The sequence below is a fragment of the Giraffa tippelskirchi genome, chromosome 13 (assembly GCF_054371585.1).
Source record: "Giraffa tippelskirchi isolate mGirTip1 chromosome 13, T2T-mGirTip1v1.2.pri, whole genome shotgun sequence".
Lineage (NCBI taxonomy): Eukaryota > Metazoa > Chordata > Mammalia > Artiodactyla > Giraffidae > Giraffa > Giraffa tippelskirchi.
Genome location: NC_137287.1, coordinates 106,732,159 through 107,217,687, shown reverse-complemented (window position 1 = coordinate 107,217,687; position 485,529 = coordinate 106,732,159). Strand labels below are relative to the sequence as shown.

Here is a 485,529-nt window from a genome sequence, read left to right as displayed (position 1 = left end):
CTTACCTCACACAAAGAAATCAATTCAAGATGGAGGATCATACATCTGTATGTGAACACTGAAACAATAAAAGTTCTAGAAGAAAATGTGGATAGATGTCTTCATTTCCCAAAGATGTATGAAAAGGTATAAGAGAAAAAAAGGATAAATTAGGCTTTATTAAATTTGAACTCTTCATTTAGGAGAGGTCAAAGACAAGCCTCAGACTGGGAGAAAGTAGGTTTTTCAGTATATGTATCTAAGGAAGGGCTCATATCCTGAACATACAAAGAACTGCTATGAATCTGAAGAAAAAGACAGACAATTCAATTATATATATATATATATATATATAATATAGCTAATTAACTTGGCTGCACCAGGTCTCAGTTATAGCGTGCAAACTCTTAGTTTGTGGCATGTGAGCTCTAGTTCCCTGCCCGGGGATTGTACCTGGGCTCCCTTCATTGGGAACATGGAGTCTTAGCCACTGGACCACCAGGGAAGTCCCAACAACCCAATTTAAAAAATACCCATCAGAACAGTTTACCAATGTAGGCCTGACAAGAGGGGCCACTGGCCTGCTCACACCTCAAAGGCTCAGCCACCTTCCCCTGGCCCCTGGGCAAGAGGGCTCCCCTTGGACTGGACAGCACGGGACATGGGTCTATTACAGCATCCACTGCCCCTCAGAGAGAGGAGATGGATCTAAATCATGGTCTTCAGACAGGCTCTAGAGGAAGAGAAAGACTTAAGAAATCAGGTCTGAGACAGCTCAGGATAGAGGGAGGCCTGGGATAGGATGTTTCTCAGGTAAGCACAGGATTTTCTAGGGGAAGGGAGTGGCCTTGGGCCTGAGCATCACTGACCAAGTGGCTGCCCTAACCAGCCACTGTGGGCACAGATCAGCAAGGTGGCAAGATGGAGAAACACCCCGAGCACCATGCGTGGGCGGGCAGCATCGGTCCTCGGGTTGCCGTTGCAAAGTATCCGCCCTGCACTCACCAAGGCTGACTAGGCCAAGATACTCAATGCAACCTGGGGTCTCAGGTATGAGGAAGCCCCCAACGGGCATCTCCGAGATGGTCCCTAGGAATTCCGTTTTTTTGTAACCTCAGTTTTCATGATCAGATGAGGAAACCGAGGCACAGAGGGGTTTAATGTGACAGTAAATAGTAGACAACTTCCCTGGTGGTCCAGTGATTTAAGAATTCACCTTCCAATTCAGGAGACACATTGCAGATTTCGATCCCTCATCTGGGAAGATCCTACATGCCGCAGAGCAATTAAGCCCATGCACCCAAGGTACTGAGCTTGCGTGTGCAACTACTGAAGCCTGTGTGACTACAGTCTGTGCTCTGCAGCAAGAGAAGCCACGGCAACAAGGAGCCAGAGCACTGCAATGAAGAGTAGCCCCGTTCTCTGCAACTAGAGAAAGCCCCCACCCAGCAGTGAAGACCCAGCATAGCCAAAAATGAATCAATTAATTAATTTTTTAGAAAGGCAAATGGCAGAGCCGAGATTCTAAGCTAGGCAGCCTGACTCTACAACCTTCTGTGGGGAAAGCTATGTGACCTCTGGGCTCACTAGTTCCAGAAGTCACATTTTGGAAGACTCTATTCTACAGCTCCAACACTTTGGCCACCTGATGCAAAGAGCTGACTCATTAGAAAAGACCTTGATGCTGGGAAAGAATGAAGGCAGAAGGAGAAGGGGACGACAGAGGACAAGATGGGTGGATGGCATCACCGACTCAACGGATAAGAGTTTGAGCAAACTCTGGCAGATGGTGAAGGACAGGGAAGCCTGGTGGGCTGCAGTCCATGGGGTCGCAAAGAGTTGGACATGACTGAACGACTGAACAACAAACAACAACAATTCTACAGCAATGCTAAAACAGAAATAAAGCAAAGGGGACAACTCATGGAATGTTTCTTGAATGTTCAGCTGTAGACTTCCCAGACTAGAGGAGACTTCAGAGGTGAGCTAGCTCAAAATCGCTGTTTGTTGCTGGGCACACAAGTCCAAGAGGATTTCCTGACATGGCCCAACAGCACCAGCAAACCTTCAAACGGTGGATTAGAAGCAGTTGCAGATCCACCACCTTTCACGTGCCACGTGAAAACCCAAAGAGCTCTGTAAACCGAAAGTTCTCTTACAGTTAATTGGTGGTTGACTCATTTGCAGGCAAAAAAATGACCTCAATTGATGTTAGGCTGTTTTATACTAATTAGTGTGAATATTTACATATTTTGTTGCAGAAATATCAATTAGTTTCGTAAGAGATGTTACCCCAGACGTAGTGGTGTCCTAGAGCTGATCCAGACTGGCTCATGGGATCTGCTTGTTAAATATTCAGGAATTTTGTGAGCCATTCAGTCAGTAGCTTGAAATCGACTGTTGCTGGAGTATTTACACCACAGAAACCAGAAAATGATTCGAATCAGGCTAGTTTTACTTCCAAGAGCCAATATCAGTGCACTATTGCCATGCACTCTGCTGGAGGTGTTATATAATGTGGAATATGCACCATTTTTACATTTCCATTGAATTCCAATTAAGTCTAAGTTCAAAAAAAGGAGGGAAACAGATTTGGACATGCACCAAATAGGGTATCAAAATAGCCAGTAAACATAAAAGGTGTTCTACAGCATTAATCATCAGGAAAATACAAATTAAAGCCACAGTGAAATATAACTACATCCCCATCAGAATGGCAAAAATTAAAAACACACAAGGCCAAGTGCTGGTAAGGATGGAGAATACCTGGAACTCTCATATGTGGCTCGTGAGAGAGTAAACTGGCACAACTGTTTCGGAAAACTGTTTGGCAGTATCTACTAAAACCAAACATCCATATACTCCATCAATCAATAATTTTACTCCTGGGTATTTATCCAATAAGAATAAGTGCTTGTGTTCACCAAAAGTGATACACAAGGATGTTCACAGCAGCTTCATTTATAATAGCACCAAACTTCCATTATCAGGACAATGGATAAATGAACTACGGTATCTTCATACACTGGAATACTACATTGTCAGTAAATATAATAGCAGGAATGAATCAGTCAATATCGCATCAATATTAGGAATCCCGCGTGATTCCATTTGTATTAATTTTCACAACTTATCAGTGATGGTAGAACTTAAAATAATGGTTCCCTCTAAAGTCCTGTGGACTTTACTTTTTAGGAAATGATTCCATGTTTGAAAGTATAAAAAAATATAAAAGTAAATTCTGCAGTGATCCCAGGAGCTCAACAGAAGCAAAACTAAATCCTCCCTGGAAGAAAACACCCTCAATCTAGTCTTCAGTGAATCCCCACTGATATATTAATAGGTCCAACTGACAATTTTTTTTTCCAATTGACAATTTAAAAGGTGCAAAGCATTCAAGAAACATGCTGCCCTGAGCAAGACAGAAGAAATTACACATTATGGAATCATATCCCCAAAGACTTCAAGTATTTGTATGACAGGGCGGAAAATATAAAATAAATACACCCCATGTGTTTAGAGAAGCTATAGAGCCTGTTGAAACATGAATAAGAGGCTAGAGACTCTCCCAAAAGAACAAGCAGATTTGAAAGAGAATGAAGTCAAACTTCCAGAAGTGAAAAATACAATCAATGGAATTTTAAAACTCTTGGAGAGGTTAAACTACAAGTTAGCCTCAGATGAAGGGGAAAGAAATGTGACCTGGGATCTGAAGAAATTATCTGGGACATAGCAGAGAGGAGACATAGAAGTAAAATATGAGACTTAGAGGCTAGATCAAGAAAGTATAGCAGGGACTTCTCTGGTGGTCCAATAATTAAGAATCTGCCCCGCAATGCAGGGTCTGATCCCTGGTTTGGGAACTAAGAACCCACAAGTTGAGGAGCAACTAAACCCTTGTGCCCCAACTAGAAAGAAGCCCAAATGCTGCAATGAAGATCTGATGCAGCCAAATAAATAAATGATTTTTTTAAAAAGAAGGTATAACGAATGTCTACGTAGAGTTCCGAGAAGAGAAGACAGAGAGAAGGAGGGAGAGGGAGGATTCAGAGAATTCCAGACCTGATGAAAGACAGGAGTCCTCAGACTCAGAATCACAATAAACCCAGGATAAATGTAAACAAACAAACAACAAACAGCCTGCACATACCGTGATCCAGCGGTGGACCACCAAACACAACAGAAGATCTTAGCAGCTACGTCCCACGAGGGGCCCTTCCCAGCACTGGGCACATGTCACAGGACCTAGAAACCAAGCCCTCAGGCTGATCCCTGAGGTGGGGTATTTATCACTTTTACATGAAGAATTGTGAGGAAACCTACTGGGGCTCTTAACCTCAGAGTGGAAGATAGACGCAATAGCTGGGCCCTCAACTGTTTAGGGGAAGGGATGCTCACTACAGAGACTTTCCCATGGCAGCCGCACCTTCTGGAACTCATGGAAACCTGGGTGGGGCTCCATTGGTTTCCCTGCTTCCAGACTCTTCCTCTCCTGTCCATTCTTCATGAAGGAGCCAGAGAGATCTATTCAAAACACAACTCTGACCCTAACACCCCTCTGTCTAACTTTTCACGTTTCCCCAACCCTCACCTGCAGAGCCACCTTCACGCTCCTTTCTGTAGCAGTCAGGGCCCTTGGGATCCAGCCCCAGTGACTTCTGCAGAATCATTCCCTCCACTCCCAGCCAACCCATTACTCTGTCCTGTGTTCTTTCTTTCTTTCTTTTTTTTAAAGTATTTACTTATCTGACTGTGTTGGGTCTTAGCTGCGGTATGCTGGATCTTTGTTGCATCATGTAGGATCTTTCACTCCAGTGCACAGACTCTCTAGTTGTGGTGCTGAGGCTCAGTAGTTGCACTGGGCAGGCTCCAGAGTGCTAATCGGCACCTGGGGTTCTTAGTTCCCCCATCAGGGATTGAACCCAAGTCCTCTGCATTGCAAGGCAGATTCTTAACCACTGGACCACCCAGGAAGTCCTAACACCCTGTGTTCCAGAGTATCTCTGAATACCATGCTGTTCCCTCTGCTTGGCAGGCCCTTCTTTCTCTTGAGTATCTTAAAAATTTAAGCTTGTCATTTAAGATTTTGTTTAAACATCCTATATCCTGCACTCACAAAGGATCCCTCTCATGTTTTTCCTATCCCACCACCAGCAGTCTTTTGCCCCCTGATGCTTCTCCAATTTTATACAGACTTGTATTTTAATAAAGTCAAAGTGTTTCTCATGTTACGCTTAACAATCTGTTTGTGTGCCTGTCCTACTGCACTTGCCACATCCTGAGAACATATTGAAGTCAGGGACCAGGTGTTACCATGTCCATGCCACCAGGGACCAGCCCATCACGAAGTGGGTCCCATGCCACAGAGAAAGTAGGAAAGTCAGCACGAAAGGTGAAACATGAACAGTTAAAATTGCCCTATGAGATCCAATTGATCCCCTTCTCCCCGTGTTGAACTATGGCATTTGTAGGGGCTTTTTAAAGCTTCAATTAGCTTTTATTGACATGTATTTGAGAAGCATTTTTAAGTCTTTCAACACACTCCTCAAGGAGACTGATCAAATAAACAAACCATCTATACAATGTCTGAGTACTTAAAAATATCTTTTCTTCTATTCTCATTTTCTTAGCTGCTTGTAAGCTCACCAGCTTCAAGAGCCATAATGAGGTGCTTTTTTGAACCAAATTTACCAGTTTATTCATTCTAATAGCAAGCATGATATTCAACATAATTAAAAACGCACAGAAACTTCAGTTGGTTTTTCTTAGACTTGTTTAAATTACTAAAGATTAATCCAAAATACTTACAGTATTAAGTGGCTAAATGCTGACAAAGTATTTTAGTTCTGCAATGCCTGATTATTAAATGACCAAACTGCTGTGTATACAAGGGAAGGTACCTGGTGGCTCAGACGGTTACGAATCTGCCTGCAATGCAGATCTGGATTCAATCCCTGTGTCAGGAAGATGTCCTGGAGAAGGAAATGGCAACCCACTCCAGTATTCTTGCCTGGGAAATCCCATGGATAGGAGAGCCTGGTGAGCTATAGTCCATGGGGTTGCAAAGAGTCAGACACAGTTCAGTTCAGTCTCTCAGTCATGACCAACTCTTTGCAAGCCCATGGACTGCAGCACGCCAGGCTTCCCTGTCCATCACCAACTCCCAGAGCTTGCTCAAACTCATGCCCATCGAATCGGTGATGCCATGCAACCATCTCATCCTCTGAAGTCCCCTTCTCCTTCTGCCTTCAATCTTTCCCAGCATCAGGATCTTTTCAAATGAGTCAGTTCTCTGAATCAGGTGGCCAAAGTATTGGAGCTTCAGCTTCAGTATCAGTCCTTCCAATGAATATTCAGGACTGATTTCCTTTAGGGTTGACTGGTTTGATCTCCTTGCAGTCCAAGGACATCTCAAGAGTCTTCTCCAACACCACAGTTCAAAAGCATCAATTCTTCAGTGCAAAGCTTTCTTTGTGGTCTAGCTGTCACATCCATACATACAAAACCATAGCTTTGACTAAATGGACCTTTGTCGGCAAAGTAATGTCTCTGCTTTTTAATATACTGTCTAGGTTGGTCATAGCTTTTTCTTCCAAGAAGCAATCGTCTTTTAATTTCATGGCTGCAGTCACCATCTGCAATGATTTTGCAGCCCAAGAAAATAAAGTCAGACACAACTGAGTGACTAACACTTTCACTTTCACTGTATATATAAGGACTTCCCAGGTGGTGCTAGTGGTAAAGAACCTACCTACCTAATACAGGAGACATAAGAGATGTGAGTTCATTCCCTGGGTTGGGAAGATCACCTGGAGGAGAGCATGGTAACCCATTCCAGTATTCTTGCCATGGATAGGGGAGCCTGGTGGGCTACAGTCCATGGGGTTGCAAAGAGAATCCCATGGACAGAGGAGCCTGGCGGCCTACAGCCCATACAGTCACAAAGAGTCAGACACAACTGAAGCAACTTAGCTTGCATGCATGGTACCTAAATTCAAATTTTCTTATTTGCTCAGTGTGGGAAATATCTAAATCACAGAATTGAGGAAAATCAACTTTGTTTTATGTAAACTATAAAAGGCCAACCAAAGTCAAATCATGTTTGATAAAAGAAACAATTTTAAATTAGAAATATATAGCATTTGTCTCCCAGAGAATATATATATATATATATATATAAAATACATTTTAGTTACTTTGTCTCTTATTAACAACACCTGGGCATACTAATTTTATCTTTTTAATGCTATTTTTAAAGCAACCATGGAGGTAAGAAAATATCCTTTACTTTTGAAAATATTTTTAGCATAGTCTTATTTAGTTGTTACATCGCATCCAACTGTTTGTAGCCCCATTAACTGTAGCCCGCCAGGCTCCTCTTTTCATGGGATTTCCCAGGCAAGACTACTGGAGTGGGTTGCCATTTCCTTTTCCACATTTGTGGTTTTGCTTTCACCACCCTATTTGGTTACATGTTCCTGTATGATGATCTGCAAAGGCTCATGGCTCAGCTCAAACTCCCTCGAGGGCAAACACCCACTGAGTGGAATGACAGGTAGAGTCAATTGTGCTTTTAAAATTAGTTTTCCCTCCTCTCTGTTTTCCTAAGGATATAGTTGAATTTATATAAATTCAGTGTGCATATGATCCAAATGTACTGTTGAACAAATGAAAGCACAGGTAGATAGAAGAGGAGATAGGTAAATGGATCAAAAAATAATGGATGGATTAGAATTCCCTGGTGGTCCAGTGGTTAGGACTCATACTTCCAGGGCAGGGGCCATGGGTTCGATCCCTGGTACGGAAACTAAACTAAAATTCCACAAGCTATGCAGCACAGCCAAAAATGAAAAAAAAAAAAAAAAAAGGATGGATGGGTGGGGGAGAGTGGCTGTACTGATGGAAGGATGCTGCTGCTGCTGCTAAGTCTGTTTAGTCGTGTTCGACTCTATGCGACCCCATAGACGGCAGCCCACCAGACTCTGTCCCTGGGATTCTCCAGGCAAGAATACTGGAGTGGGTTGCCATTTCCTTCTCCAGATGGAAGAATGACAGATAAACAAATAAAATAATCTCTGTTCCTCTGCACCAGATCAAGCCTTGCCTTGTTACCACCAGCCTTGTTGCCTAGACCTCAGAAATCAAACCTCAATCAAGCTACTTATTCTTGGATCCACTCAGACTACTCCTCCCCCGTTCGAGCTTTGGCAAAGCTGCATCCATCTCCACTCAGAGCAGCCACTCACTCAAACTGGTCTCGTAGTTTTGACAGCCAACACCCACCTCCTGCCTACAGCAGTAAAGTATGTTTATAGCCGATTAGGTGACAGTGATGGCCACAACAATGTCTCCAGTTCCACATGCTGTCCCATCGAGAGGTAAGGTCTATGTTCCTTTCCCCTGAAACTGGGTGGGCTTGTGATCCATTGCGGAAGTGATACAAGGCTCTGTGATTGCCAAAATTAGGTCATCAATGGTGCTACAACCTCCACTTGGCCCCTTCGGAATGCTGGCTCTTAGAACCCAGCTGCCATGCCGTGAGGAAGCCCAGTTTAGTCTGGGAAGAGGTGGTATGGAAGGGCCGCCCGTAGTCGTTCTGACAGACAGCCCCACTGAGGTCCCAGCCGACAGCCAGCATCAACCATCAGATGTGTGAGTAAAGGTATTTCAGATGATTCCAGCCTTCAGCTGTTGCATCACTCCCAGCTACTGAGCCTTCCCAGAGGAGGCCCCAGACATTGAGAAGCATACTCCTCTCCCCACCGTGCCCTTTTCATATTCTTTTTTTAAGAAAATTTGGCCATGCCGCGTGGCATTTGGGATCTCAGTTCCCTGGCTGGAAATCAAACCTGCATCCTCTGCATTGAAAGTGTGGAGTCTTAACCACTGGACCACCAGGGAAGTCTTCTTGTTCATGTTCTTGACCTACAGAGTCTGTGACCATAATTAAATGGATAGATTGTGCCTCTAAGTTTTAGGGTGATTTGTTTTGCAGTAATAGTAGCTGGAACATCTAGGCCCTGCCTTGACTACCCTTGGGGAGGTGACGGGGGTGGGTCTGAGCCCTGAGCTGCTCTGAATCCCACAATAGTCATATCCGAGGTCCAGTGGGTTTGGGGAGCAGGCCTCTACTAAGCTCTCCATCTCTGACTTTTGGGGGTAGAATGAGGTCAGCTTCCAGGTGTCCTGGATTCCCCACAGACAGGGGTCAAGACCAGGCTGGGGCCCCTGTTGCTGAGACAGGGCTTCTGAGCAGGAGCTCGACTCCAGCAAAAGTGTGTTCTGGCTCCATCTGAGACTGGCCTGGTTTGCTTCCAGGTTTTGTTCTTTTTAAAACTGGTTCACTCAGTAGGTATTTAAGACAAAAACCACAGTCTGATTCGAGGGGAAAAAATAGTATTGGGGTCTAGGAATCCAACAGATCTAGGCTGAATCCCAGCTCGGGCACTTGCTCGCCATGTGGTCTTATAAGTGACATCACCTTTCTGGGCCTCTTCTGTGTAGTGGGGAGAAGAATAGCTACCTTGTCCTGGGTTTGTTGTGAGAAGAAATAAGCACTTTCAAAGGCACCCTGCTCTATGCCTGGCACACAGTAGGAGCTCAATAAATGTCAGTTACCTTTCCTTACTCCTGAGTGGAGTATGGCTATAACCCATCTCTCTTCCAGTCACAAAGCCTAGTACAGTGCCTTGTATACCCTAAGCACTCAATAAATGTATCTCAAATAAATGGATGAATTTCTCAGTCTTCTCAGCTCCTCTCTAATCTCAATCTACATGGTGACATGTCTCTTCCCCAATTAACACTGACATCCCTAGGGGCAAGGATGCTCACTCTTATTCAATTCCTTTTCATCCTTTTGTATACTCAGCATACAGGGGCTACTTAACCGGTGATTACTAAAGCAAAGCAAGAGCCTTCCAGGTTCAGCACACAGTCCTATGGTCAGGATCTGCATCAGGCTCCCGACGAGGATTTACAGCAAACTGCCCCAATACAGCTTGTGATTCATGCAGCCCGGCACTTTGCAGGATGTCCTCTGCATATAAGCTAAATAAGCAGGGTGACAATATACAGCCTTGACATACTCCTTTCCCAGTACAGAGCTCTCTGCTACCCAGCTTTCCACTGATCATCCACTTTTCTTTACTAGAATCATCTGCTGAGCAGCACGTCCCACTCTAGCACCACAGGCCCCCACAGTTTTGTCATCATAGCTCACATGATGGATGCAGTCCCAAGGGGATCCACAGGCCCTGGATACCTCTCAAAATTTTTTCTAGGTCAGGAAAGCACACACGATTTTGCAGAGTGTCTTCAGTTCAGTTCAGTTCAGTCGCTCAGTCCTGTCTGACACTTTGTGACCCCATGGACTGCAGCATGCCAGGCTTCTCTGAAAGCCAACTCCCAGAGTTCACTCAAACTCATGTCCATTGGAGAGTGTCTTAGGTCAGGTTTTCTCCCAGTGCAGATTCTGGATGAGGTCTGGGCTGCAATAGTTGTGATGAAGGGAACGAGCCAGGAAAGGGAGGGACGCCAAGAACAGGGCTAATCCTTGAGTCACCGCTGTGGCTGTCTGTCCCCCTGAGGGGTGAGGAAGGCTTTCTCCACCATCCCCGTCCCCGTGGTTAAGGGTGGCTCCTGGGGCATGAAGGCCCTAGGACTTCTGGTTGAGTGTCACCCTATGGCAGAGAACACCTTCAGGCAGAGAGGCCAGCAACCGGCCCCTCCGGGGAAGGTGGGCAGGGCACACCCCCCTGCCACAGCGCCATATTCACGCGAGCCCTCTTGTCAAGAGGGAATGACTGTCAAAGACTTCATTTGCTCACGGCTTGGGGTACAGGTGACAGGCTCCTTTATCTTTCACTCAAGGATGCAAGTGAGTGGGGGCTCACCATTCTATGACTCTGAATCCCCTCAAATTGATCATTAAAGTGATTCATTTGGAGAATCTAGGACTTTAACAGTTGTCTGTATAACAAACCTCAGATCCCAATGGAGAGGTTGGAAACCACCGCCCCACGGGACAGAGATAATAATTTCCCAGTGTCCTCTGAATCCCCAAAGTCTGGTTCCCTTGGATCCAGCCTGCTTCACGTGGGCTGCAGGCTCCAGCCCCTCAGATCTCTCTGCACGTCCAGATGACAGGAGGAAGGGGCTCTTCCAGGGTCCCCCCTTCCAGGCTGTGGGTAGCTTAGAGGTTTTATAAGCAGATCTTTGCAGGAAACCACCCCCTATAGGCAGCCCCTTTTCTTGTTTTAGCAAAGTTACATTGTAACTAACTTTTAAACCAGGCACCCCCATGCTCTACTCCTCTCCCCGCCAAGCACACCTTTCAGATCTTTTGATCACACAATACCTTGCCTAATCTGTTGGTTCTTTCCATAGATCAAAGAAGTAGAAATGAAGACAGATCTCTCCCCCAGCTTCCCCTTCAGTCATCTTGCGAACAAACTGTGTGACCACATTGTGTGAACAAGATAATCTAGGGGAAGATCACAAGAAGCCCACAAGCCTGCATGCAGTGGGGGATGGCTTCGACTTTGACCCTCTGTCTCAATGATTAACAGAGATTACTTCCCTTCTCTCTTTAAGACTTCCATGGCTGAGATGAATCTTCTAGGGTGGTTTTTGGACCACATTGCTTGCATTCTGATTAAAGGCATCTTTCCTTTCTATCAACATCTGTGAGTATTGATTTGGTAAGCGGTGAGCAGTGGTACCCCTGTTTCAATAACAGATTCTGTAGCTGTCCCCAGATGACTCCTCCAGAAGCCAGGTCTCTTTCAAGCTGTTCCTTTACCTCTTAGCAGCCATTTGTGTATTGAGGCTTCTTGTATTTTCTAGACTTTTCCTGAACCTGTTTCAGGAAGGGCCAGCTCTGAATAGCAGAATTGGGGCATAACAGTGATAATAACAAAGATAACAAGAATAACAATATTTGTCTCCCAGAATCATTTTTAGAGTGAGGCAGAATATAGAGGAAAGACTATCTCACATTTATTTGGCATTTTGCAGCCTACCAAATGATGGCTCACATATGAATAATTTCCAAAACACGTTGTTATTGTGTAAAGTCCCTAAGTCATGTCCAACTCTTTGCAACCCCATTGATTGTGGCACGCCAGGCTCCTCTGTCCTTCCACTATCTCCCGGAGTTTCCTCAAACTCATGTCCATTGAACCAGTGATGTTGCATAGCCATCTCATCCTCTGCTGTACCCTTCACTACCAAGTGAAAATTGCTGGTGTTACAGGGGTGAATGAGGTGGACATAGTCCCTATCCTCATGGAGCTCACATTCTAGTGAGAAAGATGGACAACAAATAAGAAATTAGGGACTTCCCTGGTGGTCCAGTGGCTCAGATACTGTGCTTCCAATGCAGGGGACCCAGGGGTTGACCCCCGTCAGGGAACTAGATCCCACATGCTTCAGTTAAGGCCTGGCATAGCCAAATAAATAAATAAAATATTTTTTAAAAGAAATAAGCCATTAGACAAATTGTGATGATCAGCAGCATTTGATAAACACTTGCTGAGTGCCAAACACTGTACTAAATTCTTTGCATGGATTGTACCATTCAGTCCTTAAGATACTATTTGGAAGTCATAATGTTTTGTCTCCAATATACAGATGAATAAATTGAGGAACAGAGAGGGTAAGCAATCTGCTTGAGGCCACACAGCCAGCCAGAGGCACAGCTGGAAATTCTGCAGCTGAGATTTTCTGATTCCAAAACCCATGCTCTCAGCCAGGATTTCTCAGCCCTTTGCTATCTGCTCCTCAGTTTCTCTACTTGTAAAATGGGAAAAAATAATAGCACCCCCCCGTCACAATTAACCAAGACAGTGGTAGGAACACTCTGTAAATGGCCAAGTGTGAGCTTCTGGTTTTCTTACTGCTGACTGAAACTCTGGTCTCTTGTGCTTGCCCCCCACCCTGAGGGCTGCCTGCGCGTGGCTTGATCCACAGCCACCTGGCAGGGCCCTTGTTTCACAGAAAAAGCCTATTTCCCTCATCAGCCCTCCGATGACAACATGGTTCTGTGCTGATTTAATTATAGATTAATCAGGAGAGTGGGGTTGGGGTGGGAGCTCTCCTCTTTTCTTCAGCAAGCTGGAACATGACTCCCAAATGCACATACACGTGTGAGGGACAGAGATAAGACCCCACTCAGGCTCCCTGCCTCAGGGGAGAACTGAAGCCAGTCCAGACCCCTCTGAGTGGGGCTCAGGATTCTCCCAGCCCCATCTGACACCTCCCAAACTGAGTTTCCAGCCCCTTTTCTGTCCTCTAGACACTAACTGTCCTTCTTATTCCATCCTATCTCTTTACAGCCACTTTTTCTTTTCTTTCAAGTTTTTTTTTTTTTTAATGTGGACCATTTAAAAAATCTTTATTGAATTTGTTACAATATCATTTCTGTTTTATGCTTTGGTTTTTTGGCCATGAGGCATGTGGGCTCTTGGAGAAGGCCATGGCACCCCACTCCAGTACTCTTGCCTGGAAAATCCCATGGATGGAGGAGCCTAGTAGGCTGCAGTCCATGGGGTCGCTAGGAGTCGGACACGACTGAGCGACTTCACTTTCACTTTTCACTTTCATGCACTGGAGAAGGAAATGGCAACCCACTCCAGTATTCTTGCCTGGAGAATCCCAGGGACGGCGGAGCCTGGTGGGCTGCCGTCTATGGGGTCGCACAGAGTCGGACATGACTGAAGTGACTTAGCAGCAGCAGCAGCATGTGGGCTCTTAGCTCTCTGACCAGGGATCAGACCCCCATCTCCTGTATTGGAAGGTTAAGTCTTAACCACTCAACTGCCAGAGAGGTCCCTATAGCCACATTTTCAAGGTTCAGCCTAAATGCTGCCTCCTGCAGGAAGCCTTCCTTGATGCTCTAGTTGGGATGGCTTCTTCCATTCCTCTTCTGATTTTCCATGGAAATTGATCTGGCTTCATCTGAAGGTCCTATTTCTTACAGTGAGCTCACCTCCTTCATGGAATGAGATCTCCTAGAGGATAAATTGTGTCCCCAGCATCAATAAACTGACAGAATGAACAGTGAACAGACTAACTCTACAGAGAAATTCCCATGGGCTTGAAGAGCCTGGAGCCAAGAGCCTCCTGCCAGAGCCCCAGCCTCAGGAGGACCTACTGGCCCCAGGAAGGGCTCATGCATCCACACTTGTGGCCTTTCCTCAGAGGCTGGAGGGCTTCTTGGGCTTCTCCTGCCTTCCTGGGGACTGGCCTCCTGACAGTCATTCAAGGGAGCTGGTATCGGCAGGCAGGCACAGGCTGGGGAGAAACACCACCCACCCTACTCCTTTCCTGGCCAGAACAGACCCAGGTATCACCCAGCGGCTGCCTTATTTCTCCTTGGGGAACCAGACCAGACGAACCACCACTCAGCGGTGACCATAATGATGACGGTGGAACACGTTGATTGCTTATACCCACTCCGACCCCCTCCCACCCCACCCTGTGATCACTGACATGCATTATTTCTTGTAACACTTCCAGTGCCCTGGGGAAGTGCCAGTGTGTGCATGCTAAGTCACTTCAAGAGTGTCCAAGTCTTTATGACCCCATGGACTGTAGACTGCCATACTCCTCTGTCCATGGGATTCTCCAGGCAAGAATACTGGAGTGGATCGCCATGCCCTCCTCCCGGGTATCTTCCCAACCCAGGGATCGAACCCATGTCTCTTATGTCTCCTGCATTGGCAGGTGGGTTCTTTATCACTAGCGCCACCTGGGAAGCCCCAGCAGTGCCAATACTGGCCCCTTTTGCAGATGAGTAAACTGAGAGGTAAAGTCACTTCATTAGCAACCAACAGAGAAGGATTTAAAAGCCAGTTTAGCTCCAGAGCCTGCGCCCAGTGACTCCTCACGCAGGCTGTACTCTAGGCCACTTGCCTGGCTTCAACCCAGGCCCTTGACCCCCTGACCCTGGGGAGCCCTTACCGCGGGTGGGATCCGTAGGCCCCGGCCCGCCGCCCCTGGCGCCGGCACCTGGCAGCCTCTCGGGTGGCATGAATGAACCGGCTCATGAATATGCAGGCCGGCCCGCGCGCAGAGCGCTCGCGGCTAAATCTGATCACAATGCGAGATAAATTAAGCGCCAGGATAAATGCATTAAAAATCACGGTCGGAGGAACACGCTGTTCAGGGAGGGGTCTGAAGAGTGAGGAGAGGAGCAAGTGGGAGAAGCTCCGCCAGGCGCTGCCAGCCGCTCCCCAACAGCCCCAAATGAAGTTCCCTTCCGTGGGGGAGGACTCTCCCTCCATCTCTACCCTCCCCGCGGTTCCTATGGAAACGCAGAGCGAGTTTAGGAGGGAAAATGCCTGGCGATGAGCGGTATGGGAAGGGACCAAGAATAGCTGCTGGAACTGGGGCTGCGAACAGGTGTCAACGGGGCCTCTTTCCTGACATGGGGTGAAGGGGAGAGCCTGCCTAGTGCAGCCACACAGCAGCGCCCCCATCACCCCACAAGCTCCTGGCAGCATCCCGAGAGGGGATGTAGGAAGAGGACCACGTTTGTCCAGACCCAGGGTCCAATACTGATGGCAGATGTCCTTGGGTAAAAGCATAGTAATATGAGCTTCCCAGGTGGCTCAGATGGTAAAGAATCTGCCTGCAATGCAGAGGACTTGGGTTCCATCCCTGGATGAGAAAGATCCCCTAGAGAAGGAAAGGCAACTCACTCCAGTATTCTTGCCTGGAGAATTCCATGGACAGAGGAGCCTGATGGGCTACAGTCCATGGAGTCACAAAGAGTTGGACACGACAGAAGCGACTTAGAACACACGTGTGTGTGTGTGCATACACATACACATGGATGTGTACGCACGCATATGAAAAAGCCCAGTGTTTTACAGCAAAACCCTTTTTAAAAAATTATTAATTTACTTGGCTGTGTCAGGCCTTAGTTGCTGGATGCAGGGTCTTTGTTTGTCATAGGGATCTTTCCATTGCAGCTCACGTGCTCTCTAGTTGCAGCGCATGGCTTCAGTAGTTGCAACGCCCAGGCCTAATTTCTCAGAAGCATGTGGGATCTTGGTTCCTCAACCAGGGACTGAACCCACATCCCGTGCATTGCAAGGTGGATTCTTTTTTCTTTTTTTAATTTTAATTGGAGGCTAATTACTTTACAATATCGTGGTGGTTTTTGCCATACATTGACATGAATCAGCCACGGGTGTACGTGTGTCCCTCTGTCCCAAATCCCCCTCCCACCTCCCTCCCCATCCCATCCCTCTGGGTTGTCCCAGTGCACCAGCTTTGAGTGCCCTGTATCATGCATCGAACTTGGACTGGTCATCTATTTCACATATGGTAATATACATGTTTCAATTCTATTCTCTCAAGTCATTGCACCCTCGCCTTCTCCCACAGACTCCAAAAGTCTGTTCTTTATATCTGTGTCTCTTTTGCTGTCTCGCGTATAGGGTTGTCGTTACCATCTTTCTAAATTCCATATATATGCATTAGTATCTTGTATTGGTGTTTTTCTTTCTGACTTACTTCACTCTGTATAATAGACTCCAGTTTCATCCAAGGTGGATTCTTAACCACTGGACCACTAGGGAAGTCCCTACTGCAAAATTCTTAACCACAGCTTGGTGGTAAGAATCGGGGAACTTAAGGAGCTTTTTCCTTATCTGCATTTTCTAATTTTTCTTTATCACATATTCATTGTGGAAAGAAAGAATAGAGTTATAATTTTGCATTTCTCTTTTTTTTTTTTTTTAAAATGTAAACTCTTTGACCAGTCATTCAAATTCCAGAACATTGTCCTAAGGGAATAGTTAGGATAAACACAAGGGTTTAACAATAAGAATCAATGATTCGTTGCTTCTCATGGGGAAAAATTAGACATAAGTTGAAATTTTCAGCGCTGGGGATTGGCTGAGCAAAGTGTGGTGTAGTTATATGCAGGACACTATACACCCACTAAGAATCATGCTGGAGAAGTTCAACTGTTGACTAGGACAGATGTTTGTGAATATATCATTGGAAGAAAAAAAAGAACAGGTTTTAGAACATTATGTACTGAATTAGCCCTTCTTTCTATAATATGTGTTTGAGTCAAGGTCTGGAAGGATATGTGTTTAGATGCTAATTGTTTTATTGGGAGAAGTTGATGATAGGTGATCTTAATTTTCTTCTTTATACTTTCTTCACTATTAAACAATAAATAGATATTGCATGTTTACTATTACCTATATATTATTACATCTGGAGAAGGAAATGGTAACCCACTCCAGTACTCTTGCCTGAAAAATTCCATGGACAGAGGAGCCTGGGGGGCTACAGTTCATGGGGTCACAAAGAGTCGAACATGACTGAGTGACTTCACTTCATATATTATTACATGCATGGTTTTTAAAAATAATTTTTAAGGAGTTTTTGATGTGGGCCATTTTTATAATCTTTATTGAATTTGTTACAATATTGCTTCTGTTTCACGTTTTGGTTTTTTCACCTCAAGGCATGTGAATCTTAACTCCCTGACCAGGGATTGAACTCCAATCCCCTGCCTTGGAAGGAGAGGTCTTAACCACTGGACCACCAGGGAAGTCCTTAAAAAATAATTTTTTAAGAAGGAAAAATCAATAGCCTATTCTGAGAGTTCAGGCAATGAATGGTGGGTTTTGCAGAGTGGGCAGGGGCTGAAGCCCCTGGGGAGAGGGCTGGGTTTGGGAGCAGCCTGCTCTGCGCCTGCCCAAGGAGCCTCCCTCCGCATGCGCTAGTTAAGGAAGGGCCCCTACCCCCACCCCCCAGGCCTGCTCTCTGCCATTCACCCTCTGGAATTAGCTTGCAGAGACCATTTTAGGAAGCCTGTGGGTGGTTGGAAGCAGCTTGTGAGCAGAGCTGGGGGCCGGCTGAGAGCTGTGGAGAATGAGTGCCCAGAGGAAGGCAAGACAGAAAATAAAAGGAAGCCAGCACCCTTTCCCATTTTTCTTTTTGGTTTGATTTTTCAAAAACAATCTCTGGAAAATCCTTGCTTGGGTCCAAATGTTTCCTCCTCTGCCTTCCCCCATCTCCCTCAGGCCTCCATAGATGGGCCGTGTCTAAGCCTGTGTGGCCAGGACCAGGGTTCTGGTCTCAATGCTTCCATTAACTTGCTGTGCAACCTCACCTCAGTCGCTCCCCCTCTCTGAACCTCAATTGCCTCTTGTATCAAACTGGACTAGAAAGGCCTCAAGCTTCTCTTCCCTCTCCATGGTTGGGATTCCATCCCAAGAGTGAGGCCACTGGACCAGGTATCTCCTGGTCCTCCTTACAGCTCCAAGATTCTGGATTCTGAGATTTGTGCTTTGAGGTCCTTGAGAGTCTAAAATATGCTGGCAAAGCCTTTGCATTTTGCACTCCATAGTTCTAGAATGCAATGATACTAATCTGCCAAGATTCTAGTTCAGGTTCCAGCAGTGGGGCTGCTCACTGTTCCACATCAAAGACTGTTTCTGGGGACATTCTGCTCCTAGCTCCTGAGGCTGACCAGGCGCTTGGAAGCAGTCTTCATTAAGTAGGGAATAGACATTCTCAGTCTTGGGCCCCTGAAAGGGGGACACATGAGTTCAGACCTCAGGGAGCCTCCTGAAGGGCCATGGAAATGATAGCTCATGAATAAAAGCCCTCACCACATGTGGGGCTGCAGGGAGTGAGAGGCCATTTGGTAGCTGAGCCTGTCCCCTGAACTAACAGCAACATCTCCATTTACTCCACATCTACTAGGTGCCAGGCCTGCAGGCTACAGAGATTACTGGATCTAAGAGATATCTATGTTGATACCCATTTTCCAGCTGAGAAAGGAGAGGCCCAGAGGTCCAATGACTTGCCAAAGTCACAGAGCGAGAAGGGTAGTAGAGCTAAAGCCTAAGCCTAGGTTGGCTGACCTGAGAGTCTGCTGAATTACTCCCCTGCCTCCCTGCAGACCCCAGCCCTGCTGGCTGCCAATGGGCTGAGTCAGGCGTGGGGAGAGATAGGAAGTGGTTTGCATACAATCTGGCTTCAGAACAAGGGCCCAGCGCACCCCCCACTCCTGGGGCCTGCCCACCTTCCCCAGCCAGGATACCAGCGTTCATGCCTGTGTGGCTCCAGGAGGGTGTGTCTCTGTCTCCATGTGGGTGTCCCTGTGCACGACGGATGCCCATCAGATGTGTGTGAGTGGTTTGGATGAGAGTGCTGCTGTGCCTGTCCCAGAGCGGAGTGTGTGAGAGAGGCAGATGGGTGTGAGCTCTGTGGAGCCCAAGAGAGGAAGGCGGGTGCTAGAGAGTTCTGGGCTGTGCTTTCTCTGCCCCCTCATAGAGGTGGGTGTACAGACCTTCAGAGACCATGGCCTTGGGCCCCTGAAAAGTTGCCTATCCCCCAGGTATCCCCACATTTTGCCAATTTGAAGCCAGAGCCCCTGGTCCCCACCCCCATTGCTTTCCCTGGCCCCAACACCCCTCTGGTGGTTGGACAGACCACACAGCAACATCAGGAGAACCTCTTGGAGGTTAGGGTCTCTCCTCTGCCTTGGCCTTGATCCAGGGAGGACCAGTGAAGCCCTTGCAAAAAGGCAGCTGGGTTCCAGGATCCTGGGTCCTGAGCCCACAGTGTGTTCACAAACAACTCTCCTTCAGTCTCTGATACCCCTTTCCTTGGCCCTGAATTGGGTTTGCTATTGCTCGTGTTCATCTTAAGGGAGTGGGAGGGAAGGAGAAAGTCCTAGAAAAAAAGGAGATTTGAGGTCTAAGAACCCAGAAGGGAACTTCACGGCCACCTAGTGAAGCTGCTCTCTGGGTGGAGATCTCTGTTAGCCCCATGAAGTTGCCTGGGTTTCCCACCTGCATACTTTCAAGAATGGAGACGGGCTTCCCCGCTGGCTCAGTGGTAAAGAATCCGCCTGCCAATGCGGGAGACGCAGGTTCAATCCTTGGTCTGGGAAGATCCCCTGGAGAAGGAAATAGCAATCCTTTCCAGTGTTCTTGCCTGGAGAATCCAATGGACAGAGGAGCTTGGGGCCGCAAGGAATTGGTCACAACTTAGCAACAGACCAACAACAAACAAAGAATGGAGAACTCACTTCTTCCAAAGAGCTTATTGCATTCTGGGCAGGTTTAACTCTAAGTTCTACCTTATACTGAGGTTTTAGACTTGCATCTCTTAGCTTCGCCCCACTGGTCTCAGCTCCGCTCTCTGAGATCCCTGAGGCTCAACTTTAATCTCTCCTGGTGAGGTCGGGGGAAGTCAGTACAAAGCCTTGTGGAGACAGGCCCTCAGGCCAAGAGGCTGTTTCTGAGGCCAGGTGAAGGGTTGAGAACCCTCAAAGACAGACATGCCAAGCTGAGCAGACACGAGGAGGCCAAGGGCTCACCATTCGCCGGGGACTGATCTCATGACTGAGGACATGAGCATTTCTGGTCCTGCCAGGCCAGGATCGAAGGAACCTTGGGGGTGGCTGCCCTGGCCGGGCCTGGGTCAGGGGTCTCAGGGACAGTTCCGGGCTCTGGGGAGCTCTGGGCACCACGGCGTGGAGAGAGAACGGTGTGTGCAAGGTGAACAGAAGACGGGGAGGGGGTGTGGCTCCTTCCACAGCACATGGTCGCCACCAGGATGAGCCTGCGTGTGCAGGGAGCCTGGCACACAGAGGGGGCTGGAGGAGTGCCGCTGTTAGGATATTATTCATCCATCCCCCCATTCACTCACTCACTCTCCTCCTCTCTTTCAGGCCCAGGACTGAGGACTGGTGACCCAGTGATGGAGCCCCGCCCCTGAGGACTGAGCAGGAGGGGACAGACTCCGCTCTGGCGTGTCTTTGTGCCATCAGTGTGTGCTGGGCACACAGACTCTGGCTCCAGATGTAGTGCACAGAGGGGGCCGTGAGTGCTGTAGGCTCAGGCCCCTGCTTGGGGAGGTGGGGAGCACACAGCCCTCTATCCTCCAGGACTGGGCACTGGGGTTTCCCAGGAGCCTGGGACACAGCCAATCCCCTATGTAATAGAAAAGACTAGGCCCCAGAGACACTGACCAACTTGTCCAAAGATTTCGGTAGGGTTAAGACTCTCTGCTCCTTTGCAAGGCTGCGGCCTCTCCTCTCGGTGGGGAATGCAGGTGAGAATGCAGATCTCCAGCTTGGGGCAGGTGAAGCCACAGGACACCTGTCCTACTGAGCAGCTTCAGCCCCACAGAGCCCACGCTCCTGGTTACACAGGGCAGCTGGGACCCCCGCCCTGACCTGAGCATGCTTGTGACCTTGGACCAGGGCTTTGCCCTTTCTGGGCGTCTCGTCCCTACTCTAAGACAAGGGCACTTTAACTGCATCAGGAAAGACAAGCTGGTTTCCCCTCCTGTGTCAGTTTCTTGTGCTGGCTGAGGCTGCCTGGGGCACCACATTGAGAAGGAAAGGGCGTCACAATCAATTTGTCACATCTCCCAGGGGTGAGGACCGGAGTGGCAGTGTGTGCGCTGCGGCCCACCCAGTCTGGATCTATCCACCAGGAGCTCCCACCCCTGGGGCTCAGCGTCCAGTGAGTCCACGAGCCTGAAGCCTTCATGAATGCACCCCCCCGCCAGGGATCCCCCTTTGCGGCACGGGAAGCAGGAAACGCATTGAGCCTCTTTCTGAGGAGCACCCAGAGCGTCGTGCGCTGTGGCCCAGCCCTGCCCCCAGAGGGCCCTAAGCCCAGCTGGCTTGTGATCTTGCGCCCGTCTCCACAGTGACACAGGCCTGCTGCCCTGCCAGCTCCCCGTCGCCTTCCCCTCTAACTGATTCCGACAGATGACCAGGCCTACCTGCCTTCAGTGCGACTGAATACAAGTGCAGCGTCTGAGTGGAGGCAGGAAGGACTGTACTGAGAGGGAAGGGCAGGAGCGAGCCTTCCCCTCGCCTTCCTGGTTCTTGGCTGTGTCCTGGACAGAGCGGGAAGAAGAGGACTTACTGTGTGCCAGCCACTTCCACAGTCTGTCCTTCGTGTGCTCTTCACTCTTATCCTGAGACGTGGTTACTACCCACTGCTTGCCAGATGAGAAAACCGAGTCCCAGAAAGCTCCCGTGACTCCCCCTGGTACTATCATTATGAGCAAGGCTGGGAGGCTGTCACTTCCAGAATCCAGGTGTTTCCTCTTTCTAGCCCAATGGCCATAAGCGCACCACACCTGTGGCTCAGAAGGACATCAGATCTAGTACTGGTGTCTGTTTTGCCGAGTTACCGTGCATGGGATGTCGACCATTTACACTGCCTCACTTGGTGTTCCATTGTCACCCATAAAACTGAAGAGTAAGTCTCCGTCTGCTCTCTTGGCTCCCGCACAACCCCTACCCTGCCCCCACTTCTGGTGCTTCGCCTCTGAGGCACATTCAAGAATGAATGAGTGAAACATGTATATTATCATATGTGAAACAGAACACCATTCCATGTACGATGCATGAGACAAGGGCTCAGGGCCGGGGCAATGGGATGACCCAGAGGGATGGGATGGGGAGGGAGGTTGGTGGGGGGTCCAGGAAGGGGAACACATGTAAACCCATGGCTGATTCATATCAATGTATGGCAAAAACTATTACAATATTGTAAAGTAATTAGCCCCCAACTAAAATAAATAAATTTATAAAAAATGAAAAAAAAAAAAAGAATGAATGAGTGCGGGCCTGGGCAGGGGCAAAGTCTAACAACATCAGTTCTCCCACCAGGGGATGGACAGAGACCCCCAGGGGTTAGAATATCATCGTCCAGCCACACAAGAGTAGAGTAAAGCAGAAAAGCTACAATCCATGGGCTTTTGGTTGGCTTGCACAGTGTTGTTGTTTTTTTTAATCTGAGTTTGTTGCCAACGCTTTAAAATAGAGAAGTTTTATGTAAGAATTCAGGTTTCTGGCTTCTCTTAAAAAACTAGAAGTTTTAACAAGCCTGCCTTGAATTGGCTGCCCCGGGCTGGAGCACAGGAGCAGAGTGGGCTCCTGTCCACTCAGCCACAGGCCCACCTGACCCCTGTCAGAGTCTGAGTTTGCCTCCCCTGATGCAAAGGGTAAGATCATGGGTCTGGAGTCAGGTTGACCTGGGTTACCGCAAGCATGAGTGCGTGCTCAAGTGCGCAATTGTGTCTGACTCTTTGTGACCTCATGGACTGCAGCCCTCCAGGCTCCTCTGTCCATGGAATTTCCCAGGCAAGAATATGGAGTGGGTTGCCATTTCCTCCTCCAAGAGATCTTCCCAACCCAGGGATCAAACCCGAATCTCCTGTATCTCCTTACATTAGCAGGAGGATTCTTTACCACTGAGCCACCTGGGAAGCTAGTCCAAGCATGTGGCTCAATTACAGTGTGACTATCAGAAAGTTCCCTAACTTCTCTGGGCCTGTTTCCTCGCTGATGGAATGGGGATTCCCACAGTACTTCCTTCACGTGGATGCTGCTAGGCTTCATATGAAGGTGAATGTATGCAAAGCTACTGTATTGTCGAAGATGCAGCCTGGCACGTAGTGAGCACTCAGTAAATGGCAGCCATAGCCTCAATCACAGTCACCCTCTCCCGACAGGGGCCACTGGGTCTGGAGCAGCAGAAGCAGCAGCCCTTGACGCCCTCCCCAGCCTGGTTTGGGCCCATCCTGGAGCACTCCCTTGGCTACACATGTGCTTATTGGGCGGTGGCAATCCTGTCTGGGTGATGCATCCAAAGACAACAGATCAATAGCCACTGAGCACTCTGATGCCCACGGCATGGTCCAGGCTGCTGGCCAATGAGTTCAAGCTCCTTTTTCCTCTTGGGCAGAAAACAACTCACCATGTAAGGTTGGACGAGTTCTTTTTTTCCTCCTGAATCATGGTTTCACTAACTGCAGGGTCAGCCTATGGTCTCTAGTGCTCCTTTGGGCTCTGACATCTTGGGAGTTTTGCAGACAGAAAGGCGATTAAGTCCAAAACCTTACCATGCAGGAATGAATTAGTCTGGAATCTTTTGGCTGCAAGGGCAGGAACCTGTCACAAAGGGGCCTAAAGAAAAAAGGTATTTGTCTTCCTGGGACTGGCTTATTTCACTCAGTATAATGTCCTCAAGTCTCATCCAGGTTGTCACATATTGCAGAATTTTCTTCTTTTTTAAGGCTGAATAATATTCCATTGTATGCATAATCTACAATTTGATTATCCATTCATCCGTTGATGGACATTTAGGTTGTTTCTACATCTTGGCTATTGTGAATAGTATGAAGTATCAAAAATAGTCAAATTCACAGAATCAAAGAATGGAATGGTGGTTGCCAGGAACTGGGGGAAGTGGAAATGAGGAGTTACAAGTCAATGGACATAAAGTTCCAGTTAAGCAAGATGAGTAAGTTGTACAACACTGAACCTATAGTCAACAATACTGTATTGTACACTTAAAATTTCTTAAGGAGGTAGATCTCATGTTAAATGTTCTTACCACAACAAAATTAAACTGGGGTGGGAGGCATATTGGCTCATTTGGAGAAATACTGGGGATGATGGGCTGCAAGTGGGGCTGGATCCAGATGTTCCAGTGATGTTGTTGGCTCTCTTTCTCACTCTCATCTCTCAATTCATCTTCTTTCTGTGTTATTCTCACCCTCATTTCTGGTGCAAGGGCTTTTTTTTTTTTTAATGGATATGATGATCCCTATCAGGTCCAACCAAGAGTCCTCTATCATCATAACTCCAAAAGTATGTGGTATCTTTCTGCACCTCCTAGAAGAAGCATTCCAGGGAAGATGCCAAGTGGTCTAGCTGAAGCTGTGTGTCTGTCTCAGGGTAGAAGGATGGAATGAGGTACTGTGATTGGCACTCCTACCAAAGATGGTGTGGAGTAGAAAAAGTCTTCCTCAAAGCAAAGGAGGCTTGACATGAGTAGAGGGGTGAAGAGAAATGGGTTATTTAGTCTACAAAGCAGCAGCCATTCTGGGTTACAGCGACGGGACCTTCTCAGAGAGGGAGAGGTGATCTTTCAATCAACAAAGCATTGAGGCCCTTAGCCCTGTGCTTGGAAAAAGGCAGTGCAGAATCGCGAACAAACAATTCTAGCCTTGGGAAGCAACAAGAAAAGCATTCCATGTCACCAGCCTCTAATATTATGGGCTGGATATGGGTGTGGCTCTGGCTGTAAAGGCTCTGAGGTGATCAGGAAGGCTTTTGAGAAGCCCTCCGTGGCCAAGGAAAGGACAAGGTTGGAGGTGTGAAATGGTTGTTAGGACTTAAAATCTGAGAGAGAAATCAAGAGCAGATGTGAGGTGTGATAGGTAGGAGTGGGATGGATTAAGTGAGGCCAAGGAAACAGGGTTTTTGACTCTGGCAAAATACAAAATGAAAAACGGTAACACTGAGAAACACTAGAACAAAATATAGGTTAGTATATATTTCATCTTAGTACAGGAATGGACTTTTAAGCATTTAAAGCAGTGGGAAAAATTGTTAAAGCAGTAAAAAAACCAAATCAAAAAGAACAAGCTCAATATATTTGACATAAAAAAGTATACATTTTAAAACATCATGAAATTAAAAGGCAAATTGCAGGAAATATTTCTAATGTTAAGATCTATTATGATAAGATAAATGCATATTTTATTGGGTCAGCCAAAAAGTTCATTCAAGTTTTTCCGTAACGTCTTACAGAAATTAAAAAAAAATTTTTTTAAAGATTCAACAGGAAAATGGGCAGAGGACATAAATAGACAATTTCTAAAACAGAAAATGAACAATGGTCTGGTCTTCTTTATGCAAAATATTCCACGGAGACACTCCCTCAATCCCCTACATCCTGTTGTCTATCTTCGGGCTCCTCTGTGTATGTGTGTACATGTGTATGTCAGTCGCTCAGATGTGTACGACTCTTCGCGACCCTATGGACTGTAGTCCACCAGGCTCCTCTGTCCATGGAATTTTCCAGGCCAGAATACTGGAGTGGGTTGCCATTCTCTTCTCCAGGCGCTCTTCCTCACCGAGGGACCGAACCCGGGTCTCCCTCATTGCAGGCAGATTCTTTGGTGTCTGAGCCAACAGGGAAGCCCTCAGGCTCCTAGACTTGGAATAGAACAGCTTATTGATCCACAGAGGATGTCCAGGTTTTTTTATCAGCTCCTCACAGGCCCCACATCTCAAAGCATCTTTCTCTCAAGCAAATACCTTTTGCAAATTCAATACCAACTCTGGCAGGACAGGGTGGAGAGGCCCCCGCTCAGGCGTACCCCAGATTTGAGCAGCCCCTCAGGGGCCCCAGTGGCCCACAGAGGCTAGAAGCAGCCTCCTTCTGGACCAAATGCTGCCCCTTCTCCTCCCACACCTAGGTGCCACTTCGCTTGAACCAGTCGGTCCCTCACGGCCAAGGCCAGATCCGGACACTAAGAGTCTGGGCGGAAACATTAGCAGCTGTCATGAACCAAGAGGCCATTGGGGCCTGCCCACCACTCTTGTAAGTGGCTGACACTGCCAGTTACCAGGCTGGCAGCCTTGGATTCACTGGTAATTATCACAGATTATGTAACCGTCCTTATTAAGGAGAGCTGTGTGATGGCAGGGCCGTGCTGGACTCAGGCTGGGATTCGGGCCTGGAGACTTGGTCGCCTGTGCTTCACCTCTCTCACCTTGTCTCCTGTCTACACAATAAGGAATGATAAGACCTTCCTCAAAGACCTGGAGCTCCACCGGAATAAGGTGAAGCTCATTCCCAACACGTTCCCAGCCGTGAGGAGGGAGGCCCCCAACTCCATGCCAGCTCATGTTAGTCCCCTGGAAGTCCATGGACATCCCTTAGGGGAAGTGGGTGCGTGAATGATTCTTGTCCAGGACAAATTAGTACCAACAACCCTCAACTCTCTGTTAGTCATGAGAACCCAGAGTGACCCTCCTCGTCAAGCACTAGCAGAACAGCCGCATGGGTGCTGGCAGTGCAACCACAGCCTGCGGTGGCCCTGACTCACTTACGGTTTCTCAACAGAGCCCTCGAGTCTCTGCCTCCACCCCACCACCCAGAATCCCTGTGAGTTCCTCCCCAGCCCTTGATCATTGCTCCACCTGCGCTAAGGTACCACATGGACACCTGGGAACTGCCAGGGCTGGCAGATCCCTGATGGGAGAGTTGACAGGGGACTCGTAGTGTAGGGGTGGGTGACCCAATGAGTCAGTATTCTGCCCAGGTTCTGAGACTTAAGAGAAGGAGGGGTTATCAGGCTAGAAGGGCCCTTGAAAGGCATCCAGTGCATCCCTGATCTGAGTCATGAGTCCAGCCCTAGCGTGCACACGTGATCCCACCCTGGTCGAGTCAGTATCACCCATCCCCTCCATTGCACCAGCCTCCTTACTGGTCTCCCTGCTTCCACCCATTCCCCTGCAGCCTATTTCCAACAGGGCAGCTGGTGATCCTGTTAAAACAAAAATCAGACCACTTCACTCTTCTGCTTAAAACTCTCTAATGGATCCCATTTCACTGAGTAAAATGCAACGTTCTTACCACCGTCTCTAAGCCCTGGACAACCTGATCCCTTTGTAAAGTTGGAGATGGTCTCTCCTTCTATTCTTTGCTTTGATCACTGCACTCACACCATGCTGACCCCCTGGTGCTCCTCTAACACACTAGACATGCTCCTGCCCCAGGGCCTTTGCACTCACTGTTCATGCTGCCTGGAACACTCTTGCCCCAGATACCTGCATGGCTCACTTGTTCACCTCCTTCCAGTCTTGGCTCAAGTGTCACCCCGTTTAAATTGCAGCATGTCCTCTTGCCCTGCCATTTCCTTCATCCTGCTCTTTTTCCAGAGCATTTCTCACAACTCACATAATTTTTAGTCTACTTATTACACTTATTGCCTGCTGTCCCCAGCCCCCACCTCACTAGAATGTAAGCTCCCAGAGGCAGGCGCTCAGAAAGTGTGAGTTGGGTAAAGAAGGGAAGCCAAGCTCTGCCTCCTGCAGACTGGGGTCTCCACTCTGCCTTCTGAAGGATGCAGAGAGCTCCTCTTTCAAGACAGCTCTCTCAGCCTCTCTGCTCTTGGGTGAAGGTCCCATATTTTTCTTCCAACTTCTTCTCATTCCACAGCTCTGTCTCCTCAAGATGAAACTCCATCTGTTGGCACCCCCCTTGGCCATGCAGAGCCCAGACTTGAGCCAGGTAAAGACGTCTGGAGGCGGATAGAGGGAAAACAGAGCAATCTGGGGAGGGAAGAAGCAAGACAGAGGCGCAAGGAAGGTACCCCTGTGCAGCTGCTTGCGAACTGGCCGTCTGACATTGGACTGAAGCCTCTGACTTCTCCTACCTTCCTCCCACCAAGGGTTTTTAACTGACAGCCTGAGAACCCTGAGGATCCCTGTTCTCCAGACATCTATTGAGTCTATGCAGGTGAGCCCCAGATTGAGGACACAGGACAGAAGGCCTAGCAGGTCGGGGAGGTGCTGGACACACTCCTGCCCTGCCCCCCAGCAGGGAGCAGCTGACATTACATTTGGTCCTCAACCCCCATCTCAGCAGGGAGGCCACCTGCCAGTCCACAGCAGGTGCCCAGGGTTTGTGAGAACGAGCCAGCCCCAGAGACAGACATTGGATGCTGCAGAGGAAGAAGGGACTGGAAGGGCCTAACGACTGCAAAGGCTTCCTGGACCAGCTGTGGTGAGCTCTGGGGTAAAGTAGTGCTGCGGTCCCCGGGGGCGGCTCTGAGGAGTCGCAGGACCACACCGCCTCCAGCACCGCCTCCAGTATTAGCAGGTAGCTCAGGTGAGCTGCCCAGCTCCATCCTGCTTTCAGTCTTGGCGACTGTGACTCAGCGATGGCTTTGCCATGGTATCCTCTGCTTCTCCAGCCCCCGTTTAAGCAGGGGATGGCATCTTGGTCAAGCCAGAGTCTGATTAGTTGGAGAAACCAACATGTCACAGCGCCTTGAGAATATTAAATAATATTTACAAGGGAATGATGTTAGGAAAGTAATTACCGGTGGGAAGAGGCAATCAGTGGCGGGGAACTCCTCCCCTCCTCAAGTGGTGAGAAATGAGCCAGAGCGGAGCGGGGCCCCAGAGCAGCAGGGTTTGTCACAGGGACAGCGGAAGGCATTGGGGAGTCGCTACCTCTGCTGATTCTGTTAATAGGATAAAGCAGCCTGGCAAATAAGAGCCAGACCCCAGGAGGCCTGCATTTGAGGGGATTTGAAAATCAGGCCAGGTCCTGCCAATACCTTCACTTTTAAATGTGCTAGAACTGGAAGGGAGCTTAGAGATCAGCGACGCCACTGGTTCGTGGTTTTCAAGGTTTCTGCCTTCCAAAAATACTGCAAGTGTTAAGTAATAATTAATTTGTTTTCACATTTTTTATTCATCAAAGACACACAGAGGACTGCCAGCTGGGACAAGCAGAAGACACAGCGTCGATGTCGCTCCAGCCCCAAACAAGAGATCTATTGTTGTTGTTGTTGTTTTTGTCAGCTCAGCCATATTATCTCGTGTGAATGTAATTTCCCTTTGAAAACATTTAAAATGACACAGGGGTCCATTTTGTAAGTGGAGGGAGTCTGAAGGAGCCTGGAGTGTCTAAAGCAGAAATCTCCACTCCAAGCAAATCCTCACACTTTATACATAAGTACACTGAGAACCACAGAACGTACGTGGCTTGTCCAGGGTCACACAGCTGGCTGTCAACAGGGCCAAGGCTAGACCTGGGGATGCAGAGAGAGGGGAAGGTTGTCCTGGACAGGGAAGGGTTGGGAAGGAGTAAATCATAGTGAATGCACTGCAGAGCGTGGGCTCTGGGCACCAACAGGCTTGGCTTGACTCCTGCCCCAATCCTTATGAGCTATGGAGCCCTGGTAAAATGAAGCTCTCTGAGCCCATTTTCCTATCCGTAAAATGGGGATAATAAGAGCACTGACCACATACTGTTGTGAGGATTAAGTGACAGAACAGAGTACATCTAAACTATAGCTACTTTTCCTTAACCCATTTGTGTCGGTGGGCAGAAAGGGGAGTCTGTGTAGACAGAAGACCAACAAGCTTAGAGAACAAGGTCACATGGCCCACCTTCCAGGTGTTGCCCTGACAAGGTCATTGGGAGCAACTTGTCTCAGTGGAGCTCCAGGTACTAAATTGCGATGCTGTTACTTCTAGGTAGTAAGTCAAAACCGAGCGTGCCTCAGAACCCAGGCCGCATCCAGATTGATTGCCTTAGTTTCTGTAGGGTGGGGCTTGGAAGTCTGAACTTCGAAAAATTGAAATAACAATTTACACACCATAAAGCTTACCATTTTTAAGTGTACACTTTCAGTGGTTTTTACTATACGGTTGAACCACCACCACCACCATCTACTTCCAGAACCTGTTCGTCATCCTGAAAAGAAACCTGGTACCTATTAGCAGTCATTCCCCATTTCTCTCTTTCATCCCTGGTCTCCTCAGATTTGTCCACTCTGGACGATTCATACAAATAGAATCATGTGGCACGCTATCTCGGTGGCTGGCTTTTTTCACTCAGCACAGTGTTTGCAAGGTTCATGTATGCTGCTGAATGGATCAGGGCTTCGTTCCTTTGGAATCTGCACTTTTAACAAGCTCCCCAGGTAGTTCTGATGAGTGGGCTTTGGGGAGAAAAAGAACAGCAAACCCACACAAGGTGAATCTGCTGGTTACTACATAGATACAGGGCCTCGATCCTTCCTTCCAGTGTGTCCATCTCAGAGGCCCCATGGCGACAGGAGACGTCGCTGGCTGCCTGCCTCCTCAGAGCCTGCAGAGGTGAGCAGGGTCTTCCAGTACCTGAGAGGGAGGACATGTTTATCTCAGGACAGTGCCTAACTGCACGGGGCCCTGTGCATCCACAAGAGAGACTCACACAAGGGGATTTAGTCTCAACTCCAAGACTTTAATGTACATTATGCTCTTGGAAAAACAATTCCAAGGAAACAAGTGGAACTGAAAGTCTTAACCAGCAGGGATTCTCACTCAGAAACCTGGTGTGAGCCATAGCCTTGGGAGGCAGTGGGACAGGGACTCTCATCAAGGTACAACAGTGTGAGGTGAGGGTGACAGGGCCTGTATGCGTGATGGGTGAGCCCCTCAGGACACCCAGGAAACAGGAACCATCATCCACTCCTGTGGTCTCCACAGCAGGACAGGGGGACCCAGGCTGACAAGGTCGTCTCTGGAGCTCTGGATAAAGATGCAGAACTTCCACGAGGCCAAAGAAGCCTGTCCAGAGCAAGAACTGTTCTCTTTGTTGCTGAATTTCCAGGTCATCAGAAACAGTCATGGTGACTTTGGTGAGGAACAGGGCCATCTGGGAGGGTTGCCAAGGGCCACTTCTGGGTCTGAGGCCTCAGAATGGAACAGGTGGGAGGAGAGTGGCACTAGTTAGGCCTCTGAGGTCATGGGCCACAATCATCTTGAAAGGTTATCCACTGGGACCTCTGGACAGGAGCGAGGAACTTAAGAGACTGCAAGAGCGGACCACTCGCCAGATTTAACCCATTGTCTATTTTGCCCTCCTCAACCTGGGGCTCCAGAGAGGTCATAGGCCCATGTTTTCTGTGATGTATTCTCATCCACAAGGGGCAGGCAGAAATTCTGCCTCATTTCCCTATTACCCTGTGTTTAAATTTAAAAAAGTCAACAACTGGCATCTCAGACTCCCGGGCAGTCCAGGGTTTCCTGAAACCACTCTATGGAATAAGCAATCCTTTCTCTTGGGCTTGGGGCTCAACAGCTTCTCTTCTGGAAGGAAGTAGACTGCTGCTGAGGCAGGTCTCTCCTGAGAGCCTGTGTGGAATTCAGCTGGGTTAGCACCACGACCAGGCTGATGGGGAACCCACAAGGTGCCTGCTAGATGGGGAACAGCCTCTCTGGCACTGAAGGGACTTGATTATTGGTGAGGGAGGGGATTCTGGCTTCATCTTTGCAGAACCTAGAGAGGCTCCTGTCCCAGCAGGGCCCAGTGACATGGGTGAGTGGAGAAGCCAGGACTGCGGCCGTGGGGAAGGGGGCCTCTCCCGGTTAGCCAGTCCCCATGGCGTCGGGGAGCTCCACCACCACCGGGGCGCAGTCCTCAGGCTCCGCCTCGAAGTCCCACCGGAACTTCTTGGTCAGGTGAGCTTGGAACTTTCCGGCTTTCTGCCTCAGGGCGGCATCCACAGCAACGCTGCGGGCGGAGGAGAAGAAAACCTACAGAGAGCAGAGGAGAAGTCACTCCCGAGAACATGCTGGGGCCGAGAAAGTGGTGGAAATTTCCTCCGGTGTTCGGCTCTCCGGGGCAGGAGGATCAGCTGCTGCTGGCACAGACTCAGAACACCTGCTGTGCTCCCCTCCAAACCAAGAAGGTCCAAGCCCAGATGAGAAGCTGGGGCAGGACGAGAATGGAAAATTACTGTCTTGGGCAGAGATGCCCCACTGAGAATAAGGTCAGCAGGGCCATCACCTGGCCCCTGCCCTCTGGTGAGATCTACTGGGCACCTGGGCAGTGACTTAGAAAAATAGGCAGTTAGAAAAAAATAGCGACACCAGCTGGTGCCAAGAAAGGTGTGGGGGGCTTATGAGCCCCTAGATCCCATAAAATCCCAGGCCCTACCCGATGAGGCTGAACTGCTGCTCTAGTCTAAATGGACTCCAGGTGTGTGTACACATTGTATACAATGTGAGGTTTGTATTCTCCTTAAAAGCTGTCTTTGATTTTTTTAAAATTGTGGCCATATATGCATAACACAAAATATACCATTTTAACCATTAAAAAATTATCATTTAAAACACTGTACTAAATATATGCACTAAATATATATATATAACATTTACCATTTTAAGAGTACAGTTCAGTGGCATTAAGTATATTTACATTATTATGCAACCATCTCTAGAACTTTTTCATCTTCCCCAACTGAAGCTTTATACCCATTAACTCCTCACTCCCCCTCCTCCAGCCCCTGGTAACTATCATTCTACTTTCAGTCTCTTGAATCTGACTACTCCAGGTACCTCATGGGGCTTCCCTGGTGGTTTAGTGGTAAAGAATCTAACTGCCAGTGCAGAAGATGTGGGTTCTATCTCTGGGTTGGGAAAATTCCCTGGAGAAGGAAATGGCAGCTCACTCCAGTACTCTTTCCTGGGAAATCCCATGGACAGAGGAACCTGGTGGGCTACAGCCCAAGGGGTTGCAAAAGGGAAGGACATGACTTAGCGACTAAAAAACAAAAAAAAAAGCCCAACAGGTACCTTATATAAGTGGAATCACACAATATCTGTCCTTTTGTGACTGGCTTCTTTCTCTTAGCATAATGTCCTCAAGGCTCACTCATATAGCATGTGCTAGAAATTTCCTTCTTTTTTAAGGCTGAATGATATTCCATTGTATGTATATACCACACTTTGTTTTCCGTTCATCTATCAATGACCATTTGGGTTGTTTCTATGTTTTGGCTATTATAAATAATGCTGCTATTAACATGAATCGAAAAATATCTCTTATAGAAGCCTTGCTTTTGATTCTTTGGGGTATATACCCAGAATGGAATTTTGGATTACAAGGTGATTCTATTCAACGCTTTGAGGAACCACCATGGGCCACAGTGGCTGGGCCATTTTTACATTTCCATCAGCAATCCAACATCTCTCTCTAACATCTTTTATTTTCTGTTTTTGTTTGTTTACAATAGCAACCCAAATGGGTGTGGCAAGAATACTGGAGTGGGTTGCTGTGCCCGCCTCCAGGGGATCTTCCCGATCCAGGGATCAAACCCACATCTCTTACGTCTCCTGCATTGGCAGGTAGGTTCTTTATGACTAGCAGAAACATGGGCAGGAGCAAACAAGAGTAATTTTCTCTATATCCGAAACTCCATTTCAGACTGTCCTAGATCTCAATCCCTTCTAATAATGACAGTAAACTCATTTCTTCTCCTCACACTATTTTACTATTTTCAAAGAAGTTTCACAGAGTAGCCCAATAGATCCTCACAAGGCCCTGGGAAGACACACTAGGATGCCTATTATGGAAACGGAAGCTAAGGGGAGTTAAATGCCTGGGTCAAAATTACCAGAAAGGAAGTAGTTTTCCCAGACTACTCACTGGCTCCCTGCAAGACCACCCTAGACAAGCGGCAGGAGGGTGAAAGCAGCAATTTGATCCACGTCACCCTCGTGCCACAGTGGCCATAGACCACCACAGAAGGAATCTGGGCTCCAGGAGTCTTGACCTGACAAAGGTACCAGGTGTACTCTGCAGCTGCTTCTAGAGACAACCCCCTCCTGCCTGCCTCTCCACTGTCTTTCCGTTGGCAGGTGGAGAGAGGCTCACGTTTGTCGTCTTTGTTTGCAGCCACTCTGTTGGGGTGGGAGCAGGGACAGAAGTGACAAAGGAGGGGGTACAGAAGCAGAAGGTGGGGGGGTTACAGAATTTGGTTTCATTACTTGAGAATCGACTAAAATACAGGAGCAGGAAGCACAGCCACAACAAAACACAGGATCAATAACTAATTAGAGGGGCTGTGCGGGCTCGGTGGCCAGCGGGCAGTGGGGAAGCCGGCGGCCTGTCTGCAGGCGGCTCATGGAGCTTGCTCTGGAGCGCTGAACTTGGGGGAGGGGCCTGGTACGGGAAGCAGAGAATCCTTATTGCAAACAGCCTTAGCGCTGGAGGCCTTGCACCCTTGTGGATCTGTCTCCAGAGGTCCTGAGGGGCCTGATGGCTCAATTAGCAAAAGCCTCCACTCCTTACATGGTAAACTGTACAACTCGCTACACAATCCTTCCTCTCCAGCTGCCTTGAGCAGCGACCTAAAGATGCTCCACTGTCTCTTCTGCGTTTCTGCGCACACAGGCTATTCCCTCGGCTTACAGCACCCTTCCACCCCTGCTTTCTCCTCCTGCACCTACTACTTTCTACTAGTGACCCAAGCCCAGCTCAGATGCCACCCCCTTGGGATGTCTTCCCAGACCACGGATGGACCAGGTGCTCTTCTGCGCTCCCTGGTGCCCAGGGTTACCTGGGACACAGCCTCACTCTCAGTCAGTGCTAATCCATTTCCTGTTGAGCTCTCCCAAGAGATGAGGAGCAACTCCAAAGCGCTGACTCCTTTACATACCTGCATCCCACTCCCCTGGTATGAAGCCTGACATATAAAAAGGACCCATGAGATGTTTAAGGAACCAAAGACAACCATAGGTTCTATGAAAATCCATTTCTGGGTTCCTTTGGCACAGTGCCTGTACCAAATGATTACTCAATAATTATGTGATGGTGCCGGACAGAGTAAGGGACTCATCCTGGGGAGGAGGTGGCTTGTTTATTATGAGGCCCCTGAATGCCATCGGCTCACAGGCCATCTCTGTGTGACAGGACTCTTATAAAAGCCCAAGCTGAAAGGAACTGCTCCAACCCCTGCTCCCCCAGTACCATGCCTGAGCTTCCCTTATGGCGTTTCTCACTCTCTGCTTGCATTACAGTGATCTGTGATCTGTGCCCCTTCAGAGTAGAGGTCACTCCCTAATTATCCATGTGACCCACATGGCAGATTGCCCAGGGCTTGGCATAGAGTTAGAGCCCACAGGACGCTCCCTGAATGGATATGAATGAGACGGAGGGATTGCTCTGCATTCAGCAATGGCTAACAGCGAGGGACTGGAACAGGCTGGGCTCAGACTCATCGTTCACCCTCCCCACCCCCACCCCAACACCACCAGCGGGGTAACATCAACTCTAGGCAGGTACAACAGAAGCCTTCAGTCTGAAAAATAAGGCTTCAGATTTGAAAAGTGCTATGTTCTTTTTAAAGAATCTGTCAGTCTAATCTTTGCTACAAACCTGGAGGTAGGAGGACAGGAAATTACTATTCCCATTGTACAGATGAGGATGGTGATAAATGCTGAGCAAGTGATATATGTCAAGCAAGATGCAGTCCAAGTAGGGAAACTGAAATCCTTCTTCCCTACCAAGACCTTCTTTTTGTCTTGACACAGACTTAATCCATCCTTGATATTTTCAGCAGTGCCTGTGGGGAGCCAAGGGGCCTGGAGACCAGGTGCTTCTGGAACTGTGCCTTCTGTGGGCCTCCGAGACCCAGGGAACAGTCCAGGTTGACTGTTTTAACAAACCAACTTTATTGAGGCATAATTTACTTACAATTAAATTCATCCATTTAAAATGTTCGATTCATTTTGATGAATGTATACATCCGTACACTGACTTCCCCAGTGGCACAGTGGTAAAAGAATCTGCCTGCAATGCAGGAGACGCTCAAAAGACCCAGGTTCGATCCATGGGTCATGAAGATCCCCTGGAGAAGGAACTGGCAACCCACTCCAGTGTTCTTGCCTGGAGAATCCCATGGACAGAGAAGCCAGGCAAGCTACAGGCCATGAGGTCGCTAAGAGTCAGATACGACTGAGCGACTAAACAATAAACAACAATATACCCATGTAACCACTATATGATGTAATCAAGATAGATATCTGTTTATAGCTTTTTCTTTTGGTACCTAGTTCTATGAGTTTAAAGGCCCACATCCCATCACTATCAGGATATTAAGCAGTTCCATCACTCCAAAAATATTCCCTCATGCTGCCCCTTAGGGATCAAATCCTCCCCTGTCCCTAGCCCCTGGGACCCACTGATCTATTTCTGTCCCAAGAGTTTACAAAATTCATTATTCAGAAGAGAAGATATTTAGACAGTTTCACATTGAGACAGATGTTTAGACATCTTGTTTTTAGATAAATTGTATGCCTTCTTATGTAAATTTAGTAATGATCTGGTTACTGTGAAACAGTAAACTTTTTAAAATCACTGAGAAATGAATCACCTTAATATGGGAATATTAACCCTGGATATTTTAAAAATACTTTTGAAATAGAAAAATACATTTTACAAGCATCTGCATTTATCTAAAACTAAAAGCAAACCCATTGGGGATTTTTCTTCAAATGTAAAAAAAGATATTAATACATCTACCATTAAGTCTATATATTGTAAAACTGTAAATTATTTTAGTCAGAAAAGTGAAAGCTTTCTTTTAAACCCAAGTTAAATAAATTGAGTTCAGTCAGGTCACCTTGAGAAATTCAAAATGCCACGGTAGATAGCTGAGTCACTTCTTATCCTATTTTTCGGCTAGACCAAAAAGATGCAATTTTCTAATTTTTTAAACTCCCAGATGATTATTCAACTTAGAATGAAACTAGCCAGAGGTAGAACATTTTATTTCCACTTGCAGAAGAAGAAAGTGGTGTTAAAAGCAAGACTATCAGTTCACAGTGATTACCAAGAAGGCGAAAAGCAGCAGCAATCATGCTTTCTAAGGTCAATTTAAAGAATTTAGGATGTTTTATCTGGGTCTCTAATCACATATGGGAGATTCAGAATTAAAGTTCAGCCTTGTCATCCACCAGCTCTGCCAATCTTGGGCAAAATGATTTGTTTCCTCATCAGTAAGGTAATCAGTAAAATGGGATTATATACTTAACTTCTTAAATTGTTGTGAGAGCTAAACAAAATAATGGACAGGAAGTGTGCAGAAGTGACAGCTGACAGCAGGAGGTGCAGGAGCAGGTGGGTGAGTTTATCACGGCCGGTGTTATGATAAAAACACAGGCACATCTTGTTTTGTTCCACTTCACGGGTACTGCATCTTTTTACAAATTGAAGGTCTGTGGTAACCCTGCATGAAGTAAGTCTATTAGTGCCATTTTCCTAACAGCATTTGGTCACTTTGTGTCTATGTCACATTCTTGCAATTCTCAAAATATTTCAAACCTTTCAAGCCAAAAAGATTACAACTCACTGAGGGCTCAGATGGCAGTTAGCATTTTTTGGCAATAAAGTATTTCTTCATTAAGGTTGTTTTTGGACATAATGCTATTAAACACCTAATAGACTATAGTATATGACAGTATATGACTTTTTAAAAAAGTATTTATTTACTTGGCTGCACTGGGACTTAGTTGTGGCACACAGGATCTTCAGTTGCAACATGTGAACCCTCAGCTGCAGCATGTGGGATCTAGTTCCCCAACCAGGGATCGAACCTGACCCCCCTGTGTTGGAACCATGGCGTCTTAGCCACTGGACCACCAGGGAAGTCCCAGTGTATGACTTTTATACACACTGGGAAACCAAACAATTCATGTGACTCACTTTGGGCGACGTTTGCTTTATTGTGGTTGCCTGGAACCGAACCCATAACTCCAAGGTATGCCTGTGCTATAGACATTGTCAGAGCTAGTGTTCTCCCTTGAGAGTTAAAGATGGGCAGTATTTAGAATACTGGCAAGAAATGAAGCTGGAAAGCCTATTTGGCCTACTGTGACTAAAAGTATTTAAAAAAAAAAAGGTTACATGACTATATGCCTAAATGCTATGCAATCAGCAATAAGAATTCTTATTTTATACATAACTCACTTTATAACATACTATTAAATTCAGATTATCCTTTCATTGGCTTTAAACAAATCATGATGACTCAAGTTGCTTTCAGTAAAAGAAAAAACTGTATCTATTTTTGTAAAACAAATAATTTTTATTCACGCTAAATCCATGGGATTTGTAAAAATCCCAGTGGCATCTATTCAAAGGGGCCTCTAATGGCAGAGGGCATTACATGGTTGATTTTACACAAGCTAATGTGGCTGTCTAAGTGCTCACACACACAGACACCAGTCCCTCTCTGTGGGTAGTAGCCATTTAAACTCCAAAGTAAGAAAGCTGGTTCCACTTACTTGACGACCTGTGGGGAGAGCAGGCGACTGGCTGAGGAAGGCTTTAATGGGCTGATTCATTCCCTCACAAACACCCAGAGTTGAGTGCCTGCGTGTGGGGGGGACTGGATCTCAGTGCCAAGATGGCATCAATGTAACTCACCATGGAAAAAGCGAAAAAACTTTTGTAATATCTTTTCCACATTTTGCCTGTTGAAACATGTGTCATCTTTCAAGCTCATGGCCAAATGCCCCCCTTTACAAAAAAGCCATTCTTGACCCTCCATCTCTTAAATCTCAACCTGTATGAATGAACCAACCAACCAACCCTCTCTGGTGCTCGTAATACTCGTTGATCAGACTTCACTGTTTACAATATCGTAGCATGGTCATCTATTTACATTGTCACAGGAATCATGCACTGTGTTCATCTAAAAATACCCAGTAACACAAAGTAAGATAAGTGCTAAACCTCAACTAGGTGTTGAAGATAACCAGATGAACAAAAAGTAGGCTTCTGGAAAAAGCCCATGGCTCAGTGGGGAAGTCAGACAGACAATACGTACATTTTAGCAAACACAGCCTGTGCCATGTAACAGTGACAAGTACAAATTAGGCTAACAGTATGGAAAGGAGGGAGAAATCAGAGATGGCACCACAGAGAGCGATGCTAGTGGGCACCTTGTAGGATGAAGAGTACACAGCAGGCAGGGAGAAAAGCAAGGTTCAGTTAAGAAGACATGAAATGTGGGTATAAAGTTTTAGTTGTACCAGATGAAAAAGTTCTAGAGATCCGCTCTGTTCATAGTTAACAAGACTGTACTGCATCCTTGGACTGCAAGGAGATCAAACCAGTCAATACTAAAGGAAATCAACCCTGAATATTCATTGGAAGGACTGATACTGAAGCTGAAGCTCCAATACTCTGGCCACTTGGTGTAAAGAGCTGAATTACTAGAAAAGACCCTGATGCTGGGAAAGACTGAAGGCAAAAGGAGAAGCGGGCAGCAGGGGATGAGATGGTTAGATAGCCTCACCAACTCAATGGATATGAATTTGAGCAAATTCCAGGAGACAGCAGAGGACAGAGCAGTCCATGGGGTTGCAAAGAGTCAGACACGACTTAGCGACTGAACAACAACAATTGCTAAATTGTTAACAGGGTAAATCTCATGTTATGTATTTTTTACAGTTAAGAAAATAAAGGAAAGCATGAAACAACATGGCAGGTCTGGCAACTTGCAGGGAGACCACTGCCGCTGTTGTTGATGGGGGGAAAATAGGGAAAGAAGTGAGAAGCTGGAGAACAGGTTAGCAGCTAGATCAGAATGGACCTTATGACCTAGGTGTGTAGGCAATAAGGACTACAGAGAAACAGGATCACAGGTGCCTTTTGGTGGCAGCGTGGGAGATAGACGGATTAACAGGGATAAACATGGAAGTTGATAAAGTCTGATGCAATCCAGATGGGACCAAAAGGCCTGGGTTAGGGAAATGGTACTGCCTTCTAAAATACTTAGTGCTACCTGGAGTCATTTGGTTAATTCACTTGTTTACTTTCCCACCAAAATATAAACTCCAAGGGACTATGTCTTGCTCATGGCTATATTTCCCATCCTAGATCAGAGCCTTGTATACAGCAGGTGCTCAGCAAATACCTGTTAAATCAATGAAGTGAAGCCACTGCACAAGTCCTTCCACTTCCAGAGTTACATGTCAGCTACCTGATAACAGGAACTCTTCCAACAGTATGCTGGCTTTAGAAAAGTGTTCTGTACCTCCAAGAAACAGGCTAACTCATGTATGTGTCCCTTAACACTTTCAGAAGAATGTTGTACACAAAGAAAAGATGCGCAAAAACAGATGCTGATTTATTTTTTAAAAGGCACATGTCCTGGATTTTTCCAAATAATGACACTGAATTTTCTTGGTGAAAACTCCAAAGACAGAATGCCTCTAACCATCAGCTTTGCACACCCCACCTGGATATCGAGCAATCCAGCTGGGCCCTTTCTGCTTCATAAATCATTGCTGGCAACAAAGCCTCAGCAATTAGAGCTCAGCTGTTGGTTGCGCTGACAATGGCTGGGACAGCCAGTGACACAGTGTGGCTCTCCTATGTTTGCGCGGCAGCATTAATGCACATCGCAAGGGCAGTGTGTATTCCTGTGGGCCACAGCCACCACCAGAGGCAGGTTGGCAGGTTAGCAGGCTGCGGCCTCCTACTGCTCTGCAACCCACAACCCAGTAACCGTGGGGCGGATTTCCCCTGCAGAGGAAGAATAAAGGGATTTAATTTCTCTGTTACATCAAAAACCAATAAAAGGGCAGTTTTATAACTTGTATGAAGTGGAATATGCCAGGCTCAAACCATCAGCTTGCCTGACTCATCCCTCTTGTCTGCATATGTCCTTGAACGTTCAGAGTTTTATCACAGCTGCTTGATCACAGGGACTCTTCCGACAGCATTTTGGTTTTAGAAAAGTATTCTCTACCTCTGAGAAACAGGCCCCTGATGGTGTCGCCACTAATGTTGATCAAGACTCTTTCCAGAGGGAGCGACACTGTATTCAGTACATAGGGGCATAAGCACAGGCCTGAAATCAAGACTTGGGCCTGGGTACAAATCCTGACTCTGCCACTTACCAACTGTGTGACCTTATGTGCATGATTTAACCCTTTTGAGTCTCAGTGTTCTCATCTGTAAAATGGGACTAATCCTCCCTGCCTTATGGTGCTCCAGAGAGATTAAATGAGAGAACCCACATAAAGAGATAAGCCTGGTGCCCATTAAATGTCAATAGGCATTTCATGACTGTTCATTCCTTCCCTTACCATGTGTGGGAGTGGGAGATGAGTGACTGGCCCCTTTTTAAGGGGTAGGCCTATGGGGGTCTCCCACACAGGCAGAAGAAAGCAGTCCTGAAACAGAAAGTATGGAAACTGACAGCCTGCAGCTCTGCCTCTTCTACACTCAAGAAAGTTACAAAACGTGAGTGACAGAGGCTGTCCCAAGAACATAAAGGGAGCTAATCTGTTTGCAAAGGGAGGAAATAGCGCAGGATGAAGATTGTAAGTTGTTTGAAGCTTCTTCCTTAATTAGCACTCATAATGAAAATTTAATTGCTGAGTTAAAAGCAAATTTCACTTTTTTCTATCAGAGGATCTCTGCAGAAAACTGGCACATTTTGTTTGAACAGGAAATCAAAGTTACTTTCCTGCTTAAATGAGATCTAAGCAGTTGCAGTTGTTTCCTTGGGAATAACTAGCTTCCAAACTCTGTCCTACTGGGTTGCAGCAACTCACAGCTCTAGGCCGGGAGAAAGAAAAACTGTTTTGAGTGCAGTTGCTTGAGGGGTTGGGGCTGATTCAAATTCCAAGTGCCCCACTGCTAGGCATGTTGAGGTGAGGCAGGGAGAAGAGGGTACAGAGAGAGGGTCTCTGGCATTAAGAAGCTTACAATTGAGTAGGAGAAAGAGAACCGGGGAATAGTCTTATGATTAGGAAATTGAAATGAAGAAAGCTTGGCTCAGGAAAGCATTGTTGTTCAGTCGCCAAGCCGTGTTCAACTCTTTTGTGACCCCTTGGACCATAGCCCGCCAGGCTCCTCTGTCTATGGGATTTCCCAGGCAAGAATATTGGAGTGGGTTGCCATTTCCTTCTCTAGGGGATCTTCCCAAACCAGGGATCAAACCTGCGTCTCCTGCATTGGCAGGCAGATTCTTTACCACTGAGTCACTGGGGAAGCCCCAAGGAAAGAACAGCAAGAGACAAAAATGTAAGCCTCTATGGGTGCTTTCACACACTTTGGCCTTCACTCTGACCCACTTGGGTGTCAGCCAGAAGCCCACTCACCTGTAAGGTGCTGGTGAGGAAGTTGTCCTGGGAGACAATGTCCACAAAGAAGTCAGCGGGGATCTCCCCGAGCTGGTGGTACAGGATGGAGATGAGGTTGACGTAGAGGGTGTGGTGCTTCACCATGGCCTCTTCTGACCGGCACAGAAGGTTCAGGAGCCGCTTCCAGTGCTCGAAGGCCTCGTACACATTCCCCAGCAAGAAGCACACAAAGGCAAACTGGAGCTCACCTGAAAGGTGCAGAGAGGAGAGATGAACCTGAGGGAGACGAGTGCTGGCTGACTCAACTAAGCCATCAGAGCCACTGGACCTCAGCCAGAAGTGGCTGTCTAGCCTTGTCACTCCTCCAGAGCCTGGCATGGGGTTTTACACCTAGCAGCTGCTCAATAAACGTTTGCTGAACTGCTATAAACTCAAGCCGTGAGAAACCCAACTGGCTTTGGATTTCTGTAAGATCAGATTGCAAGAGAAGAGGCACACCGAGTATTTACTTAGCATTTAACAAGTTGACAAAATGGGTCTGTGGACATTACGCCAAGTGGATCCTCAAACTGGCTGCCCATCTGAATTACTAGGAGAACTTGGGAAAAATAAAGCTGCCCAAGCCTCACTGCAAGAGATCCTGGTTGAGGACAGATGATGAAGTCTTGGCATCTGTAGCTCTAACAAGCTTCCCGGGTGAGTCTGATGCAGATGGTCTGCTTCAGGGGCAGGGAAAGGCTGTGTAACACCATGTAACCCTCAGCCCAACTCCATAAGGTGGTCAGGGAAGGTGGTATTTGCCTCAGTGTATAGATGAGGTCAAGAGACTTGCCCAAGGTCACACACCTAATGCTTAGCAACTGAACAACAGAAAGATAAAACAGATTTCTATTGGGTGGGAATAGTTTTAGGGCCTTCTAGAACAGGAAAATTCATGAGTACTTTTTCCAGGGTGAGCCTGCCAGCCAAATTATTTTTGTTTGTTTAATCATGGGGCTCTATGATTTGCTTGCTATGAGCAGCTTGTGGCTAAGAGCATGGGCTCTGGAGCCAAACAGCCTGAGTTCAAATATCAGCTCCACCACTTCCCAGTTGTGTGACCTTGGGCAAGCTACTTAATCTGTTTATGCTTCAGTTTCCTTATCTGAGGGATGCAATAAAGATTAAGTGAATCGATCCAGTATTGCATTGGCCCCAAAATTCGTACCAGGGTTTCCATAACATCGTATGGAAAAACCCGAACGAACTTTTGGGCCAGCCCAATAAATATAAAGCATTCAGCGTAATGCTTGGCACAAAATAGCACTCTAGAAACCTCAGTTATTATTCCCACATTCCCAGCAGATCCCTGTCTCAAAGAGACCTGACAGTCCAGAAGCCACTGTCCTTGGCTGAGCAGCTAGGTCTCTGGGTGCAAAGATATACTGTTGCTGATGAGACATGTTCTCTCTGGCTTCAAATTTAAGAGGGGCTTCTGTGGTATATCTACACGTCGGCCATAAAAAGAACAGATGTGGGTCATCCCTGGTGGTCTAGTGGTTAAGACTCTGCCTTTCACAGCAGGAGGGGCAGGTTTGATCCCTGGTTAGGGAACTGTAAGGTCCCACATGCTGTGGGGTGTGGCCAAAACTAAAAAAAAAAAAAAAAAAGATGTACTCAACACTAAACACCTCTTTAAACACATGGTGTCCAATTTCTGTCACTTCTGGAGACCTGGAAAAACTAGTTCTCTGTTCCCAGGCTTGTGGAACTAAGTTTGATTTGAGTGGATAGCTATGGGGTCTAGACATTTTGGACATTTGATCAATATTTTCAAAATATAGTCAAGTTTCCTTTGTATGACAGAGGTTAATGATTTGCTTCTTCAGTTGGCTTTACCTGGTTAGTTTGTGGAAATATGAGCTTCTTCTCTGAATTTAGGGCATTCATTTAAATTTATACATTTCTGGCTTAGTCTAAAATTAAATTGAGATGAGAAATAATTTCAAAGAGCTGTCATAAAGATACAGTGATCCTCGCAACAGACCTTTTCACAAGATTACTTTGAAGAACTGAAATGTTTAAGAGGTAGAAAACAGGATTTCTGTTCATTTTGAAGCCAGGATTTCAAGGGTTACTTATTAAATGAAAATAGATACACCCCCTTAAAATGTCCCTTTTTATCAGCTGAGCCTATTATATAAAAGGCCCTATATTCAAAATTCTCACTGATCTTCCAATAGAAAAATATGCAAATATTAGACAACTTATAAAAGAAAAAATATTAATAGTTATTAAAGATGTGACATATGTTTGCTGTCACTAGTAATCAAAGAAATACAAACTGAAACAGGAAGTCATTCTTCAACTATCCAGTCAGAAGAGGACTTTGCTAAATCACCATGTCAAATGCCATGTCAAAGGTGATGGGCCACAACCTCCTCAGCTAGCAGAGATGCCAGACCTTCTCCTGGCAGCATGCACACTCTGATCCAACAATTCCAACCCAAAATTATGCAAAAGGGCACACCAGGAGACTCATTCGACAGCACTTACAATAAGGAAACCAGGAACACCTTAAAAGATTCATTAACAGGGGCTGGTCCAATAACTATGGAAGTTCAGTAGCCACTAAAGAGAAGTGACCATTTCAGTGACATGGAATAATATTTATATTAAAGCAAATTACAGGATAATATACTGTAAACCTGTTTTTGTAAAAATATCATATATACATAAACATATAGTTGAATAAAAAGACTAAAAGGAAACAGAAACATATTAAACTGAGAAATACTTACAAATATGTACCTTAAAAATGTGTACGTATCTTAAAAACATTGTGCATGATTTAATTCCTTTTAAATTGTCAAGGTTTGTTTTAAGACCCAGAATATGGTCATACTTGTTTATGTTCTGTAAGGATTTGAAATGAACGTATATACTGAGGTTGTTGGGTGGAATGTTCTATAAATATCAATTAGATCCTATTCGTTGATGCTGTTGTTGAATTGCTATAAGTATTTGCTGATTTTCAATCTAATTGTCCAATTTTAGAGTTTAGTGTTGAAGACTTAAACTATTGTGGGTCCATCTATTTCACCTTTCAATTCTATCAAGTTTTCATTCACATATTTTGCAATTCTGTTGCCTGTTGCACACAAATTTAGAATAGCTATGTCTTCTTTGTGGACTGGTGCTTTATCATTAAATAATGTCCTTCTGTGTTTCTAGTTTAAAAAAACAGAAAGAAAAGTACCACAAAGTGAACAGAGATGGCTATTTCCAGGTGGTGGGATTTGGACTTTCATTTCTGTTTTCCTTTAAGGATAAACATATGTTATTTTTTGTAACAAGGGGGGGAAACAACAATAAAGACTAAAACAGTTAAAAGAAAATCACTGTTCTGGTTGAAGCCTCAAGAGAGTCAAGAGTAAACTGAGGGGACAGGTGGATGGCTCCCAGGAACATGGATGGGCCTGGGAACCGGGAACCCTGGGCTCTGGTCTCACTTCGACTATACCACTTAGCAGTCAAATCCCTTCCCTCTATGGACCTCAATCTGTAAAATGTAGTGGTGGGCAGGCGAGGCCATACCATGGGTTCCCCGACACGGGACAGTTTGCATCAGGTTCACCTACAGCGCTTGTCTGTCAGACAGACAGACAGGTAAAATGCTGGGAACCCACTCCAGATCTCTTGAATCACTCTCCAGGAGTAAGGCCTGGGAATCTGTACCTTTAAAATATATATCTATATGGTTGATTTATTTGGCTGCATCAGGACTCCGTTGTGTCATGCAGGACTTTTTGTTGTGGTGCACAGGGTCAGTAGTTGCAGCATGTGGGCTTAGCTGCTCTGCGGCCTGTTGGATCTTAGTACCCTGAGCAGGGACTGAACCCAAGTCCCCTGCAAGGCAAGGTGGATTCTGAACCACACTGAACCACTAGGGAAATCCCTGGGAATCTGTTCCTTTAACAAGCATTCTGGGTAAGACCCCCCCCAGCCAGGTTTAGGAACCACTAGACTAAATAATCAAAGATGGACTCCCTATTCTCAAGCCCCTCGGCTACATACCCCTCCCCTGGCCCACTCTCAAAGCCTTGTTCCTCCTCACCGAGCACGTCCTGGGGGCTGCAGGGGAACTGCTTGCTGAGCACAGTCTCCAGGGCATAACTCAGGTCCATGCTGTGCCTGGTTATCTCGGCCGGCGTGGCACCTGCCGGGAACATCTGTGTGGGCAGCTCGGAGAAGCGGATCTCTGTGCCGGCCCTGGGCTTCATCTCGGGCAGCCGGGCCAGGCCCTCCTGGTAGCTCTTGCACTCAGTGCCGCAGCGGGGGAGATTCTGCCCCACGCGGTCCTTGGTGTGCTTCATGGAGAGCACAGGCAGCACCTCTGAGAAGGCACAGATCTGCCGACTCTCGGGCTGCAGCTTCTCCACGGTGGCCTCGCTGATGAAGTTGGTGAGGGAGATCCACTTCTTGAGCGTGGCATAGGGGTAAGGTCCCAAGAACTGGTCCAGCTCCTGGAGGTTGGCCCTCATGGCCTCCACCTCAGCCTCTGGTGCTGGGGACAGGTCGACCTCTTCCCGGGCTGCATCCCAGCGTAGGACCTTCAGCCCCCGCTGCTGCAGGTTAAGGAAGAAGCCCATGCGAGGGCCCACCTCCCTGGGATTGGCCTTGTCCACAGAGCTGTAGTGGAGGAAGTGGATGCCCGGCGGGATCATCTTCACGCCCCGGAACTTGGGCCCCACCTCCCAGGAGTTGTAGTCAATGCCAAACTCTGTCCCCTTGGGCATATTCAGGATGACCACAGTGGCCCCTTCAAAGAAGAGGCGCCTGGCAAGCTCAGGATCCATCTGCATGGCAGCCATGGGGCCAGGGGTGAGTGACCACAAAGGAAGCTTTTCTATTCCACTGAAAAAGAAAGAAGTCAGAGTTAGTCAGATCCTGGGGAAGGATGCTTCATTTGCAGAGCATTATCTATGTGTCAGATACTGAATTAGACCCCTGACATAATTCAGTTCAGTCGCTCAGTCGTGTCCGACTCTTTGCGACCCCATGGACTGCAGCACATCACCAACTCCCGGAACTTGCTCAAACTCACGTCCATCAAGTCGGTGATACCATCCAGCCATCTCATCCTCTGTTGTCCCCTTCTCCTCCTGACTTCAATCTTTCCCAGCATCAGGGTCTTTTCCAATGACATAATTTTCTACCTTAATTTTCACTGCAGATGAAGAAAACGATACTCAAAGAGAAGACGGTTTTTATTTATGGGTGTAATGACCAAGAACACTCACTTCACAGCTGGAAAGACATCAGTTAAAGAAAAGACATGTTCAAGATCACACAAGGACCCAGTTAGAACCTAGGTACCCTGTCCTCCAGGCCAGTGTTCTTTCCACTGTGCACTTCGAAGCTACTCTTCAGATCTCCTTCTTATACCAGAGGATGAAGGCGGAGAACGCCTGGCTGGTCCACTCTAAAGGATAACTGTGCCTAAACTGTCTTAAACTATAATTCTGTCTAAAACCTAGAAGATTCGACAAGCATCCACCCAGTTTCCCATAAGCCTCAGCAAAGGCCCAGAAATGGACAGAAGGTGGAAATGGGGTGTTTAGCATCTAAAATTCACAAAAGGTTTGGGCAATGGAGAGCTTTTCAACCACAACCCTCTTCTCCTACATATATATATATAAAATATGTATTATATATATAATATGTATTATTTATATATATATGTGTATATATGTGTGTGTGTGTGTGTGTGTGTGTGTGTGTATAAAGAAATCTAAAGTTCAGGGAGTGAAACAATTTCCCAAAGGGTCCACAGTCAGTAGCAGCTCTGGATTGCTCGCTCAGAATGGATCCAGGAGGCATGGCTGGCCTCAGATCAGTATTTAGAAGAGAAAGACCTTAGAACATTTATTTTTATCTACCTCTGAACTACGCATGAGGACACACTGATAAGACTTCTGTAAACAGACACAGCCTCTGTATTTATAAGGATGGTTCCAACATGAACTAATTTAAACAGAACACGTCTAACTCTCTAGTCCCAAGACACCTACCTATTCAATTCAACAAATAATCCTGGAGTGCCTGCAGGCACTAACAATAATCGTTCCAGGCACTAACAAACAATCACGGAGAAGACAGTTACTGCCCTCTAGGCACTTCTAATCTAACCAGACATATCAACAAGACCACAAAACTTCACAAGCAGAAGAACCAGCTGCCTGTTTAATTCCTTTCACTCATTTTTATTTAAACAAACAAAACAATACCATGAGGAAAGGAAGACCAACTCTTTCCCCACTATGGAAAGGACATATTTTATTGTCTTTACCCGAAAGCCACACAAATGATTATGATTCAAAATCAGCATTTTTTTTCAAACTGCAAGTCACAACCTGATAATGGGTTAAAAGATCAACTTAGAGGATCTCAACCAATATATATATTTTTTTAATAAAAGGGCAAAAATTTTAAAAATCAGAGCACACCCTAAGTAGTAAAGCTAAGTATCGTTTTCTGAAGCTTTGTGTGTTTGTATGGACTCTTGGTCACCATGTAAAATGTATTTGCTACTGCAGGTCACAGTGCAAAAAGTCTGAAAGCCACTGCTCTGAATAATTTATATCATCTTACTATCCCCAATCTTGAGTTCAAAAGGTACTTAATATATTTGCTAAATGAACAGCTATTGCATTTAGAATAATTGCTCATCAGCCATTTTCCCAGTGGCATCTGTGTGCTCCTTTTTGATAATGCCACTTCTTTCTATTTCCAGCAGATTGTAATTCTCTTCACTATATCTTCCACAGTTGGCAAATGACCTGGCACAAAGAAGATGCCCTGAGATGCAGAGAATCACATCTACTCACTTCTCTCCACCACATCCTTAATCTAAGCTACCATGTCCCTCAGCCACATTGTCTCTCCAATCTCTTCTCCATCCAAAAGCTGGAGTGACCTTCTCAAACTGCCAGTCTAGGCATGTCACCACCCATACTTAATATCCTCTGAGAGGCTTCTCACGTGGCTCTTGGCAAACCAAAATTCTCACTGTGACCTACAAGGCCTGTATGGCCTAGTCCCTGGAAACTTGTCCAGCTTGTCTCATACCATGCTTCCTCCACAAGCTCTGCTGCAGCCACACTGACCTCTTTCAGACCCTCAAACAGAGGCTCCCCTGATAGAAAACTCTTCCCTCCCTTCTGTCTCAAACCATTTTTCTGATCTCTACTCAATATTTACCTCCTCAGCAACGCTTCCTTGACCTGGGGCTAAATCAGATCTCCTGTGATGTGCTCTCAAAGTGCCTTTTGTCTTTCCATTTCACTGATCACAGCTGCAAGTTTGCAAATATTAATACAGGGCTGTCACCTCCAGGAGATGCGGGTCTTTCGTATCTCTAGTACATATTAGACGCTTGCTGAACATGTTTCATAAAAGCACGATATCCATTTCGTAGATGAGAAACAAAGGCTCGGTTCGCGGAAAAGACCTTACCGAAGTTAAAGAGAGTAAATCAGAACCACGTCAGGCGGAGCCAAGGCCTCCGACCCCACAAGTTCTAAAGTTAGGAAAAAAGAAGTTTCCCAGGTGCCCCCAGGAAGTCCTGGCGACGGCGTATCTGACGGTTACTCAGGGAGCAAGTTAAGAGTAACCCACCTGAAAGAGGCCGGTGGGTCCCACCCACCGGCTCAAGGCCGGGACGCCACAGTCCCCGCTCAGTGCCCGAGTTGAGGCCCTCTACGATCCCCAGCCAGGAAGAGCGGTGGCCGGACCACACAGACAACGAAAGGAGAACAGTTAAAAAAGGACAGGAGGCTGCACTCACCGACTGGTGTGTCGCCCAGGTCCAGGGACCGCAGAGGCGCACCGGAAGTTCTTCTCTGGCGCCGGACGGGAGCAACAGGGGAAAGGGGCCGGGCGGGTCCCTGGGTCGCGAAAGAAACGGCCCGTGCCAGCAGGTTCCGCCCCGTCGAACGTTGCCTTTTGCTACTTTGAGTTACTGGATGTAGTTCTTGAACCCGTGGATAATAACTTTCATCAAACGATGCATTTTATATCCCGGTCCAGAAACACATCCGCCAGCCACGGCTCTTCGGTTTCAATCAGTCATGGTCTCTGAGGTTCGGGTCAAGGTCCTAGCTGCCCGGTAGCCACAGTCAGAGGCTCAGTCATAGTCCTGGTCAGCCGATCTCAATCCGTGTGAATGTCACAGTTGGCCCTTTATCACCTGGTCTTAGCTTCCAACCATACTTATCTGTAGGGGAGAGCTTCAGAAACCCAGGCCGGAGAGACCCAGTCTAACAGCAGCAGTCACTACATTGGTCCTTCCAGCCATAAACACTGGATATCTTCTGGCAGTGCAGGCCTAGTATGAAGTCTCAATCAGGCTGTATAAGCACCTTGAGGCAGGGAACCTGTCTTGTTCTCCACTGTTTTTCTGGGATCCAGCACAAAGACCCAGTTCAACACATATACTATGCATTTAATTAATGACAGTGATTCTTTATTAATTAACGACTTCTATTTTGGAGCCCAGCCCTGTGCTGGGTAGGAGCTTCCCTGGTAGCTCAGACGATAAAGCGTCTGCCTGCAGTGAGGGAGACCCGGGTTTGATCCCTGGGTTGGGAAGATCCCCTGGAGAAGGAAATGGCAACCCACTCCAGTACTCTTGCCTGGAAAATTCCATGGACGGAGGAGCCTGGTAGGCTACAGTCCATGGGGTCGCAAAGAGTTGGACATGACTGAGCGACTTCACTTCACTTCACTTCACTTCCTATGCTGGGTGGTTTTATCAGTTAGGGTTCAATCAAAGGAGCAGAGCCAGCAGGAGATATTTAAGAGCTTTATTACAAGGAATTTGCTTATGTGATTCTGAGGGCTACCTAAGGAAATACAAAATCCAGAGGGCAGGCCCTTTGGGTATATGATTTCTAATCCTTGCACTAACCCTAGTAAGCAGACTCAGTATTCCCAACATGCAGAAGAGAAAACTGAGGCTCAGAGCAGTTGTACAGCCAGAGAGAGGCCAGGCTAGGATGCAAACCAAGGTCTGACTGGTGACTGGCTGTTCTTGTCTCTCTGCTGCTGCTCCTTAGCTTGCCTGTCACACTTCCTCCAGATGGGCTGGACATGCCCATCTGTCTCAGTCAAAATTCATCTCTTAGTGGGTTGCAGACTAGACCGGGCCCTGCAGTCATGGTTGATCATAACGAGCTGCCACAGGATTAGCCAGAGATGGCCTCCATCAGTCACAGTCATGCATGTCAATCTCAGCCTGTCATGTCAGTTCCATTTCCTGCATGAAGAAACTCAGCTCCCTCCCCACCCTCCCCATTCCTGGTCTTGGGCGCTGAGCATCATGGTCTGTTTTCATGAGAGCTCCCTGTTCCAGCTGAACTCATCATCTTCTGAGACTCCGGGGCACTGAACTCTGGGCACAGGGACCGTAGATGGTAGCCCAGGAATCCCACCTAGTGGGTTGCATGTCCGTTCAAATCAGGTTTCTCAACCTTGATACTATTGAGATTTGGAGCCAAATAATTCTCTGTTGTAGGGCAGCTGTCCTCTTGTGTTGTAGGATGTTTAGCAGCATCCCTGGTTTCTACCCACTATATGCTAGTAGCATCCCTCAGTTGTGACAACCAAAAATATTTCCAGACATTGCTAAATGTTCCCTGGGTGACAAAATCACACATACCCCCAAGTTAAGAATCACTGATCTAAATGAATCAGCCACGCTATTCCTTAACAGCTCAAAGGCTGACCCTGTATTTATGGGAGACAGAGACACAGATCCAGGGTGTGTGGGTACCCAGTGTTTGCAAACGATGTCCTATTCCAGGATCCCAGGAATGACAGATAACTAAAGGAAACCTACAGGGAAAATACGGGGAAGGATTCACAATTGCTTCTGACAATGGACAGGAGTTTGGAGAGAGTAGAATAATTGATTTTCATTGCACAGCATTTTGTATCATTTAATGAATTACCTTCAAAAAGAAAAGACATAGGGCTTCCCTGGTGGACCAGTGGTTAAGACTTCGAGCTCCTAATGCAGGGGGCACAAGTTCAGTCCCTCGTTGGGGAACTAAGATCCCACATACTGCCTAGTGTGGCAAAAAAAACAAAACAAAGAAGAAAAGACGTGGTATTTAGTCTTTGAAATTATAGGGAAATGATCAGGATTTAAGTTTTTATAACTATTTAGAATGGCATGTACAAGGTGACTTCAACTCTGATAAGATACTTATACATGAGAAAAGACTGGAAGAAACTGCACCAAATAGTTTAGCAATGGTTGTTGCTTGTGAGATTTGGGATAATAAAGAAAGGTGGTTTGGGGTGAGCTGTTTGGTAGAATTAAAGTGCTGGTATGTGTATCTCAGGTAGCTCACAGGAGAGGTTTAAATTTTACATGGATGATGGTTTTCAAATTTTAGTATCTTTGCGTTTATTTTTATAAAGACCTCCTTCCTTTGGCAAGTGACCCTAGTTTTTCATTTGTGGACGTAAAATAGTTTCCTTTGCAAATAATTCTGTTGCTGTTGTTATTGTTGAGTCACTCAGTCATGTCCGACTCTTTGTGACCCCATGGACTGCAGCACACCAGGCTCCCCTGTCCTTCACTGTCTTCCAGAGTTTGTTCAGAGAGTCAATTTAAAGAAAAATGATGTCAACATCGGGACAGGTGGCATGTACGGGGATATGGCAACATATGCGAAGGGGATGAGCAAAGGCTGAAGTCGGGGCTTGCTGTGTATGTTATCCACTCGACTCCCACACACCAAGCCCCTCTCTGTCCTGGGCCCACTTGCTTACTGTTCCTGCTGCCTAGAATGCACTCACTCAAGTTCTTCACCTTACTGATCTTTCTCTTCATTCAGCTCAAAAAGATGTCCTCAGGGAGGCCATCGCGGGCCACCGTATTTAAAGTGGTCTCCTTCAGTGACCATCCCCTCCCCCGGTGCATTTCCTTCCTGGTGCTGATCACCCTGGAATCGTCTTTGAGTGCTCGCCTGTTGTCAGTTTCTCCACCAGCCTCTGAGCTCCTGGAGGGCAAGGGCTTTGTCTTATTCACTGTCGTTCCAGTAAAGCCAAGACCTGGTCCACGTTGGGATCTGCAGATATTTGAATGAAGGTGTTGTAGGCTGAATGAAAATGTTCCAGTTGGGATCTCTCCACCCCAATTTTAGCCTTTCCCACAATGTCAACTTGTACTGGTAGCCAAGGTCAGAGAGAGATGCCAAGGCCGTTTGTGGTTCAGCATCAAACACATTTATTTCACTTTTATTGAGTATACAAGAACAGAGAGCACACGCATACAGCACGGAGCACTGAGGTGGGGGAGCGCGGGGACGAGAGAGGAGAGAGGGGTGTGAGTAAAAAGGACCAGGACAGCATCGCAGTTGGTTAGGAAGGTGCTTTTTGGAAAAAAAAAAAATTTAGAGTGATGTTGCTCATGCAATTTCAGGCCAGTCTTGGAATGTGCTTACAGGATTCAAAAACTGAAACAGGTCTTGGCACTTCCTGTACCCTCAGATGGAAAAGATCCCAAGAAAGCAAAATAGGGGAAAACAAAGACTTACAGGCTGGCAGTGTGGACAAAGGCCATGGAGGGCATCTGCTTTTCCTGTTCCTTTTGCAAGTGGGGAAACTGAGGCCCTGAAGCGAGGATAAGATGAGCTCAATGGCATGTGGTGAGTTAGAGGCTGAGCCAGGATGGCCACCCAGAACTCCTGACTGCCCTCCAGGACTTTTTCCACTATGCTACATGGTCTCCTGGGTGGAGAGGCGGCACAGAAAAGGATGTGAAATGTAAAATGGAAAAGTAGGTTGAAGACAGATAAGACAAACATCTATATTCCCTATGAAGAGGAGGATGGGAAGGAAACAGCGCCCTAGATTTCAGCTTTGCAGCTCCCCTCCTCCCTGCTGGCAGATGCCTGCCTCTCTGTGGAAGGTCAGAGCATCTGTGGACTGGAGAGCTCCATAAACCCTGGCTGGCCCACAAACCAAGCCTGGTCGCTTCTTCCCTGTCCTGAAGCCACACACATAGGGTCTGTAGGCAGGTGCAGAACCCACAACAAATATTCTCCCTCTGAGGTATGTCCAGTGTGCTCAGGACGCCTGGTTCCTGCAAAGACAAGGATGCCTGAGCCAGATTCCAGATGGCCCAGAGAGGGCAGAGCCACTCCAGCTCTTGGCCCAGAAAGAGTGGGGGCTCTCAAGCTGAGGAGGACAGGGAGGAGGTTCTGTGGCTTCTGTGTAAGAACCTGGTGCACTTCCACTCTCAGGGGGAGCTGGAGGGGATGTGGCTGACTGTGCCATCTGAGCCCCAGATGCAGAGCTCTCTCTGCCTCTCCTCATTCCATGTTTACCTACAGAGGCAAACACTGTTCTGCCTCAGGTCAGCACCAGTTAAGCAGCGAAGCATATGTGTCACCAGGGGAACGGATAAGCAAGCCTGGGCCCTTGGCGGGGCATCCGCAGATGTCTGATAATTGGAGAGAAGGCGGAAGTGCTCTCAGAGGGGCTGGAGATGTAAGGCTGGCTCAGGGAGCTTCCCAGGTCCCTCTGCTCCCCCCACGCTTTCTCCTTGAGCCTAACAATAGTGCCTGGCACAAGTTAAGTACTCAGTAAATATTTGTTGAATGAATTTATCGACTGCTTTAGAAGCAAGATGGGGGAAGTGAAATGGGGCTGAGAAAGTAAAGGGCAGGGAGAGACAAATGCCCTCAGAAGGGGCCTCATTGAGCTCAGGGAAGCAGCTTGTGTCTGGAAAGCCCACATGTGCCACAGGGCAATGCCAAACTTTTGATGGGACCTTCTCCAAGGGCTCCTGTGGTCTCCAGGCTTTTTTTGAGACTTTGAGGGCCCAGGATCAGAGAACAGATGTTGACTGAAGGGGAGGTCTCCAAAGCCAGGGTCTTATTCGCAAGTGAAGCCCCAGCAACACCTCCTGTCCACCTCAGCTTGTTTCAGGAGCCTCCAGGAGTCCAGTTTTGACCTGTCAGGGTCTTCCCTGTGTTCAGTCTCTACCGTGGCTGTTTTGACCCAGGAAGAAGAGAATGATTCAGAAAAAGAATACAGGTGTGGCCAAAAGAAAGAACTGAGCTGGGGACATTCAGACAGCCAGGTGGAAGCCACCATCTTCCACGGCAGCTGGGGGCATCACCTCCCTTGGGATAGGAGTTAGTGTCGCACTGCGGTCAGGGAAAGGCAAGACATGTGGCACAACAAAGAGATGACTGAGAACTGAGGCGAGCCTTCCAGGGAGGTAGGGGGACTGAGCTAGGGAACCTGTGCTGCAGAATCCTGAGCAGGACCAGGTCCCAGCTGCTACTGCCTGGGGGAGAAGGCATCTTGAACCACACCCGTGTCGCTTCCTTCTTGCCAAACCCCTGCCTCTCCATATGGGGATCCCACCCCTCCCCACCAATCAACCAAGTACAAACACCACACACTGTATTTCTACACTGAACTGTCAGCTCCTACTGTGAGCGACCCACAGCCTGAGTCCAGGTCTCCTTGGCTGGGTTGGTTCGGTGAGATCTAGGAACCTTGGGAATACATCAATCACAGTCAGATAATTATAATTTTAAAATGTCAGCTTCATACTTACCAGCACTGTTTATTTTAATATTTGTTTCCTGTTATATGTAATATACATAACTTAAAAGCACATCCATACAAATCTCCTACAAGCGGCACCTTCATAATGAGAACCCATAAACATACAATGTCTACTTCACCTCCTGTGGCTTGGCTTCACGTTCTTGCTTTGCTTTTCTTTCTCTCATTTCCAGTGAGAGTCATCTGCAGTGGCCCTCGGCAGGACCAGGACACAGAGGGTGAGGGGCGTAGGGTGGGCGAGAGGGAGGAGGGAACCCAGACAAAAAATGACAACAAGACGTATGAGAGTCGAGGGGGAAAGGAGGCAGAAGAAAGGAAGGTGGATTTTGCAGCCCAGTGTCAAGACCCAAAAAATAAGAATCCAGTGTTCCTCCTCCTCCTTTCCGAATGGGGGATTTTTCTTTCTTGGAAAACGGTTGACGGGGGCGTGTCTTGCTGCTGCAGCTTCTCTAACTGGCTGCAAAAGTGTTTTCCTTTGCATTGGAGTGGGTAACAGAGGCAGGAAAAGAAGAAATGGGATGCTTGTCCACTGAAGGGAACATGTAGACCCAGGTGGCATTGTACTTCTACAATCAGCATGATCTGGCTTGCCTTGGTTGTTCTGCAGGGCTTCAAACTGGGGTGGGGAGGGGAGCAAGGGATTACTGTTGTTATAATTTTTGTTTGTTTCCTGGAAAATCCCACCAATTCTTCAATTTGTCTGCAAAGGAAATATAGGCATTCAGATGTTGGTTGTTGCTGTCGGCCGAATGCTCGGCCAGCCCCGGCAGCAGTGCAAGGACATGGTGTTTCCTGTATATATATCTGTATCTATATATATCTATATATATCTGCTTTTCCTTTCCCAGTCTCTTTCAGGGACAGTACGTCACAGCTGGGACGTCAGTGTTGAGTTGGAGAATTCAGGATGAAGGCCCCTTCTTTATGGTTCTCTGGCTTGGGTTGGACCAGAAATGCCAGCATCTTTTCACAGAGGTCAGGATTCCTGAAGCCAGAGGTGAGGGTGGGGTGGAGAGGAGAAGGGAGACGCAAAGGAAGGAAGAGGACAAGCAGAGTTAGTCAACTTTCGTCATTCATCTTTAAATACATGGTTGTTTTCCCTCTTTTTACCACGTGCCCTTGATTATGACTTAGGAAGACAGAGTGACTTATCCAAGCTCACACAGCTTGTAATCAAGTGGCCACTGACAACTGAAGCCACCTTGTTGTTGTTCAGTTGCTCAGTCGTACTCTTTGCAACCCCATGGACTGCAGGACACCAGGCTTTCCTGTCCTTCACTATCTCAAAGTCACCTGTCTGATCCCAAAGTCCATGCAAGTTTGCTGGGTTGTTTCCAGGCAGGTAGGATCTTTCATTTTGGCTGAAAATTTTTCAAGTTCCCTTGAAACTTTGTCCTTAGCTTTCCTCAAAAGCTAAGATCACACTTGTTTCATTTTGTCTTCCTATCTGCTCTCGGATCTAAAAAATATTTAGATGTGATGGCAGAGGTGTTTTTTTTTTTGTCTTTCCTGTTTGCCATGGGCTGCTGCGTCCTGGAGGTTAGTTAAACCCCAGAGAGTAGTGTTTAAGTAAAGAAACTGGGATCTGGATCCCAATTCAAGTTTGACTCCAAACTTGAATGGTTAAGGGGTCTGGGCTCTGAAATCAGACAATGTGAAGTCAAATCCCACTGTGTCGTCTACTAACTCTGTCACCTTGGGTGAGTTTCTAACCTCTTTAGACTTTAGCTGCTCCCTCTGTAAAATGGACAGAAGTTGTAGGGAAGATTCAAGACAAAGATCAGTGTAAACAAATGCTGATCAGTGAGACAAGTGCTGAGTAAATACTGGCTGTTCTTATCATTACTATTGTTGTTGTTAACTTAACCACACACTGTTCTGATCTCATTGAGGGCAAGGGCTGTCTCTTACTTACTGCTGTCTTTCCAGGCCCAAACCCATGCCTGACATATAACAACTACCAAGAACTATTTAACAGGTGGGATATCATCCCTGTCCTTTACCACTTACCCATGGTCAAGTGCTAACTGAGTTGTAGATAGCTGATCCTTCTTGGCTCATTTGATAGATGGGAAAACTGAGCCCAGAGGGTGCAAAGACTGAGCGAGTTGGTGGCAGAAACAAGACTAGAACCCAAGGCTCCTGCTTTGAAATAGGTCAATCCTGCCTCCCCCCACCTCCCCCACTTCATTAGAATTTTGAAAGCAAGAAAGCTCTGGGAAGCTGGGTGGGTGCCACCCTCTTTCTGGCAGTGTTTGGGATACAGATCCTGCCTGAAGGAAGAGGGCCAGTGGAGCAAAGATAGAGCCAAAGCCACACAGCCAGCTTGTGAGTTTCAGGGAGAGAAGACTGTATAAGATGGGTGCGATTTCCACACTCACAGCAAGAACTCCAAGAAGGAAGAACTTCATAAGGAAGTCCACTGGAGCAGGAACAGGAGGAGGATTCAGGGAGGGGAGAGACAATGAAGACGGGCAAGACGGATGCCCACATAGAAACAGAGTCTCGTGCAACAAGCTGGTGATAGGAGTTTAAAGTCTGACTTGCTCAGGGCTCTCATCAACCACTTAACATGGCAAAACTATAGGAACAAAGAAGCAAATTCACATCACCAAGCATCTTCGGTATGTGAGACACCACCCTCGTAAGTCACTGCTATGGACTCAATGTTTGTGTCCCCCCAAAATTCACAGGTTGAGGCCCTAACTCTCAAGAGGATGGTATTCGGAAGCAGGGCCTTTAGGAGGTGCTCATAAATGGGATGAGGGCTCTTATAAGAAGAGACATGAGAGAGATGACTTCTCTGCTCTCCACTCCATGAGGACACAGAGAAGACGGCTGTCTACAAACCAGAAGAGGGCCTTCACCAGGAACCAGATTAGCTGGCACCTTGACCTTGGACTTCTCAGCCCCCAGAACTGTGAGAAATTAAGTGTGTGTTGTTTAAGCCATCCAGTCTTCTGTTCTGTTACAGCAGCCCGTGCAGTCTCTTACACTCATAAATATGGTTTATTACAGCAGCTCCAATGTATAGATTAACTCCATTTTGTAGATGAGGAAACTGAGGCCCAGGGTGGTTCCTCTGGACACACTTTCTGGGTCCAAAGTCGAGTGTGTTCTTTCTACTCCACTCTGCTACTTTCTGAGCTTTTCTTACAGTGCTGGTTTCACTTTAAGTTTGCTCATCAATTAATAGAGTACCTGCCTTAGAGGACTTCCCTGTGGCCCAGTGGTTAAAAATCTGCCTTCCAGTGCAGGGGACGCAGGTTCGATCCCTGGTCAGGGAACTAAGATCCCCCACAATGCGGGGCAACTAAGCTGGTGTGCCACAATTACTAAGCCTGCATGCCTCAACTAGAGAGAAGCTGAATGTCACAACTAAGACCCAACACAGCCAAAAATAAATAAATTTTTTTAAAAGAGTTTTTTAATTCAGAGAAGACTTCCCCTCCAGAGTTAGTGAGTCTGACTATATTATGAGTCAGAGGTGGTTCCTACTTGGCGACAATTAATGGTAAGGAAGGTGGGCAGAAAAGGCAAGGGGGAAACTTCTGTCTTTCCAGGGCAACATAACAAGGTGACCTTTACAGAAGAATCCAAGAGAGAGAGGGAGAGAGGGTGTGTGGTGACGTGTGGGACAATGGCAGCTAAGAAAGAAGTAAAGGGTGGGGGGAGAAGAGGGAATGAGATGGCAAAGGGAGCACTGAGGTGGGCAGACGTGAAACACCGCATGGGGTGGACAGGATGTGGACGCTGGGACGAGAGCTGAGAGTACCGAATAGCCAGGGAACACGGGAAGGCAGGAGCCTGCAGGGACTGACTGGGATGCTTCTAGGAAAGACAAGGAGGAGTGAGACAGGGAATGGAGGCGATATAAGAACCTAGGGAAGCAAATAAATGGCAAGAGGATTGTATATAACTACAAGAAGGCTTGTTCTGTCTCTTCATTTTGCAAATGAGCACACTGAGACCCCAGTGGTCACAAAGCTAAGTCAGTAGGATGGGTGGAATGGAGTCAGGTCCAGATTCCCAGCACAGAATTCTTTGCATCAGTGGCTCCTACACTTGGCTGCACATGGATTTCCTAAGGACTAATGGGGAAGACAGTGGCACCCCACTCCAGTACTCTTGCCTGGGAAACCCAATGGACGGAGGAGCCTGGTAGGCTGCAGCCCGTGGGGTCGCGAAGAGTCGGACACGACTGAGCAACTTCACTTTCACTTTTCACTTTCATGCACTGGAGGAGGAAATGGCAACCCACTCCAGTGTTCTTGCCTGGAGAATCCCAGGGACGGAGGAGCCTGGTGGGCTGCCATCTATGGGGTCGCACAGAGTCGGACACGACTGACGCGACTTAGCAGCAGCAGCAATGTATAAATAAACATTCCCAGGGGGTTTCCCTGTTGGTCCAGTGGTTAAGACTCTGAGCTTGCAATGCAAACAAGCAGCATGGGTTCAATCCCTGGTCAGGGAAGTTACTCATATTATGCAGCCAAATAAATAAAATAAAACTGGGAAAAAAAAAAAGATTCCCAGGTCCTAACCCAGCACTTCTCAGTCAGATTCTACGACAATAGTTCTCTAGTATCTGTGTTCCAGCAGTAATACAGCTAGCTCGGCACCAGCTTGGCAAGTGACCTACACTCTACCCCTCTGAGACCTGGGTAACAAAAAGCAACAATAACTGAGCAACTGAGGGGACAAGAGTGACAATTTACATGAAAGTCTGAGGAAGGCGGCCTCTGCCTGTGATTAGCTTACACGACTTCTAGACCAGCCCTGTCTGGGTCTTCCCTGGTGGTCCAATGGCTAAGACTCTGCACTCCCAATGCAGGGGGCCTGGGTTCACTCCCTGGTCAGGAAACTAGATCCCACATGCTGCAACTAAGAATTCTCATGGCGCAACAAACCCAGCACAAATAAATAAATAAAGCACACAAATAGACCAGCACTGTCCAACAGAAATATGAGCCACAGATGGAACTGACAATTTTTCGGATAATAGATTTTCTAGACAATATTTTCTAAATGTTCTCGAAATTTATGGCTTTCTAAAATTTTCCAGCTATATTAATAAAACTCTAATGCTTGAATTTACATCAAAAAGAGTAAAAAAGAATCAGGTGAAATAAATTTTAATAGTGTATTTTACTTAGCCCAATATATCCAAACATTATCACTTAACAAGTAATCAATATAAAAATTATTGAACTGTTTTATATTCTTTTTTTCCGTATGTAATCTTCAAAATCCAGCACACATTTTACCCTTAAGGTACATCTCATTTCAGATTAGCTAGTTTCAAGTGCTCAACAGTCACATGTGGCTAGTGGCTCCTACACTGCACAGCACAGAAAATTATTTCCATCACTGCAGAAAGTTCTGTCGGACAGCATTGGCCTAGATCAGGGCTGGCAACGTTTCAGAGTGGCAGGAAAATATTTCCATGTCTTTTCTTGTGACATGAAGGGAGTGGTAATAAAAGGGTGAAAAAGAAACATTCTTGTGTCTTTCTAGAAAACACTGGTTTTCTTCATCAGGGAAGAGGACAAAAGGAGACCTGCTGCTTGTGGGGGCCTTTGAAATGGATTTATTTTTCAGTGAGGTATAATGTGCAAAGCAAGTCAAGTACACAAATTTAAGTGTGGAGCTTAACACATTTTTACATGTGTACACATCCATGCAACCCTCCGAGTTCAAGACACTGACACTTCCAGTACCCTCGAAGGTTCCCTTATGGTTCTTCCCTGTTAACGCTACTTCTCAGCAGGAACAGATATTCAGACTTTGAGTATGTTTAGTATGGCCTGTTTTTGAAATTCCTATGAATGGACCCATTTGTAAGTACTTTTTGTGTCTAACTTATTTCACTCAACTCAATTATTATAGATCTGATAAAATTCAGTAAATTTCTAGAGGGGCCTCACCAGCTTCCCCCAAGTTCAGGGGGGAGACCTGTCTGCTCCAGCACCATCTCCCTCCCGTTATTCACCAAGGCACTGATGGCCCAAGAGGAAAGAGAAAGAATTGAGGTCCCCTCAGATTCTGGCCTCAGAAGGGTTTCCAATCTAGCAAGACAGATGGGATGAAGGACTCTGGTCCACATATTCCTCCTTAGCATCAACTATACTTCAATTAAAAAAAAATTAGGACTTCCCTGGTGGCACAGTGGATAAGAATCCTCCAGCCAGTACAAGGGACGCAGGTTCAATCCCTGGTCTGGGAAGATCCCACATGCCACGGAGCAACTAAGCCCGTGCACCACAACTACTGAAGCCTGTGTGCCTAGAGCCCGTTCTCTGCAGCAAGAGAAGCCACCACAATGAGAAGACCAAGCACTGCAATGAAGAGTAGCCTCCACTCTCCACAACCAGAGAAAGCCCATGCAAAGCAGTGAAGACCCAGAGCAGCCTAAATAAATACAATTTTTTAAAAAAAAATTAAAAAATTGGCACAACATTCAACTATACTTCAATTTATAAAACTTTCCTTCTTGGCGACACCTAGTGACTGGTGATGGAGACAGAGACTTGGGGACAAGAATATGGCTGTGAGCTGGGTAGGACTTTTTCTGATTTCCAGCTTATGGGCAATGGCCAGTAAGGTTTTGCTTATCTCTGTCCATCCCACCTTGGTATCCACCCATCCAATCCTCTCTCCCCTTTTCTCACCACTTCTGGGTTTACTTGTCTGCATCTGGAGCCTGAAACCCCAAAGAAACCAGTCTTCCTTCCCCTCTGTCCTCATATCAAATCTAGGGGAGCTACTTCTCCCCTTTGAACGCCAAATCAGGAAGTCTAGGGGGTGGTGGTCAAAGCTGTGCTGGGGACCCAGCCTCTGGGTGGGTCCTCACATGGAAATGCCTCTTGGAGGACCTTGTTCTTTCCTCTGTCTCACAGCTGCTGAGCCCCACGAGCCTCACCTGTGGCTTCTTGTCTCTTTCCTCCGGGGATGGGTCTGTTTCTCTGTAGACGACGGCTTTGGTTACCAGCATGTCGGGATGCTGCAGTTTGGCCTCCTTGATGGCCAAAGCCAGGGCCTGGAAGAAAAGAAGAGCAGGGTGAGGAGCCAGAGCACACTGAATACGGGTGAGGCTGCGGAGACCAGAAAGCCCCTCCAGTGCACAGCAAGGCCCCCACAAGGTCAAGGGAGAGGCTGGAGCTCAGGTCTTCCGGCTCCTTCTGCCTCCCATTCAGTGCCCCTTCCTTGAGGGCTTCTCCTCTGGACAGGGTCAGCAGGAAGTGAACATCTTTTCTGCTCACACATGCAGCCGTCCACAGGTAACCCAACGCGGGAGGGCCGGAGGCCTGGGCAGTGCCGCTGGGACCCACGCTCCCATCCGCATACCTGGTCTTGATCGACATCTTCGTCCCCGGTGATGATGATCCGCTTCTCGATCCTCGTCTCAGAAAACCCTCCTTTCACAGTCTGCAAAGGGAGAGGGAGGCGGGTTCAGCCTTGGGTCCGGCTGGGGCAGCAGCCTCGACAGGGGACAGAGCCAAAGCACCCCTCAAGGGCAAGGCTGGAACCAGCAGTCACCTTCTCTCCTGGCTCCCTCGGTTTTTCCCTTCTCTAGTTTTGGGACTTCAGACTGAACACTCTGCCTGGCTGCCACCGCTCTCCCAGCTACCAAGCTGCCCTCTCTAGCTCTACCAAGCCGGGCTCGATTGCTGTGGCCCTCACCCTGGTGAGCGGTCCTTCCACCTTCCTGCCTCGGTACTCCCTGAGTGGCAAGTTCGTATCTCTCATGGTTCTGGGCCTCTCCGTCTTGTGCTGACGTTGTGTGTGTGACAGCCCCACTAGGCTGGGGCTCTTGAGGGCAAGGGCTGTTATTTTTGTTCACCTCTGCATCCCCTCCTCCCCCATTCCCCTGCCCCACCTGGCCAGGATAGGTGCTAAAATGCGGATTTGTTGAATGAAACACATGAATGAAATGTGAATGGTGACAAGGTTCTCCTTTAAATGACTTCCAACGACACTAGAAGAGAAAAGTGCATGCATGATGCTTATACATAAGCTTATAGCTGCCACTGTTTTCTGAAGGGGTGGGGCCTGGGAGCAAGCTTAGAAGATGGGGCAGGACCTAATTGCTTGGTATGTTAAAGGCGGGTGGTGGCAGAGGGAAGGCCCAGCTGGAGTCAGGAGTGGACAGAGAGAAGAGACGGCTCCCAGGTGGCGGGCCAGGAGAGACTTTTGAGGTGTATGCTGCAGGGTGTGTGATGGAACCCCTTCCCATAAAGCTTTCAGTCAAGTCATCCTTGCTCACTGATGCTTTTGGTAGGAATGGATGCTTTCTGGGGACCATGCTGTGTGGGAGGGGGCAGGGCTGGGACGGTCTTGCTTATTAATGGCTAGTGCTGTCTACCAGATTCCTCCTTCCATGCTTGAATGGAACCTCCCACTCAGCCTGGCTCCCTGGCCTCTCTCCTCCAGGACTGCATCTCTGCCCTGGGCCCCTCCTGTTCTTCCTCCTGGCCACTCAGGCATGGACCCAGTGGTCAGCCTGTCCTCAGCACTATGGCCCCATCCGCTAAGTCACGGCTGACCCACCGGGAAGGTCTCCCTCCTCTGGCCCCGCCCCTTTCCCCCCTCCCATGGCCCCGCCCATTTCTCCTGGAACCCTGCTCTAGCCCTCCACTCTTGGTCTCTTCCACAACTCGTTTCTTTCTCCCATCTAAATGCACATCCTTCTCCCATCTAGCTGCACATCCCAGAGAAGGCAATGGCACCCCACTCCAGTACTCTTGCCTGGAAAATCCCATGGACGGAGGAGCCTGGTGGGCTGCAGTCCATGTGGTCGCGAAGAGTCGGACACAACTGAGCGACTTCACTTTCACTTTTCACTTTTGTGCATTGGAGAAGGAAATGGCAACCCACTCCAGTATTCTTGCCTGGAGAATCCCAGGGACGGCGGAGCCTGGTGGGCTGCCGTCTACAGGGTCGCACAGAGTCGGACACGACTGAAGCAACTTAGCAGCAGCAGCAGCAGCAGCTGCACATCCTGGTGGACCTCATCTCCTCTCCTTAAACCCCTTTTCACTGGGTTCCTTCCCACTTTAAAAACCTTGATAGCTTTCCATGGCTCTCAGACTCAGACCCTCTATTGTCACCCTTGTCCTGGGATTTCTCTTTCTTGTCTCTGTTCTGCTTACCCTCCCTCATTTCAACCTAATTTCTCACAGTTCCACCCCTACATGCTGCTTCTTCCTGGCAGAGACGGCTTATCTTGTTTCTCCGTGTGCACTGCTTGCAGCCCCTCTAGCAGTCCCCAGCACAAAGGCAGCGTAAGGGTGACACTCACTAACATTTGCTCAGAGAATGAATAAGCAAACACACAGTTTCTGCTCCCATCTTCCATGTGGTTTAGAATGTCTGCCTCCTCCCTCAAGAGTCCTCCCCGGCTTTCCAAGACCCTACGCAAAACCCCACTTTTCCCAAAAGCCCCGTCCTGATTCTTGGAGCCCCTCTTCAATTGCTCCCCGCTAAATCCCTCCGGCACTTAAGCTCCATAAGGCGCAAACACTACGGTTCACAATGTCTTCCAAGGAGACGGTCCCATCCCCCCAGCCTGGCCGTCAACACTGAAGGGCAGGTCGGTGCCTGTGATGCTTAGCAGGGAACAAAGTGCACAGCACTCCAGAAACTGGGAACGCCGCAGGTCTTCTCTATCCACGTCACAAGGCAGAGCCGTGGCCATGACCTTCCCGAGCCCCACGGCCAGGCTGGGGGCACAGGGGGTCCTGCTGCTGTTACTCACTTTGGTAACATGGGTGGTGGTGGAGGTGGAGAGGGTTTCCGCGGTGGCGCCGTAGGTGCTGGTGAGGACATCTTTCCCGATGATCTGCAGAATATAACCACCACCACCCCACCCCAGGGGTCAGGTGAGGATGCTGGGGTCTGCAGGATGGGGAGGGGGTGGGGCCAACCAAGGGAGAAGTGGGGAAGGGGGTGGTTCCGTGAAGGTGAAGTCTGGAAGCCAAGATGCTTTGAGTCACGGAGTCTAAGAACTCAGGAATACTAGAGTCTTCAGAATGCTAGACCCATGAAATTCTCAAACCCTGGAATCTAAGATTCCTAGAACCTGAGATTCCTAAGGTCTCGAATCCTAACAAGACTCTAGAATGTAAGAATCCTGGCCTTTGAGAAGGATGAACAGAGGGATCCAAGGGCGGAAACAGAGCCCTCCTCATCCGCCATCCTGTCAGGGTGGCGAAGACGCTCTTTCTGGGACTAGATGATGAAGATGACAGATCTGGAGAATGGAGGCACTGCCAGAGACCTCTCAGTGACAGACTCGGGCTGCTGAGGATGGAGCAGGTCCAGAGTCCAAGCCTCTGGACTCCTAGTCCATTCAGTAAGGAGAGCAGATGCTAAATTACAGGCATCACCAAGGGGAGGGACCAGTTCATCCCACTCTGCCACTGCCCTACTTGTACGTGGGGGGTGGTGGGGAGGGCAATGGACGAGACCCTGACCAGGGAACCCTGTGGGCATCCAAATGTGATGCCGTTTCCTACTGCTGTCCTTAAAGGGGCGGCCTCCCAGGCTCCATGCCACACTTGCCTTGGGCCACCTGTGGACCCGTGTCCACATGCTCTGCGTGGAGTCCCCTAGCCTGAGCTGGCCCTGCCCACTTACCGGAGAAAGAGAACGGATTTCCGTGGCCACCGTCTGTGGGCCTGGGATCATGGCAGCTGCCCCCTTCCCGGACTTGAGACTGTTCTCCTGGGGAAACAATAGTGCTCAGATGGCCAGGTCTCAGGTGGGCAGGCCCCCAGGATGGCCAGAGCACGTGACCATGGAGCTCTCCCGGCCACAAGGTTGAATAGTGATGTTAGAGGCAGAGAGCTGAAGGCATCATTCAGTTCAGTCTGCTCCTGTTCATCCCTTGCTCGCTCACTCAACACAGACGCTTACACACTTACTCACACACCCACTCATTCAACAAATATTTACTGAATGCCTGGCGTTAGGGACACTGTGGTGAACAAGACTCAAGACTCAATGTTCTTCCTGGAAGTACTAACAAAGGAGTTGAGACATCCAGGCCTGCCATGTTCCAGCCATGTGATCTGGGGCAGACCCACTTCCACTCTCCAAGCCTCCTCGATTCACCTACATAAAAGGACCCTGCAGTATACAGGTTTACCAGTGGCAACAAATGTCCCACTCTGGTGGGAGATGTTGATAATGAGGTGCGAGTGGGAGGTTGTGTATGTGCTGGGGGGCAAAGGGTCTAGGAGAAATCTCTGGACCTTCCTCTCAAGTTTGCTGTGAAAACTTAAAATTGCTCTAAAAGAATAAAGTCTTAAAAAAAAGTTTTTTAAAGGGCAACCCCTGTCCCACTCGCACAGAGACATTATGAAACTGACAGAGGATGAAAGGGTTTTGCAAACAGCAATCTGTCAGGTAAATACAGAAGTGCAGGCTGGTACTAACAACATAATGACTATTGCTTTCTGAGTACTCGCGAGGTGGTAGGTATTGTGCTAATGATGCATGGTCTCATTTAAGCCTTTGAACCACCTAGGAAATTGTTTTTAATATTCCTGTTTTACAGGTGAGAAATTGGAAGGTCAGGGACTGTTAAGTGACTTGTTCAAGCCTCCGTGCAAGTGAGTGACAGCACCTGGCTTTAGATCCAGGTTGGTCAGACTCCAGATTCAACACACTCCTTCTGCCATGCCCCTCTGCCCTTGAACCAGCTCTCTTGGTCCTGCCTTGGGGTCTAACTCCTAGATATTCCTGGAATTGGACCCGGACTTACTGGCCCACACCCACTTCAGTATTCTTGCCTGGGAAATGCCATGGACAGAGGAGCCTGGTGGGCTACAGTCCATGGGGTCGCAGAGCAGTCAGACATGACTTAACGACTAAACAACAACTTACTGGTGGGAGCCTCCATCTCCCACTTCCTGCACCACCTCGAGGTTCAGCCTTGTCCATCCAGGGGCCCAGAGCTGTGTCCACTCTGCAGCTCCCCAGTGGGCTGAGCCCCGGGTCTGGACTGTGCATGACTGATTCTAGATCTGGACCTCTGTCTGCCAGGGGACAGGTGAGGACAGAAGCACTCTGCTTCGCCCCACCCTCCCCTGATCTAGCCACAGCTGTGGGTGACCTGGTTACCTGGCATTCTATCCACAAGCCGCTTTCTCAGAGGGAGTCCCAGAATGTGGGTCAGCAGGAGGCCTGAAAAGGGCAGCCTTCTGGGCTTCAGGCTTCCTTTCTCCCAGCCGAGGAGTCAGCCACTAGCCCCTCTGAATCCTCCCGTCCCTCCAGGCTTTCAGACTTCTTCTTCCTCCATGGATCCCTGTTTTCTAGCCAAGCCTCACCTCCACCTTCACACTGCTGGGCACACAGGTCATTCCAAGCAAGGTGCCAGCTACTCCACCTTCCTTTCCTGGATCTCCAGCCCACCAGTCACCTCTCCTGCCTCGAGGAGGAGCACCCCTTCTCCCTGGCTGGGGCTACACCTCCATCTCCGCCCCAGGTCCTTCCTCCCCAGACTCGGGCTTCCTCTCCACCCCACCCCCACCCCCACCCCCACCCCCCTCCCCCGCCCCGCACTACCCTCTCTCTGAGACACTTCGGCCACTCACGCCCTCTACGGCCTCGTCAAAGCCACAGTCCCCTCTCCCTTTATCTGCAGCTCAGATCTTTCTTGAACCCTAGACCTTTAAAACCAACCATCTCCGCGACATTTTTCCCTGGAAATGTCCCACAGGCACCTCAGACTCAGACCCCAAATGGAATTCGCTGCCTCCCCCACCCCCGACACGCACCTTCCGCTAAGGAGCACCCTCGGCTGTGCTCCTCGTTTGTGTAACTGCTTCTCAGACTTGAGGAGTATCACCTGAAGGACTTGTGAAAACATAGACACGCACCCCGGCCCCGCCAGGCCCCACCCTGGAGTTTTCAAGTCATCTGGGGTGGGGCCTGAGAATTTCCTTTCTAGCAGATTCCCAGGGCGGCTCTCTGAGAACAGCGGCGCTATTGAGCAGCATCACTGGTCCATCTTTCCTCCCATCATCTGAACGTCCAATCAGTGACTAAATCCTGTACTTTTCTGCCTCCAGACATCGTTAACCCCATATCCCTGGTCAGCCTCCACCACCTCTCACTCTGGCCCTGCCCCAGCCCCTCAACTAGTTCCCTGCCTGCTCTTTCCGTCTCTCCCAGCAGAATGTGGGCTCAGCGCTGCTGTCTGTCTCCCTCCGTGCTGGAGTCGCAGCGCCTGGCTTCACACTACTTCACACACCATGGGTGTTCAATAAATATTTGCTGCAGGAAGGAAGGAGGGAGGGAGGGGAGGAGGGAGGAAGGATTAGAGGGAAGGAGGGGAAAAAAAGGGATGTGAGCTCCCAAGGGAAGGAAATTTGTTTCAATCATGCTCCACACAGGTTGCTAGAGTAATCTTTCTAAAACACAGAAACACATATTTGATGACATCATGCCCGTACTTAAAAAACTGAGGGGCTTTCCTGGTGGTCCCAGTGGCTGGGAAACTGAGCTCCCAATGCAGGGAGCCTGGGTTCAATCCCCGGTCAGGGAACTGGATCCCACATGCTGCAACTAAGACCCGGCACAGCCAAATAAATAAATAAATATTTTAAAAATGGAAGTGAATCTCCGTGGTCTCCAGGATGAAGTCTGAACTTCATACATGACATTTGAGGCCCTTCCAGCCCAGCCTTCCTTTCCAGCCCCTTCTCCCCCTGCTCCCAATCCACACACTTGACATCTCACTTCCCTGACCACTTCCTTTCCCTAAATGCTCCACTTCTTCACATCTTTGCCTTTACACCTGCTGTTACCATGACCTAGGAGACCTCCTCCCATGACTGCCCCCTAATGTATCCTCCAGGGTAGCTCAGATGTCACTGCCTAGGGAAAGCCTTCCCCGGCTCCTGCGGTCTCAACCCACGCCCTGGGCTCCCTGGGAAAGCATTATTACACCGTTCCCTGAAGGCAGGAAAAAAATAATGGCCACTCTCATTTACAGACCACTTACAGTGCGCCAGGCACTCTTTGGAGGGCTTTGCATAGATTGCCTTAGTTTAGCCTCACCTCAACACTTTGGGGGATATACTATTATTCCCCCCACCCCATTTTCCAAGTGGAAACAGGTCTGAAAAGGTTTTGGGTAACTTGTCCAAGGTCACCCAGCCAGGAAAGTGGGAGAGCTGGGCCTTGTTCACCACTGTGTGCCAGGACCTAAACATTAGACGTGCCCGTGATTATCACTTGGACGAATGAGTTCTAACAGGCAGTGTCTTTTCTTCAACTCTATATCCCCATTCCAGGCAGAGCAGAGACTAATACATGTTTTTAGAACAAATGAATGGATGGATGGATGGATGAGTAAATGAATGATGTAACTGCCTGCTCATCATGGTACAGATTTACATTTAGCCCGAGGAGCATCCTGATGCCACATGGCAAAGGGTTGAGGGCAGAGGAGGAATGGAGTAACCCAGGGAAAGTGTGCAAGCTGGTCACTGGTTTAGGCTTATGTATCTTAAAAGTCTTTGTTTACTCAAAACCTTTCTGTGGAGTAGTCTAAATTAATGTATGATTTTCTTCCTATGTGTGTATCAGGAGTTTGGCAAGAGAAAGCATTTGAAAACAACCCCCCCCGGCTCAAGACAGATCCAGCCTAGGCACTGATACCCGCTCAGCCCCAGCCCCAGCCCCATGTGGCCACTGTTCACAACGGTCAGGATTGGGGAGCAGAGCGGTTGAGGTGGACAGTGGGGCTTCTGGACTCAGAATGCCTGGCTTTGACTTGGCTCTAGCATGATGTGTTTGGTGCTGTGACCTTGGGTAAGTCACTTTACCTCTCTGAACTTCATTTTCCTCCTCTGTAAAGGGTGGAGGAAAAAGAGCATCCACCTCACAGCTCTTTTTCTGCCCCTGTGCGTGCTGCATGGCGCCACAACCTGTGGCTGAATGCTAGCCATGCTGTGTCATCATTTGAAGAATCTGATCTGACGGTTCTCTTAAGAGCAGAACCACAGGGTCCCTCAGGACTTGAGCTTCCGGCTTAAAGTCACCACACGCCATCTACTGACCAACGCGAGGAAGCGGCCTGGGCCACCCGCAGGTGCCAGGAGGATGGACTTCATCCAGGAAGGATTTTATAGGCACAATCCTTCCATGTTGCTGATAATCAGTTAATCAGACAGTACCATCTTCTCTTTGTCCCTGCCATAGCTCAGATGGTCCAGATGGCTGAAACTCAGGGATGCCACGTCCCACATTATTCACCTTGCAAAACTGAGATCTGACAGGCTGTCCTGTGGCAGCTACAGGCCAGACTATCAAACTTCGACTCTGTGTCCCATGCCTGACACAGTGAGGTGGATGAGGGTTTCCTGCCACACCTGGCGAGGTGAGCTTGTTATCTGGCTGCTTCAGGGGCAAGGGGGCTGGTCAGAGAGGCAAGCCTCAGGTCCTACTTACCATGGTGGTTGATATGGTCTCTGTGGTGATGGAGGGAGTAGTTGTGAGGAACTCCTTCCCTCCTGGGGCAGTCCCATCAACCTGGGGGCCAGAGGAGGAGTTGTTAGACAGAGGGGTGGGAGGAGAGAGAAGGAGTACCGAAAATGACTGCAGCTTCTGCCCCCTGGGCAGGAGGCATCCCCAGGTACCAAATGGCGGGCAGTGTGAGCAAATGTGCACTTGGGGAACGGGATGTCCACACACAATATGTATATGTGTGCAAGCACTCAGTTGTGTCTGACTCTTATTGCGGCCCCATAGACTATAGCCCACCAGGCTCCTCTGTCCATGGGGTTCTCCAGGCAAGAATACTGTAGTGGTTGCCATTTCCTCCTCTGGGGGATCTTTCCAACCCAGGGATCGAAGCCGCATCTCTTCTGTCTCCTGCACTGACAGGCAGGTTCTTTACCACTAGCGCCACCTGGGAAGCCCTATCCACACACAGACCAAACTACAAAGGGGCCTCAGGTCATTCCAGGTAACAGGTCCTCAAGCTCATTGGAATCTTTTTATTTCACAAAGGGAAAACAATCCCAGATAATTTGAAACATTCTATCCAAATTTCAGGGCCTGTGTTCTTTGACTGAGGAGCACATTGCTAGGGCTTCACCCTTCGGATGCAAACTGAAAGTTTTACCAGGGAGTCTGAACAGAAAAGTTCATTGCAGCATTCAGTGTTAACTGCAAAAGACAAAAACAATCACAGGTCCATTGATGGGAGATAAATACATGCTAAATCAGGATCCACTCCTAAGTGGGAATAAGGAGAGTGAAGTGGGTCCACATGGGCCAACAAGGAGGGATCTCCAGGGTAAATATTAAGAAAAAAGGTAAAATGTAAAAGAGAACAATCTCTTTTGTGTAAAAAATTTAAATATCTAGAGATGTAAGCACATATGTTGGTATATGCATAATTTTTTTTTTTCTGGGAAAAATCACAAGAAAAATTTCATTTTGTTCTGTCTGAATTTCATAACTGTGACTATTTTGTTGTTATTTTGTTCTAGGAGCTGTGGGGCCATTTTTAGTTCTCTACTTCTCTGTATAAAAACAAAGCCAACACACATCACTAAAACAAAACAGACCAGTGGGGCGGCTTGCCCAGGGTCACACAGCTTGTCGGAACTCGAAGGTTTTTACAGCTGCACTAGCCACCTTAGAAACCTCTATGCTCGTTATCAAAGATGGAGAAAAAGTTCTGGAAAAGACACAGTTGCCCACGTCGTCGTGTAGATTTACATCTTACTTTAGTTCTTGAGACAAAGACTGGTCTCCAGGGCAAAAGAGCCCCCAGCACTGCAGTTCCTCTGGCCGGCAAGAACCAAGAGGACATCTATCAGACCCTCAGTCTCCCTTTTCAGAGCTTAAAAATGAAAGGAGCTGAGGAAATGCACTGTAAGTAATGGATCTGTGTCTGTTTACAACAGCCTCTCCAGGTTGGGCTTCCCTGGTGGCTCAAACGGTAGAGAATCTACATACAATGCAGGAGACCCGGGGTTCAGTCTCTGGATCGGGAACATCACCTGGAGAAAGGAATGGCAACCCACTCCAGTACTCTTGCCTGGAGAATCCCATGGACAGCAGATCCTGGTGGGCTACAGTCCATGGGGTCACAAAGAGTTGGACATGACTGAATGACTTGCTGAGACAAATAACTTATCTTTTTTTTTTTCAGTTTGTTCATTCTGTCAGTCTGATGTGGAACCCCCATGCATAAAAAACAAAATGACCCCATGTGAGCAGCTCTGATTAAAGCTGAACTGGGATCTCTCCTCGCAAAGCAGTCCCTGGGACAGCTCAAGAAACCTCTCCAACTCCTTCAAGTGACCCATCGTCACTTGATAAGACCCATTGTCTTATCCATGTAACACTCCCAGGAGAATAAAGGCCACATGACCATCCCCATTTTACAGATGGGAAAATTGAGGCTTTAAGAGGAATAGTCTGCCTGTCCCATCACCCACCGCTGGGACTCAGGGAATATAATGAAACTTGGAAGCACCTCAGCGTTAAAATTGTGGCGCTGGGGGAAGCCAAGGTGGCAAGGGCTGGCCAAGGGAGTTTGCCACGGTGGGGACGCCACACTCCAATGCCCAGTTTCTATGCTTGGGCACATAGGAAGGCACAGGTTACCTGGGTGGTGTCCACAGCGGCAACCCTGGTCTGCAGTACAGCCTCCGGCTCAATCTTCTTCCTGATGGCCAGGCTGCTGACAGTCATGGTTTCTGTTTTCACGGGCTGTAGGGAGATGAGGGAGGAACACTGTGTCTCAAACCCTAGCATGGTTCCTGCTCACAGGCAACTGTGATGTAGGGTCAGCAGGTGAATTCCAACCCCTGCTGCTGGCTGACTTTCCAGAGGGTGATGCAGGCCAGGGCAAAAGAGGCCTGGTGTGATGTCACAGACAAACAGCCTGGGAAGGGAGCCAGACCCATCAGCAGCACCCAGACAGGCTGCCTGTGACCCTGCCACAATACAACCTCATGGTGGTACGTGCTGGTTGCAGGCTACCATTAAGAGAACATTCACTATTCAGTAAACATGCTCCTTGCCGGGTCTCACATCCAGCATCTTCCTGATATACACCGTCCTGAATGACTTCAGGGGTGATGCCACCACCTCCCAGCCACTTTGTCTGTTCTTTAGAGCAAGAGTCACACACCTAGAGGCCTGGGGGTGGGGGAAGGGGCAGGCAGCAGATGGAAATGAGTGAAGTGGGCTTGCTGAGGACGGGGATGAAGTGGAGAGCACACAAGGTCCACTCAGGTTTGGCCTGAGTGACTGGATTATCTGATTTTTTAAATGATATTAAAAAAAATCCTTGGATCTTACATTCATCGCCCTGATTTTTAAACCAACGTCAAAGAAAACACACGAGCCAGCCAGATCTGGCCCGTGGGCAAACAGATTACAGCCTCTACTCTAGAAGTCTTATGTTAAATGATTAGTTTCTTCTGAGCCCACCATCGAACCTAGTTCATGGCTATAAACACAGCAGGTGCTAACATACGTGAATGAAAGAATGAATGAATGAATGCCAGTTTTCATCAGGTTGGGAGGATGGTAAGAGGGGGCTCTTCTATTAATAGATGGTTATAACTTAGAGATCTAGCCATTCATTCAATTAACCATTATTAGTGCTTGGTATGTGCAAGCTTAGTGGAATTGCCAACTGGTAGGAGTGCAGACCTGTCAGCCAGTAACCTGACAACTTGTTGTTATGATGGGAACGGAAGCAAGCAGAGCAAGGGGGCTGAGCAGGGAGCAACGCTTCTGCCCTGGGTGATCAGGAAAGCATTCACTCGTTAAGCAATATGTGAACTCGGTCCTGGAACATGACAAGTTTGCAAGGCAGAGAAAGGGAGAAAAAATCTTCTCCAGAGGGTACGGTACGGAGTGAAAACCCAGAGTGGATGAGCTCCTATTTCAATGCCTGGAACATGGGGGAAGGGAGAGTGTGGTGGGAGGAGGCTGGGGCTGCAAGGGACGCAAAAGCAAAGGACTCGGGACCAAAGGTCCCCTGAATGAAGCACTGAGAGCAGAAGGCCCAGACCCAGTCTGTCCCCTTGTCCCCTTCTGCAATGACGTTTCCGTTTCTCTAGGAGTTGCCACTGTTCCCCCAAGACCCCAGGCCCCAGGGATCAGAAACAAACATCTGGCTTTCAGAGCAGGCCACAGGCGCCCTCATGAGTCCACAAGCACACGGTCTCTGCAGGTGCCATGCAACGCAGGCAGGGGGAGGAGTCGAGTCCGACAGGACTGCCTGTCGTCACTTGACCTCAGGCAAAAGATGGGGTCACGGGGTTAAAGCGCCCGGGAGTGCACGTTAGGGGTAACCGAGCTGCCAAACATGCGAGCACAGAACCATGCTGCTCTGCAGAGGGGCGGTCATGCAACACGGATCAGAGCTTCCGGCTGGCGGCTCAGTCTTCTCACGCGTGGCCGAGGGCCCTCTGAACATGCAGTGCCCGGTGGGCCCGGTTCCCGGTGACACTCCACTGTACCTCGAACTGGGCCATATCCGGGGTGGAGCAGGTCCCATGGTCTGGGCTGTCCTCCAGGCCCCCGGACTCGTCATCCTGGCTGGGGCCCCGTTTGTTGAGATCCCGGGAGAACACCAGGCCCTCGGTTTCAGAGTCGCTCTTGTCTCGGTCAAGCTCAGGCAGGCTGCGGGAGAAGTCTTCAAAGGCGCTGCCGTGGTAGTCACCGATGACTGTGAAGTCGACCTCGGCCTCCAGGCTGGACGTGGAGCTGACGGTGATGCTGGAGCACTTCCGCTCAATGGCCAGGTGGTTGTCCTTCAGGAACACGGCGTCCCTCTCCTGGTCTTGGTCCTCGTCTCCCGTGTCACTTTCTGGGGCCCTGGGCCGTGGCGGTTTGACCTTCTCCTCGGAGCCCTCCCTCAGCCCTGCTCTCTATGGCCAGATAAAATCAGAGGAATGGCGGGGTGTGGGATGGGGGGGGAGAGAGAGAGAGAGAGAAATCAAGATGGTGAATGACAGAAGAAATCTTGGGGCCAGTTGATGCCCCCAAATGAAAGAGCAGGTCAGGAAAAGAAAAACACCCCCGGAAAGGTTCTTTGACACCATAATAAGCTAAAAAAAGAAAAGAAAAGAAAACACACACACACACACACAAAGAAAATTTCTCAAGAGTGAGGACGCTCCTTTCCGAGGGTCTCTCACTGATGGCAAAAGCAAGTACAAAGCAAACATCCTGCCAGTGGGCCTGGACAGGAGGCTCCATCCAAGGTTTGGATCTGGGAGTTTATCAGAAGCGGCACTGTGCACGAGGCAGGGATGGGAGCCCGGACCCCAGGCCCATCCGTGCAGGCGGACATTGAGGAGACAGAAACCAAGGAGGGAGGCCCAGGGACTCGGGGACACCCAGGGTGGGGAGGCAGAGAGGCTGGAGCCAAGAGCTTTGAGGAACTAAGAGGAAGCCAGCACAGTTTTGTCAATTCCACTGAGTCTCGGTGGGCGGAGTCAGCATCGTCTAGAGGGAGGAGCCACACAGGGTAATTCCTGGGCGCTGGGTGCTGCAGCCCTTCACCCTGAGCTCCATGAGTGGAGGTTCTGGTCAAATCAGTGCAATTGACAACAGCAGGCCAAGGAAGTGCTGGAGGGGGACCAGCCACTCTTGTCTGACATACATACCTCTCAACTTGGCCTGTCAGGGATTAAATACCACACACACATTTTTGGCTGTTTTATGACATTCTTTTTTTAAAGACCAATCTAACATCCACCAAATATTTTTTTTAAAGTACTTGGCTCCAGGTTCTAGAGATTCAGTAGGCTTAGAGATTCACTCGCAAGACAAGCCTCCGTTCAGCCAGTTTCTGGAAGGTTGAGAGGTGTGAGGACACATTCCAGACAAGCCAGAGGTGAGCTGCCACAAGAGGCGCTGCCAGAGCAGGTGGGGGTGTGAAGGCCGCGAGGCACCCTGGCCAGGCGAAGGTGACCGGGTCATCAGGGCACCAAGGGGCTGCAGAGACCTGAGGGCCCGGGGGGCTGGCGAATCTCAGGTGCCCCCCCTTTCCTGGGGGGTTTGCCGCTAAGCTGGTGACCTGCGTCTCTTGCCTGACCGCGTCTCCGGCTTTGTTCTGGATTAGAGAAGACAGTTAGTCTTAAGGAGGCAGAAAGGAACTTGGCACTGGGACCGAGAGGGAACCAGAAGCGAAGGATGGAAACCTCTGGACTGTCAGCTTCCCGCAGGCAGGAGCACCAGGGAAGGGAAGAGGATGAAAGAAGATCGTTGGACAAGCCAAGCAAAACGGTAGGAACCCAGCAGGTGGGGACAGCAAGGCAAAGCGAGTGTGTAGTTTGCTGGAGGTGGTGCCACCTTCTCCGCCCGGGCTGTGGGACCCTCCCGGCGCTGGGTCACACCAAAAGCCGAGGGTCTCTGTGGCTAAGCTAACATGGGCCAAGCAGCTGAACCCGTTATTCCGCCTGGGCCACACTCAGGCCCGTTTAGGGAAGAGAACTCATAGGGTTGGACAAGCAGCCTCTGGTTGCGGTAATGACGAGGGGCCACGGAACCATGCTTCTACAGAACTACGCGGCATGCGGTCAGCTCCCCGGCAGGGAGCAGTGGTGGGGGCGGGGGCTCACGTGGCCAGCTCCCCCAGGGGCTTCCTCCAGTGTGGTTTCACAGCCTGGATTGGTGGACACGAGCTCGACATCCTCGCGTCCTTCCCGAGGGAAGGATGTAGAGACGCCCTCCTGGAGGCGGCTGGGAGCTGGCAGCATCGTTGAAGGCTGTGTGGCTGTGGGGACAGCCAAATCCCCTGGGGGCTGGAACTGGACACATCCCAGGTCAAAACGCTTACTCCGCTGTTGCTCTGCCTGCCCCGTGGGGGCCTCTGAAGACAACTCGTGGGCAAAGGCCCTGGTTTCCCCCAGACCTGTCCAGCGAGTTTCAGCTCCATGGGTCTCAAAGATGCGGATTTTGTTGGCCACGGAGGTCTTGCTGATATCTTCCAAGGAGCCCTCTTGACCCCCAGCCTGGAGAGAGGGTGTCTCCCTGTGCTTCCCTGCAGGGAACACCAACCCCTCGGCCTCTTCAGAGATGATTCTGGGCTTCCTGCTGGCGATGGGAGGGGCCCTGCGCTCCCCTCCTTCCGTCGGGGTCACAGCCAGCCCGACTCGGTCCTTGGGCTCCGGGCTCTCTTTAGAAGGATGGGCATATTTGAGAAACACAGGGGGCTGTTTTCCAAAGGGGTCCCTGAGCTGCACAGGCTCCCCTGACCCACGAGGGGATGAGCTTGGAGAAGCTGCCTCTGGAGAAATCTGAGCCGCAGATGGAAGCGGGGAGGTTGGGAGCGGGGTGATCACTTCCATCTGAAGGAACGCTGGGACCTTGCTGTCCTCTGCTGCAGGTTCTCCTGTGTGGGTGTGAACCGGTCCCCTCTCTTCGGGCAGGAAGTTGTGTCTGTCTGGCCTGGCTGGCTTCCCGATGTTGCCAGGAGGGATGACCCATGGAAGAGCAAAGACCTGGGGGTCTGGACGCACGGCCCCTCCTCTGTGAGGTGAGTGGTTCCGTTCTCTGGGGGGGATTTTCTCAGCCTTTCCCATCAAATCTCCACTCTTGGGGGCCTCTTCCTCAGCAGCTTCTGAGGATATGGCGTGGGCAGCCTCTCCTTCCACCCCACACTGGGCTGTGTCCCCATCCTCAGCGAACGTCAGCCCTGGAGAAGGTCCCTTTCCGAGCTGCTCAACAAAGACCTCCAGGTCCTCTGGCTGGTGGTTCCTGGGGGGCCCTGCCTCATCCTCCGGGGAAGCTGAGGGGGCAACACCCCCATGGTGCTTGTTCCCAGCAGCAGCAGAGCCCCACGGGCCTGAGGAGTCCAGCTCCAATCTCTCCGTGAGCCCCTCCACCAGCTTCCGTCTGGTCTCCCATTCGGATGGGGCATCTAAGTGCTCTTCTCTCTCCTCCAGGGGTGGAGGGAGGACTTGATCTTCAGCATCTCTCTCTCCGTAGCTGAAGTAGAAGCTTCTCTCTGCGAAGGAAGTGTCGGTTTCGTCGCTCGAGTCGGCTCTGGCCTCTGTGTGGGCGGGGTCCAAAAGGAACGACCGGAGTCCTGCCAGGTCGGAGGCTGGAGAGGGCACGTCCACCTCTGCGGGTTGGATGCCAGAAGAGGCAGTGGGCCTTCCACGAGCCTGGAACTCCTCCAGCTCCTGCCTCAGCTCTGCCAGGCCCTCCAGCTGATCATCAGAGGCCGGGGGCTTCCTGACCGCTACCTCTGCAGCATCCACCCTGAACTGGGAGCCCTCCGGGAGCCTTCCTGCTGGGGTGCAGCCTGCAGCCAGAGAAGCCCTTTCTGGGCATCCCCTGGCCCAGAGGGCTTCCTCCCACATGGACTCAAAGTCTTCAGGGCTCGCAATCATTCTTCCTGGTCGCTGGGTGTTTGCTCTCCTGGCTCCCACCTTCTCTTCTGTGGCCACTTCCACCTTGAACTTGTCCACCAGGATGTCTGCCTTGGAGAGTCTACCATCAGCAAGGATGCCGGCGAGGCTTGAGTCGCTTCCTTCCTGCTGCGTGCTGGTCACTTTTAGGAGACTGAGCTCTTCTGGCCTAATGTACTCTCTCTCTATAAATACCCAATGCTCTGAACCCTGCGTTTCAATTGGAGCAAGAAGAGTTAACATGAAATATCAGGCACCTGAAGAACGCGTCACTTTTTCCCTCTGCAAGAAGGGGCCAAGGTCAACTTGTCCCCAGAACCGGCAGGGCAGAGGCAGGCATGACAATGCCGGTCAGCCGCATCAAGGATCAAGGCTACTCTTCCCATCAAGGCACCCAACCAATTATCTACTGACTCCCCTCAACCACCACCCTAACTTGATAAAATGGGGTGGGGGTCTCATACCCTCCCCGTGTTAACCATGGGGAAATGAAGATCTGTTGATGATCCAGGACTCTTTCTCTTTAATAATAAAACTGTCAGTGACAGAGGGGAAAGTAGCTTACATCACGTGGAATCTTTGAAGGCTAGAGCCAAAAGAACTCCTAAGACTTCCTCCAGTCCAATTTTCTCCATGTACTGAGAAAGTGGGTAAACCGAGGCCTAGAGAAGGTCAGTAACTTACTCAAGGTCATGGTCAACTGATGGTAAAGTCAGGAAAAGAATGCTTGATTTTTGATGCCTGAGAGCATGGTCAACTTACAGCCAACAGAATATGGGTCCCAATTGTGATCTAATGTCCAACTGAGGGGGAAGCACTGAGTTGAGTTTCACAGGCCACAGCCTGAAACCTTTCTGCAAGAGCTAATTGGAATGAAAGAGATTAGAGTGAAAACTGCCACGGGGCCAGATCTAGAGGTCAGTGCCAGTCACCATAATGGCTTAAACAGTTTGAATTCTGTGGGGTTCATTCCCAAAGAAACAAATACCAAGGCCTATTTTTAGAAATGACTTTCCTGGTAGCTCAGATGGTAACCCACATGCCATGCAGGAGACCCCAGTACAATTTCTGGGTCGGGAAGATCCCCTGGAGAAGGGATAGGCTTCTCACTCTACTCTTGGGCTTCCCTGGTGGCTCAGTCGGTAAAGAATCCGCCTGCTTTGTGGGAGACCTGGGTTCAATCCCTGGGTTGGGAAGATCCCCTGGAGGAGGGCATGGCAACCCACTCCAGTATTCTTGCCTGGAGAATCCCCATGGACAGAGGAGCCTGGCGGGCTGCAGTCCATGGGGTCACAAAGAGTTGGACACGACTGAGTGACTAAGCACACACATTCTTAGAGAATTCTAATGAAGTTCACAGAAAGAATGGAAAAGGACTGACTGGAACACATTAGAGAAGAAAAACATCTAAAGATCCAAGCATCATCATCAGTCAGAAGCACTGAGTGTGTCACAGTTTGCCATCAACGAGACAGCCCTCTGCCTTCCTTAGAGTTTCTCAAACAACACTTAAGGAGGGAAGAATGGACTTTTAGAATTGTCATTAAAAAAAAAAAAAGGCAAGAAGGCTGGGAATTCCCTGATGGTCCAGTGGTTCCTGATGGTCCAGTGGTTAGGACTTAGTACTTTCATTGCCAGGGGCCTGAGTTCGATCCCTGGTTGGGGAACTAAGATCCTATAAGCCAAGCAGTGTGACCGAAAAAAGAAAAGCAAGAAGGCCACTGGGATTTTAATCTTGCAACCACAGAATACTTTCTTCACATGAAATCTTGATGGCAGTTCAGTATGTAACATGGATACTGGACTGCCCTGATGACACTGGAGGTCTGGGCTGCCCGAGTGCCTCAGAATGTCTCCCTCTTTTGAAACCACTGCTCTGACACAAGCCCACAGGTGTGGAAACTGAGGTCTGGGGTAAGTAAGCACCATGCCCAAGGTGAAAGAGTGAGCCAGCGATAAAGGCAGGCCTAGAACCCAGTCTCTGGCTCCACATCCTACGAAGAGCTCAATGGTAAGATGTGTTGAAAATTGCTCCCAACAACAGAAGGGGGCAAGTTTCCATGAGCTTGGGCTCTGATGCACATGAGCATTTGGTGAGGAATCTGTCAGATCCCAGAAGATCTGAAGCGTTCTGAAGGATCAAGGGAGCATGGTCAACCCTCTCACCTCCACCCACCAGATCCACTTTAGCAAAATCTCCATGACTGTCAAGGAATCAAACCTCATGAAAAGAATCTTGTCAACAGGAAAGAGAGAGACAAGGAAGGGGGAGGGTCCAGATAAAGTCTGCATCGGTTTCTGAGATTTTCCTTCAGGTTGTTAAGCTTTCAGGACAACAGCACTTGAACCATCCCAGAGGGAAGAACTTTGAGAGCCTACAAAGCCTCCTTTCTCTTCTATTTGGGAAGCAGGCAGCTTTAGCTGCTCCCATTTCAGTTTGTACTGACATCATCACCTTGGCAATCAATGATAGCCAAAGATAGTCCGTGAGACCACTTCTGGAGCATCCCTGCCCCGAGTTTAACTGGAAACTAGTTTCTAGAAACCAGAAGCTTAGGAACTAGGTTGAGTGGGGTGGAAACTAGCACAGAACAGAAAGTTTCTGCAGGAAGAAAAAGGGAAATACACCCTTATATTTAGTTACTATGTGCCAGGCAATGTCAGCCCTTTGGAGACAGTATTAAATTTAATCCAAATGGAGACCTGCGAGGCAGGTCCTGTTACCCTTATTTCAGAAGGGGAAACTGAGGCTCCCAGAGGGAGGAGAAAGCTCTGCTTCTAACAGGTAAAAATCCTGAAGAGAAAAAAAGACTGAGCAAAAAGAGGAAAGCTTTGGCCTTCTGACCGGATTCACGGGATGGACGATGTCAGAGAAGCCTCCCTAGCCGTTCTTTTTCACTGAGCCAGGGGACCTTTAGCACCTGCTCAGAGCGCCCCCTGCTGTCATATGGGGCCACTGCAGCAACGCTGGCCCCCAGACAGAAGCAGGGAGCTGGGAGCTGGGAGCCAGGGCAGTTCTGTTCCCACACAAGCCCACAGGAAGAAAATCTCCAGCCAGGATTCTGCTGACTTCAGGCTCTTCTGGGTCCACCTGGAGCTCTGGATCACATTTTGGGCCCTGCTCTTTACAGGAGATGCCCCCGCCCCAAGCAGGGGTCCAGGACAAGGAACTCTCTAGAAACCAAAGTAGAAGCTGCTGAAGAAAGTGGGAGTTGGGGGTGTAAAAGGGATGCTCAACTCTGAAGGGTCTTCCTGGAGGAGGATGCAGACCAGATCTGCAGGCGCCAGGGGGCAGAGCAGCTCGCAGGCAGGTGACTCAGAAGGGCAGGTTATAATTCAATACGTAAACTTCCCAAAGGATGATTGAAGACAAAATGGGATGCTGTTAAGAATGGTGAGAGTCCCCCTTGTAGAAGGGGCTGGATGGACCAGTTTTTGGGATGCCAGTGAAGGATGTATGTGGTGCCTCAAACAAGGGCACTAGTGCTTGGCTCCACTCACATCTCTATGTTCCAAGACATCACTGCTTCCCTAACCTTGGGATGCTGTTGATTTCTGTCCAACTTCTCTCGAGTGCTCCTGGTTTTGTTTTTATTTTTACATTGAGGAAAATTTCAGAGTGTAACTGTGATTTATGTTTTACCATTTATGTAGCTGACTCACGTCTCTCTTACGGCTCCAGGACATTTCTAGCAGCTACAAAATTTTCCTCTGGGAGTATAGAATACTACATGCCCTCACACACCCTCTGCCAACAGAGAAGGGTTGGCTGTCAGGGAGAAGGAGGTTTCACCCAGATGATCAGTTGGTCATCCTTTCCAACCCTGTCAGTCTATGAAGTCCCAGCAGAGAGGGACGATGCAACCCCCTGCCCTGGACCTCGATTCCACCTGGCTTCCAGGCAGGGGCACAGGAAGTTCTGAGAGCCCTTGGCCTGCTGTCATCCTGAGCACAGAAGCAATGCCCTCCTAGTTTAGAATGCTTGCCTGAACAACATCCGTACAACCCCAAAGATGCTCCCTGGAGAAAGACACCCACTTCTACCTGCCTGGAGACCCTGACAGACCCAAGCTCCAAGTGGAGTTTAGAGAAGATGGAGGCAGGGGATGGCTGGACTAACGAGCCACAGCTAGACTTCACTCAGGCCTCTGAGCAGAGACAAGACCTCAGGGCAGAAGAAGTTAGGTGCCACGACCCCTGATCCCAAGCCTAGCAGTCAGAGTCTGCCTCCAGGTCACCTGCCTCAGTGGGGCTGGAGAGGTCATTTCTGCCTTCCCTTTTTAAGCCAAAGGTGACTCAGACTATTCTGTCGCCCTTGAATGGTTTCAGTCCTGTCCTTCCTTAGAAACCACGGATGAGGGATGGGCTGGCCCTTTATGGATCCCTGGGAGGGGGGACACTCACTTATCACAGCATGTGGACAACATGGGGTACCCACTGTTCCCACCTGCAGGACAGACCCTGGTCCAACCCCCTCAACCCAGAGAAAGGGCTTTCTTAAGACCATGAAAGTGGTTCTGGGTGGGCAGGGAGGTGATGACAATAACCTCAGGCGACGCTGCGAGGCTTTTCTGAGTGAACACTTCCAAGCCTATGGCCGTCCCAGGCTCAGGTGCCAAGTCCTGCTGAGAGGTGTCCTGGGTCCTCTGGGACTGTAGGGGAGGCCCGGGGCCGGAGGAGAGAGAAAGAGGGAGGAAGGGAAGGAGAGACAGAGAGGGAGAGAGACAAAGCAGGAGAGACACACACACAGAGTCCGTGAATAGCCCAGCTTTGTAAACCCCGCATTCTTAGGTCATGAAGGAGGCATGTGGGGGCTGCAGGGTGAGATGGAAAGTAACCTGGAGCCATTCAAGGGAGGGAGGCCCATGGTCAGCTGCCAGCCAGCACCTGATCTCGGGCCTTCACCACCTGCCACTCTCGTTCAAGAGGTTTGGAGTCCTGTCACTCGGACTCTGAGTCCAAGTCTTCCCTGGGTGTCTTTGGTTGAGGCAATGGTTCAATCCTGCAGTTTGGGTCTCAGCCCCTTTTAAAAAATTATCTTTGGAACTTACTGTACCGCACATGGAACTCTGCTCCGTGTTTTGCGGCAGCCTGAATGGGAGGGGAGTTTGGGGGAGAATGGATACATGTGTATGTATGGCTGAGTCCCTTCACTGTTCACCTTAAGCTATCACAACACTGTTAATTGGCTATACTGTAATACAAAATAGAAAGCTTTTTTTAAAAAGTTATCTTTGGAAAAAAACCTGGCTTTGGCAGATGGGAACTTTATAGTATGGGGTCCCCATTTTGGTTTAAGTTCCTATCACTTTACCACTGGCCCATATGGGGCCCCGAAGTATATGAGGAGGTATTAGGAACTCTGGGTGACACCCTGCAGGATAGACCCAGAAAGCCCAGGTCTGGATCAGGGATCCTAGTTACCGTCAGCCAACGGCCCCGTGACTGTCCAGCACTTTCCAGTTTATAAAGTGCTTTATATCCATCATTTCATCCAAACTTCCCAGCAATGCTGTGGAGTGGCAATTTTGGTGCCCTTTTAGATGGTCTGACTAGGCAGTGAGGTCAGAGAGGTGATGTCACCAGCCCAAGGACCCAGTCCAGTCCTGGGCTACAGCTCCTCCCATTTCCCAAATTTCCAAGGGCCTCTGAATGCCAGTGGGAGCTGTAAGCCAGTTAAATTGTCCATCTCTCCAAGGTCAGCTCCTGCACCAGACACAGCACTACGCTTCTTACAGGGGCGGTGGGGCGGTGGGAGGTTGAACAGACTCCACCTTTCAGTAAGATGCACCTTCTGGCAGTTCCAGCTGTCACCAGCAGGTGGGGCACCCACCCCGTCAGAGGCACCTCAACTCTCCAGAGCCGGGTTCTCCCTGGCTCAGCCTTCCCTTCTCGGCTGGAGTTCGACCCTTTCAGAAGCCTGTGCATCCACGTCACCCACTTCAGGACTGAACAGAGGCCACCCGGGACAAGAGTCTCTCAGGGAAGTTAGGAGAGGGGCATGTAACTGGATCACTAGATCAGCCCCACAGCCTCATGCAGGGTCTTCAGGGTCCTTGATGGTGCTGGTGGGGACCACAGAAGCCCTCAGGGGGTGAAGACAGGGGCCCTCCTTCCATGACATCGGACTTAAAGGCCTCCAGAGCATCCGTGACTTTGTGAATCACCAACCAGGGGGCTCCTACAGCAGCCTCACTGGATGAGGCCCTCTGTCACTCTGGATGTCAAGGCCACTGGAGTACTGATTCAATCAAAGTGCTGATCTCGCTTATTAGATCACAGCTGCGTCACCGATTTTCAAAGCATTAAAGGGCAGCACACGCACAGCTGACTCTGTCCTGGTCTTCACATGATTTGGTCTTGCTCCCAGGCAGCTGTGATTTAATAGCGAATACAATGGCCTGGGTCACAAGAAAATCAGATTCCGGCTCCTCTTCTAGCAGCTATGACATTGATTAAGTCCAAGGCCTTCCCCTTTCTGATCTTCTGTGCCCTGTGTGCAAAATGATGACCTTGGACCAAGTAGGTTCCCAGGGTCTTTCCCACGTTTCGAAAGGATTCTGATTTGAAATTAACTTTCTGTCCCAAGCCTATCCAGATGAAAGAAGTAACTCACACTGAGTATCTAGGTCCTCTGCCGGTCCCTCCCTGCTTTGTCTCATTGGCTGCTCACAACCGTCCTAGGAACTAGGGACTTTTATTATCTCTACTTAACAGAGGTTCAGAGAGGTTAAGTAGCAAGCCCAGAGTCAGCCAGCTAGCAGGCAGCCGAGCCACTATATAAACCCAGGCACTCTAAGTCTAGACCTCAGATGGGTTTGAGATCAGTTAGCAGCAGCACTAGAGAGAAAACACCTAAGTGTCAACAGAGGGGAAAGAGTGCCAAGATGTAGCAGTGCTAAAAATAACAGTTTGGGATTATAAATACAAGAATTCTCAAGAGCCTTTCTCTTTTCCCATTGAAAAAACACCCCGTGCTCTCCACTCTGACCTTTTCCTGGAGCATCAGGAACAGTTCTGACTTTCCTAGAGGACCTGGTCCCCTCTGGTGGGTTCTGAGGATCCTCCCAGGAAGGAACACAGCCCCCACCACCTAGCCGTGTTTTCGCAACAGGCATAAATAGGAGTGGTTACTGGACAGAGCAACCAGGTTTCTTAAAAGTTAGTGTATGTGTGAGGATCTCCTTGTTTAAAATACTGATTCCAGGGTTCCACCACCAAATATTCTGATTCAGTAGGTCCGATGCAGGACCCCAGAACCTGCATTTCTAACCAGCACCCCATCTCCATTATATTCTGGCTGATGGAAGGGAAATACTCCCAGCTATGGTGAGTCTTTATAGCATTTCAAGGTGGCCCCTGAGGCCCAAGAATCCAAGATAGAGTGAATTTGCCTTCCTCGGCTTAACCCGCTGTCCCATTCCCATCAACACCTCAAGCAGCAGTGGGGTGTGGAGGGGAGTGATGAGTCAGGACATGGCAACCTTCCCCACCATCCTTATCCAAGGCCCCAGGTGAGGGGCTCGGGGTGAGACCTACCTCACTGACCTTCTCAGGGGTGCCCTTGGGGGAGGGGGAGGCAGGCGAGGAGGGCAGCCGGCGTTCCCGCTCCCAGTCTCGATCCCGGTGGATCAGTTTGCTGTTGGGTTCCTTCAAGGTCCTCTTGAGCTCATTGATGCTGGCCTGGTGCTTCAGCAAGACGTCCTCTGGCTTGTCTAAGAACTAGGGGTGCACGGAGAGGGCAGTCAGCTGTCAGAGGAACAGTTCCGAGGGGAGGATGCAAGGCGTGGGTGAAGATGGTGAAGATGGTAATGGTCCCTATTACCGCCCTCCATCAGCAAAGTGGGTCCCATCCACGGCCCCGTCTTACCCTCACAGCACACCATAGCCAAGCAGAGCAAGGATGATAAGCCCCAACAGGTGCACAAACCACCCAAGATTAAACAGAAGAGCAAAGAGCACTCAAGATTAGACAGAAGGACAAAAAGGACTCAAGATCAAGAAGAGGATACTTCTGGCCAAGTACCACCTTTTCTTCTCCCCAGACTGGCTCCTGGCATCGGAACACCTAAGTCAACTCAAATTCCACGGGTCTGGGTAAGTTCCCTTTGGTTTCACAGGGTGTGCCTTTCCTCTGGTTACTAAACCAAGCCACAGTGAGAATTCACCAACTCTGTTCACTGGGCTGCTCCAATCATTCCATGGATCCTGGTCCCCACTTCTGGCCAAGCCTTGGACCGCTGTGTTTAAGTAGGATTCTCAGTCTAGGCCCCTCTTAGCCCAGTGTGTGTCACTGCTCAGGCCCTGTAAGGCCCTTCTAAAACCAGGGACATCCAGGAAAAAGCATCCTGCTTCCATGCCAGGGACTGGGGAGAGATGACGTTCAGCATTATCTGCTGTGAGCCACTACTGCCCTGACCACACAGGATCTTCCAGATACCTTGTGGGCACCCACTCCTCAAGAGCAGACGGGGTGAAACACAGCTAGACGGAGAAACTGGGGCTCCGTGAGATGTTCAGGAAGACTACCATTAGAGACCAGGAAGCAGGGAGGTAAGTCCCAAGGCTGGGCACAGGAATGGAGCCTGGTGTAGCTGGAGTCAGAGATGTGTCCCTATTAAACTGTCAGGTTGGAGCTCTGGCCAGTGCAGAGTGAGACAGTAATCTGCCCTGAGTTCAAGTAAAGACCAGCCTTTGCAGAGAAGCTGGAAGTGGTCTGCCCACTTCTGGAAGGCAGGGCAGGTGGCCTGGCAGCCCATGGACCCTTATCTGCAAAGCTGTTTGAGGATTCAGGACAAGAAACAGACAATCTCAGCTCATGATAAATTCAGATCAGTGGTTCTGGAACAACTGCCTGGGAGGCAAGCTTGCCCTTGGACAAGGCTAGACACTTCCCCCGGGCTTATGTCTGACATCCAAGGATCCACTAGGACTGACTGTGAAGTCACTTCAGGAAGGAAACCGATGCCACGGAGGCTCTGCTTCCCCTCCAGACATCTGTCTGTACCTCCTGCACCCCTTCCCGAGCAAAGCTGCCCCAGGATGACAACTGTCTGAGAAATCAAGTCTGAGAGAGCGTGCACAGGATGGTGGGCTTGGGCCGCCATGAACCCAAGACGTGGCTGCTGACCTTCCATCCGGAAGCTGCCGCCCTGGCCCTGTGGGCACGTGGTGTTCCCCCAGGCTGGAGGGAGCAGTGGGTCCCCGAAGGCTAAGGGCCTGGGGGAAACCTAGTCTGAATGCCCTGCTGTGCAGACAGGGGGCGGGGGCCTGAGGGGACTTTCCCGAGACCCTCAAAGAGTCAGTGGCAGAACTGGGGCTGAAACCCAGATCTCGGGACCCCAAAAACCAGACCCTTCTGATGCCCCAGCCTCTGGCCTTTCCCTCAGTGGCCTAAGAATAGACCCACTTCTCTGGCAGTTAAGTTTCAAAGGAAGAGTTGGAGGCTATGTGAAAGAAAGGAGACGTGGTTAACACAGGAGGAGTAAGATGAGAGAATCAAAAAATGGGAGAAGAAGAGGAGGAGGAGGGGAGGGGGAGGGGGGAGCTTTCCTGGTGGAGCTGGAGCAGGGGGGTCCCACCGGGGTGGTGGGAGGCACACCAGGGGTCTGAGAAGACAGATGTGCTCTGAGGCTCCGCCCCCCCATACCCTGCCCCCCACATCTGGTTGCCAATAGATACAAAAAGCAGTTTGGGGTGGGATGCAGCAGACACAGATGAGGTGGAGGCATGAGAAGACAGTGGTGCAGGAAGAGGAGTCTAAGGAAGGGTTTGGGACAGGGGTCGGGGAAATGGGAGTGGAGATGAGCTCAATAAAATCATGGAGTCATGGATCGCAAGAATGGGAGGGGGGCGACACAGTGGGGATGGTCAGCAGGTGGGAAGCAAGCAAGGGGTGGTCTGGAGAGGCGGACCATGAAGCTGGGGGAGGAAGGGGTAGGGAGAGAGGGGAGCATGGCTGGTTGGGGGGCTGAAGTCTATCCATGAGCTTAAGACAGGGAGGGAGTGATGGCAGGTGGCCTTGGGTGATGGAGAGAGATGGCCGCGAGCGAAGAAGCTGAGATATGAGCTGGGATATGAGCCTGGGATGGACGGTGGTGACAAATGATGCATGGCTGGGTGGGTGGGGATGGGCACCCCCCCTCCCCCGCGCAGTACCTCCTGCTTGTGTCTCGGCGTGGTTTCCTGCTCCGGCTAGCGGGACGTGGGAGGAGGAAGAGGAACCAGCAGGATCAGTAGAGCAAATGGATTAGAGATAACCGCGACCGCCCTGGTCTAGCAGGTAGCCCGGAGCACCGTGGGAGGCTGGCTGGGCCACCAGCAGGGCAGTGAGGTCGTCAGAAGGTGCGGGAAGCAGGGAGCCCAAGAAGGCGAAGAAGGGGGTGGGAGGACCAGAGGCAAAGCGGGCAGTCACGCTCAGCCGATGGGACGTAGGGGTTCTGGAAAGTCATGCTTCTTGCAGGCAGGGTGTGTTCCGGGGCCTGTGTTCCCGAGGTGCGTGATGGAAACATACTACACCCGTATGTGCATGTGCCTGAGTGGGCACGCAGGCTGTCTGCACGTCTGGGTGCATAACCCTATGGGTGAGAGGGGTACACAACTGTGAGTGAACGCGTGTGAGTCTGAGGCCATGTGGGCCTGCATGAGCGTGTGCACAGGTTGGCGGGAGATGGGGGTGGCAGCAGGAGGTGTCACACTTGAACCTCACCCCTGTGGTCCACAGGGACACCCCATCACGGGTGGAAGAATGCTGTACAGACCCAGATCAGAGGCCAAGGGGAAAATCAGGAGTGAGCAAGAGGAGGCCAGAGTGCACCAGGGGGCAGAGTGTCCCTCCGGGAAAGCAGGGCCAAAGGAGGGGAAGGGTACAGGGTGGGCAGCATGCCCCAGCCCCACCTGGCAATTCCAGGTACAGAGCATGGCCCAAGGGCAAGGCCCTGTCCATGGTGCACTGCACAGCAAGGGTGCTTGGCCTCAGCTGGGGGTACCTGAAGGCCAAGGCTGAGCCTAGACCCAAGATCAGCCTCTTGACCCCCCAGGTCAGAGGAAACAAGAAAGCCAGCCTTGTACCTTTAGCTCCTTGATCTTGGTGGGGGTCTTGATCTCTCCCTCCTCAGCCTCGGACCGCCGCCCTCCAGACTCGCCGTCCTCCTCCCGCTTGTCACCGTCTGGTCCTGCATCGTGGTTCTCACTGACGGAGGCTGGGCGAGAGAACTCTGCTGAAGTGGGCAGAGATGGCCAGACAGCTGTGTGAGTCATCTCCCAGGTGCAGGGACCGGGAGCCAGCCCACCACCTGCCCAGCCACGCCTGGAGTAGAGAAGACACTCAAACAGCCCCAGCACACTGGGGATAAGGAGCCAGTGCCCCGAGGAGCGAGTGGGCTTTCCCAGGTCACGTGGATGGTGACTGAGCTGCCTCCAGCCCCAGCTCCTTTCCTGATTCTATAGCACTAGAGCCTGGGTTCAAATCTCAACTCCATCTATTCTTGGCTGTGTGACCTTGGGTAAATTACACAACCTCTCTGGGCCTCAGTTGCCTCCAGACTCGCCAAACAGTAGCTAATTCTGGCAACTGAGAGGAGGAACAAATAAGCTGATGTGTCTAAGAGAAGAAGTGGCTGGCACAGAGTGAGCCAATTCGATCAATGTTGGCTCACGAATGTTACTGTCTTGGGGGACTTCCCTGGTTTAGACTCTGTGCTTCCAATGCAGGGGAACTCAGAACTGCCTAACTCTCAATGCCCCAAGGGGCTCCTGAGTCTCTCCTAAAAACTTGTGTGCATATCCCCAGACAGTCCTGGGCCCTAAGGGGTGTTGATTTAGTAGGATCAGGTCAAGGTCTGAGACTCCTCAAGTTCACAAGCTCACAGCTGGTTCTGGTGCTACATTTTGAGAAACCCTGGTCTGCTTCATACAAGGGCAACTGAGCTGCGTCCAGTCCCAGGTCCTTTCCTGATTCCACAGCTTTAGAACCTGGGTTCAAATCACAAATCTATCTCTTATTGGCTGTGTGACCTTGGGTAAATTACACAACGTTTCTAGGCCTCAGTATGGGCAATTCTCATTGACTGTAAGGGCCCTTATCAACTCAACAGAAACGAGGGCAGTGGAGAGTGCCCTGTGGTTAGATGTCCAGAGCCCAGTGGAACCAAAAAAATGATTGGGAATAACTCTGCCTCTGGTAGGACATCACCAGCTCCTCACTGCAGTTACAATAAACCATTCCATTATGGTGACAAGCTGTGAACGGCTCAGCTTCTTAGGAAGGGGGCCCAGAATACCATATGGTGAACCTGGGACCCCAAAAGGCCACAGCTCAGGGAAGTTGTGAGAAGCCCAGCGAGTTGGCAGTGCCACATTCTGGCAGGAGGGGAACCTGGAGGCTGAACTAACCCACTGAGAGGCACTGGATGCAGGAGTGTTCCTGGGCCTCCAGGCTTGATGTAAATCAAGTGTGATGTACCCTCCACACACCCCGCTCCCCCAACCTCCAGTGCAGGGCATACCTCCATCAAGGCTGCGGGACATGGTGTACCGTTTGCTAGAGGAACGTTCAAAGAAGGGCGCGGGCCGGTCGATGAGGGCGCTGGCCTGGCGTGTCTGTGCCTGGGTCCTCCCACTATACCGGAACTTGGAGCCCATCACCAGGAAGCCCTTGGGTGGGGGCTCAGGGGACACCAGCCTGCAGGGCAGGGGTAGAGGGGTGGAGGTAAGGAGGGAGGACCAGACCTGCAATGCCAGACCCAAGGCTGGACCACAGCTGGCCTTCCAACCAGCTGTCCCACCAGCTACAACAACTCTTGTTCAATTGCTCAGTCATGTCTGACTCTGCGACCTCATGGACGGCAGCATGCCAGGCTTCCCTGTCCTTCCCCATCTCCGGAGTTTGTTCAAACTCAAGTCCACTGAGTTGATGATACCATCCAACCATCTCATCCTCTGTCACCCCCTTCTCCTCCTACAACTCTAAGTGGTCCAGAAGGGGAGAGGCTTGGGGAAAGAGGAGGAGGAGGACAGTTTTCCTAGAGTCCCTACTGGCTCCTTCTACGGACAGAACACAGACACTACCCACATCCACTCATACGGCCTCTAACTCAGCTCCAGCTACCCACCCCGCCGGGGGGCAGGCTCACCGGAAGAACGTGTGGTGCTCGATGCAGACCTTCCACAGTCTCTTGGCTGACCGGTGATTCGGGAGCTTAAAGCCAATCGTGCTCTCGAATTGCTCGTACTGCAAAACCAGGGAGGGCGGGTCAGAAGGAAGGCCTGAGCCCACTCCCGCCGCCAGTCCAGGCTTTTTGCACCTCTTCTCAGGCCTGTATGACTCTGGCCTGCTTATTTATTTACATAAATACATATATATAAATGATATATATGTATCATTTATTCATTCATTTAATCAATCAGGTGGGTTAAGCCCTTACTCTGTGACAGGTCCAGGGCTAAGCAGCAGAAACACCATGGTGACCAAACAGAAGTTTCTCAGGGGTTGGGGGAGGTTAGGGGGATCGATAAATGAGTACACAAGCTCATCTCAGATACTGATAAGGGCACAAAGGGAAGGGACAGAGATGTGTGATGTGACAAAGATTGTCTGAGCAGGCCCGGGGGTTGGATGCTACTTTAGAAAGGGTAATCAGGGACCTCCCTGATGGTCCAGTGGCTAAGACTCTGTGTTCCCTATGCAAGGGGCCCAGGTTCGATCCCTGGTCCGGGAACTAGATTCCACATGCAGCAATTAAAAGATTCCACATGTTGCAATGCAGAATGAAGATCCCACATGCCACAGCTAAGACCTGGTGGAGCCAAATCAATAAATAAATAGAAAGAAAGAAAAGGTTATCAGGGAACACTTTCTACACAGGGGATCTTGGAGCAGAGAGCTGGAGGATGGGAAAGGAACCCAAGCTCTGTGAGGAGGGGCAGAGGATTTCAGGAAGAGGGAACATTAGATGTAAAGGGCTTGGACAGGTGAGAGTTTGCTTACTCAAGGATCTCAGAGAAGCCCCAAGGGGCTGGAGTGCCACTGGTGTGGGGCAGCAGGGCAGAGACATGTGTGAGAGGCAGGTGGGCAGAAGAGTTAGGACTTGAGTCCAGGGGCCAAAGAGAGCCCTTGAAAGGCTCAAGTGAGGGGTGGGAGTGAGGTGGGGTGGGAGTGGGGTGGGCTTGGCTTGATCTGCTGGAAGGCACTCTTAAGCAGCTGTGAGGGAAAAGGCCTACAGTGACCGTGGAGGCCGGGGGACTAGTGGGAAGGAGAGTGGAGGGGTGGAGGGGAGACGCAGTAGCCAGGGCAGTGGACAGAGGGCCAGAGGCAGAAGGGCTCACCCTAATTCTAGAGGTAGAACAAAGTGGAGTTTGTGATGCATGGGATGTGGAGGGTGGAAGTATTCAAGTTTGCATGTGTGTATAATCAGGTGTGTGTGTGTGTGTGTACCTTGAGATGTGTACACAGTACCACATGTAAGCAAAACACAGGAACATGGACATGGTGCTGTTGTTATCTTAGTTGCTAAGTTGTATCTGACTCTTTGAGACCCCATGGACTGTAGCCCCACCAGGCTCCTCTGTCCATGGCATTTCCCAGGCAAGAATACTGGAGTGGGTTACCATTTCCTTCTCCAGGGGATCTTCCCAAACCAGGGATTGAACCCGCATCTCCTGCATTGGCAGGTGAGTTTTTAAGCACTGAGCCACCAGGGAAGCCCAGACATGGTCATACATTCACTGATCTGTGTAACCTAAATATATGTGGTTATCTTTTTATTATTAATTTTTTGCCGCACATGGCATATGGGATCTTATTTCCCTGACCAGGGATTGAACCTACGGCCCTTGCATTGGAAGTGCATTGTTTTAACCACTGGACCACCAGGGAAGTCCCTGAGTGGCTGTCTTTATAGGTACACTATTGTATGTGTGTGTGTGTGCACGCGTGTGCGTACACACACACATGCATGCATAGGCACACGCTGAAAGTGCAATGTCTATGTAGAGAGCCCCAGCAAAAGAGGGCCCTCTCCTCACCCAGCACCCAGCACCTCCATCTATGCATCCCAGGTAGGAAAAATCCCAGGCCCAGCTGCCAGGGCCCCACCATTTTAGTTGATCCCAGGGAAGAAGGGGTTCCCTAGGCAGGCTCACCTCCCCAGGCCGGATCTTGATGTAGAAGTTACTCCTCTTGTAGGAGATCTTGAGAATTTTGGGCCAGGCGAAGCGGTTGATCCTCAGCCGGTCCCGGTAGATGAGCAGGCCGTTGGCACAGACTCCTAACATGATGTCAATGCCCTCAGAGTCCTGTGTGAAAAGGGACCATGCAAGGACAGGCCTGGGGTCCATGCCTGAGGACAGCCTGCCACTCACCCCAAAACCCCTCCGTGGGCTCTGCCTGTAATAAGCCCTCAGGAGCAGGGTTTGAGCATCCATGTGGAGTCCCCCTGATGCATCCCTCATGGAGCATTCGGTTCATTCATTTTGTCATTGATTCACCCACTCACTTGTTCGATCATTTTCTGCCAATCACTCAATCATTCATTCACCCAGCAAACATTTAGTGGTACCTAGGCATACTAGGTCATATGCTATGTGCTCAGGATACAGAAATAAGTTCAGACCCATGTCTTTCCTTCATGAAGCTCTCAATCTAGTGGCGGCACAGACAGGTTCATAAATAATAAGAAAAATCATAAGGGTCACGGGGAAGTAAAGGGTTATGGAGCGTCAAGGAATGAGAAATGAGAAGACTGGCACACCAAGCCCTCCAGAAGGCCCTGGTGGTTCCCTGGAGGACACTCCCAGGCCCTGGGGAATCCCGGGCCCCAGCAGTACCTTGGCATGGTGCAGGTCTACTCCATACATAGAAAGCTTCTTGGCATTCTCTAGGAAGTGGATTTCTGCTTCTCCTGGGGTCATGCCCCTAAGGGAAAGAAAGTGATCAATGATGTCCATGGGAAAGGCCTGGGCCCGAGTCCTGCCAGCTGAAGGTGGCTATGATCAGAACCTGGGATTCCAGGAAGCAAATTTTCTGGAGCACAGCGCAGCTCGGACTTCCCGGTCCCTCCCCTCTGCTCTCAGTGCCAGATGGTGTGCCCCTAGCACCCCACTTCAGCCCACTGAACTCTCATCTCCTGCCAAAGCTCAGGGCCAGTCCTATTTCCTCCAGGAAGTGTTCAAGGGCTCAGCCGGGAGTCTGGAGTTTTGCCTCATTCTGCCATTGGGTTAAGTGTGAACCATAAATTCTGTTTCTTCATGACAATGAAACCACTGTGACTGACACTGCTCATTATAATCACCCAGGGGCTCCTGAATTATTACCCACATCAGGTATTTTTCTCAGAATTTTGTATCAGAAACCATTTAATCTCCCCTGAAGAACAGGTGCACATTCTCCTTTCTGAAAAAAAGAGTTATGTAATTCACCACGTTCCTTCTTTGCTTTGGCTGCCAGGAAACCGTATGCTCTGCACTTAGCCACGGCTAATATTTGTTGAGTACTATGTGCTGGTTATCATTCCTAGCACTTAACGTGTACTAACTCATGTGAATCCTCATAACAAGTCTACAAGGTAGATATCACTATTCTCATTTTATAGATGAGGAAACTGTGGCATAGACAGCTTGAATAACTTGCCTAAGGGCACACAGTTATTAAGTAGCAAAGTTAGGATTTGAATCCAGACAATGTGGCTCCATGGCTGTGTTCCCAACCACTTTGCTTCCATCTGTCTTGTATCCTCAGTTTCTTGTGTTCTGTCTACCTTGGGGAGCTGCTGCATGGATGCCTGGATACTAGAGGTCAGTCTGCTTTAAGTCAAAAGAGCTGTTAAAGCTGAAGTACTGGGGACTTCCCACTGGTCCAGTGGCTAAGGCTCCATGCTCCCAAGGCAGCGGGCCGGAGTTCAATCCCTGGTCAGAAACTAGATCTCACATGTCTCAACTAAAGGGCTTCCTGGGTGGCGCCAGTGGTAAAGAACCTGCTTGCCAACACAGGAGACATGAGAGACACTGGTTGGATCCTTGGGTGGGAAAGATCTCCTGGAGGAGGGCATGGCAACCCACTCTGTATCCTTGCCTGGAAAATCTCATGGACAGAGGAGTGGCAGGCTAAGTCCATGGGGCTGCAAAGAGTTGGACACGGCTGAGTGACTAACACTTTTGTATCATTAACTGGGTTCCCCTAACAAGCCTGGACTTGGAGTCTAAAGTACCTCCAGCTTAAAAGGACCATTTAATTCCAGGGGACCCTCAGGGAGGGGGTATCACCCTCATGGCAGGGATTTGGAAATGGAGGGTGCATTTTGGTTGTTACAATGACTGAGGGGGTGTTACAGGCATTTAGGGCCTGGGGTCCAGGGATGCCAAACATCCCACACAATGAATTCTCATGCCCCAAAACCAGCAGTTGAGAAACACCTGATAATCTATGTCCTTACAAATACAGGCGGGAAAAAATTTTTTTTTAAAATACAGGTGGAAAATGGGGCAGATAGGTTAAATAGCCAGCCCACCATCACCCAACTAGTTAACTATCTTCTAACTCCTGAAACAAGGTGTTTTCCACTGCACAATCAATGACTCAACCCCTCAAATCACAGAGCAACAATTACATGCAGTGAGTCTCTAATACATCACATTTAGTGCCCCTAGGACCCTTTAACATCGATTTTATTCATGCCCACTGAACAGATGAGGAAACTAAAGCATGGGGAAGTCTAACAACCAGCCCGAGATGCCCCAGTTAGAAAGTGGCAGAGCCAAAAGGTGAACCTGACTGTCTGGCTTCAGAACGTAAACCTGACCTTTATGCCAAGATGGAGACATCACAACACTTACCCAGGGACACATAATAGTTATTATTATGTTAATTGTGTTATTATTGTGTCCAATTGGCCGATCAAGAGACCGATTCTCAGAGACCAAGGACAGGGAATTATCGCACCCATATAGAAGTCATTTAAGGTCACATAGTGAGTTACCATCATTCCCCTCTGATGAGTAAATCTGCTCTCAGACACACTTCACGTTAGCAGCAGAACCAGGTGGGGTTCTTACAGCACAGCCTCTGGGGTCTAGCCAGGAAGGTTCTGGCCGATGGGCCGAGGAGCCAGGGGAGGCCTGGGTGGAGGTCCTCTTACCTGTATGTCTTGTGCAGCTCCATGATCCTTTCTTCCAGCTCCCGAGTCTGGTTAGGGGCGAAGCGGAGCTCGCTGACATAATTGCCCACGTGCTCCTCGGCGTCGTAGTCGCCCAGCTCAGCCTGCACGGCGTAGGAGCCCAGCAGAGCGTGCGTGACGAAGGAGCAGGGCAGGCGGCCCGTGATGATGTCCGCCCGCAGCTGCAGGCACAGGTAGTATCTGGAGATAGGGGAGAGTGGGCATGGGCACGGGGGGGCCCACTCCCTCCCTAGACGCCCCCAACCACAGCTTCCTATGGATCCATCAGCTCCAAACTAATCGATGCTCAACACAGAGAGGAATATTACCAGACATGCCATGTGTTAATACTGGCAGGTCATGTGTTAATATTCTGGGTGTATCTTAGAAGATGGTTATGTAACATTTCATGAAATGTTAAGCATTTTTGTTCATTTCCAAGTTTGATGGATTTTTCCTACTATGGGAACATTTTCAATTTCGAACTCATTTTCAAGCTAAATTAGGACTGCTTTGCTGGTTTAGCCATTTTTTAAAACTGTGATGTATTTTGAATTATACAATTAATATACACTTATTGTGGGAAAAAAATGTAAACTTTAGAGGTAATTCTAAATTTCCTCTTTATAGTCATCCTCAGTTCTAATCACCTCCCCCGGAGGTCACTCCTGTTATCCCTGTGGTGTTTAGACCTTTTTCTTCCATGGACATCTAGAAATGTATGTAATTTTTACAAGATCATCTTCATAGATTCAGAAAAAGCATTTTATAAAATTCAACATCCATTCATGATAAAAAAAAAAAGTCTTAAGAAAGTGGGTATAGAGGGAATATATCTCAACATAATAAAAGTTATTTATGACAAACCCACAGCCAACATGATATTCAATGCTGAAAAGCTGAAAGCCTTCCCACTAAAATCTGGAACAAGCAAGGATGCCCACCTCACCACTTCTATTCAACATAATATTGAATAGAAGTCCTAACCACAGCAATCAGACAAGAAAAAGAAATAACATGTATCCAAATTGGTAGGGAAGAGATAAAACTGTCATTATATGCAGATGACATGATACTATATATAGAAAATCCTAAAGACTCCTCATAAAAACCACTAAAACTGATAAATGAATTCAGCAAGGTAGCAAAATACAAGATTAACATATAGAAATTGGTTGCATTTCTTTACACTTTAACAATGAAATATCAGAAAAGGAGTGTAAAAAACCAAATCCCCTTAGAATCTGTATCCAAAAAAAAAAAACCAAGAATCAACCTGATCAAGGAAGTAAAAGGCTTATATGCTGAGAACTATAAAACATTAATAAAAGAAATCAAAGATGATTCAAAGAAATGGAAAGACATCTCATACTCATAATTAGAAGAATGAACATTGTTAAAATGGCCATACTAGCCAAACCAATCTAAAGATTTAATTCAATTCCTATCAAATTACCTGTGACATTTTTCGCAGAACTAGAATAAATAATCCTAAAATTTCCATGGAACCATAAAAGACCCAGAATTGCCAAATCCTGAGGAAAAAGAACAAAGCAGGAGGTATAATCCTCCCCAGACTTCAGACAATACACAAAGCTACAGTAATCAAAACAGCATGATATTGGCACAAAAAAAGACATATGGATCAACAGAACAAAATAGAGAGCCCAGAAATAAACCCACCCACCTATATGGTCAATTAATCTTTGACAAAGGAGGCAAGAAAATACAATGGGGAAAAGATAGTCTCTTCAGCAAGTGGTGTTGGAAAAGCTGGACAGCCACATGTAAATCAATGAAATTGCAACATGCCCCCACATCATACACAAAAATAAACTCAAAATGGCTTAAAGACTTAAATATAAGAAATGGCACTGTAAAATTCCTAGAAAAGAACATAGGCAAGACATTCTCAGACATAAATCATACCAATATTTTCCTAGGTATTTCTCCCATGGCAATAGAAAAACAAAACTAAATAAATGGGACCTAATCAAGTTTATAAGCTTTTGCACAGCAAAGGAAACCATCAACAAAACAAAAAGACAATCTATGGACTGGGAGAAAATATTTGCAAATGATGCCACCAACAGGGGCTTAATCTCCAAAATATACAAACAGCTCATATAACCTAGTTAAAAAAAAAACCCAATCAAAAAATGGGCAGAAGACCTAAATAGAAATTTCTCCAAAGAAGACATACAGATGGCCAATAGGCACACGAAAAGATGCTCATCATCACTAAATATTAGAGAAATGCAAATCAAAACTACAATGAGGTACCATCTCACAACAGTCAGAATGACCATCATTAAAAAGTCTACAAATAACAAATACTAGAGAGGGTGTGAAGAAAAGGGAACCCGCCTAGACTGTTGTTGGGAATGTAAATTGGTGCAGCCACTATGGAAAACAGTATGGCGCTTCCTCTAAAAATTAAAAATAGAGTTGCCATATGATCTAGCAATCCCACTTCAGGGCATATATTCAGAAAAAATATAACTAAAAAAGATGCATGCACTCCTATGCTCATAGCAGCACCACTTACAGCAGCCAAGACACAGAAACAACCTAAATATCCACCAAAAGATGAATGGATAAAAAAGATGTGTTATATTGGGTTGGCCAAAAAGGTCATTTGGGTTTTTCCACAGGATATTACAGACAAGCCCAAATGAACTTTTTGGCCAACCGAATACAATGGAATACTACTCAGCCATAAAAAAGAATGAAATAATGCTATTTGCAGCAACATGGATGGATTTAGAGAGTATCATACTAAGTAAAGTAAGTCAGAGAGAGAAAAACATACCACGATAACCCTTATATGTGGAATCTAAAATATGACACAAATGAACTTATCTACAAAACAGAAACAGATTCACAGACACAGAGAACAGACTTGTGGTTGCCAAAGGGGAGGGGTGATACAGGAGGAACAGAATGGGAGTTGCGGGCAGGTGCAAACTATTATTAATATATACAGAATAGATAGACAACAAGGTCCTACTGGATAGCATGGGGAACTATTACCTGTAATAAACCATAGTGGAAAAGAACATGTAAAAGAAAATACATGTGTGTGTGTGCATATAACCGAATTACTTTGCTGTACAGCAAAAATTAACACAACATTGTAAAGAAACTATACTTCAATAAAATAAAGTTTTTAAAATGCACATGGTTTTGATTAATGGGGAGTTTTTAGCAGATAAATGCTAGCAAATGCAACATCTGACTGCACAGCTCACTTGCTTTCTCACACTCAACTGGGTGCCTTAGAGCCTTTCCCATGTCAGCACGTGCAACTTGATTTTATTCATTTTAACTTCTGCACCATAATCCACCATCCGGACAAACTTGTTTGCCGATGTATTCTCAGAACTTTTTAATTTGGCTACAGCTTATCTAAGTGAATTGTCAAAAACCAAATTGGCTCAGACTAAACATTTCCAACCACTTTGATAACTTTCAAGACTTATTATAACTTTCATGCACACTTGGATGATTTTACCATTTTTAGAACCATTTCAAACGATTTTTTTTATTGCTTTTTAAGTTACTGTGTATTCTTTTTAATGTTCCAGTTCATTCTCAGCCTGCAGTACCTCCCTGATCACTTTGCCATGTCTCACCATTTTTTTTTTCCAATTACTTGTTTCTTTTAAGTGGCTTTTATTTTTAAGTAGTTTGTACTGCTCCATGACATTATCTTGCAGTCAGAACTGAAGCTCTGGCAAAAAGTACATGCAGCCTCAGTGTATGCTCAGAGCAAGGCTGAGGTTCAGAATCATTAGCAGTTCAAACATCACAGGCACCGAGGGTGGGCTTATGGGCATTTCATTCAAAAGTCTCCAAATTCAGAAATCATTGCCAAGTACACAGACTGGTCTTTCATTCTAGTCACCTTGTCATTTTGACCAGTTTATTTGGGGTTTAAATATTTTTTGCTAAACAGCTGCCACGGGGACTTCCTTGGTGGTCTGCTGGTTTCCACTGTAGGGGGTACAAGTTTGATCCCTGGTTGGGGAACTAAGATCCTGCATGCCATGCAGTGCATGCCCCCCAAAATAAACACCTAAATAGTTGCTACTACCAAACTCATTCCCTAAGGCCATCCATACTGGGCAAGGCTAACTTCTTTCCTGGTGTCCCAATGTCCAGGAACAAAGAGGGTAGGCACCAGTGGGCAAGACCAGGAAAGGTGGGGGTTGTCTTGGTCTAAAGCTCTCAGCCCTTTCAGGAATGAAGTTTAGACCCTGCTGCTGCCACTCTGGCCCCAAGCTGACCTCAGGAATTAGAGGAGGGTTAATGAGGCCAAGGCCTCGGATTTGATCTATTCCAGGAACATCTGTTTTATCTCCCAAGACCAGAGTATCTTGACCGTGGCTGATTGCTTGGCAAGTGGCAGAGATTAGAGAGGGACCCAGTGGGAGACAAGGACTGGCTTAGTCACTCCAAACCACATCCTATTGGTGGTAGGTGTTACACAGCCCCAGGATATCAAGAAGTAAGACTATCTCTTTGGATGGGGCTTAGATAAAGAAATGGAGGAGGAAATGGCAACTCATTCTAGTATTCTTGCCTGGAGAATTCCATGGACAGAGGAGCTTGGCAGGTTACAGTCCATGGGGTTGCAAAGAGTTGGATATGACTGAAGCGATTAACACACTTAGATAAAGAGAAAGTCCTCTCCCTGTTTTGGGTTCCAGAGGCAGGCTGAGCCCCATGAGGGATGCTTCACACCCTCTTCTAATCATCAAGCCTTCTTATCTACTGGCCCAGAGGCACAAGGTCTGCATCCACAATCCAAATTCACTCCAGCAGCCTGGGCTTGCCTCCCTGGGGATGTCACACGCCCCATTTGACTCCCAGGCTGTGTGCAGCATAACATGCAGGACCAAACTCCCACTTTCAAAGGCATCTGTGTTCTAATCTCTTCTTATCCCCAAAGTCAAAACCCGGTGGTCCACCCAGCCCATCAGCCTTCAGATGTGTCTGGCTTATCCTACCCAGAGATGGTCCACACCATGTGCTTTGCAAGTTTAAATATGTTGCCAGCATTTTAAAATTGTGGCTTTTACTCTCAAATCTCTAGCTTTCCTCCAACAATAGGGCCGGATGCCCACGTGATTGCCGAGGGACCGTTTTAGGTGGGCTCTGTCCTCTTGAATTCCCACTGAGCTCCTCTGCTCCCTGTGACACCTCCCCCTCCGAAGTCAAGGATTCATTGCCATTGACCACTGTGCTTGCATCACTCTCTCTTGCACTGAATCAGATTCCTTTGTTGATGCTGTCTGCATGGCCTCAGTGGGCATCTGGGTTTGCACTGTGTACCCATATTCCATCTCATGTCTCCCAGGGCCCTGTGCCCAACGCCCTCCAACACCACCCCTCCCCAGCCCTCACCTTGTGATGTCTTCTGTCAGCTGGGCAGGGTCAGGAGGGTAGAACTTGACTGTGAAGGCAAAATTCCAGGGGCTACCTGAAAGGAGCAGGTGGGAGAAAAGATCAGAGAGGCCCCATCTTCCCAGTGGGTGGCCCAGACGTACCATCTTATGGGCAATTTTTCAAAGTTTTTCCATAACTGTAATCTTAGGACAAAGCCATAAGAAAGCCTGGAACTTTATTCCCATTTGACAGATGAGGAGACTGAGTGAGGCCCAGATTAAAAGACTTGTGAACTAGCAGTGGGAAGGAAGGTAGAAAGAAAGAAAACCAATGCTAGAAAGAAAACCCAACATGCTAGGCATGCTGTTAAATACTTTACAAACATCACTTCATTAAACCTCACAACAGCCCAGTAAACAAGTCCTACAATCACCCCCATTTTGTAAATGAGGACGGCGAGGCCCAGGTAGTAAAATGGCCAGTCCAAGGTCACCAGCTAGGAAGTGGCAATGCTAAGGTTCAGACCCACCCTGGCCACCTGACTCCAGAGCCCACTCTCTTTCCTCTATACCAAAGTCTATGCCCCAGGACATTAATGGGAAGATAATTAATCTAGAAAGTACCACATTAAACAGGTTTCCTGACTTGGGGTTTCTCAGAGCTCTCACTCTGCTACTGTGCCTTGCACCTCTTAAAGGGGGGACATGCATTCAAGAGTTTCTAAAGCCCGTTTGACCTGCTGCATCCATTTGTCACGGGGCCTCCTTCCATACTAATGTTTCTCAGAACAGACTTTGCAAAACTCTGTCCTATCTGATGTTGACTCCATCTCAAATGGATTATAAACGAGACTGAAAGGCAAATATAACGGGCTAAAAGTAACAAAAAACATTTCACTGGGATAAATGTTAACCTCCACATTTAGCTATGAAAAATCAATGGTACACATTTAAAAAGTAAAGAAAAATAAAGGCTGAGGTTTTTAGCTGGAGGAAAGCTCTGAGAGCCAAGAAAAGGGATGACCACTTAAGAAGTGGGGGTGGGAAAGGAGGAGGCCTTGATGAAACGTCATAGTCCAGAATAATGGTCAGATGTCCCCTGTGGTATTTGGGCTCCAAGTTCTAAAAGGACCCCCAAAAGGGACTTCCCTGGTGGTCCATTGGCTAAGACTCCATGCTCCCAATGCAGGGGGCCCAGGTTCAATCCCTGGTTAGGGAACTAGATCCCACATGCTGCAACTAAGTGTTTGCATGCTGCATTGAAAATTGAAGATCCTGTGTGCCACAACTAATACCTGGCATGGCAAAATAAATAAATATTTTTAAAATTAATTAATTCAATTTTTTTAAAAAGGACCCTTGACAAAGTGAGAAAGCAAGGCCCATCCAGGGCATGGCCATGGTCAGGAAGGGCTGGGGACCACAGCATCACTACCATCCTTGTCTCTGTGGTCATCACCATCTTCACAGCTGTCATGTCTCCCACACTTACTAAGAGCTGGTTGCTTGGCTTGCTAAGAATTTTCTACGTGTTTTTTTGGAATTTAATCTTTATAAAGATCCTGAGGTACACTTTTCTTTTAATAGATGAAGATTTTGAGAGGTTAAGTCATCCTCCCAGGATCACCCAGCCAGTGGTAGAAAACAGGTCTAGCCTCTGGTCCCAAGACCCCACAGCTTAGGTTCCTGACCACAGCTGACTCCTCTAGGGGAAACAATTCCTGTCTCAAGAATAACAATGGAGGAGTTCCCTGGTGGCCTAGTGGTTCGGATTCTGGGCTTTCACTGGGTTCAATTCCTGGCCGGGAAGCTGAGCTCCTGCAAGCCATGCAGTGCAGCCAAAAAAGAGAGAGAAAGAGAGAAAATAATGGCAATAATTAACAATAATAATAATAATGGCTAAAACAAACTGGGTGCTACTATGTGCAGGCATGTTCTAGGTGTTGAACACCTCTCAAGAACCCTAATTATAAGGGTGACCCACACTTTATAGATGATGAGGTACAGAACAATTAACTAACACAAGAAGTAGTAATGGAGTCAGGATTCAAATCCAGGCAGTCTGACTCGTTGTCTGCCCTTTTAACCATCACACTAGATAGCCTCCTACCGTGTGAAGCACCTACTATGTGCTGGCTATTGTCCACACCCACATCATAGAAACTTCACCCCCACCTAGCAAGGCAGGAATCATTAATCCACTTGCTAGGGAGACGCAGGAATCCAGAGAGGTGGAGGAAGTGCCCTGAGTGATAGGCACTGAGATTCTGGAGGAAATACACCAAACTCTGAAGGCCAGGACATCAGATCTCAGGTGCCAGCTTCAGAAGGCTGGGGCTGTCACAAATCAAGGAAGGGGACAGGGAATTCCCAGGTGGTCCAGCGGTTAAGATTCTGCACCCTACTGCTGAGGGCCTGGGTTCAATTCCTGGTTGGGGGAGATTCCACAAGCCACATGATACGGGAGATAGGGTAGGGGATAAAAAAATTGTTCCATGGAGCCCCCGAACTGGGATGAATGAGTAGAAACTATGGGGAAAGGAACAGAGACTGAAGGAGGCAGCTCTGCTCCACAATAACTTGAGGAGACCTGACTCCCTGCCCTGGGAGGGAGCTGAGACCTAAAGATTCTATCAGCAGCTTCTCTTTTCCGAAGTCCTGGTCCATCTCAAACACTCTCAGCCACCTGTATGTGTTCTGATTCTCTCAGGCATGAGAGGCAGGCTTCCCGGCTGCGCTGACATTCCTGGGGACAGCCGGAAGGCCAGGCCTAGGAGGCCAGGCTAGGCCTGTTGGCCCCAGAGGAGAGGGCTCTATCTGTGAGCCTACCTCTTTGTCTCCAACTGACAGGAGGCTACAGGAAGAATCCTCAAGCCCCCTCCTGCATAGTCAGCTGGCATCCCTAGACCCAGCTGCCTGCTGTCATGGCAACAGGCTCTGCTATAGCCTTCCAGCCAGGGGACCAGGGAGCCCAAGCACAGCCAAGGGGGCAGAGCCCTGGGTGGAGGCATCTCTGCCTCCAGGCTCCAAGTCCCCACCTACTGCATGTCCCCCTGGCTGAGGCCACCTACCTCTCCCTTCTGCCATTTGAAGGCTGCCCTGTCCCTCCCAATATGCCTTGTTTTCCCCTCTGGGCCAGAAAAGAGAGGTTGTTGGCCTGCTCATCTGTCTTCACCCCAGGCCTTGAAAAGAGTGCAGGATGGTATTGGGAGGCCAGGGCTGAAGACCTGGCATGGCCAATACCTCGCTCTGTGATCTTGGGTAAATAACTACCTTTTTCTGGGCCTCAGTTACCCATCATTAAATACAGGACAGGTTCACTACCAATCAGTTGGCAGTGGCCTAGAGTGCAGTGCAGACAAGGATTCCGAGCTGAGTCAAAGGTCACTGATCACCCAAGACAACACTGGCCCTGCACAGGAGGGTGGCTGTTTTGAGGGCCATCAGTTTGTCCCCTTGTCTTAGATGACTCTGCAAGCCCCTTCTAGGGCTGACATCCTGAATATTCCTCTGTTAACATGCTGAGTGACTCCAGACAGTCATTCCTCTTGTCCAGGCTTCAGGCTCCTCATCTCTACAATAATAACCTGCCTTCCCTAAGATCTGCCATGCAGAGCAAATGAACTCATGGGTCTGAATGCATTTCCCCAAGGAGGATGGAGTCCCCACCACGTTCCCAGGTCACTCACTCCGGATCTGCTTCTTGATTTCCTTGGAGGGGTCCAGCCAGTTCTGCAGGAGAAGACAAGAGGTCCTGAGAGGGAGCTGGGGGAGGGGACGTGGGTAGGGCAAGGAGACAGAAATATCCTGAAACGCCCTGCAGACAGCGCCCTAGCAGGGAATACCCTTCCCTGGCTGAGCAGTTTGGGTCATTTCCCTCGCGACTGGGAGGTGAAGGAATGAGGCCTGGCTTCACGCAGGATTGGGAACCTAGGGCCCTGGGCCTGGCAGCACGGTGAACAGGTAATGCAGCTGGCATGGGTGAGAAGGAGGAAACTCAGAAAGGAGCTTCCCAAGGGTGGGGAGGAGGCACCGGGGTTATTTCCCCAGGAAGCCATGACACGGCTCTCCAGATACCCATCTGGGGCTGACTTGCAGGTCCCAAGGAAGGATAGGCACACAGAGGAGACAGAGAGCTGAGGATAGACAGGGCTGGATGAACCCTGGGGTTGTGCAAACAGAAGGTGCCTAGTGGGGACTTCCTTGGCAGTCCAATGGTTGAGGTCACCTTCCAGTGCAGGGCTGTGGGTTAGACCCTGGGTCGGGAATTTAAAATCCCACATGCCCTGCAACCAAAAAACCAAAACATAAAACAGAACCAGTATTGAAACAAATTCAATAAAGACTTTTAAAATGGTCTACATCCCCCCGCCAAAAGAAAAGGTGCCTAATGAAGGTCTGAGGATTGATGGAAGCCATAGCATGCGGCCAGGCCAATGGGGGCTTAAGAGATGACGTCTCCCCGCAGCAGACCTTCCAGCCAACTCTGCTCCCCAGTCCAGGTACCTTCTGACTGTCGGCATCACAGAAGGTCAGGCCAAAGTAGTCCTTCTCCAGGAGGTTGAGGTGCTCACAGACCAGGTCAAACAGCACCTGGCCCCGGCCGTGTTTCTAGAGAGAGAAGCAGAGACTCCATGAGGCTGGAACACACATCAGGGTGGGGCGGGGAGGAACTCCAGGCTCCACCAGGACGACGTGAAAACCGCCAAGAGGCTTCCAGCGTCTGGGGAGGATCTCAGTGCTCCTGTCTCCCACCAGGCTCTGCTCACCAAGTCCTAAGGGGTCCTGGGGGAACACTAATCCCAGCCCATCCACTGCCTTCGTCCAAGCCCTCCTGGGGTGCTCCTAGCACTTAAATCTGCTTTGGGGGAAGCCAGAGTGGGGTCAGGGAGTGACTGACTTCTCCTTCCTGTACAGCAAGTAAGAGAGACAGTCTAAGTTGGTCCCAAGGAGGAGAAAACCAAAAATCTGAGCTTTGGATGTGAGAGGAAGAGACGAGCTGCCTGACATGTGACGGATGTGGGCAGGGGAGGAGGGGAGGGCCTGGGACTCAGAGTCACAGCATAATTCTCCTCCCGGGTCCCTCCCCTTACACTAAGGGAGCGCCCCCTATCCAAGCAGCAAGTGACATTCTTCAGGGGCTCATAGAAACTAAATCAGCTTCAGATGCAAGCAGCACTGTGAGAGTCACCTTCTCCCCTAGTTCCCATCATCCATGCGTGGTACCTCTCTGGGCACCGTCCGGGCCTGAGGATTAGGAAGGACAAAGCCCAGAACTTGTAGGTACCCAACCCATAGGTGTGTAGACGAGCACCAACAGAGGCGTGTGAAACAGTCACTACCCAAAGAGGCAGGGGGCTCCAGGGAGGTGGTGAGGTCCCTGCAAGGTCCAGCAGAGTCACTGGGAACTGGGATCAGGCCTGACTGTGGCAGCGGCTGGAAAACCAAGGGATTCCTGAACTTGGAGGAGGCCTTCAGAGACAGAGGCCTCAGCCAAACCCTCACACTCTCCTTGGGCAGCAGAAACAGCACACTGGGGCTAGCATGGGCAGGAGAGAAGAGAGAGAGAGGATATACCCCTCTTTTGCCCAGGGTGTCCACCCTGCAACCCTTCTATGGAAGAAATAAACATCAAAAAGAAAAAGACAGAAACCCTAACCCTGCAAAGAAGATGGAACCAGCCTCCCAGGGCTTAGAAGTAAGTCAGTCCCTTAAGACCAGGGCTCAGAGGTTGAGAGGTTGGATCGGGGGGAACTGGTGGCTCTTGTAAACTCTCAGCAGTAAGGCCACCCTCTGGACTGTTCCATACGTGTGGATGGGCCAGGAATGGCACCTGGACGGGGGCAGAACCTCTAAGGGGGGCGGTCAGAGTTCAGAATTCTAGTGGGAGTTCCAGCCAACATAGGAAAGGGAGACGCTAAATGTGGGGCCAGGAGGGCTGACCCCAGAGAAGAGGTGTCCTGCCTGCCACCCACTGGGGGACAGAATCATGCCACAGGGTTTCTACAAAGCCTGTGGGGAGCAGTCCTTCCCATGGGCCGCCTCCCTATGCCTGGGGGACACTTTACCATGGAATCCTCTAGTGACCAGTTTGTCCTGGCGCCCTGGACAGGGTGGTTCACAGGGAGAACCCCTCTCCCCATCCAATAAATACATGAAAATGATTCTAGTCGAAACCTCAGTGCCTACAGGGTGAGATAGAAGAGCCCAGGTCCAACCAGGCTACAGATCAGCCCCTAGACAGTGAGTCCTACCCAAGGTACAGGCATCCTAAGAAGCCTTTTCCTGGCACCAGGCCTGGGCCTCATCTAATACTATGTGCAATCATAAGAGCCCTCTCTGGGCCTCGGTGCCATGGTCTGGGCAAAGGAGGGCTGGCCTGTCATCTACACGGCAGTCAGTCCAGGCCTCCATTAAGAATGGATGCCCTCTGGCTTGGCCCAGGCTGAGTGCCCAGAGGCCTGTTCTGGCTCCGAGGCCAGTGGGCTGGGGCTTGGCTGTGGCTCCCTACCTCCACCTCGCACTCATACTCCGAAGCATCGAGCAGAGTGACTCGGCAGACGGCGCTCTTGTACTTCTTGGCAATCTTCTGGGGTGACTTCTGGGCCTTGCTGGGCGTGGTCCTCTCTGACAGGCCATCAGCCTCACCGTAGTCCTTCTCCTCCATGTCTAGGCTCTGCAGGTCCAACCAAGGGAAGGATTTGGTCAGCGAGTTTGAAACTAGAGCCTTTCATCCAAATGAGTTGCAATGAGGAAGCAGCTGGAGCTAAGACAGACTCCAAAATGAGAGCCATGGCCCTCTAAGACCCCCCTGGGTGACCCCGGTCTATGGTGCAGGAGGAGAGTCAGAGCTGCGTACGATGGGTGGGCTCATAGGAGGGGTCCACTGCTCCCCCGCAGGCAGAAGCATCCCACAGAACCAAACCCAGGGCCCGGAGCTATCCTTTCTCCTTAGAACTAACAGTGCCTGAGTTATCAGGGCTTGGTATCCTCCTTCCCAGTCTGTCACTGGGTCAAGCATGAGGTTTTGTTGTTGTTGTTTAGTCACTAAGTTGTGTCCGACTTCTTTGCAACCCCATGGACTATAGCCCCTGCCGGGCTCCTCCATCAATGGGATGTCCCAGGCAAGAATACTGGAATCTGTTGCCATTTTCTTCTTCAGGGGATCTTCCCGACCCAGGAATCGAATCCGAGTCTCCTACATTGGCAGGTGGGTTCTTTACCACTGAGCCACCAGTGGCTAGGACTGATCTAATGGAAGGAAGGGAGGTCAGAGCCCTGCACATCAGTCCTAACTCTGCAACGGACACCCTCAATGATCTTGGCTGAGCCCCTTCCCTCTCTAGTCCTGTCGTGAATTAAGGGAGGTGTGAATTCAATGGCTAGATGACCCCCCTCCAAGTCCTTTGTCTCCTTATTCTTTTATTTAAGTTTTTCTTTTTTGACTGTGCTAGGTCTTTGTTGCAGCGAGCAGGCTCTTTAACTGCAGTGTGGGCTTAGCTGCTCTGTGCATGTGGGATTTTTAGTTTCTTTACCAGGGATCAAACCTGCATCCCTTGCATTGGAAAGCATATTCTTAACCACTGGACCACCAGGGAAGCCCCTTCTCGTCTCTTTAGATGATGACTTTTGCTCTGGAGTCACACCGAGGCTTGCCCAGCTAGAATGGACAGCTTAAGGGAATAGGAAAATAAGGTTGAAGGAACACAGATTTTTCAACATCAGACCTAGATTTGACTTGGGACTTCCCTGGCAGTCCAGTGGTTAAGACTCCACGTTTCAACTACAGAAGGTGTGGGTTCAGTCCCTGGTCAGGGAACTAAGATCCTGCATGCCATGCAGTGCAGTCAATATATATATATAGAGAGATAGATAGATAGATACAGATTTGACTTGCACTTCTGTCACTTTATGCTTCCCTGGTGGCTCAGATGGCAAAGAATCCACCTGCAATGTGGGAGACCTCGGTTCGATCCCTGGGTTGGGAAGATCCCCTGGAGGAGGGCATGGCAACCCACTCCAGTATTCTTGCCTAGAGAATCCCCATGGACAGAGGACTACAGTCCATGGGGTCACAAAGAGTTGGACATGACTGAGCGACTAAGCACACAGCACTTTATAGCAATGTGACTCCATCCTGCTGAGGCTCTGTTTCTCCCAGTGTAATGGATAGTTATCTCCTGAGGTCCTGGAGAATAAAATGCAAAAATGAACATGATGGCCCCTGCACAGTGCTCGGCATGTCATGGGTCAACAGTACACCTGTTTCCTTCTTTCCCTGCTCCCGGGCACATACCTGTTCTGCAGGCCGAGCGTCCTGCTGGGGCGGCTGCTTCTCATTGGAGTTGGCCTCGAGATGGCCGTGGCCCGCGGGGGTCACAGGGGTGGTTGCTGCGGCGGCTGCTTCAGGCTGCTGTGGGGCTTCTTCCTGAGCCTTCTTCACCTCAGAATCAGGGCCTGTCTCTGTTGTCATGGTGACCAGCACGCCTGCATTGGCATGAAGGAGAGAGAATGTGATGAGGGAGAGGGGCAGTGAGGGCGTGACAGAACAGAGCGAGGGGGACAGGAACCACACGCCGAGAGAGACAGATGGAGACAAATGGACAAAGAGCCACAGAGAGAAGGGGGAGGAGGGAGAGACAGAGGAAGGGAGGATGGGGAGAGAGTCCGGAGAAGCAAGGGGTCAGTGGAAGCAGCTGAGGTCACAGACCCTCACCCACTCTTTGCCCATATAGCTCCTCAGGAACTCCAATCTCTTGGCCCAGGTCTGGAATCAGGGCCTTTCTTGGGGACAAGGAGAGTCTCTCCAGGGGGCCCCACCCTGCCAAGAGCACCAGGGACAGTCAGGGACTACCTCCAGGCAGGCCCTGGGCCCGGCTGTCTCTCCCACCACAGCACCGGGCACATGGCAGCCCCTCAGCCAATGCTGGATAAACTGAACTCGATCCAAAGAGCCCTGGGCTCCCAGTGCTTCCAGCCCCGACACTAGGCAAGGCTCTTCATGCCCCAAGCCTCAATAACTCCTGCCCCCTGACTCCACGGGGATGCGGTCAGGATGGAAATAAAGGAGTAAGACAGGTCCTCTTAACAAACGCATAGCCCTGATGATGTCAAAGATGGAGATCTGGGCTCAGGCCCTACGTCTGCTACAAATGGGCAATCAGTTCGTCTCACTAGGACTCATCCCAAAAGCGAGGGACTCAGAAATTATCTCTGTGACAGACTATTCTTACCATTTCCCCCTTGAAACAGGAAATGAGATTTCAGAGAATCAAGGACCTACTGCCCAGCTGCTCTTTGGAATAAGCAAATTGCAAAGAGAGAAAAGGAGAAAGAGAGAGAATGGCATGGTCCCATTTATATTTATATATATATAATTATAGATAATATATAATTTTATATTATATTTAAGTTATATTTTAAATTTATGTTTATATTATTTTTATAATATATTTATATTTATATAATTATATATAAAATTTATATATACAAATATAAATGGGACCATGCCATTCTCTCTCTCTCTCTCCTTTTCTCTCTTTGTAATTTGCTTATTCCAAAGAGCGGCTGGGCAGTAGGTCCTTATAAACCCCAACAATCTCAACATCTTAGTGCTTGTACACATGTAATAAAAGATCTGAAAGGATACTCACTAAACTGTTAAGAGAGGTCAATAACTTGGAAGTAGGTAGAGGAGAAAAAGAGAGTTCCATAGGGCATGATAAGAGAGGGAACTTTATTTTTAACTTCATACACTTTGGAATTACTTGTATAATTTTAAAAATACACACAAACACACACATACATATATACATATATTTAACCCAGAAGTTGTTTGTTTTTAGGAAAGCAAAAGAATTCATTTCTGACCCCCATCAGTGAAAACACATTTCTCAAAAAAAAAAAGTTTGGAGCTAAAACCTGGAAACAGAAATGAGCAGGAACCCTCACCTGCTGAGTCTAGAGCCTTCCTCTGAATCTATCACTTTAAAAGAGAAAGATCCAGATGAGATTTGGCAGGTCCCTCCCTCACTCCACCCACCATGGGGGCCTTTGATGGGCGATGCAGACAGACACTGGATCCACCCTGAGCTGTGCACATGCTCTAAGCCCCAATCTTATTTCCCCCACTGCCTTCTAGGAGCCACCAGCCCCGCCCAAAGCAAAGGGCACTGAACAGAAAGTCAAGGGCCCTGAGCACCCCCACTCAGCCACCCAAAGTCTCCAGGGCCCAAGATAGGTCATGAGCATCCTCAATCCCCACCTTATGGATAATGAGCAGAGCACTTTGTAAGCTGGAGCTTGTCGCACAAATGAGAGGGTCTGGTGTTATGGATGCTGTTGTTAAGAAGATGAGGAGGAAGGGAAGGCCTTGGTCCACATGGCCTCATCCCCACCCAGAAATGCTTTCCACTCACATCATTACCCTGGGCTTTACGGGTATAACTTAAAGCCATCGTTAAATAAAAGGTCTGTTGCTTACATGACGCTAAGTGCTGACTCAGTGCCAGAACACAAAGCCACAGAGCTGCTCCAGGGGAGCGCACAGCCTCATGAGGTCAAACTGAGATGAATCCGCCTGGATCTGGATTTCTTCTAAGCCTGCACTGGAGATATCAGCCATTATGCTAGATAAGGCCTACAGGAAAGAACTCTTCAAATAAATGCTTGCTTAATTTTGCTTCCAAAAAAAAAAATTCACAGACTAATTTGTATATTTTGTGCTGGGAGAAGCAGAATCCACATGCCCCTCATGGGCTCAGGCAGCCCAGAGGCTCCAGGACATCTCCTCCTGCCTCTGCTTCAGTCTGATTTCAGCCTGGACTCGCTGAACCTTCACCAGGGCCTGCATTGTCTTGGAAATAGCCAGCTGAGTAATCTTAAATAAATACCCCAGGCTTTCACCGCCCAGGTCTCCAGCAGAGGCTGCTGGCATGACTGCTTGGTGCTGGCAGAACTACAGATGAGAGGAGCTGGAAGCTTCTGAGATAATTCAGTCTCTTCCTCTTCTTTTACAGGTGAGACCCAGACAGCAAAAGGGGCTTGAGCAACAGTCATTTCCTCAGACAGGTTTTCCCTGGTCCCTCCCGCCCACTCTCCTCCTCACCCAGCCTCCTGACTCCCCAGATCCCAGCTCCGGGTCCATTATTCTTCCCGCTGCACTCTGCTGCCTCAGGCAAACCTCAACAGAATCTCAGAGGAGGAGAAAGCACTCAGGCCCGGGCTGGGAGCCAAGGCAGCGGCATGAGCCACGGACAAATCCTGTGGCCAGGGGCTGGCGAGATAAAAGATGGCGTGTCTGCTCTAGAGAGTGAAAAGAGGTGATGTACAAAATCATGGAGGACACCGGAGTGAAAAAGCATGACACGCGACAATTTGTACAGATCAACCCTGTTTTAACTAATGTATACATACAGATACAGAAAATTCAGCAAAGGGGACTTCCCTGGTGGTCCAGTGACTAAGACTCTGCACTCTCAATGCAGGGGGACCAGGTTCAATCCCCTGGTCAGGGAAAACTACATTCCCCATGCCACAGCTAAGAGTTCTCATGTTGCAACTAGAGATCCCGAGTGCTGTAAATAAGACCCGACGCAGCCAAAGAAATAAATATTTTAAGAAAAAAGAAAATTCAGCAAAATATTAACTACGGTTGTTTCTAGAAGGTGGGTAAACAAATTTTTTTTTTTTCTTCTTTCTGTTTAAATGTAGTTCTCATTTTTCTCTACTACACTTGGAGATTTCTTGAATGATTTAAAAAAATAACTAGAAGTCAAAAAATAAATGTTTCCAATGCACATGGTCTGGTATGACAGGATGAGACAGAGATAAATAAAATCTGTTTAAACCTAAAAGAAAATTTCTGAATTAAAAAGAAAAATCACATTATTATTTTTTAAATCTGTGATGAGGAGAACCTTCTTCATCTCACAAGTCAGGGGATAACGGCATGGTTCTCTCACTGGGGCACAGAAAGTGAGCCAAGAACCTGACCTTGGCTTCTGCCACAGCCAGTCACATGGGCACAGTTCTACCCAGGGCCAGGTCAGCACAGACTGATGGAACCTGCTGGGTGGCCAAGCTGGCCAGGCACTGTAGGGGACCCAGAGGACCGTGTGCTGGTTCCCGTGGAGCTCCCTGCCACATGGAAGGATGATACTCACCCAGGACGTGACATAGATTTGCCCATGTACATTTCAGCCTCTAGAAGATTCTGGGACCTGGTGATTGGGAGTATGGCCTGGGGTTTCCAAGGAAGACTTATAGGGTAGGGAGTGCAGGGTGAGCTGGAGATAGGTTTTGAAAAAAGGGAGACTCTAGAAGGTGATGGCAGGGAGGACATTTGGACTAGGTCACCATGTGGGCAAACGCTCAGATGTGGGAACAAGCCGGGATGTGTGGAGGACAGGGAGTCTTGACCTCTTGTTTTTTTTCACATTTAGTTATTTGGCTGCACTGAGTCTTAGTGGTGGCATTCAGGATCTCTTTAGTTGTGGCATGCAAACTCTTAGTTGCCACATGTGGGATCTAGCTCCCTGACCAGGAATCGAACCCTGGCCCCATGTTGGGAGCGTGGAGTCTTAGCCACTGGACCACCAGTGAAGTCTCAGCATTGACAACTTGACTTCTTGGAACAAGAAGCCTATAAACGTGAGGTCCACACAGGCTGGCAGGAGGAACAGGTTTGAGTCAGGGAGAAATAAAGAAACTGGAGGTGGGGGGCGAGGGGGTGCGCCGCAGGGGGCGGCAGCCTTGCAAGACTCAGAAACGTTACTCTGCTGCAAAGGACAAGACCCGTCACTGAGCCATTGCAGCCCAGGCCTAGCGTCAAAGACCCTATGCATAGTCATCTCATGGATCCCTCCATGCAGGGCAGCAGGGCCAGAGGCAGACCCAGGTCAGTGAGACCTAGACCAGGAACCCTCCCCCGTTAGCTCCCTCTGGGACACTGGGCAAGTGACTTCACTCCTCTGAGCTTAGCTCATCTCAATCCTAACACAGAGATAGTCCTCCCTCCTTCTCAGGAGGGTGATGGAGAAAATAGCATAAAGAGGGCACCCAATAAAACAATCCTGAGAAGATCCAGAATGACAAGCAGTAATGGGAAGCCAAAATGGAGAGTGGTCTGTGAAACTGGGGTTTACAAGTGCCCACCCAGGGATGTCCCTGGTGGTCCAGTAGTTAAGACTTGGCGCTTCCACTACAAGGGGCACAGGTTCAATCCCTGGTCCATGGTGGGGGAACTACGATTCCACGTGCTACATGATGAGGTCAAACCACACACACACACAAACCAAACAACAACTAAAAAAACAAAAACAAAAAAAAGAAGTGCCCACCCAGAACAGATGGAAAGAGAGAGACAGAGGCCAGCAAAGCCTGACTGATGACACTAACATATGAAAACCCGAATGCACAGGATTAGAAAAGGGAAAGGTCAGCCAGAGAAGGAAATGCTGACGGTGCCTGCGCCAGCCCTGTCTGGAGGTGAGGGGCCCAGTAAGGCCCAGCGAGTTCGTCTGGCCCCCTCTGGGGCCAGCTCAGCAGCCTGTCAGCCTCTGACACTCTTCAACATTGCAACCACAGGCTGGCTCCCCAGGCTTGCTTTCCGGGGGCACTAAGCAGCCTTCAGACGCTGTGGCTTTCCATCTAGGCTGCCTAGAGGGAGAGGGTGTCCCTGCCCGGAAGAGGCAATATCCACTTGGCCTGCGGTTGTACCCCTACATTAAAAGTGAATCGACTGGTTTATACATCAAGCTCTCCCACCAGGATCAGCGTGACTCAGCATCTCTGAGTCCAGTAAATTGGATCTGTTCTTTTTCTCCAGCTCTACTTCTACCCAGGTCCAAGCCACTCTCAGCTCCTGTCTGCATGGCGGCTCCATCTCTTCCATGGTCCTTTTAGCCACTTGGGCTCTCCTAGGGCTTCTTCTCCACAGAGGAGCCACAGTTAAAGTCCAACTGGATGTCCTCTTTAAAACCCCCAATGACCTACCATCAAAATAAAGTGCAAACTCCTTACCAAAGCTCCAGGTCCCTACATAAGGCCTCTGCTTAGCTCCCCTACTGGCACCATCATTGTGACAGTGGTGTCACACAGGTTTTCTGTCTGCACCTCAGTCACGCCAGGCTTGCCCCTGTCTTGGGGCTTTGCCCTTATTGCTCCCTCTGTGCAGACAGTGGGCTTGTCCCCTGTGTCTTGGCAGCTCTCACCCTTCAGATCTCAGTTTATGTGTCTCTTGACCACTCTGTCCAAAGTGGGTCCCTCCTTCTTTTTTTTTTTTTGGTTACAGCTGGTTTTTTGGTTTTTCTTTATTCTGTTTTTGCCATCTTAACCACCTTTAAGTGTAACAATTCAGGGACAATAATTACATTCACAGTGTTGTATAACAACCACTCCTATCTACTTCCAAAAATTTTCACCACCCATCAAAAAGAAACTTTATTCCCATGAAGCAAGCATGTGTTTCTTCATAAGTTCGCAAATTGTTTCTACTCCTCCTCTAGAATATAAACTCCACAAAGACAAAACTTTATGCCTTGAAATTCCTTGGCCGTCCAGTGGTTAGCCCTCCCGCACATCCACTGCAGGGGGCCTGGGTTCAATCCCCGGTCAGGGAACTAAGATCCCACAAGCTGTGCAACATGGCCAAAAGACAACAACAAAAAACCTTTATCTGTCTCATTTGCCCTTTTCCCCAGGGCTTAGAGCAGTTCTTGATAAATAACAATGGCAAAGCTAACATTTATAGAGTTTACTATTTACCAGGCCCTGATCTAAGCATTTTACATCATTTAATCTTCAAAATAACACATAATAGATATTCTCAATATCTCCATTTTACAAAAGAAGGAACTAAAGCACTGAGAAGTGAACTGGCCCAAAATCATGCAGTTAGTAAACGGCAGTGTCAGAATTCAAACCCACGGAGCCTGGGGTCAGATGGATAAATGGAAAAACACATGAGTGATGGGTGGATGGAACAGCAATGAGACAAGTCAAAAGACCTGGGCTACACTCACCTCAGGAGTCTTCCTGGCTACCAGCCAGTCAGCCTGTCCTGACAACTTATCAGATCTTAAGCAGCTGACTTTTCCATCCAAACTCCTGATATTATCATCCTTATTTGACTGATGAGGACACACGGGCCCAAAGACACGTACCAATTTGCCCAAGGTCGTAAGGCTCTGCCAAGACTCTCTGACTCCAAAGTCCATCCTACTACCTGACATTCCAGCAGCCTCAGAGGGTTCATCTGTACTAATTTCTCCCGGGAGTAAAACTGGCTAAGGAAAAACTTCCGAAGATTAAAAGGCAAATACACTGAGAAGAGCTGAAGTTAGAATCAGGACCACCGTTTCTTGTTTCAGTTCTGCCACTTTCTGTTTGATGGGTCTTGGCCGAGTCACTTCCCCTTTGTGAGCATCAGTTTCTCCATCTGTTAAAACAGGGAGGAGAGGCCCTAATCGCCCACTTCAGAGCAGGGCCATGTAGAGAAAAAGGATGTTTCAGAGAACAAAAGGACTTTGAAATGCAAAAGTTACAGTCACGCTAAAGACAAGGGAGCGTGTATCACAGATGTTTATGACATGTGTCCCGGAAGCATGCCTTTGCATACATATGCACTGCAGTGGAACAGCGTGAGGGCACACACAGCCACGAGTATCCACGGTCATGAACGGTCACTCCCCAGCCACGAAGGCTCTCTTCTAAATCTGAGATACTGACGACTTCTGTCCAGACATTTGTGGGAATTCTGAACCAGGCAGGAACTCACAGTAGGAAGGAGTGGAGAGAGGAAGAAGGAACAGGGTGTGGAAAACGCCAAAACAAAGAGAACGCTAAGCAGAAAGTGAGAGTCTTCTGTCCTGAAAGATGTTTTCAATGATCACGGTTACCAAGATCATCCCTTCTTTTGGGGAAGTCACGGAGCACATCTTTCCCATCCCCCTATGACCAATTCCTGGGCTATTGATCCCCATTTGCACCCCCAGAACAATGTACCACTCAAAGAGCCAGGAAGGAGGCCAAGCTCTTGGACGGTCCTTTGAACTCCTTTGCCTGCTGACCTCTGGTTGCCTTTGGTCAATGGGAGGCACTGGCAGGAGGTCAGAGAGTGGAAGCAGAGAGTGGGGGTCTATCTCCCCAGTCGCCCTCCCTGTGGTTCTAGTGGTGGCTGAGCAGCTCTGTGACAGCTCCACACACAAGCCCAGTAACACTATTCCCTCCCTCTGTTCATTCAGGCCGAAGGGAGGTTTCTGTCACCGTGAGTTTGTGGGTCCCCTTCGTGGGTTCCCTTAACCCTTAACCCTGCCCACAGCTTTCTTAACATCTCCAAGTTAAAGCATCTGAATGGAATTCTGTTTTCTGCCAGAATCTGACTGATAACACCGTGTCGTGTGCTAAACTGCTTCAGTCATGTCTGACTCTTTTGTGACCCTATGGACTGTAGCTCGACAGGCTCCTGTGTCCGTGGGATTCTCCAGACAAGAATACTGGAGTGGGTTGCCATTTCTTCCTCCTCCAGGGGATCTTTCTGACCTAGGGATTGAACCTGAGTCTCTTATATCTCCTGCAGGCAGGCAGGTTCTTTACCACTAGTGCCACCTGTGATTGATACACCACCTGACACTAAATAGATACATGAATTAGAGAGGGAGGGGAGGAGAAATTGGAAAGAGGCAGGATGGTCTAGTGGTTAAGGCTAGACTAGGGGACCAGGAGACCTTGCATTCTCCCTTAATCTTACTGGGCCTCAGTGTCTTCATCTGTAAAACCACAATGATAATCTTACCCACTTACTAGGTTTACTAAGAAAACTGAATTAGATCAAACTGAATTTGGCTCGTAAGGCACTTACAAGCCAAAGCCCACAGTGAGTACTCAAGAAATATCAGAAATTCTCATCGTCTAAAGGCTCAAAGGTTAACAAGAGCAGAAATTACAGAATTTTGTTTTTTTGGCTTTTTAGGGGGTTCTCTGTGTTACACCATTTTCCTACTATGAGCCTGTACTACTTTTGGAGACAGAAAAGAAAAAGAAAAGAATTAAAAGAAAAAATACAGTGAGAGAAAAAGAGGCTATTAAGATTTATTCTTCTCCCTCTGGGGATGATGTTTACTCCCATTGGGATCTCCCCAGTACAGAACATTCACTTCCTTCAGTGACAATCTCCAGGTGGACATGAATGAAATGACCGCCCCTGAGGAGGGAGGAGGGGGACTGTGCCGCCCTCCCAGCCAGGCCTCTGATGGAGCCCAAGGGGTAGAAACAGGAGCTAGGCCTGCAGTCATTCCTACGCGGCAGGGTGGAGACGGCAATTTGTCAGAAGCCAGCGGTACCCATGGGCACCGCATTAAATAAAACCAAGCCATGTGAAGAGGCTGCCACCCGTCAGTACTGGCTTCTTGCCCAAAGGTCTCATGTGCCACCGCGGAGCCACAAACTGATGTGCCATTGTAGGCCGGGGACCACGTGACATGCCCAAACTGCAGAGTAAATGGCATCAGAAAGGAGAAAAGCCTCCTGCTTGGTCCACATGGACGACTGCAGAGGCAGAGAAGACCTCTCTGGAGCGGGACACCCTCTGAGAGCCGGACCATGAGCTGACTGTCTTCCGGGCTTTGTCACCTTTGAGCTCCACCAGGGCCACATGAGATGGGTGGGTTTATTCCCCCGTCAGGTGGGGCTGGCCAAGGTCACACGGCTTGTCAGTCTGAGTCAAGCGGGGACTTGGACCCAGGTCTGCTGGCTCACGGCTCCATGCTCTTCCCCCTCAAACCTGCTACATCCCACTTGCTGTCAAGCATGTAACCAAAGCTACTGTTGCTCTGGATGTAGAAATAATAACAGCAGTATCAACCCCTCCCACGTGCCGGGTGCTTTACAGTCTAAAGGATCATTTTATCATCATCATTTCGCTGGGATCTCACTGATCAGCAGTTGGTGAGAGGGAGCGGGGAACTGCAGTTACAAACATGGACTTTGGGTCAGTGTACTGGCCCCTTGGGGCTCCAATGCTGAGAAGGGAGGTGAGGAGGGGAAAGGAGCCCAGAGAAGCGGGGGACCCTCCCCGGTAACCCTGTGCAATCTCACAGTTTCTGAATCTCTCTCACTTGATTTTCTTGTTTAAACACTACGAGAGTTCATGGTCAGCATTATTTAGAAAAGAGTAAAATTGGAAACAACTTTAAATGTCCATCAACTCCCTGTTGATGGCCAAATGAACTAGGATTTATCCTGTGAAAAATAAATTACAAAAGTATTACATATCTAGTGTGAACATTTTGGGGATGGGGTTTAGATGCACAGACACAGAAAGATGTTGGCATATAGAATGAAAAGAATCTAACTTGTAAAACAATAATGCAATTTATGGTCCCATTCCGGTTTGTATGCTTATTGTTTATGTAGGCATAGAAAAAATTCTAGGCACCACCCTGTTGTAATTGGCTACCTCTGGAGAGAAGGATTTTGGTTGGGAAAACAAGGAGAGAGTATGCTTCTGAATGATTAGGATTTTTCACATAATCCTTTTGTAATTAAAACAAGAAAAAGTAAGTATTCTTAAAAAGGTTTGTCTGGGTCAGTCATTCATTTCCCATAGTACCTGCTGTAATGCTATTTCTACCCATTCTCTTCCAATCTGTACCTATGGTCAGACAAAATTTTATATCATTTAATCTGAGTGCTCATAGTTTGGGGTTTTTTTCCATATAACATTAGGTTGTATCAGAGGGACCTTCCTGGCAGTCCAGCGGTTAAGACTCCAAGCTTCCACTGCAGGAGGGGTGGGTTCGATCCCTGACTGGGGAACTAAGATGCCACATGCCACACGGCACGGCAAAAAAAAACAACAACAACACATTTATTGTATCATAAATATTTCCACAGTATTATATCATCATTATCATCACATCTAGCATTCTTGGGTACTTCTCTGCGTGCTAGTTCCTATGTTAAGGATCTTACATACCTGAAATCATTTAATCTTGATGACAAGCTTAAAAACAGACACTTGGGTTATCCATATTACAGATGGGGAAATTGAGGCTTAAGAAGATGAACTGACTTGCCAAGTCCTCACAGTCAGTAAGGATAGAAATGAGACTTATGCCCTGGTCTGTCTCCAGTCCTCACTGCGCACCTTTCCATCCTACACCCCTCCCAGACACTGAGTGGTGAGTGAGAAGAATGTGCCAAGTAGGGATGAGAAGACCCCGGTCCTGATCTTCCTACCTGCATGACCTTGGACAAGTCACTTGCCGTCCGCTTTGTCCACTCCATCAATTCTTTCACCAGACAAGCATTTGCAAACCACTCAGCCACGCGCTGAGGACAGAACAATGAATAAAACATGAACACTGCCCTCCAAGAGATGACAGCCTAGCCTGAATCTCTTCACGCACCGGAAGGCTCTAACCCCTGTCCCGCCTCTGTCACAGCGACATGAAATGAAATGAAGAAAAGATGCCGAGGAACCTGACAAGTGCACAGCTCCATACGTTTCGAGGGTAAGTATTTCTGCGGCTGTTCACGGCTGCATATTATTTTATCCACTGGATGTTCCAAAACGCTCTCAATCATTCTCCTATTGTTGGGCACTTAGTCCCAATTTGCTGCTATTATGGAAGAAGCTCTGATGCGGCTTCATCCAAAAGGAAATTATGCAAAAGGGAAAAAAAAAAGCCAGATGCACAAAGACGACTCTGCGCAACCTTCAGAATGACTGAAGGGAGATGAGTCCTTCATCTTAAACTTCTGAAGCTGCAAACCAAATTCATGCCCTTCCCCCAACCCATGGCCTTCCCCACCCTAAGCTGCTCCTCCCACAACCATCCGAGGGGACAGCTTAGTGTGGTTTCAACCTCCCTCCCTCCCCAGCCCTCCAGGTCCACAGGGCTGATGGTTTTCCTGCAAGGCTGAGCCCATTCCTTTCTCATGGTTCTTACAGTTACCAAAGGGACCTTCCCAGACCCAGTTCTGTCCTGCCCCAATGCAGGCCCCATACAGATCAAACACCCGCAAAGGATCCTGGAGCCTCCAGGCTCCTGGGGAGGGAAGTGATGTTAGCCGAGTCCCTGCGGCATGCCAGCACTGCACTAGGTCCTTTACGTAACAACCCTAATGTGGTCTCCTTGAGACAGGCATGCTTGGCCACACTTTACAGATGAGGAAACTGAGGCTCAGATCAGCTAAGTGAGAGCCCAAGGGCACGTGGCTAGGACACAGTGGAGCTGCGACTAGAGCTCAGGCCCGGCAGATTCCAGAGTTTTGCCAAAGACCCAAACACAAGCTGACTTTCTGAGTCACCTCTCAGCACCCTCAACCCCCTGCACCATCTGCTACAGGCACACCAGACCACCCGTTCTTCGAACACATCCCGATTTCCCTTCCCTCTGACCCAGGCGAGGGGGTGCCCTTCCCCCCACAGCTATCAAAATTCCACTTGGCTTTTGGTGCCCAGTGCCAAGGCTGCAATCTCCTTGAAGCCTTCTCTGATCACCAGAATAGGAATCCATGCCTACAGAGGCAATAGCTCATCCTTCACCTTCCCTGTGCCATGTCTATGTCTCTCCAGGCCAGAATGGGGGCCCGGGGAGGACAAGGATGTTTCGCCAGAGGCCATATAGGATCAGCAGCAGGTACTCAGGGAATATTTTTCAAATTGAACAAAACCGAGTATGACATCTGAAAAGAAACTTTGGGCTGCTGGCATGGCCATGGAGAAAGTGGCTCCACCTCACACTGCCTGGATTTGAATCCTGGCTCCCCCACGACTGAGCTGTGTGACCTTGAGCAACTGTCTTTCCCTTGCTAAGCCTCAGTTCCCTTCATCTGTAAAATGGGAGGAAGAAGGATTTCTGCCTCAAAGGGCTTGTGAAGATTGTCTGAGTGGTACAGTTAAGCCCTTAAAATGGGTGCCTGGCATGTAGTAAGTGCTCGATAAATGTTGGCTGCTACTATTCTTACCCACAAGCCTCCCGCCCACAGAGGAAGCGGTGCCAGCCTGTTCCCACCCCCACCCGCCTACCCATGCACAAGTCTCCTCCCCACTGGGCCTCCTCCTCACAGTCCCAGCTGGTGCGCCTGCATTCCCTCCTTTGTATGTTCTGGTCACTGGGTTCCTGTCTAGTGTGGCAGGGGTGAGTGTCAGGGCCGGCCAGCCATAGAGCCAACCAGTCTTCCCCTGCAGCCAATGGGAGCACGGAGTCCAGACATCCTCACTTCTGCGGGATCTCGGCCAAGAAGCAGAAAGCCATGGTCAGTCCCTCTCTCAGGCTTCGGGCCAGTATCTTTCTGCCCCCTACCCCTCAGGACCCCAGCAGCACTCAGGCCCCAGAGCCACCCTTGCCTCACAAAATCCAACCCACCCTTGAACTATCCACTGGGACCAGCCCTGGCACATCAGTTGTCTGGCTCTGCCGGACACCAACCTGGTACTCCCAGACCTTGCCCCAGGTACAATGCCATGGTAAAGAGAGACACTCTGGACTCAGCCACACTCTTTCCAGCTGTGCAAACTTAGGCAGGTGACACAACTTCTCTGAGCCTTAGTCATGTGTAAAGAGGATAAAAATAGCACCTACCTGTCAGAGTTGTTGGGAGATAATGCAAAGCATACAGTAAGTGCTCAATAAATGTCCTCATTCTGATTGTATAATCACTGGTATTACTCCAGATGGAGATTATTATCCGCTTTTAATAAATGGGGGCACAGAAGCCCAGACAGGCTCACCCGGACCACCATGCTGGAGCCACACAGAGGCCCCTCCCACCTCAGAAGCATAGGTGGGAGACCCTCTCCACTGCTCCTGGGGGCTCAGGCCCAGAACACGCCTGGGCACCCAGCATCTTCTTGGCTCTGGGTACTCCCAAGAGGGACCAGGGCTCCAGGCCGACTACGCCTCAGCCCTTGCCCCTTAACTGGGACAAGGCAGCCTAGCAGCTGAGGCAGCCTGGCCTTGCCTTCTCACCTTTTGGGATCAAGGGCTGGGAGACCAATGTAAGTCCCCCTCTAGAAGGCAGACTCAGGCTCCAGGCTATAATGCCAGCCCATCAGAGTCCTGTGTATGGAACAGCCACGGCAATAGGGAGGCAGGCATTTGGGCTACAAGAACCCCAAACGCGTTAGAGGATGTGGGTACCTTAGTGCTGGCTCTCACACCCATTTGCCTGTGACTTTGGACAAGTCATTCCTCCTCTCAAGGCCTCAGTCAATGTTTCAGTATTTCCTGAGTGACCCTCCAGGACTAGGCATGGCTCTCGTGCCGGTTCTGGGAAGCAGCTCTCCATGAAGCTCACCGAACTCAGACTCAGGGAACTGAACATGGCCCAGGAAGGGTTTTAATGGGAATAAGGCCCCTTGCACTGGTTTCTATCTCCTCCAGGGCTGCTTTGAGGGGCCCCTTAGGAGCCATGCTCTGCGCACACACAAATACGGCACACAGGGTCACCAGTAGGCATGACCACAGACTGGCCAGTGGAAGCCAGCTTCATCCCTGCACGGAACTGGCAGAGCCTCCCTGGGCCACGGCGGCTCAGAGAGGAGGCTGGCACAGGCTGCCTCTGCCGCAGGCTCCATATGAAGGAACGGGTGGGCAGGCGGGTACACAGTCGCCTCTGTTCCCCACACCCTTGCCCGAGACAGCCCCACTTCCTCCAGAGGTATCATTCGAGGTCCTGAGCCTTCAGCCTGGCCTAGTGGCTACTGACTCTGGAAGACTCCTAATGCTGGGACGTGGGGGAGAGATGGAGCAGCTGTAACCCCACCTGGCCCTGGAGAGGTTATAAACCTAGCCCTCTTACACTCCCACCTCTGGGTACAGAGGAGGAGATACAAAGTGATGGCAGGAACAAATGGTAGTGTCTCTCTCGCATCAAGGTATTCTCAGAGCTTGCGGGGGTGGGGGTGGGTGAGTGCGGGGAAGGAGGTGGGCAAGGACCACAACCGGCAGCCGCAAAGGAGACCAGGATCCTCAGAACTCCTTCCTAGTCCTTGTCCAGCCTCTTAAGCCATATCTCTGCCAGACAGTGGCCTTAGATCTGATAAGCACCCTGGTGGTTGCCGTCACTTGCACCCCCTGCCCCCCGCAGCCACATACCATGCTGCTCCCCAAGATCCCAGCCCCACGGGCCCTCAGACGTCCCCCAGGTGAGAAGGTGCCAGGCACAACTGGGACCCACAAGTCCTCTCCCTCTAACGTGTCAATGCCAGGCCAGAAACCCCGTGGTCCTAGAGCCAAGTTCTATCCCCCTAGCTTTGGGAGACATGGAAGAGAGGTAGGACGGGGAATGAGCCAGAGTGGAGGAAGGTCTGCAACCAGAGGATGAGTGAGGACCAGGGCTCCCCAACAACCCAGGCTCCAGTCAAGAGACTGTCTTGCAGCGTCTGAAGCCCAGAGGAAATATCCAGAGGGCTCTGGGCCTCCTCTGAGGCGGCAGGAGTGGTCTCTGAGAACAGAGAACGGGAGTGGGCCAGCCAGGCACCCACCCAGCAAAGGTTCATCCTTACAGCAAGCCTTAGCTCCCCGCCTGCCCACCTCTCTCTCCCGGCCTGGCGGGAGGCTGCAGACCCGGAAGGTCGGGAGGACCAGCAAGGACCGCTCCCACACTGGCCGGAGGGCCGAGAGCCCGCAAACTCAGTTCCTGCTGGTCTGCCCCCCACTCCTCGTCTTCCCCCAGGGCTGAAGGCTGGGCCTCCGGGTAACGAGCCCCCAGACCACCCCCACCCAAACCCACCCACGCCCCCTCGTGCCACCTGATCGCCGGCGCGTGCCTACCTGGGCCTGGGGGTCCCCATCTCGGGCGCGCGGGGCGGAGGGCGCCCCCTCGGCTCCTGCGAGCCGGCAGGCCGCGGGGCGGGGCGGGCTCTGCGGAGCAGCCTGTTCCGCGACACCCCCGCCCGCTGATGGATGCCGACTGCAGCAGCGGCGGCGGCGGCGGCGGCTCGGCGTGCGCCGGGGGCTGGGCACCGTGCCCACAGCCCCGGGCCTGGCGCCCGCCGCGCGGCCCGCCCCCGCCCCCGCCCGGCCTCCGCGCCCAGCCCGGGGGCCGCCGCCGCGCGCCCGCCTGCTCCCTCGCGGCGGCCCGGCCCCTGCCTCCGCCTCCTCCCCGCCGGTCTCCCTCCTCTTCTCGCCGCTCTCCCGCTCCCGCAGGCTCCCAGGCCACCTCCTCCGGGGCGCCGTCACACCGAACAGTCCCCGGGACCCCGGCGGGACTGTGCCTTGGGCGCCCAGTCCTGGGGCTCCGCGGCTCCCACTCTGGCCTGGGCCAGCCTCGGGTCCCCTCGCGCGAGGGCTCGGCAGGGAGAGAGGAAGAGGGGAGTGGGGGAGGAAGAGGAGAGGCTCCCTGACTCAGAGGGGGTGACTCAGCTTCGGCCCACCGAGCGCGGCCGGATACCCTCACCTCCCCTCCCCGGCAGCTCAGCGCGGGGCAGAACTTCCCCGGAGCCCGGGCTCCTCCTCCACCAGGGGGGCGGTATCGCAAACGTCTCCCGGGGGTCCCATGTGTCTCTGAGTGTGTGTACGTGTGCATTTGTTCCTATGTGCTTCCGTGACAAATGGCCGTGTGACGGTGGGGCCTGGCTGGTGTACAGCTGTTTCTGGAGGTGCCGCGTAGGCATCCAGGCTCCAGGAAGGTGGGCTTGAGGGGTGGCCAGAGGGCCTGCGGCACCGGCACCGAGGTCCTGGCTCAAAACCAAGTGAAGCCTGGCTGCTCCCCTCCAGCAGCGCTGTTACAACTCAGAAAGCCATCCAGACCACCTTACCAGACCCACAGAGGAGAACCCCCAACGGCCTGGGATCCAGTCCAGCCCTGTCACGTGTCAACCAGTACCTTTGGGCACATGGCTCTCCTGCTCTGGGCCTCACTTTGCCAGTGAAAGAAAGAGCTGGATGTACCTGTCTCCACAACATGATCCCCTGAGATTTCTGCCCACGGGTCCACATTTGCAGCCCACACGACCCCTGGTCCCCGACCCGCCACCATCCCAGGCATACACATGCACATTCTTTCAGTCTTCAAATCATTCCTGAGTACCTACTGCATTCCAGCCACTGTTCTAGGTGCTGCAGAATCCACCACACTGGGAACCGGAGCTTCAAAGCTGGGACGCCATCCACGCGAGAACCAAGCCTCCACACCCTCCCCGCCCCTCCCAGGCTGCATTTCCTTCAGTGTCCACCTCACCAATGGGCTGCGTCCCTTAGTGTCCACCTCACCGGGATCCTTCTGCACTCCCACACTCCAGAGACAGGCAGCTCCTTCCGTCCACTCCTCTCTCCTAAGGCAGATGCTCCATCAGGGCGACCTTCTACCCCAGGTTCTAATAGCAACCCTAGATCCTCCACGGAACGCAGCTATGCCCCTCTCCCCAGCCCCTCTCAGAGAACCAAGAGAGCAAGCATGTCCCTTCTCCCCACCCCCAAACCAAGCCTTCTCTTCTCCAAGTTAAACATCACCAGCTCTTTCACCAGATGTTCCCAAGACGCAGCTTCCGGTACCTCCACTCTCTCTGCTGCCCCAGGCTCAGGAGTAGTCAGAGAGCAGAGAGCAGAAGGAACCCAGCTCCTCCGAGTCCTAGAGAACACGCCCTCCCTCCAGACAGGAGACTGAAGATGCACAAACCAGCCCAGGGCCAACTCCCAGAAGGACTGGAGTCCTGCTGGGCGGACTTCCCTACAGATGTCCTCTTTTGTCTGTAGACTTTTCAATCCCCAGCCTCCCAGTCAGCTCTTCCCAGGACCTCCCCAGGCCCTCCGGGGTGTGGCCTTGGGCAAGTCACTTTTCCACACTAGGGTGATCTACTTGAGTTTAGTTCACCACATTTATTCAAATGAAAGCGTGAAAGGACCAGTAAAACTCAGGAGTCACACCAGATGAATTTGTTGTTTGATAGACACATCTGCTAAGAGATTTTTACTGACTGCTTACTGCAAATATTTTCTTCCAAATTGACACTCAGCCTCCTCTGCTTGCTGCCCTCCCCAACGCTGGGCTCCCGTGGGCCAGACCCAGCTGCCCAGATGGTACTGCCTGGCCAGGCCAGAGCCCTCTGTTCCTCCCAGTTCAACTCTCCTTCCCTCGACCCTCCTCCCCTTCCTTTCTTTCCCCAGGAAGGAGCCTTGCCCTCCCCTCCTCTCCCCTCCCCTCCCCTCCTCTCCCTTGGGGCAGGGCCACTTTCCCACCCTCCTCGGCTAGATGGAGCCTCTCACTTTCCCAGAAGAATCCAGGCTACATTCCAAAGACCAAGGCAGAACATTCCCAGATATGACTCTGGATTTAAACCCAAAGAGCTTGATTCCCTTCAGGTCAGTGGGACCACACAGAAAACTGGGCTTCTTCTACTGCTATCATTATTATTCTTTATATTATTATTATTGACTAACTTTTTTTTTTTTAACTTTTAAAACAATATTTATTTATTTGACTGCAGCAGGTCTTACTTGCTGCATGTAGGATCTAGTTCCCTGACCAGGGATTGGACCTGGGCCCCTTGCATTGGGAGTGTGGAGTCTTAGCCACATCAGGGAAGTCTCTAACATTTCTATTTGTTGTTGTTCAGTCGTTAAATAGTGTCTGACTCTTGTGATCCCATAGATTGCAGCACACCAGGCTCCCCTGTCCTTCACCATCTCCCAGAGTTTGCTCAAACTCATGTCCAATCAGTCCATGATGCCATCCAACCATCTCATCCTCTGTCATCCCCTTCTCTCCCTGCCTTCAACCTTTCCCACCATCAGGGTCCTTTCCAATGAGTCGGCTCTTCACATCAAGTGACCAAAGTATTGGAGCTTCAGTTTCAGCAACAGTCCTTCCAATGAATATTCAGGGTTGATTTCCATTAGGATTGACTAGTTTGATCTCCTTGCTGTCCAAGAGACTCATTTCTATTAGCACTTTCCAGTTTGCAAAGTACTTTCAGGCGTCATCCTCACGTCCTGTGACACACTGTCACCCTCTCATTTTATAAACAGACAATTTGAGGCCCAGAGCAGTGAGTGGCTTGTCCAAGTTCAAACTTGCCAAGTAACACTGATTTTCTGGACCAGACACTTTCCACTTCACCCCACAATAACTTTTTCCAGAGAAATCTGATTGGGATGAAGGCAGTCTCTGAAGAACAAACAGCCCCCTATAGGCATCAGTTGAAATCATTACCCCAGTTACTTGCCTTCCTTCATTCCCAGAACAGGGAAACTGAAACACAAGACCAAGACCCAACCCAGAACCAAATCTTAGAGAAATGCAAGGAGCCCAGGTGGAGGAAAAGAAGCCCTACGTTACCCTCCTCCCTCAATAAAGACGGGTTCTTCTGAATTCTGCTTCTAGCCCTGGCTCTGCCACATCTTTCTATGTTACTTGGGTAGATAATTTGATCTTTCTGAGCCTCAGTTAATTCCCTATAACGTGGCAGAAATTCTTCCTGCTTTACTCCCTGAGTTGCTCTGATGGAAGATCAGCAGATGTCAGCAGAAGAGAAGGTCACTCCCTCTCTGGGCTGCTAGGGAGGTAGGAGAAAGTCTTCTTATTTTTGTCTTTTTTTTTTTTTAGGCCATGCTGCGTGGCTTGTGGGATCTTAGTTTCCCAATCAGGGATTGAACACAGGCCCTTGGCAGTGAAAGCCTGGCATCCAAACTACTGGACCACCAGGGAATTCCCAGAAAGTCTTTCTTCTGAAATTTTAACTGGAGGGAACTTGATAGTACAAAAGTGCTGCTGCTGCTGCTGCTGCTAAGTTGCTTCAGTCGTGTCCGACTCTGTGCGACCCCATAGACGGCACCCCACCAGGCTCCGCCGTCCCTGGGATTCTCCAGGCAAGAACACTGCAGTGGGTTGCCATTTCCTTCTCCAATGCGTGAAAGTGAAAGTGAAGTTCCTCAGTCGTGTCTGATTCGTAGCGACCCCATGGATTGCAGCCTACCAGGCTCCTCCATCCATGGGATTTTCCAGGCAAGAGTACTGGAGTAGGGTGCCATTGCCTTCTCCCACTGGTGGGGCAGAGACCAAACCAAATACTCAGGTAGGGTCCCTCCCACCCCGCCCTTTTTATCTTTTGAATGAGGAATCCAAAGCTCAGAGAAAAGTGGCAACTTGCCAAGGTCACTCCATTGGAGGCAATGGTCTCCTGACTCCCAGTCACCAGGGGCCCCTGGATTCCTGAGAAGGCAGGGTGGGGTGGTGGGTGCTACTAGTGTAAGGATTTCATCTTTCATTTAACAAACAGTGATGTACACGCTGAGCCTCTGGAAGGCAAGAGGAACTGAGTAGCCTCTGTCCTGGAATTCACTGTCAGACCAGCAGCAGAGAATGGTACCTAAACCAGCACATCAGAGGGTGTTGTAAGATGAATCACCACCACTTTCTGAGTACTCGATCTGTGCCTGGCACCGGTCACACATTCATTTGTTTAATCCTTACAACAATTCTCTGGCATTGAAATTATTAACTCTTTTCATAGCAGGAGTCTCTGAGGCTTGAGGTTAACGACTTCCCAAAGTTCACTCAGCTAATAAATGGCAGGGCCAGGATGTGTCTGCCAGGTCTGTCTGAGGCCAAGTGCTGAGCTTCAACCCTTATGCTTTGCTCCCTGCCTCTAGGGCTCTGCTGACCTATGAGCTACCCACTACTCACATATGGCTTCTGAGCACTTGAAATGTGGCTTGTGCACATTAAGATGTGCTGTAAGTATAAAATCCACACTAGATTTTGAAGATTTAATCAAAGAAATGTCCTATATCCTCTTAATAATTTTTGTATTGCAATGATATTTTGGATGTATTCAGTTAAATAAAATACATCATTAGAATAATTTTATCTGTCTCTTTTGGCTTTTTTTTTTTTTCATGTGGCTATTAGAAAATTTAAAATCACATATGGGACATCCTTGGTGGTCAAGTGGTTAAGAATCCACCTGCCAATGCAGGGGACACCGGTTCGATCCCTGGTTCAGGAAGATTCCAAGGTTCTACAACTACTGAGCCCATGCTCTAGAGCTGGAGATCCACAACTAGAGAAGCCACCTCAACGGGAAGCTCGTGTACCACAACTAGAGAGTAGTCTCCACTCACCTCAACTAGAGAAAGTCCACGCACAGCAATGAAGACCCAGCACAGCCAAGTAAATAAATAAATACATTTAAAAATAAGAAATAAATAAAATCACATATGTGGCTAACAGGTGTGGCTCACAGATTTCTTTTGGTCAGCACCAGTTTAGGTGCTCTGAAGTCCTAACCCAGCCCATGGACCTCACAAAAGGGTTCCTGTGGGAGGAGATGCCTAAACGAAAGTGAGTAAAAGGCATGGTCCTAGGGAGGAAGGTACGCGCCAGGGCAGGAGGGCAGCAGGGCCTGGGTGCATGCTAAGTCATGTCTGACTCTTTGCAACCCCATGGACTGTAGCCTGCCAGGCTCCTCTCTCCATAGGATTCTCTAGGTAAGAATACCGGAGTGGGTTGCCATGCCCTCCTCCAGGGGATCTTCCCGACCCACGGATCGAAACCATGTCTCTTATGTCTCCTGCATTGGCAGGCGGGTTCTTTACTGCTAGCGCCACCTGGGAAGCCCCGAGGGCCTGGGTGGGCTGAGCTGAATGAAGCCCCAGGCAGCTGAGAGGGGGGCCAGTTTATAGAGGAAATTACCAGAGCCAGACTTTCCAGAGCAGCGTGATCAATGGGCCTGGGAAGTTCTGCCTGATAAGGCTGTTCTCGTTGATTCTGGGCGTGCTCTGGAAGGCACCGCAGGGCAGCTGTGTCCGGGGGTAGGGAGCAGTCCGGGTGGATGGGCAGCAATGCCCCCTGGCAGGGATCTCCTGGCTACAGCTGCCCCTACTGCCGCTCCTTCAGTCTCCCCCAAGAAACCTCTTGAAGAACTGCAGTCTCCAGAGACCTCGCCATCCTCTCAAACCTTCCAGTCCAGACTGTGGAAACCACACATTCCCGCATTAGGTCATGTTGAAGTTGCACACATCATGCAATGATGAAGTTACACGGAGGGTCACACAGTGCAAAGCACTTTTCCATCCTTAGTGTGACAGTGTTGAAGAGCCTGGGGGCAATAGTTATCTCTGGGGAGAGGTCAGGGGGAGGGACAGAGGAGGCTCATTAATAGCACAGGAGCTGTGTGACCTTGGGCAGGGCCCAAACCTCTCTGAGCCTCAGTTTCCACCTCTGTACAATGGGGTTTCCCCAATGGCTCGGTGGTAAAAAATCCGCCTGCGATGCAGGAGACCCAGGTTTGATCCCTGGGTGGGGAAAATCCCCTGGAGGAGGAAATGGCAACCCACTCTAGTATTCTCGCCTGGAGAATCCCATGGACAGAGGAGCCTGGCAGGCTACAGTCCACAGTGTCACAAAGAGTCAGCACGGCTGAAGTGGCTGAGCACACACAATGGGGATATTGTCAGCACCACCTCTTCAAGCTCCTATGACATGGGAGAACACCTGTGAGATACCCGGTCTCTTCAAAGCCTCCAGAGGTCACCTCCCCTCCAGGAAGCCCACCTCCCACCCCTTGCTTCTACCATCCAGCCTGTCCCTCCTCTAGCCTTCTGGACCACACATCTCTTGTCTCTACTTCTGAATTTGGGGTTCAGCTGTCATGAGGCTCTCTGACCGCTCCAATAAGACTGCAGCTTGTCAAAGGTGCAGTCCCCTCATTTCCCTCATTCTTCCCCCTCCCCCTGTCTTTGCCTCCCCCAACTCCCCCACAGCCATGTTCCTGCACAGGTCTGCACAGCCCAGAGGCTGCGATAGCCTAGCAGCTTGGACACTTGGCTGCTGTCTTTGGCCCAAAGCAATGCCAGTCAGGATGACTGTGCACACCCTGAGGAGCTGCACCCACCCTGCTCCCTCACGGGCAGAACCTTCAGTAGCCAGGTGTTCTCTGATAAAGTGACTCGAACCCTTGGCCCACCTCTGCAGACCTTTCACAGCCTGGTCTCACCTGCCTCTTCATCCTCAGGTCGCTGTGAAACTGACTTGTTCTGGGCCCCCAGGGCGTGGCCACGTGGGGCCCTGCCTCTCTGCTTTTGCGCACGTTCCTCCTCCGCTGGGGAAACCCTCTTCCCCTTTCCCATGATCGTGCTTTCAGCCATCCTCCAGGAAGTCCTTCCTGATCCCCTCCTCTTTACAACCCCAGTTCCCAGCTAGAAGGGACCTCAAGGCTCCTCCCCTTTCTCCTTTGCTCTGCCCTCCAGTCCTGGGATGTGTGAATTGCCCCACTCAGCGCTCGGCTCAAAATAGGTGCATGGGGTGTGTCTCTTGGGAGCCAGAGCCAGAGGCCAGGGAGCCAGGAGTTCACCCAGGATGCCAGGACCCTGCTGAGGCTGAGCTCTGCTGACCCACACTCCACCTGGGCTACATTTTTTAATGGATCTCCACACTCCTGCTCCCCCTGGGAAGTCAGCCCTCCCCTAGGACGTCTGGGAGCCATACTCCTGGGGCCTGAACATAAAAGATCTGGCCATGTTCCCACTGGATTCAGACATCCACCCAGCCTCCGGTCGGGTGCTTGAAGTGTCAGCTGAGGTTTGCCTCATCACAGCATCACAAATTCCTTGCAGTCAGAAGAGACCTTGGAGAGAATCACACTGAGGCTGGGAGCAAGGAGAGGCAGCAGAAGAAAGTCTGTGTGGGTGTCTGCGGTCTCCTGTGCCAGAAGATGCTGCAGAGACACCATCAATCAATATCATCATCACAGAGAGCCTTTGGGACCCACTACGTGCTGGCACTGTGCCTAGCAATATGCGTCCATTTCAGTTCTTCACTTCTTCCTTCCCTGTAAGGCAGAGGTGATATATTCCACCTTAATTTTATAGAGAAGAAACTGAAGCTCAGAGCAGGTAAGCCAGCAGTGCAAGGTCACATTGCTAGTAGGTAGGGGGCCAGGATTCAGTCTGAGGTGTGCCTTACTCCACAACCCGTTTGTCCACTATTAATCCTGCACACACATGGTCTAACACAAATTCACTGCAGAGAGATCGGCTATATTTTATCTCCTGTCTGAGGGTGGGGGGTGGGGGTAGTTACATAAATGTGTATAAACTTATGATCTGTGTACTTTTCTGCATTTATAACCTCAATAAAGGTGTTTGTTTTTTTTTTATGTTTTTGTGCCAGAGATGAATCTATGCTAGATATTTGGGGGATGTGCAATACTCTTAGTATTAGAGTCTGAAACTAGATAACTGTTTTTTTCCTTTTTCAACCATCTTGCCATTTCAACAGGGACTGTTCTGAAGAACTCATAAACCCCCAAGTCAGACCCAGCAAAAATTCACCTGTTATCCACCCATGGCTCAGACCACAAACATTTTCTTGCACTTACATTCCCAGACCAAGTGCCACCTAACCAAAAATCGATTTCCAAAAACTAGCACTGCTCTGCAGTGTTTGCAACCCTCTCTTCATCCACCCATCTGCCCCAGATGGCTGGACCAGCCGCTGCATCACTGTTAATCCCCAACTTCATGAGATGGCCAGGCAGCCACATCTAGATGTTCCCATCTCCTCACACCAGGCCAGGCTGGGCAGAGAAGCCGTCTGTGTGTGTAAACACAGCCTTCTGCTCGGGTGGCACTTGCCGGACTCTCCTGGCCAACTGGGCCCTCTATGGCTTTTATCTTTCTGCCCAAAATAACCATTGGCTTCAGTGGTTCTCTGGGCATGAATCAGACTCTCCTGAGAGCATGTGGCAGCTTGAAGACAGGAAGGGCACGTTATCCATCTCTGCTTCCCCTAAGCACTAGGACAAAGATCTGCAGGATTTACTGAGAGCCTCTGTGTGCCTGGAAGAATCCGTGTTGGGGGTGAGGGCTCACTAGAAAAGTCTCAGGAAGCTGAAAATTTAGGGAAAGAGAGGAAACACCAATATCAGCCACCAGCAACAGAAGGCTGAAATACTAAAGGTTGTCATAAAGGGGGAAAGTGTCTTGGGAGTTCAGAGGAGAAAGAGATGAGAGGGGAGGGGGTGTCAAAGAAAGTTTCAAGGCAGAGGTGGCATTTAGGTTGGGTCTTAAAGGCATGGCACAAGGACAGTCTGGATGGAGGAGAGAGTCTGAAGCAGGCACAGGGTTGGGAAGTACCGGGTAGACTCAGGAAACTGGTCTTTTCTTTTCGGCCAAGCCACGTGGCTTGCAGGATCTTAGTTCTCCGCCCAGGGATGGAACCTGGGCCCCGGCAGTAAAAGTGACAAGTCCTAACCACTGGACTGCCAGGAATACCTAGGAAACTGACTTGCATGACCTGGAACAAAAGATGCCGAGGGCTGAGGCTGGGGCTGGAAGGTCACACAGTGCCAGCAGAAACCTCAAATGGCGCACACCAGCAGGTTTCCTGCACTGTCTGGCAATGAGCCACACATGACTGTTTACATATGAGTTAATTAAAAAGGAAAAAAATGTAAAAGTCACAGCCACATGTGATGGTGGTTACCATACTGGACAGTGTAGAACATCTCCATCACTGAAGATAGTTCTACTGGGTGGCACTGGAACACACAGCAGAGAATCCAAAAGGCATTGAGCAGAGGTGAGACTGATTGGAGCTGGGCTTTATGAAGATTAACTTGTCCCTGGAGTAGGTACCTGAAGGTAAGAGAGAGACCTGGACCCAGGGCAGGCATTGTAATAATACAGGTGAGATCAATAACCACGTTTAGGGACTTCCTTGGTGGACCAGTGGTTAAGAATCCACCTTTCAATGATGGGGATGAGGGTTTGATCCCTGGTTGAGGAACTAAGATCCCACATGCCACAGAGCAACTAAGTCTGTGCACCACAACTACTAAAGTCCATGAGCTCTGGAGCCCACACACCCCAACTAGAGAGTCTGTGTGCTGCAACAAAAGATCCCACATGCCGCAACTAAGATCTGATTCAGCCAAATAAAATTAAATAAATAAATCTTTTTAAAAAATAACCACATCTATTCCCTGTGTTTTTCCTATCAGTACGCAGGAAAGCAGAGAGCCATGGTTCTCAAAGTGTGGTCCCTAGAACAGCAGCATCACCTGGGAACTTCTTGGTGTGAGAAAGCTCAGGTCCCACCCCAGATCTACTGAATCAGAAACTAGGAGTTCAGAGCAGCAGCCTGTGCTTTCATCAGCCCACTCCCGATTCTGATGCACGATGCCCATACAGAGGCTAGTAGCCTACTCTGGTTCCAGACTCTATACCTCTAAGTTCTACAATCAGAAAACCTGGCTCCATGTCTTATATCTCTTGGCTCAGCTGTTTACTAGCTCTGCTTAATCCCTTTGTGCCTCAGTCTTATAAAGATTAAAGGAGTTAATACATGTACTTTTCTTAGAAGAGTACCTAGCCTATAGTAAGTGCTCAATGAATATTAATTATTTTTAATCTTCATGGGCCACCTCATCAAAACTACTATGGTACAGGGACTTCCCTAGTGGTCCAGTGGCTAAGACCCTGAGCATCCAACTCAGAGGGCCTGAGTTCGATCCCTGATTAGGGAACTAGATCCCACATGCCACAACTAAGTGTCCGCGTGCCACACTAGAAGATACCACGTGCTACAACTAAGACCCAGTACAGCCAAATAAATAAAAATAAGTATTAAAAAATAAATAAACTCTTATGAGAAATGCTGGGCTGGATGAAGCACAAGCTGGAATCAAGATTGCCGGGAGAAATATCAATAACCTCAGATATGCAGATGACACCACCATTATGGCAGAAAGAGAAGAACTAAAGAACCTCTTGATGAAAGTGAAAGAGGAGAGTGAAAAAGTTGGTTTAAAACTCAACATTCAGAAAACTAAGATCATGGCATCTGGTCCCATCACTTCATGGAAAATAGATGGGGAAACAGTGGAAACAGTGGCTGACTTTATTTTGGGGGGCTCCAAAATCACTGCAGATGGTGACAGCATCTGTCATGCTGGTGAAATTAAAAGATGCTTGTTCCTAGGAAGAAAAGTTATGACCAATCTAGACAGCATATTAAAAAGCAGAGACATTACTTTGTCAACAAAGGTCTGTCTAGTCAAAGCTATGGTTTTTCCAGTAGTTGTGTATGGATGTGAGAGTTGGACTATAAAGAAAGCTGAGCGCCGCAGAATTGATGCTTTTGAACTGTGGTGTTGGAGAAGACTCTTGAGAGTCCCTTAGACTGCAAGGAGATCCAACCAGCCCATCCTAAAGGAAATCAGTCCTGAATATTCATTGGAAGGACTGATGCTGAAGTTGAAACTCTAATACTTTGGCCACCTGCTGCAAAAAACTGACTCTCATTAGAAAAGACCCTGATGCTGGGAAAGATTGAAGGCAGGAGAAGGGGACAACAGAGGACGAGATGGTTGGATGGCATCATCGACTAGATGGACATGAGTTTGAGTAAACTACAGGAGTTGGTGATGGACAAGGAGGCCTGGTGTGCTGCAGTCCATGGGGTTGCAAAGAGTCGGACACAACTGAGCGACTGAACTGAACTGATGGTACAAAGTTGAATTCCTCCCACAGACAATGGACTAGCATCTGTCTGTCTCTTACCTGCCTGTCCATCAAATAATATTCCTAGGCCGGCTCCCCACCCTACCACTTACTTCCCCCCAGGCCTAGAATGTCAGTTCTTCTCCCGGAAGGCAGGGGCATTTCCTGTGTCAGGGGGCATTTCCACCGGGGGAGAATGTCAAGGCACAAGAGACGGATTTAATGTCCTGTGCTAAGATGTCCTGTAAGGAAACAAGTCAGGAGATGCCCCAGGAGACTTCCTCACAAGACCACCTGGGGATAGGAACGTCCAGAGGAAAGTGCCCAGTTGCCCACTGTTATTGAAAGCCTCAATTCATTTGGATCCATGCCAGCCTAAAGGCCATTTGAAATGGTACCTGGAATTCTGTCTACTGCAGGTAGCTCGATCCTGACTCAGGGAACCAGCTGGGGAAGGATGGTGTCAAGAAACCTGGGTTCTGATCTTGGCTGTGAGAACTCAGGCAGTTATTTTCTTCTTTGGATTCTATTTCCTCGCCTCTAATGTGAGGGGTTTGGACTAGTATGGTCCTTAACCTCTTATGGGTCCTGGTTTCCTTAGAAAATATGATAAAAATTGCAGAGCTTCTCCCAGAAAAATGTACATGGGCACACGTCCAGACATACACAGCCTTATTATGAGTTTAGCATCAGGAAACCTCATGAAACCCATACATAGCTCACCCCTTGCATCCATGGACACTTGGTTAAGAAACCTTGGCTAGATGGTCTCTAGTCATCAGGATAAGAAGTCAGCTGTATTTGTATCTAATCTAAAGGAACCTTATGTTAAAAAATGTCACCAAAAAGAAGAGATGTGAAATGGGCTTTCATAAGATTCAACTGTTGATGGGGTAAATGGTACGCATCCATCCGAGAGCCTACCCCCAACCCTGTCATATTGCCTTGGCAGTCTCCCCTCACTTCCTATTTCCCACCCCAACTCAGCAAAGAGCGAGCATGTAGTCCTGAAAGACACTCCTGTCCCCACCAGCTGTCTCTGGCACTTCCCGAAGAGTAGACAGATTGTCTCTGGGCCACGACAAGGTAGAAGAGGAGGAGCCTGGCCTGCCTCTTGTCCCCCCGCCCCAAATCCCTGGCTCAGATGCCAACCACTAAAGAGGCTCCCAGATGCCACCCTCCACTCCCCAACACACACACACACACACACACAGAGCCATGCTCATGCTCTCCCTCGCACAGCCACAGCCAAGGAAGGGACGGCACCTCCAGACACGTGGTGGTGTGGCCACCTGGAACAGGCAAGAGTTATTTTTAGAGGCCAAGTGACAGGACGGGTGAGACCAGTTCCACCCGTCAGAGCTCCCGCTCGCCACCGGCTGCGATGAATCACCACCCACTATGCGAATGTCCACATCTGTCAGCATGGCCAGAGAGGCTGCACTGGCTTCGGGAGCGACTGTCTTGGATTGGTGACCATGCTGATCACACCAGCATGAGGCCAGGATCACACCAGGGGCAAGACGCCCAGCTTGAGTCAGAGCAGACTGACAGCCTCTCCCAGCCCAGTCCAGTCCAATCCAGCCCCGCCCCGGGCCACCAGGCCAACAGGGGCCGCTCTCTGCACAAGTCCCTTTAAAGTGGCTGTTGATACCTCTTTCTCTCCTCAGTCTATCTGTAAGCCACCCACTCCACCCCCAAACCACGGCAATCTGGTTATTACGGTAATGAGCCTCCCTCTTCCCCCCAGTTAAAAGGGCAGACTTGGATGGTATCAATGCAGCCATCAACTGGTTTCATCCTTCTGGAGGGCATTTTGTGGTTTAACTGCAGGAGTTTTTGTTATGTTTGTTTGTTTTTGGCCACACCATGTGGATAATGGGATTTTAGTTCCCTGACCAGGGATAGAACCCTCAGCAATGAGAGCACAAAGTCTTAACCACTGGACAGCCAGGGAATTCCTCTCTGGAGGGCATTTTGGAAAAGTGCATGGTAAGTCTTAAAAGTGTGTCCACCTTGGGGACTTCCCTGGTGGTCCAGTGCTTAAGAATCTGCCTTTCAGAGCAGGGGATGGTAGTTCCCACATGCCACAAGCAACTAAGCCTTCCCACTGCAAATACTGAGCCCATGTGCACTGGAGCCCAAGCACCATAGCTAATAATTAATTCTTTTTAAAAGTGTGCACACCTTTGAACCCAGAAACTCCTCTTCTGTGAACCTATCTGTGGGATCAACAGCGATACTCAAGGATGTAGTTATAAGAACACTTGTCTGTTATATACAGGAGTCTTGTACACCAGAGTAAAGTGGAAAATTGGAATTACTATAAATGTCCAAAAATAGTGGGTATTTTATATAGTGATAATATATATCCTGAAATACTAAGCAGCTATTAAACTATAATGTCATGAATCTATATGACTATATGTAATAATGTTCATAACATAATACAGATTTTTTCAAAGCATATGGAACATGTAACCCAATTTCTATAAAATATGTCTGCACACGCATAGAAAAAAGAAAACCAGAAGGAAATATTTAAAAAGTTATGTTCCCAGAGATTGTTTTATGATAGTGGAATTTCTTTTGTGCTTGTTTGAGTTGGGTTTTATTTCGTTGTTTATCTTCTGCTGTGCATATGTGTGTGAACATATACTATTTATATGAGAGAAGCAACAAGAAAGGCCCATAACCCTCACCTCACTCACAGCTTCTGGGCTGAACCACCAAAGCCCTTCCTAGAATCTCAGCAGAACCTCTACCCCTTCAGTCACCACTCTTATCAACTCTCCCTCTGGCTTTAAACTTTGCTGCCTTCCTCAGTAGACCCCTGGGATTTTGCTAATCGGGGGCCCCATCCAGCCCTTCCCCAGAGCCCCCTGACACACGCCTCCACAGTGGAAGTCCCCTCCTCTAAGTTCCCCTGTTCATGAATCTCATCCAGAGAGAGTGTATCTCATTTTACAGTAAGAGAAATAATAATTAATAAAGGTAAGAGTGGTAGTGAACCTTCACATTTATGTTTTGTGTTCCTTTTTATAGAGCACTTTATCATACACATTTCACTGAACCTGCCCAATGGCTTGTGAGGCAAGCAGTATCATACCCATTGCACAGATGAGGAAACTGAGGCCCAGCAAGTATAGCAGCACATCTGCCAAAGGTCTCATAGTGACGCAGATTCAAGTACAGGTCTGAGTTCGACATAGAAGGAGTTAAATGGAAGAACTGAACAGCTTACCCTGAGCCCACTTCTAAAGGAGCCAAATTCTACAGAGTCCCTCCTTCCAGCAGAGCTTACAGTTGCTACATCACCACCCCCTGCCCAGAACCCCACAAAAGCCCATCTGAGGCCACGTGCCCTGTGTCTCCACACCAGTCCATCACTCTCTCCCAGCTCTGGCAACGGGTCCTTACTGGCTCCTCGGGTCTCCTAGCAACAAGACATCCTGTGGCGCCTCTCTTGCCACCTCTGGGCTCTCCAGCTCGGGCCTGTCTCACAGAGAGAAGGGGCAGTCAGCAGCTCCTCTCACAGCGGCTGTGGCACCCATGTGTGGTGGGGGAGTGGGGGAGGAGATGGCATCAGCCAGCATAACCCCCACTCTGGGCCTGCTCCCAGCTCCACATTTGGGGCACTGGCTCTGGCTGCACTGTTCTTTTCTGGAGCTCCTGACTGTCTGCTGACTGGGACAAAAAAAAAAAGCTGAATCCTAGGGTTTAAATTCTGGTCAATTCCAATTTACTTTTGCATTTTTGAAATAGATGGAATCTTCCCATTAGAATAATATTAGTATTAAAAATAGCAGTAATAAGTACTAGCCACAAAACAGCTGCTTTATTCAGGGCTCAAAACCACCCCTGAGAAGCAGGAGCTAGCATCCTCATTTCACAGATGAGGAACCTGAGATGTAATTTGCCTAAAGACACTCAGCTAAGGCATGAACAAGATTTGAACAAGTGTGTCTGACACCAAAGTGTATGTTCTGACCACTGCACCACATCACATCTCTTAGAAATCGCCTGGTCCCACCCTCTTACCACACAGAGAGGGAAACTGAGACCCAGAGAGGGGAAAGGATTTGTAGTCATCTAGCATTTACTGAGCAGCTACTACGTGTGAAGCCGAGTCAGGAACGTGAATAATAAACTGTTTCAGTTCCACACTATTGGATAGACAGGCTGTGACTATTTACTGAAAACTGTCAAAGCTGAGCAGTGGGTTCATGGAGGCTCATTATACTAGTCCCTCTAGTACTTTTCTGATTGAAATTTTCCATAATAAATATGTATTTGGCTGTACCAGGTATTAGAACTGGCACAGGGGAGGCATGCCGACTCTCCAGTTGTGGTATGCAGACTTTGTTGCCCCAAGGCATGTGGGATCTTGGCTCCCCAACCAGGGGTGGAACCTGGATCCCCTGCATTGGAAGGCAGACTCTTAACCACTGAACAACCAGGAAAGTCCCTGAAATTTTCCATAATAAGAAAGTTTAAAAGGACTATAGAAAGATGACTGATGAATATGTAAATTTTAAGTCTGGCTCTACTCATTGCTGTTGTTCAGTCACTCAGTTGTGTCTGAAATTTTTGCAACTCCATGGACTATAGCTCACTGGGCTCCTCTGTCCATGAGATTTCCCAGTCAAGAACACTGGAGTGGGTTGTCATTTCCTTCTCCAGCGAATTTTCCCAACCCAGGGTCAAACCCACGTCTCCTGTATTGGCAGGTGGATTCTTTACCACTGAGCCACCTGGGAAGCACCTTTGGCTGGACTAGATAATCAGTAAAATCACCCAAACTTGGGAGTATTTTGCTCTGATTGTTTTGAAATTCAGGAAAAGGCAAGTGTACTGGAACCCACATCGTAGCCTCCTCTCTTTCTCCATCCTTCTGTAAAATTCCTGCCTCTGTGTTGTTGCTAGGATACCAGTGAGCCCGGAGAATCCCAGTCTGACTGACTGGGCCCTCTGCCTTCTCACACTGCCCCTTGTGGGAGACAGCGACCCTGCCCCCAGGGAGCCAACCCTCCTGGGCAGGCTCTCTGTGGACCCACAAGCCACACAACACAGGAGATGCCGTCGGCCACTGGGAGAGAGGCAGCTAGAAATCCAGAGGACTATGATTAGAAAGCAAGCAAGTTACAGGTCTCTGTAGGTTTCCAAGTCACAAAAACTTCCTAGGAATTAGAGGTCCATTATTCAAGTTGCTCAAAGTTTCTAGAGAGGGTGAACACAGTCTCCAAAGAGGGTGAACACACACAAAGCAGGAGAATGAAGATGTGAGATGAACGACAGAGAAACTACACAGCCAGACACAGAAAAATGCGATTAGACAGGTGGAGAACGAGAGGCCACTGGGAGGCAGAACAGCACGATGGTCAAGAACCAGCAGCAGGTCAGAGTTCCAAGCCCTGCTCCAGTGCTTCCCAGCTGGGAGACTGAGCAAATAGCTTCACTTCTCTAAGCCTTCGTTTTCTCAGCTGCAAATTGCAGATAATTCTAGCTACAATAGAGAGTGAATGTAGCCATTGAATGAGGCCAGACATGTCAAGTGCTTAACCCGATTCCTGGCACATAGTAAGCACACAATAAACAGTGGCTTTATTATTTTTTTTAAAGATATTTTATTTTATTTGGCTGCTCTGCGTGGCATGCAGGATTTAGTTTCCCAACCAGGGATCAAACCCATGCCCCCTGCAGTGGAAGCTGGGAGTCGTAACCACTGGAACTCCAGGGAAGTCACAACAATGGCTTTAAAAAGAAGTGCTAACCGTATGATCCAGCAATTCCACTTCTGGGTATTTATTCAAAAGAACTGCAAGCAGGATCTTGAAGAGACGTTTGTACATCCATGTTCACAGTATCATTCACAATAGGCAAGAGGTGGGAGCAGCACAAGTGTTCAACAACAGAGGAATGGATAAACAAAACGTGGTATATACATACAGTGGAATATTCGACCTTAAAAAAGAAGGACATTTTGACACAGGCTACAGATGAACTGTAGCGTGGATGAACCTCAAGGACATGATGCTAAGTGAAATGAGCCAATCACAAAGGACGAATACTGTATGATTCTACTTATATGGTGTTATCTAGAGTAATCAAATCATAGACACAGAAAACAGAATGGTGGTTACCAAGAGCTGGGAGGGAAGAAGAATGAAGCATTATTGTTTAATGGGTATAGAGTTTCAGTTTTTCAGAATAAAAGTTCTGGAGAGAGACGTGATGATGATTGCAAAACAGCATGCATGCACCCAACACTGCTGAACTCCACTCTTAAAAATGGTTATGATGGTGAATTTCATGTTATGACTATTTTAACACAACAACAACAAAAAATGTTTAACAAAAAGTGCCAGGCCAAAAACCAAGAAAGAAAGTAAAAGACTAAGAGACCAAGCTAGAGAAAGAGAAAGAACTGAAAACATGAGGGCATAGTAATACAGTGATGAGGTGATTCAAAGAGGAGACACACATCACATGCACTCCCTTGCAAAGCCATCGAGCATAAATAGAGGGCTTCCCAGCAGGGATCTGCATTTCCAGGATGCTCAGTGCCCACTTTCTACCCCCAATTCTGTGCCCACCGAGGCACTGTTCTGATCATCACTGAAACACAAGCCCGTGGGAGAATCCTCTATACTACCCAGAATCCTCAGAGAAACAGTGAAGGAAGGAATAAGAGGTAGAGATGGCAACGTTCATGCAGCAGAGCAGCATGTATAGGGGCCCTGAGCCATGTGCTCCGTGTGGAGAGCACCCCAGGGCAGCAGAAGTCTCTGGTATGGAGAGGGAAGTGGGAAGGAGACAGGGGGCAAACAGTAAAGGGCCTTCAGGGACCACCTACCACACCCTGGACCTTGTCCTGCATCATCATCTCAGTAACCTTTCATCATAGCAGGCAGGCATTAATGCCCCCATTTGATGGAGAAAGAAATGAAAATTCAGATACATAAGGTAACTTACCCAAGAAAACAGACATGGTAAACAGAGAGTAGGGATTTAAAAACCAGCTGCCTCCTACCTCATGCTTATTCCTTCAGCCCATGGGATACCACTACGTTAAGGTCAAGACCATGGGTTCTGATGACCCAGCAATCCCACTCCTGGGCATGTACTTGGAGAAAACCATAATTCAAAAAGATATACACATCCCAATGTTCATTGCAGCACTATTTACAATAGATAGGACATGGAAACAACCTATGTCCATCAACAGAGGAATGAATAAAGAAGATGTGGTACATATATACAATGGAGTATTACTCTGCTATAAAAAGCAACAAAATTGTGCCATTTGCAGAGATGAGGATGGACCTAGAGACTGTCATAGACAGTGAAGTCAGAAAAGAGAAAAATAATTATCATATTATTATATGTGGAATCTAGAAAAATGGTATCGATAAAGTCATTTGCAAAGCAGAAATAGAGACACAGACATAAGAACAAATGTACGGATACCAAGGGGAGAAAGGGGTGGGTGGGATGGACTGGGAAATTGGGGTTGGCATTTATAATACACTACTATGTATAAAATAGATAATGAGAACTGACTGCATAACACAGGGAACTATACTCAATTCTCTATGGTGACCTAAATGGGAAGGAAATCCAAAAAAGAAGGGATATATGTATACATATAGCTGATTCACTTTGCTGTACAGCAGAAGCTAACACAACATTGTAAAGCAAGTGTACACCAATTGAAAAAAAAAAAATGAACGTGGGTTCTGGAGTAAGAATCCCAAATGCCACTCTATCCCTCACTAGCTGTGCAATGGGGAGAAAATTACTTAATCTTCTGAGTGTTTCCTCAACTGTCAAGTAGGAATGACCATAGCACACACGTCATACGGTTTTAAGAGAATCAAATGTAATACTACAAGAAAAGTGCTTTGCACACAGTCAGGATAGCAAACCCAAGGTAACTTTTATTATATTTAGGCCTCTAGTCACCCCTTGCAGAACTCCCACACAGACTTGCTGTCACTGCCTGTCCCTGGTTGAGTCTAGTGCAGTCTTTGGAGCAAAACAGAGGCCAGACCCAGAGCCCAGAGAGAGAGCTATGAGCCAAGGCTGGGCAGGAACCTTGCAGGAGCAGCAGGAACATCCTGGAAATGACCTCCTCCACTCTGTTCTCAATGCCATGGCTCTGCAGACGCTCAGTGGGACGCAGTCTGAGCAGATTCCATTCTCATGGGGCTGGACATCATAGAAACACCAGGGCTGCCAATTCACCTACACACTGGCCTCCAGCATTGACTGACCCCTGCCCCAACACACCTTCCAGGCCCAGGTGATCTACAATCGCAGAGCCTCAACACCAAGAAGGCCTTCAGAGACCATCTAATTCCACCCCTTGTCATATAGATGGGAACACTGGGGCCTGGAGATAAGCAAGGACCAGCTTAAGGTCACAGAGTAAGCCAGTGACAAAGCTGGAACACAGCCCTGAGCCACCATCTCCCTGGTCTACTGGAGTTTCCTATTTTGCTTTCTCTATTTCTTTGCTGTGTCAACTTCAAGTTTAAATATTCAAATTTGAAGAGGTTTAGTCACCTCTGTAAGTCTAACCCTGGGATGTGGGCCTTTTAGGAAAGGCAAAAACTCTGGGGACAGACAGACCTCGGTTCAAACCCCTGCTCCACCATTTCCCAGTTGAACGGCCCTCTATTCATTTATATATTAGAAGACTATGGAAGACGGCAGCTAAGCACAGAGTGTAGAGATTTCTCTGGTAGTCCAGTGGCTAAGATTCCACACTCCCAACACAGGGGGCAGGAGTTTGATCCCTGGTCAGGGAACTAGATCCCACATGCCACCACAAAAGATCCTTCACGCTGAAACAAAGATCCAAGATTCTGCATGCCCCAACTAAGACCTGACACAGCCAAATAAATAAATAAATTAATTAATTAATAAAAGGGCTGAGTTTACAGTCCTAGCTCTGCCACTTTCTGGTGGGCAAGTCCCTTTACCAATCATTGCTTCGGTTTCACTGCTTCCGTTTCCTCTTCTATAAAGGCTGCCTCACACAGTCAGGTATAGATTGAGAGAAATATTAAGAAAAGAACTAGTATAATGCTTATTCAATAAATGATGTCTATTGTTAGTACTATGATCTTTAATGCTGTGATTGGAGCATGTTGCCAGCAGGTAGCAAGAAGGTGTTTGTCACTCAGTCATGCTGGACTCTTTGCGACCCCATGGACTGTAGCCCACCAGGTTCCTCTGTCCATGGAATTCTCCAGGCAAGAATACTGGAGTGGGTAGCCAGTCCCTTCTCCAGGGGATCTTCCTGGCCCAGGGATCGAACCCAGGTCTCCTGCATTGGCAGGCAGATTCTTTACTGTCTGAGCCGCCCTCCTTCTAAAAGCTCTTTCTCTCTCAGTTCCCCTCATGGAATCATGGACTGTTAAAGCTTTTTACAAAAAAAAAATCAAGACCCAGAGGGAAGCGGCTTGCTCAAGGTCACAGAGCAAGTGCATGAGAGAGCTGAACCGGAACTCAGATCTCTGGACTCTTACAGACTTCATCCATAAGCATGAGATCTGACTCTCCAGATAGCTGAATCTGTTCATGGATTTGGAGAAAGGGCGAATCGTCTTTCAGACCCCAAATATCAAAGTATAGCTGGCTTCAGCCAGAATGGAACTTGGAGCGGCCAACCCTGGGCCCAGGGCAGGAGCAGGGCGGGGCTCCGTGCTGGCAGACCAAGCCAGCTGGGCCAGCAGCCAAAGTGGCACTATAGGCACAGCTCAGAGCCCTCTCACCAGCTACATAATAAAGTAATTATGGGATTAGGGATAAAATTAGTCACTTGTGTAATTATTTTGCTTAGAACAAGAACAGAAAGGTCCTTTTAAAAGAGTTGTTCCTTGGCCCCTCCCAAGAGTATTGCTGCAGAGACGCAGATGAGTGAACACACACACAAACACATATACACATGGCAGTGACGGCAGTGGACGGACAGGGCTGCTTGGCTTCCTGTGGCGATGCTTCCCAGTGGGCCCGCACCTATCAGTGAAGGCCAGGGGGCCACATTCTCTGACGCCTGCCTTGTGGGACACTGTTGTCACACTGCAGTAGGGTACACTGCCTTCCCTCAGGGCCTTCCACCACGGAGAATCTAGTGATTCAGTCTCTTATGCCCTTCCCCAAGCGTTAGTCACTCAGTCGTGTCTGACTCTTTGCAATCCAATGAACTGTAGCCCACCAGGCACCTCTGTCCATGGGATTCTCCAGGCAAGAATACTGGAGAGGGTTGCCATTTCCTTCTTCAGGGCATCTTCCTGACCCAGGGATCGAACCCAGGTCTCCTGCATTGCAGGTGGACTCTTTACCATCTGAGTCACCAGGGAAGTTCCATGCCCCTCCCCAACTACATCATAATTAGATCTGGGTTCCCCCTGGCCCTTCTTCCATCATAGAGGTTGGTGGTACAATTTCAGCAGTAGCTGGGGTCCACTAATTCAGAGAGATCCCTGATAATGGTCACTGTGGTAAGTAGAATAAAGCCCCCCCACCCCGAACAATGACCATGTCCTAGTCCCTAGAGTCTATGAGTACATTACCTCGTATAGCAGAAGGGACTTTGTACATGTGATTAGGTTAATAATTTAGGGATGGATAGATTATCCTGGATTATCCAAGTGGGTCCAATGTAACCACAGTGTCCTTATAAGTAAAAGAGAGAAGCCATGGAGTGAGTATCAGAGAAGGCGGTGTGACAGTGGAAGTAGAGGTTGGAGGGATGCCACTGCTAGGAAAGGGCCACAAGCCAAGGAATGTGGGCAGCCTCTAGAGGCTGGCAAGGGCAAGGTACAGATTCTCCCCTGGAGCCTCAAGAAGGAACACAACCCTGTCAACACCTTGATTCTAGCCCCATAAGGCTAACTTTCAGACTTCTGACCTCCAGAACTATACAGTGATAAATTTAGGTTGTTTTAAGCCTCTAGGTGTGTGGCAATTTGTTACAACAGCAATAGAAAATTAATACAGCCTTGGAGCCCACCTTTCCCTCCAGGATTGAAGCCCTCAATGAAATTCTGTCCTCAAGGGCCAGTCAGGGAGATTCCTGGGGCCAGAAGAAACCTCAAATCATCCCTAGGGAATAGGCCAGAGAGACACCTGGGGGAAAACAGCACCCCAGAAATAGGGATGGTTCTGGGAGACAAGGAGAGGCTATCTAACAGCTCCACTCCAGGGACTCAGCCCCTCGACCACATTCTCATGTAGGGACACTGGTCCCCATCAAGCAGACCATCCCCAGAGGTAGGCTGGCTCCTCTGGTAGGCAGGGAGAGACTTCCCGGAAGGCAGAGCCTGGGTGCTGGCCTCAGCTCAGTCTGAATCACTCGGTAGCTTCCTCTCTCTGAACCACTGTCAACATGTCTCAGCATCTCTCAAGTGCCAGGCTGAGTGCATCCATGCTTTACACAGATGGTAAAACCCCACAATGACTCTGTGAGGTAGTCACTCCCATCATGCCCATTTGAAATATTTGTTTATTTATTTGGCTGAGGTTGTAGCACGTGGGATCTTTCACTGTGGTATGCCGGCCCTTCGTTGTGGGTTTCTCTCTAGTTGTGGTACACGGGCTTAGTTGCCAGAGGCTTAGCTCCCCAAGCAGAGATCAAACCCGGGTCCCCTGAATTGGAAGGCAGATTCTTAACCAGTGGACCACCTGGGAAGCCCCAGTCATGCACATTTTACAGCCAAGGAAATGGACTCAAGCAGTAGAGAAGGGAGCATGGTTTGAACCCACAGCCCTACTCCACCCCCATCTTAGAGTGAATGAGGGCCTAGACACCAGGAACAGGCTCTTCAGACCTGCAAGGAACCCACAGCAGTTCCTGTCCTATCACCCTGGACGCTGGGGCTATAAAGTGGCACAGCAGTTGGTCAAGAGTTACCATCTGAAAGTCACCCACAGCATTTGACCCAAAGTCTCCCTTTTGGGGCCCTACCCTAAGAAACATCATCTGAAATACCGAAAAAAACACTTTAGGCCATGTTCATTGCTGTGTTACTTAAAAGAGCAAAAACTGGAAACAACCCGGCTGTCCATCAACAAGAAAAGAGGTAAATGGATCAACATCTTTAATGGAATCCTCTGGAATGACCCTAAAGGGGACTTTGCATACACAATTAAGTGAAAAATGCAGGGTGGCCCTGAAGATGTACTGGAGGGAATGATGGCTGGGAGGAAACACACCAAACTCTCAACAGTACTCAGGAGTCATTTTTCCCCCTCTTCCTGTTTTCTGAAATCTCTGTACTGTTATTACTTTGATAATTTTTTAAAAGGATTATTAAAAAAAATTCAGTAATTACAATGGAGCCCTGAGGACCCCACACTGAGCAGTCAAGGAGACGAGGGGGAACAGGCAAATGCGAGCTGGCTAGGGATGTAGTGGGGAAGCTGAAAAGAAGGGTGGGGTGTCATGGAGATGAGGGAAGAGATGGAAGTGGGGATCCCCAGGGTCAGTGTGGCCTGGGAGGTGCTGGTGACCCAACACTTGCCCCCATGTCTCCAACAGCATTCACAGCGCAATCCAGGCGCCAAGAGGAATCAGCCATCGACCCCCACATATTCCTCAATGAGGAGTCTAAGAGTGGCCAGTGACCCACAAGCAGCAGGCACTTCCAATGCAAACTAGGCACCCAGGAGAAGCAGTGATGCACCGCCCCATGGCCATCAGCTCCCAGCCCAGCTCAAGCAAAGCAGGAAGGCCTCAGGCAGAAGAGCCTGGCCAGGATTTCCTCCTATCTCCAGGACAAAGCTCTCCTGGTCCATAGAGGAGACAGTTGTTGTTTAGTCCCTAAGTTGTGTCTGACTTTTCTTTGACCCCATGGACTGTAGCCTGCTAGGCTCTTCTGTCCATGGGACGTCCCAGGCAAGAATACTGGAGTGGGTTGCCATTTCCCTCTCCAGGGGATCTTCCTGACCCAGGGATCAAACTCGTGTCTCCTGCATTGGCAGGCAGATTCTTTACCACTGAGGCACTAGGGAAGCCCTCCTGGTCCATAGCGAAATGAAGTGAAAGTCACTCAGTCGTGTCCAACTCTTTGTGACCCCATGGACTATACGGTCCATGGAATTCTCCAGGCCAGAATATTGGAGTGGGCAGCCTTTCCCTTCTCCAGGGGATTTTCCCAATCCAGGGATTGAACCCAGGTCTCCCACACTGCAAGCGGACTCTTTACCAGCTGAGTCACAAGGGAAGCCTTCCTGGTCCACAATCACTCACCAGTTCTGTCACTTGTTCCCACGGGGATCACATTCTACACAAGAACGCATGCGGGTGCAGGCGCATATACACACACACGCTTGCTTCTCAGCCCTTCCCTCAGCCTCTCTGATGCTGGGCCTCCTTGGTATAAGCAGACACCCCACCCCACACCCAGAGTCATATCACCAGCTTGCTTTCTTCACCTGAAAACCTCCTTCCTCTGTCCCCCCACCTCATCACAGACCCTGGGCAAACCTGAGCAGAAGAGGGAAGGACCCCCAGCAACTCACATACCACTTCACTGTCCCAGCCCCAGCATTAATCCCTGCCTCCTGCCACACCCAGGGCAGGCATCGGCCAAGCTGGGGCTGCTGCTTCCACAGCCCCGAGGTGGAGGGAGGTTGGGTCACAGAGCTAAAACGCCAAACCAGGCACTGAAGGCCAGTGACCTAAGATGCAACCTCTGACGCTCAATCTAGTGAGGCAACAAGAAGCAGGGCCGAGTCACTACCAGCAATCGCCCATGACACCCTCATTCTGAAAAAGCAGACCTTCCTTACAGCAGCCCATAGCATACACGCGGGACCACCCTCCCGGTCAGCCTGTGCTCTTGAGCGTGGCTGGGCGAGACAAGGCCAGGACCAATGAGCCGCCCCCTTTCCTGCCAGTGAGCTCAGCCTTATTACTTTGCTTCATTTTCAGCTCATCTGAAAGAGCCTCATTTGAGGTCCCTGGAGGATCTTAAAAGTGTTATTCAAACATTAGCTCTGACACGCGGCCTCCCCTCCCCAGACATCACCCGCCCAAGGCAATGCTTTGCTGCCTGCTTTTTGGCACCGCTGGGGAAGAGCAGCGGCTTCAATCTGCCACGTGGCACCACGGGCCCTGCCACCTCCAGCCCTCCTCAATATGGACTTTCCCCAGCTCCCTGCCTATTTTAGAGGAGAGACCAGGGAAGGGACTCCGTATTTTCCGTATGGCAGGCACATCATCTCGTTCAACCTCTGCCACAACCCCAAGGGTGGCATTATTATTCCTGCATCATTGATGCAGAAACTAAAGCTGAGCACCCCAGCCAAGGTCACCTAGCTGGCACATAGCCAGATGAGGCCAGGAACCCAGGACTGCCGAGTCCCATGGCTTTTCCAATCACTCACACCTGCCCCAGAACGCTCTGTACTTCCTGCAGCTCTGCCCCACCCTAAGCAGAGATGGGCAGCCATCCTTAGCTACCCCGTGGCATACAACCCTCCCTCATGGCATACAACCCTGAGCCGGGGCCCAAGTGGAAGAGACAAGAGGGGGCTACAAAATTTGGGGCTTCTAGAAGAGAAGGAAAAATGAAAAAAAAATGAGACAATGCTAAGAGCTGGTTGCAATGCCCCATTCTGCTCTGCATCTTACAGGGGCACCTACAAAAAAGAACATGGTCTGAGCTCAACAAGAGGCCAGGTGGGAGGATGGTAGGTCGAAAAGGAGGAGATATGGGCTGTGTTGTTAGGAAAGCCAGAGCTGGAAGGCCTTGGTCTTTACAGGCAAAGAAACTGAGGCACAGGGAGGGGAAGGAACCCACCCAAGGCCATGAGTGAGTCTGTGGCCAAGCCAGGTCCTCTGACCCATAGGTTAGTTTTCTTAGATCTGGAAGAATGAAGGGCTTGGAGCAGATGCTGCTTGGGATAAATGAATAGTGAATGAACGAGGGGACCCATCATCTCTAGATCTGAAGAAGAGGAGCACAGAAGCCTACGCAGTGCTTCCATGGGGACCCCAGTCTCGCTCTAGTCTCTCACTTCCATGGAGAAGATGTAGGCAGGAGGGAGGCCCCTCCATTCACCAAAGCTCAGGCTCTACCAGGAGCCAATCACAGCCCCGGAAGGAGGCAGAAACTTTGGTTCCCCTGGCAACGCAGACAAAGGCCTCTGCTCAGCACAGCAATCAGCTGGAATAGGATGCAGACCATATTCCACCCCATTCAGACAGGGCTCTCCGCTCCTTTTCTCATAAGGAGGGAAACAACCCCATCCTTCTGGTTTTAGCTCCCAACCTCCAGCCACACTTCTGGGCCCATCTCAGATCAGGAGGAGGGGTAGGGATGGGCCTCTGAATTGGGGGCTTAGGGCAGTAGTTGACCCCTATCCTATCTGGGGGTAGGGGGTGCTTCCCAGGTGGCTCAGTGGTAAAGAATTCATCTGTCTCTGCCAACGCAGGAGACGCAGGTTCGATCCCTGCCTGGGTCGGGAAGATCTCCTGAAGGAGGGCATGGCAACCCACTCCAGTCTTCTTGCCTGGAGAATCCCCATGGACAGGGGAGCCTGATGGGCTAAAGTCCACGGGGTCACAAAAGATTCAGGCAGGACTGAGCGACTAAATAGTAACAACCACCACCACCCTGTCTGCAGGGGTCCTCTCTTGCCATGTGGGCACCCCTGAGTTGAACCAGGGGCCTATGTGGACGTTCCTCAGCCCATCAAGCCCCTCCACCACCAACCACTCCCCAAGAGGCCATGCCAGCTGCCTGGCATGGAGCCACAGAAGCACCAGGAAGGGCAGCACATGGCCCAGCCCAGCCCCAGCAGTAACGCACTACTGGATCTGAGCACGTCTCATCGCCTTCCTCCTGGAGTCTCATTTTCTCCATCTGTAAAGTGTAAAATCTAAGACCTATGGTTCTTGGGAAGAACAGCTCCCTGTTCACACTCACCAAAAAAATGTCTGAGGAGAGGACACAGGAAGAAGCTTACCTTACACCACTTTCAAAAGGTTGCCTGGGGGACTTCCTTGGTGGTCCAGTGGCAAAGACTCCAAGCTCCCAATGCCGGGCCCAGGTTCAATTTCTAGTCAGGAAACGAGATCCCACATGCCACAACTAAGACCCGGCACAGCCAAACAAATAAATTAAATGTTAAAAGAAAACAAAGAAAGCAAGGTTGCCTGGCCCCTGGTCCAGAGTCTGCTGCTGCTGCTGCTGCTAAGTTGTTTCAGTGGTGTCCGACTCTGTGCGACCCCATAGACGGCAGCCCACCAGGCTCCCCCGTCCCTGGGATTCTCCAGGCAAGAACACTGGAGTGGGTTGCCATTTCTTTCTCCAATGTATGAAAGTGAAAAGTGAAAGTGAAGCTGCTCAGTCGTGTCTGACTCTTCACGACCCCATGGACTGCAGCCTACCAGGCTCCTCTGCCCATGGGATTTTCCAGGCAAGAGTACTGGAGTGGGGTGCCATTGCCTTCTCCAGGTCCAGAGTCTGGAAATACAGAAAACATTTCCATTCACTGGAATTGTCTCTTTGTACACACTTTGAGAAGATGAAAGAAAATCACAAGAAAACTGATGGACTCTTAAAATAGCTTCCAAATACAACCTCCGGCTCAGCCACCTCCAGGCCAAGCCAGAACATCCCTGCTCCCTCATCCAGACTCCAGCCCAGCAGAGACAAGTATGTGCAGTGTCCCCACAGAAGGATCCCTTGTCACTCAGGGAGGAGTCAATTATTCAGAGATTTCAGGAAGACTTTCCACATCGAGAGTCAGAACAAAAAGAGAGGTTTTTCAGGAAGCTTCTTAATTCTCAGAAAAGTCAAACTATTGATGTCCAAATCTACATGCATTCACTATGCTTTCAGCTCTATGATCCCTCAAGCACCTAACAAAAAAACCTGAAAAAAAAAAAAAATATCAAAAAGGGCATTCCCTGGAGGTTCAGTGGTTAGGATTCCAAGCTTTTACTGCAGAGGGCTCAGGTTCAATCTCCGGTCGGGGAACTAAGATCCCACCGAAAAGAAAGAAATCCTGCAGCCCTCCAGGATACGGCTGCTTCCCTTATCCCATCGCCCCACACCCATCAGTCCCTGCACTCTGTCCACTCCTCCTTGTCTCCCACTCTCTTATCTGTTCCCTCTTGTCTTTCCAGGCACCCGAGTTTAGGCCCATCCCTTTTCACAGAGCCACCCAACAGCCTGCCCACAGGCCTCTTGGCTGCAGCTTTGCCCTTCCAACCCATCCTCCCGCCTCCAGAAATCAGATCACATTATTTCCAACCCATCACCCTGCAGTGGCCCTCATCACCGTCCAGACAAGATGCAACTCCTGGCCCATGTGCTGCAGGATCTGGGCCTGTCTGTGGTCTCCTTTGTTTTTCTTGTTGTCCCCAGCGTGCACAGCAAATTTCCACCACTCCAAAGCACCCTCCTGTTTCACATCTCTGTGTGTTTTTCTTTGTATTCATGGTTCCCTCTGTCTGGAATGCCCTTTCTGAAGCCCCCAACACTGGATGGAGATAACAGATAACTTTCCTGAGAGCTCAGTGTGCACCAGGCTCTCTGCTAAGCCCTTTGCAGGCACTACTTCATTTATCCTCACCAAGACCCTATGAGGAGGTACTTAACGCAGCCTCTTTACGGGTGAAGAGAAATGGGATCTGAGATGTGAATGAGGCTGGAAGAAGTCACATGGTTGACAAGGGGAGGAGCTAGAATAGAAATCCACATATCTGACTCTGCTTTTGTTCAGTTGTTCAGTCGTGTCCAACTCTTTGCCACCCCACGAACTGCAGCACACCAGGCTTCCCTGTCCTTCACCATCTCCCAGAGTTTGCTCAAATTCATGTCCATTGAATCAGTGATGTCATCCAATCATCTCATCCTCTGTCACCCCCTTCTCCTCTTGCCCTCAGTCTTTCCCAGCATCAGAGTCTTTTCCAATGAGTCAGCTCTTCACATCAGGTGGCCAGAGTATTGGAGCTTCAGCTTCAGCATCAGTCCTTCCAGTGAATATTCAGGGTTGATTTCCTTTAGGATTGACTGGTTGGATCTCCTTGCATCCAAGGGACTCTCAAGAGTCTTCTCCAGCATCACAATTCAAAAGCATCAATTCTTCAGCACACAGCCTTCTTTAGGGTCCAGCTCCCATACGTATACAACTACTGGAGAAACCATAGCTTTGACTACACGAACGTTTGTCAGCAAATCTGAGTCGTAGGTGGCCCCAATCCTCTGCACCCCACCCCCAACCAGGAACAGTTGCCACTATGATGGGGAACAGAAAACACAGTTTGTCCCCAGTGGTGCCCCTTCTTTCTGGGCCTTTGGGAATAATCTGCCTCAGAGCCCCTTTGGGGAGGGCCAGCCTGTTCCTCTCTGAGTTTGCCTCTAACCCTGCACTCCCACTACCACACAGCACAACCTCTTCAAGTATACAAAGAGTCTGAGCCCCCAGCTCAGGAGCAGAGGTCTGGAATTAAAATTACTGGCCCATCAGTGACTCTCAGCAATGTCTTTCAGGAAGTCAAAACTCTTTGGCTTAGGATCAAGGGACCACCACAATCTGGTACCAGCTCATTTTTTCAACCTTAATTTCTCACTGCATCCCTGCCCCCAGGCACGTGTGCTTTAACCACAATACACTGGTATTTACCACTCCTGCCGTGTTGGTTCTCACTAAAAGTTGCCATTTACTAAGTACCTCCTAAGAGTCATGCCCTGAGCCAAACACTTAACTAGCATCTTGTTTCCCTAAAATTAATTCATTCAATTATCCATTGCCCTGCAATGTGGAGCGAACATGAGGTTAAAAATAGAAGACAGGGACTTCCCTGGTGGCCCAGTGGTTAAGAATTCGCCTTCCAATGCAGGGGACGCAGGTTGCAGAACTAAGATCCCACATGCCACAGGGCAACTAAGTCTGAGTACCGCAACTAGTGAGCCCGAACCTTATCTAGAGAGATGCCCAGGTGCCACAACCAAGATCCCACAGACCATAATTAAGACCTGATGCAGTCAAATAAATAAATAAATGTTTTTTTAAATATAATAAAAGATAAATGGTTACAAACTGTGATAAGCATTACGAAGAATTATGAGGCGGAGGTAGAGAGCAGTGCAGTGGGGCTGGGGAGGGAGGTAACTAACCAAACTGAGTTGTAAAGAATGAGAAGGATCTTAGACAGCAAAAAGCCAGGGAAAGAGAATTCAAAGCAGAAGGAATCAGTTCAGTCCGGTTCAGTCACTCAGTTGTGTCTGACTCTTTGCAACCCCAGGGACTATACAGCACGCCAGGCTTCCCTGTCCATCACCAATTCCCAGAGCTTGCTCAAACTCACGACCATCGAGTCGGTGATGCCATCCAACCATCTTATCTTCTGTCATTCCCTTCTCCTGCCTTCAATCTTTCTCAGCATCAGGGTCTTTTCCAATGAGTCCATTCTTCGCATCAGGTGGCCAAAGTATTGGAGTTTCAGCTTCAGCATCAGTCCTTCCAGTGAATATTCAGGACTGATTTCCTTTAGGATAGACTGGTTGGATCTCCTTGCAGTCCAAGGGACTCTCAAGAGTCTTCTCCAACACCACAGTTCAAAAGCATCAGCTTTCTTTATAGTCCAACTCTCACATCCATACATGACTACTGGAAAAACCATAGCTTTGACTAGGAGGACCTTTGTTGGCAAAGTAATGTCTCTGCTTTTTAATATGCTGTCTAGGTTGGTCATAGCTTTTCTTCCAAGGAGCAAGCGTCTTTTAATTTCATGGCTGCAGTCACCATCTGCAGGTCCTGGGGTAGGGAAGGATTTGCTAAATCAACAGAGAGAAGAAGTAAACGACTCGGGCTCAGGATGGCAGCGGCTGGAGTAAGCCCCCCTCTAGGTACACTCTCTCCTTCTGCTTGAGCCTGATAAGGGCAGGTCAGATTATAGAGAGAAAAACCCTTCGGATGGAGACAGGCTACTTGCTAGCATGTTAGCTGATCCTATCACCGTCCCCAGGAAGCAAGCAAGGCTTGTGGAACTCATTCTGTTCCTCAGAACCAGAGGCACTTGGTATGCTATGACTCGCCTAAGGGTGGAGAGAACACAGCGGAGCTAGAACTAGAATCATGGTACGTGGCTGTTTGAGGATTACTGAGCTGAAAACCCTGCTGTACTGATGAAAACACTGAGGTCCGAGAAGAGGAAAGGATGTGCCCATGTTCACATGCTGAGTAAGCAATGGAGCTAGAACCAGGAGTCCCAGTAGCTTCCGCTTATGAGCTCCCCACGCAGCCTCCCTTGAGAAAGACGGCCAAGGGGACAGAGGTGAGGCTGGCCTTGGGCGGGGTGGGGGTGGAGGGGGGGAGGGCAAGGACAGGGCAGCCCTGCCTCCTTCCGCCTGCCCCTCTCCAGCTCCCAGCCCTCCCACTGCTCGTGGGTGCGGCAAAACCTGCCAAACCAGTGCCTGTGCCCGGGCAAGTGGCAGGGCACAGAGTTAGAGAGGCACAAGTAGGCTGCAGGCACCAAGAGCTAAGGGCCATGGTGGCTTCCCTGGAGGTCCAGGGGTTAGGACTCGGTGCTTCCAAGGCAGCAGGCGGGGGTTCAATCCCTGGTTGAGGAACTAAGGTCCCACATGGCCCGCAGCACAGTCGATAAAAGAGAGAGCTAAGAGACAGGGAGGACACAGAGCAGCTCCTCTGAGACCTGCCAGCCAGGCCACACGGGCACTGCCCCGGGGCCAGCAGTGAACCGGTCTGTCATCCAGAATCACCCACAGCTGGCCATCTGGCACAAAGCCCTGCCCCCTGCTTCCCCTCCTGCTCTGGACACTCAAATGTCAGCTGTCAGAGCCACCAGGACAAGAGACCCAGGAACTTACCTGGGAGGACAGGAGGCAGGGAAAAGTGACAACTAAGACGTACAAACACATCTCCCCTCCCAGCCACAGCCACCAGGATTAAGTCCCGCCACTCTTGGCCTTGTCGGGGACACCCTGCCCTCCCCCCAACCACACTGACCAAGTGCCAGGAGATAACTGAGCGCAAGTCATGACTGTTGGGGGCGGAGGTCAGGAGACCAACATGCCTAGGTAGCTCTGGAGCCCTGAGACTCTTGGCACTTGTCTCTGCTCGAGAACCCTGAGACTCTAGACACTCTGGAGCCCTGAGACTCTTGTGGACCTAGGAAAACCTACCCTCTGGGGCTTCAGTCGTGCTGCCTTTCCCGTGGAGTTGCTAGGTCAACTCCATCGTTTCAGGGAGCCTTGAAATTTTGCTCTCACCCCACCACCACTGCACCTCTCACCATCTCCTGCCCAAAGGAAAACATAAGAGGTTACCCCCATCAGTGTTCAGGGCCCCCACTGCACAGGGCTGGCCTCTATGTCAGGGGCCGCCTGGCTGGAACCTGTTCCGTCAGCACTAGTGCCAGCCAGGGTTGTGGAGCCCACTGGGCAGAGTATGGGGGAACTGATGATTCCATCAACTTTTCCCAAGTGCTCAGAACCCAGTTCAGAAACGACTCTCAAAGCCTGTAAGACCCAGAAGCCAAGCTCTCTGCAAGAAGGAGCTCTGACATTAGTCTGGGCCTTTGACCTTGGGACACATGGATCAGGCAGGCACTCCACAAATGTCAGGGACTATCCTCATATCTCCACTGAAGGCAAAAGGAGACGATGAGATGGTTAGATAGCATCACTGTCTCAAAGGACATGAACTTGAGCAAACTTGGGGAGGACAGGGAAGCCTGGTGTGCTGCAGCACATGGAGTTGCAAAGAGTTGGACACGACTTAGGGACTGAACAACAAAAACAAATTCTCGTATCTCAACCAATCCCCTTCCTTGGTAGACGGGGAGGAGGAGGCCCAGGGAGAGGCAGGGACTGGCCCAAGGTCACACAGCAAGGCCGCAGCAGAGGTGGAACCTCCACCCAGACCTGACCCCCAGCCCAGGGCTTCCAGCACCTGCTGCCTCCTATGGCACAGACGATTTCCCAAATTCAAAATCATGCATCCCACAGAGGAACTGAGAGACACCTTCCTCACCACTGCTTGGAAACCACCAGAGACTGGTACAAAGTTCTGCTGTTCAATACGGATCATGTGTGTACCTGCTGTGTTCACTTCTGTGTCCCAGCATGTGGGTCCATGAAAGGAGTACAGCATGAATTCAGTGCAGACTGGCTGACCAACTCAAGGCTCAGTGGAGGGGAATTCTCTGGCAGTCTAGTGGTTAAGATTTCATGCTGACACTGCTAAGAGCCTGGGTTCAATCCCTGGTCAGGAAACTAAGATCCCATAAGCCATGCAGTATGGCTAAAAAAAAAAAAAAAAAGACTCAATGGAGGAATGACTGGAGGCAGAATCCACTCCGAGGCCCAAGCACTGAGGGTGGGAGTAGAGGTGGGGGTGGCAGAGCAGGAAATAGCAGAGAGAAGCAGAAAAAGCTCAGGATCCAAGCAGGTTGTGTAGAACAAGCAGGGACACTGTGGGCCCACAGCTTCAGAAATCCTGGGCTCCAAAGTGAGACAGGTCTCCCCCAGTCACCTTGAATGTATGGACCTGAAGACTTGTGTGCATGTTCCTGTGACTTGGCAAGGCCACCAAGCCATCCACTCTGTCGTTTATTCGGTCACTTGCTCCCTCGCTCTCCAAAACTTACAGGGTGAAAATCAGTGTCAGTAATAGTCATCTCTCACTTGCCAGTTGGTGCTGCCAGACCCAGAGGCTGATTCTCACAGCACCTCTGGCCAGGAGTCGACCTCCTAAAGCGTGAGGACCTGAGCTAAAATCAGGGGCAAGCCACTTCTCCTAAGACTCACAACCGCATTTGCAAAATGGAGATGGTGATGCCTCCCTGCCCTCCCTTAGGGAATGCTCTGAAAGTCATATACAGTGATGGATGTGAACATGCCTTGTAAACTGTAAAATGCCAAAGAGATGTAAGAGATTATTCATAACAATAACATTGCCATCACTAGCCTCACTAACCCCCAGAGAACTTTGTTGTTCAGTTGCCAAGTCGGGTCCGACTCTTTGCGACCCCACGGACTGCAGCACGCCAGGCTTCCCTGTCCTTCACTATCTCCCAGAGTTTGCCCAAGTCCATGTCCATTGAATCAGTGGTGCCATCCAACCATCTTATACTCTGTCACCCTCTTCTCCTTCTGCCTTCAATCTTTCCCAGCATCAGGGTCTTTTCCAATGAGTTGGCTGTTCATATTAGGTGGCCAAAGTATTGGAGCTTCAGCTTTAGCATCAGTACTTCCAATGAGTATTCAGGGTTGATTTCCTTTAAGTTTGACTGGTCTGATCTCCTTACTGTCCAAGGGACTCTCAAGAGTCTTATCTAGCACTATAGTTCTAAAGCATCAATTCTTCTGCACTCAGCCTTATTTATGGTCCAGCTCTTACATCAGCACGTGACTACTAGAAAGATCATAGCCTTGACTATATGGACCTTTGTTGGCAAAGTGATGTCTTTGCTTTTTAAAACACTGTCTAGGTTTGTCATAGAGAATTCCAACCTCTAAATGTCAGTGAGCATCATCATTATGACAACCAAAAATAATTAACACCTATCAGTTGGAAATGGCAACCCACTCCAGTATTCTTGTCTGGAGAATCCCATGGACAGAGGAGCCTGGTGAGCTACAGTCCATGGGGTTGCAAAAGAGTCAGACACGACTGAGCGACTAACACATAACACATCAGTTATGAAACACTTGACTGTATCTCAGGCACAGTCCTCTGCTCGTTGCCTGCCTTCTCCCATTTCAGCTCCATAACCTCTGAGGTGAGAACTATTATTAGGTCCATTTTACAGATGGCAAAGCTTAGGCACACAGCAATGAAGTATCTCATTGAAATTCACACAGTAGGTGGTGGAGCAGGGGTCTACACCCAAGTCTGTCTTAGTCTGGAGTTCCGGCTCATTCCACTGCCCTGTGGGAGCCTGTTGCCTTGTTAAAGCTACTCCCCATTTACCAAAGCCTGTTGTGGCCCAAAGTGATATGGTCACTTCTCTGACCCTTGCAACAGGAACCCCTGACGTGAGTAGGACTGGCTGATTTTGTCCTCCCTGTTTGACAAATGAGGCAACTGACCTCCAGGAAAACTTGTTAACCATGTATTTTAGGTCAATGATCATAGAACAGTAGGAATATAAAGGACTCAGGAGAGTGGATCCAGTGGGGGAAACTGAGGCCCAGAGAGGGAAAGAGACCTGCCCAGGTCATTCATTCAAACCTTTCCCAAGACCTCTGCATATGTGAGACACACATATGAAAAAAGCAGTGTGGGGACTTCCTTGGTAATCCAGTGGTTAAGAATCCACCTTCCAATGCAAGGGACTTAGGTTCAATCTCTGGCCAGAGAACTAAGATTCCACAGGCCACAGGGCCACTAAGCCATGTGCCACAACTAAAGACGCCCTCACATGCCTCAACTAGAGAAAGCTCATGCCTGTCAATGAAGAACCAGCACAGCCAAAAAACAAAGAAAAAGAAAAGAAAGCAGTGTCTACTCTTCTAGTTTTCTAATACTGCCCCCTCCACCCCCCGCCCAATCCCACCTTTGTATCCAGGGCCAGCCACTGCCACCACTTTCCTAGCCTTAGTTCCCAGTTTAGCAAACAAGGAAACTACCTTGGCCAGTAAAGAGTTCTAGAGGCCAACACAGCTGCCCCAGGACCACAATAAAGCCCAGGAGGCCAGTCTCTGTGCCCTGTTACCCCCAGTTCAGGGAGGTCTGGCGGTAAGACAGTGCCCATGCTGTATTCACAGGGTTGTGCCACCATCACCACTAATTCCAGAATACTGGTTATTCTTAGCCAGTGCAGAGCTGTATCCCCCAACTACAGCCCCCAGCTGCAGTCCTAGAACACGGGGCTCCTCCCTGGTTTGGCCCAGAGGCCACTTTTCTGGGAAAGGCCAGGGTGCCCCTAGGAGGAATTTCTCTGGAGCAGAAGTGGAGTAAAATGTAAACACTCAGCGGACACTGTGTTCCACTTAGCGAAACAAAGTTGTGGATTTTCTGGGAAAGGGGCCCACCACATGATGCCAGCCCAAGCCCAAGTCTTTTCCTAGCCTTACCTCTCTAGCTGCTCTAAATGCAGCGATTGTTTAGGCCTTGGCCTCAGTTTCCCCATCTGCAGGCTAAAACATGAGCCTCCAACACCTCACAGAGGGATCCCTCCTAACAACTGGCTAATCTCTTCCACCTTGTCAGAAGAAAAAGGCCAACGTCTTATGTCAGCGGAGATTGGCAAGAACAGCAGTCTGGGGCTGGGCTAGGGAATGCTCAGATTTAGAACTGGTGAGGAAGGTTTTTTTCTGGAGCCTTAGGAAGATTGGGAATGTGTGAACTGGGGACATGACTCCCACATTTTGGGCCAAAAAGGGAGTCCCAGAGGCAGTCCTTATAGCCATCAGCACTGGGCAACAGGAAGAAAGATCAGGATTCGAGACACTGGTTTCTCTCTTCTACCTCTGCTCTGCCACTCATTAGCTGTGTGACCTTGGAGAAGTCACTTACCTTCTCTGAGCCTCAATGAACCCATCCACAGAATGGGAATAATTATATCCTCTGTGCCTTCCCTTTCAGGAATATGGGGAAAATCTGATGAGATGATGAATAGAAAAGTCTTAGTCCCGCCCCATGAAAAAATTCTCCTACCTTTCTCCACCTCTGTTGCCCCTAGAGAAATGCTGGAATCCCTCCAAGAAGGGTCAGAGAAATCCAGGGATCCCAGAGACAAGAGGGGCCACAGAAGGAATGCTGAACATCTGTGTCCTCTCTGGATGACATTTGTGAAGCCTGGCCACCCTCCCCGAGACAGCCCCTCTAGCTCTCAGGCAAACAGCAAGCCAGGGAAAACAGTCTGTATTCACGTCGGGAAGAGGCTAGGGGGCAGACAGGGGAGGCAGAATCAGCATTTCTGAGCCATGCAGATAACAGGAGTCGCTGGACAGAGTAGGGAGGAGGCTGTTGGTGGTCGGGCAAGGGAGGAGCGTCCTCCTGTTGAGTCTCCCCCATCTCCATCCCTCCTGCAAAAACCAATGATGTCACCTTTCATGTGACAGCTCTAGCTGTGTCATTTTCTTCCTCTGTAAATGGGGGTGATAAAGCTTCTGACACACCGTGAGTCTAGTTCAATAAACGTGCCTGTCATTCTCCCATCCTTTGAAACCTGGGAGGCTCCCGGTACCAACATCATCTTCCTCCAATTTTCCACCTGAGTTATTTGAAAAAAAACCTGAAGGCACTTTCAGGACAGAGCCCAGGCTCTGAGGGCACTGTCCATCTGCTGACAAGGCGGATGAGATCCGCGGTATGTGGAAGGGGCAGGGGGAAGGAAAGGGGCCTCTCCATGGGATAGAGGTCCATGCTCCAGCCTGCTGCCTGGGGAGGGGATGGAGAGCCCTACTGCTCACAAAGCTCTTTCCAGAAACAGTTCTGGTTTCTCGAGCTCGTTCTGCCTGGAGAGAAGCCTCTCCTCAGAGCAAAGGACTGCAGGGGAGCACTCTTCCCATCATTTGCCCCCAGGAATGAAGGACTGACACCTATTGGTGCCCACATGGCCTTTTCCACCCTCTACGTGGCACCTTGGAGAAAAGGTAAGGGACCTGGGCACCCAGGTGCAACTGGAGATGATCAAACCTCTTCACGTCTCTGAAGAGAATAACATGGAATGCAGCGGGGGCGGGGCGGGGGGGGGCGCTTCTGCGAAGCCCGAAAGATGGCTAGCTACCCTGCCCCACCCCAGCTCTTTAGTTCTGGCCAGACGGAACCACTCTAGCTTCTTCTAACGCCTTTTCCCTAGCAGCTCCCCACCCCCGGAGAGCCCTCCCTGAACCCACTGCCCCAATCCAGCCCCTTCCAAGGCCTAGAGCCAATGCCTTCTCCTCCAGGAAACACATTCTGGCTGCTGGGCCCCAGGCTGCCCCTTTCCTCTGGGTGTCAGTTTCCTATCCCTCTCCGATGGTGATCTGCACTCTTGGCTGTGTCTCGGCCACACCTGCACACATTGATTTCCCCTCTGGGTGGCACGGAGCTCACAGACGTGAACTCAAACGCCACCTTTGCCACTAGTTAGCCACCTGATCATGGGACAGTCACTTATCCTTTCTGAGCCTCAGTTTCCTCTGGAAAATGGTGAGAATAATCACACCTATTCCACAGAGCTGTTGTTGCAATTAGATGAGACAATGACCATTCAGTGCTCAGGACAGAGACTGGCACAGCGTGAGAGCTCAGGAACGTGACTTATTTGCCATGGTGACCTTTCAGGTAGGTTCATTAACGATTTTTCTTTATATCTCCTGAAAGACCTACCACAAAATCCTATGTGTGCTTAGTCACTCAGTCGTGTCTGACTCTTTGTGACCCCATGGACTATAGCCTGCCAGGATCCTCTGTCCATTGAATTTTCCAGTCAAGAATACTGGGGTGGGTTGCCATTTCCTCCTCCAGGGGATCTTCCCAACCCAGGGACTGAATCTGGGTCTCCCGAATTGCGGGCACATTCTTTACCAACTGAACCACCAGGGAAGCCCACAGAACCATATACCAAATGGATTATGGATTCCTTTTTTTTTCTTGGATTATGGATTTCTATGCAGGTGGATCTGCATGCACTCCGAGGAAGCCTTTCCCAATGGCAGAGTAGAAAGTAACCTGGGCTTGGCTGCCTCTGCAGGTCACAAGCTGTGTCACGGGGCAGCACGCAAGTAGACATAGAATCCACTTGAACTTCTGATCAGAGGCAGTGGACATAGTGATCAGAGGACAGGCTCTGAAGCCAGACTCCTTGAACTTGAACCTGAGCTCCTCCTCTTACTCAGTATATGACCTTCACTAGCTGTGCCTTGGTTTTACCATCTATAAAATGGGGAGAGTAATTGTACCTACCCAAAAGATCATCTGGAGGATTAAATGAAATTACACATGAAAAGCAATAGAGGGACTTTCCTGATAGTCCAGTGGCTAAGACTTCCCACTCCCAATGCAGGGGGCCCAGATTTAATCCTTGGTCAGGGAACTAGATCCCACACATCACAACTAAAAGTTCACATGCCACAACTAAAGATCCCTTACGCCACAGTGAAAATTGAAGATCTCATGTGCTATAACTAAGACTCGGTGCAGCCAAATAAATAAATAAATACTAAAAAGAAAAGAAAGGGAATAGAACGTGCTCATCATAAGGAGAGTAACTCAATAAACATTACCTACTGTTTTCATTGTTGATATTTGTATTCCTGTTACTGAAGAGGAGGGTTTTTGGTGCCTTGCAGGCCTATAAGCTGTTCATTCTCCTATAACCCAAGATTCCACGAACATGCTCGTATGTTCTCGTGGCTCTGTCTGCCCAGCGGCCTTCCGCTCCTTCTTCTGATGAGAGCTCTGCTCCCCCATTTGCTACACAAGTAGGCACTTGACCCAGGCCTGGCCACTATAGGGAATGGCCCTATCCCCTAGCAACAATGACTGAACCAATCAGAATCCTTCCCTTGGGTTGATATATAGATCCTAGTAGAAAAACTACGATCATTCAAAAAACTAAGATCATGGCATCTGGTCCCATAACTCCATGGCAAATAGATGGGGAAAAACTGGAAACAGTGACAGACTTTATTTTCTTGGGCTCCCAAATCACTGCAGATGGTGACTGCTGCCTTGAAATTAAAAGACGCTTGCTCTTTGGAAGAAAAGCTATGACACACCTAGACAGTGTATTAAAAAGCAGAGACATCACTTTGATGACAAAGGTCCACATAGTCAAAGTTATAGTTTTCCCAGTAATCATGTACGAATGTGAGAGTTGGACCATAAAGAAGGCTGAGTGCTAAAGAATTGATGCTTTCAAATTGTGGTGCTGGAGAAGACTCTTGAGAGTCCCTTGGACTGCAAGGAGATCCAACCAGTCAATCCTAAAGGAAATCAACCCTGAATATTCATTGGAAGGACTAATGCTGAAGCTGAAGCTTCAGTACTTTGGCCACCTGATGTGAAGAACCTACTCACTGGCAAAGACCCTGAGGCTGGGAGGGCTTCCCTTGTAACTCAGCTGGTAAAGAATCCGCCTGCAATGAGGGAGACCTGGGTTTGATCCCTGGGTTGGGAAGATCCCCTGGAGAAGGGAAAGGCTACCCACTCCAGTATTCTGGCCTGGAGAATTCCAAGCACTGTATAGTCCATGGGGTCGCAAAGAGTCAGACACGACTAAGCAGCTTTCACTTTCACTGAAGCTGGGAAACATTCAGGGCAGGAGAAGGGGCAACAGAGGATGAGATGGTAGGATGGCATCATTGACTCAATAGACATGAGTTTGAGCAAACTCCAGCAGATAGTGAAGGACAGGGAGGCCTGGTGTGCTGCAGTCCATGGGGTCCCAAAGAGTTGGACATGACTTAGTGACTGAACAACAACTTTCTGTTTGGGTTGCTAAGCTAGGGCAGTGGACAGCCAGTTCCTCAGAAGGACAGAGAGGAGAGACAAGCTGTGATGGAGACAGATGGAGCATCTACCTGGTTTCTCATCCTACAATTTCATGAACTGCCCAGGATCCATTCAAGTCCTTTTCTGGTTTAATTCACTTTGAATAGAGCTTTTGTCACTTGTTTCCGAAAAAGCCAGGTCCAATTATATAGGCCCTAACCAAGATACAGTCTGAGCTGGCTGTGGGCAGGGTAGGGCAGCAGCAGTATTAAGGCTGCTCCTGTGTGTTCCAGCACAATCTTTGTCATCTGGGCTACAAAGGAGAGTCTGCAAAGCATGTTCTCAAGAATCATCCTGATCCCATGGTCTTCAGACACTGCCTCCCAGAGCCCTGGGAGCCTGCAGAGGCACCTCCAAGAACATCCACCGAGAGACTTTCCTGGTGGTCCAGTGGTTAAGAGTCCGCCTTCCAATGAAGAGGACATGGGTTCAATCCCTGGTCAGGGAACTAAGATCCCACAGGCTCCAGGGTAACTTAGCTTGAGGACCACAACTGGAGAAAGCTGGCATGCCACAGCGAAGACCCAGTGCAGCCAAAAGAAAAACAAAAACACCCATGGAACAAAGGGGAGTAAGGAAGGCAACAAGATTCTAGGTAACTGCTGCAAATTCAACCACAGTAGTTCTGTTTCAAATGCTTATGTATCAGGATTCTGCTGCCTCCAAAGATGTGAAATACCTGATTCTAATGGTTGCTCAAAAGAGCATTAAGAGGTAACTAAGGCTGATGTGTCTATCTCCATTCTCCAAAAAGAAAACCGAGGCCCAGAAAGGGGAAGTGATGAGACCAAGGTCACAGAGCAAGTCAGTGTCAGAGCAAAGACTTGAATGCAGGGCTCTGGACTTGCAGGCGGAATGAATTCCATTGCACCAGGCTGCCTGCGAAAAATCTATCATCTCTCACACTTCCTGTGTCCTCTGGTAAACTGATGGAGGTTAATATCTTCTAGTTCGTGCATGCTAAGTCACTTCATTCAAGTCCAACTCTGCGACCCCGTGGAACGTAGCCCGCCAGGCTCTTCTGTCCATGGGATCTTCAGGCAAGAATACTGGAGTGCGTTCCCATTTCCTCCTCCAGGGGATCTTCCTCACCCAGGGATTGAACCTGAGACTTGCCTCTCCTGCATTGGCAGGCGCGTTCTTTACCACTAGCACCATCTGGTTCTAGAGTCTCACCTTTCTCAGCTCTGACCCCTCCAGGGTCACCTACCTCTGAACCTGGCTCCTTAGAGGGCTTCCAGAAGCTCAAGGAACTTGTGGAATAAATATTATGGACCAAACTCGACCTTCCTCTCCACCATATACACATACACTCAGTTCCCCTTCTCCCCACCCATTTGCCCAAAGGTCAGGCAAAGCCCAGCAGGCCGCCTCCCGGGAACCCGGGAACTCGTAATCCACCTCCTCTGTCCAAGCTGTGCTGTGACTCCAGACAGAGGATTCCTTGTTCCCAGTGCTTCCTGCCCAGAGACCTCTGTGGGCCCCGTGCGCTGGCCGGAAAGAGCCAAATAGTTCCTTTCAACTGGAGCTAAAGCCACCTGAATCCCTGCCACCCCTGGGAGCAACATGCTCCCAGCTCTGCTTGGCATTTATTCTACCTGCCCTGGTCTGGCCCAGCCCCATCTCAACACCCACAGCCGCTGCTGCCTACACACACACTCACACACACACACACACACACAGGAGTTCCCCTAGGGTACAAAGGTGCCTCACGTCTAATCAAAAATCAAAACCAGAGTGGGACGTCCCTGGTGGTCCAGTGGTTAGGACTCCGCGCTTCCACTGCAGGAGGCGCGGGTCTGATCCCCAGTTGGGGAACTATGATCCTGCATGTCGCATGTGCGAGGCCAGAAAACACAAAAAGAAAACAGAGGATTCTAGAATGACAACATCACAACCCTGACAGTTGTGCCTTACTAATAACCCCACAATGACATCTGCCTATTACTTCGCAATCTCCCCGACCAGTATAACTTCTTGGTTCAGTTCCCTCTCCATGCCCTCTCCCTGCCAGAGTCACCAGGAGGTGGAAAGCAGCTTTGACACCCCCAGGCCAGTGGTTTGTGAAGTATCTTGCACAGAGCTCAGGAGAGTTCCATGGCATTGTCGGAGGGCTGCTAGAGGTTGAGGAATTAGCCAATTAGAGTCCTCTAGGCTCACCCCAACTTTGACCATGGCTGCAACTCCTGTACTGTTTTGTACAGTGAGATTCTTTGGGGTTCACTTGACAAGGAGATTTCACTGCTGGAAGATTTGAAAGCAACTCTTTCACCCTGACTCCACCTCTGCCCTACCTTGACAATGTATATATTACCCCGAGGCCAACAGAGAGGCAGGGAGCTGCCCAAGGTCACACAGGAATCAGTGGCAGAACCAGAATGAAAAGACTCCCTTCTGAATCTAGTCTACAAACTCCCAGCAGTTAAGCAAAAGAAAACCAGGGCCTCAAGTCAGCGGATCTGGCTTCTAGGTCCAAGGTCACTCGCCCCCAGGCATGGTGGATGGATAAGCAATTTGGGCAAAGCACGCTGCCTAACACAGAGGCACTTAATGAATACTCATTTCAGTCCCTTCCTCAAAATAAGCCCAAACCAGAGAGAACTCTCAACACTGTCCCCGTTTTTCAAGCCCACCAGGAATCTGTGGCCTAGACAAACTCTCCCACCTCCCCAGCAGTAAAATATGTTAAAACAGCCTGAGGGCTGAAAGGTCAATTTGTCCAACCTGAGCAGAAGAGGCTGGGCCTCTGGAACACTCACCCCGGCTCCGACCACACCAGCTCCCCAGGCGGACGGACGGCAGTCAGGCACCTGGAAGGAGCAGACAGTGTTAGCGCCTCTGAACTGAGTTCGTGGACCCAGCATGGAGCTGGAAACTGAGAGGCTGGCATTTGACTCTCTGAGGAACCTTCAGGAAGTTGCTGAACCTGTTACACAGAAAGGTCCGTGTGACTCTGCAGAGCCAAAGGGAAAGTAACAAATATGAAACTGGAGCGGCCTGCAGGGGCCAGGCCAGGAAGGGCCTCAGAGGGTAAGGTAAAGAATTCAGTCTCGAGAGTCTAAGAGCAATGGGAAACCATTGACCTGCAGGGTTGAGAATGGACTGAAAACAGGTTAAGAGTAGCTTTAGGGGTGTGAGTTGTAGGCTGCTGTGGTTGTCTGGGGGCACATAATAAGGACCCAGGCTGGGGTGGGGACAGCAGACCTGGAACCTGGTGGCTGTATTCCAGAGCTCTTTGAACAGTGGTATCCCCAGAAATGACCTTCCCAGGTAGCGCTAGTGGTAAAGAACCCGCCTGCTAATGCAGGAGACCTAAGAGACCTGGGCTCAATCCCCAGGTTGGGAAGATCCCCTGGAGGAGGAAATGGCAATCCACTCCAGTATTTTTGCCTGGAGAATCCCATGGACAGAGGAGCCTGGCGGGCTATAGTCCATACGGTCGCAAAGAGTTGGATAAGACTGAAGCGACTGAGGACACACGCATACATGCATTCCCAGAAATCATTGGTGGACCAGATCTGGGCGGATAAGGAAGAGAGAGGTCTGCCTACTCCTCAGGTGCCCCTTTCACAGCAGTCCCCTGGTATCCACCCAGGACAAAGCATAGCCATTGTTCTTTCAACCCGGCCTATCCTTACCTCAGTTTCCCCATCTGTAAAATAAACATGGTTGGACGCAGGGGTCCCTAAGGTCTTTATAGCATTAATATTCTGTTCTGGGCTAATTCATTCAGGTTTTTTTTAATATTTACTTATTTGGTTGCATTGGGTCTTAGTAGTGGCATGTGGAATCTTCATCGCATCGCGTGGGATGTTTTGTTGTGATGCACGGGCTTAGAGCAGGGATTAAACCCACGTCCCCTGCATTGTAAGGTGGATTCTTAACCACTGGATCACCAGGGAAGTACCCACTCACAGGGTATTGAAGGCCCTTTTTAATCATCTTTCTGCCCCAACTGTAGGCCTGGCCTAGTACACGATGAATCACTGGAGGAGAAACCTCGGGTCCCCTGGATTCACACACTCAGAACAGTAACCTCCAGGTGGGATGGGATGTTTCTGCTTCACATAGAAAATAGGAATCGAGCAAATGGGAAGATCACCTGGGCTGAGATTGAAATAGCAGGAGCAAGCGCCTTGTTCTTGCTCCCCTACTCAAGAGGCCTCAGGTCACAGGCACTGCAGCTATAACATCTGTCACCCAGTAGCTTACAATCTGTTTCCCCATCTACTGTTTCCCAAAGTCCAGTTTCAACCTGGGAGGTCAGCTACCAAGGGACCTGGGAGGCAGTGCAGTGCAGTGGTTTAAGCTGGAACTCTGCAACTGGGTTGATCCCTGGGTCAGGAAGATTCTCTGGAGAAGGGAATGGCAACCCATTCCAGTGTTCTTGCCTGGAGAATCTCATGGACAGAGGAGCCTGGCAGGCTACAGGCCATGGGATCACAAAGAGTCAGACATGACTGAGCGACTAACACTTTTCACCTTCTGCAGCCATGCAGACCTGGTTTGAATTCTGGCTTTATCACTCTCCAGCAAAGTGGCCGGGGGCAAGCCACTTCTCTGAGCCTCGGTTTCCTCATTTGGAAAACAGGAGTAAGAGCGTCCGCTTCCAGGGCTAAAGGGAGGATTCAATGAGACGCTGCCTGTGAAGAACTCAGCACAGTTCCTTATCACAACACCCAGGAGATAGCAGCTACCATTTCCAGATGTGGACCCTGGGTCCCCGGAAGGTGAAAGGATTCACTGAGGAGCATTAGAGAATCCATGCAGGAGTGAGACCCAGAGTTCAGGTTCTTACCCCCCAGGTTATACACTCATTCACCATTTGGGTTCCTTCCTGTGGCTCAGACAGTAAAGAATCTGCCTGTAATGCAGGAGACCCAGGTTTGCTCCCTGGGTGGGGAAGATCCCCTGGAGAAGGAAATGGCTACCCACTCCAGTATTCTTGCCTGGAGAATTCCATGGAAAGAGGAGCCTGGGGGGCTACAGTCCATGGGACCGCAGAGAGTTGGACACAACTAAGCAACTAACACTTACTTTTTAGATGAAGATGTTGAGCCTAAACATTACAATGACTTGACCAAAGCCATAGAGGGAACTCATGGTAGAAGAGGGATTAGAACCCAGGCCTTCTTGATGATAAAGTCCCTGATCTCCCCTACGGTTATCCAGAAAGTAGACATGATGGTAGAAGAAAGTAGAAGCTTCAGATTTCAGGGCCCTTTAAACCTGAAACAGGGACAAATGCAAACCAGGCAGATGGAGTTAGGGTGGTGATGAAGCTACCTTGAGAGGAAACCAGAAGGAGCTGGTGAAACAAAAGCCTCTTTCTCAGCAGCCCTCACCAGGGACCAGGCAGGAGAGGAGGGGCTGACAAGCAGGGCCATCCGTCCCGCCAGGGCTGAGCCGAGGGCTGGATCTAAACAAACAGACACAGTTCCAGCTTGGCCACCAACTTGTTGGCTGATCCTGGAGAGGTCACACACACACACATACACACACTCAGGTCTCTGTTTCTTTAGCTCAAGAAGGAGACAGTATACTGAATGGTGTCAAGATCCCTTCCAGCTATGGAAGACTAGTCATAACCATTCCTCATGAATGCCAGACTCTAGCTAAGGCTCTGCTCTCACAAACCTCCAAAGGGGGCCTCTTAACAGTGGCTCCAATATTTCCACAACAGGCATGGGAAATCTTGCATTCAGCCTCTGGCTATATAGCCTGATCACTTTCCCTTACCTTTCTTATCTGTAAAATGGGCTCATATCTTTGGCCTGATCACCTACAGAACCCGAAGAACCAAGGAGCTTCCCCAAAGTCTAGCAATCCCCCTAGGTACTGAACAAGGCATCCCCACAGTGCTCATCCCAAGTCCCACCCTCAAGTTCTTTTAATTTCTCCTTTCCCTCTGGCCCCTGTCCCATCTGGACCAAAGGAAAAACTGAATCCAAGCTCATGGATGCAACAGCAGTAACAACAGCCCTGATGACTAGCAGTAGAAGGAACCACTGTCCTAGCTAAGACTCGACTGTGCATATGTGCCAGGCACTGTGCTGGCACAAGAGCTGCACCTGGATTCTATCTCAGGTAATCCCCTCCATCAACGAGGTAAATCTCAACCTTAGTCTAGATTTACAGATGATAGACTAAGGTTCAACCAAATGAAGTGACCTGCCCAAGGTCACACTCAGACCAAGTGAGTAGCATGGCCACCCAGACACAAGCTCTTCATTTGACACTGGAAGTCCTGATCTTATCCTTGAGGCTATGGGGTTATTCAGGGTAATATTCCACCATGAGGTATGGACCCAGATATAGAGGGTCAGTGAGTAAGGGGATATCTGGCCTTTACTCTCACCCCAAACCTCCCCAAGTAACTAATCTTTGAAGTTTTGTATTATTATTCCAACATGTCCAACTCAACTCTCAAGCTACAACAGTTTTTATCCAATGAAAATATAATGCAAGCCAAATATGTAATTTAAAATTTTCCAGTAGCCACATTTAAAAGAGTACAAAGGAATGGGTGAACTTTATTTTAATAGTATATTTATTTAACAATATCAAAAGTATTTTTGAGGGAATCCTCTGGCAGTCCAGTGGTTAGGACTCTGAGTTTCCACTGCTGGGGGCCCTGGTACAATCCCTAGTTAAAGAACTAAGATCCCACAAGTCGTGCGATGCAGCACCACCCCCCCAAAAAAACCCTAAGTATTATTGAAATATTTTACAATCTTTTTTTTCATACTAAATCTTCTAAATCCAGTGTATACCCGACGCTAAATTTTCATCAGATATTTAGAGTCTCTTAACCTTTACAATTGAAAAAGTGTTTTCACAAACCTAAGTTCACAAACAGACACAGATGTTTTCCAATAACTGGAGTATTCTGTTTAAATTTTAAGTTATTTAAAATTAAATAAGATTAGGAATTTCTTGATGGTCCAGTGGCTAAGACTCCACGCTCCCAATACAGGGGGCCCCAGGTTCCATCCCTGGTCAGGATACTAGATCCTGCATGGTGCAACTACGAGTTTGGAAGCCTCAACTAAACATACCTACACGCCACAACTAAGACCCGGCACAGTCAAATAAATAAATGTTTTTAAATTAAATACGATTACAAATTCAGTTCCTCAGTGGCACTAGCCACATTTCAAGTGCTCCATAGCCACATGTGGCCAGGGGCTACTGTATGGGACAGCAAAGTTCTAACAGTCAAGTCCTAGAGGGTGGGGCTAGTAGCCTCCATGCCCCTAAGCCACAGCTGGGCCTCCTAAAGTAAAGTTGAATGTCAGTAGAATGGGATTTACTCATTCCAACCCCCAATGGAGCCTGATATTAGTCTCTACCCGAGGTGCCTTTATATTCACAGGTGACAAAGGGATCAGCATGCCCATGCTCCGAGGATGGCATGGGGGCTCAGAGAGATGGGAGACCAGCCCAAAGTCACTCAGCTTTGACCCACAGACTGTCTGACTTGGAAGCCTAAGCTCTGTCCCGAAAGCCTGGCAGGGGCCTGGTCTCTTGCACAGACTTCTAGAGGAATAAATAAGCCTTTACCACTAAATTCCCCCTCTGCAAGTCTAGTGGCAGAATATGTGCTCAGTCGCTCAGTCATGTCTGAACTCTTTACAGCCCCATGGACTGCAGACCAGCAGGCTCCTCTGTCCGTGGGATTTTCCAGGCAACAACACTGGAGTGGGTTGCCATTTCCTTCTCCAGGGGATCTTCCCATCTCAGGGATTGAACCCAAGTCTCCTGCATTGGCAGGCAAGTTCTTTACCACTGAGCCACTAGGGAAGCCCAGAGAGTGTCCCCTAACGGGGTTAAGGGTTAAAGGAGAGGAAGTAGCATGGGCTGCGCTACGTGCTGGTCCTGTATGTGGGGCTTAGGCCACTAGGGTATCGTTCCCACCCGCCCTCCCACCCTTACCTGGCAGGAGGCAAAGCCAGCAAGGTCCACTGGCTGCTTGTCCTCTGGCTTGGGTCCCCGAGGCTAGCTGCCATGCCCTCCCTGACACCTTGCCCAAGAACACTCACCCAGAGGCCCCTGGACTCGGGCCAAAGCCTGTACTCACCTCCCAGGGTCACCTCAGCTGGAGTCCAGGGAAAGGGTCCAAGAGGCAGTCCACCCCCACCCCCAGGAGGAGGGAGGAGCAGGCCCAGGAGGCAGATTCCAGAGGAGGGAGAGGGTGGCAGGGATAGGCCAGAAGAACCTGGGTGGTTCCACCCATCTCCAGGGGAGCACGGCTAGCATTCAGCCCCCTCCCTTCAGCCTAACGGGGTGAAACTCTAACCAGTTATTAGGTTTAACAATTAACTCTGGTTTCCACTTCAGCAGGAGGCAGTTCCAGCAGAAAGTCCCATCTGGGGTAGGGGGACTTGGAAGGGGATAGAGAGGAAAGGGTTGGAGTGAAAGGGAGAAAGGGGTGGTTAGTAAAGCCACCCTCCTCCTCCTTCCCATCCTATCAGTGTGGGGCAACTAGAGGGGGATGATGTAAGTTCCACAAGGTCAGGGGCAGCACCTGGCACATAGTAGGTGCTCAATAAATTTTTAAAAAAATATTTATTTGGCTGTGTTGGGTCTTAGTTGCTGCACATGGGATCTTTCTTTGTGGCAGGTGGGCTCTTTAGTTGTGGCAGGCCAGCTTAGTTACCCACCCCCACCACCCTTCACGAATGTGGGATCTTTGTTCCCCGACCAGGGACTGAACCCACGTGCCCTGCCTTGGAAGGCAGAGTCTAAACCACTGGACCACCAGGGAAGTCCCTCAATAAATATTTTTAATTAACAAATAAGGGGGTGGGGTGATAGAGAAGAAGTGTGTGTGTGTGCGCACGTGTGCACATGCACGCGCTCAGTCGTATCTGACTCTCTGCAACCCTATGGACTGTTGTAGCCCGCCAGGCTCCTCTGTCCACGGGATTCTCCAGGCAAGAATACTGAAGTAGGTTGTCCTTTCCTCCTCCAGGGGATCTTCCCCACCCAGGATGGAACCCTCATCTCTTGCATCTACTGCTTTGGCAGACAGGTCCTTTACCAGTTGAGCTACCCAGGAAGCCCCAAGTGGAGGAAGACAAAAGTTGACTTGTCCTGGGTCCTTGCTGAGACCAAGCTGGGCTGAGGACCAGGAGGGCAGTCACCCAGAATATGCCAGGAAATGGCTCTGAAGTCCCCCAGCCCTGACGCTGCCCTTCCAAGCTGTGACCTTTGTCGTGCTCATTCTTCCCCATAAACAAGGGGTGACAGATAACACCACGGTGTCACGGTCAGGGCTATATGGGGCCAGGCCAAGCTGCTGGTGTGCTCTGTGGCACTGTAACATAGTCACGTCTCTCGCTGCCTGGCAACAGCTTCTTCTTCTCAGGCCACCCCCTGAACTCCCCCACATCCCAATATTCCCCTGGATCCCACCTATGTGGCCTTTTTTCCTTTCCGGGAAGAAGGAAAGCCCAGGATGATGACGGTTCCAGCCCACTCACATCCCACCCACCTGGGATCACACACACACCCTAGCAACAGACTGCTCTCATTTGGCGTTCGCTTGTCATTTATATACCCCTCCTTGGGCCCCCTCCTCACCCTCTTCCCCCCATCCCCTAACCCAGGCCTACAAAGGACCGCAGCCCAGCCCAGGCTGGTGTGGAACTCACTGTGGCCAGTTCCCTGGGCGTTCTTGGGTAGGGGCTCCCCCTTCTGGACTGCTGCTTCCGGTCTATGTAACGAGGAAGTGAGAGGGGTGGACTAAGAGATTGCTTCTCCTGATATTCAGAGTTTCTGACATTTCTGGGATCAATCTGAGTTTTAATTTCAGACAGACCAGTGTTCAGATCCTGGCCAGGTAAACAGGCAGCCTTGATGTTACGAGATAGACTCTGAGACAGGACTGCAGAGCCCCAAAGCATCAGTTCACCCCTGACTATTCTCAGCTCAAGCCTGGCCAGTGGGCCTCCACACTCACGGGGCTCTACTACCTCCTCCATAAAGTCCCAACTTTCTTTTCCTGCCCCACCTTTCCAGTCTTCTCTCTGTCATTCTCAGTAGCAGCATCATGAGTGATCACTCCCCCAGTTTCTTCTTGGTAAGACAAAGTTCGAAGATCACCTTTCATCTGGGGCATTGACCCTAAGGCCCTTTTTTTAAAAAAACAATTTTTATTTAAAACAAAATACATTTTTTTATTTACTTGGCTGTGTCAGGTCCTAGCTTCAGCACATGGGATCTTTCTTGCATCACTGCGGTGCATAGACTCTCCAGTTGTGGCATGTGGAGGCTTAGTTGCTCTATGGCATGTGGGATTTTAGTTCCCCAACCCAACTGGGGATCGAACCTGCATCCCTTGCATTGCAAGGCAGATTCTTAACCACTGGGTCACCAAAGAAGTGGAGATTCTAGAGTTGCTTCTGCTTCCACTCCACCCTTTCCTGCTTCCTTCTCACAACTCTCAGGGCACTCGGCCCACTCTCCCATCTTTGGCCTGACGCTCGTCTCCTTGATCTCCCCAGGGAATAGCTGTCTCCCTGACTCCCCTGTCCCCTCCTGCTTCACCCTCTTTCAGCTCTAATGCTGCCTACAGCACGGAGCCTACACTGAACACTCACTCCTCAACTCTCTCAGCCGTGTCTCTTTCAGACACTGCTTCCCGGAAGACAGTCTTACCAGCCCTGCTACATGACCTTTAGACCCTGCACACCAAGGACCCCCTGCAATGATTTTTCTCTGTCTCTCACCCTTGCCCCCTAGCACAGTGAGAAGACAGTGGGTGCCTGCTGAAACAGTGAGAGTAATAACCATTAGCTAAAAAATAATGAATTATAATCGCTTATTGAGGGACTTCCCAGGTGGTCCAGTGGCTAAGACACCGTGCTCCCAAAGTAGGGGGCCCTGGTTTGATCCTTGATCAGGAACTAGATCCCATATGTCAAAACGAAGAGTTCCCATGCTGAAACTAAAGATCCCACATGCCACAACTGAGACCCAGGGCAGCCAAATAAATAAATATATTTTTAAAATTGTTTACTGACCATTTATTCTTTACAATGCTCGGATCTCAGCATTTAACACATGTCATTTCAGTTAAGTCTCTCAAGCCCCCATTGTCATTCCTACTCCTTTGTTTTAAACTGAGGAAACTGAGGTTCAGAGAGGTGAAATGATTTGTCCGAGACCACGTGGCCAGGAAATGGCAGAGTCAAGACTGGAATTTCAGTCCTTATCCACTGCCCTACTTGGCCTCCCTCCAATCCACACATAAAAGAGGGGATAAGTGAGAAGTTGTGACCCGACAGTGCCGAGGTCGTGGGGGCTCCAGAGAAACCAGTCCTTCCCCAGCGCCAGAGGCAGATTCGGTAAATAAAACTACATAACCTTCTATTAATCACCTGCTCTGTGCAAAGCTCTGTGCTAGGTGCTGGCTGCACAGAAGGTTACATGAACAACCTGGTACTCACAATCCAGCACGAGAGACAAGGCACGTGTCAGAATAAATCAAGGAGCAAGCAGAACTTATCCCCAGAGGGGAATAGATAAGGTACTAAGGGACTGCAGTGGGGGGAAAGACAGATGTCACTGTGGGGGTGGGGATGAGAGGGCTCACAAGGCTTTGGGGGACAGAGGTTGGCATCTGAGCTGGGCCTGGACAAGGCAGGCAGGATTTCAACAGTGACTGGGGAAGGAGGTGAGTGGCATTCCTGGCAGAGATGAACCCAGGATGTTGGGGCAAAGACACAGGTAAGCACTGGGTGTGTCCCAGGAGCCAGAGCGAACCCCCTCTACCAGCTCCTCCTCTTGGCACTGGGCCCAGGCGTCCAGCCCTGAAGAGAGGTCACCATGAGTGTCCCCAGACTCACAGGCACCCGGTTGAATCTGATGAGTGGGCATGGATAGGAAGAAAGGGCTGGGTGCCTGGACACAAGGTCTGACAAGACGGACTCAAGGGGCTAGAATCCAGGCTCTGCGTAGAAGCTCTGAAGATGGGAGATGCTGAAGGGAGGAGGTGGTCCCACCAGAAGTGGGTGAAGCTGGGGAGGCAGCAAGGAAAGGGGCAAAGAATGTGAACTGGAAAGCAGAAGACCTGGCTTCTAGAACCACAGATCAAAGTTGCGTGGGACCTGGGGCTTATCCTGTCCAGACCTCACTTTACAGCTGGGAAAACTGAGGCCCCGATAGGAGAAGAACCGGGTTCGCAGTCCCCTAGCATCTTCACAGCAAAACCAGCCATGTGCTGAGAGGAGGGAGAAATCTGACTTCAACACCTCCCTCTTCCATGACCTCCTAGTGACCTTTCTCTAGTCCTTAGGCTCCCACTCAATACAACAATCCTTGTCTCGGCAGTTCTAAACTTTTATGGGTTGTGACTCAAAGACTCACGTGGTGCCTAGGGGTCCTTTCTGGAGGACAAGGAACACTCTGAGAATTGTGCATGCCATTTCGGAAGTTCATAAACATCTGAGACCAGTATTCTCCAAGGACAATCTGAGAACCCTCCATGTCCCAGTCACCTCAACTGGAACGGATTAAAATGGGCTGATTCCAGGGCCCCAGCACGGGGTGCTGAGTCACAGTGCTTTTTAGCTGTCTCACCTATTGAATGTAGAGAGGGCTCCATGGCTAGAAGTTTTAAAGCCACTGCTCATTAATCAAAGTCCCCTCTGGTTGAGCCACCTGCTCAAGCTGACCATGGTCAAGGTCAAGGTCATGGTGGGGGTGGGTGGAGGCCCAGCAAGTGGACTGCAGCTGGCCAGCTTCTGAAGTGACCTTCTGAGATCGGCAGCCCTGCCTGGGAGGCAGTCTGGACTCCTGGGCTGAACTTGGGCTGGGAGGAAGGTTTCTATCAATCTCAGCCGAAAGGCTCTTTTCCTTTCTCCAGACTCTCACTCTGGCCCTTGGCCAGGTCTGGCTCCCTTCCTTTTCCTTCTGAGCACAAATGTGCTTCCCTGGCTTCAGCCTCTGCCTCCCTCCCCACCATCACTGAGGCTGATAGAGGACCTCCAAGCCCCCAAGCACCCTTCCAAGCTTTGAAAGCTGATAAGCTTATTTAACTGGGACACTCAGGGCAATCCATGAAAAACTAAGAAAACCAGTGACAAAACAACATCTAAAGAAAAAGCCGGGACTTCTCTGGTGATCCAGTGGTTAAGATTCCACCTTCCAGTGCAGGGGGTGTGGGGTGTGGGTTCAATCCCTGATTGGGGAATGTAGGTCCCACATGCCTCACGGTGCGGTCTAAAAATTTTTTAAATAAATAAATCAATAAAATGAAGTCTGGATTTTTTTTTTCAATAGTTAATAAATATATAAACAAAAAGCCAAATGCCTTCAGTCCTACCCTGTCACCTGCCCCTGATATGGCATTTCTCCTGCAGGTGGGCAGCTGCCTAGAACCAGAGGCCGAGCACCTATAGGAAGGCTGGTCTCTGATGGGGTAACAGCACAAGCTTGAGAGGAAGCCTGGGGTGGAATCCATAGTCTCTGAGCCAAGGATCTGTTCTCCAGATTCAAGCAAATATGCATCCCTCTGCGGACACCTAAGTATCCTCCAAGGCTCCATCAGGGCAGTATAGGAAAAGTTCAAGAGCACCCGTGGGCTTTGGATAGATCTGGATTGAAATCTCGGCTGTGCCACTTGCTGGCTGAAGACTAGGTAGGACTTGGGCAAGTTATTAGCCTCCTTTAATAAAATGGGATCATAATCCCTGCCTCACTGGGTAGCTTCGTGGATTAAAAGACATAAGGCGTATAAAGCGCTTAGCACGGGGCCTGGCACCTGGTGAGCCAATAAACGTAAGCACTTGTTTATCAGTCACCAGCCCGAGCCTCTAATGAGGACGACTCTAAGCTTTCTAATTCTTAGGTCACCTCAAGCAACCCCCAAGCCACTCACCAGAACTGGGTCTTTATCTTCAGACCTTTAATCTGGAGAGATGGTGGGGAGAGAGAGGGAGGAAAGGCAGGAGAAGGGAGTGAGAAGGAACTGAGGAGAGGGAGGAGGAAGGGAAAGGAAAGTCGAAGGTGAGGAGGGGCCTGGCTTCCCAGCTTGGGGGAAGGAAGATGACTTTGGGGAAACTGCCAAAACAGGGTAAGCCTTCTCTCCTTTCCAGAGCCTTCCCCAGGCCAGCCAAGGCAAGGCTGAGAGGTACACAGCCTGCTGAGAAGCACCGCCCCAGCTGTCAGTAGGGACATTGAAGCCTTGGGTTACCTCCAGGCTCTGGCTCCCCACGAGGCTGCTGCCTGCCCATGGGGGGCGGCCTCCACCCCCAGAGCAGGCAGAGATGGCCAGAGTCAGGCTGAGAGCAAAACGACCTGCCCATTGAGCCTGCGGAGGCAGCGCTCATCCACTCAGGACTCAGGGACCCCCTTGCTGGGGATTCTGATCCTAACTGAGCAGGACTCTCCCCTCTGGGTCCCTAAATCTGGGCCTTGTGTCACCCTCTCTCCAGGCCACCACCTGTGCCAAGGTCCTGCTTCTGGGGCTAAAGTTGCAGCCGGGGAAAAAGGACCATTCAGACTCTAAACAGGAACCACAAACAGGGTGTTCCAATTGCCCCTGACCAGCTGTGTGACCTTCAGAGGTGTCACTTCCCTCAGAGCCTGTTTCCCTCCTCTGGCTAATGAGGGCAATGGAGTACCAGCATCTCTAAGGTTCTCCTGAATCTGACAGCAGCTCTGCTGCTGGTAGGACACCTTGGAGCACAAAGGGGCAACGAGGACTTGCCTCAGAAGAAGAGTGGGCCGGGCTAGCCTCTGCTGACAGTGCCGTGGACGTGGCAATGCCCAAGGGTTATCATGGAGATGATGATTATAATTAAAAATCACAGCCATGAACTCAAAAGCAATTTACAAAGAGCTTTCTCATTATCCCCTGGAATTCACAATCTGGTGAGGTAGGTAGACCTGGATGATGACTATTCATATTTGGCAGATAAGGAAAGTGACACAAGATTTAGGTGACTTGTCCAGGTTATTAAGGGCAGAGAAGGGGGAACCAAAGAGGAAGTAATAATTCCTGGGTGCCTGCTGTGTGCTACCTCACCAGGCTCACTCATGTCTGTTGTCTTTGGTTTTATTTTTTCAGTATATTTTTAATTAATTTATTTGTTTGACAGCGTCGTGCCCTTGTTGCAGCACACAGGATCTTTAGTTTCGGCATGTGGACTCTTAGTTGCAGTCTGTGGGTTCTCAGTGCCCTGACCAGGGATCGAGCCCAGGCCCTCTGCATTGGGAACTCAGAGTCTTAGCCATTGGACCACCAGGGAAGTCCCCACATTTGTTACCTTGACCACGTCTCACCACCACAACCCAGCACTCCAGGTGCTACTGTTCCCATTTCAGAGAAGATGACACTGAGGCTGAGAAAAAGCGTCATGGCTGTTCCATGGCAAAGCCTGGACTGGGACCTGGGCTTGGGGGACCCCAAGGCCTGCACTCTTTTCCACCTTCCTGTATGTACTGGGTTGACTAGTGTCCCCTCTCAAATTCATGTCTTCAAAGAAACTCAGAATGTGGCCTTGTTTGGAAACAGAGTCTTTGCAGATGCAATTAGTTAAAATAAAATGAGGTCATGCTGGCACTAAGCCCAACATGACTGATGTCCTTAGAAGAGGAGATGACACAGAGACACACCAGGAGGAAGGGGAGAAAGCCACGTGACAACAGAGGCAGGTGCAGCTGCAGGCCAGGGAGCTCCAAGGATTGCTGGCCATCACCAGAATTTAGGAGGGGGCACTGAACAGACCCCCTTCTCAGAGCTTTCAGATGAAACCAACATTGCCAACACCTTGCTTTCTGACTTCTAGTTTCACACTGCGAGAGAAAACATTTCTGCTTTTTTAAGCCACCCAGATTGTGGTATTTCATGAAGCAGCCCTAGGAAATTAATACATGGTGAGTCCACCAAGCAGCAGACCTAGAATTCTTAAATTCCAGTTTTCAAATTCCCAGGCGTTAGGCAGCCTTGGAGATGAATGGAGGCCTGGAGTCCTGGGAGGAGTCATTCTCATCTCTCCTTCACCGCTCTGGTTCAGGCTGGTCTCCATCCACCAGGCTTATTCCGTGTTCCAGGTCTCTATCCACCCCACCAGGCCCTTCCATCATGCAAATAAGCACCCTCTGTGCCCCAGGTGGACGATCCTCCCCCTCCTCCCAAGCCAACCTCTCCCACCACCTGGAGAGCTGTGGTTTTGAAATGCAAATCTGATCCTTCCTGGCTAGCTTAGTCTTCTTCCCTAACTCCACCAGCACCTGTAGGACTCAAGCTCTTCAACTCCGGCCAGATCTGGCCTCAAACTTCCTCTTTATCTCCAGCCACTCACCGCACCTGTCCCCACCACTCACCACCTTCTGCTCCAACCACATGGAACTCTTTGTATTTCCCTTAACAAGTCATGATGCCTTTGCATGAGCTGCTCCAGCTACCTGGAAAATAAAATCTAGCCCAAACATCGCCTTTTCCTCCATGAACAGCCATACCCTGACACCCTGTACATTGTACCATGGCATTGCACATTGCCCCACACACCCAGCCTGGGAACATGCTGCATTCATTTCTGTCTCTATAGGCCTAGGGCCCAGGACAAAGGCATTCAAGAATGTTGAACTGTTGGGACTTCCCTGGTGGTCCAGTGGTTAAGAATCTGCCTTCCAAAGCAGAGGATGCAGGTTCGATCCCTAGTCAGGGAACTAAGATCCTATATACCATCGCAGAGCAATTAAGCCCACACTCTGCCACTACTGTAGCTCACTCACTCTGGAGCCCTCAGGCCACAACTACAGAGTTTGTGCACCATAATGAAAGATCCCATAGAACGCAACAACAATCCTGCATGCTGCAAATAAGTCCCAATGCAAATTAATAAGTTAATTTATTTTTTAATAAAAGAATGTATATTACTTCATTTCATTCTCAGAACAACCCAAAACTATTATTGATCCTATTTTATAGGTGAGGAAATGAAGAAATGAAGTCACTTGCCCAAGTCTACTCGACTAGTATGTGGCAAAGACAGTGCTACATACTCTAGTGCCAGTGCTAGTAACCAATAGGTATACCATCCATCCTAATACCCTCATTTCACAGAAAAGGAAACAAACAAGAAAGGAGAGGGGACTTGCTCACAGTCATGTAATAAGACATGGACCTAGATCTTTAGATCACTTATTCAGCTTTCTTCTTGTCATTCTTGAAGGAACTTAACCCAGGAGGACATGGAAAACTGTGCCTTCTGAAGAGCTTTTTCCCGCCTCCCCTAGAGCAGAGCCCAGCATGGACCTGGGCACACAGTAGGGTCTCAAATCTATGGTGACATAGCAGTGAAAAATAAGACATATATATAAATCTACTTCAAAAAGAAAAGTCTGAGGCTGCTTAGATATTAAAAGATCAGGGCTTCAGAGGACACTTTAGGTACCATTTAATATGAGCACTGCATGTTCAGTTGCTCAGTTGTGCCCTGCTCTTTTCGACCCCAGGGACTATTGCCAACCAGGCTCCTCTGTCCATGAGATTCTCCAGGAAAGAATACCCGAGTGGGTTTGCATGCCCTCCTCCAGGGGATCTTCTCAACCCAAGCATTGAGCCCACGTCTCCTGTGTCTCCTGCACTGGCAGGCAGATTCTTTACCACTGAGCCACCTGGGAAGCCCTAAGTATCATTTAATACCATCTTCCATTTTATAAAGTCATCTATTTAACAAATTTATCAAACACGAATCGTAAGCCAAACACTGTGTGGGACACTAGGAGGACTGAGAAGCAGGTTCCTGCCCAGATGGCATTCACAATCCAGCAAGGGGAGACAGACAACCAACTAACAAGTTCAAGTATAATTACAAATTCTCACAAGCGCTACGAAATACAGGAAGCTATAAGAATGTAAAACAGGAAAAACTGACTTGTCTTAGGAAGTTGCTGGGTGAAGGCTCCCCTGAGAAAGTGATTTTTGAGCTGAAATCTCAAGAGTGGGAGTTAACCAAGACAAGAAACAGAGGAAGGGTGTGGTAGAGGGAGGGAACAGCAAGTGCAACATCCCAAAGGCATATTAGCTCCTGGTGCCTGGATGAACTAAAGGAAGGCCAGAGTGATGGTTTATAGAGAGGTGGGCAGTGACTCAATCTTGCGGGTCTTGTAGATCAGAGCAGGGAAAACCCCTTACCCAGAACCTGGCCCAGAGCAGACACTGTCAACGAGTCATTGCATTATTTGGTGAAGGAGCAATTTGTCCAAGATCACAAGGAAGACCTGAGACTCGAAGCCAGAACCTCTACTAGCCAGGTTATGGCTGTCAGCTATTTCAGGAAGGGGCAGGAGATGCTTTCCAGGAGTTTCCTCCTCTAGTAGGTTCCAGCTCCCTCTCTGCACCTCTCTTGAGCTCTAGTGTGCATCAGAATCACCTGTGTTTGTTAAAACATGGACAGCTGGGCACCATCCCGAGAGTATTGCTTCTGTATATCTGGTGGGAGCCCCAAGAATGTCTAACAAGATCCTAGGTCACCATGCTGCTGCTTCTGGTGGGGTGACCATACTCTGAGAATCATTGCTCTAGACTGGACTATATGAGGGCAAGGGGGAGTGGTGAGTGAGGCCCATGGTCAGGATATTTGGAGGATGTGTTGTGCTCAGTCGTGTCTGACTGTCTGCGACCCCATGGACAGTAGCCCACCAGGCTCCTCTCTTCCATGGGATTCTCCAGGCAAGAATACTGCAGTGGGTTGCCATTTCCTCCTCCAGGGGATCTTCCCTACCCCAAGGATCCAACCTGGGTCTCCTGCATTGGCAGGCAGATTCTTTACCCTTAGCGCCACCTGGGAGGCCCCCATTTAGGGGCTATAAAGGTAGATTTCTAAATGTGAGTAACAGTGAAACAAACTCTAGCACTCTGAGAAAGGGAAGGGGCCTCAAAGTCCCAGAATCCAGCCTAGTAGCTGCTCAGCTAGGGAAACTGAGGCTTAGGGGGTTTAGACTCTTACATAAGAGAAGCTCAAAAAAATGTGTCCAGTGAATGGGTAAGTACATGAAAGGTTTGACCAAAGTCAAAAGGGGACCCCTGCACCAAATTCCAGGGCTCCTGAGCTGCAGACCAGCCTTTGCTGCCCTGGGAAAGAGATTCAGGAAAGACAACAGCAGGCTCAGCTTATCCCCAACTTCTGCTGCCTTGGTGGGGAAACATTTTTAAAATTGCAGAAATCTGCTGTTGGCCCAATCCTATCACCCAGCTACCCTCCTTCTTTTCCCACTGCCAGCTCACTCCCTTTATACTTCAAATCCTGTTCACTTTATCCTGGTAAGCTGAGCAGCAGAGGGGGAGGTCAGGTTCCAGGGAAGAAGAACTGAAAGTGAAGGGTGAATTCTTACACTTGGATAGCCTCCTTCCAAAACACTTCCTTCCTCTTGGAAGGGTCTCCATTTCTATCCTCCTCGCTAGTCTAATCTCATTCTACCTACATTTCAGTACCAGCATCTGAAACCTGCAAAGCCAGGGCCTAATTTCCAAACCACCTTTTCACCCAGTTTTTCTAAAACAGGGTGGCCCTGGACAGAATTTTTCTATCCTCTTCCAGTTGGCAGCAAAATGCCACTTTTCTTGCAAACCCACATGCACAGACTCACTAACACACAAACAGCTATGTGTACATACATAGAAACGAATATACCAAAGCTCATGGAAAAACACATACACATAGACATCAAGAGATGCCTTATTCGCTATTCACTGATAAAATACACCTGTGCCTTCAAACGCACAAGAAACACACAGAGAGAACACGCACACATGCACACATTTCCAAATGCCTGCGCTGCACCAATTGATGGAGAAAGGAGTAAGACACACCCAGAGACCTCTCTCGGAGTAGATATCTCCTGAGGGGGGATTCCTTGGAGTAGGGGCACTGGCCCTTTAAGAGAGTGGATCTCCCTCCTCCTCTCCGGGCGCCTAAGGTGCGGCTCTACCCCAGGGAGCAGGGAGGGGTGAGGGTGGGAGTGCCGCAGACCTGGTCGGGCCGGGTCTGCCTCTGGGCGACGGTCCCAGCGCCGCTACAGGAAATGGATCCCTGAACCGACTGGGTCACCAACCTGGGGACCGCTGTCGCCACCGCCACCCGCACACACACAGCCCCGGGCTCCAGGCAGGACACGCCCTCCGCTCCAGCTCGGCCGGGCGCGCCGGCTCCGCTGTCATCCCGACTCCCTCCGGCCTCCCGGGCGTGGCCGCCCACCTGCCGGCAGGGAGACTCGGCCCCGAGGGCACGCTCCCACCGCCGCCGCGGCCCTCTGCCCAGGCCAGGTGCCCGGTTCCCGGCGACGGCGGCGCCTTGGCCGCCGCCCCCACCCCTTTCCTCCCGGCTGTGTGCAGACAAAGCCGCGCACACGCACACCGGGGCTACGCGGGGCTACGCGGGTGCACACCCGCCCTCACACGGGGACTCACACTGGCGCGCGCGCACACACACGCACACCGCCACAGTTCCAGTCACCGGCGAAGCCATCGGCACACACCCTCATCCAAATGTACACACACTCAGTTACACATTCAGACACACCCTCTCATAGACACATTCACTCCCAGACACACGCACACACGCACACCACCCGGACGCGCGGAGACACAGGGCACACACCCTCTCACACACGCACGCGCACACACCGATCATCCACTTGCACGGACCCACGGGCACACGCGCGCTCACACCCAACACACATCCGGCGACGAGGACCCCGACACACACATACGGGCGCCAGTACTGAGACGCACAAACCGAGGCCCGGGTCCCCCCAACCCCGCCGGCTCTGGGCGCCCGCCGCCGGCCTCGGTGGTGTCCACCCCGTCCCCGGAGCCTGCCCACCGGCCTGTCAGTGCTCTAGGACCGGGAATCGCGCTCGGAGCCCTCGGCTATTCCCTCTCCCCACGCCCACCAGCCCAGACGCTGCGGGGTCCCCGGGGCCCCGAGTGGGCGGCGAGGGCGGCGAGGGCGGCGAGGGCGGCGAGGGCGGCGAGGGCGGCTAACCTGGCTGCGGCGGCGCGGCTTCCGGGCACTGTCTGTCCTCGGTCGGTGTGTCCGGCGGCCGCCCGGCGGGCTCCGAGGCGCACTGGAGCTGCGCACAAACGCCCCGCTCGCTCGCTGGCTCGCCCGCTCGCTCCCTCCCTTCCTCCCTCCCGCAGCGCAGCCCCCTCCCCGCCCGCCCCCCTCGCCCGGGCTCCCCACTCCGCCCCGCCCCGGCCGGCTCCCCGCGAGGAAGGGCCGGCGATCCCTGCCGCCACGGGCGAGCGAGCGAGCGAGCGAGCGAGCGAGCAGCGGGAGCAGCGCCGCCGCGCGAGCTGTCCGAGCCGCCCGAGCCGGGGCTGCGCGTCGGGAGGAGCCGCGCCGGCCCCCGGGGAGGGAAGCAGGGGAGGGGGCTGAGCCCCGCGAGCCCGCCTGGCGCTGGTGGCCAGCCGCCCGCTTCCCCACGTGGGCCGGGCGCCTACCTGCGTCGCCGCGGAGCTCAGAGGCCCGGGCGAGCGGCGGGGCGACCCCGAGGAGACCCCAACCAGGGCCCCCGCGCCCTCCCTGTCCCAGCCTGGTGGGCTCGGGCCCCGCCCCCCGCCTCCTCCTGGTCCCCGCCAGCGCCGACCTCGGTTTTCCCTGACTAAGACGCCTCGGCTCTCGGCCCAGTGCCCCGGACTAACCCCACAGCCCCGGCGCCCAGCTCGCCGGCCCGGTCCACCTCCAGCCCCGACCTGGCCGACGCCCACCCGCCTCCCAGCCGCCCTCCCATTGTTCCCGCGACCCGAGCTCCAGGAAGACCGCGCCGCTCATTCGGGGGGAGGGCTCAGGTGGCAATACCTCTGAACCCTGGCAGGGGTAGGGGTGCTTTCCAAGGGCTGGCCCCTGTCTCGGTGCGCCAACGCCCACCCTCCACCATCTCAGGCACACCCAAAGTAAAGAGCTTTTCTAAATTAGAGTTTAAATCACTACTGCCCTTAGCGGTGCCCCGGCAGGTCCTACTTTGAGTATAGACTGAGGCTTGGGGGGAGGAACTAACCTAAGTTCAGCAAGCTGGAGACAGCAGCGAGGAGAAGGCAGGGAACCCATTAGGGATCCACATTTCACAGAAGGAGAAACATGGGATTCCTGCCCAGAGCTCCTGGGATAGGGGCAGGCCCTCCAGAAGTACAGGGAATAATGAGCCTGACCTCCTTGGTTAGACACGACTTAAAACACAGAAATGTGGAAGAAGCCGCACTTTCAGAGGCTTTACTGGATGAAAAGGCCTACTAAGTGCAGGAAGTCGCATCTACTTTGTCTCACTTAGCCCTGACTGTGGTGCTGTGAGGCAGCTGTTATTATCATTTAATCATTTTATAGATGAAAGCTTGTCCTAGGTCTCTCCAGCAGGACAAACAGAACCAAGATGAAGCCTAACAATTATTGGAGTTCTTCACTGCAGTACTCACTCCAGCAGAGGATACGAAGCAGCCAAGAACATAAGAAATCAAGGAGGGCAGGCTTTGTTTGGGCCTGAAAAGTCCACAAACTAAAAGAGGACAGAAGTGAGGACCTGAGACCCCAAAGCAGGACTGAGCATGGCTTGTCCAGGGGAAAATTATAATTAATCATGAGAACAAATAGTAGCTAATATTACATTAATTACTATATGCCAGGCGCTGTTCTAAGAGCTTTACTTGCACTAACTCATTTAATCCCATAACAACATGGTGGAATGGAAGTTCTTAGGAAACTGAAATATGAAGACATTACATAGTCTATAAAGTGGCAGAGAAGACGTCCCTGGTGGTCCAATGATTAAGAATCTGCCTCCGAATGCAGGGGACACTGGTTCAATCCCTGGTCCTAGAAGATTCCACATGCTGCAGGGCAACTGAGTCCACATGCGGCCACTAGAGAGCCCCCGACAAAGACCCAGTGCAGGCAAAAAATAATAATAAAAATAAATGAATAAATATTTTTTAAATAAATAAAGTGGCAGAATCAGGATCCAAACCCAGGAAGCTGATTCTCAAGCCTGCACTTAGCTACTATAGGCCAGAAAGAAGCAGCCCTGAATGCAAGGTGAAGGCATTTGAATTCTCAGCGGGACTCTTTACTTGCCATTGTCTGTGTCATGTGTATCAGGTGCCTGGTATACAGGGCCTGGTATATAGACCTCATTGGTTAAACTACTGCCTGAATGACCCTGGAATGCAGAGGCCCATGTGCAGCGCTCTGTTGCAGCTCTGGTCCACTGGACATTTTTATCAGTGGTTTTAGAGGAAGCAGAGGAACGCATGAAACGTTAATCAAATCTACAGCTGTCATGAAGTTGGGAGGACCTACAAACACTCCGGAAACCAAAATGAGTTTTCAAAAGATCTCAGCAGCCTTGGAGCTGAGCTGGAACTAACAAGATGAAGTAAGTGCCACAAGGGATAAATGTAAATATCTGCCCTTCAGTCTAAACCAGAGCAGTCCCATAGAACTTTCGGTGATGATGGAAATGTCCTAAATAGGCATTGTCTGACTTAGTAGCCACTGGACAACTGTGGTGGGTGAGCCCTTGAAATGTGACTCCTACAAATGAGAAACTAAAATCTTAATTTCAATTCATGTTAAGTATTTTTTTTTGTCTTTTTAAGTACTTTAAATGTAAATTGTCACATGGGGCCAGTGGCTGCCATGTTTGACCAGTGCCCAAAATACAGGGTAGAAAGAATCTAGATTAAGAGCAGTTTCAGTGACAATGACTTACAGGTTTGAGTTGACCTCAAGCTCAACAACATGTGGCTGCAAAAATAAAAAGAAAGAAAGAAAGAAGGAAGGGAGGGTAGGAGGAAAGAAAAAAGGAAGGAAGGGGAGGAGAGTAAACATGATATACTGTATCAACAGAAACAGAAGGTTAGACCTCCGTGGTTCTAATTCAGCCTCTGTTAGAGACTCTGGGCTGCCTTGGGCTGATCACAACTGGGCCACAGAGCTCAGCTCCAGGTCCACATTCCGAAGGGTACACTGTCACACTAGAGCATGTCTAGAAGAGACCAGAATGCTGAAACCCAGATGCCATGTTCTGTGGCAAATTATTTAAATACCCTGGAGAAGGGAAAACACAGGAGGATATAGTGGCTGTCTCCAAACATTTGAAGGGCTGTCATACAGAAAGGGGATTTGATCAGTTTCTTATTTTGTAGGCCTAATAAACAAAACAAAAAACTCTGTGAAGCCCTGGGCCCCATTCTCTGATGGAAGGATCCATGTCCAATTCCTCTTTTTGTTTCCCTCAGCACCTAATCCACCCAGGACCTGGCTCATATCAAACATCGACTACAATTTGCTGGCAAATGGATGTGAAAGAATTCCACTCAGCTTCAGTGAGTGGACATCCAGGAGGAGAATTTCAGCTTTTTATAAAGAACTCTTATGACCAACCTAGATAGCATATTAAAAAGCAGAGACATTACTTTGCCAACAAAGGTTCGTCTAGTCAAGGGTATGGTTTTTCCAGCGGTCATGTATGGATGTGAGAGTTTGACGGTGAAGAAAGCTGAGCGCCGAAGAATTGATGCTTTTGAACTGTGGTGTTGGTTAAGACTCTTAAGAGTCCCTTGGACTGCAAGGAGATCCAACCAGTCCATCCTAAAGGAGATCAGTCCTGGGTGTTCATTGGAAGGACTGAAGTTGAAGCTGAAACTCCAATACTTTGGCCACCTGATGCGAAGAGCTGACTCATTGGAAAAGACCCTGATGCTGGGAAAGATTGAGGGCAGGAGGAGAATAGGACAATAGAGGATGAGATGGCTGGATGGCATCACTGACTCGATGGACATGGATTTGGGTGGACTCCGGAAGTTAGTGATGGACAGGGAGGCCTGGCGTGCTGTGGCTCATGGGGTCGCAAAGAGTCCGACACGACTGAGTGACTGAACTGAACTGAACTGAACAGTCAGTGGGGTTTCCCTGGTGGCTCAGGGGTAAAGAATCTGCCTGCCAATGCAGGAGTGCATGCCTGCGTATTCAGTCGCTTCGGTCATGTCTGACTCTTTCAGACGCTATGGACTGTGGCCCACTACACTCCTCTGTCCATGAGATTTTGCAGGCAAGAATACTGGAGTGGGTTGCCATGCCCTCCTCCAAGGGATCTTCCTGGCCCAGGGATTAAACTCCTGTCTCCTGCGTCTCCTGCCTTCCAGGCAGATTCTTTACCACTGAGCCACCAGAGAAGCTCCAATGCAGGAGACATGGGTACAATTTCTGGATCTGGAAGATCCCCTGCAGGAAGAAATGGCAACCCACTCCAGTATTCTTGCCTGGGAAATCCCATGGACGGAGGAGCCTGGTCCATGGGGTGGCAAAGAAGTCAGACACAACTTATCGACTAAACAACAACAATAATCAACAGGATCCAAGAATGCAGTGGACCACTGTGGGAGTGATGAACTCCCTGTCAATAAATATATTCAAAGATTGGATCTTCAGTTAGAGGTTGAACCAGGAATCAGATAACTCTTCAAGCTGAAAAATGAGTAAGTTCTATTAGGAGGGAAGAGACAAGATGAAGGCTGTGCTTCCAGACAGTCACCAGGCTGAATATATAGAACAAATTGATAGGAAGGCACTAGTGGGGGGAGGACCAGTTAGGGACCACTGCAGTGGTCCAGAAGGTTAGAGAATAGGTTGGGTGGCAGTGGGAAAAGAAAGCCTAGGACAGGTGTGTGGTGACAGGAGCGTTGGCCCTGGGCTGGAAGTCAGGAGCTACAGGTTTTAGTCCTACCTCTGTGGGAACTTTTTGTGGGGTCTCGGGTAAGTCCCTTCCCTTCTCTGGACTTCAGTTTCCCCATCTGTGAAATGCAGAATAATCTCCAAGTACCTGTTAACTCTGGATTCTTTATATATATATATATATATATATATATATATATATATGTTTTATTTAACTGGTCTCAGTTGCAGCATGTAACTTCTTTATGGCTCAAGGGCTTCTCGAGTTGCAGCACACGGGCTCTCTAGCTGTGGTGCCCAGGCTTAGTTGCCCCACAGCATGTGGGATCTTAGTTCCCCGATTAGGGATCGAACTTGTATCCCCTGCATTGGAAGGCGGATTCTTTTTTTTTCCCCCCTGGGGAAGTCCCAGGATAGCTTTATTTATTAATTTTTGTTTGCTTGTTTATTTTTGGTTGCTCTAGGTCTTCCTTGCTGAGCACAGACTTTCTCTAGTTGTGGCCAGCGGGGTCTACTCTTCATTGTAGTTTACGGGCTTCTCATTGCAGTGGCTTCTCTTATTGCGGAGCACAGGCTCTAGGCACATGGGCTCCGTGGCATGTAGAATCTTCCCAGACCAAGGATCAAACCCATGTCCCCTACATTGGCAGGCAGATTCTTATCCACTGTACCACCAGGGAAGTCCCTAACTCTAGATTCTGTTTCTGGGAAAGAGACTGTGAAGGATGCTTCAGAGTAACAGTACCACCAGTCTCATACAATCATTATTATTACAAAGGCTGCCGCCGTAAGATTAGATTGGTAGGAAGGGACCAGAAGGAGTCAATGGACTGTATGTGTGTGTGGCGGAGCATGGGGTGGGCAGGGGACAAGGACATCTGATCTTTGGGGTGGGTCCGCTAACCTCTCTACTCCTCCCCCTTGGGAGGAGATAGTGTGAAGACAGTGTGCTCTGTGCCATCGTCATATCCTGAACAACTTCCTCATTCCTTCGAGCCACACCTCACACTTGGCTAAAGGAAGCAGTCAGTTCCAGGGTAAGTTAGACTCTGTGTCCTTCCTTTTAACGTTCCCAGGTGCGGTCCTTTCCTTAAATCATAAGTGTCATCAACTCATATGAAAACAGACAGTATTATTGAGCACTATGTGCCAAGCACTTTACTTACATAGTTTTCTCACCCTGGGAGGTAGCTGTAATTATTACCCCAATTTTATAGATGAGGGCACCTTGGCTCATGGAGCTTTGCATTTTCCCACAGTCGCATCGTTTATGAGGGGAATTCCAACACAGGTCTGTGTAATATCAAGGCTGCATTCCTAAGGGCTTCTAACATTTAACTATATATTTTTACAACTGCTTAGGGAAGAAGGCAAGATCAGTATGGTCTCCAGATGATAGCTGGGGAAACTGAAGCTCAGAGAGGTTAAATTCAATCACTTGGACAAGTTAGTAAAAGCTTTCATGGTGCAGTTCACACTCTTTCCTGTTCTCTGTTCCTCTCCTCTGACCCAGCAGTGCTTTCACCCTTCCCTGTACCTTCCAGGGCCTCCCCAGTCCTCCTACACCTGATGGGTAGGGACTTGCCCAGACTATTTAAGAGAAGGACTTTTATTTGTCCTTTTCCTGGGGTGGGGGAAGGGGAGGACTTCTGAAAGGCAAAAGTTAATTCCCACCTCCTCCCTCACCACCATCAACACACACACACCCCAGCCCAAGGGCTCGAGGTGAGGGTGCTAAAGGCTTACAGAGTGAGTCACGGGGGAGCTGACCTGCCAGTCACCTAAGTACCGGGTGCTAAGCTTAGGTTAGAGGGATGAAAAAGTAGGTCAAGTGTTCTCATCCCCAGGAGCATGGCCCCATTGCAGCTCAGCCCGCCCCCCCACCCAGCCCATCTCATCCCCAAACACTGCAAACATTTACCGCACACTGTGCAAGGCCCAGGGGCAGAGGAGACACATGAGAAATAAGAATGCATTCCCACCCTTCAGAGAGGATAGGGCAGTGAGTACAAAATAGTATATGCTTATAAAGTGTGACGGGAGAGACTTACCTGGTGGTTCAGTGGTTAAGAATCCACCTTCCAATGCAGGGGACTCAGGTTTGATCCCTGGTCTGGGAACTAAGATCCTAGATGCCTCGGGGCAACTAAGCACATTCTGTTCAGTTCAGTTCAGTCACTCAGTCGTGTCTGACTCTTTGCAACCCCATGGACTACAGCACACCAAGCTTCCCTGTCCATTACCAACTCCCAACTCCCAAAGCTTGCTCAAATTCATGTCCATCGAGTTGGTGATGCCATTCAACCTTCTCATCCCCTGTCGTCCCCTTCTCCTCCTGCCTTCAATCTTTCCCAGCATCAGGGTCTTTTCCAGTGAGTCAGTTCTTCACATCAGGTGGCCAAAGTATTGGAGTTTCGGCTTCAGCATCAGTTCTTTCAATGAATATTCAGGACTGATTTCCTTTAGGATGGACTGGTTGGATCTCCTTGCAGTCCAAGGGACTCTTGAGTCTTCTCCAACACCACAGTTCAAAACCATCATGGCACTCAGCTTTCTTTATAGTCCAACTCTCACATCCATACATGACTACTGGAAAAACCATAGCTTTGATTAGATGGACCTTTGTTGGCAAAGTAATGTCTCTGCTTTTTAATATGCTATCTAGGTTGGTCATAGCTTTTCTTCCAAGGAGCAAGGGTCTTTTAATTTCATGGCTGCAGTCACCATCTGCCCATTAACCACAACTAGAAAAACCCCTAAAGGTCACACTAGAGAAAGCTCATGTGCTAGAACAAAAACCAGCACAGCTGAAATAAAAAAAAAAAAGTGATGGGGGCACATAGTGATTAATTCCAAGGAGAGAAGTTCACAAAGGAGTTATCAGAGTGGATCTTAAAGGGTGAATTGAACATGCAGAGGAAGAGGACACTCCAGGCTACAGGAACTCACATGGAGAAGGCCTAAAGCTTAGATGGATTTGCACACCATCTAGCAGGCATGGAGGTATGAAGTGCACTATGGCTGTGGAGAAAGACTGTCAGAGTTTGAATCCTGGCTCTGTCCCTTCTCAGCTCTTTGACCTTGGGCAAGTTACTTAACCCCTGTGGGAGAGATATCATTGTCTCTGATTATTTGCTCTCCCCCTTCCCAGTAAGATTACACATTCTAGCCAGTTGCCATGTGAGTCCAAAGGAAGGAGTACACTTCCCCAGGCCGATGTCAGACTTGATCACATGACTCCCTTTGGCCAGTGGAATTTGAGCTGGAAAGACTATAGGCCAGTCCTAAGCAGAAACCTGAAGAACCATAGCATGTTTTAGTCTAAAATCAAACTCTTTTATCTCTGCCACTGGAATGGCATCACCTGTGCCTACAGCCTTCCACACAGAGAGCACAGCCTCAGCCAACCCACAGCTGCCCCACAGCTGCTGATACGTAATCTGAGGGAGAAAAATTTATTGTTATAAGACAATGAGATTTGGTGTTGTTTATTATCACAACAAGAACGTAGTATAACCTAGTGATTTTCATAGTACTTACCTCATAGAACTGTTGTGAGGATTAATAAGATGATCTTGTGACTTGTATAACCATTTCATCAGAAGTTTGCATGATGACTATTCTACCCACACTTATATGGACATTTGCTGTATAATAGAGATGACATTTGCAAAAGAATAGCAAAGGATGGTGTCACGGGTGGAGTAGTATTGCCTCCAAATTCATTTCTATCTGGAACCTCAGAATATGACCTTAGGCAACAGGATCTTTCCAGATGTAATTAGTCAAGGATCTCAAGGTGAACACACCTGGATTTAGAGGGTGCCCTAAATCCAGTGACTGTGTCTATGTGAGAAAAAAAGACACACAGAAACAAAGAGAAGAAGGAGATGTGAAGGCAGAGGCAGAGACTAGTGTGATGTGTCTACAAGCAAATCCTTTGTGGTAAGGATCGCTAGTACCACCTGAAACTAGGAGAAAGGCATGGGATGTTTTCTCCCTCAGAGCTTCCAGAAGAAATCAATTCTGCCCATACCTTGATTTTGGACTCCTGGCCTCTTGAACTGTGAGAGAATAAATTTTCTGTTGTTCTAAGCCACCCAATTTGTGGTAATTTGCTATGACAGCCCTAGGAAATTAACACAGATGGATTACTTTTTAAATGATACTGAACAACTGGTTATTCATTTGGAAAAAAATAAAATTGGTTTCCTACCTCAGAGCACACACAACAATAACCTTCTGTCAGATTAAGGACCTAAATTTGAAATGCAAAACCTTAAAATCTTTAGAAGTAACTAAAGGAGATTACATTTAGGACTTTAGGATAGAGAAGAATTTCTTAAACAAGACATAAAAATCACAAATTGTATTATTCTGAGTTCTCCACAGAAACAGAACCGATAGGATATATAGACTATATTAGGCTTCGCAGGTGGAGCTAGTGGTAAAGAACCTACCTGCCAATGCAGGAGACGTTAGAGACTCGGGTTCCATCCCTGGGTCAGGAAGATCCCCTGGAGAAGGAAATGGCAACCCACTCCAGTATTCTTGCCTGGAAAATCCCATGAACAGAGGTGCCTGGCAGGCTACAGTCCAGAGGACTGTAAAGAGTCAGACATGACTGAAGCAACTTAGCATGCATATCAATAGAGAGATAGATTTATTATAAGGAATTAACTCATGTGGTTACAAAACTGTGCAACTCAGTCAGGATTTGAACCCATGGGCGAGGACTTGAACTCTGCCAGAACCCATCGTCTTTTCACTGAGATCACATACCTGGTCTCAGGACTTAATGAAGCTCAAGTTCTTTATGTGTCATGGCAGAAAGTGAGAGACAAAGGTAAGAAGTGGATTTATTTAAAGAGAAACACACCCCACAGAGTGTAGGCCGTCTTAAAAGGTGAGAGGCCCCAAAATATGGGGTGGTTAGTTTTTACTGGATGGGTAATTTCATGGACTAATGAGTCCCAGAGGATTATTCCAACTGTTTCAAGAAAAGGGCTGTCATGGCACTGGTGGGTGTGTCATTTAGATTCTAATATATTACAGCGAGCATATAATGAGGCTTAAGGCCTACTGGAAGTTGAATCTTCTGCCATCTTGGACCTAGTTGGTTCTAACCAGTTTCTGTCATGTCCTACGACTATGTCATTCTTAGAAAGGCTGTGCTCTGCCCCCTTCCCTTGTTTCAGTTATGGAGGCCAAGAAGCCCCAAGATCTGCAGTTAGCAAGCCGGAGACCCAGGAGAGCCAGCAGTGTAATCTCAGTCCAAAGGCAGGAAAGGCTAGTGTCCCAAATTGAAGTCTATTAGGCAGAGAGAGTGAAATCTCCTCCTTGTTGTTCAGTTGCTAAGTCGTGTTCGACTCTTTGAGACTCCATGGACTGCAGCACGCCAGGCTCCCTGTCCTACACTGTCTCCCAGAGTTCACTCAAATTTATGTCCTTTGAGTCGGTCATGCTACCTAGCCATTTCATCTTCTGTCATCCCCTTCTCCTCCTGCCTTCAATCTTTCCCGCCATCAGGGTCTTTTCCAATGAGTCAGTCCTTCACATCAGGTGGCCAAAATATTGGAGCTTCAGCTTCAGCATCAGTCCTTCCAATGAATATTCAGAGTTGATTTCCTTTAGAATTGACTGGTTTGATCTCCTTGCTGTCCAAGGGACTCTCAAGAGTCTTCTCCAACACCACAGTTCAAAAGCATCAGTTCTTTGGCACTCAACCTTCTTTATGATCCAACTCTCACATACATACATGACTACCAAAGCTATGGAAAAACCATAGCTTTGACTATATGGACCATTGTTGGCAAAGTAATGTCTCTGCTTTGTGTATATGTGTATGTGTGTGTGTGTGTGTGTGTCTGCTTTTTAACACACTGTCTATGTTTGTCATAGCTTTTCTTCCAAGGAGCAAGCATCTTTTAATTTCATGGCTACAGTCACTGTCCACAGTGATTTTGGAACCCAAGAAAATAAAATCTGTCACTGTTTCCATTGTTTCCCCATCTATTTGCCATGAAGTGATGGGACCGGATACCATGACCTTAGTGTTTTGAATGTTGAGTTTTAAGCCAGCTTTTTCACTTTTCTCTCTCATCTTCATCAAGAGGCTCTTTAGTTCTTCTCTTTCTGCCATAAGGGTGGTGCCATCTGCATATCTGAGGTTATTGATATTTCTCCTGGCAATCTTGATTACAGCTTGTGCTTCATCCAGCCCAGCATTTTGCATGATGTACTCTGCATAGAAATTAAATAAGCAGGGTGACAATATACAGTCTTGATGTACTCCTTTTCCAATTTGGAACCAGTCCATTGTTTCATGTCCAGTGCTAATTGTTGCTTCTTGATCTGCATACAGGTTTCTCAGGAGGCAGCGAAGGTGGTCTGGTATTCCCATCTCTTTAAGAGTTTTCCACAGTGTGTTGTGATCTACACAGTCAAAGGCTTTAGCTTAGTCAATGAAGTAGACGTAGATATTTTTCTGGAACTCCCTTGCTTTCTCGAAGAATGTTGGCAATTTGATCTCTGGTTCCTCTGCCTTTTTTAAATCCAGCTCGTAGATCTGTAAGTTCTCAGTTCACGTATTGCTGAAGCCTAGCTTGAAGGATTTTGAGCATAACTTTGCTAGCATGTGAAATGAGTGAAACTGTATGGTAGTTTGAACATTCTTTGGCATTGCCGTTCTTTGGGATTGAAATGAAAACTGACAATTCCCAGTCCTGTGGCCACTGCTGAGTTTTCCAAATATGCTGACTATTGAGTGCAGCACTTTCACAGCATCATCTTTTAGGATTTGAAATAGCTCAACTGGAATTCTGTCACCTTCACTATCTTTGTTCGTAGTGATGCTTCCTAAGGCCCTCTTGACTTCACATCCCAGGGTGTCTGGCTCTAAGTGAGTGATGACACCATTGTAGTTATCCAGGTCATTAAGACTTTTTTTGTATAGTTCTGTGTATTCTTGCCACCTCTTCTTAACCTCTTCTGCTTCTGTTAGATCCTTACTGTTTCTGTCCTTTATTGTGCTCATCCTTGCATGAACTGTTCCCTTGACATCTCCAATTTTCATACAATGGAATATTATTCAGCCTTAAGAAGGAATGAAATTCTGATATATGCCACAACATGAACCTTGAAAACATTATGCTAAGTGACAGAAGCCAGATACCAAAGGATACAGAGTGTTTGTTTCCACTTATATGAAGTTTCTAGAATAGGCAAATTAATAGAGACAGAAATTAGAATAGAGGTTACCAGGAACTAGGAGGAAGGTAGTTATTGTTTATGGGTAAAGAATTTCTGTTTGGGATGATGAAGTTCTGGGAGTGGTGGTGATGGCCACACAACATTGTGAATCTACCTAATGTCACTGAATTGTACACCCCTAAAATAGTTAACATAGGACATTTCATGTTATATATATTTTGCCACAATAAAAATAACAATTTGGGGACTTCCTTGGTGGTTCAGTGATTAAGAATCCACCTTCCAATGCAGGGGACTCAGCTTTGATGCCTGGTCAGGGAATTAAGATCCCACGTGCTGTGGGGCTACTGAGCCAGCAGGCTGCAACTACTGGGTCCAAGCACTCTAGAGCCCATCCTCCTCAAAAAAGGAGCCCGCACACCATAACTAGAGAAAGCAAGGAACACTCAGCACAGCCAAAAAAAAAAAGCCCTCTTGGGGCTTCCCTGGTGGCTCACTAGTAGACAATCTGCCTGCCAATGTAGGAGACACAGGTTCAACCCCTGATCCGGGAAGCTCCCATATATCAAGGAGCAACTAAGCCTGAGCACCACAACTGTTGACCCTGTGCTCTAGAACCCATGTTCCACAACCAGAGAAGCTACAGCAATGAGAAGCCTTCACACCCCAACTAGAGAGTAGCCTCTGCTTGCTGCAACTGGAGGAAAGGCCTGAGCCACAACAAAGACCCAGCACAGCCAAAAATAATAAATTAAAGTATTTTTAAAAGCCCTCAAAAAAGAAAAATAACAATTTATATTCCTAAAAAAATTAAGCAGAGTGAAAAATCACAAGTAATTGTATTTAACTCTTAGCTTATCCAAGAATAAATACGACCAATTTCCTTCAGCTATTCCAGGATTGCTGGATTTGTTTAGGATTCCCCTGCTGTGTTGCTAATACAATCCTCCCACATAATCGTGATCACTTTGAATATGGTACGTTAATTGATCACACCTTTGGCAGAGCAAAGAGCAAATGATAGGCAAGTGTTCTTGGGGAAAAAATTGAGGAGTCAAGATATCCTTTTATGGGCAGATATAGAGCTCAAATTGGATTTACGTAGGAGGGACATCAGCTCTCTGCTTCTAGTGAAGACAGAATCAGCAGATACTTCAACAGGAAAGAGATTAGCTATCAGGAGTCCTCTCACCATGTGGAATGAAAGGGTTGGACCAGTCCCTTCTAAGACCCCTCCAGCTCTAACAGTCCGTAGCTCCGTTACTGAAAGATGAATAAGAATTCACATTTGCCAAGTGCCTGTGGCTTGTGTGGCACTCTGCCAATAGCATTAACTTATTCAACCCCCACAAGGACTCTCCGTGGTTGGTGTTACTCCCTTCATTTTACCTACAAGGAAATGCAGGCTCAGATATGGGCTTCAGCACCTGTAGTGTGTGGATTTAGTTGCATGTGGGATTTTATTTCCCTGACCAGGGATCGAACCCACATCCCCTGCATTGTAAGGTGTAGTCTTAACCAATGGACCACCACAGAAATCCCTTTGTGGAGATATTTAGGACAGGGCAAGGGCTGACTCTGGGCTACTGGCTTGCTAAAAAGCAGGAGCCTGAAGTTACTTGTTAAGATCCCTTGCAGCTGCTTCTCTTATTATGTCAGGTTCCCAGTGACAGGGGCTGCTGATCCTACTGCTCTCCAGAAGTTTGGCTGGAAACTGCCCAGATCTTCGAAGAGTGAGCATTTTACGAGGGTTCACCTGCCCTTGTAAATTTCTGGAGCATCCATTTCCCCGGTGAAGTGCTTGCCACACTGGGAGAAGGAAGGGACAGCCCCTTTTAGCAGAGGTGTGACTCTGTCCTTTTGAGCTTTCTGACGTAGGATGAGGAGAACAAAAAACAAACCAAGTTACAATGTAAAGTACACTGAGGTGGGTGACAGATCTTGCATATGGATTTTATCAAAGAACATGCTGGAATAATTTCCCATCAGTGCCTGGTCTTCTGGCCTCTGGTCCATTCTATACTTTAGTGGTCTGATTAAATATTCCAAAGCACAGCTCCAACAAGGACCCTCTCCAGCTCAAAAGCAAGTCTCAACTCCTTAGCTTGTTACCTGAGGCCCTGCATGGGGGCCTCCCCACAGGGAGCCTCAGGTGTCTCAGCCTCCCCACCAATCTCATACAGATCCCTGCCCTAATAAAATCCCTACTCCTCCCGACGTGCCTCACCTTTTTCCATTACAGCAGGCTGCGGCAGCCATGTCTGGTTCTAATTTCTTCTCTTCTGGGAATAAGCTCCCCCTTTTCTTTAGAGAACTCTTTGCTCTTCATTCATACACAGAACTCTGTATCCTCCAATGAGATTGATCTTCCTGGGCACAAAGATTAATTCAAGGTTGGGTATGTAACCTAAATTGACCCCATTACAATCTTCTCTGGGACTTCCATGCTGCAAGTAACAGGGAGGGCTGTCTCACTTTCCTCTGATCTCCCATGACTCTTATCTGGACCTTCCTTAGGGTACTTAGCAATTTCTAGCTTAAACTATGGTTATTCTTATACCTGGACTTCCCTGGTGGCTCAGATGGTAAAGAATCCACCTGCAATGCAAGAGACAGGGTTCAATCCCTAGGTTGGGAAGATCCCCTGGAGAAAGGAATGGCTACCCACTCCAGTATTCTTGCCTGGAGAATTCCATGAACAGAGAGGTCTGGCAGGCTACCGTCCATGGGGTTGCTCTGAGTGAATAAGCATACACACACATTCTTACACTCTCTATGAGATGGTCACAGCCCCTGCTTCCTCCAAGGACTCCACTTTCGGTTCAAGTGTTCAATTTTTCTAGCCATTTCCTGACTACCTCTTCTGTGCAAATATTGTATTATGCTTTTGGGATACAGCATTGGATAAGACACTGTCCCTTGTTAAATGGATGGATGAAGGAAAACACCTCTCTGGCCCTCACCCAGCTTATCACAGGGGATTTGAGCTGCAAAAAATAGTAGACATAAAGTCTAAATCTGTTAGCCTGGCATTCAAAACCTTTTACAACTTGATTGTAATTTTGTCTTCCCTATACACACTCTTAGCTCCAACCAAACTGAACTGTTTTTGTCCTGGAAAACCCCAAGACGTCCCCACGTGTGGCATATGTCCAGGCTGCGGTCTTTTCCCACAGGCTCTCTTCCTGTTTTTCTCTTTCATTCCTACCTTCTTCCCCCTATCTCATTTCACCCTTTTTCTTTCAGTCTTACCTCCTCTTGCTTCTACTTTCCCTCTTTCATCATCCCCCACCGTCCCTTTTCCTTCCTCTTTTCTCTCCCTGAGCTCTCTTTCATCAGTTCTGTGTATCCCACCCTTACCTCTCTCTCTCTCTCTTTTTTTTAAGTTTAATTTGTATTTGTTTATTAGTTGTGTCAAGTCTTAGTTGCGGCACTCGGGACCTTTGATCTTTGTAGCGGCATGTGAACTCTTAGTTGCAGCACTTGGGATCTAGTTCCCTGACAAGGGATTGAATGGAGAGCCCTGCACCGGGAGTGTGGAGTGGTAACCACTGGACCACCAAGGAAGTCCCTCCTCTCTCTTTTATTTTCTGCCCTCCTTCCTGTCCCTCTGGGGGCAAAACATGGAATAAAAAAAATGTATACCAATCAGCTTCTAGATCTCATCTCAAGAGGTCATCAAGAGGACTTCCCCCCGCAGTCTAATGTAGGGGGTGTGGGTTCAGTCCCTGGTTGGGGAGCTAAGATCTCACATGCTTCTCAGCCAAAAAAAAAAAAAAAAAATACCCCAAAACAAAACAGAAGCAATATTGTAACAAATTCAATAAAGTCTTTAAAACTGGTCCATATGGGGAAAAAAGAAAAGAAGAAGAAGCCCTCCAAGTGAGGTGGAAACGAGGAGGGGAAGGGATCGTGGAAGCAGAGAAGAGGCTGCTTAGTGACTGCTGGTGAAGCCAGACAGCACTGTGTCAGCTACCTACGTCTAACCCACCCCCAGCTCTTCCTTTTGCTCCCTGTGATCACAGAATTTTGAAAAATCAGAACTGCAAAAATTCTTGACATTTATCAACTCTGCCTCCGTATGTTTGCAGGTGGGAAAGTGAGGCCAGCTAGTGAAACAGGGGCACAGAAAAGGAAAGCAACTGGCTACTATTACCCAGCAAGTCAGTGGCTCAGCAGGAACTGGAGTCCTGAGCCTCCTGACCCCAGGTCAGTGAAATGCCCTTTGTTTTCACCTGTGCTACACGCTCTTCCTTCCTGTAGTCAGTAGTCCCTCCCCTTGATTTCCACCCACCAGGTTTGGATGACATCTAAGGATTCTCAATCTGCCCTCCCATCCCCCATCCCCCGAACCCCACCTCTGAGTGAGTGTAGGTCAGTGAAACAGAGGCAGAAGGGAGAACTGACATTAGAAGGGCTTGCTGTAAATCCTAGGGCATATATGGCAGTGGTGGGATGAGAACGGGCTTCCCCAATGGCTCAGCAGTAAAGAATCCGCCTGCCAATGCAGGAGACTCAGGTTTGATCCCTGGGTTGGGAAGATCCCCTGGAAGAGGAAATGGCAACCCATTCCAGTATTCTTGCCTGAAAAATCCCATGGACAGAGGAGCCTTCTGGGCTACAGTCCATGGGGTCGCAAAGAGTCAGGGCACAACTGAACGACTGAGCACATACACAGACACAGACAGGATGGTGAAAGTGTCACTCTGGCCTGTAGGGGGACCAGTCTCCAGTAGAAGAAGCAGCCTCTGTGCAGTTAAGGGACCAGACGCTCAGTTTCAGCAGGCCCTTCTGCCAGGACCCTTCCTCACGCCTCCAGTCTAGCTGGTTGCCTGGATGACCTACCTCACTCTGCCAGCCTCAGATTTGCACAGAGGCCACCCAGGTGCAGGATGGTCCACGACTGCTGGGGATGGGGCGGGGGGTGCGGGGAACGGAGGCAGCTCCACTTTCAGTCCTGCTTCTCTGCTCCACAAAGGGCCACTGTCTGAGCACAGAGGGACCCTGGAGGGAGGCCTCCCAAGGTGCTCGGCAACAGGGCCAGGTTTCATCAAGCTGGGCCTCCCGGCCAAGTAAACATCAGGGGGAGGAACAGGCCCAACAGTTTCTGCAGACAGGCTCCTGGCTCCAGGCTGGCTCAGGGGCATCTTCCCCCAGGGCTTCCCCGAGACAGGAAGGAGGGCCAAGTTCGTGTGCCCACTTTTCTCCAGAAACAGAGAGTCGGGACGAGGAACCAGTTCTCTCCTAGTTCAGTTCCATTGTTCAAGATGCAGAGAAGCATCCTATTCCCCTCTTCAGAAGTAGACACTTTACAAGAAATGTTTAACTTAGTTCAGAGAGATCAGTGAGCCTGAGTAATCAGGGAAGACTTCCTAGGGGAAGTGTGATTCAGATGTGATTCTGCCTCAGTGTGTAGGTAGAATCTCTACAAATAGGAAGGAGAGGTGCATTTCAGAAAGAGAGCACGGACTGTGGTATCTGGGAAGCAGGAGCATCTGGGGTCAGCGAAGAGACTTATTTGGCCAGGGTAGAGAATTCACATAGAAGAAGGTGGAAAATTGGTTGCAAAGTTTGGTTATGAACTGAACCACAGCTAGTCGTAACAGCCATGTGGAGGAGTCCTTTCACTTTCCAAGCAGACTGGTGATGGGGCTCTAAAAGCAGAATTATTGAAAGCTTAGTCTTAAGATGTTGTGAAAGAGGCCCCAGGGTGAGCCTTAGTTCTCTGGGAAAGCTTGGGCTGGTTATGGCCTCTCTCTGGGGCTTCGTTTCTTCATCTTTAAAACGAAAGTGTTCTGCCAGAGAATCTTAAAGCCGTCTCCGTTTCTAAAATGCAAGGATTCTCTAATGGGACAACACAGACTACAGGAAATGAAAGGAACGGAAGTTGTGGCCACACCCTGGACACCCCTGGGCTGCATTTCTGCATTGATTCATCTACTTAAAGCTGTGGAATGGCTGTCACCACCACCGCTGCCAGGCACTATGCCAACTAGTGTCTTTTTTTAAAAACTTCATTTCTGTGAACAGAAAATGCATGTACATACTGCAAATTTTAAGTCATAAAAAGATATATGTAGGCAAAAATAAATTTCCCTCCTTTCCTTCTTTCCAGCCACTCATTTCTTCTCTCACTGTATCCTGAGTATGCTTTCAAAGATAACCTATGCATTTTTACAGATTGTGTAGTCTTTTTCTTTACACAAATGGGAGCCTACTAGACATACCATTTTGTACTTTGCTTTTTATATATTTATTATTTTTAATTGGAGGCTAATTGCTTTACAGTGTTGTGTTGGTTTCTGCCATACATCAGCATGAATCAGCCACAAGTATACATATGGCTCCTCCCTCTTGAATTTCTCTCCCATCCCCCAACCCCATCCCACCCCTCTAGGTTGTCACAGAGCACCAGGTTGAACTCCCTGTGTTATACAGCAACTTCCCACTGCTGCTGCTGCTGCTAAGTCGCTTCAGTCGTGTCCGACTCTGTGCAACCCCATGGACAGCAGCGCACCAGGCTCCCTTGTCCCTGGGATTCTCCAGGCAAGAATACTGGAGTGGGTTGCCATTTCCTTCTCCAATGCATGCATGCATGCTAAGTCGCTTCAGTCATGTCTGACTCTGTGCGACCCTATGGACAGCAGCCCACCAGGCTCCGCTGTCCACGGGATTCTCTAGGCAAGAATACTGGAGTGGGTTGCCATTTCCTTCTCCAAATTCCCGCTAGCTATCTATTTTACATATGGTAATATATATGTTTCAATGCTGCTCTTTCAATTCTTCCCACCCTCTCCTTCCCCAACTGTGTTCACAGGTCTGTTCTCTATGTCTGCACCTCTATTCTTGCCCTGCAAATAGGTTCATCATGTACTTTGCTTTTTTAACTTGAAAATTCTGGCGATCTTTTCATAGGAGTCTACAAAGAGCTGCCTCATTCTTTGTATGTCAGGACCATGATTTATTAAAACAGTCCCCTATGGATTGAAATTTAGGGTGTTTCTTTTCTATTACAAACAACAAATCAGTGAATATCCTGAACACACATCATCCAGCATATGCTGGAGTAGGTTTACAGGATACATTTCTAGAACTGAAATTATGTGCTTCATATGACCTAATATTCTCAACAAGAGTTTAAAGTGATCATGATTATACTGACTATGCAAATAAGAAAACTGAGGCTCAGAAATTCATTAACTTGCACAAAATCAGTAGAGTTGAAATTCTAATGTGGATAGTCTGACACCAGAGATACCACAATCATTCCCCTAGTGTTTCTAAAACTTTAGTACGCATCAACAGCACTGGGAGGGCTTGTTAAAACATAGACTACTGGGCTTCACTGGTGGTCCAGTGGTTCACAATCTACCTTGCAATGCAAGGGACACAGGTTTGATCCTGGTCAGGGAAGATCCCACATGACTGGGGGCTAAGTCCATGTGCCACAACTCCAGAGCCCATGGGCCCTAGAGTCTGTGGCCCTAGAGCCTCTGGTCGCAATACGAGAAGCCACCACATTGAGAAGCCCGAACACTGCAACTAGAGAGTAGCCCCTGCTCACCACAACTAATGATGATCCAGCACAGCCAAAATAATTTTTTTTTTTTAAAGCATAGATTACTACTCCCTACCATAAGAATTTCTTGGACTTCCCTGGTGGTCCAGTGGTTAAGGCTCTGCAGGGGTCATGGGTTTGATCCCTGGTTGGGGAACTAAGATCCTGCATGTCATGCGGCATGGACAAACAACAGAATAAAAAAAAGAGAGAGAAAAACAGCAGAGCTCTCTCTCATCACTATGTGAGGACACGGTGAGAAAGCTGCTGTCTGCAGGCCAGAAAAAGGGCCTCATCAGCAACTGAATCTACCTCCACCTTAATCTCAAACTTTCCAACTTCCAGAATTTTGAACAACAAATGTGCGCCATTTGAGACCTCATGGTATTTTGTTATAGCAGCCTAAGCTGACTAAGACAGAGCCCTTGGGAGCAGAGCTGTTTCTTTCCTCCCATCCCTCCCTTGGCTTATAATGAAATCAGTGAGGCAGCTAGGCCTCTGTTATTAATGGAAAAGCAGCATCTCAGAATGCTGGAGCTTGAATGAGATAAGCTAGTCTGGTACTCTCATTTATTATTATTAATAGCTATAATTCATAGCACACCCAGGCACTTGACATGCTTTTTTTTTTTTTTTAATTCCCCCTAATCTAATTCTCTGGCATGTGGGATCTTAGTTTCCTGATCAGGAATCAAACCCATGTCCCTTGCTGTGGAAGCACGGAGTCTTAACCACTGGACCATCAGGGAATTCCCACCCTGTATTTGCTTTCTCCTTATTCTGGTACACAGCCTCTTTCTCCATTCCATGCAGTTGATGTGGCCAGTACACACACACAAACACACACACACACACACACACACACAATGAGAAAGATTTAAATTCAGGAATTTGGAAGGAGACCTGAGGTCTGTGGGACAGAGCAGCAAGGCACAGACAGAGACATCCCACACACGTGAAGAAACAAAGAGTCATGCTGCGTTGTGGTTCCCACACGCCAGCCTGTCTCCTCAAGGTGCTGACTCTGTTACATCACTAGGTCCTGAGCCTGGGACCTTGAGGACCCCTGCAATTTCTTCCAGATGCTCCCTGTGTGGCCTCCAGTCCTTCTCTCTCCGTCCCCCGAAGGCTCCATCCTAGGTTCTCTTCCCCGTCTATGCCCTTGCTATGAACCCCCAAGGCCAGACTTACAGCTGAAAACGTCTAGGCCCCAGCTCCCTGGACAAGGAACAACTCAGAAGCCATTTGTCAGGCAGCTGGAGTGAAAGAGGTCGTTAGGGAGAGAATTTCAGAGGCCAAGTCAGATTCAGTTGGTCAGCGCAGTTCAGGCAGCAATCTGATTCAACCGACATTACGGAATGTAGAAGAGGCAGCCGACAGTCAGGTGTAGCCAGAGACAGACGCTGTCCATAAAGCTGAGTCAGGCAGAGGTGGTCGGGGGAGGGGGGCAGTCAGGCAGACTCAGTCATTCAGAAACCTGGTCCCTGGGATTTCTCTGGTGGTTCAGTGACTCTGTGCTCCCACTACAGGGTCCACGGGTTCGATCCCTGGTAGGGGAACTAAGAACCTGCATGCCGCGCAGCCAAAAAAAAAAAAACCCAACCAAATACAAAAAAGCACAGAAACTGGGTGGTGAGATACAGTTAGATTCAGTCAGCCAGCCAGAACCAGCCAGCCGCAAACTCAGCCCCGCAGTCTGGCAGATGCAGTCAGTCTACCCTTCAGGTGGGCTGATCCCACCTGTCAGACGGCCAGTCAGGCCCCACCAGGCACAGAGGCTGTAGTGAGGCCAATGCAGTCAGGGTAACCAGCCAGCTTGTCAGCCAGCCAGTCAGGCAGACACGCAGGGGCCTCGGGCAGATGCGCAGGCCTGGGTGTAGTTAGAATCAGCTGAGCTGAGCTGGGGTCAAAACGCCAGCACAGAGGAATCAGTGAACCGGTCAGTCAGTCACACAGGGCCTCGGTCACTCAGATACAGCTTGTCGAGCACAGAGGGAATCTGGTCAGTCAGAAACAGCAAGATCAACTCAGTCAGACACGCACTGTCAGTCCCAGCTGCCATTAGCCAGGTAGGGCAGTCAGTCAGTCGGCTATGGTCAGGCAGACAGATCACGCGGTCTTGGTCCATCAGGCATCCACGAAATCTGTGTTCATTAGACACAGCCAGACACACGACAGTGATGGCGTCTGTGGTCAATCAGACACAGTCGGCCAGTCAGAGGCACTTCTGTCAGGCACTCATGGGATCAGAGAGTAGGGGCAAAGTTGCGGCGGAATCCCGGAACTGAGGCCCTAGGCCTCCTTTCTGGGCGGAACCTTGTTGGGGCGGGGCTTCTTTCTAGGCGGGGCCTCGTTCTCTCCTCCCGGCAGTCTCCGGGCGTTGCCATGGCAGCTTTGGACACGGCCGGAGTCGCTGGTTTCCTCCTCCAACCCCCCTCCACCAGCACCGTGTCTGCGGAGTGGAGGTCCGGGCCGCGTAGTGGCGGGGCGGCGGGGTTGGGCAGGCTGCTCTCCGCAGAGCGGTAGAGGCTGCGGCTCGCGCTTTTGTCATCCCCTTGTACAGAGGGGGATGATTGGGAGCCCGGGAATGACAAACGTCAAGCTACACAGTGACAGAGACCCAAAACTTCCGCCTCTTCAGAACCCCGCGTTGCCCCTCAGGAGGAATCAGATTTCCCCAGGCAAAGGGCGCGTATGGAAACGGGAGAACAGCTCTTGGAAAGAGGTGTTTAGGGTTCTCTGGGCTTAATAATGAATAGGGCGAACACTCACCTTGTACCAAGCGCTGTAATAACAGCTTCGTGTACAATAATTCACTCGAGCCTCACAATTTTCTTTTGAGGGAAATAATGAAAGTTTCCTTATTACAAACGGGGAAACAAGTACAGAAGGGCTGGTGACTTGACCAAAGTCAAGGGGCTGTGAAGGGAGCCAGGATTAGAACCTGGGCAGTCTAACTCCTGACATGGGCTCCTGGGCCCTCCGCCCATCTTCCGGTCCCTTCCTTCTGACCTCGGAGGGCAGAGATAAGTCACCTTCAGCAGGCCTTCGTGGTCTCCTTAAGAACACCCAACCCTGTGCATGAGGCTCTTGTTTTCATCTCTGCTTCAAGGATTCAGAATAAGGAGCTATCGAGACCAGGATCCTGGCCAAATCAGGGGACAAAGTGTGGGTTTGTCTCAGAGAGTTCAGAGAAGGGAAAGCCTGTGAGATCAAAGAAGCCAAGGGCCAAGAGGCCACTGGAAGCTGTCGCTGGAGAACCCTATGGGCACAGCCTCAGGGCTTTGAGTTTAAAGATCTTTGAACAAATTCCAGCAATGTGAGCCAGGAGTTAGAATCACATCATGGGTCATAAACTCAAATGCCTACAAGGGCCAAAAAAGTCATGAAAGTCATAAAAAGAAGTCAAGTGACCAGAATGCAAAACTCTCCCCATCTAAAGGGGGCACTGCCTCCTGACTCCTGCCCATGCTGTTCTCAAGACACCTGCTGTCTCTAGCCTTCTAACTGGGTGATGTTGGCTAAGTCAATTAACATTAAGTCTCACTTTTCCCATCTGTCTAATCTGGGAAGGAAAATTTGGCTTTATCTCACCATAAAATGGTGAAATTTTATGGCACTTAAACACATTTTTGTATATAGAAAATATTTTGTGAGCTCTAACATACTCTAACATACTCTATAAAGTGGATGGAGTATGAAGAGGAGGTTGACTGAATGTCTGCTGTACATCTGCTACATGGTCTACAGGTTCTGACAGCATTCCTCTAGGCAAGGCTTAGCATCCCTCTTGTACAGAAGATGAGTATACCCTTCAAAAAATATGCTGACTTACCCAAGGTCACAAGTTTGTATGGAGTCCATTTAGAATTTAATTCTGACTTCTTTTTTAAAAAATATTTATTTATTTGGCTGCATCTGGTCTTAGTTGGAGCACGTGGGTTCTTGCTATTGTGGTGTGTGGGCTCTGGAGCATATGCGCTCAGACTTAGTTGCTCCAAGGCATGTGGGCATGTGGGATCTTAGTTCCCCAACCAGGGCTCAAACCCACATCCTCTGCATTGCAAGGCAGATTCTTAACCTCTGGACTACCAGGGGAGTCCCTCTATGACTTCTGAGACTAGACTCTTGTACCAGTTGTTTTGCAAAGTGTTGCTTGGGTTCCACTAGTTGCACTAAGATGATTTCAAGTGAAACCCAAATGAAGATGTTAAAAATAGTTACACAGTTTTTGTTGTTTTCAATTTTAGAGGAAACTTATTGATATTACAGAAGTCCTAAATTTCACACAGCCAGGCTGAAGTAGGCTGAATAATGGCCTCCCAAAGATGCAGAGATCTAATCCCTGAAGCCTGTAGATACTAACTTAACTGGGAAGAGGATTTTTACAGATGTGATTAATTAAATTATGGATGTTGAGTTGAGGAGATCATCCAGGATTATCCAGGTGGGCATGAAATGCTATCACAAATATCCTTACAAGAGGAAAGCAGAGAGAGAGGGGGGCAGGCAGACACACAGAGAACAGCAGGAGAAAATGAAACCTTGGAGGCAGAGATCAAAGTGATGCAGCCAGCAAGCCAATGAATGCAGGCAGCCATAGCCTGCAAGAGACAAGGACAAGTCTGGAGGGAACATGGTCCTCTCAACAGCTTGATTTCAGCCCAGTAAATCTAATGTTGAGATTCTGGTCTTTAGAACTATGACAGAATACATTTCTGCTGTTTTAAGCTATCAGTTTTGTGGTAATTTGTTACATCAGCCACAGGCAACAAATACACAGGTCTACATCTGCATGTCTTCGAAATTCATGTTCCATACCACTAATGTGTGCATAACCCCCCCTCACTAAAAACAATACAATTATACTAAAATAATTTTATATTTACAGAAGACAAATATAAATCTTTGATTTACAGAGTATAGAGATTTCCTATAGCACAGAGAGTTTCCATGTACTCCTCCCCGTTTCCCATATTGCTAACATTTAACATGACTCCAGTGCATTGGTCACAACTAAGAAACCAACCCTGGTATCTTCTTATTAACTGAACTCTACATTTTATTTGGATTTCACTAAGCTTTCCCCCTAACATTCATATTCTTTTCCAAGTTTCCATCCAAAATACTATATGACATTTAATCTGCATGTCCCCTTAGTCTCTTCCAGCCTGGGACAATTTCTCAGACTTTCCTTGTTTTTCATGACCTTGACAGTTTTGAGGAGTACTTCGGTGTTCATTATCTTATAGAGTGTCCCTCAATTTGGGTTTCACTGATGCTTTTCTTATGGTTTCAGTGAAGGTTACCATCAGGGTTAAGTGGCCTTTTTCGTGGCATCATGTCAGGGGTAGGTGCTATTAATACGACTTGATCACTTTGAGTACCTGGCCAAGGTAAAGTTTACCAAGCTTCTCTCCTGTGAAGTTACTTGTTTTTCCTTTCTTTCTACTCTCTGAAAGCAAGTCACTAAGGGCAGCCCACTTTCAGGTGGGGAAGTAGGGAGAGAAGATTAAACTCCATATCTTGGAGGGGATAAATTATTTGGAAACTTCCTTTAGGAAGATTTGTCCCTTCTCCATTTATTTATTTGTTCCATTATTTATTTACATCAGTATGAACTCATGGATATTTATACTCTGCGCTATAATCTGGTACTGTGTTATTTCTTTTCTTGCTCAAATTGCTCCAGTTTTCGCCACTGGGAACTCTTTCAGGATGTCTCTTGTGTCCCTTTGACTCCAACTGTTTTGCATTTTGGTTGCACTAAGTGAACTCAGCTGATCTTTTTTAAAGAGTTGTATATTTGTAATATTCCAGATCTTAGGAAAACATAACGTGTATGTCAAATTGATGAGTTCACAAACAGCACTGAGGACAAGGCTAACATAGTGATGATTGTGCTGAGTGAGTCAGTTCACAGAGAGGTAAGTAAAAACTGGTATCGATGGTACAAAGGTATGGCGGTAGTTGTTAATGCCGATTAGGGGATAATTCAAGTTTGAGAAACAGAACTGTCTCAGATTCAGGCAATGATGACAATGATGAGGATTACGAGCAGCCTCTCTGGGACACACCCACACACAATCCATCCCCCGGGGCCTTGATGCCAAGCAGACCTGCCTCAGTGCAGAGACGTGCTGATGTTGATAACGCTGGAACTGCGCATGCCCAGGGCGGGGAGGGATGGATGCTGCAGTGTTTAGTCTCCCAAACGAGCTGCGTGGGTGGCTTGCTGTTCAGCACCATTCCCGCTAATGAGCTTGGAACCGTTGGCCTAACAAACACGCTCCATGTCACAGGCCTGACATGTGATGTTTCCCGAGGAGAAGTGCCAGGAAGGCTCGTTATTTTTACTTTTTTTCCTTGTTTCACCCTTGATCTGAGACAAGCAGACAGACATGGCCGTGGCCGGGGTCAGCAGTCAGACCTTGTACACCCCGAGTCTTGTCTGGGGTCTGTAGGCCAGTTCTCCAGCCCCACTGAGGATGCTTACACTGCAGTATTTAGCTTGCCCTACTCTGCACCATCCTGAGTGTGGACCCGAGGCCCTGAATCTACCTCCTGGTTGAGCAGTGATGTCCCAGAATCTCTGACCTGATCTGAAACAGAAAGTCCTTCAAGAAATAAGTCTTTTTTAATTTCCCTGCTTCTAGTCTGAACTGTGGGTGGCTGCAGGCTGGTGTGTACTCAGGCTTCTAAACCCTCTCTAGTGCCAGGGAGCTCTGGAATCACATGACCTAGGTTAGAATTCTAGTTCTTCCAAAGAACCAGATAAATTACACAGCCTCTCATAAAAGGAAGAGAGTAATAGTACCTACTTCACAGAACTGGAAGGAAGGAAGAATTGCAGTGCAAATTAAATGAGACAGTTATTAGCACAATGCCTGACTCATAGTAACTGCCCAATAAATTCATTCGTCTAACAATTATTAAGTTCACTATATGCTGGGCATAGTACTGGGTGCCAGGAAGGGACACAAGGAGAAAACAAGAAAGAAAAAAATAATAAACTAGCAAATTAATAAATAAGGTAAAGCTTATAGCCAAATCCCGTGTACAGTGCCTAGCACAGAAGTACACGGACTTGTTTATTTTTGTTGTTGTTTTGGCCACACTGTGTGTCATGTGGGATCTTAGTTTCCTGACCATGGATCGAACCCATGACCCCTGCAGTGGCAGCATGGAATCTTAACCACTGGGCCGCCAGGGAAGTGCCGAGACATGTTTTTCTTTTTTTTTTCAGATTTACTTATTTATTATTTGGCTGTGCTGGGTCTTCATTACAGTATGTGGGCTTTCTCTAGTTACCGTGAGCAGGAGCTACTCTTTGTTGCGGTGTGTGGGCTTCTCGTTAAGGTGGTTTCTCTTGTTGCAAAGCATAGGCTCTAGGCCAGTGGGCTTTCAGTAGCTGCAGTGTGTGTGGGCTTAGTAGCTGTGATGCATGGGCTTAGTTGCTCCTTGGCATCTGGGATCTTCCTAGACTAGGGATCCAACTGGTGTCCCTTGCATTGCAAAGTACATTCTTAACCACTCTACCACCAGGAAGGCCCCTCCAGACATGTTAATTATTAATAAAATAATGAGGTATTCTGGTGGATGAATGAAGGAAATAAGTAAGGTCACTTGATGATAACTGGAAAAAACCTTTTTGAGACAGGGAGGTCAGGAAATGTCCTGATATGTGATATCATATAATATGTTTTATTATATGAAAGACATATTACATGATATCACTCCAAATAATATTGGAGCTGAGGCCTGTAAGATGAGAAAAAACTTAGCCTTGCCAGGAGCCAGGTGAAAAGCCTTTCAGTTAGAGGGAACAGCACATGTAAAGCCCCTCAGGTTGAGAAGAGCTTGAAGAGTGGAGAAAAGAGCAAGGAGACCAGTGTCTGGGAGGTAAGAAGTTGGCATTTTGTTCAAGGTACAATAAAGAGCCAGTAAGGTTGAAACAAGATTTGATTTCTGATTAAAAGTTAATTCTGGTTTCTGTACGGAAAATGGATTTGAAGGGAAGAGTAGTAGAAACAGTCAGAACTTCAATTAAGAGGCTATTCGAGTCACCCAGACTAGAGATATTGCTGATTCAGACTAGGTTATAGATCCGCACTGCCCTATGACTTTCTAGATGGTGGAAATGTTCTAGCTCTGTGCTCAGACAGTATCCACTGGGGTGGATAAATTAGGGGTATGGGATTAACATACTACTATACATAAAATAGATGAGCAACAAGGATTTACCATATAACACAGGGAATAATACTCAATATGTTGTAATAACCTATAATGGAAAATAATCTGAAATATATATATATAACATATATATATTTGAATCACTTTGCTGTATACCTGTACAGAGAAGGCAATGGCACCCCACTCCAGTACGACTGAGAGACTTCACTTTCACTTTTCCCTTTCATGTATCGGAGAAGGAAATGGCACTCCACTCCAGTACTCTTGCCTGGAGAATCCCAGGGACGGGGGAGCCTGGTGGGCTGCCATCTATGGGGTCACACAGAGTTGAACACGACTGAGGTGACTTAGCAGTAGCAGTAGCAGAGCCACCGGGAAGTCTAGTTTTTTATTTGAGAACTGGGTGGATGATACTACCATTTACTGATTTGGAGAAGAGCAGGCTCTGGGGAGATACCAAGAGTTTTCTTTTGCACAAGAGGAGTTTAAGATACTGTTGGAACATTCAAGTGGAGATATCAAGTAGAAAGCAGAATGTGTACATGGTTGTCCTCATCATCTTTAGGCTCCAGGGGTATCAGCCTGTTGGCTGCTTAGAAGGGAGGGAGATCAGAAAGGGGACCAGGAACTCCACACTGAGACTTTCCTTTTCCTTGTCTTGGTTATTCTGCCAACTACTCACCTAGCCAGGTGGATCTTGTTTGAAACCCATGTATGATCTGTGATACCTCCTTCCCCCTCCTCCCTCTTCTCTCCAGGTATTGAGCCCAGGGGGCTCCTTCCTTTGCTAATCTAGAAAGCCTCACTCCACCTGTTTTCTACTCCTATAGACACTTCCATGGCTCAGGCCTCTGTCATCTCATTGTGGACTACAGCCTCAGTGCCCAGAGCTCCTGGCCTTCTCAACATTCCTGCTTTCCACCTTCCAGCAGAAGGGTCTTCCTAACTATAGGATTTTCCTCCTAGGAATCCTGTCTGGATCTGCATCAAGAGTCTCAAGCCTGAACCAACCCTTGCTCTTTCTTTAGATTTCTAGAATTGCATCCAAAGGAAATCAGAGACTTCCACAAAGTTTGAAAAACCACAAGAATGTTCCTCATGATATTTATTATAAAAGCTAGACATACACTTCTCAACCATATCTTACATGACCCATCAGCAGTATTTGACGCTGTTGATAACTCTCCCTTGAAACACTTTCTTCATTTACTTCCAGGATACCACAATTCTATTTTTGTTTTCCTACCACTCTGGTCACTCCTTAGTCTCCTTGGCCAGTTCCTTCTCATCACCCTGATCTGTACACGTTACAGTGCCCCAGGGCTCAGACCTAAGAACTCTCTCTGCCCATGCCCTTGGTTCTCTCATGCAGCCTCATAGCTTCAAAGATAATCTATATACATTCTGATGACTCCCAAAAGTGCATATTCAGCTCAGACTCTCCCGTGAATGCCAGACTCACAAATCCAACTGTCTACTTGACATTTCCATTTGAATGTCAAACAGGCATCTCAAACTTACCATGCCCAAAACTGAATTCCTCATAGTCTCCCCTAAATTCCCTCTTCCCATGGTTTCTCCCATTTCACTTAAGGGCAATACCCTCCCTTATTTGCTCAGGCCAAAAGCCTTCAAGTTATCCTTGATTCCTCTCTTTCCCACTTCACATCTGGTCTATCAGCAAATCCTGCAGGCTGGATCTTATATTTATCCTGAATTCACCTTTTTGCCATCTTTCCTGCCATCAATCTGGTACAAGCCACTATCCTATTTCACCCCCTTGACAGCCATGGTCTATTAGCTCTCCCTGCTTCTACCTCTGGTTCTACATCAGCTATTTTCCATGCTTCAGGCCAAAACCCTCCAATAGTTCCCATTTCACCAGAAAAAAACACCAACTTCCATACCTAAGTGGTTTAACCTCTACAGTTTTGACCTCTCACTCTGCTCTAGTCTATTGGCTGTTCCTGGATCAGGCCATCTCCATATTCCTCAGCTTTAGAGCCTATTCACTGGCTGTTCCCTTTGCCAGGAAGGCTCTTCCACCTGACATCCCCTTGGCTGGCTCATTCCTTCACCTCCGTATGTCTGCTCAAAAGTCACCTGGCCATCATTTAAAACATTCCACAGGCACACCTCATATTCTCCTTCTTTTATTTTTTTCATAGCACTTTCACCATTTCTGCCCTTTCACACATTTTAAGGATTGTCTGTTTTCCCTACTAGAGTGTAAATTTCAAGGGGGCAGAAATTTTCATGCCCCTTTGCAGCTGCATTCCCCAGTGCTTATGTGGCACACAGTAGGTGCTCAATAAATAAGTGGTAAATGAGTGAAAGTCGCTCAGTCCTTTCCAACTCTTTGCGACCCCATGGACTATACAGTCCATGGAGTTCTCCATGGGCACTATAAAGGACAGAAATGGTATGGACCTAACAGAAGCAGAAGATATTAAGAAGAGGTGGCAACAATATACAGAAGAACTATACAAAAAAGATCTTCATGACCCAGATGACCACGATGGTGTGATCACATCTAGAGCCAGACATTCTGGACTCTGAAGTCAAGTGGCCCTTAGGAAGCATCACTACGAACAAAACTAGTGGAAGTGACGGAATTCCAGTTGAGCTATTTCAAATCCTAAAAGATGATGCTGTGAAAGTGCTGCACTCAATATGCCAGCAAATTTGTAAACTCAGCTACAGGACTGGAAAAGGTCAGTTTTCATTCTAATCCCAAAGAAAGGCAATGCCAAAAAATGCTCAAACTACTGCACAATTGCACTTATCTCACATGCTAGCAAAGTAATGCTCAAAATTCCCCAAGCCAGGCTTCAACAATACGTGAACCGTGAACTTCCAGATATTCAAACTGGATTTAGAAAAGGCAGAGGAACCAGAGATCAAATTGCCAACATCTATTGGATCATCAAAAAAGCAAGGAAGTTCCAGAAAAACATCTACTTCTGCTTTATTGACTACGCCACTCCAATACTTTGGCCACCTGATGCGAAGAGCTAACTCATTTGAAAAGACCCTGCTGCTGTGAAAGATTGAGGGAAGGAGGAGAAGGGGACAATGCCGGAGGATGAGATGGTTGGATGGCATCACCAACACAATGGACATGGGTTTGGGTGGACTCCAGGAGTTGGTGATGGACAGGGAGGCCTGGTGTGCTGCGGTTCATGGGGTCATAAAGAGTCGGACACGACTGAGCGACTGAAATGAACTGAAAGCCTTTGACTGTGTGGATCAAAACAAACTGTGGAAAATTCTTAAAGAGATGGGAATACCAGGCCACTTGACCTATCTTCTGAGAAATCTGTATGCAGGTCAAGAAGCAACAGTTAGAACTGCACATGGAACAACAGACTGGTTCCAACTTGGGAAAGGAGTGCATCAAGTCTGTATATTGTCATCCTGCTTATATGCAGACTACATCATGAGAAATGCCGGGCTGGATGAAGCACAAGCTGGAATCAAGATTGCTGGGAGAAATATCAATAACCTCAGATATGCAGATGACACCACCCTTATGGCAGAAAGTGAAGAACTAAAGAGCCTCTTGATGAAAGTGAAAAAGGAGAGTGAAAAAGTTGGCTTAAAACTCAACATTCAGAAAACTAAGATCATGGCCTCTGGTCCCATCAACTTCATACCAAATAGATGGGGAAACAATGAAAACAGTGACAGAATTTATTTTGGGGGGCTCCAAAATCACTGCAGATGGTTGACAGCAGCCATGAAATCAAAAAACACTTGCTCCTTGGAAGAAAAGTTATGACCAATCTTGACAGCATATTAAAAAGCAGAGACGTTACTTTGCCAACAAAGGTCTGTCTAGTCAAAGCTATGGGTTTTCCAGTAGTCACATATGGATGTGAGAGTTGGACTATAGAAAAAGCTGAGCACTGAAGAATTGATGCTTTTGAGCTGTGGTGTTGGAGAAGACTCTTGAGAGCCCCTTGGACTGCAAGGAGATCCAACCAGTCCATCCTAAAGGAAATCAGTCCTGAATATTCTTTAGAAGGACTGATGCTGAAGCTGAAACTCCAATACTTTGTCCACCTGATGCAAAAAGCTGACTCATTTGAAAAGACCCTGATGCTGGGACAGATTGAGGGCAGGAGGAGAAGGGGACGACAAGATGAGATGGTTGGATGGCATCACCGACTCGATGGACATGAATTTGAGTAAGCTCCGGGAGTTGGTGATGGGCAGGGAGGCCTGGCGTGCTGCAGTCCATGGGGTCGCAAAGAAATGGACACGACCGAGCGACTGAACTGAAATTAGTGAACGATTGTAAGGAGCCTCACCGTCCAACAGTCGGGGGTGTGAGGGAAGAAAGAAATACAAATGCTCGGGGAATTCTGAAAAATTACCGTTTGGAAGGGCAAGCCAGGCGGGCGTCCCACTTTCACGTGACACCTCCCTTGTCCTCCTCCCAGCCGGAACGTTTCAGTCCCGGAACCTTGGCTCGCGGGTCCCGCCGCGAGGCACTTCCGGTGCCCCTCCTCTCTAGCCAGCGAAGAGAACTGCCAAGTCAGTTCCGGCAGAGAGCGCGGCTAGAAGCGGATCGTGGCGTTGTACCCTGGGGCCCTCCAGGCCCTCCGGCCTCTGGTCGGTAGGTGAACTGGGGGGCCCCGGGACAGTTTCGGTTGTGTTTTGCAGAGCGGTCGCCGAGGCCGCCAGTTGGCAGGGCCCAAGACTGAAAGCAGCCATGAACCTCTCTCCCCACCCCCACCGCCGCGACATAATGGCGGCGGCCCCTCCGAGCCAGGATCCTGCCGATCGCTGGGTCTCTTCACCCAGCGCTGCAGGGCTTGGGCTTAGGCGAAGCCTCCGCCTGGCCACCGAGAACGTGGCGCCTTTGGGCGTCGGGCGTGGCAGGACTAGAAGAATGGCGGCCGCTCGAACTCAGTGGAGGGCCGTTAGAGCCTCGGGGGCCCGGGAAGGATTGTGGACGCCAGCTCGTCCACCCTTAGGCTTTGGGGCCACGCGAATCTGCCACCTGAGGTGACCGCTCTGTCCCAGTTGGACGAGACCTCACCTCGTCCGGACAACGACGGACAAAGGCCTTAACGGGCCCGCAAGGTGAGCGGAGCCGCGGTTGACGACGGGTGGAACGTTAGCGGGCCATCGGGCGGTGATCGTCGTTCTACCGAGACCTTGATGTCGGAAGATAGAAATGGTAGAATAACGTACCCCTTGTGGCCAAGAGAAAGTGCCCGCCGCCCTCTGTGAAGATTTACTGGCCGCTGATACAAGGCCTGTGTATATAATATGAAAAAGCTGCTCTCAACTTTACCCCCAACCTTTCAAAAGAAAACTTTCGCTACATCTAGGCCTCCTAGATGTGAAGAGGTTGCCGACGTATGATAAAATAGATAGAAAAATCACGTCTTGTAAATGCCCATTTGTTTAAAAAAAAAAAAAGCTATAGAAAAGAAATGTCTTCTGGAAATGACTTTTCGAAATGGAGTTGTTTGATTACCTGTAGAAGCAACTTCCGGAGCCACCGAAGTCCCCGTTTGTTCAGTGGGTTGGAGGACGTGGAATGGAAGACCTTGAGGAGGAAGAATAGAAAGTTCTTTGCTAGAGTCGTCATACTTAGAAGACATTTCTATATAACCATTGTTTTGTGTGTGCATTTTATTCCTCACTACTGTATATATAGTTGACAATAAGTACTTTTTTGAAATACCTAGTCTTTCTAGATGTTCTGAAGTGCCTGATACATGTTAAAAGCCGAGGTAGTAAGAAGACATATTTGTAAATACCTTTTTGTTAAAATTCACACGAAATGTTGCGAAGTGGGGGGATTGGCCAGACCACTTCCTGGAGCAGTACACTGTGTTTTGTGCACTGGTTCAAGGTCGGGGTGTCGGGAGAGGGGAGGGAAGTGCAGATCTCTGCCAGTGTGTTGATAGTGAGGCAAGATTAACCATTGTCTTGTCAGTTAGTGCATTTTGTTTCACTTTGCAGAATATATAGTGTATATAATGGACAAATGAGTCCTAATTTACAACATCTAGTCTTTCTAGATGTTAAAGAGGTTGCCAGTGTATGACAAAAATAGAGTTAGTAAATAATACATTTTGTACATTTTGTGTTAAAAGTTTCTAGGAAAGATTGTCTTCTGAAAATTTGAGCATTATAGCCCCTTGGGTATGGTGGAGAGAGGAGAGAAGAGAAGGGAAGGGTCTTAGGCTAGAATACTCATATTTTGAAGACAATTTCAATATTATAACTGTTACATGTGGCAGTTTATTCAAGACTGCTTTGTATATAGTGGACAAATTAAGTCCTTACTTGAAACATCTAGTCCACCTAGATGTTTAGAAGTGCCCGACGTATGTTAAATGTAGAGGTAGTGAAATACCACTTTGTAAATAACTTTTTGCTCAAATTCATAGGAAGTACTGTCTTTGAGAATGTTAACCACCTCTGTGAGCAGTATACTGTTGTCTACACTTGTTCAGTGGTTTGGAGGAGGGAAAGAATTACAAAAGGTTAATATGCTAGTTGTTTGCACCTGGACATTTTCAGATGAAACTATTTTTTGTGTTATGTGCATTTTGTTTTGCTGTGTATATAGTGTATATAATGGACAAATGAGTCCTAATTTTGTGACATCTAGTTTCTAGATGTTAAAGAGGTTGCCAGTGTATGACAAAGTAGTAAAATTAGCACATTTTGTACACTTTGTGTTGAAATTCATAGGAATGCTTGTTTTCTGTAAATGATTTTTTTATATGAATGTATTCAGACACCTCTAAGTGTTACACATGCCTGTACTTGTCCACTGGATTGGTGGTGGAGAAAAGGAAGTGAGGGAGGGAATGGTTCAGGCCAAAAAGGTCATTTTTAGGAGATACCTCAAATTATAACCATTGTTACCTGTGTGCGATTTTACTTAACAGTACTGTGTACATAGTGGACAAGTAAGTTCTTATATGAAATATCTAGTCTTTCTAGATATTTAGAAGTGCTTGATGCATTTTAAAGTAGTAGTGTAGTAATGCTTCCTGTAAATAGCTTTTTAAAACTGATGGGAAATACTGTAATTGGAAATGGAATTGTTAAACCTCCTCTCCGAACAGTATACTCTGCTTTTTCATTGGGTTGAGGGAGGTGGGAGGGAAGTTTGCAAAAAATGTTTTACTAGTGTGTACTAGAACATTTCAGCTTACCATTGCTTTATATGTTAAGTGCATTTCATTTAACTTTACTGTATATATTATGTATATACTGGACAAATGGGTCCCAATTTTATAATATCTAGTCTCTAGATATTAAAGAGGTTGCCAATGTATGACAAAAGTAGGGTTAGTAAACTAACACATTTTGTACACTTTGTGTTAAAATTCATTGGAAAGGCTGTCTTCTGAAAAGGACCTTTGAAAGTGAAATTGTAATAAATCACATCTAAGTGATACACGTGCCTGTACTCGCCACCCACTGTTGGATGGATGGCGAAAAGGAAGAATTGGAAGAAATGAAAGATTATAGACCAGAATGTTCCTTCGTAGAAGATACCTTCAGGTATAACCGTTGTTACATGTGTGTAGTTTATTCAACACTACTATGTATATAGTGGACAAACTTAAGTCCTTATTTGAAACATCTAGTCTTTCTAGATGTTTAGAAGTGCACAAAGTATGTTAAAAGTAGAGGTAGTGAAATAACATTTTGTAGATATATCCTTTTGTTAAGATTCATACGAAATACTCATTTAGAAGTGGAATTATCAGAATGATCAAACCACCTCTCAGAGCAGTATGTATTATTTTATTTGTGCTGGTTCAGGGAGAAAGTACAAGGGGGGGTTATACCAGTGTGTTTATGTTAGGCAAGGTTAACCATTGTCCTGTATGTGTCTGTCTTTTGGTTACTTAGTTGTGTATATAGTGTACATAAGGGACAAACGTCCAAATTTACAACATCTAGTCTTCCTAGATGTTAAAGAGGTTGCCAGTGTATGACAAAAATAACCAATAAATACGTTGTGTACACTTGATGTTAAAATTCATAGGCAAGACTTCTGAAAACAACTGGCAGAAGTGAAATTGTTAAAATCCCTTCTAAGCATTATAGATGCTTACTAGACTTGTCCACTGGGTTGACAGAGAAGGGGAAGGGTCCTTGGCTAGAGTGTTCTGTTTAGTAGATACTTTGAGACTATAGCCATTGTATGCAGTGTATTCAGTGCTACTATGTGTATGTATAGTGGACAAACTTAAATCCTTATTTGAAACATCTAGCCTTTTAGATGTGTAAAAGTACACAACCTATTTTGAAAGTAGAGAGTTAAATACCTTTTAAGTTTTTTTTTTTCTGTTAATAGGAATGGTTTTATTTGGGGAGTGGGGTTGTTTTGCAGAGTAAGCTGATGTTTACTGGGTGGTGGGGTGGGGGTAGGGGACAGGGAAGGAAGTGCAGAGAGAAGGGCTCTGTGCCCATCCGTCTTTATAGACAAGTTCAGATTGTCTACCCATTGTTCTGTTTATGCATTTTAGTTAATATTGCTGTGTATTAAAGAACAAGCAAGTCCTAATGCCCAAAGTATATTAAAAGTAGAGGTAGTAAAATAACCCCTTAATGAATGCCTTTTGTTGGTTTTTAGGAAGGGCTGTGTCTTCTGGGAGTATCTATGTTAATCCACCTCTTAGAACTAGATGTAGTCTGGTACTTAGTCGCTGCAATGCTGGAGGAGTAAGAGGAAGGGTGAGGGGAAGGGCTCTTGGCTAATATCTCCCATTATCTGGAAGACAGTTTTAGGTTATAACCATAGGTCTGTATGTGCATTTTTGTGAAGTACCTACGTTTATTGTGGACAAGGTTCGTTACTTTGCAACATCTATGCTTTTTAGATGTCCTGAGGTGACAATGTATGATATATAAAGTAGAACTAGTGAATTAACCAATTTGTAAATATCTTTGTTATAATTGATTTTTAAAAAAGGCAGCATCTTGGACCTGGAATAATTACACCTTGTCTGAGAAATGTACATCAGGACTTGTTCATTTAGGTTGGCAGCTGAGGGGCGGAAGGAAGTATAGAGGGAGGGCTGAATGTGGATGTGTTCACGTTTGTATTTTGATGATAACCATCGATGTGTGTGCATCTCCTGGCTGTACTATAGGAATGCATTGTTAAATAATTCAGCAGAAACATACCTCCTTGCTAATACCTTAATAGTTTAGATCAGATGATGAATCCTTTTAGAACTATTATACTTTGTGTACTCTCTTGCTTTATGTCTCATTTTAATTGAACATTAAGGGAATGTAGTATTTTAATCATAGCTCTGCCAATATGTTTATCTAGAGGCCTGTTGCCATTTTTGTCTTTGAAATTTTGTTGCCAAGAAAGGCAAGATTACATTTTTTTCCTTCCAGATTGAGTTGGTGTAGTCTATTCTTGGTTATCAAAATACTCATAGCTGTGGGACTTTGAAATGGTAAATATTCATAATGTGTGAAACAGCATGATACATAACTATATGATCTCAATTACATAAAAAATAGATGCTTAGTTGTGAAAATAAACAAATGAGACCTAGAAGGACATGTCAAACAGTAAACTGCTTGTGATTATGAATGACTTTGTTTTTTGCTTCTTGTGCTTTTTGATTTCCTATTATGCACATGTTAACTTTTAAGAAATAAATGTTATTTTAAAAACCTTAATGAAGTCTACATTCTTGTAAAGTTAGCATACACACTCCATAGAACATAGTGTCCACATCCTTCATGCCTGGGCTCTAAGGCATCTAATGAGGCCTTTCATTGCTTATATACCTCCCCGCCCACCCCCCCCCCCCCCCCCCGTGTCTAGGTAGGTCTGCTCTGGCAGTGTTTCCAACTTTGCTCAAGCTATTCCTTCTGCCCATAGTGCGCTTTCCACATTTTTCATCTAGCAGAATCCTTCTTCATTGCCCTCTCAATATACAGTCTTACCTGACACCCCAGAATTAAAGTGCCAGAACCAAATGTCCAAAGTTACACACTTAACCTTGGCAGCCCCTTTTTGATGGAACCCACTTCTACTGTCATTGTTTGCAGCACAATGCCTGACACAGTAGGTGCTTAGGAAGTGTCCATTAAATACAAAAGAGACAAAATCTCTTGATTTTCAGACTATCTTGTTGTATGGTATAGCTACTGCTGACACTGGTTGAATATTCGGGGCTTCCCAGGCTGGCAGTTCCTGTCAGATGACCCAACCAGAGGGTGAAGGTAGGGTGAGCACCACCCACCCTCAAATCAGGCATGAAACATTCTCTAATGGAGTATCAGAGGGGTTCTCAAAGCTGGCTTTGGGGGTGATATTCAAGACACTGGCTCCAAATGTCAGGAGGTGGCATTTCTAGTGCGTCCCTGGGGCTGTTCGTATAACAGGTGGGCCAGGAGCCAGTGAGGGTGTGAGAGGAGGCCCTTCCTGTTGCTATCTCCTATTGCTTCCCCTAAGAGACAGGTGTTGGAGAAGGCAGTGGCACCCCACTCCAGTACTCTTGCCTGGAAAATCCCATGGATGGAGGAGCCTGGTAAGCTGCAGTCCATGGGGTCGCAAAGAGTTGGACACGACTGAGGTGACTTAGCAAGAGACAGGTGTTAGCTGACGGAGATGGGCTTCAGGGAGGCACATATGCCTGGAACCCCTGACCTAGAAGGGGAGAACTAGGAGCATTTGGACAGCTCATCCCAGGCTAGGACCAGTCTGCAGCCCCAATCCACAGAGCTGGATAAAAGCTGAAGCTCTCTGTAATTTAAGGCAGAGTCATCCATAAAGGTCTGCAGTGTAGAGAGAAGGTAGACTCATAAAGAGTTAAAGAGACAAGGTTAGGTGTTTCCCAGGTGTCTCTGGTAAAGAACCCACCTGCCAACCCAATCTGGGTTCAATCCCTGATCTGGGAAGATCCCACATACCACAGAACTAAGCCCAGGAGCTGCAACTACTGAGCCCGTGTGCTGCAACTATTGAAGCCCACATGCTCTAGAACCAGTGCTCCTCAATGAAAGAAGCCCATGCCCTGCAATGAAGAGTTGACCCCACTCCCTGTGACTAAAGAAAACTCGCAGAACAGTGAAGACCCAGCACAATCCAAAAATAAATAGAAAAACAAATTTAAAAAAGAAAGACAAGGTTAACCCTCAGAAAGGCAGTCCTGGACCCCCAGGGCAAAGCTAACCCTCAGTGGACAGAAGAGGAAAAGGAAGTCCACAGAGGAGCAGACCCCACCAGGATCAAATCTTGGAGCTAACAACGTGTATTACCAGGGGAAGAGCACTGAAAGGGAGTCAGATGCCTCAGCTCTCTTTTAGCTGTCACATGAGCTGGGAAACCTTGGCCCCTTGATCCCATCTGGGCCTCAGCCCCCTTCTCTGGAAATGAGAGGCTTGTGCTGGCTGCTTGATGAGCTGTGCCTCTCCAGTTGCTAGGTCTTTCAAAGCCACACATTTCATCAACAGCAGACCCTGGGCCAGAAGTTTCTAAATCCCATTCTCTACTAAAAGGAAGCAAGGTCCTTGGAGAAATGGTTAATTTCAAGGGCTGCAACAGGAAAGTACAAAATCATCCTGGACTACCCCGGGGCAGCAGAAAACAAGAGAGTGCCTCAGAGAATGGCAGGAACATGTCAAAAGGACCCAAGAAGCAAGCTTGAAGTGGCTTCCATTGGCCTAGTCTGTGACAATTTGTGCATCAAAATAGAAAATGATAATAAGATTATAACACATATGAAACATGTAAATTATCATATATGAAATGAACCACCAGTCCAGGTTCCATGCATGATACAGGGTGCTCGGGGCTGGTGCACTGGGATGACCCAGAGGGATGGGATGGGAAGGGAGAGGGGAGGGGGGTTCAGGATGGGGAACACATGTACACCCATGGCGGATTCATGTCAATGTATGGCAAAACCAATACAATATTGTAAAGTAAAACATAAATAAATAATAAAGTCAGAAAAAAAAGATTATAACACATTGAATAAAGTAGGAAGCTATGAAGCCAATGCCAGTATAAATTAACGAATAGTACTCATGTATGGATGTGAGAGTTGGACTATAAAGAATGCTGAGCACTGAAGAATTGATGCTTTTGAGCTGTGGTGTTGGAGAAGACTCTTGAGAGTTCCTTGGACTGCAAGGAGATCCAACCAGTCCATCCTAAAGGAGATCAGTCCTGAGTGTTCATTGGAAGGACTGATGCTGAAGCTGAAACTCCAATACTTTGTCCACCTGATGCAAAAAGCTGACTCATTTGAAAAGACCCTGATGCTGGGACAGATTGAGGGCAGGAGGAGAAGGGGACGACAAGATGAGATGGTTGGATGGCATCACCGACTCAATGGACATGAGTTTGGGTAAACTTCGGGAGTTGGTGATGGACAGGGAGGCCTGGTGTGCTGCAGTCCGTGGGGTCGCAGAGAGTCGGACATGACTGAGCGACTGAACTGAACTGAACTGAAATGCAAAGTATGCTAAGGAACATTCTTCCCCAGACATCTGCATGGCTCATCTCCTTACTTCCTGTTGTTGTTGTTGTAGTTCAGTCGCTCAGTGGTGTCTGACTCTTTGTGACCCCAGAGACTGCAGCATACCAGGCTTCTCTGTCCTTCACCAAGAGTCTTGGTAATCTGTTTTCTTCTTGATTCTGATTTTCCGATGAAATGGGGGGAGGCTTACTGTCTGTTGGCTCAGACAATAAAGAATCTGCCTTCAAGGTAGGAGACCTGGGTTCGATCCCTGGGTTGGGAAGATTCCCTGGAGAAGGGAATGGCAATCCACTCCAGTATTCTTGCCTGGAGAATCCCATGGACAGAGGTGCTGCTGGACTACGGTTCTTGGGGTTCCAAAGAGTCAGACACAACTGAGTGACTAACAGTTTCACTTTAAGAATGCCTACTGGATCCCACAAATTTTATAAATGATGGAGGTGAAGCTCCAGAAAGGGAAGGAGCGTGGCTGAAAGTCACACAGCACTTGTCCAGATATGCCACCCTCTCAATGTCCGCAGGCTCTGTCTCCAGGGCTAAAGTCCACAACCTTTAGAAGCCATGAAAAACCCTCGTTCCAGCTTTGGTGCTGCTTCTCAGCCACCTAGAAATTACTCGCCTTCATTATCAGCTCTGAACCAGTGATTACAAATTTTGCAACTCAGCACCCTTGTGAATAAACCCTTTAAGTCCCCAAATGTCAGCAAAGCATCACAGCAAAATGGCCTCTGGTGGTGCCATGGGAGTTGCAGAGTGACCCATCTCACCCCTTAGACTTTCCATAAGTGGAAGGCAAGACTTTTCCATGAATTGTATAAAAGGGATAGAGAACTTAATTCTTTTTGCTTCCAACCCTGAGAAGGGATCTTAAACACTTTCTACAAACAAATGCTGGCAATATCTCCTGTGTTTCTCAAATGGTTTTTTTTCTTTTTCCCCAAACAGTGGAAGCTGTCAGTGCTGGGGGCTATATTTCTGGCTTGAGTGGCCTGGGTGTGCCTCTCCAAGTATGACTAGGCTCACTTACGTATGGGAAACCACCCCAGAGGGTGGATGGATTCTCTCCAGCACAGTTCCAGGGTTGTGTGTACAGAATTTGTTTGAAAACAGGTGGCTCATTTAGGATAGATGAGTAAGGGTGGTGTCACAGTACACACCCGATGCTGCCTGCCTGGGAGGGCCTGGGGGAACAGAGAAAACACTCGGATTTCCTGGAACCACCACCTGGTAGGTGAGTGAGCTTAGGCCAGGCCTTTGCGTCTCTGGGCCTCAGGCTCTTCATCTGTCAAATGCCTTAACCTTAACCCTAGTGCCACCTGGTTAGTTGCCAGAAAGTATTTTCAGGATAAGTGACAGCCTGTGTAGAGTGCCTCCCACAGTGTAGGCACATGGGGTCGGGGGGCGCTCCGTACCTGAGCCTGGGCCCTTCTCCCTTGTGATGGGTCAGTGTGGGCTTGCTGGCCCTTGGGTCTGTGCTAGGTGGCCGAGGTGAACCTCCATAGCACTGAAAATGTATACTGGTTGCTAATGCTTGTGCCAAAGGTGTCATTCTGGTTCCTTCTGAATGAGCTTTTCTGCCACATAAATCCTAATGTGTCCTCCCTGCCTGATTCTGATTCCTGGTGTGTGCGGGGGAGGGGAGGATTCTGAAGCCACAGCCCACAGGCTCTGAGGCTCCTACATACCTACGATCACAAGCCTGCCCACCCGGTTTCACCCATTCTTCCTTCAAACAGCACCCTCACCCACAGTGCAGGCTTCCCTTATAGCTCAGTTGGTAAAGAATCAGCCTGCAATGCAGGAGACTCTGTTCGATTCCTGGGCTGGGAAGATCCACTGGAGAAGGTATAGGCTACCCACTCCAGCATTTCTGGGTTTCCCTGGTGGCTCAGCTGGTAAAGAATCCTCCTGCAATGTGGGAGACCTGGGTTTGATCCCTGGGTTAGGAAGATCCCCTGGAGAAGGGAAAGGCTACCCACTCCAGTATTCTGGCCTAGAGAATTCCATGGACTGTACAGTCCATGGGGTCGCAAAGAGTCAGACATGACTGACTGACTTGCACTTTCACTTTTACCCTTAGTGCTGGTTAAAGTTTTGGTGACCTGCCTCTGCTCGCTCCCAAGACTTCCCCTTAATATTGATGTTAACCTTTTAACTGAGTGAAGAGTGTGGGGGTTGGGCAAGACAACTGCCAGGACCCTCCTATCCCAAATCTCTTGGAGATGGTCTTTATCATTGATTATGAAGGCTTAGCCTTCCAAAGCCTCCGTTTCCCATTTCATTGAAGGAGGAAGAGAGTCTCTGGATGGCCAAACTGATCTTGATCAAAAAGGCACTACAGCAGTAGCCTGGCAGGCTACAGTCCATGGGGTTGCAAGAGTCGGACATGAATTAGCGACTGAACCACTACCACCAATACCAGGTAACATGTATCGAGCATATACTATGTATCAGGGACTTCACATGTGTAACCGAATATAACTAGGACACATTCATATGTCCTAGTTATGAATGGGTTGAACAGGGTGGGGAGGGCTGACTCTGTGACCCCATGGACTGTAGCCCACTCTCTGCTTGGTTACTGAAGTCAAAGAAACAGCAGTACTGCATAAAATCGTAAGTAAGAGCTATTCAAATGTTGACTTGGTTTCTCAAGAACACGCTGAAGGAGAAGCATATTCTCAGAGCATGGAAAAGCTCTTTGAAGACCTCTCTGGGCATTTCTCATTCTCAAGTTCTTCTATCTATTACGTACTGACTTTCTCTGCTCCCCTCATGATTTCCCAAAGCCCAGCCCTCACAGCCTCTCCCCCACACAGGGCGCTCTGGCTTCCAGGTTGCCCTTCTAGTCTAATTTCTCACCCACCGCTCCCCTAGAAGACATACTCTGCCCCTACGCTGGAAGTTTTTTCTCTCACATCCCAGGAAGCTGGACACAGGGGTCTTGGTGAATATAATCCTCCACCTTGCTGTACATGTCCCTGCTCAGTCGCTCAGTCATGTGTGACCCCCTGGACTATAGCTGCCAGGCTCCTCTGTTCATGGGATTTTTCAGGCTAGAATACTGGAATGGGTTGCCATTTCCTTCTCCAGGGGAACTTCCTGACCCAGGGATCAAACCCACATCTCCTGTGTCCCCTGCATTGCAGGCAGATTCTCTACCCACTGAGCCATCTCTTTAATCCTAAGCAGCCATTAAGTGGCAGACCTAGGATCTTAGTCCAAGTCATTAGATGCTTAGCAAGATAGCTGTCATAAAACAAATGCTCAGTAATAAGCCTCCCACCTATTCTCTGGTCATGTCAGTTCAGCTCAAGAACCTTCAAGGGGGGTACTTCCCTGGTGGTCCAGTTGCTAAGACTCTGAGCTCCCAATGCAGGGGGCCCAGGTTCAATCTCTGGTCAGGGAACTAGATCCCACATGCTGCAACCAAAGATCCTACATGCTGCTCAAAGACTGAAGATCCTGCCTGCTGCAACTAAGACCAAGCTCAGCAAAATAAATATGTTTTTGAAAAACCATTCAAGGGCTCCTTGTTGCTCAGAGAGGGGTCAGCCAACAATGGCACATAGGCCAAATCTAGCCTGCCACCTGCTTTTGTAAATAAAGCTTTATTGGAAAACAAAGGCTGCCTTCACTACACAGAGTTGAGTAGTTACAACAGAGACTGTAAGGCCTGCAAAACCTAAAATGTTTTTTATTTGTCCTTTTATAGAAAGAGTTTGCCAACCTCTGGCCTACAGAATAAGAGGAAATGCAGACTGCCTCTTATCCTCCTTTGGATCTGCTACTGAGCAAGTACTTAATAAGTATATTTCAAATGAATGAACAAAATGTCTACGTCTTCATCTTGGAGCCACAGCCCTACACACGAAGAGATCGCTAAATGTCGTCAGAAGCCCCAACTTACCCCGTCCCCAAACCATGCCACCCTGTCCTTGTAAGTCACAGGCAGCCCTTCCACACTGCTACAGACATCCCAGATCCCTCAACTCCCTGGAACCATCAGAAAAGTTGAGATGATGAAGCGCATTGCTTCTCACCTCTTTTTTATCCACACCCTCTTCTGAGAGATAAATTCCCCACTCCTTTAATTCATTTTAAAAAAATAATGACTTACTTATTTGGCTCTGGTGTAATGGGAATTCCTAATAATGTACTTTCACAGCCTTGAAAAATTTCACAGAAATAGCACCTAGAAAAACAGCATATATTAAGAAACCACGTTGATGATTGTTTTTCATGTTTTTCTTAGAATAATAGCCTTGCTACAAACCCCAAGGCCAGACCCAGAAGGGAGTATGACTGGGATCATGAAAGCATGGACCTTGGAACACGGGGTCGGCATTAGCTATGAACACTGCCTACGCACTTGCTGATTGTTCCCGAGACTATCCCAGAAGGGAGTGGCCTGGGGTAAAAACAAAGAGATCTGGACTATGTCAATGTAGTGTCTTGGGAAAGATAGAGCAAAGAAAGTTTTGTAGTCTGCAGTTAGGAATAAAAGCTGGACTCAGAGTGGACTCTGCACCTCAGTCCAGTAGAGGCTGCAGGTCCCCTGACCCATTGCAGCAGATTTCATGTTCTGTCTTCATTCTTGTTGCTTGCTCCTGGACCATTAGGGCAACAATTGGCGCCCAACATGGAGCTGTAGCCAAAGACCACTAGGAGCGAAAGTGAAAATACAGCGTAGCAGAACCTGGGACAGTTGAGAGGCCTCCCTCTGAAAATTCCCGCTGGTAAGTCCCCAGGCATTTAATCAGGGTTAAAATGGGAAATGTTGAGAGTGCAGAACACTATCGCCCATATATTTATTAAGACAGCTCTTGAAAGCGGGAGGAGCTTCTATTAGTGAAGGGTGATTATTAGAATTGTTACAAGCAGCAGATAAATATTGCTGCTGGTTCCCGTCAATAGGGACCTTAGATTTAAAAGTCTGGGAAAAGGTTGGAGCCGAGTTAAAGAACATACAAAAGGAACTCCGCTCCCTGTTTCTATTTGGAGTACATGAGCATTAATTCAGTCAGTACTGGAGCCTTTGCAGACTTCTGGTTCTTTTGATGAAAGTGACGATGACTCCTGAAAAACCTCAAAATCAATATAGCGAGGCCAGTCGTCAAATTATGTTCAATCAAGGTCATATACGAAGATTGGGCCTGGGCAAAAATCAACAAGGAAGAATTTATCCTTTGACTGCTCAAGATTTCAAACCCCACCATTTTCACTAGGGGCCACTGCTCGTATTAATCTTCCTCCACCCACACCTATACCTCTTAACTGGAAAACTGGTCAACCTGTGTGGATAGAGCAGTGGCCTCTAAAACAAGAAAAATTGGAGGCTTTACATAAATTAATTAATGAACAACTTAGCAAGGGACATATGGAGTCCTTTAACCCACAGAATTCTCCAGTGTTCGTTGTACAAAAGAAATCTGTTAAATGGAAAATGCTTACTGATTTGAGAGCTGTTAATGCTGTTATTGTTCCAATGGGTGCTTTACAACCTGGTCTACCTAATCCTAGTATGATTCCAAGAAATCGGCATTTGTTTGTTATTGATCTCAAAGATTGTTTTTTTATTATTCTTTTACACTCTAATGATCAACCTAGATTTGCCTTTTCAGTTCCTTCCATTAATTTAAAGGAGCCACATAAAAGATTTCAACGGACTGTATTACCTCAAGGTATGCTTAACAGTCCCACTATTTGTCAAAATTTTGTAGCCAAGGATTCACACCCACTGCGACAGCAATTCCCTCATGCATAATCATTCATTTTATGGATGATATACATGACTACAAAAAAGAGAGACGGCATTTTTGACACTGAATGGCCATGATATTCTTTAGACTCCAGAGATAACTGGTTAAAATAAAATCTTTTTTGAAATTGCAAAACTGGTTCTTCTTGCACATGCAATTAGGAAAAAGTTGACTTGTTAAAATACTTTTCTGGAGCTCCAGTTCTGCCTGGGAAACAAAAACAGGCCTGAGAAAAAACCTGAAGTTAACTCTTATCATGTTCTTGGGATACACAGCCCACTCTGTCTGGGACTCCACCCATAAACAAATTGGTAGAACTCAAACCAAGAAAAAAAAAAAGAAGGGGCAAAAAGATATTTTAAATTTCAAGTGGAAAACTATGACATCTCTGTCTGTCGTCTGTCTAAAATTATCTGTGTCTCAGTGTGTGTCTTTGTTTTTGGATAATATGAGGTTAACTTATAAATGAGCTCTATTTAAATTCAGGTTCACATGAACTGAAAAGTATTCAATATTAAATATCTAACATTAATGTTTGTTTGCTAATCTAATTGAGACATGTCTTAAGTCATCAACATTGTGTAATACTTTTACTGAGCCTAGGTTTAAGGTTAAAATTTGTCAACACATAGTAACTATATATACAAATATATATAAATGAGATGAAAACTTTTAGATAAACTCTATTAAAAGTAATTATATTTTAGAAATGTCTGTCTAAAATAATCTCTGAGGACTGGGGAAAATTAAATTTCTAGGGTTGTACTAAACTAAATGATAAAAGTTTATTAAATAGCTAGGTCATTTCCAAACAAAATAAGATTTTAAAACATTAGTTACTAAACACTAACTTCCTCTTACAGAAAAACTAAAGATATTTTGGACTATTAATAAAAACGTTTGGTGCCATCCTAAGATGTTCTCTATTAAAAGAAAAAGCAAATATATTTTTAAACTTAAAACTGGTATTTATGTTCACCAATCTATAAAATGCTAATATACAAGAGTTCATGGTTGTTAAAGAAAAGTAAGATGTGTGTTTTAAATAAAAAGGTATAAGGAGTGGAATTACATTCTATTACAGGAAATACATCTGAACTTACAAATGGCTGTTCTCTGAATGGGCAAATAGAGTCATGAATGCTACTGCTACTGCTAAGCCGCTTCAGTCGTGTCCGACTCTGTGCGACCCCATAGACAGCAGCCCACCACGCTCCGCCGTCCCTGGGATTCTCCAGGCAAGAATACTGGAGTGGGTTGCCATTTCCTTCTCCAATGCATGAAAGGGAAAAGTGAAAGGGAAGTCGCTCAATCGTGTCCGACTCTTAGCGACCCCATGAGTCTGCAGCCTACCAGGCTCCTCGGTCCACGGGATTTTCCAGGCAAGAGTACTGGAGTGGGGTGCCATTGCCTTCTCCGGAGTGATGAATACAGAAATGTAAAAAAGGGTTGTGGCAAGTGGAAGAGAGTTTTGTGCATGATACAAGTTAAGACACTAAACTGCCTTTGAAATCTTTTATGGTTACTTTGACTAAGTGAATAACTATTGTTTCACAATGAATATAAGCTGGTACCAATCTGGAATTTGATTTTTTCTTCCTGTTTAAAAAAAAGTCTTCTTGGAATATGGCTTTTGATAACAGACTATATAAATTTCTTTGTCTTTAAGTGATTCATACTTGCTTTTAAAATCTTTTGTTACTTTGATAAAGTGAATGAGTGTTATTTCACAATGATATATGGAGATTATGACACACATAGACAAAGCTCATACTGCTACAAAATTAACCCCTCATCAGGAAATTTAAAATAGATCAATAATGGCTATAAACCAAACAGTCAGGGCTATGGGAAGTCCAAGACAGCCGCTTGGCTTTTCCTGGCTCCCTGACAAACCTCACTTTTATTTGATAAGATAAAGCCTTTCCTGGCTGTAGGGTTAATATTTCACAATGAAAAAATTGGTTAAAATACATTTTATGCGATCTCCAGCGACTGGGACACCCAGTTTGCTAGACAGGTCGTACAGACATTGACAAAAAACTTCACAAACTTCTTGGAGACTATCATTTTTACTGACATCCTCGGTCGTCAGGCCAGGACCACAAAACAAAGGGATTGAACAGATTGCTAAATATGACTACAATTTTCATGACTCTTTCTCTGACACATTACTGGCTTCTAATCTTTGTTTTCAGATACAAAAAAGCTCTTCTCAAGTCACTGATGGTTTAAAACAATTTAGTGATTTACACCTGTGGATAAAATTAAGACATTTTTCTTTTCTCTCTGCCTCATTGCTCCAGAAATTAGAAACATTTGGGTTCTGAACAGCCTCATCAAGGTTAAAAAAAACAACAAACTGTCTCCAGACATATACAAAAATCTCAAGAGTATACTGGGGAGCTCTAAAAGAAATATCCACCCAACTGATGTCAGGCCTATGACATCTTAATGTTTCACTGAATCTTAAGTTCTAGTTTTGTTAATTAAGATCTATATTTACTAAGACACACTTCTAGATAATTCCTTATAGTTATATTACATTGCTAAGAGGCTTCATTAAGTTAAATTAAAAAGGTCCTTCATTGAAAAGACACTCTTTAAGTTTGTTTCTTAAACTTATCTCAGTAAACAGTCTTTAAATAAAGATCAGATGCTCCAGGATCTACAACCAGGAAATTAACAACAAACTATAGTCATTTAACAAACTAAGTCAGATGACTTAAAGATGTCACTGGGCTATACCTAATAAAAGTTCTTGACTTAAATTCTTACTTATGATTTTACTATTACTGCTAACTATATTGCTTTCTTTATTGCCTGTTTCAAGAAATGTTGTCCCTTACATTATCAAATGTGTGACTGATCCACTGATATAATGACGGTATACAGTTCCATATAAAATCCACAGTTATAACGGATGTAACTCATCTATCTTCCTTTGGTAAACTCTCTTATGTACATATGACTATTGATACATTCTCTCAATTTATATGGGCCACTGCTCACTCCAGTGAGACTACAATGAGGCTATAAAACATATACAAAGACATTTATATGCTTCTTTTGCTGTTATAAAACTACCAAAAACTATAAAAACTGATAACAGCCCTGCTTATACCAGTAGAACATTCCAACAATTTTTTAAAATTTGATCTATAAAACATCCTACTGACATTCCCTATAACCCATAAAGATAGGCCATAATGGAAAGGGCTAATCAATCACTTAAACATATAATACAAAAACAAAAAAGGGGAAATGCCATAGGACAATAAACAATATTGAATAAAGCTTTATTTATTCTCAATTTTTGAATATTTCGACACAAACTATGGAAACTATAGCTGAGCGACATTTTCAGGCTACATCCACAAATACAACTAAGACTGTAATTTGGTGGCAAGATCCAGTAACGGATCCTTGGTCACTGGGAAAGTTAATTACATGGGAAAGAGGGTTTGCTTGTATCTCCCCAGGAGAAGGTCTAGAACCTATGTGGATTCCAGCTCGTAGAGTAAAACTGAGCAGAAACAACCAGTGAATCCAGACAAACTCATCATGGTTATGTTTGCCCTGATAACCATTGTAGTGAGTATACCCCTGGTTTTCGCAAAAGCAAAGAATTATACTTATTGGGCATATATACCTAAGCCCCCATTACTAAAACCCATTGACTGGGGGGATTATATGATCCCCGTCTATGTTAAATGATTCTTCCTGGATACCAGGACCTGAAGATACACATCTTCCTCTTGTTTAAAAAGAGAAAGTGACTCCCTTCAGTGTTACTTATGGGTATGAATCCTGGCCAATTTGTGTAGGACCAGCCACAGGATGTCTTAAATTATCTATGCAAGCCTGGCTGTCCACTAATTCTTTAAACCATAACCATACTAAGGTTCACGAAGAAGGCAACGGCAACCCACTCCAGTACTCTTGCCTGAAAAATCCCATGGACGGAAGAGCCTGGTAGGCTGCAGTCCATGGGGTCGCGAAGAGTCAGACACGACTGAGCGACTTTACTTTCACTTTTCACTTTCATGCATTGGAGAAGGAAATGGCAACCCATTCCAGTGTTCTTGCCTGGAGAATCCCAAGGACGGCAGAGCCTGGTGGGCTGCTGTCTATGGGATCGCACAGAGTCGGACACGACTGAAGCGACTTAGCAGCAGTAGCAGCATACTAAGGTTCAACTATATTTTCTCTCTGGTCTGAGTTTTGCTTATAACGACTCAGAATCCAATAATGACACCAAATCAGACAGACCTTTATGAAAACATCGCAAGCTGTTCTGAATAACAAGATTGTATTCAAGATCTGAAAAACAAGATTGTATCCAGTGGGATAATTGCCGCAGGACTCAGGGAGTAATTTTGATTAATGGTTCCTATAGAATTGTATGCGACTGGTCCTCTAAGTGGTATGCAGTCTCTAATTGCTCTCATCAAAATCAGTTCTGCAATCCTCACAAAAGACTGCATTGGCAGGTGCATAAAGTCTTTGACCATACTAATATTACCACTCATTCAGATCCTCCAATTATATGGCATGGTAGTAGCATGTCACCCCCCCTTCCCACAATTGGATCAAGAAAGAGGGCAAAGAGAGATTTGGAGATTGACTTTAAGTCTAAAAAAATTCCAAATTCGGGATGGATGTTATTCTGATAAAACTAATTATTCATTGACATTTAATACCAGAACAAACTGGACATTTTACATTCAGGCTTGTGTGAGAGATCCTTCCGTGCCCTTGAAAGGAACAATTTCTACCAATGAAAGTGTACAAAAACTTTCTTGCCAGGATTGCACATTATATATTTGCTTAAATTCTTCACTTTATAATTCTAATCACTCACTTGTTATATTAAGAAGGAGATTGCGAATATGGCTTCCAGTAAATCAAACCAGACATTGGGAAGGCTCCCCTGAAACACATGCTCTTTTAAAGGTTATAAAGAAAGTACTACCACATTGCAAAAGGTTTATTGGACTCCTTGTAACAGCTATTGTGGGAATTATTGCTATAGCCACAGCCGCAGCAGTAGTCAGGGTGGCACAGCATCAAACTATACAAATGACTACCTTTGTACAGTAGCAGGTACCAACTTAGCAGCAGCAGCGCCAGAACGCAAGTTAAGACCAAGAAATTAATGACCGATTCATTGATTTAGAAAATCCAGTTCTCCTAGTAGGGGACGAAGTGCAAAATTTAAAATTACAGATTCATTTTAAGTGTGATTGAAATATCTCTTCATTTTGTGTCACACCTCATAAGTATAATCAAAGTGCATATACTTGGGATCAATTATCTAAACATTTGAGAGGACACATTCGTAATAATCTGTCCTTAGATATTTCCCAATTACAGGCTATTTCTAATATGCAGAATGTTCACTTACAATTACTTCCAGAAACTGATTTATTTAAAGAAATTGAGGACAGCTTACATAAACTTAACCCCATAATGTGGATTAAAACTTTAGGAGGAGTATTACTTGGTACTACAATGTTCAAGCTGGTTTTAGAAAAGGCAGAGGAACCAGAGATCAAATTGCCAACATCTGCTGGATCATCGAAAAAGCAAGAGAGTTCCAGAAAAACATCTATTTCTGCTTTATTGACTATGCCAAAGCCTTTGACTGTGTGGATCACAATAAACTGTGGAAAATTCTGAAAGAGATGGGAATACCAGACCATCTGACCTGCCTCTTGAGAAACCTGTATGCTGGTCAGGAAGCAACAGTTAGAACTGGACATGGAACAACAGACTGGTTCCAAATAGGAAAAGGAGCACGTCAAGGCTGTATATTGTCACCCTGCTTATTTAACTTATATGCAGAGTACATCATAAGAAACGCTGGCTGGGCTGGAAGAAGCACAAGCTGGAATCAAGAGTGCTGGGAGAAGTATCAGTAACCTCAGATATGCAGATACCACCACCCTTATGGCAGAAGTGAAGAAGAACTAGAGCCTCTTGATGAAAGTGAAAGAGGAGAGCGAAAAAGTTGGCTTAAAGATCAACATTCAGAAAACTAAGATCATGGCATCTGGTCCCATCACTTCATGGCAAATAGATGGGGAAACAGTGGAAACAGAGACTTTATTTTGGGGGGCTCCAAAATCACTGCAGATGGTGACTGCAGCCATGAAATTAAAAGACGCTTACTCCTTGGAAGGAAAGTTATGACCAACCTAGACACATATTAAAAAGCAGAGACATTACTTTGCCAACAAAAGTCCGTCTAGTCAAGGCTATGGTTTTTCCAGTAGTCATGTATGGATGTGAAAGTTGGACTATAAAGAAAGCTGAGCACCGAAGAATTGATGCTTTTGAACTGTGGTGTTGGAGAAGACTCTTGAGAGTCCCTTGGACTGCAAGGAGATCCAACCAGTCCATCCTAAAGGAGATCAGTCCTGTGTGTTCATTGGAAGGACTGATGTTGAAGCTGAAACTCCCAATACTTTGGCCACCTGATGCAAAGAACTGACTCATTTGAAAAGACCCTGATGCTGGGAAAGATTGAAGGCAAGAGGAGAAGGGGATGACTTAGGATGAGATGGTTGGATGGCATCACTGACTCAATGCACATGAGTTTGGGTAGGCTCCGGGAGTTGGTGATGGACAGGGAGGCCTGGTGTGCTACGGCTCATGGGGTCGCAAAGAGTCAGACACAATTGAGCGACTGAACAGAACTGATAATATCAGGATGTACATTTTTAACTCTTTTGTGTCTAGTCCTCAGATGCACGAGAGAAACCATCCGAGAATCGATGAAGAAAAAAGTTGCTCAGACAGCATATCTACTCCTGCAAAAAAGAGAAGGGGAAGATGTAGTGGGAATTCCTAATAATGTACTTTCACAGCCTTGAGAAATTTCACAGAAATAGCACCTAGAAAAACAGCATATATTAAGAAACCACGTTGATGATTGTTTTTCATGTTTTTCTTAGAATAATAGCCTTGCTACAAACCCCAAGGCCAGACCCAGAAGGGAGTATGACTGGGATCATGAAAGCATGGACCTTGGAACACGGGGTCGGCATTAGCTATGAACACTGCCTACGCACTTGCTGATTGTTCCCGAGACTATCCCAGAAGGGAGTGGCCTGGGGTAAAAACAAAGAGATCTGGACTATGTCAATGTAGTGTCTTGGGAAAGATAGAGCAAAGAAAGTTTTGTAGTCTGCAGTTAGGAATAAAAGCTGGACTCAGAGTGGACTCTGCACCTCAGTCCAGTAGAGGCTGCAGGTCCCCTGACCCATTGCAGCAGATTTCGTGTTCTGTCTTCATTCTGGTCGCTCGATCCCAGACCATTCAGGCAACACTCTGGCAGGTCTCGGTTGTGGCACATGGGATCTTTAGTTTCGGCATGCAAACTGTTAGTTGTGGCATGTGGGATCTAGTTCCCTGGTCAGGGATAGAACCCAGGCCCCCTGCATTGGGAGCATGGAGTCTTAGCCACTGGACCACCAGGGAAGTCCACCTACTCCTCGTTCTTTGCTGTGTAACACGAAAACAGTTTTCTTTTAAATTCAACACACAAAATTATAATGTCGAGTACGCTTTTCAAACTCCACTCACCTCTCGTTCACTGGTGAAAACCATCCATCTTGTCCAACATGCTCATTTTGCCACTGGGGAAATCGGGCTGCAGGTGACGGACTCAAGGTGCTTACCGGGATCCCATGAGACAAGCAGAAGCAGGCTCTCTAGAGTTCAGTGTCTGGGTGTTCCTCAGAGTCTGCTCCTTTGCAAGGGTGGTATAGGTGAGTGCGTGGGTACTGGGTGGGGGAGGGCTTCTGTCTTCTACCAGGCTGGGCTCTTGTGCTGCCATGGCCTCTTCCAGGCCCCTTGGGGCTCTCAAAGCTAAACCATGGGGTTTCCCAAGGGAGAGAGATGACTAGGTCCTGGGTCTGTGATACCAAGACTGGAGGGGGACAGGAGCCCTGAGTTCTAGGCCCAGCACTACCAAGTAAAGCTGGCCCAGATCAGTGACTGGCAGCTTCCAGGACCTGCCAGAGGGACCAAGGAGCCCTCCTTAAGTCCCACCGAGCACCTCCTTGTCTCTGGTCTGCGTCCTCCCTCTCAGGCTGCTGACTCCTCATCCTTCACCCAGGATGCCAGCTCCTGTCATGCTGCCCATCTGTCTTGGGCTCCTTGTATCTGTCTTGGGCTCCTTGTATCTGCCCCCACGGTCATGCCTCACTCCAGGCTCTGGCAACACCCTGTCAGTCTGACAGAGCTAGCTGCTCGACAAGCTATTGGCAGACTGGCAGCCTGTGGGCCCAACACAGCCTCCGTATGTGTTTTGTTTGCCCAACACAGTATTTCAAGAACAATCTGAATTCACTGCTCACATTTGAAAACCAGTACAAGGGGGGCGGGTGGCAGAGGATGAAATGTTTAGATAGCATCACCGACTCAATGGACATGAGTTTGAGCAAACTCTGGGAGACAGTGGAGGATGGAGGAGCCTGGTGTGCTGCAGTCCATGGCATCTTATTGAACATGACTTAGTGACGGAACAACAGGAATCATCTAAACCATTGGATTTCTGGGTTTTCCTGAAAAGAATCTAAAGCTTGGCCGTATTGCATCCACATTATTTCTTGGCATGGCTTCAACTGATTGGAGCTACCGAGCAGCTGCTCCACTGGCATGGGGAATGTGCACGCCAGTCCCCACCATTCCCCGTGACCTCCCCAGGCCTTCTGCTATATATCTATCTCTTTAATCTCAGCCACACCACAAAGCCTACCATCTTGACTTTCCTGTTGGCTCCAGGGGTCTTGGTGAATAAAATCCTCTACCTTGCCATACTTGTACCACTTCTTTTAATCCTCAACAGCCATTAAGTAGCAGACCTAGGATCTTAGCCCAAGTCACAAGACTCCAGTCAAATGCTTTAGCAAGATGGCTGTCATAGAACGAATGCTCTATGGATCTTAGTTCCCTGACCTGGGATCAAACCCAGGCCCCCTGCAGTGGAAGCACCACCAGGGAAGTCCCCTTCAGACAACCTGTCTGGCCTTGCAAGACATTTGAGTTTGCAACCCTGTCTTTCCTCTGTGCCTCCCATCCATGTCATAAGACCCTCTCTCCCTGAGGCCACCCCCAGTGATTAACCCCCACACACCCAGCCTCCTGACCATCCCCTATTCAGCCCTACAAGTGTCAGGGGAGACAGTGCCCCCTAATACCTCTCCAGATCCATAGGTCCTCCCCAGGGACCCCCACTGTAAGCCCCACAACTCCCATGGTGGTTATTCAGGAAACATGGTGGTCAACCCAACATCTTTTATTGATTCTACATGAGGACCCCTGCATTCTTATACTGAGGCAGGAGCTCCTGGATTTTGTACCGGGGTGCTATAATGGCTTGGACAATCCTCAATGGGGGCAGGTATTTCTGGGGTGCCATAAAAATGGGATGACGACGATGTTTAGTCTTCTTGTCTAAGCTATACAGATCCAGCATCACAATTCTGGGGTTGTAGGTCCCTTTCTTCTTGGGCTGGATTGGAGTGAATGGGGGACACCAGCGAGGCTCTACCAGCAGCCGCACCAGGTCCTTCCGGAAGATATTCCAGCTGTTCTCCTTGAGGAACTTCTGGCACAGATCTTCATCGCTAAAGGTAAGGAACAGGTGTTGGAGATCCCACACCAGCGCCTCCCTGTCCCCCTGCCCCTCCAGTCCTGCCTCCTGCCACTCCTTCAGTCCCTAAACACGCTGAGCTCTGTCCCACCTCTGCGCCCTTTCCCAGACCCTTCTATCTGCCTCCTTTACCTTTCCATGCTTTCATCCCCTAGACTTGCACTACTACTCCATGCGGTGGCCATGACCCACATGTGGCCCCTGAGTACCTGAAGTGTGATGAATCTGAATCAGAGATGTGCTCTGAGTATAAAATACACACCAGATTTCAAAGACTTGACACCAAGAAAAGAATGCAGAGTATTTCAGTTATTTTTATGTTGATTACATGCTAAAATGATAATATTTTAGATATACTACATTCAATAAAATATATTATTAAAATTAATTTCACCCGTCTCTTTTTATTTCCTATAATGTGGCTACTGAAAATTTTAAATTATACCTGTGATCATTAGCCATCAGGGAAATATAAGCCAAAGCCATACAAGATACCACTTATGCCCACTGGGATGATGACATTTAAAGAGACAAATAATTATTAGTGTCAATGGAAAAGTGGAGATATTGCAATGACGGTTACAATACATTGCTGACAGGGATAGAAAATGATGCAGCGACTTGGAAATACAGCCTAGCAGTTCTTCAAAAGGTTAAACAGTTAACTTACGACCCAGCAATTCCACTCCTTGGTATATACCAAAGAGATATGACAATATATGCCCACATAAAAACTTGCACAAGAATGCTCCTAGAAGCATTATTCATAATAGCCAAAAAGTAGAAACAACCCAAATGTCCATCAACTGATGAATGGATAAATAAAGTATAATATGCACATGCACTGGAGTATTATTTGACAATAAAAAGGAATGAAATACTGATATTAGATTGGCCAAAAAGTTTGGGTTTCTCTGTAACATCGTATGGAAAAATTCCCGAATGAATTTTTGGCCAACCCAAAACTGGCTACAACACGAATGAACCTTGAAAACACTATGCGAAGAAGCCAGTCACATGTGCTGGGATGGCCAAAAAGTTCATCCCGGTTTTCCTACCAACCTACTACATGGTTCCATTTATAGGAAATGTCCAGATCGGGCAAATCTTTAGAGATAGAAAGTCAACTGGTAGCTGCCCTGGCTGGTCTTGGTGCCCTGTGTCTACTCTGCCCCCCTCCCTCTTAGTACATGAGGGTAAGGAAAGAGGTGGGCAATGGTGGATGCGCTCAGGACTCACTGGCTTATTTCCTCCTGAGACCACAGCAAGGGAAGGCCCATTTGACTTTCACTACCTCAGCTGTACTCTCACCTAAGGAGGCAAGCTTGGTAAATCACTAACACATTAGAGCATTCTTTCGGAAAATTGCATTGACCGGGACAAAATCAACTTTGATTCACAGAGATCAACTTAACACAAAATCTAGAGGTCAGAATGGGCTACAGGTTAGTCCTGAGACCTTAGGTCTCAGCAGTGCCAGTGTCAGCTCCTGCCAGCTCACGAGAGCAACTCCATGCTGAGTGACAACAGGCTGGTAGCCCAAAACTGGCCATGGGAGGAGTATGTGTACCATAGAAACTGGCCAAAACTTCCAGTCAGGTGACCTCCCACCTCCCAAAGAGCTGCTTGTTGAACGTTCCCCAGCATACCACTGGAGAGTCTCTACCTAAAGAGACCCACTAACTCCCAATTTCTCACATAATACATAACAATATCTAACTCTGCTTCGCACTCACCATGCACCAGGCACTTTATACTTGTTAACTCATCAGATCCTCATGACCACCCCATTTCACAAACGTGGAAACTAGGGCTCAATGAGGTTAAGGAACTCACCAAAACTTAAGAGGGGGCAAGCATGTGATCACAAATTCTTAGATCTTTTTGATGTTGTTGTTCCAGAGTAAAAGTTAAGACAGACAAGATTCCACGTCACCTCCTGATGCTGATGGTCACGTTGATTCTAGTCTAGTCTTTCACTAAAGGGGGCAGCTCTTCTAAAGCCCTCCACTTCATGCAGGGGTTCCATTTCCACCCTCTGCCTCACTGGAATTGCCACTGTCATCTGTCCCTGCAGGATGCCACACTTCAGCCCATGGTGCCCTCAGTTACTACCCCCATGCCACATCCTCCCGGCCATCCAGCGCTAGATCACACTCAGTGCTTTGGTTTTAGGCTGGGCCCTTGGGAGAGTTCCCTTTTTTCCTGCGAACTCAGCTGTTCATATTCTACATGTGCTCCTTGTGTCTGTAGGGGGACAGGCTTCAGATAATCTATCCCATAGCATCCATGGGACAGGTATCTCACCCATGGATTGTGCGATCTTCAGCATGTCACGTCCCCCTTTCCTGGGCCTCACAGTCCTCAATTAAAACATGGGGGATTTGAGCTAGATAATGGATATATTTTCCGCCTGCTTTAGCAGTCTAGAAAACCATGAGTTCGACAATTAATGAATAAGCCAGAATTCTGTCTGTCAGCATTGCAGACGACTGTAGCAGAGTGCTGACTGTGCAGCACAGAACGCTGAGGGCCCCAACATCTGCCATCCTCAAGTCTACGCAAGCCTTCTCTGAATTCCAATTCAACCAATGTTAACTGACACCCATCATATACCAGACATTCTGTGAGAAGCTAACGCTCCTTAAACCCTTTCTTTCCTCCTTAAATCTTTCCTTTCTCCCTTAAATCCTTTTTTGAGCAGATGGCTCTAAATAGCTATTTTCTACATTGATCAGGAATCAGAGAATTGGGGCATCGCTGAACTGCAAGGAACCATCAGTGTTTACCAACTTTTTTTTTTTTTCCGCAAAACTGCCCCCATTTTTATTATTCTTTTAAAACTTTTTATTTTGTGTTGGGGTATAGCTGATTAACCATGTGATGGTGGTTTCAAGTGAACAGCAAAGGAACTCAGCCATACATATACATGTAAAAACTGCCCCCAATCTGGATCACAGCTACATTATCACCTGTTCTTTTATTAATGCTTTTCTTAATTCCACTTAATTTCTTTTACTTAAATATTTACTTTGGCTTGGTTCAAAAGCAACAAGATTGTCTAATCAAGGGTTTAGTGAAGTAGTCCTGTTTTTCTAACTCATATTCAAATAAATATGTAGCTGTTTATAATCCATGTACCACCTAAAATCATCTTGTAAGCCTTCTGAGAAGATGTTCCATAATTTGGGGAAACTGTTCCACTCTAATTGTTTTGTTTTGCAAATTGGAGCCTGATGCCTAGAGGAGGGGAAGTGACTTGTCCAAGGTCATACAGATCCCATGTCAAATTCTTTCCTGTGCTTATTAGATACGGTTGAAGTAACTACAGATCTGCTTGCCTTCACCTCTTTCTCAACCACAGAATCACCACAACTGCTTACAAAACCATGTCTGATCACATCACCACCACAAGAAAAGAAAAAGGTGGGGGGATGCAAAATTATATCTGTATGGTTTCTCTTATGAAAGTTTGTGTGACTGAATGATAAATGCATATTTGGCACATATCTATGCAGTAAAAAAAAAAAATATATATATATATATATATATACTGAAAGGAAATACATAACATGCTAATTGGGATTGCAGGAGTAATGCAAACACTTTCAGTCTTCACCTTCTTAAATGTTCAGTCTTTTCCAGTTTTCCACAGTGAGTGGGCCTCATTCATCTTCTAACATTTATCAAGCACCTATCACATGCCAAGTACTATACAGGTGCTAGAGGTGAGAGTTGGATAAAGCCCAAACCCTGTCTTCAGGAGGCAATTAATCAAGTGGTGGGGAAAGAACTGTGCAGAAATTACACAGTTCTAAGGACTTCCCGAGCAGTCCAGTGTTAAGACTTCACCTTCCGATGCAGGGGGTGCAGGTTCAGTACCTGGTCAGGGAGAAAGAGCCCACGTGTCTCGCATTGTAAAAAATTCAATAAGGAGTTCAAAAATGGTGCACATTAAAGAAAGACAAGCAAACTACAAACCTCTAAACAGCTGTAATACAGCGTGGTGTGGCCACTGTGAGAGCTGTGGGACTATGAGCGAACAGAAAGGGGTGCCTAGCCCAGCTTTCTGGAGGAGATGAATCTTAAAGAATGAGAAGGTTATCCAAATAAAAGGCTGGAAGCAGGATTGAGGGATGGCGTTGCAGGCAGAAGGGCCTACGCTGGCAAAGGCAATGGTCTAGGAGACAATCTGCCTGGGTGGCCTGACTGCGTTAGAGACAGAACAAGCGCTGCAGGCAGTTGAAGGGTCAGACTATCAAGGGCTGTTTACGTGGCACTGAATCTGCACTGTATCCTACAGGCAGTGAGGTGCCACTGAAAGGAGGTGCCACTGAAAGGAGGTGCCACTGAAAGGCTTTAAATAGGAGTGTAACATGGCCAGATTTGAGTTTTAATAAAAGCACAGTGCAGGCTTCCTGGTAAGCTCAGCTGGCAAAGAATCTGCCTGTAATGCAGGACACCTCAGTTTGATTCCCCTGGGTCAGGAACATCCCCTGGAGAAGGGATAGGCTACCCACACCAGTGTTCTTGGGCTTCCCTGGTGCCTCAGATGGTAAGGAATCTATGCCTGCAATGCGTGAGACCTGGGTTTGATCCCTGGGTTAGGAAGATCCCCTGGAAGAGGGCATGGCAGCACATCCTAGTATTCTTGCCCAGAGAATCCCCATGGACAGAGAAGCCTGGAAGGCCACACTCCATGGGGTCGTAAAGAGTCGGATATGACTGAGAGACTAAGCACAGCACAGCACAAAAGCACAGGATGCAGAAATGATCCAGCACAAAGAAGATGGAGGTAGGAGACCAATGCTAAGGTGGCTGCAAGAGTCTAGGTTGGGGGTTCCAAAGGGGGGCTGGGGGGTGTCACCTAGGGAGGTGAATGAGATCCACTGGGCTGTGTGAAGAAAACAGTAGGACTTCATCTATATTTATCTTTGGCTTTTCTTTTTTTATTTAAATTTTCAGCCACATCATGCAGCTTGCAGGACCTTAGTTTCCTGACCAGGGATCAAGCCTGTGCCCTCAGCAGTGAAAGCACAGGGTCCTAACCACTGGACCACCAGGGAATTCCCTCTTTGTCTTATTCTTTTTAAAGATCTATGTTTGCATATTTATAATGTATAGGAGATATACAACACACGGCAGATACAATATAGATATAATAAGATAAAAAATAAATAAACATTATGTTATTCATATCACATATATATTCTAGGGAGTATACACTCAAACACTCTTTAGTAATAACACTGTAAAATCAAAACAGTTCTGTGACCAGTGATCAGGCAATAAATTAATTTTTATGTAAAAAATAGTGGGTTTTTTTCACGCTATTAAAGTGTTCACTTTAATGGAAAATTTCAAAACGAGGGAAATATAAACAGAAATCTTTTTATTAAATCTTTTAAGATAAATATTTTTAATTATAAAATAAATATATCATCATTACCAAACATTGAGAATAAAGGGCAAAACCCACTTGGAATGTTACTATCCTGACAACAACTTTAAAAAGTATATCATTTTTTCCCTTATTATAAAAGAAATGTAAAAAAAAAAAAAAAAGAAACATATACTCACTGCAGAAACAAACATCAGAGGAATATATAACTATAACCAGAAAGTCCCTTTTATGCCTGTCTTCCAGAAAGAATGACCATTACAAATTGGGCAATACTGCAGAATTATCATTTTTGCTCATTTTCCTTCTAGATTTTTCTCATGTTAGTGTTCTACAAAGGCCCTAGTCATAGTATATATACAACTTTGTACCCTGTCCTTTTCATGTAGCATTTTATCACTCATTTTACTTTCGCGTCTTCAAAAAAAGTTACTATTAAGGGAATGTACCACTGTTTTCTAAACTTTTCCCTTGGTGTGACACGTGTGGATGGGGGTGGTTGTTTTTCTATTATGAATATGGCAGCTACAAACATCTTAGTATCTTTCCCTATAATTTAGTTATATAGAGATAAATTCACAGGTAGACCATTGCTTCAAAGAGTAAAAACAGTTTTGGGCCCTTGAAACATTATTATCTAAAATTATTATCAAAAGGATTGAGCCAATTTAGAGGGTATCAGCAATTACCAGTTTCATTCTACCCTTGTCAGCACTAGATATTATCACTTTTTTTCTTTTACTAAAATAAGAGGTAAAAAATTGTTCATTTGATCTGAGGGAATGCACACACTTTTCCAGCACTGACCTGGGGTACTTGATACTGAACTTTGACAATTTTTCTATTGTATTACTGTCAAGCAGTTCACAAAAATTTTCTTTCCTGATCCGTATCACCTCAGCTCCCAGGCTCACAAGGATCAAGGGCCGAGTGTCACGTTCGCTCTCCGGGAGGAGGATCTGGTGAAGGCCCTAGAGAAAAGAAGTCCCAGAAAGTTCAACCTCAGAGACCATCCAGTCTACAAGCAAATTTTCCAGATTGGAAAAGCAAGGCCCCAAACAGGACTTGAATCCATCTGGGGTCATTCAGCAAGTGATAGGGAGAAGTCCAGGGCTCTCTTTGCCAATGACATCAAAGTCCTCAAAGAATCCTCCGAGCACTTTGTCCATAGTCCCACCTCCAGGCAGCAGGCTCTGCAAGAATCATGCTTGTGGGACTTTCCTGGTGTCCAGTGGTTAAGAATCCACCTTGCAAAGAGGGGAATGCGGGTTCGATCCCTGGTCTTGGAACTAAGATCCCACATGCCAAGGGACATCCCTTGTGAAGCAATGAAATGCTGCAACTAAGACCTGACGCAGCCAAATAAATAAATTTTTTTTTAAAAGGATTTGTACACACACAGTTGCTTGCCAGGTAGCAGCATTTTACCAGCTTTCCCTGGTGTCCAATCTCAACTCTTCTTTGTGCCAGGTCAGCCCATTTTCTCTTCCTTAGGATGATGACAAATAGCTCATCCTCCTAGATCTTCCCTTTTTTACAGCCACCACGCCCTCCCCAACCCTTTCCTCCAGGGCTTTGTTCATAGCACTTGTCCCCATGGAGCCTTAGTTCTTTCTGTCCCTCACAGGCTCTGGGGCCACTGGCCGCTACTGTGCAGCTCCCATTGCTTCTTGGGCTCTCTGGTGTGGATTCCTACTCCATCATATCTGGAAGGGAGATGGAGGTCAGCAGGCCCATCTGCTTGCTTTACAGGGACTATATTCCCCTTTGTAAGGAGACACTTTGAGATGGGGCAAAGCTGGGACTAGGGTCCTGGCTGCTGAAGTCCCAGTCCAGTGCTCACTCAGCCTCTCAGCTATTAAGACTCTGGCAAGGAGGGGAGAGGAGGTCAGTGGTCCAGAGCTTGCAATGCCCAGCTGTTTTGGGCTTAAGAGGACATCAGCCATAAATCAAGAGGTCTGCTCTAGGCAAGCCAAGTGGGATTGGGAAAAACGCAGGCTTCAGAACGAAGATCCACATGTTTACTTGCCATGTTGATAGGGACAGAGTAAAGGGAAAAAGTAGGTGATTAAATAGTTAATCCCACTAAAGGATCATAAGTAAAGGAAAAGGTACGAAGACCCCTGTGAGTCAATGATCTTGCTAGAAAGCAGGTTTGCTTAGCAACAAAGTCATGCGACAGGAGCACGCGATGGGCCCCAAAACAATCAAACAATGGTAGCATGAGACCCACATCCCGCCTAGTGAGCTCAGTAAATTAACGACCCCAGGACACCCACCCTCTCTGCACACACCGAAACAATAATTTATGGAAAGGTGATAATTCAAATTCAGTGGTTAGGACTCCAAGCTCTTTGATCTCTGGCTGGGGAACTAGAAGCCCACAAGCTGTGCAACGCAACCAAAAATTTTGGGCTTCCCAGGTGGCTCAGTAGGAAAGAATCTGCCTGACAATGCAGGAGACACAAGAGACTCAGGTTCGATCCCTGGGTTGGGAAGATCCACTGGAGAAGGAAATGGCTACCCACTCCAGTATTCTTGCCTGGGAAATCCCATGGACAGAGGAGCCTGGTGGGCTACGGTCCATAGGGTCCCAAAGAGTCAGACATAACTGAGCACACACAGCATATCATAGGCATTTCAAAGTGAAAGGCCCTCATTGTACTGAGACCTAAATTAATTTTCCCATTGTGCTATGACAGTCCTGGCTTGACCATGTAGCTGTAAGAAAACTCCCCTGCCCAACCTTGGAGGAGGAGCTGCTGATGGAAGCCTGAGGACTATTCAAGAATGAGAAAGAAGGTGGGCTTTCCCCCCTCCCCACTTTTCCTTTGATTATAAGACTGTAGCCCACTTAAGTTCTCTGGGCATAGCACCCTCTTGCCTGCCTGCTTGTAAGCTTCACAAACATCTTATTCTAATAAATCACTTCTTGTCTATCACTTTACCTCTCGCTGAATTCTTTGTGTTGAGACACAAAGGACCAGAGTTCCCCAGAGCCCCCGGAAAGCCACTCAGCAGTTTCAATGTGATTTTGGGTGAAGTTACACCTCCCTGGCCCATTGTTTGCTCACCTGTGAAAGAGAGGTGAGAACACCTGCCCCGCATGTCTCTGAAGGATTCCCAAATTGAAGGAGACGTGAAGTAGGATTTGGAACTTTCCCCTGCCTCACCCTCACCCACACTACCACCATGATTTGGGTTCTAGACCTTAAAGAATGACCATCTGCTCTGAGCCCTGGCCTTGTCTCTCCTTGGTAAGACTGGAGTGGAGACGTGTCATCTTTCTTAGGAAGCTGTTGACGGTCTAAACAAGCTGGTGTGTTGTAAGGATGCTCTGGGAGACATGAAGGTCCTCACACTTCAGTTGTGCTCACTGCAGTGGGCATGAAGCCCCTTCTAATCAGCACTAGGTCTTGCAAAGAAGCCAGAATGGCTGCTCTTTAGTCAGTTTTGACTGTGTGGGAGAAACATGTATATAAATTTAATCCTCACAACCACCCTGGGATATAGGGATTATAAGCCTTAGATGCGGAAACTGAGGTTGGGCAAAGGAAACTTGCTTGTCAAAAGTCACATATCTTATAATTACAGTAAGGATGATGCCAATGATAGTGATGGCAGTGATGGTGGTGATGGTGATGATAGCATCAACTCATGTTTAATGCTGCTGCTGCTGCTGCTAAGTCACTTCAGTCGTGTCCGACTCTGTGCGACCCCATCGACGGCAGCCCACCAGGCTCCACCATCCCTGGGATTCTCCAGGCAAGGATACTGGAGTGGGTTGCCATTTCCTTCTCCAGTGCATGAACGGGAAAAGTGAAAGTGAAGTCGCTCAGTCGTGTCCGACTCCTAGCGACCCCGTGGACTGTAGCCTACCAGGCTCCTCCGTCCATGGGATTTTCCAAGCAAGTCACTAAATCCCAGGCCCTCTTGTAGCTGTGGTGTCTGTTAACTCACGTAACCCTCACTAAAACCCCACGAGGTGAGTTCTTTTATTATCATCATTTTACAGAGGATGCTGCTGAGGTTAAGAAACATGTCCAACATCACACAGCATGGAAGCAATAAAGCTAGGATTTGAATTCAGGTGGGTCTGTCTTTAGAGTCCATGCACTTAGTTATCTATTTATTTATTTTGGCTGTACCATGGGGCATGTGGGATCTTAGTTCCCTGACCAGGGATCAAACCTGTGCCCCCTGCAGTGGAAGCATGGAGTCTTAACCACTGGACCACCAGAGAAGTCCCTAGAGCCCATGCTTTTAGCTGCTACACTTCAAGAAAACTGAGCCACAAAGACATTAACTACTTTGCCAAAGGTGACAAGGCAGAAAGTGATGGAGAGGGATTTGAACCCATCAACCTGCCCAGGACCTCACTAAGGGCAGCCCAGCAGCAGGCACTGTTATTCACCTCCAGTCCACCCTACACGTTCCAGCCCGAGTCAGGTCCTCAAATAGCTTCCCAAAGCTCCCAGGATAAAATAAAACTCTTCATTGTGGCCACTGAGGCTTTGGCTACCTCACGCTTGTGAGGTTCCCACCTGGTTTACTCTGTTTCAGCCACACTGCCCTCCCTTCCTGTTCCCTCAACGAGCCAAGCTCCTTCCCGCCTCAGGCTGGACCTGCTTTCTCTTTCTGGAACACTCTCCCTCCCAGGTTGTCCACAGCTTATTTGTTTTGTCATTCAGGTCTCAGCTTAAACATCACTGTCTTAGAGCAACCTTCCCTGACCACTCCATTTAAGACCACCTCCCCCCTCAACCCAGCTTTCTGTTCTGTTCCCAATAGCAACTTAAAATGTTCTGTATATTTGCTGCTTTGTCTGTTTACTGTCCCCAGACTAGATCATAAGCCCCACAAGGGCAAGAATGACATCAGTTTACTTGCCTACATTGGCACCTTGGGCCATGCTTGGAGCTTGATAAATGCTCAAGAAATACCTGTGGGGCTTCCCTGGTGGCACAGTAGTTAAGGCTTCGCCTTCCAATGTGTGGGGAATGAAGGCCTTGCTCTGAGCCCCCACCCAGAGCCTTCTAGGATTGTCTAGAGCAGGGGTCCCCAACCTCCAGGATCTAATGTCTGATGATATGAGATGACGCTGATGTAACAATAACAGAAATAGAGTGCACAATAAATTTAATGCACTTGAATCATCCTGAAACCATCCCCTCCCACCTCCAGTCCATGGAAAAATAGTCTTCCACGAGCTTGGAATCAAGTCTAAAGTCCCTCTTGTTCCACTTTCCACAGATTCCTACATGCCCTCTACCAGAGTAAGCAATGCCCTTCCTGGCCTTGGTGCCTCCATTCACCCAGGGTGCTTGGCATCCCGGCTCCTCACTGGGCCGGCACGAGATGCATTCATGGCAGGTGCCCAGCCTCAGGCAGCCTGTGTTCAGTCCCGAGAGCACCTCGCCCTGAGACTCTGAAACTGCAGGGAGGCGGAAGCGAGAGGGCTGGAAACCACATCACATGAACACTGCAGGAATGGAGGAATGTTTTCCCTGAATAAGAAAATAATTAACGGGGCATTGGCATGCTGCCTGGCTCCATAAATGTTGAACAGAAAAACAAAACAGCATTCTTTAAATTCTAAGAGGCCATCATGTGGCAAGGAAACTGATTTCTGTTTGTTCTTGGGGGGTGGGTAGGGTGCAGCGCGTGCTGGGAAGAACTCGTTAAAAGCTGTAGGAGGCAGTTTTATTGAGAAAAAGGAAGAGCTGCTGAAAAGCTCCAAACTAGTCACTCAGCATGGACAGAGGGCTGGGCCAGGGCCTGGGGCTCCAGACAGTGCTGGGCTGGCCTCCCTGCCTCCCAAGGCCCACAGTCCAGCAGAGCAGAAGCGCAAGGAGATCAGCACAACACAGGGTGAAGGGGTATGAAGAGGACCCTGGGGATTCATGGTGACAATGACTGACCACACATCAGAAGACAGTGCCCCCAGGAAAACTGAGGCACATGGCTACTCACCAGGAGGCCTCACGCCCTCCCTGTGCCGCTCACCTGGCCTCCCAGCTCCAGCATCTATCTTCTAGCATCTAGCTCCCACAACGGTCAGAGTTCAGGGTCAAACTTGTTTCACCCATACATTCCCCTCCACTATTGGATTTTTTTTTTTTCTGGCCGAGTAACACGTGGTAATTAGAGCTTCCCAGGTGGCGCAGTAATAAAAAATCCGCCTGCCAAACCAGGAGATGTGGGTTCAATCCCTCGGTCTGGAAGATCCCCTGGAGTCAGAAATGGCAACCCACTCCAGTAGTCTTGCCTGGGAAATGCCATGGACAGAGGAGCCTGGAGGGCTACAGTCCACGGGGCCACAAAGAGCTGGACACCACTGAGCACACCACAGTACAGCACAGAATGTGGGATCTTAGTTCCCCGACCAGGGATCGAACCTGCGTCCCCTGCATTGGAAGCACAGAGTTTTAACCACTGGACCACCAGGGAAGTCCCTGGATAATCTTTAGAACCATTTCAGACTTACAGAAAAACTGAGAAGATGGTACATCTTAACCAGTTTCCCGGGTAAGATCTCACATTGTGTAATAGTTTTGTTACAATTAATGAACCACGATGGATACACATCAATAACTGAAGTCAATGAGTTATTTAGATTTCCTTTTTCTGTTCCACAGTCCTCTCCAGGACACATTACCCTTAACTGTCATGTCCCTTGAGGTTCCTCTTGGATGTGGCAGTTTCTCGGACTTCCCTTGTTTATGATGATCTGGACAATTTTGAGGAGTTCCAGTCAGGTAGGTCTTGGGTTGCCCCGCTATTAGAATCTGACTGATTTTTTCTCATCATTGGATGGGGGTTATAGGTTATTGGGAAGAGGACTGTAGTACACCATTGTCATCACATCACATCCCACATTTATCATCTCATAAATAAGGGACATACTATCAATGTGATTTATTACTGCCGATGTTGGCCTTGATCACCTGACTCAGGAAGCACTTTGCTTTCAGTACTTTTTCCTCTGTAAAATTATTCTTTTCTTCCTCCTTTCTATAGTGTACTCTTTGGAAGTAAGTCACTACGTGCTGTCCACGCCTAAGGAGCAGTGAGTTATACACCTTCTTTCAGGGCAGCATATCTACATAAATTATTTGGAATTCTTCTGCATGTGAGATTTGTGTCTTTTCCCCATTTATTAATTTATTCATATGTATGCATTATATCAGTTTACACTTACAGATTTTGTTAATTTTATTTATTTTTGGCTGGGCTGGGTATTCCATTACTATGTGCGGGCTTTCTCTAGTTGCCGTGAGCAGCGGCTACAATCTAGTTGCAGTGCATCTTTTCATATTGATCTCTTTCCCTTAGAAATAGTCTAAGGGAATTCCCTGGTGGTCCAGCGATTAGGATTTGGCACTTTCACTGCCAGGGCCAAGGTCAGTCCCTGGTTGGGGAACTAAGATCTCTCAAGGCACAAATTGCAGCCAAAAAAAAGGAGAAATATTCATCTAACTTTGCCACATCTTTTCATAGTTTGCTAATTTCTTTTGCTTGCCAAATAACAATTCACTGTATGGGTTTGTCAGTTTGTTTATATTTATTTACCTTTCCATATAAATTTTAGCATCAGTTTATCAATATCCACAAAATAATTTACCGGGATTTTGATTGGGATTGCACTGAATCTATACATCAAGTGGGGACAAACTGACATGTTAATGATACTGAGTCTTCCAATCCACAAACATAGAATATTTTTCCTTTTATTTAAATCTGCTTTGAATTCTTTCATTATAGTTACTTGGTTTTCTGCATACAGTTTCTGAACATATTTTGTTATATTTCTACCTAAGTATTTCATTTTTTGGTGCTATTGTAAATGGCACTGCATATTTTATTTCAAATTACAACTGTTCGTTGCTTTATGCCTTGTGACCTTGCTATAATCATTTGTCAGCTCAGGAGGTTTTATTTGTTCTATTTGTTTGTTTATTTGTTTTATTTGTTCTTTTTTTGTCATTTTGTTTCATTTTTTAATTCTTTCGAATTGCCTATATTGACAATCATGTCACCTGCAAACAAAGAAAGCTATATTTTTTCCTTCCTGATCTGGATTTGTTTAACTTCCTTTTCTTAATGCACTGGCTAGGACTTCCAAAACAACACTGAATAAGAGTAGTGAGAAGGGACACCCTTGCCTTCTTCCTGGATTATTTTAAAGCAAGTCCCAGATGTCATATCATTTTATCTATAAATATTTGGATATGTATCTCTTAAATATAAGGACCTTTTAAAAAAACATAACCACAATACATTACCACATCTTAAAAAGTCAATAATATCCTTTAATATCACCAAATCCAGAAAAGGATGTTTTCAAACCTTTACTCTCATTACCTAGCACCCTCAGCCCATCATGTTACACACTGTATTGTGAACAAGGCTCTCTGCACACTTACCAAGATCTCTCCTTGCTCCACGGTGTGGATCTTCATGTAGGCCCCCACCGCAGCCTCCTTGGGGAGATCGCCATACTTGGTTTGGATCATGGGACATTCGATCAAATGAGAACACCTGGACCTGAAATTAGACAGCTTGTTAAAGAGAACTCGCTTGTAACACAGCTCTTGAAGCCCTTGATATCCATCCCTCACTCGACTGCATGTTAAGATCACCCCTCCCTTCTCCCAGGTGGTGAGAACACAGAAAATCAAACCCTGGGAGAGACGGACTGTCAGGAATTGTTGAGGTTTAACAGGGAGGAGACTTGGGAGAGGGGGATTTCATCAAACTTTTTGGCCAATCCATAAAACAAGTGGCCAATCCAGGTTCAAATCTCGATTGGACTGATTCTAAAGCACTTATCTACTGACTCCCTTAGATGAGTAGACTTTTATGAAAAAGCTCAGATTCAAAAAGGCCAAGTGATACACAGACAGAAAGTCACCACCAAAAAATGTATGCAGCCCCTTCTTCTTTGGATGGGCTCCCTGAGAAAAGAATAAGCTGACTGCCTGATGAGGCCCTGTGAGTTGGAGGCAGAGAAAGTAGACCCAAATATCAAACCCAGGACCTCTCTCGGCTGCCTTCTTTTTTAAGTCTTTTTTGAACTTGAATTCATTACAATATTGCTTCTGTTTTATATTGGTTTTCTGGCCACGAGGCATATGGGATCTTGGCTCCCCAACCAGGGATCAAACCCGTACCCCCTGTATTGGAAGGCAAAGTCTTAACCACTGGACCACCAAGGAAGTCCCCCTAGGCAGCCTTCTAGACACACCACAACCTTTGGGGGAAAGCTGTGATTGCTACCTCTGCTCATCCCCTAGCATACTTGACAATCTGCCCTGTAAGTTATACCCCCTTTCAACCAGACTCTGAACCCTCCAATCTGTCAAGGGCAAAGCTTACTTGATTTTTGAGCCGAAGGTCTTTGGGAGAGTATTTCCTGAGGTTTTAATCTTCCTACTGAAGCTGGATCCTTCTTGCTCCTGGGCTTTCCGGAGATGAAAAAGCTTCAGAAAACTAAAGTCCTGTACAGGATATGACCTGATCTGGAATTCCTTAAATCTCTCCATAGGAGACAAATCTGTTAGAGAAAGCACAGGAAAACACATTAACGACTCTTTCCATACATGAGGATTATACTGGTGGTGTTTGGAGGTGTATCATAGTCTTCTGTGTGGTGAGTCTGATGCACGGGGGAATTAAGAAAAATAGAAAAGAAAAATATTGTGGCTTCTGCGTATTTTCCCTCTGGGCTGGGCCCTGGGCTAGAGCTTTATAACCATTACATCCAGACGAATGTCATTAGCCTGATTTAAGAGAGAAAATGAGAAGCAGAGTTCAACACCCAGGAAAGGGCCCAAGGGCTTCCAGGTAAAGAATCGCCTGCAATGCAGAAGACCCCAGTTCAATTCCTGAGTTGGGAAGATCCCCTGGAGAAGGGATAGGCTACCCACTCCAGTATTCTTGGGCTTCGCTGGTGGCTCAGATGGTAAAGAATCCACCTGCAATATGGGAGACTTGGGTTCAATCCCTGGGTTGGGAAGATCCCCTGGAGGAGGGCATGGCAACCCAGTCCAGTATTCTTGCCTAGAGAATTCCATGGACAGAGGAGCCTGGCGGACTACAGTCCAAGGCATCACAAAGAGTTGGACACAACTGCGTGACTAAGCACAAAGGGCCAAAGCTTGAATATGAACTCAGGTGTTTCTAATTCAAAGCTCATGTCTTTCCATTAACAGATCACATATATCTGGTTTTTCAAACTGGGATTGGGGGTAGGGGTAGCAATAAAAGATAAATGGATGACCAGCCATAAAACCCTGAGCGTGTGCTATGCTTAGCACAGTGCCTGCACCATAACAGGCCCTCTGTGAGAAGTATTAAAAAGATTTCCAAGAGAATACCACTCAGAAATGCTATGCTGAGTGAATGGAGCCAGACACTAAAAAGTACATACTGTATAATTCCATTTACATGAAGCCCTAGGAAAGACAAATGGAACCTACAGTGATAGAAGACAGAAAAGTAGTTGGCCAGGGGTAAAGGATAGAGATTGACTGGGAAGGGGCACAAGGGAACTTTTAGGGGTGATAGAAATGTTCAATAACTTGGTTGTGGTGGTTACAACATATGTAAATTTGGTAAAACTCATTGAACTATACACTTTAAATTTGTGTCTTTTACTTTATGAAAGTTGAACCTTAATGACACTAATTTAAAAAACAGATCTCCTGAGAGTTCCCTGGTGGCCTAGTAGTTAGGCTTTCACTGCCATGGTAGGGATTCAATCCCTGCTCAGGGAACTAAGATCTCACAAGCTGAGCAGCAAAGTCAAAAAAAAAAAAAAAAAAAGAGCCCCAGTGTTAGAATCAATTGTTAAAATTAAAATTAATGTTAGTAGAAGTAAATCCAAACTACAGAAGGAGTAGTATTGGAAAAACAGAGCACATATTTTTTTTTAAACCCTAAATACAACCTATTTAGAAGATGTTGTAGCAATATTTATCAACATTTTAAATGCATTGCCAGTACACACTGGACCAATTACTTGATCCAGTAATTCTAAGAATTTATCCAATATGTTTCTGTGCACAAGTATGCAAAGATAAACACACCAGGAAATTCACCACAGTAGGGTAATAGCGAAAAACTGAAAATAACCCAAAGTTTTGTAAAAGATAATTAGTTTAACTGTAGTATGTCCATACAAGAGAATAAAACTCAGCTATTAAGAACCAAAGATCTAGACTTTTGCTTCCAACCAGAGTAAAAGGGACTAGATCCACTAGATCTACTCTCACCAGAAACTAATAAAATACTGGGCTAAATACACAGAAAAAAAAGTGGTTTTCAAGACATTGGGCATCAGGCCATGAAGAATCATTATCCCTGCAAGATAGAAGACAGATAGGATAAGCTCTTCTATTGCCCCAGCCGACCACCTGGAGGCTTTCTGGACAATGGTGCGGCAAAGGGAAACCCAGGAGGAGTCCTGCCATCTCTCCAAATTAATGCGACAGAAGTGCGAGTGCCAGAGAAGACAAGGCAGCTGGAGCTCACAGAGCACAGTTCTGGAGAGGAGAGAGCTGCACGAGAGAGAGGCCTGAAGATCTTCCAAGGGTCTCCTTCAGTCTCAGCTGAGCACTGAGCGACACACATATAATGTCAGGGAAGCACCAGCGGATGCAACCTCTAAGGCGGCTCTCAGTGACTCCCACCTCCTAACGGCCACACAGGTGTGGATGGTCTTCCCATTAAGTGCGGGCTGGATTTGATTCTAACAGAATACAGCAGAAGTGACAGGATGTCCTTTTGAGATGAGGTTTTAAAGGTTGTGGCTTTCGCCCTTGGCTATACTCTGTGTTGCGCTCTCTCTCTCTCTCCAGGGGAAGCAAGCTGCCATGTCAGCAAGTAGCCCTATAGAGAAAGCCACAAGGTGAGGGACCAAGTAAGGTTTGCAAACAGCCATTAAGTGACCTTGGAAGTGGGTCCCTCTCAACTGAGTCTTCACATGAGAACACAGCCCCTGGAAGACAGCTGCAACCTCACAAGAGAACTTGAGCCAGAGGCACCTGGCTAAGCCATGCTCAAAGTTCTGACCCACAGGAACTGAGAAATAATAGGCATTGTTTTATGTCATTAAGTTTGGGATAATTTGTTCTGCAGTAATAGATACTACATAGTAGTAACAGTAGTAATACCCAAGGCTGGGGAAAGAAACACCCAAAATGTTTAGAGGGATAAATCATCAGAGTTCTCAAAAGACCAGAAACAGCTCCTATTCCCAACAGCTAGATTAGAAAGCCTCACAAGTAAAAACGGTTTTGTCTCATAAATGGGGCAAAACTAGCTCTAGATTAACTGCTCTGATCTTACCTACCAAAGCCTAAGCACTAGTTTTTAAAAGATCAAAATATTTCCAAATAACTTGTCTGCATCCCAGAACAAATCTCAGAAATACTTACAGGAATTTTAAAATATGCAACACCCAAAATTCAGTTTTTGGCATTCTGTGAAAATTTACTAAACATGCAAAGAAGTAGGAACATATGAACCATATAAAGAGAAAAAAAGCTAAGAATTGAAACTGACTCAGAAATGATACAGATGACAGAATTAGTATGTAAGGACATTAAAACAGTTACTACCATTGTAGTCCAAAGAGGAAATTTTGTGTACATTAAGCAGAAAAATAGAAATTATTTTTTAAAAGACCCAAATCAAACTTCTAGATGTGAAAACTACAAGGTCTGAAATGAAAAAATGTATTGGATAGGATTAATAGCAGATTAAACAATGCCGAAGAAAGACTGTTAAAGTCGAACACATAGCAACAAAAATGATTTAAAATGACAGAGAGGAAAAAAGTAAAATATTAATAGAGCATCAGTAAAACAACTTCAAGCAGTCCAATATACATATGATTTGAGTCTCCAAAGTGGAGGAGAAAGATAGAAAAAAAAGAGCATTTTAAAAATAGTGGTTAAAGATTCCAAATCTGATGAAAAATATAAACCCAAACATCCAAAAATTAAATGAACCCCAAGCACAGAAACATGATGAAAAATTTTCCAAGACACAATGTAATCAAATTGCTTAAAACTGATAAAAAGAAAAATTTTAAAATAACCAGGTAGTGGTGATGATTTTACCACTTACATTGAATTGCTACATTGTACACCAGGAACAAACATACTGTTGTGGGTCAGTTTTACTTCAAAAATAAACAAATGAACTCGTAGAAAAAGAGATCAGATTTGTGGTTACCAAAGGTGGGAGTGTAAGGGGGAGAAGGAACTGGCTGAAGGTGGTCAAAAGGTACAAACATCCAGTTATAAGATAAATACTAAGTAACAGAGGTGCAATGTACATTATTAATATAACTAACATCACTTTCTGTTATATAAGAAAGTTGATAAGAGTAAATCCTAAGAGTTCTTATCACAAGAAAAATTTTCTTTTTCTTTTATTTTGTATCTATATGAAATGATTCATGTTCACTAAATTTATTGTGGTAATCATCTCATGATGATTTGTACGTCAAACCATCTTTCTGTTTACCTTAAACTTACATAGTGTTACATGTCAATTGCATTTTGATAAAACTGGAAGAAAAAAATAACAGCCTCAGCAAAAAGGCATATTATGTATAAAGGATATAAAAAGTTATGCAAAGAGATTATATGAAGATAAGAATGTTGGCAGACTTCTTACTGAAAACAATGTGAGCCAGAAGACAGACTTTAAGGCAAGTCTTTAAAATATTGAGCAAAAAAAAAAATCTGTAAATCCTGAATTCTGTACCCAACAAAAAATTTCTCTATAAAATAAATACAAAATCATTCTTAAACATAGAAAAGCTGAAAGAAATGTTAAAGGAAGCACTTTAGGCAGAAAGAAATGGTATTATGGAAATCTGATCTATACAAAGGCATGAAAAAATCAGGAATGGTACCACATAAAGATAAAATAGTTTTGTTCTTATCACTTAAATATGTTTAAAAGATAATTATTTAAAGCAAAAGTAATAACCATGTGTTGTAAGGTTTTTAACGTATGTGAAGGCAGAATACATGACAATAGCACAACATCTGAGAGGGGAGAAATAAAAGTATATCGCTGCAGGGTTCTGATTCCATACGTGAAATGGCATAATAGCACTTGAAGGTAGCCTGTGATAAGTTAAAGGTATATACAACAAACTACCAAGCAACCACTAAAATAACATGACAGAGCTAATAAGCCAACAAAGACAATGAAATGGAACCATATAAAATAATCCAAAAGAAGGCAGGGAAGAAAAAGAATGTACTTAATACTGCTGAACCGTGTGCTTAAAAATAAAGATAGTAAACTTCGTGTTATGTGTATTTTACCATAGTAAAAAAAAAAATGGGGAAAAAAGTGTGAGGTGTAGCTTTTTCTCAGGTGGATTAGCAATGGAAAAGAGAGAAAAAGAACTGACATGAGAAGAGAAGAGAACTAAAATTTACTGAGTACCTCCTAGGCACTATGCATACAAGATTTCCCCTCATTCAGCAGTAACCTCTGTGATCATGACAGTGAACATCAACTATATACTAACACATCTAGGTAGAGTTCTAAGAGTGTTATATATTCATTTGCGTAATTTTATAACAAGCCTACATGGTAGAGACCAGGGTCTGCCTTACAGACGCTGAGGGCATCAGTGTGCAGGCACACAGAATCACTTGCCCAGTGTTCACAGTGAGTAAGAGAAGGATCCTGGATTCAAACACAGTTTGGCCCCTAGGCTTATGCTCCTAACCATCACACAAAGCGACAGACTCCAGGACACCAGGCCCAGAGGCCTGAGTACTCACCAAAGTCAGGCTGCTAATCAGTGGAACTCACACCCAGCTCTGTCTAGCTCCAGGCTATCTTTTCTCCACCCCTCTCCCTGGAAGAACCTGAGGCTGAGGGGAAAGGCTGGAAGGGGCTGCAGGGGTCAGCAGGAGCCTCACCTGGAGGCCGTGTGGACCCAGGTTTCCACAGCTGGTAGAAGACTTGTCTATCCTGCCAGGCTTTGCTGGCTCTAGGTTTCTAAGATGCTGTGGACCAGGCACCAGGAAGCTGCAGGATCAGGCGCCCCCTGCTGGCTGCCAGATGTGGATGTTGGCTTACCCTTGAGGTGGAGGTTTGGAGGTGTGTCGTCTATCAGCTGCAGGTGCTCCCAGATCCACTTATGGTAGAAGGACGAGTTCTCAAGGTCTATCAACCTCAGGACTTCACAGATGCCCTGGACACGCAAGGGACACAAGCAGAGGAGTCAACCGCAGCTCCAGGCAGGACAGGCTTTGAAGATAAGCTCTCTTTTGTTTTACTTGCTTCATGCAAGCGGTTTGAGGTCCTTTTTAAAAATGAAAATGCTATCTACTCATAATTAAAAAATTCAAATAGCTAAACGGCACAAGAACTAAAAAAAAAAATCACCATTAAGGATGTTATACATATTTAAAATTTTGATATATATTGTCAACCAACCCTCTAGATACATTAGATAAGTTTATACTCTCCCCAACGGTGCATAACAGAACCCATTGTAATACATCTATGTAGTACACTAACAACTTGGTTTTCACAGCCCTTTTAATCTTTCCTAATCTGAGAGACAAGAAAGATATGTCATTTTTCACATGCATTTCATATCTTTATTAGACCTTCATTTTAAAAAAAATTTTGGCCACATCACACAGCTTGTGGACTTTTAGTTCCCCAACCAGGAATTGAACCCAGGCCCTTGTCAGTGAAAGCATGGAGTCCTAACCACTAGAAAGTCAGGGAGTTCCCAATCTTAATCTTTTTTAGTAGGAACTCTAAGAGACACATTAGGATTAATGTTCAGGATAGATTACTGTTGAAGAGATCAAACATTTAATAAGTCCTTATTATATTGCAGGCATTGTGTTAGGAGCTTTACTCAACATTCATTCAACAAACATTTATCCACCAGGAACTGCAGGTACTAGAAAAATACACATGAGCAGTTCTCTCTGGAAAGACTCTCAGGGGTGTTTAATTGCATCTGAATCTGTGGAGAAAACAATTTCACCATGTGTTCCCAAATGATAAACTGTTCAAAATGAGTTGATTACGAGCATTAATTATGTTTGCAATGCTAGCAGAAATTATGTTCTCCAACTTTGCCCAGGCCCCAAGGACACCCAGCCGCTCAAGGCCGATTTCTCCCTCTAGTGGCAATAAGAGTAAACTATAGGAGTTGGGACAACTGTTCAAACAGCTGGCCAGGTGGGAAATAAAAATGAGGAAAAAGAGCAGTCCCTTTAGAGGTGGCAGGAGCTCTTCAACTCCAGCCAGAAGGGCCACACTAGAATACACCCTGGTATTGCCTGATCTTCTGAGTATTCTAAATAAGCCAGAAATCAGAATTTTCATGTATTATAGAATCTTCACATTAACAATTAAATCAGGGGTTTTGCTTCTTTTGCCTACTCAGGCTTCTCTAGTTGTGGCTCCAGGGCTGCAGAGTGTGTGCGCTCAGTAGTTGCGGTGCAGGCTTAGTTTCCGTGCAGCATGTGGGATCTTAGTTCCCCAACTAGAGGTCGAACCCACCTCCCCTATATTAGAAGACAGATTCCTAACCGCTGGGCCACCAGGGAAGTCCCATAAATTGGGTTTTAACACAACACTGTAAGGGACTAGTCTACTAATCTGCTAGTCAAGGGGCCCTCTGCCTGCTGTCACTTTGTGACATCTATATCAGGATTGCACAGAGTCGGACACAACTGAAGCGACTTAGCACACAGGTTGGCCTTCAGGGCTCTCCCCTACCAGTTCCTCCTCTAGGCCCTCTCCCACCTCTCCTCACATGACAATAGGATTCTCCAAATTTACCAAACCATTCCCCCCCTCCACTGGCAAGGACCTCACCCTCATCCTCACCCTCCTCTGGGTCAGATTCTGTGCATTCAATCCCCCTTCAGTGTTAAGCGTGTAGAGGCCAGAAGCCAAACACTGTTTCCCAAGCTCCCCTGCTGCTCAGGCTCTGGATGTGATTTTTTTTTAAATTATTGTATTTATTTATTTTTGGCTGTGCTGGGGCTTTGTTGCTGTGTGTGGACTTTCTCTAGCTGCGGTGTGTGGGCTTCTCATTGCAGTGGCTTCTCTTGTTTTGCAGCACAGGCTCTCAGGTGGATGGGTTTCAGTGGTTGTGGCACATGGGCTTAGTTGCCCTGCAGCATGTGGGATCTTCCCGGACCGGGGATCGAACCTGTGTCCCCTGCATTGGCAGGCGGATTCCTAACCACTGGACCACCACGGAAGTCCCTGGATGTGATTTAGCCTCCACCAATCCAATGAACCTGGGCAAGGCTTGGTTATGGAACTGAGGGACATCCACTTTGTCAGTGGAGACAGTGGTTGTAGATGTGGCTTCCTAAACTTGGCAGGGGCAGCAAGTATCAGGGACAGTCCAGTTCTGGGTTCTGATTTGAAGCTATGTGGGAGTCATTTTCAGTCCAGAGCCTGTTTATTCAGGTCTCCCCTCACTAGTAAATCTGTTAGCCGTTTAACATCCTGCTTACAGTAAATCCCTTTCCTACTTACACTAGCTAGACTTGACTGTTCTCTGGGACTCAACACAGAATCACAACACAAACACACTCCTAGTGACGCTCAAACAGCTGGCTCTTGGGTCAAGTGTATGCATGTCTATACATTTTACTGTTATGAAGGGTGCGTTACACACAATTTATAAACAGTAGTAAAATATACCATACTCTTATTGGAAATTCCATATAGCCAATTGATTCTCACAGAATGCTTTTGTTGATGTTGGCTGAACTCATATGTCTGTGGCTAGTCTGTACTCACAATTCAACCGTGATTTGACAAACTAAGTTACATGCCAAACTACTCTTTTCCCAAAATAATTAATAAGTCTGACTTGTAATCTACTGGTAAACTATTTCTCACCCTATTTCTCATATAAATTATATTCATTACACTGAAACCTCTTTTAGTTTTAACACTATGTATATTGACTTTCCTGGTGGCTCAGTGGTAAAGAACCCACCTGCCAATGCAGGAGATGCAGGTTTGATCCCTGGGTCAGGAAGATGCCCTGGAGAAGGAAATGGCAACCCACTCCAGTATCTTTGCCTGGGAAATCCCATGGACAGAGGAACCTGGTGGGCTACAGTCCAGAGGGTCACAAAAGAGTTGGACATGACTTTGTGACTAAACAACACTATGCATATCATAACTTCACCTCTTCATCAATGATATAACTTTTATGATGAATCTATGATGAGTCGTTCTTAAATACTGAAAAAACATTTCCTTAATTTTGTTCTCTTTACAATGTAACAGCTAGAGACCCAGCCCACTGTGGAATTTAACCTGTATTATAAATATTTTCTATATAGCTTTCTTAAGACAGTCAGCAAAGTCATAAATCAAGACCTGACTTAAGAGTGTCTGCCTATTTCCATTGCATACATACTTACACTATGGCTGATTTTCAGCTACCAGTGGGAAGTCACTGAACACGGAATTGAGAAGAGATGTGCACAATGGTTTAATTTCCACCATATGGATATGACAGGCAAAAGTAACCTCAAGAGCATAGATAATAGTTAAATGCATTAACGCTCAGGAATGATACGTTTTTCAGTATTAATAGCCTTGTTTTCAATATAATATATTTAATTGTAATTAAATAAATTCCTGAGAACTCAACAATCAGCTCTCACAGGCCAGGAGGAACCAGCTCTAGCACACAACCAATTTGACCCCTGCTTTTGTCTAAGGGCCCTATATTTCAAGGCTCATCCCGCATCTCACCTTCTCCAGGAAGCGCTCCTGAGAGCCTTCAGCCTTTAAAGAGTTTCCTATCCTGCATTCTTATAATTCACAGAGTTTGCACTAATTGCTTGGTAACTGGAACTGACAATTTTGTTTGTCTACACACAGAATCTAGTGGAGAATATATATAAGGAGAGAGAACCAGCCTTTTCCACCTTTGTATCCCTCCAGGGCCTGAACCAATGTGTCATGACCTTGGCAAAAACTTGCCAAATGAATGTGTTGGTTTAACATGTAAACCATCAGTATATAGGAGATACTAAAAGTCCAGGGGCAGAGTTCTGGCTCTGCTACTTACTAGCTGGGTGGCCTTTCCTAAGGCATCTTAGCTTCAGCTTCCTCAACTGTAAACTTGGAATAATAATACCTTCCTGGTAGAGCTCTGGTGAAGATTTATGGTGGAATGGTACTTGATACACAGCTATTCATCAAAGCACTATTTGAAACAGCAAGTGTTGAGATAACCTAAATATCCATCATTTAGGGAACTGGTTAGATAAATTAAAATACAACCATACAGTAAAATACTATACATGTGTTAAGAGAGAATGAGTAAGTGCTTTAGGTACTGATATGGAACAACCTATAGAAATATAAATGAAACAGCAAGGTGCAGAAGAGTCTGTATAGGGTGATGTGACTTATGAAACAAAAGGAAAAAACATACACTTGCATTTGCCTGTGTACACAGACAACGTGTGCAGAACAGAGATATAAGAAACTGGTGCCAGGAGTGGTCTGTGAGGAGGGGTAGTCTGGGGAAGAGAGGGGAACAGGAGACATCACTCTTGTGAGTATTTTGAATTTTGAACCACGTGAAGTACTACCTATTCCAAAGTAAACCAAAACAAGATTAATGATGCTAGTAGAACTACTAGCACAGGAGTGAAGAGGCCCTCCCCTGCAAAATGGTGGTTTTGATGATGAGGATGTTGGTGGTGATAATGAGCTACTTAGGGGTTTGAGCAGAGTCAACAGTTGACAGAAAGGCGGACTCAAGTCAATCCCAAGCCCCAGCTTCTGGGCAAAGGAGCCTTGGGGTCAGATAGACCTGGGTTCAACCCTGCCTCTGTCCCTCATCAACTGCATGAAGTTAACAAGCCACTTAACACCGTCCCTTCCGAGTCTACAAAACGGGAATGATGACAATAGCAACATCCTTTGGTTACACAGTAAACACACAATAAATGTTAAATTTTCTTTTCATTATCAACCAACAGAGAAGTTGGCAAAGGACATAAAGCAATTCACAAAATACAAAATTTAGATAGTAAACAAATAGGATTAATCTCATTAGTAGTCAGAAAAACTATATAAGTTAAATCCTCAAAGAAGTAGTAACTGTACCTATTAAATTATTGCAAAAGACAAAATTTAGATAGTAAGCAGGATTAATCTCGCTAATAATCTTAAAGTATATATAAGTTAAATCCTCAAAGAGGTAGTAATTGTCACCTATTAAATTAAAAAAACTTTTGAAAGAGTGACTGGCAGAGGTTGGTAGCACTGGCAAAGCTGTATGTTGCTAGGAGCTAGAGAAAGCGGAGCCCTCCTTCTGGAAAGCAATTTGCTCCAAGAGTCAAAAAAATGTGATTCTAAGAAATACCGTTTTTGAAAATCTATCCTGAAGTGATGAGCTCATTTTCCCCTCTTCCTGGAAAGTTTTATAATATGGTCATTATCACTTTCATAATTTTAAGATTTTAATTTTTAAAAGTGATCCGGAATCCTTAAAATTCAAGAGCCAAATGCATAATTTAAATATGTATCTGTAATAAACACATATATGAGCTCAAGGAAAAGAGAACACACACACCCCCCACACCCCCCCCCCCCCCCCGACACCTACCTTCTTTCTAATGGAACAGCTCTGTATCTTAACATTCACAGATACCCTCTCAGGGTGAGAGGCCAAAGTGCGTCCTTTGCTCTTTTAAACTTGGACCTGTATACATCCTTAGTCGCTCAGTCGTGACTCTTAGCGACCCCATGGACTGAAGCCCATCAGGGTCCTCTGTCTAAGGAATTTTCCAAGCAACTAGGATGTGGGTGCTCAGAAAAGGATGTGTTGGGACTTCCCTGGTGGTCTAGTGGTTTGGAACTTGCCTTCCAGTGCAGGGGGAGAGGCTCAATCCCTGCTCAGGGAACAAAGATCCCACATGCCTCATGGCCAAAAGAACAAAACATTAAAAAAGAAAAGAAACAGTATTGTAACAAATTCAATAAAGACTTTCAAAAAATGGTCCAGGTCAAAAAAAAAAAAAAAAAACTTAAAAAAAAGAAAAGAAAAGGATGTGTTACAAACCAGGGCTCCACCCGGTCACCTGGCCACAGGCCGTTAGATTAGCCATGCTCTCCTTAGCTTCACCACCCCCACCCCAGGCCTCTCACCTCACAGACAAATATGATGGAGGACGATTCTATAAAGTCCTTTGAGATCAGCTGCCCGTAGGAGAACTTCTCTACCTTCCCCAGGACTACGAGCTTCCAGAGCCTCTCATCGGACCAGGAGTGAAACAGGTCCATCTTCCTGAGGGGAAAAGCCCGTGAGACTTCCTCACTGTCCATCATGGCAGAGGCCTAGCATTTAGCGACTCCCGGAAAGGGAGTATGTGCTGCTGCTCTGGCAAAAGCCCGAGGTGGACGATTTCGCACCCGTCCTGCTCGCTAGCCTCGCCTGCAGCCAGTCTCCTGTCACTTGTCCTTTGCTCCCCTGCCCTCCAACTGCTCCCCTCACTGCGTCTCAGATGCACTGAGGTATTGGGGCCTTGCTTCCCTCACTTTCGATCCTCCCTCCAGAAGCTTCTCCCAGCTGAATCCCCCGCTAAGCTGGCTACCACTAAACTGCTCCCATTCCAAGGAATACCCAAGAGTTCCTCACTTCACTTCTGGTCCTCAGCCCTGGGCCTGCGGGTGGGGGAGGTCAGGACCCTCTTCTTTTGACCTGTTGGTGCTCTGTGGTGGAAGGCCCACCCCGCAATGACCACCCCTTCTCTGACCTCAAACCTAGTATACCATCAATCACGGGCTTGCCTTCCCTCACAGGTGGCCCCACCGGGCTGCTAATAAGCATCATAGATCTTTTCTCAGTTCCAAATTATGAGCTCAGAACTCGGATGACTCAGGTCTCAAGCTGGGGGTTGGGACAGTGAGCTCCGTCAGGGCATCAAAGGGGAACAGGGTCGGCACCGTGTCCAAGGAGGAGAAGGGTCTGGAGACAGGAGGAAAGCCAGGCCACCAGAGAAGGAGCTCCTCCTGGGCCAAGACTGGGCCACACACTTCCCATGAACATGGCACTGGATTCTTACAATGACCTCGGAGAGAGGAATCCTGATCTCCACGTTCCAAGGCAGGAGACAAAAGCCCAGGGAAGTGAAGTGACCTATCGAGGGTCCTGTGGCAGATAAACCTAAGAGCTGCGATTAGAACATGGCCCTATTTTCCTTCCACTGTATGAAAATATGAACCGCCCCTCCCTTCAGGACTGAGTCCGCCCTTGAAGGGCTGCAGCCCCTTCATGCGGGTGGCACTCTCAGCTCCAGCCCGCAGAGGCCAGAGCCCTCTGCTCATGACGCTTCTCTCTGCCCCTGCATCCCTACAACCTGTATTCTCAATGCCAGCGCAGATGCTGCAATTGATTTTCACTCTTTTCCTCAAGGCAAGGAACTCAAGATAATTGGATGAGCAGCTGCCTGTGCCTGGCACTGTGACAACAGAGAGAAGATGATGATGAAAAAGGCAGGTCTGTCCTTGCCACTGAGCTGCTTGCTTACTGTCTGATGGCGCAAGAATTACAGCTTGGATGGGGCTTTAAGGAAACACAGGGTGTGATGGAAGCACTGAGGGAGCACTCACTCTATTCTGGGGTGCAGGGAGGTGGCCTTGGTGAGGGAGGCGGGGCAGTGAAGCCCTGGGACTTCTAAGTCAGACATTCTGGACACATCACCATCCTGAGCTTCACTTCCTTCACTATAAAATGGGGAGAATGAGAAACAACACTATGGGACTGAATGTTTACCTTAGATTAAGTGGGTGGTACAAAGGGCTGAGCACCCCATCTGCCCAACAAGTGTGCAAAGCATGTTATCATCCCACTAAGAAAGGGATATTTGAGCTGCGACCTGAAGGTACAGTAGGAGTTTGCTAGACAGAAAAGTTGAAGTTGGGTGGGAGGTAGGTCCCAAAGAGCATTTCAGGCAGAGAGAATGGCACCCAGTGTTCCCCACCAGGCCGAGGACAAAGGTACCTAATAAACACAAGGAGGAGGATGTTGGCTGGTAGAGTTACCTAAAAAATTCAAACCGAAGCTGAGCATCCTTTTTAACTTCTTGGTCCAGCTTATTCGCCAGGAAATCCTCTCGGTCGACAACCAAGAACTCCGTTTCTTCCATACAGACCACGGTGGCCCTCCTCACTGAAGAGGTGAGAGAGCCCATTTCCTGTTGATGGACAGGAGCACAGGCAAATGAGAGGCACCCCGAGCTTTCTGTCTGCAGCCTCGATCACCTCTTCCCCGCTTCCATCTCCCCCCAGAAATCTCTCCTCCCCAGAATGCAGGTTCCCTGGTCCATCCTGTGTCCCTGCTCACTCCCTGCTGCTGTGGACCGACCACCCCCCACACACACCGCCCCCCCCACACACACACCATATGCTGCCTGTGGAAAATGAGGCAACCAGCTTGACCAAGGCAGGGAAAGGAAGCTGGAGAGGCCTCGCTGAGGGTTCACTGCATCTCTGGGGGTTACAGAGGGAACATACTCCTTAAAACATCACAGATGAAGTGGTCAGACTTGGACATTACTAGGCCCAACTCAATCAGCATTTGACAGGTGAGGGTATGGTGACCCACAACAGGGCAGGCAGCAGAAGGCAGGACCGGGCCTGGCCTGGAGGTTCCACCAGGAGTCCTGTCACCCCCAACCCCACACCAGGAGGGCAGACCCTTCCCCTGTGCTCACCCCGAAACAGCTGCCCTTTTGCAGCAACGTCGGGTGGGGATCCAGGAAGGCACTGCTGCCATCCTCGTCCTCCGTCATGGCCACCGTGCCCAGGTAGATAAAATAAAAGCTGTTGCCCCTCTGGCCCTTCTTGATGATCACACGCCTGCGACCAAACCTGGGGAAAGACCATGGCCAGTTGGTCTGGTAGCAACACACAGTCTCTGCCAGGAGGAGATCTAGATGGTCTGCTTTTTGTTCTGGAGTGTGAAAGCACAGATGGGCTTCCCAGGTGGCACTAGTGATAAAGAACCCATCTGCCAATGCAGGAGACCTCAGAGACTCAGGTTTGATCCCTGGGTCAGGAAGATCCCCTGGAAGAGGACATGGCAACCCACTTCAGTATTCTTGCTTGGAGAATTCCAAGGACAGAGGAATCTGGCGGGCTACAGTCCATAGGGTCGCAAAGAGTTGGACATGACTGAAGCAACTGAGCATGCACGCACACCTGAAAGCACAGATGGGGCTGGAGGGACCTCAGAACTGCCCAGCCCCAGCTCCATCAAGCTTGACCTCTTCACTAACACGTGTCTAGTTCCCACCTCCATTAGACGGAAGCTTCAGGAGAATACAGCCTTTGTCAGTCTGCTTAGGCATCTAAGTAAATGCTCAGTGAATGGTCACTGAATAAATGAATGAACAACTCCTGGAAGCAATAGATGAGTAGCTAAATGATTAAGAGCACTGGCTTTAGAGTCAAACTAGGATCCAAATCCTGGTTCTGCCCTTAGCTGTGTGATAGTAGGTGACTCATATCCCCTCTCTGAGCCTCAGTTTCTCCTGTCTGTAAAATGGAGATGAGCATATATAGAAAGAGATGGATAAATGGATTTATTATGATCCCTAACAGCTCACTACCCAACTGAGAACTTTTAGAGCAGAGGTAGCCAGGTTCAAAGCAAACTAAAAGTTCTTAAGCTCAGAAGAGGATAGTTTGTATATTTCAAATGCAAGTTCAAACCACACCTCTTTTAATATTTATTCATCCATTCAATAAGTTAGACAAATACCAGTGGTGTCTACCAGGCATAGTGATAAAGGACACAAATCTTGTTCTCAAAATTACAATTAAGTACAGGAAGTAAATAAGATTTTAAAATGCTTTAAAATGAGAATTCCCTGGTGGTTCAGTGGTTAGGGCTTCACACTTTCACTGCCTGGGTTCAGTTCATGGTCAGGGAACCAAGATCCTGCAAGCTGCAAGGCATGGCCAAAACAAAATCACTTTAGGAGAGGCTAATACAGAAGCACAGAGGAAGGGAACTTAACCCAGTTTAAGAAGACCAGAGAGGGCTCTAGGATAGTGAGCGGAGTCATCCAGGGGGACAGAGAGATGGAAGAGAGTCCTAGGCAGAGGGACCACCATGTCCAAAGGCACAGAGATAGCAGGAAGCCTGCACATTCAGAGAAATAACAGTAAGCTCCAGCAGAGAGGACAATGTACAAACCAGAGGCTTTATCAACAGAGGAAAGAGGAGAAGGCCCAGGTAACAGTGACTAGATTGGAGAAGGCAGGCATATTCAGCCAGGAAAGAAGACTTTGGGGATAAAAGAACACAGGCCAGCCTTTATTCCAGGGTAGACCCTCAGAGATCATCCAGCTCACCCAATATTTGGGGGGTGAAGAAAGATATCGCTTATAGCAGACATGTTTCTTTTTTTTTTTTTTGCTGTTAAGCATCTGGTCACCTTTTTCCACCAGCTGATTTTTGTTTTTGTTTATTTTTGGCTGTGCTAGGTCTTTGTTTCAGTGCCTAGACTTCTCATTGCAGTGGCTTCTCTTTTTGTGGAGCATTGTGGAGCATTCTCATTATTGTGTGCTTCTCTAGAGCACTGTTTCAGTAGTTGTGGCGTACGGGCTTAACTGTTCCACGGCATGTGGGCTCTTCCTGGACCAGGGATCCCACACAGAACAGAGACTGTCCACTGCATTAGCAGGCAGATTCCTTACCACTCAACCACCAGGGAAGTCCAGCCCTGATTTTACTTTAGGGGAAACACCTTTTCTTGACTCTCAGGCAATCAGAACATCACTGACCAATTGGTGATTCAAGTGAGGTCAATCTGGTTCGGAAAAACTAATCCCAAGGCTCTGACTTAACTGGGAAGAGTTAACTCCTTTTCCCAGTGGACTGAATTGGACAGATGGAAGCTTGGAGCTGTGGCTGTCGTAGCGGGCTGGCTACCATGAAGAGGGAGTCTCAGCCAGAGACCCTCCTTTGCATTCGTATTTGCATAAGCTGCTTATGCAAATCAAGTGCCAAGAGATGGAGAGAGACAGACACAGACTGTGGGTCACTGGTGACACTAAGCCCCTGGATCCAGCTGAGCTTGAAGCCGGAGGACTATCCTAGGACTTTTCAGATATATGAGCCATCAACACATTCCCCTAGGCTGGATTTTCTGTCACTTTCTAGTGGAAGAATCCTATTTGATCTGCTAACCCCCAGTCCCAAAAATAACAAGCAACCAGCAGAGAGCTTTAATAATCATGACCTCCAGGTTCACAAAAAACCTGGAGATTTCATATTATTGTCTTCATTTCCCCCATGGGAACTGTAGGCTCAGGAAGGTTAAGTGACTTGCCTGAGGTCACACCAGGGCAGATGGGACGTTAAATTCCAGAGCTTCTAGGCCTGTGATTCTTTTTCTTTCTGTGACACCATTTTGCCTGCTATTGAATCTTACAGTTAAGACAGCAGTGATACCCTCTCCTCTCCACTGGACGGGAACAAAGAAGATGGTTTCCCCTGCCTGCAATGTCCTGTCTACAACTCCACCTGTCAAATCTACCTGCTCAAATGCCACCTCTTCTGTGAAACTCCCTTGGCCACGTCAGCTGGAAGGTTACCTCCCTTCCCTGGCTTTTATTATCTGTGAGATGGACCCTGCATTGGTAATGAAGGGTCCATTTAGTTAGTGGTGGTTATACACAAGACTGTGACCTTTATGAAGGAAGATAGAACACAAACCTATAGTGAGCTTACATTTAGATTTTCAAGACAGGTCTTACCTCAAATATTCTACTAGGCTGCCCCCCTGAGGCCACTGAAATTTCCTGGAAATAATGTGGAAATACCACAAGCACCTCTTAGGCTTCTCTACTACCAGGGATTTACTCGGTCCTTTCTTTGTGTCATGGACCAACTGACAATCTGGTGAAAGCTTCACAAAACAATGTCTTAAATGTATAAAAGAAAATATAGCCAAAGTACAGTTAACAAAAACCTAAGCTTGTGATACAGCAATATATCTGCCTCTTTCTTAAGGCATTGCAAAACAAAAGCTAGCAACAAACCTAATAACTACCATCTTTTCAAAGATGTGATAAATGTAAATTGGCTTTTGAGAAATCTGCAACAACTTAAATATGTGATAATATCTCTAAGTTCTTTCGGTAAAAAAAAAAATTATATATTGGTTTGTTACCTACATTCATGACTGAAGGAAATTATAAATTTGAGAGGGTAATGAAAAAACAAATAAAATATTTTTCTCATCCAAGTTCACAGACCCTTGCACTAGTTGTTCCTACCTGGATGAAGTGCCTCATTTGTGATCCCTTCTGGCTTTTAGGACCTGAATTTGAGTCTCAGCTTTGCTACTTATTTAGGGGGTGAAATCAGATGAGTCATTCCCCCCACTTTGCTAACAAAGGTCCATCTAATCAAACCTATGGTTTTCCCAGTAGTCGGGTGTAAGAGTTGGACCATATTAAGAAGGCTGACTACCAATGAACTGATGCTTTCAAACTGTGGTGCTGAAGAAGACTCTTGAGAGTCTCCTGGACAACAAGGAGATCAAACAGGTCAATCCTAAAGGAAATCAACCCTGAATATTCATTGGAAAGAGTAATGCTGAAGCTCCAATACTTTGGCCACCTGATGCAAAGAGTCAACTCATTGGAAAAGGCCCTGGTGCTGGGAAAGATTGAGGGCAGAAGGAGAAGGGGGCGACAGAGGATGAGATGGTTGGATAGCATCACTGACTCAATGGACATAAGTTTGAGCAAACTCTGGGAGATAGTGAAGGACAGGGAAGCCTGGCATGCTGTAGTCCATGGGGTCGCAGAGTTGGACACAACTAAGCAACTGAACAACAACAAATTCCCCCCCAACCCTGAGCTTTAGTTTTCTCATCTGAAGACAGAGAGAATTGGACCATATCCTTTCTGAGGTTCTAACCAGATCCTCTCCAGACTCAGTAGCTCCTTAATTCTGAGCAGATTCTCAATAAATGGCTGAGATACAGTGTGCTGTAGTCATAACGGTGAGCATGAAGGTGAAACGACAGATGGTTTCTCACAGCTGACACCTCACAGAGGGGCTGGTGGACCCAACGTGGCCTTCACAGCCAGGCCCTTCTTGCCCAGCCCAGTCCCAGCCCAGGGGCCAAGGGGCAAGCCCCTCACTGACCGTTCAAAGCGCATGATCTTGGCCAGGAGCAGCTGCAGGGGCTCCGAGTAGTTCCGGTAACTGTCCAGAACCTGCAGGAGGTTGCAGAGCGACTGGATCTCGTGCTCTGCCCTCCAAGAGGGCTTCTTCTGCGCAATCTGAATGGCCCTTGGAGGGAAGTGACCCTGGGGGGAGAGAGAGCCAAAGTGATGCAGAGGACCCAGCAGTTGCCTCCAGAGGCTGGTGGGCAACTCCCCACACTCCTGCCCCTACCCTTTCCCACTCCCAGTGGCTGACACGTGATGAGTGTGCCCTGTGTGCTGGGCATCGGGACAGGCATCTTACACACACCATCTCGCTGCATCTTTGCCCAAAGAAGCATGGCGTGATTATTATCCCCATCTGACACATGCAGACACTCAGGCAGGACTGTGACCTAGAACTGCCACATGCCAAGGCCTGTGTCCCCAACTACTGACCAAGAACTGCTCCCATTCACTGACCTCACCAGTCAGTAATGGGGCTCCCTGGGCCCACTCGACACATTGCACACTTCAGTCAAGGGAGACGTCCCTTGCCTCAGCCTGTACCTCAGCAAGCCTCAGGAGCCTAAGGAACAAAGAGAACCTACAGAGACTCTCAGCTAACCCTCCTGAACCAGGACTCATGGACCAAGGTGCGGGCAAATCCAGGCCTTTGCTCACCACTCCCACCTGCCAGGAAACAGTGCTGTGATATTTATTTGTATGTATTTGGCTGCACTAGATCTTAGTTGTGATGTGTGGGATCTATTAGTTGCGGCATGTGGAATCTAGTTTCCCAACCAGGAATCGAACCCGGGCCCCGTGCCTCGGGAGCAAGGAGTCTTAGCCACGGGACCACCAGGGAAGTCCCAGGAGAAAACCTGGACTCCTGCCACAGCCTGGGGCCCCCTGTGGTCTAACTCCCTACCTGCTGACGGCCCTCCACCTGTACCTCCTGCCTCTCTCCTTCATTCTCTAGTCCCCACCCATCTTTTGCTTGAACCCAGCTCACTCCTGTCTTTCAGTTTTTGCTTGGGCTGTTTCCTCTGCCTGGAATGTTCTTCCCCTGGATTTTCACAAGAATATGGCTGCCACCTCCTTCTCTAGTCTGCTCTCAGCTCATATGGTGTCACATCCTCAGGGACTCCCTTCTGGGTCATCTGAGCTAAAACAGCAGGGCCCCTCCCAGCACTCTGTAAGCTCAGAATCATTTTCTCCAAAGCATTTAATACCTTCTGAAATGATCTTACCCTTTTTTGTTAAAGTAAAAGAAAGTGAAAGTCACTCAGTCGTGTCCGACTCTTTGCAACCCCATGACTACCAGTCCATGGAATTCTCCAGGCCAGAATACTGGGGTGGGTTAGCCTTTCCCTTCTCCAGGGGATCTTCCCAACCAGGGGATCAAACCCTGGTCTCCTGTATTGCAGGTGGATTCTTTACCAGCTGAGCCACAAGGAAAGCCCCCCTTTTCCTTCAACCCCATGGACTGGAGCCTGTCAGGCCCCTCTGTCCATGGAATTCTCCAGGCAAGAATACTGGAGTGGGTTGCCATGCCTTTCTCCAGGGGATCTTTCCGACTCAGGGATTGAACCTGGGTCTCCTGCATTGTAGGCAGATTCTTTACTGTTTGAGTCACCCAGGAAGGCTCTTTTGTTAAGGTGTATATTATGTCATTTTCCCACCCTAAACACACACACACACACACACAAATCTTGAACTCCATTGTCTAACATGGTAGCCAACAGCCACATGTGGCTATTTAAACTAGATCAAATTTAAAAATTAGTCCCGGGCTTCCTTGGTGGTCCAGCGGTTAAGAATCCACCTTCCAATGCAGGAGACACGGGTTCGATTCCTGGTTCAGGAAGATTCCACATGCCCTGGAGCAACTAAGCCTGTGCACCACAACTACTGAGCCCACGCCCCAGAGTCTGTGCTCTGCAACAAGAGAAGCCACTGCAGTGAGAAGCCCACGCATCACAACCAGAGAGCAGTCCCCACTTGACACAACTAGAGAAAGCCCAGGCACAGCAACAAAGACCCAGTGCAGCCAATAAATGAATAAATAAAATTAAAATAAAAAAATTAGTCCCTCAGTCCCACTAATGACAAGTGCTCAATGGCTACATGAGTCTGCTGGCTGCTATACTGGATAATGCAGACTACTAAACATCTCCGTTGTCACTGAGAGTTTGGTTGAACAAAGGTGTTCTAGATATAAGCCCCAATACAAACACAATAAGGACTTCATGGTGGTCCAGTGGTTAACACTTCACCTTCCAATGAAGGGGGTACGGATTCAATCCATACTAAGATCCGAGCTAAGATTGTGGCCAAAAAAAACAAAAAAAAATGCAGACGCAATATTGTAACAAATTCAACAAAGACTTTAAAAATGGCCCAAGTGAAGAAAATCTTTTTTTAAAATAAACACAACACTGCCCTCCTCTACCTTGTTTACCACTCTTAGAATGTCTCACCTGTAGTGGACACTCGATGAAATAAAATATTTATGGAAGTAAGGATGAATGTCAGCATCTTACATAACAGCAACTGTCTTGAAGCAAAAGGAAAATGGGTCACGATGAGAATTCTGGTCCTCACACCAGGAGATCTGAAGCCACGCACATCCACTCGGAAAGGCAGTGTAGCACAGTGGTTAAAAGAGCACAGGCTTGGGTACCAGATGTTGGCTTTGAACTTGGTCCTGCTACTTCCCAGCCAGCTGTGTGTCCTGGCACAAGTCTCTTCTCCCAGAGACCCAGTTTCCCTGTCTGATAATAACAGAAACTATATGGGCATACCAGAGTTAATGTTGTCAAGGGCTTACAACGTGCCTGATGCAGAGCAAGGGTTATGGAAGTGTCACAGTCTTTTTTATGGTCCGAATCCATTCCTTCTCTCTTACTATCAATGACCCATTAGGACTTCTATTATAGGGTCTATTTATGGCAAAACACAGATGCCTCTGGCTTCTATGAACCAGGCTCACTTGGGGCGCTAATTCCTCCAGCAAATCGTTGTTACCACCCTCAACCCTTGAGACCCCCTTCTGTGGATTCCTAAAGATTGTTATTTAACTTTCTGAGTAAGTTCCATCACCTTAACTCCTATTAGCTCCTTAAGGGCAGGTGCGAATGTTACAGTCATCCTTGTTCCTCATATCCATTCGGGTGGGGCGGGGAGAGGTAGACTGGTTCCAGAACCCCTGTCAATACTAAAATCTGCTGTTGCTCAAGTCCCTCCCTTAAAATGGTGTAGTATTTGTATGTAGTATTTGTAAATCATTTCAAGATTACTTAAAATACCTAACCCAATGTAAACCCTACGTAAATGTTGTAAATACAATAAATAGTTACTGCCTGCAACTATTTATTCCAATTTTGCTTTTTGGAACTTTCTGGAATTTTCCTTTTCTGAATATTTTCTACCTATGGTGGGTTGGATCTGAGGATGTGGAACCTGCTACAAAGATACAGGGAGCTGACTGTATTCCCCACCACAGACACAGACCGAGGCCTATCTAAGGAGCTCAAAAAAATATCTGCAATGAAGAAGAGGAAGTATCACTCAAACACAGCCCTGTTTCTCAAACACCATTTCTCAGCACTGTCAATTTCACTCACTTCAGGCCAGCTATTCCCTCACTGTGGTCCTCTAGCTCAGCAGTCCCTAACCTTTTAGCCATCAGGGACTGGTTTTGTGGAAGACATTTTTTTCACAGACCAGGTCAGGGGGATGGTTCAGGTGATAACGCAAGTGATGAGGACTGATGGGGAGTGGCAGTTGAAGCATCACTTGCTCGCCCACCACTCACCTCCTGTTGTGTGGCCCAATTCTTAACAGGCCATGGACGGTAACGGTCCCCAACTCTGAGGCTGGGGACTCCTGCTCTAAAATACAGGAAGGATAAAGGAAAATAAGAGGGGCCATCTATAATCTCACCACACAGAATTAGCCATTAACATGTGGCACTTTTGCATGTGTGTGTATGTGTGTGTGCTCAGTCGTGTCTGACTCTTTACGACTCCGTGGATTGTAGCCCACCAGGCTCCTATGTCCATGGAATTTTCCAGGCAAGAATACTGGAGTGGTTGCCATTTCCTTCTCCAGGGGATCTTCCCGAGCCAGGGACCAAACTCGCATCTCTTGCATCTCCTGAATTGGCAGGTGGATTCTTTACCACTGTGCCACCTGGCATTCTTGCTTCCTGCCTTTTTCTTATGTATAAGTAAAATTTTTGAAACTAACACAATATAATGACTATTTTCCATTAGAAATCAGAACAATAGATAGTTAAAATCCCCTCGTACCATGTCACACCTAACCCAGACCTGCTCTCCATCACTGGAATTAACCATTTATATATGCTATTTTTTTATTATATTTATTTTTTACTGTGCTGGGTCTTCACCACTGCGCGTGGGTTTTCTCTAGCTGCAGTGAGCAGGGGCTATTCTCTAGGTGTGGTGTGTGGTGGCTCGTTGCAGTGGCTTCTATCGTTAGGGAACACAGGCTCTAGGGCTCCAGAGCTCCAGTAGTTGTGGCTCCTGGGCTCCAGAGCACAGACTCAATAGTTGTGGCACACGGGCTTAGTCGTTCCGAGGCATGTGGGATCTTCCCAGATCAGAGATTGAACCTGTGTCTCCTGTATTGGCAGGCAGAGTCTTTACCACTGAGCCCCCTGGGAAGCCCTATATATATTATTACAAACAATATTTGATTTTATACATGTGACCACACCAGAGTATGTATAGAATGATTTTGGTTTTATTTACATAAATGTTAAGACTGCTGACATTATTTATGCAACTCGCCTTTTTTTTCACTCAATGTTTTTTTAAACTATGCTTTAGATACGTGCTCGTTGTTTCCAGTGTCTCACAAATGCTATAATAAATGAGTCTGTGATTCTAAGCCTCGATAATTCTTAAGATTTTTTTGAGAAGCTTTGTGTTAGTAGAGTCCTAATATGGACTATACTGAAGTTTAGTTTTCAAGTGTTATCCTGAGAGACAGCTTATATATGTATAAATATGTGTATCAGCTTGATTGATATACAATTTTACATGATTCACCACTGAAAGTGTCCAGATCAATTTTTAGTTTAGTCAGAGTGGTACAGATATCACTACAATGGATTTTAGAGCCTTTGAATCACCCTAAAAAGAAACCCGGTACCCATTAGCAGTCACTCAAAGGACAGGTTGGATGGCATCACCAACTCGATGGGCATGAGCTTGAGCTAGCTCTTGGAGATGGTGACGGACAGAGAAGCCTGGCGTGCTGCAGTCCATGGGGTTGCAAAGAGTCGGACACAACTGAGCAACTGAACAACAATAACAAAAGGGCAGGTTTTTAAAGCAGGTCTTTATTCTCCATCTCTGTGTTGGAGACAGAGCCAGAGAGGCCTTGCCTATAAGGTGGACTTTCCCTCTGCATTCTCCTCTCTCCCTCTGCTGCTATGCACAGAATTGCCTGCATCTCTAGAGCTCTGTGGTCCTCAGAAAGACCCCTAGTTTCTCCCATCTGAAGGGCAAAACTTGGGTAACATTTCATGGCCAGCGTCAGATACTGGCTGGTCTTGAAATCTGAAGAAACTCAGAATTTGGATGAGTTACTGTGCTTCATACATAATGGGACATGAGAAATTAGATTATGCCCCGTGGAGGCAGGCAACAGAAGCCACACTTTGGTTCCAAGGGAGGAGAGGGGAGCAGAGTGATCCAGGCGGTCCTGTACCCGTTAGAAAGTTCTGTGCTCCCTGCTCTTCCTGAGAGGAAAACCAACATGGCTGCTTCCGGCCAGGGTTGAGTCAGGTCTACGGGGGTGAGAACTTCAGATCTTTCCTATAAATAGAGAAGCCCCTTTAAAGTTGACATTAAATTTCAAATTTTAATGTAACATATAGGATTTGTTGGAGAGAAGCTGGGAATATAACAATGCTTCAAATTTGGAGAACAAATCACACAGGCCAAGTCACATCATGCTGGGAAAGATAGAAGGCAGGAGGAGAAGGGGACAACAGAGGAGGAGATGGTTGGATGGCATCACCGACTTGATGGACAGGAGTTTGAGCAAGCTCTGGGAGATGGTGACAGACAGGGAAGCGTGCTGCAGTCCATGGGGTCGCAAAGAGTCGGATACTGCTGAGCGATGGAACAACTGAACAACAACCACAAAGTCATATGAAGGCATTCCCTCCTCAGGTGGCCACCCAAGCGCAGGTCAAGGACAGATGTGCCCAGCATCTCTCGGAAAGTTTGGGGAGTTCACATACAGGTCAGGGCTTCTCCTGCCTCACTGATTATTTCTCCTCTGTCTGCAACTCTCACATCCTCTGCTTTGCCTTCCACTCTTTCCCACTGGTCCAGGCGCAGGAGATCTCCCCTGCTGGTTTGGCTCAGCTATAAACCAACAATGTGGATTTCCCTGGTGGTCCAGTGGTTAAGAATCTGCTTGCCAATGAAGACAACATGGGTTCGACCCCTGGTCAGAGAAGATCCCAGATACTGCGGAGCAACTAAGCCTATGCACCACAACTACTAAGCCCATGCTCTAGAAGCCTCAAGCTGAAACTACAAAGCCTACGTGCCCAGAGCCTGTGCTCTGCAACACGAGAAGCCACCGCAATGAGAAGCCCATGCACTGCAACTAGAGAAAGTCCACACACAGCCAAAAATAAAATTAAAAAGTAATAACAATAATGAAGTAAAAATTTAAAAATAATGAATATTGAAAGAAATAAAGCAACAATGGGTTCAGGGTAGGGGGTGGGCTCATAGTCTTGGGATGCCAGAACTGAAAGGGACCACTGACAGCAACTATTTCATAGGTGAGGAAACTAAGTGGCTAGCCCTGAATGGCACACTGGGTTGGTAGCAGAACCTGGTCTGAATCCAGTGGTCCTGATACCCAGCCCAGGGCTTCTCTGAGGCTATGATGCAGAAAAAAAAAAAAAAAAAAATTCCCAGCAGAAGGTCAGAGCTTTCTATACATACCGACTCTGCAACGAAGTCCATAGTATCAAAAGTGATTCGGCCTTCTTTCTTCTTCTGGAAAAAACAGAAACAAAAAAAGGAGAGGAAGGAGAATCAGCCAGACTGCTTTTAGAATTTTTCACTGAGACCCTTCTGCATACCTAGACCACCATGCAAGGCAGGCAGCCTTGGGAAATGGCCACTTCTGCACAAAAGCCCAACTCTGCACAAGACTTGGGCCCAGAACTGACAATATGTTATTACGGAGGCAGAGAGAGAAAAAGCAGGGGTGGGGAGAGGGAAAGGAGGATAAAGAGAGAGAGGAGAGGAAGCCAAAAGAGGAAATAGAAGCAAAAGAGAAGGGGAGGGAAGTACAGTAAGTCCCCTACATACGAATGAGTTCCATTCCAAGAGCACCTTTATAAGTCCAGTTTGTTCCTAAGTCCAACAAACTTAGCCTGGGAACCCAGCTAACACCATTGGCTGTATAGCGCTGTACTGTAATAGGTATATAATACTTCCCACACAAATAATGCCTTAAAAACAAACAAAAAAATACAGAAAACATTCTTAATTTGGCAGTACAGTATCTTGAAAAACACAGTAGTACAGTGCAACAGCTGGCACACAGGGGCTGGCGTCGAGTGAACAGGCAAGAAGAGTTACTGACTGGAGGAGGAAGAGGAGGTGGGAGATGGTAGAGCTGAAGGATGTCAGCAGTAAGAGACAGAGGGCCAGCTGCAATTTCACTCACATCTGACATTGATGAGATACACGTGTGCATCTTTGAAAGTTCGCAAATTGAAGGTTTGTTTGTAGGCAACTTACTGTACAGAAGGGGAAAAAAAGAAAGAGAGATAAAAAGGAAGAAACAAATGAAGCCTACCTTCACTAAGTGCCGATAGCAAGCCAGGCACGGCTTATCTTATTCCATTTCATCATCACGACAAAGCAGAGAGTATTGAGCAGCCCCACTGGGGACTTGAAGTGGGTGAAGGAAGTTGCCCAAGAATCACACAATGAGCAAACGTCCTGGTCTAAAGGATGGCCAGGAAGAAGAGGTGTAGGAGGTCTTAGGGACGAACTACTCCAACCCTGTTTCCTAACAGATGCAGGGAGGATGTGGAAAGAGTAAAGAAAGGGGCAGAGAAAGAGGGAAAATGCTAAGATGGGGGGGAGAAGAAGGGAAAACAGGGACAAATAAGGCCGTGACCACCCCTGGGCCACACTAGGGAAAGTGGAAAGTGAAAGTTGCTCAGTCAAGTCCGACTCTTTGTGACCCCATGGATTATAGTCCATGGAATTCTCCAGGCCAGAATATTCGAGTGGGTAGCCTTTCCCTTCTCCAGGGGATCTTCCCAACCCAGAGATGGAACCCAGGTCTCCCGCATTGCAAGCAGATTCTTTACCAGCTGAGCCACACTAGGACCCTCATTCATTTCTCTTAGCACACCTCACTCCTTCCCCAGAGCCCACTTGGATCCCTATCTTCTCCCTCCATTTATAGTTTGTGCATCCATCTGGTGCTTCTCAGGGAGGCTGCTGAAAGAAAGATGTGGTATTCAGAGAGATCAGGACTCAAATATTTCACTGAAAACCAGTCTATGGCTCTCTGCCCGACGCTACTCCCCAGCCCACCGGGTTCCCTGCCTGGAAGCTGTATGACCCCCATAGGCTGACCCTGAGAGGCCTCTGCTCCACTCAAGGCCATCTGGACAGGGCAACATTGTTAAGTTTAGCCTCCCATGCCCCTAATGACAAGCCTGTCATCTGGTCTTCAGCTTCCAGCTGCCCGGGCATCACCGCAAGTCCTCTGGTAACCCAGAGACTCCTGGTCTCCAGGGCCCTTCCCTTCACCACCGTGTGACAGCCTGCACCAGAATGTTCTTCCTGAGGTTACGATTCTCCTACTCTATCCCTTCTCATCTCAGGGCAGAATCTGGCTGCAGACTTGTTGGCAGCATAGCATAGCACAGCATCTTCAAAACATGTGAATTTGAATGTCTTTACACGGGGCAAACCCCTCTCCTTCAGCTGCCCCCAGGTGCCTACTTCCTGCTACATCTTCAACTCGGCCACAAATGCACAGTTACATTACCTGCTGTCCCCTTAGAAATCAATCTAAGACACTTCCCTGTCCCCCATCACCACCCCTCTGTGACCCTCTCCTTGGCTGCTAGCCTTCAGAAACCATGCTGGGAAATACTTCTGAGGGAATCACCAGATGTAGGGGGGGAGGCGGGGCTGGGTCTAGTCACTTTTGGCAAACAGGACTCTGGGTAGGGTTTGTCCAGGAACTGGATGAGGAAACTTTGGAGCCCTGGATAGTAATGAACACACCTTTGGGGACCCAGAACAACTTAACAGAAAAGTCATCTTTTTTGAGCCAAAAAGGGACTCAGGATCTACCGCTGGGATAAAATATCTGAAATTGAGATCTTCTGGAAAATCTAGAAAACATGGTCACCAGGGTGGCCCTGCAAACATCTTCTTCTTGTCCAGGTAGAGGGACAGAACAGAAGGAAAGAAGGCAGACGAGATGAAGTTGGGAGGTATGTGGGAAATCCTGGCTCCATTGTGACTCCCGGGTTTTTTCTGGCTGTTTTGATCGCCCTTGGAAGGGAGATGGCTCCTTCCCCTCTCCTGATGCTTCTCTCCACGTGGAGGGAGTTGTACTAGCAGAATATGACTAGCCCTGCTCCTTTCACATTGAGAGGGAGTAACTTAAAACTCTCTGGTGAATTTGAAAGAAGAAACAGACCACGATCACCCCCACCTCCCTCCCCTTCAAGCCCACGGTCCACTCTGCCCATCGCTGCTATGAGTGGAGGGCAGGAAACCTGCTACTACAGTGGAGGCCTGCCTTGGTCCAACACTGCCCCTGACTGGGGTCGTCGGTAACACTGTCCCATTCTGGGGTTTTAGTATTAGGTAACCATCCGGCTTGATGACACCCAACGTAAGTTTCCTCATCAATACAAGTGGCAGCTGGTTCTCCCATCTGCTTCATCCTTTGTCTTCTCTCTCAGTTAATTCAGAGCCTGGGCTGGGAAGTGAGGTGCTATTTGTTGGACGCCTTTAAACCCTCTTATAAACCTGCTAAGCCCAGCAGCTTACATCCCAGAAAGAGAAGATAGGGTGCTTTCTGTGAGCAGTCTCAATGATCTGATATTCCCGAAATCCCCTGAGTCCTTGACGGAACATTTTACACACTCGGTTCATCATGATGATGTCCATGGAGAGCTGGTACAGCCCCTGTGGAAACAAAACAAACAGGATCCCTGAAAACCAGCTGATTTCAACAGCCAACAGCAAGCTGGATAGTGATGAGCAAGGTGAAATGTAACAGGATTAAATGCAGTGCTGCTACATCTTCAGGAAGTTTTCAAGTCTGCTGAAATCCTATTGGTAGCTTGAAATTGACCACGATGGGAGTATTTATGCCCTAGAAACTGGCAACTATTATCAATGGGGCATCTCCCTCTCCAGGAGCCAGGTGTTGAAACATTCACTAGCCTGTCTTTGGTTAAGTTCTTCTCTTTGGTCCAATAATATGCACAAGTAACCACAGGCAGTGAAGCGTGATGGGGAAAGCCTGCATGCTGAACTTGGATGGATCTGAAAGAGATGCAACACTGTTGGCTCTTAAGACAGAGGGAGGGGCCCTGGGGCAAAGAATGTCGGTGGTCTCTAGAAGACAGGAAGTCAAGGAAATGAATTCCTTCCTCCATCCTCCAGAAAGGGACACAGACCTGCTAACATCTGGATTTTAATACGTGCCAGACTTCTAGCCTCCCGCAGATAATAAATGTGTGCTGTGGGTACTTTCCTGGTGGTTCAGTGGTTAAGACTCCGTGCTTCCACTGCAGGGGCCACGGGTTCAATTCCTGATCGGGGAACTAAGATCCCACGTGCTGTGCAGTGCGGCCAAAAAGTGTTGGTCACTCAGTTGCGTCTGACTCTTTGTAACCCCATGGACTGTATCCTGCCAGGCTCCTCTGTCCATGGGATTCTCCAGGTGAGAATACTGGAGTGGGTTGCCATTCCGTTCAGCCAAAAAATTAAAAATAAATGTGTGTTGATCTAAGTCACTAAACTGTGGTACAGCCCTCAACAAGAAAACTCATGTAACATCTCATCCAAGAGAGGCCACCCTGTCTTTTCTCTGGAATTTGGAATTGGAGCTGAGAACAAATCTCACCATCCCAGTGTGAACTGAGGATTAAGGGAGTCATCCTCTACCTGCCAAGTAAACACGGGTAACAGGGAAGCAAGCTCAACATAAAAGAGACAAACCTAGATTATAACACAATCTCCACATCAACTCACCCAGTTTCCTCAAAAAGTCAATCTCATGAGGAAAAAAATAAAGTATGAGGGATGTTCTAGATTAATAATACTCCAAACAAATGCAAGACATGAACTTTGACTGGCTCCTGATTCATAACAACAAGCTGTGAAAGCCATGTTAGGGACAGATGAGAAAACTACCTTCGATAAAGTCACAGGACTGGACATGGCACTAGTGTGTGTGTCATTGTGGGTAAAACACATAATTCTGAGTGGAAAAAAGGTGAAATGAGCTGCCATGTATGATACCACTTGAAAAATGTGCTGCACACTGCAGCTGCTTATGGATGCACACATTTGTAATAACATTTTAACATACAGATAGGAAAAAGACATATCGGTTTCTGGAAAGTGATTGCCAGTGAAGAGGAAGGGAGTGCGATGGTGAGGCACTTTGTCCGTAACTATAATACTTTTTTAAAACATTTATTTTTCTGCTCTGGGTCTTAGTTGCAGCATGCAAACTCTTAGTTGCAGCATGTGGGATCTAGTTCCCTGACCAAGGATTGGATCTAGACCCCTTGCATTGGGAGCATGGATTCTTAGCCACTGACCACAAGGGAAGTCCCAGTAACTAAACAATTTTTTAAAAAATCATATAGCTAAAGGAAATATGGGGGAAAGCCTTATCAATAAAATTTAATATTTATTGGGAATTCCCTGGTGATCCAGAGGTTAGGACTCTGCACTTTCACTGTGGGCACATGTTTGATCCCTGGTCTGGGAACTAAGATCCCACAAGCTGCATGCTGCTGCTGCTGCTGCTGCTAAGTTACTTCAGTCGTGTCCGACTCTGTGCAACCCCATAGACAGCAGCCCACTAGGCTCCCCCATCCCTGGGATTCTCCAGGCAAGAACACTGGAGTGAGTTGCCATTTCCTTCTCCAGTGCATGATAGTGAAAAGTGAAAGTGAAGTCGCTCAGTCGTGTCCGACTCTTAGCGACCCCATGGACTGCAGCCTACCAGGCTCCTCCGTCCATGGGATTTTCCAGGCAAGAGTACTGAAGCGGGGTGCCATCACCTTCTCCAACAAGCTGCATACTGTAGCCAAAAAATAAATAAATAAAATTTTTAAATAAAATTAATATTGACTGAATACAATTTGCCATTGTCAGGCACTATTCTAAGCCTGTTACATGTATTGACTTATTGAACCCTCAACAATAAATCAGTGCAGTAGGTACTAATGTTATCATTACCCTTTACAGAAGAGAAAAGAAGCGCAGCAAATCAAGTAACCTGCCTAATACTATTATTAGTCACATGACTAATAGGTGATAGGGATTGAGGGGATTGCTTTGTTTTTAAACAGTTTGGATTTTTTTAAAGTTGCACCTATTTATGTATTTATTCATTCGGCCACTCAGCATGACATGTGGAAACCTAGTTCCCCAACCAAAGATAAGATCCCACGCCCCCTGCACTGGAAGCTCAGAAGTCCCAGTGATAGAGATTTGAACCCAGGAAGTCTGGCTCCCGAGTCCATAAATTTAATCTATTACCCTACCCTGAGGCTGGGCATTATTCTCTCCGAATCTCCTAATAGCACGAAGGATGAGTTCAGAACAGTTCTCAGGGGCTCCAAGTGCAGCCAATGCCAAGGACAGAGTAGGCTGCAGGGCAGGGGTGAGAATTCAGTCTTTCCGAAGCCTAATCTGAAACTCTCTCCTTTGCGACTCCAACAGGTACAGGGTGGCCATGTTTATCCAAGGCCACCTCCTATACCCACATCTCCCTTCTTCAAAATACCTATCTGTTCAGTCTTCCACTCTTCCTCCCAGGGCCCTTTACACTCCTCACCAACTTCTTCCTCAGGATCTGCCAGGAATGAGACACCATATATCTATTCATGGTTCCTGAACTGGCAAACGGCACAGCAATCCCTTTGCCTTTCAAGAGTAGGACCACAAATCTCTCCCAAGAATCCAGTTATATTAGAAAACAAAGTTTCCCTCAGCGGCAAGGTAAGAGCTCCTCTCCATTCCTCATACCCGACCACAGTGGCTGGAAGCCTTGTTCTAACGAATCTATTCTCAGAACCTCCTTATGTCACATTCGAAGATTCTGGAAGGAAGACAGGGTAACGGAAAGTAACTGGAAGCTGGGAATCTAACATTTAGTGAGCACTCAGACGCATTACTTCAGTTAATCCTCATAACTATTTCAAGGTGAGGGGCTTTGTACCCACTCCCTACGTGAGGCTGAGGCTCCACGTAGCTAAATGACTGCAGAGTCACAGCCAGCTCAGAGAAAGTAGGCTTCTGGGATGGGGGTTGGGGCATCCAAAATCTCAGCCTGGGGACCACTTTGAGGATTAGAAATTGGAGACAACCCTGGAGTGTAGGTTCGCAGCACTATCTCATAAATCTTGTTAAATCGGCAAATCAGGAACACTCAGGAAATTGGAAGTCCTCAACTAAATAGGGTGCCAGGTGTTAAAAGGAACTGGATGGGGGACTTCCCTGGTGGTCCAGGGGTTAAGACTCTGCACTCCTACTGTAAAGGGCCTGAGTTCAATCCCTGAATGGGGAACCTAGATCCCACCTGCCCCAACTAAACATTCCGCATGCTGTAACTAAGACCCAGCACAGGCAAATAAACAATTTTTTTTTTTTAACCAAAGGAACTTGGTGACTGGAACTCAATGACGCTGAGGTCCTTCCAAAAGTACAGTATTTAAGTTCTAAAATACTTTTTCCTACTAGATGAAACATGATGTTGTTACTGTTCAGTTATTAAGTCATCTCCCACCCTTTGGGACCCCATGGACTGCAGCATGCTTGGCTTCCCTATCCTTCACTATCTCCTGGAGTTTGCTCAAACTATGTCCATTGAATAGGTGATGCTACCCAGCCATTTCATCCTCTGCTGCCCTCTTCTCCTTTTGCCCTCAATCTTTTCAAGCATCAGGATCTCTTCCAACGTGTCAGCCCTTAGTATCAGGTGGTCAAAGTATTGGAGCTTCAGCTTCAGCATCAATCCTTCCAATGAATATTCAGGACTGATTTCCTTTAGGACTGACTGGTTTGGTCTCCTTGTAGTCCAAGGGACTCTCAAGAGTCCCGTCCCTCTTAAGCCTCCCTCCCCACCTCCCAGCCCATCCCACCCCTCTAGGTTGTCACAGAGCACCAGGTTTGAGCTCCCTGCATCATACAGCAAACTCCCACTGGCTCTGTATTTAACACATGGTAATGTATATGTTTCAATGTTACTCTCAATTTGTCCCATCCTCTCCTTCCCTCACTGTGTCCACCAGATGTTTCTTAAGCTGTTCCAGAGCATAAAAAGAAGGAAAACTATCAAATTCTATTAATAATAGGTAAGGAGAAACTGACACTGAGGCCTGATAAAGGTAGCATAAAAAGAGAAAGCTAGAGATTTATCTCATTTATGAAAATTGTTTTTAAAATCTTAAACAAATTGAGCAAATGGAATTGAACAGCACATTCTAAAATAACGTATTATTTAAGGAATGCAAGGATGGTCAATAGAGAGTCCATAAATATAATTTATGTTAGCATGACTAAGGAGAAAAATCATCCGACCTTCTTCATACTTTAAAAAGTCTACAAGCAATAAATGCTGGAGAGGGTGTGGAGAAAAGGGAACCCTCTTACACTGTTGGTGGGAATGCAAACTAGTACAGCCACTATGGAGAATAGTGTGGAGATTCCTTAAAAAACTGGGAATAGAACTGCCATATGACCCAGCAATCCCACTGCTGGGCATACACACCGAGGAAAACAGAATTGAAAGAGACGCGTGTACCCCAATGTTCATCGCAGCACTGTTTACAATAGCCAGGACATGGAAGCAACCTAGATGTCCATCAGCAGACGAATGGATAAGGAAGCTGTGGTACATATACACAATGGAATATTACTCAGCCATTAAAAAAATACATTTGAATCGGTTCTACTGAGATGGATGAAACTGGAGCCCATTATACAGAGTGAAGTAAGCCAGAAAGAAAAACACCAATACAGTATACTAATGCATATATATGGAATTTGAAAGATGGTAACGATAACCCTATATGCGAGACAGAATAACAGACACAGATGCATAGAACAATCTTATGGACTCTGAGGGAGAAGGTGAGGGTGGGACGTTCTGGGAGAATAGCATTGAAACATGTATATTATCATATGTGAAACAGAACACCAGTCCATGTTCGATGCATGAGACAAATGCTCGGGGCCGGGGCAATGGGATGGCCCGGGGTGATGGGATGGGGAGGGAGGTGGGTGGGGGGTCCAGAAGGGGGAACACATGTAAACCCATGGCTGATTCATGTCAATGTATGGCAAAAACTATTACAATATTGTAAAGTAATTAGCCCCCAACTAAAATAAATAAATTTATAAAAAAAAAAAACAAAAAAAACCCATTTCTGACAGAGGCTGAGTGCCAAAGAATTGACTGTGGCAATTCTTCTAACTGTGGTGCTGGAGGAGACTCTTGCGAGTCCCTTGGACAGCAAAGAGATCGAACTGGTCAATCCTAAAGGAAATGAACCCTTCATCGGAAGGAGTGATGCTGAAGCTGAAGCTCCAATACTTTGGCCCCCTGATGCAAAGAGTCAACTCACTGGAAAAGATCCTGATGCTGGGAAAGATTGAAGTTAGGAGGAGAAGGGGATGACAGAGGATGAGATGGTTAGATGGCATCACCTATTTAATGGATGTGAGTTTGAGCAAACTCCAGGAGATGGTGAAGGACAGAGAAGCCCGGCATGCTGCAGTCCATGGGGTCGCAAAGAGTCAGACACAACTTAGTGACTAAACAAAAAAATTAATGAACATGTCACTCTTGATATCTAGTGCTCCAACGTGCTGGGGACCTTAGCAAGACTGCACAGAGCATGCCTCTCTCAAGGAGGAAGAAATTTCCCTCTGCCTTTCTAGGTTCTTCTGGCTGGTCTAAAAATTAAACTGATATGAGACAGATTAACAGGAGAAAATTACACAAAAGTTTAATAACATGTATACTTGGAAGAAACCCAGGAAAACTGAGTAATTTGCCAAAATGGCCAAAATCCTCACTTTAAATTTCAGCTTCTTTAGTTAAAAACAAAAGAGGATGTCAGGGGGACTTCCCTGCTGGTCCAGTGGCTAAGACACATGCTCCCAATGCAGGGGACCAGAGTTTGATCCCTGGTCAGGAAACTAGATCCCACATGCCCCAAGTAAGTGTCTGCATGCCACTACTGAAAGATCCTGCACACCGCTACTGAAAGATCCTACATGCCACAACTAAGACCCACCGCAGACAAGTAAATTAATAATAATAATAATAATCAATTTTTTAAAAGAAGATGCTGGGGGTTGAGATTTGGGACTTGAAAGGAAAAGAAAGACAATTTCATATGGAGATAGAAAAAAACAAATATTTGATAAACACATGTTTGCCAGCCTTGCAGGCACAATGGTGTAACCAGGGAGGGTTAATTTTTACTTTAACTCTTGTTTTTGCCCATTTTGTTATAATCACACATAATGGCCTGCCTCAGAGAACCCTGCCCCCTCTGCAAGACCCTTACTCTAAAGTGCCTTTGTTCGGCTCACAGGGAGATCTGACCCTGCCCACCTGTCAATGACTGTAAGGAAAAGAAACTAACACATCCCCCTGCCTGAGGCTTGCCAGGCTAGGAGATAGATATTCTCAAGAATTAAATGGTCTTTTACTTTGTTTCCTCACCTACCCCATCTCTGATCCATAAAAGAACCTGACACCCAGGCCCCCAACAAGATGGTTATTTTGAGGCATGAATCTGTCATCTTCTCCGACAGCCTGCTTTCCAAATAAAGTAGTATTCCTTGCCTCAACACCTTGTCCCTGGGATTCACTGGCCTCTCGTGCGGTGAGCAAAGCAAATTTGGACTCGGTAACAATGGAACATGCAGTAGACTCTGATTGCTAAGGTTCTGCGAGTTTCCTCCACCACACTCAGTTCATATTCTTTGCAGGTATCTCTGCTATTAACTCTATTCCAGGTCCTTTATCTAAATTCTCTAGGCAGCTAAGGGGGTGGGGGTGGGGATAAAAAGAAAGGCTCCTGAGGTTTCTATTTCTTAAAAATAATCAGATTAATCTTAATGCCAAAGAGACACATTTTGGGGTGGCAAATTTTGCTTCCCTACACCTCAGAGCTGTCACATTGGTTGAGGGCTGCTCCTAAAGGCATTCAGATCAGTTCAGTTCAGTCACTCAGTCGTGTCCTACTCTTTGTGATCCCATGGACTGCAGCACGCCAGGCTTCCCTGTCCATCACCAACTCCCGGAGCTTATTCAAACTCACGTCCATTGAGTCGGTGATGCCATCCAACCATCTCATCCTCTATCATCCCCTTTTCCTCCTGCCTTCAATCTTTCCCAGCATCAGGGTCTTTGGAATGAGTCAGTTCTTCGCATCAGGTGGCCAAAGTATTGGAGTTTCAACTTCAGCATCAGTCTTTCCAGTGAATATTCAGGACTGACTTCCTTTAGGATCAACTGGTTGGATCTCCTTACAGTCCAAGGGACTCGCAAGAGTCTTCTCCAACACCACAGTTCAAAAGCATCAATTCTTTGGTGCTCAACTTTCTTTATAGTCCAACTCTCACATCCATACATGACTACTGGAAAAACCACAGCTTTGACTAGACGGACCTTTGTTGGCAAAGTACTGTCTCTGCTTTTTAGTATGCTGTCTAGGTTGGTCATAGCTTTTCTTTCAAGGAGCAAGTGTCTTTTAATTTCATGGCTACAGTCACCATCTGCAGTGATTTTGGAGCCCAAGAACAGAAAGTCTCTCACTGTTTCCATTGTTTCCCCATCTATTTGCCATGAAGTGATTGGACCAGATGCCATGATCTTAGTTTTCTGAATGTTGAGTTTTAAGTCAGCATTCACTCACCAGCATTCTGGGCCGAGCAATCTAGTGGCAGAAAAAGCCCTCTGGCAAAGGTGTTCAGAGTGGGAACTCATCTCGTTAATGAAGAAAATGGCAAGTACCAAGAAGACACAGAGAGTTCAAGTCAATAGAGGAGGCCTGGGACTGAGGTCTCAGGGAGAGAGAGATGACAGAGTTTAGAGTGCTCCAGAGGTCCTGCATCGTGAAGGCAGAACCAACACCACCTTCTCTTTTTTTTTTTTTTTTTAATAAATTTATTTATTTTAGTTGGGGGCTAATTACTTTACAATATTGTAATAGTTTTTGCCATACATTGACATGAATCAGCCATGAGTTTACATGTGTTCCCCTTCCTGGACCCCCCACCCACCTCCCTCCCCATCCCATCCCTCTGGGTCATCCCATTGCCCCGGCCCTGAGCCTTTGTCTCATGCATCGAACATGGAATGGTGTTCTGTTTCACATATGATAATATACATGTTTCAATGCTATTCTCCCAGAACGTCCCACCCTCACCTTCTCCCTCAGAGTCCATAAAATTGTTCTATGCATCTGTGTCTCTTATTCTGTCTCGCATATAGGGTTATCGTTACCATCTTTCAAATTCCATATATATGCATTAGTATACTGTATTGGTGTTTTTCTTTCTGGCTTACTTCACTCTGTATAATGGGCTCCAGTTTCATCCATCTCAGTAGAACCGATTCAAATGTATTTTTTTAATGGCTGAGTAATATTCCATTGTGTATATGTACCACAGCTTCCTTATCCATTCGTCTGCTGATGGACATCTAGGTTGCTTCCATGTCCTGGCTATTGTAAACAGTGCTGCGATGAACATTGGGGTACACGCGTCTCTTTCAATTCTGGTTTCTTCGAACACCACCTTCTCTTGAACACTGGGGCCGTGATGAAAGGGCTGGCTCTGAGAGCTTTCCTGATACCACTGGCACCAAGGAGAAGCAGGGCATGTGGGCTGACCAGGGAAACACACAGACACAGACATGCCAGTTTTGCAACCCTGCAGCTGTCAAGCTCCATCTGCCAGCATGAGGAAAAAACTAAACCAATTCACTCACACAAAACTCATGTCCTAAGGAGCTTCATTCATGACCTTAAAAGACTTCCTGCCAGTCTATAATTCTACTCTAGTCCCTTCTTCATGCACAATTCCAACAAAGATCTTGACCAGGAAGAACTCACTTCATTTAAAGGGGAGTTACGGTAAAAAAATAAAATAAATAAACAAACAGCATCAGACCTATATAAATATAGTACAGAAAAACTGGAGATGGAGGCAGGGAACAAGAAAAACAAATGTTAAATGAAAGGCACTCACCAGAAAAAAAATTAACATGAAACAGATGATAATCATGAACAACAAAGGACTCAAAGGGCTTAATGAATTTTAAAGCAAGAGATCAAAGCAAAGACGCAATAGTTCAAAGAAGAGATGATGAAGCAACTGGAGGCGATGGCACTGGCAGAACTTAGGAAATAAAGTACTTTTTTTAAAAAAACACCTTACAAGTGAAGGTCATTTCAGAAACATCAAAAAGGAAACGAGCCTTGCTGAATACAGAGGATAAGATTGCAAAAACCAACAGAAGGAGCTGGAAACGAGTAATTAAAAGGGAACCCAGGAATAATATAGCCAAAAAGTACAGATATACAGAGGGTGAGAAAGTAGGAGGGCTGAGTACATGGGTTTCTTTAACTTTTATAGCTGTAAATCTTGTTACCTTTTACACCCGGTAAACCAAGAAACAGATGTCTAAGCATATTTAAAGACGTTAATACAGGGCTTCCCTGTCGGTTCAGTGGTAAAGAATCCGCCTGCCAATGCAGGAGACACGGGCTCAATCCCCTGTCTGGGAAGATCCCACATGCTGCAGAGCAACTAAGCCCATGCACCACAACTACCAAGCCAGCACTCCAAGTGCCCTAGAGCCCATGCTCGGCAACAAGAGAAGCCACCGCAGTGAGAAGACCGCACACCGAAACTACAGTCGCCCCTGCTCGCTGCAACTAGAGAAAAGCCTGAGCAGCAATGAAGACCCATCACAGCCAAAATAAGTTCAAAAAAGAAATAAATAAAATCATATATATATAAAAGATATTAATATAAAGGGAACTAACAATAAAAACTAAAATGGGATAAGAAAGGATGAAGGAAAGTGGAATATAATCATTACCCTTTTTTGACTTCTGAATTTTGTACTAGATAAATATATATATAAATAATCTATTCAAATGAATCAATCAGTATTTTAAGTAATAAAATCAGTGAAGTATAATAAGGAGCACAGAGCTACTGGCAGAGCACCACAGTGAAGTTTCATTAAAACTGGGAACTAGGAGGGTTGCAATTGAATACAGATCAGTGAAAGAAGAAAGAGGCAAAAAGATTATGAAGTATGTATGCTTCTGAATTTACACTGGTTCATCAAGAATGAGAATCCCTAAAAACAAGAGTTAATAACAAACATAATTACATACCTAGGGTCTAAATCAGTTATCTTCTCCAGTTCAGCAAAACATCAAAAGATAAAATAGATCTGCATCCCAAGATCAAACGTGGATGATAAAAAAAAGGTTAGCAAAAAGAAGTCAGCAGTTGGTAGGAGACCAGAGCAAGGCTCTTGGACTTCATAATAAAAAACTAAATATACACCGACACACAGAACAACCTAGGAGCTTTTTATTCAAACCACATTAGCTGAACTTGTTTTCTCTTCACCACGAGCACAGCTGGGCCCCTGAAATAATGTATGTAGTATGTGGTGTAATGTAAGTGAAATAGAATTATTAAATCTAAATTTTGTTGAAAATCTGAATTTCTTGTCCACTGATAACTTATCTTTTATATATATATAAATATATTTATTTTATTTTTGACATGTACACATTACTTTTATTTATTATTTATTTTTTTGGCTGCCCTGGGTCTTCATTGCTGACACGGGCTTTCTCTATTTGGTAACATATCTTAAAGATTTCTATTTAACACCTCACATTTACAAGAATATTACAAAATAACAAGTGTTGGCAAGGATGAAGAGAAACTGGAACTCATGCACATTGTTGGTACGGATATAAAATGGTGGAGCTTCTGTGGAAAACATAAGGTGGTTCCTCAAAAAAATTAAACATAGAAATATCATACAATCCAGAAATTCCACTTCTGGGTATGTATGCAGATATAAGGCAGGGGGTCTCCAGATAAAGAGAACCAGGCACAGCTTTGTTGACATAAGAGAAGCCATTTTTGGCCTAAGATATTTTGTGATATAAAGCTTGTCTATGAACAGGTCTCAGTAATTAATGATCTTAAGGGAACAAAGGAATGCAGAAGCATTGCCTATCAGGCACAAGAAGTAACAATAGCAAAGATTATAAATCAATTCTAAAGATCCCCAATTCTGTTTCAAGGACCCTCACTTGGTGGTCCATTCCAGAAATTCACCCAAGACCTGGGATGTGACCATCTTTTTGCATCCCATTTTCTTGCAACATCTTTACAAAGGAAGAAGGTGGCCTTCTCCCCCTCCTCATTTTTCCTTTGATTATAAAAATGTTGTTGTTTAGCCACTAAGTCATGTCTGACTCTTTTGAGACCCCATGGACTGTAGCCCACCAGGATCCTCTGTCCATGGGATTTCCCAAGCAAGAACCCTGGAATGGGTTGCTGTAAGGTAGCATTTAACAGAAGGCTTTCTGTATGCTGCTTTCGGTCTTGCATAAATCCTTTGTTCCTCATTAGCACCTGAATGCAGGCGCTAGAGGAACTTCACGCAGTTCTCCTAATATTAGGAATTTATGCATCTCGTTCGTATGGAAAGTAACCTCTCCATATGGTGAATAGCAGCCATTTACTACTCTTTTCTCTTCTGATATGGAAAGTAACTTTTACAATCCCCTCCCTTGAAAATGATTCTAGCCTCCAGCTTCCTAAATAACTTGTAAGATTTTTTTTATCCCTGTCTCTGCTAAAAAGGGCTATCTTATAAGAGAGTATATATATGCCCACGATATATTGAATAAATGTCTTTGTTCCATCAGAGCACTGGTCCCCGTGTCTCTCTCTCTCTGTCCCCTTCAGGCTGCTCAGCCTCTTTTCTTCCTTCTTTCACTTTCTTATCGGTCGACTCTGTACCCCCAAGTTCTGGTCCATTAAAGGACGCCAACAGGTTGCCACTCCTTCTCCAGGGAATTTTCCCAATAATGATATTTAACCCATGTCTCCTGCATTGGCAAGCAGATTCTTTACCACTGAGCCACCAAGGAAGCCCTATAGAAATGTAGCCCACTTAATTCTTGGGGCAGCACCCTCTTACCTGGCCACTTGTATCACAAGTGTCTGGTATTACTAATAAATTTACTTTTTGCCTATCACTTTGCCTCTTGCTGAATTCCTTCTGCACTGAGACATAAAGAACCTGAGCTTCGTTAAATTCTGAGACCAGGTTTGCAATTTGAGCTGGAAGGTTGTGGGTTCAAGTCCCATCTAAGGCATGACTGGATTTGAGTCCCATCTGAGGGGAGAGGTTTCAAGGTACAATTTTATTTCCTTTCCTCCACCCTTCCTGAATGATTCTGTTTAGAAGTCATCAGGCCATTAGGCCAGGCATGGTAGGCCACTGCCTGGGGGCTGAGGGAGGCTGTGGTGGGCTAACACAAGGTGTTGGAGCCTTGAGCAGGGTGAGAAGGACAGAGAACAGAAGGGCATGGTGGTGTGGGACATGGTGGGCATGCAGAAACTGGAACAACAACAGGAGACTGGTCACATTTAGGAGGACTGGTCAAAGAAGATCATGAGTGCCATGTGTCTCTGTCAAAGAAGGGAATTAAATGTATGGAAAGAGACAATACTAGAATAAGCCCTGTGGTGTTGGACTGGAGTTGAAGGTGTTGGTGTAAACTCATGGATTTCACCATACACAGATGTAGAAATAAACAGAAATAAATGTATGAGCACTTACCATATATACATACACATATATCCTCACTCTGTCCATGAGACAGCCTAGGAGCAGTGATCACTCCAGTAACAATGAACAAACCCATTGCCCAAATCTTGGTTTCTAAACACCATTCTCCACTAAAAGAACAAGGGTTTCATGAAGAGAGAACTGATTCCTGAGCTGAGAGAAAGAAGGTAAAGATACGCTAGAAAGTAAGGAAATGCTCAAAAAACAATGGAAACATGTCAAAAGGACACAAATGTCAGACTGCACTGGCTCCCACTGGTCAAATCTGAGATAATTTGAGCATCAGAATAAATAAAGAATTTCAGTGGCAACCAAGATGGAGTAATCCCATTAAAACCTCTCTCTCTCATCCATTACAACTAAAAACTCTGGACAAAATACAAACAGCAACTAACCTGAGACTCTGAAAAGCAAACAATGCCACGTGGACTTTAGGGGTAAAAACTTGAAGAAACAACCCCAGTGAGTTTCCTGGTTTAATGAAGGATACAAGTTATTACACGAAAATCAATTGTACTTTTATATACTATCAAACGATTAGAAATCAAAACATCAACAACATCCTGGATGATCCTCATCCACAACAACCTGGATGAATCTCCAGGGAATTATTCTGAGTTAAAAAAAAAAAAAAACCCAGTCCCCAAAAGTTATGATTCCACTTATATAACATTTCGAAATGAAAAAAATTAAAGAGATGAAGAATAGATTAGTGTTACCTATGGTTGGGAATACGGGGTATGGGAGAGGAATGGGCATGATTATAAAGCAGCAGCATGAGGGATCTTCGTGGTGATCAAACATTTCTAGATATCGATGGTAGAATAGTTACATGAATTTACACATATGACAAAACTGCACAGGCCTACACACATATACAAATGAGTGCATATAAAACTGGCGAACACTGAATAATGATTATATCAATGTCAACTCTCTGGTTTTGTATAAATACATTGTACTATGGTTATACAAGATGTTACAATTGGGGAAAACTGGGTGAAGTCTAAACTCTTTTTGCAATTTTCTATGAATCTATGATTATTTCCAAATAAATTGCTTTTTTTAAAAAAAAAAAGTATCCAGGCTTCTTTCCAAAAGCCCCAACAGTGTGCCATTAAAAGACACCAGTCTCTAAAAGAGACAGGAAATCATACTGGAGCTCGCTCTCCACAGAGATGGTCTGCAATCCACTGCTTGTCCTCTAATCAACATTTACTGAGTATCAGCTGGGAGTCAGGCCTTGTGTTGGAAGCTAAGTGATACAAAATGAATGATTTATGATCCATTTCCATGCGCTCCCAGCTTAATGCTAATTATTGTTGTTCAGTCACTAAGTCATGTCCAACTCTTTGTGACCCCCTGGACTGCAGCACACTAGGCCTCTCTTGTCACTATCTCCTGGGGTTTGCCCAAGTTCATGTCCGTTGAGTCGGTGATGCTTTCCAACCATTCAGTGCTAATAAAAATGCCTAATATGATAAGAGCATTGGACTAGGAAGTCAAAAGAATTCTGTCCTCCAAGAAACACTTACAAGGTTTTTGATTTTGAACCAATCCTTTGCTTCTTGGTATCTTGACTTACTGACCTGCAAAATTTAAGAGAAGAGAATACATGTAAATATACATTTTAAACATAACCTCAGTCCTCTGGATGGGTTCAGGGAAACCTGAAATTGTATGCAGAAGTATATAAATGCATCCCTCTTCTAGGAAGAGATATTATAACTTAAAAAAAAAGTAATTTTGGGGGCTCATTGGCCCATTAAATGTTTAGAATAACTGAATCTGATTTTTGGCTTTAATCTCTAAGGTCCCTTCCATTCTAAGGTTCCACAATTCTTGTAGATCTCTGAGATCTCTCCTTCCATCTCTAATATTCTGTGGTTCCAAGAGGGATGGAAGAAATGGGCTAGAACTCTAACATTTGGAATTTCCAGTACCACAAGAGTTCGTTTCCTTCTGCAAGAGGACAAGGATTCAATTTTTCAACCTGGAATTCCAGGCTCTTTAGGATTCACCTCTACTTGAAATTCCAACCTCAGTTATCACTTCCCAAGACCCCACCTCAGCCTAGTTTCCACAAAGCTTCGCTCCCAGTCACTCTATGCGTTAGTCCACACAGGACCATCTGCCTGGAACACCCCTAATTCCACCCTTTTTCTTCTTGAGTCTAGGTTTAAAGGTCCCCTTCCCAGTGAAGGCTTTCCAGGACCTCTCATCCTCACAACAGGCTTCTTAACCCTGGATACCCACTGCCTGTTACCACACAGGAAACGGGACTATTGGTTCACTCAGGGCAGCAAACCCAGCCGCCAAGGGTTGTGGTAGAGGAAGTAGAGGTTTGAAGCTGGTAGGTATAACAAACTCTAGGCCCCTGTTTTTCCCACTGCTGAAAAAGACAGAAAAATATCAGCTCTTAGGAAAGCAACAACCTGAGAGCAATAGTAAATCAACTATTCTGAATGTTAATATAACATGAAACAACATTCTACTTCAAACAAGAGGGAGTGGTGGGGACCAAGGTTGACTGGAAGAGTATCTTGTCTAAAGGTAGGAGACCAGCTCCCACTAAAACATTAAAGATCCACTGTGAAGACGAATTTCAAGGTTTTCAGGCTGTGAACACTATTCTGTGAGGATCTACTTTAACTCAACTACAAGAGCACATCCTATGGGGTAGGCAAGTTTTATACAAGGGCCACTGGCGTGTTGATGGTTGTCAAAGAGGCCAACTCCTTCTGTGCAGAAATCAAAGAAACTACAAGGGTTATACAAAACCTTTCATAAAGGACCCCTGTCTTTCTGCTTCTTTGTCTGTAAAATGGGCATGATTGTGTGCATGCAGTCATGTCTGACTCCTGTGACCCCATGAACTGTAGCCCACCAGGTTCTTCTGTCCCTGGAATTCTTCAGGCCAGAACACTGGAGTGGGTTGCCATTTCTTTCTCCAGGGAATCTTCCCTCTTCAGGGATCAAATGCTGATCTCCTGTGTCTCATGCACTGGAAGGTAGATTCTTTACCACTGAGCCATCTGGGAAGCCTTTAAATGGGCATGTGAGTTTGCTTGTCTGTGCCTAGTCGCTCAGTCATGTCCAACTCTTTGCAACCTCATGGACTATAGCCCGCCAGGCTCCTCTGTCCATGGGGATTCTCCAGGCAAGAATACTGGAGTGGGTTGCCATGCCCTCCTCCAGGGCATCTTCCCAATCCAGGGATTGAACCCTAACCTAACCAACGGATCTCCCGCATTGCAGGCGAATTCTCTGACCTCTGAGCCACCAGGGAAGCCCTAAAATGGGAGTACAAAACATATTTGAGAGCCAGCTGTCAAACAGAATATACTATCACTTACCTAATTGCTATCAGAGCTACATGCTTTTACCTATATCATCTCATTGAATTCTCCTTCCTAATGAAGTAAGTTCTAGTACATCCACATTTTACAGATAATGAAGCTAGAGCTCAGAGACAGCAATTTACTTAATGAAGACAAACATTTAAAAAGACTTTTCTTTCCCTGGTGACTCAGACAGTAAAGAATCTGCCTGCAATGCAGGAGATCCAGGTTCGGTCCCTGGGTCTGGAAGATCCCCCAGGGAAGGGAATGGCACCCCACTCTGGTATTCTTGCCTGGAAAACTCCATGGACAGAGGAGCCTGGCAGGCTACAGTCCATGGGGTCGTAAAGAGCTGGACACCACTGAGTGACTAACACTTTCACTTTTTTCCAAAGTCTTTACTATTTAATCCTCTCAACAACTCTGGCAAATAAACCCTGCAGGGATTTCACCATGGCAGCCTGACTGTTCAAGGAATATATAATGAAAACTATGTATGGAATGCAAAATTTTCTGGTAGCCACAATTTAAAAGTAAGATGCCAGACATGAATTTTAACAATATATTTTATTCGACCCAATATGTGCAAAGTATTATCAATCCAACATGTAACCAATATAAAAAATTATTGAGATATTTTACATTACTTTCTTTTCATACTAAGTCCTGTGTGTATGTCACATGTCAGCACATCCCAATTCCGACTTGCCACATTTCAAGGGCTCATAAACACGTGGCTAGAGGCCACTATAAAATAGTGGCCACATTCGTCATCCTAAAGTTAAAAGCAGAAGCCACAGAGCCACCTGTCTCTTGGTTTCAGAAGAAAGGCAAAATAATAATAACAAAGAGTTCTTGGGCATTTACTCTGCGCCATAAGACGGCCAAGTTTTATGTGATCCTACATGTGTCGAGGATCTTGCACACGTCATCTACCCGCAACCAGGTGAGCGTAGTACCCTTCTCTTTTGACTGAGCCAGAGAACTTTCCCGAGTTGGGCCCTCCCCCAGTGCCTGACCACCGTCCCGTTGTCCTGCCACCCGCCGGGCGCCAGCCCGCGCGAGTCCTCGGCTCGCCACCATCCTAATCAGGGCCAAGTACCGAGGCGCGCTTGCAAGGGCGGACACAGGTCACCTGCAAGCTGAAGCGATCAAGGCGGGCCAAGACGCTTTGGGGCTCCTCCTCCGACCCCTCCTCCGGCTCCTCCTCCTCTGACTTCTCCTCTTCCTCTGACTCCTCCTCCTCCGACTTCTCTCCGAATAGGTGCTCGGAGGCGCCACTATCCGGAGCCAGCCATGGCAAGCTAAGATCGGTCTGCAGCCCCGCAGGCGCCGCCACCTCCAAACCCCACGTGGGAACGCGAGGGGGCGCCGCTTCCGGGAGCCCAGACCCGGCTTCCGGACTCTCGTGCGCCGAGCTCATCATAGAGAAGCCAGCGGGCACGCCCACTTCCGGCCGCCCCAAGCTCTTCGCTGGCGCTGGTAAGCTCGGCGCGCCCTCCGCCCGCCTCCTTCAGGGTCGCGCGCTCCGCCCTGTAGGGGAAAAGTCTGTTTTGCCCCGCCCCCTTGCAGACGCAGAGCTGAGCCAACAACTGCTGGACAAAGAGTGACGCGCGGAGCCAGAGTTATGGCGGCCACCGAGCAAAGCTTGGCTCCAGCTGGAAGCCCCGCGGCGCTCTCGGGGAAAGAAGAAGGAGCCGGCCCGAGCTCAGGCCCGGAGCGTGACCGTGCGGGCTCCTCCTCGACTCCTGAAGCCCCACCATCTATCCCCGACTCCTCCAATCCCAGCGCCGCGGTCCCCGAAGCGAAAGTTATGCCTCCTGCGGCGGCCTCCGCCGCCCTAGACCTGCCTGTCGGACCCGCACCCCAGGGCCCTGCGCCGCTTGCCGAAGCCTCTCCGCGCTCCCCTTCAGGTCCTGGCGGCTCCCGGCCCGGCCCAGAGACTTTCCGCCAGCGATTCCGGCAGTTCCGCTACCAGGACGCTGCAGGCCCACGGGAGGCGTTCCGACAGCTTCGGGAGCTCTCCCGCCAGTGGCTGCGGCCCGACATCCGCACAAAGGAGCAGATCGTGGAGATGCTAGTGCAGGAGCAGTTGCTCGCCATCCTGCCCGAGGCGGCGCGGGCCCGGCGGCTTCGCCGCCGCACCGACGTGCGCATCACCGGCTGAGCGGCGGAGATGCGGGGGACCCGAGTCAGGCACTCTCTGTACTGGAGCCATGATCGGGTCCGGGACCGTGAGCCTGGCTCCCCAATACGCGATCATGAAAAATGAGTTTTGGCAGTTCCTGCAAGCTCGTGTGTCCTTTCCGTTGGTCCTTTCCCGTGTTTATTTTCCCGAAACTATTTCCACCCTCTCTGGCTAGTTGTGAAACCAAGTTGGGAGCCCATGAGAATAAAGCCTTTGTTTCTTATTCACTTGGCCTTCGTTGGCTTTTGTGGGATCATTATGTGTTGGCTAAGGGTCTCTACATCTGGGAATTTTTTTTCCTGCGCGTTCCCCAGCGCCCCACATGGGTTTCCTTTGTTTGGTTGGAGCCTATGCAATGAGGACTGCAGCAGCCTGGTTCCATATTCGCCGGTACCTCTCATTGGCTAGAATTTGAGCTTGTTTTCCTACCTAAGCGGATAGAGGACAGTGGTACTCTTGTATGTGGTTGTTGCTCGTGCAGGCAAATAGGTGGCTGTACCACGTGCTGAATTAACTGGCTGCTGCTATAACAACACTGCCCTCAACTTGCTCCATCAGCCTACCTTGTGGGCGCAGGCTTCCCCAAAGGCCCAAGTTACAGGGCTGTTTTAGTAAGTGTTCACTGCAGGTCCTTACTGAAAGAGGCTAGTTTTTGTGAACTCTGGTTTAAGCCTCCAGACCCTTCTTAGCAAATTTTAGGCCTCTTGAAAGATTTAAGGAAAGATTTGGTGTGAACTGATGGATTATTTACATTGTTGGAGCTACTCATAACTTTCTAAAATAAGCATAATTGTTTAGGAAGGGAAGAGATTTGGCAAATAGGGAAGCTCTGCAGTATAATTCTATTTCTTGAGTCTTCTGCACACCCAGGAAGGAGCTGCCTGGGGTCCAAAGTCGTTTGGCTTGGCCTTCAGAAGGGTCCTAATTGTCATGGATGCCATCTTTTAATATAAGAAAGGCCAGACCTGTCTTCCCTGCACTGCTTTCAACAAACAAAAAGATAATAGTCCTGCAGCTTACACCACAAAGCATGAGTCAAACTGCGCTAGAGGGTGGTATGGGGCATTTTACTTTAGAATATTAGACACTTAAATGAATTCAAAAGTATTTTGTATACTTCCTTGGAATTCTGGATTTAAGCCTGCATCTGCTCCTTACAGGGCTTCCCAGGTGGCTCAGTAGTAAAGAATCCACCTGCCAGTGCAGGAGATCAGGTTCGATCCTTGGGTTGGGAAGATCTCTTAGAGGAGGAAATGGCAGCCAAGTCCAGTATTTTTGCATGGAGAATCCCATAGACAGTTGAGCCTGATGGACTACAGTTGACAGGGTCACAAAGAGTCGGACATGACTGAGCATGCATGTGTGGCTACTTCCCTGCCAAACATAAATCTATTTAGAATGTAAAAGCAGACTTGCTTTAAAAGGTAATGTTTATGGAAAATTAATGCACATTAAAGATTGGGTAGATAACAAATGACTGAAACGTAGCAACAAAAACCTGTTTTATTTTTCCAAATACAGATACAGAAGTTTGCATGTTTTGCAAATATTGCTTCAAAGCAACATTTCTATATACAGCGCCTTCTGTTCTAACAGCGCGTAAACATAGATATGTATCCACAGTGCAATGTTGGCTCATCAAGGGTCCACCTTGCATACACTCATCACTTAAAGAAACAAAATGATTAGTCAAACCAGAACTGTTTTTGTCAAGGCAATTTTTCTTTTTTATAGGTGGATAGTTTTTCTCAAAAGAAAACTTAGGTAGTGTACATATTTCTAAATGGTAACAGTAATATTTGCAAAGAACAGTTTCCAGTGCTCCAGCTTGGGGTTAATTCAACTTGACCAAGGAATTAGGGATGGAGCCCCTCAACATGGCTTTAAATTAGGGAAGCACACTGAAGTCATCAGAACTTCGGAGTCATCCTGCTTCCCAAAGGACAAAAGTCACAATGAGTGAAAAGGGATTATTTCCTTTACAAAAAGCATAAAAGAAACCCAATAGTGACCACTTGGTAAAGTTAGGGTAACTCAGTTTCTTCTTCCATCTTGAAAAAGATGTGAGATTTGACTACCGTTACAGCTTCCCCAGAGGTGATGGTCAAATGTGTTTTCAGGAAAGAAAAATCAGTAATTTAATAATATTAATACAAGTCACTGTACCTCACAGTTGTTGCTACAGAAAATCATCCTGTTTCTTCCCTTTTTGGACAAGCATCACACAGTTCTTAAAATGTGGCCATCTGATAAATTACACAAAATACAGACAGATGCCATGCATACTCCTTGAGCGTTTCTTCCCACACCGAAAATCCTAACATTAGCAATGGGAAGCAACCTCATAGAGGAATTGTGTCAGCTTTATCACAGATGTCGTAGCCACATGTATTCCCTCTGATAGATAAGCTCCAGCAGGTCAACTTGCCCTATATTCATTTTATATCAAATGGCGAATTAAGTCACTAGACAAAGCATTCCCTGAAACAGATCTTGGTACAGAGGCCCTTGTGCCCACAATTACCTGTGCCGTAAAGCCTAACCATCCCGGAGGTCACTGGAGATCCTGTCATTGCTATTGAGATATTGGCTACTTCACGTTTACATAGTAAAGATTTGCAGCATATAACATTACAGATCCATAAACCCAGAATTAACTCGTGAGTGTTAATGGACAGCTGTGCTTTGATTTTTGCCTTTAGTGATAGGAAAACTAAATGGTAAAATGGGTCACTCCTCAAAGCATGGAACAATTTCTTTAACTTTACCTAGTAAGGAAAAAACAAAACAATTAACACATGGAACCGTAACCTGCGAGAGTAACAAATATTGTCTCCAAAGGTACAAATTGTACCTGGACCTTAAGCAGCATAATCACCTTGATCTCACAAAATAATACAAACAGGAAATTTAAAGTGTTAAAGTATATTAAAACAATTCTGAAAATGCTGACTACTGAACATATACCCTTCAGGGAAGGAGAAAAGCGGCAGATGTAGAATCTGGTTTCTTTACAACAATATAAAATAAGGTCATCCCCCAAACCACATCTTTGTAGCAAATCTTTACAGTGAAAGAGTTCAAATTTGGGAGAACCATTCTGGGGACGTTAAATAGAACTGGTAAGCTGTCAATATTAAGAAGTGGGTAGAAAATGCTGTCCTTCGGGTTCCAGACCCTGTCTGCTTCCGTTTGGGATTCCTCCTAGATTCTTATGACAGTGAGATTCTACTTCTTCCACAGGCTGTATGGGTTCTGCTACAAAAGACACAACCCAGCCGATTCTGGGGTGAAAGCATACAAAACTCATCCCCGGTACCATGAAGTCATGCAAGAGAGGTGGTGAGAAAGTGAAGAGTTCTAGGGAGAAGGCAGGCAGGCCCAGGCCTCTACTTCTTCCCAACCTCCACACAAGGGTGAAGTCACGACATTCCCACGAAGCTGGAAAAATGAAAATGATGCCTGCTGCCTAAATTCATGCCAGGCAGAAACCCAGAAGGCTTGGCATATGCCCCAACCTGACAGAGAAGTCAATTAAATAAGCTGCAAGTTGAATTTACAACTGTTTCTGACTACACTTTTTTGGCTCTCATTCCATTTATCATCAGTGGCACGATTTCAAGTGAAGTTTGTGCAAAAAGACTCACTCTCCAATCAACAATGTGCACAGAAGAAGGGAATCCCAAGAGTCTATCTGCTACCTTCCTGGTAGGCTTCGAGATCAGAGTGCCCTCCCTTCCAGCAGCCAAGATGGCCTCTTTGTCCAAGTCCATCACACCCCTGCCCAGATCCCTGAAGTCAGTCGGTGTCACGTGCATTCGGCATGCTAGGTTTATTTATTTAAATACGTGAAGCTCCTCCTGCAGGTGCCCCAGGATTGTGCCCCCATTAGTCTGGGGTGCCCAGTTTCATGTTGAGCAGCAGAGCGCGATCTGCTGCACTTTTCCCAGGTCCGTCAGCAGCTGCTTGATGCAATGCTTGAGCTGCGGAAGCCTGGCCAGAGGCTCCGGGGGCTCCAGTTCCCCAGTGTAGTCCAGCCAGCTCTCCAACACTGTAGGCAGAAGAAAGACAGGACCCGGTGAGTTCCCAACACTTGATTTGCAAGAATGTCAGCACTTTATCTCATCTGACCACTAACCGGGGGTGGGGGTGGGGGCAGCAGGGAGGGGAGACCATTTCCGGCAACACTGACTCATCACCCTCTCTGGGAAGTACTACTCCTCAGACAAAGCTAACTGCAGCAGAGCAGTGCTGTCTGACAGAAGCTTCTGTGATGATGGGAATGGGCTGTCTGTGTTGTCTAACACCGCCACCACCCATATGTGGCTCCTGAGCACTTAAAACGTGGCAAATGTAACTGAGAAACTGAATTTAAATTTTATTCCATTTTAATCAGCCACACATAGCTAATGACGATTGCATTAGTCTATAATCTAGTAGGCTTTGAAATACCCACCTTTCTCAGTGTTACTGCCCCACCTTCATAGTGAAAGTGGAAGTAAAGTCGCTCAGTCATGTCCAACTCTTTGTGATCCCATAGACTGTAGCCCAGCCTATAGGCTTCTCCATCCATGGGATTTTCCAGGCAAGAGTACCTTCATAAGGCTTTCCCATAATGAAAATCAGACAGCCTGGTGTGTTAGCCTTCTGTTAAGAAAAGTGAATCTAACAGGACTTGAAAAGGTCTATTTTTATCTCTATAAATTGATTTGTTTCATACTGATTCCTAGCATGAGTAGCACTGAATACTCTGATTTCATTTCCTAAATATTTAACGTAAGATGACCAGGTAATAAGTTTCCCAGGTGGTGCAGTGGTAAAGAATCCACCTGCCAGTGCAGGAGACAAAGGAGATGCAGGTTTTATCTTTGGGTCGGGCAGATCACCTAGAGGAGGAAATAGCAACCCACTCCACTATGCTTGCCTGGGAAATCCCATGGATAGAGGAGCTTGGCGGGCTATGGGGTCACAAAGAGCTGGGCACTACTGAGCACAACCAGGTAATAAGAACTTGATTATCATTAGGTCAATATCTAACAAACTTGATTATCATTAGGTCAATATCTAACAAACTTGATTATCATTAGGTCAATATCTAAAAAGCTGTCTTGCTTCTGAGAGCATGATTTTTCTATAGAAAGATATTCTTTCCCAAGCCACTCCCTTAAGCTCTGGCGTTTGGGGAGAGGTCATCCAGGAACCCTGATTCTTTAACAAGAGCCGCCCCCTCCCCCGCCCTGGCCCAGACAGGCCTGAGGCTTGCCCCAGCCTGCCCGTAGTCTTTCTAGTCTGTGCACCAACCTGTACTGAGAATTTTCTGGACCTTCAAGCCAGAGGTGCAGAAAGGGGAAGACCATGCAGGGCCTGTTCCTCAAGCAGTCTGCAGCCTTGCACACACTCCTCTGGCCTCTTCAGACCAGTCCTTCATCTTCCTTCCCACCGTTCTAAACCCTTTGTCCCCTGCAAGCTATTTCTCAGGGAACCCCACCCCACTCTATAATCTGAATCCAGTCCTTGAGTAACAAGTGCTATGCTATCACTTGCTCTCCTTTGGAGCACTTATCCTGGTTTGTAATTAAAAATAATAGGATGGGGCTGCCCTGGTGGTCCAGCGATTGAGAATCCACCATGAGATGCAGAGGATACCAGTTCCATCCCTGGTTCAGGAAAATCCCAAACGCCACAGGGCAACCAAGGCTGGGGGCCACAACTACTGGCTCTGCATTCTAGAGCTTGTGAGCCGCAACACCAAGCCCGTGTGCTGCAGCTACTGAAACCCCAGCACCCTAGAACCCATGCTCTGCAACAAGAGAAGCCATCGCAATTGCTGAGCATGTGTGTGCGCACTCAGTTGCTGTTGTGTCTAACTCTTTGTGACCCCATGGACTGCAGTCCACCAGGCTCCTCTGTCCAGGAAATTTTCCAGGCAAGAATACTGGAGTGGGTTGCCGTGCCCTCCTCCAGGGGAATCTTTCCAACCCAGGGATAGAACCTATGTCTTTTATGTCTTCCTATATTGGCAAGCAGGTTCTTTACCACTGAGCCACCTGGGAAGCTCACAATTGCTGAGAGGCCCCTGATAATGCCACTGGAACTACCTCAGATCTGATTCAGGCTCACCTAAGATGTCCCCCAACACCTTGGTGACCCAGTAGGCACACACAGGGAGAAAGAACCAATCAGTGTGCAGACTAGAAGAGTCTAGTCCAGAGGTCCCCAAACTTTTGGCACCAGGGACCAGCTTGGTGGAATACAATTTTTCCGTGGACAGGGGTGCTGAGGGGGGCAGATTTCAGGATGATTCAAGTGCATTACACTTATTGCACACTATTTCAAATCTAATGCTGCCCCGATCTGCCAGGAGGTACCACCAGTCTGAGGCCCAGAGGTTGGGGACCCATGATCTAAGCCACTCATAGTCTATGAACTTGGTTAGGAGGAGTGTTTGGAGCTGCTAAGAGGGAAGTCTTCTCTCTAGATCTGCAGGAATGAAGACCAGACACATAACTGTGGGAGCCAACAGCACCTCCTCTGGACCCCAGCATCCAGCCAGCCAGCCTTCTCTCCACACCAGGTGCTGGACCATAACCCCAAGGTTTCCTTTTAAGGAAGCTCAAGAGTATAATGACTGCAAGCAAGGCAGAAGGTTATAAGAATAAAGTTTCATTTCAAATACATTCCCCCAGACCACCTAGATAGAGGCCAATGCTAAGATAACATTTAAAAAAAAAAACCTAACGCTAAAATATTCAGTGTTTTCATGATCATTAAATATCTTTATCTTTTAGTTTTATAAGACTGTTCACACAACTAACATAAGTTATTATATAATGGTTAAATACTCAAACAATGACATTTGTTAAATTATAATCAGTCGATATAACAGCTTATTAGATTTTTAAAAAGGAATATTATATATGAATTCCTATAAAAGCTCAGTTTATCTTGAGATATTTAGATGAAATGAAGATAGTAGAAATAAAATGGGATTTTGAAGAATCTTAATTAAATACAATGCAAAGTCTGTTTACGTGAATAAAATCTTTAAACTTAAAATTGATTTTATTGCTTCCGGTACCTCTCAGGGCCTGGAATATAAGAACACAGACAGAGTATGTGGCCCCAAATGAGTAAGACACATAAGAGCCCTCTGAAAGCCCAGAGAAGGGAGTTCAGGCTTCTCATCCTGGCCTGGCCACACTGTCCACTCAGTGAGCTCAGGGCTGGAGCAGCCCGAGCTGGGCGGGAGGGGGTACACCAGTGATTAAGTGGGTAGGCTCTGACCTCTCCCCTAGAGGCAGGTTCCTTTGGCAACAATAGAACCTTCGCCCTGTTTCTACGGTGCCTGAGCTTCTTCTCAGGGACCCAGAGTAAATTCCACAATTTTCAGTCCATCACTGGATCTTCTTTCAGCTTTCTACTAGCAAGGTTTTCCATAGATCTGGCATCTGTTGTAGTTCTAAGGAGCTCAAGGAAACCTTTTAGGAGTAAAAAGAGAGAGAAACACGCTAGCTTTCAGCAATACCCTCACAATGGACCCTGGACTGGCCTGCCATCCCCAGTTCAGCAGGTTTGCCTCTGGGGCAGGCCAGGCGTGAGGGCACGTTAGTCTTTGTCCTCCAACAAGGCCATCCCTTTCCGAGTCAGCCACCTCTTGTCATCCTGCCTCAGTCACCCCGCCTGTAGCAAGAAACACAGCTCTCTCCAAGGCTCCACTTCAGTCCCTGGAGCTCCAGGAAGCCTTCCTGTTCTCGCTTCCCCTCTCGATAACTGTCCTCCTCTAGCCTAACCTCACCCACACCCTGTGACCTTTGCTTACATAACACATGGGATTTTTCTTCTGAGTTATTTCATCCCCAATTATAGTAATAATAGCCTAGCTATCCTCAGAATCCTCAAACAAAACATTTATTTCTTAATCAGGCTTCTTTCTAAGGGTGAAAAAATAATAATAATAATTAGGAAATAAGAGAACAAGAAAGAAGGAAGTCTGTCTTCAAAAACCAAACTGACAACCCAGGGGATCAACGTTTCAGTCCTCCAAGCCCATCTGATAACTAACATCTGGGAGATATATCTGGGGGCAACATAAATGACTCCGTCAAGTTCTCAAATATCTGCTGATAAAGAGGAGAAGGCTTCATTTTAGATTTTAGGAAAGGCTGAAATAAAAGGCGTTTTCAGATTAATCCTCAGACACCCTAAAAGCTCAAAGCGTCCACGTTTATCAGTTCCCCACAGAACTCGGTCAGTAAAGATCTGCTCAGAACACACACTGCCCACAGGCAGAGTGCAGCTGCTCCTCTGCACTCTCTCCTGGGAAGAAGGGACTGGGAAAGTGAGGTAGGACCCCGGATATCACACAGCCCTTAGAAGTGCCTGGTCGATACTGAAAGTCAGGCTTGGCCATCTTGAGGGGAGAATGGAGATGAGGAGACTGACAGAAGAAGAGGCAAGAACACAGCTATCCCTGGAGAACCAAATCAGAAGGTTCAGAAAGCAGCTCTTCCTACTGGCCCACAGAGCCTGCCAAGGACGGGAACCCAGGAGAGAGCCCTACCATCCAGCTCCTTCTCAATGGAGTCCATCCTGTGTGTGACTTCATCCTGAAGGGATTCCACGTGTGTCAGCAGGTTAAACTGCCACTGGTGCTGGGAGCTCAGTAACCCCTCTCCACTTCTGTCCAGCAGCTTCCGGGTGGGGGCTTCCTCAGGTAGGACCTTTTTGGAGACATATTCCCTCACCTGGGGGTGCAAGAGCATCAAAGTTACCAAATGGAGACAGCTCCCAGCCCCTTTTTCCAACCAGCCAGTGTTTGCAACCATTTGAGAACCCAGCTGCAGTTCGAGTAGTCCAAATTGCTACCTCCCTGCCCCCCTCCTTCTCTCTATGGCACCGGGCAGAAGCGGGCCTGCTGTACCAATAACAACCGCCTCAGGGCCGCACAGACCTCCAGCTCAGAGGCTCCCAAGCTGCTTCCCAATGAATGGCCCAATGCTTAAGGCCTGAAGCAGGCCTCACAGAACCACTTCCTGAAAGCTGGGATCAGAGTAGAGCAGGGCAAGTGTGGACGAGTGTTCGTATGTAGTGTTCATATGTTCGTATGTGGGTGTTCGTATGCAGACAAACTAATTTTAAGTCCTAGTTCCATGTCTTACTGAACGCATGCACCTGGATGAGTTACTTCACTTCTCTGGGCCTCTGTTCCCTCATGGAAAAGAAGTAGTAGTAAAACCTACTTTAAAAGTTCATGAGGATCAAATAGGATAATGTGAATAAAACACAATGCTGGCCTGTGGTCAACCTGTCAGTCATGAAAGAGATTTTTAACTCTAGCTGCCTTGTTTGGGCCCAGGACTTCTTGATTTTTTTCATCATGTTCCAGGTGCCTCTAGGCAATTTGCATAATTTGCACGACCACAAACCTTTTCTGGGGTTTGTGACTCCAACCCTTCATTCATTGATCAGAAATGAAATAGGTTCTAGTTAACATCTATGGAGGAGTGAGTGTGTGCAGAGCCACGTGCTGAGAGCTTTTCACAGGTGTGCTGCACAGTAAACTGAGAGGTCACCATCACCAGCTTCACTTGGCAGGGGGGTAAGGAGACACCTCTGAGAAGGTGAAGGGACCTGCTCAGTGTCACACAGCAAGTGGCAGAGCCCAGACTTGAAACTGGGTCTGCCTCCAAAGACTGTGTCCTCACCAGCCTTACCCAGCCCTGCTTAGACCCTGGCAAGGACACAGGCTGAACGAGGTATAATGCCCACCACTGAGGAGCTTCTAATCTAGGCTATTCCACCTCGGTGAGAGGCAGCGATGGACTTAGGGTGGTCGTATCACCCCACACAGTGGAGTCTGTGACAGTAAGTATGACAAGGGTGGGAAGCTCTCATCACCCAAACCCTCACTGACAACGGAGGATGGGAAGAATGAGACCAGGGAACACTGGCAAGAGAACACATGGGGCTCCAGAAGAGAACGACTGAGTAACAAGAACCTGAGTATCTCTTGGGGAAACTGATGAAACCAGCAAACATTTGGACAGAATGGACTGTTCTTATGTCAGGGCTGCAAAGTTCTTTTAAGTTGTCATAGAATTGTACTGAAAAACTTACACTTGACAAAACTCATTCTTTGCTCTTGCTAAGGATTAGCACCCAGATGCAATGATAAATTGTACTGAAGAAAGAAAAAAAAAAACTCATTTTCCTAACTTATTTTCATTTGTCAAGTTCCAATCAATTACCCTTTTCTTCTGGCTGCCTCTGACCTCTCCATCCTCACCACCACTGACTCTGCCATTTTGCCAACATTTCCTAGAACCAATGATATTTGGGGTTTAGGTGGGCTCTTTTGACTTTGCACTCATTTTAAAAGACAGAAAAAAAAAAGAACTATGATAAACAGATTTATATGCAGTTTTAGAATAAACACAACTCTATTATAAACATCTTCCACTGAACATTTAGCCCTGGGAGGAGAAGGCACAAGCTCTCAAACAAGAACAAGCACAAGCGAGCCAGTACCTTTGGGGAACTGGGTTTGGGGTCACTGTCCCCTCTGCTCCTGTCTTGGTCTAGAGGCCAGCCCAGGCGTGGAGACAGGGAATCGTCACCGTTCTCGTGGCAGGGGTTGACAGCGTCGTCGAGGGCAGAGCGTCGGGTCTCCACCACTAGCTTCTGTTCCACAGCCGGGTAGTAGGTGCGGGGCTTCTGGTAGCAATGCTCGCTGGTGATATAGGACTCTTCCACGGAGGGGGGCAGGGGCAGGGGCTTCTCCACTGCCCCGTTCAAAGTTCTATAGCTTGGGGCTTCCTCCCTGCTCTTGGCTTCAGTGACACGGATGTGTTTGGAATGAGACCGCCCCTCTGCCAGATGCTGCTTCCAAGGCTGGCACCACAGCTGCAGGTCAGGATGCCCCCGGCTTCTGTTGGGAGGGAAAATACAGAAAGGGCTCTAACCCTTCTAACCTTAACCCTAACCCTAAGGGCTCTAACCCTTCTAACCCTAACCCCGGGACCACCACAGGGGCTTCCTACCCTAGGGGGAAGACCTCCCACCTGGGCCAAGTGGAGCAAGCCACCAAGAGGGACTGTAGATTCCCAGCCTCCAAGGAGATCACTTCCAGGCAAGCTCCTGCTCTATCACTCACAGTGAGCAGGACTGGACTGGGAGTCAGAGGACCTGGCTGCATTTCAGCTCAGCCGCTGATCACAGTGCAGCTGAGCCGAGTCACTCAGCCAGACTCATTCCCACTTCCTCCTCTGCAACACTGGCTAACCCTCCCAGCAACCACTGAGTTTAACTGAATTAATCTGAACGGAAGGAAGTCCAGTATTTTGTTGGCAGTAAAGAGTTCTTCAAATGTGACTTACTAAAAATAAACTTAACTTAGGAATAAACAGCCATGATAATGCTGCCACACCATGGCACTCAATTATACAAACCCAATGAATGCTTCCCTGGTGGCTCAGACAGTGAAGAATCTGCCTGCAATGAGGGAGACCTGGTTTCGAGTCCTAGGTCAGGAAGATCCCCTGGAAAAGGAAATGGCAACCCACTCCAGTATTCTCGCCTAGAGAATTCCATGGACAGAGGAGCCTCGTGGGCTATAGTCTATGCAGTCGCAAAGAAATGGACACAACTGAGCAACTAACACTTTCAGTGATGACCCAGGAGGGAGGTGGTAACCAAAAGTCATCAAGGCATAAGCCATTAATAACAAGGTGTTTTGTTTTTAATATTGTTTAATATTTATCTATTGATTTGGCTATGTCAGGTCTTAGTTGTGGCACTCGGGATGTCTTGTAGCAGCATACAAACTCTTCAGTTGTGGTGTGTAGGCTCAGTAGTTGTGGAGCATGAGCTTAGTTGCCCTGTGACATGTGGGATCAGGGATCCAACCCAAATCCCCTGCATCGCAAAGTGGGTTCTTTAACCACTGGACCACCAGAGAATCCCCTTTAAAAAGAAAAAAAATTATTTGGCTATGCCAGGTTTTAGTTGCGGCATGCAGGACATTTAGTTGTGGCATGTGAACTCTTAGTTTGCCACAAGTCATGGCATGTGGGATCTAGTTCCTCGACCAGGAATCAAACCCAGGCCCCCCGCACAGGGAACACATAGTCCTAGCCACTGGACTACCAGGGGAAGTCCCAATAGCAAGGTGTTTAAACATTCTTCAAAAATCTTCTGTTCTCCCCATTCCAAAGAGGATAATTTGTTATTAAAGAAGGACTCTGCTCCCTTTCTGGCCAGCAGACACCTCTGAGAATCTCTGCCTACACGTACATGTGTACATAAAACAATTTACTGACTCATAACCACTTGTATAAAAGGAAAAATAGAACAGAAAATACAAGACTGCACTATTCTAAGAGGAGGTGTTTTGTGAAATTTTAGTATGTTTTGTATGTGTGGTTAAAAAAAATGTACTTCTTACTGTGGGATGTATGTTTTTTGAAGTTTAAAAGCCACTACTCTAGATAAACTTCACCATTTAACATTTTGTTCACCACCCAGAACTTCCATTATAACCTTTGATCATTAAATGAAATGAAGGAAGAAAGGAAAGGAAAAAAGGATAGAGGAAGAAAAACCAGGCTCCCCAAGTAAGGCAACAAGTGAGAAGACAGACAGGAGCTACTCATGTTTGGTTCACAGATGTGCAGAAATGTGTGGGGACCCTGCCGATTGTCACAATGACTACTGATTGTCACAAATGGACTACCGGCTCTCAGTTCATTGAATTCATGAATCCTAAATATCTTGTAATGCTTGGTACAATTCCACACACATAAAGAATTACACCACGATATAACTATATACATTATCTTCACCAGTCTGAACTGAGAGTCACTGAAACCACATCAGCAGGAACTCACCAGCAACTCCCACATAGAGGTCCCATTACCACCACCAACACACGCACACACATGCCTTCCTGAAGCCTTCCTATAGAAATGGAATACGTCATAACTATGACAGCATGGAATGAGCTTACAGAACCTAAAATTCTGCTCATGAGGGGATATAACTAGGCTTACTCAGCTCTCCCACTCCAGCAATCCCCAGCAACACTCACATCCACTGAAGGAGGAGAGGAGACCACCAGCATCGAAGCAGCCTGGGTCCCTGGCCACATCCAGTAGGGTACTGTAGTCTGTACCAGGACCCCAGGACCCCAGACATACCTCTGAAATCATAACTCCAACAGAGAAAATGGGAGTCATTGTTAACTTTCAGGTCTACTGTAGCCTGAAATCTGTTCACCTGGAGCGCATAAGCCACAGTATGAACCTGTTCTTGCATGAAAATCACAAAAATCTTTGCCTCCTCCCTCCTACTATTTTCACCCTCCCGGCTAAGATCTGAAGCCCCAGCTACTGATAATACTGGCCTTTCTCAGTAAGCCCTGTCGATCGTGAAGAAGGTATGCACATTCACGCCTGTTACTTTTTAAATGACAACAGATGCTCTGAAGTTACACCCAGTTTTACTGTTTGCCTCTGAAAATGAATCCACTAGGTTGCTTAGGAACAAAATTTCTGAGAATGAAGACTGCGAGCCTGTGATAACAGAGACTATCCAACTGTGCAGAGACAGGGACCACCTGCCCGTCTCCCATGATCTCTTCCACCTATAATGACTAGCAAGATCTCCCGATGCTCTCTCCTGAATTGCTTGGAGAAGCCAGGTTTTAATTCCAGTAAAAAGTCACTGCTACAAAGATGAAGGATCTCAACGGGAATTCGAAAGGAACAAGGTTCTGGAATATGGGACACAGCTGGAGCACTTATATTTCCGTGAGCAGAAAGAAAAACATCTTATTGAACCCTCAAATGAAAAGAAACACAGCAACATGTACAATCAGGATCTGAGGTTTCTGTGCACCTTCCACCTGTCTCAGTCAATTTCTGGCTTCTCATTAAGAAGAAATTCATCTGGCTTACATGAAGTCTTCTGATTTTATAAAATGTAAGGGAACACCCAGTCTATAACATCCTAAACAGGGGCTGTCACAGTAATGGCTAACTTCCCCCAGTAACTATCCTTTCCTTCTCTTCTACCCACCTCCACTCACTCCTGGGTCTGTGCAGGGAATACAGCCACCTGGCTGGCCTCTTGCAGTTAGGTGTGTCCACGAAACCACCTGTTCCCCCTCCTGGGGGTTAGAGCAGAACTGAGGTACAGGTGAGACTGCTTGGATGAGACAGGTGAGATTAAACCCAATAGGATGTCAGACCAATAAGACAGAAGGAACCCAAGTCCCCAAGTCCATAGCTGGAATCATGGCAAAAGGCCACCTACCTGGCCTGGGCTCCTGCCTACCTCTGCTCTATGTGAGAAAGAAAACTCCATTTTGTTTTAGCCTTTATTTTTTTGTCTTTCTTATAGCAGCTTGGCTTTTACCCAGATCAATACAGACCCTTGCTGAATGTGCTCTGCTCAACCACTTCTTGCCACACGAGTGCTGGAAGCCAAGTCTCCGTGCACCAGAATGCAGGAGAAGGCAGACCCTCATTCTGTCATCTCCAAGCTCTGACATTCCACTTCACCTAACACAGGAGGGCTCCAGGACTAATGAGCACCGAAGAAACCTTGTCGGGGACTGGCCCATGGGGTCTAATGCGTGTGCGGTACTACAGTTTGCACTGTTGATGACTTCATTAAAATGGCGCGCTATAGGGAGGTTCATGGGAGAACTTAAGGATTCTATCCCTGCCATACCCTATGCTACCACCAAAGGAAAATTCACAGACCCCCACTGAGGAGAGGCAGTTAGAGAGATGAGGACAAGGACCTGACGGGAGCTGGGACCTGAATTGTAGCCCTGGAAACCAAGGAGAGGGGCTGTCCCACTCAAGGCACAACTGCCCTATTTGGTAAAGTGGGAGCAGATTATAAAAGCCAATAGACCCCAATATGAGTTACATTTCTTTCTCAGCACTTAGGTGAACTTGGGTCATCTGATACATAGAATCTAACCACAGAAGGAAATTCACACTCAAATTTCACTCCAAATTCCAGCCATTAAAAATCAGAAGTCCAGCTCCAAAGGGCATAAAACTTCTTCATCTGAGCAAACTATCAAGAGACGTATTTACTGAGCAACCATTATGCTAGAGAGCAGGCCTACCAACAATGTCTCTTCCAGCAGCTTTCAATTTTACTTTGTTTACCAATCAAGAATGTTTAGGATGGGAGTTCCCCAGTAGCCTAATGGTTAGAATTCTGGGCTTTCACTGTTTGGGGCCCAGGTTCAATCCCTGGTAGGGAACAGAGATCCCATAGCTGCACAGCAAGGCCAGAAAAAAAGAGAAAAGAATGTTTAGGATGAATGGATAAACAAAATATGGTATTACAAATAATGGAATGTTATTTAGCCTTAAAAAGGAAGGAAATTCTGATGTAGGCTACAACACAGACAAGTCTTAAGGCTATTATGCTAAGTGAAATAAGCCAGTCACAACAGGACAAATACTGTTGAATTCCATTTATATGAAGTTCCCAGAGAGAGTCAAATTCATAAAGACATAAAGTAGAGGGATGATTGTCAGGGGCTGGAGGAGGGGAAGTGGAGAGCAGTTGCTTACTGGGTACAGAGTCTGCTTTTCGTGACACAAAGAACTCTGGAGACTGGCTGCAACAGAGTGAATGTACTTAACACTGCTGAACTGTACACTTAAAAATGGTTAAGATGGCAAACTTCATATTACGTATGTGTATGTTTGCTCAGTCGTGCCCAATTCTTTGCAACCCCATGGACTATAGCCCATCAGGCTTCTTTGTCCATGGAATTTTCCAGGCAAGAATACTGTAGTGGGTTGCCATTTCCTTCTCCAGGGGATGTTCCCAACCCAGAGACTGAACCCACTTCTCTTGGATCTCCTGCACTGGCAGGCAGATTATTTACCACTTCACCACTGGAAAGCCCCTATATTATGTATATCTTACCACAATTTTTAAAAAAACAAAAAACTCAGAATGGTACAGCAAAAAACCAACTAAACTATAAATACACACTGCATATCTTGATTTAGTAGTGTGTGCAAGGGTATACACATGTGTCAAAACTCAACAAACAAATGCTCTGTGATGACCTAGAGAGATGGGGTAGGGGGTGGGAGGGAGGTTCAAGAGGGAGGGGACATATGTATACTTATGCTGATTCACGTTGTTGTGTGGCAGAAACCAACCAAGCATTGCAAAGCAATTATCCTCTGATTAAAAATAAATTTTTAGAAGATGAATATTTAAAACGGGTGAGGCTTAATTATATGTAAATTATACCTCAATAGAGTTACATTAAAAAAAAAATGTTTATCATGTCACTGAGAATTTTTAATACAGGTCTCAAACTCACTCTTCTCATCACCGGTTTTGTAGCTTTCCAGTTTCTCACATTTACCCTGCCCTCTGCCCGTGCCAAACCAGACTCAGCCCCAGAGCCGCAGGTGCCACACTTACTGCAAGATGCTCATCTTGAGCTGCAGGCCATGCAGAACCTCAATCACTCTCTGCACGTCGCCGAGAAGCTGGTGGGTGGCCACGATCTTCTTGGCGTTCTGGTGGGAATAGTTCTCTTCTAAAAATGCCAGGCCGTGCATGTGTCCCCTGCTCAACCACTCCTTGTCATACCAGTACTTGAAGCCAGGCCTCTGACCTACAGCAGTGACAACGAGAGAGTTAATCCTTGGTCTGAAGGAAACCCAGACCGTTTCATCATCGCACAGTTATCACACAAACTACTGCAAGGATGGACTGGTGTTTGCATATTGTTCACTCATTCATCCAGTATACATTTACCTGGTACCAACTATATGCTGGGCTCTCTACGAGGTGCTAGGGATAAGGTAGTGAGAAAGGTTTATTAATGTCCTGATCTCTGCAACTGGCCAGAGGTAGAATGGGGACTTTGTCATTCTCTCTCCCACTTAAAACCTTCAGTGACTTCCTACTGTGAACAAAAGAAAACCCAAAGCCCTAACTCTGGTCTAATGAGGCCTGCAGGACCTGGCTCCTCCCTGCCCTCCTTGCCCTACCCATTCTGGAACACATCAAGCTCCTTCTGGTTTTAGGGTATCTGCTCCAGCACCCCACCCCCATGCGTCTGGAGCACTATTCCCCAAGACCTTTGCAGAACTGGCTCCCCACTGCCTCCTCAGACAGGCCCTTTGTTACCTCCCAAAGTAAGACAGACTCTTTGGTGCCTCCCAGTCATTTCCTATCCGAGGGCTTTTGTCCCATCAAAGCATTCATCCCTACCTAATATGTTTTTGTTTATATGACTTATTTTGACATCTGTTTCTGGCCCCAACCCCTTTTCCAGCCAGAAAAGGAACTGTTTTATTCATGGTTATATCCATAGTGTCTAGCAAAAGCCATCTTGAATGAATTTATCACCTGGAAAGACACCCCAAGCCCCCTTCAACTGTCACCTACGACCTAACTGAACGAACCGTCAGGCCCCTGCTCCCTTCTCTGGATGTCCGTTTCCCACCTGTTAACAATGACAGATGAACTGAACAGCCTCAGTGGTCCTGTTCACTACAGGGATCCTTGGACTGAAAACACAACCACATGTGACTTGGCAGTGTTTCCTATTGCAAAAGCCCAGGGAACAGCTTCCAATCAGACTGCTGTTTACCTCTCAATAGCTATTAAAAACCCTAAAATAATCAATCCTTGTCAAGGTCCTTGGACTCTTTCTGGCTTTACTAAGACACATGGTGGGGATGCACCTCCACTCTGTTAAGTAACCTTTAAAGAAGAGCTCTGTTAGGTTAAACTTCTGGCCCAAGACGCTGCAGAATCAAACACAGCCAGTAAATGTGACAGTCACTGAGTGCTCAATTCGAGGAATCCACTCCCAGTCTTGGCAATCTAGTTATAAAAGTCCAGAAAGTGCCTAGGGATTGATGAAGATGATGTATATGATTTCCTAACAGGAGAAAGTGGAGGAAAGAGTGAGAGACAAAGTAGACAGAAGAGATTTTTAAACAATGCCCCAAAGGAGCCCTGGGGACTACGCGTAGAGCCTCAGAGGTGGCTGTCAGGTGGCCTGAGCAGCAGGATTCAGAGCAGCATTACAGGTTTGACAAGACAAAGGTCAGAGACACCAGTTCTCATCTTCTATCTGTCACTGAGTGATCTTATGCCAATCATGCCCCTTCTGGGCCTGATGCTTGCCTATTAAATGTCAAGGCTAAACTAAGTGGTCTCTGAGATCCTACCCATCAGTTATATTCTATGACTCATGGACTGCTCTTCTGACCGTGTTCTTTCCTTGGGGTAAAGGGAAAAATAGAGGCAGATTGCTCTCTGCCTATAGACTAATCTAGCACAAGAAGACACAGTGTCACAATAGACCTTATCAGGGCCCAGGGGGACCTACTTGCTGGAAAATGAACTATGGTAGCCCTTCCTATATAACCAGCAAAATCAAGAGAGTTAGTCCCACAAGTCAGTTCTAATTCCAATTTGCTTCATGGGATTAGGAAAGTCATTTGTATCCCCGGGCATCACTTTCTTCCTCATAAGCAAAAATATAGGACTAGGAGCTCCTACCAGTGCCATCTCATTGTTACTAAAAGGAGTAACAGAAGCAGAGGCTCTCAAGCATTGTCTAGCTGTAAGGGGATCATGGGACTGGACCCAAGGGGAGAGACCTCACAGCTGGTGAATGGAGACAATGTCCCCATCCCACTGACAGCAAGACAAGAACCACAGAGATTTATAATCCATTCCTGAGATTTTTGGAAAGGGGCACTTGAGAGCCACAGGCCAGCCCTGTGGTCATGGAACAGTGAAACGAACTGATCCTGAGGAACGAACTCACTCCTCTGGGTGACAGACAGGCTCTTCGCAAACACCTTTCCCGTCCCCCTCAAGGGCACATCTCCCTTCCAGGTGGCAACGATGCAGTGGAAGGCAGATGCCACCAGAGGGAGCAGAGGCCGGCTGCCAACCCTCCAACAGCAGCCAAGGTCAGAGCCCACATCCTCATGAACTCTCAAGAAAAGGAAAAGGTGTTCGCTCTGGCAGCACATATGCTAAAACTGGAACGACAGAGAGAAGATCAGCATGGCCCAGCATACACTGGGACGACATGCAAGCCTGTAGAGCATCCTGTAGTTCACACAGAGTGTCAGTCACACCAGATGAGAAAGTTATGGAGATCTGTGCATACAGTTTATAAACAATCATTGCACCAGACCCTTACAAATTTGTTAACAGGATCGAGCTCATGTTATATGATTTTTTAACCACACACACACACACATAAACACACAGATTCTAGCTCAAGGCCAGGTCTTCCACTAACCGAACCTCTCCATGCACTCTTTCTTACTGCCAAGTTCAGGACAGCTGGCCACCAGGTGGGCTAGCAACAAGGGTGAGGAGGCCGAGTCTAGCCAATGCTGAAGAAACGAGTCTCAAGACCCCAGACCTTCAGGCTGCTGCACCGCCCGCTGTGCTAAGGAAAAGGCTACATACTGTTAAGATCCCTGACTCCAGAAATCACTACCTGGAGGGTCTCGGCAAACATAACAGGTGTATTTCTCAGGCACATTTTCTTCCAGTAATCCCATGCAGACCCCATGCTGCCAGCACTGGCACTCTTCACACTGTTAGAATTAAAGAAGCAATAAAAAAATTAAACTCAGAAGGAATCCTCCATCCAAAAATAAGACCCACCTGTGGGGGGAGGGGCACTGGGAGGTGGGAGGAAGAGGGAAGGCACTCCCCACGGACTCACAGGGGAGCTGAACTACAGCCAGCTATTGTGCTGGCCAATACAGTAGCCACCCTGTGCTTTTAACATTTAGATTAACGAACAAAGTTAAAAATTCAGTTCCTTTTCCCACTAGCCACATCTTAAGTGCTCAACAGTTGTATTAAGTTAGTGGCTACTGTATGGGACAGCACAGATAAAGAGAATTTAGATTACACAGTACTTGATCTCAGAAAAATGACTACTTTCCCTCCCATATCTAGAGGCTTTCACTTTTCTGATCACTTTATAAAGACAGAGGAAAAATTGTTTAAGCCCTCAGAGGAAGGTTAGAAAGACAAAAACCTGAGTTTGAATTCTGGCTCAGACATTCATTAGCTGTGTGACCTTGCAGATCAGGTCACTTCTCCACCCTGGGCTTCAGTTTCCCCATTTGTAAAACAAGATACTATTCCTACTGACCATGTGGGGCTGTCAGTGAGGAATCAATGGGTCATATGTCATACCGTGGAGCCCAGCACACAGCTTTTATGTATAAAGAGCCTATTCCTACTACAAAAGGGCAGGCTAATTCACTGCGATGCCTCCTGAAGTAACCATGTGCTGTAAATGTGCTAAGTCGCTTCAGTCATGTCCGACCGTGCAACCCTATGGACTGTAGCCTGCCATGCTCCTCTGTCTATGGAATTCTCCAGGCAAGAATTCTGGAGTGGGTTGCCATGCCCTCCTCCAGGGAATCTTCCCAAACCAGGGATCAAACCTGGGTCTCCTGAATTATAGGCATATTCTTTACCACTGAGCCACCAGTGAAGCCCAACCATGTGCTAGCACTCTGCATTTCTTCTCTCTAAACCTTACCAAAGGTCACACAGCTGAGAAGAGGCAACAGTGGATCAACACTGTTGGATCCACTGTTGATCAAACACAAGTCCAACTAACTGCAAGACTAGTTCTTTTAACCCAGGGGTCCCCAACCTCCGGGATCAAATGCCTGATTACCTGAGGTGGGGCTGATGTAATACTAATAGAAATAAAGTGCACAGTAAAGGTAATGCACTTGAATCATCATAAAACCATTCCCCACCCCCAGGTCCAGGGAAAAACTGTCTTCCACGAAACCGGTCCCTGGTGCCCAAAAGGATGGGGACCTCTGTTTTAACCCCTAGGCTCCACTGCCGTCCCTGGGGAAGGAGGAAAGGGAGAAGGGGCAGGAAGCAGAGAGAGAAAAGGAGCAGAGGGTGAGAGTAGCACTGGGAGAGCAGTGGCTGGCCGGAGGAGAGGAAGCCTGAGGGCTCAGGTCCAGAGGAGGGGATGGAGTGGGAAAGGACACCAAGGGAGACACCAGGGTACTTCCAGCAGTTCCAGACCAGGCCCTAAACCGTTAACTACCCAACCACATGGAGAGCTCTGGAAAGGGGATAGTGAGCTTCTGACATGGTTTGAGGGTGGACCACCGGCCTGGCCACAAGGGGAAAGTCTGAAGCTCACAGTCTTCAGCCACCTGGAATCAGACAGGCCTCAGCATCAAAGGGCTTTTATGGGCTGATCATATCAGAATCAACAGGGGCAGAGCTAGAAGAGAGACTTCAGATGTGATCTAGATTCTTCCATTTCCAACGAGGAAACTAAGGCTCAGAGGGAAAGAAAAGGGTGTGAGAAAACAAAGGCATATGGTAGCAGAAAATAGACAAATAATTAAGAATGAAAGTCTCTCTCACCAATGACTTCATGTTTTAAGAACTAGGAGACACCAAAATTGAGTCAAATACAGCTAAGTTGAAAATTTTAAAATAATTTTCTCACATGGGTCAGGCTAATATACACTGTTCATTTTTAAAAAGTTTAAATTGGGGACTTAATCTGGCAGTCCAGTGGTTAAGACTCTGCACATCCAATGCAGGGGGCACAAGGTTTGATCCCTGGTCAGGGAACTAAGACCCCACATGCCATGCAGTGCAGCTGCAAAATTAAAATAAAAATAATTTTTAAAAAAAGTTTTTTAAAATTTGTGGGGCAGGGGTTGGAGGGGAGCACCTCTGTTGTGAGGCTTGCAAGATCTTGGTCCCAGACCAAGGACTGAACCCAGGGCCCCACCCTCAGTCATTGAGAGCACTGAGTCCTAACCACTGGCCCATCAGGGCATTCTCAAAAAGTTTAAATTTAGAAATAAACAGAAACAATAACAGAAAAGATAAACTATCTAAAAATAAATCTAAGACTAAGAATAAAAGCATGCAAGATCTAAAGAAAATTTTTGATTATTTGAAGGACACAGAGACTTAAGTCAATGAATAAGCTGCACTTTATTCCTTAATAGCAAGAGTCATTATCAAAAGGATGGCAGTTCTCCTTGGATTAATATATAAAAACAATGTAGTGCCAATAAAACAATAAACTAATAGCTTTGGAACTATGCAGAAGCTGATTCTAATAGCCAGGAAATTCATTAAAAAAACAAAAGGGAGTACTAGCCCTACCAGCTATCTTAAACATATTAAAAAGGTATAATAATTAAAATAGAATTGTACAGGCAAATATAGAGAGTGATCAATGGAAAAGAAGACAGAATCCAGAGTAAGAACAAACTACATATAGAAATACAGTAAATAAAGGTAGCTCTGCAATATGCAGCATGGTGTTGGAACAACTGGGTATCGAGAGCCCTCACCCAGGCAGATCAAATATTTACATGGTTTTTAAAAAATAAATGAAACTGCAAAACTACCAGAAGAAACCAGGAGAAATTCACTTACTGAGTTTTCTGCAGACTTTTATGAACTTCCAATGAGGAAGCAACTCCTACTCAAATCTTAAAAGCCATTACAGAAAAGTTTGATATATTTGACCTCATAAAAACAAAGCATCTATAAGACAAGTCAAAACACAGATGACCAAACAGATATAAATATTTGTAACCATTCTCACAGCTGATACAAAAACATATCAACAAAAAGCCTATACAAACCAGCAGGAAAATGACCAACCACCCAACAGATAAATGGATAAAGAACATGAACAGACAGCTCAAAGGAAAAAAACAAATCTTAAGTAAAAAGATGTTCAAATTAACCATTAGAAGAAGAACAGAACATTGTATTAATATAAATTAATGTGAAGTCAAATCAGCTAATAATAAGCATACACATTGGTATTTCTAGATTTTGAGATTATACGTAAGTATCAAGTAATTCTTCATGCCTTTATGTATTCCCCAAAATTTTTAAAGATTTGCTGCTTTCATCATAGAAGTGTTATTCTCATGAAAAGCTGTTTATAGAGTATAATTTTCATTTATATATGCATTTGTATGTATGTATTTAAAAATAACAGTGGTTATTTCTGGGTGAAAATAATCTGGGTCATCCTTGTTTTCTTCTATGTAGCTCATGGAAAACACAGAAAAATCACAATCATAATTTTTTTTAAGTTTATTTCAATTACAAAATAGCTATACTAGAAGACTGTTTTTATCTGAAGAGCAAAGATAAAAAAAAGTTTGATAGTACTCTGTAGTGACAAGGGCACTGGTAAGACTGTTCTTGGTACACCAGTGAGTGAAAAGTCGCTCAGTCGTGTCCAATTCTTTGCGACCCCGTGGACTACACAGTCCATGGAATTCTCCAGGCCAGAATACTGGAGTGGGCAACTGTTCCTTTTTCCAGGGGATCTTCCCAACCCAAGAATCGAACCCAGCCCTCCCACATTGCAGGTGGATTCTTTACCAGATGAGCCACCAGGGAAACCCAGGAATGCTGGAGTGGGTAGCCTATGCCTTCTCCAGCTGATCTTCCTGATCCAGGAATCAAACCAGGGTCTCCTGCATTGCAGGTGGACCAGCTGACCTACCAGGGAAGTCCCTGGTATACCAGGGAGGGTTTCTATAGTGTTGTTATGACAAATAACAGTATTTGTCAAAATAACAAAGGCACACCAACTTTTGCCCAGAAACTCTACTTTAAAACTCAGTTTCACTCTTATTCTGGTGTTCTTGCTCCTGCTCGAACTGAGTCTTTTGTCTTGTACTGAAGATTTTGTTAGACAGGCTCAAGGGGGAATAAAGGTGAGTTTCTGACAGCTTTTTGAGGTCTTGTGAGATAAATAAGGCCAAAAAAAAAAATAAACCTCAGTCTCACAAGTATACTTACATAAAATTATTCATTACACTGCTATTAAGATTAGAAACAATCTAAATGTCAATCAATAAGGGAAAGGTTAAATAAATGACGACTCGTTCATTGTGCAGCCATAAAAAAGTCTGGGGAAGCTTTTCGAGATTTGAAAATGGAAAGGTCTTCAACTTACATATTATTAAATGAAAAAAGATATTGAAAATACTATGTATTAAAATAATATTGTGTTTAAATTTTTTAAAAGATGGTTGTATAGCAAAGTAAATGATGTACTCAATGCCAGTTCACTTAATGCCACGTAAATTTAAAAATGGTTAGTCTGGTAAATTTAGTGATGTGGATAAACCAAGAGTCTATCATACAGAGTGAAGTAAGTCAGAAAGAGAAAAACAAATATCATATATGTGGTGTTGGAGAAGACTTTTGAGAGTCCCTTGGACTTCAAGGAGATCTAACCAGTCCAGGAGATCAGTCCTGAGAGTTCACTGGAAGGACTGATGTTGAAGCTGAAACTCCAATACTTTGGCCATCTGATGCGAAGAACTGACTCATTTGAAAAGACCCTGATGCTGGAAAGATTGAAGGTGGGAGAAGGGGACAACGGAGGATGAGATAGTTGGATGGCATCACCGACTCAATGGACATGAGCTTGGATAAACTCCAGGAGTTGGTGATGGACAGGGAGGCCTGGCGTGCTGCAGCCCATGGGGTCACAAAGAGTCTGACACAACTGAGCGACTGAACTGAACTGAATGTATAGATATGGAATCTAGAAAAATGGTACTGATGAACCTATTTGCAAGGCAGGAACACAGACGCAGATGTAGAGAACAAACCTGTGAACACAGGGAGGAGAGGGCGGAACGAACTGAGAGATATATTGCCATATATACACTACCATGTGTAAAACAGATAGCTAGTGGGAAGTGGCTGTAGCACAGGAGTTCAGCTCAGTGCTATGATGACCTAGAAGGGTGGGAAGAGGGTAGATAGGATGGAGGCTCAAGAGGGAGGGGATACATGTATACATATAGCTGACTCACATCATTGTACAACAGGAACTAATACATCATTGTAAAGCAATTATATTCCAATTAAAAAATTTTTTAAAGACAGTAAACTTTATGTTATGTATGCGTCCACGCTCAGTTGCTTCAGTCATGTCCAACTCTTTTTGACCCTAATGACCATAGCTCACCAGGTTCCTCTGTCCATGGGATTCCCCCAGCAAGAATACTGGAATGGGTTGCCATGTCCTCCTCCAGGGGATCTTTCCAACCCAGGACTCGAACCCATGTCTCTCAGGTATCCTGCATTGGTAGGCAGGTTCTTTATCACTAGCGCCACCTTGGAAGTCCTATGCTATGTATATTTTATCACAAAAAGAAAGGGGAAAAAATGGCGAGAATATACGTATTACTGCTTATTTTGCCACTGAATGTTTCTGGAGTGATACACAAGACCATGACGAAGACTGCCTCCAGGAAAAGCAAACAAGTTTTTTATATGGGCTTCTTATTAAAGATGCTACACAATTTTCACTGGGGTTTGGCACCTAATGTTATATATTTGTTGCTCTAGGGCAAAGGTCAACAGACTATTGTCCACAGGCCAAATTCAGCTTAAGTCCTATTTTGGTAAATTCAGTATTATACGAACATAACCATACTCATTCATTTTTTGGTACTATTTCTGGCTGCTTGGGGCAGAGATGAGTAGTTGTGACAGAGACCAAATGACCCAAAGCCTAAAATGTTTATTATCTGGTCCTTTAAGAAAAAGTTTGCCAAACCTGCCCTAGAGCAATTAAAATAATTCAAATATTAAGTGAGTTTCTTGATGTTCATTTTTATGTGGTACCCAGATTTCTCAAACATTCATGATTATTAAATAGGATTTTAACCTTCCAGTGATTTAAATTAGCACTGGTAAATAAAATCAAATAATAATATACATGAGCAACACTGATACCAAATAATGAAATGAACAAAGAAAACTATTTCTCTAAAGTAATCTTCTACAGAACAAATTCTAAATGTATTCCATGACTGTGCAAATTATCAATGTAAGTTAAAATTTTAAAAAAATGACTTGAACTTTCCTAGACAATGAATATATTTAAAACTAGATGAATACACTTTAAAGGTTTAAACTATATTTGTTCCTGCTGCTGCTGTTGCTGTTTAGTCACTAAGTTGTGTCTGACTCTTTGCTACCACATGGACTGCAGTCCGCCAGGCTTCCCATCCATGGGATTTTCCAGGCAAGAATACTGTGGGTTGCCATTTCCTTCTCCAGGGCATCTTTCCAACCTAGAGATTGAACCCATATCTCAAGCTTGGCAGGCAGATTCTTTACCACTGAGCCACGTGGGAAGTCCCATTTGTTCCTATCAGCGTCCTTTAAATTTATTCCTTTTGCTGAAATTACTGAGTAGAAAAGGTACACTGCTCATGATGACAGATAAAGTCAGGAACTGTCCCTTTATAACACAAAGCCAGCTGGCAGCAAATGAACACAAAGTATTCTACAGCAAAACCCACGGTGTTCTGAAGTGAGCTCGTCACTACCACAATGCCAGAAAGAAAGCCACAGTGCTGAGCTGAGCTGGGGGAAGGTCATGTGGAGCCTAGGAAGCACAAAATGGACTCAGCCGTGTAAAAGCTGGTGTGGCCTCAAACTTTCCAAACTTAGTTTCATAGCACAAAAATGGTACTTCAAGCTCTGTCCCCCAAACACCCCATGATTCTTGTCACTTACAGAAAAGTCAATGGAGAAAGTACCATGGTGGATCAGAACTGCATCTCCTACACTGATGTGCCGGAAAAGCCTTGCCAGGAGAGGCCTTCATTACTCAACCACTAATGTTTTCTGTGGACATATGAGGACCAAATCAGGCTTCCAACGCCCAGAACTGAGCACATGCCCAGAGAGACAGGATAAAAACTAACAATCTTCAACATACTTTTAAAACCAAACTTAAAAAAAAAATCTACTTTAAAAAAGGGGGGGGAGGATGTTTCATGTTATATAAGTTTTTGAATTATATTCCACTGAGCTTCAGAGATTCTACACACAGGTGTGTTTTATAAAATGGGACTATTTCAAAAGAAAAAATAAAACAAAAAAAATGCACACTCCCAAGCCTAATGTTAAGACACATATGTTAAGAGCCCTTAACAGTATACATAATTCTGTACTGTTAGGCAACTAAGTATCATGCTGTCTTTAAAACAAAGCTTTTCTTCCTGTCTCTGATTAATCAAAGTGACTACATAGCATGCTGTTTAGGAAGTCACCCACACAATGGCCAAGTTCATTAGGCTTGTCTCACAAAAAGAAGAAAACAACAGAGACGCTGAAATGCTCCAAGTCGGCAACCAGCACACCACCCTGAATGCATATTAGACCTCACGGAAAGAAGGCTAGTCATTACCATTTCTGAACTTCAAAGTAAAAATTATTCATTCTTAGCTTTCAAAACTACTGCTTTTACCTGTTATATATTTTGGGGTTCTGTGAGAGTCTATGTGGGCAAGGGGTTCTGATGCAGAAAAAGTCTGAGAACCACTGACCTAATGCATGGTGGTGGTTTAGTCACTAAGTCATGTCCAACTCTTTTGACCCATGGACTGCAGCCCACCAGGCTCCTTTGTCCATGGGATATTCCAAGCAAGAATACTGGAGTGGGTTGCCATTTCCCTCTCCAGGGGATCTTCCTAACCCAGGGACCAAACCCGGGTCTCTTGTATTACAGCAATTCTTTACTGACTGAGCCACCAGGAAGCCTGACCTAATGCATACTAATGATCATAAATATCAGGAGCTACTAGAGACCATTCACATACCTTGAATTTCGAGAGGCTGCCATGAAGGCTATTCAAAGAGAAAGAAACTTGTAAAAGAATTCTAACCAATGTACACATAACTTGTGTAATAAACTCAGGTTCCCTGAACACACAGAGTATTTATGACAGTCCAGGGAGTCAACCAGACAACAGTCACCTCCAGCAGGACTGTGATTAAGAGCAAGAGAAGGGCAGAGCAAGCAGGTGCTAGCCCGTGACGGTCTCCCAGAGCAGGCAAGGAACTCCCCCCCCCCCACCCCCGCCAGGAGGCACATCCCAGAAATGGAGATGACAACTACAAATGCCAGGGAAATAAAGAGTAAGAAACGGATAAGCTCTAAAACTGGCCACCATTTCATTAGGTCATAAAGAAAATCTGCTTGAGAGAGAAGATATGGGTCCATAGGAAGATCAAACTGCCCCTCCAGAGAGCTGGGTCCCTACTGTTCAACTCCTCACTGTGTGACCACAGGCAAGGCCCTTCCCATTGGTGAGTCCAGCTGGCCTAAGCAGAGCATGAGAGATTTACACTCAATGATCCTTTAAGTCCTCTCTTATTCTATTAATAGGTTATTTATACCAGCCTGAGATGCAGAGGAAGCTGAACAAGTAAGCAAAGCTCAGTCTGGTGCTGAGAGTACCGCCTACCTGGGGCTTCTGACCTGACTTGTGATTTTTGCTGGCCTCAAATGGTAGTCCTTCAAAATTCCCACCAAGGACCAGTTTGTGTTTCTCTGGACCTGTGGCTCCTGGAAGCTCCACCTACCTGAATCATGAAGTCATTTTCCTCCTGAACCTCACAGATGCAGCGGACCACTTCAAAGTCATAACGGTCATCCCCGTCAAGTTCCTCGTCTGGGTTAGTGGTCACATCGACATCTTGGCCATACTCCTCATCGCTCCAAAGAAAGCTCTCAGAAGAGGACTCACTCAGATTATCCTCTTCTATGAGGAAAGGGAAAACAACAGTCACAAAATAAAAAAATAATCAACCCTAGATCACCAAGACCTGTAAGAAATGACCTTACAGACCCTCTCCTCTGTGAACTTTCACAGAGCTGGGAAATACAAACTCCAATTGGTTCCTTGGGCCTGTCATCTACTAACAGCCCAAATGATATCTGCCACATGGCAGTAAACTGACCTCCCTTTCCTCATTTTCCCGACAGTGAAGCCCAAGGTAAGTGGCTACTCAAGGTCATAGAGCTCAATAGCAGAGAAACTGCAACTCCACGTGAACCATACAGATTATCATCCCTATTGACACAAACGTATTCCTCAGCCTCACCCCATGTACCCAGGACCTGGCTTACAGCAAAGTCTGTATCCACAGTCACCTTCAAAACTCTGTAAACAGTGGAGAATGAGGAAGGGGAAGATTCCAGAGATAGTCAGAACAAGAATATCTAGTGTGGGATGCCTGATTAGTGATAATTACAGCTAACATTTACTGATCACTTATTCTGTACCAGAGACTGTTGTAAGTACTTTACATATACTTATTCACTACTTTTAAACTCATGATCACCCTATAAGTTGCTGAAGATGGGGAAGCTTCAAGGTTGACTCAGATTTCCCCAAGCAACCAGGTTATATGCAGAGGCCACCAACAAGAAATGGAGGAACAGGGAGGCAGGTGTGCAAGGGGAAGAGGGATAAAGGATTTGGTTATAGACACACTGGCTGAGGGGTACCTATGAGACATTCTACTAAGACTAAAGTTGGAGAGAAGGGAAATTCAGGAAAGGTATAGCTAATGGCCTATTTTATTTGATGTCTGGGTTTTTTTTCCAGCCGCTAACTCTTGCAACACCATGAACTGTAGCCTATCAGGCTCCTCTGTCCATGGGATTTTCCAGGCAAGAATACTGGAGTGAGTTGCCATTTTCTTCTCCATTTATTTGATGTACTTTCTATTTAAAAGATCTAACAATTACTTGCAGAAGGCCTGAGAGTAGACTACAATATCAGCATAAATCCAGCGTTCTCAGACTATAGTGTTGTACAAACAGTCAAGCCAGCAGACAGCCTCCTTACCAGACACTTTCACTTTCCCTTTATGGTTTCCAGACTCTGAGCCTTGGATCTGTGGGCTCATATGGACACCAGGCTTGTGTGAAGAACCACACTTGGTAACAGCAAATGCCTTGGGTGGAGAAGGTTCCTGGGAAGTGTCACTGACCTCCTCACTGCAAGGGCATTCTGGAAGAACAAGATCAACAAGAAATTAGCACCCCTAGACATCACCAGGGCATTCCAAAATCAACCCCATCCAACCAACAGCTCTGCTGGTCAAACTGCTCAAATGCTCAGGAGGAATTCAGCTACAAAAGAGTACAGATTAATACTTATAGTTACCTCTAAGAACCTCAAAACCAAAGTCTTCCTCCTCACCATCACCCTTCTCCCTCCTTTTCTGAGAAGATTGTTTCTCTAAGCCAGAAGATGGTTTGAGAATAAAACGTGGCATTTCTTTAGCTCCCAAGACTGGAGCACTGATTTTCTTAAAAATCAGCATTTTTGTTGGAGCTAGGCACACACTTTTAAAGAAATATATCCTTTTATTGCAAGGGTTCAGAAATGTACATTTAAGAGTTGTATGTGCACCCAATTAGAGAACAAACTTACGGTTGCCAGGGGGAAGGAATGGGGGAGCGTTAGGGAGTTTGGGGTGGACATGTACACACTGCTCTATTTAAAATGGGTAACCAAAGTCCTACTGTGTAGCACAGGGAACTCTGTTCATGTTATGTGGCAGCCTGGATGAGAAGGGAGTATGGGGAGAATAGATACATGTATATGGCTTAGTTCCTTTGCTGTTTACCTGAAACTATCACAACATTGTTAATTGGCTATACACCAATACAAAATTAAAAGTTTATAAATACATACAATAAAAACTAAAAAAGAGTTGTGTATGCAAAGAAATACAGTTAGTCACCCGCGTATCCTCTCCTACAACGATGCTTTCACCGTGATAGGGCAATGCTGGCCAACACAGCAAGAGGGAGAGCTTTTTAAACACCAATGTGGCCTTGAGGCACCCAGGGTAAGTGGGCTCTTCCCCTGTCACTGCCCATACTAGGCAGAGCCCACAAACTCCATTAAACGCTTGCTGATCCTTCCTCTCCTCAGAGGCAGGACTATGAAGAAGCAACCCCTCCTTACCTGTAAGGAAACCCAAGTGAAATGCCCCGGGGAAAATTTACCAGGTTTGGTTTTCTTTTTCTTTTTCTTTTTCTTCTTTGGCTTCACCCTCACAAACTCTTTGAATTTCTTCTCTTTATTCTTCTCCTTGTCTTTTGCAGCTAGAATTAAATAGAAGCGTAAGTGTTGGAATTCTAACACTCTGTTTTCAATGCCGGCATGTTTATGCTTAAGTAACTAAGAACTGAACTGAACTAAGAACTAAAATGGGCAGCAGAACAGAGTTCCCGATTGGGTACTGCCTGGGAGGTCATCTTCCATCCCCCTCAGCACTCTGCAACCCCTTCTCTAAAGCCCCTTCTGAGTCTTTAGACTGCTACTGAGACTAGGGGCTGGCAAACTCTGGCCCACTGCTTTTATTGTAAGTTTTATTGAAATACACCATGCTCATTTGTTACATGTTGACCACGGCAGCTACTCCCATGCTTCAATGACAGATGTGAGGAGTAAAAATAGCTGAAAATACTTATTGTCTAGTCTTTTACAGAAAAAGTTTGCCAACCTTACTTAGATCACTATTCCTGAATACTGGCTACATATTGCAATCACCAAGGAAGATTTCAGAAAGTGAATGCCCGGGTCCTACACACAAAGATTCTGATTTAACTGGTTTGAATCTTGAATGTTAGGATTTTGTCTGCTTGATGATGATGATGATTCTTTTTTTAAAAATAATTGAAGTACAATTCACACCATATAAAAATATCCATTTAAAAAGGAACAATTCACACCTTCCAAAAGCCAAAACTCTTTTCACAGCAAAGCTTCTGAAGTTATCAACACTTCCTGCCAAACTTCTCAATTCAATTTTCCTAATTCCTACCTAAAAAGCTTCCCACCTACCACTCAACTGAAGCTGCAGTTTTCAAGTTATTAATAGCTTCACCATTGTAAAACTCCAGTTGTTTCTTCTTTATCAAACATATCTGAAGCATTTCAAATAACTGCTCACGATTTACGTTTTCAATGTTAAGCCATGTTTAAACATACACAAATCCTCTGACCCAGTCATCCCACTCCTAAGAGAAAGGATAACTTATGTCCACACTGAGACTTGTACATGAATGCCCACAGCTTTAGTTGTAATCTCCCAAGCTGAAAACTGCCCAAATGTCCATTACCAGGTGAATGGACAAATAATTTGTGGTGTATTTATACAATGAAATACTTTCAACAATAAAAGTATAAGTATGTTGCATATAAATAACATGCGACAACAAAAGTAAATACTTATAAGTGAAATAAGTATACTGAGTAAAAGGAGTCACATAAATCATGCATACTGCATGATTCCATTTATATAAAATTCTAGAAATTGAAAACTAATCTATAAAATAGAAAGCAGAATAGTGACTACCTGGGGATGAAAGAGTGGGGAGGAGTGGAAAGGAGGAATTAAAAGAGGGCACAAGGAAATTTTAAGAGGTAATCGATAGGTTTACCATCTTACTGTGGTAATGACTGGGTACATATATATGCAAATCTCAAATTAAGCTTTAATAAAGCTGTAGGGAGCGAGGGGTGGGGGGGGGCGGTGGCTGAGAAGGAACAATCCAGCAGCATGTAGTACACAATATTGTGCAACCAGCTCTACCCTACTTCCAAAACATTCCCATCACTCAGGAGTAAAACCACTTCCCATTAAGCAGATTTTCCCCAAACCCTCAACCCTTGGCAACCACCAATCTCCATCTGGTTCTGTGGATTCATCCATTCAGGGCATTTCATATACATACAATATGTGACCTTTTATGCCTGGCTTCTTTAACTTAGCGAAATGTTTTCAAGGGCATTAGGGTTTTTTAAAAATACTCTTCAAGTGACTCTGATGTAGAATCAAGATGGATCATAAAGCAAGTGTGGGATAGAGTGAACATCCAGATTCAACTGATTTTAACTGAGCACTTGCATGCAACGATCGCAAACATCTCATTCAATCCTGACAACCAACTGTGTACATCATTACAGCTTTACAGATGAGGAAACTGAAGCTTGGTGAGGCAGACACCAGCTTGATATCATAAAGACATTTAAGAACAGGTTCATCTGGCTCTCTAGCACCAAGTCAGCACTATCACCCAAGCCCCTCTCCCAATCAGACATCCAGGAACTATCAGAGAAGACGGTGGGCTGCATCTCCCAGCTGGCAAGCCTAGCTCTACGGGCAGAAGTTAATCTACTGGCTAAAGAACACAGGACTTTAGGGTCTCTAAGCTCCCTTCCTGTTAAAATACTCTGCAACTGGGGAAGCTCAAAAACAATAACTCTAGGAAAGACCTTAGTCTAATTTACAAAAATACTCTTTTTAAGATTAAGAAAATAGGGGCCAGGGACTTCCCTGATGGTCCAGTGGTTAAGACTCTGCACTTCCACTGCAGGGGCATGGGTTCGATCCCTGGTCTGGGAACTAGATTTCACATGCCTTGTGGTGTGGCCAAAAACAAACAAAAATCAGGACCCAAAGAAACAAGTTGACTTAGCCAAAATCATGTAGTTAATTAGCAAAATATGGTTAAAAGTCTTCTAAATGTCATAAAAGCTACCAAAAATATTTACTTTTCCTCTGATCCTGGGAACAGTCTTCCTCAGGAATAGAAACAGAACAACTCATTTCTGCAATGCCCACTAGAACTCATTCTATGCAGCCAGCATTACTCTAATACTAAAATCAGATAAAGACATTACGAGAAAGAAAATCTACAGACCATTTTCTCTCATGAACACAAATGCAAAGATAATAGCAAGTTGAATCCAACAATGTATAAAAAGAATTATATACTACGACCAACTGGGATTAATTCCAGGTATAAAGGAAGGCTAGCTCAACAATTAATGTAGTCTATTGTTTTCCTCTATTTCTTTGCATCGTTCATTTAAGAAGGCCTTCTTAATTTCTCCCTGCTATTTTCTGGAACTCTGCATTCAGTTGGGTACATATTATCCCTACTTTCTTCAATATAAGCCCAAATTATGTAATAAGGAGCTGATGATCTGAGCCACAGTCAGTTTCAGGTCTTGTTTTTGCTGATTGTATCAAGCTTTTCTATCTCCAGCTACAAAGAATATAATCAGTGTGATTTCAATATTGACCATTTGGTGATGTCCATGTGTAGAATTGTCTCCTGTGCTGTTGGAAGAGGGTGTTTGCTATGACCAGTGTGTTCTCTTGACAAGACTGTTAGCCTTTGCCCTGCTTCACTTTGTACTCTGAAGCCAAACTTCAGGCATCTCTTGACTTCCTACTTTTGCACTCCAATCCCCTAGGATGGAAAGAATATCTTTTTTTTTTGGCGTTAGTTTTAGTCTAGGTCTTGTACATTTTCACAGAACCAGTCAACTTCAGCTTCTTTAGCATCAGTAGTTGGGGCACAGACTTGGATTACTGTGACGTTGAATGGTTTGTCTTGGAAATGAACATAGTTCATTCTGTTGTTTTTGAGATTGCACCCAAGTACTGCGTTTTGGACTCTTTTGTTGACTATGATGGCTACTCCATTTCTTCTAAGGGATTCTTGTCCACAGTAGTGGATATAAAGGTCAACTGAATTAAATTCGCCCATTGCTGTCCATTTTAGTTCACTGATTACTAAGATGTTGATGTTCACTCTGGTCATCTTCTGCTTGACCATGTCCAATTTACCCTGATTCATGGACCTAACATTCCAGGTTCCTGCGTAATACTGTTCTTTGCAGCATTGGGCTTTACTTTCACCACCAGATATATCCACAACTGAGTGTCATTTCCACTTTGGCCCAGCCACCTCATTCTTTCTGCAGCTATTAGTAATTGTCCTCCCCTCTTCTCCAGTAGCATAAGAAGGTGGACACCTTCTGACCTGGGGGGCTCATCTTCCAGTGTCATATCTTTTTGCCTTTTCATACTGTCCCTGGGGTTCTTGCGGCAACAATGTTGGAGTGGTTCACCATTTCCTCCTCCAGTGGAGCACGTTTTGTCAGACCTCTTCACTATAACCCATCTGTCTTGTGTGGCCCTGCATAGCATGGCTCATAGCTTCATTGAATTACACAAGCTCCTTCGCCATAAGAAAGCTATGATCCATGAAGGGGATCAGTTTTCATTCCAATCCCAAAGAAGGGCAATGCCAAAGAATGTTTGCACTACTGTACAACTGCACTCTTTCCACATGCTATCAAGTTTATGCTCAAAATCCTCCAAGCTAAACTTGACCAGAATGTGAATCAAGAACTTCCAGATGTACAAGCTGGGTTTCGAAGAAGCAGAGGAACCACAGATCAAATTGCCAACATTCATTGGATCATGGAGAAAGCAAGGGAATTCTAGAAAAATATCTACTTCTGCTTCATTGACTACGCTAAGCCTCTGACTGTATGGATCACAACAAACTGGAAAATTCTTAAAGAGATGGGAGTATAAGATCATCATACATGTCTTCTGAGAAACCTGTCTAAGGGTCAAGAAGCAACTGTTAGAGTCGGACGTGGACAATGGACTGGTTCAAAATTGGAAAAGGATTGCGTCAAGCTGTACATTGTCACCCTGCTTATTTAACTTCTGTGCAGAGTACATCATGCGAAATGCCAGGGTAGATGAATCACAAACTGGAGGAGAAATATCAACAACCTCAGATATGTGGATGATATCATCCTAATGGCAGAAAGTGAAGAGGAACTAAAGAGCCTCTTAATGTAGGTGAAAGAGGAAAGTGAAAAAGCTGGGTTGAAACTCAACATTCAAAAAACGAATATCATGGCATCCAGTCCCATCACTTCATGGCAAATAGATGGGGAAACAATGGAAACAGTGGCAGATTTTCTTTCCCTGGGCTCCAAAATCACTGTGGACAGTGACTGCAGCTGTGAAATTAAAAGACACCCACTCCTTGGAAGGAAAGCTATGACAAACCTAGACAGTGTACTAAAAGCAGAGATATCACTTTGCCAACAAAGGTACACATAATCAAAGCTATGGTTTTTCCAGTAGTCATGTATGGATGTGAAAGTTGGATCATAAGGCTTAGCACCAAAGAATTGATGCTTTCGAACTGTGGTGCTGGAGAAGATTGTTGAGAGTCCCCTGGACAGCAGAGATCAAACCAGTCAATCCTAAAGGAAATGAACCCTGAATATTCATTGGAAGGACTGATGTTGAAGCTGAATCTCCAATACTCTGGCCACTTGATGGGAAGAGCCAACTCACTGGAAAAGACCCTGATGCTGGGGAAGACTGAAAGCAAGAGAAGAAGGAGCCAACAGAGGATGAGCTAGTTAGATAGCATTGCTTACTTAAAGGACATGAATTTAAGTAAACTCCAGGAGATAGTGGAAGACAGAAGAATCTGGCATGCTGCAGTCCATGGGTCCCAAAGAGTTGGACATGACCCAACAACCAAACAACAACAACCATATCAACAGACTAAAAAAGAAAAATAATATATCAATTGATGCAGAAAAAGAGTCTGACAAAATCCAGCACTTATTCATAATAAAAATTCTCAGAGAACTAGGAATAAAGGACATCTACAGATAGAAAAAACGTACAGCTAACTTCATATTTATGGTGAGAACTGGATGTTTTCTCTTAAGATCAGGAACAAGGCAAGGATGTACTGTCTCAACACTCCTACTCACCATGGTACTAGACATCCTAGCTAGCACAATAAGACAAGAAAACAAAATAATATATAACACTGAAACGGGAGAAATAAAACAGCTTATGCTTTACCAGGAAATTGGTCTTTACTATGAATTTGAGCAAATGATTGATTGGATTTGATGTACGTCTACCCACACACATATAAAAACTACTGCTCAATCCAGTTCTTGATTTGTAAACTCAGGTTTTAATGATCTTCAAACTAAAGTAACTGTATGCATTAGCTTAACGTAATGTTAACAGCATTAACCCAAACACTAGCAGATCTGGCTGAAGAGATACAACCTAGGTTCTGAATCCTTGAGAAGGAAAGGTGCAACTGTAGGGTATAAACTGCCAAATCCAGGGTATGCCCAGTTATGGGAGTTCCTCTGGGTTTCTCTAGCAACGACAATTTTTGCATTTCACATTTTATAAAACAGCATTCCATCCTTTAGGGAACCCACAGGCTGTAAGAAAAAAGATGACGAAGTTCATTCCATACAAGAGATTCCTGAAGACCCCACATTATTCAAATTCACATAATTCATGACTAATATTCCCAGAAAATAAAGGCATAATGAACACACTTTCACTGGCCTACCAGCTTTGAAATCATGTGGTTGATGAATTTTCTCAATTTGGTAGGATTTGCATTAATTCAAATTTTATACATAAGGCTTTTTATATTGCACAACTTGAAACTGATAAACTTCAATTTTGAACAAAATACATCTATACCTTAACATGATTACCATTTTACAGAAGAGAAAGTGAAATTCAGAGAAGGTGCAAGATCATACAAATTAGTATATAGAAAAGATGAACTCAGATACATGGGTCTGAGTACTTGGGCCATGTATGGGGCCTGTGCACTGTCCCTGAAATAGGAAATGAGCACAGAGCATGCCAACTGCTCTGCAATTCAACACCACCACCGCCCTTTCCTTGGCTGTGCAGGGCCTGCTGGGTGGACTTGCTGGGTGCAACAGACATTGTAGGTATAGCCCAGAATCTTTTCTACCCTTCCTTCACTGTGCAGTATCTAAGGGTCTGGACAGGATTAACCTCACACTCACTTAAATACATAAAAGTAGTCCCATGCCTCTTGTCACAGTGATAGGCTTGGACAGTCTGAGCCTCGGCCAACTGGTTCACAAGGCAGGGACAGGAACAAATTAATCCAACCCAAACTTGGGACACTGGTCCAAAGTTTATAAAAGGGTGTGCTCTTACTTTATTGTTAGATTTGAATGAAGCAGCATGAAGCCTTAAATGCTACTGGCTTCCATCCTCTGACCACAAGAGTTTAACGTAAAAACAGCAGTGAGAGGTGACATGATAAGACAACCAACAGTCCTGGAGCAGTACGCCTTCCCTGGACTTCCCTATTAATGTGGACTCACACATCCCCTTTATTGTGGAATCAAATTGAATAGGGTTTCCTGTTACTTATAACTAAAAGCATCCTAAGTGTTGCAGCTGCTCAGAAATATGGTCATATTAAGCCTTAAAGAGTCCCCTCCTGAGGCTTCAATTAGAGAAGTAAGCAATGAGGATAGAAACAAGAGATATTTTACAAAGTTGTTCTATAGGAATCTGTGTTTCTTGAACACAGAGGGAAGAGAGCAAGCCTTCATAGGCTCACCCTGGCTTCTGGTTGAAGACTGTCAAGTCACACATGGCCTGAGGTGGCAGAGCCCATAGGGAGAACTGGCCAGCAGGGACTAAGCTAACTCAGGTGAGTCCCTGAGGAACAGGGACAGACAAGGTGACAAGAAGAACTCACTAGTTCGGTCTGGCCATGTGCACAGGAAGTCTCCTGCAGGGAGGCACTTCTGTTCCCCACTGCAGGGCCCAGTAGCAGGGCACCCTTCCCCAGTGTACGGCCCAGAGGGGAGAGAATGTGCGCTGCAACTAAGTTCAAATCCTGGCTATGCCAAGTGCTAGATGTGTTGATGCTGTTCAAGTTAATCCATCTCATCAGCACCAGTTTCTAACCTATCAAATGGGCACAACAGTACCTGTCTCATAGGGTTTGCTTTGAGGATTAAGTAAGCCAATACAAGTAAAGAACTCAGAACAGTGGTCAGCACATGACAAGGACTCAAACAGGTGCTGGTGTTACCTCGCTTGTGATACTCTCTCCCTGGAAAGTGGGGCTGGTCTGTGGTCAGGTCCCTCTCTGAACAGCTTGACCAATTGCTCCATGACCCACAGAATAGACGCTTGGCTGCAGGGCTTCTTCCCGAAAGCTCCGACTTGGACAAAGAGGGACTTCCTGCCAGGGCCCTGGAGTAGGCAGCAGCTTGTCGCCTGAGGAGGGCCAGGCTTTTCCGGGATGGGGCCACTTGTCCTCCCTCCAGGCTGCAGGTGGCCATCAGAAGAAACACCAGAGCCTTTCTCACTCCCTCTGTACAGCCTGCTCCCTACTTCTCTTCAGACCCTCACTTTACTGTGAGAGCAAAAGGACACCAGACTGCTGCTTGCAGGAGGGAAGCAGGGAAAAATGACATCACCCTCCCACCACAGGAGAACTTCCTGTACACCACAGAGCACCGCCACACGCTGGGGACAAGCCGTGACCAGAGCCTGATGTCACCTGCACGAGGGGACAGCATCTTGAGGGCAGAGCAGGAGTGTGTACGCCCTTGGAGAGATCCTCACTACCCATCAGAGGAAGCCGTCTCATGGCTTCCTAACACCGTCACTTCACCTTGTCTATCTTTCCAGCCTCATCTCCCATCAGTACCCCACCATGGATCCCACCCAGATTCTGGCCCAAAGGAGCCCTCCACTAAACCCCTCCCTCAAGTCCTACCTTTTTCTACCTTACGTCATATGGCAGAGACTACTATGCATTCCCCAATACCCACTTCTCCACCTCTCCCACAGGAAAAGGGTATACTTGCCAGCTTCCCCTATACGAGGTGTGGCTATCCAGATGTCCTGGCTTATGGGATATGAACAGAGGTGATGTGTGGCACTTGTGAGATATGCCCTTAAAAGAAGAAGGCATGCCTCACCCTTCCCTTACCAGCAGCTGAAAGACAGGCAAGGTAGTGAGCGATGCTGGTCCACGCAGAGAGAGCAACACCGTGGGCTGGTGGGATACTGAGGAGGAAGCTGCCCCTGAACAACTGCTCAGACCACAGCAGAGTCACCGTAGGAAGCCTACAGTTTGGCCAGAGACATAAAATAACCTCCATCTTAAGCCAGCCTCTTTGGTTGTCTCTTTAAGGCACCATAATCTACATCCCAATTAAGTTCCTATTGCGCCGGAAGGGGAGAGGGAACGGTTCTATGAGAAGGTCAGTCTAGCACCACAAGAAAAGGTACAGACAAAGAAGTTCCCACCTTGGTGCTCCAAGGCACCTTTCAGCCTAAGCCAAAGTTTACCCAGAGTGAGAATATGAACAAAATGGACATAACAATAGGTAATAAGCACAGGTGAGGTTCCCTTTGATCCTCAAATAGTCTTTCTGGGCCAAATCTCTACTCAGGACCAAGCTCACCTATGCAGAATTAAAAGCCAACACCAAGGAAGCCTGAATTCACCCCTGGAAGAGAAGTTACTAAACAGATTCTGGTATTCTAAGAAGCCTCATTTGGAAAAGCAAATTTAAACTGACCTTCCAAATTAATGTATGTGACTAAAGGCCGGGCTGAGCGAAGAGGAAACACATGAGGGTCAGAAGGGTACCTCAGGGACAGACGACAACAGTTTGTTCCTCTCAACGACTCTGAACTCTGATCTGCTTGTTACTGGCATAGGGATTCCTTTCCTAGTCCCGTCTCCTAGTCCACCCCCGACCTACCCTCACCCTTTCAGGCCTAACTCAAATGTCACCTCCTCCTCTGGAACTTCCAGCCCCTGCTCTTACAGGCAAACACCTCAATCTGTGTTTCCATGGCACTTCATACATTCTTTACATAGAGCTTAGAAGTTCTCACTTTATCTGTTTCTGTGCTTTTCTCCCCACAGGAAGGAGCCCGGTCTTATGCATACCTAGTCCTACATCATCATTTTGGAAAGGAGGAGTTTAGATCTGTGAAGAGCTCAGATCACATGTGAACAGGAGCAGGACTGCTACTGAGACTGAGTCTGTGGGCTTCAGGCCAGAATGGCTTCTCCTCCCTAAATCTACCAAGCAGGAAATGGGGCCTGCGGGGACTGGAGGACCCAAAAAGGTCTCTGCAGAACAGTTTCTGATGCTCCTGGACCAGAAGCTTCAGACATCTCCACATGAGAAATCTATTAGAATTCAAGTTCTCAACAGTCATAAGCAAAGTACTCAGCATAAAAGGGGGCACTATTTTACAGTAACTGTCCCCAAGCAGCACACGCTATGTAACATTCTGCTTGTCGCTTAAGCATTATGTCAAGTTCACACTGCCTGTGATCGAGGACACAGGCAGCCTGGTGTCGGAATCTCACCTGGAAACATTTCCCCACCCAAACCCCCCCAGTTTCTGAAATTCCACTCCTATAGATAAGAGCTTTCTTAGAAGTGGAGGTGAAACCTAGATGTCCTGAGAGAACAGGGGATCTACTGAGCCGGTTTTATTCTTTCAAATCATAAGAAATTTAGTTATCAGATTAGTCTAGTACCCAGAAAAACCATGAGGAAACCGAAGGAGGCTCTGATGTGAGAAAAGTGAGGGGCGATGTGTGGAACAGTAGGCGCCTTCTGAAAGGCTGGGGCCTATGACATACTCTGAACATGACTCTGTGTTGGCTCTCAAGGATATCCAAGGGTCTGATGAAGGCTGAACATGTCTAGTAACCCCAGTTCACAGATGGTGACAACTGAGACTCCTGCTGGTTAGTGGCAGAGGCAGGACGAGTGCCCAGGGTTTTAATGTACCAGCTAGAGCACAGCAAGATGAATAGCCTACTTCCCTCCTGCCTGGGAACTGCTGGCAATCTCAGCAGTCAGGGCTGTCAGAGCTGTGAAATCATCTATGTGACCCGCGTGCACATGATGGGGATGGGGGCACCAGGGGGCAAGGCCCTTCCTGGCTGCACAAACCTAATCTCCATCTGAAAGGGTAGAGGAATGACCAGGCTAGACCCCAACAGTGGCTGAGGGGCCCGCAGGGCAAGCTCTGCCACCAAATATACCAATTTTCAAAGGACCAGCAGGGGGGGTCACAAGTTAAAATATACGGATTTAAAAGACCCTTTAGTTCCCCGTAAAGCATTTTGTAATTGTCCATCCCTGCCAATCTGGCGAGTACAACCACAGAAGATCTTGTTATTTCAAAAACCTGGCAGGCAAAAATCTCCAATTCACCAACGGACTCCAAACCCCAGTGAAAGGGATCCTTCTGTATTAAGAGAGAGAATTAAAAAACCCCAGGTCAGTATGAGACCCAAATGCAACATATAAGAGTAGAAAAGTCACTCACTCAGGTTTCTTAATTTTATCAAAATGACAATACCTTGTCTATTGGTTTTGCAGTACATCAGAGGTCAGCTGAGTTTAGAACTAAGCTCTGTGACTGCCTGGGTTCATGTCTCTAAGATAAAGACCTAGTATTGATTAAGAGTTTACTGTAGGCCAGACATTGTGCTAAGCATTTCACATTAGGTCATTTCATGTAATAACGTTCTGAGGCAGGTAGTTATCGCCATCTCACAGATGGAGAAATTGAAGCTCACAGTTATTTGCCCAAGGTCACAGAGGAAGCCGGGTTCAAATTCAGGTGTGCTGACTTCATGCCTGCACATACTCACTCCACACAAATCAAGACACTCAAATACAGTTAATCAGGAATTCCAAAACCAAACGAGATCTGCACACCTTCTTGGGCGGGAAACACCCACCCTGTACTCAGGTGCACCACACTGGGAGAGGTCCCTCCTCGGACAATCACCGTGATCATCAGTCACAACGACCATGCAGTTCACATGGTGGTTACGTGGTGGTTACGGTTCTGTGGTTACAGAACTCCAGCACCTCAGGAGTCTCCCTCCTGCCCCGCTTTCAGTCATCCATCCACCTACCCCCAAGGATAACCACTGTACAGCCCTCAAACATAACAGATTCATTTTAATCGATTTTTGAACTTTATATACATATCCATCATATCATATGTATCAGTTTATGTTCGCGTCTCTGGCTCAACATTATACTTATGAGATATCCCCATGTTGGCAAGTGTAGCTGTACTAGTTCATTCACTTACTGCTGCACGCCATTGTATCAAGACACCACAATTCATTTACTTGATTTACTCTTTACACATTTATTTACTCTACTATGAATAAACATTTGAGCTATTTCTAATCTAGGGCTCTTATAAACAGTGCGGCTTTTAACATGTGTGCAACATTTCACAATGATTTTAAATGCCTAACATAAAGACCTTCCCAGCATTTTTGCAGGGGCCAGAAGTATAACCTCCATGTTACATATCGGAACCTGAGGTATTTAATCAATACCAGAAAAATCAGAGTGGCACAGCTTAGTCTCAAACTCAGGCCTTTAGGCTCCCCTACTACTACTGCTCCTTCCTTTCTTCCACCACAGCACTGAAAAGGGAAAGAGGAGGGGAGGGTGCTGACAGGAGTCAGAGGTCAGTTGACCAGAGCAAACCAACAGGCCAGACCAATCCACAGAGAGAGGGGCTCAGACAGAACGGCCCTCAGAGCAGACCAAATCCCTCAAGCCACAGCTTCCTCTTTCAGGCTGTGTCTCAGAACGGGGTGGGGTGGGAGCCCAGCAGAAATAGGGGAGACTTGTAACAATTCCAACTCTAATCTAAAACGTACAAATATTTTTCTCAATGAGAAAAACAAGGAGATAACCACTTCAAATTCCTCAGATTGGGCACATTTCTGTCAGATAATACTGAAAGCTAATAAGGATACAGACAAATCACAGAGTGGACAGAAGCGTTCAAGTCAGAGCCACCATTTTCAAAACATTCTGGTACATTAACTAAAACCATTCCATCTAGCAATTCCTCGTCTAGGTAAAATACACAAAAGAAAAGCTTGTGCCCAGGAGATGTCCACAGGCAGTCCCTTAAACATCACCTATAAAAGTAAAAAACTAGAAACCTAATGACCCTGAGTAGGAAGGGGCTAAAGAAACTATGGTTTACTTTTTTTTACTTTTTTTACTTTTTTTTTTTTAAAGGACTTCTCTGGAGGTCCTGCGGTTAAGAATCCACCTTTCAACATAGGGGGTGCGGGTCCAATCCCTGGTCAGGAGAACTAAAGGTCCCACGAGGGACCAGTGAGAAGCCCACTGCCTGAGTGCTGCAAGAAAGACCCAGCACAGCCAAAAGAAAAAAGAAAAGACGCACATCTGAAACTGGGGGATAGGCAGACAAGTCGAAGAATCCATGAGACCCACCTACAGGTTACAACTTGGATGACACTGAACGTGATGGTGAACAAAAGCAGGAAGTTCCAAAAGAGTAAGTATGATACGATACTATTCATAAATGTTTTTAAAACACACAAGATAACCTATCATTTACCAATATAAATGTTAGTAACACTCAAAAAGACTATCCATTATTTCTCAACATATATGCACATATTCGGGAAAGCACAAATGGAACGAAAGGAAAAGCAACTTAGGGGGCTTGTACCTCATCCTAGTGTTTTGTTTCCCTTAAAAAAACGACCTAAAGGAAACATGGCAAAATGCTCATCTTTTTTAAGTCTGAGTGGGGAATGGATACCTGCATGTTTGCTGTATAATCCCATGTACTTTTCTATATATTTAAAATATTCCACAATTTTTAAAATAAAAGATTAAAATTGCTGAAATATTTTTACCTGTCAGATTAGCAATAATGTAAAACTTGATAATACTGCTAAGATTGTAAAGAAACTAATGTGCATAACCAGTTGGTGGAAGATTACAAACTAAGACAAGCTTTTTGAAGGGTGATTTGGCAACATCCATCAGAAATTTAAACATGCATACCCTTTGCCCACGCAAATCCCACCTCTAGGAATTCATCGCATGAATTTTTATACAAGAGCAGCTTTACCACTTGATAAGAGTGAAAAAAATCAGTGAATCATGACTTTTTTGTAGGAAAATGTTTAAAGTCCAGTACACCCGTACAATTAAATAATGGCCACTTTCAAAATGAGGTAGAGCCACATATCTATACTACGTGAAATGAGAGCCAAGACATCTTTACGGAAAAAGCAAGCTGCATATATCAACTGTATAAAACTTTCCATTTAGATATTTTCTATTTAGACATAATAGATATGTACAGTTTGGATATGCACAGAAAATATCTGAAAAGTTATAGAAGAGTTTGTTAAAAATAGTTACATCTGCAAGGGAGGTGGGGCTGCCAGGGGAGGGAGACCCTTTTCCCTTAGTGTTTGTTTATATTGATTTTACAGCAATCAAATGTCACTTTTATACTTGGGGATGTGTACACAAAAACTACACATTCTAAGAGACTTAGAGCCACTGAACTGGAATGTCAGTAAAGCAGGGTCCAATAAATCTGTATTTTTAACAAGACACCTAGTGACTCCCAGGCAGCTAAGCTGGCCACTGCTCCAGGTGATACCTGGGCCAGGTGACACGTGGAGGGAAGGAAAGGTTCTCAGTGACAGGTCTCTCAAGTTCTCAGAAATAAGCCTGTCCCCAGAAGCAACCATGTATTCAATGGCAGAGAAAGATACTTACCTAAAAGACACAGAATGGACACCAAAGCCAGTGGGAGTGGCCAGTAAGACATTATTGACGTCCCTAAGGAATCAGTTTAACCCTAATAAAGCAAGTATTGCCCAGGCAAGATGATGCATGCACCCATCTGACAACTGAGCCAGTCCTTTCTTCTTCATGCCAGGAATACCCACAACCAACAGCATCAGGCAGAGTAGAATTTAGGTTTCCTTTTACTCCCCAGAACAGAGGCATTTGATAAATAGTTGTTGAATGAACAAGTCAATCTATCTTAGCCTGAGGGCTTCTAACTCCAGTGCTGTGATCCAGTACTCAATAAACAACTTTCTCTTCCTATATAGGTGTAGACAGAGGAAAGGGATTTTGATAGCTGTTGGCTTTGTTTTAAATAAATAACTGGTACCTGGCATTGAGCTTCAGTCTACTGCTATCTGGTTTCCCTGGTTGCACAGTGGCAAAAAATTCACCTGCTAATGCAGGAGACTCGAGTTTGATCTGTGGGTCAGGAAGATTGCCTGGCGTAGGAAATGGTAACCCACTCCAGTATTCTTACCTGGAAAATTCCATGGACAGAAGGAGCCTGGCAGGCTACAGTCCGTGGGATCACAAAGAGTCGGACACGCACATGCATGCACGCTACTGCTATCTGATTCATGCCAGCCTACTCTGAGAGATACCCATCCACTGGTGGGTACCTGAGCAGGACTCTGGTGAAGTCACTAAGGTGGTAAGTGCTGGAGTGTCCTATAGCCCACATGGGGAGTGCCCTCCCTGGTGACTACTGGTCAGCTGATCTTCTTCACGTAGCTCCTTTTAGCTCAATACTTGGGCTTGCCAAGTGCACAGCTAGACGGCCTACAGCTGAGGGTAACTGAGCTGCATGGACCAATTCTGTGGCCACCAGCCATACACAGCTACTAGCTCCTAAAATATGGTTAGTCTGAATTGAAATGTTCAGGAAGGGTAAAACACATATTGGATTTTAAAGGCTGAATATAAGAAAAAGAAAATATAATGGCTTATTAAATAGTAATTTTTATACTGATTATATGCTGAAATGATAGTATTCGATATTCTGAGTTAAAATTTACTGAAAGAGATTTCATCTGTTTCCTTCTATGTCTTAAAATATGGCTACTAGAAAAAATTATATGCTAACTCACATTATATTTCTAATGGATAATGCAGCACATATGACCAAGAAACGGCCACCTGACCCATTATGCTTTACAGCCTGACTAAGGGATGACCTCTCACACATCAGAGATCACCTGAGTTTGCATGGCCCTGCTCAACTGTCCTGAAACCTAACTCCATACTTCCTCAGGAACAACGTCAGATATACCAGGAGTTGCATAAACCACCCAACACCAATATATTTTAAAGGAAAGGCTTCAAACCAAAAATTATATGATGATGTCACAATTTCAGGAAAATTGAATCTGAGAAGCTTGTAGAATTTACTAGAAACTCATTAATTATTCTGCAATCCCCAAGAAACATGTGATTTTTCAATTTCTGTAAGTTTCAGAAGAAATCTCCAAAAAGGTTCTCTTGTAATGGTTCTCATGTACTTGAGTTTTTACGGTAACCCTTACTACCATCATTGTAGCTTCTGTGTAAAATAAACATTGCTGTTAGAAAACATCTCCAGAAAACATCTCCAGGTGCAGTTATTATGAAATTGGACCCCAAAGGAGAATCACACATCACCTCCTAGTTCTTTCATTCTTTTGTTCTGTTAGCAGGGATGGAGCACAGGTTGGGGCGGAGGCGGCAGGGAGTGAGGATGACTGCACCCATGCTATTCTCAGCACTAGTTACCCTGCTGGCTGCTAAGGGAGCTCCCTTTCCTTGACTGTCCCCATTCCATACCTTCAGAGGCTAAGGGACTTTCTCAAGGTAACTCAAGCAGCAAGACGTAGAGGTAAGAAAAAGAGTCAGGTATTTCTGTTTCTTCCAGGAGGGCCACAATTCCATGATGCAATTTCTGAAAACTTGTCATTTTCAATTTGGGGGGATTGGACTGGACCAGATCAACCTAACACCCGCTTTTTGGGTCAGCCCTTCATGATACAGATACATCTCAGAACCAAAATGCTTACTTGGGGAACTGGCTGAGACCCGCTTCCTGGTCAGGCTTTCCTGGCTGGCCTTGTCTGAAGCCGAAGAGCCCCTGGTCTGGACGTGCCTCTTTCCTGGGTTCTCCTCTGGCTCTGGCGGCTTTTCTATTCCGTGGAAATACTTCATGTGATAATGCAACAGTTTGCCTTTGCGGAAATATTTTAAACAATCCACAACCGTGCACCTAAACTTGTGATTTAGGTCGCTGGCTGGTGCTTTAGATGTCACAAAATCATTTGTTCTCTTAAAAGTATTTGTTACTGGAAAAAAAAAAACAAAACAGATCCCTCATGCTTATTGGAGCTATTACAATACATGCATCAACACAACACATGGCAACAGAATGAGAGAGCAGCATGCATATGTAGAGGGAGACATCGATGACCACTGCTGTTTGAAAGAATGGATATAACTTCAGGGTAAACAACAAAGACTCAACTGTGATTCATCTCTTGAAAGAAGAGATCAACTTTTTTTTTTCTTTTTTAAAGCAGCCACACAAGTTCTCATGGTTTCGGAAGAACAAGGGAAAATCCTAAAAAAGAAAAAAACCAGGAATCCAGCCCAGCACTTGTTACTCATGAGTTGGACCAGACTCAGACCTTCCATCATTCAGATATGTTTGTGTAGGCATGACTAGAGAATATTCTGGTAGGATCTCTTTATGAAACCGAAAGGATCTTACACAAGGAGAATCACTATTACAAAGGTTTTAGTATAGAGCTTTTGAGCTCTCAGTACGATGTACTCTGTTTGGTCAAGAGGACTCAGAGAAGAAGAAGGAAAAAAGACAACCAACTGAATGAACCTGGAAGGCGTGTAGAGAACTCAATGATCAAATTCAAAGAGACAATAAAAGTTTGACACCCCCTCCCTAAACCAAGAGTCTTCCCAGGTGGCTTTAGTGGTAAGAATCTGCCTGCTTACCAGTGCAGGTGACACGGGAGACACAGGATCTGTCAGGAAGATCCCCAGAGTAGGAAATGGGAACCTACTCCAGTATTCTTGCCCGGAAAATTCTACCGACAGAGGAACCTGGTGGGCTACAGTTCATGGGGTCACAAAGAGTCAGACGTGACTGAGCACGCACGCAGGCCCCAAACCAAACAAGCAGAAGGCAACTGTCTGTCATGCATCAATAATAGAAAGTAATGCTGTCACAAGGAAATCATGAGTATTAGAAGTCAATTTATTGAAGACTCCCTTCACAATACCCTCATCCCAATGAGAGCAATCACCTTAAACTCAAGTCACCCCTACTCTACAGATTACATCACCCAAGAATATCCTGAATGTATGGACCTTTCTTGAGTGAATCAATTTTTTTCTAAATGCAATGATACAATTTTCATTATAAGCAAAGAGCATGCTGAACTTTTGGTAAATATTATGATTACCTTTTCAAGTACCATTCCATAATCAGAAGGAATAAAAAAAAATTTTAACTCGTCTAAATCATACTCTACATTTCAAAATCAGCAGGAAGGTATGATTATAAAACTGGTAGGCTTGATGATCTGATGTACACACACACACACACACACCCCAAAGCAGAATACCTTAACTCATTTTCTATCCATGACAAGAGATATAAGAAAGAGGTTCAAATCAGTCAGATACAGTTAAGAAAAAGTAACATGAAATGAAATATAATACATACTTCTCCCTACACATAGTTGCACCAGAAAAAAAAAAAAAGTCAGTAAAGAAATTCAAAATTCAAACCTCTAATATATCCTAAAATTCTCTCTTAAAACAAAATACATTTTCTCTGGAATCTCCTCCCCTATGGCCTACTAAGCTGAATCATATCAATTTGCCATTTTTATAAGTTAAGAAAGGTGAGATATTGGCCATTTCAAATGGTCCAACCTAATAGTTTCTTTTCCACCTAACAATCTTTCAAAAATCACTGCAGAAAATTCCACCTAGCACTGTGTAAACAAACCTAAGGTCTGAGGAGGTCAGAGAGCACCAAGCCTGCCTACTACCACCCGAGGCCCACAGCAGTCAAGTTCAGCTACAGGAAACTCAGCTATCCTTCGGCTTGTGTCTGAAGCCCTGTTTGTGATCAATTATTTATTTAAAAAAAAAAAAAGAGCCAAAATACAAACACCCTAGAACTTTTTTAAAAAGTTAACAATAATGAGAACTTTGAATCAATTCCATGAAGAATTACCATTCTTTCTGTTCAGAATCTTTGCACCCTTGTGTACACAAGCCAGCCATTTGCATAAGGCAAAGACAGGAGAGTGGTTAAAAGTGGGGGCTCTGCAGCGGGCAGCCTGGTTCAAATCCTGGCTCCTCTAATTACTCCTCCTGCCTCCTAGCACCTTCACATGCAGAGTGGAGATAGCAATAATGGTAACCACTTCACTGACTTGAAAGAATTAAATGAACTGCATGCAAAGATTCTAAAACAACATCTGTTCAATAAATAGTGAATATATAGTACAATTTTGTTCAATATTCTGGAATAAGCTATAATGGAAAAGAAAATTTTTTAAAAAGTATAGGGCTTACCTGGTGGCTCAGTGGTAAAGAATTTGCTTGCCAATGCAGGAGACATAGGTTCGATCCTTGGTCTGGGAAGATCCCACATGCAGCAGGGCAACTAAACCTATGCATCACAACTACTGAGCCTGTGCTCTAGAGCCCAGAAACTGCAACTATTGAAGCCTGCCCTCCCTTGAGCCTGTGCTCTGCAGCAAGAGAAGCCCATGCACCAAGCCTGTGCAGCAACAAAGACCCAGCACAGCCAAAAATAAATAAATACATAAATAAATAATTTTTAAAAGTATATGTATACAGTATCATTTTGGATTAAAGAACAAATGTGACTTATGAACAGTCTTTCAGCAATTAACCTCTCACAGCAGAAGGGCAGAAGCTCCCTTCACCCTCAGTCTCACTGCATGCCACTGCAGATTCAGGGCAGTATAATGGAAACCACCCAACTTTAAATCCCAGCTCTACCCTTTATTAGCAGCATAAATAAGCTGTGTATGGTTTTTTAAAACTCTTCTGATTATCCAGATTCCCACCTATTTCAAAAGAGTTAGAGAGGGGGCTATAAGATAACATATACACTTGGCGCAAAGCAGGCCATTTCAAATAGAAAATAATCATGGTAAACAGGCTTCTGTCATTTATGGAATGTGGCTAAGAGACATATTATAATTATCAACCAGAGTGAAATACTCCTTCGAACAGCCCTCATAAGCTCTGGCTAGAAGACACATCACTCACTAAGCATTCAGTTTTCTCTACATCCTAGTAGAAATATGAAGTCCGAAACCAACCTTAAGACTCCCAGCATGGCCATTCAGTGGGATTATTACTCCCACCTTTCAGGACATCTTACTTTCACTAATGCAGCCCCCCTCCAAAAAATTGTTTTAAATAATTACATTATACTAGGTGCTGGACAGTACCAAGCTTGATCTACCAAAATCCTGAACTTCCTGTAGTTTGTCTTTTTAAAACACAAATTAAAGTGCATTTTCTCCAAAAATTTTACCAAATTCTATGTTGGAAGTTACATTTATCCCTAATAAACTCCACCTGATTATTTTAGTCCAAGAACTTTGTAACCTTTGTCTCTGGAACCCTATATACTCTTAGGTCTTGATCCAGGCTGTTGATAAAGATCCAGTAGTACAGAGCTGAGGACAGCCTTCAGAATAACCTTCAGGCTGACATCAGCTAATCTACACTCTCTGGTTAGAGTTGCCTAAGCCAACTGAACTTGATCTATGCAAATTACCAATGTACTCACACATCTTTTTCCTCTTTGTTCATAGATAAGATTTTAAAAGGGATGTGGTCAAACTGTCTGCTAAAACAAAGAGATATCTGGTCTGAGGGCTACAGTAGACTCCTCACATTCCTATGTTGAAACTTAATTCTCAAAGTGATGGTATTTGGAGGTGGAGCATTTGGGAAGTGATTATGTCACAAAGGCAGAGCCCTCATGAACAGGACTAGTGGCTTTATAAAAGAGACTCCAGAGAGCTCCCTTGCCCGTACCTCCATGTGAGGTTACTGTAAAAAGATAACTGTTTATGAACTAGGAAGCTGGCCCTCAACAGACACTGAATCTGCTGGCACCTTGATCTTGAACTTCCCAGATTCCAGAACTCTGAGAAATAAATTTCTGTTGTTTATAAGACACTCAGTCTATGGTATTTTGTTACAGCAACCCAAATGGATTAAGACAGACAGTCTACCAATCCAGTATAAGCCTCTCAAAAGGAAATACATTCAGTCTGGCAGGATAAAAACTCATCCCCACAAAAGCAAAACCCTTGATTCCTCACAAGTAAGCAGAAGGTGGAAACAGCTAGACCTCAAAAGGTAAACAAGCTTGGCAATCAGGTAGGCCACCTGCATCAGAGGTGGTACTAGGATCACAGGGGCTCAGGTAAACAGATAACTCCACAGGAGAAAAGACACTACCTGGTGTCCCTGTCACAAAGCTCCTGGCCAAACCTAGAGCCCTTTTCAAGACAGCAACACTAATAAGACAAAATGAGTTGCTGGTTTTGTCTGAAGGAGCAATAAATATTTGAGAATTATGAATCTTCAACCATGGAAGTTCAAGAAGTAAGATTTCCCCATAAACTCAACTCAGTTAAGTATATAAACTCATTGATATGCAAGCCCTTCTGATTCTAAGCCTGTAAGTACAACTAACTTACTTGGCCATCTGGAGAAAACACAATCAACACAAGCATCAGGGTGAGACAAGCAGCAAAGAGAGGATAAATTAATCATGAATCATAGCCTGTGACAAACTCTGATAGATTACACAATTAACTATAACTTCAGGCTCACAAATGAAGAAGTAGATCAAACACCCCAAGACTTAAGTTATTTTCCCTTTTCATGAAGGTCTTGGTAACTGTACTATTTCAATTCTGAACACAACAAATTTTTAAAGATATGAAAATTGTATGTGCCAGGCTTCACAATTTTATCCTAATTTTCCCATATGGCAGCCCTCTGTATGCATAAAGAAAACTGCATTTCAGGGACTCCCCTGGTGGTCCAGTGGCTAAGACTCTGCGCTCCCAGTGCAGGGGGCCTGGATTCGATCCTTGGTCAAGGAACTAGATCCCATATGCCACAATTAAAAGTTCATATGCCACAACTAAAGATCCCACATGCTGCAGCTAAGACCCAGCACAGCCAAATAAATACAAAAATAAATAATTTTTTAATGAAGTTATTAAAACAAAAAAGCTGCCAGTTCAGGCAGTACAGGCCTCTGACACACCTCTCCCACATGCAAACCAAGCCCTGTTCAGCTTTTTCCTTGGTCTCTGAGCAAAAAAGATTCTGTCCTGCCTTCTCTGAATTCCCGTAAGTACTTCATGGAAAATAAAACTTGCAGTTATCTGTTCCTTTCTATTTATATTACAGTTAGTTCTGTTCACTCCTTCTTCTAAAATGAGGAATATGCTCCATTCTTTACTTCTCCTACAGTCCCCACCTCAGAGGACTATTTCTTCAAACAAGAGAGTTAGCCCTAGCCTCTCCAAGACAGTTTCCTTCTCATTAAATGGGAATAAAAATACTTATTTTACATATTCACAAGGTTCCCACATGTTTCCATGAGGTATTAGAAGAGAAATCCTCCTACAAATTGCAGCGGGTTACTTGAACATTAGCTGTCACCTGGCTTGTCACTGACCTCACAGTTGTTTGCTTAAAAAAGTTATGCATAATCCCAGCCAGGGGTCCATGTACCAGCGCACGATCTGAAAAAATGTAACATCTAATTGTCCCATTTTATTAATCAAACACTGAGGTGTTAGTGGTAATTAGTAAAAGCACAACAGGAACAGCAAAATGATGGAACCAGTAAAAATGTTTTACATTTTAAAAGAATTCTAAAGTAAAACATGCACAGCATAATTAAGCTTAAGAAAACCCACAAAAGAAACAGTTTCAGCAAAACAAAATTATATATGTGTAACATAAAATATAATAGTGTATTTTTTTTAGAATTGTAGGAATATAACCAATGATAACGGTTTGCTTATGAGACTTCAAGTAAAAAAAACAAAAACACTAATTTTTCCCCCTACTCTTCCATGTTATAATACCCATATTATCTCACAGTAGAAAGAATACAATTCTTTTATATCTTATATTATATTCCTTCCCATAACAGTGGTCCTGTGACAAGAGAAATATGGTATTGTGAGCACAGCAAGCAACCAGGAGAGCCACTGGTTGTCAAAGGGCATCCTGGGCGACAGTCTACAGCAATCCCAAGTCTCACACACACACTGTCTATTTCCCAGTGGGAGGACAGTTCATCTGAAACATACATCACTGATAGCACCAGCTAAGTGGCATCATCCTCTCTTGGGATTCTATGGTCCTTTGTCAACACAAGAGCAGTTACTAGGTAACAAAGGGCAGAAAATATGTAAATTAAATCCTCCAGGGCGTCTGGTTCAAAATCTAGGGGTAATGGAATTATCCTTAGGTTACAGGCTAACCTACAGGAACCAATTTATTCCTGTTTTAGACGGTAGCATCTAAATCAATATTTGCAAGTAGTTACAGGTATTACTGTTCAAATGCTGTGTTCTTCCTCATGTTTAACAGATCTCTGTATGGAAGTATGCAGGCAAAGCAAGGAGCTCTATCCTAGGCTCCCAGGCTTAAAATCCCAGGTCACTCTCTGCTCTGGCCTCTCCCAAACTATATGAGGAGAAAAATGGTCCACGGAATTTGAATTTGCTTTAAATAATAGTATAACTCTATTAATTATACTAAAAGAGTGCTTTCTTTTTCTTTTGAGGGGGAAAGAGAGGTAGAAAGAGACTATAAAATGTCTCCTAATAATCCCTACCTCCAGGCATCCACTCCCGTGTGCAATTCCCTCCCTTTGAGTGTGGGCAGGACCTATATAACTTGCCTCTAATGGAACAGGCAAAGGTGACAGCAGAACATTTTCATGATTGTGTTTTGTAAGACCATAACATCCATCTTACTGGCAGGCACTCTCCCACGCTGGCTAGATGCAACAAGTGCTATGTTGTGAGCTACTCAAGGGAGAATCCCATGTGGCAAGAAACTGAGAGTGCCCACAAAAGACTACAGCCCTCAGCCTGACAGCCTTCAATAACGTGTGAGCCTGGAAGCAGACCCTTCCTCAGTAGATTTTTCAGATGAGAACCAGCCCTGGCCAACTCCTTGACCGCAGCCTTGCAGAGAACCCTGTTAAGTTGTACCTAGACATCTCACCCACAGACACTGTGAGAAAATAAATGTGTTATTTTAAGATACTGTGTTCATGGTAATACTGCCACACAGCAACAGATAATATAGAGTAGGATCAGAAGCTCTCGGTTTCTATTTGCTTGGGCAATGCTTTATATTACACTTTCCCTTTTATGATAAGCACAATCTTTATAATAAAAAAAGCTTTTAAACTATGTTTTCCGAGACCTGGCTTAGAAATCATGTCCTATATAACTACCCTTTTTTGGTATACCCATTGCCAAGTACCTCAAAACCTCACAGCTAGATTGTTTATGATGATGGTATTCACTCTGGCTGGCAACTCAGTCTGGCCTTCTAAGCCCATGTCAAATCCAAGCGCCATCATGCTTTCCAAACTCATCTCCCATTAGTTCATCCACAATGAGGCCTCAGCAGCTGCCCCAGCCAACTGCTGGCCACAGCATCCGCTTCATGCTCTTATAGCTCACACCTCTGCTCACGCTGGGCCCTCTTCCTGCCATTCCTCCCTGTCTCAGCCAAGTCTACTTCCACACAGACCCAGCTCACTCCAAATGCAGGGAAGCAGCCAGATGGCCTGGTTCTCAGGGACCACATGCTATCAACTCCTGGCACAAACAACTATCTACTGCAGCCTCTCTTTAGCACTGTGGATCTGCTCCTGGATCCTGCTGTTTGCCACTGCTCCAGCCAGAGGATAAGGTTCATTGTCGTGTATGCCCTCAGCACTCACCCCTAATATGACTGGTATTCTTGTCACCAACAACTCCACATAACCCCAGTAGTTTAACACTTTTTTGACATGTACTTGAAATACTATAATGAATAAAACGTTTTTCAGGTCTGTGAAGGCATAGCTTTCTCAGCTGTGAAGCAACAAAAAGCAACCAAAGAGAAACATGAACAGGTTTAAATACTCACAGCAACTCCAGTCAAATGTTTGGAATAAAAAAAATAACAAAATGTTCATAAACAGAGAAGCAGTTCATTATGCGAAGTCTGCACTAAGTAATTCTCCCATCCAAGTACTAATCAGGCCCGACCCTGCTTAGCTTCCGAGATCAGACAAGATCGGGCGCGTTCCGGGTGGTATGGCCGTAGACAGTACTATGTAATTCTAATTAGTCATTCTTTTAAGAATGAAGTAGCTCTGTACTTACTGATATGGATACTCTCAAGATACACTGCTAAGTGAAAACAGAAAGTTCAGTGTACACTGTACGACTATATGACATGTATGGTTGCAGATGGGGGGGAAGGTATTATAAAATGCATAGAAAGGAAACCAGAAGGATAGGTATCAAACTGTTGACAGCTCTCGAGAGAAGCTTAAGCTAGGAAAACAGGTGGTAAAGAGGAACTCTCACATGTCCTCTGTGTACCCCAGGAGCAATGGGTGTACCCAGCACTCAGCTCTTGGGTTCTAAACACAATTCACCACTTAAAGGAAATCAGGGCTTCCTAGAAAAATGGCTGAATCCAAGGTTGGGTGAGTACAGGATGAACGTGCTACATCTTCTCATGTCAGAATGTAAAGAAGACACAGGAACTAGCTTGAAGGGCTCCCACAACATGGTTATTAAAATAAATAATGATAGAAATCATTATAACCCACAGAACAAAAGAAATTCCATGAGACCACATGGATGAAAAGAGGGAAGGAAGGAAAGAAGGGAGGGAGGGAGGAATCTGGAAGAGAGGGAAAGGCAGGCAGGCAGGCACTTCCTTAACAGAATACAAACTAATAAATGTAGAAGGAATGATGAGAGTTAGAAATCACCATTTGGTAGACATCAGAGTAAAAATATTTATCAGGCAAGAAGCAGAAGTGGATATTAAAATAATGAGTGAACTCCTGATAAAGAAACATACAGATATTTGAGTATGTGTAAACAAAGATACTTACATATATTCAAGGTATCCTCTCACAAGAAACTTAGTAACTATAAAGGGAAAAATAACAGCTTTACAGTAGAGAAACCTGGTGGGCAGTACCCTTAGCCAAGTGACCAAAGTTAACTTCACCAATAAACGGGACAGATATCATGCGGCTCCTGATAGAATGCACTTGAAAAGGACACATCACTTGCATGGTGTTGCTGCTAAAAGGGAATAACCTAAATCTAATTACCTGGATGCATCAAAAAAACCCCAAATTCAATGACATCCTATTCCTCAGAAATGTCAAGGTCATGAAAAACAAAAAAAGACTGAAAAAAATGTTTCAGATGAAAGGAAACTAATGAAACATGACAATTAAATCCAGTGTGACATCCTGAGTTGGATCTTGATCCCCTCAAAAAAAAGTTTCCTCCATGTCTGCCATGAAGAACATTATCAGAACTAATGAAGTCTGAATAAGGTCCTGACTTTGATAATTAAATTATGGTCATATAATTAAATGTTCTAGTTATCAGGAAATCGACACTGAAGAATTTAGGAGTAAAGGTCTGCAACTTACTTGCAGATAATTCACAAAAATAGTTTTTAAAGAATAGAATAATGAAGCAAACATAGTAGACTGCTAACAAACAGGGAATCTGGTTGAAGGTATGTAAGAATTCTTTCTACTATTTTTGAAACTTTTTATGTCTTCTAATATTTCAAAATAAAAACATCTTTTAAATATAAAGATGAAAAAATTTATGCAGGAAAAATACTTCGAGGTCACAGAACAGTTAAGTGGGAGGAAAGCAACCCTGGCAAGGCTATCCGCACTTGGTCCTCACAAGAGAAACTGAGCATTTATTCCACAAGATGGCAGAGCTGCCCCAAAGGCCAGAGCTGCGTATGGAGCAGCTAATGCGGGGCTCCTGCTCTAGACTAGATGGTGTTGCCTTCCCAGCCTCCTTCACACTGATCTTGACTCCATCCCAAGTTAGAAATTATAAGACTGGCACCAGCTCAGGACAGCAACCTCTAAACAGTGACTAACACAGCAGCACCCTGGCCTCCAGGGGCCTCGCGGGATGCTTCTGAGAATGATCCCGCTCTCCTTCCTGCTGACTTACATAATACATTCCTGGTGAATGAGTTCTCAACAACCAGCAATCTTTCTGGATCATCCTGTACTCACCACTAAGCCCATGTTCCAAAAGAAAAACCAGGAACAACATTCAGTTTCCAGATCAACACTTCTGCCCCCTCAAATTAAAGAATTTCAAAGGCACCACCCTGTCTGGAGTACTGACATCACTTGTACCACACAGAGTGCTCTTCAAAGCTGGCCTACTAAGCTGCTTACTTGAGTATACACACTGCTTTAACACGTGCCCTCAAGGGCAGTGCGAGCTCCGTGTTACACACTGTGCATGCAACCTCTCTAAACACAGGATGTGTGTTCACTTCACCTGATTTATACAGCACCCAGCATCTCATCAGATGGCATTCAGTACTCAGTCAGAAGATAGGAGTTGGAATGACCCAGCCATTGGGAAATGTGGTATTCTATCTCTGGCTGAGTTACCCCTTCTTGCCAAGTACTAGGTTCTTCTATAAAACAGGGAGAATTAACAGTGAAAAATTAGCAAGAACTTGGATGTCTTTCACAGTGGGAAGTTAAATAAATTATGGAAAATCTATCCAATGAAATAAATTATATGTAATCATGAAAGAGCTATGAACTGACATGGAAAAATATTGTATAAAAATGACAAGCCACTGACTAATACAAGAATATGATTCCACTACTATGTTTTTTAAAAGTTACATGGGTACATGTGTGTTCATATATGCAGAGAACCACATGTTGAAGAATAGAAAAGCATATACCAAACTGTCCCATGGTTCTTTCAAGAGGGGAAAGAGTAACGGAGGACTTTTCACTTTTTTTCCTTTTACTTAGTTTTAATTTTTCCTAGTATGTTTGGTTTTGAAATTTATAGGAGGAAAACAAACAGCAAAATGACTCTTTATATATTAATAATAATCTTTAAATAGGGGTCCTAACTGTCTTTATGCCAGGGTAGTTGTGAAAACTCATCAAGAAGTTGTACTTACAAAGAATTAGTATTCCTTAGTGTTCTCACTGTGAAAAATCAAATTTAAATTTTAAAATCAACACTAAATAAAACCTTTCATTGCTGTCTCCTTATGACTCAAAAACGATGACCATACTTGCTTGGAGGACAGCAAGGAGGACTGTGGCTGGAACAGAGGTAGCAGGAAGGAGAGAAACTAAGGAAAGATGAAACTGGAGCGGTAGCAGGAAGCAGCCGGGCCAGAATAAGGACCTGAGGCCCTCACTCATGACCAAATACCAACAGTTCAGGTGGTGGGAAATATGCATGTTATTTTTATTGTTCTTATACTTTTCTAGATTTCTTTTCAACTTTATGAATGTAAAAAAGCAAGTTACCAAAAAAGAATATGCTGAATAAAGACAAGATTACCTCCATTAATGAGGTAAAACGTACCAAGAGATCCCTAGTGGAGTTTGAATAAGGTCCAGATTTTGATAATTGTGGTAACTATTGAATCTAGCAATCATACTTGCAAAAACATATCCTACAGGGCTCTTCATAAGCGTTCAAGGATTACCATATTAATGTTTGAAATACTTTGCTATTGCTCAGTAATAATCTAAATATCCTCAAAAGGAACCATTTATCAGAAACTTAACATTATGAAATTGTGATTCTTTTTCACATTACCAATAATATCCAAATAGCTATTAATGTAACACGCGATCACGATACTTATCTTCCTGTGTAGTCATGGATATGTGCAACTACCTAAACTGTGTGTCTATTAACATCAGGTAGAGTTTTCTCCGTCAGTAATGGTAGAAGACCTCACATGGAAACAACCCTTTTGATTACAATCATTATAAACTCTGGGAAAAAAATATAAAAGAAAAAAATATCTAAAGGCACTGAAGAGCAACAAAGAGAGACAGAAACACAAGTCAGACATTTGAAATAAACTTTTCATCTAAAGGTGGGCTCCAGTAAGAAGCACTGCATAGCTAAAACCCTTTAGTCTTACCGGCTGAAGAAACAGAAGACAAAGTTCAGTGCAATAACAGCTAGAAAGTGAGGAGTAAAACTTAGAAAGAAGACAGCCACAAAAGGGTGGCTTCATTCGATACATTTAAATTCTGTCTGATCTCTCACTGATCTCCAAACCTATAGAATTCCAAGAAGACCAACTAAAGCTCAAAAACTAAACAGAGGTTTCAGATTCTGCCCATTGCAGGAGAAAAGAAAAACATAAAACAGAAGCATATTGCAACAAATTCAATAAGGATTTTTATTAATAAAAAAAAAAGGTCTACATCAAGAAACTGGAATTTTGAGTTCAAATAAATTTCCCTTTAAAACAAAGAAATCATTATTCTTCAGAGGAACATAACGTAATCCAAACTACAATCTATCACTCACAATGCAGAGGATATAATCCAATATGTTAGAGATATAAAGAAACAGGAAAGTGTCACCTAGAGTGAAAAGTCAGTCAATGGCGATTAACTTCAGAATAATCTAGCTGTTGTTAGATAAGTATTTTTAAAAAGCTATTAAAACTATGCTCATGATGAGTAAATAGACTGAAAATCTCAGCAGAGAATCTAGGGGAATAAAAGAAATATTGTAGAAATAAAAAGTACTAGAAATAAAAAAGTTCACTGGATGGGCTTAAAAGCAGACTGGAGCTGAGAAAAGCATTTGAAAATAGACTGAAAATTTTTCAGTCTGAAAATGAAGGGGGAAAACTGAACGAAAACATAAAAATCCACAGAGTTCCGGTGACCTGTGGGACAGTTTCTAAAAGTCTCACATAAATTTGATGGAATAGATCAGTTTTCATATTCAAGCTCAGTAAATTTCAAGCAAGTTACATATAACACTGAAACAAATTTTAACATGTCATAGTTAACTGCTAAAAACCAAAGATAAAGAAAATCTTGAAAGCATCCAGAAAGAAAACAACACATTACAGCCAGGAAAAACAACAATATGAATGACCACTAACTTCCTTTCAGAAACAATAGAGGACCATGAATAATATCTTTAAAGTTATTATAAAGAAGTGATACTTTAAAGTATTTAAAGAAAGAAAAACTGTAAACCCACAATTCTATATCCAGTGAAAATATCCTTTTAAGAATGAAAGTTAAATAAAGTCATGTTCGAATAAACAAAAACCAAGAGAATGTGTCACCTGGAAACCTGCCCTACAGAAAAAAAAAAAAAACACACGAAAGGAAAATTGAACATGAAAAAAATCTTCAAGAAGAAATAAAGAAGGAGGTTCAAGAGGGAGGGGACATGCATATACCTATGGATGATTCATGTTGATATATGCCAGAAACCAACACAATATTGTAAAGCAAATTATCCTCCAATTAAAAATAACTAAATTAAAAAACAAAAGATATGAAGAATACTGGATATGGTTAATACATGTGAAAATCACCATCTCTTTTATCTTCTTTAAAATACATGAGCAAAAATTATAATACTGTACTATCAACTTTATAGCATATGTAGATTCAATTCATGTGATAACTAGAGCATAAAAAGGGGGTGTTAATGGATTATACAACATTTTACATAAGATGGTTCAATTAACTATAAGTAAACTGTGAAAAGCACATATATACATTGTAATGCCTAGAGTAACCTCTAAAACAAATGCTAAGAAGTATAGTTTAAAGCTAATAGATGAATTAAAATTGGATTTTAAAAATTCAATTAACCTGAAAAAATAGGAAAGAAGGAAAAGAACAAAACACAGGATCAACACACAACCAAAAGCAAAATGGCAGACCTGAATGCAATCGTATCAGTAATTTCATTTAACGTAACTAAACATTGTAGTTAAAATCCAAACCCATCTATCTATAAAAGACACAGTTTGAATTTAAAGGCATAGTTATATTGAAAGAAAAGAGACAGAAATAGATATACCATGTATATAGAAAGCAAAAGAAAGGTGGAGTACCTGTTCTAATATCAGAAAAAGGACACAAGAATTAAGTCAATTTTCATATACAACCTCAGTGACTCTCAAGCAGGTTAAACACAAAACTAAAACAAATTTAAACACATGATAGTACGACAGTCAAGAAAAAGACTACCACCAAAGATACAGTGATATTTCACATTACAAAGAGGGCAATTCATGGTTAGGATATGGGGCTTTCACTGCCAGGGCCTGGGTTCAATTCCTGGTCAGGGAACATTCCACAAGCCTTACAGCCAAAACAAAACACAAAGCAGGGCAATTCATTAGGAGGACATAGCAATTAAATAAATGCATGCAAATAAAAACAAAACTTCCAAATACATGGATCAAGACTGATAGAATTAAAGGGAGAAAAAGATAAATCCACAATCACCCATCTCTTAATAACTGGTAGAAACAGATAAACACACAGAAAAAACAAAACGAAACCAGTGGCAATGTATCAGAAAAACACCATCAACCACCCCGACCTAACTAACAGATTTACAACCATGGCAATTTTTTAAAACGCATATGGAATATTCATCAAGACAGATCATATGCTGGACCATAAAAAGCAGTACAGCAAATGTATAAAGATTGGGGTAATTCCCTGGCAGTCCAGTGGTTAAGATTCCATGCTTTCACTGCAGAGGGTGTGGGTTTGATCACTGGTAGGGGAACTAAGAGCTCCCATGCCCCGTGGCATGGCCAAAAATAAAAACAAATAAAGATTTAGATCCTATAGAGTATGTTCTTTGACCATCATGGAATTATATAAGAAATCAGTAACAATAAGGTATCTATAAAAAACCCAACACTTGGAAATGAAACATATTTCTAAGCAACAGTCAACCAACAAATCATAGATATTCTGAACTGAATGAAAATGAAAATACAACGTATCAAAATTTGTAGGATGCAGCTAAAGCAGTGCTTAGTAGAAAATTTTATAACTTTAAATGCTCATATTAGAAAAAAGATCTAAAATCAATGACCTATATTCTAGAAACATTTAAAGAAAGAAAACAAGATCAAAACAGAAATCAATGACTTTTTTTTAAATAGAGAAAACTAAAGCAAAAGGTGAGTTCTTTGAAATTATTTACAAAACTGATAAATCCTCAGTAAATCAAGAAAAGAGAGGAAACACAAATTAGAAATATCAGACAAGCATGTAGCATTTTTTAAGTATATGGCATCAAAATAAGAAATTGTTATTAATAAAGGGTGAAAAAAATTAGGAAAGTTCATTTTTTTAGTTCACAATCAAAGCAGAAGCAAAAGTACATTTTATAAGCGGATTATGTTAACTCTAAATATGAACCTGCCACAGTAGAAATCTCTTGTAATTCAGCAAGGGGAGAAGTCGGTTCTGTTTTCATAGTGTTTTCTCCCATTGACTTGCAGTTCAACTCCAAGCCTGCAGGCCCCAATCCATCCCCAATGGAGTGGCAAGTTAATGTGGATGAGACCTGGCCAGCTTCCAAAGGAGATTTCAACTGACCTAGAAGAAAAAGAGAAAGATTGGGGAACATATACATGTATTTAGTCTAAGAAGCAAAAGTTCCACAAAAGACTGATAAAGTCAGGGTCTTTTTAGAGGAAGCCATTCACTTCACAGCATACAAGAAAGAATACATTCACAGGGTCCAGCACACATAGTCAGGGTTGTAAGCATATCAAAGAAAAAGGCTAATAAGAAGCTAAAGTGAAGGGAGGATCTACTGGAAATATTAACAAAAAGGCAGAGGCACTAGAGTAAGATGGCATCAGAAAGACAGAAGAACAAGGCTCTTTAGCACTGTACCTCCAACCCAACATACACATACGCAAGCAAAATCAATCAAAAATGCACACAAAAGTTTGTCTGTGAATCCTCAGTGAAAAATAATATGAGAAACACTGCAGCCAAATCAATATCTTGATTTCAAGATAATCTAAAACTTGTGTAAGGCAGTACACAATGACTGATTTAGACTGGTTCTCACCAGACAGGCAGCAGGATGGCAAGACCATTCTAGAACAGACTCTGACTCACCTTCTTCTGATTCCTTGGTATTGGATGAAGTGTTTTGCAAAGGATCAGTATTAACTGTATCAACCAAATCTGATACAACCAAGTCAGGATCTAGAATTTCGTGGGTCCCATTAGTGGACAGCCTGGAAGACCGTCTCCTTGATAAGTCTTTGTCAGTGTTTTCCGAGTAGTTTTTTGACTTTTCCTGGGCTATAAACCATTAAGAGAGTTGTAGTCAAGAGACCAGAAGAAATAACTCTGCTACTACAGATTTCTGGGGCTTCCCACGTGGTGCTAGTGGTAAAGAACCCGCCTACCAATGCAGGAGACATAAGAGACGCAGGTTCGATACCTGGGTTGGGAAGATTCCCTGGAGGAGGAAATGGCAACCCACTCCAGTATTCTTGCCTGGAGAATCCCATGGACAGAGGAGCCATGCGGGCTACAATCCATGGAATCACAAAGAGTCGGACACTACTGAAGTGAATTAGCACACACAGATTTCTGGACTGGCTGCCTTGATAAGGGCTTCAAACAGACTTCTGGCATCAGTGATGAAAGGAAATACCTTATCCTGGCTTATAGTTTTAAATAAAGGTACAGTCTTTCTGCCAGAACATAATTTTCCTAATTTAAGGATTTGTGATCTGAAAATATGTGGGCAAGGCCACATCCCAATCTTGACAAGTTCTATTTTGGAGCTTTCCAACATAAAAATGTACGTACTAACAATACCCCAAGGCGATAAGGTTTACACAGCCTTAGAGCCATCACAAGTCCTTTCTGGAACCAAGAGGGTATTTTTTAAAAATCAATAAATAGCATGTTTTTTTTAATGGAAGTATGGTTGATTTACAATGTTGTGATAGTTTCAGGTGTGCATGAATATACAGGTTCATGCACATATATATGCTCTTTTTCAGACTCTTCCACTACACTAGGTTATTTTAAAATATCAAATATAGCTCCCTGTGCTAGAGTAAGATCAATAAATATATATTTAAAGTTTCACTCAGCATATGAAATCCATCACTTCCTAAGCCACTAAATTTCCAGTGGAATCCAAATCAGATGGGTATGGAAATGGCATTAATGAACTCAACATTAACACAGCTTGTGCTTTGGGATTCATTTTCCCTCTAGCAAAACTCCTCTGATCCAAACACATCCCACTCACACTAGCCCCTGTGATCAACAAGCATTAGAGTCTATAAGGCCCAGGGGACAACACGGACACAGGGGAGCTAACCCAACAGTTGTCAAATTCCAGCCACACATACACAAACTGAAGACTCACATGAATTTTTGTGAAGCCGAGGACGTTTTAACGGGACTTCACTTCCTTTTGATATTTTCCGTCTTCTCAATTCCAATGTTATTGGTTGCAAAGTTTGAGAGTTTGAATCCACAGCTACAACATATATAAAACCACACACACACAAAAAGACATGTAGTTTTTTATTGACCAATTCTCATGCTGTACACAAATAAAACGTGTGTGTGTGTATATATACACACACACATCCACACAAATCATTGCATGATAAATAAACCCTCAGAGGGCATTCTTACTTAAGCCAAAAGGAGTAAAAAGTGAAATGGGTGAGAGATTACTTCCTTATAGGAAATGCTGACACCCTGCAGACTGACCTCTGAATCTTTGTGATATACTGATCTCCTGAAACCCACTCCTTAAATATCCTAATATGACTCCTTTAAAATATGAGGGTACAAAGGCAACAGTAAAGTCATTTTTATAACCATCAAATCTTATCATCAAAATTTGTCTTATCCAATACTCAGGAAATCCACCATACAGGCTAATTCTTAAAATGTTGTATTCTGGGACTTAAGCTTGATTATTATTTTCAACCTCTACTTGCTGAACTGGTTAGCTTGGTTTGGTCCTAGTTTTGAGGGACCAAAGAGAATGTCAACATTTACAACCTCTTAAAAACAATTCCAGAAAAATCTCAGACCAGGCTATTTGATAGCCAGTGTTCCAGACAAGGCTGCTTAACACTGGCAAATCCAGCACTGACATAATTTTAGCAGTGCAGAAGCTAAACCCTTAGATAGTACTCACTTTTTATTTTTTAAACCTAACACTTAAGAAGTTCTCTCACATTAGGAAAGATAAGAATACAAAAGGCAGGCAGAAGAAAAAAAACAAAAGAAATTGGGAAGCTTGAGGGAAAGGTAGGGCTAGGGAGTCTGATGAAGGTTGAAATGAGAGAAAGCAGCAGCCAGGGGAAAGAAGAGAGGGAACAAGGAAGGAAATGGGAGGGGAAGAAGGCGGGGAGAGAGAAGACTCAACTAAGACCAGAAGCTTCACATCTGCCATGTCAAATGTACAAAGGACAAAGGGCTGAGCTTTGAGGAGGCAAACTTGATGAGAATGTTGATCTCTTTGGTTCTTTGTGTGTTCAAGCTTCTCAATGTGCCAACATTACTTTGTTCCAAGGGTGGGAACTTAGAGATCACACACATTCCACATTAAATACAAACAATCCTCCCTAAATAGCTCAGATCTGGTTCCAATAAGGTTTGTATAATCTAGCGAGCTCAAGCCTCCACCATGTCAATGAACTTATTTCAAGCAATTTTTAAAGGCGATTTGAAGTATATGAAATACTGGCAAACCTTCACTTTGATACCATATACAAACCGGGGCTAACCACACAGAAATTCAATGTTTCCCAACAATGAATTCTTTTTACAGTAAGAATCATCTGGGAAGGTTGTTAATAACTAGTATTCCCAGATCCTGCTCCAGAGATTCTAACTGGAGAGGAACAGCTCAGTCAAGTGTTAACAGTAAGCTTGGAAAACCCCAGTTCTTTACTAAATTTGAGCATATCTGGTGTAACATCCTACACTTAATACAAGCAATAAACTGAATGCCCCATTTTTAACCTGAGTGAAGTAAGGTGGCTTCAGAGAAGCAGTCTGCAAACTGGAATGCAAGTATCCCAGTCCACACTTTCCAGAGAGTACAAGCCACTGGAAGAGTAACCAAAGGGGAATCTGTTTCAGAACACTCAAGTCCCACATACCCACTCTCTTCCCTAAACTATGGTGAGGACACATCAGATTTCTGCCTGTTCATACTGTCTATCTTTCCTTGAATAAGTGCCCTTCTCCCACTTACACAAAAAGGCCTGCTATTTACATCCCACATCGTAACACGTTACACTGCCCAGAGGTTTAAAACGTCTAGACCTTCTCAACAGGGGTTCCTCATTTGAAAACAGAACAAAGGTTATTTTCTTAATTCTCCCAAGACTGGTTTATAACTAGTACCACCACCAATTGGCAGAAGTCAATTCATTACAGGTCACAGATTCCTTGGGCATTAGAGCTTAATTCTCTCTTGGAATCCTACTGAGAAAGCCAGTGAATTTAGACCACTGCTGTCCAATAGAAATATGAGAGCCACAAATGGAAGCCACATAGATAATTTTAAATTTTCAGTTGCCACTTGAAAAAGTCAAAAAATTGAAATTAATTTTAACTTATATTTTGTATTTATGTTAAATATATAAAATAGCTACATATTTTTATTAAATGGATGAATTATATTGAATATAGATTTTTAATTTATATTTATATAAAATATTCTATAAATATAAAAAGTAACATTTATATACTTAAATATGCATATTTAATTCATATTTTATTTAACCCAATATATCCAAAAATATCATTTCAATATGTAATCAATATTTTTAAACTACTGAGATATTCTACACTTATGGGTGGGTTTTTTTGTTGCTGTTGTTTAGTACTATTTGAAATCAAGAGTGTGTTTTGTGGGTTTTGTTTTGTTTTCTGTTTATTTGGCAATGCCATGTGGCTTGTGGGATCTTAGTTTCCAGACAAGGGATTCAACCCAGACTCTGGGCAGTGAAAGCATGGAGTCCTAACCACTGGGCAGCCAGGGAATTCCCTCCAGTGTGTGTTTCAGAGTTACAGCCCATCTCAATTCAAAATAGCCACATTTCAAGAGCTCAATAACCACGAGAGGCTAGCAGCTACCATACTGGACAGCGCAAGTCTAGACCCCAGTTAGGCATAGGTACAATGCTGAGCTCTTTGAGAGTGAAAATAACCACTGAAAGGGGAAGTGCCTTATTTCAACCAGGAAGAAATCAAACCATCGTCCAATTTCATACCTTAAAATTAGGACTAAGATGTAAGAAGGCTGCCTACTGGGAATGAGCACTAACACATTTATTTGAAGTAAATAAGAGTTTTTCCACAAAAATTACATAGGATATTGCTGTCTGGATTGATAGATAAGACTGGTTTTGCATTCTGCATCATTAAGGGGACAACAAATGGGTTGATGCTATAGTTCCACAGTTTTATATATATATATATATTTAACTTTTTATTTTGTATTGTGGTACAGTCAATTAGGGCTTTCCCAGGTGGCTCAGTGGTAAAGAAATCACCTGCAATGTAGAAGACGTGGGTTCAATTCCTGAGTCGGGAAAATTCCCTGGAGAAGGAAATGGCAACCCACTCCAGTATTCATGCCTGGGAAATCCCACAGACAGAGGAGCCTGGTGGGCTACAGTCCATGGGGTCACAAGAGTCGGACACAATGTAGTGACTAAACAACAATAATAAACATAGCTGATTAGCAATGTTGATAGTTTGAGGTGAACAGAGAAGGGATTCAACCATACATACTGTAGTTCCACAGTTTTGATGAAAATATATTTTATGTCATAGTTTACATTTTTTCATTTATCTTTGGCAGCTATTTAGACTTATAAGAAAAAAAATAGATATCACTTTAAAACGGTAGAGATTCACGGTTTTTATGTAAAGTACATGTAACCAAGAATATCTTCAGGCCTCTGCCACATAATCATAGACAGTGTTCAGCACAGAGATCCTGGGAGCTTTTCACGCCACTCAATCCAGCAAAGGAATGTTTGGCTTAGGAAGAAATTCAGGGTTTGTTTCTTTCTTGGCTATTCTAGAAGAATTCCCAATTTCAACTTTTTAAATTAACTGTGTACTCTTCCCTAAATCCTCTAACATTGACTCTACCAATTAGCCATCTCAGCTTTTCATTTAGACTGAAAATCACCAACCCATACTCACTCTGCAGAGAGCTCAATTTCAAATGTAACCCTCCCTTCGGAGGTCCAGCGTTCTTTGTTCCCACCTCCTCCAGAGACGCCCACACCTGCTTACCTCTCTTTTTTCCCCTTCCATGTTGCTCATGAAAACATTACTTCCGGGTTCCAGGTTCTAGGTAAGCTTACTTGAAGTGAATCATTTGAACTGGCACAAGCAAAAGGCCCTAGCTTACTAGGTTTTATCATATAAGCTGAAGCATCTAGTGAAGAGCTTTCTTTCACCTCAGGAGCCCAGCCAAGAATATGTTTCCCAAATTTATGTTCCTCTGGATATACGCCTCCCATAAAATTCAGCCCCATGGACAGGACTTGTTTTCAGATGACAGGATGACTCAAGGTCAGTCACAAAAACAAAGAGTTGAATAACAAAGTTATAAAGAACCACAAAGAACCACAAAAACAACACTGTTGCAGTGCACACCTGGGAAACTCACCAGTAGGAGCAATGGAAGGGGGTCGGCCTCGCTTTCTTTTTGGCTCCCTCAAGTTTTCCTGTGGACTCTTCACAATGTCATTTTCAGGTTTCTTATCCACTTGAGCATCTCCAGAATACTCTCTGTCATTTTCTGAAATGTTCTCCTTATCTTCCTTCTCGTTCTTGGGAAGGCTCTTCTCTGAAGCTTTCCCCTTTTCAGCACAGATTAACTTTCCTTCTTTATCAGACTGCTTGGCTCGCTTTTCTGTCTTTAAGGCTTTGTCCTCTTTGTCTTTCTTCACAATGGCTGTGGGTTTTCTCTGTTCTTTAAACTTTTCTCGTTTATCAGATGATAGAAGACTTTTGTGTTCTGATTCTTTAGGCCTAGCATTACCCACAATATTCTAAAATGAGCAAAATAGCGATGAAACACACTTTGTGATTACTTGCAAATATAAAATCAGGTGGTTTTTTGTAAACTTATGAAGATAAAAGAAATTAAAAGAGGATATATTTCAGGTCACATAATGGAAAGCACCACTGAAAATATCCATCCACATGCTGAGGTTTGAGAACCAGTCCTAAGTTTAAAGAAAATAACAGAGTCATGTTGAATTCCTTCTGAGACAATGCTATCTCCCTTATGATTAACAAGTTAATGGAAAGTAGTTAAATGGACAGACAACTACTCCAGGGACCTCTTCTGGGAAGCAATCTTTTTGATAGCGATGTTCTAAGAAAATGCCTTCGTGCCCTGTCTGTTGTCATCCCAAGCGTGACTACACTGACCCAGGGTCTTTCAGAAGCTGATGTCCGGTGTAGAGAACCCAATAAACTGATAACTGGTGGTTGAACAGGAAAGCTGTAACGATTGTCCAACTCAGAAACAGACTGTCTTTGCTTCCTCTACCGGGTAAAGGCTGTGCTCAGTCCTCCTATGTTCCTGAGCTACTGAGTTTTTGTGCATCAGGAAGAAGTACTACTTCTTGGTTACTTTCCTTCTAAATTACTTTCTTTTAAAATCTCGTTTCCCAGTACACTGTCCACTGTCTCATAATAAAGGCAGCTCTGAAAGCTCTGGAGTTTCCAAAACTACAATTAAGTTTATTTGTGTATGTATCTTCCTTCCAAGACCTCAAGAGCAGAGCAGAGGCCACCACATCAAGTTCATACGGGACCCCTAGCACCAAGCACAAACTAGGCACACAGAGCTTTGCCAGGAGCAAGGAGTGTCTAAATATGCAGTGAGTAGAAGTTTAATTTATCCCAAGGGGAAAAATAATAAATAAAGACAATCCTTGTGGTTAGAGCCTCGGAGGAAATTTTATTTTTCAAGTCCTCTAAATTGTCTAAAAGCAGCCAGGTTTGAGAACAAGCCCTCCTTAGTAACTGCTGGCAGAAATATAAATCGCAACCACCACAAAGGGGGGTTGGCAATTTGGGTCAAAAGATTTATGATTCTACTTTTGAATTAGAATAAATTCCTAGAAATGAAGTTTGCTAATAAAATAATTAGACTTGTGTACCCAGACTTACAAATATCTTTAAATGACCACTAGGAAACTGGTTACACGAAGTTGGGTTATATACATATTATAAACACTACACAGCCATTAAAAGCTATATTCCCATACGGGACTTAGGAACTTGGGAAGACATTATTTTGTTAAAAGAGCAAGTTATAGAACAGTAACGTATGACTCAAATTGTGAAAAGAAATACATATATACATAAGTATCTTTTTAAAACATACAGAAGGCTATACATCAAAATGTTACGAGCAATTGTATCTAGATGACAGAATTAAACAATTTTTACTTTCAATGTGCTTTTCTGTGCTTTCTAAATTTTCTACAGCAAACAAATATATTTTTATAAGTACAAAAAAGATAGATGTTCCTGAAATATAGATTATCAAACTATTTAGGGCAGTAAATGCCTATTTAAAAAAAAAAAAGAAGCAATATTACTATATGAAAAAAAGCTTTAAAAATTGACAAATATTTTTAAGGAAGTTTTGCTTTGTAAGTGACATCGCTGAGAAGTCGTTTATCCAAAACACTATGTCCTCTTGGGAAAGGAAAACAAAGAGGAGCCATGGGCCTGTGTGTGACCACCTACCAGGTCTGAGATGACAAGAGACACTCAGAGGCAACTGGGAGTTGAGGACTGAAGACCCACAATCCACACAGGGTGAGGTGCCCATCTCCAAGTCAAGGCCCTGTGAGTACTACCAACCAGAGACAGCAGCTGAATGTTATTTGGAGCCCTGTCCTTCCACTTGGGAAGATTCTAGACACAATCTTGCAGCTTTTGACATGTTCTTAAAACAGTCCTCTGTCTAAATTAATTCATTCCATAAACTTAACACAAAAACTACCAAATTTAAGGCCAAAATAATGTATAGAGTGCTGCATAGCTCCTGAGATGCCCAAAAAGCAAATGATCAAAGAGAAAACATCTTCAGGGCTAAAGCTTTATAATTTTATCAATTTCCTGAAGAGGGAAACCAACAAAAGGCAAAAAACACTTTTGAGGCTATCTTTAACAATATCATATATCATGATGCTTTGAAAATGCTAAATATGTACAGAAGAATTTATTAAAGTAAAAGCATTTGATCATAAGACAACAGGTTCCAGCATTACCAAATACTTCCACATCACCCACAGAGATAAATAACAGTAACAATCAGAATCTTTCCCCTCAGCCATTTCATTAAGACATAAATGCAAAATAAACTAAAAGGGGAAAAAAATCATGAAGAAAGTAGGCAACACTTTACAATGTCAAAACTCAGGACCTGTGCTTAGATGGTGAAAGGGACAACAGCAAACAAACTTTTCAACCCGGGCACATCTAGCACAAGTGATTGCCAAATCTATGTCACCACCAAGCCATGGTCCTGAGCTAAAAGGCAAAGTCAGATGAGGAGGAGAAAACATCTCTAGATCTCCTCAAGCACTCAGCAAGTTCCCCAAGAGAGGAAACAGCTCTGGGGGCAGGGCACAGGGAGAGAGAGAAAAGAATAACCCCCAGGCATTTTGGAAAAAAGACCTAACAGGTAATGGTACTTAAGTATTGGCACTTCAGAAAAGAAGACTGTATGAAAAGGAAAAGGCAGAGAGAAAGAAACATTTACAATATCTGAAAACTTGTATATTGCTTTCTGGAGAAATCATGTCAGATGAAGGAAAGAGTTTGCCGTCACAAACAAAAGTAGCATCTTTGAGAAACAAAACTACAATATTACATTATGCATACCATAAAAGCATAAAACCACATTTCTCACCTGATCTTTGGAAAAAGCTTTGACATGAATATGTTTGACAGTCTGAACTACTCCATCATAAAATTTCACAGTGTAAGTACCTAAAATTCAAAAAGATATGATTTTAACTTGTAGTTTACGAAAGCGACAAACTTTTCAAAGCATAAACACAAAGGAGCTCGAACCACAATAATAAACCTACGGGAATTAAAAAATTGTTTAAGAATCACAATTGGTCTTTCTTATGTCCAAGATAGTAATATGTTTGCCTTTTTTCTTTTTATCATTATAGATTTGTTTACCTACACAGATCAAAACCCATCAAAAAAAATCATTTTTATGGTTCTACACTAAAATTTTTTAAACTTGCACTGAATTTAGACCAAGAGCAAATAGCAGTAAAACAATTAAGAATGTAAAGAAACACCAACAATGAACTACCAGAAAGAGAAATCAAGGGAAAAATCCCATTTATCATTGCTTCAAAAAGAATGAGTCCTAGGAATAAACCTACTTAAGGAGCTAAAAGACCTGTACTTGGAAAACTATAAGACACTGATGTAAGAAACTGAAGATGACACAGATGGAAAGATATACTGTGTTATATTCTTAGTGGGAATGTAAACTGGTGCAGCCACTGTGGAAAACAGTATGGAGGTTTCTCAAAAAACTAAAAATAGAACTACCATATAACCCAGCAATTCCACTCTTTGATATACATCCTAAACAAAAACAAAAACGTTAATTCAAAAAGATACACGCACCCCAATGTTCACAGCAGCATTATTTACAATCGCCAAGATATGGAAGCAACCTGTGTCATCAACAAATGAATGGACAGAGATGATGGATGGATATATGTATACATGGATACACACACACACACACACACACACACACACACACACACACACACACTGGAACACTACTCAGCTATTAAAAAGAAAAATGAAATTTTGCCATTTGCAGCAACATGGATGGACCTGAAGGAGGGTATTGTGCTAAGTGAAATAAATCAGACAGACAAAGATGAATACTATATGATCTCACTTATATGCAGAATCTAAAAAATACAAGTTAGTGAATATAATAAAAAAAGAAACAGGTTCATAGATACAGAGAACAAACTAGTGGTTACCAGTGAGGAGAGGGAAACAGGGAGGGGCAAGATAGGGGTAGAGGATTAAGAAGTACAAATTATTATGGATAATGTACAAGGATATACTATACAACACAGGGAATATAGCCAATACTTCATAACAATTATAAGTGGAGTATAACCTTTAAGAATTGTGAATCACTGTATTGCACACTTGTAACAATATAATACTTTATATCAACAATACTTTTGTTTTTTTAAAAAAGAGATGTAAGGAAAATGCAGGTTTATTGCTTGGTGAATTATTGCTTATTATTTAATCTTTATTTTCTGAGCTGAGAAATAGTAATATCCTTTAAACTTCAAAAGAAATATGACCACCTGCTAAAGATATGCTTTTAGAGGTCATAATAATCTCAAAATTCATATGAATTACCTGCATGTTACTATGTTTAAAAAGAGACTAGGCCAAAGCACTAAATGGTGCCTGCCACAGTTAGCTTTATTCCTTCTTTTTTTTTTAAAAGTCTAATAAAAGTCACTCTCTGCTAAAAAATTGAAACTGGTAATCCAAATAATCCTGTCCAAATAAGGCATTTAGCTACAAAAGTTCTCATTAGTTCCACCCAAACCAACATTCTCAAACTTTTGCATTTTAGAACCCACTCATGTCTCTCTTTTGCTGGTTCCAGGAAGTTATTAAAAAAAAAAAAAAAATCACAGTTAATCTTGTCAAGATCACCAATGAACCACTGGTAATCATGCAATGGTTTACCACTGGTAAACAAGGTTAATTTTCAGAACTAATTTACAACTCAACATGGAAGGAAAAAAATAAATCTCAAGGATTAGGAGCAGAATAATGCCAACAGTGAAGTTAAAGTCACCTGGCTGGTTGCCTCGTCTTATACACTCTCTCTCCCCACTTCACCCACCCTTCTCCTCCAGTCCTAAACAGGGCCCTGTGAATGGCTACCACCTCTATTGAAACCTCTTCAGTGTTTCAAAGTCCAATGCAATATGAGCCCAATTATTTTCCAAACATTATTTCAAATTACTAGCATACAATACCCAACAACTCAAAGTGATTAGCTACTTGCCACCCACTGAAACTGTCTTGGTACATTTCCACCTCCACATCTTTATCAAAGTGTTTTCCTGCCTGGAATGTGTGACTCATCCTTAAGTGCTCAGCTCAAAAGACCAGAACATTCCTGTAAAACCTTCCTGACTTCCCTGGTCCTGGATATTTCTCCCTCCTCTGAACTTTTCACTCATTTGGTTCCTAGTCTGCAGAGCCTCACACTTAGGTGCCTTCACATAGAAGGCAGATGCCAAATCAAAGGATAAAGACCACATCTAACACCAGTTTCTCACACAGCGCCTGGCTCACTGTACTCCAATGTTTCTCAAAGTGTGGTTCCCTGTACCAGTAACATCAACAACCCCATGAACCTATCAGAAATGCAAGTTAGCAGCCCTACCCATCATATACTGAATAACTTTAGGAGCATGAAACAGAAATGTGTGTTTTAATAAGGACTTCAGGTGATTCTGGTGCACACTGAAGCCTGAGAACTACTGTTGTAAACAATTAGTAATTACCTACTGATTTTACTCCTGGTAATTACAAAATGATTATTTGTCACAAGTATTGTCAACACATAAAAGTGGCTAGCAAACAAGATAGATACAAGGATATACAGTAGGTTGGTTAAAGCAAGCAATGAGATGACAGGCTATGATAAGGATTTTATCTAAGGCAGGTCAGCAATTACTGATGAGTACTTAACAACAAAGCCCTGGGTTCCTGTCTTCCTGCCTCTATTGTGAGGGTGTTGGCAAACAAAGAAGCATTACTGTGGGACTCTAAACAGACTCTTTTCAAAGCAAAGCTCTGGTAAGTCTAAGGATTGCAGTTTGGGGGTGATAACCTTAAAAAAAAAAACCAATTTTCTAGAAATCTTAAATATCAAGCATGCCAACGGGCCATCCAAGACTATACTTTCAATGATCTTAATCAACAAAGCTCAGCATCAGTTACATCAAAATGGAAACTCCATTTCTACAGACATTTCAAATAGCCAGGACACCTTAAACAGTGCTTGCAAAAGTCCAAGGTTTTCAGCTACTTGAGGTCAATATTGAAGCTTACTCCTGAAGGCAAGCTCAGATAGAGGCTTCAGAGGAACAACAGAGCTAGAGGCAGAACCCAAGCCTGTCTGCTGACTTCTCTCCCAACCCACATACCTATTCCCCAAGTCCCTCAGCCTCAACTCCAAACCACAGACCAGAGCACTACTGGCCCCTCTGAAATGACCCAAACTATGGCCAAAGGGCCTAGGGGACCACTGCTGTTAGATAACAATATCCCAGCCTTGACTCTTTTTACTTTCAAAGAACTACAAGGGATCATCTTGAAACTTTCTCCCTTGATCATGCACACAGCCTAACTTGGGCTTCAATAACCCGGAGGAAACACATCCTGCAGACGATAGTGGCCTAGACCTGGAGAGAAGCTCCAAGTCAATTTTAACGGTTTCATGCATAACTAAACGGAGAAGGCAATGGCAACCTACTCCAGTACTCTTGCCTGGAAAATCCCATGGACGGAGGAGCCTGGTAGGCTGCAGTCCATGGGGTCGCAAAGAGCTGGACACGACTGAGCGACTTCACTTTCACTTTTCACTTTCATGCACTGGAGAAGGAAATGGCCACCCACTCCAGTGTTCTTGCCTGGAGAATCCCAGGGACGGGGGAGCCTGGTGGGCTGCCGTCTATGGGGTCGCACAGAGTCGGACATGACTGAAACGACTTAGCAGCAGCAGCAGCATTACTAAAAGAACATCTTCCCACGGAATCCTCCAAAGGGTGGCTGGCAACGAGCTCTCCCATAGCCACAAGCAACATTAACAAAACACATGTAAATGATAGGATTCAAAATGAGAACATTTGTGACACAAAGGCGACCTGCTTCAGGCTCCCTTAAGAAGCTCCAATCTCTACCAGATGAAACCAAGCTTCCTGGCCTTGCTCTCTGTGGGTTAAGAACCCAGCATATCAGACAACCTTATAGAAGTTAGTAATAGCAGAAGGGAGGTAAGAACAAAACTTGAGACTGGTAGCAAGCTCATCTTCTCCAGGACCCAGAAAAGAAGGATACACAGGTGACTCCGGAAAGGACAGATTTACGTTGCTCCTGAATCTACCGTTAACTGTGACTTCAGGGCCCTTTTTCTATCTCGCTCATTCTTCAGGAGTCATAGAATTCCGTAATATCATGGAGAGGAGTTTTCAAACATGGTTTCTCAAAGTCCTGAGGTTCCCACAGATGTGTCTCAAAGGTGGGCAAGGGGATGGCACAGGTCCATGTCTGCAGGCAAACCTCCCCCTAAGCCTTCTCCTCTTAGCAATTTTACATAATGGGCTTAGGTTCTGCAGCCAACAATTTCCCAAATTGCTTGTCTATTCCAATTCTTTCTTCCATTTAAAACTGCTCAGATGAATTCAGAGGAAGGAAAGTGAACTGCCTATGATCACCATGCAGGGACTGGGACAGAGCCTGTCTCCACTAATCAGGGCTCTCAAGACACCACTGGGCTCCAGGAAGCACAGACCATCTACTCCCACTCTACTGTATCAGGTGCACATACACGTGTACACACACACGCACACACTCCCCCATCGGGCACCTGGCCCTAACTGAAACTCCTGCTGTTTAAGGAAAACCTTGCTCCAGAGAAGCAGGCTGATACTGTGGCCACAGCAGTTTCAGGAACCTTGGAGCCCTGCAGACCTCCATTCAGACTTCCGTGCTACTATTTACATATGTGCTCTGCAACCTCAAGCAGTTTCTCCTGTGAGCTGACTTCCTCATCTGAAAAATGAGAATGGGGTTGATGGCAACAATCTTTCCACATTTGTATGAATAAGAAATGAACTCAGATATGGAAACTGCTTAGCAAAGGGACTGTCACAGATCAACGGAACAGTTCCTGTCGTTTAGCCGCTAAGCTGTGTCTGACTCTTTGCGATGCCATGAACTGTAGCCCTCCAGGCTCCTCTGTCCATTGGATTTCCCAGGCAGGAATACTGGAGTGGGTTGCCATTCCCTTCTCCAGTGGCTCTTCCTGACCTAGGGAGTGAACCCATGTCTCCTGCATTGGCAGGCAGATTCTTTAACACTGAGCCACCAGGGAAGCCAAGAGATCAATATGTGGTTCTAATTACCATCGTCTGTCAAGTCACTTTAAAAGGGAACCCCCTTACCCCCCCACAGATAGTAAGAACCAAGATAGCACCTGCATGTATGGGCCTAAATTGTCTATCTCTAGTCAAAGCTGTTCATAGTCCCAGAGTTCCCACATTTCAAACGCAGGATCAGTTACAGCAAGAAGAAAACAAAAAATAGTAACTGCTTCAGCCAGAGACTCGAGAAATAAGACCATTTCCATAGAATCTCCTGGTAAAATGCAGACTTAGGCACTGAACAAGCAGATTGAACTGGGGGGCACAGGACCTAACAATATGCATAACTTGAAGGAAGAGGGACCGGCTACGCCTGCCTGCACACTCAAGTTAAAGAACCACAGATCAACAGGAAGGAATGATTCCTCATTTTGTTGTAAATGTGAATCTACTTTCAGCTTCCTCTGGAGAGATTGCCTTGCAGAGCAGAGGGGTACAAACCCCTGACAGGCAAGTGGCTCTGACACCTCCTTAAAGAAGGGGAGCTGGGCAGAGCTGAGGTCAACTCACCAGAGAAGGCTTCCAAACAAGGAATTCCTGGAAGCAGAACCCCTTCCTTCACTCCAACACAGACCGAGGATCTAACAAGGCTACCAGGTGTGGCTGCCTTCACGGAGAATGATGCTTAACTGCCACTGCCAAAGACTCATGCCAGGTGAAAAGAACTAAACAACATGGTATTGTTCTCCCAAGTTTCCAATTGCTAAATGACTCCCTTAAGAAACTCTAAAAGTTGCTCACTAGTTGTGAGTCAATCATGTGGGACACCCAATGCCAGCAGCCAGGGCTCTCCACTCTGGCTACAGCCCCTGCCCACCAGACTGCCCAGTCAAAGCTCTGACTCGGCGAAACCACCAAGGAGGTTATGAGTGGCAGAAAGATCAGACCAAGACTTCCCAAGATGAGTCTACAGGGAGTGACTTCACTGTATTCCCAGCCTCCTCCCAGCAGCACCAGAAAGACAGAATAACTTTACAGGAAATAAAGGGAGCACCTTGCCTGCAGAGGTTCTGCCACCATTAAGCTATGGTGGCCCCTGCTACAGACAGAACTGAGGCAGGGCAGAAAACACCAGGGAAAGAGTGAAATTAGAGTCCAGTATGGTCCTTCTCAATCATGCAACTGAATAGTAGAATAAATCATGACGTAGAAACTCTGCCAGTTCCCCTGGATTAAATCTAACCCAAAGGCAGCACCTAAGAGTCATTATTTCATCTCAAAATCAGGTACAGATCTGACCTCCCACAAAGGAAATCCTACAGGACTTCCTTCTCAGTCCTCAGTGCAGGAATAATACCACACAGCTGGGTGCATTCACTTTCAGGATTTCCTCTTCTCCATGCCTCCCCCTTCTCTTCCCTCTTCCAATCAATCTCAAGAACCAGAGGATGGTTGCATAATGTAGGACTTCAGACCCAAAAATTCTGGGAAAAACAGGTTCTCCCCAAAATATCCACTCATTTTCAATGTCCTCCAATTAACTAAAATTTACTGAACAGAAATTTGAAGCTTATCGAACGAATATATTAGGGTGGCAACTGACCATTATTACCTCAAGACTCTCCCTCCTATCATTTTAGCTCATGCAGGAAAATAAACTTTAAAGATTTTTAAAAACAACTTGCAAAGCAAATAAACTAACTTTAAAAGGACTTCTCTGGCAGTCTAGTGGTTAGGACTGGGGAAAGTAAGATCCCATCCTGCATGCCACACGATGCAGCCAAAATGTTCAAAAAAAAAAAAAAGATTTCAGACCCAACTGACACAAAAAACCCAACAACTGCAGATAGGGGTCCCTCCTCACACCTCCCCTTATGATTTACCTGCACCATTCTGCAACTGTCATACCTCCCCCCATTGCTCTATCTCAACACCTACTTCATTCTGCCTTGAACAAGTTCTTTATTCTTTTTTAATCCATGATGCTAAGGCCTGGGCTCTACAGGTATTAGATGCAAACAGTAGGTTCCTAAGCCTTTAATGCTTCCACCTAGACCCCCACCCTACCTCTCTACAAGACAGCTCCCAGGACTCCCCAAATCCCTCCTTCCTCAATGTGCCCTTCCTTCCCCATTCTTTTAATCTAACCCTCTTCTCACTTCTGTCCTCCATGTGACTCTGGGACATCACTGGAACAAGAGAGAAACGTTGCTTCCTTTCTGCTACCCACTTTATCGACAGTTATCCGTGTTTCTATCCACAACCTTCATTTGATCTAAGGAGCAGCCATTTCCCCAAAAGGGCACACCTCCCCCAGGGGGGACATCCAACTTGATCAGCATAAATCAACGTAACAGACTTTCAGAAAGACATCTATGTACACTAACAAATACCTGTGTTTCATATCATATAATTTAAATCCAGTAAGAGCAGAAAAAAATTACTAATCTAAAAAATAAGATTCTAAAAAATAAACTTTTTCTTTTACTGTGACATTTCTTTTAATTGAGGTACAGTTACTTAACAATATTATATTGGTTTCAGGTGTACAATTTTAGTGATTGACAATGACAATTTCTATGGATTATACTCCATTTTAAGTTATTATAAAATATTGGCTATATTACCTATGCTGCACAATATATCCCTGTAGCTTTTTTTACTTTATTTTTCCCATATAAATGAGATCATTCACCATTTTAATACAAATGGATCTATAAGCATATGAATTTATAATCTATTTAATGAGTGTTTGATATAATAAACTATGCCTTTTACAAAAAGGATCTGAAGCAGTTTAATAACATGTCACTTGAATAATATCCATTTATTAAAATTAAAGTAACACATATGAAAAGTAATATGAGACTTTATTTTAAACACAGGCTTATAAATGTAACTTGGGGAAAACAAGGGACTATCCAAAAAGACTTAACCATAAACAGGAGGATCAGTAACTGCTTAGATAACTTAGAAGATACAGTCTTGCTCTGGAGGCCTGTGGTAAGAGGACTATGTTTTAGGGATACATCTGTCAACCCCAGCATCCAGTCTAATAACTGCCGGGACTGGTGAACACAACAATAGAGGAACTAAAAGTCCTGCTATATGCAAATGTACAGTTCATTTTTGACCATTTCAACCCATTCTGAGATGAAGTTTCTTGTTTACCCCAAGGTCCAGCATTTAGCAGAGTGCTAAATAAATACTTGAATAACTTCATTGAATGAAGTCAATCCAGCCTTAGAGTCACACCTAACAGTGGTACTAAGAGGTCTGTTTGCCCTAAACATTCACTGCAGAGATCATGGACATACCACAAACATCTCAGTAGAAAATGCTTTAAAAAGGTATCACTTGAACCCTGCCAAGTCTGTTCTGTGTGTCAGGATGCTGACCGCACATACCATGTTCATAACCGTCCTCTTCCCTTGCCTCTATATTCACGAAATGGGCCTCTTTGGGTTGTGCTTCCTGTCTTGATTTCTCACATGTTCTGAACTCTGGCAAAGGTATCCGAACCCAGAGCTCTAAACCCCAGTACCCCAACATCAACTAGCAACTCTGGTATCACACACCACTCTCAATCACCTGGCATACACAAAATACATTTTGTAAGAAATGTTTGTTGCCTGCTTCACTTCAAGACTGTTCACAAATAACTAAAAGGAATATTAGGGACTTATTTCTTCAATTATATTAGGAACGCCTAAACAGCAAGAACCTGCAAACTTCCCAGCAGAGGGACAGATGAACCATGACTGTTTCAGAAAACAATGATTAAAATTTAGAAGGCAGAGAACCAAACTTCCCCTCTTTAACCTAGCTCTCTCCATTTATAATTTCTTCCTAACTCCTAACATAGTAATTAACTTAGAGAGGATTCCAAGGCAATAAATACATACTAAAAATACACCATCAAATTCCAATATTATAAACTCACCCCTAAGTCAAGAGTAAAAACAATTACAACTCAAATGCCTTACCATCCTTGTTAACAGCAGTGACTTTGGCTGGGTAAAAACGACAATCAGACCAGCAAGCAAGGACCTGCTCGTTTATTTGAAATTCCTAAAAAATATTAAAAAAACAAAAAAAGATCCTGTTACCAATCCAATTTCATAGGACATACATGGTAACCAAATTCATAAGACAGGCTGAAACTGACAAGGGCAGGTAGGGGAGATGGCTACTGGGATGAAGATGTTTCTGCTGTTTAACACTGCGAGTCAAAATAAAAGGGCTGGACACAGCCTTTTCCCATTTAAGGCATTCTGGACAGGCAAGGCACAGCACTGATGATAATTCTACCTTGTCCCTGAAAGTGCGTCTAACAGCCCAGGACCACCAGGGAACACAACAAGTACACAGCTGGAAGGAGAGAGGCTGTTTCATCTCGAGGCAAACAGCATTCATGCCACCTAATGCCATCCACACTTTTAGAGGGTCTTTGGACAAAGGAGGCACTCCTTCACCATTAATATTTCATACTGCTTTCCCAGCACACAGTTTGCATTGATACATTTTGTAGAATGAATACCCAGCAGCCAAACTGGGCAACAGTGAACAATCTTAAACTGGGAGTGGTGGGGGGGAAAGGCTAGCAAGAGTTCAAGTTCCCTGGTCATGGTTAAAGTGGAAAACACAATCCAGGGCTGAGTCAGCTCCAAAGGCAGCAGGATTTCTACAGATGTCTCAATTCCTATTTAAAAAACTGAAAACAAATACTTTGTCCTTTATTTTGAAGTCATAAAAGTGCCAGAAATAGTGATGAAATTTAAAAAACAGGAATCCAGTCCAGTCAATTCCAAGATTTTCAAGGGCTTATTTAAAAAAAAAAAAGCTAGCATAATGCTCCACATGGAATGACTGCTTAATGATCAGACAGCAGATGAGCTTAATAAGCAATCTAAAGGGATACAGCGGTATCAAAGAGAGAGATCAAGTCCCCATTCATCATCAGTGCAGTCTCAACCAAATTAGTTTATGAGCTGTCGCGTCAATCACGTCATACAAACAGATGACAACTGAGATTCTTCAACAACCCCAAGAGGCCGTGGAGATCTCAAGGTTGCACTCCAAGCCTAAATAAGGATGGTCCCCAGCTGCTACAGACTTTCACACTAAACATCAAAGACTCAGCCCAATGGCTGAGCCCGCTCATCACTGAACTGCCCGGATTTGTTACTCACAGATGATCCTTCCTCTTCATGCAAGCCCTCTTTCCTCAGCTGTATTTTCTCTAAAGGACGTAAATAAGGACTGTCCCAGCAGAACCACTCATCATAACGATGGTTCCAACGCTTGAAATGGATGAGTACTTTTCCTTCTTCGTAATCAATATCTTCTATGTGAGCTGGATACCTGAGTCAGGAAAGAAAAAAAAAATTGAAATGCCCTTAATATCCACCTAAAATAATCAAAATGATACTTTTCCAAACTTTCCTTCTTCGTAATCAATATCTTCTATGTGAGCTGGATACCTGAGTCAGGAAAGAAAAAAAAAATTGAAATGCCCTTAATATCCACCTAAAACAATCAAAATGATACTTTTCCAAAACTCTTACCAAAGAAGTAGATCTCCAAGTACTAAATAAAGCCTATCATTTAGCTGTTCTCTGTCACTGTGCCAAATCGAAAATCATGGAGGCTAACAGACTCGGGATTCAAGTCCCATCCTGGATATTCCTTAAACTGTGATTAAATTAGCCTTTCAGCTTTCAGAGCCTGAGCTCTTTCATGTAAAGCAGAGGAAGGATACACTGTGTTGCAGTATGAGTCAAACAAGACGACACATACACAAACCTGAGTACAAGAGAGGCAGGAAGCAAACAATTAACAACTAGACTGTATTTTACAGGTGTCAAAAAATTAGAATGATCGGGCAGCCCAGAATGTGTTAGTCTCAATTTTAAAAATTTTGTAATCTATGTATTGTAATATCATGCAGTTGTTAAAAAGAGAAGATGGCTCTATGTCATGATACGGAAAGCTCTCCCAAGATGATCCACTGAATGAATAAGTGAGGTGCAGAACACTGTGTATGGTAAGTAAACTATTGCTTATTTTTTTTTAACAAGACAGAAAAGAATATACGTATTCAAACATGCTTAAATATGCATAAAACATCTGGAAGAATACACAAGAAACTAACACTGGTTACTTGTAAAAGTGTGGTCAGTTCAGTAGCTGGGCTCTTTCAATCTCCAATCACTCTTCTTCTAGATTGAGAGTTAGGTAAACCAACAACTACATTTGCTTGACTCACTTGAAACTGGCAATCGAGGTCATGGAGATCTGTGGGTTTCGAAGCAACTGTCATGACAAGAGCCATTACTTCAGTGCAGGACTGTTCAAACTTTTATGCAATGCAAATCATCAGGGGATCTTGTTAAATGCAGATTCTGATTTAGTAGGTGGAGCTAAGTAAGGCCTTAAAAGCTGTAAACAAGCTCCCAGGTGATACAGACATGCTGGTCTATAGCAGCAAGGATCTAATGTCTAGTCACTGACTTCTTGAGTGTCAAGTAGCAACGGTGGGGTGGGGGTGGCAGTAGCAGTAGTGACTTCCCAACCTCCAGTTCACACTCCAGGGGTGAGTCATTCAAATTTAAACTCTAAGGCCAGTCCCCTTGAGTCCCACTCCTCCAAGTTTTCCAACAATTTTCTACGGACCCAATTACTTGTGTTAAATCCTTTTGTGGTTCAAGTACCCAGGATGGTTTCTGTTTCCAGCATATAAACCTGACTGATACAAGAGGGGTACTGGGTATGGGGCAGGGAGGGGCACAAGTGGGAGGGAGACCTTTTGCAATACATCTTTTAATACTTTTTCATTATTCAACCATACAAATGTATTGCTCATTCCAAAAATAAGTAAATGATTACAAATAAAGAAAAACAAATATGCAATTGTTCTCTTAAACACATCTGTACTGACCAGAATGCTATTCTACATTGAGAAAGTTTAGATTCTACCAATTTGCATTTTCTCCCTACAACTTGGACTTGCCCCATTACCTTCCTTTCTTACATCTAACACTCAGTACCCTACTGTCCTAATAAGTATGTGCTACCTAAACAAACAGGCCTGCTTCCATTGTGTCCTCTTCAACCCTACACTAGTATCTGCTAAGGCAGTTTACTTGGAATAAACCAAAACACAGTAGGATGCAGATACTGGGCATTCAATGAACATCCAGGAAATGAATTCCATTCTCCCTATTCTTCCCAAAGATTGGGTGTCCCGTCAATTCTTCAATCCCAAGGCTTGCTGACTCCAGCTACCCACCCCAAGTTCAGTCACTCTCCAGCTTCAGGCCCCAATCACTTTATGTGGGTATTTCTCACACAGGACTGACAGAGTATGCTTTTCAAAATTCCTAATTGTATTCTACATACATGAATTGCTCAAGAAATATTAATAAAAGGAATAAACAGCCCTGAAACTAGTCTCCCTACTCCAATCCAGCTGACACGCAGCTGCCATAAATACAAGCTATCTTGACAACAGACTAGCTAATCAGAGGAGCTGGTGATCTGAGTAGTACACTGGTAGGAGAGAAAAAAGTTTCCCGAAGTCTATCCCTCCCTGTAAAATGGGGAGAAGGATATAGATATGTCAGCTGTATTCCTCTTGATCTCTCAGTCAGTCAGCCTACCACAGATTAGTAAGCCTCTGTAACTCAGTCCTATTCAAAGGCCTTTCTTTACTGGTTTACTATCTTGAGGGATAGTTAGCAAACAGGTCTTTGGACCAACACACAGATTTAATTTTTCATAGAACCAAATTTATTTAATTTATAGAATTTTCCTTTAAACTAAGATCACATTCTTTCTAACTTTTCGGTGCTTAAACATACTTTTCAAATTAAAAAGATGATAACTGTTTTTAATCCTTACTAATATTATGCAGTATTGCAAAGAATAAGGCAGTTCTCTGTGTACTGATTTTTAAAGATCTCTAAGAAAAGTGGGGGGAAAAAAACAACTCAAGATGCAAAACGGTACTGAATGCACTACCATTCATTTGGGGGAGGGGAGAGAGCCAATACATTCATACCTGTTTTTAAATGCACGGGCTATCTCTGGAAGGATGATCAAGCAACCCGATTTGCCTCTTGGGAGGGGAACTGGATAGTTAAGGGACTGGAGAGGAAGTATGAAACTTATTCAGTGTATATCCTTTTGTGTTGAATGTTGCACCATGAGCATGTATTAAATATAAAAAATATAATTAGATATTTGTTTTAAATGTTCTTATTTGGTAAAATAAGAAGCTGGCACTGCAGGATAACTTCAAATTCTTTTGAATTTGCACTTGGCCAGTGCCTTCTGAAAATCTGGTAAGTTTGGATCCATAGAATTAACTGCAAAACTCTAGGTTAGCCACTCCACTGTACACAGATTATGAAAGACTCCAGGGCCCTTGGCTAGCCAAAAGCTACTCCTTGATCAAAAAACTTCACAGGGCATAGGCAGCTTACTATCTACAGGCTACACAAATCTCTCCAGGTGGATCAAGAATAACCCAGGGGTCAGTAAGTCTTCCTAAGGAGAAGGTGGTTCTCTCTACTTCTCTCAAGTGTGACAAGGATGCAAGTCACTCATAGTGAATGGGGAAACCCAACTGCAATCCAGAGAAGAGAGAGGCAGTTGATCTTAGGGATTAATCCAGCTAAGACCTGGTGGATCACAATTACACAGCTGCCTTGGGGACAGATCAGATTCATCTGTCAACAAATCTTATTAAGTGACTTTGATCTGGCCAGTCAATTTCAGGTCTCAGACAATTATAAAATGGATGTGGTTCTGATTTCTGTCTTTAAGAAGAACCAGACACCAACTAAGTTTTAAAACTACCAAGTGGATAGACATTTTCCCAAAATGGAAATGTAGATGGCCAACAGGCACATGAAAAGATGCTCAACACTGCTAACTTATCAGGGAAATGCAAACCAACCCACAACAAGCTATTACCTCACACCAGAATGACCATCATCCAAAAGAACACAAATAACAAATGCTGGCAAGGATGTGGAGAAAAGGAAGCCCTTGTACACTGTTGGTGAGAATGTAAATTGGTGCAGCCACTGTAGAAGACAGTACAGAGGTTTCTCAAAATACTAAAAATGGAACTACCACATGACCCAACAATTCCACTCCTGGGGATATACCTGAAAAAAAAAAATGAAAACACTAATTCAAAAAGATACATGCACCCCAATGTTCATAGCAGCATTATTTAAAATTGCCAAGATATGGACGCAACCTAAGTGTCTATCAACAGATGAATGGAGGGAGTTCCCTGGTAGTCCAGTGGTTAGGACTCAGAGCTTTCACTCCTATGGCCCTGGGTTCAATCCCGGATCAGGGAACTAAGATCCTATAAGTCGAGAGATGCAGCCAAGAAAAGAAAAAATAGATATTTATTTTTAAAAAACAGATGAATAGATAAAGAATATGTGTGTTTGTGAGTATATATGTATAATGAAAAACTACTCAGCCATAAAAAAAAAAAAAGAATAAAATGTTGCCATTTGCAGCAACATGGATACACTTAGAGGGCATTAACCCTAAGTGAAATAGGTCAGACAGACAAAGACAAACACTGTATGATATTACTTACATGTGGAATCTAAAAAAAGGAACAAAGTAATGAATATAACAACAAAAAAAGGCAGACTCACAGATATAGAGAACAAACTAGTGATTATGGGAAGGGCAATGCAGGGATGGGCAGGTAGGAGGCACAAACTACTGGGTGTAAGATAGGCACAAGGAAATAGTGTGCAACACGGGAAATATAATCAATATTTTATATTATAATAACTGCAAATGGAAAGTAGTAACCTTTAAAAAGTATGTAAAATTTTTTAAAAATTAAAAAAAAAACTTCTAGAACCAACAAGGCCCTACTGTATACCACAGAGAACTCTATGCAATATTCTGTGATAACCTGTACAAGAAAGGACTCTTAAAAAAAGAATGAATGATGTATACATATAACTGAATCACTTTGCTATATACTAACACAACACTGTAAATCAACTATACTTCAATAAATTTTCTTTAAAAAACCACTAGGTAGAATCACATGAAACAGCTGATAATCAACTGTTTCTTACTGACAAAAATCATAATTTTATTTCATTCAATCTAAAAACTGGAACAACCATAAAGGAAGCTGGAAAGATGAGGCAAGGTTAACAAAAGAGACAATGTGAATGGTATCTGTATAGACAGAAAAGGGGAGAGAAAATTTCCAACACATAACTAACAGCCATGATGAGACTCTAGTTTCCAAACTAACACTGCAGCTGGGAGTCATATTCCTAATGGAAATAATAGCCAGAAAGGAGGAGACATTGAACACCAAACTGAAAAAAACTTTAGCTCTGGGGAGGAGACAGGGATTGGGAATAGCCAAGAGACTTTTGCTTGTAGTTTAAATTTTTATAATAATTTAAACACACAATACCTGTGGTAAGCAAAAATAAACTTTTAAATTAAAAGTTTTAAAAAATATTTAATGGGCAGATATCAAACAATAGCTTCATGGCTGTTAAATTTATATGCTGCTGGAGAAGGAAATGGCAACCCACTCCAATATTCTTGCCTGGAGAATTCCAGGGACAGAGGAGCCTGGCTGGCTACAGTCCATGGGATCATAAAGAGTCAGACACAACTGAGTGATTAACACTTTCACTTTGGGACATCCACAAAACAGAATATTATGCAGCTGTTAAAAAAAAAATGAAAACTACGAACTGACAAAGATTTCCAAGTTTTAGAAGGCAAACTATAAAATCACCTTTTGTTGTTTCAGAAGAGGAAAATAAGAATATATACTTGCTTGGCTTGTATTAAATAAAGAAATACTGGTAGGATGGACAGAAATTAATAAAACTGGTTGCCTTTGGGAGCAGAGTGAGTATAGGGTAGAAAAAGAAGTAGATGCAATAATTCTCACTGTATACCCTGTCACTGTTCTGACTTTTTGATTCTATTCAATCTCTATCCAATGGATTATCAATTAAAATCCTTTGCATTTCCCAGGCAGATAACCATTATCATACTCAAATTATGATTATACTGTCTCACTTTCAATTCTGATATCTGCCATTTATTTTTCTCATTTACAACACTGATTAGTGTTTCTAAGATGATGTTGAAAATTAGCAGAGATAGTTGACATCCTTCTCTCTAATGAAAATGTCTCCAGTGTTTCATCATTAAAGATTTCTTATTAATGCCTTTAATCAAGTTCATGAAGTTTTTCTGTATGTCTAACTTACTGAGGGTTCATCAAGAATAAATTTTGAGAATTTTCAGCCTTTGTCTAGGTGATTATATAGGTCTCTGCTTTTATTCTACGAAGATAATGAAATAATACATTTCCTAAGTTTAAGTTATCATTACCCTGCTTAAAAAAAAACCTCATATTTGATTATGTGAATCATTCATTTAATAAGTATCTCTTTGGTCTTTTTAGCATTTTATTGACTAGTTTTGTGTCTCTTTTATAAGGAGAATTTGCCCAAGTTTCCTCATATTATGCTGTTCCTGCCCAGTTTCATACAGGCTACACTAACCCCATAGAATGGACTAGAAAGCTTTATTTCATTTTCTGTGAAACTGCCTACTCTGATGTGTTTTCATAAGATAGTTATTTATCTACCTTTTCCATTACTTTTATGTTACTAGGCTGGTCAAGTTTTCTTGAGTTTATTTTGCCTGTTTAGGCAAATAAGAGTTTGAATGATCATCAGATACAATTTCAGTTCAGTTCAGTCGCTCAGTCGTGTCCGACTCTTTGCGACCCCATGAACCACAACACGCCAGCCCTCCCTGTCCATCACCAACTCCCTGAGTCCACCCAAACCCATGTCTATCGAGTCGGTGATGCCATCCAGCCATCTCATCCTCTGTCGTCCCCTTCTCCTCTTGCCCTCAATCTTTCCCAGCGTCAGGGTCTTTTCCAGTGAGTCAGCTCTTCGCATCAGGTGGCCAGAGTACTGGAGTTTCAGCTTCAACATCAGTCCTTCCAATGAACACCAAGGACTGATCTCATTTAGGATGGATTGGTTGGATCTCCTTGCAGTCCAAGGGACTCTCAAGAGTTTTCTCCAACACCACGGTTCAAAAGCATCAATTCTTCAGCGCTCAGCTTTCTTTATAGTCCAACTCTCACATCCATACATGACCACTGGAAAAACCATAGCCTTGACTAGACGGACCTTTGTTGGCAAAGTAATGTCTCTGCTTTTCAATATGCTATTTAGATTGGTCATAACTTTCCTTCCAAGGAGTAAGCATCTTTTAATTTCATGGCTGCAGTCACCATCTGCAGTGATTTTGGAGCCCAGAAAAATAAAGTCAGCCACCGTTTCCACTGTTTCCCCATCTATCAATTTAGATGTTCAAAATCAGCAGTTTTTCTTCAAAGAAAAGAGCTCAAGAGTCAATAGAAACATTTCAATCTCAAGCCACACACAGGATTTTTACATGATGAATACAAGCACTAGATTGCTAAGCAATTTATAGGACAGAAACTATGCCCTATAGCGTCCATTATTCAAACATGCCTTAGTTTGGATTCTAGATAATCCAATAGGTCCTGAAGACACAAAACAGATAACCAAACACCAGGGCTTCCAGGATGGCAAGGGCCCAAAGAGAAGTTTGGTGGGCTCCTTGGAATCCCCTACTCCTCTCCCCAAGTACAGAGACCAAAAACACTCTTGATGTGGAGAGAAACAAGTACAGGAGTATAACTCTAGAATTACCTAGCCTGCCTATACCCCAATAACCAGGCTAGTTGGAAGAGAGGCACTGTCTCTCTGTGGAAAGCCTGGGCTAGACAGTCTTGAGTTTCTGCCCACTCTCCCCTATCTCCCTCTAACACAGCTAAACAAACCCTTCTCTTTCTAAAGTACATTTCCTACCACTCACCTCCAAATCTCTTCTTTGCTTAGCTTAATCTACTTCCTCTGTTCACCTTCCCCAGAAGCAGCAATAGAGTCCACTGTAAACTTTTTCATCAGGTATTGGAGGGGTTGGGAAAGAGAATTTAGAGAAGAAGACTTAGCACTTGGGGTGAACCTTAAAAGATGAAGAGAGCTGTTTGCTAAGAGTATAAATTTCTTTCAGAGTGTTATATACTAGGCATTCAATAAATGTTCATCAAATGTACTTATAAAAAAATGTTTGATTATGAATGCCTAGAGTCACAAAACAGCAACAGAAACAGCAACAGGAATATATACACACAGACCACAGTGAATTACCAAAACAAACCAAGAATATCCCTGCTGTAGATGTCAAAGAGACAAACATATCCCAGTACAGAAACTGTCAAATTGGAGGAGATATACGCACAGGTGCTGTGGTCATTATGACAAAACTAAATTAGTTACCAAAAAGTTTTTTCTGAAGGCCAAAAACTATTAAAAACTCATCTGTCTAAAACTCAATTTGGGGAACACCCTAGTGGTCTAGTGGTTAGGATTAGGTGCTTTCACTGCCAGGGCCCGGGTTCAATCCCTGGTCAGGAAACTAAGATCCCACCAAGCTGCGTGGCACAGTCCAAATAAATAAAATAAAATTCAACTTGGAAAAGTCATATAACCTAAACTTCACAGTAACTTAGGTTACTATGGTGACCTTAAGCAAATGGTAAAACTGGTCACTAAAACAAGAAGCCAGAGAAGGCCAGTGTAGCCAATCAAAGGTAAAGAGACAAGGAGAGTGACAAAAATTAGAGAAAGAGAAATTCATCAATTCCCCTGACATTTTCTGAGTACCCATTCTGGGCCAGGAAGTGTGCCAGGGTTTGGAAATACAGAGCCAAATCTATAAAAACCTGTGATCACAACAGCTTACAGAGGAAGAAAGACAATATTATAAGGCACACTGCGCCTTTGATTTCCTCAGACATACACATACCTTCCCACACCAGGTCTGTTCACTTCACCTGAATCATTTCCCCTCTGTCCACTCTTCCCAGGCAACAGCCTTACGCCCTGCAGCCTCAGAATCTCTGAATATACATATCTTGAGTAGGCCCCATCTCTTTCCAATCTGTGTCAGTTTCCTGTTTCTTCCTTCATAAATAACATTCACCCCAATCTGTAATTACTTCATTTGTTTCTCTGCTGACTTGCTTATGTTCATGGCTTGCTTTCCTAGGAGATTACAGACACCCCTAAAGACATCTATCTCATTCACTGCAGTATCCTCAGGAGGAATAAATGTGTATTTCTATATACACAAATAATTGTAATTAAGTATCACAGGTGCAACTACGGAAGACTATTTAAAGTAGAATAAGGTACTGAGGAGCAAAAGGCTAGTTCTAAAAAGAGAAGAAGGAGGGTGAGGAAGAAGAAGGGGTCAAAACGACTAGTGAAAATGAGACACATGACTCAGCTCTGAAACATGAATCAGCATTTTCCAGGTGATCAAGGAGGCAGTGAGGCTGAAAGTCTTTCTGGGAGAAGGTGTAAAATAAGTAAATCAGCACAGGTACAGAAGAAGAGAAGCACAAAAGGTAAGGATGTACAGGAAACTGAAGGTGAGAAAAGAAACAGCAACCCTGTGTAGAGAACGAAGCAGGAACCCCATGGATTCTACACCTATTGTACAGATGGGCAGCTGGGCCTGAAATGATTGTTGCCTGACAGCAATCCATGGACCACTGGGTATTCATGAACATAGAGCTGGTGGTCCACAAGGTCTCCTTGACGGATGTTTTATTGTGCTTTTCCACTAATCTGTACCATTTTTATTAGAGCTTCCCAGCTGAGATGCCACAAACGAGCAATAACACAAAAAAGGTTGAGATGTACTGATGAAGATGACTCCCATATAATCAAGTACTACTAAGAAATTTTAGTGCGTGTGTTTGCAATTAACCTGGTATTGTATGATCACTTTCAAAAGGTAGATACAGTGGTTTTAAAATATGTCTGCAAATTTTACATTCCTTCTCTCAAAAGGTGGAGCCTAATTATCCGCCCATTGAATGTGGCCTCATTTCTAACAAATAGAATATGGTAATTCTATTTGTAGCAGTAATGGTGTAGGACTTCAAGTCTGGGTCCTAAAAAGTGCTGAATTCTACTTCTGGGTAAACATACCCTGAAGAATTGAAAGCAGAGACTCAAACAGATATCTGTATACTGACGTTCATAGCAGCATTATCCTTAAAAGTCAAAAAATGGAAGCAATTCAACTGTCCATCAACAGAAGAACACATAAATAAGATGTGGTATGTCCACACAGTGGAATATTATTCAGTCTTAAAAAAGAATAAAATTCTAATATATATCATAAAACAGAGATGAACCTTGAAAACACTGTTGTTGTTCGGTTTCTCAGTCATGTCCAAATTTTTGCAAGCCCACAGACTGCAGCATGTCAGGCAATCGCAAGAGGACAAATTGCAAGATCTAGAGTAGTCACATTCATAAAAACAGAGAGTTGGATGGTGGTTTCTAGGGGCTGGTGAAGGAAGAGGATGAGGAGTTACTTTTTAATCTGTACAGAGTTTCCATTTGGGAAGACGAAAAAGTTCTGACAACACAGAGAATATAGCCAATATTTTATAATAACTATAAATGGACCATAACCTTTACAAATTGTGAGTCACTATATTGTACTCCTGTAACTTATAAAAAATTGTACATAATTACACTTAAATAAATAAATTTATTTACATTTTAAATAAATTTATAAGTAATTGTGGAGATGGGTGGTGGTGATAGTTGCACAACAATATGAATGTACTTAATGTACTAGACACTTTAAAATGGTTAAAACAATAAATTTTATGTGTATTATTTTAACACACACACAGCACTGCCACTTCTTAGGTTCCCCATTCTGGGAGAAGCCAGGTGCCACATCATGAGAACATTTTAGATGCCCTACGGAGAGGTTCACACGTAGCCACAAGTCTCCCACAAGCAATCAGCACCAACTTAGGACAAACATAAGACCTCAACCCAGAGGCTGTTCCTGAATTCTTGATCCACACACTGAAAGAATAATGGTAGTGTTGTTTTAGGCCACTAAATTTTGAGAAAATCTGTCACACAGCAATAAATAACCAACATAGAAATATTTTGCCCCAATGCTACTAAAAGTGAGATCCATAGATAGTATATAGGTTGGAGGCACTAGTCCCCATGTTTTTTTGCATTTGAGCCACACTGCTCTAAACCACTAGAAAAGTCACCCTACCCTGGGGCTCCACCAAGGAAAGGAGAGGAGAGGACCATTCCAAAGTGAAACCCATACCAAATAAGAGGGACTAACTCTATCTGCACAATCAGAAAGGTAGAGAATAGCCCAGGTCTAACACAGAAATACAACCCTGGCTTGTACACAGTATATGACCTCAAGTCCCAGGAAGGCTTAAAGCTCAGAGTCTTGGCTGCTTCTGAGTAAAAGTAAGCTGCACACTGTGCAAATGCTTAAATTAGAGCTAGACAGTGCCTGGCAGAAATCTGTCTGGTCCCCCCACATACACACCAAAAATACAAACTGAAGAACTGCTACAGGGGGAAAAAGAGGAACCAAAAGGGAATAACAATTTCCCTCTGATTTCCTACTCCCACTACTAGTCAGCATTTCCTCATGTGGCTATTCATAATCAATGTGAGCAGTTTCCTCTAGGGGCTATATACGGCCTCTACATATATCTCACTGGATTTTTACCACCATCCCATGAGGACTTATGGAATTGTTAGGATCACTGCACTTGTCTTACATGTGTGGAAATGGAAGCTCAAAGAGAGTGACTAGGTAGATGTGTAACAGAGATCACTGTCCAAATCACCGCACTAAACCCAGTCAAGAGACTTCTGCTCTTAATTTGACTTCACATACAAATATCCTTGTACTAACATAGGTCCACAGAGGTGTCTTTTGTGTTACCTACCTAATGGCCTACCTGGTGGTAGCTGATAATTTGCCTGAACTTTGCCCCAGGGGTTGGGCAGGCTGCTTCCAGATTCTTCCCTGTATAAACAGCCTTTCTGCAAACATACAACAATCATTTACTTCAAGAATCAGAGTACGCCACTCTATTCCTGGCTCAGGGCACATACCAGAAGCAAATGACTTTTATGCACAAAAGTAACATTCTAAGCCATCTCCAGCCTTTGTGGAGAGAAGACGGGGATGGAAATTGTATTCAGGGTAAAACAAAGAGCTGACTATTAAACTACAAAAAAACTGTACTATTTTGGATGTCTTCTCTCTTTCCCTATCCCTTCACCACTTCCATTCTTCAACATCTGACACATCTAACTCTGAAAATGTCTTGAATTCATCTCTCCTCTCTATGCTGATCCTTTCCCACAATCGAACAGTCAGCTCTTGTTGTTGTTGTTCGGTCGCTAAGTTGTGTCTGACTCTTTGCGACCCCTAGACCACAGCATACCAGGCTTCCCTGTCCTTCACCATCTCCCGGAGTTTGCTCAAATTCATATCCATTTGTTGATGAAGCCATCCAACCATCTCATCCTCTGTCGCCTCCTTCTCCTGACCTCAATTTGACCCAGCATCAGGGTCTTTTCCGATGAGTCAACTCTTTCCATCAGGTGGCCAAAGTATTGGAGCTTCACTTTCAGCATCAGTCCTTTCAATGAATGAATATTCAGGGTTGGTTTCCTTTAGGATTGACTGGTTTGATCCCCTTGCTGTTCAAGGGACTCTCAAGAGACTTCTCCAGCACCACAGTTTGAAAGCATCAATCTTCAGCACTCAGCCTTCTTTATGGTCCAACTCTCACATCCATACATGACTAATGGAGAAACTATAATTTTGACTAGTGGATCTTTGTCAGCAAAGTTATGTCTCTGCTTTTTAATATGCTGTCTAGGTATGTCATAGCTTTCCTTCCAAGGAGCACACGTCTTTTAATTTCATGGCTGCAGTCACTGTCTGCTTGTTTTTGAAGCCCAAGAAAATAAAATCTGTCACTGTTTCCATTTCCCCCCACCTATTTGCTGTGAAATGATGGGACCCGATGCCATGATCTTAGTTTTCTGAATGTTGAGTTTTAAGCCAGCCTCTCCAGTATGCCCAAGTAACTCCTATACTCTTCTATCAGCCCTGGCAAAGGGCCAGATATAGAGACACTCAATAAATGTTTGGTGACTGAATAAACACCACCACTTTTCTGTTCCTACAAGGGACTGGACCATGTCTCTCTCCTGCTTAAAATCTTGCCCAAATTCCCACCACTCCTGATCTGTCCTTCTCCAGACTCTGAGAACATAACATGTTCTGTGAACCCTCAATACTTCTGCTCACATTGTCCCTTCTGCCTGCCCTCACACTTCACTCTCATTCTGGAAATCTTATCCTTTAGTCTCACTTCCTTGCAGATACCCTTAACTCCCTGGCCCCTCTTGTCCTCCATCACACCTGCCTGGATAAGCCCCAACTGTAGGACAACCCATTCTGGTATTCTTGCCTGGAGAATCCCATGGACAGAGGAGCCTGGTGGGCTACAGTCCCCGTGGTCGCAAAGAGTTAGACACGACTGAAGCAACTTAGCACACACGCATGTAGGTCCATCAGATTCTCCACATTTTCCACTCCTGCACCCAGGCAGCTGATTATGCTAGAGAATACACACATGTTGATGGGTCTCACAACATGCACAGCCACACAAAGTAGTTCCTCTGGGGGTGAGGGGACTCTGTGACTGGATATGGGAAAAAAGGTCTTCTAAGGAGCCCAGAATGTCTCTACCTTAATCTGGGTGGTTACACATACATACACTTGAATAAACGTTCATCAGGATACACAGTTAAGGGGCATCCCTGGTAGTCTAGTGGTTAAGAATCCGTCTGCCAATGGAGGGGACACAGGTTGGAACTCTGGTCTGGGAAGATTCCACATGTTGAGGAGCAACTGAGCCCATGTACCACAACTACTGAGACTGTGCTCTAGAAGCCAGAGCCACAACTACTGAGCCCATGTGCTGCAATTACTGAAGCCTGCACCCTAGAGCCTGTGCTCTGCAACAAGAGAAGCCACTCCAATGAGAGCCTGAGCACTGCAACTAGAAAAAGCCAGCTCAGCAACAAAGACCCATTTCAGCCTGAATTAATTAATTAATTAATTAAAATTTAGAAAAAAAGAAACATAAAGCAAATCCATGTAATGGGAAAAAAATTTTTTTAACTATAACAAATATAGCACCCTGGTGCAGGATGTTGACAGTGGGGAAGACTGTAGGTCTGACTCTCTATACTTTCTGCTCAGTTTTGCTATGAACCTAAAACTGTTCTAAAAAATAAAATCTTTCTCTTTTTTTTAATCTCCTATACTTACTGCCAACTCTCAAATTTCTATCTCTAACCCAGGGCTCACATCTAGATGCTTGACTTTCATTCAACCATCTGCTCAACATCTCCACTTGGTGATGAAAAAAGAATCCCATATTTTAAATGTCTAAAATCAAATGGCTGGTTTTCCCCATTTCAGCAAATATTCTATCAGTGCTTTGACCAGAAGTTCTTGGAGTCTTCCTTGATTCTCCTCTGTCTCTCAAAACATCACTGGCAAATCTATTGGCTATATCTTTGAAAAATACCCAGACTCTGATCCCTTCCCATCATCTCCACCAATGCTTTTTAGTTCAAGCAACTATCACCTTAAATTCGACTGCTACAAAAGACTCCTAGGGTTCTCCCTATTTCTCCCCATGCCTGCCTACTATTACAAGCATATTACACACAATAACCACAGCCACTTTTAATAACTGAAATCAGATAATGTCACTCTACCGTTTAAAATCTTTCAATGACTTCCTATTACATTTACAATCAAGTCCAAATCCCCTCCTCTGGCCTATCCCGCCCCTGCTGACAGCTGTGGGCTCATCTTCTACCTCTGGCCCCCTTACTCTTTACTCTCCATCGACTGCCTGAATGTGCCCAGTATGCTGTACCTTGGTTGCCTTGACCTGGAGCCCTCTTCCCCTGGATATCCCTCACTCTCTTCAGATTTCTGCTCAAATGCTTCCTTGTCAGACAGATGTTCCCTGAGCATCCTCTACACTGAAAAGTTCCCATCATAGACATAGCACGTCACTCTCTGTCCACTTACCATTACTTATTCCTCTTCATTTATCACCACCTAGTCTTCATGGAATCAATCTGTTTATTTATGGTCTATCTACCTCCACTGGAAGGTCAGTTCCTGAAGATCATGGTCTATGTCTAGCCTAATCACCACTCTTCTCCAGCATCTAGCACTGTATAAATGATTTGGCATCAGTCATCTTCTGGAACTCTTCTAAAATTCCTACACACAAAATTAATTGTTGTCTCCCAGGGATTTGTACATGAACTCTGTGCAGAGTAAATGTCACCCCATAATATAATTAATTTCAGGAACTTGACTCTATATCCTAGGTAAAGGACACAGAATGGGGAATCAAAGCCACAACTTGTCAAGCTCAGAAGCCAGACTACCTGGATTCAAATCCCAAATCCATTACTTATCAGTTGCGCCTTTTTGGGCAACTTACTCAATTGCTGCGCCTCTGTTTCCTCACGTATAAAATGGTAATAATAAAAGTATACACTTCATTGTATTGTGAGGATTAAATGGGGTATAGGATTAGAGTTAGGGTTTAGACTTGTGCCTAACGAGTAAGTCACTCATTAAATATGAAATATTAGCAAAGATATAAGGATGACAGGACACAATTAACAATCCTTGGCCAGCAATGCTACAGCCAAAGCTAAATACTTCACTGGCCTTAAACTTCTTGAAGGCCCTACTAGCTGAAGGGAATGATTTCTCTTTATTCCACAGTACCTAGTATAATGCCTCAATAGCCATATGTGGAAAGCTCAGAAATGAGGTAACTTTTTTTAAAAAAGATGGTACAAGAAGTGAATAGGTATGAACCAGGAACCCAGACTTGATCAGTGCAAATAATCCTAATGAAAAAGAAATAGAAAAGAAAGAGAGCTAAGGACATTATGGAACTCAGATTCTGAAATCCTTTGTACAAGAAATGGAAGGAGACCATAATCAACTTAAATGGAAACAAGGTGGTGGAAACATGCCAAAGAGTCAGGAAAGCAACAGGCAGAAGGAGCTTTTTTCACTGTGTTCAGAGTAAGAACATGGAAGGCCAAGCCTACTGTTCAGGACAGATGGTGCGCTCCCACCAGATGACAGGAAGAAGGCATCAGAAAAAGCAGTTTCCATTCCATCCACCAAGCATCATTACTAGGAAACTGCAGCCTCTTATACATTAGACAGTCAGCTTATTGATGCAACAGCAGAAGTAAGAGGGCAGGCAGGATTACTCAATCTACAGAGCATAAGATGGATATGTGGAAAGTTCACCCCACAGTGGTAGGTCTAAAATTAGAATGTGGATTCTTATCAATATTCTATAGTCTGTTTGGTGAGATAAACTGCTTTGAGAACTAATGATCTCCATGGAAAATCTAAATGTATTTTATAAATGCCTGTCTCTGAGAAAACAGGCTTCCCTGATAGCTCAGTTGGTAAAGAATCTGCCTGCAATGCAGGAGACCCCAGTTGGATTCCTGGGTCGGGAAGATCTGCTGGAGAAGGGATAAGCTACCCACTCCAGTATTCTTGGGCTTCCCTTGTGGCTCAGCTGGTAAAGAATCCGTCTGCAATGCAGGAGACCTGGGTTCGATCCTGGGTTGGGAAGATCCCCTGGAGAAGGGAAAAGCTATCCAATCCAGTATTCTGGCCTGGAGAATTCCATGGACTGTATAGTCCATGGGGTCACGAAGAGTCGGACACAACTGAGCAACTTTCAGTTTCACTGAGAAAACAGAAATCCTATTTCTGAGGGAATTCCCTGGCAGTTCAGTGGTTAGGTCTCTGCACTTTCAATGACAAGGGCCCAAGTTCAATCCCTGGTCAGGGAACTAAGATCCCACTAACTGCACGGCATGCCACCCCCCCGACAAAAAAGAGAAAAAATATCCTAAATCCATGATTTTGGGGGGATCTTGTAATTTAAGAAAAGCTGGGTTGGGTGTTTTATAAATAAATTCTGGAAAGGTACACAAAACACTGTCATCGAACAAAACTAGGTCAGGAGGTCTCAGATTCAGCAGTGATTAACTTCTAACCCTGGGCAAGTCCTTCTGTCTCTGAGCTTCAGTTCCCAATGGGCTTGCTATGGGGGAGTAAATGAGATGGCCCATGTAAAAGCAAATAGCATCATACCTGATACATAGAAAATCTTTGATAAACGTTCACTGTCATTGTTACTGTTAATAGTTTAACGGAAGTAGAAAACATGCAGTTTACTGTATTCTATAGGTGAGAAAAGGTGAGTTTACAAAGGTGAACCCTTAAACAGGGTTCTGTTTAAGCAATACAGACAAAATTAATCAAAACTACAGACCTTTTATAAAAGCATTAATCCAGAAAGACCACTCGAAGTCACATTTTTGTCTCCATTACACTTCTGTCATGTGTTTTGAAAAGTAACTCTTCTCATTCCCCCTATTTTTTTCTTTTTTTGCAACTAGTAGCCAATCTAGGAAATAGGGAAGCACACACAGAAAAAATACCACCAAAGAAAGGAATCGCCTGGGAGATAAGGCCAAGCTTTGGAGTCAGATCAACAGGATTTTAAATCCCAGCTCTACCACTCACCTGCTCTGAAATTTGGGACAAAGGACTTTTGCCTCTGTGAGCCTCACTTTCTTCCCTCATTTGTAAAATTGAAACAGTAAAGAACCTCATAGCTTGTTGAGAAATCTTAATGGAGACGCCACACATGGAGAGCCTGGCAGTCAGTCCTTTACCTAGTTGCTATCTAATTCTATAACACTAAAAAACATTTTCTCAAGGGAATCTTCATACACTGTTAGTGGAAATGCAAATTGGTATAGCCACTATGGAAAACAGTATAGAGGCTTCTCAAAAAACTAAAAAGAGAGCTACCATATGATCCAACAATCCCACTCCTGGGTGGGATTGGAAAAATATTCGGAAAAAACAAAAACTCTAATTCAAAAAAACACATGCACCTCAATGTTCATACCAGCACTATTTATTAAGACACTAGCCAAGACATGGAAACAACGGAAGTGCCCATCAACAATTGGCTTAAGAAAGTGTGGTAAAAACATATATAATGGAATATTATTTAGCCATTAAAAAGAATGAAATACGACATTTGCAGTGACATGGATGGACCTAGAGAATATTATGCTTAGTAAAGTAAAACAGTCAGAGAAAGACAAATACTACACATTATATGTGGAATATAAAAAACAATATAAATGAATCTATAAATGAAATAGAAACAGACTCACAAACATAGAAAACTTACGGTTACCAAAGAGAAGGGAAGGGACAAACTAGGTGTATGGGATTAACAGCAACAAACTACAGTACATAAAATAGATAAGCCACAGGATTTACTGTTTAGTACAAAGAATTTTTATATCTTGTCACAACCTATAATGGAATATAACTGAAAAAAAAAACTGAATCACTATTGTTAATAAACTATACTACAATTAAAAAAAACTTTTTTTCTCTCAAGCTTAAGATGTAAGCAATCAAAATAACCCAGGAAAATGTTTTCCTACAATCATCTGGAGCTCAGGTCACAAATTTTATTGAGCATCTATTATATGCCAAGTTCAATTTTGAGGAAATGGAAATATATTACAGAACAGAACAGATAGCCCACCTGTGGCTGCCTTGAAAATACACCCTTCACATAGTTAGCAAGTGCTAATAACTGACCCCAGCTAGAGCAGCATGACATTCATCATCACCTCTGTTCCATCGCCACACTTCCCTGGGGCTGTCCCCAGCCAATGGCTGAGTGAGCAGGAATATATGGAGACAAGAATCTTGACAGCACCTTTGGCTTGAGGACTCACCATCTCCGTTGCAAAAACCTTCTGAGTACTGCACTCCATTCTAGGACTTCCTATCATCCTCCTTTCTCTTTTCCAGGGATCAGACTCACAAGATTGTCCATAGCTCTCTCAGTCTCTTCACCTCACTCTCCATTTCTCCCACTTACAGTTTCCAAATAAATCAACTGCACTGTTTCTCGGAAACCAGTCCTAACACCCTATTCCTTACTGAGTTGGCATTCTAGTGAGGAAGACAGTAAACAAAATAATCAAATCAAATAAGTATAGACTGGCAAAGGTATAGCATGAGAGAAGTCTTTGAAGTACTCTGTTTCCTGTTAGTTCTGACGCTTACAAGAATCTATACATGAGTTAAAATTCATAGGCATATATACCAAAAAAAGGGAAATTTTACTGTATGCACGTAAAAAAATTTTAATGTAAAAATAAAATTATACTGTAAGAGTATTGAGAAGGAACTCACATTATTTAATGTAGAGTCCTATTTAATTTGTAACAAATTAAATATAATTTATCCTGGGGGGAAGGGTACATAATTTTTTTTGTATATTTATTTATTTGGCCATGCCAGGTCTTATTTGTAACATGTGAGCTCTTGGTTGCAGCATATGTGATCTAATTCCCTGACCAGGGAACGAACCTGGAACCTCTGCATTGGGAGCTCAGAATCTTAACCACTGGACTACCAGGGAAGTCCCCATAATTTTTTTAAATGTCAGGAAAATCTTAAACTTCACTCAGATTTTTTTTAATACCAGTATTTTAACTTTGAAACTATTTTGTGTGTAATACAGAATAAAGCAAATGGGTTAATATATTAGTGTCATTAGAAACAAAGACTTTTAATATAAAAGAAAGGCAAAATTTTAAAAATTACACAATGTTCCATTTAAATTAGAAATATAAAGATGAACTCACAGGGACTTCCCTGGTGGTCCAGTGGTTAAGACTCTGTGGTCCCAATGCAGGGGGCATGGGTTTGACTGGTCTGGAAACCAAGATTCCGAACGCCACGTGGTGTGGCCAAAAAATAAAAATGAAGTCATAATGTTTCAAAACAACTATTTCTTAGTTCCAACCACTAAAAAAAAGTCTTGAAAGCAATGACATGCTAGCAGCAATAAACAAACCCAGTGCCCAAGTTCTAAGTACCACTTCTAACTAAAAGAAACCAGGTCTCCTTGAAGAAATGGACAGGGTCTGGGAGCAGGACAGGTGAAATAAATCTGGGGCTTCTAGTAATGTCAAAAAATAAGGAATACTCAACAACTAACAGGAGTGTGTCAAAAGATCAAAGAAGCTGGTTTAAAGAGCCTGTCACTGACCAAGTTTGGGGAAATTTTAGCACAAAAGAAAATAATGAATGTAACCGACTACAACACCATACTGAATAATCTCAGTCCTTAGTGATCTTTAAAAAGGAATAAAGAAAAAAAAAATGCTCTTCTTACAAAAGAACATCAGCTGTAACAATAAAACATTGAATGAGAGAGGTGAAAAAAAATCACTATTCTTCCACTTCTGGTATAATAACTGATTGAGGTAAGGATTATCGATGGATGCTAAAAATCATTAGGTAAATGGTATAGGGAAACACTTAAGATATATTCAAAGTACCCCCACAAATTATTTAGTACTCTGACAGGGAAAAATACACTTTTAAGATGGTGAGAAATGGCAGTCATTACTTTACCCAAGTGATACACTGGAACAGAGAGTGGGATGACATAGCTTTATGTGTCCCCTGATGGGATGCGATATGAAACACACAGCATTACCATTCAACCATTCTGCAACACAATGTTTAACCTGAAATCTAAACCTAACTTCTAGTTTACAGGAAATAGAGAATACAAGAAACAAGTTAAACTCGCCATGAGAAAACAATGTGCCCAACTCAGAATGTGGAATCGTCTACAAAATATATGTTGCTTAAAAATAATGTCATGAAAGGCAAAGAGTACAGGAGGGGAGAAGGATTATCATGGAATAAAAGTAACTAAAGAGACATAAATCTGAATAGGTTCTGGATATTAGATATTATGAAGTTATTGGTAATTACAACTAATTACATTACAATAAGTATATAAAGTATGTTGGGTAAATATATTAACAATTAGTGCATATAGGTGGAAGGCATAGTATTCATTGCACTATGTTCTGAACTTTTGATTATGTTTAAAATCTTTTTATAATAAAAAGCTGAAACTCGGGACTTCCCTGGTGATCCAGTGGTTAAAACTCTGTGCAATTTCCAGTAAAACTGAAAATGTGTTTATCATATTACTTAACAAACTCACTGGAGTAGGGCTTCTCAAGACTGCAGTACATTGTAAAATCAGTAGACTGTAAAATCAAATTAATGGTTCACAACCAGCAGTTTTGTGTGTATATTAGGAAACATTAGAGTATATTGAGTGTATTAAGGTTAAAGACTGTTTCACAAAAGTTTTGCTTCTTTTAAATTTATATTGTGTATACGGCAAGTACCACACTGGCTTTCTTTAAAATATTTCTTATACTAGATAATGGTCAAAAAAGTTTGAAAGCCATTACCCAAGAAATAGTCTTGCACATGTGCACAAAGAGATATTATAGAAATGTTCAAGGTAGCAGTGTATAAAGTGAAGAACTAGAATCTAAATGTCCATCAATAGGAGACTAAGTAAACAAAATATGGTATATTCATACAGTGGAACTCTATACAGAAATGAGGACAAATATCTATACCAATATGGGTAAATCTCAAAAACATGAATTACAGAAAAGAAACAAACAATATGAGAACACTTACATGAATTTTTTAAAAACACCCAAAGTGATGCTAACTAGTATTATTTATGGATACATACAGTAAAAATGTAAAACATGGGAAGGACAGAACTAACTACAGGATGCTGGCTGTCTCTAAGGAAGGCAAGAGTGGAACTGGATTGGAAAGGGCATAAAAGATACTACCATTATACCAGGAACATTTCATGTCCTTTATTTTTTTAAATATAAATAAAAAAGTGTTAAAATTCAGTAATTCTGAGTGAAAAGTACACAGATTATCTTATGGTTAGCTGTAGTTTTGAACTCTCTCAATATTTTAATTTTTTCTCCAAATCTAAAAAGAATTCTTTCTCTTGATTAAGCTGCCTTAAAAATTACTGAGGGAAACCAAAAAAGGGAAATAATTACAGAAACAAGCAGGTGTTCAAAGGGTCTAATTCTTATATCAAATATCCCAGCCCCAAAAGGCAGCAGAGACATATTCTACCCCATTTCCCCTGCTTCTCTTCCCATCTTCTCCTTCTAAACACCAGGCGCTGGTCAGCCTGTCTATTTTGACACTCAAAAGCACTAGTCTTCCTTATGAAAGCTCACAGAAAGGTTTGAATTTTGAAATCCTCACTTTCACTTTAAGCATAAACAAAAGACTAAACGCTAGGATATCCTCAACAACAACCACCACTTTACAGTTTACAAGGCCTTTCTCCACACATCCTGTTATTTGATTCTCAGAAAAACTCCGTTGAGGTTGGTATTACTAATACCCACATTTATAGATGAAGCTGATGCTCAGAGTGGCTCATTACCAACCAGAGATTATGAGTCATTGACAAAGTTGGGACTACAACCTCTCAGGTTCTGAAGCTAATCATCCCTACAATGTGATAAGTAAGTTTCAACCGTACAACAACACACCCAGAAAACAGGAGGGGTTGTTTACAACACACAAGCTGCTCTGACCTAACCCACCTTTTCTTCATTCTTCCAAGTCTGATCTTTCAGACAGGCAGCCAAGAATAAGTTGCCACTAGTAACTCTTCCCTTCCCTATAGCCACTCCTGCTGCTTCTCCCCATAACTCCTCCAGATGAACAGGCAGAAAAGGGAAATACTTACAACTGGATAGTCCCCTCGACACAGGGATCCCAGCACCAAAGAGAAAGATATTACCACAGCTCTAGACTTAAGAGTCAGGGAGCAGGAACACACTGCAGAAAAGCCTAGGCTACCCCTCTTTATCAGTGCTGGCAAATGACCTTTACTGAAGGGATTTAATTAACAGAAAAATGTAAAAGTACCAGTTTTTTAATCGGTCCCGGGCTTCCAACTGGGCTCCCACTTCAAAGCTGATTCCTCGTCTGTTAGGTGGATGCTTTGTCATTTTCAGTCATCAACGGGGCTGCTTTTATTCTCCTGAAAAAGCCAATTAAATATTTATGAAACTTAGGCAAAGTCTGCCCAGAGTGGAGTATCACTCACTACACATAAAAGACAAACAGGCATTATTCAAAACACAAAGCTCCAGGAAACCGCGTCAGCACCGTGCTTTACTCCTGCCCTCATCCTAGCACAGGTGTGCCCTCCACTGGTTCCTCCTCTATCACGCAGGATCTTGCTGTCTCTGGAACTGGAAGGAGTGCTCAGTTGCTTCAGTCATGTCCAACTCTTGTCGACCCCATGGACTGTAGCCCCCAGGCTCCTCTGTCCACGGGATTATAAAAGCAAGGAGTAGGTTGCTGTGCCATCCTCCAGGGGACCTTCCCAACCCAGGGATGGAACCTGTGTCTCTTACATCTTCTGCATTTGCAGGCAGGTTCTTCACCTCTAGCGCCACCTGAGAAGCCCCTAACACTGCTTACCAAGGATTCACCTGTAAGGGGGACTCCTCAGAACACTAAAGAAAAAGTCACTCAGAAGTAAATTTAATCATTTGCTGAAGACAAATGATAACAAACATCTGCTGAGAGACTTTAGAAAAACAGTCCTCAAGACCAAAAGAGACACAATTCCTGGCCTCCTGAAGCTTCCAGTCTACTGGGGAAAAAAAAATGTAGCCAGTAAAACAGACAAACGACTTAACTGCAAACTGCAACTGCTATGAATTTTAAGTGCTACAAAGGAAGGAAGCAAAAGCTGAACTCCGATTTCTGGCCCTTTACTTTTGGAAGGCTAGACAAGAAATGCCTATCTATTCATTCTTTGTTCTATTTGTATTTTCTGCTTCTTCTTGAGTCAATTCTGACAAACTGGGATTGGTGATCATTGTCCATATGAGTAAAATTGATCTTTAGGGGCCAGTGATGGTTCTGCTGGAGATGTAGCCACTCTGAGCTCTTGGGGCACTTGAGCAGGCCACCTCCAAATAGCAAGGCCAACCCCCAGTAAATTCTCTCCCACTGAACTTTGGATCCCAACAGCCTACAGTGTCCAAGCAATGCCAGAGCACTGTCAGGGCAATATCTGCCTCATATCACAAGGGCAATCTTTGCAATGGATGAGCAAGCAGTAATCACAGAAGTACGTCCTCATTATCTAATGCATACATACCATCACATTTTCTTGCAATATATTACATGAAAAAGCAGGATGCAAAATTATATCCCTCTGACTGAGCGACTGAACTGAACTGAACTGAACTGAACTCACAGTAAAACTCATGTGCATTAAAAAGAAAAAAAAAGACTGGAAGAAAAAAAAAACAGGTTGTAAGTTATCTCTCCCTCTTAAACAGTTTCCTAAATTTACAATTTTTCACAATAGAAATTTCCCATGAGGAAAAAAAATGTAAAGGATGAGCTATCCATTATATTAAACAACTCATTCCAAAGGGCTACTATTGGGGAACACATAAAGCAAATATCAGACTAAGAACAGCTGACAGTTTCAACTGAAAAGCTATGTCAAACAAGAGTATTGGGATGATACGGACCCTAGGAAAGGGCAAGTCAGAGGTCTGACTGGCTATACTTCACACTCTTCAGGAAAATAAGATATCAAACCTAATGTAAGTAAAAAGTCTTCATTTTGACTTGCCTGAAAAACGCACCTCAAATTATCTTTTTGACTTCATGCATACCAAGTAATATTCAGATTAACAGTTTTGCCTCTCAGATTATATGAAAAGATAATGGCACACAAGAAGAAAGAGTGGCACTGAAAACTCACCAGAGCAGCTAGCAGTTATTAGACTTCATGCAGGGAGACAGTTCCCTTTTAGAGATGGCATTAATGTAATAGGATTAAATTCTTGGCCTTTAATCCTCAACCGCACCCCTTATTAGCGGAATGAATTTGGGTGAATTACTTAACCCCTCAGAATTTGTTTCCTCTCCCTAAAATGGGGATGGTGATACCAGGTACCTATCTCCAGGCAGTGGGTGTGAAGACAAAATGAGATACTCCATTTAAGGAATGGTGTAAGAACTATACAGTTAGCAGCTAATTATAATCTTATTATCACATGAGAAGAAATTTGGTTTCAAGTAACTGGGCTAAATAAGGTTCTGGTGCTAAGTGACCAGCACCAGAACAAAAGTCCAGGTCTGCTTGATTTCTGAATTAATTCTTTTACCACACAGCTTCCCTAAGGAGGCCTTCCATTAAAATACAGGAGTGTGGGAACAAGGCAGTGAATGAAAATGAGCAAATTATTCTTAATGGCTCAAGAAAACCATTCCGTGAGGCGGAATTGTTGAAGGTCTTCCTTATCATGAACTGAAACAGGTTTCACTGTAACTCTAACCCATTTATTTGAAGCTCCACTCTGGTATCAGTCAGAACAAGACTGAGGACTAATCTAACTTTTATGTCCCGTGCCCAAATCCCTCCACTCCTCTGGGATGGCAGAGTTTGTTTTTAAATTTCACATTAATTTATTCAACAAATCATTAGTGAGCACTGTTAGAAAGGCACTGCGTTGGAAATCAGGAATCAGAAATCCAACTCAGTCCCAGCTCCTGTCCACCCAGGAAGACAAACACAAACACTGAGAAGAGACCCAGGAGCTCTAACAAAGGGCAAAGGGAGGGACAACCATCTGAACGTCTTTAATGTGACAACATCTACTAAAGAATAGTTCAAGACAGAAGTAGGAAGTAAGAAGATTACATAAGTTTTTACTTCTTATATTTAAACACACATTTTTCTCAAGCTGCAAGAGGGCTAAGATTCTGTAGTTTTCAACTTACGCTTTCTCTTCAGGGTCTTAGATTTTTTCTTCCAAGAAGTTCTAGTTCCCGAATAGGAAGAGGAAATATGTTCAATAAAGACACCCAGGAAAACTATGAGAAAAAAAATCTGATGCAATCTGTACCCATATATGATTCCATTTTAAAGACCCTGGCAGGATTTCAAACTACTCCTTTACATTCAAATTTCCCTACAGGGAATTCCCTGGTGGTCCAGTGGTTAGGGGTCATGGGTTCAATCCCTGGGGGGAACTAAGTTGCCACACAGCAAGGTCAAAAAAATTTTTTTAATTAAAAATAAAATACAAAAACAAATTACCCTACAATGTGTGCTCACTGCTACACAGGAGACAGACAGCCTAGTTTATTTCCTTAAATACAGTATTTGCAGTCAATGCCCCTGTATCAACAATAATGAAAGCTTTAAATGTATACTGTATCAGTTCAGTTCAGTCGCTCAGTCGTGTCCGACTCTCCGCGACCCCATGAACCGCAGCACACCAGGCCTCTCTGTCCATCACCAACTCCCGGAGTCTACCCAAACCCATGTTCATCGAGTCGGTGATGCCATCCAACCATCTCATCCTCTGTCGTCCCCTTCTCCTCCCGCCCCCAATCCTACCCAGCATTAGGGTCTTTTCCAATGAGTCAACCCTTCGCATGAGGTGGCCAAAGTATTGGAGCTTCAGCTTCAACATCAAACCTTCCAGTGAACACCCAGGATTGATCTCTTTTAGGATGGATTGATTGGATCTCCTTGCAGTCCAAGGGACTCTCAAGAGTCTTCTCCAACACCACAGTTCAAAAGCATCAATTCTGCGGTGCTCAGCTTTCTTCACTGTCCAACTCTCACATCCATACATGACCACTGGAAAAACCATAGCCTTGACGAGACGGACTTTTGTTGGCAAAGTAATGTCTCTGCTTTTAAACATGCTATCTAGGTTGGCCATAACCTTCCTTCCAAGGAGTAAGCGTCTTTTAATTTCATGGCTGCAGTCACCATCAGCAGTGATTCTGGAGCCCAAAAAAGTAAAGTCTGACACTGTTTCCACTGTTTCCCCATCTATTTCCCATGGAGTGATGGGACCAGATGCCATGATCTTAGTTTTCTGAACGTTGAGCTTTAAGCCAACTTTTTCACTCTCCTCCTTCACCTTCATCAAGAGGCTCTTTAGTTCTTCTTCACTTTCTGCCATAAGGGTGGTGTCATCCGCATATCTGAGGTTATTGATATTTCTCCCGGCAATCTTGATTCCAGCTTGTGTTTCTTCCAGCCCAGCGTTTCTCATGATGTACTCTGCATATAAGTTAAATAAGCAGGGTGACAATATACAGCCTTGACGTACTCCTTTTCCTATTTGGAACCAGTCTGTTGTTCCATGTCCAGTTCTAACTGTTGCTTCCTGACCCGCATACAGGTTTCTCAAGAGACAGGTCAGATGGTCTGGTATTCCCATCTCTTTCAGAATTGTCCACAGTTTATTGTGATCCACACAGTCAAAGGCTTTGGCATAGTCAATAAAGCAGAAATAGATGTTTTTCTGGAACTCTCTTGCTTTTTCGATGATCCAGCGGATATTGGCAATTTGATCTCTGGTTCCTCTGCCTTTTCTAAAACCAGTATACTGTATAATACAGTTTAAAGGGCACTTTCACAAACAACAAACTTGGAGAAAATAACTTCAACACATATGACCAAAGGGCTAACTTACTTTATTAACAAGGAGTGCATATAAACCAAGAACAAAAGAGCCAAACAACTCACTTAAAAATGAGCAAAATGTAACAACTGGCAGATTCCCATATAGAGAAGGGAGAGGCTTGGGGGGACGGGGAGCAGGAATAACACAAAGATCTAATAAGCATATGATTATATTATCCACTTAACATCATCCTAAACTAAAGGAAATGCAAATCAAAGTAACAATTTTTCACTCTTCAGGCTAATAATTTCAAGATAAAATACCCAGTGCTTTCAGGGATGAGGAAAAATGATGCTTATAACTGTTGGTAGAAGCATAAATTGGAAAATCTTATCTAGAGGCAACTTGGCACTATCTACAAATATGCAAATACCTGCAACCCAACAGACCCATAGCCAGTGACATCCTACAGACACATCCCCCAAAGTCTGCCAAATTACCTGTGAGGGTGAACAATAAATTTCTGCAATTAAAATGCCCATCAAAAGAGGCCCACTTAAATGAATTATGCCCATCTATACAATAGAATGTGGTACAGCTATTAAAAGGAAAAATGGTAAGCTGTAGATGCTGATATGGAGCCATCTGCAAGATACACTGTCAAGTAAAAAAAGCATGGTGTAGAGGCAGGTATACAGTATTACCCCTTTAATACAAATAAACATATATACAGACAGATCTATTATATGCATACTCTATGCATATTTCTTCCCCCTAAGAAGGAACAAAATAATTGTTCAGTAGTTCCCTTAATGAAAGGAATAGAGCAAGAAAATTTAACTTCTCATTTTTTAACTTTATTGTTTGAATTTTCTAACCTTAAGAATATCTACTACTGTGGGTAAGAATCCCTTAGAAGAAATGGAGTAGCCCTCAAAGTCAACAAAAGACTCCGAAATATAGTATTTGGGTGCAGTCTCAAAAATGACAGAATGATCTCTGTTCGTTTCCAAGGCAAACCATTCAATATCACAGTAATCCAAATCTATGCCCCAACTACTAGTGCCAAAGAAGCTGAACAGTTTTATGAAGACCTACAAGACCTTCCACAACTACCACCAAAAAAAGAAGTCATTTTCATCACAGGGGATTGGAATGCAAAAGTAGGAAGTTAAGAGACACCTGGAGTAACAGGCAAATTTGTCCTTGGAGTACAAAATGAAGCAGGGCAAGGGCTAACAGTTTTGCCAAGAGAACACACAGGTCATAACAAACACCCGCTTCCAACAACACAAGAGACGACTCTACACATGGACATCACCAGCTGGGCAATACAGAAATCAAACTGATTACACTTTTTGCAGCCAAAGATGGAGAAGCTCTATACAGTCAGCAAAAACAAGACCAGGAGCTGATTGTGGTTCAGATCATGAACTCCTTTTTGCAAAATTCAGAATTAAATTGAAGAAAGTAGGGAAAACCACTAGACCATTCAGGTATGACCTAAATTAAATCCCTTATAATTATACAGTGGAAGTGACAAATAGATTCAAGGGATTAGATCTGACAGACAGAGTGCCTGAAGAACTATGGACATAGGTTCGAGACATTGTACAGGAGAGAGTGATCAAGACCATCTCCAAGAAAAAGAAGTGCAAAAAGGCAAAACGGTTGCCTGAGGAAGCCTTAAAAATAGCTGAAAAAAGAAGAGAAGTGAAAGGCAAAGGAGAAAAGGAAAGATATAACCATCTAAACGCAGAGTTCCAAAGAATAGCAAGGAGAGATAAGAAAGCCTTCCTCAGTGATCAATGAAAAGAAATAGAGGAAAACAATAGAATGGGAAAGACTACAGATCTCTTCAAGAAAATTAGAGATACCAAGGGAACATTTCATGTAAAGATGGGCACAATAAAGGACAGAAACAGTATGGACCTAATAGAAGCAGAAGATATTAAGAAGAGGTGACAAGAATACACATAAGAACTATATATACATAAAAGACCTTACTGACCCAGATAACTACAATGGTGTGATCACTCACCTAGAGCCAGACACCCTGGAGTCCGAAGTCAGGTGGGCCTTAGGAAGCATCTCTATGAACAAAGCTAGTGGAAGCGATGAAATTCCAGTTGAGCTATTTCAAATTCTAAAAGATGATGCTGTTGAAGTGTTGCACTCAATATGCCAGCAAATTTGGAAAACTCAGCAGTGGCCACAAGACTGGAAAAGGTCAGTTTTCATTCCAATCCCAAAGAAAGGCAATGCCAAAGAATGTTCAAACTACCCCACAATTGCACTCATTTCACACGCTAGCAAAGTAATGCTCAAAATTCTCCAAGCCAGGCTTCAACAGTATGTGAACCAAGAACTTCCAGATGTTCAAGCTAGATTTATAGAAAAGGCAGAGGAAACATCAAATTGCCAACAACCGTTGGAAAACAGAAAAAGCAAGAGAGTTCCAGAAAAACATCTACTTCTGCTTTATTGATTACACCAAAGCCTTTGACTGTGTGGGTCACAACAAACTGTGGAAAATTCTTCAAGAGGTGGGAATACCAGACCACATTACCTGCCTCCTAAGAAACCTGTATGTAGGTTAAGAAGCAACAGTGAGAACTGGATATGGAACAACAGACTGGTTCCCAATTGGGAAAGGAGTACGTCAAGGGTGTATATTGTCACCCTGCTTATTAAACTTATATGCAGAGTACATCATGCAAAATGCCAGGCTGGATGAAGCACAAGCTAGAATCGAGATTGCCGGGAGAAATATCAATAACCTAAGATACGCAGATGACACCACCCTTATGGCAGAAAGTGAAGAACTAAAGAGCCTCTTGATGAAAGTGAAAGAAGAACATGAAAAAGTTGGCTTAAAGCTCAACTTTCAGAAAACTAAGATCATGGCATCCAGTCCCATCACTTCATGCCAAATAGATGGGGAAACAACGGAAACAGTGAGAGACTTGATTTTCTTGAGCTCCAAAATCACTGCAGGTGGGATGGCAGCCATGAAATTAAAAGACGCTTGCTCCTTGGAAGAAAAGCTATGATAAACCTAGACAGCATATTAAAAAGCAGAGACATTATTTTGCCAACAAAGGTCCATCTAGCCAAAGCTATGGTTTTCCAGGGTCATGTATGGATGTGAAAGTTGGACCATAAAGAAAGCTGAGCGCCGAAGAATTGATGCTTTTGAACTGTGATGTTGGAGAAGACTCTTGAGAGTCCCTTGAACTGCAAGGAGATGAAACCAGTCCATCCTAAAGGAAATCAGTCCTGAATATTCATTGGAAGGACTGATGCTGAAGCTGACGCTCCAATACTTTGGCCACCTCATGCGAAGAAGATTCACTGGAAAACACCCTGATGCTGGGAAAGACTGAAGGCGGGAGGTGAAGGGGACGATAGAAGATGAGATGGTTGGATGGCATCACCAACTCGATGGACATGAGTTTGAGTAGGCTCCAGGAGTTGGTGATGGACAGGCAGGCCTGGCATGCTGCAGTCCATAGAGTCACAAAGAGTCGGACACAACTGAAGCCACTGAACTGAACTGAAGAATGTACTTCTTGGGCTTCCCTGATGGCTCAGTGGTAAAGAATCCTCCTGCCAATGCAGGAAACACGAGTTTGATCCCTGGTCCAGGAAGATCTTACATGCCTCGGAGCAACCTAGCCTATGCACAACCAGTAAGCCTGTGCTCTGGAGTCCTAGAATGGCACCTACTGCACCCCATGCACCCTGGAGCTCGTGCTCCACAACAAGAGAAGCCACCGTCATGACAAACCGGCACACTGCAACCAGACACTAGCCCCAACTCACAACTCGAGAAAAGTCCTGCAGCAACGAAGACCCAACACAGCCAAAAATTAATTAATTAATTAATTAATTTTTAAAAAAGATAGAATGTGTATCTTGGGACTTCCCTGGTGGCCCAGTGGTTAAGACTCTGCTCTTCCACAGCAGGAGAAATGGGTTAGATCCCTTGTCAGGGAATTAAGCTCCTGTATGACATACAGTGTGAGGGGGGAAAAAAAAAAGATCTGCAAAGCCCCTGTATGTCTAGCAGCAGAATTTTCTGAATTCATAATATATTTATAGCTAATGTACTGACATGGACTCTGGATTTTATTTTGGGAGAGGTTTAAGAGTACTGTAGCCATGGTAACTGGAGGCCCTGCCCTCAGCAACCCTAATGTGCTGGGGAGAAGAGACTAAGGACTCAAAATAACAAAGAATTTGTGATAGGTGGGCAGGGAACAAGACCTTTCAATGAGTTGGCTCTCATCAGGGTTAAGAGAAAATAAACTCTGAAAAGATTGGCAACCTCCAGAAACTACAGAATGGGCTTTACAATAACCTAATAGTGCTTACACTAGGCTTGCAATTCAATCTCCATTAAAGGATGATGGTGCCTTTTAAAGTTAATGTACACCTCACACCAGCCAAAACGGCTATCATCAAAAAATCCACAAACAGTAAATGCTAGAGAGGGTGTGGAGAGGAAGGAATCCTCCTACACTGTTTGTGGGAATGTAAACTGGTACAGCCACTAGGGAGAACAGTATGGAGATTCCTTACAAAACTAAAAACAGAGCTACTGTATGACCCTGCAATCCCACTCTTGGGCGTGCATCCAGAGAAAAGCACATACACCCCAATACTCACTGCAGCACTGTTTACAACAGCCAGGACACGGAAGCAACCTAACTGTCCGTCGGCTGAGGGATGGATAAAGAAGATGTGGTACATATAATATTATTCAGCCATTAAAAAAAAAAAGGAAATAACACCATTTGCAGCAACATGGGTGGACCTACAGATTGTCATACTAAGTCAGACAAAGAAGGAGAAATATCCTATGACATCCCTTATATGTGGAATCTAAAAATAAATGATACAAATGAACTTCTTTATAAAACAGAAACAGACTCACAGGCTTAGAGAAAGAACTTAACGGCTGCTGGGGTGAGTGATGGAGGGAAGGGGTAGTTAAGGAGTTTGGGGTCAACATATACCCACTGCTGTATTTAAAATAGATAAACAACAAGGTCCTACTGTATAGCACAGGGAACTCGGCTCATGTTATGTGGCAGCCTGGATGGGAGGGGAGAAGGGATACATATATATGTATGGCTGAGGTTCCTGCTCCCCCCTGCCAACTACCTGAAACTATCACAACATTGTTAACCTGCTATACTCCAATACAAAATAAAAAGGTTAAAAATACATAAAAAACAAAATAAGAAAAAAATAAACTTAATGTAACCCACTTTCAAACTGAAGGACACTTCAAGCGAAAGACCAGCTTAAATCTTTATGCCTCCTTCATTATTTACTGAGAGCCGGCTCTGTGTCAGGGGCCCAAGATAGACGGCAGGAGGACAAGATACCCCCGGCTCTGTTCTCTAGCAGGGAAGGCAGAAACACTATAACACATATGCAAATAAGATCATTTCTGGAAGGGTAAGTTCTGTAGTGGAAAACCCAACAAAACCAGTTGATGTGGCAGGATCCTTTAGATAAGGCTGTTAGAAAGAACTCTGAGGAGCTGAGGTCTGAGCAGAGATCTAAATAACAAGGAGACAGCTATGTGAAGATCTAGAGGAAAAAAATTCTAGGCAGAGGGGAAGTCCTAGAGGCAAGGTGTCTCAGCAGGAATGAGCTCCCCTCCCAATCCCCCACAGCCCTGAGCCTAGGAGGTGGAAACGCTCGCTGCAACCCTGCAGCCCTGACTATAGTTCCAGAAAAGCACATAGTATCAGCAGGTCCGGGGACACCTACAACCCACAGGAGGAAGCTTCCAAGGGGACTCTTCCAAAGTTCTGTCTTGGAGGAAGGCCAGGCAGTACTTAGGGATGGGAGCAGACAGGTTTCAGATTCAGATTCCGACCAATCCTGGCTCCACTCACTGCCTGCTAAGTGAAGATGAGAAAAATCACTAAGCCTCCCTGCTTGCCCTTCTATAAAACGGGACGAATAACCCCTACCTCCTGGGGTTGTGAGGCTAAGCGAGCTAATGGATGTCAAGTACTCAGGACAGTACACACCAAATATTCAATATTGGTGATAAAATGGCTGTGTGATAGTAGTAGCACTAGCAAAAAGGACATCAAACACAAAGGATTACAGTCACTGTTATTATGCAACATTAACAAATAGTATTCAATATAACGAACATAAAAAGAGCACATCTAGGGATTTCCCTTTGGTGCAGGGGTTAAGAATCCACCTGCCAATGCAGGGGACATGGATTCGATCCCTGGTCTGGGAACTAAGATCCCACATGCAACTAAGCCCTTGTGTCACAACTACTCGCCTCAAGGTCTAGAGCCCAGGCTCCACAACAAGAGAAGCCACTGCAACCAGAAGCCCATGTACCATAAGTAGAGAGCAGCCCCCCACTTGCTGCAACTAAAGAAAGCCCATGAGCAGCAACAAAGACCCAGCACAGTCAAATATAAATTAAAAAAAAAAATTCTTTTTTAAAAGAGCACATCCATAGTCCTAGAGAACTGACAAATTGTTTCAAGTAGGGACAAAGGCCCCTCCATCACTAATTTCTCCTCAATGACACAGAAAGAAGACTGAGTCTAAAGCCAGTCACCACCACTCCCTCAGGCTTGCCCAAACCACACTGAAAGAACTGGATTAGCCTCCTTTACTTGAGGGGGTGGAGAAGGAAACAAGGGAAGAGGGCAGAAAGGAAGGAGGAAGAAAGAAAAGAAGCCAAGCAAAAAGCTCCCTTACCCTCTTCCCAGATACTTGACATGTTTTCCCTAGAAGTCAGTCTTTTTCTACCACAATTAAAATTCAGACAGACAACAAACACAGGTTGAGCTTATGTCTTCTGAATTACTGAGAATGAACTGGTTAAATGAGAGGCTCTTCCCAGAAAGAGTGGAAAGGAGCCCAGGCTTAACTCCAGAATCTATTTGCTGAATGACTGACCTTTGGCACATTACTCAACCTCACTGAGCTCATCATCTTACCCTCACAAGTTCCTTCTTTTCTCCCCATCACAGTTTGAGGTCCCAAGACTGGCCAATGTGCCAAGCCAGGAACATGGGCACTGCCTTCACATCTCACTCTCAGTCACCATTTTGTCACACCTACTTCTGGTTTCTCCCACTATCCAGTGGCTGCCCAGTTCAGGCCCCCATCAGTTCTAATCCAATTACCGCAACAACTCTCCGGCTTCCCAGGTGGCACTAGTGGTAAAGAACTTGCCTGCCAAAGCAGAGAAGTGAGTTCCAATCCCTGGGTCAGAAAGGTCCCCTGGAGGAGGCCATGGCAACCCACTCCAGTATTCTTGCTTGGGAAATCCCATGGACAGAGGGGCCTGGCAGGCTGCAGTCCATAGGGTCACAAAGAGTCTCACACAACTGAAGCGACTTAGTACACACAAATGCAACAACTCTCAGTGGAGCTCAAAACCTCCAGCCACATGCTCCCCGGATCCAAATCAATACTGTCTTATAAGCTGACTTCTGACTGGTTATTTTATGATAGACACTATTCTAAGTGCTTTATATGTACATCATCTCATTTAGTGTCTACCTCATAGGTCTGTGATGAGAATTATTATTATTGTCATTTTGGAGATGAAAAAACTAAGGTTCAGAAAGTAAGCTGCCCAAATGACAAAGCTACCAAGTACTGGGGCAAGGAATTGAATGAATCCAGGTAACCTGACTAGTCAACTGTGGCTACTCTTCATCAGTGCTATTACACTAATGTTTCTAAAGTACAAATCTGACCATAAGACACCTCTGTTTAAAACTTCAGGTTATATGTCAATTATATCTCAAAAAAAAAAAAACCTCAGTAGTTCCCCTACAGAACAGAGTTCAAACTACTCAGTGCAGCATCAAGGCCTCCAGTGAGTTAGCAACTATGACCAAGTCAAATTAGGGGCTGTTAAAGATGGGAACTTAAAAGGAGTGGAGCGGACAATCAGCACAGGGCCAATGGCACATGGTGGTTATGAGCCAGAATTCTAAAGAGGCTGCCTGGGTTTGACCTCCAGCTCCACCATTTTCCAGATAACCTTGCATAAGTCATTTCCTCTCTGAGCCTCAAGCTACTCATCTGTAAAATAGGGATAGTACCAGTACTTACTTCATACCTTCCTATATGTGCTGTGAAGATAAAAATTACTTAGCACAGGGATTTCCCTGGTGGATCAGTGGTTAAGAAACCCTGCTTCCAGGGCAGGGGGCACAGGTTTGATCCCTAGTCAGGGAACTAAGATCCCACAGGCCACATGATGCAGCCAAAAAAAAGCAAAAATTACTTATCACAGAGCCTGGCACATGACAACCTCTCAAGGTTATTACTGCTCATGCCTCCCACACACCCAGACTCCCTGCAATGCTGCTTCCTCTCTGCCTGGTCCTTCAGATGGGGCTCAGCCATCAGCACCTCCCCAAAGGGCTGCTGGGCCAGGGTCCACCCCATTATTCACACGTGGCAGCCTTGCCTGCTGCATGGATCACAACACAGCACTCGACACTGAAACCGCCTGTGTCTGAGCCAATCTCTCCTCAGGCATTTAACTCCTCATAGGCACCCCCAGAGTCTAACAAGCAGCACCGTTACTTGGCAGTCAGATGCCTCTTTAATGAGATAACCTTAGTTTCCTCGTTGACAAACAGGAGGAAAGAAAAGAAAGAGATCAGTATCACCCATCTTGAGGGATGTAGGAATTCAAGGAGACGATTCCATGGAGACTCTTTGAAAAGTGCTCTCCACAGGTAAATGTAGGAACTGGTGTTACTCCACGGCGGTAAGGCAAAGCACACAGAACCAGACACCTGAAGACAGACCAGAATTTCGCCCCTGGAGCCTAAGAAAAGCTGTACTCTGTTTTCAGCTGCTGGGAGGGCTCTATAAATGGTGTCACGCAGCTCTGGAGTGGGTTTGTGTGGGTTCTTTTTAGAGAAGGGAATCTTTTTTAAAACATACCTGACTAAACTGTTCTTACAGAATTCCTTAAGTGAGGTATCACTATATTACAAAGGAAAACAATTTGGAGATGGAGTCATTACCCCATGGGACCTCCAAAGACATTTCCCTAAATTACAATCAATTCATTGTGCATGGGGTTTTAAAGATAAATAAAAATTATTTAATAGTCAATTAACTTACTATTTAAGTATTATCATTCCTGGTCTTTATTATTAATACTAGGAGATGGCTAACTTTTACTGAGTTTTTATCACATGCTAATCCATGAAAAATACTTTATTCCCAACAATGCAGTAAAGTTGGCAGTATTATCCTATTTTTCAGAGGAAGGAAAACAGAGCAAGTAACTTGCTCTTGGTCACCTGGCTAGGAGGAAGAGCGGGGATTTTAAAAGCAGGACCTACTCCAAAACCCACTGTATTTATACTGCATTTAAAAATAAGGCCTTGGAATAAAGAAGATGTGGTACATATATACAATGGAATACTATTCAGCCATAAAAAAGAATGAAATAATGCAGTGTGCAGCAACATGGATGCAACTAGACATTATCATGCTAAGTGAAGTAAGTCAGAAAGAGAAAGACAAATACTATATGACATTATTTGTATGTGGTATCTAATATATGACACATGCATGCATCCTCGGTCGCTTCAGTCATGTCCAACTCTTTGCAACCCCATGGACTGTAGGCCACCAGGCTCCTCTGTCCATGGGATTTTCCAGGCAAGAACAGTGGAGTGGGTTGCCATGTCCTCGTCAATATATGACAAATGAACTTATTTACGAAACAGAAACAGACTCACAGACATAGAGAACAGACTTGTGGTTGCCAAGAGGATGGGAGGTGGGAGAGGGAAAGACTTGGAATTTGGAATTAGCAGATATAAACTATTATACATAGAATGGATGGACAACAAGGTCCTACTATATAGCATGGGGAACTATATCCAATCTCCTGGGATAAACCATAATGGAAAAGAATATTAAAAAAAAGAATGTATGTATGTATATAACCAAGTCACTTTGCTGTACAATAAAGATTGGCATACTGTAAATCAACTATACTTCAATTTTTAAAAACTAAACTAAAATTTTTTTTTAAAAAGGGCTCTGAGGGAATCCCCTAGTGGTCCAGTGGTTAAGACTTGGCACTTTCATTCCTGGGGGCCCAGGTTAGATCTCTGGTGGGAACTAAGATCCTGCAAACACTGTAGCCAAAAAAAATATTAAGGCCTTTGAACAACAAGGTCCTACAGTATAGCATAGAGAACTATATTCAGTATGACATATTCAGTATACTCCTATGATAAACCATAATGGAAAAGAATATTTTAAAAAGGACATATATTTGCATAAATGAATCATTTTGCTATACAGTAGAAATTAATACAATATTATAAATAAACTACAGTTCAATTTAAAATATATACATATTTTATAAAGGACTTTGAGAAACCTGAACACTAATGATATTAAGGGATTACTGTTAAATTACTTTGTGTGAAAATAAAAAACAAATTTTAAGTGTTTTCTCTTACAGAGAGTACTAACGTAGTTACAGATGAAATATCAAGAAACAAGGTCAATGAGGGGATTTTACAAACATTTTATAAAAGGAATAAAACAAATTAATGGTAACACATACTCAACTCTTCACAGCTCACCAAGTTTCAATAACCTTATAAATTAGATTTTCTTATTCCCATTTTACAGATTAGGAAATGGAGAGAAAGGGCAATATTTACCGATATTTCTAACGATAGATGTGAGGCTAGTATGATACTTGAGAGAGAAAACAGGTCCAGATAGGTTAGTAACTTGCCATGCTGGAAGTCTGTCTCCAATGTCTGTGCCACAGGGAAAGTCCCAAGAGGTTTGAGCCCCACACCCACATGACATGGAGCCCCAAGAGAGTGGCAGATGCCTCCAAATTCTGGTTCTTCCCCACCACATACCATGCAGCCTGGACATGAAAGGTGGCATCTTTAACTATCACGCCTTTCTGAATGGAAGATGCATAAATTTCATACAGGGCAGAGCATGACCAACTTCCTACCCATCAAAGCACTCCAGACAGCATTCACCACTCCATGAGACCAAGGGGCTGTCAAGCAGCCCAAACCAGCCATGCTCTAGAGAGTCTCAAGAAGCGAAGAAAGGCAGCCTCAGCTGAGAGAGTTTAGCGTCAACAATTAAGGGAAGTTTCCATGGTCAGGAACCGAATCTGAGATGAAGTGGCAAAGCCACGTCTTCTCTCAACAGTGCCTCAGTCCTGCATTTCAGGCTGCCACCTGTTTGATGCTGTGACCAATGTGACTTATTCAAACCCTGAGGGAGAAAGGTAAGGCAGCTGTTGAGAGGAGAATGTATGCGCACCAAACTTGAAGGCAAAGCAACCTGGGTCATTAGCCAAGTGACCTTGGACAAATAAATTACTTAATTTCAGAAAAATAGATAAATTGTAAATGTTCAATAAGATCTAACAGAGTGCGCCAAAAACTGCTAACTAAAATGCCCACATTTCCAGGCAAGGGTTCCATAACCTAGAAATCCCAGCACCTGTAGAAGCAGGGTAGATATGTCAATCCACCTAGCCACGCACCTTTTCCACACAAATAAGAGACCTCATGAAAATCAGGTCTCTACTAGGACAAAGAGAACCAAAGACTCATCTAAGATGTTTGGGAGTCAGTCTTTAAAATCCTAGAATCATGTTCCTGACAAGTGATAAGCTCTTATCAAATATGTTAGTGTTAGTTGCTCAGTCAAGTCTGACTCTTTGCAACCCCGTGGACTGTAGCCAGCCAGGCTCCTCTGTCCATGGAATTCTCCAGGCAAGAGTATTGGAGTCAGTAGCCATTCCCTTCACCAGAGGATCTTCCCAACCCAGGGACTGAACCCGGGTCTCCTGAATTGCAGGCAGATTCTTTACTGTTCAGTGTTCAGTGTTCCTACTGAACCACCAGGGAAGCCCCAGTTTAAAACCCTTCCCCAGGCCCCTCCTCTTCCTCCTTCCCCTAAGTCCACTGATTCAGGCACCACCTCCCTCTCATATTGATACAACTGCCCTATTTATGTTTGGTGACTCATACTCAGCTCCTAAAATTTTACATGATTTCTACAAGCTCATCTCTTCCATTATTTGGCCAAAGAAAACAAAGAACAGCTGGATACCTAACACGAGATCCAGCAAAGCTGTTACAGCATCATTACAAATCAAGGTTTCAATTTTCAACAGGTTACCCCACGGTTAATCAACAACCTGTAAAGGGCAGTTGCTGAGATGAGTAAGAGAGAAACAAGACTTTCTCCAAGCTTACAACCTAACCAAGGAAGCTCTAAGTACACATGTTGGTTTAAAGAAAATTTATTTAAAAAATAAAAGGTCATCAAGAAACACGTAAACTTCCCCCCACCCCACAACCCATCATTTCCTAGAGAGATGAAGAAGGGGCATTAGGAGGTTAAATACACCTCTGACCCCCAATCTGGGAGACCTGAAGAGAGCTAAAAGCATGACATTCATTTTCCCCAAACTCCAGCCAAGGGCAAACTACCTGCTTCATTTTTAAATTTCTTTCTATCTACTCTGCTAATTCAAAGCAAAAATGAAAGATGGGGTGAGCAGGAGGGGAAGACATTTTTAAAATACACATCAGATAAGAGAACCTATAAATAAAGTTGTGTGTAAACTACAGACTCCCTCTTTGTGATTCAAGGAAGTAGCTAACACGGAATAGAGAATTCAAGAAGACTTCTTTGGGAAGCCTAGTTTTGAATGAACTAAAGCATGGAAATGGCAGAGACACCGAGGCAGAAGAATGCTGAAGTTGGGTTTGAGGACAAGCTGGCTGCCTTGGCTAGAAGAGCCAGTGGCAGAAGTGACTCGGACATGGAAATGATTGGCAGCAAGCCCAACAGAGCACGTGAAGGAAATCAGATCTGCTATAACAAGCGCCCACAGGCACTGGGTTTCTAAGCAAGGTACGGACAAAGGCTCAGAGTACAGTAAACCTTCGAGATAATCACCCCCTCGTTTTACAAATGGGGAGAATGAGGTCCAGTAGCATTAAGTGACTTGCCTGAGGTCTCACAGTGAGTGGAAGTGCTGGGACTAGAGCCAAATCAAGATCAAATCTGTTACTGAAGAGGATCTATCTGACACTCATGTGAGGGATGGGGGGGGTGGCCAGTGTGGAGAGGACAGAAATTCAGGTTTGTCCTGATTAGGGCCCAGAATAGGATTATGGTGGGAAAGGCCACAACAAGTGATAGCCAGGGAAATAGGTACAGATGATCTGAAAGGAAAAGCTCGCTAAGACTTAGAGACAGATGTGGATACAAAAGGAGAGAGAGCATCGTAAAGCCATGATTCCCATCAAAGAGTAACATCATATTCCAGCACATTCGCCTTGGTGAAGCTCCCACAGCTACACAAATCAAAGTGCAGGCACCTGCCTCTCCCAGGCCCATCTCTGGGACCCAGAAAACCGAGAAGGACTGCTTGGTAATTCCAACACCTGTGACCCTGCTGACTTGGGTTATCTCAGACTCATTATCCATGGTAGGATGACATATGAGGAACCAGAGAGACAAGCTGACTGGTCACTATATGGGCTATGCAGTATTTACTAGAATGATTTTATGTCAAGAGTTATGATCAAGGGCTTCTCTGGAGGTCCAAGAGTGAGGACTCAGTGCCCTCACTGTCAAGGGCCTGGGTTCAATCCCTGGTCTGGGAACTAAATCCCACAGGCTATGCTGCACGCCAAACCCCTGACCGCCCCCCCCCCCAAAAAAAGTTATGTTCACCTTTAAGCTAGAAATAGTTAAGCATTTAAATCTGACAAAATAAATAGGAATCAAACTCCTGGAGAAGTTCTAGCCATGATTTCAAAAGCTAAATGCTAGAACAACTGTAACTGAATATAAACAGTAGTCCTCCAAAGAGGACTGTGGCCTTGTACAAACTTTAAGGGACACACATCTAGATAAAGAAAGAAAAATAATGCTCCAGAATAAGGCAAACCACCACCTGCCTACTTTCACAGAGAAATCTTAAACTTTGCACATAAAACCTAACTACTCAAAGTGTAGTTCAATAATATCAACATCACCGAGGAATTAGAAAAGCAGATACTTGGGCCCCACTCTAAACCCATTGGATTAGAATCAGCATTTTAGCAAGACACTCCCCACCCTAGGTGATTTATTTGCACATTCAAGTTTGAGAAGCACTGGTGTAGAATACTTTAAGGGTGAACTATATATAGCAGTACATAGATAGGGCACCAATCAGGCAAATAAGATACAAAGTACCTCTTCACTTTCTGTACACCTTATTTTATTAGGTACTGCTCAGACAGACCTACAGTGTTTTTTAATGAATCTGGTACTTACTAATGATCATATGATATAAATGTGGGATCTATTTCACTTCCTGAAATAACACAGCTCCAGGGATTTCATGCACATGAAGTATAAAAAAGCTTAGTTCTTCTGAAAATACAATAATGATTCATTTTATTCAAGTTCCAACACAGAGTTCAGCACACTTCACCACAAGCCCCATTAATTCCTACAGGTTCCTGGGAGTATCATTAAATCCCCCAGCATCACTGAGAAGCAGGTGCTTGGCAAACATCCAATCTTCAAATGAGATTCAGAAGGACGTGGTCCTGAAAATGCAGTATTTTTCTGCCTTGTCCTGCCAGGGTTGCTTCTCAGGCTCATACTCTCTCCCGCCCTGAGGCCTCATACAGCTGCACACTCAAGTACTTCCCCAAAAGGAGAAAGGTCAGAGGTGTCATTATCCCATAAGCACTTGAGATTCCAGCTGTGGAGAAATTAATCTGGTTCGGTTCCGGCTGAGAAGCCCTGAGTAAGATCTGGAAAGACAGAGGGAAATACAAAAGAAAGAGCCTACTGAGAGGCTCTTAGGAGAAGACATTTGCAGATTTTAAGGTGGGGGGTTGGGGGCAAGGTTTGGCAGATTAAGTGAGAGGACCACAGGGAGAGAGAAAGATCCATCTCCCACCTCTACTCCAGGAACAAAAAGAGTGACCAAGAGATTCCTCCAAAAGACCTCTTTTCTTGATAAAAGGAAGGAAAAGAGCCAATGAGGAAGCTTAGGAGCTGGAAGCAAGACTAAGAATCTCTGGAGGGTTTTTTTGTTTTGTTTTCCAATGAAGGGAAATAAAGCAAAGGAGAAAGCAGTATCCTTCTAACCAGAATCTTCTAAGCAGCAGGCCATCAGGAGGATTAAGAGACCTGTGAATAACCAAAGAAATACAAGGGGGGGATTCATTTTCAGTTTAAATCCAGCGCTGGGGAATCAGGCAGCCCTGGACTTGAGGCCACTTCCAGAGTAAGGGAAAGAAATGGGACTATCTTTACAGTCACCAGTAAGCAGAGCAGCGTCCAAAGGAAGAAAGGAATCAGAAAAATGCCCGGGGATAGAGCAAGCCAAGAGAAAGAGTTTCTGTTAGCAGAAAGAAAAAAGATAAAGTAGACATATGAAAGACAACATGCAGGCACCCCTTTGGGATGGGCGGGGAGATCCTCCCCCAGGGGGAGGGGACTTCAGGAGGTGAGACTATAGGAAGTGAGTAGAGAGAAAAGGCCACAGAAGCAGAGAAAGTGCCATGCTGAAGAAAGGTATTTATTCACCAGAGGAAGGAAGACAAGAGGTGCACTTACCTGACAGGGAGAGCACCTAAAGGAAAATGGGAATCCAGAAAGGGAAGCTGAGGAAACAAAACCTCTCCGATGGCTGAAAAGCTCAAGAACCACGGACCACTGTCTGGAAATGAGCAAACTAAGAAAAAAGGTGTGCCCTCCCAGATTTAACAAACATCAGGACGGTGGCTGCACGCTGAGAACTGTGTAACCAAAAGTAGAGCGTGGGAGGTGGGCGGTGGGGACAGGAAACACTTCCAAATATGAAAATCTGGAAATAAGGTGGTCCGATTTGGAGAGCTCATGAAAAAGGGTGGAACCCCAAGGATAGAGTGATTGGAAAAAGCTGTGAATTCCCTTGTGTAAATACAAATACTTATCTTAAAATTTCAGGATTTGGACTTCATTTCGGGTAGACTCTGGACACTGTGCTCTCCCAGATTTTGAAAGGCTGGGAAAAGGAATTGGCCCCTAAATTTAAGACATTCTGGAAAGCATTCTGCCAGATTTCAGGCCTGGAAAAGGGAAGTCTCCCCTGAATTTGTGGGAACATAAGTACCCCCAAAACTGGTCACTGGACCCCAGATTTGAAACTAATGGGAAGAACCCTCAGATTTGAAAGGGAACGTTTATTCAGAGTGGAGACACGTAAAGGGAGTGTCCTCCCAATTTGGGGGTCGTGGGTCAGGGGGTACATCCTCAGTGGGGGAGGCTTTGGAAATTAAGATAAAATCCCAGGGATGGAGCTTAAGAAAGAGGGTTGCACCGATCACATTTTCTAAAAACTACAGAGAAAGGGGACACTCCCATAGTCGGGGGCTTGAGAAAGGGGTGTGCTCCCCAGAACAGGATTAAAGAGGCTATAAAACAAAACGCGTTCCCAAAGCACAAGGCAAGGGCAGAGGTTGTTGGTGGAGCTCTCGGGGGCCACACAAGCTCAGGATCCGACCCTAGCGCTTCCCCCCACCCGCAACACGGCCCGCTCCGCGCCCTGGGCCCGCACCCCGCGGCCCAACCTCCTCAGGCGGCGCTGATTGGCCTCAACCACCGTCACTCCCGCAGGCAACCCTGGGGATTGGGCGCCACTCGCACGCCCGCCACGCTCTCAACAGCGGTCCCCGGGCCTCCCTCCGGGCAGGGCAAGCGGGGCCAGGCGGGGAGCGGGGCCGGGCAGGGGACCGGAGCAGCGGTGGCGTCCGTCACCGTCCCCGCCCGCACGGCGCGCGCGCGCGTCTCGACCCGGCCCCAGCCAGCCGGCTTCTCCTCGCCGCGCCTCGCCGCGAGCTCACCTCACAGCCCCGCTCCGGCTGCGCCGCTCCAGGACCAACCGACAGAAGGACTCTGCGTGCTGCGCACCACGTGACCCCCGGGACGCGCCCAGCGTATCCCCCGCCCCCCACACACACACGCACCATCGCCACCACCGAGTGACGCAGCTCCTCAGCTGCCCCGCCCTCGGCCCCTCCCCACCCGATCACCGTGGCGACGGCTCGGGCGAGCCACGCCCACTGCCCTGACGCGCGGGAACCGGCCTGCGCCCGGATCCGGAGCACGAAGTCCCCACTCACCCATATCCACTGTGATCACACGAAGCCCGGGACTGGACCTTCTCCGTCATCTGTTAGTTATGCCTCCTATATGCGCCTCGAAGCCTCCTACTTCTCTCCATGCTGCTGCCAACACTCCAGTCGAGTCCACCATCAGATGGTTGTCCTCTCCACCCACTCTTCTTCCAATCCCTTCTTCATGCTCAGACAGCAAGAGCTTCTCAAAACGCAACTCTGTTCATAGCCATCCTCATGCTCAAAGCCCGTTGCCCACTGTTCTTCAGATTAAGATCTAAATATTCACCGTAGCCTATCTGCCAGACTTTTCAGAGTCTGTACTAACTTGCCTCTCTCACATTCACGCGCATTCAACTCCTCCACTTTCTCAAGCGTCTTTCAAGTCCTCAAACAAGTCAGGTTCCTTCCCGACCTAGAGTCTTTGAACCGCTCCTCCTGCGCCTTACCTCATTAACTCCTCGGAAGGGATTCCAATTGCTAGTGCGAAAAGGAGCAGTATTCTACCTCCGGGGACCAAGGTCGGAGTTACAGCCACCCACAAAGGGTCTGAAAAGTTTTCCCAGTGGGACTTGGGAAGTTCCAAAGAGGAATGCTAAATATTTGTTATTTAGGAAGGCGATAACGATTTTATTTTACCTTGGAAAAACAGGGCAGCTAGATTGCACTTCTTCAGATGTAAATATAATCGTGTCACTGCCCGGCTTAAAATAACCAACCTTTCCATCACATCCTCCACCCTTGCTAACTGTCTGGCCATACAAAGTTGCTCATTTCTGTGGTTCTCTCCAAGGTCTTTCCAGGCACTGGGCCATTGACTAAGCTGTTATTTTTTTGCAAAACTGACTCTTTAAAAGACTCTTTTAAAAGGTCTCAGTTTGTCATCTCCTCAGTAAGGTCCTCTTTGACCACATAATCTAGAAGTGCTCCCTTGATCTCCTGCTTCAAACAGGGCAATTGCTCTCTACCTTATCAATGTTTGTTTTCAGCAGAGCACTTAACACAGCTTGTAATTATTTAATTGGTTTGTTCTCTTTATTTTTTCTCCCCTGAGTTAGAGTTAGGGACTATCTTGTATCTACTGCATTGTCAGAACCTGACAAATAGTAGATGTTCATTATTTATCTGTGGAAGGAATGAAAGGGAAGAGAATATTTGGGGGGGGTGATAATTGAAAATAACGGGTAGATGGTACTTCCCTGGTGGTACAGTGTATAAGAATCCACCTGCCAGTGCAGGGGACATGGGTTCCATCCCTGATCTGGGAAGACTCCACATGCCACAGCGCAGCTAAGCTCAGTATTAAGTACTGAGCTCACATGCTGCAACTACTGAAACCCTCAGACACAGAAAGAAAGGACCTTCCCAGGATCCTCTGTGTTTATGTTTATTAACATGAAATTGCTCAGATTTTAGTGGCTATTATAAGATATAGAAAAATTTTGCCCCCTCCCCCACCACCACAGTACTGTCAAGAATTCATGGCCCCATATAAATACAGCATGTTTCTTTACTTATTCAACCTGTACATATTGAGACCTAGGCTTGAGCTAGGCATCAAAGACACAGAGTAGGGGACTTCCCTGGCAATCCAGTGAATATGACTCAGCACTTCCACTGCATAGGGAATGGGTTTGATCCCTGGGCTGATCCCACATGCTGCATGGTGCAGGCAAAACAAAAAAGATACAGAGCAGAAGGCTTCCCTGATGGCTCAGTGGTAAAGAATCTGCTTACAATGCAAGAGACTCCAGAGACACGGGTTCAGTCACTAAGTCATGGAAGATCCCTTGGAGGAGGAAATGGCAACCCACTCCAGTATTCTTGCCTGAAAAATCCCATGGACAGAGGAGCCTGGTGGGCTACTGTCCAAAGGGTCACAAAGAGTCGGACATGACTGAGCATGAACACAGGACACAGGACAGAGCAGCGTGAGGTTTAGGCCCTGCTCTCAAGGAGTTTACTTCCTGGTAAAGAAATCATCATAATTTGTAAATTAAAATTCTTCTTGTCTAGTGCAAGAACAAACACTGACACTGTTGCAAGAACAAGCAAAAGAGAAATATATTACAAGAATGTTTGGGGCCCCACAGCATGGATACGAAAACAAGAGGCACAAGAGCAGCTCTGGCAAGAAGCAACAGCTTCTGCTGCCAGCAGCACCACAGGCCACAGCTGGGATTCAATCCCAACATCCCTTTGTTTCCGAGTCACTCACTCAAGAGGCAAAGTCTTGACCAGGGCCTGATGTTGACTGGTCAATCTCAGGTCACATGGATTAGTCTAGGTTGTCAGGGGACAAGAGGAATAATTTGCCCCTAAGGGTGTCCCCCCAAATGAAAATGAGAGGAGGACTGATGCTGGTCAGGCAAAAATAACTCTATACAAGTATGAATAAAATACCTTGGGAGTCAAGCTGAAGTTCCTGATCATCAAGTCAAACCTGTCGAAACCTGGTTTGCTAGCTTCTGAACAGTCACTGGCTGCTTGTTATAGAGCTCCAATTTGCAAAGTTCTGATCTAAAGTCCAAGTCTCAGGACTTCCCTGGTGGTCCAGTGGCTAAGACTCTGTGCTCCCAATGCAGGACACCTGGGTTCCATCCTTGGTCAGGGAACTAGATCCCACATGCCTTGACTAAGAGTTCACATGCCACAACTGAAGATCCCAAGTGCTGCAACTAAGACCTGGCACAGCCAACTAAATAAATAAATAAATATTTTAAAAATCAAAATTAAAAAATAATGAAGTCCAGGTCTCATCACTGCCTGTTTAGCAGGATCCACCATTCTGCTTTAAGGTCTTCCCCAGCACTTCACTAGTAGTTGATTTCAACCACCCAATTGTTTTTAACTTAGAACCTTTCTTTGTTGAGATAGGCACTCAAGTAATGGTTGTGACTTTGTGAATGAGTGAAAGAATGAATGTACAGCAGCCTCAACTCCAGAAAATAGTATCTCTCCAACCATTTCAGAACTGTGGTCCCAAGACATAAGATGACAGCTCCACATACACTGCATACACACAAGCATATACAGAAGCACCAGAGACTACTATGTCTCTGCATGGAAGAGTCCTTTCTCTCCCTAAGCATCACTTTTCTTCAACTACAAAGTGCGATGATATTTACTCTCATTCACGAACTTGTCACAGTTAAGTGAAACAACATGTGAGAGTGTATTCTAAACTGCAAAGTTCTGTGTAAATGATTTTCTGATTGCTTTCTTACTAGATTCATTGTCTCGAGTATTTAAAATGTTCCTAGTAAAGGAACAGCAGAACTAAAGATCTGAGATGGGATATTCATTTAGAAAACTGATCTTGCTCAGCCTTTACCCAGCAAACCTTTATACTCTGTCCTTAGGCAACCCTGAGGCATTTACAATGAATCTGTCAAGGGGAGGGGGGAAAGTTAAAACAGAAAAGCAAGCTTCTTGGCTGTGATTCACACCCACAGACCCCATGTACTCAGAGTATCACCAAGCTTGAAGATGTCAGTCTCCAAAGCAGGAACTGGGGTAAATATCTGCAGCACAAAGCTGAGTGTGAGAACTCAGGAAGCCGGAAACCACAGTCACAGCTGTATCTGAGAAGTCCAAGAACCTCCACAAGGCATCAGGGGCCCAAGGGAAGTGGATTGAGTTGACCCTGGTCTGAGGTCTCTCCAATCTGAGCCTGATGGAAAGTCCCTGAGCTCCTCAAGCCTTACTGCTCTTCAGTGAGGGGGAGGAGAATTATGTAGGAATTCCAATGTATTTCCAGCATTTTGCAAGATTCTAAGGAGGGAGGGAGAATGAGGGGGAGAGGCAGAGAGAGGAGGACATTTTTTATTCTTGTCCTGCCACTAAAGAGACTGATAAAATCCACCTGGACCACTTCAAGGGCAGGGACTGTGTCCTGTTCTTCTTTGTCCCTTGGGAGTCCTAGTACCTAGCACAGTTCCCTGTAATTTAATACTTAAAGCTTGTTTCTTGTGGTTGACACTCCTGCCAGTTTAGAGATAAAGAGGCAAGAGAGGAGTTTTGCCCCAGGGACTACTGGAATGGAGATTATAAAGAAGTCCATTGAAGAAAGTCTCTAAGTCTGCTAGACTCCAGTTGACTCCCCAAATTTCTTATGATTTAATTTTAGATAGTGATGCTATCCCATGACTCAGATGCCAAAAATTATATAAAAGATAAACAATACAAAGTCTCCCTCAAATTTTTGTTCCTCGTTTATTTTTTTTTCTACTGGTAACCACTTTCTTATGAATCCAATACCCCACTCCTTTTCTTTTGGCTGCTCTAGGTAGCATGCTGGATCTTAGTTCCCTGACCAGGGATGGAAACCTAGAACTACTGGATTGCCAGGGAAGTCCCCCTTTCAGTATTTATGAGTGTATGCAAACCTGAATATAAGTTCAAATATATTATGAACCTTTTACACAACAGAAAGATTTGATACATGGTTTTCTACACCTTAATTTTGTCACTAAACACATTTTGGACCCCTTACACTATGTCTTTTATAATGATACAAAAATAACTCTCTCATTATCTTGTTTTATTTTACTGCTACACAGTATTTCTTGTGTGGATGTACTGTAACTTGCTTAATCAGTCCCTTATTTGAAGACATTTGAGTTGTTTCCAATCCCTGGTAACTTAAAAACTATGTTCCATTTACAAATAGTTCAACACATGTGTGCAGAGAGAACTGTAGTCTAAATTCTCTGAAATAGGCGATCTGAGCCACAGGGGTGTATACATTTATAATTTTGATAGAGATTGCAAGTCATCATTACTCGTAACATTTAAAATCTTCAATGTACTTACAGTTTAAGGATTATTTCAAGATTATTCCCGTAATGTTATTCTCACTTACTTGCATTCTTGACAGAGAGAAATGAGTGATGTGGCAGTACAACCTACTGCCACACACATGTCATCATCATGTCTTTTTTGTTTTTTTTGGCTGCACCCCACAACTTGCAGGATCCTAGTTTCCCAACCAGGGATGGAGCCCAGGGTGCTGGCAGTGAGAATGCCAAATCCTAACCACCAAAATATCAGGGAATACACACCATGTGTCTTTAGAAGAAATTATCTTGATGTAGGGGGAAATGCAAAGGACAAACCATTAAGGAAAATACCATAAATTCAACAACATAAAAAAATTCTAGTCTATCCGTGAAAATATGTCTACACATGGATGGTTTGGGGACTATGCGGGAATGAGAAAAGGAATGGAGGCTAAGGAAGAGTAACTCAGAGGGACCATTTACTTTGTTTCCAGTGTTTATAAACAATGTTGCAATGAATAATTCCCTTCCTGATGATTATTCACAATGTTTCCAGTTGCTACAGACAATGCTACCATAAAGAGCCTTGGACATTCAAAAAAGGAAAAACAGGGACTTCTCTTGTGGTCCAGTGGCTAAGATCCCCAGCTCCCAATGCAGGAGGTCCAGGTTCAATCCCTGGTCAGGGAACTAGATCCCACATGCTGCAACTAAGGGCATGCTGCAAAAAATGGATCCCACATGTCACAATGAAAAGATCTTACCTGCCACAACTAAGACCCAGTGTGGGCAAATATATAGATAAATAAAGTATTTTTAAAAAGGAAAAAGAGGGAAATCTGGGGCTGTGTCTCAATTATCAATTATCAGTTGAAGCTCTGCCCCTTACACTCCTCTGCAGTCCTTCTTGCCTGCTTATTGACCCACTAAGACCCCAAAACTCTCTCCTCTTCCTCTTCTATCGCACAGTTGTGAGTTTGAAATCTCACCTCCTTGACGTCACCCTACTTGACCTAGCCCATAGTTCCCCTGGGCCTAAAAAGTATCTTAAGTGCAATCTCAATTCCAAATTCTAGGCTGGAAATAGTTATCACCAAAGAAAGTCCCTGAATGACAATTATGGAAAAACAGGTAATCACAGGTTCACTCACACCTTATTCTACTTTCTCTGATATCCTTGCCTATAGCCTGGTCTTTTTTTTTTTTACCTTCTCTACTTCATAAGCTTTTTCAAGGCCTTTATGCTTTTCAAAGGTTTATTTAACCTACATGCTGAATCATCACCACTTCTCTTCCCACTCATCTCCTTCTATTTCCAGGGGAGCCTTTTTACTGTAGGAGGTAAAATAGAAACCTGACTAAAGTAGAAACTAAAGGGGCCATGAAACTCCAAATGCTGAAACCTTATGAATACAGAGAGCACTGGCTCTTGTCCGCTTTGAACTCTCCCTGCCCTAGAGAGCCTGTGTCGTCCCACCACATAAGTTGGGGTAAAATCACTGGCCAAATGGAGAAATAAGTTATATTTCCTACAGATTTTCCAAATTTCCCTTATATCTCTGCATACCACACCTACCTTTGCCTGTCTCCCCTTCCAATTCTGCTTCAAATTTTTATCCCTTTTGGAAAAAAAAAAATAATGACAATATTTATTGAATTTTCATTGTTTGCTAGACACTGTGCTAAGTGAATTATTTCATTATGAATTATTTCATCATAATAAATTACATTATTTCATTTAATAACCCTTGAAGAAAGTCCCTTGTAATGGAGGCCCAGAGAAGTTACTTGTCTAAGGTCATATCACTAAGGATAATTTAAGTACCAACAGTTTAATTACAGATCTCATGCTTATTAATCCTAAACTAACCAGATTCTGAGGAGAGTCTCCTCTTGTTCCTCTGCCCTCAAACTCTCCCCAATCTGGCCTATTCTCCAAATTATTCAAATTGCCATTCTAACATAACAGTAGTAATAAATAAAGTGATGCTTTAAAAACAGGTTGGGACTTCCCTGTTGGTCCAGTGGCTAAGGCTCCGAGTTCCCAATGCAGGGGGCTGGGGTTCAATCTCTGGTCAGGGAACTAGAATCCACATGCTGTAACTGAGTTTACCTGCCACAACTAAAGGATCCTACATGCCGCAATGAAGATGGAAGATCCCTTGTGATGCAACTGAGACTCAGCACAGCCAAAAAAATAAATATATTTTAAAAATACTTTTAAAATAATCATATCATCCACTCCCCTACACAAGTCCCTCTAATGTTGTCCCCTCTTTAACTGAAAGTAAATCCAAAATCTTTACCCACCAGCCATCCGTGATCTGCCTCTTGTGTTCCCCAGGTCTCTGACCTCCAATTCTCTTCTCTCTGCTTTGCTCACTCCAGTTGCATGAGCATCCTTGCTTTTTCTTGAGCACGCTAAGTTCACTTCTACCTAGGGTTTTGTACTTGCTGTTCCCCCTACCTGGAAAAATCTACCCTCAGATACTCATAAAACTTAGCACTTTGTTTCTTTCTGGTCTCTGTTCAAGTGTTTTATTTTTTTGTCATAGAAGCTGCCTCTCTAAATACAACAGTATCCTGTCTTTCTCTCTCTCCCTTAATCTCATTTATTCTTCTTCAAAGCACTTATCACCATCTGGCATATTACATATGTATTTTTTGTTAATAATCTGTTTCATATCTTCAGAATTTAAAAAATTCCTGAGGTCAGGGACTTTGTTTTGTTTACTGCTATATCCCCAGTGCATGGGATGATACCCAGCACAAAATAGGTGTTTAACATTTTGCATGAATAATAAAATTAAACAGTATTTTTTTAGTACTTCCATTACACCAGGTATTCTAAATATGTCACCTATGAATTTTCTCATTTAATCTTTATAATAATCTTATGAGATTTAACCTTTTAAATATGATATCCAAAACTTTTCAGTAGTTTATGAACAACTAACTCTCTGAGAAAAAAAGAAAAGATTGAGTTGTAGAATTTGTGATATCTGTGGTATAAATATTCACACTCTGGCTGATTTAAGACTGCCAATATGAGATCAATCAGCTCACTAAATTCCTGGGCACTTATTGAATCATAAACTGGTATGAGTCTGCTCCGGCATGCCGTTGCTACTGTTATTAGGAGAGCATAGAAATCTCTTCACAAATTAGCCCTTATCCATCTTTCCAATGGAATCTCCTCTGACTCTCCAACTCACCCACACAGCCCACTTTCAAATCATGAAGAATTCCAGTCTGTGTAAGGACATGCCCTGCTTGTTCTATACTTAATTGTCATTGGGCAATGTGCTTTATTTCTGAGAAGTTCTTTCATCCTTCCTTACTTTGGCTCTGTACTGGTGTGTCTTCAAAGCAACATCAACCAATTCAACAAATAGTAGTTAAGCAACTAGCACATTCCAGGCAGGATGTTAGGAGCTGGGGGATAGAAATAAAGGAGAAGCAGTTGTTGATAGTCCCAGAGTGGCTCACAATCTCGTAGTGAAGGCAAATGCATAAGCAATAAACCAAATTATAGCTTAAAAGAAGTAATAATGAGGGATTGACTGAGTCTGGCAAGGGTGGGCAAGATCAAGATGAACCTTCTAAAGGAAAGTAAAGGAGACTTTACTTCCTTTACTTCTAAGGAAGTAAAACACAGACATCTTTCCAGATAGACGTTTCAAGGCAGGGAGATACAAGCAATTGGAGACTTCTGGAGCAGATCGAGAAAGTGCTATAGGATGGACAGTTATGCTTCCTGAACTCCTTTTTGCTTCCCAAACTCTCAGTGGGTAACTCGATTCCACTCCATTATAGCTGAATTGCCAATGGGTAAGTGGTCAAAATCAATGAACAGTCACAAAACACAGGAGGAAATACAATAATATCAACATTTTGAAAAATGTTTGCCAAAATTCTATACATAATGTTTGGTTACTAGCAAACCATGGCCAACAAACTAGGTGGCCATGGATCAAATAATACCATAGAACTTGACTGACTTGTTCAATCAGTTACAAACATTGGAAAATATAGCAAAAATAATTGGAAATGACAAATCAACGTTGGTGGGATGTGGAGAAAAGTACATTTACTAAATATGTACTAAAATTAAACTATGTGTCAGCCACTGATTTGTGTGCTTTACTTGTATTAACTCATTTAACTTATGCCACAATTTTATAAAACAGGTTCTCTATTTTTTGATTGATTTTAATTTATTTTTTGACTGTGCTGGGTTCTTGTCACTGTGTGGGCTTTTCTCTAGTTGCATTGAGCAGGGGCTACTCTCTAGTTGTGGTGCACAGGCTTCTCAATGCAGTGGCTTCTCCTGTTGCAGAGCACAGGCTCTAGGGTGTGAGGGCTTCAGTAATTGTAGTGTGAGGCCTCAGTAGTTGTGGTTCCCGGGCTTTAGAGCACAGGCTCAATAGCTGTGGGGCATGGGCTTAGTTGCTCAGAGGCATGGGGGTCTTCCCGGACTAGGGATCGAACTCGTGTCTCCTGCATTGGCAGGTGCATTCTTCACCACTGAGCCACCAGGTAAGCCCCCAAAACAGGTTCTATTATTATCCCACAGATATTTCACTAAGAAAACAGAACTTAAGACAGGTTAAACAACCCATTCAGTGTCACAGACATTCAGTGGGATGCTGGAGTCGGCCTGTACTGGCTTGTAACAGCTGATTATTATTAATAAATATTCAGTTGGCAGCTTAAAATAGGCCCTAGTGAAAATATTTACACCATGAACATTGGCAAACATCAGACCTTTTTTAAGAGCAAATTTATCAGCACACGATTAGTAGTCTTTGGTAGTATTCCAGGCCCTAGGGATATAACAACAAATAAAATAAACAAAAATCTCTGCTTTCATGAACTTTATAGTCTAATTGTGGGAGATAAATAATGAACAAATAAATAAATAAAATATATGGTATGTCAGATGATGACAAGGGCTATGGAGAAAAATAAGTGAAAAGAGGGTATAAGTATGCCATCCTTTTTTATTTATTTATTTTTGGCTAAGCTACATGGCATGCAGGATCCCAGTTCCCTGACCAGACACTGAACCCATGCTCCCTACGTTTGAAGCATGGACTCTTAACCACTAGACCCCCAGAGAAGTCCCCATGCTCCCATTTTTTTAAAATGATTTTTATTAGAGTACAGTTGCTTTACAGTGTTGTATTAGTTTCTGCCGTACAACAAAATGAATCAGCTATATGTATACATACATACCCTCTTTTTTCTATTTCTTTCCCATTTAGGTCACCACAGGACAATGAATAACATTCCCTGTGCTATAGTGCAGGTTCTGAGTTCTATTTTATACATACACTAGTATGTATGTGTATACATATACACTAGTATGTATACATATGTCTGTACGGATGTTGGCAATTTGATCTCTGGTTCCTCTGCCTTTCCTAAAACCAGCTTGAACATCTGAAAGTTCACGGTTTGTGTATTGCTGAAGCCTGGGTGATAAGTGTACCTAGGCATTATTTTTTAACTTAAAAAAAAAAAAAAAGACTTTGGAACACATAGCTGGATAAACCATAAACTAATAGCAAAAATAATAACTCACAATATGTGAAGTCAAGTGGGCCTTAGAAAGCATCACTGCAAACAAAGCTAGTGGAGGTGATGGAATTCCAGTTGAGCTATTTCAAATCCTAAAAGATGATGCTGTGATAGTGCTGCACTCTATACGCCAGCAAATCTGGAAAACTCAGCAGTGGCACAGGACTGGAAAAGGTCAGTTTTCCTTCCAATCCCAAAGAAAGGCAATGCCAAAGAATGCTCAAACTACCACACAATTGCACTCATCTCACACGCGAGTAAAGTAATGCTCAAAATTCTCCAAGCCAGGCTTCAGCAATACATGAACCGTGAACTTCCAGGTGTTCAAGCTGGTTTTAGAAAAGGCAGAGGAACCAGAGATCAAATTGCCAACATCCACTGGATCATCAAAAAAGCAAGAGAGTTCCAGAAAAACATCTATTTCTGCTTTATTGACTATGCCAAAGCCTTTGACTGTGTGGATCACAATAAACTGTGGAAAATTCTGAAAGAGATGGGAATACCAGACCATCTGATCTGTCTCTTGAGAAACCTGTATGCAGGTCAGCAAGCAACAGTTAGAACTGGACATGGAACAACAGAGTCGAACACGGCTGAGCAACTGAACTGAACAACTTATGTTTTTTTTTTTTTCACATTTATTGACTATTTCCTGTGGGTTCAGCCCAGTTCAGTTCAGTCGCTCAGTCAGGACTCTTTGAGACCCCATAGACTGCAGCACACCAGGCTTCCCTGTCCATCACCAACTCCCAGAGTTTACTCAGAGTCATGTCCACTGAATCAGTGATGCCATCCAACCATCTCATTCTCTGTCACCCCCTTCTCCTCCTGCCTTCAATCTTTCCCAGCATCAGGGTCTTTTCCAATGTGTCAATTCTTCATATCAGGTGGCCAAAGTACTGGAGTTTCAGCTTCAGCATCAGTTCTTCTAATGAATATTCAGGACTGATTTCCTTTAGGATGGACTGGTTGGATCTCCTTGCAGTCCAAGGGACTCTCAAGCGTCTTCTCCAATACCACAGTTCAAACGCATCAATTCTTCAGCTCTCAGCTTTCTTTATAGTCCAACTCTCACATCCATACATGACTACTGGAAAAACCACAGCTTTGACTAGACGGACCTTTGTTGGCAAAGTAATATCTCTGCTTTTTAATATGCTGTCTTTGTTGGTCATAGCTTTTCTTCCAAGGAGCAAGCGTCTTTTAATTTCATGGCTGCAGTCACCATCTACAGTGATTCTGGAGTCCAAGAAAATAAAGTCTCTCACTGTTTCCATTGTTTCCCCATCTATTTGGCATGAAGTGATGGGACCGGATGCCATGATCTTAGTTTTCTGAATGTTGAGCTATAAGCCAACTTTTTCACTCTCTTCTTTCACTTTCAAGAGGCTTTTTAGTTCTTCCTATGAGTTAGGCCACTGTAAGCGCTTCACATACATTATCTTACTAAATCTTCTGCATATTATTTTACTTAATCCTCAGATCAGTCTATGAGGCTGGGGAAACTGAAACAACTGTGAGTTTAAGTAAATTGAACAGAGCTGTACTGTGTAGGGGAACAGATGAGAGCCCATATCTTCTCTCGCTTGCTCCATACCTACCCTTCTCTATTAGAGTTGTTGGGTGAATCTATTATATTCCACATGATTATTCTGAGTGAAGGTGCTTCAGTGTAATTGTAGGGCAATTTTATTATTAGATATATGAGTGTGACTTGGCATATGATTATGAAAACAAAGCCTATAGACCTTAAGAAGGGCACTAAGAATTAAGTGGAGGTATAATTTTAACTGAGGGTAATTGGAAAAGAAGGTAGCATTTGAGCTGAACCTTGAAGAGCTTCCCTGATAGCTCAGCTGGTGAAAGAATCTGCCTGCAATGCAGGATACCCCGGTTCAATTCCTGGGTCAGGCAGGTCTGCTGGAGAAGGGATAGGCTATCCAACCCAGCATTCTTGGGCTTCCCTGGTGGCTCAACTGGTAAAGAATCCTTCCCCAATGCAAGAGACCTGGGTTTGATCCCTGGGTTGGGAAGATGTGGAGAAAGGAAAGGGTATCCACTCCAGTGTTCTAGCCTGTAGAATTATGTGGACTATGTAGTCCATAGGGTTGCAAAGAGTTGGACACAACTGAATGACTTTCACTCACTTTCATGTATTAGTCAAGTTCATGGAGGGAAGTAGAGACCACCTATTATCTGAAGAGAGACAATTTGATATAATGGATTGTCAACCATGTAACTGAAGAAGAAATCTAAGCTATCGTGAAGGCAGTAATTGTTAATTGTAGGAACCCCTACAACGCTTAGGGCTGAGGGAGCAAAGGGAAGAGGTTGGAATGATTAAAACACATACACTTAGAGGAAGTGTTTAGCTTCTGTTTAGGAAGCTAAACAGAACCGAAACAAACCTCTGAAGAGAAGGCCATACTTGGTGTGTGCTTGTGTCTCTGAACTCAGAGGGGTTGGGACCAAGACCTTTGTGAAGGAGTCACTGGGCAGTCAATGCTAACGAGACTGATCCTGTAAGCATTGTAAAATTACAAATTGGTTTCCAGAAGGAAAGGAGATTGGGAGTGGGGAGAAATAAATAAGGAGATTGAGACATACAAACTTTCAGTTGCAAAATAGATGAGTCATGGGTATGAAATATAGTGTGAAGAATATAGTCAATAATTATGTAATATCTTTGTAAGGCAACAGGTAATAACTAGACTTATCAAGGTGTATATTTTGAAGCATATAGAAATGTTAAATCATTATATTGTGTAACAGTAACTAACATAGTCTTGTAGGTCAATTATACATCAAAAACAAGCAAACATGGGACTTCCTTGGTGGTCTAGTGGTTAAGACTCTGCACTCCCAAAGCAGGAGGCCTAGGTTTGATTCCTGGTCAGAGAACTTGATCCCACATGTCACAACTAAAGATCTTACATGCCACAACTAAGACCTGACACAGCCAAATAAGTAAATAAAGAAAAATATATATTAAAAAAAGAAAAAAAACCAAGCAAACATTTCTTTAAAATGGGTAACCGACAAGGACCTACTGTATAGCACAGAGAACTCTGCTCAGTTTTTTTTTTTTTTTTCTGCTCAGTGTTTTGTGGTAGCCAGGATGGGAGGGAAGTTTGAGGGAGAATGGATACATGTATCTGTATGGCTGAGTCCCTTTGCTGTTCACCTGAAACTATCACAACATAGTTAATCAGCTATACCCCAGTACAAAATAAAAAGTTAAGAAAACAACAAAAAGCAAACAAACATAGAGAATGAGATCAGATTTGTGGTTAACAGAGGCAAGGAGTTCAGGGGAGAGGGAATGGGGTGAAGGAAGTCAAAAGATACAAATTTCCAGTTATAAGATAAATAAATGGACTTCTCTGGTGGTCGAGTGGTGAGGAATCTGCCTACCAGTTCAGAAGATATGGGTTCAATCCCTGGTCCAGGAAAATTTCACATGCCTTGAGTCACTTAAGCCTACGTACCACAACTATTGAATCTGTGCTCTGGAGTCTTTGAGCTACAACCACATGCTGCGACTACTGAGCCTGCATGCCTAGAGCCCATGCTCCGTTACAAGAGAAGCCATTGCAATGAGAAGCCAGGGCACTGCAACTAGAGAAAGCCCATGTGCAACACTGAAGACCAAATATAGCCAAAAATAAATAATAATTTAAAAAAAGAAATTATTTCAATATCCTGAAAATAGGGAAACATATGATGTGATCTAGAAACCAGGGATTTGGGGGACTTTTATCTCCCTGCAGCATTTTGTTATAGAGTCTAGGGGTCCTTAGATGACCCTTCTCCTTTCTTTCCTTTTTTAAATCGAGGCAAAATTCATATAACACAAAAGAAAATTAACAATGAGTCATGCTGAACTATACATTTTTTGGCATTTCCTACATTCATAATGTTGTGCAACCATCTCCAGTTGCTAGGTCCAGAGCAATTTCAACACTCTGAAAGGAAATCTCATACTCATTAAGTAGTTATTCCCCACTCCTCCTTCTTCTTAGTCCTTGGAAATGACTAGTCTGCTGTTTTCTGTCTCTATGAATTTATCTATTTTAAATGTTTCATATACATGGAATTAGGTGACTTTTGTGTCTAGCATCTTTCATTTAGCATAATGCTTTTGAGGTTCATCGACTTGGTAGCAAGTATCAGTACTTCAACCTTTTTCATGGCTGAATAATACTCTCCTGTATGGCTATACCACTTTTAGTTTATATAGTTATCACTTGATAGACATTTGTGTTGAGTTCATTTCTGGCTATTATGAATAATACTGCTATGAATATTTGTGTACAGGTATTTGTTTGAAAACAGGCTTTCAATTCTCTTGGGTCTATACTTAGAAGTGGAATTGCTGGGTCATATGATAATCGGAGAAGGCAATGGCACCCCACTCCAGTACTCTTGCCTGGAAAATCCCATGGACGGAGGAGCCTGGTAGGCTGCAGTCCATGGGGTTGAGAAGAGTTGGACACGACTGAGCGACTTCACTTTCACTTTTCACTTTCATGCATTGGAGAAGGAAATGGCAACCCACTCCAGTGTTCTTGCCTGGAGAATGCCAGGGACGGCGGAGCCTGGTGGGCTGCAGTCTATGGGGTTGCATAGAGTCGGACACGACTGAAGCGACTTAGCAGCAGCAGCAGCATGATAATTCTATACTTAACTTTTTGAGGAGCTGCCGAATTGTTTTCTACAACAGTTGTACCATTTTACATTCACACAGCAATGTCTAGAAAGTTCTTTCTCACCAAAATCTCCTTTCTTTTACAGCAACTGCACAAAAGTCATGTTCACACTGCCCATATTCCAACTCTGATGCTTCATCTCTATATTGAGTTAGGACTTGCTTATTTAGAGATGTTTGTGCACGTCATGTCCCTTTGGGTCTCCTCCAGAAAACGACTGTTAAGGACTTTTTTTTCTTGCTCAAAAACAACCAGAAAAATTGAGTCTATTAGATACACCCTTTCAGAGATGTTGTCTTTCTGGGCTATTAATTTTCATTCACTCATATCATCATGGAATTACATGCTTTTCATTTAAAATCACTGTGGCTTGATGATTCTTTGGTTTTTCATCCATCACTTTCAAGGTGTATCTCCATCTTGTGATGCCTTGTCAGCAGAATCTTCCTCTCCGTTGGTAGATTTGCTTAAATTCCAAATCTTTTGCAACATTATGTTTGATTGTATTTCTTTTTGCTTCTGTTAGCAGATGTTTTAAACAATACTCTGCCTCTTAATTTTCAATGTTTTATACATTTCTCTGGTTGTTGAATCATAATATTTTGGAATAAAATATATTGCTTTTGTGGTCCTCTAAGCTTGCTTCTGCCATGCCTTCATTTTAAAGAAAATTAATATTGTCTAACTTATATGCATTTGTGAAAACTCATATATTAGTCCAATTAAGATTTTTCATTTCATTGTATGTAAAATTTATCTCACTAAAAAAAAAAACACAAATGTGAACAACTACTAAACTCTCTGGAGAAGGAAATGGCAACCCACTCCATTTATTCTTGGCTGGAAAATTCCATGGACAGAAGAGCCTGGTGGGTTAGAGTCCATGGGGTTGCAAAGAGTTGGACACAACTTAGCAACTGAGAACTAAACACTAAACTCTAGTTAAAAATACGCAATGCTGAAGAGTTTAGATATGGTATGCATTAATGTCTGAAATTTTGAAAAGCATTAAAAAATTAAGCTGGATACCTGGATGGAAAGAGGGATAGGCAGATGAATAGATATGTAGTAAAACAAATATTGAAAAATGTTAAATTTAAAATAATTGGTAAGCATATGTATTATTTTCTCAGCCTGTTTGATAATTTTCATAGTAAAATTAAAAAAAATCACACCTTAATTGCTCTGATGACTTATGTCAGTCAGTTCTTTGTAGAAGATTCTGTGATCATTTCCATCATAGTCTGAACCCATCAATTTATTTAATCCAATTCAAGTAAATAAACAACATTTAGAGGAATAAATGAGAACGTATAGAAAATGGTTTGTAAACTGTGTAGAACTATATAATCATGCTATTATTAATTCTATGATAGTCAAGGGATTGAGTCTGTGTAAAATCTTAGTACAAAACACTATCCCAAACATATCCGTGGCAGTCCAGTGGTTAAGGACTCTGAATTCTCACTGCCAAGGGCCCAGGTTCAACCCCTGACCAGGTAACCAAGATCCTGCAAGCCACGTGGTGTGGCAAAAAAAAATTAAATTAAAAAAAAAAAAGTTCTCTAACTAAACTGGAAAGTCTTAAAGGAAAGAAATTGTGTTTTTTACTTATTTGGTCCTCACAAATTGTCCACTGAGTGCCAAAAATTCAAAAGGTACTAAGCACAGAATGAATCAGTAAATGGCACATTTCACAGATAAAACTCTAAAAGAAAAGGGGACGGGGACACCCCTGGGGGTCCAGTGGTTAAGAATCTGCCTTCCAATGCAGGGGGCCTGGGTTCTATCCCTGGTTGGGGAACTAAGATGCCACATGTGATGAGGCAACTAAGTTCTCACACCAGAACCCATGCACCACATCAGGAGAAGCTCATGCAGCTCAAGGAAGACCCAGGGCAGCCAAAAACAAAAGGGGAGGGGCAAAACAGGGCTATAAAGAGGTACTAACTGTTCTCTATAAAATAAATAAGCTATCAGGATATATTGTACAGCACAGGGCATATAGAGAATATTTTATAATAACTATAAATGTAGTATAACCTATAAAAATTTTGAATCAATATATACTGAACCTAGAACAACATACTTCAATCAAACAAACCTCTGAAGGAATGTTCTAAATTTGTTATAGCTTATTAAATTTTTGCAATTTTTATGTTTAATCTAAAATAATGTTTGTTTTTTAAATAGTTTTTTGAGGGAGCTCCCTCGTGGCCTAGTAGTTAGAATTCCAGGTTCAACCTCTGATCAGGGAACTGAGATCTCACAAGCTGGGTGGTGTGGCCAAGAAATAAATAGTGTTCTTGCATAATCTTTTTTATCATGGGATGGACAGATGGACAAACAAGTGGCTGGTGATATACCCATGAAACAGCTCTTCTCTTAAGGACAAATTTATGCAAATTCCTTTTGGATATGTCACTACAATGCTCCTGACATTATGGCCAGTAGACAGGCAAGTATTTGAAATGAATGCCAAATTCAATCTTTAAGTAGATTGATTATACAATCAAGTCCAGATGAGGGTGGAGGGGGATGATTTGATCCTTCCAAATCAGGCAAAATTCATAAGGCTGGCAAAATTACCTACACTAGTATGAAATGGGATTAAGTTTCTCATTGTTACAGAGACTTAGAGGGAAAAAAGAAAGTTTATAGTGTCCCCTGTGGCTCAAGAATTGCTGGAATCTGTCAGGTAAAGTATGCAGTTGTTGGTTCAGGTCAGAAACTCTGGCCAATCAGAAACCTTGGTCCTCTGAGATAATATCTGAATTCTCTTGGAATGTTAATATCAAAATTTTTTGAGATAATAAAACCTTTCTGTTACAAGCATCTTTTTACACAGGGAAATTTCAATTTAAAGACTTAAAATTTTCATATTAAGATTAAGAATACTTTGTACATATATATGTTATATGTTAGTCACTCAATTGTGTCTGACTCTTTGTGGCCCCAAGGACTGTAGCCTGCAAGGCTCTTTTGTCCAGGGAATTCTCCAGGCAAGAATATAGGAGTTGGTAGCCATTCCCTTCTCCAGGGGACCTTCCTGACCCAGAGATCTAACCAGGGTCTCCTGCATTGCAGGTGGATTCTTTACCATCTGAGCCACCAGGGAAACCCACTTTATACATTTCTGTATTTAAATTGTAATGTTTAAAGAAACTTGGTGTACTAGAAATTCAGGTAAAAAATGTGATTAAGTAACTGATGAGATTTGTCATTTTAATTGGAAAAGTATGAGACTACATCAGAATATTTTAAGAAAATTTAAAACACTATATTTGTGATTTTAATTTTTTAGGTTTAGAAGAGTTTATATACTTGGAAAAGTTTTAAAGTACTCAAAAATAATACATCAAAAAAACCCCCAAAAACTCCACACCATATTAAACTGACAAAAGCATACTAAATTTGAGGAAATTTATCTAACATAAATGAGACTGATTTTTTGAAGGGAGTTTAGTCCATTCAGTTTGAATTCAACTCAATATTAACAGAAAAAGTGAAGATGATTCTAATATTCTAGTTAGATTTATAAATAAAGCAATTTTTCTAAGTCTTTAAGTCTCAAGGAAACTAGATTAACACGCACTTATTCTATATGTTGAATGTTAACTTTTAAAATGCAAGTATGAAAAATAGCATCTTCTGTCCATAAAAGTCATACATGAACGTTAAAAAACTCACATTGGCAAAATATATTTAATTATCAGCCAAATTCTCTAAGCATAATATCTGTTACCTTCTTTATCCCAGGCCCTTAGTTAGCCTGTGGTCTCTTCACAAGTTTTAAGATAGAATGATATTCTTGGTGGCGATGATTTAACCCAACTACCTTCGAGGCAAAAGACTTGAGAACATAATGATGAAAGGGGAAAGAGTCCATGACCCAGAGTGAGAGAGGTTTTGCATGGTGAATAAAAAGCATATCATATTTTTAATATTTCTTTTTAAATACATAAAAATACTTTCATTTTAGAGACTGAGTTTTCCAGTTGGTGTTTCTTGTTTGCGTGCTAAATTGCCAGGGTCACTCTGATCATTCTGGAACAGAAAACAATTTAAGGGATATTCAATACTCAAGTAACTTAGAGCTTAAAATATTTCTCTTCTCAAATAAGAAGTCTGGAGGTTAAAGTCATCTTCTGTGCAGTCATATTCTCAAACAAACAAACAAAATTAAGTAGGGACCACCATCTATGTTTTAATATTTTCACAGTTAACAAGTCACAACACTAGAATTAAAGGGAAAGGCAAAGCTTAGCTTGTCTTTTCTAAAATAATTGTTTCAATATAATGTGATGATTTTCAACATTCAAAAAATGAGAAGAGTATCTGAGTTTTCAGGAAAAGAAGTTAAGGGAATATTACTAATTATGCAAAATGTATTAATTCTCTAAAAGAAACACCTAAGTGCAAAGTTGTTCTGAAATGCAAAGCCTCTTTACACCAAGATTTCCTCTAAATATTTTATTTAGAGATAATAGAAGTTAACTCTTTTGAGGATTAAATATTTGCCAGGCATTTTACATGGCAAAAGAGGCTATTACATCATTCAATCCTTACTATACTATTAGGCCTTCATTCATCCATTCATTGATCTAATGAATTTCTACCTGCGCATCTGGCTAAGTGCTGAGAATTCACTAGCGAGCATTACTTGCCTTCCTCACTAACAAGAAGTTTAGTAATTACACTCTTCTTCACAGGAAGAAATGGAGGGGACGTTCATTTACTTGTCCAAGGTCACAGTATTGGAGCAGCTACACAAACTCATCTCAAATCTTTGCAGTCAATTATTAAGCTGTCAACAGACTTCTATATTTTCTCTCAAGATTTTTTTGCTTTTAATTTTTTTCTCTCTAAATTTTTTCAACCATTTTTGTCTTAGAGTTTAAAGTCTTGTAGACAATGACCTCTCTGCTCTCCGCTCTTTCACCGCGTAGACCAAACAAGTGGTGACTGTACATTCTAACTGCCAAGCATCTGGGAGACTTCAGGTGCAAGGAGCCAAGTCCCAGGGGGATTCTTGTTCACTCGCTAAGTCGTGTCCAACTTTTTGCGAGCCCATATAATGCAGGTTTCCTTGTCCTTCACCATGTCCTGGCGTTTGCTCAGTTTCTTGTCCATTGAATACATACTCAGGGGAATGGGGTACATTTCTGAAGAAACAATAGCAACCCCCACACAAGGTCAGATTATAAATTCGAGGGGCACCAGACCTGGACCACTGCCAAGGGATGTATCGTTTTTTCACCTTCTCTTTGCCTTTGCCCACTACTTCCAAGGGTATTTTGAAGCTAGGCAGTCAACGCAGTGCCTGGTCCACTGGCTCCACAGGCCGAGAAATCTAACTTTTTGTTTCACGCTCTTAGCCCCCTACCCCTGAACGTCTCTTTTCATCTTCTCTCTTGCTTGTTTTTCACTCCGTCTTCACCCTTGGCAGATAATCCGTATAACAGCGTTTTCGTTTTATTCTAGAGCCCTATGTTCTAGATTGGTTTACGGCGACCTTGACAGACACCTGGGTGGGAGGCCCATGGGAGGGGGCAGCCGGCAACTCAGAAACCTTCTGATAGCTCTGGGGCGGTGCCACGAGGAGGCAGCGACCACTGAACTCCACTCAGTGATGAGTTTTCTGAAAGATTGACAGTACGTGTACCAACTGTCTTTGCGCTAGCAGCTTGCGCGATCTCGCGAGATGTGGACGCCGATCCGGAGTAGGGACTCAAAGGCGCCTTTCTGAGTGGGGGATGGGAATATCTGTGGCGCAATCATTGCGCGAGATTGGGCCATGGTCGCTGGGGGCCCGAGGCTTAAATCTCGCGATATTTCCGCTGCTCCGGACTGGAATTAGGAGCTGCTTCTCGCGAGAGCCCGTGCTGAGGGCTCTGTGAGGCCCCGTGTGTTTGTGTGTGTGTATGTGTGTTGGTGAATGTGAGTACGGGGAAGCTGCGGCCGCCATTTCAGAGAGCTTGCCGACACTGTCGCAGGGGTGGATCCTGAGCTGCCGAAGCCGCCGTCTTGAACTCCCGCGCGGGCTCCTCTAATCCCATTGTCTCTTTTAGATTCGCTTGGGCCTGTCCGCCCTCTGAGCCCGAAATTCGGGCTGGGTGGTACCGCGGCCTGGGCCTAGCGGCTTAACAGTAGCAACAGCGGCGGCAGCCACAGCCCCCCTCTTTCCGAATACGAGCACCGCAGGGACCCGGAAAGCCCGCACAGGTGAGGAGGCATCGCGGACCCGCGTATTTTCTGGGCTTTTTTGAGGTTTGGTTCCTGTCCGGTTGAGGAGCACTCCTTTGGCAATTTTAAGCGACCGGGTTGGGGGCAGGGGGTGGAAGGTTTTCTAGAAATCGTCGTCTTTTCGACGACCGCGCCCTTTTCCGGTCGAATATTTTTCAGGGTTTTCGGGTGACGTGGGCTTCAGAGAGGCTTCGGGCAGATGGCGACCTGTCCCTTCGAGGCCCGGGCCGACCGCGACCTCCCAACATGGCGCCAGCCGAACGCTGCCATGGCACACAACCCCTCCCAGCCGAGGGAGTTTCCCTTTGCCCCTAAAATGGCAGCGCGGGTTTTTGCGCGAAAGCGGCACTTTGGTTCAACATTTTCGGGTTCTGTTTTTTGAGGCGCTGTAGGCTTTTTAAAAAGAGGGTACTTAATCTGTCTAGCGTGTGTGATGTTGGGGACATTTTAGATTTAATTGTCAAGCCTACTAAAGTGGTCTCGCTTTAGTCATTCTGTGGGACCTCTCTGAAGTTTTGAAATACGTCCGGTAAAAAGGAAATTTAGCACAATTTAAAATCGTTTACTTAACCAAATTTTCATTCTCGCTTTTTACCTAGTCGTTTAGAGAAAATGGCAGACGATATTGATATTGAAGCAATGCTTGAGGCTCCTTACAAGAAGGTGAGAAAAAACAAGTCGGTGAGGTTTATCTATTTCTTAATTTAGCATTATTCACGAAACTACTGCTGAAATGTAAACTAACCTCCCCGGAGCCCTCTTGATTTACCTTATCAGAGATGCATTACGTGTAACTTACAAAAGTAAATATATGCTATTGATGTAATAATATTGTGCAGTAGTTTCACTTCAGCGTGATGAATAAATGCCCATCTATCTCTCTTTGTAGACTTGCCTAACGATATCTCACCTCTACTCCCATGAATTCACCTTTGATTCCAGTGTGAACTGTCAATCATAAGGTAGTAATTGAGTGACTTATCGCTGTACCGTGGTCCCCTAGGTAAAATGACTCAACTAAGAATTACCAGCTCCAGTTTGGTATAGCAAAAAGGTGAATGTAGTGGTTTGGGAAAACAGCAGGGGTCCAAGAATAACAAAGCATAACCAGTCTGTGGCAAGCAAATCTTTAAATAAGACAAGTCTTACAAGAAGAAATGGGTGAGATTTAAAATTTATCCTATACATAAGACTGGTGATAGTAAATATTAAAACAGGCAGGTGATGATCTGCTGCTCAGTTAAAAATTACTAAAATTCTTGGATCCCTGAACAGAAAAAATTTCTTAAAGCAAAAGAGGCAATATCACAACTTAGAGTCACTTGATGACTGTTTAACTGTTCTCCATATTGTTTGATTTTTAATTCGTCCCTGCCATAATATTTCACACTAAAAACTACAAAGGAGTTATTTTGGCTAATAACGTAGATCCATTTCAGTATCACAGTAAAAGTAAAGTGTCTTTTCATTCTTTCACCACCAGTTGGTGGTGAAAATAGCAGTATGCATGCATTATCACTGATGTCACAAACTGTAAGCTTTGTAAGTTAGCACTTATACGCCTATAGCTGATGTGATCAAACTTGAAAATAAACATTTCGCTAAACCTTTTAAAAATAATACATTTGTTTTGGAGTGTATAGCTCGACCATGTGGTACCAATTTGGATGAATTCTTTAAAGCTTTGAATAGTGTACTTAGTTTGTAATACTTAGACTCTTGAAGCTCTACTTTCTATTTTAATGTTAAGATTCTGTCTTAGTTTAACATGGATGTAATTCCATGTAAACAGGTATGGAAGTAGGACTGGTGGATTATTAATTGACTTTCTTGGGTTCTTGGGAGTCAACATTACTAAAGCAGTGTGAATCCCTGTTTGCTTCAGGGCGAGATGTGTGACAGAGGTGGCATCAAGCTCTTACAGTCCCAACCCTCCAACGGAAATGGGCGAAGATCTCAGGAATGGCATCGGTCACAGGAAATCGATAGTGGCTGGCTGCTAGCATGGCCACTTGGGGCTTAGGCAGAAATAGAGCCATGGTACTGATCAAAGGGGCCATAGCACATGGAATAAAACTCAAAACAGGACTTCATTCATGTTTTATAGAAATTCTATTTAACCACTTCAACACTGTAAATCTGGATAACTTAATATCTAACTATATAAGAAAATTTAACATGTTAATATGCATTTTTATTTTTGTATCTTGATGACTTAATTTGTAAGCAACAAAGTGGTTAAACATACATCCATCTAAATTTTTTTATAGCCTTCCATGTTAAACTATAAATAAGTAATTAGTTTTAAAATTGTTTTGTATTTTCTTATTCCTATTCCCTTTACCCTTTGACAACTTGAAATGTTACCACTTCGTCCTCATGATGTTCTTCTATCAACCCTGCTTAGGATGAGAACAAGTTGAGCAGTGCTAACGGCCATGAAGAACGTAGCAAAAAGTAAGTTTCAAGAAGGGACCTGGGTTGGGGGGAGGTGCTGTACATGATTGAGACTTTTAAGTTGTACCCCAGTGGTTAAAGCGTCATACCTAGGTTCTCTCCTGAAGCTTTTCTTTGTCTGTCTTAGAAAAGTGGGTTCTTTTGGGAGGAGACACTATTTGAGGATGTAAAACTATGGACTCGTTCCTTAGATTTCAGGAATTGTTGTCATTGAACACCTTCCCGTCCAAGTCCATCCATGGCAAACTGGATGAGTTCTTATATTCGAACTTGTCTAAAATTTGTTAACTTTGGCTTAATATTTATTACTTAATGTTATCAATAAAGCTATTATATCCACTGAAGATGGGTTAGAAAGAAGGTGATAATTGTGGGAAATGTGTTCTGCCCTAAACTACTGAAAGAGTCAGAGCTGTGAATTATTCATGCTCTTTGATGCTTTAAGATTCTTTTTGTTATAATGTTACAGCATACTTGAGTACTTCTTAATGTTCTTACATGGCTTTCATTGTCTTAAGCTTTTTAAACTCTGACAGAGTTAATAGAATGGAATTTCAGAAAATTATGCATGTTATTTGTGCTAAATAACTAACCCTTAATAGGAACTAAGTGACAGATGAGTACAGAATACAGTGTGAAAGAAGTCTAAATAATAGTATAAAGCAAATGCACTTTATAAGATTTGATCCTATTGAGTTTTCTTTAGCTCTAAAGTAAATGATTGTTAGCATCACATGTTCTATATCATAAGCATAAAGATGTTTCATTAGCTTTTGTGATGTCATAGTCAAATGTTTTGTTACATTCATGACCTCATAATACATTACAAAAAGTGATGATAATGTGAGTCACTTACTTGATTTTTTTTGGCTCTTCCAAGAGCTCAAAAGTGTTTCATAATATACCACCTCAATATCTCACAAGAAGTTTGTAAGGTAGGTTAATAAAATTTCATAAAATAGCTGAGATTGTCTAGATGGATTGTTCAGGCTTTGCTGCACCGGTATTCTTACCCCTAGAGTATTGTAGGAATTGATCAAAATGGTAAAATTTGTAGGATATTTCCTATATTTTTTCTGCATGAGTGGGAGTCTTATCGCTCTTCACTAATCACATGTTATGGGTATTGAGTTGGGTTTAGTCTTGAATTGTTATAGTTTAAGGCAGTCAGCCAACCAATCATTGCATGGTTTAGTGTCCTTTGATTTTATACCTTTTACCAAAGTATGTTTCCTAATTAACAGTTTTGATTTGCAATTCTGCAATTAAAAGGTAGGAAGGGGTGTCCATATAAATTGAAATGATCCAGTCTCTAGATAACATGCTTAGTGGATCAATAAAGATCTCATCTGTAATGAAGACATTGGTAGTGCACATGCTTTCTTTGTTGTACCATTCTTTAGATGTCTTGCTACTAATACCATCTTTACTTGTTAGCTTCCTGCAACTAAAGAATACCAAACTTTTACAAGGAAATTGAGCATCAAGCTCTCAATGACTGGTGCTTAGTGGCTTTTACATAAAGTGTGAAGTCTTACGAGACTAAATAGAAGAATGGACAGTTTTCTTTAATTGGCCCTAGGAGTCTTTGTTTAAGGGAAGAATATTTACAAAACTTCAGTTGTCATCTGGTTTCTTTTTAAATATACAAATTATTTCTGTCAGACTTCTCATCATCAGTTGAAGCTGACTCCCTTGTTTTTCCTGAAGGGAATTAATCTTTCAAATTAATTTGAAAATTATCTAGAAGAAAATTTTTTAGTTATAAATTATAAAACAGAATGTCCTGTGCATTAGCCTTTAGTGTGAATAAATTAAGTCTCTTAACCAAAGAAAGGTGCCACGTTGCCAAATTTTTCATTCTGAAACTTCATTGTTTTTTAAAAGCCATTGGGTATTGGGATGTAGTTTTAAGGTAGTAAGAAAATGCACATTCTGAGAAATTGAGAGTTGACTGACTAGTAAATGTTTTCCTCTAAAAAACAGTATAATTCTCAGTACATACACTCAATTGATTTCAGGTAATAAGCTTAACACAAATTGTTTATCTATTAGCCTTTCTGAAAAGCTATATCCCTGAACTTGGCAAGACCTCAAAGTACGCCTTTTTAAGTACCTGAGCTTGCCTTCGTGAGAGTATTAGTATAACCAGTTTTGCAAAGTCTCAACCAGCATCCATTCAGCTCTTTTGGAATTACTCAACAAGGATAAAAAAAAAAAATGACACAGTTGAAATATATTGGCTACTGTGGTGTGGATTATCTATAAATTTTGGAATAAATGACTTTTCTATTTTTTTTCTTATTTTCCAGAGTACTTTGCATTTAATATTTAGATCTTCTTACATGGAAGAGGTCAAATCCAGTTATAGCAAAACACCTTTACAGCAGAGACCATATAACCAAAAAGTCCAAAGGCCCAGCCCAGTGGACCATTTACTTCAATGATGTTCAGTACAAAATTCCACTGCCACTAAAGACTTTGGAAAGTCCCTTTTAAGTTGTAACAGGATTTGACTAATTAGTGTGGATTTTGATAACCCTTCTTTAGTTAACTTAATAAATGTTCTTTGAAGCTTCATTTTATTGTAGAGAAATATTCTGCTTTCTTGCACCCTTAAATTTTTGTCTGGGCTTTCATAAAGAGGATTATATTTCTGAATGTCTTAGTATGTTGCTGTCTTTTTACCTGTCTGGGGTTGCCTTCAGATGTGTGTGGGGGCTCATTTATGAAAAGACCTAGGAGGACCTTTGAGTCCTTTTCCTTTGGCACAATAAATTTTGGGCCTAAAAAGAGGTAAATTGGAAGGTTGGCTGCCTCTCTGCAATGGGCCATCTGTGAGCAGATCAAATCTTTGTCCTTTTTGTGAGGGACGGAGTGTTAACTTTGTCCCCTACTTGATAATATTTAAGATTTTTGATAGCTATCTCACAGAATTCTTTAGTCTAAGAGATAGTTTCAGGTTTTTAGGCAACAAAGATGGAATGTTATCTGTTGCCCTTCTGGGCATTGCTTTGATAACGTCTATAAAAGTAATGAGTGTAGCCTAATTTTCTGTCATGTGCTACCTAGTATATACATTTCTGACAGTCAGGTGGATTATCTTGAAATTTTAGACAAAGTTTCTGCCTCCTTGGAAAGCTCTACATCTCCTTGTGATTGGAGTGTGGGTTTCAAGATTCCAGAAGGTGGGTGTCTTCATTTTCTATTTTCAATGCACTCTAAGATGACCTGCTTTACAGGTTCTCTGAGGCAGACTTCAGTTGCTCGTGTGCTAAGCTTGCTTTGCTAAGGACTAAACAATTAAATTTCCAAATGATGTAGTTGTCACGATGTTTAATCTTTTTGCCACTATAAAATGACCTTTAAGTGGATAAGTTTAATTTGAAATGTCTTTCAATTTATATTGAAATATCTGAAGGCACCTCTAAAATTTAGGTGATGACAGAGGTATGAAATAGATGGGTCGTATGCTGTGAGGAATACAGAAATGAACAGGAAAAGATAATACTGACTGGGTTTTTTACCTTTCAGAGTTTGAAAATTTATAAAGATTTATAAAGGTGTTGATTCTTGTTGATTGTATCCCACAGGCTTGTATAAACTGGCATAAAAATGGCATGCTCCAGTATCTGGTGTACTCACTGTAACTTTAAAAAGAAATTTGAAATGGTCACATTAAAGTCTAGGAGTGTCAGAGTGCATTTTACTGTGTTAGTTTGTCATTTATCATTGTAAGTAACAATTTTGCCCATGAACTCCAAAATAGTGATGCTTGTATGGCCCTTTGAAAGTATAAAATACTCATATGTGCAAATTGGGTCAAAATTTGCTTTACCTAAGAGAAATTAGTGGGTTAATGACAATTTTTATATATGATCCAGCACTAATACTTGATGTAAAAGTATTCTGTTAACTTTGACTTCATATTTTGTGGATTACAGTAATACTTGGTTGGCCAGTTACATGATCGCACTTTCTGTTTAAAAGTTCAGATTTTGATCTATACCTACCAGCAAGTCCTCTCCTTGTTAAAGCTGTAGCTGACTCTCAAGAAGTATCATTATAGTATCTTTCTCTCAAACGATTCATTATCAGCTGACTGCTGATTTTCAGTAGTAGAAGGCAAAGGTGGGGTGGTGTTTACCTTACCTTGGAATTACTTTTCTATAAGTAATTATTATGTATCATTGTATGAAAGTAAAAATAGCAAAATTTTACAAAAATGTTTCTGACCATAAAGGGAAGTATATTTTGGCAGATTCTTAAATCAGCAAGATGATGGTGACTTTTTTCTTCTCAGGAGGAAAAAAAGCAAGAGCAGAAGTCGTAGTCATGAACGAAAAAGAAGCAAAAGTAAGGAACGGAAGCGAAGTAGAGATAGAGAAAGGAAAAAGAGCAAAAGCCGTGAAAGGAAGCGAAGTAGAAGCAAAGAAAGGAGACGGAGCCGTTCAAGAAGTCGAGATCGCAGATTCAGAGGCCGCTACAGAAGTCCTTAGTATGTAACTATAATTATGATGATACTGGTTTGAGAGATTTCTCTGGGTATCCAGATAACAATGTAACCAGAGTGATTTGAATTGTGGAATTTTATTTTTCACTATTATATAAAGATTTTGGCATCAAAAAGTCCAGTAGAAAATACAGTGTGTGGACAGATAATAGTGGTTTTACTAGGCATACAGAACATTTTCTGTTACTACCATCTAGAAGTATTTTAACTGTGTGCCATTCCAAACTAGACTAAAGCGCTAAAGTGCTTTTAAAAAGAGATTCGATATTGTAGTGCCAAATATGTGAAAGCTTAAAGTCTGTGAGCTGTTAACAGTATTCTTTACTGAACGTAAGTTATTTAAAAATTTAAAACTCAGTTGGATACAAATTATAAATATATATAATTAGTCACATATGTAATTAGTTAACAATCTTGTCTGGCTGTTTTCAGCTGAAATGACAGACCAATTGTGAATTTTGTGTATGCTTTTTTATATTATTGGGGGGGCACTCATCATACATCTTAAAGGTATTTTAATAGCAAGAATGCAGTAAAAGTGCTCTTGAAGGTTAAAGTACTGTGAAAATTTTTATGTGGTTATTTGAACCCGTTGGAAATGTTTCATTATAGTTATTTTTAAAAAGCTAAACTGTACGAATGACTTTGGAAAGAGCCTTACAACTCTTAAGCAGAGACTGAATCTAACAGTCCCTAGTGCTTTATGATGTTCTTTCTTATTAATAAATATATTGTTGTAAGCAATGGACTATATTAAAATTAAGTTTTAATTGAATTTGATTGAATTCAAAGAGTCTTGGATCAGAGCCTTGGCTTTTTCACTTGGTTAGGAAGGATTCTTAAGCTTTAGTTTTCTCATCTTTTAAGAAGGAAGTATAACTACTGATATAAGCTTTGAATGAGAAGAGGATGTAAATTAAAGCACCCACAATACTTAGTGCTATTGATGAAATGTTTTGGTATTACTTGAAGCAGATAAAGTTAGTAAGTAACACTTAAGAGTTCGGTTTCTGGTTCTTCAATGAACAGGATTCCACTCCTTGTTCTCCAAGGTCCTCTTTAGCTGATTATTTTACAAACTTGGTAACAGTTTAAAAAGGACCACAATGTTTTCAATTTTAAGTGCTCTTTTGAGAAAATACTTTGCTTTTTGTCCAGTTTATCAAAATTTACTTCATTCTTTTTTACCAGAATGAACTTAATATTGGGGAAGATTACTTTAATAATTCTGAATACTGTTATTTCTCATCAGTGATGGATACTTAAAAGTCAGCCTGTGATTCTGGTCTGACTTAAAATTGACTTGGTTCTTATGTTTGGTTTCAGGTGATTTTTAACTACCAAGGCAGTAATTGGAACTTTTACAATTAAAGGGGAAAGAAAGAAAATAGCTTATAGACTTACTTATCCAGTAAATGTATATTCTTAATTGTCACTTTTAGTGTGATTTGCAAAGGACCTGTTTTACAGTTTTATTTGAAACTTCTTGGGTGTAATAGATACATATAGAGTCCATGACGACAAATCTCAATGTAAATTGAGGACCACCATATATTTTCATTTTGCTACCCATCTGGTAAAGGATAGCAGGATGAGCACTAAGAGACATCTGACCTGACCTTTTAAGTTAGCTTGGTCTTTCAAAATAAAAGGGCCATAAAATACTGGGCCTTTTTAGACTTTTAAATTACAGAGTAAAGCTTTGAAAACACTTATAATAAAGTTCTGAAAAGAAATTATCCTGAGGGGTTGATGAACTTCCTTCACATCTTTAGTACTGACTGTTTTGTCACCAAGAACTGAAGTGTATGACATGCTTAAATATGCTTACATGCAGTTTTGGAGACTTAAAATGGAAGAATTGGAATTTAATGTAAAGAATTAGTCTCCTATTTTTTAAAAGAAGCTTCTCAAGGGAATTCCCTGACAGTTGAGTAGTTAGGACTGTGCACTTTCACTGCCTATGGCCTGGGTTCAGTCCCTGGACAGGGAACTCTGATCCCACAAACCATGCAGCATGGCCAAAAAAGTTACTCAAAACATATGAATATTGTATATGTATGTATATATAAACATGTATATTCCTGAGGAAGGATCTGCTGATATGCACACCAAATTGTTAATTATACTTATTCCTGGTGTGAGGGAAGTTCAGGATAATTTTCACTACATGTGCTTCCCCCAACCCTCAAACCTCAGGAATGTACTCATAAATATGTAATCAAAGAAAACTAGACTGAAAATTTAAGCATTTTCAGAATATTAAAAATTTTGAGGCTGTAACCTTTGGTCTTGGCACCTCTCAGTGGTCCAGGATGGATAACTGTAAGAACAGTTTACCTGGGATAGAGTTGAAAAGAAAGTCTTTTATTTCCTCTTCATAATTGAGGTGGAAAACAAACAGCCTAAACAATGTTAAACTTGCTGGAGAGCGCATGAACGCGATCTTAGCAAGACCCTAACCCTGTAACTAGTGTAATTTTGTGTTTCCTTTTTAGCTCCGGACCAAAATTTAACAGTGCCATCCGAGGAAAGATTGGGTTGCCTCATAGCATCAAATTAAGGTTTTTAAACATACTTCTGAATTGTTTAAATTGTTTTTCAAGGAACTAATGTGGTGTACTTGTTTGGGTAACTTTTGAAATTTTTTAACTTTGCAGCAGACGACGTTCTCGAAGCAAAAGTCCATTCAGAAAAGACAAGAGCCCTGTGAGGTAATCGTTGTCTCCATTTCTTTTGCATTTTTAGCTTCTGTAAAGTTTTTACAATTTATACTACTGCAAAATTTAATGACATTCAGTAACTTGGATCATATTAAATCTTTATTCGGTTTGCAGTCCTAGTGTTATTAATGTGAATTGCAAAGTTTTCAGTGACTTGTATCTAAGAAGAATGGAGCAAAAATGACCACTTTAATTGTAGACATTCCATGTGCTTTTATTCCCCTTTATAGTAACTAAAAATTTTTTAATGGTAGCTATTGGAAACTTCAGACTTGATTTACCTTTGGAAATAATGAGTTTTTGAAATAACTTCCTGTGGGAAAATAGTGAAAATAGTCATGAGTTTTATCATTTGGCTCCCTTATTTAAGAGAAGTGTTTAATCTCCAAACTCTTAACTGAATAGACTTGTGCTTTTTACTGTTTTTGACTGTTTCTGTGAGTTATTTTTTCCTTAAATAAAGATAAGACTGACCTAATCCAATCTACAATTTTGGTTCAAGGAACATTTTGTTACATGATAGCATTGTTTTTTACTTCTGGTTTCCCTTAAAGGGTGTTTTTTAACTAAGTATCTTATTATTTGGCATATTCTAATTCTAGGATTTAAGTAATAGCCTTAATAATTTTAAAGGGTTTCTATAACAAATACTGAGTTTTTACTCTTTTAATACTTAGTTTTCTCTTGCGAGAAGACTCATTTTTAGTTCTCATTTTTTGGATCTAGTTGGCTTTGTATCTCTGTTTTATAGTAACAGGTTTAAAATAACTGCAGATTTCCCAAGGGATGTACCTAAGGTTTGTAGGTGGAGTGTTTCAAAAATACTTCTGAGAATGTCAGAACGAGGTTAAGAAAGAGCATATTTATGCTTATATTTTTAAGGATTAAAACCTTAATCATAGTGAAATTTTATAATAGATAATTTTATTAGTGGACATTGTTATTTTTCTTTGACTTTCATGATGTTAAATTTCATCTACTATGTTCTTTTACTTTTCTCACTTATTGGGCGTTCAAGTTTGCTCAGTAAATTTAGCAGTGTAAACATTTGTAAACATGAGTAAATTAAATCCCACTGTTACTTGTCTGCATACCTCCTGCTTTTTACTTCTGATTTGCTTGTTGTTAGTGTCTCTATGCTATAAGAAGTATCAAGTATTTTTTTCAAGTGCTGAATTTGCAGTCTTAGTAAGACCAATCTAATTCTAGTAAACAGCTACCTCACTATTCTTTATGACTATTTGAGTTTGTGAAATAAAATTCTTAAGAGTCAAAATCAGTTCAGTTCAGCTGCTCAGCTGTGTTCGACTCTTTGTGACTCCATGGACTGCAGCACACCAGGCTTCCCTGTCCATCAGCAGCTCGTGGAGCTTGCTCAAACTCATGTCCATCGAGTCGGTGATGCCATCTAACCATCTCATCTTCTGTCATCCCCTTCTCCCGCCTTCAATCTTTCCCAGCATCAGGGTCTTTTCCAATGAGTCAGTTCTTTGCATCAGGTGGCCAAAGTATTGGAGCTTCAGCGTCAGTCCTTCTAATGAATTTTCAGGACTGATTTCCTTTAGGATTGTCTCTTTGATCTTGCAGTCCAAGGGACTCTCAAGAGTCTTCTCCAACACCACAGTTCAAAAGCATCAATTCTTAAGCGCTCAGCTTTCTTTATAGTCCAACTCACACCGAGTCAAAATAGTTTTTATCGTTTGGGGTTTACTTTCAAGTTATTGTTTGTGATTATGAAACTTAGTTTTACTTTATGTTTTCTTTTTGGGGAAACATCCTTTCTGCTAGTTTGGACCAGTTCAACATTTGTGTCTAGTCAGGGGTTATTAATTGACTGTCAAACTCTTGTGCTTCTGATTGGCTGTTTATTATCCTGGAGAGAATACCATTTGTAAGATTGAAAGACCGATGGACTTTGGTCCTGATAATGTAACATAATATCAGAAGAAACTTTAGAAGCTCATTATGTTGAAGGTGTTTGGGTCACATTGAATTATTTTATGAGCATTTTATATATATCATAGTGAAAAGAGGCTTGGGAGTAGTGACACACTGGTTTCAGGAAAGTTTATTCTGTTTACTGAAAATATGTATTAAATGTTACTTTGAAAGAAGTTATAAAGTTAATTCTATACTCTTTACTCGTGTTAGGGAACCTATTGATAATCTCACTCCTGAGGAAAGAGATGCAAGGACTGTTTTCTGCATGCAGCTGGCAGCAAGAATCCGGCCAAGGGATTTGGAAGAGTTTTTCTCTACAGTTGGGAAGGTAAGCTAAGCTTATCTATGGAGCTAATTTAAGTAGAAGTTGCAAGCTGCAGTTTAATAATTGTCAGTATGACAGATGAAATGAGAAAAAATCTAAACCAAATTTGTTTGGTAAAATTTAGTTAGGGAATTTATTTTTATTTTTGGAAATTGATGTATTTTGATAAATGAATTGAGCCTACAAATTTGCCTATTTTAAGAAATCTTTTTAATTGCTTGCTTCATAATATTGTTTATGTGCCTCTTTCAAAATGATTGTACTTACTGTGAATGGTTGCATAAACAGAACCCTGTGTTAAGTGTATGTTTTCTTTTTAGGTTCGTGATGTGAGGATGATTTCTGACAGAAATTCCAGACGTTCCAAAGGAATTGCTTATGTGGAGTTTGTTGACGTTAGTTCAGTGCCTCTAGCAATAGGATTAACTGGTCAGCGGGTTTTAGGCGTGCCGATCATAGTACAAGCGTCACAGGTAACTTCCTAGTTAAGAATTTGAGCACTGATAGTGCTAGAAACCTGCTGTTACTTAGTGTTGTAGTGCCTTGAGCCTTACAAAGTCACCTCTTACTACCTTGAGTTAGATGTTCTCAGGACAGCTTTTAAAAACAAAAAAAACTGATTCCTTTGATATATTTGTATTCTCAAAATTCTCTTGTTCTGTCTTAATATAAGTTGTAAATATTTATTTCATGCTGAAGAATTGAACTTGTTTTAGAATTTTATTGATTTGTAATGACTTACTTGGGGGTAGAAGCATCTAAGAACATGTTTCCCCTTCCTATCTTTCACATGGAATGTTTTTCACAATTTTTATGAAATTCTAACATTTGAAAGTAAGATGTTTCAGACTAATTTTGAAAATGTCTTTTAAGATAATCCAAATTATAATTTCTCTTTGCTGATTCTTCACAATAATTGAGTGTTGCCTTTGGAAAAATGAAATTAGGGTTAATATTTTAGTTAGGTCATTTAGATGTGGAAAAATTGGCATACATCACTACTGAGTATCTAATATGAAAATATTTTTAGGATTTATCATCAGTACCTATTTATACTAAGAAACAAGTTAGTTTCTGTGACAACCAGAGAACTTAGCTTTTTAAAATGGAGAATATAGATCTTAAAGATCCTTTTTTGGCCTCATCACATGGTTTGCGGGATCTGCGTTCCCCAGCCAGGGATTGAACCTGGGCCTGTCAGTGAATCCACCTGAATCCTAACTACTGGACCACCAGGGAATTCCCAAGGACTTAAAGAATATTTTCTGAGCAATATGAGATAACAGTATAGTTATGCTCATTCCTTTTCAGACCCCTGAAATAAATACTTCACATAACTTCTGAAAAATCTGGTTGCTTATCAAAAGCTTTTAATATTTTATAGTTAGGCACAGGATTTAACCAAATCTGCAGTGAAACTGCAGTTTTCACTGTTAACAAACTCAAAATTTGGTCAAATTACTATCGTCTGTCTAATGTTTTAGGAGTACGTAACATTGAGTACCATTTGATTATAGGTAAACAGTAGGAGCCCAGGGCTTCCCTGGTGGCTCAGATGGTAAATAATTGTTAAGGAGCAGGCTGTGGGTATCATTGTTCAATTCATTTCATATGACGGAGGACAAACCTTATAATAGTGTGTATTTTGTCCTGGCAAAGGGCTGAGCAGAATCAAATTTATAAATGAGATTTTGAATTCATTTAATTTTAACCTCCTATGGTGCCCCAGTTTGTTAAAGGAGTTTAGGTTAGAATGTAAATTGAGAACCATTTCGTTTGAGAAGGACTTGACAGGAGAAAAATGACTGCTGAACTGAATGGTTTACTTAGTTTGGTTTATATTGCATAAGTTCTTTAAGATGGATAGCCAATTGGTATACTGTGTATTGAGTAACAGTGATCTTGAGAACATATTTTAGTGAATGAGTATATTTAGTTCCAGGAAGTAATCTTACATTTCTACATTTAGTACATCTGATACCAAGATGCTGCTTTATCAGTTTTGTATATGCTCTTAAATCTAAAAATTTTTTTACTGGAAAATATAGTAAAATAAAAATTTTAGTTTAAAAATTTGGCTTTGGAACCATTTTAGGTGTACCATTCAGTCAATGTCAGTACTGACAAGCATATGAGGTGGAATCATACAGTATTTGTCCTTTTATGTATGACTTAACACTTGCTAATTTGGTATCAGTTGTCATTAAGCAAACCTAAGATGTGAGTGGGATTTACTATGTTCAAAATGGTACTTACTCATTGTAAATTGATGTGCATTTTGTCTTATCTAACTTGCAGGCAGAAAAAAACAGAGCTGCAGCCATGGCAAACAATCTACAAAAGGGAAGTGCTGGACCTATGAGGCTTTATGTGGGCTCGTTACACTTTAACATAACTGAAGATATGCTTCGAGGGATTTTTGAGCCATTTGGAAGGGTAAGTCTCAAGTTTTTCAGTGGATCCTAAATAGGTTCTTTAAACAAATGTAGCTGCATAATTTATCTGCTTTGTGATGTTTCTAAGACATTAATGTTAAGATGGGAGGGAGTGGTTCTATTAGAATTTTTTAAAAGTCAACCTGAATGATAAAATGTACTGTACATTGGAACAAGAGATTTTTTTTCCCCCTTGGTTTATTTTGGGATACTTTTCTTACTGAAAATTTAGGAGTATGTAATATAATTGCAGCGTAGCACTATATAAGCTTCAGCTGTACAATGCAATAATTTGACTTACATTGTGAAATTAGTACTGTAATTACTCTTGAGCCTTACTTTATGACATACAGCTGTGTAAATAATCAGTCATTGCATTTCTAGAACTTACAACTGGAAGTTTGTACCTTATGACTACTTTCATCTAACTCTTCTCCACCCACCCCTCTGTTAGCCACAAATGTGATGTTATTTTTCCATGAGTTTGTTTTTGAAGAATAATTAAACTGCAACACTATTTTCCTAGTACACAGCATAGACTTTTTTGATATTTCTATATATTTATCAAAATAATCACCAAGATAAGTCTAGTTCTCATTTTAGAAGAGATGTTTAGAATCAATGTTATCAGTAGGCTGTGGTGTGGTGGTGGTGGTGAATTAGTCGCTAAGTCATGTCTGACTCTTCGCGACCCTTTAGAGTAGCCCACCTGGCTCCTCTCTGTGCATGGAATTTCCCAGACAAAAAGACTGGAGTGGGTTGCCATTTCCTTCTCCAGGGGATCTTCCCAACCCAAGGATTGAACCCACCTCTCCTATTTGGCAGGCAGATTCTTTACCACTGAACTACCTGGCTGCTCTGGATTAAAAAACTTTTTGTGTGGCCATGAATAAAAATCTCAATTCCGGCTGTACTTTATCCGCTACTTAATCTTTATTGCTTTTGGATATATATTTCATTGTTCTCTTTTGCTATCCCACTCAACTGCTTTGTTAAATTGTTTTGAAAAATATTCAAAGTGTTAGTCACTCAGTTGTGTCTGACTCTTTGCAACTCCATGGATTGTAGCTTGCCAGGCTACTCTGGCCATGGGATTCTCCAGGCAAGAATACTGGAGTGGGTAGCCGTTCCCTTCTCTAGGAGATAACTCCTGACCCAGTTGGAGCCCCGGTCTCCTGCATTGCAGGCACATTTTTTGCCACCTGAGACCAAATTGGGAAACCCTAAATTGGGTAAAGCCTAAATTGGGAAACCCTAAATTGTTTTAAGTGATAATAATGAGAACGTTTGGCTGTTGATTTTTGTGGATAGTTTGTTTATTGGAAATACAGTAATTGTGCACAAATCATAATTACATCAGTCACTGCAAAACTAATATGTTCTTGAAACAACAGATACATGAAGAAATAAAATATATGGATGCTATATTTTAACTTTTCATGCTTCCTGTGTGTGGCTCGCTTTGTTGCAATACTGTGGTGTAACTACAATTCCTTCCTTTGTAATAACACAGTTCCCTCATTTAATCTGCTTTGTAGCAGATTCACAGAGTTGTACAGACTATCAACCACATCCAGTTGTTGTTACTAATTATTCCAATATTTTGGGCAGTTTATTATGTCTGGCATAATTGCATATTAATGTTTGGTGTATTTTAGCATAATGTGAAGGAAACATGTTGATTTGGTTTTTTAACATATTCTACAAAGAATTTTAGATTGTGTTTTTTCATACAAAAGATTAAGGTTGTTCCCCTGCTTTAATATGTTCCCAGGCCTCTAGAAAGAAGATACTCTGGGCATGAGGGATTTTTACATGTGTTAGATTTCTTTCAGGGGGAGACATTTTAAAATTGTACTTCAAGAAATTTTTTGCCTCTCCTTTTCACTTGCATAAACAATAATTGTGGTTTTCATTTTTAGATTGAAAGTATCCAGCTCATGATGGATAGTGAAACAGGTCGATCCAAGGGATATGGATTTATTACGGTAAGTAGTTAACCGTGATTAACATAATGACTTGAACGTTTTTTTTAATCTGAGTAGCATAGTGTAAAACTTGATTAGTTATTCATAGTGGGGAAGGGATAAAGTTAATATTTTCAAGTGGTTTAAATTAGTTTGCTGTTAGTGGCCAATTTTTAGTAGCTGAAAATAGGCTCCCAAATGCAAAACTTCCAAGTACTTTGCTATCTTCTTGTTTATGGACAATTTGTTTAGCCAACTCCTCATGTAAATTGAAGGCAATCACTTCTTCAGTTTGACTCGTGTGACCCAAGATGTTAGTTGCATTAAAGTCATTTGGAATTCATTTTTACTTTTTATTATGGATCTAATATGGTTTGACATACCATGACCAGGATTGCCTTAAGGAGCTGACCATTGAAACCCAGTCCTTAATAGTCCTTAATAGGCAGCTGGAATAATTGTGAATGGAGGTGCCCTTTTAAAAGTAAACTCTTAGTTAGTTCATTTAGTTTGTACATTAGTTTGTAATTAGATGTAATTATTGAATATACTAGCATTAATAAGTTGAGGTTTCTTTGCCTTTCATATAAGTAATTACCTTTTATCCCCCTCTCAATTGTATAGTTTTCTGATTCAGAATGTGCCAAGAAAGCTTTGGAACAACTTAATGGATTTGAGCTAGCGGGAAGGCCCATGAAAGTTGGTCATGTTACTGAACGTACTGATGCTTCCAGTGCTAGCTCATTTTTGGACAGTGATGAACTGGAAAGGACTGGAATTGACTTGGGAACAACTGGTCGTCTCCAGTTAATGGCAAGACTTGCAGAGGGTAAGTTTATCTTACTGTTGTGAATATGGTAACGAGAAACATAACTGTGCAAACAACTGGAAAAGCATGCAAACAAATGGAAAATGATTTTTTCTTTTTTTGAGGTTGACTGTTTTCCTTGAGCAGCACCAACGGTTTCATAGGTGAAAACCTTTAAGTTCTAATGGAATCTACTTTATGATGGTGCTTTTTGAATGCCACAGCACATGTTATAGGATTCCTTTTGTTTTCTATAATAATTAATGTCCTCATAACTTTTGCAGCGTTTACTCTATGTCCTGCTTGTACAGTTGGCCTCTGTATCTGTAGGTTCAGTGTCCTTGAGTATGGAGGGCAAACTGTACCACACCTCTTTATATGTGGGACTTCAGCGTTTGTGGAGTTTGACAACCAGGGGGGATCCTGGAAACATTCTTACCCACCTGGCTACCAAAGGGCCACTGTAATTTTTAAAACTTGACTTTGGTATTAAGCAATCAGAAAACCTAGGATTTTCCCACTCTTAACAAAGCAGGGGCATTAAGACCTATTCTTTTACAGGTACAGGTTTGCAGATCCCACCAGCAGCACAGCAAGCTTTGCAAATGAGTGGCTCTTTGGCATTTGGTGCTGTGGCAGGTAGGAATTGAATCTTTTCTATTTGAAATCATTGTTTTTTTCACCTAATTCGAAAATTTTCCAAATTTTTGCATTTAAAAGGACTTAACTGAGAATTCAATTCATCAAGTACTTTTTAAACTTACAAATTTCAAGAGTTAATGTAAGGAAATGGTGATATAGGACAGACTTAGCTACTGATCTTAATAAACTGTTGGGGTATTATTGAACCATGCATACCAGTTTGTTTTTAGTTGAAATTGATATAAATTGTTAAATCTTTAAATGTATCACTTTTATTGAAGATCAGAAAGCTCCTATTGTTTCAAAGGAAAAATCTTTTGTAATGTTTGAGATTAGAAAGTTCTAAAGGCCTTTAAATGAAGCTTTATTTTAAATAATTGAGTGCAGAGAAAACTGCTTTCCTAATTAGAACATAACTACAATTGACCCTTGAACAACACAGGTTTGAACTGCAAGGGTTACTTAGACATGTGCCTTTATTTTCATAGTAAATACTACTGCACCGTATGGTTTGTGGTTGTTAAATCCATGATTTTGGAAGGACCAAGGATATGGAGAGCCAAATAAAAGTTACATATGTATTTTAAGTTACTCAGATGGTTGGTGTCCCTAATTCCTTAAATTTGAAGGCCAACTGTATTTTGAGATTTTGACTTACAGAATGAAGTTCCTGGAGAGGTGAGGAGAAGGAAGAGGGAATTGAATTGATAGTTTGTTACAATTATGTAACCATGGGCTTAGTTTATGAACACTTTGTTTTTTCTCTCTTTGTGGCTCAGTTATTTGAAATTAACCCAAATCTATTAGCTAAGATAGCATTAAATTTTAGTATGTTAGAAGACTTGCTTGCAGAATATATGAGAGTAAACCATTGTATTTTGGACTTCAGATGACAAACACTAATCTAAGAAAATATGGTGATTTTCAGTTACACGTTGGTCCTATGATCTTATCTAGCTATAAAGTCAGACTCTGTCAATATGTAAAATATATAGGATCGTGGTACCACATCTGAATATAGGAGAAGTTCCATGTGGTTGCTTCATGATTTCCTTTCCAAATGAGAACTCATTAATTAAAGGAGACAATCATTTCTGCTTCTATATTATTATTTATTGTGGGCGCTTCTGTGTTTTCCTTTTTTTAGTTGAGTATTTGAGAGCTTGTTTTTTCTTTAGCATCTCATGGTTCCTTTCAAACTGACTTAAATTTTGAAATCCGCTAGGTAAAGTTCTGTAAACCACCATGCTAGTGTATCCACATAAGAAAAATTGCAACTATTAAGCATTTCTGTAATTATGAGTCATTTGATGACTCCGGGTTTTCCTGTATTGTTTCCTGTATTGACTTTTTGAACAAGTATTAGTCATTTCATTTCTTTACAGTGAACACGTAGTCATTGAATGCCACCTAGTGTAATTGAAGATACTAAAGAAACCCATCACTGCAGAAATACATCATGGTCTCTGGTTTTCAGAGTTACTGTTTTCTGAAAACTCTGTCCTCCTATTGCTTCCCATTGTTAGGTCATTCTTTCAATAATTTAGAAAAATGCTTGATTATTTACCATAGTCTTGGTTTTTCGATAAAGGCTGGTCCTTTAGGGATTTAATACAAAGACACACAATTCATTTTTAAACAATCTTACCTTATATTCTGGGTGCTGTATCAACTATATTGATTTGGTTTGTTAACAGTATCTTTGCCTAATTATAGATTTTCTGTGTTGTAGAAATTGTTACTTCCCTCAGTTCTTTCTCCTGGTGAATGAAGAATGATTACACTTGCCTGGGCACATTTATTGTATAATTTACATTAAGGCTGATAATGCTAAACATCTGTATGGGTTGCTTAAAATAGCCATGTAGCTTACTTATTTGTTATATTCCCACTTTTCCCCCCACTTTTTATTGTTTATTGATGTGCTGTGCTTAGTAGCTCGGTCGTGTCTGACTCTTTGTGACCCCATGTATGTAGCCTGCCAGGCTCCTCTGTCCATGAGATTTTCCAGGCAAGAAGGCTGGAGTGGGTTGCCATGCCCTCCTCCAGGGGATCTTCCCAGTCCAGGGATTGAACCCAGGTCTCCTGCATTGCAGGCAATTTCTTCACCGGCTGAGCCACCAGGGAAGCCCATTGTTTATTGATAGATGATTCTGTTTTCTTAAAACTTCCCATAAATTGCTATTCTGAATTAATACTCAAGTTTTAGGTAAATATTTGCATAACGGGGTATATTTCTCCTGACTGTCATTAAAACCTTACACATTCGGTATTAAATCGCTGAATGTTAATGTATTTGAGGGCCTTGGCCTCCTAAGTTCTTTAGAACTGTTTTTTGAAACCAAGAGTGGCCCATCACTTTATCAGCATGTCTTTGTTCTGAAAGTTTAATAGCTCTTTTTTAAGATAAGTTCTTAATTTTTATGAAACCCATGCTTTGTTTCCTAACTGGTTACAAATGACCTGAAGAATCAGTTTTGAAATTTTGATTTATATACACTTAATATAGCATGGATTTCTGATGCTTATACATTTTTTCCCATTTTAGAAAAAAAAAATTGTGTTAAAATTTTAAGTTTATTGACAATGTTCCTATGATCATATCTTCAAGTTCCTTCAGTATACACGTTACATTTCTTCAACTCCCTGAGATGCCAATTTTGAGCACCTAGGACCCAGGTATTATATCCCCGTATGAGTTGGGCTGCTGATCCTTTTTCATTTTTGCCCATATTTTATGATTATTTTCTATACTCAACAAGAAACCCAGATAGTAATAAAGTATGCAACTGAATCACATGTTATTGAAAATTAGCTAACTGAATCCAGTTTCTTCATTATATTATTTTAAACTTAAAAAGATAGCTTTAGATACTATGACATTTTCTTTACTATTCATACTTCTGTTTACATTTGAAATTAAGAAAGCTGCAGCTTTCTCCTAATTTGCCTTCTCATGTAGAATTTTAATGATTATATATGAGAAACTATATTGATAGAAATCACTGTTCTGTTCATGTTTAATAGAGACTAGATGCTTAAATTTTTCTAGTAATACATAGATTATAATAAATCGAACTAGTTTTCATGCATGCCTCATTACATTTCCAAAATAGGCTAGGAAACCAGACCTAACAAAACTATCACCTGGGCTGGACATGACAATTTAAAACTTAAAAGGACTTAAAAAATAGTATATACATATGGTTAGAGTAGTGTCACTACTTATTGACAGTGTTTGACATTTACTCTTGCAGTATTTATTCTTTTACTAGTAACTTAAATGTAAAATGCTTACCAACACTGATAGAATAATAAAAAGTTGAATAACCCAAGTACTTGGAATTGAATTCTCAAGATCAGGGTTTTCATGCATTTTCTGACCGGTGTGCTTCCCTTTCCCCATTTCCCATTATTCCCAAATGAATAGTAGTATAGTGGAATCCACTGAGATGTGAAAGAGTTACAGGACTAGGAAGAGAAAGGCATAAGTAAGTTTCCTAGGCTAGGAGGAAAAGAAAAAGGCCCCAAAGCCTTGTCAATGAGGAATGGGGAAGGAGGTTTGGCTGCCAGGTTTTACTATAAGTTCGTTTTGATAAACCCTGCTACCATAGTCCTCTTTTATTAATGCTCTCCTGACATTTACCCTGTTAGTTGAGGCTCTTCATTGTTCCTGCACTGAGCTGTAGAATTCTCTTTTGTTATAGATTTGCAAACAAGACTTTCCCAACAGACTGAAGGTGAGTTGAGTTTATTATTTGTGTTTGTTTGTTTTTGAAGTGGATATAAATGTAGTATAAGACATAATTGTGTGTATATATATATCATTATTATTGTAGTTTGTCTTTTTGGCCCGATTTTGTCTGAATGACAGTACAGTGTCATTAACCATAAGCTATCTGGTAATTCGTACAAAGAAGGCCTAATTTGCATCATTACAGTTACTTGGATAAAGATGGTAAATGTCCGTGCCTTTTTTCTTTTTGGCTGTAGCTTGCTTAGAGTTTTTTTCAGCTGTGTATGCTTATCTTTGTGTTCTGATTATAAGTTTTATATAGGTATCAGACAATGAAACTTGTCATTTAAGTAGACAGGGAGTCTTGAATTTATCAAGGTCAGGAAAAACTTAACTCCAGTGATTTGCATTAACAAATCATTGACAGGATGCAACTTCCTGTTGACTCCCAGTTTTGAATGTAATCTTTAGAATTATCTGGTATCATTTTAAAGAATGAGAGTTTTAATTTTGTTGCATCATTTGTTATTCCATTACTATAAACAGTACCAAGCAATAAGATTATCCAGAACTAAGTTGCATGCAGATTTCAGAGATTGAAACAGTTTATAAAATAACCTGGTTTTTTCTTGGTCTTTAATTATCAAGTAAACTGTGCCATTTTATAGATCATTCTGTTGCAGTAATTTCATATCTTACAGGATATACTTTAAAGTCTTCTGAGTAAATCTGTATTATACAGATCTATCCTTATTATTTGACAGTCAGGAATTGAATGTGATTTCATATCTTACAGGATATACTTTAAAGTCTGAGTAAATCTGTATTATACAGGTCTATCCTTATTACTTGACAGTCAGGAATTGAATGTGTATCTTTATTTTTTTGGCAAATGAGACAAATGTATTCAATCTTTTTTTTTCTAACAGATTTTTGAAAGTAGAACTGGTGGATTTTCCTTAGCTATATATTTCTGTGCTGAATTCGTTGTGTTCTGCATTCATCTAGGCTAAGCTGGAATATTTGCATCATACATTTTCTAATATTTTTCAGTATTGATAGTCTATAATGACCTTGTAGTATTTTTTCCACGCATACTACTTTGGTTTATGATAAGGTACACAGTGGGCTTCATTTTTTTTTTTATTGTAATACAGGCACACTTGCATCTTTAAATTTCTCCAGTAGAATTTGATGTTAGTTATTTCAGCATTTTTATTTTCATACAGTTTAACGAAAGACAAATACTTGTTTATCAAAATAAACTATAAAGAAGTGAAAAGCATGTGTTATTCTACCAGAAATCTTTTTTTTGATGTATTCATGCACAGCCCTAATTTTTATTCAATGGAATATTTCTGATACTTCTCAGGTTATTGTTCATTTTAAGTACCATAATTTCTAATGTACTGTTTTATCCGTAGCTTTGTTTATTGTTGTTATGTATTGGAATGAAATTTGATCAAATATTATGATTACGGTGAGTTCTGTATCAGCTACTGGTAATGTTTTTTAAGTCATGTAAAAGCAGTGGAGCAGATGTCTTGGAAAATGCTATCACTTAAAAATTAAAACCAATATTGGTTTAAATTTGCTCCTAAATATTAGTATCAGTAGTTTTTTTTTTTTAATTTTCAACAGTGATTATTATAGATACATGTTACTCTTTTTAGTGTTTCAAGTATTTTAAAAATTAGACTGTGAGACTTTGTTGTGGTAGGTTTTATAGTCCTAGGATATTAAATCTTTAAATACTTGGATGATTTTTATGTATATTATTTTTAAAATGTCATCCTTTTTTATAATGGTTGTATATTTATAAGAAAATATGTGACTATATATTCATGGGCAGATAACCTAAACAAAATTTTTGTTTACATTTAGTCAGGATTTTAAAGATTGTGTTTTCATCACCCCCTGAGTATGAACTCTTCACAGTCCTACAAAATCAGTACTATTTCCTTGAACTAGATTGATATTTGTCTAAATGAATATTTGCTACACTTGAGGTTTAATTTCCCTTATAAAGATAAAGCTCCCAATTTATTCAAGATCAGTTATCTCAAATACCAGGTTGCCTCTGCTTTTTGGCAACTAAAATAGAATATTGTTAACATAAATTGATAGTTGATAGCATTATCAAATATGGGGAATTAGTAAATGAACTGATGGCCCTATTTTCACTTGGGTCCAGTGGTTATATTTGGTTTTGTTTCATTCATAGGGATATACTCTGATGCATTTTCCATGAAACTAATTTTTGGTTTTTGGGTTTTTTTTTTTAGCTTCAGCGTTAGCTGCAGCTGCCTCTGTTCAACCTCTGGCAACACAGTGTTTCCAACTCTCTAACATGTTTAATCCTCAAACGTAAGTAATTTACTTTGGTCGAATTCAAAGGGTCTTAAGTTATCTTTAATTTGTCTAAGTGCTTAGGATGTTTGAACATATTTCATAGTTCAAGTATTGCTACAGTTCTGATCATTTTACTGCCATTATTTTTATGCACATTACTAATTATTTCCCTTGAATGTGTTGGTAAGGTTGGAATTCAGTTGAAAACTTGCAGATTTTGTTTTCCATTTATACCTAGTAGTTTTTCTGTGAAGTTTGTATCAGTATTTATTTGTATTAACAGGATAGTGTTCCCAATCCTATGAAATGATGATAAGCTTGGTACAAGTATCTTTCGAAAAATGTCAGTTAACCATTTTTAAAGGCCCATGATTTTTAAAATACAGATTTTTTAAGTAGATTAGAGTATATATTGCATCATTTCATCAGTTTGAGTTGTTCTAATGGACTTAATACTTTGTTACAGAGAAGAAGAAGTTGGATGGGATACAGAGATTAAAGATGATGTGATTGAAGAATGTAATAAACATGGAGGAGTTATTCATATTTATGTTGACAAAAATTCAGCTCAGGTATTTTGACTGTTACTTTCTTGTGTCTTAATTTTCAAACATACTTGGGTCGTGGTTTTTCCTTAAAGAAGCTCACTAGTATCCTGAAAACATACTGACTAAATATACTCACTCTACAATAAAAAGTTTTCAAATATTTGAAGATTAGATCAGGTCATCACGTAGTGTTGCTGGTTCGTGTTCAAAGCTTGCCATGAAATCTGGTACCTTGCTTTCCTTCAGCTGCTTTCAAATCATAGAAGATAGTAACGGCTAGTTTTGTGGGTAATAAACTATTTTCAGTAAATTTCTATGTACATATTAGCTAGTGGAGCAATTATATGGTTATAGAGCCGTTTTTGTACAGTCAATTTGAATAGTCCTATTGGTATCCATGTTGTATATATCACAGCACATTAAATATTTTTTGTTGTATTTTAGGGCAATGTGTATGTGAAGTGCCCATCAATTGCTGCAGCCATTGCTGCTGTCAATGCGTTGCATGGCAGGTGGTTTGCGGGTGAGTTTGACCTTTTTTCTGAGTGATGGTTTTTTTTTGATGGTCGAATCTAAGTGAAGGTGCTAATCATCATATCTATTTCTTTCAACAGGTAAAATGATAACAGCAGCATATGTACCTCTTCCAACTTATCACAACCTCTTCCCTGATTCTATGACAGCAACACAACTACTGGTTCCAAGTAGACGATGAAGGAAAATATAGTCCTTTATGTACATAGCTTTTTTTCTTTCTTGAGAATTCATCTTGAGTTATCTTTTATTTAGATAAAAAATAAAGAGGCAAGGGTCTACTGTCATTTGTATACAATTCCTGTTACCTTGGAAAAATAAAAATGTTAACAGGAATGCAGTGTGCTCATTCTCCCTAACTAGCAAATCCCACTGTATACAAAGCTGTTCTTGTTCTGCCTTTTAAATGTACATGTAGAAAATTACATTAAGGATCTATAGGAATAGTTATAGGGGAACAAATGTGCTTAACATAAAAAGGCAGACAGGGATGTAATATTTTTAATGTTTCAGAAGCCTAACTTTTTACACAGCAGTTACATTTCACTAATGTTGATATTTGGTTAATGGTTTAGCAGAGGTTTCTGGAATATCTAGTTTATGGAAATTCAAGACAGCTAAACGGGCTGTTTAACATGTCATCTTGCATTCTGATCAATTGGCAAGAAAAGGAGGTTTCAAAAATACATTTCTGGATGATATCTTTTCAATTATTGTATCTGTAAAAGTTTCTTTGTAAATATTATGTGTTCTGGTGTGTCTTAAGATTCCAAACAAAATGATCCCTGCATTTCCTCAAGATGTTTAGTGACAGTCTGGTAAGCAAAGCAGTCTGAGCAAGAAATAGGAAATGCAGAAATAGGTTTTGTCTGGTTGCATATAATCTTTGCTCTTTTTAAGCTCTGTGAGCTCTGAAATATATTTTTGGGTTACTTCAGTGTGTTTGACAAGACAGCTTGATATTTCTATCAAACAAATGACTTTCATATTGCAACAATCTTTGTAAGAACCACTCAAATAAAATTCTCTTAAAAAGGCCACAAGAAATCTTCATTTTTGAGACGTTTTTAAAGTCATAGAAACTTGGAAATAACAATAGATTATTAGTTTCTTTGACTTTTTTAGTTGATTCTATAGTACTTAAGTGAAACTGTTGTCCTCAAGTTGTCCCTCTGCATTCTTCTGTATTAGTTTTAGTACACTTGTTATTTAGGATATTGTATAAAAATTGAGAGATTTATGATATAAAGAAAACCCAAACAGGTTTGCCCAGGCCTCAAACCTGGACATTAAGTTTCTTCTGTGTTACCTGGGCATCTTTGGCCAGGTGGGCTTCATTATTTAAAAGTAAATAATTGGGTAAATTCAAACTGGTTTCCCAAAGTAACTGCAGTTTTGATCTTTAATTTCACTTGGGCAGCAACCCTCCCCAACTTATACTCTGAACTCGGCTTCAAGTTTTTGTATCTAGATTGAATCTTTGAGTAGGTGATGCTACTCCTAATTACTCCTTCCAATATGGATTTCCTCACCTGATTTCTAAACCCTTAAAATTGTTAGAGATGAAGGACAAGTATTACAAATTTAGTCAGGTATCAAGATAATTGGTTTGACTTTGGAGGCATCACAGTTTTCTACCAACCCTTTTGAGGGATGTTTGTAATTTCTTCAATTATTTAACCTGAAGAAAAAATTCAAGATTCATCTTTATTTTTGAACACAGAGCAGCAGTTTTTGGGTGGCAGAGACTTATATGACAACTTACTTTTTTTTTTTTTCAAACTATCTCCCAGTATCTTTGTAATTAAAAGATTTTATTCTGGAATCAAGTACTAGCAGGTTTGTTTCTAGGGAACTGGGCCGGCAAAGGTAACATCAGGTATTTATTTAATCTCATCAAAACAGTTAACTACCATTTTTTATTGGGTTTTTTGTTTCTGGGTTCTTTGGCTGCGCAGTGAGGCATCTTAGTTCTGGACCAGGGATTAAGCCCATGCCGAGAACTGGGAGTGTGGAGACTTAACCATAGACAGCCAGGATAGTCCCACCATTTTCTTAATAACAGAAATACTTGAGGAGCAACTCAGAACAGTATCAAGGAATATGTTGCCTGTACAGGTGAGGAGCACGTCTCATGATGGAGAAACTACCTTAACAAGCCAGTTGAAAGGGAGAGTCAGCTGATAAGTTTACATCCTCATTGATGGCTGGTTAGAAAAGCAAGCATCTGAGATGAAGCTGTGTGAGCTGTGTGCCAAGTTGCTTTAAGTAGTGGCTGGCTGCAAACTGTCCATGGGATTCTCCAGGCAAGAGTACGTTAGTTGCCAGGCCCTCCTCCAGGGGGTCTTCCCAACCCAGGGACGGAACCTGTCTCATGTCTCCTGCATCAGCAGATGGATTCTTGACCACTAGTGCCATCTGAAGTTGCGAGGCTACAAAAGTGGTTTGAATTTGTTTTTTCTGATCAAACGATTTACAAGAATCTATGAAAAGTCTTAATGCATGATAAATCATTCCAGGTTTGGATTAACAGAGAAAGCTCTTGTGAAACAAAGCAAACCTCAGCCCACCTCCAAAGATCTTTAAGCAAGCTGGGTAATAGGCTGTGAGAGGAAAAAATGCTTCTAAACAAACTCCGAATACTCAAAGACTTGCTTTATTATAGTACACATGGGATGGAACTGATGGGAGGGGTTGGATGTTGTGGGCAACCACTGCCCTGATTAGCATCGGATGCCCATCCCGATGGCCATGAATGTGCCAAAGGTGCCGCCACTCTGCATCATGGTTTTTCCGATGCCGCCCATCAGCTCACGACCCCGCATTCCGATCCTGAGGGAGGAGGAAACCAAGATGCGGCCACTTGGGGACAACAATACAGGGAGGAGCCTTAACTGCCCCTTTCCAATTTATAACCAGGCACTGCTGAAGTCTGGCAGGACATTATCTCTTGCGACCTGGAGTGAGTAATGCTAAGGAAAAGGATCCATTAGGATCCCTAGGCAACTGACGGGTTTGTGGGAGGCAACAGAAGCAGTAATAAAGTACAGAAACAGGGAAATCATTTTTGGGTGCTGGTCTTGCCTCCAGGGTATACATGATCCAATATAACATTTTTTAGATGGTCTCCTAGTGTTAAAACAATGACTGGGGGGTCAGAACTGGGGTCAAGAACTAAGTGCACTTACAGGCTGTGTTAAGTGTATAATGAGGCTCTTAACATTCACAGCAGTGTTGTGATAACAGGGCATTCAGCACTGGGACTGACAGTAAACGCTCAGTAAAGGATAATTTACCACTTGGAAAAATAGCAACAATAGCGTCTTTTAGGTGTGGAAATTAAGAGTGTAGCGTTTATCTGCTTAATTTCTACATCCTGTTCCCAGTGCAGTAAAATTTATCAAGTTTGTTTCGCCATGCGCCTAACAGGAGTAAAACAGAACAGCCATTTATTGAGCACTTAGTATGTGCCAGGTTCTCTGTTAAGTGTGGTCTGATTTGAGCTTAGAATTCTACATGATGTAGAGGTTTACTGACCTCATTTCTACTTGAAACCCAGGCTCCAACTTGCCTAACATTACAGAATAAGGGTCCGAAAGCAGTTTGAATCAGAGCTCGTATTCTCAACCATTTTTAGATTATCATCTGTCCTCCCAGACTGAAGGTGATTAGGAAAACAGTCTCGTTCGTTTCAGGGCAGCGACAGAATTGGAAAATAGTAGGCTCTATTCGGGCTGTAGGCCGAAAGCTGTGGGCTGGGAAAATCGGGTAGTCCCCAGAGATTACCGCCCGCGCCCCTCACCTGAGACAGGAAAAAGTGCCGAACAGCGCCCCCGCCGCCATGCCCACGGCGCAACCCATCACGAAGCCCATCTTCACGCGGTCGAAGCAGCTTGGCTGGGACTGTCCATAGGGACCCACGGCCACCGGCATCTGCGGGGTTCGAAGGTTAGGGAAGTGCGGGCCTAGCCGCCAGCCCGAGACTCCAGCAGGGGCCAGAGGAGGTGGGATAGGGAGCCGGCCCAGGGGTTCTGGGAAATCCGAGAAAGAAAATAAGGGTGTAGCCCGACTCCATCACCCCCTGTGCGTTCGAGTCCCCGCGCCACGGTGCCCCCACCTCACCTCGCTCCTGGCTTCGGTCGCTCAGATCTACGTCTTACACGGAACGCGAGCTGGAGCACACTTGAGATCCCAGGAAGCGCTTCCGGGGCGCGGAGTAGTACTTCCGGGATCCTGTAGCTGAGGACTGTAGCCGCTTCGGGCGGGGGGCTCTGCCACCGGGATCATGCTGCTGAGAGCCGCTTGGAGGCGGGTGGCCACGGCCGCGCCCGCGGCTCCGGGGCCGAGGGCCAAGGCGCCCACTCGGGGGCTGCGCCTGCGCGGTACGCTCGGGGGCCCGCTCGCTGCCACCTCCCTGGAGGCGCGGAACTTTCTCCTGGGCTAGGAGACTTACCTGCATATTCAGGAGCCTCCCTCTTCCGCTACCCAGATCCTCTGACCCTTCCTCTTGACTGCTCCCCTCAGATTTTCTCACACCGGCACTCTGAACCGTTGACTTCGCCGCAACCCCCGCTCCCGCACTTCACATCCTGCCCCGCAGGCCCTCAGAGCCCTAAAATTCGGCCATTGGATCTCTCCTGACCCAATTGTAGAGATGCTAGTGGTCCAGCCAGTAACCTTTGAAGGCGATCTTACCTACCGTCTTCACGTTCCTTCTCAGGGGCTTTGCCCTTTCGGAGATTTCCTCACTCCAACGACGCAATTTAAATGTTGTCTCAGCACCCTACCCTAAGAACCCTGTCTCTCTCCCTTACCTCTTTTTTTACAGTTTGCTCAACTTTTCCGATGTTATG

At 44.9% G+C, this 485,529-nt stretch overlaps 8 protein-coding genes, 6 long non-coding RNA genes and 2 other non-coding genes across 130 annotated transcripts in view; 9 read left to right on the top strand and 7 right to left on the bottom strand.

Annotated features, from left to right (window-relative positions):
• Positions 1–30,788: 30,788 nt before the first annotated feature.
• Positions 30,789–50,322, bottom strand: AAR2 (AAR2 splicing factor). Of its 5 annotated transcripts, none has more exons than XM_081560111.1 (5): positions 50,283–50,322; positions 49,697–49,946; positions 46,551–47,350; positions 42,473–42,702; positions 30,789–32,104 (listed from the first exon to the last, which is right to left on the bottom strand). In XM_081560111.1, exons 3-5 carry the CDS (start codon positions 47,305–47,307, stop codon positions 31,937–31,939), a joined length of 1,155 nt encoding a protein of 384 aa, XP_081416237.1. In that variant the 5' UTR covers positions 47,308–47,350; positions 49,697–49,946; positions 50,283–50,322; the 3' UTR covers positions 30,789–31,936. The 5 variants fall into 5 exon arrangements, with proteins under 5 accessions (XP_081416237.1, XP_081416236.1, XP_081416235.1 ...); XM_081560114.1 differs by lacking the exon at positions 30,789–32,104 and adding an exon at positions 38,419–38,646; XM_081560110.1 differs by lacking the exon at positions 49,697–49,946 and having other exon boundaries at positions 50,114–50,322.
• Positions 50,323–53,708: 3,386 nt separating this feature from the next.
• Positions 53,709–233,316, bottom strand: EPB41L1 (erythrocyte membrane protein band 4.1 like 1). Of its 50 annotated transcripts, XM_081560053.1 has the most exons (26): positions 189,428–189,520; positions 188,970–189,057; positions 111,333–111,523; positions 109,548–109,712; positions 107,543–107,647; positions 106,726–106,768; positions 103,056–103,131; positions 97,629–97,847; positions 95,323–95,410; positions 94,639–94,791; positions 92,631–92,728; positions 92,004–92,179; positions 90,568–90,716; positions 89,656–89,691; positions 87,037–87,219; positions 84,045–84,149; positions 77,704–79,707; positions 77,088–77,195; positions 75,595–76,005; positions 73,724–73,828; positions 71,552–71,632; positions 66,728–66,814; positions 65,847–65,930; positions 63,437–63,517; positions 63,012–63,128; positions 53,709–57,074 (listed from the first exon to the last, which is right to left on the bottom strand). In XM_081560053.1, the coding sequence occupies exons 3-26, from the start codon at positions 111,507–111,509 to the stop codon at positions 57,066–57,068; spliced, it is 4,860 nt and encodes a 1,619-aa protein (XP_081416179.1). In that variant the 5' UTR covers positions 111,510–111,523; positions 188,970–189,057; positions 189,428–189,520; the 3' UTR covers positions 53,709–57,065. The 50 variants fall into 50 exon arrangements, with proteins under 50 accessions (XP_081416179.1, XP_081416211.1, XP_081416184.1 ...); XM_081560085.1 differs by lacking the exons at positions 75,595–76,005; positions 77,088–77,195; positions 77,704–79,707; ... (2 more) ...; positions 188,970–189,057; positions 189,428–189,520 and adding exons at positions 170,727–170,777; positions 203,092–203,234; positions 222,110–222,181; positions 222,396–222,581; XM_081560058.1 differs by lacking the exons at positions 77,088–77,195; positions 77,704–79,707; positions 84,045–84,149; positions 89,656–89,691 and adding an exon at positions 170,727–170,777 and having other exon boundaries at positions 189,428–189,561.
• On the top strand, positions 66,182–73,498 carry LOC145533176 (uncharacterized). The gene is made up of 4 exons (XR_014073903.1): positions 66,182–66,443; positions 70,688–70,912; positions 72,598–72,985; positions 73,266–73,498. It is a non-coding gene; the product is annotated as an uncharacterized LOC145533176 (long non-coding RNA).
• LOC145533175 (uncharacterized) lies at positions 148,930–166,704 on the top strand. The gene is made up of 2 exons (XR_014073902.1): positions 148,930–149,000; positions 165,013–166,704. It is a non-coding gene; the product is annotated as an uncharacterized LOC145533175 (long non-coding RNA).
• Positions 213,461–216,928, bottom strand: LOC145533177 (uncharacterized). The gene is made up of 2 exons (XR_014073904.1): positions 216,775–216,928; positions 213,461–215,024 (listed from the first exon to the last, which is right to left on the bottom strand). It is a non-coding gene; the product is annotated as an uncharacterized LOC145533177 (long non-coding RNA).
• A 252-nt stretch (positions 233,317–233,568) lies between the features above and the next one.
• On the top strand, positions 233,569–237,654 carry LOC145533173 (uncharacterized). The gene is made up of 2 exons (XR_014073901.1): positions 233,569–233,860; positions 235,968–237,654. It is a non-coding gene; the product is annotated as an uncharacterized LOC145533173 (long non-coding RNA).
• A 6,520-nt stretch (positions 237,655–244,174) lies between these two features.
• CNBD2 (cyclic nucleotide binding domain containing 2) lies at positions 244,175–306,952 on the bottom strand. 17 transcript variants are annotated; one of them, XM_081560044.1, is made up of 13 exons: positions 306,593–306,952; positions 302,937–302,990; positions 288,282–288,419; positions 285,186–285,239; positions 278,183–278,346; positions 273,729–273,885; positions 273,058–273,209; positions 271,162–271,300; positions 265,069–265,183; positions 259,327–259,504; positions 258,375–258,495; positions 250,756–250,919; positions 244,175–244,521 (listed from the first exon to the last, which is right to left on the bottom strand). In XM_081560044.1, exons 3-13 carry the CDS (start codon positions 288,399–288,401, stop codon positions 244,200–244,202), a joined length of 1,686 nt encoding a protein of 561 aa, XP_081416170.1. In that variant the 5' UTR covers positions 288,402–288,419; positions 302,937–302,990; positions 306,593–306,952; the 3' UTR covers positions 244,175–244,199. The 17 variants fall into 17 exon arrangements, with proteins under 17 accessions (XP_081416170.1, XP_081416165.1, XP_081416159.1 ...); XM_081560039.1 differs by lacking the exon at positions 306,593–306,952 and adding an exon at positions 305,878–306,257 and having other exon boundaries at positions 250,752–250,919; XM_081560033.1 differs by lacking the exon at positions 306,593–306,952 and adding an exon at positions 305,878–306,257.
• Positions 306,247–307,157, top strand: SCAND1 (SCAN domain containing 1). The gene has a single exon (XM_081560052.1). It carries the CDS (start codon positions 306,370–306,372, stop codon positions 306,907–306,909), a length of 540 nt encoding a protein of 179 aa, XP_081416178.1. The 5' UTR covers positions 306,247–306,369; the 3' UTR covers positions 306,910–307,157.
• A 1,258-nt stretch (positions 307,158–308,415) lies between these two features.
• Positions 308,416–434,171, bottom strand: PHF20 (PHD finger protein 20). 13 transcript variants are annotated; one of them, XM_081560022.1, is made up of 20 exons: positions 433,831–434,171; positions 431,537–433,265; positions 413,875–414,009; positions 412,626–412,740; positions 389,816–389,987; positions 388,610–388,694; positions 379,358–379,437; positions 376,085–376,469; positions 371,792–371,905; positions 370,516–370,704; positions 369,802–369,981; positions 354,251–354,529; positions 337,856–337,954; positions 336,684–336,848; positions 335,413–335,591; positions 326,462–326,561; positions 323,401–323,596; positions 317,458–317,857; positions 315,491–315,674; positions 308,416–310,981 (listed from the first exon to the last, which is right to left on the bottom strand). In XM_081560022.1, exons 4-20 carry the CDS (start codon positions 412,706–412,708, stop codon positions 310,839–310,841), a joined length of 3,033 nt encoding a protein of 1,010 aa, XP_081416148.1. In that variant the 5' UTR covers positions 412,709–412,740; positions 413,875–414,009; positions 431,537–433,265; positions 433,831–434,171; the 3' UTR covers positions 308,416–310,838. The 13 variants fall into 13 exon arrangements, with proteins under 13 accessions (XP_081416148.1, XP_081416147.1, XP_081416146.1 ...); XM_081560021.1 differs by lacking the exon at positions 431,537–433,265; XM_081560020.1 differs by lacking the exons at positions 413,875–414,009; positions 431,537–433,265.
• On the top strand, positions 319,453–321,615 carry LOC145533170 (uncharacterized). Its single transcript, XR_014073900.1, has 2 exons — positions 319,453–320,907; positions 321,328–321,615. It is a non-coding gene; the product is annotated as an uncharacterized LOC145533170 (long non-coding RNA).
• On the top strand, positions 325,962–326,069 carry LOC145533581 (U6 spliceosomal RNA). Its single transcript, XR_014074172.1, has one exon. It is a non-coding gene; the product is annotated as a U6 spliceosomal RNA (small nuclear RNA).
• On the top strand, positions 340,189–340,260 carry TRNAG-UCC (transfer RNA glycine (anticodon UCC)). Its single transcript has one exon. It is a non-coding gene; the product is annotated as a tRNA-Gly (tRNA).
• Positions 434,172–440,727: 6,556 nt separating the features above from the next.
• LOC145533168 (uncharacterized) lies at positions 440,728–455,301 on the bottom strand. The gene is made up of 4 exons (XR_014073899.1): positions 454,117–455,301; positions 453,195–453,496; positions 441,468–442,592; positions 440,728–440,776 (listed from the first exon to the last, which is right to left on the bottom strand). It is a non-coding gene; the product is annotated as an uncharacterized LOC145533168 (long non-coding RNA).
• Positions 455,302–455,377: 76 nt separating this feature from the next.
• On the top strand, positions 455,378–481,723 carry RBM39 (RNA binding motif protein 39). 31 transcript variants are annotated; one of them, XM_081559984.1, is made up of 19 exons: positions 455,378–455,674; positions 456,295–456,358; positions 456,585–456,657; positions 458,103–458,152; positions 461,269–461,340; positions 462,456–462,650; positions 465,164–465,229; positions 465,329–465,379; positions 467,540–467,657; positions 467,975–468,127; positions 469,953–470,090; positions 472,012–472,077; positions 472,681–472,885; positions 473,426–473,503; positions 477,196–477,246; positions 479,528–479,609; positions 480,061–480,166; positions 480,587–480,665; positions 480,757–481,723. In XM_081559984.1, exons 9-19 carry the CDS (start codon positions 467,595–467,597, stop codon positions 480,855–480,857), a joined length of 1,122 nt encoding a protein of 373 aa, XP_081416110.1. In that variant the 5' UTR covers positions 455,378–455,674; positions 456,295–456,358; positions 456,585–456,657; positions 458,103–458,152; positions 461,269–461,340; positions 462,456–462,650; positions 465,164–465,229; positions 465,329–465,379; positions 467,540–467,594; the 3' UTR covers positions 480,858–481,723. The 31 variants fall into 31 exon arrangements, 28 of the variants coding, with proteins under 28 accessions (XP_081416110.1, XP_081416103.1, XP_081416088.1 ...); XM_081559977.1 differs by having other exon boundaries at positions 465,326–465,379; XM_081559962.1 differs by having other exon boundaries at positions 461,269–461,344; positions 462,459–462,650; positions 465,326–465,379.
• A 1,593-nt stretch (positions 481,724–483,316) lies between these two features.
• ROMO1 (reactive oxygen species modulator 1) lies at positions 483,317–484,836 on the bottom strand. 2 transcript variants are annotated; one of them, XM_081560017.1, is made up of 3 exons: positions 484,799–484,836; positions 484,479–484,707; positions 483,317–483,508 (listed from the first exon to the last, which is right to left on the bottom strand). In XM_081560017.1, exons 2-3 carry the CDS (start codon positions 484,607–484,609, stop codon positions 483,400–483,402), a joined length of 240 nt encoding a protein of 79 aa, XP_081416143.1. In that variant the 5' UTR covers positions 484,610–484,707; positions 484,799–484,836; the 3' UTR covers positions 483,317–483,399. The 2 variants fall into 2 exon arrangements, with proteins under 2 accessions (XP_081416143.1, XP_081416142.1); XM_081560016.1 differs by having other exon boundaries at positions 484,479–484,609.
• Positions 484,837–484,892: 56 nt separating this feature from the next.
• NFS1 (NFS1 cysteine desulfurase) overlaps positions 484,893–485,529 on the top strand; it is an 18,024-nt gene continuing 17,387 nt past the window's right edge. For all 3 annotated transcript variants that reach the window (XM_081560002.1, XM_081560003.1, XM_081560000.1), the window contains exon 1: positions 484,893–485,058. In XM_081560002.1, the coding sequence (XP_081416128.1) occupies positions 484,962–485,058 (97 nt within the window). In that variant the 5' untranslated portion in view covers positions 484,893–484,961. The remainder of the gene's footprint in view (positions 485,059–485,529) is intronic.

Bases quoted from the DNA above. Each gene is read 5' to 3' on its own strand.
- AAR2 (XM_081560110.1), bottom strand. From the start codon at position 47,307: ATGGCTGCCATGCAGATGGATCCTGAGCTTGCCAGGCGCCTCTTCTTT. The intron at 42,703-46,550 runs GTGAGGAGGAAC...TGCACCTTTCAG, and splicing joins CAGCCCCCAGGACGTGCTCG to GTGAGCTCCAGTTTGCCTTT. The intron at 32,105-42,472 runs GTGAGTGGGCTT...TGCTCTCTGTAG, and splicing joins TCCTCACCAGCACCTTACAG to GTTTTCTTCTCCTCCGCCCG.
- EPB41L1 (XM_081560053.1), bottom strand. From the start codon at position 111,509: ATGACAACAGAGACAGGCCCTGATTCTGAGGTGAAGAAGGCTCAGGAA. The intron at 73,829-75,594 runs GTACAGTGGAGT...ATCTCCCTACAG, and splicing joins CGGATATGGCCCAGTTCGAG to CCCGTGAAAACAGAAACCAT. The intron at 63,518-65,846 runs GTGAGTAACAGC...CTCCCTTTGCAG, and splicing joins CCACCACCCATGTTACCAAA to ACTGTGAAAGGAGGGTTTTC.
- CNBD2 (XM_081560033.1), bottom strand. From the start codon at position 306,168: ATGATGAGCTCGGCGCACGAGAGTCCGGAAGCCGGGTCTGGGCTCCCG. The intron at 278,347-285,185 runs GTATGTATAGAA...CTCTCCCCCCAG, and splicing joins TGGACTTCGTTGCAGAGTCG to GGTCACTTCCCTCCAAGGGC. The intron at 250,920-258,374 runs GTAAGTGTGCAG...TCTTTTCTCTAG, and splicing joins TGGAGCAAGGAGAGATCTTG to GGCCTTCACCAGATCCTCCT.
- SCAND1 (XM_081560052.1), top strand. From the start codon at position 306,370: ATGGCGGCCACCGAGCAAAGCTTGGCTCCAGCTGGAAGCCCCGCGGCG.
- PHF20 (XM_081560022.1), bottom strand. From the start codon at position 412,708: ATGACAAAGCATCCACCTAACAGACGAGGAATCAGCTTTGAAGTGGGA. The intron at 388,695-389,815 runs GTGAGTAACAAA...AATATTTTTTAG, and splicing joins ATGAAGAGGAAGGATCATCT to GAATTTCAAATAAACGAGCA. The intron at 370,705-371,791 runs GTGAGTCTTCAG...AATGGTTTATAG, and splicing joins TCGGCTTCACAAAAATTCAT to CCCAGGAAAAGTCAAAAAAC.
- RBM39 (XM_081559956.1), top strand. From the start codon at position 456,308: ATGGCAGACGATATTGATATTGAAGCAATGCTTGAGGCTCCTTACAAG. The intron at 472,078-472,680 runs GTAAGTAGTTAA...TCAATTGTATAG, and splicing joins AGGGATATGGATTTATTACG to TTTTCTGATTCAGAATGTGC. The intron at 480,167-480,586 runs GTATTTTGACTG...GTTGTATTTTAG, and splicing joins TTGACAAAAATTCAGCTCAG to GGCAATGTGTATGTGAAGTG.
- ROMO1 (XM_081560017.1), bottom strand. From the start codon at position 484,609: ATGCCGGTGGCCGTGGGTCCCTATGGACAGTCCCAGCCAAGCTGCTTC. The intron at 483,509-484,478 runs GTGAGGGGCGCG...CTCCTCCCTCAG, and splicing joins GGCACTTTTTCCTGTCTCAG to GATCGGAATGCGGGGTCGTG.